General features: G+C 43.9%; 5 protein-coding genes and 2 long non-coding RNA genes across 16 annotated transcripts; 4 read left to right on the top strand and 3 right to left on the bottom strand.

The window, feature by feature from the left end:
• Nucleotides 1-115750: 115750 nt before the first annotated feature.
• Nucleotides 115751-122965, top strand: SMIM23 (small integral membrane protein 23). The gene is made up of 4 exons (XM_015070498.3): nt 115751-115859; nt 121165-121216; nt 121417-121484; nt 121757-122965. Exons 1-4 carry the CDS (start codon nt 115770-115772, stop codon nt 121967-121969), a joined length of 423 nt encoding a protein of 140 aa, XP_014925984.1. The 5' UTR covers nt 115751-115769; the 3' UTR covers nt 121970-122965.
• Nucleotides 122966-188281: 65316 nt separating this feature from the next.
• On the bottom strand, nt 188282-308147 carry FBXW11 (F-box and WD repeat domain containing 11). 6 transcript variants are annotated; one of them, XM_027034449.2, is made up of 14 exons: nt 308006-308147; nt 299081-299242; nt 232474-232536; nt 229181-229406; nt 219127-219313; nt 218173-218263; nt 210549-210686; nt 206023-206141; nt 204566-204815; nt 201710-201828; nt 199760-199870; nt 198565-198643; nt 197070-197255; nt 188282-190846 (listed from the first exon to the last, which is right to left on the bottom strand). In XM_027034449.2, exons 3-13 carry the CDS (start codon nt 232522-232524, stop codon nt 197094-197096), a joined length of 1533 nt encoding a protein of 510 aa, XP_026890250.1. In that variant the 5' UTR covers nt 232525-232536; nt 299081-299242; nt 308006-308147; the 3' UTR covers nt 188282-190846; nt 197070-197093. The 6 variants fall into 6 exon arrangements, with proteins under 6 accessions (XP_026890250.1, XP_026890205.1, XP_053082485.1 ...); XM_027034404.2 differs by lacking the exon at nt 299081-299242 and adding an exon at nt 270880-270981 and having other exon boundaries at nt 308006-308140; XM_053226510.1 differs by lacking the exons at nt 232474-232536; nt 299081-299242 and adding an exon at nt 270880-270981 and having other exon boundaries at nt 308006-308140.
• Nucleotides 308148-308273: 126 nt separating this feature from the next.
• LOC128316439 (uncharacterized) lies at nt 308274-377695 on the top strand. Of its 4 annotated transcripts, XR_008300366.1 has the most exons (7): nt 308274-308662; nt 317755-317795; nt 358349-358495; nt 363988-364192; nt 365440-365506; nt 376928-377107; nt 377443-377695. It is a non-coding gene; the product is annotated as an uncharacterized LOC128316439 (long non-coding RNA). The 4 variants fall into 4 exon arrangements; XR_008300368.1 differs by lacking the exon at nt 317755-317795 and having other exon boundaries at nt 308275-308673; XR_008300369.1 differs by lacking the exon at nt 317755-317795 and having other exon boundaries at nt 308277-308520.
• Nucleotides 354574-469556, bottom strand: STK10 (serine/threonine kinase 10). Its single transcript, XM_027034391.2, has 19 exons — nt 469041-469556; nt 444222-444386; nt 417813-417861; nt 412234-412383; nt 397296-397368; nt 395847-396041; nt 395184-395265; nt 387764-387898; nt 385126-385671; nt 382649-382779; nt 378292-378415; nt 377694-377873; nt 373518-373610; nt 370590-370719; nt 368700-368824; nt 367514-367702; nt 366837-366962; nt 364054-364167; nt 354574-357044 (listed from the first exon to the last, which is right to left on the bottom strand). The coding sequence occupies exons 1-19, from the start codon at nt 469194-469196 to the stop codon at nt 356904-356906; spliced, it is 2904 nt and encodes a 967-aa protein (XP_026890192.2). The 5' UTR covers nt 469197-469556; the 3' UTR covers nt 354574-356903.
• On the top strand, nt 399726-402651 carry LOC128316443 (uncharacterized). The gene is made up of 3 exons (XR_008300371.1): nt 399726-400040; nt 400260-400343; nt 400556-402651. It is a non-coding gene; the product is annotated as an uncharacterized LOC128316443 (long non-coding RNA).
• A 10105-nt stretch (nt 469557-479661) lies between the features above and the next one.
• EFCAB9 (EF-hand calcium binding domain 9) lies at nt 479662-485614 on the top strand. 2 transcript variants are annotated; one of them, XM_053226497.1, is made up of 4 exons: nt 479662-479985; nt 483377-483525; nt 484467-484635; nt 485373-485506. In XM_053226497.1, the coding sequence occupies exons 1-4, from the start codon at nt 479850-479852 to the stop codon at nt 485378-485380; spliced, it is 462 nt and encodes a 153-aa protein (XP_053082472.1). In that variant the 5' UTR covers nt 479662-479849; the 3' UTR covers nt 485381-485506. The 2 variants fall into 2 exon arrangements, with proteins under 2 accessions (XP_053082472.1, XP_014943215.1); XM_015087729.3 differs by having other exon boundaries at nt 479679-479985; nt 484467-484643; nt 485373-485614.
• A 6921-nt stretch (nt 485615-492535) lies between these two features.
• UBTD2 (ubiquitin domain containing 2) lies at nt 492536-554951 on the bottom strand. Its single transcript, XM_027034502.2, has 3 exons — nt 554433-554951; nt 513798-514034; nt 492536-495034 (listed from the first exon to the last, which is right to left on the bottom strand). The coding sequence occupies exons 1-3, from the start codon at nt 554500-554502 to the stop codon at nt 494637-494639; spliced, it is 705 nt and encodes a 234-aa protein (XP_026890303.1). The 5' UTR covers nt 554503-554951; the 3' UTR covers nt 492536-494636.
• Nucleotides 554952-576716: the final 21765 nt, after the last annotated feature.

Raw genomic sequence — 576716 nt, 5'->3', positions numbered from 1 at the left:
AAGCAGGGCCTTTTGTCTGGCAGAAACGCCCCCAAATGTGACGTATGGCGAGGCTTTAGAGTCAGACAGGCCTTGTTCAAATCCTAGCTCTGCTACTTACTTGTTTTGTGGCCTGAGACACGTCGTTATACCTCTCAGTTTCCTCATCTGTGAAACCAAGGCAAGATACTGTCTTTATACAGGATGTTTCTCAAGAATAGTCAACAAACCTCAAGTCCAGACTACCTGGGGTGCTGGTTGAGAAAAGCAAATTCCCACCCCTCATCTCAGATTGCTGGAACCAGACTCTGTGCATGGGACGAGGCAGTGTATACTCTGACAAGGTCCGGGGGATGATTCTGATGCCCCCCCCCCCCACCCAGTGCATAAGAGCCCAGTCTACTGGCTTCTTGTGAAGATTAGATCGATCAGCCCCCACAGTGCAGTCCATAGCACCCCCACCGCTTATGGGGCAGCCCCAATGAGCTGTATGACTGACCTGAATCAATTCATCAAGTCATGGCGGCAACTAGAGAGACGACATTACTTTCATTCCCATTTTACAGATGAGAAAATTCGGAATGAGGACGGTCTAGGTGCTTATGTGAGTTGGGCAGGTAGCCGTCGGCCTAGAACGGTGACAGGCACTTCCTACCCTCCTCCCCTTCATGTTGGGGCAGAGCTGTAAGGGCCCAACACAAGAGGGGCTGTGCACGGCCATGGGCAAAGGGCAGAGGACGTCCTAGAGGAAGTTCAGGGGCTGAAGGGGAAAGGCCATGTGCCTCACAGGAAACTGCGGACAAGGGGCCACCCAAGAGGGCCTGGCAAGCTCACTGGAGCCTGAATGGTCTCAGGAGAACCACATCACCTCTGCTGAGCTGTGAAACCTTCAGGCCATGTCAAATCAGCCAGGATGCGTAACTCGTGTGAAAGAATTGCAACTCCAAACAGAGCTTTATTTCTTCTTCTTTTTAAGTGGGTAATGGGATTTGCTCATGGTGAGGGGTCCTGCATACCCTGACCCTTGGGAGGGAGGGAAATGTGTCTTTATGAGACCGATGCTTCTTTCACTGGCATCGTTGTGTGGATTTACCTAGAGATGTATTTTCTAAAGCTAATAAATCATAAACCTTGCTGGAATCTCAATGCAGAACAGATGTAATGCATATGGTCAGTAGACTTGGAGTTGCAAATAAATATGTTTGGAAACCAAATATTTGAAAAGCAATTCTTCTCAGTCTTCTCTTTTTTAAGTGCCACTGCCAAGATCGGTTCAGGGATTTGGTTTCCCATGAAGCTATTGCCACAGCACTATACTCCCCACTCCAAGCGAGAAGGGAGACCTCATGCCCCAGGCTAGGAGCGCACAGAGGTTTTACCTTGCATGCCAGTTTGGGTTGATTGGATGTGGCCTGGAGTGCTGAGCGGAGCAGGGACCTCAGGCTCAGCTGGAAAGAGAGTCATGATCCATTAGCAATGTCTGCCCTAGGAGCAGTAGTAGGAAGCAGAGGATAAGCGCCCCATAATTACCATCCCCGTCCTAGGTGTTTCAGAGTAGGCGACCCGCTTCTCTAATAGGACTGTGCTTTGTTTATTTGGATCGTGGTGCAGTGAAAAATTTTAGAGCACAAAAGAATCGAGGACACAGAAGAGTTTTGCCTACACTTTAAATGCAATTCCAAATAATACCAAAATAGTTCTCTTGCTAATTCAGCCCTCTGCCTGAAGGTAGGAGTCTTTAACCATCTGAACAGTCCTGGGCCCCAGAAGTGACACTTTTCACAAACAGCAGTTCTGTTGTGTATTCACCTGTGGACTTATTGCTTGTTTCTCCCTAGAGAATTAGCTTCACGAGAACAGGGGCTTTGTTTTGTTTATTGCTTTATTCCTTGCTAGCTAGAAGTGTATGGCACATAGTAGGGACTAGAAAAATCTTTGTTGAATGAAATTCATTTCGTGTTGTATTTTTTTTTCATCCCCTCGTGTATGTGCTGATTTATGTCTTCTACTCTGGGCTTGGCCCACGGCTGGATCTGCAGATCCAGATACAATAAGACAAATGGGACCTCTCCAGCTCCCAAAAATTGATAACTCTAGACAGCATGAAAAGAGCAAAAGTAGAAGTAGGTGCTGGGATGGAGGTGACTGACATCACAGAGAGATGATGGAGTTGGAGCACCAGAAGAGATTTCACAGAGGCCTCCTACTGACCTAGGGTTTTGAAGGATGAATAGAAGTTTCAAGCCAAGGGTTGGATGTATTATGCTTTTTATAAGGCTATAGCAGACTCTTGTATAAGAATGACAATGTGACACATGGTATATTATTCAACGGTATAAAAGAGCCATTGAATAATCTTAGTTTCAGACACATAAATAGTTGAATCTCCATTCTATCATGGTTCAACTGTGTGACCTTGGACAAGTTGTCTAACTTCTCTGAGCCTCGGTTTCTATCTGGATGACTGAGAGCTCAGAGAAAATGGAGGTGAAACGCCTGGCACTGGCCCCCATATTTCATAGGCTGTCAGGATGTGACCACTCTTCCTGTGAGAATGGCAATTAGGACCCCATTCAGACTCAGTCTATGGAACAGACCTCAGAGTTTCCCCAGTGTGATTCAGAGAGAGGCAGGTCTCTCTGGCCCTGGTCCAAAGGGACTCAGTTAAGGACATCCTGCAAGGACCTCGTTGGCAGGGGAGCCTCATCCCCAGTGGCTCTGCGGTGAGCTCCCTTCCCCGTCCTGCTGAGCCTGCCCTGGGGGTGCTGTCCTGTCTCCCTGCCCCGCCCAGGGGCACCTGCAGCCTGTTTTTACAGCTTTTCACTAAGCTGAGCGGTGAGCAAATGTCAGCTTGATCCATTTTTCTTTCCCGTCCTTCAGACACAGGGAGGCAAAAACGCTGGCTCAGCAGATTGCTTCAAGTTCGGTCTCATCATTTAAAAGACCTGCTCTCTTCAAATGTAGTGTTAATAAAAACAACAGTGGTGGCTGCTGTGGAGAGCATGCTCACTCCGGGCAGACCGGAGCGGCCACTTTACACGTACTATTTCACATAGCTTCACCAGGACCCCGTAAAGCTATGATTATCGTCCCTGTTTTCTGACATGAACCCTAAATCCAGATTTACGAATTTCCACAACCAAGACTGACAGGGCCAGAAAGAGAACCCGCGTTTTTGGTCTCCCCAATTCCTACTCCCCCCTTGAATTTATCTGTTTGTTTTTCATTTCTCTACAGGTACTCCTTCTCCGTTCCGAAAGATTTGAGGCACCTAGTGGAAATACAAACAGCAAAAAAGAATAAAACCAACCAAGGAAACCGGTTGAGAATCTGAGACAGGAGAGTAAGGTGCTCGCTGTAGCGGTTGGGTGTGGTGTTCTAGGTCAAGTTTGTTCATCACGTTCTTCACATCTCTCTGCCTTCACTGACCTTCGTCTGCTTGTTCCATTAATATCTGAGAAATCTGTGGGAGGATCTCCCACTGTGGTTTCCGATTTGTCTCTTTCTTTCTACTTTGGGTTTTTACAGTTTTGTTACGAGATGCATACACATTTAAAATCATTGTGCCTCCAGTGGAGGGATGCGTTTTATCATCACCATAAAGATTCTTTGGTAATGGTTCCTGCCTTAAAGTCTCCTTTGCTGATAACGTAGCTCGGCTACATTTGCATGGTTTGTCGTCATCGTCTTGTTCTTCTCCTCCTTCTTCTGTATTTTTATTTATTTGTTTGTTTGTTTGTTTTTAATTTACATCCAAGTTAGTTAGCATGTAGTACAATAATGATTTCAGGAGTAGAATCCAGTGATTCATCCCATACATATAACACCCAGTGCTCATCCCAATATGTGTCTTCCTGAATGCCCCTTACCCATTTAGCCCATCCCTCCAAACACATCCGGCAACCCTCAATTTGTTCTCTGTATTTAAGAGTCTCTTATGTGTGTCTTTTTCTTTTTAAAATTTTTTTAATGTTTATTTATTTTTGAGAGAGAGAGAGAGACAGAGTGTGATTGGGAGAGGGGCACAGAGAGAGGGAGACACAGAATCCAAAGCAGGCTCCAGGCTCTGAGCTGTCAGCACAGAGCCCAGTGAGGGGCTTGAACTCACAGAGCACGAGATCATGACTTGAGTTGAAGCCGGACGCTTAACCGACTGAGGCACCCAGGCGCCCCTGTCTTTTTCTATCCTTTTACTCAATTGACCTCTCTGGGTCCTTATATTTAAGATGTGTCTCTTGTAAGCAGCATATAGTTGTTGTTGTTTTTTAATCTTTAATAATCACGGACTTTCAATTGGAATATTTACCTCATTCACTTTTAATGTAATTCATTTAGGTGTAGATGTACCATCATATTATTTGTCCCATCTGTTCTATGGTCTTCTCTCTTGACGTTCTTGCCTTCTGTTCTATTAACCCTTGGAGGCTTACTACCAGTTATGATAGGCATCCTTGACTTAATTAAAAGCCTAACAAAGTTAGCACCTTTACCATTTATGAATAATAAAATGAAAATATTTTAATTTTATTTTATTTAAATTGGAGTTAATTTTACCCTCTTTGAATTTATGTTATTGCTGTCAAATATTTTGATGTTACATATGTTTTAAACCCCACAACATTACTATTATCATTATTTTATACAGTCCAACTTCATCTAGATTTAGCTATTTATTCTTCCATTGCTTGTCAGTCCTTCCCGTATTTCTGTGCATCTTTCTGGGATGGTATTGATGTTCCTTGAAAATGCTCTTTTTAGTATTTCTTCTAGTCCAAGTTTTCTGGCAGGAAATCCTCTGTTGCTGTCGGCTTCCGTTTTTAAGGATATTTCCATTGGATCAAAGCACCGCGCTGACAATAGTTTTCTTCCAGAACTCTCTCTGTGTTCTTCTATTATCTTCTGATTTACATCCTTTCAGGTCCAGTCTTAGTTTGCTTCTTCAACGGGGAAGCATCATTTTCAACATTCGTGTTTTTAAAATGCCTTGCCTTTAGCTTTCAACACTTTTTTTTAATTAAAATTTGTTTAATGTTTATTTATTTGTGAGTGTGAGTGGGCAAGGGGCAGAGAGAGAGAGGGAGACACAGAATCCGAAGCAGGCTCCAGGCTCTGAGCTGTCAGCACAGAGCCCAACACGGGGCTTGAACTCACAAACTGCAAGATCATGACCTGAGCCCAAGTCGGACGCTTACCAACTGAGCCACCCAGGCACCCCTCAACACTTCTATCGTGACATACCAAGGTGTGTTTGTCTTACAAAGACAATGACAATGACCATAGTCATTCTTGAATCTGTGGTGTAACATTTTCATCAGTTTGTTTGTTTGTTTTTCAGAGAGAGAAAGAGCACAAGCAGGAGAGGGGCAGAAGGAGAAGGAGAGAGAGAACCCTAAGGAGGGTCCATGCTCAGCATGGAGCCCGACACAGGGCTCCATCCCAGGACTGTGAGCCAAAATCAAGAGTCTGACGCTTAACTGACTGAGCCACCCAGGCACCCCTTGTCAGCTTTTGAACATGCTTAGTCATTATCCTCTAAAAGATTACTTCTGTCTCGTTCTCTCTCTCCTACCCTGTTAGCACACCAGGTACAGGTAGGTAAGACCTTTTCAACGTTTTCATATGCTTTATGTTCTTTTCTGTACGTCTACTCTTTTTATCTTCATATTTCATTCTGGATATTTTCTATGGACCCATCTTTCAGGTCACTAAATTTTTCTTCTGCTGTGTCTAATTTGCTGTGAAAGCTGTCACTTATATTTTCAATTTCAGTTATTATATTTTTCATTTCTAGAATTTTTCACTTGATTCTTTTTTAAAGATTCTAGTTCTCTGGTGAAAATTTTCATCTGGTCATTTATCTTCTTGAATACATTAATATCAATTTTTAAAGACCATGGTCTGGTCATTGCAGTATCTGGATCACCTGTGGGTCTGCTTCTATTCCTCATTTTTCCTTGTGATCCTGTTCTTTGTATGCTTGTTGATGTTTGATTGAATACTTGAGATTTTGTATTTTAAAAAAATTGCCCAGAGGCCCCAGATGATGCTACTTGCCTCCTTAGAGGATTTTCGTTAGCTTCTGGCAAGCTGTGATAGTAGTTCACTTTGATCTAATCAAATATATGGGGCACCTGGGTGGCTCAGTCAATTAAGCGTCTGACTTCAGCTCAGGTCATGATCTCACCGTTCGTGATTTCGAGCCCCGTGTTGGGCTCTGTGCTGACAGCTCAGAGCCTGGAGCCTGCTTCGAATTCTGTGTCTCCCTCTCTCTCTGTTCCTCCCTCACTCGTGTTCTGTCTCTCTGTCTCTCAAAACTGAATAAAAGTTAAAAAAGAAAAAGAAAAAAGATAGAGATGATTCAAAGCTGAGTCTTAATCTTTATAAGGTCTGGCCTATTTCCACTAGGGTGTAGGTTGACATGAGTCTCATGTGAAAGCCAACTCAAACCAGCTGAGGTAAAAATGGAGGATGATCAGATGAGCACAATTACTGGGGGAAGGTAGAGACATCTGGGCCTCAGGGACTACAAGAACCAGCAAGTTGGACCCTTGCTTCTCTCCCTGGCGTGCCTCTATTTTTTTTCGTTCTGACTTTACTCTCTCAGACAGGTTGTGGCTGGGAAAATGGTCACCAGAAACTCTTAGGTGCACATTTCCAAGATTTTCTATCATAGGAGATTTAAGACTTGCTCTCTCTAGTCTCCAGGTCAAAAATCTCAAGAAAAAGCAGTGATTATTTCCATTGGCATCAATCACTGTAGCTAGCTGGGTAGGAAGATTCCTGGGGAACACAGACCACTCTGCTGGAAGCACAAGGCTGGTGTGGAGGAAGGAACATTTCTCAAAAGAATGAAGGAGAATAGATGGGCATGAATGAAAACTGTAATGTCTAATGCAGCTTGGCCCTGAACTATGGTATTTCCCAGGTGGATGTGCTAACAGTCAATGTGCTGAAAGTCAAATGAGATGTGTTCCTTTAGTTAAAACACTATAAACATGGCAGGGTTTTCCCAAGCTCCTAGAGAAAACAGAACTAAACAAACAACAATAACAACCACCCTGCAGCATCTATTGTGATCATAATCATAATAAGAACTGCTGTCTGGAAGCAGCCTGATCCTTGGCTAGGGGAGCAATCTATACAAGTCTCACAAAAACATCTCCCGTCTGCTTGCAAAGTATGTGTAACTGTGCCGATTTGCAAAAGAAGATGAAGATTTAGAGAGACCAAAGCTAACAAATTTACAAAGAAAACTTATGTACAAAAACCCGTATTTATTTAGTGTGTGAAAAACAGCCACGCACGCATGTTAAAAAGCTGACAGATACCACAGGGATCATGAAAGTTAGAAAATTTACACAGTATTTTCAATTAAATAACGACCTCTTACTCCTCTATAATACTTTTATCCCTACAACTTTGGCTGCACTAGGGCCTTGTCTTTTTCATAGGACAAGGGTAGTATTATTTCCTATGGAGAGAATAGAAAGATAGTTCAGTCTTTCCTCTAGCGTGGTTGAGCCAAATTTATTTCTTTATTGAGAGTTAAAATGCAAAACATGCAAATTCACACAAGGTTATACCAGCTGTTTGTAGTTCTGCTGAGGTCTGTGCTCTACAAATTTAATTAATGATATTTCACACAGTCCCACCAAAAGAAAAAAAAAAAAAAGAATGGTGAGTTTATAATCGTATAGGCTTCGTTACTGAGCATGTTTCCGAGAAGAGAGAATTTCTATCTTAATTAGGTATCTATAAAAACCAAATCTCCTGCTCATAATTTTACACAGCTGAGGATCCAAGTATTTTCCCTAGACTAGCTTCTGGCTTCATACATGTTAAACTTTGTTTCTTTTCCACGACGCACAGACTTCTGGTCCAGAGCATTCTAGGCAACTTTCAGATTAGGGGATGGCCTCTAACCTTACTCCTCCACGCCAAGGTCCCTGGCCTTGAGAGATCGGAGTTTCTAGGAGCAGGTAGAAGGATTTATGGGGAGGTAGGAGTGTTTTGGGAAGCCGATCCTACCCTAAAAAAAGTAGCCACACAAATATATTCCACTAAACATAGGGCAAAGGCAGCCCACGTTGTCTTTACCTTAGCCTGATCCCAAAAATGACCTTGGCCAAGTGTGGCAGAGAGAAGATCAGTGGAAAGAGAAAATAGTCCTTAACCGATTGTGATTAAGATATCTTACTTTGCCAGTTTTACCAAAGCATGTGAACACATGGCCAGGGCCCCTTACCGGCCTTTAGAGGAGACCACGCAAAGGGAGGACCCCAAAACTTCCACTTCATTAGCTCCATAAATACATCGTTTCCACCTCCAGATGAGCAAAGTGAGAGACTCAGTGAGATGAAGCCGCTGCTGGCCCAAGGCCATGCAGCTGGTAAACAATGAGACTGGTAAATGGCAAACATGATCCTTAAAGAATAGTGGAGGTCCAAAATTCATGGGTTCCCTCTCTCAGTCTCCTCCCTCTCTGTTGGACCTGGAAGACAGTGGGGACGTGGAGGTGGCACGGAGTTTGCCAAGGTCAGGGTGAGTGTCTGGTTCCAGGTGGAACCACAAACAGCTTCTGTCTAGGCTCGGTATAAATGAGTGGTCTTTGATGGAATCCAAGGGAGCCCTGGAGGGTCCACCATGGCTGTGTGGAGAGTCAAAGCTCTGGAGTCCTCAGCCACATGTCTGCTCTTTCCCCTTCCCTGGGGACACTCTGCTCCCTCTTGTGCCAGACCTCCATTCCCTGGTGGGAAGGTTCCTACCTCTGAAAAGGTGCACAGGTGCAGGGTGCAAGACTCTCTCAGGGTCACCTCGGTGGATGATTCTGGAGTTGCCATCATGAGAAGTGCAAAACATCCCCATGGAGGATATGTGCCTTCTTGCAGACAGAAGACTTGGGCCTTCATTTCTTTAAAAGCAAAAATGCAGAGAAATGTTGGATGTGTGTGGTCAGTTTCCTTTGTAAACCCTTCGTTGCATCTGTGTTTGAAAGTTGGTGGCTCACACATCCGTCCCACCATGCCTGAAGGGTGAGGAAGATTCCAAGATAGAATCTCAAAGAGCTTCTTACCCCAGAATCATTGGAAACAGACATGCGATGCACTGTGTAGTGTTAACACGCAGGAGGTTAAGTGCAAGCTCTCAGGCCCTTTGATGTATTAAATACCAAGGACTTTAATGTAATAGAACTGTAAACCTCAAATCAGAGCTAATCACACTAATTTGCTGAACTCCAAAACCAAACCGAAATGTTCATTTCTTCTTAAACTGAACCACAAATCCAAGTTGTTTTGATCTACAAATCTATCTAACAAAAGATTTGAGGTGGCTTATAAGAAATACATGCAATAAAACAAAAATCTAAGTAGATAAAAACCAGGATCGGGGGGAAAAAATCAAAACCAGAGAAACTATTACGACATAGATATGCCAGACCCATAGAGTAATTTGAGTCCTGAGCCCCCTGGCAGCCAGAGCAATATGGAAGATACATTAGTTCCATGACATGCATTATCCATAAAGAGAAGTAATTTTTAAATAGCAGTTAACTGGTTTGAAACCAAACTAAATCTCAGTCGCGAAGGGGGGAAAAAGGTGCCAAATATTCTCCGAGTCACACTTGAACTTTATTTTGTTCAAGATTCTAGTTAACACACGTAATGGTACCAAAAACACTCATTTCTGTATCGTTTAGTTTCTACTTTGTACTGGATCTCAAACCCCGCTTAAAGATGCTATAATTCCCTTCAGCCCAGTGTGTCCAGATTTTCTTTTTGGTTTTTTTTTTTTTGCATTCTGCCCTTAAGCTATTTCTTGCCGTATTGGTTTTGTACACGACCTCATTGTTTTAGCAATTAAAGAGTAAAATATGCACGCCTGTCTCCAGGGAAATGAGAATTCAAGAGGTTAAGTGTCGGCCTCGCACTGCAGAGTGTGGTTCCTAATCCCCAGAGGGCTCCCCTAAATTGTTTGGATAAACTGAGGAAATGTCAGGGGGAGTTCTGACACTGAGCATGACACTAATCTTTGTAATCATTCCTCCAGATGTGTACACGTGTTCTGAGGGTGCTGAACATCCAAGTTCACCATGGCCGCCCACTCCTTGGTGGGGGTGGGGGAGCTTAGACAAAGTTGGGGGGTAGCAGTCAGTTGGTTCTCTGTCCTAAGTATTCTGAAATCTTGAGAAGATCTATGTGCTTGTGCTTGCAGGATGGTCATCTTGGTTACTTGAAATAATATGTAAAATGCTTAGCATCCATTGGAAAATGAGAAAACAGATTATAAAACAATATTTTCAAACCCATATGTCATATAAAACAATATGTATCTACATACAGCTATCTTGAAAATGTATGTAGATACAGCTATCTATACACTTAGATATTTGGGTGTATATACACCTAAATATTAGTAGTGATAAGTATATATTTAAAATAACACCCAGGCACCTGGGTGGCTCAGTCAGTTGAGTGTCCAACTCTTGATTTCGGCTCAGATCATGATCCCAGGGTTGTGGGATTGAGCCCCAAGTCAGGCTCCATGCTAAGCGTAGAGCCTGCTTAAGAACTCTCTCTCTCTCTCTCTCTCTCTCTCTCTCCCTCTTCCCCTCTCCCACCCCCTCATGCACTCTCTCTCTCTAAAACAGGATAAAAATAAAAAATAAAATAAACTAACACTCCATTCTCTCTGAGTGGAGGAAGTTTTATTCTTTTTATACATTCTTTTATACATTTGTCTGAGTTTCCTACCACAAACATACTGTTTTTACAACGACTAAAAAAATGACCAAAAACTTCATAGTTTTAGAATATCTACACATCCTCATATCCATCTGTGGCAGGAAGCTTTCTTCTCTGTACAGCCATGATGTATCTATATTTTTTTTCCTACTGATGATGATCAGGCTGTGGCCAATTTTTACCCAGGGACACACACATGCTTTACAGATTTTTAAATAGCCCCACCTTAAAGAGAGGTTGAAATTGCATCTCAGATTATACACTTTCTCTTATTGCTTCTGGGGGGCTCAGATCAGTTTGCAAATATTGTTGAATTTAGAAAGGAGTTTTAATACCCACTGTGTAATTTGTCCTCACCCCATCTGTCGACTGCAGAAACAAATTAGCTTCTCTCCACATGGCCTGCTACTCCCCTGTTCCTTCCCCACCCCCCATCTTCTAGCTGCAGTCCTTTTCCAAGAATCCAAACTTGGAAGAAAAGCTGAGTGCACAAAAGGCAAGACCTCTTCTTGCCAAGGCAATAAGAAACATGGGCAGCATGCGTCTGCATCTGAGTGTGTGTGCGTGTGTGTGTGTGTGATGTGTTTATATATGTGTGCATCTGCATATGTGCATATCTGTGTGTGTCCCTGTGTGTGTCTATGTGTGCATGTATACATGCGCATGACTATAAATGTGTTTAAAGGTATCTGTGTGTATGGACATTTACGTAGGTGACCAGTATGCCCATTTCTCCAGCTCAGGATGTAAAATGAGGTCACATTTCTCTTACGTAAGGAGTATGGCCAAGAGAGAATATATTCTGCTTATTGAGGAAAAGTCAGTTCTTCCCAATGGCCCTTCTGTGATGATCAAGTGGCCCAAGCTCTCCTTGGTCTGGGAGGAAGGATCCATCTGGTTAACTATCTTCTAGAATAGAAAATGGCCTTCCTTAGACATGCCCTCCACTGCAGCTGTCACACCATGGTGTTTCTGCAAACACAGAAAGGCTCTGAGGCAAAATCCCTTTCACCCTACATACCATGGCAGGAGCTATCACCCACTGCCCAGGAAACCTGCATTGATTGCTTTGATAGCTCGGGTCCCTCAAGTCAGCACTTCTCAGTGTGGGATGGAGGGAGACAGGAAGTCCCATCCTTCTGGTGGGGTGCTCCACTATGGGTCTTTGTGCTAAAGGAAATGACGTCAGTGACTGGAACAGAGAGGTTGCCCCCAGAATTGGCATCCTGGCCACCACACTCACCTGCAGCATTCAGCCCTGGTTCCCAGCCAGACCCCTTTTCTGGGTGGGGAGCTTCTGATCAAATGCCCCCTCCCATGAGAGGCCTTCTCATAGCTTTGAACCTCAAAGGCTAGTGTCGGGTCTCAATCCCCTTTCTTCCAGGAATCCTGTGTGCCTGCGTGCAGATTGGCTCACCTCCCTCCCAGTGACCCTCAGGCACACTGGATGTGGGTAAGAAGGTGTAGGTGGGGGAAATTGAGTCCACTAAAAAGTGAAGCCCCAGGCTCTGAAGAAAACAAATAGCTACCCCCACCAAAACCCAAACTGAAAGTGTATCAATGAGCATCTATTTGTCTGATGTCCACATAATTCGGAAGAGAATTCAAATGCTTTGGCTTAAAGACAAAAGACTCTTCCAGCTAGTAACAGAACTTACTGATGATCTTTAAACGACAGTTTTTGCTTTAAAAAAATAAAATAGACTAAGAAAAACAAAGCCTACATCCATAATAATTCTACTACATGCATATGTGAATTACATCTATAACAATACTTATCATTTAATAAGTACCATGTATGTGCCAGACATTATGCTGAAGTCCTTCACGGGCAATGTATTCCTTTATTCTCCAAACAACCAGGTGAGTTGAACAGCATTCTTAGCCCTCCGCCGCTGATGATGAAACAGAGACTTAAAGGGGGTTAAAATAATTTGCCCAAAGTCAGGCAGCCAAAAGTTGTGTTAAAGCCGGCATGCAAACCCAAGCTATTGGACACAAAGTCTTCATTGTGTGTGGGTGATTTTTGAGATTAATGGGCTTTCAGGGCACCTGGGTGGCATAGTCAGTTAAGCATCTGACTCTTGACTTTGGTTCAGGTCATGATCTCACAGTTGTGAGATCTGGTCTGGGCATGGAACCTGCTTGGTATTCTCTCTGCCTCTCTCTCTCTCTCTCTCTCAAAAATAAGAGAAAATAAACCCTTATTAAAATCTTAGGTTAATAGATTTTATTTCATTCATAACCTTTATTTGTTTAGAGTAGTTTTAGATTGACAGAAAAACTGAGCAAATCGTACAGAGACTTCTCCGGTTCCACCCCTTGCCACCTGCACAGTCACCCCTATTAACATCTTACATTAGCATGGTAAATTTATTACAACTAATGAACCAGTACTGATACATTATTATTAATTAAAATCCACAGTTTATTCAGATTTTTTTTTAACCTGATGTCCCCTTTCTGTCCTAGCTTCCCATCCAACGTACCACATCACCTTTACTCAACATGTGTCCTTAGGCTCCTCTTGGCTCTGACAGTTTCTCAAACTCTCCCTGTTTTCGATGACCTGACCATCGTCGTGGCTCCTGGGCAAGTATTTGGAGGATGTCCCTCTGCTGGAATTTATCTGGTGTTTTTCTCATGATTAGACTGGGGTGATGTGTGGGTTTTGGGGAGAGAAATCCCAGAGGAAAAGTACCATTTTTATCGCACCCTTCCAGGAGTGCCTACTACCAACATGATCTGTAATTATTGATGTTGACCTTGACCGCCTGGCTGAAGTAGGCTCCTTTTATGAAGCAGTGGAAGCTTATGTGAAGTAGTAGTTGCAAAACAGTGTGATTTTGAGACCCAGGCAGAAAGAACTCAGGCTTTGGAGGATAGAGTTTGTTGGTCTCTGTTCAGGACCCTACAAAACCTTCGAGCCAGCTTCATGTGAGTTCCCTGGGCAGTACACACACCCCTGCACCATGGACTACCAGACAGCACACCCTCCCTAGCGCTCCAAGTGGTAGGACCAAGCCCCCTCTCCATACCTGGAACTGAGCGGGATTGTCCCTGCTCATCTCAGGTATCCCGCCTCAGATTCTTCTACTTCCTTAATTGCCAGAGACATTCCAACCTAGACACTCTATCTTGAACTATTTTTCATTCCAGAAAGCCTAGGGATTGCTACTTAACCCTGGACAGGGTGCCTGGGGTGTGGCCTGGAATTGTTCCACCTCCTTGCGGCCACTTTTGTTCTTTCATGACAATCAGGACATCGGACAAGCAGAAAGAGGCAACTCTGATGGTGACCATGACCTGAGAATACGAAAACATTCTCACCTAATACACGCGCTTGTGGGAGAGGAAGACTTGAAACCAAGAGGTGCTTGGGTTTGAGGATCTAGGATCAATTTCTCAGGCATCACATCTCGCAGCCTGTGGACTCTCAGGCCACATTCAGCCCAAAGGCATATTGTTATTATTTTTTTTCATTAATAGGTTTTGCATTTTAGAGCAGTTTTAGACTCACAGCAAAACTGAGCAAAAAGAAGAGTGTTCCCATACCGTTGCCCCCTCCCCACAACCTCCCCACTAACGACGTTTCCCCCCAACAGAGTGGGACATTTGTTACAATCGATGAACCTGCATGAGAGTCCATTATCACTGAGAGTACTTAGTTACATCAGTCCATAGTATACACCACTCTTGTTGGTGTATATTCTGTGGGTTTGGACGAACATATAATGACACGTGTCCATCATTATAGTATCATGCAGGATAGTTTCACTGCTCTACAAGTCCCTGAGCTCTATTTATCCTTCCCTCCCTTCCCCCAACCCCTTGGCACCCACAGATCTATCCAGTATCTCCGTAGTTTTTGCCTTTTCTAGAATGTCATATAGTTGGAACCTTACAGTGTGTAGGCTTTTCAGATTGGCTTCTTCCACTTAGTAATATACATTTAAGCTCCCTCCGTGTCTTTTTCTGGCCTGGTAGCTCATTTCTTTTTAGCACTGAATAATATTTCAGTGTCTGGATGTACCAGAGTTTATTTATCCATTCACCTACTGAAGGACATCTTGGTTCCTTCCAAGTTTTGGCAATTCTGAATAAAGCTGCCATAAACATTTGTGTGTAGCTTTTTGTGGGGATGTAAGTCTTGACATCATTTGGGTGAATACCAAGGAGAACAATTGCTGGATTCTATGGTAAGACTATGTTTAGTTTTGAAGGAAACTGCCAAACTGTCTTCCAAAGTGGCTGTACCATTTTGCATTCCCACGGACAACGCATGCGAATTCCTGTTGTCATATTGGTATGATAGGACCATACCTCCCAGCCCTGCTATCCGTTCCAGGATGAGCAAGTTACCCACGCAAGGTCAATTTCAGTTGTTCCCCATGAATTCAGGATTTGGAACTGCACTGAGGGTTGCTGAAACCACAAAGGCTGGCAGCTACTGGAACCGAGTCACATGAAGATGATGCTAGGAGAAGGTCCTGTGACCTCCAAACATTGAAGGCCCATGGCTGCTGCTGAGGTTTTTCTGTAACTCAATGCTTCATGCCTCTTTGAATTCTACGGCACCCCTGGAGTATCCTTCCCCACTTTTTTTTTTTTTAATGTTTATTTATTCTTGAGACAGGGACAGAGCATGAACAGGGGAGGGGCAGAGAGAGAGGAAGACACAGAATCTGAAACAGGCTCCAGGCTCTGAGCGGTCAGCACAGAGCCAGACGCGGGGCTCAAATTCACGAACTGTGAGATCATGACCTGAGCCGAAGTCAGATGCTCAACCGACTGAGCCACCCAGGAGCCCCCCTTCCCCACTTTTTAAAGAGCTACTCACAACAACAACAAAAAAATTAACTCATTCACTTTTCCTATCAAATTGCCCATGAAACCAGACTTTCGGGTGTCGGAATCAAGATGAAACAGGAGACCGGAACAATGACCCAGAAATCAGGTTCTTGTAGCCAACTCTGTTATGTCATCTGAGCAGATCCCTCTCTTCTGTTTTCAGTCTCCCAGGGAACTTTCTAGTTAGGGCTACAGGAGAATTTGGGGAGGATGTTGGGAATCTGTGAGCCCTCATATTCACGGTGGCCATCTTGGTTGTAACCAAAAAAAGTTAGCCCTGAGAAGGAGAGAAGGAGCCAATAGGCAAATAACAAGAGATGTAGAGAAAGACTTCCAGCAGTGCCTGAGGCCTCCCTGAGTTTGGTGATGGGTCACTTGGTCCCAAAAGCCTTATGACTTATAGAGCCATTTCTAGCAAGGATGGTCCTGAGGACAGGATGTTTCTTACAACCGTGGGATGTGGCACACAGTAGACACTCAATAAATGTTTGTTGAATCACTAGGCAAATCAATAGCATATGACTGGCAGCTTCTTGTTCCTGGGGATTGGTGCCACCAGACTGACTGGGCTCAGGAGGAGCACTGCTTATCACAGTCACAGTGGGCAGAGGCAGATATGGCCACTATGGGGTGCTATAGGGTGATTCCTGGGGGCAGGTCATGGTTAGACTTGCCTTTGTATCATAGCCCTTGGCCAGCGCCTGGCACAGTGCCTCCCACATAGCAGGTGCTCAGTACACAGTAATGAAGGCAAGAATAAGTGAGTGGGCATTCATAAACTTAACACCTCTGCATGCTAAGCATAGCCTCACCTGCAAGGCAGAAAGAGGATCCACTCCTATTCTTTTTTTTTTAAGTTTACTTATTTGTTTTGAGAGAGAGAAAGAGCACAAGTGGAGGAGAGGCAGACAGAGAGAGGGAGAGAGAGAGACAGAGAAAATCCCAAGCAGACTCTGCACCATCAGCACAGAGCTCAAGGTAGGGCTTGAACCCACGAACCACAAGATCATGACTTGAGCTGAAGTTGGACGCTTAACCAAATGAACCACCCAGGTGCTCCTACTTTTCATTCTTTAGTTGAGGAGAGCAAACTAAAAACCCTGTAACCATAGAATAATAATAATAATAATAAGGGTTAAGCTACAGTGACTAAAGACACAATAAGAGATTGATGTATTCCTTCAACAGACACTGAGAAAGGACCTTCTTCTTGGGTCTGGAGCTGAGCACTGGGGGGATTCAGATAGGAGTAAGATACTGTCGCAGTAATTATGCTCCAAGCAGGGAGTTCCATAATAACACTCATATAGTCATTCGTTCATTCAAGACATCTTACCAAACTCCTACATGATGCCAGGGCCTGGCATGGTGTGGTGCAATAAAGGGCCGGGCAGCTGGGGCTCTTGCTAAGGTTGCTGCATCCTTGTATCATCTTGAGGAAGGGCCACTTCCTCTGTGGGCCTCAGTTTCTCCATCTGTAGAGTTGGTGACAAGACCAAATGATGCAAGGACCTTTCCATTTCTGACAACCTATTCAGATCCTCATGGGTAGAGTTCGATTGAACTCTAATCCTCAGTTTCCTCATCTGTGAAAATGGGCTTATGAGGAACAGCACCTACGTCCTTGAGTTCCTGTGAGAATTAAATAGAAGAATAGATGTAAATTACTAAGGACGGTGTCTGGCACCCCATCCATGCTCTCTGCTCAACAGCTTCGGTTATTATTACTGTCACACGGACTCCTGCCTTGTGCCCCTCCATGCACAGGGCACTGAGCTGGTTATTGTGGAAGAAGCACGAAAGACCCTCCAGGGCCCACCCCTGGGAGAGATCAGTGGAGTATGTAGCAGGAGGGAACTCAAATCCAGGGTGGGAAGGTGAGCCTGGAAGCCTGCCCCGGGGACGGGGGATCAGAGGAAGCCTCCTGGTGGGGGAGGGGCCGGGCCTTCATCCTTCCCTTCCAGGAGCCAATGGTGGCTGGGGCTGGGCTGGGGCTGCCGAAAGGTGGCCTTGTGGGTAAGTCCTTCCAGCTGCGGACAGGTAATCCTGGGCCTTGGAGCTGGAGAGATGATACCCCCCGAGGGCCAGGCCTGGTCCCGCTCAGGATGCTTTCCCTGTGAAAATGCTCAGCAGTCCTCGCGTTTAGGAGTGCTCGGGTCCAGCATGAATCATTCCTTTTTGAACTTGTCTAAATGTGTTTATAAAATAAAGCTGCGGCCCAGGGCTGCTCCGGGCCGAGCAGGAAGGTAATATGTTTTTAATTGGAGAGATTGGGGGAAGGAGGCAGCGGGCCAGAGTGAGCTCACCCTACATGAATGCGGCTGGGCGGAGAACAATGTACGTTCACATTCCTGGACTAAAGCAGGACCCGCTCGGTGGGCAATCCTCGGCTGAGTGGCGTCCTCCACCAACGCAGGCAGTCCGGGGTTAGCCAGGAGCTTGAGTCCTGGGGTGGGGTGGGGGCAGTCAGTAACCCCTGGATCTGATGTCAGCATGGGTCAGAGCAGGGGTTGCAAACTCCAGTGCACCCGGAGCCAGGCAGGGGCTAGCAGCCTGAACGCACCCGGTGTAGACCTGGTGGATGGGAGGTGTGCAGCCCTTGCAAAGGGGCCCATCACCGCTCGACTGGGCCCTCCCCCATCATCAGATCTGATGATTTCTCAAGAGAAACCAGAAATACGGACGTGAAATCTCATTCTCAATGTTGGCTTTATTTGATTTTATCCTATTTTCTTTCTTTGGCTATTGGGCCAACTAAAACAGATGTGCAAACCATATTTGGCCCTGCAGCTGCCCCCTGAAGCTCATCTTTGAGACTGTGGTGTGGACCTCACTGTGTCATTTACTAGCCATCATGACTCGAGGCAAGTTAATTAGCTTCTCTGGGCTCTGGTTTCCTCTACTAGAAATCTGGTATTCTAATGCTATTTTTCCTGACGTTTCCAATAGCTTCCAAGTTGAGGATAAAGGAGGGAGGAAAGAAGGTAATATTTATGGTGTGTCTGCTATGTGCCAGGCATGGTGCTAATGATTCGTGTGTTGTTGTTTTGCTTTGTTTTGCTTTGTCTTATTCTTTTAATCATCACAATGATTCCTAAGTAGGCATTATTCCCCTTCTGAAGATGAGAAGACAGAAGCTTGGAGAGCCGAACTAGAATTTTAACCAGCCTTCAGAAGTTTGGAACCGTGGGGCACCTGGGTGGCTTAGTCAGTTAAGCGTGTGACTCTTGGTTTCGGCTCAGGTCATGATCTCACGGTTCGTGAGTTTGAGCCCTGCATTGGACTCTGCGCTGACAGAGTGGAGACTGCTTAGGATTCTCTCCCTCCCTCTCTCTCTCTGCTCCTCCCACTCTCTCTCTCTCTTAAAACAAATAAATTAATTAAAACTTAAGAAAAAAAAGAAGTTTGGAATCGTCCTCTGTGTTTTAGCAACACTTGTCACAGTAAGGGTGGGGAAACTGAGTCAACATTTAATGCGGCACAGCCGTGCTGAGTAAAGGCACTAATTATTTTAGATCCTTGTTCAGTAATAATAATTCACCTGTTTAATTAGCAACAGTTGGTTTACAAAGTAAAATGGGCAGAGAGGTCAAGGGTATGGTGAAGGGGCTCCATCCCCACACTGCTCCAGTTACAAAGTGCCAAAAAACAACAGGACAATGTGTATTAAGATATTCACACTCTTTCAGCCAGTAATTCATCTTGAAGGACTCAATCCTAAAGTAAAAAGAGCTGTGGGCAAAGATTTAAAAAAAAAAAGGACTCAGAAAATCAAATGTTCATCGTAAATGAAATAGTTAAATAAGTTATGTAATAACCATACCAAGGCAAGTAGGATAAATGTTTAGGAAGCATGTGCAGTAACATGAGAAAAGGCTTACAATACATTAAAGAAAGAAAATAGAATGCAAAATTGGGTAAAGACATATATTATACTTAAAGAAATAAAAGAAGGAGGACAGAAGGAAATTCACCCCAATGTTAATTCTCCATGTGTTGGGATTTTAATTTAATTTTCTTCGTTCTTTTTTGGGGGGAAATTGTTAGATTCTCCCTAATGAGCATATTGCATTTTATAATTGGAAATGTATATATTTGCAGGAGGTAATGGCCCTCATCTCATCCAGGCTGAGAAGCGGAGAGGTCTGGAGTCAGGTATCACATTTATTTTAAAAATAAAAGCCCAGAAAGAAACTCTAGAGAGAAAAATACCACAATGTAAAGTGGTTATTACTGGCTGATAGGATTATGGGTGATTTCTTTTCCCCTACTTCTTTATACTTCTATGTGTTTTTCAAACTTTCTACACTGAGATTTCTTTGAAATTGGCAAACAAACAGACAAACCGTAAAATACTCCCTTGCACTTACAACCGTTCCAGGCAGGGAGATATTCTTGGCAAGAGAGTTGTACCAGAATCCAGGCTTTCCTCGCTCATTGCTCTCTGTCCATTCTGGGCTTTGTACCTGTGCCCCCAACCACCGCCACTACCAATTCTGGAGGTTTTAATAACACTTGAATCTGTTTAAACCTAAAGAAACGTGGACTTAGGATTCTTGTTTAGCTGATGGAAGAATGGCTTGGCTCAGTTTGTTCTTGAAACCTGTTTTCCACCATCCTGCCAAGTTCAAATGGCCTATCGTGGATTATATTTCATTGAGGCAAACCTGCCTGTAATCAGGACGTTACTGACCTAGAAGGCACATGTCCCTGACACTCCTCCAAGATCTGAACTGTGTCCTCACCTCCTAAGCTTACCCTTTCGTGGAGCTGATCCGTCTTCTGTCTTGGAAGGCCAGAACCTCTCCAAGTGTCCTTGTTATGAGTGAAGGCCTTGTGTTCTGTGGTCAGAGCTCCTTGGGGTCCTTTGTGGGATTTACCACCTGATGGGGCTTCGTCCCTGTGCAGCTCATCATCTTGAATGTACCCCCTGCCCTTGTTCCCCGAGATCCGCCAGTCTCCATAGTCCAGGAGACCTGGAACTGACCGATGTGAACTTAAGCCGATCCCTGCACTCCTCCCGGGCCTCCTTCCACGTCTGCAGAAGGGAAGTAACACCAACTGAACCTCTTTAATTAGAGGATTAAAATAAGGCACCTTCGGAGTGCCTGGGTGGCTTAGTCGGCTCAGTGTCGAACTCTTGGTTTCAGATCTCAGGGTTCGTGAGTTCGAGCCCCACGTCGTGCTCTATGCTGAGAGTGGAGAGCCTGCTTGGGATTCTTTCTCTCCCTCTTTCTCTGCCCCTCCCTTGTTTGAGCTCTCTCTCCCTCTCTCTCTCTCTCAAAATAAATAAATAAATAAACTTAAAACAATAAAATAAAAATAAAAAATAAAATAAGGCACCTCGTTATATAAAGCCTTGAACACAATACAGGTGATCTTTCTCCTTGCCTGTCCAGCATCTTTCCTTTTTTCCTGATCCAAGAGCATTCAAATATGCACTTTGGCACATTTCAGCAGGTCTGCAAACCCTCATAGTACTTTCCACATAGGACTACTGTGGGAATTAAGAACACTGAGGGCACTCTCACTGGGACCAGGCACAGGGCATGCCTGAGCTCCATTTCATGTGGTCCCCAGCATGGGGGGGCTCTGTGAGGTAGGACGCACAATCATCAGTCACATTGTGTAGGACGCTGAGGCACAGACAGGTGATATGACAGCTGTTAAGTCCCTTAGTGGACATTTTATGTTTATTTACGTTTTCCCACTTTCGTTCTGCTGAGTCTTCCTTTCCCTCCTTTCACTGAGGATTCTTCCAAGTTCACACAAATGGAAGTCTTCCTTAAAGAAGAAGGCAAACAATTGAGAAACCCCATTGTGGCCCAAATCCATGGCTATCACCTCACTTCTTTAGACCCAAGTGGATTTCTGAAGACTGTACCTAGAGTCAGTTCCTCCAAAACCCAGTTAATGTAAATTGCATGCCTACCAAGGTAACACTGGTTCTTGCTCAATGGGATGGCATCAACTTCTTTTGGAAGTTTCTAGATCTTCTTTAATATCTTTTTTTTACTTTCAGAACTCTTGGACATTTCAAGGTTTTATAAGGTTTGGGGTTTGTTTTGTTTTGTTATTATTTTTAAGTGAATTCACCTCAGGTGATTCTACCTTAATTTCAAGAAAACAAGCACATTTTAAGCTGATAGCTAGGAGGGAGGTGATGGATAACCACAGGAAGTGAGGCTCATTGGAAAAAACTGACCACCACCCCAAGTGTATGACCTTGGCAAGTTGCTTAAGCCTCAGTTCTCCTCATCAGTACAACAGGGGTAACAATTTCTATCTCATGTGGAAGTCTGACGACTAACTTCAGTGACACAGTGTGTCACTAAATATTCTAAATATAGATGTTCAGTTATACAACAATGATCATCTCTTTTGTTAGGGGAAGTGATCACAGTCTTGCATGTTTTGTGCCCCTTCTGGTATCTTTGCTTCTGTTTGGCCTGGAGAAGAGAAAACAAGCTCAGGATGGGGAGAGAAGGGAGCTTGGATGTGTCAATGGTGCCCCTCCTCCTACAAATTACAAACCTGCAGTTAGACCCTTCCATATCCATACCGTGCACTGAAATGCATTCCAGATGCACTGAAGAACTGAACATTTAAAAAAAAAAAATTCAAACCATAGAGGGAAAAAGACTTGAATATTTATCAGCCCTCAAGGGAGAAAAGGCTGGTTAAACTTAGAAGCGTAAGAAAACATCACCGAGAAGGAGATGGACAGAATTGACTGCAGGAAAATTTAGCACATTTGTACATTGAAAAAAGAAAGGAAAATGTATGTGGCAGTGGCCAAGTGACAGGCAACGACATCGTACCTGTATTACAGAGATTGTCATATATGTATGTACATATATATGGAAAGAGTTGAGAAAGTCATCCAGACCCTTCTAGATTGAGGAACAAAGAAGTCAAATAAATAATGTGCAAATAAGAAATATATTTGGGGATAAAAAGGGAGGCAGAAATCTCATTGGCAATCCAAGAAATTAATTACCACTTTCCTACCATCCCATAGTACTGCTTTTCAAGATAGTAAGACCCACTGTTAAAGAGGGTATTACAAAGTAGGCACACTCGTACACTGGCTGTAGGAATGTAAAGCAGCCTCTTTGGGAGAAAAAAATGTTATAGCACCATGTGTTATAAAAAAAAAAATATCTGGGATATGGAGAAAAATAAAACCAGGCCCCCACCTTAAAACATACACAAAGATGGACACCAAGTGGCTTAAAAACCTCACTGTGAAAGATAAAGTAGAAAGTGAGTTATAAAAGACGTAGGAGACATTCCCACCCTGACGCTTAATAGCCATGTGGCCTTGGCAGGATATTTTACACCTCTGTAAAATTAGAGATTGAATACCCACCTTACAAGGTCATGTCTGTAAAACACCTGGCACAGGTAGGTGTCTTTGACAAAGATAACTGATTATTCCTTTCCTCCTGGGTGCCTAGCTTGATCACCACTCCAGGCCTGTCTTGTGAGTGAGCTCTGACTAGTAAAAGTGATGAGTGCACTTCTAGGCCTCCCCTGCATAATCCCACATTTGCTTTCCCCCATCCACTGGCTGCATAGGGAGAATCTGGGGCCATAAAAGAGGGCAGTGTATCAAGACGAAAGGAACCCAGGTCCCTGAGTCACCACCTAGAAGGCTGCTTGGCCAAAGCCCCTGGATGAAACTTTATGCATAGGATACCAACTTCCATTGAGTTAAGCCACTGCAATTTGAGGATGCTTCATTATAGCAGCTAACAATACCTTTCATAACTAACAGGGCACCCAATAATTATTATGCAGTTTGGCCAATGAATTCCATCTCTGGGAAATCTAATGGTTGGGGTTCATTAAATCTGATTCCTGTATAGCCTCCGGTGGGCAGCAGTGGGGTTTCTTAATCCAGTCGCTAATCAAAAGTGCACATTGGAAGATTTCCAGAGAAGTGGCTAATAGAAAAATGGATTCTGTTGGTTGACTTAAGGTTTTGTTCTAAGTCGTTAAAGTTGGGTTTGACACAAATTCTGAGGTTGGGATTGGCTACAGTGTTTTGACTAGACTGGACTAGAGCTCAAAAAATAGTCAAAGGATAAGCCAAAATAAAAGTAGAAATAGGAAAATATGGAAGTAATCAGATTGTCTGTATCAGCTGATAATAGTCTGTCCCTGGGCACAAAGCCAGCGAACGTTAACCCTGGCCAGCTACTCACACACTGCAGGTGATGTGCTGTAACAGATGACAGTGACAGCTAGCCTGAGGAGGGGAAGACACAGCTCGAGGGGCACTGAGATGCAGAAAAGTCCCCTGGCTGTGCACCTCCAGCCTGATTCTCAAGACAACATGGAGTGTGTGTATCCAGCCACCTCACTAAGGAGACCTTTTTCTTTAATGTCTTTCTTAAATTTTTTGAGAGACACACAGAGAGAGACAGAGAGAGAGACAGAGTGAGAGCAGAGGAAGGGCAGAGAGAGAGGGAGACACAGGATCTGAAGCAGGCTCCAGGCTCTGAGCTGTCAGTGCAGAGCCTGACGCGGGGCTTGACCCCATGAGCCGTGCAGTCATGACCTGAGCCGAAGTCAGATGCTTAGCTGACTGAGCCACCCGGGTGCCCCTAAGGCGATCTTTCAAATATACAAAAATCTTTATGCCAAAGACTATTTAGGACAGCGTTATCTACATAGTGAAAAATTCAGAAGCATCTGAAATGCGTGTGGCAGGTGCTGCTGGTCTCCTACCCGGCAGCCATTCTCCCTTCCTTCCTAGAGAACAGTATCCCGATTTTGTGCTGGCTCCAAAAGCGGAGTCAGGATTGTTCTACTCCAGTCCTGGTCCTCCCATTCCTTCTTGGCAGTGATTGGTCTAGGATTGGTCCTAGGATTCTGGCCAATGAAGCGTAAGGGGGAAGGGGAAGTTCGCCAGGAGCTTTTCAGAAAGACTAAGGGCAGAGGCACTCAGGAAAATGTCCTTTCCTCGCACACTCACACGCACATGCACTTTGGACTCTGCTGATGAAGCTGTGATCCCTGGAGAGGCTGCAGCCATCTTGCCCTCTTGAGTCAAAGGGACTCATACAGAGTCATTAATCCAGAGCTACTGAGCCTCTGGACCAACCTGGAAGTGTGTTATGTGAAATAATTATGTCTTTACTATGCACTTTTATTTGGATGTTCTGCTGCAGGTTCGCCCTGTGATGCCGTTGGAGTGTACAGGTGGTAGAAAAATCGTTGGGAAAACTGAACTGGCACACCTGGAGTTACCTAGACATGGTATCTGACTCTCACGAGGGCAGTCTGAAGGCAAAAGCCTGGGGGTCTGCTCACGAGAACTAACGAAAGAGAGAATGTTGCCGTGCCCTTCCAGAGTCTGGTGGGGCAAAGAAGGTGGACTTTTCTCATGGGCTAAGTGAGGACTATGGAAAATACCTGGGCTATAGCCTTCGGGAAAGGACCTCATTTAAAAAGAAGGCCTAACTGGGGCGCCTGAGTGGCTCAGTCGGTCAGGTGTCCGACTTCGGCTCAGGTCATGACCTTGTGGTTCGTGGGTTCGAGCCCCTCATCAGACTCTGTGCTGACAGCTCCGGCCCTGGAGCCTGCTTCAGATTCTGTGTCTCCCTCTTGTCCTGCCCCTCCCCTGCTCAGTCTCTCTCTCTCAAATAAACATTAAAAATTTTTAAAATAATAATAATAAAAAGAAGGCCTAACGGGGTAAGAGGGCCCCAGAAGGATCTCTGTGTGTAGCATGTATTGCAAGATCTCCAAACAAGGTAACATTCACAGGTACCAAGCAGTAGGGCTTCTATCTATCTTGGGGGGGTGGGGAGTGGACACAACACCTTCCTATCATACACGGGGCTTAGGTATTGCTGTTGAAGTGTGTTTCTGCATAGGGATGAGGTATCCGGTCTATCTGCACTGATGCCTCACTGATCCAGATCCTTATACAATCAGGTGGCCCTTGAGGGCGGACCATCCCTCTGCTGCTCTGTGGTTCCGCTCCAGGCTCCAGCCCTTCCATTTACACTCATGGGTTGAGCTCTTGCCACCTGTGCCTTCCCCTGCCGTGACTTTTCTCACTCTGATTTTGTGGTCCGCTTCTTGCTAATCCCCTTGTCTGTAAGCTCCTTGAGATCAGGGAACTCACCTGATTCACTTCTGAGTTCCCGGTGCCTGGCAGAGGCCCTGACACCACGTGGGTGAGCTGACGGGTCAATTGGATGAATTGGTAAGTGTGTAAGTGGAGAGCCAACGTGTATAATACTCAAAGTCATGAAAAACGAAGACGGACTGGGGAGTTTTCACAGATGGGAGGAGGCCAAGGAGACATAATGACTAAATGCGACACGGTATCCTGGACAGGAGCAAGGACGTTAGCGAATAAACTGGTGAAATTGGCATAAGGCTGATGCACTAGGAGTAGTTTAATAGTGTCCCATCAACGTTCTTAGTTGGGACGAATGTCACAGAAGATATTTGCATTAGGGGAAGCTGGGTAAAGGCTATGTGGAAACCCTCTCACTGCCTTTCTAACTCTTGTAAATCTAATACTATTTCAAAATAAAAACCTAACTAAATAAATGTGGAGGAAGGGCAGGCACCACGATTGTCCAGGGATTTACTAAATTGGTGAATACGCTGGGCCTTGAAGGAGAAGATGGAGAGACGGGATCAGGGTCCATGAGCGACAAATATCTGGGTGGAAAAAATTAGCAAGTGTTGCTCAATTTTGGCAAGCCCTTTTGGCCACCCATCTGCAAAATGGGTGAAAACCCACAGGTCAGATGAGGCCATGTCAGCTGCAGGTCTAGCTAGGGTTGCCTGAAGACCTCAATCCCATCGGCTGGAGCAGATTAGAACCTTCTAAGACTTCTGTGAATTTTCAGAGGTTTGGGGTCTCATCATCGGTCATGTTTCTTGGCTCCTACAGTAAGAATACGTATGTTGTCTGATAGCCCCATCCGATGAATTCATCACACACACACGCACGCACGCGCGCGCGCACACACACACACACACACACACACATGCATGCACCACTGGGTCATTTGGGAGAGTGTCTGAAAGTTTGGGTATCACACGACAGAGACATCCAACATAGGAGAGGCTTCCATTCTCTTGCTGGCTCCTTCCTCCCCTCCTCTCCCCTCCCCGCTCCTTTCCCTTCCTTCCTCCTGAGCTGTCTCTGTGCTGGACACTGTCCCTAGGGCCCTCAGTGTCCTACCTCCCTCAGTTCAATCTATATTAAAACACAATTCCCTTCCTAGGAGGAATTTTGACACCAGCTATTAAAATACCATTTGCTTTAGCTCCTTACATGAGTCTGAAGCCAGTGCTGTCTCCTCTTGGGCTCATTACAGCCGTGGCTTTGATCCACTGTGTCTAGACAACCTTGTGGGTCAGAATCAGTTGGGAGAAGCCTGGCAATGTAATTATTTGCTAATGTCAAAGCACTAATATTTCCAATGTTTTGGGTTACAATCATTCCATTGAAAGTGTCTCCAAGGTTAGCCCTGTGACAATGTCACCCTTCCCCATTTGCATTCTCAAATGCAAATTTGAGAGAAAAAGGACGAAATGTGAAAGTGGCCTGTGGGAATTCTGCATGGCAGAATGCCATGTGTGTGGTGACCTCATCACATGCATGCCAACAGAAAACTAGGTTGAGAAGGGCTGGGTGAGAGGATCAAATGAGATCTCTGCAAACTGTGAATTACTTAAAGTTAGTGCCTGAGGTTCACATTTGGTCCAGGAGAGCCTTAAAGGTGAGCTGGTCCTGTCATTTTAAAGATGGGGAAACTGAGGCCACGGAACAGAAGTGACCGTGGGTATGCCCAAGGTCATACTATGAGCCCCTGACAGCCCAGGCCCCCTCCAGCACCTTACAGTCTCCCTTATACCTGGAGGTGCTCAAATGCAAATGGGATGGCCACGAGGAGACATCAGCAGCTGGCCACTGTTTTCCCCATGAATTTCTAAGACTTCGGGGGGGTGAGTATTGATCGTGGTCACTCAGGGACAGCATTGCTCTGCAACACTTTTGCTCTCTCTTCTCAGTATGTCTTGTTCGATAATGTTAGGGATAATTAAGACCAAACATGTGGAATCAGCCAGGCTCCAAGGGGGAAAGGATGCCACAAGTTGGGAAGGTTGGGATTTTGGCCCTGTGGTGTCCTACTGCCTGACTTTGGCCGAGCAGGTTCACCTAAGCATGCCTTCCTTTTCCCCTCTGAAAAACCACGACAGCTGCAGCTCTCCCGCAAGTTGATGTGAAAAGGGAATGAGGTGAAAAGCATATAGTACATGCTTGCTTAGACTTCCCAGCGTGTGCCCCAGCCCAGAGTTCACAGCTTTGCTTCTTATGGGACAGGAATGGCTCTACACGCTGTCCTTCCACTTCTGCAGGTATACCGGCTGCTTCTCTTCCCTCCTCCTCCCAAATAACTCTCCTATAGGAGAGGAAGCCACCCCAAGCTGTCTGTGCTCAGGGCGAATGTCCAAGGTGGAGAGGAAGGGCATATGAATGAATTGGAATCTTATTCTTGTGAGAGACAGATGCCCAGTTTAGACCACAGTATTCATCTCCTCAAGGACATCCCCTCCCCTAACCCCACAGTTTCTCATTGTGCCTTGCAATCCACAGACAGTTCATTGGCACATTAAATAATGGTGCATCGGGGCACCTGAGTGGCTCGTCGGTTAAGTGTCAGACTTTGGCTCAGGTCATGATCTCACAGTTCGTGGGTTTGAGCCCCGCGATGGGCTCTGTGCTGACAGCTCAGTGCCTGGAGCCTGCTTCGAATTCTGTGTCTCCCTCTCTCTCTCTCTCTCTGCCCCTCCCCACTCACACTCTGTCTCTCTCCCGCTCTCAAAAATAAATAAAACATTTAAAAAAATAAAAAATAATAATGGTGCATCTATGATCCACGGCACGTCAGATTCTATGCAACATGGCAGCTGAGGCAACCAAGGGGTTCCATTGGCTCATGTAACTAAGCCACGGAAAGGAGTGATCATCAGCGGATGAAGGAGGTGGGCGGGTGGACTTCAAGACCTGGGAATCCATTCTCTCTCTCCCCTCACCTTGACCTCCCTATGTTGTCTTGGCTTCATCCCCTCACGTCAGCAACCCCACAAAGCTGGGGGCATGGCCCATGCAGTCCCCATCTTACAGAAGAGACAGCTCTTCCCTGCCTGGCTGGGTCACGAGCCAGGTGCTGGCTGGGTCATGAGCCCTTGCCGGGCCAACCACTTCTGGGCCTTGGCCATGATACCCCTGTGGCTGGGAAAGTGGGGTTCTCTGAGCGCCAGCCTCCCTCAGACCCACAGGGCTGAAATGGAGGGGGAGAGCTATTCTTCTGGGTAGGTCACATAAGAAGAGTCCACTGTCTTCAGGACTGGATCCACACGCTTCATGGCGACCAGGAGCCTGGTCCAAGAGCTTCTGGTTTTTCTTCCTCGCTAAGTCAAAGGAACTTCTTTTCTCGCTAAGTCAAAGGTCACTTCTGCTTTCAAACTCACTAGCTTTCATTGTACTGTTACTTCTCACTATGGCCCCAGTTCAGACTACACGCTTACGGAGGCCAAGCGTGTTTCCTCCATTTCTTTTGAGATCGAGATCTTCTACTGCAATAGGCAGTCACTAAATTATTCTAGGAATTACTGATAGCAAATATTTATGGAGAACTGGTAATGGGTCAGGCACAATTCTAAGTGTATTGACTATTTGTATTAGTCATTCTCAAACCACCCCATGAGGTAGATACTGCGATTATCCCCATTGTACAGAGCAGATAACTGAGGCACAGGGAAGCGGAGTAAACATCAGAGTAAATAAGTTAGGGGAGCCAGAATTCACCAGCAGGCAGCTGGGCTTCAACATCCACATTCTCTACCACCACAACTCTTGGGGTAGGACTGAGTTTGTCCATCGAATCCCACTGAGCAGAGGCTTGTGAAGACATAACCTAGAGCCCCAGCTCCTGCTACCATCCAAATGGCTGGTCTGGGTTCTGGGACAGCATGAAGTTGGAGTCCTCACAGATTTTATTTTAATCTTTGATCATAACAGTTACCATTTGTTGGCACTGGTCTAAGAGCTTACATTACATGATCTCAGTTTTTCTTCTAGACAACTCATCTTGAAGCTGAAGAGTCAGAGGTTCAGAGAGGGTAAGTAACTTGCTTAGAGACACACAGCTAGGGAAGCGGGGAGCCAAGGTTTTAACCTAGAATGGCCTGACTCCAACACCCAAACTCCTAACCATGCTCCTCTCTGCCCCAATCCGAGTCTGGGGTGAGGGTGTGCAAGCTGGTCAGAAAGAGCCTTGGGAAGTTAGACTTTCCTCCTCTGGCCCACATTTCCATGCCCATTTCTGCCCTGAGAACTGCCATGGCCTCGGGGGCAGGGCTGGGAGGGGCTGCTCACTTCCTCCCGTGCTCCTACACCTGTCCCAGCGCAGAGTCTCCAAATGTCCGGAACAATGCCACCACAATTTCAGGTAGCTGTGGCTGTGGTTGTATGTGAACTGTTCCCGCGCCCGAGCTGCACCACTGCCGGGATTATCCGTGATTTTCATAGGACTGCCTCCACTGGACCAACAACATGTAGTAATAATCATAGCTAGCACTTATTAAATGCCTAGAATTGGCAGGGCCCAGTGCTAAGGGTAGTGGAAACTTCCTCCCTCATTCTTCCTAATGACCCTTTATAATGAGTGTTCAGGAAATTGAGACTAGAAAGGAGGCAGAGTAAGGAATGTGGCCAATGCTGTGCAGTCATCAGGTGGCCGAGTTGGAACTCAAACCTGGGTCTGATGGACTTCAAAGTCCATGACTTTAATGCCAACTTTAGGCTGTATCTTAGCCTCTGCCAAGACAACAGAGCTCAAGAAGGCATAGCCTTTGCTCCCAGGAAGCTCAGAGTTCAGTAGCTCACATACGTGATTGAACAAATTGCAGTTGGGTGAATGCATGAGGAACGACACATGTGTGTGCCCTGGGGTTGCCAGGGGGAGAGAGTGTTGTCCTGGATGAGATATTCTCCATGACTCGATGGCAAGTGACGGGAGTCCAACTCAAACTGGCTTAAGAGGAGAAGAGGCAGGGGTGGGGCAGAGACTGACTGGCTCATGTTTCCCCAAAGTTCAGGGAATTGGCTTCAAGCATGGTTTGATCCAGGAACTGAAGGTTAAGAGGAATCTCTTTGCAGCTTTGAGCTGTGCTTTCAGCCATGTTGACTTTAATTTCAAGAAGGGTCCTTGACAGGCGAGATGTCCCCCAGAGAGAGGTTACCTGCTCCTTAGTCTACAAAGCCAAGGTGGTTAGCAATCCCAGTGAAAAGAGAGTCTCTGTTTACTTTTAACTTCAGCCAAATGCCCAGGATGGAGCGTCATTGGATTTGCTCAGGTCCCATGTAACTTGCTCTGGTCTCAATCACCGTGGCCAGAGAGGTGAGGCCATTGATCAGCTATTGGCCAGGTCTGGGTTCCCTGCTTATTCCTGAGATTGCACATGAGGGTGCTGGCACTAGGAGAAGGAAGGGGCGGGAATGCTGGGAGGGCAGAGACAGTCAGTGCCCACCCAAGACAAGGTGGGTGAGGGAGACTTTGCAGAAGATGACCCCGGGAGGTTGGTTCTGAGGGACAAACAGAAGCGTGCCGGGCACAGCTGGGGCTGAGCAGAAGGGCGTTTCCTATCAGAGGGAACAGCCTGTGCCTGGCCATGGAAGTGTGAACTAATTGTTTGGCACCGCTGGAGGCCAGAGCATACGTAGGAGAGGAGTGTCAGATGTGGCTGGAGAGGGGACAGGCAAGGGACTACAGGCCTGGGGCCCATGCTCAGCAGTTTGAACTTACTCCTGCAGGGACCCCAGGGAGGTAGAGCCTGCGGGTCAGGGGCAAGGACTCTGGGCTGGACCTCCTGTCCTGTCCTTCCTCTCTGGGTGACTCTGTTTCTCTGATTCTCAGCTTCCCCATCTGTGAAATGGGGAGGATATGGTACAACCTTCAAAGAATCTAAGTGAGGCTAAAGGGAGGCCGATCCATGATAAGCAGAGAGACTGTATACAGTAAGTACTGACCCACAAAGACCATTACTTTGGACAGAGTTTAAGCACCAGGGGGACATGCTCTGAGCTACACACTAGAAAGTTCCTTCTGGGGTAGGGTGGAAGATAGAAGCCAAGAGGCCCACCGAATGTGATGGTTCAGGTCCTGGTGAGAGAGAAAAAGAACTGTTGTGTGGAGAGGGAGAACACAGGGCTGACGGGCGAGGGCTCATGAAGAAAAATTTCCACGGCGTTTGGCAAAAGCCTGGATGTGGGGAGAAGGAAGAATGCAGGATAAAAACAAACAGGAAGACAAAAATCTATCTTTGATTTGGGATCCCGTAACTTTTCACTTTTGAACAAATAAATCTTCTCAGATAAAATCCAACCAATTCCCCTAGATTTTTTTTTCTTTTCCTCTTCAAATATCTCAAAAAAACAAACATCCCTAGACCGTTTTATTCCCAGTTTTGAAATCTTAGAGTTTTGTTTTGAGCCTGAACATGGTTTGAACGCTCCACCTGATCCCTGATGGCCTCACCTGAGAAGTTCGCCCAGTTTTCTAGGCCGTGGGTTCTTTGTGGGGCGAAACAGGCTTGTTCAGGTGGACGTACAACCCACTACTCACCACGATGAGTCTAAATCTCAAACAAGCTTTCTGGACTCAAGTTCTAATGAATTCTCACCCAAAATAAATTAAAAAGGGGCAGAGGAGGAGGAGGTGGAAGAAAAAGCAGCAGCCGCCATCGCAAATTCAAAAGAAAACAGAAATTTGACCAGAAAAGCCCCTCAGCCACTTAACAAAATCTTTCACAAGAGCTATTTGATGTCTAAGTGTAAATAATAATGAAGCTGAGACTTTGTACTAAACTTTGTCATTTCAAAGCCATTTTTACAATCATTAGTTAATCAGCAAATGAATCAAAAACATATGGATCATATTTCACTGGAATCACATGACTTTAAATCAGAGGAAAATGGCTGTAGGGAAAACAAACAATAAAAAGGCTTTTTTTTTCTTTTTTTTTCTTTTTTTTTTTACTTTTTAAATTTTTGGTTTTGTTAAGGCCCAGCGCTTGATAACTGGATGAAATGAAGTTGGACACAGATAGGATCAGGTTGCTCATTGAGTTTAATGAGAATATAAACCCCAGATTTCCATTACGGCACCCAAGCATCCCTGGATGGAAACGCTGGAGGGAAGGAAGGAATAAACAGTATATTTACCTGTCCCTGTACCCAATAAATCTCAGCGAGAATTTCCCTGGGGAACCAGCTGCTGGGTACAACAAACCGAATGCACCGTGGACACTCTGTCGAACCGCAGTGGACGTTTCTGGAGAACTTTGAGGCTTGTGGCCTCTCAGTACCTCACGCTCTGCTGGCCAGGTGTGGGCAATTCCTCAGGCACGTGAGGCCTGGTGATTAATAACAAAACTTGGGGCACCTGGGTGGTTCAGTCTGTTAAGCGTCCAACTCTGGCTCGGGTCGTGATCTCACGGTTGGTGGGTTCGAGTCCCGCATCGTGGGCTCTGTGCTGACAGCTCGGAGCCTGGAGCCTGCTTCAGATTCTGTGTCTCCCTCTCTCTCTGCCCCTCCCCTGCTCATGCTCTGTCTCTCTCTGTCTCAAAACTAAATAAATAACCAGTTTTTTTAAAAGGTATACAAATATTAACAATAATAGTTGTTGAAGCCCATTGAACCGCTACTATGTGTTGGGCACTCTTCAAGTACCTGACATTCAATAACTCCTTTAATCTCATGCTGACTCTATGTCCTATTTTCTCCTTTATGTAAACAGGATGGGGAGGGGGGTGGAGGATGTTCCAGTCAGTTATCCAAGATTACCAGTAGTTACAGGGTGAAATGCATCTTCAAACTCAGGCACCTGCACCCTCAACCACTAAGCTGGACCTCCACCTCAGGCACGGGGGGAGGTCCAAGGTGCCTCCCTCTCCTTATCAGCCAGCACCCACGGGGAGGCTTAAAGCATGTCTTTGCAGTGTCCCCCAGGGTTGTGGTATGCTTGCATTTCTCCCAAAGATGTGATCTCAGAAAAGAGCAACTTCAAAGCCAAACCTGCCATCCACTTGGTCCCTCTGGGCCCGGAGAATAAGTTCCCCAACGGTCTTGACTTCCTCTTCCCATACCCAGGCTGACAGAGCAGACAGCCCTTCATGGGGGTAGGGGATGCCAGGGGCCTGCACACACTTCCCCAAGAAAGCATCATGTTGTTCAAAGATAGGGTTTTCCGGGGCAAGAAAGGGGCTGAGCTACAAGGAGGATGAGAGAAGAGGCATCCAGACTGCCTTTTGCATGTCGCCCACTCCTCCCTCACTCCGCTCCAGTGACACCCACTCCCCTTATGTCCCTCCAAAGCACCAAGCTCTTTCCCGCCTCCCAGGCTTTGCCAGTGATGATCCCTCAACCTGGAGGGCCTTTCCCAAGGCCTCCAGTCCTCAGCTTCAATGCCTCCCTCTCCAGATACCTTCTGACCACACTGTCCAAGTAGGCCCATCTACTTTCTCAATTGGCTTTCTCCCTTCAGTGTCTTACCCCAGCTTGTAACTGCACTTGCGTTTGCTCACTGACATGTGGATTCTCGCTCCCCTTCTCATCTGTGCCCTCCAGGAAACCTTGTGGAGAGTAGCCAACAAAACAGGATCTAGTCCCGAGCCCTGTAACTGAACCTGGACCACAGAGCATGTGCTCAAGAAATACTTAATTGAACAAGAACTATCAGTCAGATTCTGATCTAGGATTGGAGCTCTGGATTCTCTAGATCGGAGAATCTTCTCTCCTTCATTGTCTGTTGCTGGGACTCTATACTCCGTGGGAGCTAGACTCAACTTGATTTCCTTTTACTGTAATTTGACAAACTCATGGAGCTGGGAACCTGGGACGTGGAACCTGGAAGTACCAGTTACTGCCTTCAAGGAGCTGTGAGTCCAGGGCAAGAGACCAACTCCAATTTCTCCCAGATTGAGCTTGACATCCAGGAAGACTGCCAGTGGAGTTAGGGCAGGTGACCATGACCTTCCCAGGCAGAGAGGCAGAAGAGGCAAAGGGTGGGAGAGATGGGGGCATATTTGGGGAACTTCCCATGGTTTGCCATTACTGGCATGGAAAAGGTGGCAGAGGACAAGGGTGGAGAGCCAGACCACCGCCAGATCCTCAAATGTGTCAGGTTTATGCAGTGGGGACGCCTGAAGGTTTTGCCCCAGAAGTCTGGTCGGGTCCTCCTCTTGGTACAGTGACCAGTGGGGAGGCAGCAAGGACCGGGGCAGGGAGACCAAGAGGTGAGCGAACGATCTGAGGGCTATTTGGTGGCAGGCCTGACAGGACCGGGCTCTCTGGGGACAAGTTCGGAGAGAGAAAGAAGAAAGTTCCAGAGACTCGGTGGTCCTGCAGAAGCCGTATCGCGAGCATGCATTCCCCTGGCTCCTGCTGCAGACTCTTGCCTGAATAGGCGCTGTCCTCTAGGCCCTGACCTCTCCCCCCACTGGCAGGTCCCCCGCACAGTGCACAGCTCGGCCCTGCTCCTGGATAGAGTTTCTAGCAGATCCCAGAATATTGAGGCCTTTCAAATTCACCAGCACCCGGAGGCACCCGGCTCTCACCCACGGCAGTAACTCTTCGGTTCCAGGGCTGCAGGAAGGATGATCTACGCTTTGGCAACCACAACTGTTGTTTCCCTCACCACGGAGAGCTCCCAATTCACAAGGACCAGTGCGCAGGACTCCACCAGCAGAATATCGCTTCTTGGCTCTCGGGCCAGAGGCAAGATTTAATTTTTAATTTTCAAAAACATAAGTGGTCAGACCATGGCTCAAAAATTGAAACCATTCTCTCAGCAGTTCTGCGTCTCCCACATGGACCTTCCCGACCGCGCCGCATGATGTAACTGGGACAGAGCGGCCCTTCACAGCCTCCCAGCTAACAAACCAGCCGAGAGGCAGTTTTCCTTCTAAAAACAATGATAACTTCCCAGCTTCTAATTCTCTAGCCCCTGTGACCTCGAGCGTGGTTCTGAGCTGCTTCAAACCTCAGTTTCCTCATCTGCTCAATGGGAGCATTAGTATTAACACCTCACTGAGCTATTGTGAGGAACAAAAGAGATATGCATGTTAACTCTCCAGACCGTGTCCATCATATAGTAGGTATGTAATAGGAAATAGTCTAGATTTCTCTGAGTTATAGACTGAGCCCATGCTTTCACTTTAGAGGACTGAAAATTACATCAATGAAAACTTTGCTGACTCATACTCCCATTGCCTCCCTTCTCTGGCCAGGTCTATGAAAACTTTGAGAAGAGTGGGGAAGCTGGGAAGCTGTGTGATCTTTAGCAAGTCTCTGAACCTTTCTAGGCCTCAGTTTATTCATCTGTAAAATAGGAGCATTAATGACTGTCGACCTCAGGCCGTGTGAATTCAAGGAGTTATGACTTACCTAGCTCTCAGGCAATGTTCCCTGATGGAGGAATAAGCTGTGTGAGGGGTTCAAGGAGGCTGCTCTTGAAAGAGTAAGAGGATTTCCCCTTTTCTCTTTGAAGGAGGAAAGGCAGGGGAGAGCTTGTGCCCTAAAGGACAGAGGTTTCCCTAGCCCATGCAAGAGGTAAGGGGCTTAGCTATTTTCAAAATGTTAGGTTCGGAGACACAAAGAACTGGCCTGTCCAATTCTGAGAAATGAAAGACACATAAGATTTCCAAGGATGGGTACGTGGTGGAGGGTGTGGGCTCCCCAAGCAGCAGACAGGGGCCTCCTGCTCCCATAAAGGGCCCTGGAGGAGTAGAATCATTCCAGGGAGAATGACACAGACCCTCCGGGCAGGACCAGCTACCTAATTTGCAGGGCCCGGTGCAAAACAAAAATGCAAATCCCTTGTTCCAAAATTATTCAGAATTGCCAGACAGTGACAGAGAGCAGTTAAGCCAAGCATTAGGCCTTCTGAGCATGGGGCTCTGTCCAACTGCACAGGTTAGACCCTCAGGAAGCTGGCCTTGCCTTGCCTTGTCCTCAGAAGCCAATGAAGTTTCCATAGCCCAGATGGGCACCAAGGGAGTGGATGCCACAAGCAGAGAATCCCTGACAACAAGAGTTTGAGGCCTTGGACAAGTAAGGAAGACCAGACGCCCAGCCCTGATTTTCGGTCCACATAAGGTTTCCAGAATTCTCGTTTAGGGAAAGCAAGCCTGTCCCTACTCTGCACCCCTAAAGAGCTGAGACTGAATATCCTGCCAGCCAGGTGCATACGGAGTCAGATTTAAGGTGCCTTAGCAGAATGGAGAAAACGTGACCGTCCTTGTGTCCGAGTTCCGGGCAACAGATGTAACCGGCTAATCGGGCCGAATCTCATTTCGTCCTTGGAACGGTCCTACTGGCTCCATGTTCAGGGCTGCGCAAACACGTGTCGCGTCAGGAATAGTACACTCAAAGCCAGCCCCGCGCTCTTTGCTTTAGCTCGGGGAACCCTCACGACCATGACCCCAAGGGCTAGTTTCGTTTGCAGACGGGGACACAGAGACATAGGGAGGTTAAGTCATCTGCCCGAAGTCCAAGAACCAGTAAGTGGTGGAGCTGAGATCTGGGCCCGGGGATCCTGACCCGAAAGGTCACTGCTTCACGGCTCCAGCAGACTGCCCGCTAAGCCAGAAGGGCTATCTTCTCGAGGCCTCATGATGTGACTTCTCTCCTCTTTCTCTAGCTACTGTCTTTTGCTCTGCATTCCTTGATCTTAGTCTTTATTACACTAGTGTTCTTACCACTGGGGCCCCCGATCCTGTGTGGAAGCTGATGGGGTGATGGCAGTTAAGACAAGTGGTTCCCCTGTGTTGCCTGCTCACTCTTCCTGCAAATCACCGGCCTCAGCCCCTCCCCCGCCCATGAAGGCACGAGAGAGGGTGCACTGGTGTCATGTCACACGTAAGGAAAGTGGGGCTCCAAGAGGGGAAGTTGCTTGGACAACATCACTCAGTGGGGATTGAACCCACGTCTGGGTGACCACAGAGCCAAATTACCAAAAGGCAGGGTGTATTTTCTTCAAGTAAGTGTAGCCAGAAAGCACCTGGACTTTTTCACATCATGGAATAGCTGTTCTCTGAGGTCCTGCTGCGTGGGACAATCCCTTCTTCCCCCTCTGGCCCCAGCTTCCCCATCTGTAAAATGGGAAGCATGAAAGAAAGCCACTTAACAAGAGCACATGTCCAATGGTCCAACTTCCCAGTTCAAACTCCAGCACGGCAGGCTGTATGACTTCGGGCAATTAATTTAACATCTCTGTGCCTCAGTTTTCTCATCTGTAAAATGGGGTCGGTGACCATAACTATCTCTAATCTTAGAGCTGTAAAGTTAAATGAAATTAAAATATGTAAAGCATTCAGCCCAGAGCCTGTCACATAGTAGGCACTGAGTAAATATTAGATTTTCTTACCAGCATGAAAGATTCTCACTGGGTCCTTCTGTCACCTAGCTACCCCCTCCCACACACACACTCCTGACCCCCAACATCCTGGAGTGGGTCCCCTACGGCCCTGGCATGTTGACCCCGCGGGGGTCAGTGCTCCCCCACTCTCACTGCCCCTGTGTGGAGGCAACAGTGGGCAGGGAAGATGACTTCCTGCCCATGAGTCTGGCCAGTGACCCAGGAGCTGTTGTCTGGGCGTGAGGTAATGGAAAGCTAGAGCTCACAGCAGGCATGATGGCATAAATTATCACTAGAGCGGTCAGAAGCGAGAGTCACTAATGTGTTCTGGACCCCAGTGGCCAAAGAGCCACCAAACAAGAGCCCGGTTCAGGAGCGCCACTTCCTTGTCCTCACCTTGGGAAGAAGAAATAGGAATGGAATCATGCCAGACTAAATGGGCAAAGTGAGCCTCGGCTTTCTCATCTGTCACATTGGTGGGTGTCCCGCCCTCGAGTTTTCAAGACGTAAGAGGACCTGACCCTGAACTACCAGGTGTTTAGGGTGTGGAGGGGAGACAGAGCTCAGAAAGTGTAACCATGCTATTTATGATTTGGGGACTCTTGAAAACCATGGTAAGGAGTCTGGATTTTGTCCTGAGGACCATGTGGGTCTGTAGAGCATTCAAGCAGGAGAAAGAACCGGTCACATTAGCAACTAGCAGGGCACACCATGGGGTAGAGCAGAGAATGGAGGCAAAGGATCCAGAATGGAGTAAGGTCAGAAAATCACCGGCCCTGGTGTCACCCCCTGACCCGAGGACCACAGCCCCAGGACCTGGCCTCTGATTACCCTTCCAGACCCTTTTCTTCACATATACTGCGAGCACACTGCGTAGTTTCAGCTCCGCCTTGCTCCAGGCTTCCCTCACTTTCTCACGTCTGCCCAGAAAGCTCCTTCTGCTGCTCTTTGCCTAGGTGGTATCATCCACACCACCCTTCCGTTCCAGCTTACAGGTCACTTCCTTCAGAAAACCTTCCTCAATGACTTACCTCTTCCAACTAGGCCAGATGGCCGTGTTCTGTGTTTCCTGGTCACTCTGCCCCTCTCCTCCGACCAGGCTCATTGTTTTCCCCTTTAAGAAAGGCTGCAGAACTGGGGCGCCTGGGTGTCTCAGTCCATTAAGCGTCTGACGTCAGCTCAGATTATAATCTTGCCATTCCTGAGTTCGAGCCCCGCCTCAGGCTCTGTGCTGACAGCTCGGACCTGGAGCCTGCTTCAGATTCTGTGTCTCCCTCTCTCTCTCTCTGCCCCTCCCTGATTCGCTCTCTGTCTCTATATGTCAAAAATAAATAAACATTAAAAAAATTTAAAAAAAGAAAAGAAAGATACAGAACTTGGCATTCCTACCTGATGCCCCAGGGCTCAGCACATGGAGCAGCCCCTGGGCATCCAAGGGCTTCCAGATTGGGGTTCCGAGGCCGCAACGTCTCCTTAGAAAATCCTCAGTCCCACTCACCTCCCACACACTCGAGCTAGACGTCCATCCTCAACCCTCACTCACTGAGTCCCTCCTGGTCTTAGAGACATTGTCTAATGAAGTAGGCACCTGACAACAGTTTTAAGGGAAGTTTTGAAACATTAGGTAGGTGCAGTCCTGTTGTCTTGAGATGGAGAAAAGTGAGTCAGTTCAGGGAACTTCTTCTCTGAGACTGATGTGTCCACTCCCACCCTGTTCGGCCCCTGGTGGATGGAACGGGGTTCCTCCCGGGCTCCTCCTTTTGGACGTGCCCGCCCACCCTCCCACTAGACTGGGTCTGACTGAGCTCCCTGTCCGAAGCCTGCCTGGCACACGGCAGGTGCTTCAGCACCTGTTGAATTACCAATTGAATGAATGGCCTGATAAACATAAAACGCAGTAATGAACATTTCAAACTGAATGATGCCCACGGCTGGACTACGGACACGGAGGCCACCTTGGCTCAGTGTGGATGAACCAGAGGGGCTCGCGTGGGAGCCAGCTCCACCTCCTACAGGGACTGGGATAGGCAATGTCTGCAGATGACAGAGACATGCTTGGGTAAGTTAGGGCCTCATTTCCCGTAGGTCCCTTCTTCCTGCGGAGTAATTACTTTCCTCCTTGATTCCTATCTGAGTGGGTCATACAGTGTCATCCCCCTTGCTGGCCTACTGTAGACACCTGCTAACCCAGGCGGCCCATCCCCGTCTCAAGGAACCCGCAGATCTGCTTTCCTTTGTCTTGTGGGGGAGGTGGGGGAGGTGGGGTGCCCAGGGCTACCTCTTCCCAAAGCTCAGAGTGGAGAGAGGGGGCCCTGAGGCACAGCAGCGAGTTTTTCCATATTAGCAAGGTGATGGGCAATTAAAATCTGTTAACACCTCCCATGTTACCGAGCCAAACACGTTACACACTGTCTCCGACCTCTACACCAGCCTTACAGATGGCTGCTTCCCCCCCTCCCCCATCTTACAGATGAGAAAACTGAGGCAAAGGGGCAAAGTGGCCGGCCCAAGGTAACTCACTGAATTGGTGGTGGAGCCGGGGTTCAAATCGGGCTCTCCGTGGCTCCACAGTGTTCCTAGCAACCATCCCTGCCAGTGCCCTGTGCCCCTCTCCTGCGGCCTGGACGCCGAGTTTGGCTTCCACCCGCGCTCGGCTCATGCCGCCCAGTTCTCGCCACCACTGCCAAGTTCTGGGACCTGATTTGAATTTGGGGTTCTCTCCACTGCAGCCTAACAAAGGTTTTTATTGGAATGCCCCTCAGATCTGCAGACTTTGAAGATGTTTCAACAATGCAGTCAAAGGCAGGTCTTTGCCACAACAAAAGGCAGAAATATCACCGAGGAGTAAACAGAATTCCTTGGCCTCCTCAGAGCATGTGTCAACATCGTTTTCTTCCCCTTCCCCCTTCTTCTATTTGTTTCTGCAGATTCAGGGCTTGTCGGGGAGGGCGCCTCCCAAGCACTGATGGGGTGGGCCATGGGCCGTGGGCCGCCCCGAACCCAGCAGCTCCGCCTCAGAACAGATGCTGGGGCTTTGGTAAACTGAGAAAGCGTAACTGCTCTGAGCCACTCTCCTGACGGCCACAATTACCCACATGGAAAAGCCATTCCCTGCTCCCAGCCCCCTCGCCCTGCCCCTGGCACACACATGTGGCGTGCACGGCTCCACAAACACGCCTTCCCAGGACGAAAATGTATGTGACATGTACGAAACGGCTTGATTTCAACTGATGGCTGGAGATTAAATGGATCTGAAACGTACATGCTTAAAAACAATTTCGGCGGAAAGCATACCCATTTAATATTGCGTCTCCAAACGAGGCCTCGCTCCCCAGGCAGGCTTGTAACGTGATGAAAACCAGCAGTCAGACCCCACCTGGGACCCCCACTCACCAAGGACACGGTACCCAGGGGCAGGGTGTGTATATAAGTGTGTGTGAGTGTGTCTGAGTATGAGGATGATGAATGTGTGTGAGTGTGTGTGCAGTCTGTGTGTGTGTGTGTGTGTGTGTGAAGGGATAGAAGGAGGGGCAAGATGCTGGCCTTCAGTACTGTTTCAAGTCAGCAAATGTTACCTGAGCACCCACCTTGTGTCTGCAGGGGACACAGGGACGCAGGGAGAGAGTGTTGATCACAGGAAAGGAGAGGTCACGGCGTTTCCAAGCTTATAGGCTATTTGAGACACTGAAACCAAGTCAAGGAAATCACCGAAGAGCGAGCCAAGACCATCTTTAAGTGTTGAACTGGAAGAGGAAAAGGAAATTAACGAATTAAGCATAACCTGGGCATTGCTATGGGATCTTGAAGAGCATCTGAGCTCTGAAACACTTAGTCCTGGGTATGGATTCATTTCTGCCACTTCCTAACCATGAGACCTTGAGCAAGTCACTTTTCTTTCTCTTTTTTTAAATTTTTTTTTTTTTAACATTTATTGATTTTTGAGAGAGAGAGAGACAGAGCACGAGTTGGGGAAAGGAGAGAGAGAGAGAGAGAGGGAGACACAGAATCCAAAGCAGGCTCTGTGCTCTGAGCTGTCAGCCCAGAGCCTGATGTGGGGCTTGAACTCACAGAGTATGAGATCGTGACCTGAGTCGAAGTCCAACACTTAATGGACTGAGCCACCCAGGTGCCCCATGCAAGTCACTTTTCTCTGGGCCTCAGTTTTCTTGCTGGTAAAATGGGTATAATAAACTTACTGCATTCATAGAAAGATGAAAAAGAGTGTGCACAAAGCAACTCATTGGGCCCACTGTTTGCCAACCACTCAATAAATAATAACTTTTACTCATATTACGATATGAATATTATTATCAGATCTGACCCGGGTAGTAGTCATCATTCTCATTTTATTTTTTTTAAGTAGGCCCCATGCCCAACATGGGGCTCAAAGTCATGGCCCTGAGATCGAGAGTCACATGCTCTACCGACTGAGCCAGTCAGGTGCCCCAGTCATTCCCATTTTAGAGATGAGAAAACCAAGGCCCAATGGCCTCACAGTCGCATAGTGACAGAACCAGAACCGGAACCCAGAGCCATCTGGCTTCAAAGCCCACCATGTCACCTGGCCCTCTGAGGCTCTGACCCCCAGAAATACTGGTTTCAGAGGTAGGGGGGCCGATACCCGTGCATTAGGAAGGAGAGGTCCGGCAGAGAGAAAGAGCTTTCCTCATGGGAGAGCGTCGTGGACACAGACGCTGAGACAGGAGGTGGCCCTGAAGGAAGGTCCACTCTTTTTCCAGAGTGAGAGGGAGAAGTAGCTCTTCTCTTGCTGAACTTGGTAAAGGCCCTGGGGTTGAGAGGTGATCAAGACACAGCCCTAGTCCCTGTTAAATACCATCTCATCCTGGCCATTTTGTCCCCCTAACCAATGATCATTGAACTTCAGATATTGGCCTCTTCCCAAAAAGAGGAGCTCCAAATCATAATCAGAGGCCATTGTTTTTTCTAATGTCTATAGTCATCCAAACACAGAATTAGCCCCCTTGTGAGGTAGTGAGGTCCCCATCAGTGGCTAGCCTGGGATATTACTGTAGAACTGAATCTGTTAGATCATAGGACATGCACCAGTTCGATGACTGGTACAATTTAGTGTGACAAGAGGCTCTGTTTGTTCAACCAAACACCCGGCAAGCATTCATTAAGCACTGCTTGTATGCTATTCACAGGGGATACAGAATTAGCATAACATAATCCTTGCCCTTAAGAAGCTCCTGTCCTAGTTTAATTCTCTCAGCCTTACTGATTCTCGGTTTGTTGTAGTTATGGCCTAAGTCTGAGGGACTACGGTTTTAACTTCCTAAGCAAATATATTGAATGTTTGGTATTTACGGTTCTTTTTAAAAAGTCTTTAAAACAAGTCAGTTGGATTGTTTTTACTAGCATACGGCCATGCATGGCCTGACTGCCTTTCTTCTACAGCCGGGGTTTCTCAACATCAGCACTAGTAACATTTGGGGCTGGATAATTCTTTGTTGTAGGAGGCTGTCCTGTGTTAGCAGCATCTCTGGCCTCTACCCACTAGATGCCAGTAACACCCCTCTGCCCACTCGTGACAACCAAAATGTCTCCAGATATTGCCAAATGTCCTCAGTTGGGGACAGTGTCCCCAATCAAGAATGATTGTCGTAAAGGATTATCTCCACTGATACAAGGCCCAAAAGGGGCAATAAGGTAAATAAAGGAAATTCAGGGTCCCTGTACCTCAAGAATTTATAATCCCATAGGACCTCCACAAACTAACCACATGGAAAATAAAGCCTCACTAAGGACCTCCTATGCGTTAGGCACTGGGCAAAGTGCTGCTGGAGGAGGAGAGAGCCCAAGTTCTAGGTCAGACAGCCCTGATCATCAAATCCCATAGAAAACCTGCAGAGTTTGAATACCAGTGTCCTTCTTAGCAAAAGGTATTACTGTGAGCACTTGAGTGAAATACAGTCAGTACCAAGCACAAAGAAGTTTCAGTGTCCAACTGACGCGGATCGTGCTCTTTTCTCCAACTCTAACCCTACTTTTCCAGACCCTGGGGTCAGCAGCATCAAATGCTGCCTGCGTCCGCCCTCTGCATCCAGACAAAGCGGCAAGGTAATGCAGCCTCACCTTGGGGATCCAGGCAAACAGGTACCTGAGCGTCTCCACGTTGGAACCTCCAGGGTCTGGAGTACACCCATTGTCCTCTCCAGGCTGTCTGTCCACCTTGAATCCACTCACAGGCATCCCAAAAAAAAAAAGTTTTCACAAGGCCAGGCTTCGAAAGCATAAAATTAGCTTCAGAAAAGTCCTGAACTTGAGCTAGCATGTTATTGGGCAAATTTTGAGTGCCATTTGCATTCATTTCAAACAGCTCTTGGAGGGGTTCTGGGAAATCTGTTGGGCAGTGATTTTAGATTTCATTAGACACCAGTCACTAGACGCACGGGCATCATAGTGCTCTGTGCACATGGTTCGTAAGCAGCTGAAAACCTGAGATCAAGTGCAAGGAGGACTCCGGCTGCCAAATTTCAGAGCAGGAGGAAAAAAAAAGAAATCTGGAATGTGTTTCTACTTACTGTCCATTCCAGTAAAATGAAACGGTCTCTCCTCCAAACATGTGTTACTGCTTAGGCCAGAAACTGTATATATTGGTCTAAATCCAGAATGGTCTATGTGACATATTACTCCATATGACAAAATTACTACAACCTGCATTCTCTGTACAAACGCCTGTTGCAACAGTATAGGATGATAATTTGTTGTACAACAAAAGTACATAATAATTTCATGTCAGTGTGGGCCAGGCCTCGGGATTTTCAAAGGGAAATCTTGGAGGCATGTGGACCAGTACTGAATCTGCACCCCCCTCCCAATTCCTCCACTTCCCCCCGCCCCACATGCTCATATGGTATGTGATCAGGATGGGAGAAAGTGGGGCTTTATTTATAACATACCATATTCCACTTGAAAGTGACAAGAACACACACACACACACACACACACACACACACACCTAAAAATAAAGCCAAATGGAAATCTGGTGTTCTCATGCATGAGGCATCAGTGGCCAGAGCTGGTTCACCTACTAAAGGGTAAAGGAAGGTAATGAAGCCAAAAGACAGGAATGTTCATCTTTCAGCACTGAGCTGTTTTGAACCCATCCAGAGTGAAGCCACGTGAATTCCTCAAGACCCCCCAAACCACAGCCTCCTCTTCAGCCCTTGTCTGGGCTAGGGTTTCATTACGAACCCCGGGCCCCATTCCAGTCCTCTCATCTGTCCCTCTAAGCGGCTCCGACAGATCACTCCACAGTACACGGATTCTCGTTGCGATAATGTCTTGGAGAGTAACAACTTGAAATATGATCCAGTCAGAGTGCGTTAACGGTAAAGCATTTCTTTATGACACTTTTCACAAAGCAAGGTTGCAAACCAGGGAGAAATAAATAACTAGAAAAATTGAATGCAGAGCATAAAACTACTCAGTTGCTAAGACATTTTAGTGTGACACCATTTTTCCTGATGTGGAAACTTTGATTATAGGAAAACATTAAAACATTCTTTTTTTTCCCCCCTCCCTCCTTCCTTCCTTCTTTCTTTTCTTTTTCCTTTTCTCTCCTCCCTTTCTCTTTCCTTCCATCTTTCCTTCCATTTTCCCTCCCATCGGATATGGTTTCAGAGTGGAAAACAAGAGATTTTTCTGGGTAGGCTTCTCAAAGTCTCCTTTCCTGGACGTTCCCCCTTTCCTGGATGTACCTCCAAATGCCACCAATCCACCCCCAACCCAGAGCACAGCTAAATGTCAAACCTACTGCTCTCCCAGCAAATTAGCTGGGCTCCTCTCAGATACACTTACAATATTCCTATAAAGAAAAAGATCCTATAAAAGCCTTTTATATCTCAATTACATCAAAATCTAACTTAATTTGTCTGTGCTATCAAGGGCCGTGGCTTAAGCTACTGTGGCTTAAGAGAACTAAGTTTTCTCTACAGTCAGCCTGAGCAGCCTGACCTGTCTTCTGGGTTTGGTGACCGTCGAAAATCCATCTTCTTAGAGTTTTTTGGTTCAATAAAACCTGAAACATATTTTGCCTGGCATTTTTCCTCAGGATTTTTAAACCCGTGTGCACTTTATGGCAAATGAGATCCATATGTCCTTGATTCATTGATACTTAAGCCATTAGGATGCTGTTTTGTAAGAACACTTTGATGTCTAAGGGCCGTCGAGCTATTTGGATGGCTTTTTTTTCCTTCACAAACAGGAAGTTTTCCCTTCACGGGGAGTACACAAAGTGAGAGACCGGCTCCCCCAGAATGCCAGACAGTGAGCAGGAAGTGGTTCCAGCCCGTCAGGATGTGTTTGTCTTGCTTGGCCACAGGACAGCCCCCAGACCCTGCCCCCAGGGGGTGGGGTGGGAAGGGGTCTTGTGTAAGGAGCCTCAGAGCCGGCATTGGGCCTGGCCTGGCGCCTGGGTCATTAATGCCCTGCCCACACCCCTGGGACTCAGACCCGTCTCCCAGAGTGGACTCAACATGCCTTGGCATGTTTATTGCTTTTATGGGACTTCAAAATAACATGTGACAAAACAAAGAGCCAAATGCCATGGCTGGGGAGAAGGGTCGGGATGTCACTTGGCTTCCCTTCTCCAGGACTGCTGCGGGGATGGTGACCTAGACTTGGTTCAGGGAGTGGGTAGGACTCAAGCGAGGAAGTTTGGAGACCAGTTCCAGGTGACTGAGTTTGGAATAGCAGCTCTGCCGCCCACTACTTGAGTGAGTGGTGTCACCCATTGGAGCCTCAGTTTCCCCCTCTGTAAATAGTAACACCCAGAGTAAGGACAGCTGCACCACCACACCTTAGTGGTCACTCTCACCTACAACGGACATTTGTCACTTGTTTGGCTTTCCAGCACTAGATCTGCTCTTTCTGGTCTACCCAATGCTCTCTCTTAGGTGAGGACTGGGGACTATCTTCTAGTCCTAAGAGGCCAGACTCTCCCCTCCTCACCCACTGCAGCCAGGGCGCCATCACATGACATCGGCTCAGCCGGTGGGATGCTTTCATCTGTGATTTTGAATCTTGAGCCTATGACTTCAGCACACAAAGAGAGCTGCAGGTCAGGCTTGCCACAGCAGCCGTAGAGCTGGGGACCACTTATTTCTGCTGCTTGAGCCTGCCTCTCTATCCCGGGACATCCTTGGTTCACACTCACAGTCCAAGCCTAGCTCTCCAGGCTCCTGTCAACTCTGGGAGCGCCCAAAGTCCTTCTAATAAGGACTCTTGTGCTCAGGACAGAGGAAATTTTTGTCTTGCAGCCAACAGCCCCAACAAATCCATACCCCTGAGCTCAGTCTTCACATTCATCCTGATGTCTACCCCAATGACAATCCCTACTCATTGCAAGCGCCTCAAGTAAACAAGCCCATCATTGTTCACTTGAACCAATCCTTTGCCAGTTCCCGTGGCTCCTTTGTTGTCCTAACTCTCCCACCTTGCAAAACCCCAACCCTAGATCAGCCCACCTGTTGATGCTTTGTGGCTCTAACTCCCACACCAGACACACTGGAGTCACTTCAGATCCAGGGTCTCCAAACTCAACCTAGTTCTCGGCGGTGCCCTATGATCCTGCTGGGGTCCCCTGGTGAACCCCCTCACCCCAGCCCAACGTAGCTGTTCCAAACATTAAATTCCTCTTCCAAATCTCCAGCCTCACCAGTGCCTCCCCTCTCAACAAATGTTCTTACCCGTGTTCATTAGCCTGATAGCAGCGATCGCTTCACAACGTATGCATATCTCAAAGAGTCAAGTTGGACGCCTCAAATATACAGACTTTTAAAAAAATTACACCTCTAAAAACCTGGGGGGAAAAAGACTACCCTTGACTTTCTGCCCTTTCTGTCCACACACCCACACACTAGCCCCACAAAATTGTCCCTGCAGGCACAATATCCTTTCCTTCTTGGCTCCTGTGGCCCCTGGACAGGTGGGCTGCCTCTTGTGCAAGGCTGTTTCTTTCTCCCTTCTCCTTTGGCTTTGGACCAAAACACAACCTGAGTTCAACATCAGCCCTGCCACAAAAACTAGCCACATGTAGCCGTGGGTGTGGTGGCTCGGCTCCCCACGAACAGTCCCTCCTGGGCTTTCGTGGCATCGCAGAGGACAGCGTGTGTCCCCAGACGCTTTTGGCTGCATAATGGTAACATGATCACCAGTGATGACGTACCATTACTATATGACCTGTCGATCATGAAGCAACATGTCCTGAGATATGGGAGCAGATGATTCCTGTACTCCAATTTTTTTATTTAAAAAAATTTTTTTAATGTTTATTCATTACTATAGAGAGAGAGAGAGACAGCACGAGTGGGGGGAGGAGCAGAGAGAGAGGGAGACACAGAATCGGAAGCAGGCTCCGGGCTCTGAGCTGTCAGCACAGAACCTAATGCGGGGCTTGAACCCCTGAACCGCGAGATCATGACCTGAGCCGAAGTGGCTGAGCTACCCAGGCGCCCCTCCTATAATCCAATTCTGATAACAATACAATGTATTCATGTCAGAGTTCCTGGGGAATGGAGCTAGGCATGGGGGGACAGGACATCTGAAAGGCATCTACTCCAGGCTTCCTACCACCTGGCAGTGCCCTCTGCTGGACAGGCAGCAAAACCCCCCCTGGCACGGCCAAAGGGAATCTGTCGGAAGGGAGCCGGGAGAAACCTGAGAAGGCATGCTGCCTGAACCCCCTAACCTGACATCACGCCGCTCTTCACGTTGGCCTGCCCAGTTTGGGCTCATCGCCGGGAGCAATTTTGAATCGATGTGTGTGTGTGCCAGAGTATTCTTCGCCAATCCTCCGATGCAGTATTTCCGAGGAAGATTTCACCAGGTGTCCAGGCGATGGCACCTTTTTGAGTTTGGTCGCCTGGTCCGCAGCAAAGGCTGATGTGACCCTCTCCTCGGAGGACGGCCGGGAAGACTGTTGGAGGGGACGGGACGGAGGCCTCAGCACCCGTGGCACACAGTCAGCTCGCAATGAATAGTACTGCTTTTTGCTCACCTGGCTCCCCACCCACCCAACTGGAATGTGCAGCCTCAGCCCACATCCAGTTACCGCCCCATCTCTTTCTTCCCTCGACAACAGAATTTCTGGAGTTCCCACCCTGGCAAGTTCTACGACCGACTGCACTTCCCACTCCCGCCTTAAAGCTTGCCGCCCTCTCATTTCTGACCCAGCCTCCCCTCTGCAAGTCCTCTCCTCAGGCTCACCAGCCACCCGTGGCAAGGCCTCTTTCTGTATGTACCTCAATGGTGCAAAGAAGCTGCTGGAAGAAGCAACCTCAGTCAGTTCGGGACCAGAGTGTGCTGAGCAAGGTGCCGAGCGTATGGTTGTAGGTGATTGTGCAAGGGTAACACCCCCTTGAATTGTGTGCCCAAGGCACCGCACTCCCCTCCCTCCCCCCCCCCAGCCCTGGCCCTGCTTTCCAATATAATCCAAAGTGCAGTTTATTTTTAATCCAAAAGGATACAAGAGCCACACAATGGAAAGCAGCAGTCACTAAGAGGAATAAAATGGGGACAGTGACTTCCTCTGGCTATTCATTCCCATAGGAATGCAGGCCCAAGGTTGCCAGATTCTAACCTATCAAGAATTTGGAAAGCTGGATTTTTTGTGTGTGAGAGCTTTATTTTTTTTCATTTTCTTTTAATGTTTATTTATTTTTGAGAGGAAGAGACAAAGCACGAGCAGGGGAGGGGCAGAGAGAGAGGAGACACAGAATCCAAAGCAGGCTCCAGCCTCCAAGCTGTCAGCACAGAGTCTGACGCGGGGTTCTAACCCATGAGCCATGAGATCATGACTTGAGCCGAAGTCGGACGCTTCACCAACTGAGGTACCCAGGTGCCCCTGTGTGAAAGCTTTAAATGTCAGCATCAAAGTCAAATTAAAACTGGAACTTTGTGTATGCCCAATAAAACACATTAGGCTAGACTCAGACCTGTTGGTCCGGGGCACAGACCTCTGGCCTGAGCTGGCCAGGAGATGATGCCAGCTGGAAGGTATAGATGTATGTTGGGGATGATGTAGGAAGGGGAGAGTCCAAAGGGGTAAAGAGATAGAGGGTGAGGAAAGGGATTTCTCTGGGCCCAGGGAGAGTGGGGATCCACACCCCCACCTCCAACCCCTTAAGGGATGGCAGGAGGTGGCCATCAGGTGGCCACAGGAGGCTGTGTGGTATGATTCTGCACACCGAGGTTTCTAGTCTCTGCGAAACCTCCCTCTCCGTGTTTGAGGAGAACATGTCGGCTGGGGCAGTGGATATCCTCCTGGCAACCAGTGTGAACTGAGGTGTTGGAGGAACAAAAATCCTTCCTATGGAACCACCCAGGGAAGGGCGCCCCCCCCCCCCCCCCAGTAATGACCAGAGTTGTTTCCTGCTAAACCATTAGAATGGTACCTTCAGGGCACATTTGAAGCTGGTCAAAAGAAAATAGCAAATGCTCATTTCTTGCCCACCTGGGATTCACCTCCTCTATGCTTTTAAGTACACTTTTCCATTTCTGTCTACATTTAGCCTTTTAGAGAATTTTTTCAGAGCTACGCTCTAGCTTAAGAACGGCCATTCCTGAGGTCTGTTCTCCCCACTGTATTTCCGGTGCCTACCCAGCATCATCCAATAGAAGTAGAACACGAGCCCCATATAAAATTCTAAATTTTCTAATATTTAAAGAATATAAGGAAACACAAGATTAATTTTAATAATGTATTTTATTTAACCCTACATGTCAAAAATAAATCCCTTTAACATGTAATCAATATAAAAACCAATGAGATATCTTATATTCTCTTATTGGTACTGGTCTTTAAAATCCATTGTGTGTTTTATATGTGCAGTACCTGCATACCCATGTGGATTAGCTGTATTTCAAGTGCTCAGTGGCCCTGCTCTGTGGGGGGACTAAAGGCTGGGTGTTGAACAGTGCAGGCTGGGCATGCTGTGAGTGTCCAATGAGTGAGTAAGAAAGTTATTGAATCTCACTAAGCCTCAGGATTCTCAGCAGGGGTGGTACGTAGCTTGCAGGCTGGTCCAAAGGCCCACCCTGAGAGGCAGAGACAATGCCTGTGGGATCACGCTACCTGCCCAGTGCCTGCACTCAGCAGGCACAAAGTGTACATTCGTGGAATACATATATGAAAAAGGATGTTAGGTATCGTGTTGTTATATTTGTCTAAAATGGTGATTCTGAAACTTTTGGGCCTTTTGGACATTTCCCCCCATCCCCAAAAAAGAGATCCAAACTCAAAATATTTGGATAAAATTTCATATTTAGAGTCTCTAAAAACCATCCCCAGACTTCCTGGTGTATGGGCTCAGTAAGAAACTTGTGGTCTAAAGGATTATTTCTATTTCCAACAAGTGCTTATCAAGTTTATAATATATGATTAGTATTCTGTACGCTTTCTTTAAGACACTCTTGCCTTTAATTGGTGGTTTTCTTTCTGCGGAATCATTTATAAAACTTGGAAAATAGCTAATCTCCACTTCAATCGAGTGACCTGTGATGATCGTGCCAGTGAGGGAAAGCTTTTGAGCAAGTGCAACAAAAATTCACTTTTTGCTGTTGAACTTGATTTTCTGGTAGCATCTAAATCATGCACCAGCACTGTATCACCAAATATGAATTCGGTGGCCACAAATCATTTTGCATGACTTGTTCAAATAAAACATGTTTATTGAATCAAAAGAGAAAATGCATAAAAACAGAAATAGGACCGGGGCGCCTGGGTGGCTCACAGTCAGTTAAGCATCCCACTCTTAATTTCAGCTCAGGTCATGATGTTGCAGCTCTTGAGATAGGGCTCCAAGACGGGCTCTGTACTGGCAGCATGGAGCCTGCTTGGGATTCTCTCTCTCACTCTCTCTCTGCCCCTCCCCGACTCGTGCACTCACACACACATGTGTTCTCTCTCTCTGAACATAAATAAATAAACTTTTAAAAAATTAGGAAGGGGACAAAAACACTAATAATGCTTACCACTCACACATCTATTCATATTTTTATCTGTTTTTCCTACACCTTTTTTCTGGGTATAAGTTCCTGATAATTATTATAGGTTCACTGATGTTTTATCTATGATTGTATGTCATATTTACATTATATGTATTTTCACTTATATTTATTTTTATATCTTGACATATATATTTTAAAATTTGTATATGTGTGTGTATATTATATACATATATTTCCCACTTTTTAAAATTTATCGTTCTTTCTTTCATTGGGATATAGTCGCCATATAAGCATTGCATTAGTTTTAGGTGTACAATATAATGACTTGGGATATACAAAGATAGAGAGATAAATAGATAGGTATCAAAATGATCTTAGTTAACATCCATCACCACATATAGTTACCATTTTTTTCTTGTGATGAATTATTATTTCTCAAGCATTTCCTTGGATTTCTCTAAACTCTCCTTAAACATTATTTTAAATGGTTGGGTAATATTCTATAGAATGGAGGCACTATGCTTTCCCTAACCATCCCTCTACTGTTAGATTTTTAGTTGTTTCCAATCGTTTTTATAAATAGCATTAAAATGAACATCTTTCCACATAAAGGTTTCCATCTTGTTAAGTTGAAGGGTCTGAGCATTTAAAAACATGTCATATGCATTTCCATACCCTTTCTGATTTATCCTCTCTTCTGAATTATATTCCCACGAGTAATACCAGAACCTGCCAGGCCCAACCCACTGCAGAGCCGGCCCAGAGCAGACACTGTGGCCTGTGGAGGTTGCCTGCCCCTCGTAGGCTCTGGCTGACATTGTACTTCTGGTCATCCCCAAGGCTCTAGGGCACCAGCAGGCACCTGACAGCCCGGGCACAACCTGAAAGTACAGGGAAAGGAGAGCAGCAGACACACAGAGCCACGTGCATCCAGAATCACCTTCTCTCCTTTGAGCAAATGTGTACGGCAGGACCACTGTGGGCCAGCCAGGCTCCAGGAGCTGGTCCTACAATGGGAAGAAAAACAGACATGCTCCTCCCTCTGGGAGTTTACACGCGATTGGAGATACATCATGGTCACATACGTTATGATCTGTGCAATGGGAGTGTGCCCGATTTAACTTGAGGACTCGCTGGCCTCACTTTAAACAAAATCTGAAAGCCTTAAGGGGGATGGGAGGGCTACATAGGCAAAGAGCTGGTGAAAAGGGACTTTCAGGCAGAGGCAACTGTGCTTGGAAACATCCCGGGGCAAAAAGAGTTTGCTGTGTTCCCCAAACTTAGAGATCAGCCTGATGGGAGCGTCCCAGAAAGAAGGCAGGAGACTGACACGAGCCTGGAGATGTCGACAGGGCTGCGTCCCACAGGGCCTTGCAGAGCCTGGTCAAGGGGGTGAGCTTTGTCCCAAGGACAAGGAGAAACCAGTGACTAGGTTGGGTGATGACCTGGTTTAACTCACCCCTTGTCAGACTGGCTGCTATGTGGAAAATGCATCAGTACAGATAAGACTAGAGGCCCAGAAGAACACTTAGGGGGGCCATTGTTGTTATCCAGGTGAGAGATGGCTTGGACAAGGGGATGGAGACACAGTTGATTAGGTGGAGGGGTGGGTGTCATCACTGACTCCCAGGATCCTGATGGATGTCACCACTGTTCACTGAAATGGGAAAGGCTGAAGGCAGGCACACTGGACACAGAAGACAAAGCATTCTTATTCTGTCCCTACAGGGTTTCTATTGAGTTGTCCCTGAGACAGAAGTGATAGTTGAAGATTTGACCCTAAGGGAGGAACCGCATTTCAGTTTTCCCAGAAATATGTTGCACCAATGACCCAATGCTCTTATGGTCTGTGGTTTTCAAAGTTTGGAAATGCTGTCGACCATGTATCTCCCAATTAGGGCCTCACAATGCACTTTGGCACAGACACCTTTCTTTGCAGAGAGGAAACCTGTTTAACTTTGTTTAAACCTGTGCTTCATACATTATTTGATCAAGGGATTTTTTTGTGTGTCTGTCTATAGCACCTATTAATATTCTCTGGCACTGAAATTCAGTGGAAAGCCCTTTAGGAAATATTGATCTAACTATAAAATTATTGGTAAAAAAAAAAAAAGTGTAACAGACTCCCTAGCCACAATGAAACACAGAGCAGTGCAGTTTGTGAGAGCCCTTCAAACACACTACCCAAAGACGTCACTTCTTCCCATAGTCACCCAGGTGGAAATTCCATGGGTAACTTCCTTTTGAGGCCTGATGTCTCCTTCACGCATTGCCTATGGAAATGAAAACACCCCTGGGAGAGGTTCAGTAACATCTAGTTCATTCAACACACTCGCCCTGTGCTTGATCCTGAGAGACACAGAGAGGAAGACATCCTCTTTGCTCTCGAGGAGCTGACAGTTTCATGAGAAAGATAAGCAGTTTAGCCAATGATTATGACACAGAAAGAAAAGTGCTGAACATACCGTAGGAGCACTGGGGCCGACTCGAGAGTCCAGTCAGGAGGCCCCAGGAAGGCTTCCCTGATGAGATGGCATCTGAGTAGGACTCTGATTGCCAAACGGGTGGTTTACAGGTAGGAGGGAGACAGAGAGGGCAAAGCAAGGATGTTTTGGAGGTAAAGCCCGTCAGGCCTGGGCTTGGCTTAGCCATGCTTCCTTTGATAAAACTGCTCTCTCTCTCATCTACTGTGGGGCTCTCTAATCTTTTCTGCCACAGCAGCCCAGACCATGTTTCAATGGGAATACCTGCTAAGAATTCTTCAGTGGCTTCCCAGAGATTTTAAGATGAAGACCCAAATCCTCAAAATGGACTATCAGGTACTGCCTGGCCCACCCCTAGCCTGCCTTCTGCTTCCTGCCATCCTTTTGCTATGCTCGGTTCTCTGTCCCCTCTAGCCTGATCTCCATTCTCAAACCTGCCGCTCTCCCCCATCTCAACTCCTTTGTCCATACTGCTCCCCCTACAGAGACACCCTTCCCAAGCGCTGCCCACACTCCTTAGCTGAGTGTTCCTACTTCTCCTTCAGAGCTCGGTTCCAAATGTCACTCATCAGGGAAGCTGTCCTGACGCTTTAGATGATATCAGGCCCCCTCATAGTCCTCTGAACTTTTTTATGTCACGGCATTTACCATAAGATGACACTATATATCTGCTTGTCTTATTATTTGACTAAAGCCAGCCTCTCCCACGAGGAGAGCCTCCCTAGTTCCCGAGGTCAGGGACCATGTTTGAGAGTTCATTGCACTGTGTCTGGTGTAAAGTAAGTGTGCAATAAATATTTGTTGCACACATTAATGAATATCAGTGGGAGATCAGGACCTGTCACAGGGAAGGAACTTGGAGAGAAGAGAGTACAGTCAGAGGGCAATTGACATTGTTCAACCAGCAGAGCAGAACCATTAGGAGATTAAGAGATTTACTGCAAGGAATTGGCTTACACAATTGCGGAGCCTGGCTAGATAGGTCTGAAATCTATAGGCAGGCCGTCAGGAAGGACAGGCTAGAAACCACTGGGCATAGATGGGCACTGATGTGCACAGGTGGAATTTCTCCTTCAGCAGGAAAGCCTCAGTTTTGCTATTAAGGCCATTCAACTGGATGAATCAGGCCCACCTAGATCATCTACGACCATCTCCCCTACTTAAAGTCAACCGATTATGGACTTTAACCACATCTATGAAATAACTTCATAGCGACACCTAGTGTTGGAATGAATAACTGGAGACTGTAGCCTAGCCAGGTTGATGCATCAAAAGATCATCACAGACATCAAACCCAGGAGGCAACAGAGAGAAACCAAAAGACACCGAGCTTCAGAATCAGGATGACGCGTTTGCCTCTGCAGCTTCTAGCTGAGTGACCCCAGTGTGGCAGAGACTAGCTGACTCTTTAGCAGAAACATTTCCTCTTCTACTTGGGCACACACACAGGTAGACTACCTTTGTGAGCTTCCCTTGCACTTAGATTTGCCATGTGACAGAGTTCTAGCCAATGAAAGTGAGAAAGGTGTGTGCCACTCCATGATCTGGCCCATGAAACTCCCCAGTCCTTCTCTATGCTTTCCTCCCCTCCCGGCTGGCTGGAAGGGAGCTGGCCTCCAAGACAAGATCTCCATGTTGGAATTTGCATTGGAATTTACACATTGAAGGCGGAAGCACCTCCATTATCCCGGGTCTCTGATGACTGCAAAGAGAAGGTTGCCCCACTGACTTTTTCACCTTCCAACTACTGTCAAGCGAGCCGAAAATAAACATCATAGTGTTTAAGACTACATATGTCTGGCATTGGGTCTATTTGTCACCAGAACTAGTGTTAACACTAACTAATGCACTTTTTGCAAGTTTCTAAACTTTTCTGAGCTTTGTTTTACTCATCGCAGCAAAGGGTGGAAAGCGTGTTCTCCTAAAGATGCAGATGTATTTTTGGGGTCTCTTTTACAACAGCAGAACTCATATTCAACCGTAAGAGATCTGTTTGTTTCATATAAAAATCCAGGCATGAGCACTTCAGGGTTGATATGGGGGCTCCAGAGTGCCAGGAACTTAGGTTCCTTCTCTCTTGCTGCTCTGTGTCCTCGTGGACCCAATGGCTCACCATCATGCATTCATGCCAGCCAGCATGTAGAGGAGAAAGGACACGCCCCTTTCCTTCTAAGGGCAAGACAATGAACTTGCACAGATCTCTCTGTTCACATCCCATTGACCAGAATACACTCCTAACTAGCTAAAAGAAAGGGGTGGGACATGCCTTTATTCTGGATACTGATGTGCAGAGCTTAACATCGGGGGTCCTGATCCTATTGGAGAGAAGGGACAATGGACACCAGGAGACAACCTGTAGTCTTTGCATCGATATGAAGCATTTAACACGGGCTTCACCCTCATCTCCCAGTCTCTGTACCGCCTTCGATGTGCATTTAGATAAGATTGCTACCAGTGCTCTTGGGCCTTTATTTAACAAGTCACCAGACACCAGGCTGGACAGAGGCCTGCCCCGCCCTCCCCATGCAGATGCTTGACAGGGGCAGCCTGTGGCCTGAGCCCCCATCGAGCTGCGTCCCTGTGGTCTAAGTGATAGCAACACGTCCTCAACACTTGCTTTTTGGAGCCCAGATGTCAGCCACATGAAGCCTAACGATCTGCAGCTGGTCCTTGGGCATCCGTAGACTCCCAGAGGCCCAAACCAGGGAATGATAATAATTATAATAATAATGGCTACCATTTAGTGTTTGCCCGTGGCCTGGGTGCCAAATGGAGCCCTTTACATGACTGCTCATTTGCACACAGACTGTAAGTGAGGAGGTATCTTCTCCACTCTATAATGAGACAACTGAGGCTCAAATAAGCAGACTTTCCTGAGTCCTCCCAGCAAGTAAGTGGCCAAGCTAAGTAGGATTTGAATGCAGAGCTTTTTTCACTCCTCCCCATTTTCTAAAATATTGATAGTGGAGAGCTTGCAGCAACTTCTGTCATCTTTCTCTGTAACACCCATTCCCTTTACCCTCCAAAGAGCTCTCGGTTCCCTTGTAGGGATGTGAGGCGGGGTGGGGAGGACCACACCCCCCCCCCACTTACTGTCCACATGGTCTAGGCCCCAGAAGTGGACAACATGGCCCAGCCCTAAGCTCATTGGTGTGTTACATCCCATGGCCACACTGATCGTGGGTCTGTGACCCCACTGAGCAACCTCTGGCTGGGAAGGTGACACTGAATCAGAAAGCATGTGAGGCTTGGCCCTGAGGCTGCCAACTTGTGAGATTCAGAGAGAGATGGAGAAGGTGCGTTCTGGGAGTGTCCTTGATTCCCTGCACCAAGCCCTGCCTGAGCTGGAATTACCTGGGCGGTTCAGTGATGTGCGCCCAAGGCTGCACATCCAGGAAGCTGGCTGAGATGGGATTTGAAGCAGGTCTGGAGCACTTGGCCACGCACCAGAATAAAGATGATGGCCGTGCCACAGCCCGATAGGGTAGATTCCACTCTCCCCTGCGATCCTATCTCCACTGACCCAGCCCTTTTACCTTTTTCCAACCTCACCTGGAACCCGCAAGGCTTATTCATTTGTGACCAATGTGGCCTTGATCAAACGGCTCGAAATTCCTGCCCTGAATGCCCTCACTGGGTTGTACTTAGTATTTTACCCATTAAATGCTGATGGTACCATCCTAAGCCGCTGGGGGTGTAGGGAGGGATGCTGATGCTACTGCGGGGTTTCCAATGTATCAGGGTTTGCTACGTGTCAGGTGCTTTCCTATGTGCCTGACAGTCAAGAGTGAGCCAACACAGAAACGATTCCCACCCTTGAAGATCTAACAGTCTAGTACCCAGTGGAAACTTCTGGGCCTCCTTCCGGGACTGAGTTCAGAAATTACCAATAGACACTACATTCGGGTTTGCATTCTTAGATTAAGGCTTCGCAATGGAAGCCTGCAGCTTCAGCCCATTATGGGCTGCTTAAATGCTTATCAGGTATGTGCCCAGATGTTGAACATGAGGGAGAATAAGGGATGTTACTTTTCATAAACTGTTTCATAATTGGGTATCAGTCAGGGTCTCAGGAGGAAACAGATGGCACGTGCAAAAGGAGTGTTAGAATTTAGAGGTGTGAAAGCCAACAAGGGGATGTAAAGCCCCCAGTGGGGACCTGCCACCACCTATAGGCAAAAGAGGCAAGGGGAAGAAAGGTGGGGCTGCAGAATCCAGAAAGAATCTCTCTGTGGCTTTCCTACGGATCTGATGTTGTGCGACTGCAGCCATTAGCAATATATGTCCCAGTTCTGTATCTAAAGCTCAGTTTTGGGGTGCCTGGGTGGCTCAGTTGGTTAAGAGCCCTACTCTTGACTTCGGCTCAGGTCACGATCTCACAGTCTGTGAGTTCGAACACCACACTGGGCTCTGCACCGATAGTGCAGAGCCTGCTTGGGATTCTGTCTCCCTCGTTCTCTGCCCCTCCCCCACTTGCTCTCTGTTTCTCTCAAAATAAATAAAAATAAACTTAAAAAGGGGTAGCTGGGTGGCTCAGTTGGTTGAGCGTCCAACTTCGGCTCAGGTCATCATCTTGTGGTTCACAAGTTCAAGCCCCACATCAGGCTCTGTGCTGACAGCTCAGAGCCTGGAGCCTGCTTCTGATTCTGTGTCTCTGGCTCTCTCTGCCCCTCCCCCGCTTGTGCTCATTATCTCTCTCTCAAAAATAAACATTGAAAAAAAATTTTTAGTATACTTAAAAAAAAGAAAAATAAAGCTCAGTCTTTTCTCCTGGGCTCCAGCCCACCCAACGCCTGACGGCTGGTTCCACCTGAGTCAGCCACAGGCAATGCAAATACAACACATGAAAAATCAGCAGTCAGAGCTGGATTACTACATAGGCAAGTGAAGCATGCATCCAGCAAACCAGAGGGACCAGATATACAAGGAACAGAAAGTATTTCAATAAATTGCTATTTCAAAAAAGTATCTGAGTGTGCAAGGTGGTTACACCAGTGTCAGGACAACTAGATAGTTGTAAGGACAAAAGTGGACCTACCTCTTGTGTCATACCATGCACAAAACATAACTCTCATAACAGCTAAAAATTCTAAATTTCTAGAAGAAAACATAGGAGAAAATCTTTACAGACTTGGGTTGAGCAAAGGTTCCTTCGATGCGACAAAAACTGTGAACCGAAACAAAACATTATGAATTGATTCTAACAAAATTTAAATCTTCTCTTTTTCAAAAGCCACAATTAATTAAGAAAATTAAAGGCAAACTACAGACCGGAGAAGTTATTTTCAAAACAATTGTTTGACAGAGGGCTTGTATCCAGAATACAAAAAAAACGCAAAAAACAAAAGAAAACCTTCTACAATTTGACAAGAAGAAGAGAGGGGCGCCTGGGTGGCTCAGTCGGTTAAGCGGCCGACTTCGGCTCAGGTCATGATCTCGCGGTCCGTGAGTTCGAGCCCCGCGTCGGGCTCTGTGCTGACAGCTCAGAGCCTGGAGCCTGTTTCAGATTCTGTGTCTCCCTCTCTCTGACCCTCCCCGTTCATGCTCTGCCTCTCTCTGTCTCAAAAATAAATAAACGTTAAAAAAAAATTTTTAAAAAGAAGAAGAGAAATAATCTAATTCTTTTTAAATGGGGAAAAAAAACCCACTTTGCTTCTCAAAAGAGGGTACATGAATCTCCGATACACGTATAGAAAGATGGTGGTTATCGGGAAAATACAAGTTTAAACCACAGTGAGATACAACTTCATATCCACCGAAATGGCTAAAAATCTTTAAAAGAAAATAAAATAAAAAGTCTGATGGTACCAAGTGTTGTTAAGGATGTGGTGCCAATGACATGCTCGTGTACTGCTGATGAACAACAGGATGGTACAACCACTTTGGAAAACGATTCAGCAGCTTCCGCAAGAAGTTGAATATCTACTTAGCATAGGATTGAGCTCTTCCACATCCAGGTAATTACCTGAGATAAATGAAAATACAGGCTTGTACACATATGTTCGTAAGGGTCTGTTCACAACAGCCAAAACCTGAAGGCAATCCAAATATCCAACAACACGTGAATGGATAAACAAATCGTGGGTGTATTTACGCAGCGGAATACTGCCTGGAATTAGAAACAAACACACAACAACAACACTAGGAATCTAAGAAGCAGGACGCAGAGTAAAAGAAGCCATACCAAAAAGAGTATTTTCTGAATTATTCCATGTATGTGATGTCCCAAATCAGGCAAACTAGTTCATACTCACAGAAATCAGAGCCGCATTTGCCTGGGGTAGGGGATGTAGGGCCTGAGTGGGAAGGGGCACCGGGGAACTTTCCGTAATTATGGGAACATTCTCTACCTTGACTAGGGTGGTGGTTACCCAAAAGGTGTACGCAGTTGACAAAATTCATTGAACGGTGCACTTAAAATGTGTGCGTTTATTGTATGTAAGCTATAGCTCAATAAAGGTGACTTTTGAAAAATGTGTTTAAGCAGGGGCATCTGGGCGGCTGAGCGTCTGACTGGCCCGGGTCATGATCCCGCGCTTCGTGGGATCTCTTTGTCAGAAGAGAGGCACAGGGCAAGGTGTGGGGAGGTTCCATGCACGCCCTCCATGCGCCCCTCTCTCCCCGCATCTCCACGCGTTCACACGAAGCCCATGTGCTCCACGACGCACTCTGAACCTCATCCTTTTGGGTTTTCAAGGAGGCTTCATTGCACAGGTATGACTGATTAAGTCATTGACCGTTGCTGATTGAGTCAAATCTCCAGCACCTTCCCCACCACCCTCAGAAGTCAGGGGGCAGGACTGTAAGTTCGAACCCTCTAATCACAGGGTTGGTTCTGGCAACCAGCCCCCATCCATGGGCGGGGTCCTGAGGTCTCCTCATTAACAGAACAAAAACCAACTTTATTGATCTAATCACTCAGGGGATGCTGAGGGTTTCAGGAGCTCTGTGACAGAAATGGGGACAGAGACCAAATACATACTTGTTACCATAAGTCACAGTGCCACCCTCCCTCTCTTCCACCCTCACATCCCATCCACCACCAAGTCCTGTTGCTCCCGGCTTCTCCCCTTTGACTTCTCTCCATGCCCGCAGTCCCCACGCCAACTCAGGCTCCTTCACCATCTCTCTGTCTCCTGTTTTCCCTTGCTCTTTCCAGGCTGCAATCCATTGTACTAGCAACATGACCTTGCAACATCCCTGCTTCCAATCTTCCTACCCCTCAGGTGGAAACAGCACCCTGCCCACCCAGTGCCCATTCTCCTCTCCTCCCTTAGGACAAGAGCCTATTTGGGTAGGACCGGCAATCAGTCCAAATGAGAACCTACATTGCCAAGGCCTTTCAGATACATATCTAAGTTTTGCACAACAGTATGGGGGTGGGAGTTACTTGATGGGGCTTCCAGGAAAGCATACTGACTCAGCTGGGAGACCCATTTGACCTTTCCAGGCCCTCCTTCTTACTGACTGGAATACTAACATGATGGCTAGGGTGGCAGGGGCTAACTGGTGACCATGAAGGGATACTGAGGATGGAAACCAGTACTAGGAATGGTGGAGCTGGGAGATAAAACATAGTCTGGGATATTGACAACTGTGAACTGCCAACTTCTGGATTCTTTTGCAAAAGAGAGAAGTATCTATCTTGCTTGCACCACAGAGAAATATCTATCTGTGTCTCTCTTACAAAGAGCTGAAAAATAAGTCCTAGCTCTTACGGTATCCTAAATGCCCTCCACAGAGAGTACTGGATTCCTTAACATGGTACTTCATGCTCTAGCCGTCTAGGCTTTTATGGATGAACTCCAACGACTTCATTAAATCTTAAGCAAAATCGTGGAAGGGAGTGTTTGTGTGTGTATACATTTTTCCCTAGAAAGGGGATCACCACTTTTCATCAGATCTTCAAAGGGACCTGTGACCCATGCCCCCCGGCAAAATGTTTTCAACCTTCTATAACAAGCCTGCTTAGTATGCGTAACTATCTCCTTTTGCACATGAGGAAACCGATTCTGAATGTTTAAGCACCTTGTAAAGTGCTACACTCAGGGCAAGTGAAGGGAGAAGCCATGGATGAATTTTGGAGGAAAAGACACCATGAAGAGAAGCAGAGTATTTCTCAGGGTTGGAAGCCAGAGCAGGGGACCTGCGTTTGCACACTGGGCCTGGGATGTGCCAGGACTTTCCTAGGGCCTTCTGCGTCCCTATGCCAGCATGACTTTCATTACTGAGGGCCATCCTTTTAATGAGCTGTCTGCCTTCAGTTCTGCTTGACTGTAATGTTCTCCAGCTGATTCCTCAGTAATGGAGAGGCTCTGGCTTTTGAAGTCATCTCATCAACCCAGTTTGTTGCTCTGTTCAATTTTTGGGGGTTACCCCGGAGAGGTGCATGCCCCCATATTTCCAAGGGTGCATTAGAGCATGTGCTTGGAGCCTTATTCAGTGGCCATAGTGGGGCCTAACAGGCCCAGCTAACTTCTGTAAGCCCTGTTTCGCTCAGTTCCAGGAGAGAATTAATGCAACTTGTGAAAAATCACAAGGTTTGCTGAGCACCTGATTTGCTAAGCCCCCTACCAAGCCTCACAGACTCCCTTTGTAAGCATTTTCTCATACTCTTGGAACAACATTAGGAAGGATTTTGTGTAGCGGCCTTTTTTCTTCCTGTATTTAGGTGGTCAGCATCTGAATTCCTTCCTGTGTTTGGGGTATTCCCTAGTACATGAATCTTAGTGAAAGGCAGGGTCCTTTAGTTTCCTTTAGGAAACTAAAATCTAGGCACCTCCCTCACCTTCCAGCCTCCCCTGCAAGCAAGACCAGCCATCATTTCATAATGTCACATGGGAGCTAGTGACACTAAGCTGAGGGACAATGATGAAACTACCCTGGTAGAAGCAGCTGGAGTGAAACATGTCACTTCTGGCACCAACACTTAGTGGCCAGTACAGGGGCATATCATGGCCATTTATGGCATCTAGACCTTGGTCACTACAGTAGTAACAGAGTCCTTGCAGGACAGGCTCAATGACTTGATTGTGACCAATGTTCTAGCTGCCCTTTCTTCCAAGCCAGTTTTCTTCTTCACATTATAGATGGGGTAACCAAGGTTACCCATGAGCAAAGTAACCCATGAAACATACTAGCCATAGTCTGGGACCACTGTCCAGGTCTCCCAAACTTGAGTCCAGTGCACTTTTCTCTGACCTATATTCCCTCTTTAAACTTGGAAGTCAGCTAGAAAATATTCTAAAGCCGGGGCACCTGAGTGGCTCAGTCGGTTAAGTGTCTGACTTCAGCTCAGGTCATGATCTTGCAGTTCGTGAGTTCAAGCCCCGCGTCGGGCTCTGTGCTGACAGCTCAGAGCCTGGAGCCTGCTTCCGATTCTGTGTCTCCCTCTCTGCCTCTCCCCTGCTTGTGCTCTGTCTCCCTCTGTCTCTCAAAAATAAATAAACTTAAATCATTAAAAAAAGAGAAAATATTCTAAAGCCACATAAAAATGTAGGTCCTTAATTCCATGACATGAGAGTATCTCACTCCACAAAACAGGCATTTATGTAGCACTTACAATGTACGCGGTCACTGTGCAGGTACTGGGAGAATATGTTAACTATTGTTCTGTAGCAGACCATCCTTAAACTTAGTAGCTTGAAACAACAAGCATTTATCATTGCTCATGAGTCTTCGGGTCAGCTGAGCGGTTCTACTAGTCTTAGCTGGCTTATGTATGCATCTGCAGTCAGCCACGTGTCATCCAGGCAGTTCTGATTTGGCTGGGATCTCTCCCATGCTCAGGGGTCAGTCGGCTGTAGGATGGCTCTCCTCCACATGGACTTCACCCTGTGGCAGGCTAGCCTAGGATTGTTCTTGATGGCGGGGTCCAAGAGAGCAAGTGGAGGCATTCAAGACTTCCTACACCAAGGGTTGGAACCAGCACACTCTCAATTTTGCTGAATCCTATTGACCAAAGCAAGTCAACATGGCAGCCCAGATTGAAGGGGTGGAGAACTAGACACACCCCACTTCTTGTGGGAAGAGCGGCAAAGCCACCTTACAAAGGCCAGGCTATCACAGGATGATAATACAAGAGAGAAAAGCTGTTCTACTTGTATGCTATCTATGCCTCTGTCTCATTGTTCAAAGGATTTAGGGTAGCTTGCAAAACAAAACATGCAATTGAAAATATAAGTATGGAAACTAAAATCTAAAAGAAAATCCTAAGTCCTGGGAGGGAGTCAAGACTCTGAGAAAACAAATAATCCCCAGGAGCCCTGGGCTCCCAGCAGCCTACTCTCCTCCCATCTGACATGGACTCTCCAGCCTGTGAACGTCTCAAGTCAGGGAGTACAGCTCACCCATCCCCTGACTGGTGCAGAGATGTGTGTTCAGGTACAGTTGTTGATCTGTCCGTGGTACATCCTGCTGAGTTTCCCAGCAGCCAAAGTGGAGGGAGGAGCATCAGTTGCCTAACTGTTGTTGTTTTTGTTGTTGTTAGAGAGAAAATAATTCCCAGCAAAGCTTTCCCTTAACACCTTCTGATAGAAAAAAGTAAGCTTCACGCAGGGCTTCATCCAAGTGGCCCTAAACCCATAAAGGGCCAAATATCTACAATAACCTGACAAGACTAGAATACATAGGATACACAGAGCTGGCTCCTCGGCTGCCTCTGGGTGAAGGGTGGGGGACAATGGTTGACCGACATAAGGCACAGGGTAAACTCACACGATACGCAAGCCATGTCAGATGCGTTGGTCTGCAAGAAGGCAGAGAAGTGGTCCTGTGGTACAAGAAGCAAGGGGTTGTGTCCTCGAAGAGGGAGACATGCCACCCTGGGGAGGCCTCAGTCTGCCAGGTACTGTGCCACAGAGCACCCATCCAGAATCCCCTTCGCTCTCTGACAACCACTTGTGATGGGCATTTCCTCCTGTAATGAAAGAAGCTGGGGCTCAAAGGAGCCGGTGTGACTTGACCCAGGTCCCATAGCTAGGAAGTGGCCAAAACCTGCCTGTTTCAGCCAAAGTTCTTTCCCTAGGCCATACGGAGAAGCAATCCACTCTAATCCTCCGCTATTATATCAAAAATAGAAACTTGTGTGGGTCAGGAGAAGGGAAATGCATGGCCCCTATAATGCACACGAATACCTGGTTTTTAGAGCTTCTACCTCATTTTTCAGGCTCCAACTTAGAGGAAATGCATAGCACAGTTGCACACTCCTTCTCTCCTATACTTGCTTTTATAACTTGGGCGTCTTTTTGTTTGTGTGTTTATAACATTCTTCTTCCATAAAGGAATCTGGGGGTGGTGTAAACAAAAACACATACAATGTATGGTGCACAGAACACGAGAACCAAGGCAAAGAAAAATGTACTGGTCACAGGGTGGTATAGAATAACCTTGAAATTGAGCTTTGAATGTGGTTCTGAGCTTCCTGTCAGCCAAAGCAAAAAAAAAAAAAAAAAAAAAAAAGAGGAGAGAGAGAGATTACAAGATTAGTTATTCACATATCTTCAGAAGGGGAGGAGGGTATAACTTTTCCTCAAGTTTCTCCTAATACTGAATTCTAAAAGAAATTGATTTACGAAACATCACTGAGCGATACAAAGATATCTTCAGTGATATTTTTTGTAATGAATACATTCATGAATTTTATATGCCTATCTATGCATGACATTAAAGCTCAACTCAGAAAATACAATTCTGGGGTGCCTGGGTGGCTCAGTCAGTTAAACATCCAACTCCTTTTTTTTTTTTAAAGAGAGAGAACGTTCAAGTGGGGGAGAGGGGCAGAGGGAATGAGAGAGAGAGAGAGAGGGAGAGAGAGAATCTTATGCTTAAGAGCAGGCTCCACCCTGAGCACAGAGCCCGAGGCGGGGCTCAATCCCACAACTCTGGGATCATGACCTGAGATGAAATCAAGAATCAGATGCTCAACTGACTGAGTCACCCAGGAGCCCCAAGCACCTGATCTTGATTTCAGCTCAGGTCATGATCTCACAATCATGAGGTTGTGAGATGGAGGCCCACATTGGGCTCCACACTGGGCATGGAACCTGCTTAAGATTCTCTCTCTTCCTCTCCCTTTTCCCCTCCCCCAATCATGCTCGCACACATGTATGCTCTCTCTCTCAAAATACAATACAATACAATACAATACAATACAATACAATACAATACAATAAAAATCCAAGACAGGAATTCTGATAGGTATTATAGGAAACTGACAGGAATGGGCTCTTTAAATACTGCTGGAAGTTCACACATAATTGTCTCTTTTAGTATTCAGGCACAGTATTGTGGTGCTTACTAGATTTTTTTCACTCCATATCAACCTTTTCAGCTGCAAGTTGTAGAAAACCCAACTTCAAAGTGATTTATCAAAAAAAAAGAATTTTGGATTCATGTTATTGAAAAGTTCTGGCTTCAGGCACAGCTAGATCCAGGGGTTCACAGAAGGTCAAATCAGGTTGGTTTCTCAACAACTCTCCGTACTACGCTGGCTTCATTCTCATGATTCTTGTGGTGGCAAAATGGTTCCTATAACTTTGAACTTATATCTGGTCTACTTCATTCCCAGAGGGAAAGAATTCCCCCAGCAGAGAACTGTGCCAATAACCTCGGGGGGAAAAAAGCATTTATTTTTTCACCATCTCAGTTTTGTCATGAAAACATCCCAGAGCCAATGATGGTGGCGAGAGGAATGTGACACCTACCTGGGTTAAGCTGCAATCCCTTAACCTGACCACAGACCTTGAGAGCTGCCGGGAAAGAGGAAACGGATGGGGAGGAGAGAGACAGCAATGGTCGTGATGCACATCTTCTACATTCATAGATCGGCTTGCAAGAAAAGAGGGCTTGGTCTATGAAATCAGATTATTTTCAGAGGCCTGAGAGATTACCAATTCTTCCAGAACTTCATGCTTACGCTTTTAATGATCATTCAAATTTATAATCATTAAATTATTGATAAGGAACTCCCTAAGCCATTTTCTAGGTGGGCAGAGAGGGTCACTTGACTGTCACCCTTACAGTTCAGCAATTACCATCCCTCTCATATCTCCTATTTTATTGATTCTAAGATATACATTTTTTTCGCATATTAACACTTCCAAAATTGGGTTGTGGGGTAGCTATTAAGATGTCCAAAAAGTCGGCCGGTTCTGTCCCTCTGGGAACAAGGTAGCGTCGTACTTCTCCAGTCGCATAGCCCTTTGAAGTTAAACGTGCCCATGTAACTTGCTTTGGCCAACAGTGTGGTTTCTGAATAGGAGCCTTGAAGAGCCAGTGCGGTTGGCCATGTAGCTTTGTCCCTGCCAAATGATCACGGAGCCTCCCTTAGTCTGGCCTCCTGTTATGGGCTGAATTGTGTCCCCCTCAAAATTCGTATGTTGAAGCCCTAACCCCCCATAGCTCAGAATGGAGCTATATTTAGAAATAGGGTCTCTAAAGAGATAATGAAGTTAAAATCAGGTCATTACGGTGGACCCTAACCCAATGTGACTGGTATCCTTATAAGAAGAAGACATTAGGACACAGACACCCAGAAAAGCCCACGTGAGGACACAGGGAGAAGACAGCCACCTACAAGCCAAGGAGAGAGGCCTCAGAAGAAACCAGCCCTGAGATCACCTTGATCTTGAACTTTTGGAAATGTTAAACAACATTTCTGTTGTTTAATCCCCTTGTCTGTGGTGCTTTGTTATGACAGCCCGAACAAATGAATAGAGTCCCCAGGAGACCACAGTGAGCAGAACCCTCCCATCCCCTGCATCTGGCAGGTAACATAAGCTAGAAATAAACTTTGGTTGTATACGCCACTGGAACTTTGTGGCTGTTTGTTACTGCTGCATAACCTATTCTATCCTAACTGAAAAGGATACACCTGACAGCTGATGTAGCCAGAAAGCAATGTGCCACAGTTTAATGGACTGCCTTTTTTTCTCTCTTAGGAGCAATACAACAATCATCTTGCAACAGGTGTCATTTTATATTAGTTGAAACATGGTACATGCAGCATGTAATAGTTGATAAAACACGCATATATCTCTTACTCCTTTGCATTTCCACAATAACACAGTTGTAGCAGAAATAATAATAATAATAGCAGTAATAACAGTTAACATATTCAAGCACTTATCTTATGATAGCCACAATACCATTTTCCATGCTTATATATATTTTTAATGTTTATTTATTTATTTTTGAGAGAGAGAGAGCATGAGTGGGGAAGGGGCAGAAAGAGGGGGAGAGAGAGAATCCTAAGCAGGCTCCACGCTATCAGCAGAGTCCAATGCAGGGCTCGAACTCACGAACCGTGAGATCCTGACCTGAGCTGAAACCAAGAGTTGGACACTTAACCGACTGAGCCACCCACGCACCCCCCATACTTATATTTTTGATCCTCTCAAAAACCCCATGAGGCATATCATGCCCATTTGAAGATGAGGAAATTTAAAGAAGTAAAATGAACCGCGTGCCCCCACCCTACCCCACAGTAAGTTGTAGAACCCTTAGAAGGTCTCTAAGTCCAGGGGGACTCTGCTGCTTTCCATGAGGCTATTTTTTCTTTCATTTTGTAAATATCACATATCTTTCATTTTGGGGTATGCATTATACTTAATAGTAATAAAACTTTAATGTTTTCGTTTAATCATTTAAGCTGTCCAGTGAAACCTGGGGAACTTTTCTCATACACACTTCAAATACCTAAATACACGTAGCTAACCGCTGCACGTGAATATGGTGGAATTTTTTTATGCGTAATATCCATAGCGCACACGATAAGCCATCTTTTTTTTTGTTCTGGTTGGAAAAACAACCCTTCTCTACAAACTGTGTGATGATTTATTCGATTGTTGTTATTCATGGCTCGGAAAAACTTAGAATGCTCAAAATAAGCAAAAACAGTTCTGCAGCTGCCGCAGATGTCCTGCTCCCCGATACAAAGTTGGCCCCGAACAGCGTGGATCGCGCAGAAGTGCCAGCCTCATACTGAAGCCATTAGCACTTTGAAGGAGCTTGCGCTAATGGGGATGTCCTTGTGAAAAGTCTGATTACTGGGAGAATGCCCAAGCTAATCTTTGACCCTGAAATCAGTGCGGCGATCTCCAGGGCCCCTTGCATGCAAGAGCACCCTTTCTCACGCAACTGGAGCTGTATGGAGCAGGGAAGGATGAGGTGTTAAGAGAGTCCTAATGAGCCATGTTACAGATGTGTAAAACAGCTGGGGGGATGATGTCATTGTGCTCACCCTGCCGCCTCTGCTACTTGCTGCTGTTATTAGAAACAGACACTGGAGGAGGGCACCTAGAATACGCGCCCGTCCCTTCGCGACCACTCTCTGGTCCTAATTAGGTAGGCTGGGCCCCAGCTGGTGCACATAAACCCCACCAGGTGACTCCAAACCGCCAAGGTTTACAATCCAGATGAGCTCTGCTCCAGCTTGCACAAGAACGAGGCCATCTTCGCTGAGGGATTTATTGTACTTGTTACATTGTGAGCCTGACCCCGGCTGGGTGGGGAGAAAAATGAAATTCTCAGGGAAAGGATCTGAAAAGGACTACAATTAATCACAAACTTTGAACATGTTCAATTAAGAGTGTGATCCTTAAAGCGCCTTATGTCTGATGATGTCAGACTCTGTCACGGCTGTGAGTTTAAGACTTGTTTTCCAAAACAAACATGAGGAATCATCCTGTCTTGTTGCTAACTCCAAACATACATTTTTTCCCTCATTAAGCTGGAAAAGGAATCCCTTAAGTGCCTACTATGTGCCAAGTGGTTACACAGAGTGGCTTATTTAATACTTTAACAACCCTAGGAAAAATTGTTGCAGGTGAAATTGGGCTCAGAGACATGTGGTGATTTATCCAAAATCACACAGCTAGGAAGTGGAGTGGAATTTGCACTCAAGCCAGCAAACCTGCAGACCATGTTCCCGGCTTCCCCAACCACATTTGCCAGGACCGCCCCCCCCCCACCCCATCGTGGGTCAGTTTCCTGACTACATGCTACACAACTGGCTTTCTTTCCCTTCGTAGCACCGACCTCAGTTTTAATTACATGTTTATCAGAGTGATTAGATAAATCTCCCCCACCAAACCGTAAGCCCCACAAAGGGAGAACCCACATCTCATTTTGGCAACCATTTATATAAGTCACTAGTGGTTGCCACCTATTGTTCATGTCACCCCCTCTCTCCTTGCTAGCTGAGTCAAGATTTTGACCTGCTATTTACTTCTTCAAGTGACTCAAGGATAAATCCCAGTTAGTCTAAGCCAATGATGGTGTCCCCATTCCCCTTACCGGTAAATGACCGAGGAGAGAGGCCTGAGGGCCAGTTCTGGTCAATGAGATAGGAAGGGGAGCCAGCTGGAGGAATTCTGGGAAAATTGTTCCTGCTCTTAAAAGCAAAGGCATAGGAAGAAACAGTCTCTTCCCTTCCTCTTGGCATTGTCATCTGTGCATGAGATGCTTGGAACTATAGCAGCTGTCGTGTGACTGTAAGAAGAGCCAGCCAAAGGGCAAAGCTGAGAACAGAGGGGGAAATGGAAAGAACATAACATGGGAGTTGTGAGAATTAAATAGCACATTCATTTATTCATCCTGCTATTATTTGTTGAGTGACTACTAAATACCAAACAATGAGAACGCAACAGTAAGCAAAACCAAAGTGGTCTGTTCTGACAGAGTTCCCTCTCGTGAGAGAGGCAGACATTAAATAAGTGCACGTTGATATCATATACAAATGCAGGAAGTTACACTTCCAGTAATGGTACGGTAACTTGTGTTGTAATAACTCTCCTAGCAGCCTACAAACTGGACAAAACAACCATCTGAAGGCAGTGGAGAGTTACCAAAAGCAGACCGAAACTGAAGGGAAGTTGACTAGGTTCCAACCTAAGAATATGCCCCAATGGATGTAGCCCAGAGTGGCTGTAACTCAAGGAAAAATCCTCAGCATTACTGGTTTAAAGAGTCAGAGAATGAAGTTTGAGGCTGCCAGAAGGGTTGAAACCGAGGGGGAAATCCTGGAAAGGAGAGAGCCACAAAATACGAAACCTCTAAAATCTGCACTAAAAACTCTACCTCAAATTCTTGTTGACTCCTGAATTGTGGGTGCGTAGGGACGATTCCAAGATTCTCAGCAAAAAGCAACAGGCTGGAAGTTGCAGAAACTGAGCAGTTTCAGCTGCTATCCACAGCAAAGGAGACTGAGTTTGGAGTTTAAACTCAACTGAGTCAACAGCTTGGTGGGGCAAAGCCCACATTCTTCAAAGGAAGATAACTGAATCCAGAAGTCATACAAGGCATGTTTCGAAATCTTCAGGATACAGTAAAAAAAAATTACCAGGCATGCAAAGAAACAAAAAAGCATGACTCACAGCCAAGAGAAAATCATCGTCAATAGATACCAACTCTGAGACAATCCAAAAGTTCACATTAGCAGAAAAGCACTTCAAAACAGGTATTATAAATATGTTCTAGGATTTTAAAGGAAAACATTGTCATCATTATGAAACAGATGAGGAATCTCAGCCAAGAAAGTAAAACTATTTTTAAAATAATAACACAATACATACAAAGGAACAAATATACAAATGATGGCTAACCTCTCATCAAAAACAGTAAAGTCCAGAAGACAATAAAAGGGCACCTTTAAAATGTCAGGAAAAATGTACCAGCCTAGGAATCTATGTTGAGTAAAAAACAGCCTTCAAAAATGAAGGTAAAATCAAGATTTCTTTTTTCAGGTAAATAAAAACGTAGAGACTTTGTACAGCTTTCATTTATAGAATAGTATATAAAGAACTCCTACAACTCAAAAAACAAAATATTTAACTTATTTTATTGTCAAAAGACTACAACAGACATTTCATAAAAGAAGATATGCCAATGACATTTGAGCACATGAAAAAGCCCTCACCATCATTAGTCATCAGGGAGATATAAATTAGAACTACAATGAGATACCTCTCCATAACCAACAGCATGGCTAAAATTTAAAACACTGACAACTTCAGGGGCACCTGGGTGGCTCAGTCACTTAACCATCCGATTTCGGCTGAGGTCATGATCTCATGGTCTTGAGTTCAAGCCCCGTGTCGGGCTGTGTGCTGACAGCTCAGAGCCTGGAGCCTGCTTCAGATTCTGTGTCTCTCTCTCTCTGCCCCTCTCCCACTCACGCTCTGTCTCTCAAAAATAAGTAAATGTTAAAAATGTTTAAAACAAACAAAAAAAACACTGACAACTTTAAATACTGGTTAGGTTGTGAAACAGGAGAAATTCTCATACATTGTTGCTGGAAGTACAAAATAGTACAACTACTTTAGAAAACTATCTGGCTGTTTCGTATAAAGTTAATTATGTGTGAGCTATATTCAGTAGAGCTGTTACCTGCCTCCCCCCCCCCAAGCAAAAAGGAAAAAGGAAAAAACAGACACCTAACCATTAATCTAGCAATTCCACTTTTAGGTATTTATCCAGGAGCAACAAATATTTAAGTTCACAAAAACACATTGACATGAATCCTCATAGCAGTTTTATTCATTATAGCCCTAAACTGGAAATAACCCAAATGTCCATCAACGGGAGAATGAATAAACAAACTGTGGTGTACTCATAAAACAGAGTAAGTACCACTTAGCAAAAAGAAGAAACAAACTAATGACACATGCAATAACATAAATGCCTCTCACACACATTACATCAGCTGAAAGAACCCAGATACAAAAACGATAATTACTGTATACTGAATTGCATTTCTATGAAGTTCTAGGATAGGCAAAATCTCAATGATGAACCTACATAGACAAAAATATCAGAAAACTTGTCATGGAAGTAAAATTAAGAGGTTCTAGAAGCAATGACACCTAGGTAGCAAGGCACATACAGCCTGTGCTCAGATCTTGCTTTCTAAATATCATCCTCCACTCATGGGTGCCTGGGTGGGTCAGTCGGTTAAGTGTCCGCCTTCAGCTCAGGTCATGATCTCGTGGTTCGTGAGTTCGAGCCCCATGGCGGGCTCACCGCTGTCACCGCTGTCACCGCTGTCACCGCTGTCACCGCTGTCAGCGCAGAGCTTTCTTAGGATCCTCTGTCCCCTCTCTCTGCCCCTCCCCGCCCATGTTTTTTCTCTCTGTCTCTCAAAAATAAACAATAAAAAATAAATAATAATAAAAGTAAATATCATTCTCCACTCAAAGGAACTAGCAAAATCTTCTGGGAAAATTGCTGATTTAGGGGCTGGGGCAGATGAAGCGAGAACTCGTGGTTGCACCCAAAAGCAAGGTGGTGTGCAAAGAACAGAGGCACATCAAGAGGACGCAAGAATCAGCTTGGAGGAGGCTCCACTGCCAAATCTGAGACAACTCAGAGGAGAACTTTCTTTCTTACAATAGAATGCCAGCTAATTAACATACAAGGAATGACAGAATTAGGAAATTATTAACAGATGATAAAATTAGTGGGTGTGTGGTAAAGAGCAAGATATTTACATAGTCTCCAACTATCTCCCCACAGATGATTTATTGAGTCTGAAGACAAAGATAGAATTATAATGAAGATACCCCTTTGACCAAGTGAGCAAAACTAACATCACCAAAACTGGGACAAAGCAACCCCACATGCCTCCTGACATGATGCCTTGAAAAAGACACAATATCACTTTGGTGGTATTCCTGCCCCCAAATGCATGATACGAATATAATTGTGAGGCAACACCAGCTAAACTTAAATCTAATAACATCCTGCCAAATAACTAGCCTTTAATCTTCAAAAGAGTTACGGCCATGAAAGATGAAGAAAGGCTGAGGGCCTACTCTATATTAAAGGAGGCTGAAAAACATGACGATGAACATAATCCTGGTCTTGAATTGGCCCTGGACTGGGGAAATGGCTATTAAAGACAGGATTATTGAGTCAACTGATAACATTTAAATATGGTCTGTGGATTACATAAGAGGATTCCATTAATGTTAATTTTCCTGATTTTGATCCTTGTTAGAAAAGAGAATGTTTTTGTTCTTAGGCAAGACATACTGAAGTACCTAGGGTTAAAGGGGCATCTCTAGGGGCACCTGGGTGGCTCAGTCGGCTAGGCATCCGTCTGACTTCAGCTCAGGTCACGATCTCGTGATTCGTGGGTTCAAGCCCTGCATCAGGCTCTGTGCTGACAGCTCAGAGCCTGGAGCCTGCAGCCTGGTTCATATTTTGTGTCTCCCTCTCTCTCTCTGCCCTTCTCCTGCTCACACGCTGTCTCTCTCTCTCTCTCTCTCTCAAAAATAAATAAACACTGAAAAAAGGCACATCTCTATATATGATCATATATATGCAGAGAGAGAGGAAAATGAATGAATGGAAAAGTGGATGCATGAGTGATAAGGCAAATGAGGTAGGAGGTAAATAACTGATGGATCACAGAATGTCAAAGGATATTCCTGAATTCTTTTTCTTGTCCTTGCAACTTTTCTGGAGCTTAAAATTATATACAAAATAAAAAGGTTTTAAACATTCAATTATCCATACTGATAAGTGCAATGAAGAGATAGTGCATGTAAAAAGCACTTAGCCCAGAGTCAGCACCTACTAGACAGCACCTACTGTCCTCATTCTCAAAGGCAGAAGAAAACAGGAAGACAGGAGCTGAGTATCACGACAGTAGGTAACTCAGCCAGATCTTGCCCAGCTCTCTCCTGACAGATGACGTAGATCAGCCCAATGGTAGGGTTCCCTCCGAACTAAGGGAACTGAGTTATTTGGTTTTTGTTGTTTTGTACAATAGCAGGGATATCCACAGTGTCCAGGGAAATGTAGGCTCCATGATATTTGCATTGACAATAATGGAGAGGTATTTAAAAACAGGCCTTGGCAGTTACATAATGCAATCCAAAAATCCAAATTCATCAGCTTTATCGTGCAGTGATACACAGTAATAGCCCTAGAACAAGTAACTGCTCAATCCGCAAAATGTAGGTGAGTCTACATGCGTGTAGCTGACATGTCTGTCACTTTCTCTGCTATATTAGGACACTGGTCAAGACCTTTGAGATAGAAAGTGACAGAAAGCCCAACCTGGAATGGGCTACACTGGAAGACAATATATGTAAATAAATAGTCCAGGATCAAACTGGGTTCAGGCATGGCTTGATTCAGCACCTTAAATCCTGGGATCTAATCTCTCTATGTCTCTGCTTTCCTGGTTCTGCAGCCTCCACAAGCTGGCAGAATGGCTGCTGTAGCTCCAGGCTCCTGTCCTCTCAGGTCCAAATTCAGCAGGAGAAAGCAAATGCCTTTCCATGGGACTTAAGACACGGCCTTAGGGTTGGTTGTCTTTGATTGCCCCAGTTTGGTGTGGTTTGAAGCACATGCCCATTCCTGAACCAGTGACTCCAGTTGGGAGCATAACATACACTGGCTGAGGCCAAAGTAAGCAGCCTCTTCCTGGGATTGTTGAAGGACTCACATCCAGTCTAAGTAGTAACCACTGCCCAAACCAAAATGGGGAGCGGTCTTAAGAGTAAACGGATGTTGAAGGTTTCTCAGTTACCCTGACCCAACAACAGCTACTGAAAAGACTAGCCCTATATCTCCTGTGGCCTTCCCCCTCTCTCCACATACACACACATCCAAGCCACAGAGAACTGAGCATGTGAACCTAAGGGAACCAATCCCAGGCTCTGGCTAACAGCCAATCAGATGCCCTCTCTGTGATACAGCAGTTGCAAAAAGGGCCCCAATTCCTCAGCCCTCCCGGCTGCCATACCCTTTGCCACACTGCATCCTCAAGTATGACTTTTCACCTCAAGAGGTAGACCCAATTTCCCCTTTCCTTGAATCTAGGCTGGCCCATGACTCACTTTGGACAATAGAATCCAGAAGAGATGGTGTACAAGTTCTCAGACTGGGGCTTTGGAGGGCTTGAGTACTTCCACTCTCTCTCGCTTGGTTCTTTGCTTTTCCATGAGGATATGACTGAGCTAGCCTGCTGGAGGTAGACACAAAGAACAGAGCCGTGTCAGTCCATGTGCCCCTAGTGAGGGTCAGACATGTGAGAAAGCCTATCCAAGATTCTCAAAGCCACCCAGCTAACCCAAAGCTGACCACAGATGCACAGAAGAGTCCTGCCAAGCTCTGCTCCCCCCAGCAACCCACAGAACAGACTGGTACATAAAAATAAACGTTTATTGCTCTACCCCTCTGAGATGTTGTTGATGATTGTTACGCAGCATGACTGTGGCAACAGATAACCGATACACTCTCCTAAAAACCGGTGGAGAATCCCAGAGATGGCAGCCATTGATGGACGGTGCTGTACTTGTAGAGTCACGTGGAGACGGGGTTGGAGATAGTGCCAAAATCCTGGCGCAAGCCAAAGTTGTGGAGAGACAGAAACCACAAGGAGGCAGAGAGGCCAGTCTGTTGCCTCTCAGGAACAGATGCCAGGCGGCACCACAAAGGAAGAAACGGGAAGATGAATTGCCAGACCACTTTCTAGTTCCCACAAGGCTGGGCTTAATTCTGTACTTTCTTGTCACGAGAATCCCTTTTATTATTCCCCAATTAGTCGCCCTTTTATCTGAGCTATTTTAAATGGCTTTCTATTCCTTACAGCCATCCTTTACTACTATGGAGTAGACAGACCTCGATGTTTGCAACCCCATTAAAAAATAATGTGATTTCATGTACACATGTGGGCCCCAACGTCGCCCAGAGCTGGACCAGATAGCCAGAAGTATCAGGATATAATTCTAAGATCTATACCCACCTCCGTGATTCAGAGTCACAGGGGCTTCTGGATGAGCATCACTTTCATCCTGCCCAAGCAATGTCTTCTTAAAATAGCCACATGGACTGTTCGGGCCAGCTGAACCTCCGGACCCATCTCCAGGTGTGCGCAGCAAACACAGCCACTGAAACCTGAACCAAGACTCTTGACTCCTCAGAAAACTGAGATTCTCTCCTGAAAATGTAGCCATGCCCACAAAATGGTGTGGACCCTTCCATAACCGTGACGGCAGAGTGGTCAGGGCAGGTAGGCACGGAAATATGAACTGCGCCCCGAGTTGCGGAACGTGGGTGTCCAGCGTGAGTCTGGATTCCTGCACTTCCGTGGACAGAAAAGCATGTGACGTCGTTCCTTTTCCCAGCAGCCTCAACTGCAGGTTCACCCAGATGTCTCTTCGCATCACTGAGAAAGTACAGTCACAGGGAGTCAACGGGTCAGGTGTCTCCGAGGCCTTTAAATCCGCACGTTTTCAGGTCTGAGGAATCCCCAAGCATCCCCCAGGTGGCCACATGACATTACATGGTTCTCCGTGAGCCACTCCAACTTCTTTCACATATCCCGCAAACTGACCAGAGGAAAGGGAAACCTCACAGCTCCGTGGATTTCTCCCTCCCTCACAGCCCACAGCGATTTCAGCTGCAGAACTTCCACCTCAGACCCTCCTGACGGTGGAGGGGTGAAAGGGGGCTGTGGCAGTCTCCTCTTCTGACTCAAGGAGAGGGTTCAAACCATCTCCCCTTCCCTGCAGGCGCTCCTCTGGGGTAAGTGAGCTCAGCTTTTCCATATTTAGACCAAACGCCTCAAATTCCTTCCTGGCAGGTGTTCACAGACGTGAGCAAATTAGATTTGGAAAGTCTTTTCTGCCACAAGTCTTGGGCCTGCAACGTAGGTTGCGTGAAGTCCCGGGCTAGCCAACACTGCTTCTCTGAGGCGCTGGAAGTCGGGGCCGGTGGAAAGGAGGATTGATAAAGCCCAGAATTCAGAATCAGAGCGCCCTGGGTTCGAATTCCAACACCGCCACTCACTGGCTGTGCAACTTTGCACACGTCACTACAGCTCCCTGAGCTCCCGGGTCCTCATTTGGAAAGCAGGTGTACTCATGCCTTCCTCACCAGGGCATTTGGGAATCCTACAAGACATCACATGCCAGGCGTCTGGCTCATACTTCGCGTTTAATAAATGGCTGTGCATTAGTCAGGGTTCTTGAATGCGAGCTGGGTGGCAATAAAATGGAATTTATTGGAAGGCTATCAGGGGCTCATAGAATTGGCAGAGAGAGTCGCGATAAAGTTTGGAAAATGACCAGAAACCAAGCGATTACTGGAAGGTTAGGCAACAGAGCCTTAGTGAAGTCATGGGCCACGGCCAACACACCACCACTGACTCTGAATCGCTCACTCAAGCTTCCAGGTCCTGGAGTGAACTTCTGGTTGCCCTCATCTGAATTATATGCCCAGCCCCCCTCCCCTCCCACCAGTTGCAGCTCAAGCAGAGAGGGACAACTGTGCTGTTTGCGTATCTACGGGGGGGGGGGGGGGGACAGACACACCCCCTGCCCACCTATGACTATACACGATGGCAGAAGGGTGGGTCTCCATGGGGAAATCGAGGTGTTGTTAGAAGGCAGGCTGGATGTCAAATAGCCCCAAACCCACAAATGCACACTGCAGATGTTACTACTGACATCCAGGACAGAAGGCAGATTGCTTCTCCTTGAAACCAGGGCTGGAGTTACGTGGCATGAAGGGAATGGGTGGGCTTAGGCTTCTAGTAAGCTCCATTCCTTGAGGTGAGGGAAGCTGAGAGGGGCAGTGCCAAGCCTCCACGGGGCCTGCCTGTGTAACCTTGGGCAAGCAACTTCGCCTGTCTGTCTGAGCTTTTGTTCTAAGCGGGAAAATAACAGCGGTGAGCGTCCAACAAGATGATCCATCTAGATTCATCTAGAACATGAGCAGGCACATGGCAAACACAGGAAGGGTTAGCTATGGCGGCTGCAGTACCTTCTGCACAGAGAAGCAGCCTGGGGGCCCCAAAGTAGAGAAGCGGGGGCGGGGAGTATGCGACCCTTGCAGTACAGGTATGTTGCACACTGGGATGGGAATAGATGGCTTTCTCAGACAGGGCACAGACACCCACTAAACTTGCTGAATCTGGGCTTTTCTGGGACTTCCAGCAATAACACACAGTCATTAGCAAGAGCAGGGGGTATGCATTTCTCTCCTAAAAGAAAATGACTTCCCACCTAAAATACCCCGCCAAATCACTCTCAGTCTGTCCTCAGAGGTTTTCCAGGGACGTTGAGCAACTTACCTATTTCGCAGCCCGGATCTTCCCATCCCACCCACTCGTGACTCTGCTAAAATGTCAGAGAAACCCCGGCCCCGCCTCATGTAACCCGAGAGCTGCCAAGGACAGCCAGCCTACGGAAAGAGAATCTGGTTCAGTGAAAACATTGGAGACAGAGCAGACATACACATCTCTCTTTTTCTTTTTTCTGGAAGATGATTTTCCACAGTGAGCCACAAGATCCATTTTCTAAATGAGAAAATAATGGCCTGTATGTAGCAATTTGGAGCCGAAGCATTTATCATTGATTAACTCCGCAGCCTTTATGAGGCACCTATTCTATACGGAGCATTCTATTACATACCCTTAAAGGATGATGGGGAAAAAGCTAAATAAACCTCAGATTCGCTTTGCCACTTATTTTCCCCTGGTTTTCCAGGTTTCCCACCCTCATGGTTTGCTCCCAGTGTCATTCAGTTCTGACTTTGTCACATCCTTGCTTGAAATTCTTTATTGACTTTCCATTACCATCAGGAGCCTCCACACAATTTACAAAGCCTTTCTGGACCTGGCTCCTCGCCACTTCTCCAGCCTTTGTTCCTTCCCTGTCCCTCAGGCCTTCTGTCTCCAGCCATTCAGGCATTGACTGGCCATTCATTCATTCCCTAACACTTCCTGGGCAGCCACTCCAAATCGGATACTCTGTCAGCTGCTAGGGATCCAGCAGGAGGGGACTAGACAAACGAGACCCCATCTCCTAGGAAGCGTACGTTCTAGTGGGATGTAAATGACAAGGAGAGAAAAGAGGAGCGGTTCTGACCTTGAAAAGTGCCGCAAGGAAAACGCAACAGGGTGATGTGCTAGCCACAGGGGAAGAGGCCAGACATCTTTAGAGGAGGTGGTCGAGGGAAGGCAGTCATACGAGAGCTTTCCAAATTCTGCGATCGTACAATATGCGGTCTATGCTCTGCGCATGCGCACACGCCACTGCTGCCTCCAAAATGCGCTCTCCCTCCCCCACCCCTCCCCACTTCCTCTTCCGCCTGTATGGCTGGCTCTCCATCATCTCCGCAGGGAAGCCGTTCCCAATCTGCCAGGGACATGCTTGGGCACCCCTCCTCTGTGCTCACCAGATGCCCTGAGCCTTTCTCCAGCTTTCGCCACTGCACTGCGGCACACCTACTCCACCCCACGATGCCCAGCATGAAAAGATCAGAGCCCAAAAGTCACCTCTGCCTCATGTGCAGAACCAGGGAAGGAGGAAAAAGCAGGAGGGGGACCGGGGGGCACCCAGATGGGGTCTGAGCTTGGTGAACATCAACAATTTTTCCAGCATTTTTTGTTTGATTAAATCCCAGAGGACATGTTTTCCTCCAGCTCCTTTTTCCTTTAACTTTTAAGCCATATGGTTCTGATTCATTTATACTTAACTAATTACAACATTGGTTTTGTAAGAGCTATTTGATGTCCGTGAGTCTTCTGAAACCTTTCATACAATTTTCTAACCCTTTTTTACTGTGAAAACCCAAAGTGGTCTTTCGCCAGCTGTAAACAGCGTCCAGCGCCAGAAGGTTACAGTTTGGTCTTTTTGGTCACAGGGACCAAGCCTTGTGGTTACAAGGCCTTGGAATTTGGCAGAATGTGTTTTCTGACTCCCAGGGAAATTCTAAAAAGGTCCTCAGAGAAGTAATGAGAAGAGGACACGTAAATAAGACAAGCAACTCTTAAAAAGCAAGGCCCTTCCCTCCAGAGAAGCACTCCTGGGGTCATGGCTTCCTCCAGCCCTCCCCCCAGGAAGAGCAGCCAGGAGTTGGACTGCTCAATAAAGTCTGATGGTATTTTCACTTCATGATCCTGCTGTGCCTCTTAGGGTCTTAGAAAGTGGCATTTGTGTAAACAGGTAGGATTTTATAAGGATGCTAGTGTTCCAGCCAATTTGGCAGCAAAGAAATTCTATTCTTGTTATGGGAGATGAAAGGCACTAAAACCAGCTGAGGGCCCACTATGTGCCAGGCGCTCTGTAAAGCCAAGGGCACATGGAAATGAAAAAACAGCAGTCCTCACTCTTCACGAGTTTAGAGTTCACAGAGTTATAGTAATGTTCATGAGCCACTATCATTGACCACAACATACCAGGCATGATGTCGAGCGCTTCCAGAATGTGATTTCAATTAACATTTGTGATAACTTCGGAGGTCAGCGTTCTTCATATCGCCCACTAGCACATGAGGAGAGTGAGTCTCTGAGAATGTAAGTGACATAGTTGGTAAGCAGTAGATTTAGGGTTGGAACCCAAGTCAGTCTAACCCCAAAGATCATAGTCCATGAAAAGAAGCTTATAGGAAGGCCCGTGGATTCTGAGAAGTTGCATGCCAGGAATCAGGCCAAAGATCATCATGATAAAGGTCAAAGAATGAGACGTGGGTGAAGGAGACGTGGTAGGTGGAGACATGAATTAACGTTGTTGAATACCTCCTGTGTGCCAGGAGCTCAGCCCTAGTCATACTCTCATTTTGTAGTTGAGGAAGCTGAGGCTCAGATTGGTGAGGTCACTTGCCCAACACCACATGGCCAGAAAAAAGGACCGCTAGAGTTTGGACCCCATTCTGTCTGACTGCAAGGTTCTCTGAACACATCCTTACAGGCGTGATGACCTCTCTTTCCCACTGGGTCAGTGATAAAATCACCGTCTCCTGCATTCAGCTAACATCTATGTGAAGTGGGACATTTCAGAGGAAGTCAAGGTAAGGCCTATGTAAGACAACTTCAACAAATGCTACACAGGGCAAGGAGCTGGGCCAGGAGAGAGGGCTGAAATCACGGAAGGAGGGTTTGGACCAATTAACCGTGGAAAGGACGTATGAAATGCAATCACCTGAATAGTAAAAGCGCAGAGTTCTCAACACAATGAGGAGGGAGCAGACAACAGCCAAATTCGGGTGGGAGCCAACAAATAGAAAAGTGAAACCATGACACCAACATGTGTCGAGGCTGGTCATGAGGGAAGCGGGTTTGCAGGTAGATGACAATACACAGTTTCTTTTAAAAAGGAAGGGAGGAAAACCTTTACAGAGATCTGCCGAGGCCCAGCCATGTTCAAATAGGTTTATCTCATTTAGCACATTTTCTCGTTTAATCTTTACAGGCTCTTTCAAACGTTGCCTGATTCTCATCAGCATCTACAGAGGAGAACCAGAAAAACTCAGGGACACAACATGACTTTCCCAAGGTCGTGGACCTTGAAAGCATATACTGCATTATGTCAAGTGTCCTGCATAAGAGCCTCTGATGGCTTCCCATTGTTCTTAGAATAAAACATAAATGTCACACCAGGACCTCTAAGGCCTTGAGTGATCTGATTCCTGCTGACATCTCCAACCATATCCTGAGCTCCCCCCCTCCACCCATCACCCTGAATATTCCAGTCCCAAGTTCATTTTTAATTCCTTGAGTAAATACACAGTCTTATTTCCAATTTGGGGGCCTTTGCATACGCTGTTTCTCTGCCCACAAGACTGTCCTTCCTCCAGCTCTTGATCCATCCAGATCCTTTGGTTATTCAAGCTTTAGTTCCAGTGACTTCTCCAAGGTGCTTTTCTTGACTGCACAATCTACAATGGGCCCTCCCACTGCTCTCTAAGACCGCACCCCACCTTTTATCATAGACTGTAGTCTCTTCTATTGCAGTGTTTTCTTGTCTGTTGCCCATCTCCCCGGCTAGGCTATAAGCTCCCTGAGACCTGATTTTGTTCAAACCCTCACATGAAACATCCCTTACTATGATTCAGTGCCAATTCAGGATATGTTCAAATAGAGTCTTCATAGGAGAGATGTCAACCCCAGCACTGCCCTACTCACAACCCCTCCTGTGGGGGGAGCCACATGTAGGTCACATGACATCACAGCGGATGGACACTAGATGGATAACAGACCCTCACATGACCCCAACACAGCAGTTTGGACCCAGGCTGGATACCTGACCTGAGAATCCACAAACTGACCAGCAACCTGAGATGTGTCATGAAACAATGGGCTGGCCTGTCCTATTCCTCCTTCCAGACTTTCCAGTGAGCACTGAAGTTGAAAGAATGGCACGTGGTGGAGTCAAGGCCTCACTGGGTCACCTGCTCGTGGAGATTTGAGGGAGCAACACCCATGAGAAGGCAGGGGATGCTTGTGAATGAAACTGGATCAGAGCTCCCACAAGAGAAGAGACGCGGGGGTCTCCCATCCCCAGAGCTGCCTTGGCTTCTGCCTGAACCAGACGCCAGGTCCCGGCATCAGGGATCCTCAGTGAACCTCGATACCTTCAATGCCTTTTCCAGAAGGCAACTAGCAGTTGCTTGCACCAAGGAGTAATCTCCAAACGGGAGCAATCTCCAAAGTTATATAGTTATACACCAAAAATGTGTTTGAGCGTGTGATGAGAAGATAGGGGTTGTCAATATACTACATACATGAAACATCACAGAATTTTTTCAGGAAAGATGTATCAAAAATTGACCTAGAGGGATTGCCTCCCTGACCTCTTTCATAAATATATTGCCATGGCAGCAGGTGTATCAGTCGTGACTCTTCCCATTACAAGAGACAGAAACCGAACTCCTGGCTTCAGGAACTGATGGATCCAGGTGCTCAAATGCGCCTTCCATCATCTCTCAGCTCTACTTCCCTCTGCTTCAGCTTTTTTCTCAGATATACCTAGAGTGTCTCAGAGTCCAGCATCCTGACTTACGTCCCTACCAGCAGAAGAGAAGCTTGTCTTTCCTAAGGGTTTCACAGGATTCCCAGGATTGCAGACACTAGATGATTTGGGCACTCTGTCTCAAGCTTTGGTCAGATGGAAGGGATGCTCTGATAGGTCAGAACCACACCATGTGATCATCCCTGCCATGTGGGTGAGGAGTGAGGAAAAAAGAAGAGTCTGTCTCCCCTAACACATGGACTAAGAGTGGAGTTGAGATGGTTATCACAAAGAAAAACTGGAATGTGTCACCCAAAGAGGAGGGGTTGGATGCTAAGGAGGCAGAAACTCCAAGATGCCCCTACTAGGATAGTATAATACAGTCTAGGCAAAGGCTATTTGCTGTCCTCCAACAAGGTCATCTGATCATTAGGAAACTTGTAGCAACTGAACCTGCACAAAAGCTCTTCCCAGCCCTGGGCCTTGGGGTCACAGCTTTACCCCAGAGCACATTTATTTGAGGAGCATCTGAAACAATCAAACGGACAAAGTGGCTTCTAAATGAGACAAATCTGTGAGTCAGTCAGTTAAGTGTCCGACTTCGGCTCAAGTCATGATCTCACAGCTTGTGAGTTTGAGCCCCCCTTCAGGCTCTGTGCTGACAGCTCGGAAGCCTGAAGCCTGCTTTGGATTCTATGTCTCCCTCTCTCTTTGCCCCTCCCCCACTCACAATCTCCCTCCCTCTCTCTCTCTCAAAAAATAAACATTAAAAAAATAAATTAAATTAATAAATAAGACCAATCCTATCCTGGAGGTTCTGATCTTTACTCCGTAACCTATTTGCTGGATGATCTTGGGCAAATCCTCTCCCTTCTCTGAGCCTCGGCTTCCTAAACTATTAGATGTCAGTAAAAATACCCACCTTACAGTTTCGCCATGAGGATTCAGTGTGTTCACGCAGGTAGAGGACTCAGGAGAGTGCTTAGTATAAGATAACACTCAAGAGATGGTGATGATGATGATGGGAAAAAAAGACAGAGGAAGAAGAGTTAATGATGATGTTGGTGCTGGACTTCGGGCTTCAGATTCAGAGGGTTCCGAGCCAGAAAGGACCTTGGAAAGTCACCTGGGCCATCCAACTCTTAAGATCTACACAAAGACCCCAAGAGATATGATTTGGATCTGCTCAAGTTGGAGAAACTGAGGCTCAGATGGGAAGAAGTTTGCCCAAGACCTCTGAGCCGAAGAAGTAGCAGAAACCCAAGTTGGTTAGTTCTGAAGCCTACACAGAGCCTGCAACCCACCCAGCATGTTAATGAACTCTTTCCACCCAGCAGAATGTACACAGCGCCTCCAAAAGAACGCATCCATTATATTGTAGCTTTGCACCCATGCACTGGAGGAGGGGCCCCCGCATTGCAGGACCCTCACCTCTTTTTCCTTGGGCTTTCTTTCTACCCTCAGTGAACAGCAGACCAAAAAGTAAAATAAAATAAGACAAAAAAAGAAAGAAAGGAAAGGGGGGGGAAAAAAACCCTTCTTTCTAAAAATGTAAAAAGCACACAAATTGTAAGAGCCACCCATATTTCAAAAGCAATTTCACATCTGCACTGGAATTCCTCCACTTACAAACACTCACAGATAAGAACAAAGCTATGCACTAAAGAAAAAGTAGGCCAGCTTTGCCTGCTCCCCACAGATGGTGTGAAACAGTCATGCGCATCCATTTTCGTCTTGGCCATCACGTTATTCATTAGTGTTGGCCCATGAGCTGTTTAAAGAAGTGTCTTCTTACCATGAAAAGAAGAAAGTCAAAGTAAAAACATCTTTGGATACATTTTTGAAGAGCTGAAAAGAACCAAGGAGAGCCAGAATCAATGCCAGCACATCACTGGTTCTCTTGTGAAACTCAACTTTACACAGACACATACACTGAAGCGGCTTATATATAATGTCTCTTTTGGGCTTAGAAAGAAAGAGACTAAAACAGAGCCTTTTGGACATATGTTTGTACATGGATACTTTCCGAATTTCTATCAGCAGCAACAGCACTGAGCATTGCCTTATTTTAGCCAGACAATTAATGGTATTATCTAGACACAACCAAACCTTACATCTCACCATGGCAGACGCTGTTGGTTGCCTATTCAACGGCCATTCTCCTCCTTTATCATCCTTCCTGGTGAAATCTCTCTCCAATAACAGAATTGAGCATAGCAGATACTTTCTCAGATTCCCTTGAATTTGCATTACTGACCAATGAAATGTAAGAGGAAATCTGTAAGGATTTGAAAAATAAACAAATAGATGTAGGGGGAGAGGTCTGGTGCTTCCCGCTTTAGGTAGTACCCTGTGAAGGTGTGATGGCTGGAGCTGCATGGCCATTTTGCAACCATGAAGCAACAAGCTTAAACACAAAGAACAACAGGCAAAGGATGGCAGAACCGAAGGACGGAAAGATGCCAGCTTCTCGATAACAAGGCTGAACCATGAACCAAGCCCAGCACCCCTACTTCAAAGACTATTTGGTAGATAAGAAAATAAAAGTATTTGATAGTTAAACCACTATTAGTTGAGTATTCTGTTACTTGTATTCCAAGTGATACACTCATAAAGCCACATTTTATAGATAAGGAACTGAGACAGAGGGAAGGCAGGTCTGCCCAACTCCAGTGACTATGTCTGATGGACAGTTGAATCCACTGGTGCGACAGCTGTGTTTGTACCACATGACCCCACCTCCTGGCCACAGCTGATTGTACCAGGGATGGACCCCTCCCCCACGCTGAGTCCACCGGAGTCTCTCTGCTGGGAACTGAGAATTGGGGTTCAGAGACAACTAGAGAGCTTCTGCAAGTAAGCTTGGGGGAAGTGTACACAGAGAAATGGAGGAAGGCTGCGTTTGGACAAGTAAACAGAAGCAGAGAAGACAGACTTACTGGCTCCAGAAAAGGAGAGCCAGATGGAGTAGGTGGTTGACTGGTAGCATTGACCTTCCATCTCCGGTTCCAGGTCATTGTGATTTTCCACCTTTGGGTTCTCCGAAAGCCCCCATCTCCTTTGCTTAAGCTGTTTGAAGTAGAAGTTTATTTCTAACAGCCTTGCCAAGATCCCGCGATGCTGGTGGCAAAGCTGGGGTAGAACTCACTTCCCCTGACTTTTTGCTGTATCCTGCCGCCTCCAAAAGCCATAACTAACACTTACTGGGCATCTCCTCAGTGTCAGACACTCTTCTCCAGCACTTCACATGTGTTATATTTGAATCTCACAACAATCCCATGAGATAGGTCCTATTAGCAACCCCATTTTCCAGAAGAGGAAACTGAGGCTCAGAGGTTTTAAGTAACTTGCCTATAATCACACAGCCAGCCTGTGACTGAGCCGGGATTTGAACTCCAAATCTTAAACTCATAACCACTCTGCTTTATGAGCTCACTGTCCTCTTCCTTTTCCCCTTCACTACCACCTAGTAGACAGACAAATTATGCAAATGTTTTCAGTGGGTCCATCCAAACGGTCTCCTGTATTGCTATGGTTCTCATAACACCTTGTATACACCTAGGAGCCCAGATGCTGGAGCTACTAACTGCCTGTTACTTGCAACTTGAAGGTAACCAAGGGAAAAAAATCCAAGAAGGCTTCCTGGAAGAGACACTATTTGCGTAGAGGGTTTAAAGATGCGTTGGAATTTGCAGAACAAATGGAATGGAGAGGGAGAGTATACTAGTCAGAGTTCATGGTTGCCAGTAAAGATGCTGATTTTGGCTCTTTCAAGCAGGAAAATGAATTCATTAAAAGGATATTTACTGGGAGCTCACAGTAGTGCTGGGAGGAATGGAGTACCACATTCAAGACAGCATGGCCAGGAGCACTGCTCTAAATTATGTTATAGAATTGGTCCAATGAGGACCTCACAACGACCACCCGCAGCCCCACAGCACCCCCATTAGCCCCTGAAGGGGTTCCTTCACTCTTTTCCACTCTGCTTCAACAGCTCCTGATCTCAAGGCCAGGGCAAGTACACCTGATTGGCAGAGCATGGGTCACTTGCTGTGCCCTAGCGGCAAGGAAGGTTTGGAAAGTAGATGTCACCCTTCCCATATCTTATTCCAAAGGATGAACTCTGGACCCACCAAGACTCATGTGAAGGACGTTCAGATGCTGGATGGCCTAAGACAATGTCAAGTGTCCACAGTGGGGGCCACTTAAGGCAAAGGAACAGAAAGTATGTGCCTGTCTCGGCTCAGTGTAGGAAGATGGTCACTGTGCTTCTTAGGATATATATTTAGTGCTGAATTATGCTTCCTGAATTGCTGTTTGGACAGCTTGCCTTTGCATTTCAATGTCTTCTGTCTGCAAGGGCAGACTATGTGTTCTTGTCGGGCCTCAGAAGGCCTGGAGGGGTGCCAAGTGTTCCAGAAAGGTTCAACTGCTGTTGAGAAGGAGAAGGAGGTATGGGTGATGGAAGGACAGAGCCACGATGCAGGATCCTTTGGTCCGAGGCCCAGCTCCCCAGAGAAGCAAGTTCGCAAAGGATCCCAGCCTCTGTGGAAGGTCATCCTTGTGCCTAAAAATGCCCTTTCAGAAAACACCAGAGCCCTGAGCAGATGGTTCTTCTGAAAGGGTCAGCTGCCACCTGTCCAGCCCCTCCTCCCAAGGTCTTCTCTGCCTGCACAAAGCTCAGAAGAGGGAGGGGCCACTGCTTCTTTAGCTCCCTTCCCCTCTCCCAGCCATCAACAACCTAGGACTTCCTTCACCCTTCAAATACTGGCGAGAAATCCTGTTCCGGGCTCTGGTCCCAGTAAAGCCAAATTGAACGAATGTCAGACAGTAGCAAGAACATAGCCAGAGCCCGGGGTTTTCTGTTGGAAAGACGTGAGGCTTCTCTGGCCAGGGTGGTGACCCGTCCTGTCTCCGCTCCTTCTCCTTGCCTTAGAGAGCGGCAGCTGTGGGAGCCCGTCCTCAAAGATGCTGAGGGGACAGTTTTTAGACAGGGCCAGAGAAGGTGGGAGGGGCAGGCAAAGGAGGATTGAATTCAGAGCATTTGCCTTCTCTCTTTACTGGGTGAGTCCTGCTCACCCAGAGCGACTCCTTTCCTGCTCCTGGAACAGCAGCCTGCACAGTGGCCCAAGCCAGACACCTGGAAGTTACCCTTAACTACCCCTTCTTCCCAGGCTGTGAGTCCAAACAGCAGCTGCAGGACATCGCTCAGAACCGTCCCTGTCCCAGAACAACCCCAAAGATTCCCTTACCGAGACCCTGCCTCTAGTTCGGCCCTCTCTAAATTATTGCCCCTGAGGCGCCCAGTGGTGGGCAATGTTTCTCATGGTCCACTCTTGTACAAGAGAGGTCCCCGATGCCTCTTTGTTCGCGGTTCTCAAGGTCATGATTCTCAATTTGAGGCAATTTTACCACCTAGGAGACATTTGGCAATGTCTGGAGACCTTTTGGGCTGTCACAACTGGGGCAGGGGAATGCTACTGGCATCTAGTGGGTAGAGGCCAAGACCGCTGCCGAACATTTCGCAATACACGGGACAGCCCCTACAATGGAGAACCAGCCGCCCAAACTGCCAGTGGTGTCCAGGTCGAGAAACTCTGCACGAAGCCGCCTCACCCATGTCCTGGTAGCCGTTCGAGGCCTCCCAGGGGCCACCGCAAAGGCTTGCCCACCACAGCTCTGACATCTGTGACCTCTGTCCCTGAGCGTCCTGCCTGTGCTGTCGCCCATGACTTTCAGGCCTGGACACTCCCTCAGGGTTGACCACAGATGCCCGCCCCCCAGAGCCATTACTTCCACTCTAGAGAGCTCTCTGGCAGGCCTTATGCCACCGTGGCAGCCCTCCCAGCACATCCAGGGAGACACAAGACCCAGCGACCCTCTGACTGTTCAGAGACGCGTCTTTCTCCAAAGAGACTGAGCGGGCGCCCTCACTGGCGTGAAGAAGGAGAGACAGGCAGGGACATCTCCCCCGGAGTCGCTCTGCTTGGGGGAAAAATAGACTAACCAGCTGAACAGCAACAAGGCCCAAGTCATTCCTTCTGTGCCCCCAAGGCTCAGTGTCACAGTCTCATGGAAGTTTTGCCAAGCCTGGGGCAACAGATGTCTGTGGTTCCCTGGAAGGAGCTGGGATAAAGACGGCCTGACCCACTGCCTGGCTTCAACACCCTTCCAGCTTTGACTCCTGTGGCTCCCCCTCAGGTCGAGTACAACCCCCGGCTCTGCTCTCCTGCCTCTGTGCCTTTGCTCGTGCTGGGCCCTCCCCCCAGAAGGTGTCTCCCCTGCTAGTCCTACACAGAGGCCCTGCCTGTTACATGCTGTCCAAGAAGTCCCCTTTGTCCTCACTGTTAGAAGGGATCACATCTTTTTTTTTTTTTTTTAAGTTTATTTATTTACTTATTTATTTATTTATTTTTGAGAGAGACAGAGACAGCGTGAGTGGGGGAAGGGAAGAGAGAGAGGGGGAGACAGAGAATCCCAAGCAGGCTCCACGCTGTCAGCGCAGAGCCCGAGGCGGGGCTCCAACTCAGAGCCATGAGATCATGACCTGAGCCAAAACCAAGAGTGAGACGTTTAACCGACGGAGCCACCCAGGCACCCTGGTATCATAACATTTGAAAGATATATTTCCCCTTGGTTCCTTGTCATGAATGTTTATACTTCCTCCTTCCTAATGGACAGTGACTTTTCCAAGGGCAGGAGGTCTCCATTCCTCAAAACCCTTAGTGCCTAGCACAGGACTGGCCTATAGGAAGTGAACAGCTAACAGGAATAAACATGCCACCTAGGCCATGATCTCTGCTTCCTGTTAGCCTTCTCACAGCCTCTTCCCTCTTCCTGGAACACCCTTCCCACCATCCCCCACCTGGGCCTGTCTGCCCACACTAGGCCACTACTCCAACCGCCTTCACAGGGCCACTTCCCCTTGGAGGCCTCCCCATCCTCCTCACCCAGGTAAGTGCCCTGCCACAGGAACCAGTAACAGCTGTGCATCTTTCTTCATAACCTGCACCACACTTCAGAAGATGCTCTCTTAATGAGCATCTACTTGGCCAACTCCCTAGATTAAGAGACACTCTCCAGCCCCTCCCTCCGTAAGGTACACAACTGATGCCCAGTACAAGCCAGATGCTCATGCCTGTCAGGCCACAATGCCCTTCTCTTTGGGCTGCCTTCCTGACACTCTTTCCCCTTCCTTTCGTCCTTTCTGGCAGAGCCCATCGCTTTATAGAGGCTGAAGATGCCAGTCACCTGCTCTCCCAGCTTCCTTTGTAGCCAGGATGTAAGCATGTGACCAATCCTGGCCAAGAGAAGTTGAGGAGAAATCAGCTGGGGGCTTCAGGAAGGGTTCCCTCTCACTCTTCTTTGCTGAATGGAGTTCTGTCTGTGTGAAAGTGCTGCTAGATGTGGGAGCCATTCTGTACCATGAAGGGAGACATCCCTAGTCCTCTGAGGATGGCCAGAGAAAAAAAAGGGCACTGTTTTGCCATTGCAACAACTCAGGGACTCCCCTGTCTCTGGACTTCTTCCTGTGTGAAATAATAGATGTCTTTATCAGGGGCACCTGGGTGGCTCAGTCTGTTGAGTGTCCTACTTTGGCTCAGGTCATGATCTAGCAGTTCATGAGTTCAAGCCCCACACCAGGCTCCTGCTGTCAGGCCGCTTTGGATCCTCTGCCCCCCTCTCTGCCCCTTCCCACTTGCTCTCTCTCAAAAATAAACATTAAAAAAAATAATCAATGTCTTTATCATTTAAGCCAATGGTTTTCATACTGTGGGTCGCACCTCTTAATAGGGCATGTGATTATTCTTGTGGGCTATGACCAATATTTTCTTTTAATAGATGAGGAAAGAATAGACTAGAATAGAAAACATTAGATAGCGACCCACACAATAAAGGTAAGTAGTGTTTGTGAAAATGTGTTTCTATTCACATTCTATGTATGTGTAGGTGCTTGTGTACTAAATGAAAATGTAAATTGTATTTTTTTTTCTATGTATTGAAGGTTTTGTGAAGGCAAAACTTAAAAGCTAGTTTTACAGTATGGAGGTTCCTCAAAAAATTAAAAATAGAACCACCCCAGGATCCAGCAATTGCACTATTAGGTATTTATCCAAAGGATATGGAAATGTTGATTCAAAGGGGCACAGGCACCCCAATGTTTATAGCAGCACTATCAACAATAGCCAAATTAAGGAAAAAGTCCAAATGTCCATCGACTGACAAATGGATAAAGAAGATGTGATATATATATACAGTGGAATATTACTTGGCAACCAAAAAGAATGAAACCTTGCCGTTTGCAACAATGTGGATGGAACTAAAGAGTATTTTGCTAAACGAAATAAGTCAGTCAGAGAAAGACAAATATCCTATGATTTCACTCATATGTGGAATTTAAGAAACACAACAGATGAACATAAGGGAAGGAAGGAAAAATGAGACAAAAGAGAGAGGGAGGCAAACCATAAGAGACTCCTAAATACAGAGAATGAACTGAGGGTTGCTGGAGGGGAGAGGGGTGGGAGTTGGGCTAAATGGGTGATGGATATTAAGGAGGGGTTCTACTCTTGAGACCAATACTACACTGTATGTTAAATAACTTGAGTTTAAATAAGTATTTTTTTTTTAATCTAGTTTTAGGTAAAGATTCTGTTACTTGCAGCCGAATGCATCATATCCCACACAGCCACTCTTCAGCATGACCTTGAACTTCAGTTCGTGTAAGTTAAGCTGTTTACTGACCAAAAGACCATTCTATCTGTGTCTAAATTGTTTATGGCAGACATAGGCAGTATTATAATTATATAATTTAATTAAATATCATGCAAATTAGTGAAATATGAGCATTTTAAAAAATTTTTGTTTTGGGGTGGCTGGGTAGCTCAGTCAGTTAAACGTTCAACTCTGGCTCAGGTCATGATCTTGTGATTCATGAGTTCAAGCCCCATGTCAGGCTCTCTGCTGTCAGCATGGAGCCCACTTCAGATCCTCTGTCCCCCCCCCCCCCCGCCTCTCTCTCTCTCTCAAAAATAAAAAAACATTTTTAAAAATGCTGTTTCTACTCTAAAAAGAATCAATAAAGGCAAATCCCCGAAAACATAACTGTCAGATGCAGGTGAGGAGAAAACTCCACACAATTGGAGACAATAAGCATAAAATTCCAGAAGGATTATGCACTTGTATTAATTCGTAAATATCTTGCCTCACTCTAAAGAAAGTGGTATATGAAAAAAAAGGACAGAACCCCACCCAATACGAAAGGCCAAGAAAAGACCCTTTCCTGCATGAAAATATTGGTGAATAAGTATATATGTATATGTTTTTAATCCAAACAAAATGCTTACAGCATATATGTATCATTTTCTTAATTTCTGATGGTAACCAAGTTTTGTTTTTAACTGACTGGCTACCATTTTCATTGGCTACATTGCACAAGGAACTTCGAGTTAAATTGTTTAATTTCTGTGTGCTACAATTGGTTGTAAACTCCACAGGAGCAGAAGACACATCTTCTTGTTCATCTTGTTCATCTTGTTCATCACTTTCTGCCCCAGCACAGTACGAAGCACACAGGAGATTCTTAACAGATGTTGTTTGGGTGGACACATAACTAAACAAAGGAACAAACCAACCACTGAACATGAGGTTATATGATCCTCACAGAAGCCTCATGGGAAAGAAGGGCTGGTAGTTTTTACCCCAATATTGACAATGAATTTAACTGAGGTTCAGAAAAGCAAACTGACTTAAGGAGCACCACTAGCATGAGAGCCAAGCCAAGCACCCAGAATTTTTAGCTCATGGGATTACTCAGCTGCCGGAAGGTTATGACACAAGGCCATCCCATCACCACAGAATGTTCATTACATTTCCACTTCCGGTGCTTTGATTTTGTGATTTCTTTGGAACGCCACAGGGGATTCTGAGTTGTGTGAGTCCCATCAGCATTTTGAGGGTTATTGGTAAGGTTTTATCAGAGAATTCATTTTCTTAAGTGTGGGCCTACAGCTGGAGGTCAACATGTGTTCCCCTAAAAGACAGTGTTTCCAATTTTACTATAGGAGTTGATGCGAAAAGATTATTTTTGATAGAAATTCACTTTACAGTTGATTTTGCTGGGTCACATCTCTTCAGTTGGGTAAAAGATTCCTGATTCTGAATAGTCAGACATTTGGTATTAAAGGTTGTCATGTCCTTCAGTATAGCTTCGTGTTTCACCTTCCTTGAGCATCTACTTCCTTTTTTATTCTAGAACATTTATGGTTGCTTATAAAAAAAAACATACAATATAAATGGAAGGGTTTTTTATTCATGTGTATATGTTCAAAAATGTGTCAGAGAGTGGGGCATGAGGGAACCTTCTAGGACAAGTTCTGTATCTTGTTCTGGGTAGTGGTTCCCTAGTGTATAAGTGTCATTTAAGACCTGTGTACTTTACTGTGTATAAGACATTCTTAAATAAAAACTGTTTTAAATGTGTCTGGCTTTAATTTTACAGAGAGCTAGAATGTGAGGGATGAAACTAGCACATCCTAAAGTAAATCAGTTCAAGTTTATAGGCATTTATTAAGCATTTACTGTGTACAAGGCACTGTGCTAAACTCTGAATAAGAAAGACTACAGAGATTGTACTAATTATAAATGGTCCTTTACACAAGTTGGGCTCTCAAGAAATATTTGTGGAATAAATGAATGAGTTCATTAATTAATAGCTAGTACAGACTAAGGGGTTAAATTTAAGTAGGAACAGAGATGCACTGTCCCCTGATACTGAATGAAGGAAGATAAAGATGTGTGAATATATGGTTATTCTCGGTGGTCCAAGATGATCAATCCCCATGTGAATATCTCTAGAATATCATTTATGTGAAGAAGATCAACTTGACACCTGCTACATCCCATGCATCAAGCCTGACAATTGGAACAGCACTAAGTAAGCTGCTAACTGTAGCAGATGAGGAGAGAGAAGTAGGAGGGGGATCCTACAGTGCTGTTAGGAAGTCATTGGCCACTTAGCTGTGGAATGGTGGGACAGAGCAGAAGTAAGTACACAGGGAACTGAGCACAGGACAGAAAGAGCAAAAGTCAGGCAACAGTTGTAGATTTCTTTTGAAAATTTCGTGTGAGAAGGAGAAGGAGATTGGACAGTACCTGGAAAGGGACAATGAAACAAAGATTATTTTATAACATAGGGGACTATGTTATGTATATAGACTGGGGAGAAAGAGAAAAGAAAGGGATTGAAAATATTGGGGAGACTGAGGAGATAGCTGCTTAAGTTAAGTGTTGGATAAAATGGGGGAAGGAAGGGAACAGAGCCTCCTGCACAGGTTTACATCACCTCTCACCTGTGATTACAGTAGACTTAGCCTCGGCCCCCCTCCTCCCAACCTTATCCCTCAATCCATGTTTCCCAAGCAGCCATGGCAATCTGCCTGAAATGTAAATCTAATCATGTAACACTCCTGACCTTATCAATCCCAAACCTTCTCGATCCATGTTGTATAAAATCCAAACTCCTTGCCGTGAACTTCAGAGTCCTACAACGGCCCCAGCCTCCTTCTCTAACCTCATCTCTCTCCATTTCCTCCTTCCCCCACTGTGCTCCCCCACACTGCCCTACTCTCAGTTCCTGACATGGGCCAATCTCTTTCCTGCCACAAGACCTTTATACAAGCCAGTCTCTCTTAAATGCTTTTCTCTCCCACTCATCCTATGGCCGGCTCATTCTTATCTTTCGTGCCTTAGGATTCTGATCACCAGTTCCAATACGTAAGGATTTTTCCCACACCACTGAGCAATTCTCCAACAGCAGCTGGGTGTCGTGCAATTCAGTTCTGATACTATCTACCCAGAGACACTGTCAGATCTCACCGGTTACGAGCTCAGTCCTACAAGACTGCCCCTCCTCCCAGTTTTAGGCACCAATGACAAGTCCAGGTTGTCACCTGGCTTCTGACCAAAGGGGTAAAGATAGGAGGTTCCAACAACCCCCTCTGTGGGTTCAGTTAATTTGCTAGTGTGGCTCACAGAACTCAGAGAAGCATTTTACTTACTAGATTACCAGTTTATTGTAGAAGGATATCACTCAGGAAGAGCCAAATGGAAGAGATGGATAGGACAAGGCATGGGGAAGAGGCCTGGAGATATGTTGCCCTTTTGGAATGCACCACTGTCTAGGGCTTTGCACATGTTCACCAACCCAGAAGTTCTCTAAACCCCGTCCTTTGGGGTTTTTATGGAGGCTACATTACATAGGCATGATTGATTAAATCATTAGTGATTGAACTCAATCTCTAGCCATCCTCCCCTCCCCTGAGGTTGTGGGATAGGACTGAAAGTTCCAACCCTTTAATCACAGGATTAGCTTCCCCAGTGACCAGCTCCTACCTTTATATAACTTATGGGCATTCCAAAAGTCACCTCATTAACATAACAAAAACACTTTCATCCCTTTCAGTGCTTAGGAAATTCCAAGGGTTTTAGGAGCTCTGTGCCAGGAATGGGGTCAAGGACCAAATATATATCTATGATAAATCACAATATCACAGGCCTCAGCTAAAACGTTACCATCCCAGCAAAGACTTCCATAACTGTCCATTATTAAGCAAGGCTCCCAAGTTCTGTTCCTTTGTAGGATGTGATAAGTAGAGGCAAGCTATAGCTTTTATGGCAACAACAACAATAAAAATGTATGGATTATTAAATCATATTTTAGAGATGTCGTAGAACTGTGAAAGCAGAGAGGACTAAGTGAGTTAAGTTCTCAATCAGGAAGACCCCTTCCTACATTCCTGAAATGGCCAGTCATTTCTCACCAAGCTTGGGCACTGGTTATGGATCAGGCTTTCCATAGGCAAAGAGAAATGATAAATTTGAGTCCTGTACTAAAACAATTACTACACTAAGTGTAAACAGACCAGAAGAAACACTTCTGGAATGGAGGACCAAGGACCTCCAAAAATCTGCTATACCATAAAAGCAACAATAACCCTGGCAAAAACCCACATCCTCAGAACTCTGGAAATTAACTAAAAGCTTGCAACAATCCAAGGAGAAAATGAAGTACTTAAGGTAATTATTAGCTTCTCATTCGTAGATGAATAAACCTGAGTATGTGGTTATGCCTCTGCTGTAAATGAAAACACTGAAGATTAGAGAGGATGAATGACTTCCCCAAGATCACACAGAAGTAAGTGGATAAGAGGTGTCCTGAACCCGGGCTTCCTGACTCCACTGGATAATGGGTCCAATAGCCCTGGGTTCTAGTCCTAGCTCTGGTGTTCATTTGCTCTGTAACCTGGAGATGGTCACTCCATCTTGCTGAGCCTCAGCACATTCATCTGCCCTCCAAGGCTGTACTTACTGTCACTGACCTTTCTTGAGATTCTTCAAAATGTATCCAGTCTATAGTCCCAATTTTTGAAATGTAAGGATCTTAATATGAGATCCCTAGATTCCCATTTCAGCAGATCCATCAACACCAGGAAATCATAAGTAAGTTTTGTGCAGACGTATGAATGCACATTTTGGGAGGGTCCATCAGAGTTCTATGTCCCCCTCAATTTAAGAATGTTGCCTCAAAGCCATGCTAGATGAGCAGTACATATGACATGCCTTAATATGCCTTCTTTTCTCTGGTTGGATTTGTTTTTGAACCTGAACTTTCCATGCTTAACGCAAAGCAATGGTAAGTATCAGAAATTTCAGGCATTGGGGCAGGGCCAATTCAAATGAGATAGCCTGAGATGGAAGTTTTTGCTCCCCCTGAATAAAAATAACACTCATAACAATAATGCTTCTAGCACTAACAACTCATACCCAGTTTTGGTTTTGATCTTCAGCAATAATTCTCTTTGAGAAAGGAACAGAAAAATGATTCCCCATTATGTGGTTAGAGGTTCAAAGAATTGATCAGGTTCAACAGTCAGCGCTTGATTCCTTCTTTCTCTCTTTTCAGAGGCACAACCAGGACTTAAAATCAGGAGTTTCCGAAATGGGGACTGCTAGCCATGGGAGTCCTTTATTCCTCCCTGGGGTGGGATCAGTGCAGTGAGGAAAGGGACAGAGTCCTAAGCACATTTCTTCCTCCACATCGCCTTCCTGTTTTCTAAAGTCCAGACTCAACAGGCAGCCCACACAACCCCCGTCCCCGGTCACCATTCCCAAGGCGCAGAGGGATGGCAAAAGTGGTTGGGATCTCCAGCCTGGTGTTAACAAGTCACATCTTGTTAATAGCATACTATTCCCTCAGTCACATGCATGTTTGTGGGCGTGCTGAAGATGACTAACCAAGTGCAGCTGGCCTCAAGCTGACAGCCAGGACACATGCGTGTACGCGCATGCGCACGCACACACACACACACACACACACACACACACACACACATGCACGCACGCTCTCACTCACTCATGTTTAGAGGATGCCTGCTGCCAATTTCTTGCCTGGCAAACCAGAAATATTTTAGTGGTTTACAAATATGACCCCACTCCATCTTGGGACACTTCTCAGGTTCAAGCCCATCTGTGTCAGGTGCTCACAGGACTCCAGGTCCATTCATACCCACGCTCAACCCCAACAAGCCTTCCATGTCCCAAGATGCACAGCGAACTCCTAAGCACCAAAGAGACATCTGAAATGGACAATTTCACAGGCTGCATCCAGTCATGTCTTGATTTGTTCTTTTTTGTCTCTCCTGTTATTGAAATGTTATTTTTTCCACTCATATACCACCACCCCTAACCCCTCCCAAATCAGCCTGTTGGAAAAGATGTTTATTTTGCTTTTCCTTGGCATAATTTAATATCAGGCAAGTGCATCTCTGAGGCAGACAGTATATTCTTGGGGCATACATTTGAGATTCTGGCTAATTAGAATTACAAATTTGTCATGCAATCCTGACCAATTTGGAACTGGCTCTCTGACATCATGTTTATGTCCTTTCGGCCTTGCCAGCGGTTACTAGGATTGTCGGGGGGGGGGGGGCTTTTCTCAGCAATAAGTTAGAATTTCATAAATAGTTGGCAGGGCCTTAAAAGAAGCCTGCTCTTTAACATGAGATAATGTATGTTTTCTTTCTACTTACTTGGAGCAGGTCGTATTGGGAGCCACCCAAGTTCACTTTTAAATCGTTTCTCTACATTGCCAGACGCGGCTTTTGAAGTCATCTGCCCCAGCCCACTGGGAAGCCAGAGCCCAGGCTTCTACCAGTGGCCCCACTGTGTGCCCTGCCACCCATAACAGGAAGCGTCTCAGAGCCTGGTGGGCACAGGGTGGGTGGAGCAGGCCCGCAGGGCTCTGTTCCACCAAATGGAAAATCCTCTGACGTGTCTTCTGTCTTCGGCGCGCGTGTCTGGAGCTCAGGCAGGTCAGATGTCACCCTTGCCTCCAAGTCTCAACACCCCTTTCTGTCTGCCCCGTTGGCCTTCAGATGCGGCACATGGCGTAACAGCAGGCGTTTTCAAAGTGCAGGCCACAGGAAATCACATTTGAAGTGCCTGGCACGGAGGGTATTTTTATACCGTTCACTTTTTCCCTTTTCTTTTCATCTGTTTTCTGCATTTTTTCAGTTTGCTTTTTCTTCTTGATTTATTGTTGTATTATTCTATTTTTAAACCAAGACATACTTTCCCATCAGACTCTTTAATGTAACTCATATGAAAATTAGTGATGGGTGGACCTCAGACAGTCCAGGAGCTGGATCCAGTAGGCATCGACTTCCCCAAGTGCAGATGCTTATCTGACTCCACACCAGCTGCTGGAGTCTAGGGGAGCCGAGCAAGGGGGAGAAAGAACCCCTCTCCTTTCCTCCCTCGCTAACCAATCTGGGGTTCGATAGCGCGGGCTCCTGGACCTTCCCCTAGAACATATAATGAATGGTTTCCTCATCCCACTCAGCTTGCATCCCCTTCCGTGTGGAAGCGCTGGCTTTCCAATAAGGATCATAGAGTCCCCAACACAGGAAGGAAGAAAACCCAGTGTGGCCTCACCCAATTTGCCCACCTTGGGGATCAGTCCCCTGGAGCTGGATTCGAGAGCGGGATGGGTGATGGTTGTGGCACATCTGACCCTCTTTCAAGCTCTTCCATATCTCAAGGAGACCACCTCAAGCTCCAAAGCCAATGAGATGTGGGCTGAACCCCTACTAGCCTCGTGACCTGGGGTGAGCCTCCTTAACAACCAGTGTCTCCGTGAAAATCTGAATGAGATACTTTTCTTCTGGACTTGCAGACATTAGAGAAATTGCTTGTCGAACAAATGATCAGTGCTTAGTAAAATGGTAGCTGGTCCTATGATTCCAGGATCGTAGGAATTCCGATCCCCATTCGATCTGAACTCCCCCCAGCTTTCAGCTGAAAATTTGTCAGTCTCCCTTCTATTTTTTTTTTACATGATTTATGTGTCTCTCTTCCACTTCTGCCCAAGTTGGAGATATTATGCAGGGTAAGGGCCACATAGCATGTGACTTGCAAGTTAAAAACACAGAGACCAACAGCCTATCTTCACTGTCTCTTAGTGAGTCCATCCATCTATTCAGCACAGCACAGCTTAGTGAGTCCTTGTGGGTGTTGAGGATTCAGCAGAGGACAGGACCAGTGTGCTTCCTGCAGCAGGCACTTCTGGATCCCCTCTCACCACAGCCCATGCCATGAGTGTGTTTCACCAGCACAGGTGAGCACCTTCCTTATGCCCATAGCATCTCCCATTCAGAATCCACATGCCTTCCATCCGCTGCATTTTCACTCTGCTGCTGACACAAACCACCTGCCTTCCTTCTCCCCGAATCTACCCACCTCACTTTCTCTGGAAGCTCTCCCTGATGAGCCCAGTGCACGTGGAGCTCCCTCCCCACTGAACCTCAAATTCCAGCCATATTTACTTCTTGTCTTTCATAGGATGCTGAACTAGCTAGCCTGACATCCAGGGTCCAGCATGATCTGACTCCTGCTACCCTCCTCCACTTTGCCTTCCACCCTTACCCCTTGGAGCCAGTGCCTCAAATGCGCCACTCTCTCCCCCCTTAGGGCTGCCTGACGCTGCCCCTCTGCCTCTTCTGCCCTCCCCACTCCTTCCTCTGCCAGAGAGTGCCTTTAACACTGAACTCCTCAGGAGGCCTTCTCAGGACTCCCTCTCCATGGACTTCAGACTGAGGTGCTTCTCCGTAGTCTCTGGTATCTCTCATAAGACTTACACCACAGTGAGGCTTGTCTACAGGCTGCCTCTCTCGACAGACTCAGAGCTCCTTGAAGTCAAATTGTATCATTGGTCTCTGTGTCCCCAGTAACCAACAGAGCACCCTCAAACCTCCACCCCCATGTCCCCATAAGTATGCTTCTCTAATCTGAGAAGTGTCCCCATCTGAGACACTATGAGACTGTCAGGGCGGTTGGCAGAAGAGAGGAAGGGCTGATAAAAACAGATTGAGTATTGTAGATCAATAACAAATGATGGATTAAAAAATGGCATTGTGGGGCGCCTGGGTGGCTCAGTCGGTTAAGCGTCCGACTTCAGCTCAGGTCATGATCTCACAGTCTGTGGGTTCGATCCCGCTGTGCTGACAGCTCGGAACCTGGAGCCTGCTTCGGATTCTGTGTCTCCCTCTCTCTGCCCCTCCCCCGCTCACGCTCTGTCTGTCTCTGTCTCAAAAATAAATAAAAACATTAAAAAAATTTTTTTAAAAATGGCATTGTATTATTATTAATGATATTTCAAAAGGGCATAGAGAAGGGTAGTTTGAGTGGACAAATACATATTTACTTTCCTTTACGTGAAGACAGCCAGCACCTCCCACACTAATCTGTTATTTCAGAAGCAGAAAAATTAACTTGCTTACCCTGAAAAGAAGTGAAAAATTATCCAAAAAGTACCATTCTTTTACTTATTCATCCATTCAAACACTCTCTCTCTCCTCTCTCTCTCTCTCTCACTCTCTCTCTCTCTCACACACACACACACACACACACACACACACCCTCCCTTCTCTACTTGGTAGTATATAGTCTGACTTCTAAAAAATGGTTGTTCCTTTCTGCTCGAAAGACTGTATTAGCTATTCAGGGAATACTAGCCCTTTCCTTGGACTCAAAAAAGTATTTTATCCATTAAAATCTAACCAGGGTGTAGTAACCATAAAATCCAGCCGCTCTGTTAGGAAGACGGATATCCTCAAAGATTTATGTCTGGCCGTCTCAAAGAAAATGTGTAAGATGGAGTTTTCTCAGAGACTTCCTGGCTGCACTCCACCCCACACATAATTTCTGTTTGTATAAACCTCAGATCAAAACTCAGGAAGGGTTAAGGGAAACCTTTATGAACCACAGGTTATGTCTGCTCACCATCCTCGGTTGACCGTTTGGAATGAATTAACCAGTCCCTAACCAGCCCACAACGGGTTCTTGGACAGAATTAACCAACCTCTTCAGTCCAAATGGTCAAACCATTTGGGGTCTCAGATTCCATCCAGATTTGGGGCGAGGGTATATTCAAAGTCATTTGCATGTCCCTATAATTGTGGCAAAAGATAATGAAAACACACCACATTATTAGTCTCCAGGATATGGAGGAGACCATTGGAAACATCAGAATTCGGGAAGGGGTGGAGAAGGGGGTGTGACTGTTTTGAATGAACCTGAAAGAAAATACTTCCCGAACCTTCCTTCAGAAGGCAATTTCAGTCCCAATTTTTCATAAGGTTGGAAAAAGTTAAGCAAACGAGAACTATAGACACTTGTTTATAGAAGGTTTTTCTCTTTAATTGCTGTTTTTGTTTCATGAAAGAAAAGTCCCATAAAATAAAACCTCGTCTCTGGTTCAGCGAGGCGGTGAGACCTCTGAGGAGGCCACAAAAGGGCTGACTTGACACTAGCCGGCTGAGGAGTCCCGAAGACTTGAACGTCTGTAGATTTCCGTAGCAAGGTATGTGCCTTTCTCACCCTCCACCCTGAAGGTCCCTCCATACATTTGAGACGGTTTCTAAAATCTGAAGTGTGGGACCGTCTGGTCTCTGGCAAGCATTCCAGACAAGTGGTTTTCTAAGAAGCCAAGTTCTGGTTTGACTCTTTGATTGGAAAAGTATCTATTTCACTAAGGGTGATAGGCCCCTGGATGCATTCTCACCAAAAAACCCATAAACCAATACTTGAAATGCCAGCAGCGAGTTGTAGGGAATTCTTTTGGTTTGCCTTCAAGGACACAAAACATCGAAAGGTCTTCTCTTTGGCAGAGAGGGGGGACTGGCTTGGAGAGTTGGCCCGGGGTGTGTGTGGAAAGAGTCAGACGTGGGAGTCAACAGACCTGGGTTCGAATCCTGGCTCTGCCACCAGCAAGCTGTTCTGACCTTAGGTGGGCCTCTTCACTTCTCCTGAGTCTGATTTTCCTCCCCAGTGAAATGGGGGTACTGACCTCAGCCTCGGGGACGTGTAGGGCTCAGAGAGATGGTGTTTGCATGAATCCTTCCACTGTGTCTCATACGTAACAGGAGCTTAATAAGCAATGGTTTCATATCCACCACCCCACCACAATACAGACCAATGGAGACACAACAGCTCTGAGATTACTGAATCTCTTCCGACACTCCTGTCTGGAGCCTTCCAAGAAAACAGTTTGTCACCTGCTTTCATTAATCCAATCAACAGATCATTACAGGTCATGGGCCCTGGGGCTGGCACAAGGCCCCAGACAGGAAAGATGCTGAAAACGTAGACGGTGTTTCCCCTGCATAGGAGTGAGTGCCAGCACAACAGGGAGCAAACAATGCATAGGAAGTATTTGCTAGTAACCCAAGGTGTCGTGATTAGACAACTAAACCGGGAGTGAGATTCACCAAGCCACGTGCCTTCAGGACCAGATAAGTAGCATAACAGCAGCTAGTGGATGACAGGAGGGCCCAGGCCCCATTTGAAGGCAGGCGCCAGCACCAGGCAAGTGTCCTTATGCAGGAACATGAGACAGTGAGGCCAGGTTTCTCATTCTTCGAGAACAGCCAGAAATCTGGATTTGTATATAAAGGCTCTTAAGTTTCAAATATTGACAGCTTTTTAAAAATGTAAACATCTGTCTGTGGGCCAGATGGCTAGGGAGAGATCCCTGCGTCTGGAGGGCTCCCCCAAGGAGGTGGGTTCCCGCCAGGCCTCAGCTGGGGAGTAGAATTTAGATTTGCCTCTTTGCATGTTTACCATGAGGATGCTTCTCAGGAGGTGGTGTGGCTTGGTGGTTATGGACTTGGTTGGTGTCTGATTCCTCATGTGCAAAATAAGAAAAATGACATGTATTCAGAGGGTGGTTGTGGGGATCATATGAAATCAAGCTCATTAATTTCCACACGATCAAGGGGCGCCTGGGTGGCTCAGTCGGTTAAGCGTCCGACTTCAGCTCAGGTCACGATCTCGCGGTCTGTGAGTTCGAGCCCCGCGTCGGGCTCTGGGCTGACGGCTCAGAGCCTGAAGCCTGCTTCTGATTCTGTGTCTCCCTCTCTCTCTGCCCCTCCCCCGTTCATGGTCTGTCTCTCTCTGTCTCAAAAATAAATAAACGTTAAAAAAAAAAAAAAAAGATTCCACACGATCAAGAGCTCAGTCACGTTAGCCGTTGCCATCCCAACCATCTTGTGTGCTGTAATTGCTATCGCTATTAAAGCAGGGACTAGGGGCACCTGGGTGGCTCAGTCGGTTAAGTGGCCGACTTCAGCTCAGGTCATGATCTCGCGGTCCGTGAGTTCGAGCCCCGCGTTGGGCTCTGTGCTGACAGCTCAGAGCCTGGAGCCTGTTTCAGATTCTGTGTCTCCCTCTTTCTCTGACCCTCCCCTGTTCATGCTCTCTCTCTCTCTCTCTCTCTCTCTCTGTCTCAAAAATATATAAATGTTAAAAAAAAAAAATTTAGAGCAGGGACTGATGGCGGCTACAGCTCTGTCACCTTCCACCCCGACCCACCCCATTTGGAGAGCCCACGCTTGCCCCTACCCTGACACAATGGCCCAGTGAAACCGATGATGACGTGGTTATCCCCATTTTACAGATAAGGAAACTGAGGCAGCTCAGAGAAGCGAAGAACCCTTGCAAAGTTACACAGAGTCGGTGGAGTCTCTCTGGCTCCACGGCTCACCTTCTATCTGCTCCGGCCACACCCACAGGACCTGCTCCGTGGATGGCCGTGGGTGCCCCCGTGTAAACTAGATTCCAGGAGCTCACGCCCCCTGAAAGTTTCTTGTGGGCTCATCTCACACAGGTCCATGACCTACCATCCTCATCCTGCCCTGCCCCGCCATCCAATCCCATCAAATGTTCCTTTGCACTGGGTGGCAAGGCTCAACCACAAAGCCCAGGAAGCGTCTTGGACGCAGAAAAGAGTTTCACGGTGTTCCTTATAAAAGCACAACCTGACATGCAGCTATTGTGTCAATGATCCCTCCCTTCCCAACTGCCAGAAACCCAAAACAGCTTAAAACAAAAAGAAACTGGCTCAAGGTCTGCGGGAGCCTCATTTCAGGCCGCGTCTACACCCTCACTCTGTTTTTATTAACTGGGCCTGAGGTTCCCAAGCCACAGGTCTAGGGCAGCCCTCCTCAGGAGCCCCCTGGGGAAGGACACAGGGCATGTCTGGGAGCACGGGCAGTCAGAACTGGGCAGCACTCTGCGACAAACGTCCCAGACACAGATGTTTTGGTCTCATCTTGAAGCCATTTCAACCCAAGGCGGGGTGCAGAGGGCTGTTGGCCAAACCCGGACACTCATCCTCGGCCACATTCATTTGGCAGACCCTGAGCACTCACTATGGGCCAGGAATGCTGGGTATTTGTAGCACCTTTACAGGGTCCTCCCAGGCATGGGCCCTTGGCCATCTAACTTACTCAAATTCAAATATATGCAATCAGATGGGGCGCCTGGGTGGCTCAGGCAGTTAAGTGGTCGACTTCAGCTCGGGTCAAGATCTCACGGTTCGTGGGTTCGAGCCCCGCATCGGGCTCTGGGCTGACCGCTTGGAGCCTGGAACCTGCTTCGGATTCTGTGTCTCCCTCTCTCTCTGCCCTTCCCCTGCTCATGCTCTCTCTCTCAAAAACACAAAAAACAAAAAGCAAAAAATATATAAATAAATAAACATTAAAAAAAAAAGAAATTTTAAAACATATGCGATCAGAGAGGGAATGAAACGTCCAGAATATACCAAAACAGTGCTGCCCTCCCAACCCAGCACCAGGGACTGAGCATTGCCCCCTTCCCTGGGGCTCCACTGTCACGGGTCCCTCCTAGAGTGGGCACCCTGTCCCTCTGAGGGCAGCTCTACCATTTGAAAGGATCTTCCAGTTCAATACGTGCCTGCAACAACTTTGACTTGTGCTCAGATGAAGGCCCGGTGGTCTTTCCGTCACCACAGGAACGGAGACCGCGTGGCGCTTTTCAAGAGACTCCGTCTCTTCTGACTTGACTACATACGCTTTTTGCTGTACGAGCTTCTCTTTAAGGCCTAATCTTCATGGGAGACGGTGGATGTTGAGAGCTCAGCCTCCGGGGATAGACAGACCTTCATTCACAGCCTGTGCATTTGTGATCTTGGGTGAAGCCCTGAATCTTCCTTAGCCTCAGTTTTCCCGTCTGTAGGACAGAGATGGGGTCGGTTCCACCTCTCAGAGTTGCCGTGAGGGCTCCATGAGAGAAGGGAAGCAAAGTGCCTAACTGGACACCTGGAGGTAAGTGTGGAGTAAAAGGGAGCAGTTATTATCACTGCAGGTCAAGACTTCTACGTGCATTATCTTTTTTTCCTTCCAACCACCTGGGAGGCAGCTATTTTTATGCCCACCTTACAGATGAGGAAACTGAGGCCTGGCAGGGTGGAGTGCTCCGTCCAGGGTCTTGCAGCGGATGAATGGTAGGGTGGGATTCGTCCCCAGGACTGGCTGGCTCTGCGGCCTGGGGTCCTAACCGCCACCACATCACAGTGCTTTTAAAGAAGGCCCAAAGCGAGGATAGACAGATAGACACCCCTTGGTGTTCCCACCCATCACCCCTGTATGCAGCCGGTGCTGGCCAGCGCAGAGCCGACCCCACGCTCCTCTTCCCTGTACCCGCCAAAGCCCCTCCATCTGCCAAAAGCCCAGCCTTCAACCAGGACTTCCAGGAACAGCGCGGCCACGGATTTCACGCCTACACACGTTTCCTGCGGCAAAGGAACCACACACCCTTTTGGCCCCACCAAGGCCACTTGCCGGAGTTCAGGGATGCCTCTTTATCATCTCTACAGATGCCCCTCTCACGTTTCGGCATCCCATTGCTCCTGGAATCTAGTGGCTCGCCTGTCGTGTCTCGAATTCTACTCCTAGGCTAATTTTCCATGAAGAGTCTCCGATGCAGGAGCCAGTGGCCTTAGGAATTCAACAGCCCCACTGGGGTTTCTCCCTCACCCAGCAACCTGAGGCCCGGTGTAACACACTCAGCTAATTGAGGTGAGCGCCCCACGCTGCAGTCTTTTCCGCCCTCTGCTCCTGCAGGTGGAGGCTGAAGTCACGTGCAGAAGGACCCAGGTGTCTGAGGAATTCAGAGCCCTGTCGTTGATTCATTTGTCTGCAGACATTCTAGACTCCACGTCTCCGAGACAAGCCACGACAGAGTGCATTACGAGGTGAGCCCGCTATTTTTCCCTCCAGCTTTCCCCCCGTTTCTTTTTTTCTTCTTGGCCTCAGGGCCCAAAGTATTCTGGACATATTTTTCATTTTTCCAAATATCAATTGCTCTCTTATTCCCTCTTCGAAGCAGTGAGTAATAAGAGTTGTGTCTGGTCCTGAAATTCCGACTGAAATAAATTAGCCCAATGACCAACAGGAGGTGCCTAGAACAATAACGACGGAATATTTGGCATATTACAAAAGAGCCCCTGGATGTCGAAGTACAGTAAGTCTAGAAGCACATTACTGAGCAGCGTTGCCAAGACGGGTATGCAATGAGCCATCCAGGCAGCAGAACGCCTCATAAATTAATCCCACTTTTTTTTTTTCTTTCTTGGTCCACTGTTCACAGTTCTTTTAGCCCTCTGGTTAATGGGGCGTGCAGACGGGTATTTTTGGCGTGGCCCTGGTCCCCAGCAGGCAGGCATATGCCAAGGCTGTGTATTAATGTGTACATTGACCCCCTCGCTCATCTGGCATCCCAGGTGCCATGCTGCATCCTAGGGCCAGAACCCAGACACTGGAGGCGGCAAGCCGTCGGCAGATCCCGAGCACCTACTAAGTGCCAGGTATGGTGCTACGTTCTGGGGATGCCACGGAGGACAACGGGGGGGAGGGTCTCTGCCCTCATGGCCCTGATGGTGCCATCCGCATCCCACATCCCTCCTTCACTGGAAGGAACCACCCATGATGCGAGTCCTGGAGAGGTGACACAAGCCTGCCTGCCGCCCACTGTGAAAAAAACAGAAGCCCCGACCTCCTCCCTGCCTCCTGGCAGCCAGGAGCCCAGCCTACAGCTTGCCTCCGCTCGGAGCTTTGAATCTCGATGGAATGTCCCAGAGGCATTGGGGTAGGGTGGGAAAAGTCCCCCAAAGATATCCATGACCTAATCCCTGGATCCTGTGAATGCAAAGGGCTTTGCAGATGTCATTAAATTCCGGATTTTGAGATGAGGAGACTACCCAGGCTTACCTGGGCGGGCCCCAGTGTAATCTCTGTATCCTTGTAAGAAAAAGATGACACACACATTTCCTGTTATAAGAGGAGAACACGGTGTGACCACAGAGGCAGAGGTCGGGGTGATGTGGCCATAAGCCACGGAGCGCGGGCAGCCAGCAGCAGCTGGAAGAGGCAAGGAACAGATTCTCCCCTAGAGCCTCTGGAGGGAGTGAGGCCAGGCCGATGCCCTGATCTCAGCTCTGTGATACGGACTTTGGACTTCTGGTCTCCAGAACTATGAGAAAATGAGCTTCTGTGGTTTTAAGCCACCCAGTATGTTGCAATTTGTTACAGGAGCCGTAGGTAACTGATGCAGACGCCAAAAGAATTTAGAATTCTCTCATGGCGTTGGGATCCAACCGCTGGGAGCCTGCATTTGCCCCCATATACAGTCCTGGGCTCAGACTGTTTCTGTGATCGGCCCTTGTCTGTGGTTCTGACGGTTGTTTCCCTCCCTGGATCCTCAGCCTCTTCATCAATTCCAGGAGCTCCCTTTGGACATTCCTCCCAAACTTTCTTTTCTGATTTTAGTGAGCCATCAGGGCTTCTGTTGGTTGGCATCTTAGGTAAGAAACCGCATGTGGCAGGGCGGTTGTGAGGATGAGGGAGAGGCCATATTTGGGCCCAGCACAGCCCCCATCACACAGGCGACACACGATAAATCAGAGTTCACAAACCAATGGCCTGCATTTCCCTCACATGGTGTATTTTTAACTAAAGTGGAATGTGTTGCCAACATTTATAAGTCAGGAGACTCCACATTCAAAACTGAATTTCTTTTATTTTTAAATGTTTGTTTATTTATTTTCAGAGAGAGTGAGCAAGGGAGGTACAGAGAGAGGGAGAGAGAGAGAGAGAGAGAGGGAGAGAGAGAGAGAGAGAGAGAGAATCCCAAGGAGGCTCCACGTTGTCAGCACAGAGACCGATGCGGGGCTCAAACTCACGAACCGTGAGATCGCAACCTGAGCCGAAACCAAAAGTTGGACGCTTAACTGACTGAGCCACCCAGGTGTCCCAAAAGCCTGAATTTCTAACTTCTCTTGAAAAAAACAATTCTTGCAACACTAGACCCCACATTTTCATGGCAACAATTTGTTGCCCCTTCTAGACATGCATGTTATAATTTGCCATAGGCCTTTTGGTTGTATACCCAGCCCACTCCCCTCATTTCATTAATTGTTCAGTACCTCTAGGCTCTGAGTTTGTCATTCTTATTACAAATATGAGTTTCTCTCCCATCAGACTAGAGGCAGGCACCAGAGCCAGAGTAGGACAGGGCTCCTGTGGGAGGCCCAGGTTGGAAAGTCTTTGCCCAGGAGGCTCAGTCTCCCCATGTAGCCTTTCTTCTCCCTTCCAGTAGCCAAAAACGCCTGCCCCTTTATGAAGCCATTCTGTCCCCTCCTCCATCTCGCCATTATTCCCCACCCACTCCTACCCAGGCTTGCCTGTTATACTGCTGTATCAGCTTCCTGAGTACACTTGTCTTTTCTTTATTTTTTGAAGCTTACTTATTTTGAGACAGAGAGAGAGAGAGAGCACATGAGAGCTCAAGCAGGGGAGGGACAGAGAAAGAGGGAGATTGGGAATCTCTAGTGGGCTCTGTACCACCAGCGTGGAGCCCGATGTGGGGCTCGAACTCACACAAGATGGTGACCCAAGCCAAAATTGAGAGTCAGAAGCTTAACCGACCGAGCCACCCAGGTGCTCCCTCTGAGTACCCTCTTCATAGAGAAGTCTTTGTGTTCTTAAATTATTGGGAGGGAGAGACATTTGCATTGAGTTGTCCCAGGAGCAGCTAGTCAATAAATTTTGGAGAAGTGAGGAAAAGAAGGAAGGAAGGGAAATTGAAAAAAGGAGAGAGAGGGTGAGGAAGAAGCGGGAAACCGAGGTTCCTGCTGTGAAGCTGGCACTATCCCATCAGTTCATCCTGCGTAGCCCTCCCGATAACCCCACAAGACGTACACCATCGTCGGCTTCAGTTTTCAGATGCCTGAGACTCAGAGACAGGATGTCACGTTCCTTAGGGACGTGTTTCAGTGACATCAGGATTTGAATCCAGATATGGTTGAGTGACTGGACTTAAGCACACAGCACTGCTTGAGCTACACTTGTTAGGTATGGGGCAGACGTCCCCTGTGGCAGGGTGGAATTTTTCAATTAGTTATTTGCCTGGAACACCATTCGTTCGCACATTTTCCATTCATTCCCTCCCTCCCCCATTCATTCCCACATTCACGCAAGAAGCCTAATTCCCTTGTCTACAGTACCCCTCCTCCCATCTCATCCCCGCCTTCTTCCTTTACTGGGAAATGGGAGGCCTGGGTAGGCTGTTCAGCCACAGGGCTCAGTGTGGACCCTTCCCAGCCCTCAACCCAGACCAGTTTCTGGGCATGCACTCTGAGGGCCAGGCAAGGCCCTTCTTTCCTCTCTTCCCTGCCCTGAAGCTGAATCCACAGCAAATGGCCCTACCAACTAATCTCAGAAGCTTCCCGACTTGTCGCTGTTCCTCAGGGCAGTTTCCTGGAAGAATTCATTGGGTTTCCTAGAAAAAGTTCCTGGTCATCTTCTCTTTCCATGACTGTAATTCATTACTCTCCGTGTGTTGTAATTAGTTTAGTGCCCCGTCTTTGATCTACATTTGACATCTGAAATGTTTCTGCGAGGTTAAGTCCAAGAGGCCAATAGCTGCCCTGGAGCAATGGCGTCATCTCCATGATCTTGCACCATGGAAATGCCACAAACGGCCTTTTAAAAAGCCCCCTGCGTGGGGATCAGAGACTTGAGATCTGGTCCCTTTGTTCCAACTGACTCGGACAGGTCCTTTTCTTTTTCTGGTCTTGAGTTTCTCCAAGGAAGAGGCAAATCTCATGGCAATCAAGAGCCTAGGAGCTTACATGAGACACACAGAGTTCAGATCTCAGCCCTGGCTCTCACTAGTTGTGTAACCTTGAGAAAGAAACTTTAACCACTGTGAGCCTCAGTCTCCTCATCTGTAAATGGGGACAATGATATTACTTATTACCTAGAGTTGCAATAATAATACAGTGAGCCAATATATGTGAAGCACAGTGCCTGGTACTCAGTCATTTCTTGAAATATCTTAGCTGTGGATGATAATAATAAGAATATGCTAGAGAAGGGGGAAGGAGAAGGAATGGTATGAAAGGAGAGGTATGAGATCCCTGCGTGCTAAGCTAAGGGAGTCATAGAGTTGGACGGAGAGGAGAGAATAAAGCTACTTTTGATATTTCAAAAAGTTTAATGGGAATCCCACATCTACTTATGCACAATAAAGCCATAAAGGATAATAAGAAAGGCAACTTTCTTTGCTTTGGGCTGAAATTACATTAATTCCTTGTGGTCAACTAAAAGGCTCTGGAATTAAATAGACCCGCACTCAGCCCAGGTAAGGTGTGTGATCTTGAATGAGGAAAGTAACATCCCCCAAGGGGAGACTGGCAACCCTAATCTTGCAGGGCAGCTATGAGGATTAAATGAGATAATGTATGGAAAAAGCACTTAACATGGGGTCTGGCACAAAGTCAATACTCACTACATGCCAGCCACTACGGCTAATATCCTTCCCTAGCCTCCCTAGGGCTCAGCTTCTTCATTGGTAAAATTAAAATCATACCACCTGCTTTACTCATTCAACAAATATTTACTGAGCCAAGTATTATGAATACAAAAATGTATTCACCAGACACAGTTCATGGCCTCTCAGAACCCACAGTTTGAAGTTGCTCATTATTCATCCCTTCAACAAATATTTTTACCGAACATTTAGTGTGTAACAGGCTGCATAATGGGAATTAGAGACACAATGGCTAGTAAAACATACTTAATCCCCAACTATCTACAAAATTATAGCGCAGAGAAGACGCAATAAAAATAAGCTAGTGAAATGACTAAAGTATAGTAGGTGTTCAATGAGTAAGTTATCCGGGTGCTAATCAGAAGCTGTGGACGTGTAACTTTGGGAAAGTTAGTGCATAAAAATGTTGCAGATTAATGATTTCTTAACACATGACATTTGTTTGATAGACAAGGGCTTTGTATGAAAGTGTTGAATCACTCTATTGTACACCTGAAACTAAAATTTTTTTTTAAAAAAGGAATGGGTAGTTAATTTTTTAATTAAAAAATATACGAGAGAAGTAAAAATAAATGTAATATTTAAATATACATTTAAAGAGGCTCTGTCTGCTGAAAACTGCAAAATGCTGACCAAAGAAAACCTAAATAAATGGAGAGGCATACTGTGTTCACGGATTGGGAGACACAACACAGTGAAGATGTCACTTCTCCCCAGAGGGATCTATAGGGTTTTTTTTTTTAATTTTTTTTTTTAACATTTATTTATTTTTGAGACAGAGAGAGACAGAGCATGAATGGGGGAGGGGCAGAGAGAGAGGGAGACACAGAATCTGAAGAAGGTTCCAGGCTCTGAGCTGTCAGCACAGAGCCCGATGCGGGGTTCGAACCCACCAACCATGAGATCATGACCCGAGCCGAAGTCGGACGCTTCACCAACTGAGACACCCAGGCGCCCCTATAGGTTTAATGCAATTACTATCAAAATCCCAGCCAGCGTTTCTTTTTGTAGATGTAGACAAGCTTGTTCTAAAGTGTATATGGAAAAACATAACAGCCCTAGAAGTGCTGAGACCATCTTGATAAAGGAGAACAAAGAAGAAGAAATCACTCTACTCAATACTAAGGCTTGTTGTATAGCCATGGTAAACAAGACAATGTGGTATTGGTGCAAGGATACACAGATCAATGAAACAAAATAGAGAACACAGAAATAGACCTACACAAATATGTGCAACTGATTTTTTACAAAGGTGCAACAAAAAAAAACAGACAAAACAAACAAACAAAAAAGAACCGTGATCCCAACCTCACACCTCATATAAAAATTAACTCCAAACAGATTATGGACTGGACTGTAAGACATAAAACTACAGCATGTTTTTTTTAATGGTTTTATTTATTTTTGAGAGAGAGAGAGATGGAACACAGAATCTGAAGCAGGCTCCAGGCTCTGAGCTGTCAGCACAGAACCCGACGTGGGCTCGAACTCACAAACTGTGAGATCATGACCTGAGCCGAAGTCAGACACCTAACCAACTGAGCCACGCAGGCACCCCAACATGTTTTTAAAATAGGAGAAAATCTTCTGTTTCTAGGGCCAGGCAAAGAGTTCTTAGACTTTACACACACACACAAAAAAAACATGATTCATAAAACAAAAATTAATAAATCAGACCTCATTAAAATTAAAAACTTTGTCTCTGCAAAAATCCACATGAAGAGGATGAAGAGACAAGCTACACATTGGAAGAAAATATTCACAAGCCATATATTCAAAAAGGACTAGTATCTAGAACATACAAAGAACTCTTGGGGCCCCTGGATGGCTCAGTCAGTTAGGTGTCCAACTCTTGATTTCGGCTCAGGTTATGATCTCATGGTCTGCTGACAGTGCAGAGCCTGCTTAGGATTCTCCCTCTGCCTCCTTCTCTCTCTCTCTCTCTCTCAAACTAAACAAATTAATTAAAGAATAATAACTCTCAAAACTCAAGTGTAAAAAGAACCAATCCAGTTAGAAAATGGGCAGGAGACATGAACAGAGATTTTACTGAAAAGGAGATACAGATGGCAAATAAGCACACGGTAAAAGTTCAATATCATTAACTGTTAGGAAAATGCAAATTAAAACCACAAGGAGATCACTATCTACCTATCAAAATGTCCAAAATAAAAAATAATGGAAACACCAAGAGCTGGCGAGGTTGAGGAGCAGCCATATTGTTCATACATTGCTAATGGGAATGTGAAATGGTACAGCCATTCTAGAAAACAGTTTGACAGTTTCTTACAAAACTATTAAGCAATTACCATAAAGCTCAGCAATTCGCATCTTAGGCATCCCAGAGAAACGAAAACTTAGGTTCACACAAAAACTGTACAAAAATGTCCATATCAGCTTATTCGGAAGAGCCAGTAATTAGAACTAGCCCAGATGTCCTTCAGTGGGTGAACGGTTAAACAAACACATACATGCCACAGGGCACTAAAGAGGAACTAACTAATGATACTTCGCCAATCTGGATGAATCTCCAGAGAACGATGCGAAGTACAAGAAAGCCCACATCCAAAGATAGCATACTATTTGATATTCCAGTTTTGAAAAGACAACATCTTAGAAGTGGAGAACAGATGAGTGGTTGCCAGGAGGTGGGGACAGTGGAAAGGATGGTGGGCGTCCACTATTCTTCTGGAATCTCGAAATTCTGCTGCATCTTGACTGTAGGGATGGATACAGACACCCACACACGTGGCAAATATTTAGAATTAAATACACATACAAAATGAGTCCAAGTAAAACTGGAGGGGTCTGAATAAGCTTGGTAGATTGGGTCAATGGCAGTATCTTGGGGATACTGGGGATCTAGGGGATTACAGGGGGAAACTGGGTATAAGGTACAGTGGACCCCCTGTATTATTTCTTACTACTGCATGTGTATTTACAACTATCTCAATAAAAGTTTCAGTGAAAACTTTTATTGATTTGTATTTTAAAACTCCTATTTTATTAAAGATTTGAAAATACAGGAGAAAAAAATCTGAAAAATCACCATCCTGAAACACAATATTTTGATGCTTTTGTTTTTCCTGATCTTTGTTTTTTACATTTATATGAAAAAAAATGTGAGAGGTAGGAATAAAAATCAGGATGGTGACGAGGTGGGGGCCTTGCTGTCTCCCACCTTCTATGACATCAGAACTCAGTGTTTGATGCCTGGTGACCAGAGGCCAGGAAGGAGGAGGGTGCCCCTCTGCCCGGCAGATGGCAGCCTGACCTGAGGCCATGGTGATCCAACAGGTGGGCAGCAGGGGGCGAGTGGCAGCCGAGAGTCTTGAAAGGAGAAGGGGCAGTCGCTGTGAGGACAAGAAACAGGTGAGGCCAGACCAGATGCATGCTGCCTTCCTCCCATCTGCGGTCCCTTTGACACTCCAGACAGACTGTAAGGCCCTCAAAGTCAGAAGAGGCTGAATTTCAGCCGGACTCTCCCTGGAGCCCGACCTGGTTGAACACAGCATGGGTCCTTGGGTTCTCCGTCCCTGAAGTCACTACTGACTGACTCTCTAACTTCATCCCCAGCACCGCCAGCATAACGTGCGCTCCAGAAGGGCTGGGTTTTTTCATTTAGTTTCCTACTATATCCCTAGTGCCTACAGTGGTGCTTGGTTCGTATTAGTAGCTGAATGAATGAATGAGTGAATGAACGACTTGAAATAAATAGGATACATCTGAATTATAGACCTCCCGGAGTATTTGTTCTTAGGACTGAAATTCAACCTCATGTAGAACTTTGTCAAAATGGGAAATGTTATCACTTACTATGCACAGCCTGGTGCTTCCACCCCCCTCTCTCTTTCATGACTTACAGCATTCCCGAGAGGCAGCTATTAACAGCTTCATTCACAGATGGGTAAACCGAGGCTCAGAAAGGCAAAAAGACCATATAGCCACGATCTACCAGGATTTGAAGCCAGGTCCATCTGATTTCAGAACTCTTAGCAAGCTTACCCTGCACTCCGTTGCCTCCCAGGTGGGGAAGTGAGGGAGGCATATAAAAGAAGGCTGGGGAGGTCACCTGGGCCTGATCATGCACACCACGGAAAGGGACGGGATTTTATTCTGAGATTCACAAGAGGCCATTAAAGGTTTGTTGGTTTGTTGGTTTGTTTAAGCCATTGATGGATCGTAAGCAGAGCAATGGACGGCTGATCTCTATATGTTTCCAAAAGATTTGTTCACTTGTTCATTTGATATACATGCTCCAACGCCTCCTTTGTGCTGGACCTCACAGCAAGATGGGGCCTTATGGGATCCCATCATGCTGTAGCTTTTCCTAACAAGAGTCCCACAAATACCAAGCCCCAGGAAGGCTCTTTGAGAAAAATCTCCAAAAGACTTCTGCCATTCAAGGAATGCCAATACTCTTTCTTGTCCCCTCTTGGAGATTGACACTGCTCATTCACATAATGAAGGCAACAAGGAATTCTGCAACAAGGAATTCACTTTGTTGACCACAGCATTTCCCAGACCAATCAAACACCGAGCCCCAGCTTTTGTTTTTGAAAGACCTTTCAGTATACTTCAGAATCCATTTTACAGATGAAGCGGTTGAGGCTCAGAGAGAAGAAACGATTTGGCTCAGGCCCCAAGGCAACACGGGAGAAGAGCTAAAACTTAATCCTGCCCCTGTTCCCCCCTTAGTCTCCAAACAGCACAAAATAAAAACCCAACAGCAAGTGTACTGGGGAAGGCATTGTTCTGTAAAGTACATGGACAGAGGGGCTGTTAAAGAAATATCAGAGCATTGAGCATCAGCCATTACAAAGAATGAGATAATTCTGTGTGTCTATAGAAAGATTCCCAGGGAACACTGTTAAGAAAAAGCCCCCTAGCCCCTGGGTGGCTCAGTCGGTTGGGCGTCCGACTTCGGCTCGGGTCATGATCTCACGGTCTGTGAGTTCGAGCCCTGCGTCGGGCTCTGTGCTGACAGCTCAGAGCCTGGAGCCTGCTTTGGATTCTGTGTCTCCCTCTCTCTCTCTGCCCCTCCCTGCTCATGCTCTGTCTCTCTCTGTCTCAAAAATAAATAAAAACATTTAAAAAAATAAAAAATAAACTATAAAAGAAAAAGCCCCCTTAACTTAAGTGTAAAATGCAATGATCTTTACATTGAATGCACACACCCAGGTATCGTCCCCCACATCAAGCAATGGAACATTTCCATTTCCAGTACCCCAGAAGCCTCCTTGAGGCCCCTCCCATCTCACGCCCCACTCCCATAACCATGATCTCTGATCTCTACCATCGTAGAGTTTTGTGTGTTCTTGAATTTCACGTGAATGGAATCCGTCAGTGTGTACCTTTACGCCTGGCCTCTTTCCCTCATCAGTGTCTGTAAGACTGTAAGACTCAGCCAGATTGATGCTTTGTAATTTATTTTTATTTTTAAAGTTAATCATAATAATAATATAGTTACTAGTATATATAAAGAAAACTATCTGGGAGAGAGGGAAATTGTGCAAATCTTTTATCTTCTTTGTTGTGGTAGCAGGTCTAAATCTTGCTTCGTGAACTCGGGTAAGTAAGAAATATATTATTTCAAGTCAAATTAAATCTGACTCAGCCCACATCTAATGAGTCGAGGAAAGTTCCATGTCAGTCAATACTGTGTTTGTCTTAATCCTTTGTCAACTTCTGCTTGTCCCTGACACCATCACTGTCGCAGCTCACATTGTCTGTTGAAAGCAGGTGTCTCTGAACTCCCTGGGCTAAGGCCTGCCGAGACACACCACAAAGCCACCGAGAGCGGGCGCCAGGCCCCTCCCAGACTCAGACTCGGCCTCTCTCTTCTCCCACCTCTCTAAAAGGCTCCTGTCTCCTCTCCTAATCCTGGCACATCCACCAGAATCTCCTAAATGATCGTGGGCTGACCCAAGCATCGGCGAGCGATGTTGCCTCCAGGCAGCTCCTTCACTCCAGCCTGCACTAAAACGCTATGATTAGACTTCCACTTGCAGCCTTAACACAGTAGCTGGGGCGAAGCTAGACCTCCCATCGTAAGAAACCACAAAACTGTCGATATCTAGAAAGCAGCTATTTTCAGGGGAGGGGTAACAGGCAGCACAAGAGTGCCATCCCTGAGAAAAGGAAAACTCGTGATAGCCTCGCCTCTTTCCCAGAGGCTGCTGCACCGAGAAGCAGAGCCCAAGCACGCACAGCAGTCCCCACTGAGCTGCCCAGTGTAGGACAGCTAAAGCAGCTGGGCTCTAGAGAACATGGCCCTGGAGAGGGAGGAGAGCTGTGCACCAAGGGGAGCCCCATGACTCCCTGGCTGAGGGGGCGGGGATGTGCATGCCAAGGGCTAAATTAGCTGCTCTCTGCAGAGTGGCTGCTATGCAGTTGGGAGCAGAGCAGAGATACTGGAAACCCAGCGGTGCTGGAGGTTCACAACGGACCATATACCTAACTGGAAAGCTAAAGCAATAAAATGTCTAGAAGACAGAGGAGAGAATCTTCACAACCTCAAGTTCGACAAAATTTTTTAGACTGTGCACAAAAGGCACAACCATAAAGGGAATATATTTGATGATTTGAACTTCATCAATATTGAAACTGTTTATGGGGCGCCTGGGTGGCTCAGTGAGTTAAGCGTCCAACTTCAGCTCATGATCTCGCGGTTCCTGGATTCGAGCCCTGCGTCAGGCTCTGTGCTGACAGCTCAGAGCCTGGAGCCTGCTTCGGATTCTGTGTCTCCCTCTTTCTGTCCCTCCCCCACTAGCGCTCTCTATCTCTCTCTCTCTCAAAAATAAATAAACTTAAAAAAAAATTGAAACCGTTTAATTTTCAAAGACACTGGTGAGAAAACGAGAAGGCAAGCCACAGACTTTGACTTTGTAGTCACGATACAAACATCTGACAAAAAATGTATATCCAAAACACATAAACAACTATAACTTAATACGAAGACAACTGCTCAACAACAACAAAAATGAGCAAAGGGTTTTTAATAGACACACCCACAAAGTAAGATGCGTGAATTATGATCAGTAAGCACATGAAAAGATGCTCAACATCTGTTATGGACTAAATGCTTATGTCCCCCCCCAAATTCCTATGTTGAAATCCTAACTCCCAAAATGATGGTATTAGGAGTTGGGATCTTTGGGTGATGATTAGAGCCCTTATTAAAAAAAGACCTCAGAGAGCTCTCTCTGCTCTCTGCCACATGAGGATAAGATGAGAAAATAAATGGCTGCTTACAACCCAGAAGAGCGCCCTCACCAGACCCCGACCCTACTGCTCCCCTGATCCTGAACTTACAGCCTCTAGAACTATAAGAAGTTTCTGTTGTTTATAAGCCACCGGCTCTGTGATAACTTCATTACAGCAGTGCAAATGGACTAAGACAACATCATTAATCATTGGGGAAATGCAGGTAAAAACTAGGTTGAGATATTACCACACAACCAATGGAATGCCTAACATGAAGAAGATTACTGACAGAGATGTGGGGCAACTAGAATCCTCGTGTTGCTGGTAGAAATGCAAATTGGTACCAATCCATGGAAAACAGTTTGGTGGTTTCTTATCAAATTAAACATACACTCACCATATGACCCGGCATTTGCATTTCTGGGTACTGCCCCCAGCAGAATGAGAACACATGTCCACACAAAGAGGCGTATCCAAGGTGTTCACAGTAGTTTTATTCATGATAGTCAGAAACTAGAAGGAGCCCAAGGTCCATCAGTAGGTGAAGAGATAAACTGCACCATATTCACACAAGATGATATTACTCATCAATAGCAGTGAACACAAAAACATGGAGACACCTCAGAAGCTTTATGTTGCACAAAAGTAGCTTACCACAGGGGCGCCTGGGTGGCTCAGTCGGTTAAGTGTCCCACCTCAGCTCAGGGCACGATCTTGCGGTCCTTGAGTTTGAGCCCTGCATCTGGCTCTGTGCTGACAGCTCAGAGCCTGGAGCCTGCTTCCGATTCTGTGTCTCCCTCTCTCTCTGCCCCTCCCCCACTCGCACTCTGTCTCTCCTGTCTCTCAAAAATAAATGTTAAAAAAAAAGTAGCTTACCACAAAAGAGTGCAGACTATGAGTTTCCATTCATTTGAAGTTTTGGAACAGCCAAAACTACTCCATAGTGACAGAGCACATTAGTGGATACCTCTGGCATGGTGAGGGCAAGGAGGCAACAGACTATAGAAGGACATAAGGGAACGTGCTGGGATGATGGAAATGTTCTTTCTCTTGAGTGGGATGATAGTCCACAGGTGTAGACGTGTCAAAATTCACCAAACCATACATTTAAAATGTGTGCCTTTTACTGCCTGTGAAGTATACCACAATAAGGTTGATTCCTTTTAAAGATCATGTAGAGCAAAAATGTAAAAAAAAAAAGCAAGGCAAGACTGAGAAGAGAGGTGGGCCTTCTCAGCAGGCAGAAGGGAGGAAAAACACCAATGGAATGGCGGGAGGCCGCCATGTTACCGACTTTTGCAATGTTTGGGGGTTGTGTGATAAACATGCATGACGTGGATAAAGTTAAGATAAGGATAAAGAAAAAAGTTGAGCTCTAAAAACGATCTTATAGCACCCCCATGCCTAGCCCTCTATGAGGGCCTGCTGTCCCCCGAGAAAGTCACCTCCTTCCTCCTCCTCTTGCCCCCAGACGCTGTTGGCATTGCTGATCTTGGTCCTGTACGTGGGCACAGGAATATCAGGTGAGCATTCCGAAATCTCAGAAAGGAGGAGCCGAGTCCACACGGGGTCGGGAGGGGTGTTGTGGAGATGGCTGCATGCCAACGAGTCCTCCACAGCCTGCCTTCTCCTACCTCGTTCACCCACTGGGAGGACCAAACATGTTCATTTCAACTACTGCTCACTTGCCCTTGTTAAGGGGCGATGTTCGTGCCTGTTTCAGGAAGAAGTTGGGAGGTATCAGAAAGGATCAGAGAATGTAACTATCCCCAGAATCCTGTGGCTTCCCAGGTAACATATTCAGGAAGGGTACGGAGGGGATGTCAAGCTTGGCTGAGGAAATCCTGGAAGGCTTCCCAGAGGTGTCACTGGCGAGCTGGATCTTGAAGGATCGATAATTAGGAGCTGGCCAGGTGGCGACGGTGGGGATGGACACTCCAGACAGAAACCCTGCAAAGGCTCAGAAAGCTTTTTGAAACCAGTGGCAAGAGGCAGGGGGTGGGGGGTGGGGGGGCGTCCTACGTGAAAAAGCTCAAGGTGCAATTTTGATATCTGCCTTTCAGGGATTTGAATACCAGACCGATGAACCCGCAGAAGAGCCAATAAAGGTCATCAGGACCTGGTTGAAGGAACACTTGCACGTTTTCTTGGAGAAGCTAGAAAAAGAGGTGCAGGAGTTGGAGCAGCTGGTACAGGACCTGGAGGGGTGGTTGGATGCCCTTCTGGGAGAGGGGCACCCGGAGGATCCCTGTTCCAGCTTCAAGAACGGTTTGTGAGGGCCCGGGGCTGGACCCTGGGGAGGACGCCAAGTGAAAGGCGGGGGAAGGCTTGCCAGCTGACAAGAGCTGAGCTGTGACACTTGAATTTCAAAGCAGGCAAGACAATAAAATACCTGAGAGCCTGAGAACTTTGCTGGCACCACGGCTGGTTCACGAACGAATGCCATCAGAAGGACACCAGGGCCCTGCTGAGATAGCCTCCAGGGCACCAGGACTCCGGGGTACCAGAACCAAGCCAGCCTCCGGGGCAGAACCCTTGCCCACTTCCCCGAGATCCGGCACAAATTCCCTAACCTCTCTGAGACGCAAGTGCCTCATGAGGAAAAATCAGGGTCACAAATTTGCCTCACAGCATTATGAGGGTGTATATGTAGAGTGCCTGATAGATAGGTCTTCCTTTCTTTCACTCCTTTTCCTTCCTCCCCGGAACTTAGTGAGACGAGTCTGGTTCTGGAGTATATAGATGTTAATGTGGCAGCTCAACCCTCTGGCCCCGCTTCTAGCAGCATCAATTGCCAAAACCCCTGTGCAGGGCAATGTGGTGACAGCTATGAAATTCACAAATGCATTTACCATTTGACCCAGCAATCTGTCTCAGGGATTTATCTCCTATAAATGTGTGAAATATATATTTATCATATATATTCTTTATATATACTTGTCATAGTTATAGCATTATATAATTATATATAACATATATATTATATTGAAATATATACTTACAACACATACATACATGTGTGAAATTACATGTACGTAGTGTTACTCTCCTAGCTTCGTTTATAATAGCAAAACAAAGGAAACAACCTAAATGATTATCCATAGGTCCCAGGTTAAATTAGGTAAATTTAAGTAAATTAGGCCCCTGTAGGTATGAAAGAGAATGAGGGAGCTTTTCTACTGATATGGAAAAGTCTACAAGAAAGGTTGTTAAATGAAAGAAATCAAGGTATAAGAAGAGCCTGGGAATAAGAATCTGTATTTTGTTGATGATGATGATGATGACGATGTTACTGAATGTGCATAAAAATAAGTAGGATACAAAACGGGGCGGGGGTGGTTGGGGGAATTGAAATGGGCAAATGTATGACCAGGATGAGAGTGAAACTTTTCACACTTTGTTATTTTCAGACTATGTGAATGTTTTGCCTATTCGAATATTTTTAAAATAAAATTACCTATTATTTTGCTTACAGAGACACTGGAATACGGTGTCTACAAGTAAAATAAGAATATCACTGTGATGAAATTACAAGTGACTTTTAATTTTGATGACTTTGATTAAACAATGATAATTCTTATCTAGGATTTTCCCTTTTTTTTTTTTATTTTTTTAACGTTTATTTATTTTTGAGAGATAGAGACAGAGCGTGAGCAGGGGAGGGGCAGAGACAGAGGGAGACACAGAATCCAAAGCAGGCTCCAGGCGCTGAGCTGTCAGCACAGAGCCCGACATAGAGCTCAAACCCACGAACTGTGAGATCATGATCTGAGCCAAAGTTGGACGCTTAACCAAATGAGCCACCCAGGCGCCCTTAGGATTTTCCCTTTTTCCCTTGACTTCAGGAAGTTCAGAGTTCATTCCATTCCATTGTGGGAATGATATCAGTCTCTTTTTTTTTTTTCATTATTTGACCCTTTCTATGATTTTTTGGGTTTGTTTTCTAGTTTACTGGAGCTATTATCGGTGTGCCAATTATCAGAACAACCTCAAATCTTTGGAAAGTCATGAGGGTTGCAATAAAAATATCTCCTAGAATATCTGACTTACAGGGAATGTCACGGCGATTCGTTTGCCGGGAGAAATTACTCGGTTGCCACTTGGGAAGGAAAATGTCTTTACAAGTTATGGTCACAGTTTTGCCACTTTGAACATTCAGCAGGGGCTGGGAAACCTGAATCTGTTTTCCTTGTTTGCAATTACTTCAGCAAGCACTCTGCAGGAAGGTCTCATATTGGCATTTCTCTGCACTTATCTTTACTATTACTATAAAGCTGTAGTTCCAGAACCCCAAATCATGTACATGTGCTCTACAGGTGTTGAGAGGGTTCTCAGGCATGATTCTGACTGTATACAGCCTTGGCTTAACACACACCGCAGACTCTAACCCCCATCGAAGTTGCAACTGTACTGTACCTGTAACATATGGGTGTGTGTTTATATTCACATATTATATATATTTATAGTTTATATATGATACGGTTATGAATGTTTTTATAAAACATACATGTACATAAAATTGGGGGATACGTGAAAAAAAGAAAACAGAGCTAGATCCTTGAGGAATGCAACCACCCCTGTGGATATTAGCAGAGCATTTGAAGAGAGGCATCACACCCTGAAAGCTCTTATGCATCACCCCCACGCACCCACACACAGAGCCTAACAGAAATGGCCCATGCTGGTGTGGGGCTGCAGCCCACTGGTGGTAGTTACTTTTGGTATGTCGACTTGTGAGCCCATAAGGGCAGCAAGCCATTCGGGGTGGCTCAGGCAATGAGGGTTTGTTGTGGCACAACAACACAGGAGTCAGAAATCTCATGGAAATCAGGGGCGTACCATAACCTGGGATCCTGGAATCTGGACCAGGAAGGGCTTCGAGAACCCAAAGCATCCACCAAGGTGCTCCAGGAGCCCCTGCTGCAAGACTCTGGGAGATTCCCTCTAGCATTCCACCTTTACCTTGACCTGGCCACTCTCTGGGTCTCTGCTTTTCTTTGTGTGTCTGCCCCATCTCTTCCTGCTTCCAGTGGCTTCCTTGAGCACCACTCTAACCATCCCCTCTTCAGCTCAGCACTTCTGCCTCTGAGTCCTCCTAACTCTGATTTGCTCCTGGGCCCACAAGGCCTCTCCCTTTTTCATGACCTTCCAAACTTCCAGTGACCATATAATTCTGTCTGCATTTCCCAGATCAAGCTCCAAAGGGGGTGGATGGGATGTGACTGACTCATTTCATTGGCTGGAGTTTCCTGTCTTGAGTCAGGATCTGTGTCTACCAGCCTTTGGATTGGATGGCCTTGGGGTGACCACTCCTGCTCCAATCAGCTGTGGCAGAAGGGGGAAGGGAGAATCAAATACGCCAGGATGGAGCTTCCTCATACGAGAAACAGCCTGGGATCCTTCCTGATGAGTGACTCTGGACCGTGTGTAATGACCTCATATTTCCCAAGGTGGTCACAAGTGTGGCAGAGAGAGAGTGATGGCAACCCTTGTACCTCAGAGCCCCCAGAGCCAATATCAGGGAAGCAGAATTGTGTGAGGCAAACATTCAAAAGCTGAATATAATTGCTAAGAATGAGGTGGAAGAGGCTTGACTACCAGAGTCACCATAGGCGAGTAGGTCATCTTAATTTGGCAATATTTCATTCATTCTCCAGCTCCTGAGTGTGAAAAATACAAATGACACACTTAAAAGGGAGAGCATGACTACCTTTCATGACTTTGAAGTCTTATAATTTGAATGACTTTGGCAAAATGTTGCCCAGAAGGTCTATCAGGGGCCCACTTTCATTATCTATAGAGTGGACTTCCCTTTGGGAAAGAAAATGTCTTTTACTTGAGAAGGCAACTATTTCCAGCTCTTTCCATTCAATCAAGAAACAATGCTGCCAGCAGAGCAGGGTCTCCCTGCCCCCACCCCAGTCCCCAACCCAACTCCCTTACAACAACCGGCTCCAAGTGATTCTGCAAGGCCAGGCTTCCCAGCGACCGAAGACTAAATAGAAAAGAGAAATTGAATAACAAAATCAGGAGTCAAAACTGAAGGGGCACCTGGGTAACTTAGTTGGTTAAGCATTTGACTTCGACTCAGGTCATGATCTCACCGCTCATGAGTTCTAGCCCCGCATCGGGCTCTGTGCCGACAGCTCAGAGCCTGGAGCCTATTTCAGATTCTGTGTCTCCATCTTTCTCTGCCCCTCCCCAACTTGTGCTCTGTCTCTGTCTCTCTGTCTCTCAAAAATACATAAACATTAAATAAAAATTGAAAAAAAAGAAAAAGAAATGATGGGGCCGTGGGTGTACCAGCCACTGGCAAACGCAAAGTTTACAGGCTAATGGGAAAAACAAGTAGAAAAGTCAAGACAAGGCAATTTCAGAGAATGATAAATGTAACAGTAGAAACAAGAAAACCACTTAGCAAGGCACTGTGGTTTTCCAGCTGGAAACGGAGGCTTGGAGTAGGGGGAGAGGTACAGAGAAGCAGAATTCAGTTTGAAAGTGTAATCAGCAGGACGTGCTGCTGGATAAGAATGAGGAAGAAAGGTCTAGATAGCTGCCTGCCAGGCCTCAGGACTTCCTCTCCAGCGGAGTGCAACCTGAGCCATGATTCAGGTCCTGACCCAAGGAGCTCATGAGGAAGAGACAGGTGTGGTCTTGTGAAGAGAAAAGTGGCCAGTTGGAAAAATGTCATGGCCACTCAATTATCCACATTTCTTCTTTTGTTTCAGGCACCTGGAGCATGAGGTCAGCATCACAAACAATTAAAATTTTCAATTAATTTTAATTGATGGTTTTCTCCCCATCTCTCTTTTACTTAATAGATCTATTTGGCAGCCTTCTTAATGCTCCCTCGGGCTCTTCTCTTTTGCTAACACTGATTCATTCTACGTTTTTCTTTGTTTTATTGTTTTTGGTCAGCTTCTATTCTGTTCCTCCAACTTATATAATGGTGAAAAAACCCACAATCATCAGATAATTCATGTTTTAAAGATAAGAATCTGATAATCGAGACAAAAATTGGGTAAGATAAAGTCCGCCTACCTATTAGCAATATGTATTTTCTAAGGACTATTGGAAAGACATAATGAAATTGTGGCAACAGACACTTAGAGAATGTGGTCCTGTTTTAGGCGCTTCGTCAAGTGTTATTGTTACTTCCAGTTTATGGACAGGGAAACTGAGGCATAGAGAGATTATATCATTGTTAAAATCATATAATCAATGAATGGGGAGCCAGGATTCAAACCCAGGCTCTCTAGCATCAGAGCCCTCACATTAACCCAATGTATTTTACAGCCTCGCCTCCACTAAGCCTAGCCAAGATCATGTATTGTTAAGTAATCACATGCCAATTAAATTTATAAGGTAATAAATTCTCATTTCATGCTACTACATGTTGGGTACATATATAGAAAAGTAGAAGTCACATTCTCTGCCCACATATAGCTTGTCTTTCTACCATGAAACCAAGAAACAAAGGTGAGAAAAGTGAAGTATTTATATTCTTTTAGTAGCTATTGGGTAAAGTGCCAAAGGCACCTAATTGCCAAATGAGCTATATATTTATTGGCCTAACTAAGAATTTAGAGAAGGGATAGGGAACTTGATTTGGCACTAACATGAAAATCTGTTAGTCCAGTTATAGAAAAATGCAGAAACTTAAATTGGGCTGTAGCCAAGGGAGAGTCACAGGGGAAACAGAAGACAGATGAATGATGGGTGGGGGCAGAGAGGCCCCCTTCCCACTAGAGTCACATCTCAGGTATGGGCTGGTGTGGCCTCGCCTCACCCCAAGTGTCAGATCCCAGGTCTCAGGTAAGATTTGGGACCAGGCTTCCTACAGGTGTTTGTGAGAATCTGGATTTTTTTTGTTGTTTGTTGTTCGTTGTTTTGCTTTGTTTTTTAAACAAATACCCTTGGGATGTAGGGATTTGGTCTTCACTGAAATTATTCCCAGACCAGGAAGGTCCATTTCCAGTCTGCATGTCATATTTTTGATGATGTCAAATAAAAATGTGGATTTAATTTGTTCCCTTAATCCACAAATTTGTTCAAAAAAAAATTGTGAAATGCACTAAATCCAATTTGGTTCTGATCTGGCTGTCAGAAGGATAATTGAGGGTGGTGAGGGAGGGAGCCAAAGAAGACGCCTTTCTAGGGCATCCATCCCTTCTGTTGTGACATTTCCAGGAGGACATGCATCCTTGCTGGAGGGCAAAGAAAGAAGACAGGAACTTTATTCAGACACTGTCGCTGGCTTTCTCAGTAGAGCGGCTGAGCCCTCAGCAGAAGGAACTCTGCTCACCTGTGTGCTTTGGCCACATCACTTCACCACTCAGAGCCTCAGTTTCCCCCTCTGTCATATGGTGCTATTGCCACCTCCTCTGAGTGGCTGTTGGGATATGAAAAGGACATAACAGTCAAGCACAGCGTTAGAAGGCCAGTAGGTGCCAACAAAAGGTAGCGGAACAGAAGAGTCCTGGGAAATCTAGACTCATGCCCAGTTAAGTCCAGGGGACACTGGCCCTTGGCTCAGTCTCCATCTACAGCTCTGCTTGCCTCTGGGCAGGCCCCATTCTCAGCAGGCTGTCCCCACCGTGGTAGCAAGATGGCGTCGGGAGCTCAGGCTCTATCCCATACTCCCACTCTCCCAGCTCTCCCCGGAGGAAAGCAAACGCCTCTGCCCCAACAACCATGATCAAATCCCTACAACTGAACCTGGTGGTTCCCGGATTGGATCAAATACTGATTTCAGAGCTAATCCTGGTGGCTAAAATGACACAGTGCTCACATTGGCCAGACCTGTGTTACACACCCATCCCTCTAGCCACGGACAATCCTACGCCCAGACTGAGTGGGCGAGTGGTGGTTCCCCCTAGGAAATCAGGGTGCTGTTACCAGAACGTGGGAAACCAGTGCCAGGAAAAAATTTTAAATACTTTATTAAAGTATTAGTAACAATTCTTTACATTCCCATCATACTCTGGCGGAGTACAAAGTGACTTCTCAGCTATCTTCATTCGGGTTGTAGCTCATCTAGACAAGACGGGTGATCTTTCCTGACACCCGGTGCAGGGGCAGACTCTCCTGCCCATGAGCCCAGGCAAAGTGCATGTCAGAGGAGGTGGCAGGAAGGAGCTGGAAAGTCACGGCTTTGGGGTGACACAGACCTGGTCCAAGCCCTGCCTCCCCACCCCAACCCCTCCAGTGTGACCTCAGACAGGTCACTCCATCCTTCTGAGCCCCAGTCAGCTGCCCATAAAATGGGGTACGTCTACATATCTCCAGGGCCCACTGAGAGAATTGAGTAATAACAAGCAACTTTTATTTAGTGTTTACTATGCTCCAGGCACAATTCTAAGCACTTTATGAGCATCGCCTACCTTATTTAATTATCACAACAAATCTGTGTGTGCTATCAGCGTCTTCACCGCACATGTAAGGAAACTGGGACATGGGGTGCACAAATATTCCGGGGTCAACAGTAAGTGGTGCAGCCAGGATGCAAACTCAGACAAGCCAACTCTGGGGCCACGTGCTGAAGCCCCACCCTATGCTCCTTCCGGATTAAATGAGGTAATGCACATGCTGAGCTATGTAAACTGTAACACATTATATAAATGTCACTCGCTATTACTTCTCTCCTCCCGCCCTGGTCATGAAAGTCATGAGGGACCTCATGAATCTACCATACAGATATGTTCTCTCAGGGCTGGCCTCAGCCCCTTAGCGGCACTTTCAGAGCCTGCCCGTGGCTCTGAGGCTACGCCTACGGACCCATCTGATTCTTTTCTCTCTAGAGTCTGGGCAAAGTCATTTCTTGTACAAAGGCATTCATTTACTCCAGAACTCTTAATGACCGAAAGGATAAGCTGGGGTCATACCGGACAGCAAAGAGATTGAACTGGAGAACTGAACCAACATGGTCTCTACTCCCAGTGCGGTGGAGAGTCAGAGAAAATGGCACCTGGGGAGGAGACACAGCATCACGGGTAACTTGGGCATAATATTGGAACCCGGCTGCCAGGGTGGGGGTGAGATACACGGGACAGGAGCAGCTAGCCGAGCCGAACATGTTGCGCTACTGTCACAAAGGGAATTCTACTCCCCGCTCCCTCTGGCATAAGCTTAGCATCAACGCTTCATAACATACTTGTTTCCCCTCCAGAAGACATCCTTCCTTGTTCTTGGTGTCTGCCTTACTTCTCGTATCGAAGCACATACTCATTAGCAAAAAGTCAGAAAAAAGATACCAAATGTATATACTTGTAAAAATTTTTTTTATTTTTGAGAGATAGAGAAAGAGAGAGCACGAGCAGGGGAGGGGCAGAAAGAGAGGGAGGCAGAGAATCTGAAGCAGGCTCTAGGCTCTGAGCTGTCAGCACGGAGCCTGATGCAGGGCTGGAACCCATGGACCGCGAGATCACAACCTGAGCCGAAGTCGGATGCTTAACCGACTGAGCCATCCAGGAGCCGCAAATGTATATATTTCTAAAAGAGCAGGCACCTAGAGGCAGAAAGCAGATTAGTGTTTGCCAGGGACTATGGGAGGAGGGATAGGGAATGACTGCTTAATAGGTACAGGGTTTTCATTTGGGGTGATGGGGAAGTTCTGGAGTTAGATCGTGGTGACAATGGTTGTACAACATCATCAATGTACTTAATGCCACTGAACTGTACATTTTAAAATGGCGAAAATGGTAAATTTTATGTTATGTGCATTTACCACAACAAAGAACTGCAGGAGAGCATAATCTCACTACCCAGAGTCAGCCAAAGCAACGTTTCATGTATTTCTCTCCACCTTTTAAAATGCGTATTTTTAAATAATTAAGGCCATAATGCAAAGTAAAATGTTGCATCCTCCTCTTTCAATCCAACAGTCTGTAATAAGTATCTTCATCATATCCCGCATAACATTATTGGGCACCTAGAGGATGCTTTTCCTCAAAGAACTATTCACTATTATTAACAAATGCACCAAGAAAATGAAAGCCAGGCCATAGATTGGGAGAAATTACTCACAATACATATATCTGACAAAAGACTTATATCCAGAATATATAAAGAGCTCCTACAAATCAATAAGAAAAATATAGACCACCCAATGTTTAAAGTGTGCTAAAAAGTGTGCCAAAAAGAAGATATATGAATGGATAATAAGCATGAGGAAAGTGCTCAACAGCATTGTTCATCAAGGTCATGCACAGTAAAATCACAGTGGGACACCAAGGCAATACCACACTTGGGGAGGAAGGCAGAGCACTGCAAATCTCATACATCACTGATAAGGTATAAAATTATGCAAACCAGTCTGGAAATCAGTTTGGCAGTTTATTATAAATGTAGACCTACAGAATGCCCTAGTGGTTTTATTCTGAGTATTTACCCAAGAGAATGAAAAAGTGTTGGGGGGGTGGGGGGGAGGCATTAAAAAATATATAAGTGCACAAAAACTGCAACAATTAGAAATAACTTAAATGTCCATAAATAAATTGTAGTTAGATTCATACAGTAGAATAGTGCTCATAAATAAAAGAATAAACCGCTGATACAACAGCCAGATGAGTTTCCAAAGCATTACCTGGCATGAAATAAGGAAGACAAGTGTAGCTATTGTCTGATTCCATAAAAACCTGAGCTATGGTGATGAAAATCAGGTCAACATCTCAAGGCCGTGTATAAGGAAAGGTTCTGGAGTGATGGAAATAACCTACATCTAAATTTGGGGTGGTAGCTATGTGGCTGTTTACATTTGTTGAAATTCATCAAACTGTACACTTTAAACTCTTTATTGTATATAAATTATGCTTAAATAATATGAATTGGAAACAATAAAATTAAACACCAACTCTGTGACCCAACAATTTCATTCCTAGATTAACCCAAGAAAAAAGCCTATACTCACAAAAAGTCTTGTATTAAAATACTCACTGCAACTTGATCCATAAGAGCCAAAAACTAGAAGTGGACTAAATGTTCCAATTAAAACAGAATGGCAATTAATCTGGATTTTTTAAATGCATGTTGCTTATAAGAGACACAAATAAAAACTTAAAAATAAATGGATGGGAAAACATCCATAAAAACATCAAAGAATAAACAGATTATTTTTAAAAGGAGGTATAGATCCATTAATACTAGATGAAACAGACATTAAGACCAAAAGTATTAGTAGACATTAAGAATAACAATTCATGGGGCACCTGGGTGGCTCAGTCGGTTGAGCATCCGTCTTCCACTCAGGTCATGATCTCACAGTTCATGGGTTCGAGTCCGGCGTCAGACTCGCTACATCAGGATTCTCTCTCTCCTCTCTCTCTGCCCCTCCCCCGCTCGCGTTCTCTCTCTCCCTCTCAAAAATAAAAAATAAACATTAAAAAAATAGTAACAATTTATAATTATAGAGGGGCCAGCTCAACAGGAATACATAACAATCCTAAATTCGAATGAGTTTAGTAATGGAGCCTCAAACATTGTTAGAACTAAAAGAAAAATAACCAATCCCATAATCATAGTGGAATGTTTTGAAACATATCTCTCAGTAACTGATAATACAAACAGACACAAAAGTAAATAAGGCTGTATAAAGATTGAAGGGACTTGACTAACAAACTTGAGATCAGACACAAATTTTGTAAAAATACAGTCACCTGATTTATGGCAAAGATACCACTACAGCATAGTGGGGAGGAAACTGTCGTGTCAATAATGGTACGAGACGAATTGCACAAACTTATGGAAAATATGGCTGTTGATTCTCACCTCATAACATACTCTAAATGCTACTTCAGGTGAATCATAAGCTTAAATGTGAAAAGTAAAACAATAAAGTTCCTAAAATAAAACACAGGAGTGTATGTTTATGACCATGGATGGACACAGATTTCTTAACAAAACACGAAGAACACTAAACATAAAGGAAAAGATCGGTACATTAGACTATTTAAAAAAAAATTTTTTTTTATTTTTTTAACGTTTATTTATTTTTGAGACAGAGAGAGACAGAGCATGAACGGGGGAGGGTCAGAGAGAGAGGGAGACACAGAATCAGAAGCAGGCTCCAGGCTCTGAGCGGTCAGCACAGAGCCCGACGCGGGGCTCGAATTCACGGACTGTGAGATCATGACCTGAGCCGAAGTCGGACGCTTAACTGACTGAGCCACCCAGGTGCCCCTAAAAAAATTTTTTTAATGTTTCTTTTTGAGAGAGAGAGACAGACAGAGCGTGAGCGGGGGAGGGGCAGAGAGAGAGGGAGACACAGAATCTGAAGCAGGCTCCAGGCTCTGAGCTGTCAGCACAGAGCCCAACGTGGGGCTCGAACCCATGAGCTGTGAGATCCATGACCTGAGCCAAAGTCAGACAATTAACCGGCTGAGTCCCCCAGGTGCCCAGGTACATTAGACTATTTTAAAATTAAGAATTACTGTTCATGGAAAGACACCATTAAAAGGGGGAAACGGCAAACAAAATGCAAGAAGACATTTACAATACAAAGAAACTGTACATTGAATATATAAAGAACTCCTCTGAATAATAAGAAAAAGACACCTCCCCAAATGGGAAAAAAATCTTGAACAGGCACTTCACAACAGGGCAATACCCAAGGGCTCAATTTGTTATTTGCGAACGCCTAATTAAAACCACAATGAGATATCATCCCCTACAATCAGAATGTATAAATTGTTTTAAACCAAAACCAAGTGCTGTTAGGATATAGGTCTATTAGCACTCTCCTATATTTCTGTGGAAGTGTAAATTAGACAACGGCTTTTGAGAACTGTTACCAGTACCTCCTACAGCTGAACATACATATGTTTTAGGAAACAAGAATTCTACTACAAATGTATAGTATGCTCTTGGAAATGGATATATGTATATGTGTGTATCTGTGTGTGTGTATTGAAAAGTCATGTCCAAAGATATCACACATTATTTTTAACACTTAGGAACTAGAAACCATTCAACAGTCAATAGTAGAATGGATAAATAAGTAGTATTCCATTTATACTTGGAATGGAATGGAATGGAATGGAATGGAATGGAATGGAATGGAATGGAATGGAATAAACAGTATTCCATTATATTTGGAATGGAATGGAATACTATCCGGCAGTGAAAAAGAAAGCAAATCAGTATATACAAGACCATGGATGAGTCTCAAAGATATAATGTGACTAAAAGACAAGAAAGAGCACAATTCTTATCTATGATCCCATTTATATGAAATGCAGAATTGGGCACAGTCTATAGTGCTATAAGCCAGGATATTGGTTACTTTTGGAGAGTAATGATCAGGAGACAGTACAAGAGAGACTTTTGGAGGTGCTGGTAATATTTTATCTGAATGGTGGACACCCATGTGAATTCACTTTTAAAAATTCATCAAGCTCGGGGCACCTGGATAGCTCAGTCAGTTAAGCGTCCAACTTCAGCTCAGGTCATGATCTCACAGTCCATGGGTTCGAGCCCTGCGTCAGGCTCTGTGCTGACAGCTCGGAGCCCGGAGCCTGCTTTGGATTTGGTGTCTCCCTCTCTCTATGCCCCTCCCCTGCTCATGCTCTGTTTCTGTCTCAAAAATAAATAAAAACATCTTAAAAATTTTAAATAAAAATAAAAATTCATCAAGCTCTTCACTTAAGGCTCATGCATGGAAACTGTATCATGTTATCATTCCGTTTAAAAGTTTAGCAAAACATAACAGATGATATTATTAAAATTCATGATACATATTACCACATTACTTTTGGGTAACATTGTATCAGTTCCCACCAGCATTGCCCAGGAGTTGTGTCCCAACCAAAGCCTCCCAAATATTGAGCATTATAATCTTCAAAGTCGTTCTTCATTAACTTGACTTTATCCAGCAAATAGTTATCACATCTCAAGGTACAATGAATTCAGATCAAACTGTTTTACTCTGTCTCCCCTCCATCCTTCCCCCTACCAGATGGGAAAGGAGAGGAAAGGATGAATTTGAAAGAGATGTAATAGAAAGTAGCAACAAGATTTATCATGGAGTGTGCTGGTATGCACTCAAATACCTTCCTGAGAGCAGCCTTTAAAGAAATGGGGCAAGGAGGTGGCTAAAGATACATGGCCCAGAGCTAAGAGCACTGGGACAGGAGTCAGGAAGTCCAGGTTCTTAGTTCACCTTCCCCACTACTTCATGGTGACCCTGGGTAAGTCCCTTCCCCTTTTTGGGTATCTGTTTCCTAACCTGTAAAATGAAGGTTTAGATTAGTGGGTCTCCAAAGCCTTTTTCAGTTTGAATTGGCTAGGATCACATATGACTCCATGGATCTATATATATAAAACCCTTGTTTTGGTTTTGTCTTTGGGATTTTTGAGGGTTTTTGGGTATTCATCTTTGGGGTTTTTTTAATGTGTATTTTTGAGAGAGAGAGAGAGAGAGAGAGAGAATGAGCAGGTGAGGGGCAGAGAAGGAGACACAGAATCTGAAGGAGGCTCCAGGTTCCAAGCTGTCAGCACAGAGCCCTATTTGGGGCTCAAACTCACGAACCATAGATGGTGACCTGAGCTGAAGTTGGACACTTAACCAACTGAGCCACCCAGGTGCCCCGTTTTGTGTGTGTGTGTGTTTTAAGTTTATTTATTTATTTTGAGAGAGAGAGAGAGTGAGAATGTGCGGGAGGGCATGTAACACTACTTTAAATGCTCTGTGAGGTGCCTATGGGTACTTTTATGCTTGAGTTGAACATTTAATTCACCAGAATTCTCCTTAGGAGAGGGAAAGTATTTGAGCAGGGGTGTGAGCCAATCATGGCACCTGAGTATGTAAGAAAGGGGCTCTTCTCTAGGAGGAAAGATGATAACTTTGCTTATTTCTCCAGAGAGGGAAGAAGACAGAGGGAGGGAAGGAAAAAACCCAGATAGACACACAAGATGGCGGAAGGCTGTGTGCTCTAAAAGCACCCACTCCTTATACCCTCACCAAGGGTCAGTAACATTGCCAAATTCATGACATGCCTGATTTTCTAGGGGCAGATTTTCTAGGTAAAACCAGAGAAGGGGTCAAACTCCCTGCACAGACGGACATGGCCCAGTCTCAAGGCAGCCCATGCAAACACAGGGTCCAGGAGGGAGCAGGGAGTGTGAAAACATTCTCCACAGGGAATGCCATATGGGGGAACACGCACTCAGCTTTCCCATCGAGGGCAGGGAATCGGGGTACAAGTTTCAACGAACCCCATCTCCAGGGCACAGGAGAGCCATTGGTGACAAACACCTCGTATTTTCTAGGCTAATGATAGCTATCTGTTGCCCTCAACCTGCATGAAGTAATGTTGGGAAACTGACAGGGTTTCTCTCATTTCCCTCATCTCTTCTCTAGCTGGAATCCCTGCCCTGGGGCGGGGCCTGCAGCAACCCTGACACCCCCACCGCCACCGACCTCTTGTTTGGGGGCACCCTCACCTGCGTAGGGCCGGTACTGATGGCTGGCACTGGGTGCTCTGGAAGTATGGCCCTCTCCACCCATCACACGGGCTTTGCACCCTAGAAGCCATTTCCCCCTCTCTTGATTGAAAACAAGGTTGAATTCATAATCTTACAATTTTCAAAACCACCTAACTCTGAGGGGGGAAGAAGGAGCTTTCAGTAACCCCTATTCGGTAGCCAAGAATTAGCAAGGGAAACACGGCTTCCCGCTTTCTAATTGATGCCCCTGCCAAGGGCCCCAGGTATGTCGGCTCCTGAACACACATCTTTGGGGAATTAGTCTCAGGAAACATATCCTCCTAGGCCATGTGTGCTTCCTGTCGCCAGCAGGACTCCGGGGGCCCGCTCGACGCTAATTTTCTTAATACAAAACCATTTCTTTTTTCGAAATGAAAAATGACTTGTGAAACCCCTCCCGGGTCACTTTCTTCCCCCCTCCCAGAGAAATACATTAAAGTAAACAAACTTGAGATGTAAAATGAAAACAGGGGCCTCCGTAGCACCTGCAGGGTTTAACCAGCTCACATTACAAAGCCCCGTCTGAAGTGGCCCGAGAACTGTTTCCATTACAAATAGCTAGTTCTCCTGAAAGTGAGGCAAAAGCCAAATTAGTCAGATTACATCAGGATATATTTTCCTGTAGCATAAGTTCTTTGGAAACACCTGCCTGACATATTTCAGACTCGTGCCCAGGCAAGCCGGGCCCTTGGTGGCTTCAAGGGCTCGTCAAAGTCTCAACAAAAATGGGTGTTTGGGTTTTACTGAGTAAAACTGGGTGAGATGCCTAGGTGGAATCTGAGTTGCTACAGACGGCCTTTCTGGTGCCTTTTAGCCAGCAAGTTATAACCAGCGGCTGTCCCCGTGGCATTGGATGGTGCCAAGATGGTCCTGGAACTCAGGCATCCTGTGTCCGAACCTCCTTTGGATGGCAGCAGGAAGGGGTCACATGGTCACGTGGGGGTCACATGGTCAGAGAGGACTCAAAGGACCGGATGGAGAAGGAGCATGCCATCACTCTGTGGGAAAGGCTAATATTAGGGAAGATTGCAGAGCCCGCAGCCAGGTGGGGAGCTGAGTGGAGAAGACAGAAGCAGGCAGGTGATGTTCTGGGTCAAAGCTGGCAGGGGACGGGGGTTCTAGCCCAACCCCTTATCTCTCCCTATACCCTAATTAACATTCCACTTTTGACAACTGTCTCCCACGTTAGTCTTTGTTATTTATTTTCTTACCACCCAGTAACCATGGATCGTTTACTTTCTCGAATGATCTGCATTGCTTAAAAGTGCCTGGTCAAGTAGGTTAAATAAATTATGGTAAATCCACAATATGGAGTACTACTTACCCATTCAAATGAATCAGGGAAAAGGACAGGGACTGTCATGGAAAGGCCTCTAAGATACAGTAAGTGAAAAAAAAAAAAATCAAGTTGCACAACAGTGTGGTTAAGCTGATCCCGTGTATTCAAAAGGGGGTGGGGGGCACAAAGACCCCACATATGCCAGGAAACGCATAGAAAGTGGACAGGGAGAAGGGGTGGTAAGCTATTAATCGTGGCCACCCAGCGGAGGAAAAGGGGAAGAAAGAGAGGTAAGGACGAACTTTCACATTCTCTTTGGAATATTCTTGAAATGTTCACAATGGGAATAAAGTCATGTGTTACTTGTGTAAAGAAAAATGCCCAGAATAAAATAGTATAAAAAGCGTGTGTGCTGGGGGTGGTACCTCAGCACTCCAGATGAGTTCCTAAATCCTGAAAGCTGAAGAATCCACATTTCCAAGCGTGTGATGGGCACGGCCCTGGGGAATTGCTGAGCTCTGACTCATTGGATTTTCTTGCACCCTGACGGGGTCAGACGCTGGCCAGCAAGGCCCACTTAGCAAGCATGCGGTTCCTGGAAGGTGTTCATCAGCAATGATATCAGTGTATCGGTAAAGAGTAAAAGCTTTAGAATCAACCACCCTGGACTGACATCCTCACAAGCAACAGGACTTAGGACACCTTCCTGGACCTCTCTATGCCTCATTTTCTCAGCAATAAAATGGAGAAGGGATGGGAAACTACCCAATAAGGTGGTCATGGGGATTAGAATAGGTAAATCAAGTAAATGCCTTCAGCACAGTGCTTGGTACATGGTGAACACTCTACAACGTGAGTTAGTGTTAATACAGGACATATACTGAAAGATTTATTTTTTACACTTATATGTCCTGCACGAGCGCCTGGTAGGATCCAATTCAACAGATGGACATTTCCTCCTAAAACCAGGATAGGTATTTAGCTCAGATCCTTGCCTACTGGCAGAGCAGGGCCACACAAACGTCCGGAGTGTGCAGGAGCAGGACTAGGTTCTTACACACCCTATTCCATAGGGAGAGAGCCAAGATATGTAGACACAAGTCTACAGCGCGCCCCAGGAGAGGTGTTACAATGGGTCAGCCAGAGGAAAGTGCTGAAGCAGAACTCTAAAGGCAAGGAAAACAGGTCATCTGTAATCAAGGAGCCAGAGACCTAGAGATCCACTGGAGGAGAGTGGGGAGGGCCAGGGAGGTGCTCCAGCCCAGCTGCAGCACCTTGCTCGGGTGCACCAGCTGCATTATAGGCCAGGATTGGGATGCCTAGGCAGCTCAGTCAGTTGAACATCAGACTTCGGCTCAGATCATGATCCCACGGCTTGTGGGTTCGAGCCCCGCATCAGGCTCTGTGCAGACAGCTCAGAGCCTGGAGCTTGCTTCGGATTCTGTGTCTTCCTCTCTTTGACCCTCCCCCACCCATTCTCTGTCTCTGTCTCTCTCTCTCAAAAATAAATAAATATTAAAAATTTTTTTAAAAATGGTGATGTCTAAAAAAAATAAAGTTCAGAACAATCTTTAAAAAAAAAAAAAAAAGACGAGGGTTGAACTAATCAGCCAGAGCTGCTTAAAGCCAGGAAATTATTGACCTGGAGAGTGACCGTAGACGATCGTCAAACGTAACACGTGCCAGGTCCAACCTGCCTTCTCTCCCAACCAGCAGGAATCTTAACTGTACAAACTCTGAAACCGGCCCCTGGACTCCTTTGTCTCATACATCACAGCCCAGATCGCCAGCACAATTCCCCCCGGTAGGGTTTTTATGACTGGCGATGATGTAAGGAGGCAGAGAAAACACAGCTGCTCCTGCGTGCAGTTTACAGAGAGGGCGCTGGGAGAAAGTGTGCCTGTCCCCAAACACCAGCCCTTACAGCTGCTCTGCCCCCCTCCAAAGGCTGAGGGTCCCCACCACCTCTCGTGGAAGGAAACACATGGCTCAGACCAGTGAGACATTTCTTTAATTTGAAAATAAAATTCAGATGTAGGTATTTTTAAAGCACTGAGAAGTGTGGGGTTCTCCTTCCCTGCTGCTTTCATCAGTGAGTTCCCATCCTTGCCAACTTTGCCTATTAAATACCACTCTCAAATTCATCCCCTTCTCTGCATCCCCAGCACCACTTCCTGCGTTGGGCCTCATTATCTCTCACTTAGGGTCAATACCACCTTCTAACTGTTCTTCCTGTCTTCAGTCTTGGCTCCTCCAATCCTCTCTCCACCCAGTAGCCAGAGGGACTTTCTCAAACACAAATCATATGTGTCTCTCTACTGTTTAAAAAAAAAAAAAAAAAAAAAAAAGCCCTTCAGTGGTTCCCTGTTTCTTCCAGAATAAAGTGTAAGCTCTTTTACATAGAACATATTACATACAACAGTCCATTCTTGTTATCCAAAGTAGCCGAGTTCTATAAAGTCACTGCCAACACTGTATTAGTGAATACTAAACTATTCCTCTTGGGGGAAATGCATTTAGAGTCCTGTGAGCCTCTGATCACAACATTTTTGTCAACCGATAATATGTAACCTTGTTGTGTGTGTGTTTTGGTTTAATTTTTACATATATACTAATATATGCTGGTGATTCATTAACAGTGAACTCACTGCCAATAGGACTACAACTCATGCGTCCATGAAACTTATCTAACACACATGTTTTCTCCATAAGGCACAACATATCTTTCATGAGCTTAGGATCGCTAGACAGCGCTTCAGCGCTATGCTTGGAAGCCATTTTAAATGGTGAAATCACCATGAAAAAGCACACACACAAAAAGGGGAAAACATGGCATTACATAGACCATGACAAAGACACTTGGTTGCAGTTTGAGAGCTGAAACAGGAGGGCAAGCATCACCTTGTTCGTCCTCAGCTAGGAATGTGTGCATCAGGTGACATAAATTTTTCTTTGCTCTCCACGCATCCGTCAACAACCACAAAAGCACTATGAGTGCTGGTTTGGGGATTACAAATAAATTTTAGTAAGCAAACTTGAAAATATGGAATCTGTGAATAATGGGGATCAACTGTATTTATTACCACTGCCTTCCCAGCACCTCTTCCTCTTACTTCTGTCTGGGGATAAAGTGAATGCAAGGACAGGCACATGACCACACAGAGCCAATCCCAATGTCCTATCCCCTTGGCTACAGCGATTGGTCCAAAAACTGGCATATGATCCAAACACAACCAATCAGAGACCTCTCCTGGAATTTTTCTCCTGGAACTGGGAGGCAAGATTCTTCAATTTGGAGGATAGACTTAGAAAGACTCCAGGGGCACCTGGGTGGCTCAGTCAGTTAAGACTCTGACTCTTGATTTCAGCTCAGGTCATGATCTCATGGTCATGAACTCAAGCACTCCAATGGGCTTGATGCTGAGCATGGAGCCTGCTTAAGATTCTCTCTCTCTCCCTCCCCCTCTGCCCCTCCCCTGCTTGTGCTTTCTCTCTCTCTCTCCCTGATAGATAGATAGATAGATAGATAGATAGATAGATAGATAGATGTGACTCTGGCTGTTAATGACCATGTTCCTTGTCATGTTGGCCACGTGTGATAGGAAAGATGGTAACTGAAGGTAGGAAAGAGTGAGAGACAGAGACCAGGAACTGTCAAATCTAGTTTTTCTATACTGCTGCCCTCAATTCTCTGAACTCTCCTAGGATCCTTCAACAAATCCTTCCTTTTTGCTCTTTTATCTTACCTTCATCTGGTTGCCTCTTACAACAAAAGGACGCCACACGAACACAGCATTGGAGGCCTTTCGTGATCTGGCCCCCATCTACCTTGCCTTCTATCATGTTCTTACTTCAAAAGTTACGTGCCATGACATAGAAACAATCGGAGTTCCCTGCACGCACTCTGAAGCTCCTCTCCTTCACATCTGCTCAGGCTGTTCCTTGTGCCTGGAACCTGCTTCCTTCACACATTAGCCATTCTCGAACCCCTCGTGCTGGGCTACCTGCCTCTCTCCTCAGGGTTCCTGTTGCACCAGACCAGGGTTCCCTCCTTGAGGCTCCTGCAGCATCCAGCCCCACCCCCTCTCCTCACTCAACACATGACATTAAACTTACTTGTTTATAGACCACAAGCGTTCATACAGCACACAGCAGGGGGCTGGCACACTAAGGGTGCCCAGTGGCAAGGTGGAAAACTATTGAATTTTTGGCCGAAATGTAGAGTCCAGGTTTCTGCTGCCACTTCTCTCCCGAGGCTAAGCCAGTGCTGCTGATAAAGCACTCACATCTGAACGATGGTTCATAGTTCAGGAAAGCCCTTTGACATGCATGATGTCGTCTGAACCTCACAAGAGCCTCGGGAGGCAACTGGATTGTTCTCTCTTTGAGGAAACTGAGACTCTCAGAAGTAAAGTGCTAGTGTCCCATATATACAACTAGGAGGTGACAGAGCAGGGCACCAAGCACAGGCTTCCTGACTTTGAGGTCAGTGCGTTCTGGACCCTGAGGCTCTGGGCCTTTCTTAGATCGAGTGTCCCCGAAACTCAAAAAGCCTGTCAACCTCACCTCATGTGAATGAAGAATTGAGAGAGACAGTGTCCAGTATGGGAGAGGAGAGGGGCCCATCCTATGCTGTGGGAACTCATGCCATCTTGAGGGAAGGAGCACCTCTTTTTTTACTAGCTCCAGTAAACCTCGGTCAAAATCTAGACAGTATATAATATTCTCAACCTTTGTGAAAGGTTTTCCACATGCCTCAAATACTCCACAGGCCCTGTCTTATGTGATCTTCACAACCCAGGTGACCCACTCATCCCAGTCTTCCCAGGACTATCCCCAGTTTAAAACTAAAATCCTGCATCCCAGGAACGCTCTCAGTCTCCAGCAAACCCGGATGGTTGGTCCCAACACCTCATAACCATGATGTGAGGCAAGTATTGAAACTGTTCCCACTTACACTGCAGAAAACTGAAGCTCAGAAAGGAACGGTGACTGCCAAAGGTCACACAAGCAATCCCTGGCAGGGCCAAGTGACAAACCGACATCCCTCTGACTCCAAAGCGCCTCGCGCCTGTCAGCAAGGCCTCTACTATCAACCGTTTAACCAACCAGCCAGTCATCCGGAATGCATTACCAAAATTGAGGCATCATGCAGGAAGAGTGGGTGTCAGGCCACAAATATTATACAGCCATGTAAAAAGGGAAACAAGGCATCTAACCACCATGTTCCCTGGGCCTATATTTCTCATGTGATCTTAACGACAGTTGTGTCTCCACGGGCCTTCCAGATCAGCTAGTGGCACAACAAGCTTGACAGATGTTTCTCCCCCACTGAATTGGCCAACGATTTGACTGTAACTGTGTCTGTACCCAATGCCAAAACAACAGGCCAATTAATCCCATTCCATTGGCCAATACAGTGGAAAGAGAAAATAAACAAAGCTGGTTGTCTGAGAGAGATGACCCAGTTGAAGACTGAATCTGGCTGGTTACCTCACTACACTGACTAGTGAACTTGGGGGTCTATCGGCTCACCTTGAAACCTTTAGCAGACTCAGCCTGCACTGGATGAAGTAACCGGTTCTATTGGCAAGGTCTATATGTGGCCCCTATCTCCCCAACCGTAAAAGACTAGATCAAATTGATGGTGGGTGTTGTACATTTTTCCATGTTATGTAATGACTGCCCATGCTAAATGCTTGCTGGGAATCGTTATTTTCAAAGGCCTCTGAGTGCATTATGTAAGAGACACTAGCTCATGCATTATGAGCAGACCAGGGCAAAAAAAAAATGACATTTAAGATATTGCTCAAGTTTTAAAACGAGTGGCTCTACAAATAAACAGTGATTTTTAAAAGAGAGGAGAAAAAAGAGTTTATAAACCCAATAAAGATGCAACAGGGGCCAAGCAAGATGAAAAGAAGAAGTTTAAAGCTGCGGTGAGCCACCTTCTGAGGCCTTCAGAACCCTCAAATCCAGAATAATTCCCCACACAGAAGAAGGAAAGGGAGTATTCTCAGACACGCCAACCAATAACTCACCCTCCTCCCTCCCCACCCCATCACCACCACTAAGTTGTTTGGATTCAATGCACGAAGTAAGAGGCAGCCAGCAAAGGATTTCACCCAGGAGGAACTGTCCATTCCGCCTCTAGCTCTTTGAGCACACTCTGCCCAGATCCGAGCCCGCTCACCTCAGGAAGAGCTAAGGGCAAGTAACAGACACCTTCCCTTCTTGCTTCTCACCTGATCACACCAGCTTCCCGTTAAAATAGCCACCAACAGATAACATTAAGCACCTGCTGCATACCAAGCTCTGTTCTAAGCACCTTCCATACATTATTCCATTTAATCCTCATGACTTTGTGATAGCTGTTATTATCAAATCCAATTTAAACAAGGCACGGAAGGGGCGCCTGGGTGGCTCAGTCAGTTGAGCGTCCAACTTCGGCTCAAGTCATGATCTCATGGTTCATGGGTTGGGGTCCCATGTCGGGCTTTGTGCTGACAGCTCAGAGCCTGGAGCCTGTTTCGGATTCTATGTATCCCTCTCCCTCTGACTTTCTCCCCCCTCGTGCTCTGTCTTTCTCTCTATCTTTCTCTCTCTCTCTCTCAAAAATAAATAAACATTAAAAAAAAATTTTAATGAGGCATGGAGAAGTAAAATTACTTTTCTTCTTGGTCCCCCAGTGGTGGAGTGGGGACTTGAAACCAGAGGTCTGATTCTAGAACTTTTTGTTTTGAGTACCTGTTGTCAACCCCCCAGATTCTCCAGCCATCAGTGCCATACTCTGGCTCCCAATAACTGCCCTAGGTTCTCCTTATTTGGGGAGCCCCAGCTGGAATACCGAGCTGAGGTTTAATGTGCAAGTGTGGCCACCTTCAGTGGATTTGTGGGCAGTGGGGGCAGGCGGGGGGTGTTGGCTGGAGGAGAGAACAGGTATTTGCAAACAGCAAAGAATCAAGTTTCATGGATTTGCATCTGAGTCCTTTCAAGAGGGGATTTAAAGACAGATTTAAAAAAAAAAAAGAGCTAACTATATGTCAAAATCCTTCAGATAGCAAATGAAAAAAAAAATCAAACTGGCTAGAGATAGTCAATTTATCTGTTCAAATAAGAGCAAGTCTTGTGGGGCAGAGGGGCAGGGGAGACTTCAAATCCAATTGATCCAGTGTCTCACTGTCAATGGTCTATCTTTCCATCTACTGACCACAGTGTCAGCTTCACGCCAAGGCTGGTTCCCCTGGATCTGTGAGATGGCTCTCCACAGGAGCCATGGCTACCGTGCCCTCACTGGATTTGCTGTGAGAGAAAGAGAGCTTGGTTCCCCATGGGCCTCTCAAAGCAACGAGAAAACTTCTTTCGGCAGAAGGCACCCCACTCTGTCTGGAACTCATCCTGGCTTCAACACTGAGCAAGCCCCCCAGAAAGACTGGCCAGACTGGCCCCTTGAAGGGTTGTGGCTACAAAAGCAAGGTACTACGTCCCCATCAAAACATCTCACTCTCATAGAGCTCACCAGTGGCATCTCGACTGGCAACGCACTGCCCTCGAGTAGGTTTTTGGGCAGCAGACGTTATTAAGGGGACTAGACGATCATCTAAATGGACTTAGTTTGTAGGTTCACATAAGACACCCCCAGAGATTGCCGGAAATAACCAGGGAAACACTGAGGAATCCAATGTCCTACATTGTGTGAATTGTAGTAAAAAAGTCTGTGAAAGTTGAATGCGTTGGCACCATGAAACTGGAAAGCCCTGGGAAAAATTGGGTTGCGTTTTTAATGACCCTGTCGGAGCCACTTGTACTTCTACCTGACCCTCAGCCTTCCCCCAGACGTATTTATTCCCTTTGGCTCTTTGCATCAGAGCGATGGGTACAAGACACCCTCAGCTGCATGACCTGTTCCAGGTGGTCCATAATCTTTGCTTCCCAGTCAGGGGAGAGGCTCAGACACCAATCAATTTAGTGTATTCATTATCTTGCAGAGCCTACGTGGGCTAAAACGAAGTTGGCTGAAGTAACCAAGTTTCTAGTTTGGGCTCCAATCACACCAATGACCCTATTTCTTTTCCAACTTCAACCTAACAGTCCTCTGCTTGAATCTACCCAGGTAGAGTTTATTGAGGAAAAGCCAAGGCTAGAAAATACCCTTGTCCTCAAAACAGATCAGCTCACCTGTCTTTAATCAATCCCCCCCAGACAACCAGTCAACAGGCAAAGGGAACCTTAACTTCAGACACTGGTAGGTCTGATGCCCCCTGCAGGACTGAGAACTCCCCACACTCGCTGATGGCTCACAGCTGAGATCCTTCCTGGGAGCCGCCCTTGACAAAAATCAAACTCCACTCAGGCCCCTCTGAGCCTTCTTCTCAAATGGTCTCAACCTTGAGCTTCCACATCCATCCTTGCTGAGACCAGCTTAGCAAGAACTACCCCCCCCCCCAACCCTTGATATCTGACGAAGCTCCTCACCCCCATTCCTCATCCCAAATTCTTCATCCCTCATTCCTTGGCCTGCCTCTAGTAAGAATCCTGCCTGGCCAGTTTAGCAAGAACCTCCTACCCTCGATGTCTCCTAGTAATTTTCCATCCACTGACCTCCTCACCCTGTCCTTGGTTGTAAACCCCCATCCATCCTTCTGTTTGGAGTTGAGCCCAATCTCTCACCCCTCCTGCAATATCCCTATTGCAATAATTTTGAATAAAGTCCTCCTTGCCCTTTTAAGCATCAGAATAATTTTTGTCTTTATCACCCTCAGCTAAAAGGAAGCCATCTCAACCACAGTGACGCTTCCTTTGCACAGAAGCCCACACCACATGGCTGGTTGGTGCAGAAAGGCCAGTTCAACCTCCACGTTCCCCGAGGGATCAGCTGAATCCTCTGCTGCAACGCATTGGTTCATCTTCTCTTCTGCCTAGTCCTGCTTCTCTCTCTCTAGACAGGTGCCCGCTAAGGGTAGAAAGAGACTCTTACCCAGAAGGAGCCAACATGGACCAGCAGACAGGATCATATGCTGGATCAAGGGGACAGAATATAATTAGAAAAGGGAGAGTTTATCAACATGATCACCTCCCATATGATACAGCACTTAACATCCCGGCAAGGACCCCAGGAGAAAGCACTAAACATGTTACTCGGTGGCTTTTAGAATGGCCAACACTAAGTGAAGCAGAAATCCCAGAGTTGCCATCGTAGATGATGGAAGAAGGGATAAAAAGAGTAGCTATGTTCTCCAATTCTATTCTGCAGGTGGACCTAGAGCATGCCCCATCTTCCGATGCAGTAAGTAATGAGCTGGTGAGAGGGACAGAGACAGGACTGAAGTTCAGGGGGGCTGGGCTCCAGGAGCCAGAGCTGACAGTAGGAGATGCTGTTACAAGATTCCATGATAGCAAGTGGATCACAGAAGAATAGAGGCCAGGTGGTGCTGCTGACCCGTCTGAAGCAAGGTCAGTGCAACCACAGGTGTGACTGGCAAGATGGCGTGGCAACCCAGAGGCTGGCTCACAGAGACCCATGGGAGTGGTGAAGAGAATGCAGTGCCTCTATGCACAGAATGGATGGCCTCCCAAAGGATATTACTCAAACTATACCAATGAAAAGAAATCAAGGATGACTTCTCAGGAAACTGAGGGGAGCTGTATCAGTAGAGTTTTGATACCTGGCCCAGTTTTTAGACCTGAAAGCTGTCTACTAAAGCTGTCCTCATGAGGACGGACCCTGCATCACTGCCTCGGGTATACACAGTCATGAATCCCCCAGTCATCTCCCAAAGGGACTGATAGCCAATTTACTCAGATAAAATGTCCAGATCTTTCAAGGACTGTGAGACACTGGATCTAAGTTGCAGCATCCCCTGGTCTCCTGTAAGCTGGGGATGGGAGGGAGCCAGGTAATCAGTGGACCCACCTCGCGGTAATTTCCCTGGTTCTCAAATATATAAATGGAATGGGTACCTTTTGTAGTTAGGAGAACCCCAACATTGGAGCTCCTTGACATGTGGAGCCATCCTCATGGGGAAAGCCAAGTGGAATCTCCTGAAACTGTCTCCCACCCTTCATTCAAGGTATTAAATCAAAAACAATATCACATCCCAAAAAGAATCTTTAAGAAGCCACCTTTGGGGTGCCTGGGTGGCACAGTCGGTTGAGCGTCCGTCTTCAGCCAGGTCACGATCTCACGGTCCGTGAGTTCGAGCCCCGCGTCAGGCTCTGGGCTGATGGCTCAGAGCCTGGAGCCTGTTTCTGATTCTGTGTCTCCCTCTCTCTCTACCCCTCCCCCGTTCTTGCTCTGTCTCTCTCTGTCCCAAAAATAAATAAACGTTGAAAAAAAAAAATTAAAAAAAAAAAAAAAAAGAAGCCACCTTTATCGAGGAGGGAGGGAGCGTCCTCTTAAGGGGCAGGTGTAGTAGTTCCCACAATATCCCCGTTTAGTTCGCCCATTTGTCCCCTACAAGAAGCGGGTCAATTCTGGAAGAGGACAGTGGACTACCACAAATTCAACAAAGTAGTAGCTATAATCACAGCTGCCGGTTCAGATGTAGTATCTTTGCTGGGGGACACAGAGCCAGCATATGGTATGCAGCCCCATCTCTGGTAAGTGTATTCTTTTCTACCCCTGTCAAGAAAGAGTACAACAAGAAGTTTGCATCCCCATGGAACAGTCCACAGTAGAAATTTTACAGTCTCACTCTAGGGCTATATTAATTCTCCCATCCTTTTTCATAATATTGTTCAAAGGGATCTGGAGCATCTGAACATTCTGCAGAGCATCCCATTTTTCACTGACAGACATGTCAGATATCACTATATCGGTGATATCACTATATTGGACGAATATGCTGGAGGCCTTGATAGGACACATGAGCTCCAGAAGTTGGGAAGCAAACGTTACAAAAATTCAGAGCCTCCCTTCATCGGTGCAATTGTTCGAGGTCTTATCGTCTGAAGCCCGTAAGAGTCAATATACTAAGTAAAGGAACATATCTTTGAAAACAAAGGACAGCTGCTGTGCTCACCGGAGACCCTGACAGTGAGCAGAAAGCAAGAAATGCATCCGTCCATCCACCCATCCGTCCATCCACCCAACTTTGTTGACAGCTACTCTGTACAACCTGCTCCTTGCCTGAGGCTGAGGTGAGGTGGGTTGGGAACCATCTGACAATGCCTGGATCCTTCCTCTTACCATCACCACCCTCCCCCAAGGAGAATTCGTGCAGCCAGAGCCAAAGAGAAACAAAGGAGCCATTTCAGAAACAGCATCCCAGGTGACCCTTATAAAATTTACTCTAGACGAAGGTCAAAGTAAGGTCACCCAGCCCAACTCCAAATCTTTTAGTTGTCGACTCCCTTTGAAATTCCCTCCAGTGAACACAGCGAATGCTCAATAAAAATCCAGACTGTCTTGCAGAAAAGAGGGTTTCCTCGGCGGGGGATTGGTATATTCATCAGGAGAGCTTTATGAAGTCAGGTTGGGTTATTTTTCCCCCTGAATTGCGGGTATTTTTGAAGCTGGTTTGTGGTGTGCACACGCCCTGTCCTCTCAGAATGCTTGGCCGCTGAGGGCTCCGCGCCCTCTCCCTGAGTTCTGCTTGGTGGCCGCTGAACCAACAAACATCCTTCACTTGTACACAGTGAGCTAGAGACGGGCCAACTCCAGCAGATTTCTGCTGCTTTCGCTTCCAAAATTATCCAGCAAGCTCGCTGGCGGCCGTTCACGTTCTTCCAGGTTTCAGTGGGGACAGAGGCTGAAAATTGGCCTCTCAAAGCACCCTTGGCTGAACTGAGTGAGTTCGTGAAAAGAAAAAAAGAAAGAAAGAAAACATGGCACAACCACTCCAAGAAAATTCCCACTGGGCTGCAGTTGTATCACTCCATCTGACCTTTTCCAAAGTAGGGTAACCATCTTTACGGAATAAAATGTCCGAAGTAAGGGCTTATCACATAGTGTCATACAAAGTAAAAAGGCTTTGGTATCAGAAGGAGCCAAATTCAAATCCTGGCTCTGCTTCTGTGTCAACCTGAGCTATCCACGTAGCTTCTCAGAGCCTCGATTTCCACATCTGCAAAATGGGGATATGGATTGACTCCTCGCATAAGGGAGGAGCGCATCAAAGGAGAGGGTGGCTGTGAGGTGCCTGGCACACAGCCCACGTTCTTGGAGTCCCTTTACCATAACTGGATCAGCTTTCACAGAATCAGAGCTCATCAGAATTGGAAAGGGCCAGACAGAGTACTCTGTCCAAGTCCAGCCGAATATTCAGTTCTTACAGCCCCTGGGGCTTCTGTCTTATGGCTGACCTCATCCAAAATGGATAGAGAAGTCTCAAAAAGGAAATCAAGACAACATTTCATTAAAAAGAAAATATTAGAAGGCATATTCTCCCACCCGTTTCTGAGATGTCACCATCATCCAAGGTTGCCGCATCGGTCTGACATCTGGACTAAGGCAGGGGGTTGTGACAGAGAGGGTGGAGAGGCTGGGCCTTGGCAGCCAGGCAGGGATCTCTGACCTCCCCCAGGTGCTGTCCCCTGAGCCCAGTGCTGGGGTATAACTCAGAGGCTGCATCTGCAAGATGGCCTGAAATGCTTTCCAAAGAAAAGAACATGAACGAGGCAGTAGCTCTGTAAATCACTTAGGAACACCTCATTCCCAAGTAATACACAACAGTGAATTAAGGGAATTTAGTGGCCCCTGCAACTGAGAAGTCCAGGGAGAGGCAGGATAGATTTTAGCAACGCGTGCTTAGCAGCTCGGGGGAGGGTGCGAGAAGCTTGTTTCTTTCCATCTCCCCACTCTGCCTTCTGCCTGAGTCTGCCTCTCCTCTTGACCACGAGATGGCTGCCTGCAGCATCCTAGTCCAGTGAGGAAAGAGAGCTCCTCCAAGATAGCTTCTATGAAAGAATAACAACAAAAAAGGCTTCCTTCTCAAAAATGTCCAGCTTCCCGAGGACACTTGCCAATCAGTGAGGCCCAGGATGTTAAGCTGTGAACACATGCTTAGGCCAAACAGGATCCACCTCCTGAAACTAGGGTTTGGGCCTGTTTCCCACTGAAGAATAAGAGTTATGTGGGGGGACAGCACCCAGTGGAAAATTGGGGTGCTGACACCAAGAAAAAGGGGGAGTGGGCGGTGAGAAGCCAACGGCAGCAAATACACACCTCACCATCGAATGCTTTGCCTTATCCTAGACTTACATCAGCTCTGATTCTCCCACTGTCCACTCCCCTCCATTCTTGTAAAGGTAGAGAAGCAAATCTGACCAGTTCATCTGTCTCCAGGGTGGATGTGACTCACGGATTGGCTGATGTTCTGGTGGAAGGGGCCCAGGGTTGTCCAACTGCCTGAAATATCTGGTCTCCAAGCTTTGTTCCAAGAAGCATTTTTTGTCCATGGAGCAGTCTTGAGGGGCATTGGAGTACAGCAGAAAGGGAGTGCCTGGGGATGAAGGAGGCTAAACAGATCAGGTTCTGGATTCCCTCCTTCTGTGCTAGGTTCACACATCTGTCCCTTAAAATGGGCATTAGTTGTAGTCTTGACTGTGGTCTTTGACCCTGCCCCACATGCTATGCAAATGCCAAATCCTCCCAGCCTCTGCCTCCAAAAGCCCAGTTTCCTGCTCGTGAGTGACCTCAGTCTTCAGATCAATGCCCTGAGATTTGCTTCCCTTGCGACCCTGAGCAGACCCCTAGACCTTCTACATCACACAGACAGTGAGCACTGTCACTCAGCCAACCTGCTATTAGCCAGTTTCCACTAACGTCCTACCTGTGTGACCTTGGGGGGATGCCTTGACCTCCCTCAGCCTCAGCTTTCTTCTCTATTAAATTGCAGGAACAATCCACAATTTAGACCAACTAATATGCTGCCTATTGGGGCATTGCATTGACTGTTACATTTGCAGAATCTCTCTTTTATTATCAGTAACGGCTGGAACTGCTTGGCCTGCTCAACATTACTGTGAACTGTATCCGGGCTCCATTTAAAACAACAACAACAACAACAAAAAAAAAAACCACACCTCTTTAAAAGGGGAATTAGAGGCCTCTAAAGACAACACTTGCACTAAGTGGGCTATGAGTGGCCCCAGGCTGGTTCCCCAGAGCTCCATAACTTTCTAGAGCCTCTCCAAATAGAATGCTTAGAGCTCAGTCCCCCCTTCCAAAGCGGGATCCATTTACAGACATGTCTGCCCTTCAGAACTGCTTTCTGTGGTGGCTACCGACTAAGATACGCGTCTTCTCATCGCTGCTTCAACTCTCCTGCCTTTGCAAGCCTGACCGCTGGACTCAACCAAGACCCTGCCAGTGAGCAGAAGACTACATCGAGGATACACATCTATCCATTCACTCATTCATGCATCCACCCAAGACTTGTTGACAGCTCTTCTGTGCAACCTGTTCCATGCTTGAGGGGAGGTGAGGTGGGTTGGGAACTATTTGATGGTGTCACTGCACAGGACCCAGGAGTGTCTGGATGCTGCTTTTTTGCTACCACCATCCCCACAGAGGAAACCCAAGAAGCAAGAGCAGAAGAGAATTAGGAGCCATTTCAGAAACTGCGTCTCAGATGACCCTTACTAAGTGCACCTTAGACAAGGTTCAAGGTCAAAGTGAGGCCGCCTATCTCTACTCTAAATCTTAATCTTAAAATCATCACACCAATGCACGCTAAAAATACATACAAGAGAAGGAGGGGAAAGATTCTGGTTGGGGGAGGAGAACAACCACGAGAAAGAACCAAACACCAAGAGGGGTGCCGAATCCCCTTACCCACCCACAGGTATGAAGAGGAAACGGAAGACAAATGAGAATGTCCCTGACCCTTGAAGCCAGACCTCGCTTATTCAGAAATGATACAATGGGGTTGAAGCAGGGAAGAGTGTTCCAGGCCCCTGGAACAGCATGTACACAGGTACAGAGTGTGACAAGAAAGAATTGGGGCAGCTGAGGTCTGCAAGGACCAGCTTCAGAGGATGTATCGTACAACCTCACTTTTGCCATGGTCCTGAGAGTCCCTTCATATTCGGTTTAACCATGTGACTTGCTTTGACCTCCAGATGCTAGCAGGCCTGAGATGAGCAACGGCTGTAAATGCGTCTCCAAGATTAGGACTGTCTCCTTGAACTCCTGCCTTCTGCCTTGAGAAGAGCACGCTTTAGGCCATCACTGATCCAAGGAGCATGAGACACATGGGGCAGACCCGAGACCCAACACCCAGCCTACAGTCAAGCCCATTCCACCTGGCCAACACCAGCCACATACTAGCCACTCCACAGGTGCGTGAACAAGAACTATTCACAAGGAGATTTTGTGGTTATTTGTTACACCACAAATGCTAACTTGTAAGCCTTGTATGCCCGGGTAAGACATTCAGAATCTACCCGGCATGCAAAAAGGACTCACTTAATAATTTTATGCAAACATTCCTCTCACGACTGCCCCAGTAAAATCTGGAGTATGAAATTCACTCCCTCCTTATTCCCTGGAGCGGGGCTGGCCATGTAGAGCACACACACTGAATCCTTGCTGATACGCTGACAAAATCACGTGGCTTTGCTTACACTGGTTCCTCTGCCTGGAAAAATGCTGCCCACCTAAGAGATACATTTTCTACTTCAAGCACTCTGTTGGAAACATTCACAGAACCTTCCCCGAGCTAGAGTAGGAACTCAGGAGGATTTGGCTCCCCAGTGCCTAGGACAGGACTTAGAGTTGGTGCCTGGTAAATGTTTGTTGAATGAACAAATGAACCTCCTGACAGCTTCCAGCACAAAGCTAGGCCAGTGGCCCTCATGCAACAAATACTTGGTTGCCTGGCTGCCAATGTTTGTCCTAATTAATTCCCTTGCCTGTTATTTCTTTCTTCTCTCATTTAGAATCACAAACTCCCTCCCATGTGCTACTCAGCCTCTGCTACAGTAACCTCTTTATTCCATTTTAATAATACCTAGACTATGGACAGAGTGACATAAAGGAAACCCGTGAGTCAAAACATCTATGGTAGGAAAAATACAGGTGACCTATAAAGTACTTCACCAACTTTCCTGAAGACTTCATGTTTGGACCTTATAAATCACAGGCGCCTGTCCCGCGCAGGCTGGCCAGCCACACTGCAGCAAGCGGCCCATCTTTAAGAGGCCTGGGCACAATGGCTTGTTGATGCAGGGTATTTATACAGAATTTCCCACATCAATCTTGGTGTAAAAAGCGAGATGATGTCATCGAGCAGTGAAACAACTATCATCTGTAGAAAATCTTAAGCAGTGCCTGGGACCGAGTCGTGCTTATTTATTTATTCAAGTGTGTAGGGATTGTAAGATGGGACACAGAGGCTGCACCACAAAGACTCGGAGCTTTGCACTCGGTCATGCCCTCTGACCCAGGAAATCATTCCTCTTCTAGGAACCTGTCCTAACAAAATCACTGAGAGGTGCATGAAGAGACGCACAAAGATTTCTGTCTACACTTTGACCCCTGAGATGGTATCTAGAAAAGGAAAAATACAAACAAACTCGACTTGCTTACCGTGGTAAGCAAACTAGGTTACATCCACCTAATGTAGTATTTTACAGCCATCACAAATGATCATTAGGTCCTTACTCCCTCCCTTCCCTTCCTGATTAATTCTGTCTAGAAGCCATTAGGTGCGGCTGAGCAAAGTAGGCATCTCCTGAAGGTGAGGGTGGGGAGTCCCAGAGCCTCAGTAAGGTACATACAGAGTATGTCTACACAGGTGGTGGCAGTGGCAGAGGTGGTTCAGCCCAGGGTGCTGAAGCATGAGTGTCCATGCAGGAGGGTGGCCTGGCACAGGGTGCCTCACCAAGCAGATGAGAAGGGGACCCCTGCAGGGAGGTGGGGGGGGGGCAGTCTAGCACAGGGGTTCAGAGCCTGAGCGGATGGAGGAGAGTGTCCTCATAAGCAGCGGCAGCTGCAGCGGGCCAGCAAGGGGTGTGGAGTCTGACTGGGGTAAGGAGGACCTCCATACGGGGTGAGAAGAGATTTTGAACCAGCATTTTGGTTCAGAACCCAAGTGGTCAGGAAGTCATCCATATGTCTGGAGGGTGGGTTGAAGTAGCAGTGAAGAGACTGTAGGAGCATTAAGCCAAATGGGAAATACGTTTTGAATTTCTCATTGCCAGAGAAGAGAGTTATAAATCTGGAAAGGCAGAAAACTGGAATGAACCTGTGGCACTGGAGATATCACTGTGACTTCATGTGAATTCAGAGAGAGATACATAGATGGCTCTGTGTGTGTGTGTGTGTGTGTGTGTGTGTGTGTGTACAGTTCCCCTAGCTCTGTCTTCTGAGAGCATCTAGAAATGACAATAGCTCAAGAGTAATGAGCACACCTCACTAGGAGATCTTGGTTTCTAAATACCATTCTCCCCTAAAAGAACCCAGGGGATCTGTGAAGAAATGGCTGTTGGAAGAAGCAATCTGCAATAGGCTTAAGCATTCCTGCACATTCTTGGTTGGTGTGCCAAGAATAGAAGAATCTGATCACTCCTTTCTAGGCCTGTCCCAGGGTCATGTCAGCACTGACCAACTTTGCAGAATGCATAATGTCTCCCTCCTCCAGGCTGAAGAGAAGGCTTGCTTCATGCTTTCTATAAAAGCAGTGGACTCCCCAAGCTCAGTGTCCAGTTCTCAGGCAAATGCACTGCAGCTGTCCATGGAGGCCATATCACATTGCTCCCGTCGGACTTGGGTGTAGGAAAAACCAATGTGAGTGTGCTGATGCTCATGCTACTTACTGTGTCATGAGTAATAAAGTCCCTTGTCTCTGACTCAGAGGTCTCATGTATTTTATCAGCATCCATGAAAGAGTAAGGGGCTCTTAATAGTTTGTAATTAGAATACAATCCAATCCCAGACCAAATGGTAACTAATTCTAGGGCTGGGCCAGGAAAAGTATGAGACATGACTGTAATATGCTTTACCGGAGAATAAGGGAATGCTCAGAAAGAGATGGGGACACATCAAAAGGATACAGGATGCAGCTTTATGGGGCTCTCACTGGACAAATCGGGGATGAGTGGAACATCAAAATAAATAATAGTAACAGATTATAACCTATTAAGATAGGAACTCATGATTCATACTGACTTAAGTAAACAAATAAACAAAACAAGAGGTTCAAAGAGGTTTTAGGAAATGGGAAAAATGTTCCACTCTACATATAGGACAGAAGACATGAACTTTTTCCGGTTTATCAGAATCCAGTCCCCGTTTCCCAATATTTGTTTATGACTCCCCCTCCCTTCTCAGGCCCTGAGCTCTGGATGAAAATCTGTTTCAGATGTGGAGCGCATGATCCAGTCCTGGTCCATCAAAGCAGGCCATGCCCGTGGCCACTGGAACTAGTTCAGGGATGGGCACTTGACCTAGTCTGTCTGATCAAAGTGAATCTCAAAGTTTTATGGGGGAAAAACAATCTTACTCTTTTCCACTGGTCTTGAATTTGAAAGGGTGTGACTTTGGAGCTGCTCAGCTATCCTGTCACCATCAGGGAAGAGCCTGGAACTCTTGAGTGAGTAAAGCTGCTGTATAGACTTGTCGTGTTGTCTGGATGCCCACTGACTTCTGAACACCCTTAATATGCACATTATGTGTGTCCTTTTCCACACCACCAAAGAATTCAATTCTGACACTCTCTGTCTGAAATAGCATCAGATGCCCCAGATTAAAAGCTCAGTCCCACAACACTACTCCCGCTAACACACACACACACACACACACACACACACACACACACACACACAGACTTCAGATGCTAATCACAAGTATAGGTTGTCACCTGGGCTTCCGACTGAGCAGTTATAGATTGCAGGTTCCCACAACCCCCTCCTTGAGTTCAATTAGTTTGCTAGAATGGCTCACAGAACTCAGAAACATTCTACCTAGTGACTACCAGTTTATTATAAAAGGCTATAACTCAGGAACAGCCACATGGAAGTGATGAACAGAGCAAGGTATGTGGGAAGGAGTCAGAGAACCTGCTCTCCTGGAATCCCCTTATCTTCACCAAATGGGAAGTCCTCTGAATCCCACCCTTTTGGGTTTTTGTACAGGCCTCATTGCATCAGCATGTTTGATTAAATCGTCATCATTGGTGATTGAATTTAATCTCCAGCCCTTCTCCCCTCCTCTGAGGTCAGCAGGATAGGAGGGAAAGTCCTAACCCTCTAATCCCATGGCTGATTTCCTCTAGTGACCAGCCCCCATCCTTAGGTGACCTGGGAGGCTTCCAAAAGTCTCATTTACATAACAAAAGCCACATTTATTGCTCTTATCACTTAGGAAACCCAAGGCTCTTAGGAGCTCTGCGCTGGAAACAGAGAGGAAGACCAAATACATGTATCTTCTTATAAATCATAATATAGTTATAACTCTTTGGCTTTATGAATCCATAAGGTAGAATTCAGAAAACTTGCTTCTCTAGCTCCTTTGCCCCTGGTCACAGGCCTGTGCTCTGGGTGCCACCAACAAGGTGTATTCATGCAGGCTTTGCGTATAAAGTAACCAAGGGGGCAAGGAGGCATTGCTGGAAACACATGTTGCAGGGGAAGGCAGGAGCAGAGGCAGCTGGCTGCAAGGGTGGTAGTGGCTGAGAAGTCAAGTTGCTGGCACACGGGAGGAGCATCAGTAGAAACAGTAGCTGCGCTGAAGCTGAGCTCCTGACAGCAATGCAACTGCTTGCTTATAGCAGGGGTGACAGTTTTCTCTTCATATTGGTTCCCAAGAATTTATAGGGACATTGTCTCTGGACACTTAACCTTGACCCTGATTCTTAAGCCCTTGCAACAATTCTAAATTACCCAATATTCTTTCATCAATCTTCTTTTCTGCTTGGTAAGCCAGACTCAACTTCTGTTGCACGTAACTAAAAGTTCTCTCTGATTCAAAAAAAAATGGGGGGCACGAGGGTGGCTCAGTCAGTGAAGCACCTGACTTCGGCTCACGTCACGATCTCACGGTCCATGAGTTTGAGCCCCGTGTCAGGTTCTGTGCTAATAAATAGCTCAGAGCCTGGAGCCTGCTTCAAATTCTGTGTCTCCCTCTCTCTCTCTGCCCATCCCCCCCCCCCAAAATGAATAAAAACATTAAAAGAAGAAAGAAAATTAAAAAAAAAAATTGGTGCCAAGAGTAGGGTAATGAACGTAACAGAACCTAAAACATGAGAGGGAGCACCTGATCTTTACTGGCTGAAGCAGATGACACCTTTTATGCAGTGGCAAACATTTGATCAAATTGTTGCCTGCTCTATCTTAAGACTTCATGCCAATTGAGGGGCCCCTGGGTGGCTCAGTGGGTTAAGCCTCCGACTTCAGCTCAGGTTAATCTCATGGCTCATGAGTTCAAGCCCCACATCAGGCTCTGTGCTGACCGCTCAGAGCCTGGAGCCTACTTTGAATTCTGTGTCTCCGTCTGTCTCTGCCTCTTCCCTGCTCATGCTCTGTGTCTGTCTCTTTCTTTCTCTCTCAGAAATAAACATTAAAAAAAAATTTTTTTTAAAAGACTTCATGCCAACTGAGATTGAAGAGCCAGAAGAAATGATAGGAAAATTCCAGAATATTAGTCCATGCAGGCTACTTCTCGCTATTTTTTAAAAATGTTTATTTATTTTTGAGAGAGAACACAAGCAGAAAAGGGGCAGAGAGAGAGGGAGACACAGAATCCGAAGCAGAGCTCAGGCTCTGAGCTGTCAGCACAGAGCCCGATGCAGGGCCTGAACCCACAAACCGTGAGATCATGACCTGAGCCGAAGTCAGACACTTAACCCACTGAGCCACCCAGGCACCCCTTGCCATTTTTAATAAAGTCCTGCAATAGAGAGATGATCTCAGACAAGACCTAGCCAGTCTGCAAGCCACTGGAAGGGATAGTGTTTTGCTAAGAGAGGCACCTTCTGACTGCAGCCTATAATCTAAATTGACTGAGAATTCCAGAATTTGAAGGCTTCCAAGTTGGAAAAGCCCATGTAACAGCAATGAAGCTACAATGTTAACAGGAAATGAGATCAGACTTAGACTATTGTCTAGAATCTTCCCCTAAGAGCTCTCTGTCAAATAAAGGAGGAGCACCAACAAAGATCAAATTAAAGGAGGTATCTCTCCACTCAAGATTACTATATTAAATTGCCCCAAAGAATCAGCCATTAAACCAGGGACTAGAGTGTTGGGCAGAGCACAGAGAGAGTGGGTAAAAGAGGAGACTCTTTAGGCTTACACACTGTGTCTACATGAAACCTTTTGCTGTGGTTACTTATACATGGAAGTCTCTGAAAGCAAAGACTGATCTCTATTACATTTTTGAGGGATATATATTTCCAAAACAATCTGAGCTTGGCCTATGATAGGCTGTTAAACCCTACAAATAATCTTTGGGAGTCAAACTCTCACCAAGAAGAATGGGCTACTAAAGCTGGTACAGTCCCCAGAAAAGACACCCACCCTAAAATCTGTCTCATACATAGCTAAGATAATAGACAAGGCAGTGTCGTCTCACATCTGGATCTAATGGGTGGCCTGCATTTCGTCACTCAAAGATCCCAGAGTTCAAGACAGATGTAGCAATTGACTTTGGACTTTAGACTATATACAGAGTATATGTATAGAAAGAAAGGCATGTGTGAATGTTGAGTAACTATAGATTGAACTCTGACAGATGTTTTTAATTGGCCACCCAACAGCTCCTCACAATTCTTCCTTGCTTTCCTCTACTAGCAAAGCTAAAAACTCATCACCTTCCCAGACCCCTTTGCAGCTAAGGGTGGCCATGTAACCCAGTTCTGGCCAATTCAATATGAGGGAAATCATTGAGTGGGGCTTACAGTCATGGTTTTAAGAGGAGATGGGCTCTGGGCACCTGGGTGGCTCAGTCGGTTGAGCATCTGACTCTTGATTTTGGCTCAGGTCATGGTCCCAGGGTTATGGGATCGAGCCCTGCATTAGACTCCATCCTGAGCATGGAGCCTGCTTAATATTCTCTCTCTCTCCCTCTGCCCCTCTCCCCCACACTCTCTCTGTCTCTCAAATAAAATTAAAAACTTAGAGAAAGAGAGAGAGAGAGAGAGAGAGAGAGAGAATCAACTGATATAAGTAAGGTAATTAAACTTTTTCTTTAAAAAATACCAAAAATACCATATACAGGGGACACCTGGCTGGCTCAATCAGTAGAGCATGTGACTCTTGATCTCAGAGTCGTGAGTTCAAGCCTCATGTTAGGTGTAGAGCTACTTTGTAAAAAAGTACCTTTGGGGTGCCTGGCTGGCTCAGTCAGTGGAGCATGTGACTCTTAATCTCAGGGTTATGAGTTCAAGTATCACATTGGGCATAGAGCCTACTTACAACAAAATAATACTACCTACAAAGCTGAGGTTTCCTTTGACCACCCCTCAAGTCTAGTCTCTTATCCTCCTTCCTCTCCTGTTATCAGTTTCTTGAGCACCCTTCCAGGCCATTCCCATGCATTTGAACATACTTCTATTTGTATATAGACAACACATGTATTTGTATGTGTATATATCATATGTAATATAATATATACAGTTATACTGTATATGTAAATGTACAATGCACAATATTACAAATGATCTGTAATATTCTTGGGGATTACACATATGGCATCATACTGAGGGTATCATTCTGCAACTTGTCTTTCTCATTCCACAACATGTTTTATAGATTTTTCCATGCCATACTTAAAGATCTACCTCATTCTATTTACCTGTTCCATAGTTTTTCATAGTATGGATGTTCTACAATTCATTTAGCCATTTTGTTTTATTGATGGACATTTAGATCATTTCCAATTCCATGATTTACTTCTTACCCTTAGAAACAACAATGGAATGAAAATTCGTGTCCAGAGCTCTTCATGCACATGTGCAAGCATTTCTCTAGGGTAGATACTTAAAAGTGTAATTGCTGGGTCATAGGCTATGCACATTTTTTATTTTTATGTCCTTTTAAAATTTTAATAGATCCTGCCAAATTTCCCTCCAAAGTGGCAGTACAAATTTATAGTCTCTCAGCAGTGCATGAGAATTCCCCCACACTCTCACCAACTTAACTCCACCCCCCCTCCCAATCTGATGGGTAAGAAATGGCTTCTGGTTGCAATCATGTGCAATTTTCTGATGAGCAGTGAGTTCGGCTTTGTCTGTCCGACTCCTGTCTCCAAAGTGCTTGCTTTGGCTCCAGCAGCCCAGTGGGTTCAGTCAGGCATCTGCATCATGGAAAGGGACAGTCTCTGAAGTGGGAACCAGCAGAGTCAGGCTCTACTGTCTTTGCCGCAGTAACTCAGGAAAGTTAACAAACCTTCCTGGTTCAAAGAGTAGTGTGGAATTAAGTGAGATAACGCAAAGAAGGGGGTTAGCCCCGTGCCTGCACATCAAACTACGAATAAATACTGGCTATCACCACCAGCCTCGTTCCTGTTACTCTGATCACCACGGCTTCTTTTCCATTGCGCGGTAGGCAGCTGCTGACGTGGCCGTCAGTGATCCCTGCCTCCTGGTATTCACACCCTTGTGTAATCCTCTCCCCTTGAGCGCAGGCTGGACCCAGTGGCTTGCTTCTGCAGCAAAAAGTGATGGGATCATTTCACTTTCATGATTAGGTTAGAAAAGGCCGTGGCTCCCATCTTGCCGACCCAGTCCTATTGCCTTCACTGCTTGTACACTTGGATGAAGCAAGCAGCCATATTGGGCAGGGCCATGCGGCAAGGGATTCAGGCCATTAGCCAGTTCCTCACTGAGGCCCACAACAGCCTGTGGGGGACTGAAGCCTGTCAACAACCACATGAGTGAGCCTGGAAGCAGACCTTGTCCCTAGTCAACCCTTCTGATGACGACAGCCCCACCTAACACCTTGTCTATAGTCCATGAGAGGCCCTGAGCCAGAGGATCCAGCTAGGTCATTGCCAGATTGCTGACCTACAGAAACTGTGAGAAAATAAATGTCGTTATTTCAAGATGCTAAATTTTGGGGTAATTTGTTACACAACAACAGATAACTGATACAGCATATTCCTTCCTTGAAAAAACAGGTTCCACTGACCCCCTCTCTTGATCAGTAACACAAAATTGAGACTCTCCCCCGAAAACATGGCAGTAATTTACATTTGACTAAAGATAACCCATTGAACAGTTCCCTGAGACAGGAAGATGCTGTGAACTATTTCGAAGAAAATAATCTGTGTATTTTCATAGCTGTTAGTTTGATTTGCCACCCCTGTGCTTGCAAAGGTGGGAGGCACTGTAGTGCAAAGTCTTGATGATCAGACGGACCTGGCTTTCAAGTTCAACGCTGCTACTTCTGAGCTGGACCACCTTGGGCATGTCCCTTGTCCTCTCTGAGCCTCCGTTTCCTCAACCTTCAAAAGAGGCTTAGGGAGGAAGACAGCCTCCACGAGCTCCCATGGTTTTACTGTGAGGATGCCGAGATACGACATATTCACGCACCCAACATGCAGCCGGCATGAAAATATTACTCTCTTCTTCTAAGACTTTTTGACCTGGACATTCCTGTCCCTTCACAACCAGAGAAAACGCTGAAAAATACACCAGGGAAATGGCAAAGGAGAAATAGCAGCTCTGTTTGAGCTTGTACAAAAAGAGAAGGAAGGCCCAGGCCTCACAAGATCCAGAATAAAAGTGGATGAGGTGTGGGAACCCACTCAGGAATGGACAGTATTCTAAGAGAACGTTTTCGAAATCGCTCTACACGTTCACACTCTCTTCAGCTTTGCAAAGGAAGAAAAAGAAATTTTTAAAAAAGAGGTTTTGGAGTATTCCCTAGAAGGGTGTGAGCTGGTTTTCTTTTAACATCTCAGTTAATCTTCTCAATCACCTTCTAAGTAATTAGGGGCTGAAGAGTAAAGGTCTGCTGGCTTTGGAGAGACCTTATCTGGGGCACTTTCTTCTTTTTTCCACAAGAAAGACTCTAAAACCACAAACCTGCACCTGTTTCCCTTAAATTAAGGGCCCCCAAAATGATGTTTTCAATTAATAGATGCCTTTCTTTCTAAACTTGATCTCAGGCCAAGCTGTCTCAAGCTAAAATATTCATTTTCTCTCATTGAACCTCCCCCAACCAAAAAGATAAGAAAGAGGAGGTGTGGCACCTACTGTTTCTTAACTTTTGTTAAATTATTCACTGTGAAAATTCAAACTTTTCCTTCAGTGGAAGCACAAATCCTTTGAAATGAGAGCGAGTAACAGCCCTGGGCCAATTCTGGCTATGGCCCAGGCAGTCTGAGGATGGCTTGGGGAAGACAGGTGGTGAGAGCTTTAGCCAAAGCCCACTTGTGTCTGCTTTCCTCCCCGTCCAGAGGATCGAGCCCTGTCTAGACAGTCAACCCCATAGATTATTTCCATTTCAGCTCAGCTCCGTCACCTGCTCTTGAGTGACGAGGGTACGTTGGTAAAGACTTCAGGCTCGTTCCAGAAAGGTCCTTGAGTTCTCTGCCTCCAAGACGGCGGCCCAGTGCGGGGAGAGTGGGGAAGGGACATCTTTTGTGTTATGAAAAGTGGGCACAGAAAAGGAATGACCGTGTGAGTCATTCCTGCCACCCAGGCCCTCTCTGGGTGAAGGCAGCTTTGAAAACAAGTCAGGCGTGTGACGTGTTTCTTAAAGGCAGGTTTTGAGGAATTGCAGTTGATCTATTTTGTGACTATGCTGCATCCAACAATACAATCAATCCAGTCCTTCCAGACTGGCGTTCTTGCTACAGAAGCAGAGGAGGAGATATCCCCTCCCACCGACCTAAAACAGAGCAAGGCCCTTTGGGTAAGCGGGCCAGAGTTAGCAAATAAAAATAGACAAGGCCCAGTTACATTTGAATCGCAGATAAACAACCACTTCATCAACTAAGAAAGCTTTTTTATTATCTGAAATTTAAATTTCAATGGGCATCCTGTGTTTTTTTTTTTTTCCCCAACCCGGTGTGTGGGGAATTTGTCTCTGGAAGGAGGGACCCAAAGGCACAGAGAGAGAGATGGCTCAGAGAGGCTTCAATGGTATTCCGTTCAGCGGGGATAGATGAGACCCAGGGCTGGCAGTGCCACTGGGGATAGCAAGTGTCCCATGGCAATGGTGTCAGTACCTTTGTGTGAAAGGGACCATCTCTGGGCAGGGACTTCTCCATGCCTCAGTTTCCTCCTTCTTGCCTAAGGCTCATCCTGCCACTTGTCTCTTGATTCTCAGAGCTATCTAAGAATCATTCAAGAAATTCCTTCCTGACAGTGTTTTTTTTTTTTTTAATTTTTAATGTTTATTTATTTTTGAGAGAGAGACAGAGACAGAGAGAGAGAGCAGGGGAGGGGCAGAGAGAGAGGGAGACACAAAATCTGAAGCCGGCTCCAGGCTCTGCCGAGATGTCAGCACAGAGACCAGCGTGGGGCTCGAACCTACCAACTGCGAGATCATGACCTGAGCCGAAGTTCAATGTTTAACTGACTGAGCCACCCAGGCACCCCCATAATTATGCATTTTTAAAATTTTTTAACGGTTTTATTTATTTTTGAGAGAGAGACACACACAGAGTGTGAGTAGGGGAGGGGCAGAGAGAGGGAGACACAATCTGAAGCAGGCTCCAGGCTCTGACCTGTCAGCACAGAGCCCGATATGGAGCTCGAACTCTTGAACCTCGAGATCATGACCTGAGCTAAAGTCAGACGCTTAGCCAACTAAGCCACCCAGGTACCCCCCTGATAATGCATTTTTAATAGAAGTTTTCCCAAACCTATCTTCTCTCTCAGTTAAACAAATGAATAAGAAAGATGCACACGAGCATTTGGGCTCTCAGTCCAACTCAGGGGCAGTCCTGGTCCAGGGGCAGTGGCCAGAACCCCCACCCCAACCCCAACCCCTCGGAAAGGGCCCGCCGTGTTCCTTTGGTGGGTGGGTGACCCGGAGGCCACTCTGCTCACCCTTGATTGGAGAACTTGGCCACACCGCAATGCTTCTGCAATGCTTCTGGGCTGGCCACCTTTTTCTCTATTGTTTGTGGGTTCACAAGGAAAGGGGCCATTTCCCGGATGGCTTTTAGGGCAGTGGGCACTGCCATTCCAACACCGGCTGTGTTCTGTTCACCTTGGAAGGCCAGCGCCAGCAGGGGGAGGGGTGGTTTCTGTGCTCCATCCCCCACCCGTAAAGAGCCCCCCCACCCCCCACCCCCACCCCCCCACCCCTGCCCCGTCCTGTTTCAGCTGGGAGCTGGTTCATCAAGCCACTTGCTAAAGAATTCAGAGCAGCAGGACCCTCGCCCTTGCAGCTCATCGCTGGGCTCATTGCTGGAGGACCGCCGCGATCCCCCTGGGGACCCGCCTTTCACCTCCACCTCTAGCCTTTTCCTCCCTGTGTCTCCCCGTTTAAATACAAAGGGTTTGGAGCTGCACAAATGCAGGTACCAACCCTGGCTGTACTATTCCTTGGCAGTGTGACCTCAGCCACTGTCTGAGCCTCGGCTTTCTCACCTATAAAAAGGGGGTAATAAATCCATCTAGCTGATGGGTTGTGGCGAGAATGCAGTGAAATAATGCATGTGAGGTGCTTAACCAGGACATCCTCTGGCCTCTGCTTGCACCCTCTCTTACAGAACTGAAGGCAGGTTACTAAGTAGGCCGGCTGTGGTGTCTTCTCTTTCCCGCCTGGACCACAAGCCCACAGACAGCCCCTGTAGGACGCCACCCAGCGGTCTCAGCCAATGCCAGACGATCATGAATCGAGTTAACAGTAACAATGACTCGCATTTATTTACTGTCTTTATGTCTCAGGAACCGCAAATAAAAATAAAATAAAATGACAAAACCGCCAGTCCTCATGAAGTTTACATGCTTTAGCTCAGGCAGTCCTCACAGTCACGCCCACGATGAGCTGCTGTGCCTACTTTACAGATCAGGAAACCGAGGCTCAGAAAAGGTAAGCGACTGGCCCAAGGTCACTCAGCTTAATAAGGAAATAGACCAGGATTTAAACCCAGACTGCAGAGCCTGTCCCTTTGTTACTACTCGGTTTCACGTACCCTTCATGAGAAGGTGGTGAGACTGAGATTATCTGGTGCCGTTTTGCCAGGGTGAGGATGAAAAGCACTGAGCCCTAGTAAGCCACTCACCACAAGTCACCAGGTTGGTCAAGCCCAGAGCACCAAGTGAACGCTGGTGTGTTGAGTCCCCAGGGCTGTTGGTGCCCTCGTCTCACCGCCAGAAGGGCCACCTCTGACCATTGCGGGAGGAGGCCAAGGCCTGGTAGCTAGGAGGCCCCTCCAAATCCCTCTTCTGTTGAAGGAGACCCCAAGCTGGTCTCAGCAGCAATGAGAATGGCAGAGATCAAAGCCACGGAAGGGTCAGGCATCCACTTCAAGACTGCAAGGCACAGAGACTGAACTCCCTCTTCACCCCGTTTCTATTGCTTTCTCTTCATTTCTGCGCAGCTGGTGGGGACCACCTCAGCCGTGGCCTCTCCTTGCTCAGCACCTCACATGAGGTCTGAAAAAGCTACACCCAGCACAGTGCTTGCTGGACGACTCCTGCCTGTTAACACCTTGAGCCAAACCGCTGCTCCTGAGTTCTGTCTGAGCGTCTCCCAGGGAGATACCACCTGTGAAGCGTTACTCTCAGCTCATCCTTCACGGCCCCATCCAAGGCTTCTCAACATGATCTCTCCCCTTCTTGAAAGCCTTTTTAATCCCCAACTGCATTTTTATTTTTACCCGCCAGCACCCTAGCCTACTCTACGCATTAGAAATGTTGGGGGTAAAGGAGGTTTCTCCAGCCCTGTCCCCCATGGCTTCAGGACTAAGGTGGAAATTCCTGCCTAAGTGGGAAGAGGCTGGTGCCAACTCAGATGATATTTTTTCTGGATTTGCTACCTCTGGCTATTGGAGTTGGATAGACCTGGGTGCAAATACAAGCACTATCTTGCAAGATGAAGTTTAATTAGAGGTGGACTATCTTACTAACTGGTTCCCCTGTATGTTACTCAGGAATTTCAGATGTAGTAAGAGAAAGCCAATTCAATTAGTTTAATAAAAAGGGGGAAATAATGCTTAGGTATTTATTGGCTCATGAAATGTAGAGTCCAGGATAGTATGAGTTCAGCTTTAGGTACCACTGGATCCAGGAGCTCAAATAAGGTCAGGACTCAGTCTCTTACTCTACCTTCAGGTGTTTTTTTTTTTCTGTTTTGGGTTCTGTTATGAGCTGAAGTGTGTCTCCTCAGAATTCATATGCTAAAGTCCTACCTCCATTTAAAGTGCCTTAAAATGTCACTATATGTTGTGACAGGATCTTTAAAAAGATAAGTCAGTTACATGGGTGGGCCCTACTCCAACATGACTGGTTTCCTTATAAGCAAAGGAGATTTGAACACAGACAGACACAGGGGGAAGACCATGTGAAGACACCAGAATATAGTCATTTACAAGCCAAGGAGAGAGGCCTCAGAAGAAGCCAACCTTGTTGACACCTTGATCTTGGACTTCCAACTCCAGAGCTATGAAGAAATAAACAAGTGTTGAATTTAAGCTGCCCAGTCTGTGGTGCTTTGGTATCGCAGCCCTAGCAAACTAATACAGCTTCATTTTCAAGCAGATGCTTCCCAGGAAATGATGATATGGCCCGTGCAGTTACAGGCTTACATCCTCAGTTCAGCAACCTCCATGGAAAGAGTCTCTTTTCCCTAACAGGTCTGACAAAAATCCCAGAACTGAGTCTCATTGGCCTGATTTGGGTCACATGTATACTCCTGAGCCAATCCCTGGGCCCAGAGGGATGGAAGAAGCTGATTGGCCAGCCCTGAGTCCTATGCCCACCCCTCAAGTCTAGCTGGACTCATCCAAACTCCCTGGCTTGAGAGCAAGGGGGAGGCAGAGTGAGATCCCCTGGGGAAGGTCAGAGCAAAAGGGAAAGTGGGTGCCAAAAAGCTGAAACTGCCCTGCTCTAATCTACCCCCACCCATAATGCATCCTCCACTGAGCTGCCCCAGAGCTCTTTCTTCATTTAAAATCAGACTGTCTCACCCCCTTGCTTCAATAAAGTTTCATTATCTGGCCTTGTCTGCCTCTCCATTTCCCCTCTCAGGACACACCCACCCCTGCAGCTCTTGGCATGTGGCAGGCACCCTCAACTCTGGGGGTCTTGGGTTGCCACTTCTACCTCAGAAACTTCCCTAGTCCCTCTTCAAGACCCAGACTCACAAATCACTCTCTCCAAAATCCCCCCCCCCCTTTTTTTTCTTTTGAGGCTGACCCACCTCATATCCAAAGTGGAGCTAGGAAAGGATGATGGTAAAAAGGCGGACAGACTGCCTAGGTGCAGATCTGTTTGCTGTGTGGCCGTGGGCAGTTATTCACATTTCTGGGCCTTCATTTTCTCAGGATCTAGTTCCTGGGATTGTTGATGAGGTGAACGACTTAATACATGAAAAGCCCTTGGAACAGCGTCTGGTACACGGAGAACGCCTAACAGGTTAGTTATTGTTACCTCATGCCGTTTGCCCCCATCCCTTTTGGGGATGATCTGTTTCCCCTGGGGAGGCTAGGCTCTCCTGGGAAGGGAGGAATGCCTATTCAAAGCATTGCACGCCCGGGGCTCAGTAGGTATGCTGGTTCCCCAGCTCGGAGAAGGTGCTCAGAATTTTGAAACCTTAAATGCAGTTGAGTGAGAGAGTAAGCAAATGAATGAATGAACACAGAGGAAGAGCCTGGGACAACGGAGGGAACAACATCTTCCCTGGATCTGTGATCTGGGCACATCTCCACCTGTCCCGCTCTGAGCCAGCCCCACCCTTTTCTCCCGAAAGCCCTTTTCCTCCAACCCCCTCCTCCTGCTCCATTCAGCCCAAGTTCAAGTGCAAACCACCAGGAAACCCAAAGAACGTTCATGGGATAAATCACCCGATTACTAATCAGGTCCACCCGTCCCACCGTTAACCGCTATTTTCCCTGCGAAAAGTAAATACGCCTCCTCCCCACCGCCTGACAGCGAAGCCATTAAACCCAGGAAGGGCGTGTCTCCACAGCAGCCCAGAAACAACTTGAAAGTGGAAAAATACGGTGGATTCGGTGATTCAGTGGTCGTTAAGATAGCCAAAATGTTTGGTTTCAGCTTTGACGGAACCCATTCCTCTCCCCTATTTTGTCTCTTCCCAGATCAGAGGAAGCAGAGCCTCAGAAGACACTTGAGCAGTTCTGATGCCTTTGCGCTCCCAGGTGAGTCTGCCAAGCACGTGGGTTTCCTGCCGATCTGCCCCCTACCCGCGGGACTGGGCGTTGGGGGTGCCCCGAGGTTCTGACACAGGCAGGTGAGCCTGAACAGCGCCCCCTGGAGGAGGCCGGGGCGGTGCTGAGAAACCAGGGAGCACGGCCCCCAGCACTTGGGCGACACATTTGGCTCCGGCTTCTGGCAGCTGAGGCAGAAAGAGAAACACATCGGGTTGCATAGTTTTCATTTTCCGACAACAGAAAGCATGTTCAAACCTCGGCAGAGACAACATTTTTACTGGAACCAGGCTCCAGAAGGAATGTATTGGGGGCACGGCGGGGATAAAGGACACTGGGCGACAGGGCAGCCATCTCTGCCACCGCAGTTTCATTTGCCCCCACATGGGTTCCTTCACTCTCGGAACACCTGCTGAGCCCACATGCTGTGCCTGGCCTCAGCTGGGGCCGCGGGGCCACAGACGGGACAGGAGGCACTCCCTGCTGCCCAAGGTTCGGGTTCTCTCCCTCCTCCTTCAGCACTGGGGATGCCCACTCCTCAGGTTATCACCTCCATCTGCCCATGAGTAACAACCATGACAGCAGTGTTACCCTAAGGGCTGGATGGGGCCAAGAGTAGCCCACACACCTAGGTGCCCCCCACTCCCAACAGCCAGCCCCTCTCTTTGTCTTTGCTAACAGAACTCCCATCTTGGTAGGCTGTGCCCAGCCTTAGGGGACACACATGCTACATCTCTGAAAGCCAAGGTGTCCCCCATTCCCTTTTATTAATTACTCACTTTCCCATCCCTTGTAGCTAAGGCTGATCTTGTGAGCCAGTTCTTGTTGAAGAAATGCCTGCTAAAGCCTCTGGGGCAGGTCTTCCCCACCCCACCCCACCCCACCCCCACCCCCCCCCCCCCACCGATACACGGGAAGCTCCCTACTTTCTGCTTTGACCATGATATGTGAAGACTGACACTCTCAGCTATGGCAGCCTTTTAAGACTATGAGGTGACAAGGCTGGACTCCTAAAAGGAATACATGGCGGGGAGCAGAATACAGAAGGAGAGTCCTTGATGTGAACTCTGATCACTGAACCAGCCTATGCCCAACTGCCTGCCTGCAGATTTATAGCATAAGATGTTTTTATTGCTTTTGCTACTGTTAGATGATCGTCCTATTACTTGCAGCCAAGTACATCCTGATTAATGCAACAGGTGTACACACAGCATAAGACAGTTTGGTCCTGGGGTCCCACAAGGGGTCATGAAAAGAAAGCATGCTTTGCAGTAAAGTGGCTCTGGCTTTCATCTTGGGCTCCCGGTGATGACAGGGGAGACTAGACGTGGAAGTGCTGGACACACTTCCTGTCGGGCTGCCTGCCTGTCTCCTGCACTGCGCTTTCCCCAGCATCCAGAGGCATGCCTAGCTCATGGTGGGCATCCGGAAAAGTTTTGTGGAACAAAGGGATAAATTCCTTTCCTTCCCTCTTGTAAAATGAGGTTTCGGTGGTGTGTCGGCTTTGCTAAGGCTGCCACAATAAACTACGACAGGCTGGGTGGCTTAAACAACAGAAACTTACTTTCTCACAGATCTGGAAGCTGGGAGTCCAAGGTCAAGGTGTCAGCAGGTTTGATTTCTGCGGAGGCCTCTTTCCTTGGCTTGCAGATGGCATCCTGCTTCCTCTGCCTGCGCGTGATCTGTCCTCTGTGCTTGTATCCCTGGCGTCTTGCTGTGTGTCCAAATTTCCTTCTCTTATAAGGACACCAGTCATATTACACTCGGGTCCACCCTCACGACCCCTTTAAAGACAGTGTCTGCAAACACAGTCCCGTTCTGAGATACTGGAGGTTAGGGCTTCAACGTATGAATTTGGGGGGGGGGGGGCACTATTCATCCCATAACAATTGGTTATTACCGAGTCTGCCCCCCAACTGGTTAACTCAAATCTTTCCCTCATTCCCTGCATGTCCAGTGGTCATTTGGGCCTCACTCTTAGAATATTTAATGAAAATTATTTTGATAAATGCTTTCATAACATTCATTTGACAAATACCAGAATAGCCCTTTTTTTTTTTTTTTTTTTTTTTTGCTTTATCCAAAGTACCTTCCACATCCACGATCCCACAGCGTCCTAGGTGTTCTCATTTTGCGCATAGGAAAACCAGTGCTTAGAGAGGTCACCTGACCTTCCCGAGGCCGTTTGCTAATAGCCGGATCAAAAGTCAGGAGGCTGAACGCGGGGCCTCTCCTCACTGTCTGACGTGTGCGTGTGCCATGGCGGGAGCTGGAAGGTGGATTCTTTAGGTGATGTGGACGATGGCAGGGACCCCGGGCCTCTTCTTCAAGGAAGCCCTTCTCTGTGCCAGTCTGGCTGTCTCCCGCCCCACCCTGTCTTTCACTTCAGGCTCCAATCATACAGCGCTTCCTGACACACACACACCCTTTCTCATTTTGATGGGTTGTGCCTCTGGCTAGCACATCCTTTCCCGCTCCTCCCGCCATCCTCCTCATTGTCTTGATTTCCCCAGAAATGCCTGTGCTCCCCTCCCCTGTAATCTCCGTGTCTACCCCTGACCTCCTCGGGTTGAAATTGTCTAGCCCGTGCCGGCTTCCCCGTTGGGGCCAAGGGCATTTCCTGTTGCTTCTGTATCCACGGCACCAGGTGGCAGGCAGCACGGGGCTTGGCGGAGCATCACTGCCCAGCGACTGTGGCTCCGAACTGACGTGAATCCTGGGGGGAGAGACAGCATCCTTGTTCCCGTACGGAAGCAGTGTTTTGGAAGAATATTTTTTGAGAGATTGGGGGAAGGCAGAGTAACAGGAGATTCGGGCCGAGACACAGGGAGGGGCCATAGAGGACGAAGAAGGGGTGCAATGCTCACAGGTCTCCAGGAGGGAGACGGTCAGCTTGTGCACAGAACTTCCCTGCTCCAGGAAAACAGGAAGCAGGCTTTACCTCCTGTCTTCTAGCCAAAAGAGAGGGAGTCCACACCTGAGCGTCCCATGACTTCCTTGCCCAGGGAAGGGGGAAAATCCTATTCTCCTGCCAAGGAGAAGGCCTAGCTAGCTTTTGGTAGAGAAATAATGACATCCAGTGGACAGCCATGCCATCCTCAGACTCGGCTGATGGCTTCCCCAGTCAGGAGACCTTCCAGGGCCGGGACAGCAAGGAGTTGTGAATCCAGCACTGGAAGGTTGAACCTTCAGTTGAACCTGAATCCTGATTCAGCCTCTTAGCTGTCTGACCTTGGGTAAGTGACTCCTCCTTCCTGAGCCTCTGTTTCCTCCATGGAAATGGACAGACTCCGAAAGCACGTTTTATGAACTGTTTAGCAGACATCGCTTCTCCTGCTATCAGAACTTGGGTTTCTTGGGAACGGTACCTTTGAGGCAGTGCTATGAAGTAAAAGGAGGACAAGTTCTGGAATCAGATGGCCCTGGGTTCAAATGCTAAATTCCCCACTGAATGGCCTGAAGCAATTAACCATCTCCCTGAGCACATAGTTCTGCAAAATGGGTTCATGACGGCTTCCAATCCCAAGGGTTATCACCAGTATGAGACCCTATTGTGGGTGCACAGGCAACAGCATTCCTGAAATTTGGAAAGACTGATGTGTCCCCACCTCAGGGGCACAGGGAGGGCTATGCAGATGGCAGAGCAGTCAGCAACTGAGAAAATAGGAGGAGAGTTTCACGTCCCTGCATTTCCTGAATGGCCCCAGCCGACCTCCAGCCACGTTCAGGGGCTCAAGGTCTCTGAGATCTCACCAGGCTCTAGGGCCAGCACTAGCCAGAGGTCAAGGCCACCATTTGCTAGAACAGTCCCCCAGGCTGAGGGGGCCAGGCTAGAGAGAAGTGAGGGGGCCAAGGGAGGAGCGGAGCCCCCACTGCCATCCCTCCAAGAAGAGAGAGGAACCTGGGAAGAGGGCCAGTCAAATCCGACCGTGACTCAGTTGTAATTGACAGAGCCGAAGTCCCTGGGCTGGAGTGAGGCAAGTCGGAAAATGACCAGATTAAGCAGCTGCCATGAGGCACGCAAGGAACTCTGGGAGCTGGGAAACCGGTTGTCAGCCTGTGTTCCAGAAACAAAGTGACATTTTTGCATGCCTGAGTTTGTGACTAAGAAGTTAATGCACTTGAGGTAGGCAAAGTGTATGGGCATAGTAGGCCCTCAGGAGAGGTTGCCTGGCTTTCTGCCTCTTGCTCTGTTTGTGTGGAAGCTGGCCAGTTCCCCAGGTCTGTGTGTGAGGCTACCCTGAACACCTGTCCTGTTCATCTTAATCCCCTGGAGGAAAGGAAACGTGTGTGTGTGTGTGTGTGTGTGTGTGTGTGTGTGTGTGCGATCCTGACCCTCAGAGGTTAGCCCGGGCCTGGGCAGGAGAAAAGCCTGGGCACTCATAATTGTACTGTACCCTCTCATCCTCCAACAAACCTGCGAGGGAGGATTATCCCCCACCCCAGCCACTTTACAAACCAGGAAGCAGGAACCCTGTGAGGGCCTGTGATATTGCCCCAGTCACCCAGGTAGGAACCTGAGGGGCTGGAGTTTAACCCTGGCCTCTGGCCCCTGCCTCCCAGAAAGGGCTCTGGATGGTCTTTGCCGACGCCCCACTGTGTGCAAGGCCTCACACCAAGGCTTCATGCTCCACGCTTTCCCGCACTGTCGCATGTATTCCTCATGAAATCCCCATAAACCACTCCTTCCTGTCGCCACCTCCCCTCCCATTCCACGGATGAGGAAACTGAAGCTCATGGAGGTTCCACGACTCACGTAAGGTCACTCAGCTGGCCCGCAGCAGGGCCAGGACCCCGTCTAAGCAGAGGCCGACATCCTCACGTCTACCCACTCTGTGATCCCATGTGAGGCAGTCATGCCGGAACAGAGGCCAGTTATGGTGTCCACACTGCAGAAGTTCTCTCAGGCCTCCACTGTGCCCGCCCACCTGAAATTTGGCATACCCTTATGCTGTAAACAACACACGGTATTTCTTTCCTCTTCTCTTCTCAACCAGCTCTGTGACATTCACCTCTCCGAGGCGCCTTCGCCCCTCTGAGCCTCAGCGTTCTCATGCATGAAAGGGGGCTGGTAAATCCCATCTACCAAAGTATTGTGAGCCGGTGTTTTCATCCCAAATGCCTCTCCTCCCTGAGCACACCTGTGAGGCGCCCTCCAACCCCCCCCCTCCCCAACACACACACACAGCCTGGATTCCAGCCACCAGCTCTCCTGTCCTGGCTCCTTCACGCAGGCCCCTGCCACAGGCCAGAACATCTGCCGGAGAACGCCATGGAACTCTGCCCCTGAGCCGGGGTCCTGCCAGCAAAGAGTTTAAACAAACAGAACTGGGCAGAAACGAAATGGTCCGTCGGTCGTAAAAGGTTGTGCCTCATGCTCATGCACTCGGGTTTCATGATAATCCAAGTGATGGTTCTCCTGAGGAGGATTGGAGAGAAAATGGTCGGGGGCTCTGAGGGGAGCAAGAAAAAAAAAAACAACAGCCATGTACCCAAGGCAAGCACTGCCAAGAAAGTGGCCCTGCATGGTCAATAAATGGAAGATGGCGGGGGGTGGGGGGCGGGGTGGCGGTTGGGGCACTGGAGGAAAAGTGGGGCTCTTTCCAACTGTTCCAGTGTCCAAGTCAGACCTTCACCAGTGAGAGTTCTTTCCAACTAATTTGTGCAGGACTATCAGCAACCCCAAACCACTGTGGTCAGAATCGGGGAGGTGGGGCGGCCAGCTCAAACACCCTCTGAGGCTGTGCAGGTAAACCGTGAAGCACATAAAGGAAACACCAGACCACACATGATGAGCCTTGACCACTGACACACAGTGTTGGGAAGGCAAGAGGGAGCGATGGGGACTGCAGCAGTGGAGACAGCTGGGCCCGGGGCCGTCAGCTCCCGCCAAGCCCTGCCACTCGGGAACGCAGGCCCAGGTTCGCCAATCTTCTGCTTTTTTTCAAGACAAGCAGGAAAGAACGGATTTTGTTTTTTAATGTGCAGGTTCCCAATTTTTAAACATTGGCAACTAATTCAAATGTTTTTTTTTTTTCTTTTTTTCAAAAGCGCTACATGGGCCAAACAAAATATATCTGTAAGCCAAATTTGACTCACAGGCCACGGGTTGCAACTTCTGCAGTTTTGTGTCACGGTCAAGGCGACAGGGTCTGCCCGGATTCAAGTCCCAGTTCTCCCATCGACTGGCAGGGTGACCTTGGGCAAGTCACCTCCTAGCCTGTCCAAGTCTCAGTTACTTTGTCTGTAAAATGGGAATCGCAGTAGCATCGACATATGGCATTTGAGGAAGTTTTATGAAATTTATGTCATGGAAATTCCTTGGCACAGTGCCCAGTATATGGTAAGCCCTGAAGAAATGTTAGCTATTGTTATTAATTCACCCGGGGCGGGGTGGGGGTGGGGGACGGAGTCGGGGGGTAGATAGAATAGCAGGTCATGGACAAAGAATGAGGCCAGGAAAAGAGACCAAGCAGGCAAAACAGGGCAAAGCCTGGAAACGCCAACCAAGCTTTCTCTCTCTAGAATGGCCCTTACAGAATGACTGTCACAAACTGGCACCAAACTGCCAAGAGAATTTTGGACAGGTCGGACAGTGACCGGAAGGCTGGTGGCCCTCCACTATCCCCCCACTTCTTTCCAGACTATCACCAAACAGACCTCATGAAACCTTCTGCAGAGCAAAAGACAGATAGGCAGGGGGCCCTACAAGAGGCCAAACGGTGCTTCAGGTCTGTGGCTCAGCTGCGGTGGGCAGGGTGACTTGGGCTATGTCATTTCATCTCCCTCTGAGACTCCATTTACCTGTCCGTACAACAGGATAACTACAGTTACCTCCCAAGATACTGATTGGGATTAGGAATAAGGCAGGGTAGGATCCAGTATGGCACTCATGTTCCACAATTGCGGGCTGCCACTGCTGGTTACTGTTGTTATAGTTTTTATCATTAATGGGGCAGTAGAGATGCTTGTCTGACCAGCATCCATCCACCTCTCTTCAGGTAACCATCCCAGTTCTCTGAAGAAACATCCCTTCTCCATTCCCAACTGAATGGTTCAATTGGTGTGGACTCCTCCCCTCCCTCCAGGGAGAGGTGTGTGAATCAGGTGTAGCTAATGAGAGTAGCATAGTTTCCTGGGCCAACACAGGACATTCATTCAAACTGTGATGGAGGGGCGCCTGGGTGGCGCAGTCCGTTAAGCGTCCGACTTCAGCCAGGTCACGATCTCGAGGTCTGTGAGTTCGAGCCCCGCGTCGGGCTCTGGGCTGATGGCTCGGAGCCTGGAGCCTGTTTCCGATTCTGTGTCTCCCTCTCTCTCTGCCCCTCCCCTGTTCATGCTCTGTCTCTCTCTGTCCCAAAAAATAAATAAATAAAAAACGTTGAAAAAAAAAAAACTGTGATGGAAAAGAAGGTCTCTGTTTTCCATCAGATGCGTTGTGGTGAGGAGTAAGCTGGAGCCACAGCAGCCATCTCACTACCACATGGGAAGAGCCTGTCTAAGAATGGAACCAAGATAGAGGAAATCATGGCAAAGGGTTGGAAATGTTCTTGATAACATTACTTAAGCACCTGGATCCAGCTGTACCTGAAGTTCACACTACACTGAACTATTCCATCTCATGAGCCAAAAAATTCCTTTTTCTGCTTAGACCATTTTGGATTGAATTTTCTGTATCTTGCAACAAGAACCTCAACAGATACATGAGCCTTAAGGATGAGTTAAGAAAATGACCCACACCTGAATGGCTCCATCAGCTGAGCATCCAACTTTGGCTCAGGTCATGATCTCATGGTCCGTGAATTCAAGCCCCACATGCTGAGCTGTCAGCACAGAGACCGGAGCCTGCTTCAGATTCTGTGTCTCCCTCTCTCTCTGCCCCTCCCCTTCTCACACTCTGTCTCTCCCCAAAATAAATATTTAAAAAAAGAAGGAAAAAAAAAAGGAAATGCCCCAAAAGGAGAGTTTCATTAGTCGGCAGTTCTTATAGGCTGTCAGACCATGCTCTGAGCATGACCGCACTATTCGCCTTCTTCTGGGAGTACGGTAATATATCCTGAAAGCCTTTCACAGACTTTGGTCAAGCTTTCCTTAAAACAATGGTTGTGAATCAGGGGCAAATCTTGCCCCCCCTCCCCCCGCCCAGAGGACACGTAGCAACGTCTGGAGACATTTTTGATTGTCACAGTGGGGCAAGGGGTAGGCACTCTGTGCTACTGGCCTCTTGGGGGTAGAGGCCAAGGATGCCGCCCAACATCCTACAGTGCACAAGCCAGCACCCCTCCTGGGATCAGGAATGATCCCATCCAAACAGCAACAGTGCTAAGGGTGAGAAACACAGGAGAAGTAATACACCAACCCCTTATCTAGCCACCTCAGCTTCCCTGGAGTCTTAAAGTGCTACATGCTTGAAGACAGAAACCAGGCTATTAGGGGACTTTATATACTTCATCGTGTTCTCTTGGGGTAGACAATGCTGTGACTCCAACCCAATTCAAAGAGGCTGCCCCAAATGTACACACCGTTTACGCATAATCCCCCTGTGGGTCTGCAGCAACCTTCCCCATCACTGTAACAACCACAGCCCATAACTAGTGGGCCAACAGGAAGAGCAGGCAACCTCTCTGAAGACAGACAGTCTCATCCGGTGACACATGCGTGTCTTCCCACATCTGGCGATAATGCATCGAACAAATGAGCAAATGACCTAAGTCCCACATATCCAATAGAAAGGAAAGATAGTATTCCCTTACTGTCTAGAGTAGCATTTCTCAGTGTGTTTCCCCTTAGAGTACTACTCCTGTGAGATAGTCACAGGGGGAAAAAAATGATTCCAAGATCAAATAAATGTGGGAAACACAAAAGCCTCCACCACCTTCATGGGCAGCAACAGCATGCGTTAGCCCATTAAAGGCTCTGATAAGACCTGCAGTTTAAAAAAATGTGCTTGAATTTCTTTTAGTCCGCATTTTTCAAATTCCACCACGCAATCTTTTTTCACTTATAATACTTATTTAGTATCCATGGAACTATCATCCCAGAGGACACGCATTGGGAAACATTTCAAAGGGACTACAGAGAAAGTGAAATATAGTATACTAATGAGATGTAAAAGCCAATCCAACAAAATCAAGTAATGGTGGCAATAGACCAAAGCCCTTTGGCCAGAGAACTCTGCCTTAAATGTGTCAGTATGGCTCATCCTTATTTTATTTGAGCATCCCTGCTTTTTTTTTTTTTTTTTTTTTTTTTTTTTAATTAAGTAGGCCTCACACCCAGCACAGAGCCCTATGCAGGGGTGAACTCACAATCCTGAGATCAAGACCTGAGCCAAGACGAAGAGTCCGACTCCTAACCAAATGAGCCACCCAGGTGCCCCATCTCTACATTTTTGTAGCTGCTCCAAGGGCCTCCCAAGGGCTGCCCAAGTGTCAGGCCTTGTGCCAGATCTTGGAATTGTGAAAACAAAAAGTCACACTTTGGTAGGTACTGCAGTACAGTACTGCTAGACTTCCTGGAGAGCCTTCTGATGCAGTAAAGAACAGGGGCATCTGCCCCTTGAACCTTAAGACCTCCAAGTCATTTCAGGAATATGCAGTTCGTACGTTATCAGTCAGTTATATTGACCCTGTCAGCATTTACCAAAGAGTTGGGCAGGGAGTCAGGAGGGGACGGGTGGTATCAGCCACCCGTGAAGTGCCCTCCTAAGGGAAACGGTCCACCCAAGCCGGCTGTGCTTCAGCTGTGCTTCAACAAAGGATGGTCACGGGTTGGACAAAAGATGCGCACCTGATTCGAGGGCAGCCCCTTCATTGGCTGGTTGGTGGCCGATGAGGAGGCCAGAACAAAAAAGCTCCTCCCAGTCCGTTCAAGTAATTGACATGAGGAGGCTCTGTCGCTCTGGGACTCAACCAGGCAAACCGTGAGGGACGCTGCAAGTTGGTGGCAGAAGAAAAATGCACAAGAAACAGGAGCTGACACTGGTTCCACGGCGTGAAGATTGGTGACCCGCCACGTAGAGATCTGACAGCAAAAAGCCCGCTCAATCCCTGACCTCTGAGCACTCACACGCAGAGACGGGGAGTCAGACTCCAGGCTGTTGTTAATCAGCGGGTCAGCACAGGGAGCCAGTGTTTCTGCCACTCCACAAAGAACCAGCGCCGCTGGCCTTGGCCCGCCCTAGGCCAAGGAAAGGCGTGGTTTCAGAGGCCACAATGACAGTCGAAGCGTGCAAATGCCGGTGGGAAGGACCTGGGCTTCTGCAGGAAGCCTCTCGGCCTTTGGACGCACCTCTGGATGCTAGGGCCCTTTGGACCTCACAGTTTCCTCTCTCCCCAAGTGACACTGCAGTCATGACACAGTATGGCTAAAGTCACACCCAGAGGCTTGACGCGGCTGGCCCGGAAATCACACGGCCTGCAAAAACACAGGATAAACCTTCGTTCCTGGAATAACAATGCCGCAGTGCTCTTGACTCAAGGGCTGGGTGGCTTTGAGGGATGGGAAAGGGGAGAGGAGGTGGTTGAGGTTACGTGCTTGTCCCGAAAGTAATATGCTGCTAACCAAGACTCAGGGAAAAGGGACCAAGGTCAGCTTCACTTGCCGGGATTGCACACCCCAGCCACAGGGTTGCGGAGGCAGGAGCAGCAGCCGAACTACATCCATGCCGCCTGACTTTCACCCCAGGCTTTAGGACCTACATGTCAGGGACCGATGTCTCAAAGCGAGTGCGAGAGTCAGTTTGGTGCAGCCGCCAGCAGGAGATGCAGGCAGCTGAGACCTCTACAGCAACCCAGGGAATCGTTGCATGTCAGACCACCGAGCAAGACTTGGGTTTGGTCCATCACATTCACGGGGCCCCCACTCTGTGCTTCACACTGTCCTCCACGCACTTACATATATGGTCACAAATGTTCTCTGCATAACAAACAAGTCTCTTGACATGTATTAAACTTAGAAAATAAGGCTGCACATTAAGCCAGAATGGAGTGAACCTTGCAGGCAATTTGAAATTCAGAACTTCCCACTTTCTCTTCTCCTTTTCCCCTGGTAACTCTCCATCCTTCCTGATAGTCCTTTTAAGAGCAGAATCATTTGAGGGACCGAGGGTCTGTGTTTAGACTTCTCTTGTCTTCCCTGACCAGCCTGGTGGTTCTCAACCTCTAAACGGGTGTTTAGAATTGCTGTCCTGGGTCATACGACACACACCTTATGTGCGGTACTGCATTCACATCATGAGAGTTTTCAAGAGTCTCTGACTGTGGTTTTTCACCTGAAGGGCTCACTTTGAATCTGAGTGCCACAAAAGGGGAGACCCTAGGGCACCCTGACAGCTCTGAAATCACACTATGGGTCTGTTCATTCAACACACATGTACCAGTGCCTGTGATCAGGGCTGGGGACACAGGGTTAGAGAGTGGCAGGAAGGAAATCAAAAGCCCTCTGTGAACCCAGGCTGCGCTGGCTTCGTCCCAAGCAGCTCCTGGGGAGAGGAATGATCACGAAGAAGTACCTAGTCCTTGGTCACCCAATCAATGAACAGCAGGGTGAGATCTGAACCCAAACCCTGTGCCCCCAAAGGCGGACTCTTCACCCTCTCCACCTGCAGGCCCTCAGATGTGCACACTACTAGCTACAACACGAAGGGGAAAGTGGAAGGCAGGAGAGGGGTTCGGGCATGGAGGGTTTAGTCCCTGTTCCGCGGATGGGGCAGGAGGCAGCATTTGAGCTGAGCCTGGAAGAACATGCAAACTTCGTCACTCGCCATGGGGAAAATGTATGCCTGGTGTCAGGAGCAGCAGACCCGGGGTTTTATCTCCCTGGCCTCTGCCCTCCTTTGTTTTTGGACCTCAGCACCCTGCTCTTCCCTTGGGATCTGCCTCCCTTCCCTTCTCAGTCTGTATGGTTTGTGTGGGCTAGACCCCCAGGCCCTGGTTCCAGGCCTGTGACCCAGGCCTGGCCAGCCAGAGCATCACATTTTACTGACCACAGCCACGGCTTTCAGAGTGGGCACGTGAGCCAATCTGAGCCGAGGGGTCTTGAGTCCAGGGTTCTTTGGGCCTGCCAAGAAGAGAGACATTGTTCCACCCAGAGATACCCAGAGGATAGGATGTGCCCCTAGGGTTGTTAGCGGTCACCTGGCCACCGTGTGCACAGAGAGCCTGTCTTCAAATGAGACCATGAGACAGGAGAGCTGGGCAGGGAGGGAGAGTGAGACCCAAGGGCTGATGACATAGCTGGAGGCTCCCAGATCCATGCCTAAAGCTTAGCCCTTTCCTGGGTTCCTGTGTAATATGAGCCGATCAATGCCTTTCTTTGCCCAGGCAATTGTGAATTGGGCTTCTATCCCTGGAGCAGCAGAGTGAGCTGAGTAGAGGGCTAGAAATAAGAGTCTGAGAAGAGATAGCCACTGAGACTGTGTTGGCCCTTGACATTACTATTCAGCTGGGGATGCAGAAATCAAAATCACTTTTCAACCTGTCCTGAACCCAATTTACAGATCAGTCAATCAGAACTCAAGATACCAGAACCTCGAGAGCTTTGGCAAATCTACTGTGGTTTAAATTCTCACTTTGACCAGGGACCTGGGCCTCAGGGAGCTCACGGATATGGCCCAGAGTGACACAGAAACCTAGTAGCCCCACAGAGAGTGGGGAGCTGAAGGCACAGTCATGAGATAGGTCAGATGGTGGTGGGGGAGACGAGGAGGACCCAGATATTGGGCTGGGAGGAGGAAACAGTAGGGAAGGCACCCTGCAAGAGGCCTTGGACTGGGCCGGCCTTGTAGGGAGCCCTCTTCAGAATCACACAGAGCTGGATTCAGATCCTTGCTCTGCCGTTTTGAAAACCACTTTCTGTTCTGTCCTCAATGCCACTGTTTATACAATGGGATCCAGTCCTTTATTTAACTATGTGGTTACCATGCCCAAAATGGACTCTAAAGAAGAAAAATAAGGTCCCAGACTTCAGGAAGTTCTGATAAGGGATATCAGAAACTATACAATTTGTTTATCATGTGCCTTCCCGTGTCATACTGTAGGCTTCCCAGGAGCAGGGATATTTGTTTTGTCACTGCCTGCCTCGGTACCTGGCACATAGTAAGCCTTCAATAAATATGTCTTGAATAAATACAAGTAAACAAAGTAATAAACGGGTGAGTACTGTGGAATAAATAGAACACAGGATGCAACGGAGAGTGACATGTAAGAGAAGGCTCCTAGGAGAAGAGGGTATTTGAGCTGAGACCTGAATGATGAGGAAGCAGCCATAATGAATAACTGAGGAAACTCATGCTAAGCAGAGGGAACAGCACATGCAAAGGCCCTGAGGCAGAAATAAGGAATGGGAAGCCAGCCCCACAGCTGGAGTGGGAGTGACAGAGGGAACTGTGATTGGGGAGGCAGGCAGGGGCTAGATTGCTGCGTCATGACAACGAGTTTGAACTTGATTCTAACTAAGCACAATGGCCAGCCACTGGAGTGTGTTGGGCAGGGCAGTGACCTCAGACTTAGAGGTTCAAGAGATCACTCTGCCTACAGTGTGGTAGATGGATCTCAGCAGGAAAGACAATAACGTATGTCACACACAGCATCTGGCACACAGTAAGTGTTCAATGAACAAGCAGTGCTCATCACTACCCCTGGTGCCACATCCACAAAAGCTTGCCAATGTCCATTCCAGTCCAAGAAATGTGCTCTTTATCCTCTTGGGTTCAGGCTCTCTCTAGCTACCCTCTGTGCACTGTGATGGTCAAAGTAAAGCCAACAGACAAGCTTTGGGGGAAAATCCTCTCCTCTTGTTGGTTACAGTAACAGCCCGGGAGCCATGACGGGGAGGGGCAGGATGGGGGCGGTGGAGTGGGAGCCTTCTGTTAAATGTTGAGTTGCTCCCAACATACTTTTCAAACATTCGTTTGCTTTTGCCCAGTCTCCTCCGTAAGAGACATGCTTTCGGATGTGTTTTGAAAAATATTCCATATGCTAATGGAATGTCACCATCTGCCAAAGAAGGCAGAGCTGTTTTTAAAGGAAAAACTATTACAGAAATGAGGTATTCACAGAGGGGCACTAAAGAGCCCAAACGTCGCTGACCTGAGGCTGACCTGGGCCGCCTCGTGTTACCAACATGAAAAGGGAGTGAGAAAATCTGAGGCCAATTAACTTCTCTCCCCCACCACCACCTCTCCCTCTCTCATTTTCCCCCTCCCCTTCTTGGAGACATGATGAAATTTCCTGAAACAAAAACTCGCAGCCCGTTCTATAAAATGCTTTCGCCTTCGGTGGAAAAAGCCCCGATGGTCCCTTTTATCTTCTCATTCCTGAGGCGCAGACCTGGCCCCCGTCTGTTTGTGCAGATGGGCTGCAGGGAACACTCCCAAGGACAAGAGAGGCTAGGGCCGGGCCGGGCTGTTTGCTGTTGCGACCGGAGCCTGGCCATCGGGAGAATGGGGCGCTGTGCTGAAGGAGGGGAAAGCAGGATTAGGTGTCCTGCGGCATGATGAGTGGACAGGCATTGTTCCCCGGGAGGCCCGGCCAGGCCGGAGGCAACTCTTCAGAGAGGAAGGCTTTCCAAGCTCTGGGAGCATCCACCCTACCTTTACAGCTGCTCCTTCTCCGCCTCTGTCGCTGGCTTGTCTTCCTGTGCCCTTGTCCTAAATGCAACATCCTTCCCGACTCAGCGTCTGGGCTCTTCTTCGAAAGCCGCCCCCTGCCTCTCTCTCTCTCTCTCTCTTGAGGCAGCCCGAGTCAGCTTCACGTGACTATTTCTCAGGCACCTGCAATGTCCAAATCCGAAAGCGTCACCCTTCCACTCAAACCTCCCTCCCTTATCGGGGAGACCAAGTGCCCCTCCTGCCAGTTTGGTCCAGGGACATACCCACCTTACAGCCTTTGCATGTGTTTCCCCGGCCTGGGACGTCCCCCACCGGCTCCTGCATGTATCCTTGAGGTCTTGGTTCAGATGTCCCACAGCCCGCTGCACACTCGCAGACGGTCGTAATCGCTTCACAGCACTTAGCGCAATCAGGATGTAGCCCGTGAATTCACGGGCGCGTGCGTATACCTTAGCAACCACGGTATATTGTCTATTTCCTCCGGACTGGAAGCTTCCTGAGAGCAGGGGCGGGGCTCCTGTCCCTACAGCTCCACCTAGCGGCGCATGGGAGACACGCCAACCGTGGGGGCCCTCGCTAAGGCCTCCTACTCCCTCAACCTCGGATCGCACAGCTCCTGCCTCCTCAACACCCCGCAAAACCGCCCTCTCTCACCTCCTCAGCGTTCTGCCTTATTCCAGACCTCAACATGCCTCTCCTGAATCTTGGCACCAGCCTTCTGACTGCTCATCCCCGGCTTTAAACCCATCAGCGGCTGCCCAGTGCTGCCAAGATAGATGCTCAGCCTGGCCCACCAGCCTGACCACGGTCGGGTCCCCGGCACCTATGTTGCTGTGTTCTTTACACTCTACCAAACTTTGTGCATTGATGAAAGCGCTGCACACATTTATTAATGACCAAAGAATGTATGGCAGGGGAGGAAAACAGATGTGCAGAGCGTCTGTTAATGTAAGAGGAAGGCCCCCCCCGGGGAGACGCTGCTGATCACAGTGCCCGTGGAGCACGGGCGGGGTGGCGGTGGGTGGGCAGAGGGTGGCGTGGTAAGAGGCCAGCTGTGGCAGCCGAGATAGACTGGAATCAAGGCTAAGCCCAGCCGCCTAGCAAGACAGACCTGGGCCTCAGTTTCCTCAGCTGTCAAGTGGTACGAACACATAGCACACAGGGCTTTTGTGAGGATCACACGGTGTGGAAAGCCCTTCCCAGCAGGCCTGGCACTCACTGTTTGGTGGTTATGTGTATTCTTGTTGTTGCTATAGCTGGCGTTGAACCACCCTCTTCCCTGCACTGCCCACCCTGCTCCCCGCCCCACCGCCCACATGCGCGCGCGCGCGCGCACGCACGCACGCACGCACACACACACACACGCTGAGGACGTGAAAGTCTTGCCTGTCCACTCTGGAGACACTACAATCTGCTGAGCATACTGGCGTGTTGAGATCTCACTCTCTTCCCAGAAACACCCCAGGAGGATATAAGTTGACTGCTTTTAAAGCTGAATTATTCTAAACTTAAAAACCAACAAAAGTAACTTGGCATAAATACTGTCCATCTGGTCCACCTCCCTCAGTTGCACCGACTGAGCAGCCCAGGCCCTGGTTACTGACTCAAATGCTCCCTGGGGACGGTCAGCATAATTCCAAGTGCCAGCTCCTGTGTTTCCCTTCAAGAGGCCCAGACAGGCCTCGCTCAGGCTGCCTGAGCACGTTTGATTTTGTCTCATCCCCCACCATCCTGAACCCTAACCCTCATAATACCTTTCTCTGCTCTGGACACTCTGTACGAGCTGCTTAAAAGCCACAGTTGGAGCTGCCGAAAGGAGCAGGCACTGATAAAGGTATCTTATGTACGGGTACAGAGCTTCGAGTCGACTCGAATTGAGATTTCAGATGAGGTACTTTAGGCTATGTCATTTAATTCTTGAAGAGACTTTAAAACACTGTCTCCACTTCCTAGAGGAAGCTCAGGTTCAGGGCAGAGAATGTCCTTGCTTATGGGGCTGCCACCAGATAGGTGGCAGAGCTCCAGTCTCAAGCTGGGTCTCATGACGCCAAGGCTCATGCTCTTTCCTCCATCCAGTAGACCAGAGCCCCCCCGTGGGGTATCTCTGGGCGTGATACTAAGCTCCAAAGGCTGCAGTGCTCTGAGAGCATTCCTTCTCAACCCCTAGAGCTGCAGGGCATTTGAGAGTAAGACACAGCCCGCGAGAAAGGTCCGTTGGATCCGAGGTTGGTAGTAGAGGGTGGAGGGAGCTTACGCTGTAGTCACTGAGATCTCGCCAGCTTTAAGCTGTTCCTTGGGCATGACCCCACTACAGATGAAGTCTATGGCTGTCACTCGTAGGTTCTCCCAGGCCAGTCCAACAACATACGAAAAATACGATGAAGCAATTCCTAGAGACAGGATGAGTAAAAAGCCAGAAAGTTAAAAGCAATCAAGAATACCACTCCACTTTGGGAGTCTGCTTTCCAGTTTACCCTACATGCACACAAAAAATGTTACTTATGGCCTGCACTATAATTCTTTCACATGGCTACACATAACCAAGAAAAATTCTTACAAACTGGATTAGGATTTCAGAGCATTTGATGTATGGGATCCATCACCCCATCTTTGGGCAGGTAAACACCTTAAGACAGCCATGTACGCAGTCACCCCACATATAAGTTTGAACGTCTATGAGGTCTCAGACCCAGCATCAAGAAAACCAACAGGAGCTTGGAGGCCTTGGAGCTCCCAGAATTTTCTCCAGCCGGAAGACCAAGTCGATCCTGGGCCTAAAGCCTGCCTTGCTGTAACGTGAACTCAGTCCCAGCACAAAAGCAGGCAGCTGGTCTCAACATTCACAATGTGACTGAAGACGGTGGTTGCCAGCTCTTGGCTCCTTCCTTCCCCTTCCTCCTCCTTTTTTTTTCAAACTCCTCCCTTGTTTGGTCATTTTTCCTAAAGGAACATGTATGGAGTCATTCTATGGGCTGGTGACTTTGTCACAGGGCATATCATTTAATTTGTCCCTTTTCTCTGAAATCTCTATTCTTCAAGTGTTCGGTGGCCAAACCTAGGCACAATATTTCAAGAGGTCGCTACTAGAAATGTTTCAAATTATGTTGGTTCAGGGATCACAATGCTGTCAGTGCTCCAGTGACTGACTTTAAAAGTTCCCAACTTATAAAAATCGGGTCTTTACATAATATGGATGTTCAGTTTTTCTTGGAAATCTAGACCTGGCATTACAGGATCTGCATTCCTGCAAGCCAATAGATTGTCTAGAGCTGGGGCATGTGCCCTCCAGGACTTGAGCTAGTGACACCTTCTTTTAGACATGGGGAAGCTAAGACCCCAAAGGGGGTATTGCCACACAGCTAATTAGTAACAGGGTTATTAGCCAGATGGCCCAACTTCCTTTTCTCCTTATTAACTAGAAAACCAATAGGCTGAATGGCAAAGAACCACTCATCTCTGATTGTATATCCAAGGAGCTTTACAAAACCTCTCTTAGAATCTCCATAATCAATATGGGATGCATTTGTAGCTGTCAATTTCTTGCAGTAACATCTCACCTACTGAGGAAAAAAGAAACTATTATTTATTGAACACTTATGTGACTGTAGGAGACGACTGGAGAAGTTAAGATCGTCTGACACCTGAGGTCCTTCCCACTCTGCAGCAATGTTCGGGCTCAAGGTCTGCTGTTCATAATGATGAGCACAAATTACCAATAGTTTTTCACATTTAGCACAGGCACAGATAGAAAGACCTGTGAAAAATGAGTCACTACAGGGAAGGGCAAGCAATCACCTCAACTCCTCCCTCAAGGAACTTGCTGAATTATGGTAACCAAATATTACACAGTCATGCTCAAGGAGGTAAAATTACATGCACTCGCATGGGATGATCTCCTAGAGAATATTAGATGAAAGGGCGCCTGGGTGGCTCGGTTGGCTAAGCATCTCTTGATCTCGGCTCAGGCCATGATCGCCGGGGTTCGTGGACCGAGCCCCGCACTAGGCCCTGCGCTGACAGCGTGGTGCCTGCTTGTGGTTCTTCTCTCTGCCCCTCCCCCCTCACACACACTCTCTCAAAATAAAAAAAAAAAGTGTAAGATGAAAGTGTGACACAGCATGCTACCATTGATATTAAAAGGGGTGTGGTGATGTGTATATGTGTGTGTGCGTACATATGATATACTCATATATGTATACATACACAGAGTATTATTAGCTGTTGAAGGATATACAAAAAACTGGATAATACTAGGGGACTGAGGGTCCAGGGTGAAAGGGAGGATCACTTTTTACTCTCTGATTTGTACATGGGTTTGCTTAATCATATGCATGTTACATAGTTTTAAAACATTTACAAGAAAAATGGATGGAGGCAATACTGTCTAGAAACACTCTCATCCCCAAAGTCCACATTACCAACCTGGCGGGTTGATGGGGAGTGGGGGAGATCTAGTTACGCGGAAAATTCCGCTACCACGCAGGACTTCTGAGCAGAATCCTACACACGCAAACGGTATCCTTCCTGATTTAGTAACCAGCCAGTGGTGTGTGCATCTGTGAACGTGGACAACTCAACAGTCCCACGTCCTGCATTTACCGGGGTCAGGCAGCAAGCGTGCTTTTCACACCTCCACCTGCTTCTTCGAGAACCAGAGGATCCACTTACCCTCGGAGCCACTTGGGACACTGAAGGGGCCGTTTTCGGATTTTTACAGTAACTTGTGAAGCAGTGAAGAAAGAACTTACGGGGAAGCCAGCCCCCAGCTCCTCAGGTGAAAGTGAAACAAAAGAGCAAGACGCCCCAGCATGGACTGGTATTATCGCACACAAACCTCTCCCAAGTCAAAAAGCAGTTTGCTTTCAACCTCATTTTACAGAGCAGATGAGTTGTTGTTGTTTTTTAATCTACAAATTTTAATGGTACATCACTGAATTACTGAGAGAACATAACAGTTGGTTTTTTTTGAAAAATTTCTTAACAGAGCATCAGAGTATTGCAACACTTTATTAAGAGTATTGGCTTTGAATTAGTAGCTGAAGTAACAATTGCATGAAGCCAGATTAGGTGTACTGCATAATACTCATACTTGATTTATTGACATTACTTAGCAATTTATTGGACAAAAGTCAAACTTTTTGTTTTTTATTAAGCACATTCCACAGTACAAAGCTGTCATGAATAATATCTGTACAATTTAACAGTTTCAATAGCTGTTCAGACACAAATTTATTTCAAACAGATAATTGGCAAACATAATTAATTACAAGTTAGAATTAGACTATCCCAGTGCTTTAAAACATTAATATAGCAGTAATTTACAGTTGCTCAATTATGGTTAGCAAAATAAAGTCCAGAGTACGGCTGGGAATTACTACTATAATCCCAGAAAGTCAGAATTCCTTGGGTGCCAGAGTCCCCTGCTATAATTTAATAGGCACAATTCAAAGGTTGTGTGCATATTCAAAGGCCATGATCTCCCAAGGAACAAGAACTTCTATATTAAACATGCAAAAACAACAACAGAAAGTCCATTCGTTCAGAAGAATTGCCTCCTCCCCCGCCCCTCCCACACCCCCGGGCTCTCCTAACCAGTCTGATATAAAGCTGTAAGGTGGAGAGTGGTAAAGGTGAACTCACTTCCACAGCCACTGTCAAGCTTACAACATCTACCTCACGAAATAGAGATTTCCTTTTATTTATTTATTTTTTTACACTTGGAGACTCAACTTCTCAAAAATAGAAATTAATTTGGTAACATGTGGAAGGGAAGGATGCATTTTTAGAAAAGGAGAAAAGAAAAATCAAAAAAGCCAAGCCAAACCAATAAACAAATCACATACACACACTTTGATCCCCACACCGTTCTCAATGCAAAGGACAGAACAGAGCCCAGGGCCCTTCCCTTTAGTTATAGAGTGTGCTTCCACGGGAAGAGGTTTAGTTAACAGGAGGTTCTTATTGGTCCTTTAAAATGTTACTGACATTGCTTAATCTTTGGAAACAATGGCAAGGGGCAAACAGGAACCTAATATTGAACAAGGGAAAAGGAGTGCCAACCGAATGCCAAAGTCCTTTCGGTGCACGGTCGGCGTGAGAGTGCCATTCACACATTCGGGCTGCGGGGCACTCGGGAGCTTTGAGAACCTGCCAGGGCCACAGCGACGTGTGACACCAGAGATGACGGCAATGGGATTCAGGAGCTTGAGGCTTTGCACCACACAGGAGTACCCTTCCACTCAAGATGGGCCCCTGAAGCAACCTGCCATGGGATACGGGCTCCAACATATGAGCAGGCCCGGTTAACATCCTGGTAAAGCCAGGATGCCTGAATTCCAGTGCCAGGAAACCCAGTCAACAGGGCCTTCTTGTTCCTCCCTTTCCAGGGTTACTAATGCACAGAAGAATGATCTTTGATGGTGAAGTCAAATGAACGCTAGTACTCAGAGAAGTACTTGGGAGGAAAAGAACAACAAAAAATAATGTTAAGGTACCTCTCTGTTGTATATGCTGCACAATGAATGAAACATTTTGTGTTAAACTTTAGAAACTACATTTTAAAAACAAGATTCCCGTTAAAACCACACACACCACACACATACACACAAAATGACAATGACAAAATAAAAATACCGTATGAATACTGCAGGAAGGGTTCTAGGTAATCCACATCAACCCTGGTATCAGGTTCTTGAGCCCAGCCCATGGCTAAGTGCGAACACACTCTGTATTAGTGTCTCAGGCACAGGGGCCCTGACTCTAGCAACCTTGAGGTTAAACTGTTATGTACATTATATCTACATGCGGATACAGTATTTTAAATTAGGAGGCAAGCACACGTGTAAAAGTGTTACTCTACCAAATATCAGGAGATGGTTGGGGGACAGAGAACAGTTAATAAAAGAAAAGAGCTATATTACCTGTTGGGAGATAATATAACCTGGCTTATAGTTCTTTAAATTAAAAGAAATTGGTACAGAAAGGAAGTGTGATCCAAAAAATATTCCTAAAACAAACCAGAGAAATGTTTCCATTGTCCAACATGTTCCTAATACAGGTCAGAATTCATAATGACTTGGACGGTCAAAAGGAGAATGCTAACTTCTGAAAAGGAAAGCCCTGGACATTCTGGGTAGGTGTTTGGCACCCAAAATTTCACCAAAGAAGAATGCGGTTTCTTAGTATCAGACCAAAGTGCAAAGCAATATAAATTAGAGGCCAAGTCTTCTCTTGATGGTCGATTTACTTCTGTAAAATAGACAGACTGTACGTTCCTTTTATATGAACAATTTACATTTGAAGCATTAGATTTTTTTTTTTTCACTGATGGGGGGAGGAAATGGGCTTCCGTTCTACTGGAAGTCGGTGAAGCTAAGGTATCCTTCTCAAAGTAGAGGCCGGAATCGGAGGTGAGAAATGTTGGTACTTGGAAGAGTTAGGCTGCTTTGCATCTACCCAGCGTCTAGAACCAATTCCAGCTTCATAACTCAGCTGCGAAGAACTCCCTTAGGCATTTGGTAGCCATGTAGCCAGTAGTTCAAGACTAGGAAACCCTGGGAAAACAAAACAACAAAACAAAACACAAAGGGAGTATGGATGGATATTCTGGTTAGACATGGAGATATACACCACAGCCCATCCACACCCACACAGACATGCCCTTGTGCACACATAACACATTACTGATTTTCAAATATATAAAACATATAAAAATATAAAAAAAATAGACTTTATGTATTATATAAAAATATATAAAAAATAAAAGCTGCAAGATGTTTTGAGTGTACTACATACCAGGCATCGTATTTATTTAAAACCACAACAATCTTATGAGGTAGAAACTATTATACCCACTTGACAAATAAAAGAACTAAGGCTCAGACACATTGTTTAGCTCAAAGCATTAGCCATTAAGTGACAGAGAGGGCATTAGAAGAGATGACTGACCCCTGTAACGTACATCTTTCAGTGCTTCCTGCTAAAAATTATGCATGTAACAAAATATGCTTCGTGTTAGATTTTATAGTTAGCATAATCTTTTATGACATCCAAAGCCTACAACGGCTGGTCTCATATCTGCCCGAGAGAGCCCTCATCTATCATTGTGAAACAAAAATATGCAAAAACTAGTAAATAAAGTATTCATTCTAAATAGAATGCTAATAATCAGAAACTACTTCTTTTCAAAATAAATCATTTATAAAAGGACAATACAATGTAGAGGGAAAGACTACTGAATGCTAAATATTGTTTTGACGGTGACCTTGAGTCAGGGACACATTTTAATCATATATTCTACACTCATCCATGTATATAAATATGTGTACACACACACACACACACACACGCGCGCGCGCACGCACCTAAACTTATCATTACTATGTACAATGCAGGCTGACATTTTCTATTCTAAATTTCATCAAAACAAAGTCAAAATCCATTAGAATGATTTCACCATCACTAATGGGTCACAACCCTTTCCAAACACAGCACTAAACCAATAGCCTAGAAGATCTAAAAGTTACCTGTATGTCTAAGATTCTCTGACAAAAAGAGAAAGAGATTTTTTTAAAAAGCTTGTATGTTTTTTTAAAGGAAACTTTCCTAAAAGGTTGTCTATTTTCATAAAGATCAAGAATCCTAATAAGCCTTTTCAATGAGTTCAAGAGAGATTTAATTTCATTCACCACAGCTTTTGCATGAAGGATCTTTAAGAGTATTATTTTTAAAACATTAACATCCACAGATAAGAAGTAGGCACTCTCAAACACTGCTGGCAGGAACGTAAACTGATTTAACTCTTCTGGTGAGTAACATGACTCTATGAACCAAAGTCTTTAAACATCATACCTTTAAACCTGACACTGCAGACATTTCTAGAATTTTATCCAAAGGTAATAAAGCAAAGATTAAGCTAAAAGAATGATTACACAGTGTATTTTATAACAGCTAAAAGCTGGGGGAAAACTTATGTACATAACAGGGCCCATGCAAACAACTGAATATTATTTTGCCATTAGGGATGGTGATTTAGACAAATACTGACATTACAGACAAGGAACAAATTTACAATAAAGGGGGGAAAAAAGCGTTTTAAAAACATATACAGTTCTCAACCATAATTTTAGAAGGCCTGAAAGAATATCTACAAGGGAATGAATAATGATGAATCATGAGTAGGAGTTTATTTTCTTTTGGCTTATCTACTTATTCTAATTTCCTAATAATGATCTTATATTGTCTTGTAATAAAAAAAAGAACTACTGTATATATTAGCTCTTAGGAGTTAGTAATTTAAAAAAATGACTCAGCAAATAAATCTGTTGCTAACTTTCCTGACATAGAAATACTCTTACCTTATATTTTAGGGGTGAATATTTTACTGCAAGGTTAAATCATCATTAGGGTAGTGTTTCTTATTATGCATAAATCTTACAGTATCACATGGTAATAATTTTTTTCATGTTACAATAAATGAAAAGAATTTGGAAAAGAGCAGTAAAATCTATAGAGCTGACTGCCAAGGTTGTCAAAAGTAATTCACTTTGAAGAGACAAACACATTTGAGGTTTCACTGCTTGTGCTGCTTAAAAAGCAGATAAGATTTTTCCATTGATTTATAATTGTGGATCATAACAAGGGCAGTTGTTCTTACATTCCCAAAAAGGGGCGGGAGGAGGGCCTGGAAGAAGTAACACCACAGTTTCCTTTCTACCACAGCCAATGAGAGAAACACAATGGGTGACCATTATTCCATTTCTCAACCAAAGAAATCTTGTTCCTGGGCACTTTAAAGTAATATGTAAAAGTTGTCCAATTTGTGAAATTTTACTGTGTTCTAACATTCATCTAGTAAATATGCCAGAGAGGGAAAACATACTATGGATGTCTTGGATTTTACCACATACCTCTCTAAACAGAATGTGAAGACAAACACACATATCAAAAATACAAAAGAAAAAAAAAGCGTTAACCACTTAAGTTGTTCTCTGATACACCTATTCCTCTGAGACTATCCATTCCAGCTACAGTTGCCCAGGTCCTATTTTATGTGCCGCTCTTATGTGGAAAAACAAAAGCATAGGTGGGATGCAGCTAAAGCAATGTGCAGAGGAAAATGTATAGCTTAGAAAAGAAAAAGAATGAAATAAATTGAACAAAAGACGTGCAAAGCTGCTTTTGCAAAGCAAAGGGAAGCAAAGCAAAGCAAAAGTGCAATACTGCTAGGAGGCTGAAGAAGACCTAAATAATAGAGAGTTCTACCATGTTTATGGGTTGTAAGACTCAACATTTGTTAAGGTGGAAATTCTCCCCCAGAATGATCTTACAATTCAATGCAGTGCTAACTATAATCCCGGTTGTCCTTTTCATAGACTTTGACAATTCAAAACTGAATATGAAAACCTAAAGAATCCAGAATAGTCAAAGCAATTTTTTTTTTAAGTTGGAATATTTATTACACACTATGGTATTGGCGAAAGGACAGCCACATAAATCATGGACTTAGAACAGAGTCCAGAAATAGACCTACAAATAAATGGTCAATTGACTTTTGGACAAAGACGCTACAGCAAATCTATGAGAAACGGAAATTCTTTTAATCAGATAGTGCTGGAACAACTAGACAGCTATATAAAAAGACCAGTGACTTTCTTATCTCACACCACACGCACAAATTAAATGATCAAAGACGGAAATGTAAAAACTAAAAATACAAAACTTTTGAAACTATGCCGGTCCAAACAGGAATCACTACCTATGTGTAACTATTTGAATGTAATGTTAAATAAAGTATGATTAAATACAATTAAACATTCAATTAAATTCAATTAAAATTTAATTTAAAACTTAGTTCCTGAGTCACACTGGCCACATTTCAAGAGCTCAATAGCCACAAATGGCTATTGCCTACCAGAGTGGACAGTGCACTTCAGAAAATGTAAACTGATGCAAGCCAGTCTTTGCTAAGGCTGGGATGGGGTCAGGCTTTGACTACAAAGGTGGCACAAGGGAACTTTTGAGGGTGACAGAAATATTATCTTGATTGTGGAGGTATTTTCAGGTATACATTTGTAAAAACTCATCAAACGGTACACTTTAAACGAGTGCAAGTTTTGCACAAATCCTATCTCCGTAAAACTGGCTTAAAAAACAACAGGGGCAGGGGCAGAGGGAGACACGTACAACTAGGTGACCTGTCTACCTAGGGAACGTATCTAGTACCTGACCGTGTCAGTTTAGATGATTTACTCCAATTTTTCACTGACTTATTATCTTTATGCTTGCTGAAGTTGACTGCAGGAATACCCTAAATACCTGTATTTATCTACTTAAGGGTAAATTCTTGTGTGGCCTCGGAGAAAAAACACAAATATGTCATTTTGGCCATGGGTGTCACTTGCCCAACAAACATCAATGAGCGCTTACAATATACCAGGGACTCCAATGAACCCTGGAGCTCCGCAACACAAGGAGGCCCACGGCCTTGTGAGTGGGACAGGCGTGCAAACCATTTCAATATCAAATAATAAATTAAGCATGAAATGAAAGGGCAGAGGGGGAGTGGGGCTGTCTAGAAGCCATAATAACACAAGCAAGGGGAGGGAGATGGTGGAGGTCTGCACTACTGTAGTGTAATTAGAGACATTAAACAGAGTTCAGTCTGGCTGCAGCTAGGGTTTTGGAAGGGAGTAACAGGAGACGGGAGCATGGGGAGCATAGTGAGGACACAAGGTAACAGCCAGATGCTCAAACTCCTGTCAGCTAATGTGAAGTAGTTGAACCATGATCCCGTGAACGGCAGGAAACCAGTAAGGCAGAGGACGGCAGAGGCAGGGCTTAAGATGATCCTAACTGACAGCAGAATGGAGAGCGGGCTGAAGAGGGAGAGGAAAGACCAGGAGGGAAACCAGTTTTCATCTAGGTCCATTTCTCCTTCCCTGTATCTTCCTTAGGATTTTGGGGAAGGGCGGTTGAAGCGCGGAGGAGCAATCACTCAAGAGATCCTTGCCTTCTTCCTCTGTAATCCCCCATTGTATCTATTTTAAGGCTCCATTCAAAAAAATGTAATAATTCTGCCATACAGCTTTTTCAACTTTGGAAGAATCCATCCAGAGAGAAGGTGGCAAGGCAGATAGATGGTCACTATCATGAGAAATAATATGAACGCACTTGGGACCAGGAACAGTAACTATGTATGTGGCTTACGGGTTGTTACTGCTCACCTCCCACATCCAGGCAGACACTGCCAACCCATCACAGCATTATCCCTTGGGGTCACAAGGTCCCAGAATCCTTCCAAAGGCAGCACTCCAGCCAGGCACTACTGATCAAACTCAGCCAGGATGAAGAAAAAGCTTATTTGCCATTCCTGCAGACCCTTGGTTTATCACTAATCGATGGCACAGGGGCAAGACTGGAGGACGGCAAACTTTCTTAAAAAGCTGTCTAATAAATATTTTAGATGTCACAGGCCATATGGTCTTTGTGGCATCTAGTCAACTCTTCCAATGAAGTATGAAAACAGCCACAGACAATACGTAAACAACTGAGCATGGCTATTATAATAAAATTTCATTCATGGACACTAGAACTTGAATTTCATATAATTTTCGTGTGTCATGAAATAGTACTCTTCTTCTAATTTTTTTCAATTATTTAAAAGTGTAAAAAACTATTCTTAGCTTGCTGTAGCAGGGGAATAAAATCAGGCAGGGGAACAAATCTGGACTCTGCCTATAGTCTGCTGACTCTTGGGTAAGACAAACTTCCTGGACATCTGTGTTTTGGGCCTTAGAGTCTTAAGTAAGAAGTATTAGAAATGATGGTAACTTGGTGATCTAAGGGCCCTTTTTTTTTTTTTTTCTCCCCACAATTCTGCATCTAAACTCTCCTTACACTTTTAACATTTAATGAGCAGAAAACATACAATGATAAAGAGCCACTAAGTAGTAAGTAATATTTTAAAATAAGTATGAATTTTATTTATTAATCAGTCTTTACATACATATATACACAGTAATACAAGTAGGTACAAACCAATTTATTCAATCTGTAAAGTTTAACGTGCACAGGATTTACTGGCCCCCTTGCAAAATATTCAGAGTTGGAAATACTGCTCCAGATGAACAGGGTCATCAGGTCCCAGGACACAGCCAAGTAAGGCTTCTCATCCTCTAGACTGGACACCCTTAGTAATCAAAACATGCCATCATCAATGGTTACAATGGATCTAACTCTTCCTGTAACCAGAGCAAAGGACTTTGCCTCCAGGGTACCTGCTGTATCTAGTGGACGAAGAATGGGTTCTAGGGGCTCACTCAACAAACACCTTTCTTTCATTCCTCTTCTAGGGGACAGTGATGGTGGGTAGATTATACCAGGGACAGAGGGGGAAGTTTGAGTGTTTGGCTGATGTTGATTTTTTTTTTTTTTTTTAAATAAAAGAACTGAAAAACAGGAAAGAGAAAAAGGAGATTCCTGCACCCCAAAACAGAATCTGAAGGACCTTGCCTGTGTTAAACTGACAGGAAATCATTTAGGAAATCAGTTTCTAAAAACAGGAATCACACTGTCTGCCCATGTGAAAACCCACAATATGTAGGACTCTGATTTAGATCTTATTTTAATGTGACCATAAAGATCTAGCCTTACATGAGAACTGCAAAGTTGACACAGCTAAAAAACACTAATCACTTTGGTTCCTGTCGATGGGGAGCCCAAATCACAAAATTCCCCCAAAGGGAAGATGAATTCAATTAACAAGATTAAACTCACCTGAAATGGGTAAAGTGCAGACTGTTATCTGGAGATGTAAGTGTATGTTCTGGAGGGAGAACGGGTCTCATTCTGGGCACTGGGAGGCACATTTAAGAAATCCCAAATCAAAATAGTGTCATCATGGGAGCTGCTGATGATCTGAAATTCATCAAACTGTAGCCGAAACACACGTCCAGAATGTTCCTGTGAAATGTGACAGCTTGATGAGTAAAATGAGACCTTTACAATCCCTCATTTCTACCCGTGCTCTGGCGCAGGCTGAAAATGCAGCTACTTATCCAGGGTTACTGAATGTTCCAGAGCTTACTGATCTTTGTCCTTCACCCCAGGGACAAAATTCTGGCTTTTCCTTCTAGGCCTTTTCTTTAAATTAATCTTTGTATCTGAGATCCTGGCTCATTAATGTGTCAAAGAAGAAAAATTATGTGATCGCCTCACCAAAGATCTTGGAAAGGTGAACAACAATATTTAATACCCATTCTTGATACACTGCAAAAAGGACCAGAAGGATAGTGTTTTTAACATTACCATGAATATCTATTTCAACCACAGCCAAACTCAAAACTAATGGTGGAATGTAAGAAGCATTCTCATTAAAATCACGAAGAAAACAAGAATAGCCCTCACCATAGTTCTGCATGTTCTAATCGATGCAAGAAGCAAAGAAATAGAATAAAAGGTAAAGCTACGAAAAATACGAAAAATCTATCAATATTTTCAAAAAACTGTCCCCTCATTAATATAACAAAAGCAACCAGACTACTAGAAATAATGAGCCTGCTAAAGATGTTAAAACAAGATTTACATAAAGTATTTTTAAATGCCAAAGCAATAATTCACACAATATAGACTGAGGAGAAATTCCATCTTAATAATACAGAAATGTGCTGTATTATAAAAATTCAACGTAACCAGATACCCGTATTAAGAACTCTCCCAAGGGGCACCTGGGTAGCTCAGTCGGTTAAGTGTCCGACTTCGGCTTAGGTCATGATCTCACAGTTCGTGGGTTTGAGCCCCACATCGGGCTCTGTGCTGACAGCTCGGAGCCTGCAGCCTGCTTGGAATTCTGAGTCTCCCTCTCTCTCTGCCTCTCCCCCATTCATGCTCTCTCCCCATCTCTCAAAAATGAATAAACATCTAAATAAATAAATAAATAAATAAATAAATAAATAAATAAATAAATAAAAGAACTCTTCCAAATCTATAGGAAGGAAATACTTTGAGCTCTACGAGGAAACCAATCCACCTACAAATGAGGATGTCTGCTTTCATGTTTTAAGTTGTATTAATGTTCCTTAGGGAAGAGCTCACTGTAACGTCAATGTCAATTACTCTCTGATTTGGGCTAACCAAAATGAACAAAACAGCGCATTTCTCTGAAGGCACGCTGTGAGATACACAAGATTTCCTGTGACACAGCTGGGCAGGTCCATCTACAGGAGGCCACCCTCCAGCATGGGAACCACTCCCACTTCAACAGATTACCTACCACCAACGTGCGCAAACACAACGTGCTTGCTGGGGCTCGAGGGTCCAGAGCAGCTTGCAAGTCCCAAACTTTAATTTTCCTAGAAAAGAAGACTGCGATTAGTGGGAAAGTTAACATTTTATATATTGTCGAGCACTTCCTTGGTAGAAAGGCGTGCACATGAACTGCTAGTATAAAAGCTAGTGGAGGGGTGCCTGGGTGGCTCCACTGGTTGAGTATCTGACCCTTGATCTCGGCTCAGGGTGTGATCTTGCAGTTTGTGGGATCAAGCCCAGCATCGGGCTCTATGCTGACAGTGTGGCGCCTGCTTGGGATTCTCTCTCCCTCTCTCTCTGCCTCTCTCCACTTGTACTCTCAATCTCTCTCTCAAAATAAATTTTAAGAAATAATAATAAGCTAATGGAGAACATGCTTATGTTTTTACAAATTACTTAAACTAATTACATCTGATTTTGGAAAAAACAAGGACCTACACATTCTCAGGATTGCTGAAACTGTGAAGAAATATTTTTAAGGGAGATAAGAAAACAACTTCATGCTATCTGAATTCAGTTCCTGACTTGATAATCTATGTCACCAAATTCATTAATCAGGGGGCTCTCTAGGGCTGAGTAGGTGCTGCTGACAGAAACTAGGGCTCTCTGGGAAATTCCAAGGATACCTTTCTTCAAACTAAGCAAATGCTGAAAGTTAATAATAGGAGCATAAACAGACCAACTAATCTGTGAGTATATACAAGGTCACCTTAAAAGGTTTACAGTTGCCACTTGCTCATTTAAAAAGTCACGAGGCTTTTTAAAGAGTATTTGTTCAATTAACCAAAAGGGGAAAGGAAATGTATCGCCGAACACACACACACACACACACACACACACACACACACACACACACACACACACAGTTGGTTTAATTTAGGGCGAAGGCAAAGAACTGAATTCCCACACAACCTTTACAATAACGGTTAAAGGTGTAAGCACAGGAGTTACAGAGGCTCTGCTAGACTTGGGGCAAGACTGCTCATCTTTCTGGGCCAGAGTGGCCTCACTTGATCAAGCGGTACGGCAACACCTGCCATCCACCATTACACAGAAGGGACCGGGCACAGAACTGGCAGATACGTAGCTGCTTAATATTCAGCACTCCTTTTCCTCTAGATACCATGGCAGCAGTGCACTTAGAAATCTGAAATACATACCCATCATAGGCCCCACTGACAATCCTCTTGTTATCAAACCGGATGCATCGGACCAATTCTTCATGTCCCTCTAGGACTCTTAAACAGGCACCACATTCGATATCCCATAGCCTTGAATGTGAAACAGATCTCTGTGAAACAACTTCCCACACATGATTCACACTATCTGCCCCGTAACGTGACTTTCACTCTCTCCTGAACTTTGTTTCTATCTCGTTCCCAGTCTACACCGTACACAGAGAGAGATATGCATGTACATTTATACCATTTGTACATTTTAAAGCACTAATTTGGGTAGAAGCCTTACTTCTCATTGTATTTTCTTTTACTCAACTGGAAACCTTTTTTAATCACACACATGTATTACTATTTAAATAAGATCAACAAACAACAAACTTCAATTATATTTAGTTCCTAGGCATTCTTTTGATGTCTGAATTGATTAAACCATGTAGCCAAATGGTCTAGGAAGGGCTTTTCCGGGGGAGATAGGGACTGCAGGCAGGAGAGAAGAAAACGCATGATGTGTGTGGGCTGGGGGAGGATATAATACAGTCAGGAGGGTAGGCTTCCACCCCAGGCACTTCTAGCCTGGAATCCATGAGACCCACTGAAGTTAGAACCAGTGGACCAGTAATGGTCTTCCTCTCCTGATGAGGTTTAGGGACACCCCTCCTAGATAACACTCCCGGACACGAGGGCTGTCCAGTTTACACAGTCACAATGGGAGCCTCTCATTAAGTATATGAAATGTCTCAGGAACATGAACCCACACACTATGCCCAGCCTTCTTCTCGGTGTATGATTTACAGAACAGTTCTGAAAATAAAAATTTTTTAATTTTTCTGTCATCATTGATTTTTCTACATTGTTTATAAACATAAATCATAGCAAACTAACGTGTACAAAACAAAGTCAGCAAACTCATTCTGTAACAACATTTTCTTAGCCCCTCTCCCAATAGCTCTTACCATATACCCAATGAATATTTTACCACAGCCACCCTCAGAAAATCTTCTCATCAGTGTCAGTGACGGTGGCTTCTCTAACCTACTGTGAGCAGAGCCATTCAGCACTGCCACTGACTCCAAAGTGGTTCCCCTCTATAAACTATAAAGGAATATACATTATTATTTTGTAAAATCTCAGAGATTCTGGTGAGAAAGGTAAGGACTATTTACTGATGAAATATTAAGTAATATAAAGCATGATGGATACAAGAGAACCAAGATTCAGGGTCAATTGACTTTAATAATATCTTAAAAACTTAAAATGATAAAGAAAACTTGCAGCAGTTTCAGCTTTATTGCTGTTTTGTTCCCTCCTTCCTTCCTTCTTTCTTTTAAAAATCATCTTGAAACCAATCTTTATTTTGCCCAAACATTAAACAATTTGATTAAAAAAAAAAAAGCTACCAGCATATGTTGGGACAATGGAAAAACAACTTGGGATCAGTGAGTAGATATTTAAGGGAAATTCTTAACAAATACAGTGTTTATGGATAGTCAGATTTATTAGAAAGCAAGGACACTGAGTGCTGGGAAGAAAAAAGGGAGATAAAATAAATGATGAAACAGGAGTGGATGATGTTGTAGTGTAGCCTCGGGTGAGACACAGATAAATCAAGTACACTCCTCCCACCTGTTAGTGAGGGAGACAGGAGCTCACAGATAAGGGAAAGTAGAGAGTCAGGCTGGAGCGTCCTCTCTTCTGAGGAGTTCTGGTATTAAGGGATCTTGGGTGGAGTTTATGTCATAAAACGTGTGTATTGGAGGAGTCAGTTTACCCACTTCAGTTCACAGGACCAAATGGACTAATAAAAGTTACCTATAGTTTTCTTACTTGAAGTATCTCCAAAGGCTCCAAGTCTTTTGAGCATCAGGACTGAGGCAGGAGTCAAAACTATAGCAAAAATCAGCCTACTCTGTCAGCACACCAGCTTCTACTCACCTTATGGTATTATCTGATGATCCACTAACAACCAGCCGATCCCTGTACTGGAGACAGGCAATGCCTCGCTTGTGCCCATTCAGAGTACGAACAAACTCACAGGTGCTTGTGCTCCAGACCTGCATAACCAATTAATAATACTTTAAGAATAAACGCCGAAAAGTCCCCTCATAATATACCTTTTTAAAAACATCAGAGCTTCTAAGAATGACCAAAATACTTGATTATGAAATCTGCTTCAGAAGCTGGGGGACAGACTGGCCAGCATACAGTTTTCTTAGCTGCAGAGTGATAAAACAGGAATGAAACACAGAGGGAAGCTGTGAAGTCTCCAACCTTGAGATATTCACAAAGAGAACATCTCCTGGATGGTTCAGACATTCACTTGCCTAGAGGGAAGAGTGTGGGCCAGATTTTATGTTTTCATGCCAACTGACATGTCATATCCAATGTAACTGATGTGAAAAAGTTTCACCTTTCACATCCTCCTCTTTTCCAGCATAGTTTCTTGAACAGCTCCATTTGTTTTGACACATCACTCCTAATATTATGTATGTGGAATAAATAATCCCTCTTTTGTGAAACCATCTGCAAGACTTAGATGTTCACAGACACACTTAATATATTACAAGCCAAATAAGGAGACGCAAAGCAACCAGAGTGCCCTGAATTATTTTACCAGCTGCGTTTGTAGTTGAATGGGATAACTAGATCTCCACATGCAAAAGAATGAAGTCGGACCCCCAACTCACACAATATACAAAAATACAATTCAGAATAAACCAAAGGCCTAAATGTGAGAGCTGAATCTATGAAACTCTCAGAAGAAAACACAGGAGTAAATCTTTGATCTTGGATTAGGCAATGGTTTCTCAGACAGGACAATAAATGCACAGGCAACAAAAGGCAAAAATTGATCAATTGCACTTCATCAAAATTAAAGTTGTCTGTGTGGCAAAGAACATCATCAAGACAGTGAAAAGAGAAGCCACAAGATGGAAGAAAATATTTCCAAATCATTCACCTCTTAAGGTACTTGTAACCAGAATATATAAAGAATTTTTGTAACTACACAGTAAAAAAAACAAAAACAAAAACAAACAAAAAACACCCAAATAATCCCATTTTTTAAGTACATGAAAGATTTAAACAGATGTTTCTCCAAAGAAGATACAAAAAAGGCCAATAAGCACTGAAAAGATGCTCAGTATCATTGGTCACAAGGGAAATGGAAACCAAAACCAGAGATAACCACTACACAACTACAAGGATGGCTGTAATAAAAAAGACGGACAATAACAAGTGCTGGCAAGGATACGGAGAAATCCTCCAGGCTGATATTATGCAACGGCTGCTCTGTAAAAAAGGCCCAAACCCTCCTGACTTCCAGGCAGTGATCTTGTTCCAACTGGTCTGACTGAATGGTAAGTGAGTTACTGCACACAAACCCTACTTGTTCAACTGCCAGACCACTTTATCTAAAGGTTGATGCTACCTCTGTGATGTGTGGGGCTAGATACTAGATACCAGAATGCCACCTAGTGCTGGTCATAAAAAGAAGGTTTTTTGATCCAAATTCAAATGCTCGCACAATGCTGGTGGGATTTTAACACAGCGTAGCCACTTTGGAAAACGTTTGGCAGCTCTTCAAAATATCGAACCCAGAGTTACAATTCCAAGAGAACTGAAAATGTATGTCTGTGCAAAAAGTTATACACAAATGTTCATGGCAGCACTATGTTTAACAAATGAAAGGTGCAAACAACCAAAATGCCCATCAACTGATGAACAGATAAACAGAGCGTGGTACATCCACACAATGGAATTTTCTTCAGTCGTTAGAATGAATGAAGTACTGACACATGCTACAATATTCATGGATGAACCATGAAAACACCACATTAAGTGCAAGAAGCCAGACAGAAAAGGCCACATATTATAGGATTACATTTATATGAAATGTCTAGAAAAGGCAAATCCATGGACAGAAAATAGATTAGTGATTGCTAAGGACCAGAAGAAGAGAACAGGGGTTGACTGTCAGTGGGTAGGAGGTTTTTTCAGGGGGCAATGAAAATGTTCTGAAACTAAACTATATTAAATGGCTAACACTGTAACTACATTAAGGGGCACTGGACTGCATGCTTTAAGTGATGAAACTCACGGTATGTGAACTATATCTCAAAAGCTAACATTTTAAAAAGTTAAAATGGATACTGGGATCAGACCTGCATTTACTACATCCTATGACTCACCATAGACTACAACCATTTGTCTCATGCCTGCCACCCACCATACGCCGAGCTTCTTGAGGGCAGGGATGGGTCTTATTCATTATTGTATCTCCAGCATCCAGCCTAGGGTCTATGGCCAGGCATAGATCATTAAGTGGATTAATTCAAATGAAGTGAATTAAGTGAATAAATCAAATCTCAGCTCCGCCACTAACTAGCTGTGTGGTCTCCAGCCCAGTTCTTCACTCTCTGAGCCCCATTTGTAAAATTGAGGCAATACCTTCCTCAACAGAGTGCTGGAAGAGATCAGCGACAGGGTAAGGTGAAGCTCCTAGCACACAGTACATGTTCCACAGGTTAGTTCTCTTCCCCTTAAACACGCGATCAATGGTGTTATTTCATGAAATAGAAGGCTGCTCTCCATCGTGGACCCGTGACCCTTTCCTCCTACCTTGCCTGTGATTCCAGAAGCATGAAGAATGAGATTGCCTCAAGGGCTCAAGCACAGATGAAGGAGATTACAGATCTTGCCCAGTACCAGGTTAGTAAAGCCCACCTCTGCTTCCTCTGTGTTTGAAAAGGCACAGGAGGAAGCAGAGTTATGACTAGTAGATACACTTACTTTGATGGTTCTGTCACCAGAGGCAGACACGATGTATTTATCATCAAAGTCTACCACATTGACAGCAGCACGGTGGCCAACCAGGACACGGCGTAGAGTGATATCGGTAGCAGAAGCCATGTCCCACACAGCGATGGAGCGATCCTTGGAACAGGTCACCATAAGTCCATTGCTGAAGCGTAAGTGCAGTACAGCCTCATTGTGGTGGATCAATGTGTTCAGAACTTCACCCGTGTTCACATCCCAGACTCTAGAGAACAGAAAAGCACAATGCGTGATTACTGAGACAACCAGGAAGAGTCAGTGTCTGTGCCCTGGGCCCATTCTTAGTAGTAGGCTAGGGAGACGTAAGCTTCACTTGTGCCTGGGACCTCACACCCAAGACCATGTTTAAAAGGAGCCCCCAGAAGCAATTATTGTATTTGCTGAGAAGTACTGAGAGGGTTTCAAAAAAAGAAGGCCAATTATGGAGGGGCCTGGGTAGCTGCTCAGTCAGTTAAGTGTCTGACTGTTAATTTCAGCTCAGGTCATGATCTCACAGTTCACGTGTTTGAGCCCCACATCGGGCTCTGCACTCACAGTGCGGAGCCTGCTTGGGATTCTCTCTCTCCCCTTCTCTTTCTGCCCCTCCCCCATTCATGCTCTCTTGATCTCTCAAAATAAATAAATAAACTTAAAAAAAAAAAAAGGAAGAAAGAAGGCCAACTCTGGCTCTGTCCAGGTTTAGGTTTATTTAACATCAGGTAATCAGGGACAGTGAGGACAACAAAATGATTCTTCAAGTAAGTGGGCTCGCAGGGAGTCTGAGATGACAGGGGAAGGAGGCTTCATAGCTGGGGAACTGAGGGCAGTTTCCAAGCTTAAGGCTCTTTTTGGCCTCTGATAGGTCTCAGAGTCCATTACTTACCATTGCACACTAGAGACTGTAAGTCATGACAACTCATCAATTCCCACATGCATCTATTTACCCAACTGCTTTATGGACAAAGGCAATATGGCAGCTGCTCCATCCATGACATATAAGGTTCTCAGGGGCAGCCCTTTCATGTCACAGCTTTTCTGTAAACCCAATCTCCTAAGAGGACAAATTCACACAGACCAAAGGAGGAAAGTCACAGGCTTCTGTGGCAGAAGCAGTGCCTGAAAAGCACTGAGTGAGAGAAAGGACACTAGCATGCTGGTGACTTTTCCAAATGTCTGGAGCATGGTCTCCCAGGAGAAAGCTAGTCTAACACTAGGTAATATTTCCTAGTACATTTCCATCTCTATAACATACAACAATGAGCATAGGACCTACTTAACAAAAGGTGGCTTTCTAGCCTGCTTTGTTCAAATAAACCCACACCTAAAGTGGTTTTGAAATACAGCATATAAAACATATACAAAGAATGCGTGTCCTTATCCCCGAAAAGGGTGCAGTCTCAGTCTTCTCAGACCAGCGAAGCCAAATCACTCACCTCACTGTAGAGTCTGAAGAACCAGTCACAATGACACGTTCATCATACTGGAGACAAAGGACAGAGCCAGTGTGTCCTGTTAACACTTTCAAACATTCCAAGCTGGTTTTATCCCAAATCTATGGAGACAAGATCAACCACAGTGATTTAGTATATCACCTTCTGACAAATGTTTCTGTCTCACCTTACTTTCTGAATCACAAAATAGAACAAACCTGCATTACAGTAAATAAGAGCAGTTAAACTTCAAACAGGTGGAAAATGACAAAAAAAGGGAAGAGGCAATATCGAATAACTTCCGAAACAGATGTGCTATTTTGTTTACTTTGTCCCTCTGACTATTATACTTACTATATTTAACAGCCTTATAAAGGGAATTTTTAAATAAACGCTGAAACACAGTGTGACAACATTAAGAGCCTTTAAAAATGCATATCTCTAACCCATTATGATTACTTACAAAAATTTTAAAATGAAAAATGTTCGACATTTCAGAAAAATTTCAAAGTAAACTGAAAAGCTTTTAATGAGAGAATATAATGCTTCATTACAGTTATGTTTTTTAAAAAATAGAATAAAAGCCATCTATATGGTGATATAATCAATATATTTAGAACAAAAAAAAAGATGAAAAGGAAAGATAATAATAATAGTCGGCTTTGTTCTCTGAGTGTTCTTTTTCTCCCTTCTTTTGATCTTTCCAATGTTTTTCAAGTTTTCAATACTCCCCACATATAATTGGGGATACAAAATCATTTATTTTAAAGATTGGATTGTTAAAAATAGATCATGTGAACCTGTTTCTTCCTTTGTAAAATCATACTGTCATAATTTGCAGCATCCCTCAAGTTTACTACAAATAGCCAAAACAAGACATTTAACTGTCTTTCTACAACAGCAAGACCTGCTTCTAATTTCTGACCTATTAGAACCACGGTTATCTTGAAAGAGTGATTGGTGATCCAGGACTGGTACAGAATGAAGGACAAAAGGTTTCCAACCACTGTTCTAGATGATCTCTCTAAAGTGCATCTCTGTTCTACTGTTTATGTCTCATAAATAAAATGCATGCCTATTTTAAACATGGTGTGCCTCTATTAACGGCACTCTTTTAGAAACACATCCGATGTAAATGAAACGCAAGCCTGTGGTCAGCCTATGCTCTGACAAGGTCCTTATAAACCATTCTTTTTTTTTTTCTTTTTAAGGTGTATTTATTTATTTTGAGAGAGAGAGAGAGAGTGCACCCATGTGGGAGAAGGGCAGACAGAAGGGGGGAGAGAGAGAGAGAGAGAGAGGGGGAGAGAGAGGGGGAGAGAGAGAGAGAGAGAGGGGGAGAGAGGGGGAGGGAGGGAGAGAGAGAGAGAGAGAGAGAGAGAGAGAGAGAGAGAGAGAGACCCACACAGGCTCAACATTGTTGGGTCAAAGCCTGATGCAGGGCTTGAACCCACGAACCATGTGATCATGAGCTGGATGCTTAACCAACTGAGCCACCCAGGCACCTCCCTTATAAAACATTCTCACTATTCCTTAAAGGATAACTGCCCAAATTAAATAGTAACATACGTCACTCTTGCCAGAGTATATTTATGGCTGCGGGTTATCAGGGCTACTGATTGATAAGTATCACATAAAAATAGGGTTCTGAGGTCAAATATATTTTGGAAGTGGGGAAACACTGGGTATCTCTCTCCTGCAGACCTCAGAGTCTTTATGTGCTACTCTATCCTGTGAATTTCTAAGGAGACACAGCATGCCATCAGCTTGAGGACAGACTAAAAGAAATTATTCAGAAAAGACTGGGGGGCAGGGGGGAAACCTGGAGAAAATGTAAGACAATAACAAAAGATCTACTATTTATGTAATTAGAGTCTCAGAAGGAGAAAAAAAGAAAAGGGGGCAGAAAAAATATTTGAAAAAATAATGGCCAAAGACTTTTGAAATTTGGTGAATGAAAGACATAAATTTACAGATCCAAAAGCTCAGTGAAAAACTTGCTAGGTATGACATCAAAAGCATGATCCATAAGACAGGCACCTAGTGGCTCAGTTGGTTGAGCATCTGACTCTTGATTTCTGCTCAGTTCATGGGATTGAGCCCTGCATCAGCCCTGCACTGACAGTACAGAGCCTGCTTGGGATTCTCTCTCCTTCTCTCTCTGCCCCTCCCCCACTCTCATACACTCTCCCTCTCAAAATAAATGAACTTTAAAATAAAAAAGCATGATCCATAAAAGAAAAAAATGGTACACTATTCTTCATCAAAATCAAAATCAAAATCAAAATCAAAATCTCCTGCTGGTCTATGAAAGATATCATTGAGGAAATGAGAAAACAAGACTGGAAGAAAATATCTGCAAAACATATCTCAAAAAAGGATTTGTATCCAAGGGAACCTGGGTGGCTCAGTCAGTTGAGCATAGAACTTCAGCTCAGGTCAGGATCTCGCGATTTGTGAGGTCAAGTCCAACATTGGGCTAGCTGCTGTCAGCACAGAGCCCACTTCAGATCCTCTGTCCCCCTCTCTGCCCTTCCCCTACTTGCACTCTCTCAAAAATAAATAAAAATATTTTTTAAAAAAAGGATTTGTATTCAGAATATGTAAAGAACTCTCAAAGTTCAATAATATGAAAACAACCCATTTTAAAAATGGACAAAAGATGTGGATACTTCACGGGGCGCCTGGGTGACTCAGTCAGTTAAGCTTCCTACTTCGGCTCAGGTCATGATCTCACAGTTCGTGGGTTTGAGCCCCGTGTCGGGCTCTGTGCTGACAGCTCAGAGCCTGAAGCCTGCTTTGGATTCTGTGTCTCCCTCTTTCTCTCTGCCCCTCCCCTGCTCGCTCACTCTCTCTCTCTCAAAATAAACAAACATTAAAAAAAAAAAAAAAAAAGATTTGGATACTTCACCACCAAATATACAGATGGCAAATAAGCACATGAAAAGATCATGTGATCATCAGTCATTGGGGAAATGTAAATTAACTCAAAATGACATATGTCTACATACTTATTAGAACGGCAAATATCAACCTGAAAATACCAAGGGCTGACAAGGTTGCATAACAAAGGGAACTCTCATACCTTATCGATAGGAACATAAAATAGTACAGCCACTTTGAAAACCAGCTTGGCCATTTCTTAGCAAGAAATACAGATACTTACCATATGGGTCAACAATCCCACTCCTATGTTTTTACTCAAGCGAACTGAAAATGTATGTTCTCATAAAAACTTGCATACATGTTTATAGTGGCTTTATTCATAATTGTGAAAACTGGAAACACAAATGTCCTTCAACAGGTAGACGGATAAACACACTGGGATGCACCAGAAAGTAGACTGCTACTCAGCAAGAAAAGGGAACCAACTACTGCTAAGTGTAACAAAGGAGATAATCTCATCTAAGATGCTAAGTATAAGAAGCCAAACTCAAAAAGCTACATACTGTGTGAGTCCATTTATAGACTGTTCTCTAAAAAGCAAAATTATAAGGATAGGGAAAAAAAGACTGAGAAAAAAAAAAGGTTGGGGCACCTGGGTGGCTCAGCTGGTCAAGCATCCAACTCCTGGTTTCAGCTCAGGTCATGATCTCACAGGTTCGTGAGTTCAAGCCCCAAGTAGGGTTCTGCACTGACAGCACAGAGTCTGGAACCTGCCTGGGATTCTCAGTCTCCCACTCTCTCTGCCCCGCCCCCCCACTCCACATGAGCACACGTGCTCACTTGCACTCGCGTGTGCTCTCTCAAAAATAAACTTTAAAAAAAAATTAAAAAGTAAATAAATAAATTTAAAAAGCCCAGTGCCTAAGGGGAAGAACTGAACACAAAGGGACTGAATAAGGGAACTTCTGGGGATGATGGAACTGTTCTATATCTTGATTTTTGTTACGGTTACACAATTCTTTGTGCTTGTCAAAACTCATAAAACTTTACAACAAAAAGAGTGAATTTTCCTGTATGTAACTTGCAACTTTAAAAAAAACGGCAAAAAAAAAATCCTGCTATGTTTTCTTAAATACGAGAAAATAAGCTATAAACAATGTAAAACAAAATCTGTCAGATCAGCTGCCGAACATTAAAAACACAGAAATGATCCAGCTTATCTACTTTTGAAGAGTGAATTAAAACATATAAATATAAATTGCTCTATCATTCTTTTGTGTTATCACTTGAGCCTTCGTCAGCACCCATAAAAGGCAATGACTTTGATTTACAGGCAAGGCAGCAATGCCTCCACCAGCTAGCAAAGTCAGCAAGAGTCCTGTGATACTGAGATATTTTCCATGCGCACCTAAACACAGAACACAGAATGCACATGTGCTTAGAGAAGGATAAGAAGTGAGACAATCCAGGGGTCTTGTGTTAGTCTAGGGAAACACTCTGCGGTTCCTGAGAACCACACTGAGAGCTGCCAAGATGGAAGGGCACTGATGAAAACAATCTGGAATAAATGGAGAGATTCAGTGATCTAGTATCTAACACAACCACAATTCTAAGAAGAACACATACAAAATACAGTCATTCACCTTAATAGAATTATCTCGTAGGCCACTGATAATTTTTTCATCATCATACTGTAAACAGTAGACACCTTTACTATTTTCAGAGCGGCACTGAATCCTCTGCAAGTTGTGTCGTCCACACCGCCAGTTAGATTCTATAGTCTGGGGGAAAAAGGAGGCAACAGATGAGTTTTTGTGAATCAACTATTCTATTAGGCTTCAGACTCTAGTGTTGCTTCCAGGAACAGCATACCAGATACCCCATCTTGGTTTGCATAACTGTCTGTGGATAGGAATCATGCTCTTTCCAAGTAAGACATTAGCCCAACAGTGTTTTTTGTCAAACGCTCCCTATCTGGCAACCGCCATAGGATTTCCAATGAGTTTGAGTTGGGTTTGAAAAAAAATAGCCTAGACAGAACTCAATATGCTTAAAGAATGCCATTTGCACCCAAAATATACAAATACGTAGTAACTCACTGGGTCACTCTCTAACGCCAATTAAAATATTTGGCAGAAGACCACCACCAACATTAAGCATATACTGACAATCTATGTATCCATCCAAGGCATTGTCTTAATCACTGAGAAAAGACATCGAACAATTACTACCTGTCAACTACTACAGAAAGAATTTTATTTGTTATCCATTTTTAATCATCTACTAGACTGAAAGGTCTTTTACAATAAGAATGGCACACCTGGGCCCTGGATAACATTCTTCCATCATTCATGCAACATTTACTGAGATGCTACTTTTTTCCATATACTGACTGTGCTAGGTGCCGGGGATTAAAAGAACAGGAAGCACACTGTTCAAGGGAGCTACCACTACAGGCACACAGGTAACTAGGCACACAGTACCTGGAACTAGATATACTCAAAAGATGTTTATCTGGTTAAATGATCCACATACTAACCTTGGAAGGAAGTTCTTATTACTTCCCTTTTAAAAACAAGGGAAGAGTTTAATTTCCTGAGGCCACAAAACTAAGTAACTAGACTAAATGGAAATTATACCCGGTTCTTCCTGACGAGTCCATGCTTTTCCACTAAAATATGCAGTGTCTGTAAAGAAGTATAGTCCTAGCTATTGAGGCAGTGAACACAGAACATAAGATCGGTAACAATTTCAGATAAAATATGAGTGCCAAATGAGTGATTAAAACTATAAGTTCTGTAGGACACTTACAGGAGAAAAACAGAACCAAGGCCTCAGACCAGTGGGCAAAGTTTAATGAGAAAGTGGATCATGCCCAGGGCACTAGAAGACCTAAGCTTTGGTAGTAGATACGAGGCATTTTTAGGATCAAAGGGCACAATGTTTCTAAGAACAACCCGAGCGTCAACTCCAAATCCTTGAAATTAGGGGACGATGGGGACTAAAATAATTGGTTACACCTGAGTTCAGGATATAGCCTGAAAGATTATCTCTGAGTAGTTAATTATATGAGTAGCTGAAAGTTTAATTAGTTGCTCTGCTAAAGGATGGTGATAAGTCTCATCTTCATTCACAATATGCACTTAATTACTAGCTCTGCTGACATCTGACAAACTGTATCTCCTCTTATGTTGAAGGCAGTATGCTTCTGTATGCTCTAAACTGTTCAAATTTACTGAATGTTATGTGCCAGGTACTATGCTTTCATAACACTATGGTATGTGATTTAAATATTTTATAGCTAATTTAATCATCACAACTCTGAAGCCGAAATTACTGTCCTCCTTTTATAGAAAAAGAAATGGAAGGTTGGAGATAGTGATACACATATACCTAAAAAGGAAAATGTTTCATCATTTGTGGCCTCCACACTTAGCACAGGAGCCTGGAAATATAATCCCTGCCCTCAAAGAGCTCCTATGTACAGCCTTGAGAGAGGGCAGGATTGCATATTTCTAACACCCGAGGGATGCAAGGAGGTGTCATGGAGATGCCAGGAGTGAGGAAACGCTCATCTGCCCATCTGCTACCAAGTCAGAGCTTCTGAGCCAGCATCATCATCTCCAGTAAGTTTGTGAAATGTCAGAAATAAAGAATATTCCAAAACCAAAATTAATAATAAGAATATTAATAATTCACCCCACCTCTGTTACTGCTACCAATGTAGATAACAGATCTGAGTATATAAGCGACTTTTAGAAAAGGGGTCCAGAAAAAAAGACTTAAACTGAACTCAATGCTTAGAATCATTTAGAGAGCTAATATATTTTTAGATAGTGACTGAGCCACCTCAGCATGCTAAGTATACCAGGAAAACGCTGACTTAGGAGACAGATGCACTGGTAACAAGTCTCATTCATGGCCAGTGACTCTTGGCAGTGGTTACCGATATTCAGGCTACACCCTACAGGGGCCCAAAGAGTTGCTGCAGAAGGCATGACTCCATATAAACCCGAAGTATTACAAAGTTGAATACGTAACATAACTTACATATATACATATATATGCACATATGTGTGTGTGTGTGTGTGTGTATATATATGTGTGTGTGTGCATCTCGGGTGTTATTTTAAAAATTCATACAACTGCTTTCAGTTATAAAACATAAACATTTGCTTTAAAATATCATCAAATCAGTAAAGCAGCTTTGTTACTCTCTATATTTCAATGCAAAGGAAAAGTATTTACTATCACATGGGAGACTGAAAAAAAAAAATAATGTAAAAAGAGAAAGCAGAAGAAGCCTCATACCAAAAAGAACTGCCTATATGCTCCCTCGAGTGGAAAATGTTTTCTAGAACTGGGCGACTTGATTACAATCTTTTACTATACCTAAAGACCTAAAGATACAGCAGAGAGGACCAAAGAGGAGTTGGGGTGAGGCAGCAGTCAGCCTGGGGGCACACCCATCCCCTGCAACGTCTGGTCAGAGAACACCGCCTGATGTGACAGCCTGGGCCATACCCTCTGCCTCTGGCCCTCACATAAGAAATGGAGGCCAGGCCCTCTCCAAAGCTCTGTCAGATTACAGGCTCTTGTTCTAAGCTGAATGGAAGTTAAGAACTAGGAAATGGCTTAGCTTTTCAATATTCAGAAAAGAGCCTAGTTTTTCTAAAATACATTTCTGAATTTTAAATAAAAGGTCTGCCAGGTCATTCTTGATGGGTCGTTTTAGGGAGCTCCCGCTTAAGGCTGTGTTAAAAAAAAATTTTAAGCTCCTGAATCACCACAGAAGTGGTTTGTTTCAAAATGCCAGGAAAGGGACACTAACCCAGAGCAGGGAACAGATGGTTTTGCTGCACACCAATCTCGTGTAACTCCTGAGACTCGACTCTTCTCAATTCCCTGGGCCACCCACAAAAGAAAGCAGCACGTCCTGCTGACTATGCCTGCCCAAAATACTACCTACCACCATATTCGACGACCTCAACTCTTACTAGAATGCTTATAAGCCAGGTCTTTAAAAAAATAAATAAATAAAAAATAAAATACTAGACCCTTAAAAATGGAAGGCAGCCCAGTGTGGTACAGAAAATACCTAGGTCAGTTAGCAGCTTTGGCAAATGAGGTGGGACTGTTTGTGCTGCAGTTTCCTCCTCTGTAAAAATGGGAAAAATAAGATCTACTTCCTTAAAACTCTTGTAAGGAGCAAATGAAATTACACATATAAAGTGCTCATCACAGTGCCTACAAACAGCTGTGGAGAACACAGACCCAAAGGAGTAGGCTGTGACCAACAAAATCTTCTCACCAAGATGTCAGGAACGGTTGTCTCAGTCTGGGCTGGTATCTAATGCTGCTAGCCTTGGGCCCTCCCTAACCATTCCTGGGAAGGGGCTCAGCCTTCCAGTGCATTTCAACTGTGACTCCAGCAGCAGGGATACAGGGCATACACAGGTGCACCTCTTTAATTATGCAGATACCTGCCATTACACTTAGACATCATGTGGTGTGGCTACTGTAGAGGAGTCCTTCGTGTTTTTGAGAACTTGTAAAATCCCCTTACCCTGTGCAAATTTTAAAAATACTGGGAAAGTAGCCATGATACACAGAGTATACAGCGGCATTTAAATTGGCAATAGAGTGAAAACAGATGTCTGAGTATGGAGGAATAACATTATTTTTAGAAGCCTAAACACAACTGGGTGGGTGGGCAAGTTTCAGCATTTTCTGGTCAGGACAATATTAATATCAAGTTTGCAAACCACAAAAAAGCTTCCCACTTTCCCTGAATAAAATGTGGTTTATTAAAAGGTGCGATACAACACACCATCATTTTACCAGTGGTCTATTCCAAGGAGAGTGCTTCAAAGGCTTTAATCCAGTGAATAAAAAGAGGGGAAATGCATATTACATGAAAGAGTTTACACTACTCTGAGATGGCAACAGAGAAAAATCCAAGTTCAGGACACAGAATTCTGATTAAGTCTATTGTAACAATTCCCACCTCTCTGCTAAGAGACGATTGGGGGCATGGTAGACCCCCAAAAGAGCATGAAAAGAGCATGAGCTTTGGACTAAGACTCTGTTTTGATCGTCTGAGAGTTAAATCAAATCACTGCAGCAAAGTACCTAATAGTAAGCTCACCATTAGCAGTGAGCAGAACAACTGAGACTCTAGATAGCAGGGGAAATATGGCTGCATCTTTGAGGAATGTGCCTCAGGTTTTCCAGGAATTCCTTCTCAACTCAGAGGTACTCTAAACCATGCCCACGCCCCCCCCCCACCCGTGTGGCAAGAACACCCAAGAGAAATGAAGCTTTGCAGAAAGCTAAGAATTCTTATTTATTCTCCCTAGACTTCATCTCTCACATCTTCATTTCCTCAATAATGGGAGTTGGCCACACTAAGCTAGGTTTTCTATTTTTTTTCTTAAAAATTAGCCGATTTGTGATGGGTCAATGTAGAAGGGCAAGGTCATCTGCTCATCACAGTCAAATCTAGGAATGGACAGATGACAAAGACAGTACCTGAAACACAGCTGTCAAAGTAGAGCAAGAAAAGAAGAAGCTGTTGTGTACTGGCAACTTCGCCAAGTATATGGAAACTACACAGAGACTCTGTAGGCATGGAGGGGCAACTGGGCAGGGGGCATAAGCACCCACTTGATGCTCGGGGTGTAATTTATCTTTGGCAATGTGCTTCTTAAAATTAAAACCCTTTAAAATACTACCTTTGCCGTAAGTAGACTATAACAAGGCCAATTAATCTTACCTTAACTCATGCCCTTTTTTTAAACTAGCAGTCAAGGATGCTGAGTACTCACACAACTGGGGAGAGATGAGATCACCCTGAAAAGTCCATAGGCATGTAACATCACACCTCTTTCTCCTTCACTTCCTGAGTTTTCCACTTTGAAAATGATAAACAACACACTAACCCCAAAGCTAAACAGACCTCAGTTCAATTCCCATCCCTTAGTCTCAGTTTTCCCTTGTTACAGATAGGGATAATATGTACTTTGTTTTAAGAATTAAACGCAATAATCTTTGTAAGTCATACAACATAGTTCATGGTATACTGCAAGAGCTCAACAGAGTGTACCTGTAATTATTCTCTTCTGCTGTGAGAGTTTCATGCCAGCCATATGGTCAAGAATCAAGTCCTTGAGTCTCTATTTGTTTGATCCATAGGTCACTGACACAACTCTCTACATGCGTGTTCACCCTGGTCAGAATAAAACACACTCCCAAAACAGAGGTAAAGAACTCTATTCTGATGAGGCACCAGTGATCTCGAGTACAAAAAAGTTGTAGTAAGTGCAGAAGAATTGTAGGTTGATCACAGACTCTATTACTCACTGTGTGATCTGGGGCGAGCTATTTAATGTTGTTGAGTCTCCATTTCCTTAGCTCTGAGTAAGGACATGGCCTACCTTTCAGGTACTGTTCAGAATGCTAAATGGAAAAGTGTATCATAAGATGCTTAACAAAGTATCTAGTACAAGTAAACGGTCTTGTAGGCATGATACATTATTTTTTATTATTACTACTATTAGTGAATATGCCAAAGTATAAAACATCATCCCTTACACTAAGAGATCTAGCCCACAAAAATGTGGAGGAGACTCTTGTGGGCCACCAGTGGGTTTTCCCAAACCACACTTTAAGAACCACTGGGTAGACCACCATGATGTAGAGGTTTTGCATCAAATAGGGTTTTCCCCCATAGCTCTATTTCCCTCACATCTGCCTCCTCCACTAACTGTAAAATATTATTTTAGCCTGAGGAAATGGTTACGGTAGGTAGTGTCACATATTATCATGCCACAGAGTACTGAGTTCATACTACTGATTATAACAGTACTCATGAGGATTAAATAATCTATGTCACCAAAATCTTCAACCTGATCAAAGTTCTTCCAGAGTTCCTATTTATTAATATTGACTTTAAACATCATCCTTCTCATAACAAAGGATTTGCTGAAATTAGTCAAGGAAATCTGGAGTTGCTTTGGAAAGAACAGTTGAAAAAAGAAGCAAAAAGTAATATAGTTTCTAATATGTATGCAAAGCAATAATTAGTACAACTATCTTGGGGTAAGAGACAGCTCCTCTCCCCTAAACACACACACACCAACTCAAGATTCAAGTTAACAGTGTAGGAGCAATTTATTCTAAGTTTTGAACTTCCAGTGGATCAAGTAATTCCTAACCTTTGATTAGTCAGGCAGAAGTTTTAAATTATTTAGCCCTCCGTAAAAGATTGCTTTACAGCTCATTTTAGGAAGTAGATACTCAAAACAAGGGTTTGTGTTTTAAGTATGATGTTCCAGTCACAATGAAATTTACCATTAACCTAATGATTCCATCAGTTCACATCTGCCTTAAAAGGGAAGGGAGTGGGGGAGAACTCCCCAAAAAGCACATGTTTCTCCATTAATGAATTTTGGCACAATAACTTTTATGTCTATCACCTGGGAGAGAGGATTACTTGACATTTGGGAAACTGAGTATAACTTTATGGGTGATACAGCACTGCCTAGCAAAGGCTAAACTTTTCGCCAAGGAGGAAATAGTGAAGTAACCAAGACCTGCCAAGAACACATGTGAAAGAGTTAATGAGAAATGCCTGTGCCTGTCTTTCCTGGTTCAAGGAAAAGGGCTAAATAATAAAACTGAACTAATTAGAACACATGAATAATATCAAACATCTCCAATGTTTCTCATCAAGTTTACAGAGTTTTACTGGTCTGGTGCAGTTACACTCAAATCCAAAATGGTCCAGGAGCATAATTTGCTGTATAAAACCCACTTAACTATTGCTTAGATTCGTATTTGAGTCATTTTTATGAAAAAAAATTATGGGAAATTTACAGAGGAAACTGAGCCTTGTGCCTTCTCTAATTCTCTAGAGATGGCTCAAAAATGTAAAACTGCTAACCTGAAAAACTATGCCTGGGATTTTGGAAAATTTATCAAATTAGAATAAAAAGCTGACTTTGGACTCAGGTTTTAATTAACTGGCAACTTTGCAGAAGCATTTCAGGTTTTAGAAAAGTCAGGTCAGTTTTTACAAACAGGCATTATCTACCCTGAAGTATGGCTGCAGGTTATACTGACTGTTGACATATTTGCTTCAAGAGTTCAACTTAAAAAAAAAATTACTAGCTCCATGTTTTTAGATCAACAAAACGCTCTAAGGCAACATAAAAAGTTGAGAACAAGACACAAAGAGCCCATAAAACAGATAAATCATAAAGTTACCTCTATGTCCTGGATAATCTTTGGGTATAATGACCTATAAAATGAATTGGGAGGGCCATCTGTAGGTCTGTTCTTAAACAGGTACTGATCCCTGGCAAATGGAAACAAACAGATGTTATAACCTTGCACATAAAAAGGTGAATTTTATTTAAACGTGGTGCTGACAAAAATAGTGTACCCTTCGAGTGTTTTGATTTTAACAGTTCAAAAGTAGGATTTCTGACCATTACATTTACACTTTAGACACAAATGTACTTTAACTTCCAGCTCTCTAGCACAATCCTGGCCTTTTATTTTCTGAATACCCAACGCATATTAATCCAGCCTTTCATTCTATAATTTAATAAAAAATGCTAAGGCAGCTTTGTGAAAAACCTTACTTGGGACACATCAAACTTCCTCCCATAAGGAAAACAACAGCCCTATCCCTCACTCACACCATAGCCTGTACAAGCTGTAACTCTCTTTCTGTGCTAAGTGGGTCAGGTTATGGACACGTATAAAGGTATAAAACCGTATTAAGTTAATGGGTCGGCTGAAAATTCCTGCCCGCCTTGCCTCCCATATCTTCAGTCAGAGCAATGACCAAAAACAAAATGTTACTGACGTTCTCATATTTTCTTTTTTCTTATCTATCTTTTGGTAATAGTATCATCACCTAAGAAAAATGTGAAAGGAAAACGAAAACATAAACTCATAGATTTGAAAAGCCAAATCACTCAAACTATATAATACTTCCTAACAGTTAATACTTGTAAAGGAAATATGCATTGCAGAAGGAATTACTCTAACAGCTTTAACTCCCCCTCCCCCACGTGCCACTTGTGACCACTCCTCTTTCCCACTTTAAAATAGGCCAACACATTTGGCAAGTCAAACTGCTTGTTTGAATAACCAAACTGACCCTATGTCCAAAAAACTTTTTTCAGGGGAACAAGCAACCCAGGAACTTACCACCCTCTTCTTTCTGAAAGTCCCTTCCACAGAGGGTCAGTGCGCACCATTCTTTCAATCAGCTTCTTCCAAAGCATTCCTTCCGAGATCACTCGCTGCCATTCTTTACATACCAGCTCTGCTGCACACAGAGACCTGGCATCCAGGTAAGAAAGAATGTTTTCTGCTATGTGATCTAAGCCTTGCTCTACAAAATAGAAAAGGCAATGAAGGAATGGGAAGGGAGATGGAAATGTACCAGTCACCATTTCTGTAAAGGTAAGAGGAATAAAGAAATCCTGAACCAGGTAACATACCTGACTAATATCAAAAGTTCAGATATACAAGTGCATGAGTACATAAACACATACACTTCTTTTTGGTTCTGAGTTTTTAAGATAAAATAATTGATGGCAGGGTGCCTGGCTGGTTCAATCAGTAGAGCATGCAACTCTTGATCTGGGGGTTGTGAGGTCAAGCTCCAGGATGGGCACAGAGCTTACTTAAAAAAAATACATTTATTTTTTTTAATGGTTATTTATTTTTGAGAGAGAGAGAGAGAGAGAGAGAGAGAGAGAGAGCGAGCGCGCGCGCGACCGGGGAAGGGGCAGACAGAGAGGGAGACACAGAATCCAAAGCAGGCTCCAGGCTCTGAGCTGTCAGCACAGTCAGATTCCCAACTGACTGAGCCACCCAGGCACCCTAAAAATTAAAAAAAAAAAAAAATGTTTTGATGGCAACAGATTCTATGTATAAAAGTGGATCCTGGACAGGTCTCTATTTGTCAGATGTTACGAAAAAAGACTTATTTGCATTCTTTTACATAACTCTTAGAAAACTACTACAGGGAAATGATTCCTCAAATTTTAAGGATGAGGCACAGAGAGGTTATTAAGTCCTCAAGGTTTCACAACTATAGAATACTAAAACTAAGATTGCAACTCCGATCTCTTGCTCCTAAGTTTGTGTTCTTTCCCCTCTGACTTACCGTCTCTCATAACAAATCATCCATTTAATATATGACCTATGTGAATCTCTTGGAGCCAAGGAGACAAAGAAGGAGAAACACTCACACATCTTAAAAAGCTTATGAAAAGTCAAGTGACAATCCAAGAGTTAAAGTCAGGTCTCCTTAAATGTATCTTTGCCAATCATTTCTTCATCTCCTTCTTATGGAGGTAGAATCCTCAAAAGCAAGAACCGCATGTCTGTAAATTCTTGAACCTTATGAGATTTATCCCACACAATGCAAGGGTCATCCCAAAGACAACCAAGATTCAGAGTCTGCCTGATACTGCCATCTAGTAAGGAAATCACCATTTTCATCAACGTTGCCACCTATGAACTCCCATCCTATGGCTCTAGGCAAGTCTTCTGTAGCTACAAAAAATAAAGCTCACCTCCCAGACCTACTGTAGTGGTGGAAACACTAGACGTATAGGCAGAAAATTTCAATTTCAAGTCAAGGCTCACCATGTAGCAGTTCTTTGACATGAAACAAATATTTAAACATAATCCTGAAACATCACTGCCCCTTGGTCTTTTACCATTAAAAAATGGTAATTACCAGTAACCACTGTCCTTTCGCATACTACCAGTAAGAATCAGATGGAAGAACTTTATAAAAAAGTTTTAAGGCAACAAAACACCATATAAGGTAAATACTTGTTCTCTTTTTCAAGATAAATAGAAATGCTTCTATAGTAGCATTAACTTTGCAGGATGTAAGTAATTCTTTTAAACTTTCAGAGCTCAGTTTTCCTCATCTGTATAAGATGGGGATAATAATCTCTATTTTGAAAATATCAAAATGAGATGGTGCATTAAAATGCTTTACAGACTAATGGTTTCTTCAACTCTGAGAATGACACTTCATACTCTTTCTTGATTGTGGTTTACAGGCTTTTCATATACTAATTCTCCTACTCTGGACTAGATCTAATATCCAAGCTCTGATCTGATCATAAAGACTACATACACTGAGACCACTATTTTTTCTGGTGACTGTCATTATATCACAGTTAATGCAGTCAAAGATTATACTGCCTTTATCTAGTAGTCCTATCACAGTAGATTCCTAAGATGAGTAAGATAAATAAATTCCTAGGCCTGTTTTCCAAAAAGATTTATTAAAGCAATTCCCCCACAGTGCCCAGGTGGCTCGGTCAGTTATGTGTCTGGCACTCTTGATTTTGGCTCAGGTCACGATCTCTCGGTTCGTGGGATCAAGCCCCACATTGGGCTTGGTGCTGAAAGTGTGGAGCTTGCTTGGTATTCTCCCTCATCTTCCTTTTGCCCCTCCCCTGCTCACAGGCATGCTCTCTCTCTCTCAAAATAAATAAATAAACTTAAAAAATAAAATTCCCCCTAATTCTACATTTGTATGGCTAATGGAGAGGTGAAGGGCAGCTTCATGCAAAAGTTTATAGTTATCCTTACTGTAATTCACCTTTGAAGCTTAATCGGACCCTTGCATGTCAACCTCTAGAATTCTGATTCTGTCATCCAGAAGAGTGGATATTCCACACCAAATCTGCATGATGGGCAAATGTAATAAGTCTTTATCCCAAGTTCTTGGCAAACATGTTAAATGGGTCAGAACCAAGGACAGCACCCATGATTCTAGATCTGTATTTCCATCGAGGCTACTGTGGATCCATTCATTAAATACTCACAGTACCAATACAGAGCCACTGGTTCTGTGGCCACCCAGATGTACTACTGTCCAGCCCACATCTCTCTATTCAGTGTTCGGATATTTGGAGAAACTCTGCCCCCCATAAAGACCTTATCACCTTTACCTTTGTACCATTCTTCTGACCTACTAATCTGATAGCCTTATCCCAACCTCCCACCCCACAATCAAGTGAATTTGGTATGGTTACTCTTTGTAGTCCCTTGCTGGTGCTTCCTACATAAAGTTGGTATTGTATTTTTTGTTTACAAGTTGGCAAGGAGCTGCTTTGTATCCCTTTTTTAACATATATAACCCAAGTTCATGACACAAAAATTATAAAAGGCATATAAGCAAAAATTTTTAATCCCTAAATCCTCTCAGAGGTAAAGGTTCCTAGCATTCTGTATACATCCTTATAGGTTTACACAACCCTACACGGTCTCTTCAGCTGCAAATTAATTAACTTTGATAATCCATTTTAAAAGTCTGCCACAGTATAACATTAAATTTACTAGCCAATATCCCCCCAATACACCCAACCTCAGGTCTCCAGCTCTTAACACCAAGAAGTCTGCTCATCCATCATCTCAGAGTACTATCCATGCAGGGCTACCAAATGCAGTTGTACAAGCTGTAAAGGGTACAACTGTACCTAGTAGCTCTGCCTACGGTTTTCTAATGTTTGTTTATTTTGAGCTGCAGAGAGAGATGGAGAGACGGAGAGATGGAGGGATGGAGGGAGAGAGGGAGAGAGGGAGAGAGAAAGAGTGAATCCTAAGCAGGCTCCATACTGTCACAGCAGAGCCCAATGTGGGGCTGGAACCCACGAACTCTGAGATCATGACCTGAGCCAAAATCAAGTCAGACACTTAACCGACTGAACCACCCAGGAGCCCCTCTGCCTATGGTTTTCAATTACTTCCCAACGTTCCACAATTCTGAAAATCACAACTCCGTGTTCAATCACTACCCTGGCACACAATGTCTTTAGGTCTACTTGTCTATAGAAGCTATGTGTTTCCTTTTTGTGTATCTCCATGATCATGTGCTCCTTTCTTCCATTTGCATTTAAAATCAGGGAGATCCATGGATAATCATAGGGTACTTGTACCTCTCCACTGCTAGGGCTGACAAATTTACTGACAAGAATTTCAAATTTCAGAATCTCTCTGCCCTCTACAATCACATTTTCTTTTAGCACCTCTAATCATGGGCTAATAGATTTAGCTCTTCTCTGAATTTTTCTAATTCTGGGTACTTATCTCATCTAGTTTCTCACGTTCTATGAGAACAGTCACCTTTCAAGGTCCACATTACTTCCATATCGTCAACTAAATCCTCCTAATTGGTTATAAACACACCCCTAACCAGTTCCCCTCATGAGTCCCTCACTCTGAGTGATGAAATGCATAGTGAGATAAGAATGCATCAGATAGTTGCTTTCTCCCTGCAACTCAGTGCAACTTCCTCAATGACTGCAACACCTCCATCGTCTGTATCTGAGCTGGGAAAGTGGCATCCATCCAAGTCTTCTACCTGGCTGGGTGGTCCAGGAGGTGGCTCTCAGAAGCCTGTGTAGTTGTAGTTGAATCATTTAGGGCAAGTGATTTTTAAAAATAAACAGGGGCACCTGGGTGGATCAGTCAATAGGGTATCCAACTCTTGGTTTCAGCTCAGGTCCTCAAGTCATGACCTCATGGTTCGTGGGATTGAGCCCCGAGTGGGAATCTGTGCTGACAGCGTGGAGCCTACTTAGGATTCTCTCTCCACCCCACTCGCTGTCCCTCCCCCATTCATGTGTGTGCCTGTGGGCTCACTCGTTCTCTCTCTCAAAAAAACAAAAAACAAAAAACAAAAACAACTTAAAATAAAACAAACAAAAACACCACCACCAAAAACAGATTCCCTGGACATTTTTTTGGTCTACTGAATCAGCATGTCTACATGGTGAAGACCAGGAATCTGTCTTTTTAGAAGTGCCACCAGATAATTCTGATACTGGGAACTACTGCCTTATAGCAATTGATATCCTTTTTAGTCTAGCTCACCATTAGACTATCACTGAGTTTCTACATAAGGAAATCTCAAACACATCTTTCCTCCTCTTTCAAATGCCATCACTCCAATCCAGCCACATCTCCATCATATCTAGAAGACTGACTTCCCTTGCATAATGCTTTAAGTTCACGCCATCAATTCCAGGAGGCAGGGCATTTCAGTCTCTTGGAAAATGCACTGGCTGTAGAGTCAGATAACCTGGGTTGAAGCAAATCAGTTTTCCTTTTTGGATCTCAGTCTCCCATAAAATAGGAATAATATTAGACACCTATCATGAATGATCTGATATAATGTGCACAGTAACACTCTGACAACAGTTATTCTCAATATCCTCATTTTACAGAGAAGGAACTTCTTAGCCTTGTTGGAAAGGTTAACAGGAGAAGGTTACGAAGGAATCAGATACAGAGCAGGCTCTTGCTAAGTGTCAGTCTCTGCTCTCCTTCCCTCATCTCCAAATCCCCTTAACTGCTACCATTGGTCAAAGAAACTAAGCAATGTTGCTCTTGTTATTTTCCACAAAGAAAAACGCTGAACAGCTCCTCTAGCAAAGCACTAAAGCCCATTCTAACATCTTGGTGCTAAGTCGCATATCCCCTTAAATGTCAGCATAACAGGAATCCCACAACCTCTACGAGAACACCTTAGAACAGTATCCCCAGGAGCCAAGCAGACCATGGAACTTTCTCGTTTCAAGCCTATCCAGGACAAAGAAGTTACTGAAGAAGGTGGGCCATCTGCTCAGGCCAGAAAGTGCTTTGAAGTGTTAAAACTAAGCATTTTCTTAAGTACCAATATCTGGCTCTCATTTCTCTATCTTGCTGAGACCCCCCCCCCCCCCGCCCCTGTCTCCCACTACCACCTCCCTTCCCAAGGCAACAAGAGGACACATTATGGTTTCAGAAAATGAGGCCAGAATACGGCACACACAATGCTGAAGAAGTGCTTCTGTTGCTAATTATAGGCACCAGACGAAGGTCTGGAAAAATTTCAACAATAAATTAAAACAATTAAGAGGCACAAATTTCAAAGCTCAGTATGTAAACAACACTATATCAAAATGAAACTCAAATGTATAATGTCACTTCAATGCCCTTGACTACAGCCGGTTTTAACACAGCTGCTTAGATCATACAATTACAGAAACTTTTATTATTTTAGAAACACATTTCAAAGGGCAGCTGCAAAGAAACTTCCTTCCCCACCCACTCCTGCTGTCCCTTCCTAGTCACAGATCTAGTGGTAAAATCTGAACTTAGTAACCTTTTGAAAGAAAAAACAATGCAACTGCTGACAGCAATAGGATGTCAATGGATGCCTTTAACTTGGCATATACAGACCTAAGGATTCAGACAGAAATGAAGTGAAATGACACTCAAGTCACAAAGTTCAACATTTTGTTGTCCCAACAAAATGGCGCACGCATCTACCTCTATGATGTCAGGATGAATCAATTCAGAAATTAGCAGGTGAATAATTAAAACTTCCTGGCAACAAATCTTACTACCTCTGGAGAAGCAGGTGTTTCCTGTCTCTCCAGGTTTTTTTTTTTTTTTTCTTTTTCTTTTTCTTTTTCAAGCTACCATCCTCACAATACCCACCAGATGTCAGGCATATTACATACCTTGTCTTTAATCTTTACAATATCCCATGAAGTATTATTATTATTACTCCCGTACAGATAAGGACACTGAGGCTCCAAAAAGTGGGCTCATGTAACTATCAAGTGCAGGGGTTGGGATTCAAATTTAGCGACGGTCTAAATCCAACACCCACACTCTTTCCACTCTGTCATGCTGGTCCTTGGCCCTACACCCAGCCTAAAGCCTCAGCTATGCTCTCTCAAGACCTTTGATTTAGTCTGTCACATTTACAGTCCATAACGGTTTATCGCCCTTACTTGGGGATAAGACAAATGAATAAACCATGGCCAGGAAGCTAAGTGTTTCAAAATTCTTAATTGCTCAGATACCTCACCAAAAACATCGCCAATGCTTATCATCCTCTTTGAAGTACAATCTGCCTCTACTTCAAATGATGTAAATTTTCCCTTTAACAACAGTTCTTACAAACCACAAACTTAGCCTGCAGAAATTGACATTGCAGACTAAACATTTACCATGATTTTTAGAAAAGCATATCATAATTATCACTTTTTCCACTGAACCAAAAGGAGCCAGAGACCACAAACATTTTCCATTTTCCCTATACTGACAGGTATGATATTCACAGTAAGCATTAAAAAGCGAGAACTACAGACAATTTTTATAGAATTAATGGTTTTCCCAATCAAAAGAAGTCTTAACTTGACAACTGAAACAGTAAAACTTCAAACTCAAGATCATCTATGGTAAAAGTTCAACACCAAACTAGAATAGTGATTACTAAGTTGCTCCATACATTATTAAATTTATGCACGTACACATAGACCAGTTTCTCCCCTAATACTCTTAAGGCAGGGTCTGTGTTAAGGAACTAATGCCAGGTTTAATCCAAGTCTACTAGACACGAACACAATCAACTTGGCCAGCTTGTCCCCAGCTATTAGATTCGTATGTATGATATATACTGACATATGTATACATGTTCAGATCAAATCCTGTTAAAACAAATAGCATTTTAACAAAAATATTTCCATGTCCCAGCCAATGGTCCATTCATTTCATGTAATATTCAATACCACAAAATTCCACTTTAACAGAGATATGGACAATGCCTTAAAATTCGCTGTAATGAAAACTGAATTGTATGCAATTATACTAACCATATTTATATACATAACACATGTTCATCTGTTCTGTCTCTTCTCCAAGACTGTACACTCCCCAAGAGAAGGGGTTGCCTCTGGACTACACTCTGCAAATCAAGAGAACTTCAACAGTGCCACCTTGTGGATATTCTGTAAATACAAGGTGAGTTTCCTGGCACTCTAAAATGTTTGAGAAGCAAATTACAGGCAAAAATAAAATAAAACCAAAGCAGCAGAAAGCAAGCAAACCAAAAAACAACAGGTTTCCTTGAGCAAAATGGAGGCATAGTTTCAAAGCACTTATGAGGAACAAGTACCATCATCGAATATTTAACTGTCTGATCTTTTCTAGATATGAGATGCAACCTGAGTCCACAGAAAGGCTTGGCTGCTGGAGGTTCTGAGTTCTGGCACTGCTCATACCAGAGAGACGGCACCACATGGTCAATCACCTTACTTAAACTCACTTATAATTCTCTCCCCCTGAACCCCTCATCCTCCTTCCCTCTCATACAATTAAAACCATATCTGTTTCCTCCTTTCTCCCTATCATAAATAACTGGGCTGTAAATTGGGTTGTAAACATGTATTCTATACTATGGCCAATAAGAATTTTCCAGAGTAATCCTAGCAATTTCAGCCTTTGCACTAACTTTTGAACCAGCCCCCACCATCACCACAATTCAATCACCACAATAACCAAGATGTATGATCTTCATCATTTCATGAAATTTCTCTGATCCTTGGCTTCCTGGTCTATAGAGTGAGAAAGAGGATTAAGTGATGGCTAAGATCCTTCGTAGCAATTAAATACTACACAATTCTAGAAAGAGAGGGTTCTTATTTTCTTTTCTAGAAATACTAATGAATGAAATGGAGCAAACAGTGCTATATTTCAGCATAAAATAAACCAGAAGAGTCAAAATTTCCTAAGCTAACTCTCAAATATCCTTACACTCCCACTGTAGAAAGTAAATGTACACATTTTGGAAGAAAGATTCGAAATTCAAAACTGGCCTTTCAATTTGCCTGAGACCTGAGAACAGCTCCTATTTGCCATGAAAATACTTAGAGCATGGAGTCCTGATGCACTGTAAATCACAGACAAGCTAAGGAAGGAGCTACTCTTTGAAGAGAAGAGCTCTTCTTTGAAGAGAAGCTCTGACGGGACAGGGCTGGTGGCAATGGCACTTTTATCCCTGGCTATTTCTAGGTCTACCCTGGCATGGCAGTTATAACCTCTAGACCACAATGACCATTATTAGAAGAAACATTCTGGCCAGCATTCTCTTCAGAAATCTTTCTTACCTAGCCAAATTTAAAATTAAAGTTAAAATCAAAATTAAAGGAAGAAGGAGAAGGAGAAGGAAGAGGAGGAGGAGGAAGAGAAATAAAGAGAGAAAAGACAGAATTAATGAGTGATCAAAAATCAAAGTGGGCATAAAACAGGCAGAGCACAGAGGCTTTTTAGAGCAGTGAACCTATTCAATATGATACGATAATGGCAGATACATGTCATTACACATTTGTGCAAACCCAAAGAATGCACACCAAGAGTGACCCCTCATGAGTATGGAGTGGGTGATAATAATGTGTCAATGTAGGCCCATGTGTCCCAGAACAAATGAGCCACCTGGATGGGATGTTAACGGGGGAGGCTGGATGGGATGGTGATAGTGAGGTAGGATGGGGATATGGAGACTATATGAATTCTCTGTATTTTCCATTCAATTTTGCTCTGAACCTAAAACTACTCTAAAAAAATAGTTTCTCTCTCTCTCTCTTTTTTTTTTAAATCAAAGTAAACTTAACCAGAGGAGTATGGGGATGGGAGGAAGAGGGAGAGAGAGAGACAGAGAGGGAGGGAGAGAGAAAAAGAGAAGTGGTGAGGGAGAAGATCCAGAAATAAGTTTTTCAAAAAATGTAATAAAGACATGCCATCAGTTTTTCCAAGACATTTGTACCATTCCCTACCCTAAGTGTCATTTTAAGTACAAATGAACATCCTAAACTTTGGGACACTGCTTAAACATAAATGCTGTAGGAAAAATTATCTCATATATTTTTTAAATTACTTATAAAAGCAAAATCCAGATTATATATAGGCTACATCAAAACTAACAGCATAGGGATGCCTCGGTGGCTCAGTACGCTAAGCGTCCAACTCTTGATTTCAGCTGAAGTCTTGATCTCACAGTTCATGGGATCAAGCTCTGCATTGGGCTCTGTGCTGACAGTACACAGCCTGCATGGGTTTCTCTTTCCCTCTCTCTTTGCCTCTCCCCCACCTCAAAATAAATAAACACTTTAAAAAACAGGATAGCATTAGCTCATTAAACTAAATTAAACAATGGTATGACCAATGATCAACACCACTAATCGTGGCAACTGCCTACATTTCCTATACAGATCCTAAATTATAACTCCTTTTCCAATGCCATAATAAAATATAGTATGGGTACCAAAGAAACTCACACTGTAGTCACACTGTACTCATTCATTCATTTCACAAATATCTACTGATTTCTGCGTAGGCCCTTGGACTAGACATTCTTCTACTGCTCAGCTTTTTAAAAGACAAGTACAGTTACCTGGTAAAGCGGTAATAAAGTCCCGCTGCAACATGGGCTTCAGGTAAGAGTTAATATGTCCATGCTGATAATGACACATTCGTGAAATAAGGTGTTCCACAAATTCCACTTGATCTGATTCAGACCACTGGTCAAAATATTTAATACACAAGTCTTTTTCTTTTTGATAGTTTCCTTCTGATGGCCTCTTTCTGGAGACGATCACAGATGATGTTCCATTACTTATCTATTTTAGAAAAATAAACAAAAAAAATAATTAGTTTGACAAAGAAAAAAACTCTAATTAGTATTTTATTGGAAACATTTTTCACCCTGTGTATTTAATCTTAAAATACCAGTTATACCCTGAAGCCAAACTCATTCCTTTATTAATTCGTTCATGAAGTAATTTAAAATGTATTTAGGGCCTCAAATTAAGTCTCTAAAGTAAATGTCGAATTTACAGCTATTTATAAAGCTATCTGGTGTCCCAAGTCATCATTCTCCAATGCTTATTCCAAAACCATGTGGTTATTAGATAACCAATGTCAGAGATAACTATCTTAGAGAACGTGCTCAACTTGGCAAAATAGCAACTGATTGACTATTAGTAGTTTGCTTTACTTCTTCAAAGATCAAAGTCAATGCTATATTCATCTAGCCAATGGTTCTCACACCTGTGTGTGCATCAGAGTAACAAGAGGGCTTCTTAACAGACAGACTGCCAAGCTCCACCACAGATGTCCTCATTCTATAGGTCTGGAGTAGAGCCTGAGAAGTTGCAAGTTCCCAGGTGGTATTGGTGCTGATGGTCCGGAGAATGCACTTTAGAGACCACACTTTGAAAACCACTGGTCCATTTAATGAAGAAATCTGAAGGCAATTCAATCTAAAAATTGAACCCATCTCCAAACTGTTACCAGAGCTACTAGACTGCTAGCAAATAACAGTTTAGACTTTCACTCTTTTTTCTTCACCTATTCTGAAAGCAACCCAAGGTGAACCACATACACCTCAAAAGATTCTCATCCTATAGAGTTGGTCGATGATATCCCACAGACTCCTATACTACCTATGCACCATTTCTCCTCAAAGCTACATGGATGATGGTTCTTGCATAAAACCAGTATATTTCTTAAAAAATAAAAACTACATATACTTTATCTGACAACAGCATCAAAAAAAAAAAAAATTGGAATCCCCAGACTGAAGCCACAACTGCCACTGGTGTTATAAGGCTCAGTAACATCCCTGTTTAAAACCAAAATTACTTCAATGTTTTTGTCAAACATTTGCCAAGCTATCTACCAGTCACTCCTTCGAGAGCCCCTTCATGTGTAACACCAGAAATAGCCTAGAAGAGAATTTTGAAAACTGAAGAGTTATATTACAGACATGCATTAACTCCATGCACGAGCTTATCTCAGAAGTTTTACACAGAAAGAACCAAGAGCTTTGTTATCACTATGTCCCCTAATTTAACTGAATCTATCCCAGGAAGAAGACATCCTTCATAAATAACCAAAGGAGTCTGACTTTCCTTATTAAAATCTTATATATCATACCTCTCTGCAGCAAGTTTTTATGTCCACATTTAAAGGTACATAGTGAGAAGGCATTCACCTCCCATCCCATTTATCTTACTACCTCCTTCTCTAGGAATGTTTCCCCCCCCCCCCCCCCGGAAATTGGATGGAGAGCTCACTGACACTGGGTACCACCAGAGGGCAGCATTGAACAGAAATTTATGATGCTGCTTGTAGTTAAGACCTCTATCTGACAGAGCCCAAAAATCAACGTTCAAAACAGTCAGAAGTGAAAATTCTTCAGGGTGGTGAGTATCAGCTAGTATAAGGGACATCTCTGCTACTTTTAAGTATAAGGATGTTGAGTATAATGTTATAGGAACTGCCCGACTATAGGCAACTGGTTAAAGCGAATAATAATACATCTACATAAGGTACTATAATGAAGCCATTAAAATTAGGTTTATATAGTAACATCTTAATAACAAGAGAACATGTTTATGAAACAATATTAAGGAACAAAAGACAAGATGCAGAATTTTATACAGCATTACAATCACGGTTAGTTTGTGCAATGGGGAACACACAAGACAGAATAAAGGATATATTAAAAAAAAAAAAAAACAGCCGTATTTCCTTCCTCCTTCTTTTCTACATTTTACTCATTGTAACTTGTCAAAATAATTGCTTTCCTGACAGGTTAAATATATGGTAACAACTTGCATTTGTGTACTGCTTTATAATTTCCAAAATACTTTCACATCCATTATCATTTGATAAGCAAAGAGATTATTATTTCATTTACAGAAGGGTTCTTAAACATCTAACTTCCCTACAGCATTGGTATACCATTAACTAGTTAACTAAAAGAACTTACGAAAGAAAAACTGAAAGCCAAAATGTTAAGAACCACTGTGAACTGAAAAATCAATAGTCAATGAAGAGAACCCTATTGGAAAATACGGAGCATGAAGGAGGAACAGACATCAAGCTGCACACAGTTCCCCCGACGCAGTGGCAAGTGCACAGTTCTACAGCACATTTCCCATTTCTACTTCTAGCCACCTGCTGAGCCCAGATTTTCCTGACATTGTTTTGCTTTGCTTATTTCATCGTAAATTTGTTGGGCATACTTTATTCTTGCTAACTCATCTACTCCTCTCATTTCAAATCAAATGAATGCAGAGAATATTTTTTAACATTATTCTCTTCATCTTTAGGTTTATTTGCCTCTTACTGTGTCTTTCTGAGGGGCAAAGCTATTTGCACCATAATGGTTGATGGAAAGATCCAATCATGAAACTTTACATAGCATCCCTCCCCGTAGCTAGGGCAAAAAAAACCCTGGGGAATTGGGAGGAAAACTGGCAGGACTAAAAAGAACCAAGAAAAAAGAAAGGAAAGGGCAAACTAACAAGAAATGGGGGAAAAGGGTGAGGGTAGGGAGACAAAATCACCAATGCACACACACTGGTATGGCATGGTGCTATTCTGGTGACAAAGGATGCCACCACTGACCATCTTTGGCTTGGACTGTGGCGACAAACTGAGTATTTTAGGCTACAGACACTTCAGAATCTTTGTAGCAACTCCAAAATTTTTTACTATTCGTAATGACACTTTCCTGAGGAACAGAAGATAAATTAGGGTGAATTCCGAAACTAGCAAAATTGCACAAAAGAAAACAAAAACGCTTGCTTGGCTCTGGTTTTCATTGAGGACATGAGCTGAGGGAGCATCTTATCTATAGTAAGTCAACTGCTCTTATCTGTGCGTCGTCATTCCTACCTGCCAAAGAGTATTTTTCTTTGGGGACTCATCTTCATTTTGATCCTCCATAACTGAAGTGTTCTAAGGGGGGAAAAACAGGTTATTTGAATTATGCCGAGTTTTGCAAATCCTACACCAAAATATAATTTTGAAAACCCAAAGTAGAATGTACCAACACCAACCCAAGAACTATTTGGCTTGTGGCTAACAGATGCCATTTTGGGGTCAAAAGGGTTGTGCTCATCTTCATACATTAGTTGAAGTTACAGTTAGTTGCTGGACAAAACTAAGCATAAAGTCTTTATTTATGAAGACTGGGCATACTTAGAAAACAAGCTAAATTATGGGACTGGGGCTGAGGCTCTACCTCAACCATCACTGTTATTCTTTTAACTTGTGGCAAGAAGCCACGGAGACCCACTTAGTTCTTCGATTGCACAAACATTTACTAGAATGTCTGCTATTCAGTAATCCATCCCAACCATCACCTGCAATTAGTACTGCCAAGCTCTGGAAGTCCCCCCTTGCTTTTCTCTTTCCTTCCTTGATAACCTTGTTTTTCTAGACCGGCTTTGCAATCTCCCTTAGCAAGCACCAGTGGTGGGTGGCCCAACTTCTTCCCTGAAGGGGAGGATGCTGGTAGCCAGTAACAATCTGGCTTGCCTTGGGAATGCATTAGCTTTTGATTTTTGTGTTTACCGCACAAAGAGGCACTGTGTGATTATTCTTTCTGGTGACCTAGTCGCTCAATAGATGCCCATTAACTAGAGATTATACATGATTGGATTTTCCCTTTTGAAGCTCCTACCTAATGGCTAAATGGAAACTTAATGAGAAGGGGAAGTGGGAGAGTAGTGCTCCGAAAGGAATAACAATTCAAGAACCTCTAAGATTCTTTCCCAAACCTAAAGTTCTAAGATTGGGGTACAAAAGATAAACTGTAACACTCCACAGTATTATTCAAAAGAATCCTATAGATCTGTTTAAGTCACTGGTGTTTACAAGATTCTGTTTACTGCCTTTAGGGATAAGCCTATCTCTCAAAACTTCCCTATTTTTCCTTTTTTTCTTCAAGTCATAAAATGTTTGCACCCACACAGTATTTCCCAACGTGGGTAATGACAGAAGAATCACTACAGAACACTAGTGCTTTGCAGGTCACATAGCTTGCTCTGATCAGGAATACAGTATGTAGTACAACAGTCAAAGGCTTTGAAACCAGAGACACGTTGCATTTGTGAGGTGGTCACTTATTCAGTGTGTGTGTGTGTGTGTGTGTGTGTGTGTGAGTGAGATTCTGAGTAAGGTGTTTTACCCATGGACAAATACAAACCACATAGAGGTACTGTGGGATGGAGACTCCCCAGCACAGTGTTTGGTGTGTAACTGGTACTCAAAAAATCATTCACGCCCAGCTTTGAAGATGCTACTTTCCCTTAAGTGTTATCGTCTCACACTTTTTAACCTCAGGCTTTGACAGAATGGCTCCAGATGGCTCCCTCAATAGAATCTTACAAGTCCCACAGTGCCAAGGTCTGCAATGGGGGAGAAGGGCAAACGGTCAGGGTTCCCCACATGTGGAAAGCCAACCATGAGCTAGAGAGGAGGACATTGTGTCCAAGAGTCCAAAACAGGTCTAGAGTAGACGGTAATAAATGATCCTGAATGGGAAGAAGAGGGTGGAGAAGAGAAAAACAAAAGTAGTACTTCTCTCTCCATGTAATTTTCCTTTTACTGCTATCTTGAAGGACTTAAGATTCATAAAGCTGGCAGGGGAGTGAACAAAGTGGAAACAGTGACTTAATACCTCATCTGCTGGGTCCAACTAGTAGTTACAAAGCCATCTTTGCAAGGTCACAATGTCCTGGGTTCTAAGAGAGTAACAAGAAGAAACCATGGCTGGAAACATGAAGAGTAAGCATATAAAGTAGAAGAAAAATGGCAAGTCCCTGCCCCCATCTTCAGGCACCTGAGGAAATGTATGAGCAGTGCATATATGTAGGGTTTTAAACTAAAAACTTTTGGGGCGCCTGGGTGGCTCAGTTGGTTAAGCATCCGACTTCGGCTCAGGTCACGATCTCACGGTTCATGGGTTCGAGCCCCGCGTCGGGCTCTGTGCTGACAGCTCAGAGCCTGGAGCCTGCTTCGGATTCTGTGTCTCCCTCTCTCTCTGCCCCTCCCCCGTTTAGGCTCTGTCTCTCAAAAATAAATACAATGTTAAAACAACTGAAGTAAAAACTTCTGTTATACAGGAGTCTGAACCCACCAGAACTCTTCTGACCTAAGCTACCTAAATACTTTCCTTACTCAGGGAGGAAATAAAAAGTCAGAAGTCCCTACAGATTACACAAGAAACAACTGTCTTTCTTCCTTTCACCCATTCCAAAACAGAGAAATGGTGTTTATTTATACAGATGAGAAAGAAACAACCCCTCTGATAAAAATAGCAACTATTCTCTTAAGGCTTGATAAAAGTGGATAAAAAGATACGATTTAATAAAATTGTATTTAATAAAGCCCTGGGGTGGCCGGAATAGCTCCCCCATCATACATATCTTTTCAACTTCTCTTATAAAGCCCTGACAAGAAGCTGCCAAACGGAAAATGCTACTCTGAAGCTACATTGATCAGAGGATCATTTCCCAAGAGTCTTCCAGGTGACACAAGAGATGCTCAGAGAAAAAAGGGTCCCATGGTCTAATAAAACCTGACAAATGCTATATGCTGCACAAACACTTGCTCTCTCCCTCCCCACCCCCGAGGTTAAAAACCACTTCGTTAAGGGGCACCTGGGTGGCTCAATCGGTTAAGCATCCGACTTCAGCTCAGGTCATGATCTCACGGTCTGTGAGTTTGAGCCCCACATCGGGCTCTGTGCTGACAGCTCAGAGCCTGGAGCCTGCTTCAGATTCTGTGTCTCCCTCTCTCCTTGCCCCTCTCCTGCTCATGCTCTGTCTCTCTCTGTCTCAAAAATAAATAAAAATATTTTAAAAAACCAACACTTAAGACACTAAAGGTTCAGAGATGTCTCGTAAGTAACAATCAGGTTAAGATAGTAGTTTAACCTAGCTTTCCCAAGTTTGTTGGACACGGACACCTCTCTTATTATAACAATACCTCATTTAACAAGAGCTCAGCAAATACTGGAAAACACTGGACTAGGGCAATAGCATGCAGAAGTCCTCCCTCCTCTCACTTCACCAGACCCAGGTTTCTGGGAGACAAAGGAAATGACCACTTTGGTAGGCACAAAATATTCCGAGTCTCCTCTCATCTTTCCCTGACTGCTTTATGAGCTGAGTCTATGTGTAGGTACAACAAGCTCTAAGTCGTGATACATCTTTGCCAGTAGGTGCCACCAGCTAAGAGAATATATGTCACTTGGAAAAATCTACTTTAAGAGTTATATAAGAGAAATACATTTCCTACTTTAAAAATGCTACAAATTCGGCATTATGAGTTTCATGATAGAAATGCTTATACAGGGGCACCTGGGTGGCTCAGTAGGTTAAGCGTCCGACTTTGGCTCAGGTCATGATCTCAAAGTTCGTGAGTTCAAGCCCCGCATTGGGATCTGTGCTGACAGCCCAGAGCCTGGAGCCTGCTTCAGATTCTGTCTCCCTCTCTCTCTGCCCCTTCCCTGTTTGCACTTTCTCGCTCAAAAATAAACAAACATTAAAAAAATTTTTTAAAAAGAGAAATGTTTATACAACATAAGATTTTCATACAAAAGGAGTCTTACTCTTTAGAGGAAGCAAAAATAAAAAAAACCACAAAGGATCTGGAAAACATGGGAGCATTCTGCCATTTTCTTTAGTGTTTTAAAATTGGGGGACTTAAGACATTAAGAATGACAGACATATAATGCAAAAATGCTATTAGCTAACTTCATTGGGTCTCTAATCTAGGCTTGTTTCATCCATTGCCTTTTAATTTTGAGGAAAAAAATATGAATGTATATATTGCAATTTTACAAAAAAAAATGAGGAACAGATTAAGTAAGTGATTAAAAGTCACAAAGTTGGTAAATGAGAGAGATGCAGGAATCAGTTCTAGGTCTGTTCTAATCAGATGTCAACATCCTTTCTGTACAGAAAAACACATCTCAAGTATTTTCCAACTGCTGGTTGTAGCCTATGAAGTTCATTTAATGGGCCGCAATCAGCATTCTCTAATAAAACGAAATTGAATCTGGGCATTCCCCTGCTCACAAAGGTAAGCATAACAAAAATCACAAGGGGTAAATAAAAGGAATGAGCAAAACCAGAACAGGAAAATTCAAATTAAGGAAAGAAAAACTCATTATTGCACAAGGAGAACAATACTCAAGTCAAATCACTGAGTGACAAAGAGTTTTTAAAAATCTCTAAAAGTCGTAATTTGTGAAGAGGATAATGTGTACTTTTATATATACACTAAATATAAAATTCCACAACATATATCAAGGAAAAAAGTTATGTATTTTTTTAAAATTTTTAAAACACCCTTGCATCTTTGACAGATCAAGTAGACCAAACAAATAAAAGCTTGGCTTTCCATAGAACATTAAAAAAACAACTGACAGAGTATCCTAGGGCACAGAAAAAGTATCACACACAGTCAGAAATCAAGAAAAGATTATTGTGTTAAGATCAAGCCAAGCAGAAATGTCCAAATCTAGTTTGCTAGTTACTATGTGCCACAAATTCCAAAGATAAACAGAACAATGACTCACACAAATAAACCAAACACCTCTGTGTTGTTATTGTTAATTCCACCCAGGCCCCTAGTCTAACCTAAAATTCCTTCCCCTTAAACCTAAATCTTACCAACACATTACGGGTAAATGAGATCACTGAAGAGGGAGAAACATTCACTTGGAAAAAGAAGAGACAAGCTTTTCCAAAAAAGCAGTCCCCTTTCTCATAGTAATCTCACAACTCCAGAAGGAAGAAAAACATGAACGCATCTATGCGTACATGACTTTTTAAAGCAACAACTCCAGCCACCATTAAACATAGCTAATCAAAAATCTTCTTGTCCCTCCACACAAATATCAAAATATAGAAACAAACCAGTTGATTTCTTTCTACAATTAAAATAAAATTTTTAAATTTTAATTCTTTGGGAGTTTGTCTGAAATCACTGCCACGTAATTTCTAGAATGTAGTAAGTTCTGTTCCAGTTTATCTAATCTGCAGTTCTACTCACACTTCTAACTAGGTGCTTGGCTGTTCCTGACACTACATGACAAGATCATATCAAAGTATGTAGAAGAATGAACACAGGATAAAATTTTTCTTCCTTTCCTCACCACCAATTATTTTTTATTATTAGATATTTTTTAAAAAAAATTGAGCTACAATAATTAAAGCAGTATGGTTCTGGCAAAGCAAGATCAATGAAACAAAATAGAAAGTCCAGAAACCAATCATTTATACTTACAAATCTGTGTATTTTAAAGTCAGAGTTTCAAATTGGTGAGAAAGAGATAATACTCTTTACGGGATTAAAAATAAAAGATGGGGGTGGAGGGTGCCTGGGTGGCTCATGGCTCAGTCAGTTGAGGGTTTGACTCTAGATTTTGGCTCAGGTCATGATCCCAGGGTCTTGGAATCAAGTCCCCTGTGGGGCTCACATTGAGTGTGGAGCTGCTTTAAGATTCATTCATTCATTCATTCATCTCTCTTTCTCCCTCCCCACCTCCCTCCCTCTGCCCCTGCCCTGTGCACACACGCACATGCTCAAAAAATATAAATAAAAATAAACAAAAGTTGGGCACCTGGGTGGCTCAGCTGGTCAAGCATGGGACTCTTGATCTCAGCTCAGGTCTTGATCTCATGTCTGTGAGTTCAAGCCCCACACTGGGATCCACACTGGGTGTGGAGCCTGCTTTGAATGAATGAATGAATGAATGAATGAATGAATGAATATAAAAACTTTTTAAAAATAAAGAAAAGTTAAAATGCTACCTCATATTACATCCCAATAAATACTATGGATACAAAGAATCAAGTGTGAAAAATTACAACCATAAAACTACTAAAAGCAAGCATACAGGAGTTTCTACAAATTCATGGAACCAGGGAAAGGCTGTCTAAGCATGATACCAAAGACAGAAATAAATGTAGATGTGATTGGATAAAAAAATTCAAACTCATGAATGTTCACAATAAATTTCAAAAACAAATACAATACATTGGGGGAAGTATTGCAATGTATGATAAATAAGTTACTATATAAATATTTCTAATAAATTAATAAGGAAACCAAAACTAATACCCTAATAGGCAAATAAGAGTAAGTAGATATTTCAAAATGAGAAATTTAAATGGCCATCAAAAATGAACACCTACAACAATAAAAAGATGCAATTTTTCACCTACCAAAATTGGCAACTTTTATTTTTATGTACTCTACAGGAATTGGGCACTCTGGTGAGATTATAAATTGTTACTTTTCAGAGAATATTTATCAATACATAACTTCAAAAAGTACTACTTAACAATGGACATAATTTAACTTTAGCAATTTTTCCTAAGGAACTGTATGTCTATAGAAAATTATAGTTACGACAATTTATAACATGGAAAACTAGGAAACAATGTAAATGTCCAACAACAGGGTATCATTTAAAAATATGATACAGACGCCTAGGTGGCTCAGTCGGTTAAGCGTCCAACTTCGGCTCAAGGTCATGATCTCATGGTTTGTGAGTTTGAGCCCCGTGTTGAGCTCTGTGCTGACAGCTCAGAGCCTGGAGCCTGTTTCGGATTCTGTGTCTCCTTCTCTCTCTGCCCCTCCTCCACTTGTGCTCTGTCTCTCTCTGTCTCTCAAAAATAAATGTAAAAAAAAAAATTTTGTTTTTAATATATGATAGTAAAAATTTTTAGTTCTTTTTAAAAACATTTCTATTGAAGTATAATATAATAAAGGGTTTAATTCTCAAGTGTAACTAGTACTCAGACCAACATAAAGAACATTGCCAGGGTCCATAAATATTTTCCTCATATTACCTCCCAGTCATTAATGGCCAAAGGTAACCACTAATGTTTTTATTATCACCATAGATTTATACATTCATTTTTGAACTTTTTTTTAATGTTTATTTATTTTGAGAGAGACAGAGACAGAAGAGACACAGAGTGCACACATGTGCACAAGCAGGAAAGGGGCAGAAAGATGGAGAGTCCCAAACAGGCTTTGTGCTGTCAGCACAGAGCCCAATGTGGGTCTCAAATCATAAGATCATGACCTGAGCCAAAGTCAAGAGTCTGACACTTAACCGACTGAGCCACTCAGGTTGCTCCCATTTTTGAACTTTAAGTAAATAGATTCTTATCATATATACTCTTTAGGTCTAGCTTCTTTTGCTTAACACTATGATTTCAGATTCTTAAATACAGCAACAGTTCATTCTTTTTCACTGCTCTATATTATTTCAAAAAATATTTATTCATTTTACTACTGATTAACATGTAGGTCACTTCCACTTTTGGCATTTAAAATAATTCTGTCATGTCTGCTGGTGTACATGGGCAGGTATTTCTGTTGGGTCTATAGTAGGGGTGAACAATCAGATCATAAAATATAGTAATTTTTACTGTAAATGCTTAAAAATGCAGACAGTAATGCTGAACTTCAGGGTTTAGATGTACATTCTCTGGTCATTGACCACATCTAGGTGAACAAAGCCCCCAGGATGCAGCACAGAACTTGCAGAGCTCAGGGTCGGATTAACCCATACATGAACTCTCCCTGACACATTGAGATGATCCTTACTGAAAAAGAGCAAAGTATTCCTAAATCAGAAGAGGTGGTTGCACCAAAGAAAAAGATATCCAAGAGGAAACTGGAGAAACAAAAACTTGCAGCCCAGGAATAAATTCAGAATAAAATAAATGTTAAAAAAAAATAGCTTTTGACCATTTTTAATTGGACAGTCTTTTCTTACTCATTTCCAGAAATTTATTTATCCTAGAATAGAGTCCCTTTCCAAATATATTTATTGCAAAGGTCTCCTCTTAATCTGTGGCTTAACTTTCCATTCTCTTAATGGTGTCTTTTGATAAAGAGAAGTAATTGATCTTAATTTTTTAATGTTTATTTATTATATAGTCTCCCATGGAGTAGCCTAGAAGTTTCACTTTTTTCCTCCCCAAAGTTTATTTATTTATTTTGAAAGAGAGAGGGAGAGAGGGAGAGGGAGGGAGAGAGAGAGCACAGGCACATACATTGAGTGAAAACAGGGGAGGGGCAGAGAGAGGGAGAGAGAATCCCAAGCAGGTTCCATGCTGTCAGCACTGAGCCTGACTTGCTCTCTCAGGAACCGGGAGATCACAACCTGAGCTTAAACCAAGAGTCCAACATTTAACCAACTGAGTCACCCAGGTGACCCTATTTCACCTTTATACTTACATCTAAAATTCATCTATACTAATCTTTATGCAAAGTAGGAGTCAGCATTCATTATGTTTTTCAAATTGCAGTTTACAACACACTGTGGTTTATAATACCAACTTAATGGACACCCAGCATTAAAGAAAGAAAGAAAGAAAGAAAGAAAGAAAGAAAGAAAGAAAGAAAGAAAGAAAGAAAGAAAGAGGAAAAGAACACACAGCACATCTCTTATTTCATCAATTCTAACACATATTTTTTCACATTTTAGTATCTCTGAAATTGAGATATTTCTTAACCATCAATGGCATCTTAAAACTGGTAGCATTTTTTTCTGAATGTTACAGAAAATGGCGTATCTTACAATCTATGCTGTCTTATGTTTCACAGTGGAATACAGTATACATTGGGGTGACTTTAGGAATGTATGTTATGTTACACACACAAACATATATAAAACATATACATAAATATGTGTGTGCACATATGATTACACATATGATTACATGTACTAAGTCTAAATGTAAATCTGGGCGGGGTCTAAATATAAGTTTTATTTCTCACTATGAAAATACTTAAAAACACTGAAAACCCCTAATTAAGGTATTGGAGTACAATGAATCCCATACTGCAAAAGTTACCTACCACCTTTTCAGTTGTCTTTCGATTCTTCTAACTATACCAAAAGATATTTTTTACACTGTTAAATACTTTCAATTATCTGTTTTTAACAAAAAGACCTAGCTTCCTATTCAGTTTACTGTAACAAACGGTATGTGGCTAGAATTTTATGTGGGTCTCAGCAAGTGCCATGATTTTCCAGTCATACAACAATACGGTCTCCTTTTCTGATTTTTTAAGACAGCAGATTTTTTAAATATGTGAAGTAGATAAAAGGACACAGTATACAGATATGTCCAAAACTGTGAAGATAGTACTCACCTGTCTAAAGTTACGGGAAAACTACTTCTTGGAAGAATAGTGACATGAAAAAAGGTCTAAGGTAAATTTTAAATGAAAAATAAAATGGGGGGGGGTCAGAATACATCTGTAGGACTCCATCTTCATGGATAAAACTTAATTATTGATTTATTTAGAGCAGTATCTAGAAAAGGTGTGTTAAAATGCTAACAATGTTATCTCTGTATATTTTGCTTTCTATTTGCTTAAAGACATCTCTTTTTAACAGTAAGGAATGGTGATTTTTAACATTAAACTTTCAAAAGTAAAAATCCATGCCAAGACCCCAGATACATATGCTCTAGTCTAAGGAAACAGAAACCAGTTACTGAAAGTTGAGGCAGGATCCTCCTGCATGTCACCTGACCTCTCTGTGCCCACTTCCTCATCCATAAAACTGAGGTTGAAACAGGCCTCCCCGACAGAGGGAGTGACAAAATTTAAAAGAGAATCCTGGCACTTATAAGGGCTCCCTTAGTCAAATTTAACCTCCAAAGGGCAGAAAAAGCTTGGCTGAGTTATTCATTCTGTATTCCTTCCACTTCCGATAATTCCTGGCTTACTACTTAAGTACAGAAGTATAATAAGTATCTGTTGATATGAGTCTTGGCTATAATTATTACAATCTTCCTATGAATTGTAATGACAAAAGTGGTAATTTTGTTTCTACTTATTCCTTTCCCATAGTTTCCAAATTGTCTACAAAGAGCAAGGATTCAAAATGGGGGGGGGGGGGGGGACATGCAACACAATTTCTGGACCTCACAAAAAGCAGTAAGAAACAAAATCTAGTTTCAGAAAGGCAGTCATCTTTATTAGCCCTAAAGTATTCATTCACCTACATAAAAGAAGAACACCTCATTAATTATTTGACTGCTTAAAAAGGTCCAACAAAAGGATGGATAGATAAAAGTCTGCTAGAGTCCGAGAAAGCAAACGGGGAGTAGCAGAATGTGCCCTTAATGCTTCCTGGTGCTTAACACTTGGAAGAGAACTACTAAAGTAAAACCTGTAAAATGTTTCATATTCACTAGAGGAAGGAAGCCAGAAAAAGAAGGTGCTTTCAAAGTAGTAGAAGAATGGCCAAAGGACACTGAGTCATGGCACCACAGAGGGAGTCAGTCAGCTGAAGAGTAAAGAGCAGGCCTTTAGAGACACAATGCCCCCACTGCAAACTCTGGGCTCTGACAATGACAAACTGTCTTGACTTCCTGTTAGTTACTTGACTTCTCTCTCGGATTCAGTTTCCTCTTTCATAGGGCAGGGAGAACACTGGCTACATTGCAGGAAGAGAAATAACACGTGCAAAGCACCTACAGGATAACATTGCTCAAAAATATAAACCGGAAAAACATTTTTTACTTTTTTGCTTCTAACGTTAACCATTTTAAAAGAAACCTGACGAGCACCTGGATGGCTCAGTCAGTTAAGCGTCCAAAATTTAAGTCATGATCTTATGGTTTGTGAGATGGAGCCCCACGTCAGGCTCTGTGCTGACAGCACGGAGCCTGTTTGGGATTCTCTCCCTCTCTCTCCCGCTCTCTCTCTGCCCCTCCCCACCCCTCTCCCTGCGCACATGCACTCTCTCTCTCTCAAAATAAATAAATAAGCATTAAAAAAAACTTTTTAAATAAAACCAAACATACCAATAATTAATTACCAAACATACCAATAATTAATTAAATATAAGTAGTCAAAACACTCCAATTAAAAAGCAGAGATTGTGAAACTGGATAACTATATGCCCTCTAAAAGAAACCCACTTTAAACGTAAAGACACACTGGTTAAAAGGACAGAAAAAGGTATACACCATGAATTACTTATCAAAGGAAATCCCAAAGTCAAAGTAAATTAATATTAATAATAGGCAAAACAGATTTCAGAACAAGGAATGTTATCAGGGATCAAGTGAGGTATTTCATATTGATGAAAGGATCAACTTATCAAAAGAATATAACAATCCAAAATGTATATGCCCTTTTCTAACAGAGATTTGAGATACATCTGGAGGAAAAAACAATGACACAACTCCAAGGAGAAATAGACAAATCCAAATTTATATTTGGACACTTCAACACTCCTCTCTTAGTTATACATAGAACAAGCAGACAGAAAAGAGTAAAGATATGGAGGACATGAAAAACACTATCAGCCAACTTAACCTAGTTGACATTTATAGAACACTCTACCCAACAAGAGAACACATTCCTTCCAAGTACACAACATTCACCAAGATAAATGTTATTCTGGGCCATAAAACAGGTTTCAATAAATTTTAAAGGGCTGAATTTATACAAAGTATGCTCCAGAATGACAAAGAATTAATCCAAAATTAATGTAACAGAAAATCCCAAAAGGTTCGGAAATTAATATATCACTAAAAGATATAACAAAGAATATTAGAAAACATTGTGAACTGAATGAAAGTAAAAATTCAACATATTAAATACTGTGGGATATAACTAAAATGGTGGTTAGAGAGAAACTTGTAACATTAAATGCATTAGAAAAGGACATGGTCTTCAAAGCAACAATCTAAGCTTCCCCTTTAAAAAACTAGAAAATTAGCAAATGAAACCCAAAATAAGCAGCAGGAAGGAAATAGTAAAGATGAGATACAAAATTAATATAATATGAAACAGAAAAACAATAATGAAAAATCAATGAAACCAAAAGCTGTATCTTTGAAACAATTAATAGAAGTGATAAACCTCTAGCCAAGCTGATAAGGAAAATAAAATAGGTAAGAAACAAATTTCCAATCTCAGGATAAAAAGTGGGACCATGAATACAGATCCTATAGACATTAAAGGAAAATAAGGAAATATTATAATTTTACACTAATATATTCTACAACTCAGATGGAAGAGACAAATTCCTTAAAAGACACATGGATACCAACAAGAGAAATAGATAACCTCAGCAGCCCCATACCTGTTAAAGAAATTGTCTTCACTGGTGAATTTTATTTAGTAATTACAAAAGAAGTAATATTAATTCTACATAAACTTCTAGAAAGTAAATGAGGCAAGAACATTACCAATTCACATTCTGAGGCCAACATTACCTTTATACTGAAGTCTCTCAAACACATCACAAGAAAAGAAACAAAACAAAACGGATAAATATGATTGCTGCGAATGTTATATGTATTCATTTGTCAAACCTACATAAACTACACACTTAAAATTGGAAAATTTTATTATGAATAAGGTATACCTCAAAAAAGTTAACTTTTTAAAAACTTTAAGTGCTACACAAAAACAAACACTTTCCCACAAAGCAAATTCAAGGCCTAAATGACTTGCTTGGTAAATACTATCAAACATTTAGACAAGAAGTAACAGCAATCTTTCACATTCTTTTTAAAAACAGAGAGAATGAGTCATTGTATTAGAATAATCCTAATGCTAAAACCTGAGAAAAGACATTATCAAAATAGAAAACTGACCAATTACCTTCAGGCAGGAAGGTGTAAAAACCCTCAACAAAATATTGGCAAATCAAATGCAAAATTACATAAAAAGGATAATACATCATCATCAGTTGGGGCTTTCCCAGAATTAAAGACTGGCTGAAGAGTCAAAAAATCAATGTAATATATAGTAAGGCAGTAAGTTATAAAATGATTTCAATACATGTATTTAGGGCATATAACAAAATTCAAAACCCTCTCATGATTAAAAACCCTTAGGTGTGGGGCACCGCGGTGGCTCAGTCAGTTGAACATCTGACTTCAGCTCAGGTTATGATCTCGTGTTTCATGAGTTCGAGCCCCACATCAGGCTCCCTGCTATCAATGCAAAGAGCGCTTTGGATCCTCTGTCCCCCTCTCTCTGCCCCTCCCCTACTTGCACTCTCTCAAAAATAAACATCTTTTTAACGCTTTTTAAAAATTATTTATTTTTGAGAGACAGAGACAGAGCATGAACAGGGGAGGGGCAGAGAGAGAGGGAGACACAGAATCCGAAGCAGCTCTAGGGCTGTCAGCACAGAGCCTGACACGGGGCTCAAACTCATGAACCGCAAGATCGTGACCTGAGCCAAAGTCAGACGCTTAACCGACTGAGCCACCCAGGCACCCCAATAAACAAACATTTTTAAAAAAATAAAAACTCTCAGGTAACTTACTCAGTGTTATAAAGAATATATAGATGTATATGTGTATGTGCGCGAGCGCGCGCGCACACACACACACACACACCCCTATGGCTAACACACTTAATGGTCAAATGGAAAACTTTCCCCCGTCCTCAAGAACAAAAGTAGAATGTCCATTCTATACAAATTTCACTAATCATAGCCAGTACAATAAGGCAAGAAAAAAGCAAAATAAATGTCAGGAAGGAACCAGATGGCATGACTGTCTACACAGAAAATCCTAGGAAACCTACAAAACAAGTCAAACTAATATGTGATGGTAGCAAAGTCACAGGATACAAAGAATAAAAAGGACGAATAAAGCTGCATAAAACTCAAGCCCTCAGCATAACCAGAAGGAACAAAACATAAGTAGAAAAGTAAATAAATTCTGGAACACCTATATTCTCCTGCCATAAGCCTTCCTAGAGAGCAAGAGTAGACCAGGATAAAATGCACAAAAGACAAAAAGAGAGAAACAAGCAACAGACCGAAGATGGACATAAAGCCACATTAAGTATGAAAAAAATGGGAATGAGTCCTAATGCATCAGAGTTGATTATAGATAAGCAACTTAAAAAAAAGTATCAGAGATGCAAAAAAGGAGTCATCAAGGGGAGGCTCTTTTATAAAAAAAGAGTGCAAAAGGAAAGGTGAATAGAAGGAAGCTCCTTAATTTGATTTAAAAAAAAATCTACAAAAAAAGTAAACATAACATCATACTTAAAATACTTGAAGTTTTCAATGTTAAGATCAAGAACAATTCAAGGATGTCCCCTCTCAACACTATTTTTCAAGGAGGTAGTTAATACAATAAGACACCAAAAAAGAAAAAAAAGGTATACATAGTGAGGAAAAAAGAAATGCAACTGTCTTTGCTCACAGATGACATGATCATCTATGTAAACAAAAAACCAAACACATAAAACCTAACAAAAAAAGAAAAAAAAAAACTCCTGAAATGAACACACAATTGTAACAAGGTTGGAGAATGCACGGTTAATACATAAAAGTCATGTGCATTCAGGTACACCAACAGTGGTATTTAAAATTAAGAATACATTACTTTTGTCTTCAGCCATACCATCCTGAACGTGCCCAATCTCACCTGATTTCAGAAGAATACATTACTATTTATATTAGGATCTCCAAAAATTAAATATTTAGGTCTAAATTTAACAAAATATGTATAAGATCTATATGAGAAAAACTATAAAACTCTGGCGAAAGGTACCAAAGAACTATATAATTGGATAGATATTCCATGTTCATGGATAGGAAGACTCAACATTGTCGAGATGTCAACTCTTCTCTATTCGATCTAAAGATTCAATGCAATCCCAATCAAAATCTCAACAAGTTATTTTATGGATATCAACAAATTTTAAAAGTTTACATGAAGAGGTAAAAGATCTAGAACAGCCAACAAAATATTAAAGGAGAAGAATAAGCTAGAAGACTGGTACTTTCCAACTTCAAGGATTATCATAAACGACAGCAGCAATCAAGACAGTGTGGTATTGGTAAAAGAACTGACAAATAAATCAATGAAACACAGAGTCCAGAAACAGACCAATATAGTCTGCTGATATTTGACAAAGGACTAATGACAATACAGCGGAGCAAAGACAGACTTCTCAATGAACAGGACTGGAATAATGTAAGAGAAAATCTAGGTGATCTTGGGTATGGTAATGACTTTTAAGATATACACCAAAAGCATAATCCATGGAAGAAATAGCTGATAAGCTGGACTTCATTAAAAGTAAAAACTTCTGCTCTGTGAAAGACATTGTCAAGAGAATGAAAAGAAAAGCCACAGACTGGGAGAAAACATTTGCAAAAGACACATCTGATAAAGAACTGTTAGTCAAAATATATAAAGAACTCAAAGAAATAAAGAGAATAAACAATCCAATTTTTAAAATGGGCAAAGGACATGAACAGAAACCTCACCAGAGAAGATATACAAATGGCAGTAAGCAAATGAAAAGATGTTCAACATCGTATGTCAACAGGAAACTGCAAATTAAAATGAGGAGATACTACCATACACCTATTGGAATGTCCAAAATCTAAAACATGAAAACACTAAATGCTGCTGAAGATGCAGAGCAACAGTCCTCATTCACTGCTGGTGGGAATGCAAAATGGTACGGCCACTTTGGAAGACAGTTGGACAGTTTCAAAACTAAACATACGTTTACCATATGATCACACAAATGCACTCCACAGTTATTTACCCAAAGGATGTAAACACTTATGTCCGTACAAAAGCCTGCATACAGATTTTTATAGCCACTCTATTCATAACTGCCAAAACTTGGAAGCAATCAAGATGTCCTTCAGTAGGTGAATGGATAAACTATGTACATCCAAACAATGGAATATTATTCAGCACTAAACAGAAATAAGTTCTCAAGCCATGAAAAAAACACAAAGGAACATTAAATGCACATTACTAAGTGAAAGAAGCCAATGTGAAAAGGTTACATACTGTATGATTCCAACTATATGACATTCTGGAAAAGGTAAAGCCATGGAGACAGTAAAAAGATTAGTGGCTGGCAGGGGTTAGAGGAAAGGAGGGATGAACAGGCAAAGGAAGATCTTTAAGGCAGTGAAACAATTACATATGGTACTATAATGGTGAATATGTATCATTATACATTTGTTGAAACCCATCAAGTGATCAACAGGGTTCACCAAGAGTGAACTATGTGAACTATGAACTGTGGGTGATGATGTAGGTTCATATCGTAGTAAAAGTATCACTGTCATGAGAGGTTGTACGTGTGTGAGGGCAGAAATGTATGAGAACCCTCTCTACTTTCCACTCAATTTTGCTATGAACCTAAAACCGCACTAAGAAAGTCTATTTATTTTTTTTAAAAGAAGAGAAAAGCCTAGGCATCTTTTAGAAACTATATGAGTAGAGGAAAAAGAAATGCCAGGGGAGGGATTTTAAGATCCTGCAACTTTAAAGAATTTTTAAAAACCATTCAAAGGATGCAAAGCTTGCCCCCACCGTATCTCCTACTCCCTATCAATCCTCCCTCCTGCAAAAAAAGATCATGCAATCAAGAAACTATACTTTGTTACACTGGCAAAGGATGTTCTTACCCTAAAATTTTGTGAATTTAACTTCAAACTGCCAGTCCTGTCCCAAAAAATGTAGTGACATCAGCAACCTTCATCAATACAAAAACAGAAAAACACCTACACATGAAAGAAGGAAAGAGAGAAGGGGGACAGAAGAAGAAAACTAAAATACCAGAAATCAGCCTTTCTTAACTGGGGTTCAATAAGATAATTAAGCCCTAATATCAGTAACTATCTTCTTAATTTTCCTAAGGACAGTATATAGGTAACTATCATTCTAGTTATGTATGAGAAAAGTGAATTTATAATATACCATGCATGCCTTAACTGCTCTTATGGAATCTGATTGAAAAGAGTTACTCCAAACTGAGTTACAAATGCTCAAAAAAGTTTTTGATGTTATTTTTTACATGTGTTAAGTCAGAAGCTCAAAACAAGAATAGAAATGCACCAAAAGCAGAAAGAAGTGAAACATGACTTAGAAAAGAAAAACAAGCCTATAACAAATAAAAGTAAATTATAATGCTACAAAGTGATAAATTCAAATGAAAAACATAGTAATAATCATTGAAGAAAAGCAGGAAAATAACCTAAGAGAATGGAAATGAGAAAAAGAAGCAAAATGGGACAAAATTAGTTGAAATAATGGAAGACAAAAAAAAAAAAATCCAGCTCAAGTATAACTGGAGTTCATACACACATATACACACACAAAATGAAACCAAAATAACATTTAAAACTATGATCCAAGTTTTTCAAGATAAAGTTCTAGGGTTCAGTGAGTGAAGAAGAATAGAGAGTGACAGCTAAAAGGGTTTCCTTTTGGGGTGATGAAAATGTTCTAAGTTGATTGCGGTTAATGCTTGCACAACTCTGTAACTATACTAAATATCAATGAATTGTATACTTCAAATGGGTATATTGTATGATATGTGAATTATACCCCAATAAAGCCGTTTTAAAAATACTATAACTCAAGAAAACGTATCAGAAATAAAAAGAAACCTAAACTGCATGTTAAAAACGTGTCCAGGTACTACAGAAAATTGGTTCACAGCATTAAACTCTAGTGGATAGCTAATGAAAATTATTAGATTTTAAAGAGAAAGAGAAAACTTCTCACAGTCTCTAGTCCAAAATAATTTTCATTGGAAAAAAAAACTTAGGAGAGAGAGCATTAGACTAGAATCAAATGTCTTAAAAACAATGTGTCAAGCAAGGCATCAGTGGAGAAGCATTTTCAAAACACTGCAGAAAAAGAAGTGTGGAGGGGCGCAGTCGGTTAAGCGGCCGACTTCGGCTCAGGTCATTATCTCACGGGTCCGTGAGTTCGAGCCCCGCGTCGGGCTCTGTGCTGACAGCTCAGAGCCTGGAGCCTGTTTCCGATTCTGTGTCTCCCTTTCTCTGACCCTCCCCTGTTCATGCTCTGTCTCTGTCTCAAAAATAAATAAACGCTAAAGAAGGAAAGGGAAAGGGAGGGGAGGGGAGGGGAGGGGAGGGGAGGGGAGGGGAGGGGAGGGGAGGGAAGGCAAGGAAAGGAAAGGAAAGGAGAGAAAAGAAGAGAAAAGAAGAGAAAAGAAAAGAAAAGAAAAGAAAAGAAAAGAAAAGAAAAGAAAAGAAAAGAAAAGAAAAGAAAAGAAAAGAAAAGAGTGGAGCAAAGATGTTCTATCCAAAGGCAATAGAAAAGGAGTTTTAAACAGGTAAACAGGTCAGAGAATTCTGTACCCATGAGCCCTTCTTCAGAAACCCAGAGATGACTTAGAAAACTTTAGCAAAAAGATTAATGGTAGACATTTAAAACAACTAATTATGGACCTATGAATAAAACAAAGGGAGAAGGGTAGAAGAATACGCCATTCATTCTGGCAAAGTCAAAATAATGCAACTTAAAAATTGGAAGAAGAGGGGCACCTGGGTGGCTCAGTCAGTTAAGCGGATGACTTCAGCTCAGGTCATGATCTCCTGGTCTGCAGGTTCAAGCCCCGGGTGGGGCTCTGCGCTGACAGCTCAGAGCCTGGAGCCTGCTTCAGATTCTGTCTCCCTCTCTCTCTGCCCCTCTCCTGTCTCTATCTCTGTCTCCATCTCTCAAAAACTAATAAACATTAAAAAAAAAAAAATTGGAAGGAGAGGGGCACCTGGGTGGCTCAGTCGGTTAAGTGTCCTGACTCTTAATTTCAGCTCAGATCATGATCTCAGAGTTTGTGGAATCCAGCCTCACTGTCAGTGCAGAGCCTGTTTGGGATTCTCTCTCCCCTAATCTCTCTGCCCCTCCCTGCTTTCTCACTCACTCTCTCTCTCTGTCTCTCTCTCTCTCTCAAAATAAACAAAACTTTTTTTAAAAAATTGAAAGGAGAAGGGATCAGAAAGAGTAAAGAACAAACTCTGTTATACAGGCAGTAGGTGGGAGTTAAAGGATTTCACTGAAGATTGATAAACTTCTTAATAAAACATTAAGTAAAAAACAAGGAATTAGAGACCTTTAAAAAATTATAAGGGTAATTAACAGAACAATTATAGAACAATTATAAGGGTAATTAATAGAGCCTTCCTAATCTTAAAAAGAAGTTTCAAAAAGAAAAAACTACATCATGAAAAGAAAGTAGAAGATATGCAAAGAGACATGGATTGAAAATACACAAACACATACTATTCCCAGTACAAGACAGATCAAGAAGACAAAACAAAATTCAAAAGAATAAATGGGGAGGCCGGGGAGGCCGGGGAGGCTCAGTCGGTTGAGTGTCTGACTCAGTTTTGGCTCAGGTCATGATCTCACATTTGGTGGGATCAAGCCCCACGTCGGGCTCCATGCTAGTAGTGTGGGCCTACTTGGGATTCTCTCTCTCCCCATCTCTCTGCCCCTCCTCCACTCTCTCTCTCTCTCAAAATAAATAAACTTTTTTAAAAAAGAGTAAGCGCAGGGGCGCCTAGGTAGCTCAGTCAGTTGAGCGTCCAACTTCAGCTCAGGTCATGATCTCACAGTTTGTGAGTTCGAGCCCCACATCAGGGTCTGTGCTGACAGCTCAAAGCCTGGAGCCTGCTTCAGATTCTGTGTCTCCCTCTCTCTCTGCTTTTCCCCAACTCATGCTCTGTCTCTTTCTCCTTCAAAAATAAGTAAACATTAAAAAAAAATTTTTAATAAAAAAAAGAGTAAATGCAATCAAGAAAGCAGACAGATCTCAGAGACAGTAACTTTACACTCTTTTTTAAAATTAATTTCACCTCTTTATTTATTTTTATTGTGTTATTTATTTTTGAGAGAGAGAGAGACAGAGTATGAGCAGGGAAGGGGCAGAGAGAGAGGGAGACACAGAATCCGAAGCAGGCTCCAGGCTCTGAGCTGTCAGCACAGAGCCCAAAGCAGGGTTTGAACTCATGAACCACAAGATAATGACCTGAGCTGAAGTCAGATGCTTAACCCACTGAGCCACCCAGGTGGCCCTAAACTTTACACTCTTAATAGAGACTAAACCTACTGTTCAAGCACACATGAAAATTTCATGAAAATGATCACATTTAGATCACAAAGAAATAGTAAATTCCATAAAAGGAGAAAAATCAAATAATAGTCACTGATCAAAAGACAATAAAACTAAACATGATTTCTATAAAAATAATTTAAGCATTTTCCTTCAAAACCAATGCTACAAAACTTAGGAAGCTTCTGGTCTGTATGTCCTTTGAAGGTTTAGTAGAATGCCCCCCGTGAAGCCATGTTGGTCTGATGCATTTTTGTGGACTAGTTCTTTGGTAAGTTTCTCTATTCTTGTCTTCATAACTTGTTCTTAGGTAAGACAACTCAACACTATAAAGAATGCAGTTTATCCTAATTTATACGTTTAACACATGCCCAACAATTACAAAAAAGGTTCTTGTGGAAACAAGCAAGTTGATACTCAAGTTCATATGAAAACAAAGTTGTTAGAATACTCAGGGAAAAAAACATGGGAAAAGAAAAGCTACAAGGGACGGGGTGGGGTGGGGTGGGGGGGGAGTGGAATCAGCCCTAACAGACATTAAAATACACTACTATAAGCCATTCTAATTAAAAATAAGGAACTTCTATGGCAAAGGAATACATAATTACTTCAGTGGAGGGTCAGCAAGTTTTTTCTGTAAAGGGTCAAGGGTAAATATTTTAAACTTTGCAAGACTCACCATCTCTGTCACAACTACTCAACTCTTCTGTTGTAGCATAAAAGCAGCCATATACAATATGTAAATGAGTGACTGTGGCTGTGTTCCAAAACACTGTTATTTACAAAAACAAGGCTGAGTTAGGCCAGCAGGCAATAGTGTGCCAAATCCTGGTCTAACAGAATAGAATATCCAGAAATAGACCCAAGTACATAATGGACAGTTAGTATATGATAAAAGTGGCATCTCAAATCACTGGGGAACTTATTTTTTTATTCTTTATTTATTCTATACAGACATTTGGAACAAAGCCTGGACCCACCAACAGGCTTTACAGACAAGTTTCGTTAAACATTACATATTGCCTGTAATTTAGTCCCACAGATTAAACCACACATATTTTAAACATAAATAACCTTATCATTATATGCGCTGCTAAAGATAGCATGTTACATATTACCAATCACTGGGGAAATGTTAAACCCCAATGATAAAGGGGTTTTTTTGTTTTTGGGGGGTTTTTTTGGCATTTCTGAGAGTTACTGAGAAATAATTAACAAACATCAATTTTAAGTTTACGGCATACAGCAAGATGGTTTGATTTACATATATTGTAAAATGATTACCACAACAACTAACATCCATATACTTACAGTAAAAAGAAAAGAAAGAATGAAGGGGAAATTATTTTTTTCCTTGTGATGAGAACTCTTAAAATTTACTCTCTTAACAATATTCCTATATATTGTACAGCAGCGTTCACTACGGTTATCATGTTGCACATTACATCCCTACTGATGTTGGTTGGTACCTTTTGACCACCTTCCTCCAATTCTCCCACCACCCATATCCTGCCTTGGTAACCACAAGTCTGATCTCTTTCTCTGTTGAGTTTGGGGGCTTCTGTTTGTTTGCTTTTTAAGATTCTCATAGAAGGGAAATAATACAGTATTTATCTTTCTCTGTCTGACTTAAGGTCTATTCAAGATATGTCACAAATGGTAGGATTTCCTCATTTTTTATAACTGAGTAATATTCCATTGAATATATATAACACAATTTCTTTATGCATTCATCCATGAATGAACAATTAGGTCGGTTCCATGTCCTGGCTACTGTAAATAATGCTACTATGAACACGCGAGTGCAGATAATCTTTTCGAGTTTGTGTTTTCCAAACCTTGTATTCCCAGATCTTTTTAACAAGAAGGGATAACTTGTTAACCATTTGGAAAAAGATAATATTAGATCCATGCTTAACAAATTATACATGAATAGATTCCAAATAGATCAGAAATTTAAAGAGTGAGACCCTAAGTACTGGAAAAGACATTTGTGAATTTCTTTAAAATCTGGGTGCAGGGTAAGGTTATTTAATTAGCTAGGAGTCAAAATCCAAATGCAATAAAAGAAAAAATAGGAAAATCTCGCCAATAAAAATTTTTAACTTTTGCATAGCAGTTTTTTTTTGCTTCTTTCTTTCTTTCTTTCTTTCTTTCTTTCTTTCTTTCTTTCTCTTTCTTTTTTAAAGTTTATTTATTTGGGGGTGGGACAGAGAGAGAGGGAAAGAGAATCCCAAGCAGGCTCCACAATGTCAGAGCAGAGCCTGACATGGGGCTCAAACTCACCAACAGTGAGATCATGACCTGAGCCAAAATCAAGAGTCAGATGCTTAACGAACTGAGCCACTCAGGTGCCCCCTGCATAGCAATATTTTTCAAAAACACTATAAAATCAACAAGAGAATGAAAAGACTGGGAAAAAAATATTTGCACATATATGTCACAGATGAAAGGACTTACATGCCTAAAAATTTCTTGTGGACTGAGGGGTAAAAAGTTACCAAACTCCTAATAGAAAATGGGGACAAGACATGAGCACTTTTTTAAAGAAACAAAAATGACCCTTAAATAAAAAAGATGTTCGGATTTGCTCATAATTATAAGAGATGCAAATCAAAGTTACACATTGCTCACCTAACGCTGGCAAATATTTAGAAGTATGACCACACATTCTGTCAGTGAAACAGTAAGGAAAGAGGCACTCTCCTATGTCTGGTGGGAAAGCAAATGTGTACAACCCTTGGGAGAATTTGGCAATATTTAACAAAATTACACCTATAGTTTACATTTTGTTTCAGCAATCCCACTTCTAGGAATTTTCCCTGAAGATACACTGTAATTAAATAACGTTATGAAAATAACACAAGGTTATTCATTGGAGCATTGTTTATAGTTTGAAAAAAAACTGGAAACAACCTACATGTTCATATATAAGATACCGGCTGAATAAACTATGGCACATCAACACAAAGGGAATATTATGCAACCTTTAGCAAGAATAAAGAAGGCCTGAGCAGACCAAAAAGAGTAATTTTCAAGATACATTTTTCAGTGAAAAAAGCAAAGTGAAAAAAGGTATCTATGTACCACCTTTTGTGGAAGAAATAAGCAGAAATAATAAACGTATGTGTACCTGTTCATTAGTGTGCTAAGAAACCCAGAAAGAATAAACCAGAAGAAACCAATGAAATTGGTTACCCAGTGGAAACAATGGAAAAATGAGAACAGGACAAAAACGATGACTATACCTTCTTGTGTTATTTTGATTCTTAGAACTAGGTAAGTTAAATGCTTTATATACCCAAATAAAAGTACAATCATCAAGGACTGGGAGAGATGGAGTATCAGCAGAAAGAAATAAAACTAAATATATTTCAAATGAATAATATAATCACACTTAATGGTGGGGGAAAACTATATCAAGTGACTCTTGAACTCAGTAGTTAAGACTGACTATACAGCCACAAGCAAAAGACTTATTTTTTAATTACAAAGAAATATTCAGCATTGATGAGTACAATTATTTTCAGTGATGTAAGTGAGCAATCCTAAAACGACTTAATATATATTCTAGAATTGAGTAAATATATTGTGGAAGACTGAAGCCAAGTTTCTCACCGTCAGAGAAGGGAGTTATAAAAACAAAAGCATGACCTTACAAAAGGCTAGAATGAAATTATGAGATTAGACTAGATTTGGAGATATTGTGAACTCATGGATTTAATACACAGAAAAGGAGGGAATTTTTTTTTTTTTTTTTTTTTTTTTTACAGAGAAAGACAAAATTATATGTGTGTTACCTAACATGATTGGCTGAAAAGGCCTAGAAGCAATGACTAGAAGCAATCCCAGTAGCACTAAACACACCTACCACCAAGATTTAACTGCCATTCTTCACTAAAAGTCACCAACACTCCTTGGAGAATTGACTCAACCCAGCGCTGAGTATGGGAAAATATAAAATGAGCCTGGAACATTTTTGTTGCAGCAGAAAGTAAGAAGTGTTTAAAGAATTATGAGGACAGATCAAAAGGATACAGGAGGCAAAGTGAAAGGGCATCTATCCACTAGCCAAACTTCGAACACTGACCATCAAAATAAATACCTTCTTGTGTTTATACCAACATTATAACTACTGAATAAATAGGAACCACAAATCTATACTAATACAGTAAATGAATAAGCTGACATTCTAATGAAATGAGGATATTTATACAGTTTCAAAATACCTCTTCACAAAATATTTAATTACAAAGGGAAAAAGGATAAGTTTATAGCGAAGAAAGTTGCTAGACACTACCTTACTTGGGTAATCAAGGTGATCACCATTAGTAGTGAGGCAAACCAAAATCCTACACCACCTGATAATCAGATGCAGTGAGAAGAACACAGCACCACTTTTGTGTTATTCCTTTCAAAGATATGTAACCTAAATCTATTCATAAGGAAACAGACAAACCCAAACTGACAGACCTACTACAAAATAAATTATCTGTAATCCTCAAAAGTGTCAAGGTCAAGAAAAGTCCAGCAAAGACCGAGAAACTGTTCAAAATTGAAAGAAATTAAGTATGACAACTTCACGTCATTCTGAACTGGATATCTTTGCTATAAAATTAAAAAAACAAAACAAAGTTACTGAACCTTTGATGAAACTTAGAGACTGAAGACTCAATGGCAGTCGTGTATCAAAGTTGTTTTACTAATTTGATTCTCATATTAAAATTATGTAGGACCACCTCCTTTGTAAGAAATATACACTAAAACATTAGAGCATGACAAAACACTCATTCAGCTTTACTTTCAAATAGTTTGGAAAACAAAAAGTTCTTTGCATTGTACTTACAATTAAGCTTGAGACTGTCTCAAAATAAATAAAAAGCAATCTTTCAACAGTTGGTTTGCATTAATTAGTAACACTTCAAATTGTCAGATCATATCCATAGGAAACAAATGTGCTGAAATCTTTTGTGCTCTTTTTCACCACTACTGCCAAATGATCTTAGTAAACATCTCAAACTAGTACTGAGGACACTACAGGTTCAGGTCTTCCCCAAGCCATTCACTACTAAATCAGCAATGAGGGGTTCATCCATCTATCCCTTCCCTGTGAACTCTACCAGATCCCCTGGGGCAATGTTTCCTTTGGCAAAATCTTTTTCTTTGAAATTAATTAGGTAATAGTGTCTTCTGCTACCAGTACTGTAATCCTTAATTTTTCATTTCCTGTTGTCTTAAAGGTGGATGATTTAACATTTGCCTTTTACTCCAAATTAAACAACTAGGAAGCATCCTATAAGAAGAGATCTTACAAGGACTCCAGTAACTGATTCCTAGTTTTCTAAAGGAGGACAGGGTAGAAAGAACCTTCCTTCTATTAAGGTAAGGAGTATTTTTGTGCAATCTATCTACAAAAATTGGTAGTTGGTTCTTTGTATTACCATGCCATCGCGTGGTATCTGATGCATGGCACATAGTAGGTAGTCAGTAAATATGGACAGGATTTACGAATGATTCTAAGATTTCTTAAGTATTTTCTGAATAACCTCATTCTAACTGAATGATCTCAATTTTGAACTCCATCATAGCACCCAGGCAATTGAGTAATTGGAAGGAACAGGCTGGCACAGTTGCTATGTGTTTGAAAATGTCTCTGGAGTTCTTTTCCTTGGCCAAGCATATCCAGTAGTATTATATCTTCTTTTAGTAGGCCATGCCTTAGCTGACTCAGCATATACTCAAATTGCTCAGAGAGGAGAGGTGCCATTTGCAAGGAGGCTTGTGAATTTAGAGTATACTACTGAACAGGCTTGTTAAACTTTTTCGAAATAAAAATGTTTAATCCTAGTCTGGGTACAACAAGATACAAATTCTTTGGAAAACAATTTAACAAAACATACACAGTATATCTCCTGAAAATATATCCTAAGGATTTCAAAATGAAAGTAAAGATTTATGTACAAAGATGGTGCTTAGGTTTTTTATAGTTAAAAATGAAGATTCTAAGCACCCAGAAAAATTCCAAATCGTGGGATGTTCATGAAATACATTTACATGGAAATTTCAAAGTATGCCATGAGAAATTTTTAATAATAGGAAAACATTTACACAATCATCCTGAATAAATGTACAAGGCATATAAAGTAAAATAAACGTATGAAATTATATACACATATAAAAATTCTCAACTACATAAAACACACCCGTAGATTAAATACTAAGAAAAAATATGCCAAAATAGTAAAAATTATACTCCCTAAATTGAGGATTATTTCTCAATTTCCTTTCCATTCTTATCCCAACGTTCTACAATATGCATGCATTACTTTTATAATCAGTAAAGAGTATTTTTAAAGCAAAGCAAAAATACAAGCTAGTCTTCAAAGCAAAATCAATTTTTACTCAAGATACTCTTTCAACTCACATGAACACTTGGATTCAAAGAATTCAGAGAACAAAGTTCAAAGCAGTTCTAGCTAGGACAGCAAATACCACTATACTATATAATCTGAACAAAACTTAAAGACAGCCATTCCTTCACATTCCAGTTTATTATGCCTATTTGGGAACTATTCTAGAAACGGGCATATTTACCATGCAATGAACAAGACACAACTCTTTTTCTCGTGGAACTTACATGCTGGTGGGGGAGAAAGACAACAGATACAAGGAAAAAAACAAACATGGAATATAATTTCAGGCAGTGCTAAGTGCTATGAATTAAAAATAAAGCAGAGTAAAGGAACAGAGTGAAAAGGGGGAAGTTATTTTAGATTGGATGGTCAGAGAAGGCCTCTAAAGAAGAGATATTTGATCACGTAAGCTACTCGCTTAATAACATAAATAGCATTCCTATTGCGTAATTGTCCCAAGATTTAGAAAACTCTATTTACAACATAAAAAAACAAATAATCATCCCTATGAAAATAGCTTCTATTTTTAAGAGGCAGTAAGGTATACTGAACTAGACAGACTAGGTTTAAACCCTTCACTTTGCCACTTAGCACGTGTGTGCCCTTAAGCGAGTCGTAAGCTCCATGTCTGTCTGTCTGTCTGTCTCCCTCTCTCTGAATCTCAATTTTCCCATGTATAAAAGAGACATACTAGTACCTGGTTTATAAAGTTGTTCAGGGGATTAAGAAAAATAATGTATGGGAAAGAGTCTAGTAATGTAACAGGCATAAGTATTCATTCACTGTGAGTTCCCTACACATTATGGTTCTTCCACCAAATGAATGCTATATATATATTCATTCAGTATATATATACACTGAATGATTTTTCCTGAAGACTCATTATTGCAAGCATACCATTACTACTAACAGACACATATGTTTTTATCTTCCAATCATATCGGGGACTCCAAAGCCCAAATCACCTCTGACTAAATGCTTGTTAGACATTGGTGATATAAACGACACTGGCTTGACAAGGTTGTTATCATTTTTACTAATGTCACACATACCTTTTCTTTCTTCACTCGGTCATGAACTGCCTGTTTCCATTCTGTGTCCCTAACTCCCAAAGTTTAGGCTCTTCTCGGTCACCAGCTGTAATGATTGATTTCATATGTCAAAATGGCCATGCTATGGTAGCCAGTTGTTTGCTCAAGCACTAATCTAGATGATGCTGTGAAGGTATTTTGTGAATGTGATTTACATTTATAATTGAGATAATTTGAGCAACGCATATTACCTTCTATAATGAGATGGGCTTCATCCAATAAGTTGAAGGCCTTAACGCAAAGATTCTGTCTCAAGACTGCAACAGAGAAATCTTGCCTGGGTTTCCAGCCTGCTGGGCCTGCCCCACAAATGTCACAGTTGCCAGTCCCCACAATCACATGAGCCAAAGGTCTAAAATATCTATTTACCCACCTACGTACCTATCTACCTACTTATCCATCTATCTACTATTGGTTCTGCTTCTCTGAAGAAGCCTAATACACCAGCCAAAGTCAGAATTGGTCTCCCTGCTTCCTCTTTTCATTCTATCATCTACACAGCAGCCAAAGATCCTGTTAACATGTTAGTGAGATAAATTACTCCTCTGGTCAAAATTCTCTAATGGCTTCCCATCTCATACAGAATAAAAGCCCCAAACCCTGAAGTGCCCAATCTCCCCTCTTCTCCATAGCACTTATTGCTATCTAACATATTATGTGCTTTACTCATTTTCTTGCTTTCCCCACTAAAATTTAGGTTCCAAGACAAAGTGGCTTTTTGTCTATTTGATGCACTCCTGTATACCCATCCCCTACATGAATTCCTGGCACACAACAGGAACATCATAAATATTTGTTGCTTGAAGAAAATCAAGTGAGTGATTTTTAAAACAAACAAAAAAACCAAACAAACAAAAAAAACCAAGAGTGATTTTTAATTTGGTCTCTGTGCTTTCCAGTTTTCTACACTGGGCATGTTATTTCTATTATATTCCAACACTGCTGAGAAGACAACAGTGCCCCTTATCCACAGTTTTGCTTTCTGTGGTTTGAGTCACCCGCAGTCAACTGCGGTGTGAAGGCAGATGATCCTCCTCTGACATACTATCAGAAGGTCAATGGTAGCCTAGCACTACGTCACAATGCTTACATCATTCACCTCACTTCATCTCATCAGGTAGGCATTCTACCATCTGATATCATCATAAGAAGGGTAAGTACAGTACAATAAGATATTCTGAGAGACCACATCCACATAACTTTTATTATAGTATATTGTTATAATTGTTCTATTTTATTATGAGTTTTTGTCACTAATCTCTTATTGTGCCTAATTTATAAATTAAACTTTATCATAGGTATATATGTATAGGAAAAAACCTAGCATACACAGGGTTTGATACTATCTGCAGTTTCACACATCCACTTGGGAGTCTTAGAAAGTATCCCCCAAAGATAATGGGGGAGACTACTGTAATGTAAATTAGAATAATCTTTTTTGTGGAAGTTTGGTCGAAAGTTTAAAACCCTAAGAAAGGTCATATCCTTTGACTCAGAATTTTTCCAATGAATAATATAACTTAAGAATTAATCACAAATAGACACTAAAATTTAGTGACGTTAATGCCCATCAACAAGAGACTGATTAAATTATTGTATGCCCAGTGAATGAAACTCAGTTATTAAAAATAGAGACCTAAGGGGTGCCTGGGTGGCTCAGTCGGTTAAGTGTCAGACTTTGGCTCAGGTGGTGATCTCACGATTCGTGAGTTTGAGCCCCATATCGGGCTCTCTGCTGTCAATGCAGAGCCAGCTTCAGATCCTCTGTCCCCCTCTCTCTCTGCCCCTCCCCTGCTTGCATTTGTTCTCTCAAAAATAAACATTTTAAAAAAATTTTTAAATAGAGACCTAAATATACTAATATGAGCCATACTGATAAAAATCAGGTTATAATTCAGTATATAAAGTACGGGCCTATACATAAACAAAGAAACAATAAATACATGTACATATATATTATATATATATAACATATAATATATAATATATAATACATAATACATAATACATAATACATATTATATAATATATAATATATATAAAATTCCAGAAAGAAAGAGAGAGCCAAGAAGAAAAAACAAAGGTTGGACACAAAAATGAAGTGGGATTACGGGAAATGGTTCATTTTGTTTTCTCTTCTCTAAAATTTATGCAAAAGTTGAATATAAATCAATAGAAATACATAAAAACAGCATTTTTACAAGCAACGTAACAAATGTCTGTTGCATGAGGCTTTAAGATATCATTTTTATTGAAACAAGTAAAAAGACATTTTCTAATGTGGTCTGAGTCTCATCTGCTCACTTCTCTATCCTCAAAAATATACAGTTAAACCTTATCACCAAGCACTCTGTTTTAGAAACCACAAATTAAATTATTAGATGTAGTTGTAATTTTCCCACAGCGGAGGCTCTCCTCCACAGGAAATGTGATTTCTTTAGTGCTAGTACTACACGTGAGGCATTGTGATATGACAACTTTCTCCAAAATATGAATTTACTTGCTGCTCTTCTGATGCTTCAAAGTCTTAGATCATCAAGTCACCCTCACTGTTTTCTGAAAATATGACATGGAAATGATGAGAAACAACCAACCAAAAATTTCAATTCATAGTAAGAATAGAGAAAAATCACTCTTCTAGAAAAATGTTAGAATAAAATCTTTCTGTTTGGCATTGGACTTTCAAAGCCTATCATCATTAACAAAATACTGAAACTAGCATTAATATGTAAAGGATGGCATGATATAGCACAAGGACCACAGAGGTTGATAACCGATGATGATACTTAGGGAAGGAAAAAACAACAAAAGCTTGAAAGAGACTTCTGTGAGTGAACATCATGGGATACAAGGAAGTGAAACATGAGCATATGATTTCAAATCAATGGGAAAAAGCGAGATCAGTAAACTGCATATGGAAAACAGACTGGCCATTTAGAAAGAATGTGGATCCCTAGTTTACAGCATATACCAAAATAAATTACACAGAAACTCAAAGATTTAAATGTAGAACAGAAAGCCATAAATCACTGGAGGAACAGTAAAGGACAGGAATAAGTATGACTACATAAAAAGGAAAACTTCCTTTCGAAATTTTCTTCAAAGCAAAAAGCATTATGAACAAAACTGACAGGCAAATGTCAAACTAGGGAAAATATGCAATAAATGAGTTACTCTAACACATAAAAAGAATTCCTACAAATCAGATTTTTAAAAAATAAAACCATCAATAGAAAAAATGGAGGAAAGGTATGAAGAGACAACTCACAAAACAAGAAACAGAGATGTTCAATAAATAAATATGCATTTACATATATTCCATCTCACTAACAAGCAAATAAATGTACCTTACTACAACGTATTAACATATTAATCCATCAAAATAGCGAAGAAATACAAAATTAAAATATCCAATGTCATCTAGGGCATCTGAAAAGGGAATCTCTCTTCTCATCCACTCCTATTAGGAGTATAATTTGACCCAGCCTCTCAAAAGTACAATTTAGCCACCTAAAGTATTTTCAAGTGTACACTCTTACCTAGGAGATTATTACAAAAATATACAAAAACTTAGCTACAATGAGGTTCTATTCAACATTACTTCAAATGTCTTAAAAACTGGAGGCAGTCTTGATGCAGATAGGACAGACTTTTCAAACCAATAATATTAAATAGAATATTATGCAGGGATTTAATTTTTTAACTTTTTTTAAGTTTATTTTGAGATAGAGCAGGTGAGGGGCAGAGAAGGGGGGGGAGGGAGAGAGAGAGAGACAGACAGACAGACAGACAGACAGACTCCCAAGCAGGCTCCACACTGTCAGCACAGAGCCTGACATGGCGCTTGAATCCATGAACCGTGAGATGATGACCTGAGCAAAAGTGAAGAGTCAAGAAACTTAACCGGGTGAGCCACCCAGGAGCCCTTTATGCAGTGATTTTAAATGACGACAGAGGGGCGCCTGGGTGGCGCAGTCGGTTAAGCGTCCGACTTCAGCCAGGTCACGATCTCACGGTCCGTGAGTTCGAGCCCCGCGTCGGGCTCTGGGCTGATGGCTCAGAGCCTGGAGCCTGTTTCCGATTCTGTGTCTCCCTCTCTCTCTGCCCCTCCCCCGTTCATGCTCTGTCTCTCTCTGTCCCAAAAATAAATAAACATTGAAAAATAAAATAAAATAAAATAAATGACGACAGAAAGTTCATGTTACTATTTGCCACTTTCTATTACTGGTTTAATTTTAAACAATAATAAGTTATTTTAAATAAAAATTTAAAAGTAAAGCTTAAACATTTTTGTGATGATATCCATAACTTATGGCAATGACTGGACTATAAAATGGTCCAACCTTCATTAAAACAATTTAGCCATATGGGGCACCTGGGTGGCTCAGTCGGTTAAGCGTCTGACTTTGGCACAGGACATGATCTCACAGTTCGTGGGTTTGAGCCCCACGTCGGGTTCTGTGCTGAGAGCTCAGAGTCTGGAGCCTGCTTCGGATTCTGTGCATCCCTTTCTCTCTGCCCCTCCCCTGCTTGTTTTCTTTCTCTCTTTCTCTCTGCCTCTCTCTCTCTCCCTCTCTCTCTCAAAAATGAATAAACATTAAAAAAAATTTTAATTAAAAAAAAAATTTAGCCATACCTTTCAAAATAAAGCACTGCCTACTTTGTGATAAACCAGTTAAGTTTTCTGCACTTTGCTATACATGTGTTCTAACTCAAAAAAGAATAAAAAAACTATACTCTCCTTTCTCCCCAACCCTACCAAATCTGTGAATGATAAAAGTACCACTGGTGAAAAAGTTATTTAGACTTTATAAATCTGGGGACATGTCTGTAATACAATGTTAAGTAAATAAAGGAAGTTAACGAAGGTGCAGTGTGAGCCCATTTTCCCTAAATCCCTTAAATATAGTGCTACATATCCTCAGATGAATGACAACAACAACAACAACAACAAATACACAGTGGCAGACAACAAACTGTAAACATCTGGATGTGGCATTTGGGGGATATTGGAAGGGAGATAGTATTAAACTTTTCTATATATAGATAATTGAATTAACAATAAAACACTGATATTCTTTGATCAAGCAATTGTATTTCTAGGAGTTCCTTCTATAGACATAATCACGTAAGTCTAAGATATATGTTCAATAAAATTAGTAAAGTGCTATGATACAAAAAAACTGAAGTCTAAAGTTCCTTGAGTAGGGAATTGGCCAAATTTTGTTTTCAATGATAAATGATATGATGGAACATTATTGCAGCTATAAAAAAGAAGATGTTATATGGTTTTATATACTGATAGGGAAGAATGCTCAACATATATTATTAATTGAAAAAGTTACTAATTGGGGCCCCTCGGTAGTTCAGTCAGTTCAGGGACTGACTCTTGGTTTCGTCCCAGGTCATGATCTCATGGTTCATGGAATTGAGCTCCACACTGACGGTGCAAAGCCTACTTGGGATTGTCTCTCTCCTCTCTCTCTGTTCCTCTCTCTCTCTCTCTCTCTCTCTCTCTCTCTCTCAAAATACATAAACATTTTAACAAGTTCTTAATTGAAAAACAGTACGCATAGTATGGTTCCATTTGTATTTTTTTTAAGCTCCTGTCTAAAAGGATACTGGGAAACAGATAAGTGATCCTTTGGGAAGTGAGATCTGGGGTCAAAGGAAATTTTATATGTCTTTTATAACTTTCAGTACCAATCCTATTATTTTCAAGTCTATGAACCATTTTTCTAATTTTTTAAATGCTGATATGAAACAGTGATTTGTCAAACCCTTTTTTATCTCTTAGACCATCTTAGATTTGCTTTAAAATGCCCCAGAAAAAGATAAAGTTGGAGAAGAAAGTTGAACCAAGAATAGCATGATTTTGCAAATTGTTCAAGGGTTGAATTGAATAGTTCTCTTTATTGTTCTGTATGTTTGGGAATTCCCACAGCCAAAATCTTCACATAAAATCTTACTAAGAGCCCTGCTATATAATACAGATAAATCCAGAGCTATTCTGGGTGAGGCACAAGTAGGAGGAAGCACTGTGCTAGGCCCTCCTTTATCCCTCTAGTGACTCCAAAGTCAAACTCTGGGCTTCCATGGGACACTTAAAACACCACTCTTATAATCATTATCATCACCATAATAACAGCCTGCACAACCTGATGGTTCCTCCTCGCCTAACAGGCAGAAGGAAGACCCTAAAACAGCAACAAATGTTCTCTCTGGGTGGTGAGTTTACCAATGGATTTTGTTTTTAATAAGAGTATTTTGTAAATTTTCTTATAAAGAGAAATAAGGTGTTTTTTTTAACGTTCATAAAATATAAAAGACTCTTCCATTAAATAATCCAAAAGGTTACTCAAAACCTTCACAGTGGCCTCAGAGTGCAACAAGATAATCAACAAGAAATGATAAAACCCCCAATGCTCATTAGAAACGAGACAGTGAGTTGGAACAGCCATGTCTGACCTAAGGAAACAGTCCTGAACAAAAGGAGAACACCTGACAGAAGGGGCCATATCATGTGCCTTTATCTTATTCTTACTTGCCCCGGAATGGAATCTAAGTCTTATAAGACTGGAATTCGCTCCTCTTGAATAGGGAACCAGGAAGAAGCAATGAAAGATAGGGATTTCCATCCCCTCAACAACAAGCAATCACTAAGAGGTAGCTTCCTCTACTTCACAAAATCCTGTACATAGATACATCTCCACTTTTAAGGATGAGGAAACTGAGATTCAGCTAATTTAAGTCACTTGCCTAGTGTCACAGAGCTACTGAGTAGCAGGCAGAAGACTAGAACTGAGGTTTGTCTGCTCCAGAACCAGGATTCTTCCTACCAAGCTACAGCTCATATCTAAAAAATATCCTCTTTTGCTGGCAGCTGTAAGTTCCACCTGCAGTGTTCTTAACCCACTGTGGCTCACTATCCATACTTAAAGAAAAGAAACAAGAAAGGTAGCTGTCAAGAAGTTGTACTGATTGTCCAGCACTACCCACACTAGAGCTTGGAAGGAGGCACTGCAACTTGATTCACATGATCCCTGCTGTCGATCCAAATCATCAGTCCTACCCTTGAGGAAGGCTTAGCACTAACACTCTCCCCAACTGGCAGCTCACAAATGGCATTCCCAAGAAAATCTGTCCGTCCACTACATGGAGCCACTACATTCTAGGTGCGTTAGCTTTCAACTTTTGATACTGGAAATAAAGAATTTGTTCTCAAACAAATGGCAGTTGCCAAGTTAATATCACTACAGAATGGTGACTAGAGCACTGGCTTTGCAGCTATCCAGACCTACATTCATAGCCCAGTTCTGTCACTTAAATAAATGTGCAACCTTAAGCAAGTCAGTTCAGTTCAATAACTGCATATACCAAAAAGCCACCACAGAGAACTTGTGCATAAGGATTACATGAAACAACCTAGTGCCTAGAGCCTGACACATAAAAAGGAGGTGGAAAATAAATGATACACACTGTTATTAACACTAGTATTATTACTCCTGTGCCCCGTTAGTCTTGGAATCTTAGCAAATACTCTACACGGTCTGAACACTTGATTATCTGATGTAACGATCAACTGGTTCACTCTGGATACCTGAACCAACTGAGATATTGATTCAGTTCAGCTTGTTCACAGACATCCAGATATTCCAGTCCAACTGTTCTTTAAAAAAAATGCTGAGAGTTAGTCCTAGTTTAAACCAGTTCACTTTTTTTTTTGGCTAACTTCATAGTTTTATTAGACACACACTTTCTCCCCCCCCCCCCCTCGGACTTTATTTGTAGTTCAGTCTGGATTTTCATTCATGGGTCTGCTTACTACAGGGTACCCCATAAGAATAGGGAACAAGTCTGTATTCATCTTTATGTGTCCAGCAGCAGTATAGGCCAAGGCACATAGCAAATGCTCAGTAAATATTCTCACAGAAAAGCCATTCAGAAACCTCACTAGCTTTAAGATTCAGGAGGGCTCATTCTGGAAATAGAAATGCAATTTTTTTCACCTGCAGATATCTGGCAGGTTTTCCCTTTCTGATTTTCAAATAAATAATGACGAAACAAGCCACACACCAGATAGCTCACTAGTAAAGTTTTCACAAACAAAACTAAGATGGGAAACTCTAGAAATGGTAGCATTCAAGCACCGAGGAAAGAAAAACAACTTTGAATCAGGCAAATCTGGGGTTCAAATGCCAACTCCACCATCTCACAGCTATGTAGTATTAACTTAGGTCCAGTCACCCATAACACCTCTGAAACTCAGTTTTCCACATCTGAAAAATGGGGATAAGTACACCTACCTCACCAGGTTATCACGAAGTTAATATATGTGAAGCACCAAGTACAGTTGATGGTAAATGATCTTTATTTTTTAAACAGCTTATTGAGGTAAATGGGTGATTTTCACTTTTTCAGTCTTTGCTATCCCTTTTCTCACAAATGGCAGAAACCAGAGGGACTGTATAATGCCAAAGATAACTACTATCTTTATTTCTGCTTTTCAAAAGGTATGCTAATTCAGCCACACAGTCTAATTGACTAAAGCTCCATCTGGCAATGGGTCTGGTGTGGTAATTTTAAGGGGGACCCTGTCATGCAGCTCCAGAGCCTAGTCAACTAGGCTCTTCAGATAACCTGTTTCTTCCCTTCTGAGGCCTTCTTAAAATGGGTGAGCTGAGAGATGTGCCAAGTCAAGCGAGAGTCATCTTTGTGATAAACCAAAGATGTAGCATATAAGCCAACAGGCATTCTTTGAAAACCCAAACCCAAATTAAGTCAACTAAATTGTAGCACTGTTTGGAGACTGTAGGTAGAGAGCAGGAACACAGGTGTTAAAAAGTAATAGGTAAAACCAGTGACTAGGCAGGAAAGAAATCTTCCATGTTCATGGATACATGCTTACTTTCCATTCACAAACAGAAGAGAGCAATTATTTGCAAATTCCAATCAGCTGAGTATGTATTTCACTTTACTGTGCTGCAGATTCTCAATTATATACTTAAGAAAATAAAAACCTAAATAAACAAAATTCCCTATACATCTCTAAAGACAATATTTGCTCCATTCACATTTCAGTGAATATCATTCAATACTTCACCTTATTTCAAGATCCAGTCAAGGCAAGTTTACATTTTTTTCTCTTAAAGGATTTTCACTGGGAGAGATAAGTCAAAGAACTTTGAACACATTAGTGTTTCCATTTTCAACAAGGTAAGAACCAGTATTTCCTCCTACTCACCCCACCTCCAGAGATCTCAAAATAATGTTACTAAAATATATTGAATAATGCTTCCCATTGGTCAATTACTTTTAACCGAATTCAATAAAAAGAATTTGCGCTTCAATCTGCACAACAATTCTTCCCCTACTTATATTTCTGGAAAAAAACTCAATCACTCCACCGAAAATTAACTTTAACATTCAAGTAAGCATTTTCAGAAAAACAGAGACACTGTTACTACAAGGCAAATATCCATTATTTAGCACCAAGGAGAGTACATGCGACAATGTCTGCTATTTCAAGAACATTTTTGTTAAAGCTACATTGCATGCAGGGAAGCTGCTTTTCCAAAGGTAAATGCACACCACGCTGGAGCCTCACTGAAACATCCGATCCCTGGACCCTGAAGAGTTGTATTGCCTTTTTATGCACACTCCTATAACAACTGGATCTTACACTGAACTTACTCTCTAGTTAATTGTGTTAATGAGGTTCCAGTAGAGTTTTCTAAAGAAAGCAATCTGAATCAATAACCACACTAATGCTACTCAGAATGTTTGCTAGTAAGTAAATAAAATACACAATCCCAATGTGAAAGAAGTTCTCCTCCCTCCTTGCTTCCCCGCTCCATTTAGAGACTGTAAACATGAATAGAAAGATAACCTTGAGAACAGTAAAGTCATCCATGCCATCGATAATATCCCTCTAACTCATTTCCTGATTTTACAGTGTTTTCCTAAAACAGGGCAGTCTCCACAGGATACCAGGAATTTCATAATGCTTTTTAAAGATATAATAAACTGTGTGGAATATGCAGTGATGAAAACTAAATATTGCTACTGAAACCATACTTAATTAAATACACGTTTCCTCTAAACAGAGTTTCCCCAATAAAGCCACAACGTTTTCTGCCTTGGCTCCCTAAGATTCCATCCCAACGAGTGCAAGAGTACAATCCGGCCACACTGCTGCTGACAGTTTTTTTCCTGAGCAACCCTCCCCACCCCCAAAAAAGTTTTACTTTTATCTGTGGAATTCTCTGCCAGCCTCGGCCTGGAAACCTGGGTGGACCCTGAGGACAGGTGTCAGATCTGGCCTTTGGGAGGTGGCCCAAACCGACAGTTATTGGCAGCATAAAGCTGTGACCTTCAATGAACTTCAATTTGAGGTTTTATACAATTAGGGATTCCCTCCCCACTCCTTTTTTGAAGGAGGGAGTGAAAGCATGCCAAAAGATGAGTTTCAAAATAGAAAAATCAGCACTTGAATTATGAAACCCTCCCAACTCAACAAAGAACTGTTAAAAGTAGCCAAATGGAAATTATCAGGGTTTTGTGGGCACATGCACAACTATTAAACATAAGAATCAGAACTTCAAGGTAGGGAGGAGGGGAGAATAAAAAGCAGGAGCAGAAAAAGAGGAGTAGAACAGGGCCCAGCCAAAGACCCATTTTCTCAGAAGGGCCCCTCTTGGTACTAAACTCCTTCATGGGGGGCACCCAGGCTGGAGAAAAGCAGAGGGTTACACAGAACATTTAGCAGACTTAACATTGGATTAAACACACTACTGCAAGTTTCAACAAATGTTCATGGCATACGTAAAAAACACATTTACAACAAGAAAGAAGAGAGGCACCTGGAGACATCTGACACTGGGCATGCTCTGCAGGCAACTCAGTGCGCACATGCTCTCTACCAGGTTGGCGCAGCCTAGCCACAAAGACCTTGGCACAGAACACTGCAGGATGACAAAAAGGAAGGAAGAGAAGAAGCAGTTAGAGGCCGCAACAAATCACTCCTTCACACAGGCAACTTGAATGTTAGTCGGGCAGGGGATGCACCCGTGGCAGTTTGGAGGTCAGGGGTGGTGGTCCTAGACAACTTACTGAAACCCTGGGAGAGGGCCCACTTTCTGTCCTACAGAAAGGAGGTTTCTGCTGCCAACCGCGAATTCCTCAGGACACAGTGAACAGAATCAAGAGGGAGAGAGAGAATGTTTAAATGGAAACCCACTAGAGGGAACTGTGAAAGTTGAGTGCACAAGATTAGGGGTGAGATTGTGACTATAACTTCATAAAAGTAACGGTTTCTAGTCTGCGTCATAGAATTGTAACTCCCATCATTACCATCACTTACTATGTGCCTGGGACTTTAAACGTGTTTTCTAATTCCCACACCACAGTAAAGAAACTGAGGCTCAGAGGTTAAATCATTTGCACAAGGACACACAGCAAAGGAGTGGAAAGCCAGAATTTCAAATCTTCGTTTGTCTGCTATTAAACCCACATGAATTCTACAAGACTATGATGCTTCTATTGTAAAACCACCTGAATTTTTATCATGTAGATACAGTTTTGCACTTCCCTAAATAAAAATCACAGGACATCTACAGACATAAAGCAAAAGGAATAAGAAAGATGAGTGATAGATTGATAGACACAGGCAATAAAAGAGCTGATTAAAAACACATCTGATTTTCAGTGACACCCACACCTCTGCCCTCCAAAGAAAAAACTTTGGAATATGATGATATTGATTTTAGACTTTGTTTACAAAGTTCATTTGACACAAGTAAGAATTTAAAGGTTTGTTTCATTTACCCATTCCCATTCTCTTTCAAAAACTTGCTGGTTTTAAAGGAATTAAGAAAAAAGGGAAATATAAAAATGAATATAGGCATTGTGGCTAGTATTTTTAAGCCATTAGATTATATACTGTACTCAATAAGTACTTTTTTGGCAGATCTAAGGTCAATGAATTCACTGTGGCAAAAACAACAACCATGCAAAAAAAATTTTTTTTTTTTAACTGAAGGTGGGTGTTTGGATTCAACCAAAATACTCCAGAAGTCTTAGACTCAACATCATAAACTTGTTTACCCTAGCTATAATTAGGATGGTCAGACATCCTCATTTTCCTTGGACAGTCCAGGTTTACACTTGTTGTCCCAGAATAACTTTCATTCTCAGAAGTGTTCTGGTTTGGGAGACAAATTCTGTGGTCACCCCAATTATATTATAAACAAAGTCAGCTATGCTTGAAACCAAATAAACCTGGGCTCCTATCCAGCATCTGCCACTTACTAGCTACATCTCACCTACAATTTAGCTAGAGTATTGAGATTATTTAGAAAAGGCATTTAAAGAATACAACACCAGAGGAACCAAACAGAATAAAAACTTGAGCAGCTTTTGGTAACAAAAATGCCATACATTTCCAACATGTGCCTCAACTCCAAAGTTTACCAGAGACAATACAGAAATCTATCACTGATACTCCAGGCACACATTTTGTTACCCCAACCCTTTTGCAGAGTGCCACAAAAGATGCTGAATAAATATCTGTATAATAAAAATAGCTGCCATTTATCAAGTCCTTCTCATACACTAAACAGCTGACATAGTAAACCCTTACAAGAGTTTTACTCTTTTAAGGGAGGTATTATTCCATTTTACAGGTGAGGAATCTGAGGATCAGCAAAGGAACACTTAATTTACTGAAATAGCAACTTGTTCAAGGTACAAGAAAACAAGGGCTATGGGGCGTCTGGATGGCTCAGTCGGTTAAGCCTCAGACTTTGGCTCAGGTGGTGATATCAAGGTTCGTGAATTCGAGCCCCACGTCAGGCTCAGTGCTGACAGCTCAGAGCCTGGGGCCTGCTTCTCTCTCTGCCCCTCCCCTGCTCGCTCGCTTGCTCGCTCGCTCGCTGGCTCTCTCTCTCTCTCTCAAAAATAAACATTAAAAAAAAAAAGCTAACACAAGAAAACAAGGGCTAACTGGTGGCAAAATTAGGACTAGAAGTTAATCCTGCCTGACTCTAAGCAAACTCATTTTCCTTCCACTAAAACTATTCAGAGATATCTAGTAAATGCTTATTAAAAGAATACTTACATCAGCATGCATCAGAAGTAGATGGGCAGAGAAAAGACCCAGACACAATACATTTGTACACACTGCTTACATCAATTATTTAAATTAAATAAACTCAATATCCCCATAGTTCAATTTAAGTTTCTTTTTTGGAATCTTTAACCAAATCACAGAATCACTTAGATCTGAGTATATAGTTTAAGGTTACACCTGGATTCAGCAATTGATACCAAATTCACACCAAAGCTCACCAGCAAACCAATTTTCATTTATTCCACAAAAAATAGGTTCCAGAGCTCGCAAGGTTTAATATGTATTTGACTCAAAGAGTAAAACTATGAAGGCCTAAGAATACTATACCCTGATCAGATTCTGCTAATGCCTTGGGATCCAAAACTTAAAAAAGGTGGGGGGGGGAGGGGGGGGAGGAGACACATTTTCACATTTAATAAACCAAAGAATCACAAAGAACTGGAAGACAATTTAGTCCATACTTCCACCCCTAATTTTAGAAGAAACTAAAGCCCAAAAAGAAAAATAATGATCTTCCCAAGGTTAGGAAACCGTCAAATGACCTAATACTTAAAAATATATGGAAAACAATATAAAGAAAATTTCCTGAGAACTTAACTTCAAAATATTAACCATTTAGTACTGTTTTTAAAAGTTTGATATTGAAATTGTACATTCAGGGAAATATAAGGACACTTTCAAGATCTAATTTCCAAGAATTTACCTTTATAACATCTATGAAGGACGTTGTGGGATACAGAGAGTAATGCCAGTATTTATTAAAGGTATTAGAACTGCTTTATTTTCACTCTTAATTACCTTGAAGCTAAGAGACCAACCACAGTGCTGAAAAAGTCTTTACTCAACAGAAAATGCCACTCTAGAAAATACACCCATTTTTAATAAGGATGTACCTGCTACTCTAAACAAGGTTCCTCTTAAGTGTAGTGACCAAAAAGACATTGACGTAATTTGAAAACAATGGATAAAACTAAAAGTTCCACATTTATCAACCTGAGAGCATTAAAATGCAGCTAGGACCACAGGAGTAATTGATTCTTGAAGATTCCAATCTTAAATTTAGGGACGTGGATAGAAACCTATGTTGACTATTATGGAATAACTATTATCTATCATTCTTCAACAGAATAAAGATTTCTTCCTGTGAGCTATATTCAAAATGTATAGACTACTGTCTTTTTTTTTTTAAGATTATTGGTTTCTCTATAAACTTAAGGAACACTATCTGATTATTAAAATATATCTCAAGAAGTTACCCTAACACTGTGGGTATTTACCGATTTTAACAAATGCTTATTGACCTACTTATTAAGCCAACAACAATACAAACTAAGCCTCTTTCCTCTTGAGACTTTAGCCTCAAGCTCAAGAGAAACCCACTGGGTCACAATGGGAACACTTAACAGAGGCTTTTTAGGGGTAGAAAACCCCCAAGAAATGTTTGCTCTAATTTCACATTTAGCTATTTGCAATGACTAGTATACTAATTTAGGATTATCCATAAAGAATAAGAAATGATTCACAAAGTGTTCTAATATTAACAGCAAATACTCAATTAGATTGATTATATTTGCAGTTCTATAGCCAAAGAAAATAGCAGTAGTCAAGGGAACAGAGAATGTTTATTAATTTTGTCATATCCACTGTATAATCAAAAACCAAAATCAAGGGCGCCTGGGTGGCTCAATCGGTTAAGCGTCCAACTTCGGCTCAAGTCATGATCTTACAGTTCGTGAGTTCAAGCCCCGCATTGGGCTCTGTGCTGACAGCTCTGAGCCTGGAGCCTGCTTCAGACTCTGTGTCTCCCTCTCTCTCTCTGCCCCTCCCCCTTCACATGCACGCGCACACACTCTCTCTCTCTCTCTCTCTCTCTCAAAAATAAATCATCAAAAAAATTTTTTTAAAAATCAGGGCCATCATGGTGAGAAATACTGTAAGTAAAGACAAGAAGAATAACAGCTTTTGGCATTTTTCAAAAGCAAAAAGTTATTAAAAGAGGTAGGAGAGAAATGTCCTAGTCTCTCTTCCTATTGCCATAGGAACCACAAATCAAAAGGAAAAAGTAGCTGCAGGCACCTTGTCTTCTAATTGGCTGGCTTGAAGGAGAACTCACAAAAGCTAACTTTGGTCTGTTTCTAGATGGGATTGTTTTGAATATCCTGCCCTGATTCCTTCTCAAAGAGGCAATTCTTTTAAAAGCTACCCAAAGAGGTATTTTATGTCAATGGTCTCTCTAATGTCACTCTGATTCAGAAGTATGCCTTATTTTCTACATTTTTATAAGTATATATTTAGGGGTTTTCTATAAATCCTCTAATTTTTTTTCTTTAAACCACCTCCCACAGAATCATTACCAGCCTCATCTAACTCCTATCATCATGCTTGGGATAACCAATAGAGTAGCTTAAATACTATTTCGTTCAACAAACAACTTATATCTGCAGACAGAAAAGCAATTAAGAAATTCTCTCTTGTCCGGGAGTTCAAAGGAGGGAATTTTGAGAATGTGCAGTGTAACTAACACACACACACGCACACACACACACACACACACACACACACACACACACAAATAGATTTAACCCGCCCAAAGGAGAAAGATGCCTAAACTAAGCCATAAAGGATGAGTAGGAGGCAGCCAGGGTAAAAAAGAGAAAGAAAGACATTCCAGGCAGAATAAATAGCATAAGCAGAGCCAAAGAGCTAAGGAATGGCACATCCTACTCAAAGATCTGCAATTAATTTAGCATTACTGAAGTATTTCAGTACAACATGGGGAAAGCGGAAAGGCCAAATCACAGAGATCTTTCATAAACCCTTCTATCAAACTTGGACTTCATCCTGTAGGACAACAGCTCTCATACTGTGTGCTGTATAACTCACCAGTAAACAACCAAAACTCCCCAAATGTGCGGTCCAATTCTTTATCAACATGTGCAAGTTTTTTTTTCCAGCAACTCAGCATACATACTGTTTCAAACACATCTGTCCAAAAGGGATAGAAGCAGAACATGCAACATACTGGCAAGGGTGGGGGTAAGGTTATTAGACTCAAAGGTGGGGACAAAGCAGAATATCAAGCCAAAGCCAAGCCAACTCAAGCCAGCATCAGAGAAAGATCTATGTTTTCAGGAACATGTGGGAAGCATCTGCCACATGCAAGAATGGAGAAAAAAGAATTCTGCTCAATAGTAACCCAAATAAAGAGATAAAGAGAGGAAGTCAATGGTATAAAAACCATCTATGTTTTTATAGATATTGTGAAATAAGAGCGTTTTGATTTTTTAATGCCTTCAAGTGAGACATCAAAAACTTTAGAGTTCAAAACACTGCTAGAGTCAATGAGGAGACAACTGTTAAACCGTTTTAAGCAGAGAGGAACGACTCCTGGTAGCTGGAGAGAAGCATGTTGAAGAGAAGTTAGAAACAGAAGTCTCTTGAAGAACCTACAAGACAGTCTCTCGTTTTTATTTTACAACCAATACAAAGTTCTTCCAGCCAGGCTGCAAAGAGTGGATACAAGGGCCAGCACTTACCTTTGGAAGTACATGCCTACAGTCAATTTTCATAACTCAGTCTAGGTTCTTTTTTTCCTAATAAAATTTCCACTATGCCCTACTGATAGGACAGGATATAAAACAGAGAGTGCCATGATAATGAAATGAGGGCTACCAAATAACAGAAGTGAAATAAAAGCTCCATTTTATGGTTACCATTTGGCCATGACACTCTCCACTGGGAATCTCTATCCAGGAGTGGGGATTTGGTCCTGAAGAATCATACAATAGGCAGGCTCAAGGAGATTATGTAACTCTCTCTCTAAACATGGATGTGAAAGCTACAGAGTATCCATTCTTTCAGTTGGAGGCTGTCCTCACCTCAAAGCAAATAAAGCAAGTATTAAAAGTCATCCAAATTAGGAACTATCCTTATTGTGTCCGAATTCTCAGACTACTGCTTTTCAAGAAGCAGCAGCTGTAATGAAAATAGAGCCACAGAAAGCTTTTAAAAGCATCTCCTAAGATTCAAAACCTAGGCTTCTACTGTTAAAATGTTTGACAGCAAACTACAAGAGCGAACTCCCACCAAAAACTGTATTACTTTTAAAACCAAGAACCATAATTCAGTAATCAGGTTGTAGAATAAAAGTTAACTCACGATTTAAAGGCATTCACCAAAGCCCTTTGAAGAACTGAATACTAGTCCAATGCCTCCATGTGTGAAAGACTTTCTTTTCCTTATAATATTTTATTATAGCAGAATTTGATGGTATAAACTATATGACATAACTAAGAAAGTTACTGCTTTAATTGTTAACAACTGTATGGTAGAACTCCGTATTTATAAACAATATACCACAGAGCATCTTCAGGCTGGGCTATATGTTAAAAGAAGAAAAGGGTATGAGGAAGAGGCCACAATGGAAGGAGGAAGAAAAAAAAAAGAAGGGTGAGGAAACCTGATACTATCTGCAAGTTTTAGAGCTTCAAATTTAAACAAACAGCAGTGAAATCAGGACTCAAAGCCAGAGCCCAGACTTTCCTTAAACCCTACAATAATTTTAAAAACAAATATTTTAATGTCCAGGAAATGATCTCATCTTGAATGATTATCTAAAATGAGAGACCAGAACTTGCAGCTAATAAAATTAAAATAGATCTTTGCAGATTTATCTTTGGTAGACAAATGAAGGTAATTTTTCTTTTTGAATTTTTATTCATTCATATTTTCTGATTTTTCTCCAATGAACATCGAGTACTTATGATAACAGTTTAACACTACATTGCATAATTTTAAGTGATGTTTTATTTTGTTTAATTGTAAGTTGTTATACATTATAAACAGTAATTTGACAACTTAAATAAAAACAAATTCTTTTCCCAAGAATGAGTTAAGTCCATTTTTAACAACTGTAGTTTACAGTTGTGTTAAGATGCTGGAATGGTAGAAAAATATTTCTTACCTAGTGACCCTCAGAAACAGCAGTACACCTCAAAATGATTAACACCTTATTCATGAGTAATTCCATAGGTAAAAAGGCATCCTTGTCCACTTAACAACTACCACCCAGCATTCAAAAATGTCCCCAGGTTTTTCAGAGCTCTCACAGAAGCTGGAAAGGAGGATTAGATATATGAATGGGGGGAGCAAAATCTCTATTCTAAGCAGCATGACAGAGAACAGGATGTAACAAAGTCATCTACTTCCGGCAGAGCCACAAGGGTCCTCAGTTGTACTAGGCCCAGTATCAGATTCAGCTGCCAAGAAGGAACAGTCTCCCCCAGCAAGCTCCAGGTCGGATCAGGCTGAACCCAATCCCAATGGGGTTTATCCAAGATCCACAAATCCTGAGACAGGAGAGAAACAGTAAGATTAAGTACATCTGAGCCTTTGTCAATTAGCATCTGTGGTCCAATAAGGAAAGTTATTCAGGACTAGGGGAGACCACCAAACTACAAGCTTAACCTCATTTTCAATGAAAATGATAAATGTAAATGAAAATTTACCAAAAAAGGATAAAGTGGGAGGGGGATGCACATTCATATTTTCAAAGTGCCTACTATGTGCCACACACTGTACTGTGATCTCATTAACTCTCATACCACCTCTGGCCAGACAGGTACCTTAGCTTTAAAGAGGAAGAAACTGGGGCGCGTGGGTGGCTCAGTCACTGTCTCACGGCTCGTGAATTCAAGCCCCGCGTCAGGCTCTGTGCTGACAGCTCAGAGCCTGGAGCCTACTTCGAATTCTGTGTGTCTCTCTCTCTGCCTCTCTCCTACTCACACTCTGTCTCTCTCTCAAAAAATAAACATAAAAAGTAAAAAAAAAAATAAAGAGGAAGAAACTGAAGACAAGACAGCAAATAACTGGCGAGAGGTCAAAAGTGCAGATTTGCAATTCTATCTGACTCCAAAATCCCTGCTTTCTTCCCTAAACTATACTGCCTCTCATTTCCTTTGCTTGCCATTAAACTCCCTGGAGCAGCAATTTCCTCTAATCTACTTGCAAATTTTATCTACTTGTTACCCATCTATACAACTTCTCCTGTGCAACTTATCAATACATACTCAATACTTGAAAAACAGGTACATCATTGTCTCAGCAATTTCAAGTGTGGAAAATTAAATTATGGACAAAAATAAAGACATGTCCAAAAATATAGCTAAGAATATGTTCATCACATCACTGTCATTACAGCAAAGGAAAAAATGCCCAACAATAGAGATTGGTTATATGAATTACAGACCATCCAGAAGACAGAATATTATGTGTCCACCAAATAAAAATCCTGTTGTAGGAGTATATTTATTGACCCAGAAGGAAGTTTACAATATATGGAAAGTTAACAGACACTGAAAAAGTTCAAGAAATATGAAGTGAATAAAGGCTACAAATCAGGACTTTCGTAATGATCCCATTTTTACTTAATAAAACATAAAATATATATAAAATATCCAGAAGTAAATACAGATGATGTTTACTTTACTTTTTCTTTCTTTCTTTTTTTTTTTTGGTCCACTATAGATTTTCAGATGCAGTTGACAGACAATGGGCAACACAGTACTCCGGTTTCTCAATCCTCTCTCTTCCAGGCCACCTCCAAACACAGGAACTGTCACTTCCCCACTGTTACTTACGGAACTGGTCATCGCAACTTGTCCCCCTGATTCTGGCCTATTACCCTTCAATGAAGGTGGAGAACAGGTGGGGTTAAGCTAGGTCTCAGAATTTAGCTGCACTCTGAGATAACAAAGACACTAACCTAAATTCATTTCAATGCCTGAGGCTTCTAGACAGCTAACTAAGGGAACACAGCAAAAAAAAAAAAAAAAAAAAAAAAAAAAAAAAAACCTCTTAAGTACAGGTGTTCTGTCTTAGAACGCTGCCATCTCCATATATCCAACAACTTCCGGGTAAGAGACCTAAAACCTCACCTCATGTTTTCAACATCATCTGAGACCTGCGGGACACCTGATTTCATTATCTACACCACAGCACCAAACCCCACTCTGAGTTAATCCAACTTCCCATTCCAAACATAGGGGTTGGCTGCATCCCTTCCTAGTCCTATCAACTCTAACAAGCCAAAAAAACTTTAATCAGAGAACTTGTGAACATGTCTGCACAACAAGGTCTGATTGCTATATGACATACTGAACCAAAATCCTTGACCTATTTTCATGAGAGTGCAAAGTTCACCATGTTTCTAAAAGACCATTAGAACATACAGAAAGGGAAAACTTTTTTCCCTGATATAACGGATATTCTCATTTTTTTCTAGGAAGAGATATCATTTTCAGGAAGATGATATGACTTATATCTACTCTCAATGGGTCTGGCTCAATTACAGTCAGACCACACCACAATCATATTGGAACTTTTTCATTTTAAACTGATTATTTATTCAAAAAGGCTTACTGAGCATACCAGTACACTAACTGCCTCAATAGACACAAGAATTCTCAAAACTAAATATTCTGGTATTAAAATTATTTCTGGAAATAAAGCTATACTATTTCCCAGTTCACTAAAGAAGACAGCTAAATTCCTAAAGAAGTATAAAATATTTTAAAGAAATGCAGTTTCACAGCTTTTAAGAGTATTAAAACTTAAACCCTACTAACTAATGGTATTTTAAAAACACCAAAATACAAAAAAAAAAAAAAAAAAACCTTCCAAAGACTTTCAAAGCTTTCACCATCTAATATGCTTCCTGTTTCATTATTAACTCTGAAAAAGCATCTATAGAATGATAGTTGGTCCTACAAAGAAATCTTTTCAATTCAGACCTTACACCCTGTAAACAAGCCCTCTAACATTTTCTAAACACTGCTGATTTCTCAAATGTATACTTACTTTCAGAGACCTAACCAGCCAAGTTAGTAGAGTCTCAGTGTTTAAAACTTTATACATACACAAACACAATCAACTGTGTATTGACTGACTTAGAAAACAATGGTACTTGGGGCGCGTGAATGGCTCAATTGGTTAAGCGTTTGACTTTGGATCTCAGCTCAGGCCATGGTCCCAGGGTCATGGGATTGAGCCCGAGTTGGGCTCTGCCCTGACAGCACAGAGCCAGCTTGGAATATTCTCTTCTCTTCTCTTCTTTCTCCCCCCCCCCCCCCCCCCCCCCACTTTTCCCTCTTGCACACTCCCACTCTCTCTCAAAATAAATTTAAAAACTTTAAAAAAAAGAAAAGAAAACAATGGCAATCAAAATTTTGCTTCTTTAGCTAGGAAGAGCACAAAGAGTTGTCAAAGCTAACCTATAAAGGGTCACATTTTATCATCCCTTAATTAAATTTATAGCAAACTTTACACTTGCTCTAGTTTCTCATGTAGTCCATTGTCCTCATATCCTAGGCTGACCTTGGTTTCAAATAAGAATGAAGTTATGTGCCTCACAATCCACTGGGCCCTGCGAACAAATGAATCTGTCTTTCAGCCAGGGGCTAGGGCTGCCTTAGTGAAGGATTCCTGCTGCTTGCTGCACAGCAAGGATGTCTTTGATTCCCTTCACACTGTCTGTTTCCTGCAGGCAACTTGGTAAGGAGAGTTCTCACTGCTTGAAGCCAGAGATTTCATTATATTCTGGAGCTGAAAGGGACTCCACAGAGCATTCTGTCCGTCTTCTTAAAATGCTTTTCTAGCCTAAGTCCTCTAAATCTCTCACACTGTGCTTTTGGTGCGCATCCTCTTGAAAGCACCTAGTCTCAACAGCAGATAATTACTGCTGAACACATGCTCCAGTAAGGTCAACCTGTACGTTTCAGACTCTTTTTGCAGAAGTACATATGAACATGGGTAGACGGTAGCACTCTGGGAGTCCTCACACAAAGTAATGAAGTCAAGATGGAAAGCCCAAATATAAGTTTAAGAGATACTGGACTTCTTTGTTCAACTTCACTGTTTTAATAACTTTATGAATGACTCAGCTATACGCAATCAGCCAAGATGTTCTACAAAGCACAGAACACAGATGTCACCATCATAATAAATTTTTCATTAACTCTGAGAGAATACAGAATTGAGAGGAAGATCAGAAAACAAATCTCAAAGGAACATTTCCTGCTGCATTTAAGAGGGAAAAAAAAATTCACAAGCCATATTTCTTTTAACTGGTGAGTTAAAATTCTACAAAGAAACAACAGAAACAGCTACCAAGATTGGGATGTAAATGAAAAAAGGCTCAAAAGGTGATATTACTCTGATGTTGAAAATAATCAAATTCCTAAGCCAAAAACTGGTCTATAAACCACAGGAAAATCTTAAAGTCATCAATTTTCTTTTAAAAAGTATACTTCACTTCCAGGAGTGTCTGGCTGGCTCAGTCGGTAGAGCATGCAACTCTTGATCTCAGGGTTGTAAGTTCAAGCCTCATGTTGGATGTAGAGATTACTTAAAAATAAAATCTTTAAGTGGCACCTGGGTGGCTCAAATCAGCTGAGTGTCCAACTCTTGATTTCAGCTCAGGTCATGATCTCACAGTTTGTGAGTTCAAGCCCCACATTGGGCTCTGCACTGACAGCTTGGAACCTACTTGGGATTCTCTGTATTCCTCTCTCTCTCTCTCTCTCTGCCCCTCCCCACTCGCTCCCTCTCAAAAATAAACATTTACAAAAATCTTTAAATAAAAACAAAAATAAAATAAAAATTATAGTTTATTTCCAAAACAACTGTTATCTTTCCATAATAACATAAAAATAGAGAATTCTACAAGCAACTGGAAAGGCAATTTACCAATTTACAATGTGATATTTTGGGGGCACCAGGGTTGCTCAGTCGGTTAAGCATGGGACTTTGACCCAGGTCATGATCTCATAGTTCATGAGTTCGAGTCCCACATCAGGCTCTGCCATCAGCACAGAACACACTTTGGATCCTCTGTCCCCCTCCAACTTTGCCCCTCCCCCCCCACTCACTCTCTCAAAAATAAATAAACATTAAAAACTGCACAATGTAATATTTTTAAGTCCTTATAGTGCCTGTTCATAGTAGGAACTCCATAAATATTTGTTATCAAATAATTAACATGGAAAGTCCAGAAAGTTTACATGCAGGGCAAAAACCTGACTCAGGGGCCAGAGAAGAATGTGCTATAATTTTAAGGGGCTGATGGTGACATTTTGTTTTCTGCCCATATCTCCTAATCACAGCAATGAATTCAGAGGTGGGCACACGTTCTGCTTCAAATCCCAGGACCTCTATGGAAGCCACAAGAAAAGACATCTCTTTTCCCACTGAGCTTGAACATGAGACGATGAGAGCTGGAGGTGCTGATGCCCTCCTCATGCTACCACAAGGGAGAGTGTGGAGTTGGGTCACCAGGAGGTATCACTTTGCATCTGAGGAAGAAACCTGAATCCATAACTACCTCTATATTTTTCGTATTACAAATTCCGTGTTTTGGCTTAAACCAGCTTTAAGTAGGCTTTTCGGCCACTTTAACTGGAAAAAACGGAAGAAACCTGAACTATTTAGTGTGAATACAACAGGCAAAACTCAAAAAAGATATTTGATATGGCCAAAGTTATACAGACACCATATTCTGCTGGTGAAACATTCTGAAATTCTTATTTTCTTTCCTATGAAGTCACACTTTATTCTACTAATAAACAAAGGTTTTCAAAACTAAATGTCCCAAGAATATCTCATTTTTCTACGACAGAGACTAGAGAACAAAAAACCTATATAACAGGATAAACGAATCAAAACTGTAAGAAAACTGTACAAAGAAGGCACAACAGAAAAAAATGAGTCCTGATTTTCTAATGAGCTCTGAAACCAAACACTGAGAAACCTGACCCACATCTTAGCAGGCACTTCATTCCAAATAAGCAATGAGACTGGCATTACTGAGTACAAACACCAAATAAATAAATAACCCTGGGGAAAGTAATATATTTGTCATCTAAAAATACAAAATTCCTGCAAACTGCTACAAAGAACACTATCGACAAGCAGAGCCTAATCTGTGCCCCTATGACAATTGATCTTATTCTGTGCATTTTTACATTACTTTACTCCTTCCTTCATCTTATTTTCCTACATTTATTTTTCCTTTCATCTTCATTTTCCCACTTATTTTGTTTTTATGTTCCTACACTGTATGTGTCATTGTAATCATTCAAATTCTTTTTTTTTAATAAAGTTTAAGTATACACTAACCGTAGCAAAAGTCATTACATATCTGAATTGGGAAAAGGAGAAGGTTAAAAATAAAAACCTACAGGAATAACACTCTAATACTGATGGTCAATACCATAAATTGTGTCATCATCATCCTTGGCAAAATTGACAACTACATGTAGACATGCCTGCCACCATACTGCTGCACTACCTACCATCAATAAATGATGCATTTTTTTTTAATTATACAATTTTTAACTCAGAAAAACGTACATGCATGAGAGTCCTAGGTTTCTTCAAAACTCAGCTGCTTGGAAAGAACAGAGAATATCACAAAAATAAGAAAGCACCATGGCACAGGAGAGCAAGCACGGGTTATGTTGTGTTTTGTTTTTTAACGAATACAGAATACACTGAACCTGAATCCAACAAACCTCTGGATTTAACTACCAATTTGCAAGAAATACCAAGAAGAGAATATGTAGACCTAAAGAGGATATAATCAGCAAAATCCAGAATTTGTAAAGTTACACACAACAAATGACCAACCCAGTTCTTCAATAAATACACGACAAGAAAAAAAAATGGGAGAGGCAATTTTTATAGATTAAAAAGATTTAAGAGGCTATTAACTATATGCAAGGTGTGAACCAAGTCTGGCCCCTAAACTGAAAAAAAACAATTATTAAAAAACCATTTATGAGAAAAACAAGATAATTCAATAGAGGGCAATACAATATACCTGACCAAAATTCCTCAGAACTGTCAACATCATCAAGAGCAAAGTCTGAGAAATTGACACAGCCAAGAAGAGCCTGAGGACACATGACCACTGAATGTTAAGATAGCATCCTGGATGGGATCCTGGAGCAAAAAAAGGACGTGAGGTTAAAAAAAAAAAAAAAAGCTAAGGATACTTGCATAAACTATGGACTGTAGTTAATAATAAAACATCAATATTAGTTCATTAATTTTAACAAGTGTACCACACTGATGTAAGATGTTAATAGTGGGGAAAACTGTAAGGGGAGGGAAAATACATGAAATTCTATACTGTCTGCTCAATTTTTCTGTAAATCTAAAATTATTCTAAAAAATTAAGTTTATTAATTCTAAAATTATTTCTGAGACAAGTAGGCAAATATAAACAGACTATTTGATAGCAAGGAATACTGGTACTGTTTTAGGTATAATAATGGAATTGTGTGCTCTGTGTGTGTTTTTAACAATCTTTTGCTTTGTTTTTAAAGTCCTCCTCTTTTACAGATACATACTGAAGTATTCATGAATAAACAGATAAAGAGAAAAAGTTAAAAGGGTGGATTACAGGAACATTTCCCAAGGTTTAATATTCAAGGTGATTTTCAGTGGTACGTAAATGATGTTTTAATGTTTAATAGCCATATACTTCAATATATATTATAAAAAATAACTAGCACATCAAACCCATGATTTCATAGATTTTAATTGCTTAGGTAGGTTTTCCCTATGAAAAAATTTACTGAGGCTAAAAAAAAACCAAAAACACAAAAACAGAGGTGGGTTTAGATCCCAGGTTCTACACTATGTGACTTTAAGTGAGTCGGCTATTTAGAGGGCTAGAGAGGACAGCCTGCTACATCCAAAGCAGGCACCCAATAAATATTAGCTCCTATGTTACTGATAAAAGCCAACCTGAAATTCCAACGAAGAAGTCACATACAGTAGGAAAGCCTGGAACTGAAGAGAATGAGGTAAGCAAGGAATGAGGGAGAGAAGAAAGCATGAGGGCTTACAAAGGCAGGAGGAGTCCAGGCTTTTCTCAGCCTTCTCTTCTCCATCTCTTCAAGCACCAATGCTGCTGCCCACCAAGAGCCTAGAGGCCCTGCGACTCCTGAGGCTAACACTCCTCAAACGAACTTAAGTGATAGCTGGAGGTGCAGTTTCTCAAATCAGCAGAAGAGTGTTTTTCTCTACACAAGGGAAAGAACACAATGCTTTGTAGACACCGCAGATAAACAGATATAGATAAAACCCATTATGTGGCCTTCAGCAAAAAACAAAAACAAAAAACAAAAAGCCTCTCCTCTCCAGTCTCAGTTTCCTCACATGCTAAAATGTAGAAAATAAGCCTATCTTTCACTCAAAGTTATGGAAGGTTAAAAGGAATAACAGATGTAAATCTGGCATTTAACAAGTGCTAGCTCCCTCCCTCATTACTTTGACAAGAAGATAGAGAACTCTTGAATACAAGAAGTTGGGATGAAATGACAAAAATGACAGTCAAGAATAGCTCTTAGATTGCATCGGTTTTAAACCACAATAGAGGAAAAGCATTCTGGGGTCAGAAAGTTTGGGAAATGTTGGGAAACAAATTATTAAAATGACAACTATTAAGTGAATTTCCAAGAGGAGATTATATGAGGAATTTACCCAATTTACTTGACCTAAGGAACCAACTCCCAGGAATAGTGATCCTATTAGACAGACAGACACACACACACACACACACACACACACACACACACACACACACACGGAAAGGGGAGGAGGAAAGAATCAGCAGTTACAACAGTTGACAAATCCTTCAGAATGACAGTTTAAGTATTAGCAAAATAATCTGGAGAGATTAGAAGTCAATGACAGATTTAGAAATCTGGTTTAGAGGCAGAGGGAAAGAAGGGATGCTTTTTGACCCCTGAAAGAAGTTTCTAATGCCGACGGTTTAATCTTCAGGATCAAGTCATTTAAAATTAAGAGATGATACTGAAACTGGAAACACCAAGCATGTAAGGAACAAATACATTCATTTTTAAAGTGAATATAAACTTCTGATACAACGTGGTAATTCTCATTTGCCCTCCCAAATTTATTCCCTCATTCAACTGGGCAGCTACAGGGTATGCACTGTATGCTGGAAATATTCTATGAGCTGAATGTGGCATGACAGACATGATCCTTGTCCCCATGAAGAGTACTTTCTAACAAAGGAGCTGTCTAGTGGGGGATTGTGCAATACATTTATCAAGTACAATTATGTTAACAGCAGCGAAGGAAAAGAAGTGAGTGCTAAGAATGTGACAAGGGAATCCAACCTGTAGGGGTACCTAGGTGACCCAGACACAACCCCTAAAGAACTGATGCTTGAAATCAGCTCTGAAGGACACGCAGAGGTTAATTATGCAAGAAAGGAGGAAAGGGTGAAGTTTCCGCAATAAAGAACTTGTTGGGTCAAGACACTAGAGAAAGGGGTGGGGGAATCACTGTAACTAAGTACAGAAAGCTAGAATGAAAAAGAACAAAACCAGACAAGACTTAGGAGGGAAACAGAGGTGTCAAGGTTGGGATTTCTAATTGGTGCAACTGAAATCATCAAAGCAATGTCAAAATAAAAGGGTCTACATTGGCACTGGAAACCTGGCTAGGATGCCCTGCACATATATAAAACATTTCAAGAAATTTCTATAAAATACAATAAAAAAAAAAAAAAAAACCAGGAGTGGAAGTAGGGTTCACTGAATGTAAATAAACAGAAGCCTACCTAAAAAGTACAAAGCAGGCTAGTAGGAAGGAGTGTCCTTAAGGCAGTGAGTGATCCCAAAGAGCTTCACAAAGAGCATCTGAAGCCAGAGTCTGGCCAGAGCAGGGACCAGCTTAAGCTTGCCACAGACAGGTCACTGAGTAAAGCAAATATTTCTGCAGCTGGCTTCTACCAAAAATGGCCATTTTGATCACAAAAAGGCAACACTGTCCCAGCCACAACAAACTCAGAAGTTCCCTACCCTGGTGACTTCCTTCCGCCAAATTCCCCAAGGCACCTGGATTTAAATCAACAAGAGTACAACGACAGCTATTCTACACATTTCCCTTTCTTCACAAAAGAAACATAAATAGCGACAAGCATCATAACACACCCAATAACACTAGTACTTACAGAAATCACTTCATTCTTTAAGCAAATTGGTATTATTTTAATTACTAACACTTGAAAATGGCATAAACATTTTCAAGAAATGTTTCAAGAAATGGAGAAAACAGCAATTTTATAGAGAAAATATAAAGAATATTAATGTCCATATAAGTAATAGAAAATGGATAAAACTTTTGGCCATACAAAATAACCATGTTCTTAAAAATGTGTATTTGACCCATCAATTCCACCTCTTAGAAATTAATACTCAAGATAATACTCATGGATGTATTCAAAAATTAGATTATAAGAAGGAACAAGCCAGCTTTAAGTTGTTATAAATTAGAAATAATTTAAATGTCTAACAAAGTAAGAGTTTAACTAATTAGCTATTTCCACATTCATACACATAAGGCACACCTTCAAAATATTATAAAGAAATATAAAATGGCTCAGAAAGATGCCACAAGTATTGCTGAATTTTAAAAGCAGTTTGCAAAACAATTTTACATGTGAAAAACATACGAAATGTACATAAAAGAAAAAGTATGTACACGAAGAAAGGTAAATACTAAATGTTAACAGTTATCAGGAATTTTTTCTTTTTGTTTCTTATTTTACATTATTTTTCTTTTAACTGTTCTATTGTAAAGATGGTTAATTCTGTAAAAACAAAAGCTTCTTATGTTCATATGTTCTTGTGTTCTTCAACAGTTTTTCAATAGTTTTTTTAATGTATGTGTAAATAATGGCACTGAGCTAACTGGATAACCATATGGGGGAAAAAATGAATCTTGATTCCTAGCTCAACCATAAAAAAAAAGTTATTTTAATATAGTAAAACCATGAAGATGCTAGAATATTTTTAAGACTGTAGGCAAAGTTTCTTAAACAGGACACAAAACCCAGTAACAACAAAAGAAAAACTTGAGTAATTAGATTTTGTAAGTATTAAGACTTTTCTTCTGTCCATCAAAAGACAACATTAAGACACTGAAAAAGCAAGCCACAGAACAGATGTCTGCAACATGTGTATCTGACAAAGAATTTTGTTTCCTGGCTACTGTGAAGAATTCCCACAAATCAATAAGAAAGAGGTAACTCCATTTTTTAAAAGGGTCAAAGGATTTGAAAAAGCGCTTCTCTAGAGAGGATATCTAAATGGCCAACAGGCACATGTAAAAATGCTCAACATCATTAGTCCTTAAGAAATGTAAATTATAACCACAAGGAGATACTACTTCACATGTGTCAGAATGGCTAAAATCGTCTGACAATGCCAAGTGCTGCTAAGGCTGTAGAGCAACTGGAACTCTCATATATTGTAGGGAAAACCGTAAGGATGTACAACAATTTTGGGAAAAGCTAAACATACATCTCCACTTCCCAGCAATTCCACTCCTAGGTATACCCAAGAGAAATGTCCCAACAAAAATTGGAACACAAATGTTCACACAAGCTTTATTCACAACAAACACTGGAAACAACCCAAATATTCTTCAGCAGGAGCACAGATAAACAAAACTGTTGTATACTTGTGTACTGTAACAGTGCTAAGCAAAGAAAAGGAATGAAAAACTAACTCCACAGGAATGAATCTCAAAAATGTTACACTGGGCAAAATAAGCTAAAGACAAGAGTACCTGCAGTATATGCATGCTACACATGCTATACACGTCCACCTAAAACAGGCACAACTAATTTACAGTTATAGAAAGCAGGCTACTTGAGGCCAAGGACAGGTGTGAGGGAACTGCAAAGGGAGTGAGAGAAGTTTGGGGGTTTTTTTGATGGGAAGGGGGTAGAAATGTTCTACATCTTGATCACAGTAGTGGTCATGAGCGTATATAGCTCTAAAAACTCAAAGAGTACACTTAAAATGAGTGCATTTTACTGCATGTAAACTATACCTCAATAGCTTATAGTCATAGATACCACTACACATTCATCCGAATAGCTAAAATTAAAAGGACTAGCAAAACCGAGCGATGACTGGAACTCCCCATATTAGAGATGGGGGTGTAAATCGGCATGAGCACTTGAAAAGCCGTTTAGCAGTATCTACATATGAAGATATGCCTATCCTATGACCCAGTAATTCCACTCTAGGTTTTTTATAACCGAAAGAACCAAGTGCTTATGTCCACCTTACGAGTGCTATTCACAATAGCAGCCAAATTTTGGAAACAATCCAACTAATTCATCAACAATAAAATAAACAAACCATGGACTATATATACTATGGAATAATGCACGGGGCAGGGCGGGGGGAACCTGTTACAACAAAATGGGTGAATTTCACATAGTAACAAGCAGGGGAAAAAAAACACGAGACTATAAACTGTATGATTCCATTTGTATAAAATCCAAAAACAGCCATGACTAGCTTACAGTGAAGAAGACCAGAACAGACCTTTGGGAGGTCTGGACTGGGTGAGGCATAAACATGAGGAAGCCCTCAAGAGGCTCTGGAAATATTCTATATCTTGATTTGGGTAGTGATTACACAGTGTGCTGTATATACATATGCAAAAATTCATTCAGCTGACTTGTGGGGTTTTTTTCAGCTGATTTGTGTTCTATACTATATGTAAGTTATAACAAAAATGTATTTTCAAATGCCCTTTAAACCAATCTTTGTTCACCCCTTGAAGCCAAAGCTTATGACACAGAATCCTGGTATGGATTCTGTCACTGTGAGTCACTCTCACTCCCAGTCTTGTCACTTACATGCTCTGCATGTCTATCTCTCTCAGACTGCCTAAGCTGGTGATGCTATTAAATACCTGGAGTAATGGCATTGACAATGGAACTGGATCAAGTCATGCCCCAACCAGACAGGGAAGATGCCCAAAATACGTAACCACATACATGGTTTTAATACCCGTGTGATTTTAAGTGTACCAGACAGTTCCATGTCAACTCATTATCCTTTGGATTAACTTCTGAGAGACACTGTGGGGAAAATGAATTACAAGCAGGCAGCTCTTTAAAAATAAGTATATAGCATTATTAATATTTTTGTCTGAATATTTAGCTCCATAATTATAAGGAAAATGATAAGATCATAAATATTCACTTCATCCACAACTTTCAGATAAAGCTGGGTCAGAGTTAGATTTTTTGATGAAAGATGCTATTGGCCTATTACAAAACTAAACTTTACACAGTGACAACAATGCATGGAACTATTACTACTATCTTCCAAAGTTAACCAATAGATAATGAAAACATGTGGTTAACTTCCAGAAATCAATTTATGAATGCAAAGCTTTTTAAAAACAGGACATCATGTTTTAATAGAGCTTGATTTACATTCTCGTCAATATACACACACATACTCTCATCTATCAATACAATCTAACCATTCTACATTTAAAAATGTTTCATCTTATCCCCTTTGCACCATCTGTTACTATCCTGTATTTCCCTGGAATATTCCAATAGTCTACGTATTTGTCTCGCTCCTCCAAAACATCCTCCAAACCGACTGTGATCTTTCTAAAGCACAGGTCTTGCTCAAGCTTTCAGTCACCTCTCCTCTCAAATCACATCCACCACCCTCACACCCCTCCTCCAATCCTGCAGGATCACAAGATCAGAAGTTTGTAAGGGCCAAATAGATAAAGACAAACCTACAGGGGACACAGGAACCAGGAAAGCACAAGCCCTGACTCTAAAAAGCAGCCGCTCCCCAGCTCGAATTTTCAGACAAAACCAGAAATCAGTGTTGACAAGGAATGTCTCAATTTTTTAAATCTATGCAGACCAAGTAAATCTGTGGAGCTCAATCCACAGGCTACTAGTTTGTAACGTATGGCCTAAAGGATAAAGTCCAAGATTTGGTTACAATCTATCTTTACAAATTTATCTGCCCTCAATCCTACCACCCAAGTTATACTCCAACATTCACAGAACTACTTACTTGTCCCGCCCTATAGGCAATACACACCATTGCCTGCCAGCCATCGTTCATTTGTTTATCTTTGCTATGAAAGCCATCCCCTGCCCCAATACACCCACAATCACATCTAATTTCCACTCAGGCCTCAAAGAGTAACTGTAAAACACTGTGTGTCTACCTCTCACAATCCCTACCAGTCTTCACCCTATACTATACTTTTTTATGCTAAAGACTGCAAGCTTCTGGAAGCAAGGTACATATCTGATTCTGTTCTGTATTCCCCAAATAATCAAACAGTACCTGTTTGAGTACATGCGGAATAATGAGTGAAGTTATTTATCTGCCTATTTCCATAACAATTTGTATTTCAACTTGATGGCCATTACACATCAATATGGTCCCTTACAATGCTGAAAAATCAAAAGGCTAACGGGTTTAGAAAAACATCCCTGTTAATATTAAATTTGAATCAGAACATGATCTCATGGTTCTTTTTAAATATACTCTTTAGCTCTGTTGAAAAGGTCTAGAAGCAATGACAGGACCCAACAACAATGGTTTGGGCTTCTAAATACCATTCCCCACTAAAAGGAATCAGAGCTTCTTGGAGAAATGGCTGGTGTCTGAAATGCAGGGAAAGTAAAAAGTCAAGAAACAAAGACTGATAGGATCATATTAAAAAGAAGCAGAAACTACCTTGAAGGGGCTCTCATTAGCCAATCTGGGACAATTTGAGCACCAATAAAGACTCTGATTGGTAACACACTAAATAAAAAGTCCATGAGAGTACGATGCTACACAAAAGAAAGGAGAAGAAACAGGGATGGCCTCTGTGAATGATAGCTAATTAATGTAGGCAGAATGATAGAAAACCACAATTTTGTAACTCTCATTATAACGACTGATTCTAGGATCAGGCTGCTGAAACCACTGGGTTGAAATGTTGTAACAGAACAGGGTATTTACAAGGTGCCAAAATACTGTCCCATAAATTCCTTTCTAATAGCAGAGGATAAAATTGTACCTTTAAAAAGGAGAGATCTGGCTATTGCCACCTCAGCCAAGGGATCAAATTTAGCATAGCTCATAATGGGATAGCCTGTCATCAAGTGCCTCCCAACATGACTCAATGCAAAGTACACTTCACCTATGATGAAACATTCTTGTCAAAATGTTTAACCTGGTTGCAATCAAGCCTCTCACCTAACTTCCAGTTTACAGGAAACATAGTACCTACAGAAACCAGTTAAATGATACCATAAGGAAATAAACAAATGAAGAATGTTGCACATCCTACAGGACAACTGAGCTGAACTCTTCAAAAACAATGCCGGGAGAGGAGGGGAAAAGGTAGAGGGAATGTTCTAAATGAAAAGAAATTAAAGAGATAGAACAATCAAATACAAAGGGTGTCTTGGCATTAAAACAAAAGGGGGGGGGGGGCATGCCAGAAAAGACATTCTTGGGACAATTAGGAAAACCTAACTGAATATTTGATATTACATTATGGAGTTATTTTCATTTTCTTAGACATAAAAATAGTATTGTGGTTTTATAAATGTATGAAATATATGACTATTATAATGTGTGGTTACATATGTATACAGATTATACAGAGAGAGATAGATATATACCTTGTTCACGGCTGTGTGCTTATGTGGTTTTAGAGAAAGAGACTATTCTTACTCTTAGAGGAGACAGGTGCTGGAATGTTTAGAGAATGAAATATCATGTTTGCAACTCACTGTCAAATTTTTAACCACTACAAAGGATACGTATTTTGGGGGAGGACAGGAGAAGGTGAGAGACAGAGAAGGAGAAAGGATGAGAGGGAGACAAGGGGAGGGAAGAGGGGATAAGGAGAGGAAAGGGGGGGGACTGAGGCAGAGAGCAGAGAAATGATCCAAATACGGCAAAATGTTAACAACTGTTGAGTCCAGGTGTTAAGACTATACAGGTGTTTGTTGTATTGTTTTTTTCCCCATATATATATATATGAAATTTTTCATAATAAAAAGTTAAGGGAGGGAAAAAGAGAAGAACAGTTTAAAAAGTAATCAGCTTGAAATCCACATAACACCATTAAGAGTGTCAGGAAAAAAGAATATTCTCAAGCAAAACCTGTGAGAGTATGTACTGTTGCAGTATAACTGGAGGGCAATGTGGCAATGTCTATGGGATTTTTAAAAGTGTGTATCTAGTGATGCTTACTCCTAGGAATCTGTCCTGAAGATCTACTTCTCCATGCATGAAATGATATACACACTAAATTATTCTTTACAGCATTAGGTGTAATAGCAAAAGACTGGAAATAATCTATATGTATATCAGTCCAGACTGGTTTCACAAATTATAGCACCTACAATAAATGAGTATGCATCTTCTAAATTATCTCTTCAAAAAATCTGAGAACTCTTCGGGAACTGATATGAAAAATGACCGTGTCATGTTTTATATTAAAAAAATTCAAGATTCAGAAGAATTATGTACGGCACACACACGTATATGAAACCTATGCAAAAATATGGTTGAATAGCTGGAGCCAGAGGGAAAAAAGTTGCAGACTTTTTTTTAACTGTCCACGCCTTTTTGTACCTTATCAATCAACTTTGTAGCATAGACATATATAATGTATTCAAAAAATCTTTTTGGTAAGTACTGATTCACTGTAGCTATAATGAACTCTTCCAATCTCCATGTTTTCATTACCAAAATCATGGAGCTACAGCTCACCTGGGAATTAGTGAATAAGGTGAAAACAACATAGAGTAAACATTTGCCTAACAAATCCCTTAAATATATGCCCACTAGACTGATACACCATCTCAATAATTCCAACACAGCTAATTTTCACTCCACTTGAATAGTTCACCTTTTCTTCAACAAAACAGCTAGCTTGTCCTTAGACCTCATGCTGTGATGTTAAAAATGTGTCGTTAAAAAACCATAATCACACTCATCACACAGCTAGATGAGAAGCATTCAGGAATTGAGACAGGCTGAGAGAAGAGCAAATTTTCATTTCCCATGTCACACTTGATCCAGAACCTTCACTGTTTAGGCTATTTCCCCCTTATTTTTGTCACCAGATGCATGGAACTTAATTTGCAAACTCCTTTGCATCTAAATCTGAATACTCAGGTTCAGAAAAAAAGGAGAGTGGTAATACCTCTTGATCAGTATCAAGGTCATTTGAACTGAGTTATAGCCCATTCCTTTATGTTAACATTCCCATACACTGATAATGTAGATTTCTAGATCTACACTCTGAGAAACAGAACTCTGAGTAAAGTGAGCTACCACTGAAACAAAATAAAAATTCCCAACCCATTCTCTCTCTCCCTGCTCTCTCTGATGTTCATATTCCCACTAGACACTTTTCTTGGAGGATTCACTGATAGGCAACTCAAATTCCTTATAAATTGGAACTCATTCTTTCTCCCTCCCCCACTCCCACTTCCTGTCTGCTCTTCTAGTACTCTCTATCTTGGAAAAGACAGTAAACATCCATCTGGTGCCCAAGGCAAAAACCTAAAATTCATACTGTACTCACCTATCACCTACTCCTTTAACTAGTCCCCAAGTTCTGTAGATCCTATCACCTACATCTCTTTTAAGTCCTCCCCACCTTCCTCACACCCACTGTATGCTTCGGTTTGCCTTCCCCATTGTTCACGTGAACTAACTGGTCTCCGTGCCTTCTGTCTCTTCAACCCACCTTGCACACACCTGAAAGGTTAACTTCCTAAAATACAAATTTGGTACTTTAAGAGCAGAAGGAACAAGTCCCAAAGTAACGATAAAGTAAGCTAAAAACAAGCTCTTTTAATAACATGATACAATGCAAAGGGAATGTCCTACCCAATTTATTTCTTATGAGTATGTTCTTACTCTATCCCACACTATATGACCAAATTAAATAAGCTAATAAATCTGTTTTGGTAAAAAGAGACTACACAGAAGCAAAAACATCCAACTGCTTTCTTAGAGTAAAAAATGAACACAAAATGGATCATAGCAGTGAAAAAGGCACCTGAAGGAAAACAAAGGGCTTCCGAGACCTATAAAGTCAAGAATGCATTCAAGTTGAATATACTAACTAGTCTAAAAACACGTGCCTTAATGAGAAAAGGATTTGGGAAATAAAAGCAAACAAAGAGGTTCTGCCACAGGGAAAAACCACCCATCCCTGACGTAGGGTGGGACCAAGGTGGCCTCAGTCCCTGTCCAGCAAATATCTCACTTCTCTGGTTGAGTTCATGCCAACTAAGCCACCCGACTATGATTGAACCTGATAGGTAAAGTCTACACACATAAATACAATATGCCAGTCACTAGGTTTGAACCTTCGGGTCCCTCTAACTTTTGTTTCTTATTCGAAAAAATTAAACTGATATACTAATTAGGAACTAATAAGCAAACTACCTATCAAAAAAGTTTATATTGGGGTGCCTGGGTGGCTCAGTCAGTTAAGCGTCTGACTTCGACTCAGGTCACAATCTCACAGTTGGTGGGTTCAAGCGCTGTGTCAATCTCTGTGCTGACAGCTCAGAGCCTGGAGCCTGCTTCGGATTCTGTGTGTCTGTCTCTCTCTGCCCCTCCCCCCCTTCTCTCTCTCCCTCTCTCTCTCAAAAATAAAAAAAAATTCAAAATGTTTATATTAATCACACCAAAATGCACATATCGTTAATAAACTGGAATTCTGGTTTTATACATCAGTCTTGCATAGCTGGTTAATGTGCCCCTGACCTGGAATAAGGAGTTGCTTTGAGCCTGTGACCAGATCAGATTTCTAAGGGGTTTAAACAAATGACCAGACCTAGAATTAAGGTAAGTTCTAAAAATGCACTGGTGGTTATTTAAATGTAAATTTAAATTAAATAAAATTTAAAATTCAGGTCCTCAGTGACAGAGCCACATTTCAAAATAACCACATGTGATTAGCGACTACCATACTGACCAGCACAGGCAGTGAACATTTTCGTTATCACAGAAAGTTCTACCGGACAGACTATTCTGGAAGATAACCTCCAATAAACCCTACCATGAGTCATCTTGGGAAACAGCCTGACAGTACTGGATGGCTACCACAGAACTGAGATCTAGACCGTTTTCTATACCAAAGGTAAGAGGTAGATATTCAACAACAATTTTCCTTTTCCTCTGCACTGATTTCAGTTTCAGCCCTCAGGATTTCCACCCCTCTTTTTATCACAGGATGACACTCGTACTACAGGCGGTATAGCACAGATGTTAGAAGCACATTCTCTGAAGCCAGACTCCCTGAATTCATACCTCATCTTTGTCTTTTACTAGACGTGTAATCTTGGACACATTATTTAATTATTCTATCCTTCAGTTTCCTCATCTGGCACCTACCTCCCTGGGTTACTATAAATATACAAAGTTTATACACATAAAGTGCTTATAGGGGTGCTGGGTGGCTCGGTCGGTTAAGTGTCTGACTTCGACTCAGGTCATAATCTCACGGTCCGTGAGTTCGAGCCCCGCGTCAGGCTCTGTACTGACAGCTCAGAGCCTGGAGCCTGTTTCAGATTCTGTGTCTCCCTCTCTCTCTGCCCCTCCCCTGCTCGCTCGCTCGCTCTCTCTAAAAAATAAAAACATTAAAAAACAAATGAAGTGCTTATAATTGTGCTCAATACAGAGTAAGTGTCCAGTACGTGTTAACTGCTAGTATTTTTACTGTTCCCACCACACCACCCTCACAGCTCTTCAGATGACAAGTGTGTAAAATGCTCACTTAGGAGAAACATTAGCAAATATAAAGGAATTAAACTAAAACAAGGATCACAATGCAAGAGTATCCATCTATGATAAAAAGATATTCTTTTTTAAGATTAAAGGAAATGGATTCTGTAGGGAATATTAGATATCCAAAAAAGGGCACGTTTTTAAGAGAGTTACCCAACAATGTCTTATTCGTAAGGCTGACAAACTACAGGTCAAAAGAAGTCCATGTAATAAGCTACTGAGCTATTTAAATAACCAGTAAAAACTAAAGAGGAACTGAGAAGATGCAGGTTCGAGTTCACTAGACCAAATGATACTTCCCTGTATAAACCGTGTTTTGACATTTAAAGGCACTGCCTCTCTCATACTCCCTGAGTTACCTGTACGTTCACTTGACGAACTAACCGAAGATCTTCTAATTTCTTCATCAAGCAGAAAAAGCACCAGATATAATTAAAATGCCACACCAAACAATGACCAGTCAGGTATTTTCTGAGTGGAAACCCACCATAGAAACCCACACCTTGCTCCTGCAGATGGGCAATTTGAAAATCCAGAGGTTGAAGTACAAATTTCAGCAAATGTAGTCACACGGAAAGAGCCAGAACTTTGGAAGCATAAAGACTCAAGCCTAAAGCCTGGCTTTGCCATTTACTAGCTCTATGACCCTGGGCAACTTGAACTTAATGCTTATGAGCTTCATCTCACTATCTGTAAAATGTAAGGTAAAAGCATGTGCCAACTGAATCAGAAATGTGTGTAAAGAGCCTCCAATGTGCCTGGTACGCAGCAGATGCTCAAGAAACAGGTGCTACAGGTAGTAAATCTTCCTGAGAAGACCCTCCAAGAGTCCTAAGAATGAAACACCACTGCTTTACATAGTGACTACAAAAACTATTCTGACCAGGTATCAGGTATAAATCATGAGAGAATACCTCGAAATTACCATTTGTCTTCCATATTTTATAAGCTATTCCCCAAATTTCCCTTGTTTTCCGTATTCCCTGTTAGATTGTAACTATAAACCATCTGGGCCTACAATGAAAATAACTGCCCTTCTCGCACTAAAACCAAGCGTCCACTAGCAATTCTGCCACATGCACCTTCACTAATCCACCCCAGACACGAACACTGTGTCTAAACATCTAACATCCTTCCTGTCTCTACCAATGGAAAAAAGTAGAGAAATTCTGTTTTTTAAGTTTCTTTCAGTGAGTTGAGGTCCATACAACAAAACAATACAGGGTAATTGCTTACCTGGAAAATATTTTGTACTTCAGATCCACCAATCCAGAATGAATGGGGGTATTCCCTTTCAGACTAGTCTGAGAAAAGACAGCAGTCAAGCAGCTTCCAAGATTCTTTCCGTTTACTGTATCCAGCTTTCTTCAATAAAATCCCAAACATGCACTTCGGTAACTGTTGAAAGACAGAAAGCAATCCGTACACCCACCATGGCACCAGCGGCAAAGGACAGCCACCAAGAAATGGAAGGAAGGGTCATCGGAGTGGTGGATCTGAGGCACAGAAAAGTCACAACCCCTGAGTCAGCTATTTGGTATAAAAGTTCTGTAGCAGCATTCTTCACCTCTGTGCCGACAAAAGGATAAGAAATTCTACATGGCAGAGAAAGAAACATTCCCTAACATTAATTTTTACTCATGATAAATACGCGATTTCCAATGAGAGCAGCTAAAAACTTACTCCGTTATCCACATAAATTGTCCCAGACCATTCAGCTACGATGAACTTCCTTACCCATTTTCTAAGACAGCTCCTCCAGCATTACAAAAAAATTAATGATATAGGAAGGCTCAAATACCTCCCAAAAAAGATATTTAGGCACCTAACAAGAAATCTTTTGGTTTGCTACCTATAAGACATCAAATCTACACATTACCCAAATCTTCAAACCTCACCTGAAATACACGACATTTTAAAAACACATGGCATAATTTTAAGAATGAACTTCTGATTCAATAAAGACCAACCCTCTACAATGACCAGTCATTGGGTAAACTAAGGAAAATAATTTAAAAAACACTAATAAACAATTTACTAAATAACACCTTTAAATATATAAGCCGAGTCAACATTGTATCAACATTCTTTTACTACCATACCAACTTCTCCATCAGACTGCAAATATACAAATTATAAGGGAGAGAGAAAAAAGCCATTCTACGGAATAACATAGATAAAAATTTTAAAAATCAGTCAAAAGACTGTTAGTTACATATAAATTTTCTACTTCCTTAAAAACCTACAGCCAAAATGTTCCTGCAGTAATTAGAATACCTACCTTTAAGGCTACTAATGGGTCAGGACCTTTACATTCCTTACTCATATTTAATTCTCAAAAAAAAAAGAGAAGAAATAACTTGCCCAAAGTCCCACATCTACTAATTGGTAGAGACCATCCCCTTTCCACAGAGCACTGTGGCCTGCCAAGTCTAAGGATCAGAAAGGCCATGATTCCTGGGGCAGAAGAAACCAAGCTTTACTCTCAAAGGTCCGGAGTCAACGTCAGAATAGAGAAGCACAAAAATACAGAAGAGTAAATATTTCAGCCTAGCCAAACTAAAACACAACTGAACCAGTTAAGCCATCCTGAAAGGGCTAACGCTCCATATTTTACCACTTAAAAAAGCATTTCTTTAACAAAGGCATGCAATTGTGAGGCTCACAATATTTATAATAAAACACATTATAATGTTGCCAAGTAGGTCTTTGTGTTTAGCAGCAAAGACTGTCTGTGACAAAGAATCTCAAATCCAACTGAAACCAAGAAATTTTAAAATTCCAAGATTTGTCAATAAATAGTCCACAGGCAATCACTGAAGATGTTCTGATTTATCACATTGTAAGCAAAGCAACGGGAGTGACTGAAATACAAGTCTATGATTAGCCTCACCATAACGTAACAATCTTAGGAAAGTATCCTAATACCCACAACTTAAAAGAGAGATCACTTAAGTAAAATCTCAAGCAAAGCATGAGTGTTCAAGCTTCTCCCGTTAAGTGATATTAGAATAAGCCTAAGAATAAACTGAAAACCCTATTTTGATAGAAGCAGCGAGTTAGCTAGTAGCTAACTGCTAAAAAGAATATACTCTGCTTTTCAAAGTGTAACTCGGTGCTATAACCAAAATGCTGAGCAATGATAGCAAAACACAACCACAATCTGACTAATGGACTCATTTCTGAACCTCCTGAGTCATCAAGCTTTTTCCTGTATTACTGTGTTAATTTTCTGGTCTTCCCTTCAAATAAATATTTACTGAATGCCTAATTCGTGGCGGCCCTAATGCCAGAGATACAAAGATTAATAGAAGCCAGACCAAAAGTGTAAAGACTGAGTTCTTCCTGTTCTCTGTCCCTTTCTCTTTGAGTCTCCCAAGCAATCATTTCACAGAACCAAAATGTATTTTATTATTAGTTACCAAAACTGGTTAAGGGTTCTCAATTTAACTCTTAAAAAAAATAAAAATTAAAAATGACTCAAGTTCCTTTTTCTCAACAGTAGAGCTCTCACTTAAATTTTCTTCTGGGAATCAGAGACAAGCTATTAGAATGGCTTCCCATATTCATTACACTTATATTTATCAATCTCTCTACTCACAGACTTTTTTTTCCCTTCATTTTACAAGTTAATGTCCCACTGTTTCTACTTCACAGCTTCCCATTCTGTGAAGTTCTTCATTGTTGACTAACCCTGAGAGGGAATTTCCTAAAAATGCTTCCTGCTGACATCACAGAACTCTGCAATCTTTGAATTTTGTTAAAACAATAATAAGCTCCAGGTTAGAAATACCCTACTGGCCTGTCAGGTCCTCCAGGTTCGTCTCTCATTTGCCTACAAAGACAAACTTCCTGTTAGGCAATTGTGATCAGCAGAAACTTAACTGAAGCTAACAAGCACATTCTTGACCAACAGGTTTTTTCCCCCCTTTGTCAACTAATTCAATGAACAACAATACAACTCAGGAGGAAATCTTGTATAATACTCACTGCTTATTCTGTTAAAGGTCAAAATCATCAGCTTTGCGAAAACCAGAATAAGAACTCAAAAATCCTAATTTCCTCATCAAAATTAAACTGATCAAACGTAAATCACAATGCTCAATGTTAATAGGAACGAATCACCAGTCTCTTTCTACCAGGATACCTAAAGCAGGGTCGGGTGGGTTCTCTCTGTAGTTCGAGTACAGGCCATTAAGTCTAACTGACAGTTCTTAATAATTGTAACACTCCTTCCACTTCCCAAATTTCCAAAATAATACTGATTCTGTATGATTTCATGATTTCTTCCAAAGAGATACCTCATGAAACATATAATCAAAGCAACTCAATGTCAGGCCTCTGTAAAACTTCACATATAAATACATGCACAACTAAGGGGGGGAAATAAAACTTTCTTCCCGCCATCTGCCTTGACTGTGCTTTTACAAAACCCGGTCCCTGTACCGGTGGAAGTTAGCACGGCAAGCAGTTGCTGAGATAAGCTTCTGCAAGGTCCTTTCACACACATTTCTCCCATCATCCTCCCACCAACTCAGAGCAAAACCTACATTTTCTTGTTTTTACCGATAATGAAATCATAGCACAGAAAGGTTAACTTTCGTAAGGTCACACAGCCAGCAGGTGACAAAGCTAGGATAAAACTTGGGTGCTTCCCTCTAAAGTCCATGCCCTTGCTGATAAATCACGCTTCCTCAGAATTTACTGTTTGGCAAGTTCACATCAACACGTATAAAAGGGTTTCCTCAATACTTGGCTATCAACCACTCTCTGGGATGTATGTAAATCTATCTGTTGGGTGTAAAAGTCTGTAAATAATGGTTTTATAGGATGTCTGTATAAACAGTAAACAATGGTCTATAGATGTGTGTGTGCCACACATCACTCTCCTCTTCTGCCTTACCAGTCTTATTCCTCTATTCATCTACGCCTTTGTCTTAAAAGTTATCAAAAGGAAACCTTAAAAAGATTTCACAGCATGAAAAAAGAAATACCTCACATTAATTTCAATCAATGTACCTATTACACACCCAAGTCCTAAGCATTGTGAAGGATTCAAAAGACAATACAGCCTCTGGAAGGGAAATTGAGACATAATCACAAGCTTTTACGATATACAGGAGGGTATGATTAAGTCCCATATGAGTTAGGAATACATTAAGAGAATTACTGATACAGGTGAGAATTACCAGACAGACAGACAGCAATAATGCATATAAACAACCAACAGGAAAATTCAACTCAACGTTTACTGAACGTGTACTGTAAGAAGGCACTGCGAGGAGTTTATCATTTAATAGGAGACACAAACAGGAAACTCTAATACAAGCCTGGAAAATGCTACGTGCCACAAGATAAACACAAAGTGCCAGAATTCATTCATTTCATTTAACAGTGCACATCGGGTAGGCAATGCTATAAAAACAAAACAGTATCTGCCACCATAACGTAAACTGACATCAAAAGAGGTGGCACCTAAATTGTGTTTTGAGGAGACAGGACTTTTCTCGGTACAGGCAGAAGACAGAATTGCCGAGATCTGATTGAAGCCAGTTTGGCCAGAGAGCCAACTGTTAGGTCCCGCCGGTAACTATCGGTAGCCTTCAATGCATGGGGGGAAAGAAAGAAAAAAAAAATAATAATAATAATGTGAGCAGAATCTGAAGAACCCTGGTCTACCGTCTGGCTGAAATATAGAATAAGTGAGGAATAATGTGGGAAGAAAAGCTAGAAGGGAATCTGTAACTGAAATTACTAGGACTTGAAATGCTTTCTTTCCCTTAAAGTGAAATACCACCAGGTGGAACCCAGGAACCTGAGAGTACAAAATTCAGAGGATCATAGAATCAAACAGCACTACTCAGAAGGATATATAGTTGACCCTTGAACAACATGGGTAATTAGGGGCACTGACCCGCATGTAACAGAAAATCCACATATAACTTTTGACTCCCCCAAAACTTAACTACTAATAACCTTCTTTTGACTGGAAGCCTTACCAATAAAATAAACAGGTGGTTAACACATACTTTGTATTTCATATGTATCACCTATTGTATTCTTACATAAAGTAAGCTAAAGAAGATAGTAAGACAATCATTAAAAGAGAAAATACATTTACAGTACTGTAAAAAACAAAAAATTATTATAAGTGGACCTGCACAGTTCAAACCCACGTCGTTCAAGGGTCAAGTGGCCTTAAGTGCTGTTCTGTGAACCCATGTAATGGCCTAGTGACTTTCCTATGCCAGCTCTCTGTTTTCAGGTTAGAGCAGTCAGGAGCCAGGAGTACCAAGATGTGCGCACAGGATCGTATTTGTCCTTGTCACTTCTGAAGGGGCAGCTAACTTGCTCAAAAATCAGGAGCAAAAATTGATATATTTGAGCCACAGTGTCTTGAGGCAGGTAAATGAGTCTATAAGTAGGTATACGTATGTGGTTTATTCCATTCGGACCCTACTTAATTAAACCTTTGTCTATTTAATCGGCATTTGGTAAATCAACACATGGTTAGAGGTAAATGAGGGTAAGTGATAGTGACAAACTAAGATCCAATTTCTTAAAGCAGTCACTAAAAAATGATCCCACTTACTCCACTTAGAGAACCAATGACTGGAAGGGGGGGGGACAATCCAAAAAGAAAAATTTCCCATAACTTTACTTAGTTTCTTTCATCTCCTTAGCCTTGTAGCCTGCCTATACTTCAACAGCTCTAAAAAATAGCATTGATTATCTTACCTTCTTAGGTCCAATGTATTTTACTACATTCAACAAGTAATATAGCCACTTAGAGACAACACAAAAAGAAAATGAGTCACTTAAGGTCACTTACCAAAGAGGGGGACCATCCAACAGCTAATAAGAGTATAATTTGTGCTTGGGGGTGACGGGTGGGCACATGCTCACACCCATAGAGAAAGCAAGGGTTACCTTTCCTAAAACTTTAACATCAGCTTCTGCTATCTTCTAATAGAGAAAACTTACCATCTTTCTCTTCCAATCAGCAGCTCTGTGAGCGCTTTCTAGCAATGAGTGCCTGAACATCAACTCCTACTCCTAACTCAAGCATTAAAAAACATCATGTGATACATAATGCAGTTTTCATTCTTTCCAGTGATATCCACCGCACTAGACATAGACATACTTCCAACTGGATTATTACTTCTCTACCTCATTAATAATAAAACTCATTTTACCAAAGTCAGAAACAAAGTCCCACAAACTAAGTACTATAGTCCAATATAAGGCCATGAAAGTCATTTGGTGGTTAAATTATTTACCATCAGCAATTATAAATTCAGTTGTCTCAATCAAGAGTTTATAGTCTATATTAAAGACTGAACCCTATGAGGTAGGTCACTTGGAGAAGCATTCTTTGTGGACCCAGCCTTAGGCAGAGATAGGAGTCACAAAGGGAGGTTATACTTTGGAGATTTAATTATTGGGCTATCACCAGCTTTATTTCCTAGCAAACTAAAAAGAAAAACAAAAACACAAGGGAAAAAAGAAAAAGAAAAAGAATCAAAATCAAAAGAAGTGGAAGGATGAAGATTAAGAAACTGGAGATACCCCAAAAGTCTGTTTCCTGTCTTTAATATAGCACTCTCTGGAATATCAAATGAAAGTTATCCTGTTAACCATTAAGTACCAAACTGATACAGGCAGCACAATCACAAATATTTGAGTATTGAAGCTGACTCATAAAAATCTAAAAATATTTCATGCTTTAGGCTCTTAACATACCATCAGTTTAACCCATTCCTTTCTTTCAATCATGTTATTTTAGAACCAACGTAAAAAGTATTTTTAACCTAGTTCTGGAAACTGTAATTAAATTGCAGCGAATACAGAGAGACACATGCAATTAGATTTTAAGGCATTATCATTCCTACATCCAATCCTGGATTTACTAAATCAGTTGTTAAATACCTGCACTATCCACTACAATAAATACATACATGTTTATGAAAAGGGTTGCCTAAGAGTCTTAACTGGTATCCCTTTGAGAGAATATCAAAATCCGTATATGAAAAGCCATTTCAAAATTGCTCTCTTTGTTAAATTTTCTGAGAATTCCAGTATATAACGTCCTTGAAAGGCTGAAATATCTTTTCAGATCACAGACAAGTACAATCATGTATAATCAAAACTTTAAGTTATGAGCATGGGGAACCAACAAATTTAGGGCAGAGTTTTTTTTGTTTTTTTTTTTTTTACCATACACTCAAAAATACTAAATGAATTATGCAGTATTTCTTCTAAGTCTTTTGAAAATAAAGACATTTTAGTCATTTTTTAAATGAATGAAAATGGAAGGAGCACAGAACAGCCAATTTCAAAGAGGCACCAAGTTACAATTTTTCAATATGAAGTACTCCTCCAGTTTAAGTGTTTGTATTGTACATCCATAAGAATACGGATGTACTGTATGTGGAATCCCAATGAAGATATTTACCAAAATAACCCACTACAAAATTTTCAGAATACAAAGGCTTGACTACGATAGTTTGATAAATTATACTGAAAAAGGAAAAGTTACTTACTACATGAAAATCAAAGAAAAACTCACAAGTGACAACATCCTTGAAAAAGCAAGCACACGGGTGCACACGAGCCCAAAGCAGGAACAACCAAAGCTTTTTTTTTTTTCCTTCTAGTTTTAAAGAATACTGGAGAGGTCTAGTTCTGTGAATTATGCAAAGGACAGCAAATATTAAGTTGTGTATTTACGCTACTGTACTTCCATTTTTAAAACATGCAGCTCAACTCCCCAGATACCATCATCCACAGAAACCATGCAGCTATCCAACAGACTTTCAGTGTCACCATTTATTATTTATAGCATTAAATGGGGGAAGTGGCTCTGATGTCACCGACCCTACCCAGTGGAATCACTGACTCAATAAACATTTTCACACTGGAGAAAATCTGGCTAGGAAAACATTGTGCTGGGTTAAGTAGATTCTTTCATCTTCCCTCTCAACCCTGGGGTTGAGGTGGTTACTGTGTTAGGAGAGATAGAAAGAAACTGTCAAGGTTTCCACAGGAAAGAAACCCTGAAGACTTCCTCCTCCCAACTCTCCAAAGCCCAGTTTGATTCCCCCAATGTTCAAATTGGCAGGTAATAGCTGCCATGTTTCTTTTCTTCCACCAATCCATCCACCAAGCAGCAACTTCTTCGCTTCTGGTAACCACTCTCTCACAGTCCTGTCTCCAAAAACCCCTTCTGGCTCCAAGTCCTAAGGCGGAAAGCGGTTGGGGTGTCCGTAGGGCCAGGAAGTCTGGCATGGCTACCAATGGCTAGTAACAGAAGAGTGATCGCTTCCCCCAGGGGCCTAGGATTCTCTCTCTCTCTTTTTTTTTTTTTTTTTTTTTTTTTAATAAGAAAGAACTGGCGGCAGTGATGAGGACAACCCTACCCCGCTCCTCCCCAATTTTTCCAAAGCAGCGCCGAAAAACATGAAGTTACAGTTTCCCTTTCCTGGGAGATGGAATCCGGAGTACCTGGGGCCTTGCTATGCAAACATCCCTCATCGCGGAGTAGGAAACCCTTTGTCCGAGAAGCCGGACACCACAGGGGCCCGGGAAAGAGGCCCCTTATACGTCACATGTACAAACCCCACAGCTCCCACCTCCACCCCTGTAGGGCCTATCCCGGCATCCACACAGCCCTACGCTGGGGAGAGGGTGCTGAGACCCCTACTAGGACGCGGAGACCGAGGCCCTGACCCGTCTCCTCCTAACCCCCCTCCCACCACCATCTCACTCGGCCTGAGTGGGGCTTGCAAGAGCGGTGCAGGCCTGGGCCGGAGAAATAGAGAAAAAAATCCCCTTCTAAGAGAAGGAGAATGAGATGCTAGACCGAGTGTGCGCTAAGGCCACAGCAGAAGCGAGCGAGGGTCCTTCGAGAGACGGGCCCGGATATAGGACAGAGGAAGGAATGAGAACCGAGAAGCACGGAGGGGGCCGGGCCAGGTCCGGCCTGAGATCTCGAGGGATCTGGAGGAAGCGCGCCGGCCCCGAGGCCAGGGAAGGCGGGGGGCCCAGGTCGGGGCCGCGGCGGCGGGGAAGGGCCGGAGCCGGCCTCGCGCCGGACGCTGAGGTGGGCAGGCCCGCCCGGGGCCGGTCGGACGGAAGAACGGTCCAGCGGGCCGCACTCACCATGAGCTCGATGGTCTTGTCCTCAATCACCGAGTCGGGCTCCATGGCGGCCCCGGCGGCCCCGCCTCGCTCTCCCCGCGCAGCAGCGAACGGCCCGGGCGGAGGAGGCGACGGCGGAGGCGGCAGAGGCGGAGGCGGCTATCGTACCCACTGTAGCTGCCAGCCCGCCCGGGCCGCCGGCAGCTCCGCCCTCCCCCTCGGCGAACGCAGTACGCCGATCGAGGACTACAGCTCCCAGCAGGCGCCGGGGAGCCCGCAGAGCGTTGTGGGAACGAGAAGCCAACACCAGGCTAATCTCTCTTGGCACCCCGAAGCTGAATTCTGAGCCGAAAGTAGCACTGGACTTTGAAAGTGGCACGTGCAAACCTAAAGAATGAAGGGCTCCTTCAAAACAGGGCCTCAGGAGCGCCACAACTACATGTCCCAGAAAGCCCTCGCGCGGATTCTCCTTCCGGCTAGTTTCCCCTGACTTCCTGGCAGCCCCAGGCGCTTCGGACCGGGACGGAAACTCCGAGGTAACTCTTCACTCGTCAGAAATCTTGCGTGTGGACAGATTTCCGCACATGCGCACTCGACGCCGCAGTGTCCACAAGACGCCTAGGTAGCGGGGAGGCTGGTGGGCGAGCCGCTGGTGATAGGGACGGATGTTGGAGACAGGTGGGTTCTAGGTGCGTTAGGAAGCCCTGGCGCTCAGGTGTGGGAGGGTGCCAGCCAGCGAAAGAAGCTCAGGCAAGGGAGGAGGCTCTGAGAGTTTGGGCATCCCAGGAGTGAGAGGTTTGGAAATTTAATTGGGGAAAGTGGGTTTATGGAGATGAACAATTGGTGCTGTCTGTACGCACCACGAACTGGGAAGAGCAGAGAAATGAAAGGGAACCTGTGCATATTGGGCCCCTCTTTGTCATTCGTTCAGAAAGTACTTATTTTTTAAACTTCCAGCCTCTGCCGGGTACCAGTTTAGGCACTGGAAATCAGCTCCGAACGTTACAGGGAAGGATTCGGTTATCATGGAGTTTAATTCTAGTGGTGGAAAAACATTAACCAAAAGACTGGGCGCTAAGAAGGACCACAGCTGGAGACCTGGAGACTCCTAGTGAATTCTGCCTTCATCTCTGTGTGAACTTTGTCAGGTCTGTCAGTGGTCACTAACCAAAGACCACTAGGGACACGCTGATTGAACAAGTTGGGCTAATTACTGGTTGCAATGAGGGAGAATATCCACCATGAAAAATCATAAGTAAGAGTTGTTAGGTGATTTGGGAGAGGGTGTAAGGAAGTGGGGCTTTACTCTGGATCAGATGCTATCAGGAAGTGGGGGTAATTCTATGATGGGGCATCTCAGTTTTTCCTAGAACACGGGACCACTAGATTGAGGTTGCAGCTGTAATTGGTAAAGAAGCAGAAACCCCTCATTAGCCAAGATGACGGATGTTTGGTCATTTTTTGTGGTTTGGACAATGTTCATGTTTTACCTGCTTTCAAATGTAACTAAGGAGCGATCTTGTCTTTGTCTTGATCTATCCATGGTCAGAGAATGGCCTCATCTGATGTTTACATTCTGCCAAACTGTGTTCAACAGGAGAGCACAAGGTCTACCTAAGAGGGCTAGCTATCATCTAGTAGCATTACAACTAAATATCAGAAGCTGCTTTTCTCTTTCTCTAGTGTTTTGCATTCTCTGTACCTGTAAAGTGAGGGGACTTGATGACCTAGAAATCTTTCTGTTTCTAAGGATCAAGTTATTACGGTAATTTGTATGCATGCAGGGCACAGTGTAAGTTCCACACTGGTAGAGTTTGAAGTTTCATAGTCCTTTGGTGCTTTCCACCAAAGGAATTAAAAGCAGTAGGAAAAGAGAGCACAGAATTGGAAAGTTACTGCCACTAACTTGCTGTCTGAATTTAACTAGAACCCTTCCCCTGTCTAGGCATTGGGACATTCATTAGTAAAACAGGAGTTAGGATAAATGACCTCTGTTTCACTTACCTTTTTGTATCATAATAAACCACGCCCAAGACTTAGTAACTTTAAAAACGGTGGTTTATTTTTACAATTCTGTGGGTCAACTGGACTCAGCTGGGCCCACATGGTATAAGCGGAGGTTACTCATAGAGACTGCAATCAGCTGGGAGCTCATCAAAATAGCTTCTCATCCTCTCAGGCCTGTCTTCTCCACCTGGTGTCTTATTCAAATTTCTGCACGGTGACTGGCTTCCAAGAAGATGAGCCCCAATGAGCAAATGATTATCAAGCTTTTCTTTGCACCACACTTGCTAATGTCCCGTTGGCCAAAGCAAGTCATAGAGCCAAACCCAGAGTGAATGTGGAAAGGGACTATGCAAGCTTGTTCACAAGCAATCATGGTTCACTGGGACTACCAGTGTAACAGCCAACCAAGACCTCTGAGTTCCCAGCATTTGCCACAGGACCTGGCACATAGGGTGAGGGTAGGAGTCACAAGCTGTATTCCCCAATATGTATGTTTATCCTACACCATATTTATCGTTTTAAAATTTGACATTTTCACAAAGTCTGAATTTCCATCTTATCTTGAAATATTAGAGAATCTGACTATATTGGATATACATGGCAACAATATGCAATGGTTAAGTAGCAACTAACTTCTTTATAGGAAGCATGTGCTCTATAGATTTTCACTGTCACCATTGCCCCCTGTTGTCTTCTGTCTGCAGGCTCCACTCATTTAAATTGCATGCCTAACCCATAGAGATATTTGAGTTTGCAGCCCTTGGCGTTAGAACTGTAATGGAGATAACTCAAGGTTTCTATCTTTTTATTAAAACCATATTCTACTGTAAGAGGAAAAAAATACTATTGGGTCAAATTCCAGGAGCTCAAGGAATTTAAAAAGTCTTATATTGATAGAAGCCTTACCCCAGCTATACGAGAGACAAGCTGAGCCAAGGCTTATCACTTTAGTCAAACAAGAACTCAGGTTCTCAGGTATTTTTATTGCTTCAGGCTTGAAGCCAGCTGGTGATTACATTTGGTCATCAATAAAGGCAGAAGGCCTTGAGGCATATTTCAGTTTTTCAGATAGCTCTGCTTTGGGGTTTACAAGACCTGCTAACAACAAGGTGGTCAGGTCCACAATCCCTTAACCAAAACCCTAAGGTCTGAAACGTATTCAGAATTCAAAATTGTTTAGATTGTACAAAGACAGTATGGTACACGTGCAGTATATGTAATATAACACAGTGGGGTCTAGGAGAGCATTTCATAATAAAATACATTAATTTTGTGCAGCAGAACTTATGTGAACCTGTTATCAATTAATAGGCTCTCAGTTCCAAGTTCTTTTACATACTTTGAAACACAGGAGTGGGACCCTCTGAATGTTTCCCCTCTCCTCTGCCTGCTGGCACAACGTTCCTAGAGGAACACAAGCAGATGGAGGATCTTCTCTTCCTAATTCCAATATACTTTATTTTCCTTCTTGCTTTTGTGGTATACAGCAGCAAATGGTTTGCAGAACCATATCCAAACCAGCCCCCCAACACATATACACGGGTGGCTGGGACAGTCATAGGGTGGCTTCCCGGTGAACTCAGTGACAACCTCAGTGGGAAGTTTCCTGCTCACCAGCCCTAACCTGGAGCACTTCAGCAAATGTCACCATCCAATGGGTCACAATTAACCGTCTTGCCAGTAAGGTCTGAATCTCAGCCTAGCTGTGAGGGTGGAAGGCTCCTCCAAGTTTCTTCCTCAGGTTCTCTGCATCAGCCCTAAAGGTAATGGTTGCTCCTTATGACTGCTGTTTCTCTATTTAGAGTTGTCTTTGCCCCTTAGTACTTGATGCCCTGTTCCTAGTTACTAGTTTTTTCTGCTTTTTGTTTCTTTTGTTTTTTAGATTCCACGTATAAGTGAAATCATCTGGTACTTGGTTTTTTTCTCTGTCTGACTTCTTTCACTTAGCACAATACCCTCTAGGTCCATCCATGCTGTCCCAAATGGCAAGATCTCACTCTTTTTTTGTGGCTGAATAATATCCCACTGTGTATGCATACCACGTCTTCTTTTAACATTCCTCAATCAATGGACTTGTAGGTTGCTTCCATATTTTGGCTTTGTAAATGCTACAGTAACATTGGGGTGCATGTATCTTTTCAGGTTAGTATTTTCATTTTCCTTGGGTAAATGCCCAATAGTGGAGTACTAGATCATATGGTATTTCTATTTTTAATTTTTTGAGGAACCTTAATACCGTTTTCCACATTGGCTGCACCAATTTACATTCCCATTAACAGTGAACAAGGGTTCCTTTTTCTCCACATACTCAGCATCACTTGTCATTTCTTCTTTTTGATACTAGTCATTCTGACAGGTGTTAAGATGAGATCTCATTGTGATGCTCCGTAGCTCAGGGGTTAGAGCCCTGATCTCGTAAGATGATATCTCATTGTGGTTTTGACTTGCATTTCCCTGATGATTAATGATGTTGAGCGTCTTTTCATGGGTCTGTTGGCCATCTGTATGTCTTTGTGGATAAAATGTTCAGGTCATCTGCCCATTTTTTAATCGAACATTTTTGGTGTTGAGTTGCTTAAGTTATTTCTATATTTTGGATGTTAACCCCTTATTGGATACATCATTCACAAATATCTTCTATTCAGTAGGTTACCTTTTCATTTTGTTTTGATATACAAAAGCTTTTTATTTTAGTGTAGTCCTAATATTGCATTTTTACTTTTGTTTCATTTGCCTGAGGGGGCATATCTAGACAAACGTTGTTAAGGCTGATGTCAAAGAAACTACTGCCTATATTTTCTTCTAGAAGTTTTATGGCTTCGGGTCTCACATCTAGGTCTTTAATCCATTTTGAGTTTATTTTTGTGTATGGTGTAAGAAAATGGTCCAGTTTCATTCTTTTGCATTTTTGAGAGAGAGAGAGAGGGAGAGAGAGAGGGAGACAGAGAATTCCAAACTGTGTTAGCACAGAGCCTGACACAGTGCTTAAACTTACAAACTAAGAGATCATGACCTGAGCAGAAATCAAGAGTCAGACATTTAACCTACTGAGCCACCCAGGTACCTCAATAATGTTTACTTTAAGCTGCTACATTTTGAGTTAATTTGTTCCACAGCAATAGATAACTAATAGAGTTGCAAAAGAGAGAGAGTATGCATGCTAATTCAAAGTATTGGACTCCCGTGAGTTCTCTTTTAATCAAGGCACCATAAACCCTTGGGAGGGTTTTATGTCTTTCCCTTTCTTATGAATACCTTTGAAGACAAAGAGTGGCATTTTAAAATGGTATATTTTGACCTGTGATGGGTTTTTTTGATTCAGATACATTACTATAGAGAGGGATACTGCACTGAATTTTTTTTAAGTTTATTATTTTTTTTTATTAAGTAAACTCTATGCCCAACATGGGGCTCAAACTCACAACCCCAAGATCAGAGTCACATGCTCCACCAACTGAGCGAATCACATGCCCTTCCCTTTTTCAAATATTTTTATTTATTTTTATTTTTTTATTTTTTTTTTAAGTAATCTCTTCATCCAGCGTGGGGCTCAAACTCATGATCCCAAGATGAAGAGTCACATGCTCTACCGACTGAACGCCATGCACCCTGCACTGAAATTTTGACTTAACTCATTTGCAACTAAAGTCAAAGAATGCAGTTCTTTTTGTTTGTTTGTTTAATCTGGAGAGGTTTTTTTAAGTTTATTTATTTATTTATTGAGAGAGAGAGAGAGAGAAAGCACGCATGGGGGAGAGGCAGAGAGAAGGGGAGAGAATCCCAAGCAGACCCTGTGATGCAGGCACAGAGTACAGCCTGGGGCTCAATCCCACAAACCAGGAGACTGAAACCAAGAGTTGGAAGTTGAACCTACTGAGACACTCAGGTGGCCCAAAGAATGCAGTTCTCTTAAGAGAAAATCTTGTGAAACTCTAGGAAAGAGAACAGCAGTAAGAAGTAGTAAAGATAGCAGCTGCCGGGCCGCCTGGGTGGCTCAGTTAAGCGTCTGACTTCAGCTCAGGTCATGATCTCACAGTTTGTGGTTTGAGCCCTGCGTCTGGCTCTGTGCTAACAGCTCAGAGCCTGGAGCCTGTTTCAGATTCTGTGTCTCCCTCTCTCTCTGCCCCTCTCCCACTCACACTCTGTCTGTCTCTCTGTCTCTCTCTCAAAAATAAGTAAACATTAAAAAAAATTTTTTGAAGATAGCAGCAGCCTGTTTATCCGTATGACTAGGCTCCATGCCTTATCCATCTATCTATAGAATTAAAAACAAGGTAGTTATCATAAACATACATATTAGCACATTTATTTGAACTGAAAAACAAAGCTAGACTTTATCTGACAGTCTTTTTGGCTGACTGGTTTGGTAGTGTAGACTGGCTTTGTCAATAATAGATTTTAGATGAGTTATATCTTTAGTTTCACAGTTTTTAGGAAAATACATTTAAAGCACGTAAATAGAAACATTTCACCAATTATTGACAGACATGTATGGAAGTTAATATTTGTGCTTTCCCAACCCTTTTTAAACTTATCAGGTTATATAAGATACCTTCAAGTGAAAGAGTAAAGAAAGGTTGTATTAGAATAGAATACACGATGCCACAGTAGCAAATTATCCCTCTGTATCAGTCCAGTCAGAGAAGCAGAATCACTCAGTGTGTTAAGGGATTTTTTTTTACAAGGAGTTGACCTTATATAATCGTTAAATCTAATTAAGCAGTCTCTGTAAGCCCATTGTCTTCACATTCAACACTGGATCGAAAGTCCATGGGGCAGGCAGTCAGGAAGGGAAGGAGGATATAAAATGGGGGAGAGCAAGCCTAAGCCAAACTGGAGCCCCATGAGGATAGACTGAAGCCTGTAAGTTCTTATTTCCTCTGGCCTTGGTGGTGTAGCTGTCCTGCAGAGGCTGGAGCCCTTCATCACATAGCTGACCGCACAATTGTGACCCCAGACTCAGAGAATCTAAAGAAGGCTGTAAGGGAACATGGAGTGACAGTGGACCCAGACACTCTTCACATCAAGCACGTAAGCGAGCAGACCAATGACAATGTGTATGGGCTACAAAATGACTTCAGTTTCACTTCTACTCTTCAAATCCCCCACAGGAACTACCTTGTGGCCCATGCTAATCAGAAACACAGTGGGACAAAATTCAGGGAAATGTCACTCAGCCTCACCAAGCAGACATCTTACTAAGTTTCCACACCCTGGGAACATAATGCCTAAACACACATTTTTTGTTCATTCACAGTCCAAAGAGGTCAGCTAGCCTTCTATCTTACAGTTACACCATCTAGAATTCATGGTCTCCCATATTGTTGGGAGAGAGAGGACAGAGGAGAGGGTCACCAGCTGTAACTGCCTTATCTCAGAAGCACATCATTCTTGCTCACTGTTCATTGGTCAGCACCTAATCATATGGCCCTAAGAAGCTGCAAGAGAGGCTAAACAATGTACTCTCCCTGCACACCTAGAAAAAAGGAAATAAAGTAGATGGTGAGTACATAGGACTGTCTCTGCTATGCAGGTATAATTAAAAATTATTTTGTAAATCTTGATAAAGACTTTTAGGTATGCTTTCCAGAAATTGAGACGGTGAATTTCTCTAGTGACTGTATAAAAAATGCTTTTACTAAGATGATTTCCAAAACTTTGCACTCAACAAAATTGATGGTTGAATTAATTTTAATGATAATTTAAAATTTTGTGGGGTGCTTGGGTGGCTCAGTTAAGCATCTGACTTTGGCTCAAGTGGTGATCTCGCAGTTCTTGAGTCTGAGCCCCACATTGTGCTCGCTGCCATCAGCATGGAGCCCACTTTGGATCCTCAGATCCTCTGTCCTCCTCTCTTTGTCCCTCCCCGACTCATACTCTCTTTCTCTCAAAAATAAAAACAAAAATAATAATTGTGCTGACCGGTCACTATGTAATATTTGACACAATAACTTTGAAGGAATCCAAAGAAGTTGCATAACATTGCTATAAGACAATTTTCTTTTTTACATAAACAAGCCTCTTAAGTACTAACATCCATAAAAATGTGACCTAAAAATAAATTTGAGTAGTACCTGGCTGGTTCAGTAGGTTAAGCATCTCACTTTTGATTTCAGTTCAGGTCATGATCTCATGAATCATGAGATCATGCCCTGTGTTGGGCTCCACAGTAACAGCCCAGAGCCTGCTTGGGATTCTCTCTCCCCCTCTCTCTCTGCCCCTCCCTGCTCACACACTGTCTCTCTCTCAAAGCAAATAAAAATAAACTAAAAAATAAACAAATAAAAATTTGATGCTGAATCCTCTCATTCTAGCAGTGAGTAATATTCATGCATGGATATGCAAACTATTTAAATTATTGGTTGATTTAAAGAAGTAGTTCTAATAAAATTATGTTTAATTGTTGTTTATCAAAATGTTAATGTACTGTTTGACCACTTGCATTTAATAACAATTACAATGATTATTTTTTAAGTTTATTTATTTATTTATTTAGAGAGTGCGCGCGTGTGCGAGCACAAGCAGGGAGGGGCAGAGAGAGAGGTAGAGAGAGAATCCCAAGCAGGCTCCACACCAGCAGTGCAGAGCCCGATGTGGGGCTCACTCTCACGAGTCATGAGATCATGACCTGAGCCAAAACCAAGAGTCAGGGACTTAACAGACTCAGCCACCCAGGTGACCCTACAATGATAATATAAATGCAGAAAGCTTTTTTTTTTTTTTTTTACCAACATTCCAAGCCTGTGATCACCAAAAATGAAAACTATAACATAAGAGATATAGGATAAGGTGAGCATTAAAACTTTCAAGCATAAAACTTGGGGGTGGGGGGGGGCGGGAGAGGGGAATGGAATGGAGATAAGAATTCAAGGAACAAAAAAAAAAAGGATATAAAATTTCCACCTATTGAAAAACAGCTTGTTCATGTATATTTTAAAAGGATTATGGTATGAAATTACTATATATTTAAATTTCACTGAGAAGAGTAACAGAACAGCTTTGTTTTTAAATGTCAATATTTACAATACACTGAAAACCATATTCTTCTCGACTCTTTAAATTTATGCTGAAATTGGGGCGCCTGGGTGGCGCAGTCGGTTAAGCGTCCGACTTCAGCCAGGTCACGATCTCGCGGTCCCTGAGTTCGAGCCCCGCGTCGGGCTCTGGGCTGATGGCTCAGAGCCTGGAGCCTGTTTCCGATTCTGTGTCTCCCTCTCTCTCTGCCCCTCGCCCGTTCATGCTCTGTCTCTCTCTGTCCCAAAAATAAAATAAAAACGTTGAAAAAAAAATTAGAAAAAAAAATTTATGCTGAAAAAATTTAGATATTTTAAGAAATGAGTAATTCTATAATGTTTCAAACTTCACAAGAGGAAAAAAAAAGTCAACGATGCTCTAGATCATTTTGGTGAATGCAGAAAGGGTCTTGGCTTCCTGAGTGCCAAGACTCAAGTCTAGGATCTTGAACAAGACTATACATGTGCCAAGAAGTCTTTGATGTAGATGTGAGAGAGTTGGATTTAGAAAATATTTCCCCTCAATAATAGCCACGGACATACCAGTTAAAACCAGGTAGCCAGTCTGTGTGTCCCACGCCTCACTCCTGAGTAGCAACATGGCGGGCACGTAGCACAGAAGGCTCTTCCCAGTGTAACTCCCATACACCCTTCCAAATTCATTTCTCACTATGCTTTCCTCCACTTCCTGTTCTGGCTCCTCATTTTTCCCAGAACAGACCATCAACCCTCATAACTTCACGTTTGCAGGTCCCTCTTTCTGGCAGTTCTCCCATCTTGGAGAGGATGAGGTGGGTGCTTGCAAGCAGATTCCAAAATGAGGGGCAATGAGAGGTAGGGCAGTGCATTATTCGGCAATTTAGTGTGAACTTTTTTTGTCAGAGCCTATCCCAGGCCGTTCTATAGGTCCTGAGCAACTTGGAGGGTTCCAAGGATTAAGAAATTTATCCCAAGGAGTATCCTAAGTTCTGAGGAAACCAGCTGGCAGAAAACAGGTAAAGAGGAATGAAGTTATGTAGGGATTTCCTAATGAACCAGATTCTAGCTGCTAGAACACAGAAGTTATAAGACTGAGGTTTCCAGCATTAATCCCAATGAGTTTTTTGCTTGTGTATTCAGGTGCGTCTCTTGTTGATGGTCTTATTCTCTTCCCTCCCACCTGAATGGGAGTGTTGTATGCCTGCTTCTCCCTTTTTTTTTTTCTCTCTGCTGGAGGAGCTTTGTAACCAGTAGCGGCTCAGAATTACCAAACTTGAAGGAAAGTGTATGCACAAGGAGCCTTATCTATGTAACAAGATGTGAAAATGGGACGCTTTCAGTCTGGAGTTTCAGCTGTGGCCTCAAACCTGAAAATAATAGGTGTCATTTTAATGCAGAGTCTTAGATGAAGTTTGGAAGGCCTATGAAGGAGGTTGTCCAAAAACCAGTTCTGCCAGCTTAATCAGCCCATCCCCCTACTTTGAGGGTGTACTGGAGAGATTTGGAGACTGATCAGCTAAGACAGAAGAGCATTTATAGAATTCTTCCCTCCTAGTACTGCCCAAGTGCACGGCAGGGGGCCTTCAGGGGCCACTCAGATACAGAAGTGTGTCCCCTAGAGTTCGGAAACATGGGCACTGGGTCCTCATTCTTGTCTGCAAAAGTGAGTATGTGGGCAGTCCAAAGGCTGAGTGGCAGCCCTCTTTTCACAGAGAGAAAATACCCGTTTCTGGAAAGGCCTGCACTTCCAAAATTCTGAGGGGCAAACATGCATGCTTGTGGGGGCAAGCCAGGGATTCCACAAAAAGATTGTCTTAAGACGGTTGCTGACTGGAGTGCCTGGGTGGCTCAGTCAGTTAAGCGCCTTGACTCCTGATTTCCGCTCAGGTCATGATCTCACAGTTCATGATTTCGAGCCCCATATTGGGCTCTGTGCTGACAGCACAGAGCCTGCTTGAGATTCTCTGTCTCTGTCTCTCTCTCTCTCTGTCTCTCTCTCTCTCTCTCTCTCTCTCTCTCTCTCTGCCCCTTCCCCGCTCACTCTCTATCTCTCAAAATAAAAATAAACTTTAAAAAAAAAGAAAAAAGAAATGGATGCTGACCAAGAGAGCCATCTGGAGGGGGAAGGTGATTCCTACAGTTGTACCCTATGAGGGGTGCAACATAAGAAGGAAGAGATTAAGAGGGGAGGAAGTTTTGGGGCAGCTAGCCAGAGGAGGTAACTCTTATCTGGAAATAACAGGAACCCCAAAAAGTGCCCCTTGAGAAAAGATACCAGCCTTTGACATGAAATATTTAGGAGATACAGGTGCCGGATTGTAACTGGGCAAGTCAAGGTGTTTTCTCCCTTGCCTCAGGTTGGGCTCCCCAGGATAGTCCTCAAGAAGTATCCTGAGATGATACTGGACAAGGGCTTTATGAAGAAGTACTCCCAGGAAAATACCTGGGTGGCTTAGTTGGTTAAGCATCCAACTTTGGCTCAGGTCATGATCTCGGGGTTCATGAGTTTGAGCCCCATGCCACGCTCTAGGCTGACAGTTCAGAGCCTGGAGCCTGTTTCGGATTCTGTGTTTCCCTCTCTCCCTACCCCTCCCCAGCTTGTTCTCTGTCTCTTTCTCACAAAAAAATAAAAAACAATTAAAAATTAAAAAAAAAAAAAGTACTCCCGGGAGAAACCTGTTACGGAATGGGGAACCAAGAAAGGGAAGGTGCACTCTGAGGCAGAGTTCAGTAAAGTAGGGTTTGGGCCTCAGGCTGATCCTGCATGATGCTCCGGGATATAAGTGACTCCCCAGGGTTGGTCCTAACTTGAGCCTGAGCTTTCCTAATCCTGGATCAGTCAGTCAGCTTCCAGGCACTTCTGGCTCTCTATGCTTTGGGCAAAGCAGCAGCAATAGGAGGGCCATCCTTGAAAAACAGTACATTTGATCCTTGAGCAATTTGGCAGTTAGGAGTGCCAACCCCCTGTGCACTCGAAAATCCACATATAACTTTAGACTCCCCAAAAACTTAACTTACAGCCTACTATTGACTAGAAGCCTTACCGAAAACATAAACAGTCAATAGTATTTTGCATATTATACGTATTATATGCTATATTCTTAAAATACAGTAAGCTAGAGAAAAGATAACGTTAGGAAAATCATAAGGAAGAGAAAATACATTTATAGTACTATGCTGTTTCAGAAAAAACCTGAATATAATTTAAGGGGATCCATGTAGTTTGAACCCATGTTTTTCTGTACATGTTCTAGGTGCCCATCACCCTTAACGGTAACACTTCTGCTGTTCTAGGTGGCTTGCCTTTAAAGGTGTCCTAGATCTTCATCCCTGAGGGGTCTGAGGCCATGGATACTTTTATCAAGCTGGGAGTGCTGTCATTGACTATTCAATGGGGCAGGGGCATTGGGGGATGCCTTTGTGGCAGGGGATGGGGGGGCTTTCACTCCTACAACTGAGCTGGTAGCACAAGGGCTCACTGAGCTAGTGCCACAAAGGGAGCATGCATGGTCTGCAGTTCCCAGCCTCACTCCTAGGGGAGTTGTACAAAGTCCTGTTCTAGCTCTTCATCATAATGATGTATTGCATGGCGTCTTCTGTTTCCATTTCTGTCTTATTTGCCTTCTGTAGTCTCAGTGTATCAATATTAGCTTCCCGTGGCTTTCACAACAAATTGCCACAAACTTGATGGCTTTGAACAACAGAAATTTATGCTTTCACAGTTGCAGAGGCCAGAAGTCTGAAATTAAGGTATGGGCAGGACCATACTCCCTCAAAGTCTCTAAAAATTCCTTCCTTTCCTCGTCTTTTCTTTTTCTTCCATGTTTTAATTATGGTAAAATATGCATAACTTAAATTTATCATTTGACACATTTTTAAGTGTACAGGTCAGTGGCATCAAGTGCATTCATGTTGTTGTGCAGCTGTCACCACTGTCCATCTCTGAACTTCGTAACGTTTTCCCAGACTACATACCCATTAAACAATAGCCCCCCATCCCACCTCCCCCCAGACTCCAGCAACCACCATTCTACTTTCTAGCTCCATGAATTTGACTACTCAAGGTGCTTCATGAAATGGAATCATCTAGTATTTGTTCTTTTGCAACTGGCTCATTTCACTTAGCATAGTATCTGTAAGGTTCACCTATGTCATAACATGTGTTAGAAATCCTCCTTTTTTAAGGCCGAATGATATTCTATTGTGTGTATATGCCACATTTTGTTTATCTATGCCTCTACTGATTGACACTTGGGCTGCTTCCACTTTCTGGCTGTCGTGAATAATGTAGCTATGAACATGGCTGTACAAATATCTCATCAAGTCCCTGCTTTCAATTCCTTTGGGTATAGACTCAGAAGTGGAATTTCTGGATCACATACAATTTTATTTTTAATTTTTTTGAGGAACTGTGGTACTGTTTTCCACAGCAGCTGTACCATTTTACATTCCCACCAGCAAACGCCCAAGTGTTCTCATTTCTCCACATCCTTGCCAACACCTGCTATTTTCTGTTTTTTTTTCTTTTTTGTTTTGTTATTGTTTGTTTTGTTTTGTTTTTGATAAGAGCCATCATAACATGTGTGAAGTGTTATGTCATTGGGATTTCAATTTGCATTTCTCTTATAATGGAAGATATTGAGCATCTTTTCGTATACTTGTTGGCTATTTGTTTATCTTCTTTGGGGGAATGTCTAGTCAAGTCCTTTACCCATTTTTGAATCCACTTGTTTTTTTGGCTTTCTGTTGTTGTGTTATAGGAATTTGTTACACAATCTGGATACTAATTTCTTAAAAGGTATATGATTTGCAAATATTTTCTTCCATTCCCTTTTTATTCTGTTGATAGTTTTCCTCGATGCATAAAAGATAAATTTTGATGTATTTGATTTTTTGTTGTTGTTGACTGTGCTTTTGGTGTCATATCCCAGAAATGTTTGCCAAATCCAAAGTCATGAAGTTTTTCCTGTTTTCTTCTAAGAATTTTATACTTTTACCTCTTATTTTTAAGTCTTTGGTCCACTTTGAGTTCATTTTTGTGTATAATGTAAGGAAAGGGTTCACCTTCATTCTTTTGCTATTCTTACCTCTTCAAGCATCTGGTCCTTCCTTGTGTTCCTTGTCTTGTGGCATCACCACTCCAGTTCTGTCCTGGTGCTCACAAGACCTTTTTCTCTTTCTCTCTGTGTTTCTCTTCTATGTCTGTATCTTATAAGGAACCCATTATTGGCCCACCTTAACCCATGATGATCTTAAGATCCTTAATTGCATCTACAAAAACACTTATTCCAAATAAGGTCACATGCTGACATTCTGGGTAGAAATATTGGTGGAGGACCACTATTCCTCCTACTATAATGTCCACTCTAATCTCCTTTGCCACAAGCAATTTTATTACCGATCCTTTTGTTTCCCTTCCTTAGAACGATCTTTATCATCCTCTGCCACATCCTACTTAAAACATTCCACTCAACCCAATAGTACCAGGTCCTGATCTATTGACTTTTTTAGCTATAACCCTTCCTTAGTTTTTTAGTGGTTGCTCTAAGGATTGCAATATACCTCGTTAACTTTTTACAGCCTACATAGAGTTAATATTTTAACATTTCACCTAAAGTATAGAAAACTTGGAACTATATATGGATCCATTTATCCCTTCCCATCTTTTATACCATAAATGTCTTATGTGTTACATCTACATACATTACAAACCTTACAAGACAAAATGATACATTAAGCTTTAAATTTTTTGATGTATTTCTTTTATTTTTTTTTTGTTTATACATTTTATGGGAGTTTTTACTTTTACTTTTTTTTTCATTTTATTTACTTGAGAGAGAGAGAAAGACCGAGTGCAAGCATGAGCTGAGGAGAGGGGCAAAGGGAGGGAGAGAGGGAGAGAGAGAGAGAGAGAGAGAATGAATCCCAAGCAGGCTCCATGCTCAGCACAGAGCCCAACATGGGGCTTGATACCATGACTCTGGGACCATAACCTGAGCCAAAATCAAGAGTCAGATGCTCAAATGACTGAACCACCCAGACACCTCTAACTTTTGATACTTTACTCATAATGGGTCTTGGTATGGGTCCCTTTGGGTTCATCTTCTTTGGAACTCTTTGGGTTTTCTTGATCTTGATGTCTGTTTCATTCTCCAGATTAGGGAAGTTTTCTGCCATTATTTCTTTAAATAAATTTTCTGCCTCCTTTTCTCTTCTGCTTCTGAAACACCTAAATGTGGGTGTGTTGGGCTATCTTTACTTTTTCTCTTTTTTTCATTTTTGCTGCTCTGGTTGAATGAGTTCCAGGACCCGATCTTCCAGTTCACTGATCCTCTCTTCTGCTTCAGCTAGCCTGTTTTTGAACCTTTCTATCGTATTTTTCATTTCAGTTATTGTATTCCTCAGCTCTGTGACTTCCTTTTGTGTACCTTCTTATATTTTCTCTTTATTGAAGTTCTTACTTTGTTCATCCATTCTTCTCCTGAGATTGATGAGCATCTTTATGACCATTATTTTCAACTCTTTGTCAGGTAAAGCACTTAACTCTTTTTCATGAACATCATTTTTTGAAGTTTTACCTTTTTTTTTGTTTGTTTGTTTTGGAATATATTCATCTCTATGCCTTTATTTTTCTTGATTCTGTGTTGGTTTGTATGTATTACATAAAACAGCCACATCTCCCAGTCTTCAGGAAGGGCCTCATGTAGATGAAGCTTATTGTTTAACCTTGCCCTAGCTCTTGGTTGTTTCTCAAACCTTTATGATTGTCCAAGCAACCTACTTTTTTTTTAGTGGCTTTTGGTAGCTGAGAGTAGCTTCTCAGTGTCAATATCAGTTAACACCCAGATTCAGACTGATTGAAAGTGAGACTCATGGGCAGCAGCTTTTAAAGTATGCAAATAATTATAGTCCTATAGGACTGCAAGCATAAGCTTCACTGGCCACAGAGCCATATGATCTAGAGATGCCCCCTGAGCAGCAGCTGCAAGACTCAGGCTTCTAGGTGAGTGTACAGCTCTTTTCTGGGAGATACTGGCAACCTATAACAAAGCAGAGGCAGAGTGCCGAGATGTGTCCACTGGCCTCCATCCCTGGAGAGTACCTCAGTGGGTCTCTACATGTGTGCCGAACCTGAAGCCTGTCTCTCAGTCTGAAACTCCAGGACAAGCAAATAGGTCTTGTTCACAGAGACTGGGGGTATGTTTCATTCTGCTCTCTGCACTGTGCCCTGGGGATAGTAGACATCCAAGAACTATCTCTGATTGTTGCAGACACATGGGACGCAAGGAACACAAGCGCACACAGATGCAAGGCATCAAGAGGCATTGGGCAGTAGCCTCAAAAAGCAGGCACTGGGCATAATAACCAGGGCACCAGATGCATGTACGAGCTCCCTTCTGGGAGACATTGACCTCTAGAGAGTGGCAGAGGAAAGCATGAAGACAGCACCTGCCCTCCAAGGTCTCTGGAGAGGATGACAGTCAGCTCTTAGGTGTGTGTGTGTGTAATTAGAAGCCTGCCCCTCAGGCATAGCTCTGAACGTAAGATAATAGGCCTCTTTCACTGAGAGATTGGACGTCTTAGTCTGTTGCCTCTTTACCATGCCCTTGGGGTGGTAGCTGGTTAAGAACTGTTTTTTTGTTGTTGTTTTTTTTAGTAGACTCTATACCCAATGTGGAGCTCAAACTCACAACCCTGAAGATCAGGAGTCACAAACCTCTACCTCCTGAGCCAGCCAAGCACTCCAGGAGCTCTTTTTTTATTTGTTACAGACCTGTGGGACCCACAAGCGTAAGTCCCATTGACCACCAGGGCCAAGCAACCTAGGGGTGTCCCCTGGGCAACAGGTGCAAAAATCAGGGTGCCAAATGAGGGTCCAAAGCCCCCTTCCAGGAGATACCTGTGCACTCAAGCAAGGCAGAGAGCATAAGAATGGTGCCTACTGGCCTCCATCTTGGGGCAGTATTTTAGTAGACTCCTGGATGTGTGTCACATTAGGCTAATGCTTTAAGATAAGCAAATAAGTCTCTTTCACAGAAAGCCCTGGGAGCTTTTCAGTTGATTACCTCTGCACTGGGCTTTGAGGTTGGGTGAGTCTGTGCACATGTCCCTTTAAGAGTTGTTCCTCAGTTCTTTATAGCCTCGTGGTTCTCATGGACTCAAGCCCCCTTAGCATTTATGTATGTATGTATGTATTCAGAGACAGAGACAGTGCAAGTGGGGAAGGGGCAGAGAGAGAATCCCAAGCAGGCTCTGCACTGACAGTGCAGGGCCTCAAACTCACAAAACTACATCATCATGACCTGAGCCAAAACCAAGAGTCAGATGCTCAACCGACTGAGCCACCCAGGCACTCCCCCATTAGCTTTTAAAGATAGATGTTTGGGGACTCATCTCTCAGGTGCATGTCTTAAAAGTTGGGGTACAAGAGGTGGAGTTCCAACCATTCACTCCTCAGTGAAAAGCTTGGGGTTTTGCGTTCCCTTCTGATTATGAGCCACCACACTAACGGTAGGCTTCATGGGGAGATTGTCTCTCACTTTCTTCTATCTTTTATGTGAGTTTTTTCTGTTGCACCCAATGTGTAAGCATCATTCAGCTGGTTTGGGTGTTTTTTGTTTTGTTTTGTTTTGTTTTTGTTTATCAGAGGAAATTGTTCCATCTGTACTCATAGGTTCAGTGAGTCTATGGAAGGAAGTGAGTTCAGGATCCTCATACATCGTCACCTTGGACTGGAAGAGATACATCTTTTGGAGGACCACAATTCAACCCTCTCCATCTGTCTTCTGGCCTCCATTCTTTCTAAGTCAGTAGTCAATTCAAGTTGTTCTCCAGTATGTAATTTGCCATTTTTCTTTGGTGCTTTCAAGATTTCCTTTTTTTTTTTTAATTATTTTTTTAATCTTTATTTTTGAGACAGAGACAGAGTGTGAGCAGGGGAGAAGCAGAGAGAGAGGGAGACACAGAATCTGAAGCAGGCTTCAGGCCCTGAGCTGTCAGCACAGAGCCCAACACGGGGCTCAAACTCACAAACCGTGAGCTCATGACCTGAGCCGAAGTTGGATGCTCAACCAACTGAGTCACCCAGGTACCCCAAGATTTCCTTTTTATTTTTGGTTTCAACAGTTTCATTATGATGTCCCTGAGTATGGGTTTCTTCATATTTTTCCTACTTAAGATCTGCTGACCATGAATTTATCAATTTTTATGTCTTTCACTAGATTTGGGGCAATGCCAGTCATTTCTACAAATATTTTTCTGTGCTGTCTCTACCTCCTCCTTCTTGATATTATCCTATAGGTCACTGAGTCTCTGTTCATTTTTTTACCCATTTTTTTCTCTCTTCTGTAGATTGAGTAATTTCTTTTACTAACTCTTTATCACCTCCACTGTGCTGGTAATCCTATCTAGTGAATTTTTTGTTTTGGATATTGTTTTTTTCAATTCTAGAATTTATATACACATATATATTTAATGTTTCTTTATTTATTCTGAGAGAGAGACAGCATGAGTAGAGGAGGGACAGAGAGAGAGACACACACAGAATCCTAAGCAGGTTCTGGGCTCTGAGCTGTTAGCACAGAGCCCAACATGGGGCTTGAATCTCCGAATCATGAGATCATGACCTGAGCTGAAGTCAGACAATTAACCAGCTGAGCCACCCAGGCTCCCCTTTATCTTTTTTTTTTTTTTTAACACATATAGCTTCTGTTTTTCTGCTATGATCTCCTTTTCATTTATTGCAAATCAATTTTCCTTGATACCACTGAGTGTAGTTATAATAAACTCTTTAAAATCCTCTTCTAAATTTCAACATCTGAGTCTTCTCAAAATTGGTTCCATGGGCTATCTTCTCTCTGGAGAGCAGGTTTCATTTTCCTGTTTCTTCATAAAGTAATTTTGTACAGTATCCTGGGTGTTCTGAAGGTCATGCTGTAGAAACTGGATTCTGTTGTATTTCTCTGAAGAGTGGTTTTGTTTTCATTGTTGTTTCTAAGCAGGCAGTAAACCTGGTGGTTTTCAAACTGTAAAGTCTGTCTCCTGGGCATGAGCTCAAATCTCAGTTCATTTCTTTTATTTTTAAGCTGGGCTGCTTGCAGTTAGTCCTGTGTGTGCATAGTTCAGGAATGAACTAGAGTTTAGGCATTGTTTATACACACAATCTGGAGCTTCTTGTCTCTCTCTCTGCTTTCTGGGATATCCCTCCTCACTTTATAGCAGCACAGTTGTCCTGAAGTTTGTTCTCTCATTTTTAAAGCAGAGAGACTGAGAATTTTCTTTGAGACTTTTTGCTGCCTTGAACAGCACCAACTGCCCTGTACCCTGAGGCTAAAGGCCACAAAAATTGGAAACACCTCATGCTATTCTCTTCTTTCAAGTGTCAACCCCCCTCCAGTATATACTTGCCTTTATTTACTCTCTAGTGTCTTCAGGTTGTTGTTGTTGTATTTTTGGCTTTGTCTTGCATTTGGTCTAGAGTTTATAGTAGTTACCTGTGGGAACATCAGATTTACTCATTGCTCAGGAATAGCACAGTATACCCATGTTTTTTCCTTCTCCATCAGTTCATTGTAGACAGCCTCTTCCAGTGAAGCCATAGGTATCAGCTAAAGTTGAGGCATTAGTGGGGCTCAGAACTGGAAGAGTATTAAGTCACCCAGTAAATCATTCAGAGCTATATTTTCAAATGCAGAATATACTTTCTCTAAAGCCAAAAGAAGCCTGCCAAACCTGATGCTTCTTACTTAGTATTAGGAGTTTCAAGGTGCAATAATAATTCCTATACTCTAATGGGAATGTCCTGGCGTGACATGCCCCGAATCACTGAGCACTTCAGAACCACCCTAGCATAGCAAGATATTTATCTCCCAACCTATGGAGCACATGGTCTTACCAGGCACCTAGAGTAGTTGCCACGTCTTGCTCATCAAGTCCAGTTAATATGTATCTGTATAATAGACCAATGTAATGTTCCATGGAAGATCCAGAAAATCAGGGTCCACTGGGCTGTGTTTTGACAGAGAACAGTAGAGGTAACAGAAGAGCCCTGAGGCAAGACTGTGAATGTATGCTGGTGACCATCCTACGTAAGTGCAAATTGTTTCTCATCTTCCTTTCTGATGGATATTGAAATACGTTCATTAGATCAGCAGCTACATGCTATATAAGAGAGGCTAAGTTGCTTCGTTCAAGTATAGATCCTACATCATACAGAGCAGTTGCAGTGAGACTACCACTCAGTTAAGTTGGCAGTACTCCACTGTCGTCTGTGGTTTTCGTATGGACCAGACTGGTAAATTAAAATGGAATATAATGAGGGACTACTACCCTTGAATCCTTCACGTTTTTAGTGTTAGCACATCATTCCACCCAAGAGGCAGTATTGTTTGCTGTTTGTGAATCAGTGTCTCAACCAGACTTGGAGTGGATTGTAGTTCAGGAGCTTTCATTTGGCCTTTCCTACTATAATAGTCCTTATTACGTAGATCAAGGAAGTAATGCAAGGGCTCTCCCAGACACTAAGCGTATGCAACCTGATTGTGCATTGGGGTACAAAGGAAATGGTCACTAGGTGTATCTGTGAAGATTTGGACCCACTGTAAAAAAGACCTGGGTCAGGACTGCATATATTGTCTGGCCTCCAGAACCCCTCCTCTCTAATGATGGGTCTTTGATGTGCTTTACCTTTGGAACTTTTTTTTTTTTTTTTTTTTTTTTTTGAGAGAGACACAGAGAGAGAGAGAGACAGCATGAGTATAGGGGAGGGGCAGAGAGAGAGGGAGAGCGAGACTCTCAAGCAGGTTCCACTCTTGTCAGCACAGAGTCCAACACGGGGCTCGATCCCACAAACTGTGAGATCCTGACCTGAGCTGAAATTAAGTCAGATGCTTAACTGATAGGCGCCTCTAGTTTTGGAACTTTTAATCCCCTCCTCAGCACTCAGTCGTGGTAGTTCCAGCATAGTACCTCATTTAATGTGGGCATCATTTTTACCAAGTATTGAAGTACTGTCCCACTATTAGAGTCAGTTCCAAGGACCCTTGTCAGGGTATTAAACATTAAGTCCTGGAAGAGATCCCCATATCAACAAACACTCCTTTAACCAGACTGGTATTCCATCCCACAACCCCAAACCCTGCTTCAGCATCCTCAAGGTGCACTTATAAGAAGTACTCTTGGTTCTCACTGATACATAATAGCCTGGTCCTGTAGCTTCTTTCATGAGTAATTCTTTTCCACCCTTAGCAGGGCCAGCTCTTCCCCAGATCGGTCATGCTGAGACTTAACCTTAGTTATTGGCCTAGTGTCCCAGAGGGGATGGGGCATATTATTGAAGAAGGGAGGTATTGTGCAGGACATCTGCCTCAGTTGAGGTCTCTGCAGGGAGGGTCCTACTTTTGTCCACTAGCAAAAGAACGTGATTCTGGGCACTTTTGCATGCCCGCATGTTCAAAGGGATCTAAAAGTTTTGTGTTCTCAAGTGCATCTTCCCAAATATCATCACCCCAAGTTTCAGGGTCCCACTCATTCCCCATCAAAGTCCTGACTTCAGTATGGGAGACTTACTGAGGATGCAAAGTTAGCTGTTGCTAAAGTTCTTTTTTTAAAATACAGTCTTATGCCTGGACTTCAATGTAATTTACCTTCCAGACAAGTAAATAGCAGTCTTTTTAAAAAGCTACTCAAAAGAGGCCCCTTGACTTTCATTTCTTGCCTTAAATTAGTAACTATCTGTATTGAGCCTGTCATTTTCTCTCTTCCATGCATCAATAGCATCCAGCAACAATAAACTAATTTCATAGCCCTTTAAATGATTGTTTCCTCTGTATTGCACAAGCTCCCATAACTCCTGTCAGCTATATCTGGTTCTAGTTGAGCAAAGGTACATATGTGAGTAATGGCAGTGCTACAGCATCCCAGGTGCTGACAACATGCATTTCCATCAGTAAGAATGTCCTTAATGCCACGTGGCCAGCAAGTGATCAAATTCCAAAATCCCATCCTTAAAGTCTGCGTCCTAGGACCAATACCAATTTCAAACGTTTTCGGTAGATTTCCTCAGAAGTAGACTATGAAGTGGGAATTTGGCAGCAAGGAATCTATTAAAGAAATGCTCCCAGGAAAAACTGGAAAATGACTAGAAGAAGTGGGATAGGAGGCGGGGGGGGGGGAAGCAAAGCAAGGGTGAGACTTCAAACAAAGTCCCATGGAGGGGGCCTTTAGCCTGATTCCACAACGGAACTTTGGAATATAAATTATGCCTCAGAGTTTGCCCTGACTTGTTACAAGGAACCTGGGCTTCTGTACTCCTACTTTCATACTCCAGGCAATCACTGGCTGTGATCCACCTTTTGGTGGGTGGATGTAAGTTCCCAGGCTCTTCTGACTCTGTGCCTATATAGACACAGTGGCTCCAGTAGCCCTGGAGCAGGCCTTTGAAGAGAGTCTCAGGTGTGGATGGTGAGAAGCAAAAGACACAAAAGCTGGGGGGCAGGTAGGGAGGTGGAGGTTAGCAAACATTATAAAGGGGACTTGGGTGGAGCACCAGATGTATCCATTACATACCTGTTACCTTTCCTTCCCTCCCTGACTCCTTAATTACTTCTCCAACCCTGGAGGAACCAGATGCACCTAAGTGGGAAAGAAGAGGAAGAGAGCAAAGTGGTAGAAACGGTGAAGTGCGCTATACTGGGATGGGCTCTGTTATACTGGGGTAACAAGTAGCCCTAAAATCTCAGCAGCTGATACAATAAAGTTTATGTTTTGCGTAGGCTTCACGTCCTACATGAATTGGCAGAGAGGACTGTGCTCCCCATGGTCACTAGGGACTTAAGTTGTTAGAAGGGCCACCGTCTTACTCTGCCCCATCTTGAACACACAGCTCCCCCGGTTTTCGTCATGGGAGAACTATGCTTGCATGGGCTTTTCGGTGTGCTTTAGCACAAGTGCGACAGTCACATGTCACTGGGCAGCACAAGTCACAAAGCCCTGCCTGACTGCACAGGAACAAGAAATGTGGGGATCAAATGGTGCAGTCGGTGATTGTCATCCCAGCCATGCCTGTCTTTTTACTACAAGCTTCTAAGTCTAGTTCAAACTTCAGCTGAATGAGAAAAAGTTATAAACCAAATGAGAAAGTAAAACTTGGTAGCTAGAAGTAATCAAATAATTTTGGAACACCTATAAGATTTGCCAGAGATTTTATCACTGAGGCAGGGGGAAAAGATTTTTACCTAGCAGAGAGGATAGGTACATAATAAGTGAATAAGCTTACCAATAAACAACTGAAAATAACCAAAATGCCTAACTGTATTGTAACCTATTGTGGTTAAATAGATTAGATTATGTGCATTCACAGGTGGGTAGATCATTTAGACATTTAAAACTGTTTCCAGAGAGCTTTTAGTGACATTGTTAAATGCTTGTGTTTTTTTGTTTTAAAGTGTTTGGTTTTTTTTTAACGTGTATTTATTTTGAGAGAAAGCGCGTGAGCATGTGCAGGAGAGGGGCAGAGAGAGAGAGAGAGAGAGAGAGAGAGAGAGAGAGAGACACAGAGAGAGAGAAAATGAATCCCAAGCAAGCTCCGCACTGTTGCGGGGCTTCATCTCGTGAGCCATGATAGCACGACGTGAGCCGAAACCAAGAGTCGGACATTCAACTGACTGGGCCACCCAGGTGCACTGTGGTTTTTTTTAATGTTAATTTATTTATTTTTAGAGAGAGCATACACACGTGCTTGCAAGGAGGGGAGAGGCCAAGAGAGAGAAGCCCAAGTAGGCTCCACACCATCAGTGAAGAGCTTGACTCCAGGCCCAAAACACGAACCATGAGATCACGACCTGAGCCAAAATCAAGAGCCGGACGCTTAACCAACAGAGCCGCCCAGGCACCCCTAAATGCTCATGTTAGAAGTGAAAAAAGTCAGAATATAAAACTATGAGGGGCATCTGGGTGGCTCGGTCAGTCAAGCGTCTGACTTTGATTCGGGTCATGGTCTCATGGTTCCTGGGATCTCAGCACAAAGCCGCTTCAGATTCTCTGTCTCCCTCTCTCTGCCCACCCACCCCGCACTCGTGCACACACTCATGCACTCTCCTTTTCTCTCTCAAAAATAAATAAATAGGGGTGCCTGGGTGGCTCAGTCAGTTATTAAGCATCTGACTTCAGCTCAGGTCATGATGTCACAGTTCATGAGTTCAAGCCCTGCATCAAGCTCTGTGCTGACAGCTTGGAGCCTGGAGCCTGCTTCAGATTCTGTGTCTCCCTCTCTCTCTGCCCCTCCCCTGTTCATGCTCTGTGTGTGTGTCTCCCTCTCTCTTTCAAAAATAAACATTAAAAAAAAATTTAATAATAAACTTCTAAAAAAGAAACTGTATATGAGAATTCCCATCTCTTACCTGGATTACTGTAAAGGCCCTAATTATTACCCCCCCCCCATCCCTTAATGCAGTATGTTCCTTACACTGCAGCTAGTTACCTGTCTGCAATATAAAGCTGATGTAGCATGTGGCCTTCAGGATAAAATCCAAATTCCTTTTTGTAATGTCTCTATATCCCTTTGGTCATGCCTGTATCTTCTTTGTTTTTCTCAAATACCCACTTCATACCTTCTCAAATTTATATTTCCATCCCAGGTGTTTCCTGGGCCCCAGATGTATATAGACAGGTGACATCCCTCTTTGGTTGTCCCATACTCCTCTCAAATTTGATACATTCACAATTAAGCCTTTAAAAAAAAAGAGCTCTTTAAAATTGAACTTCTGATTCTCTGTCTTCACCACACCCACTGTTGTGTTGTGCCAATCTTTTCTAACTCAGTAAGTGCTACCTCTACCTACTTAGTCAGCAAAGCCAGAAATCCAGGAACCATCCCTGAGTTTCAGCTCCTTTCTAACTCCGGCGTGCACTTGGCCTCTGATTCTTCACTATGTCTTGGTATTTCAGCTTCTCAACTTCCCTTCCTAACTGGCCTGTTCTCTGACTACACCCGGGTTCAAAGAACTAAGAGATTCTGATTCAGCTTTGTCCCTCCTGGGTTTTTTTGATGTCCTGAGGGAAGTCAACCCATCTTGTTGGCTCTGTTTCATGAGATTTTCAGTGTGTCCATGCTCTCATGGAACTGGTAAAGAAATGTTTTGCAAGCTTTTTCAAAACTTTATCATCCCAGTCAAGGTGATAAGATACACAGAGGTAGGAAAGACAGAGCTGTGGACTAATTTAACAGTTGATGCAGTCCTCTGACAGTGTCTCTTCTTGTGCCCATACACTATTTTACTTCATTTATGTTTGTTTTACATCTAGACTTTTTACTTGTTTGTTTTTTTTTAAGTTTATTTATTTATTTTGAGAGAGAGAGAGAAAGCACGAGTGGGGGTGGGGCAGAGAGAGAGAATCCCAAGCAGGCTCTGCAGTGTCAGCACAAAGTCCAATGTGGGGCTCAAATTCATGAACCCTGAGATCATGACCCGCGCCGAAGCCAGACACTTAACCGATTGAGCCACCCAAGCACCCGCCCCCCTTTTTTTTTTAATAACAGCTTTCTTGAAATGTTACTCGCATACTGTAAAATGCACTCTTTTAAAGTGTACAAAAAGTGGGACTTTTTTTAGTATATTCAGGATTATGCAACCATCATCACTACTTCATTTTAGAATACTTGTTTCCTTTTTAAACTTTTGTTTTCATCTCTGCTGAAATTTTTCAAATTGTGTTCTTTATCTCCTCAAACATAGTAAGCAGAGTGGTTTTGTACTTGGAGTTAGATTACTCCAGTATCTGGTCTGTCCGTTGGTCTGTTTCTAGTGTCCATTGTTTCTGTTGGTTTCATTGATAAAATTTTCCTTGTGTGCCTAGTTGTTTTATAATTGAGTGCTAAATGTTTTATTTATAAAATTGTTTGCAGAAATTGTTGAAACCTAGAATGGTGTCTCCTCTAGTGAAGATTCACCTTTGCTTCTGCTAGGTGCTTGTGAGAACTGGCAATTCTGAATTACCCCAGGCCAAGTTCAGAGGTTTTGATTATTTGAAGGAGAACTACAAACCCTATGAGGTTTGTCAATATCAACTTTATGCTTATTCATGGGTGTATACCCCTTTGAGTTTCCTACAAAGGGATTGCTTTCACTTGGGTTCCCTCCACTCTGCCTAGATCAGGTCCTGGGCACTAATCTTCATGCCCTTAGCCTTGGGAGGTTGTTAGCTGCTCAGTTCTACATTTTTTTGGTAAGTGAGGTATAATTGACCTTAACGTATTAGTTTGAGATGTACAACATAATGACTTAATATTTTTGTATATTGTGAAATGATCACAATAAGTCTAGTTAACATTCATCACCATACATAGTGTTGAAAGTTCAGGAAAAATACAGAAGTAAAACCAATGAACCACTGAAGTAATCATTGGAAAAGCTTATTGTGCACATACCGAAAAGACAGTTTGCAAGGTAGGAGCACTCAAAACATGGAATGAGGCTCAGAAGTTTATTGTTATAAATTAACTTATGTAGAATACAGATAGTGTTTATTCTTCATGGTGATTGGTTATTAGAATTTTCTTTTTATTTATTTTTTTAATGTTTATCTTAGAGGCAGAGTGCAAGTGGGGGAGGGGCAGAGAGAGAGGGAGACACAGAATCCAAAGCAGGCTCCAGGCTCCAAGCTGTCAGAACAGAGCCTAACGGGGAACTCAGACTCATGAACCACGAGATCACAACCTGAGCTGAAGTCAGATGCTTAACCGACTAAGCCACCCAGGCGCCCAGTATTAGAATTTTCTTAAATAAAAGGAAATTAGTGGTTACCTCATATCAATTTTGGGGAACAATTTAAGTTTCACTTATGATTTTCAGAGGCATGAGCAAGAAGAGTCCCTCACTTGCTGTGCAAAATAAGCTCCCATGCAAGTTCTGGTCTCCATTTGTGTTTGATTTTATTTATTTATTTTGAATGTTTATTTATTTTTGAGAGAGAGAGAGAGAGAGAGGGACAGAGCATGAGCGGGGGAGGGGCAGAAAGAGAGGGAGACACAGAATCCAAAGCAGGCTCCAGGCTCCGAGCTGTCAGCACAGAGCCTGACACGGGGCTTGAACTCATGAGCCATGAGATCATGACCTGAGCCGAAGTTGGACGCTCAACCGACTAAGCCACCCAGGTGCCCCAATTTGTGTTTGATTTTAACAATTACTTTTTGGTCATTCTCCTAGCAAGCTGAATGTTACTTAATGTTACTAGTATGTTACTCCCGGTTACCACTATTGATGTAGCCAGGCTGAGGAATCACACATTTATAGTTTCTAGTAGTTGAGTCCTCAGGATGGAGGGTCATTTAGTCACTGTCGCCAGCAGTCAGATCATCATATATATATGGGAGGTCAGATCATTGAGTTTCTTGAATTATCTAATCCTGATGGATATATTTTGATGTATGAATGGCTACCCAAAAGCATTTAAAGCCCTTGACAGGCTATAATACACTAGAGAGATTAATATGATTGATAACTCTAAGGAGAACAATAAACAAGGATTGAAAAATTACCCAGAGCTGAGCTTCCCCAAAGCCAAGATTCAACCAACTAATCGACTTAAATGGGTTCTGATCAGATTCAGGTTTTACTTTTCTAATTCAATCTACTTTTTTTTTTTTTTTTGGAAGTTATCTTACATAAGCACAACAGACGTATTAGCAATCGCATATCCTTCTGATTATTTAGGACAGCATGAACATGAGGATGTGATACTGTACAGGAGGCAGTTTTACAAATGAGCTTCCATGTTAAGTAGGCCTCTGTGATATGAGCAATCAGGTAATCTAATAGGAGGCATTTAGATGGAAATAAAAACAAAAGTTAGTAGCTCAAGCAAATTATAAATTTATTTTTTGAGTTTAGAGCACAGCCAGTTGAGAAAATTTCTAGATTTGAGTTTGAAGCATTTTTATATGGTAAAACGAGGATGACAGTTGCAGGCACATGGATTTTCCTGGTTTGCAGTTTGACTGTCTTTGATGATGTCATCGGGTGTTGAATTTTCTTAAGTGGTGGCCTATACAGCAACAGACATGAAGATCTATTGTGATTTCTCTGAAGTCAAGTAGATAACAAAACCTTCGACAGTTAACAGGACTAGTATCTGATAACGGGTACACTACAGTTTTCTATTCAAATATAACTTGTTTATACTTATACCATTTTTATCAGAGATACATACAGTGAAACTAATTTGTAAAAATTAAATCTAATCTTATTAAACTTGGATTATTTACATAAGTGTAGTAAGAATAGTGATTCTATGCATATTCTCAAATAAGATGTTCTTGTCAAACTTTTGGCAATATCCAAGGGGTTTCATAGGCTTCATAAAGTCAACCTTAGTTCTTTAAAATTTCCTGTTAGTAAGGAATCCCAGAACTTTAAAGTCTCTTTAGGCTAAGAGCCAAGTTAAGGATTTGTCTAATTGTGTCCTGTTATAAGGAGAACAGACTCTTATAGAACTTATTTAAATACATACATTGTCTTGAAAAATGAGAATATGTAATAACCTGGGTGGCGCAGTCGGTTAAGTGCCCAACTTTTGATTTCAACTCAGGTCATGATCTCACAGTTCTCGAGTTTGAGCCCAGCATCTGGGTCCACACTGACAGATCAATGCAGAGCCTGCTTGAGATTCTTTCTCTTTCCTTCTCTCTCTGCCCCTCCCCCCACCACACACATGTGTGTGCTTGCTCTTCCTCTCTCTCTCAAAATAAATAAATAAACTTAAAGAATATTTAATAGGAGTTTCTGAATTCTGGAGGGATCAGGTAGGGAGGAAAAGGTAATGTTTCAACTTTTGTTTACAAATGTATACTTTATCAATTTGCTGTAAGATGTAAATCGCTTAGAAGAGAAAAGGGGATCTGGAAAACAAAACATTAACCATCAATGTTTTAATGAAGTCATTAAAAATTATAGTGTTATATTAGTTTCAGGGGTACAATATAGTGATTGAACAATTTCTAGGGTGCCTGGGTGGCTCAGTCAGTTGAGCCTCCGACTCTTGATTTTGGCTCAGGTCTTTATCTCATGGTCATGGGATCCAGTGCCAAGTCTGGCTGCTCACTGGTCATGGAGCCTGCTTAAAATTCTCTCTCTCCCCCTCTGCCCTTCCCCCACTCGTGCATGCTCGTGCGTTCTCTCTCTCTCTCTCTCTCTCTCTCTCTCTCTCAAAAAAAAAAAAAATGCCACCCAGTGCTCATCACAAGTGCCCTCCTCAATCCCCATCACCTATTTCACCAACTCCCCCATCCACTTCCCCTCTGATAACCATCAATTCTCTATAGTGAAGAGTCTGTTTCTTAAGGGACATCTGGCTGGCTTAGTCAGTAGACCATAAGACTCTTGATCTTGGGGTCATGAGTTCAAGCCCCATGTTGGGCATAGAGCTTACCTAAAAGAAAAAGAGAGTCTGTTTCTTGGTTTGTCTCTGTGCTTTCTTTCCTTTGCTCATTTCTGGTGTTCTTTTGTTTGTTTATTTGTTTTTTAAGTAGGCTTGACGCCCAGCAGGGAGCCCAGTCCTGGGCTTGAACTCATGACCCTGAGATCAAGACCTAAGCTGAGATCAAGACCTAAGCTGAGATCAAGAGTCAGACGCTTAGCCACCCAGGAGCCCCTCACTGGTTTTGTTTCTTAGATTCCACATATGAGTGAAATCATACAGTATTTGGCTTTGTCTGATTTATTTTGCTTAGCATTATACTCTCTAGCTCTATCCATGTCATTGCAAGTGGCAAGATTTCATCCTTTTTTTAGACAAATAATATTCCATTGTATATATATTATACCACTTCTTTATTCATTCATCTATTTTTTTAATGTTTATTTTTGAGAGAGAGTGAGAGAGAGAAAGAGCACGAGTTGGGGAGGGGCAGAGTGAGAGGGAGGCACAGAAGCTGAAGCAGACTCCAGGCTCTGAACAGTCAGCACAGAGCCCGACATGGGGCTCGAACTCATGAACTGTGAGATCATGACCTGAGCCAAAGTCGGATGCTTAACTGACTGAGCCACTCAGGCGCCCCATCCATCATCTATCGATATAACTTGGGCTGCTTCCATAATTTGGCTATTGTAAATAACGGTGCTATAAACATAAGGGTGCACGTATCTTTGAATTCGTGTTTTTGTACTTCGGGGGTAGATACCCAATGGTGCATTTTCTGAACTAGAGAATAGTTCTATTTTTAACTTTTTGAGGAATCTCCATACTGTTTTCCACAGTGGCTTCACCAGTTTGCATTCCCACCATTAGTGCAAGAGGGTTCCTTTTTCTCCATATCCTCACCAACACTGGTTTCTTTTGGGGGATTTTGTTTGTTTCGTTTTTATTTATTTAATCATTTAAGTAATCTCTACATCCAACTTGGAGCTCAAACTCACAACCCTGAGATCAAGAGTCACAGGGGCACCTGGGTGACTCAGTCGATTAAGCGTCTGACTTCAGCTCAGGTCATGATCTAGCAGTTTGTGAGTTCAAGCCCTTCATCGGGCTCTGTGCTGACAACTTAGAGCCTGGAGCCTGGAGCCAGCTTCTGTTTCTGTGTCTCCCTCTCTCTCTCTGCTCCTCTACCGCTCATGCTCTGTCTCTCTCTCTCTCTCTCTCTCTCTCTCAAAAATAAATAAACTTTAAAAAATTAAGAAAAAAAAGAGTCACATGCTCTACCCAGTGAGCCAGTCAGGTGCCCCCTTCTTGTGTTTTTTGTTTTAGCCATTCTGACAGGGGTGAGGGGATACCTCATTGTACTTTTGATTTACATTTTTAATTTGTATTTATAATCATCTTCATCAGTTTATTCAGAGACCTGTAATCTTGTTTTGCTTCATCTTGGGTTAGCAGCTTTGTGAATCACTCACCTTTCCATTAGATGTTTAGAAATTCTTACCTAGGTCAGTGGTAGTATTTAATGTTATCAGAAACCTGTATTATAGAGTAGTTGTCAGGGTCTTTTCCATGAATCTTTTTGAAGATGAAGCATTTTTGCCTGTAGTTGATTGTAAGTGCTTCCAGAGAAAAAGAGTAAAACAATAAATGACTGTGAATGAAGAGACTTAAAAATAGCTTTGGTTAAAGATCTGGTAAGAGTTCACCAAAAAAAAAAAAAAAAAAAAAAGATGCAATTGAAAAGCAAATTGTTACTTTTGTGATATATAGTACTTTATTTTTTTTAAATTTATTTTAATGTTTATTTATTTTTGAGAGAGAGACAGACAGACAGACAGATCATGAGTAGGGGAGGGGCAGAGAGACAAGGAGACACAGAATCGGAAGCAGGCTCCAGGCTTTGAGCTGTCAGCACAGAGCCCAATGCGGGGCTCGCTAAGGAGATTAAGCAAACTTCTTATTTGGCAATGTTTCCCATGCAGCTTAATATATCAACTAAGCCTAAATAAATTAATATTTCTCTTTTATGCGGAAAGAGCGCAAATCTTTTGAGATTTTTTTAAAGGTTCCTTGGGAAAATCCCAAAATTAGTTCAAATTAAAAAAGAGAATTTGATTTGGTGAGGAGCATCTGGCTGGCTCAGTTGGTGGAGCCATGAGACTCTGGATCTTGGGGTTGTGAGTTCAAGCCCCACACTCAGTGTAGAGATTACTTCAAAATAAAAGCCTTTTTCTTTTTTTTTTTTTTAAGTTTTATTTATTTATTTATTAGAGGGAGAGCGTGAGCAAGGGAAGGGCAGAGAGGGAGGGAGAGAGAGAGAGTCCTAAGCCGGCTCCTCATTGTCAGCACACGGAGCTTGAACCCACAAACTGTGAGATCATAACCTGAGCTGAAATCAAGTGCCAAACGTTTAGCCAACTGAGCCACCCAGGCACTTCAAAAATAAAATCTTTAAAAAAACAAAAAATAATTTGATTTGGTGAAGTTCGTTAAAAATGTCAAAAGAGGGGCACCTGGGTGGCTCAGTCAGTTAAGCGTCCAACTTCGGCTCAGGTCATGATCTGATGATTCATGAGTTCCGGCCCCACATCCGGCTGTCTGTGGTCAGCAGAGCCCACGTTAGATCCTCTGTCCTCCTCTCTGGCCCTCCCTCCTCACTCATGCTCTCTCTCTCAAAAACAAAAAAATTAGAATTTTTTTAAAAAGTGTCAAAAGATTTAAATTTTTTTTTAATGTTTATTTTTGAAAGAGAGAGAGCGCAAGCAGGTGAGAGGCAGAGAGAGAGGGAGACACAGAATCTGAAGCAGGCTTCAGGCCCTGAGCTGTCAGCACAGAGCCCGACATGGGGCTCAAACTCATGAACTGCAAGATCATGACCTGAGCCCAAGTAAGATGCTCAACCGACTGAGCCACCCAGGCACCCCAAAAGATTTAAAACACTTGATCAAATAGGATAACAGTTTCACTGTGAAACTGTACTTAATGTCCATTCAAAGTGACAAAAGATTTCAAAGGCAAATACAGAAAGTTGTATATTTGTAAAAAAAAAAACTTATCTCTTTTAATGGCGAAGACTCAGGGTTTTTTAAAGTAATCAAAAGCATGATAAAGACAATATAAACCACAGGAAATTATTTTGATAAAACATAGAATCTTTGTTTTCTAAGCAAATTACTTAAAAGTCAAGGAAACCCTTTCACAATCCTGTCAAGAGCAGACCAAGGGCTCCTGGGTGGCTCAGTCAGTTAAGCATCGGATTTTGGCTCAGGTCATGATTTCATGGTCTGTGAGTTCAAGCCCATGTCAGGCTCTGTGCCGACAGCTCAGAGCCTGGAGCTTGCTTCCGATCCTGTGTGTCCCTCTCTGTCTGCTCCACCCCTGCTCACACTTTGGCTCTCTCTCTCTCAAAAATAAATAAACATTAAAAACATTTTTATAAAAAAAGAGCAGACCAATAATCTAAGAAAACTTTGTCCTTTTAGCATATGAAAGAAAATCAAATTACAGTTTTATATAAATACACTATATATTAAAGCTTATTTTTAATCTATTCAGTTTTACTCAGCTTTGACCTCACGACATAAAATTTCTTTTCCACAAACCTTCTGCAACTTTCTATATCCATTTAGGTTCTGTCCCATTCTTTTTACTTTCTTATTCTGGAACAACCATTTTAGTTCAAACACCAATACTCTCTTTTTCCATAATGAAAAAACATCCTATCTTCTTTGCATATTCTGCACAAAATTGGATCCCTTTAACTTTTACTGTCTCTAATAAATAGATTTGTTTTTACATATTGATTATAAATTTTAATATTAGTAATCCTTACCTTCCGGTGAAAACTATGGCACAGACAATTGTGAACTGTCTTTCATATATTAGCATCCCATAGATCAGCAGATTTATAAATGCAGTTATAAAAACACAATTTTTAGAGACATGTTTTCCATAGTACAATTTTTCCCTTCTTTTTTTTTTTTTTTAAGTTTACTTATTTTGAGAGAGACAGAGACAGCATGAGTAGGGGAGGGGCAGAGAGGGGAAGAGAGAGAATCCCAAGCAGGCTGCCAGCACAGAACCTGATGAAAGGCTCAAACCCACAAAGCTGCGAGGTCATGATCCAAGCCAAAACCAAGAGGCGGATGCCTAGCTGACTGAGCAACCCAAAAGTCCCTTGTAGTACAATTTTTCAATGTGGCAAAGACATTTATTAATATACCCAGATATTTTTTGTCTCTGTAAAAATTAAAATGCAAGGGCACCTGGATGGCTCAGTCGGTTGAGCATCTGACTTTGTCTCAAGTCAGTATCTTACGGTTCATGAGCTCATCATGACCTACATCGGACTCTCTGCTGTGAGCCCAGAGCCCACTTTGGATCCTCTGTTCCCCCTCTCTCTCTGCCTCCCCTGGTCTCACTCTCTCACTCTCTCTCTCAAAAATAAATAAACATTGGGGTGCCTGGGTGGCTCAGTCGGTTGAGCATCCAACTTCGGCTCAGGTCATGATCTCAGTTTGTGGGTTCAAGCCCCACGTTGGGCTCTGTGCTGACAGCTCAGCCTGAAGCCTGCTTCTGATTCCATGTCTCCCTCTTTCTGCCCCTCCCCTGCTCATGCTCTGTCTCTTCCTGTCTCTCAAAAATAAACGTTAAAAAATTAAAAAATAATAATAATAAAAATAAATAAACATTAAAAAAATTAAAATGCCAAAACTAGATAAGCATGTTAAGCAATCCATGTCTCAGTATATTATGTTATTTGAGAATGACATATACTCAATGAATGTTCATTATATAGTTTAACTTAATGTAAACTTTTATCTTATTTAAATTTATTTAAATTATTTGTTTTTAACAATTATGCTTAGACATGAAACAGTTAATCATCGTTTTAAGTTATTTTTCTTGTTGATAAAATTTGCAACATAAATATAGCATGAGCTAGTAAACCCAGGTAGAAAAAGTTGTATGTTTGCATTAATTTATGTTGACAATTCTGAATACATGCCTGTATTTACTAAACCAACAAACTTAAACTACTTTCTGTTTATCAGAAATTATCCCAGGGACCTCTGGCTGGCTCAGTTAGTGGAGTGTGCTACTCTTGATCTTGGGGTTGTGAGTTTGAGCCCCACATTGGTTGTAGAGATTACTTAAAAAAAAAAATCTTAAAAAAAAAAATTTATCCCATATCATGTGAACCTGGAAAACATTTGGGTTAGATTATGTATTTCTGAAAGTTTTGGGAATACTTAATTTATACAAGTGTTTCTTTTGCTTTTAGCCAATGAAATATAACTCTTTTTTTTAAGGTGTTTATTTATTAATGGGGGGAGGGGCAGAGAAAGGAGATAGAGAATCCCAAGCAGGCTCTACGCTGTCAGCGCAGAGCCTGACATGGGGCTTGATCCCGTGAAACGTGAGATCATGACCTGAGCCAAAATCAAGAGTCAGATGCTTAACCGACTGAGCCACCAGGCTCCCCTAAATAGAACTATTTTTAGAATACCACATATATATAATATACATAATATAAATACTAGATAGACATAAACATACAGACACACACATAGATCTTATGTTTTCATCTTAAAATGTTTATTATGTCTCAGGTACAATAATTCAAAACTCAATAGTTTAGATCCAAATTGTGTTTGGCAGAGGGACTAAGTTAAGGTTGCCTGGTTAGATGACCATAGTTTTTACTAAACATTTTTTATTTGCATGCTATAAAGATTCTTTTGCAGAAGCTATTTTTGGAGTCATCTTATCTTTTAGAAGCTTCTGTGTACCAGTCAAAGCATGCATTCCATTGTCTGTGAGAGTTTTGATCATCTCTTTTCAAGAGTGCTCTTTAAGCTGGATTTATCTAAGTGAAATGACCTCCAAGTGGGCCACTACAATTCCAAATTATCTGAAAGTTCACACATTTTCCGAAAATACACAAGGTCGTCATCCATAGTGGTTATACATACAAGAAGGAGGAGTCTTTACAGGACATACAGAAAGAGTTTTAGACCAGGTAGACGCCATCTTTGCCTTTAGTTTCCCTAACCCAAATAATGTATGGGAGCCTTAGTAATCCTACCATGACCTAAAATCCAGAGAATCATGGTTGGTTTTTTTTTCCCTTACACGTACAGAGGGTGACTTACCAAGAAGCTTCAATAAACAAAAACAGAAAATATATGTGACAATGAAGTTGGAGAGCCCAGAACAAAGATACTGGAGCTCAAATCAAGAGAAATGTACCCTGGGGGCGCCCGAGTGGCTCAGTCAGTTAAGTGTCAGGCTTCAGCTCAGGTCATGATCTCACAGCTAGTGAGTTCAGGTCCCGCATCAGGATCTGTGCTGACAGCTCACAGCCTGGAGCCTGCTTGGGATTCTGTGTCTCCCACTCTCTCTGCCCCTCCCCTACTCACATTCTCTCTCTCTCTCTCTCTCTCTCTCTCCTTCAAAAATAAATAAACATTTTTTTTTTTAAAAAAAGAGAGAGAGAGATGTACCCTGAAACTCCAGGGTCAGTGAGAAATCAGTGAGCCCAGTGTACTGTGTCAAAAGTTCAGGGGGAAAAAAAAACAGACGTAAAACCAATGACTCCCCGAAGTACTATTAGTAAAAATTAATTGTGCTTACACTAAAAAGGCAGTGTGCAAGCCAGGGGCTCTCAAACCAAAACATAGAATGAGGCTCACAAGTATATTGTTATAAACCAGTTTATGTGGCATATAGGCACTGACTGGTTACAGTATTTGAATTTTCTTAAATGAAAGGGAATCAGTTAGTGGTTACCTCATATCAGTTTTGGGATCAATTTAAGTTTCATTTATCATTTTCAGAGGCATAGGCAAGAAGTGTCCCAGGTCGAGTTAGCCTCACTTGCCTTAAAAAATAAGCTAGTAAGTTAAGCTTTGCCTGTATGACTCAACTGGTTTTGTCTACCCAGAGAATTTTCAAGTCTGGTCTTTATTTGTATTTGATTTTCACAAGAGTTAGAAAAAAATTATCTCTTGTCATAAGGGCTCTTAAGAGCTACTCCCTTTGCAACTTTTTTTTTCTTAGTTTATTTATTTTGAGAGAGAGGGTGAAAGCAAGCAGGGGAGGGGTAGAGAGAGAGGGTGATAGAAGTGTCAGTGCAGAGTCCGACACAGGGCTCGAACTCAAGAAACGTGAGACCATGACCTGAGCCAAATTCAAGAGTTGGATGCTTAACCAACTGAGCCATCCAGGCGCCCCCCTCCTTTTGCAACTTTCACATACGCAATACAGTATTATTAACTATAGTCTTCATGCTGTACATTATATCCCCATGACTTATTTATTTTATGATAGGAAGTTTGTATCTTTTGACCACCTTCACCCATTTCACCTATAAACCCTCATCCCCACCCCTGGCAACCACCAATCTATCTCTGTATCTATGCAGAGACCTCAAAGTCCATCCCTTTTGTTGCAAGCAGCAAGATTTTATTCTTTTCTATGAATGAATAGTATTTCATCGTGTGTGTACACACACCACAGATTCTTTATCCATTCATTCATTGATAGACACAGGTTGTTTCCGTATATTGATTATTATAAATAATGCTGCAATGAACATGGTAGTGCATGTCTTTTTAAGTTAGTGTTTTCATTTCCTTGGATAAATACCCATAGTGGAATTGCTGGATCATATGGTAATGATATTTTTAATTTTTACAAGAACCTCCATACTGTTCTCCCCAGTAGCTGCATCAATTTACATTCCCACAAAGAGTGCGTGATGGTTCCTTTTTCTCCTCATCCTCATCAACACATGCTGTTTCTTGTCTTTTGATGATAGCCATTCTAACAGGTGTGAGGTGATATCTCATCATGGTTTTGATTTGCATTTCCCTGATGATTAGTGATATTGATCATATTTTCATATACTTTTTGGCCATCTGTCTTTGAAAAAATGTCTGGGGCACCTGTGTGGCTCAGTCGGTTAAGCACCTAACTCTTGATTTTGGCTCAGGTCATGATCTCACTGTTGATGGGATCGAGCTCTGCACTGACAATGTGGAGCCTGCTTGGGATTCTGTCTCTCCCTCTCTCTCTGCCTGTCCCCTGCTTGCTCACTCTCTCTCAAAAATAAATAAATAAACTTGAAAAAAGAAAAAAGAAAAAATGTCTATTGAGGTCCTCTGCCCACTTTTTAATCAGATTGACTCTTGCTATTGAGTTATATGAGTTTTTTTAAATAAATTTTGGATTTTTAGGCCCTTATTATATATGATTTGCAAAAGGTTTTCAGTTTGATATAGTTCTGCTTGTTTACTTTTTATTTTTTTACTTTTGTTGCCTTTGCTTTTGGTGTCAGATCCAAAAAAATCCTCACTAAAACCAATGTTAAGGAACTGACTGCCTGTTTTCCTCTAGGAGTTTAATGGTTTCAGGCCTTACATTCAAGCCTTTTTTACCCATTTTGAGTTAGTTTTATATATAATGTGAAATAGTTACCTAGTTTTCTTTTTTTTTTAATATTTTAATGTTTATTTATTTTTGAGAGAGAGAGAGTGTAAGCAGGGGAGGGGCAGAGTGAGAGGGAGGCACAGAATCTGAAGCAGACTCCAGGCTCTGAGCTGTCAGCACAGAGCCTGATATGGGTCTCAAACTCACGAGGCATGAGATCATGACCTGAGGTGAAGTCAGATGCTTAACCGATTGAGCCACCCAGGCGCCCCAATAGTCATCTACTTTTCATTTTTATCCTTGTGGCTATTCAGTTTCCCCAGCAGCATTTACTGAAGAGACTGTCCTGCCCATTTTATATTCTTGGGTCCTTTGTCATAACTTAATTGACCATACATGTGGGCTCTCTGTTCTGTTCCATTGATCTTTGTGGCTGTTTTTATGCCAACACCATACTGTTTTGATTATTTTAGCCCTGTAATATAGTTAGAAGTCAAGGATTGTGATGCCTCTGGCTTTGTTCTTTTTTCTCAAGATTGCTGTTGTTATTCAAGGTCTTCTATGGTTCCATACAAATTTTAGGGTTGTTGGTTCTATATCTGTAAAAAATGATGTTAGAATTTTGATAGGGATTATATTAAATCTGTAGATTGCTTTAGGTAGTATGGACATGTTAACAATATTCTAAGCCATGAGCATGGAATATCTTTCCACTTAATTGTGTCCTCTTCATTTTCTTTCATCAGTATCTCATAGATTTCAGTGTATGGGTGTTTTATCTCCTTGGTTAAATTTATTCCTAGGTATTTTATTCTTTTTCATACAATTTTTTTTTTTTAATTTTAATACTTATTTGAGTGAGAGAGAAACAACATGAGTCGGGGAGGGTCAGAGAGAGGGAGACACAGAATCTGAAGCAGGCTCCAGGCTCTGAGCTGTCGGCACAGAGCCCAACGCGGGGCTCGAACTCACAAACTGCGAGATCATGACCTGAGCTGAAGTCAGACGCTTAACCGACTGAGCCACCCAGGCACCCCCATACAATTGTAAATGGACTTGTGTTCTTAATTTCTCTTTCTGATAGTCTGTTATTAATGTGTAGAAACTTTTTTGCATATTTTATATTCTGGAACTTTCCTTAATTTATTATGCTAACAGGCACTTTTGTGTGTGGGGGGGCATCTTTAGGGTTTTCTACATTTTGTATCATGTCATTTCCAAATAGTGGTCATTTTCTTCTTGCTTTCCAGTTTAGATGCTTTTTTTTTTTCTTGCCTAATTGCTCTGGCTAGGACTTCCAGTATTGTGTTGAAAAAAACTGGCAAGAATAGGTATCCTTGTCTTATTCCTGATCTTAAAAGCACTGTTAAGTGTGATATTAGCTGTGGGCTTGTCATATTATGACCTTTATATGTTGAGGTATGTCCCCTCAAGCCCACTTTGTTGAGACTTTTTTTGATCATGAATGGATGTTGAATTTTGTCAAACGCTTCTTCCACATCTATTCAGAAAATCATATGATTTTTATCCTTCACTTTGTTAATGTTGTGTATCATGATTGATTTGTGGATGTTGCACCATCCTTGCATCCCTGGTACGTATCCCACTTGGTCATGGCATATGATCCTTTTCATGTATTGTTGAATTTGGTTTGCTAACGTCTTGTTGTGGATTTTTGCATCTATGTTCATCAATGATACTGGCCTGTAATTTTCTTTTATTGTGGAATCTTTGTCTGGTTTGGGTATTAGGGTCATACTGGCCTCATAACATGAGTTTGGAAGTATTCTTTCCTCTTGAGTTTTTCTGAAGAGTTTGAGAAGGATTGGTATGAACTCTTAGGATGGTAGAATTCACCAGTGAAGCCATCTGGTCCTGGACTTTTATTTCTTGGGAGGTTTTTTGGTTTTGTTTTGTTTTGCTGTTCTTATTGTTGTTGTTTGGAGGTTTTTGATTACTAATCACTCACCTTACTAGCAATTGGTATATTCAGATTTTCTATTTCTTCGTGACTCGGTCCTCTAAGGCTGTGTGTTTCTAGGAATTTTTTCTTTTCTACCAGCTTGTCCAATTTGTTGGTGTTCGTATTATTGTGGTATCGGTAATGTCTCCTTTTTCATTTCCGATTTCATTTGAACCCTTGTCTTTTTCTTGGTGAGACTAAGTCTAGTTAATGGTGTGCCATTTTAATCTTTCCAAAGAACCAGTTGTTAGTTTCATTTATCTTTTCTATTGTCTTTTTAGTTGTTTTTTTTTGTTTTATTTATTTCGAGAGAGACAGCATGAGCAGGGGAGGGGCAGACAGAGTAGGAGAGAGAGAGAAACCTAAGCAGACTCTGCACTGCTGGCACAGAGCCAGACACAAGTCTTGAACCCACAAAACTATGAGATCATGACCTGGGCAGAAACCAAGAGTCAGAAATTCAAATGACTGAGCCATCCAGGCACCCCCCATCTTTTTAGTTTCTATTTCCTTTATTTATACTCTGATCTTCGTTATATCCTACCTTCTACTAACTTTGGATTTTGTTTTTTTTCTAGTTCCTTGAGGTGTCAAGTTCAAACATTTATTTGAAATATTTCTTGTTTTTTGATATAGGCCTTTATCAGTATAAACTTCCCTCTTAGAACTACTTCTATTGTATCTCATAAATTTGGGGATATTGTATTTCCATTTTATTTAGTCTCAACAAATTTTTGTTATTTCTCTTGACTCATTGGTTGTTCAGTAGCATGTGGTTTAATCTCCACATAGTTGTGAATTTTCCAGGGTTTTTTTTTTTAATGTTTATTATTTTGAGAGAAAGAGAGAGAGCGAGAAAGCACAAACAAAGGAGGAGCAGAGACAGAGGGAGACACAGAATATAAAGCAGGCTCCAGGCTGTTAGCCTAGAGCCTGATGTGGGGCTTGAAGTCATGGACTGCGGGATCATGACCTGAGCCAAAGTCAGATGCTTAACTGACTAACCCAGGCACCCTTCCAGTTTTCTCCTTGTAATTGATTTCTAGTTCCATTCAATTGTGGTTGGAAAAGATGCTTGATATGATTTCAGTATCCTTAATTTATTGACTTGTTTTATGGACTAAACTATGATCTATTCTGTAGAGCATTCCATGTATGTTATTCTGTTGCTTTTGGATGGAATGTTCCATATGTATCTGTTAAATCTGTATGGTTTAACATGTTATTTAAGGCTGATTTATCCTTATTGAGTTTCTCTCCAGATGATCTATCTATTGATGTAAGTGGTATATTAACACCCCTTACTATTATTGTGTTGCTATTTCTCCCTTTAGGTATGTTAATATTTCCTTTATATGTTTAGGTGCTCCTGTGTTGGGTCTATAAATATTTTAAAAAGTTATATATTTTTATTGGATTGAGTCCTTTATCATTATATAATGTGCCCTTGTTTCTTATTATGTTTTTGTTTTAAAGTCGGTTTTATTTTTTAATTTTTTTAATGTTTATTTATTTTTGAGAGAGAGACAGAGACAGAGAACAAGTGGGGACAGGCAAAGAGAGGGAGACACAGAATCTGAAGTAGGCTCCAGGCTCTGAGCTGTCAGCACAGAGCCCAATGTGGGACTCGAACTCATGAACCACAAGATCATGACCTGAGCCAAAGTCGGATACTCAACCGACTGAGCCACCCAGGCACCCCAAAGTGGGATTTTTTAAATATAATTATAGCTACCCCAACTTTATTTTGGTTTACATTTGTGTGGAACATCTTTTTTCATCCCTTTACTTTTAGTCTGTGTGTGTCCTTTACATGTGAAGTAAGTCTCTTGTAGACATCATGTAGATGGGTTTTATTTTTTTTTTTCCATTCAGCCACTCTGTCTTTTGATTAAAGAATTTAGTCCTTTTACATTTAAAGTAGTTATTGATAGGTATGTACCTATTGTTATTTTGTTCATTGTTTTCTAGTTGTTTTGTAGTTTCTGTCTCTTCCTTTCTTCTCTTCCTCTCTTCCTTGGTGGCTTGATGACTTTCTTTAGTGGTATGCTCAGGTTCCTTACTCATGATCTTTTGTGTGTCTACTATAGGTATTTGCTTTGTGGTTACCAGGAGGCTTATATACAACAACCTATATTCATAACACTCTATTTTAAGTTGATGACACCTTGAATTTGAATGCATTTTAAAGCTTTATGTTTTTACTCTCCCGTAGCCTGTTTTATGTTTTTGTTGTCACAATTTTATACTTATCTTGTGTATTACTTGACTAATTACTGTAGTATTTTACTACTTATTCTTTAAACTTCATACTAACTTTATAAATGATTGATCCACTACCTTTACTGTATATTTACCTTTCTGGTAAGATTTATTCTTTCATATGGTTTCTTGTTACTAATTGGCACCCTTTCTTTTCAGTGTATAAAGTACATTTAGCATTTCTTCTAAGGTCAGGTTAATGATAATGAATTCCTTTAGCCTTGCTCACCTGGAAAACTCTCTCTGCTTCAATTCTGAATGATAACTCTGCCAAATAGAGTATTCTTGGTTGGAAGGTTTTTTTCTTTCTGCACTTTGGATGTATCATGCCACTCCTTCTGGCCTGCAATGGTTCTGCTGAAAAATCTGCTGAGAGTCTAATGGAGGTTCCTTTGTACATAACAAGTTGGTTTTCTTCTTGCTGCTCTTAAGATTTCTCTCCTTGCTTAAACTTTTGACATTTTAATTATAATATGTCTTGGTATGGGGTCTTTTGAGTTTATGTCTTTGGAATTCTCTGGGTTTCTTGGATCTGGGTGTTCATTTCTTTCTCCAGCTTAGGGAAATTTTCAGCCTTACTTCCTTCAAGTAAAATTTCTGCCCCTTTCTTCTCTTTCTGCGACCTCTATAATGCAAATGTTAGTCCACTTGATGTTGCCCTGTAAATCCCTTAAGCTGTCTTCACTCTTCAGATTTTTTTTTTTCTTTTTGCTGCTCTGATTGGGGAGTTCCACTGCCCTGTGTTTGAGTTCACTGATCTGCTTCATCTAGTCTGCTGTTGAATTCCTCTAGTGTATTTTTCAGTTCAGTTATTGTATTCTTCAGCTCTGTGGCTTATTTGTACTTTCTTATATTTTCTATCCATTTGTTAAAGTTCTCACTGTGCTCATCCATTCTTCTTCCAAGTTGCGTGAGCATCCTTCTTTTCCCAAATTGGGTGAACATCTTTATGACCATTACTTTGAACTCTTCATCAAGCAAATTACTTACACATTTCATTAAGACTTTTTTTCTAAGGTTTTGTTCTTTTGTTTAGAACATATTCCTATTTCCTGATTTTGCTTGACTCTGTGTTTGTTTCTATGTATTAAGTGAAACAACCACCTCTTCTAGTCTTGAAGGAGTGGCCTTGTGTAAGAGATGAATATTATTGTTCAGCCTTGTATATAGCTCTTGAACCTTTATGATTTTCCATGCAGCCTATTTTATTTTTAATGTAAAGCTCTCATTGTTGAGGGTGTGCCAAGCTCTGTCCATCCTAAAGTGGGGGATCTCAGCATCTAGATGCAGGCTGATTGGAAGCCAGACCTTCAGGTAGCAGCTTTTGAGTATGCAAATATATACAGTACTGTGAGACCACAAGCATGAACCCTGTTGGCCACCAGACAAGGTGATCTGGAGGTGTTCCATGGATGACATTAGCAAAAATCAGGGCTCCAGATAAGTGTATATGCTCGTTTCTGGGAGATACTAGAGAGCTGGAGCAAGGCAGAGGGAGAGCACAAAGGTGGTATTCCCCCAGCCTACATAGGCACCTCCATAGGCCTCTAGATGTGTGCTAAACCTAGAACCTGCCCCTCAGGCCACAGTTCCAGAACAAGCATTTGAACCTCTTTCACAGAAAAACTAGGGGTGTGTTTTAATTTACTGTCTGTGCAGTAGTATTCTGGGAGTGATAGCCTGCCGTGAACTGTCTCCAGTTGTTATAGTCCCATGGGACCCTGGAACACAACCTCCCTGCACTTCAGCCCCCAGATCCAGGCAATCAAGAGGCATCCTGGGAGCAGCAGCCCAAAAAAACTGGGACACAGGATGCAACTAGTGCACTGACTACATGTACAAATTCTCCTTGCAGAGATCCTGGCACTCTGGTCAGGTTCACATTTATACCCTCTCTAGGATCAGCAAATGTTCTCAGGGTAAAGCACCAGAATCATCTCTCTGGCCTTCTCTCCTTGTTTCTTTCTTTTTTTTTTTTTTTTTAACGTTTATTAATTTTTGAGAGACACAGAGACGGCGTGTGAATGGGGGAAGGGCAGAGAGAGAGGGAGACACAGAATCCGAAGCAGGATCCAGGCTCCGAGCTGTCAGCACAGAGCCCGATGTGGGGCTCGAACCCATGAACTGTGAGATCATGACCTGAGCCGAAGCCAGACACTCAACCGACTGAGCCACCCAGGTGCCCTGTTCTGTCCTTGTTTCAATCTGGGCTTTGTAAGTCTTCACTATCTTGTAGTTTTCTTGCACCTTCAAGTAGACGTGTTGAATATTTTTGTCCAGCTTTTCTAATTGTCCTCAGCTTTAGAGGACTGGTTTGAATTACCTAGTCTGCCATCACTGGAAGTGGATGTTCTCTCAGTTTTGTTTTTAACTGGCAACACATTGGTTAGTCAGACCTAGTGAACATCTCTGGTACCATACTAGGTTGATATACATCCAGTCTACAGCCCCCAGGCCACCGCTGCTCCCTCTTCAGATCCTTTATGGCACGAGGAGCCCAGACGGAGTAACTCAGTGTGGCAACATGCTGGGTTCTAGGTGTTTAGGGATCAGCTAGAGTCTTACTCCCTGCCCTTATGGGGTCTACCATCTGTCCTTTCCTTCCTAAAGCCTCCAGCCTTTGTGGGCCATCATTCCCACCAGCATCAATGTTAATCTCTGTCCTCGGCTGGTCTCTTGAGTTGCTGCAGTCATGATTTCAACTGTCCTTCCCGAGTAAACTCTTTCCCAGACTTCTTACTGCCCCTGGGATGGTAAGGGTCAGCTTGAGCCCAGGTACATGGGTCTGGCCCTGTTCTCTCCAGCCTCATGGCTCATAAACCATTTCACAACCCAGTCCCTGAATGTGTTCTGGCACATAGTAACTAGTCCTCCCAGATTCTGCATCACCATCTCTGAGAGCTCTTCCCTCATTCTCCAAGGCTCCATCAGCCTGAACTGACACGCTTTCTCCAGGTCTGTTTCCTCAGCAGGACAAGTATTTTGAAGACCACGTCAATGTCTTACTCATTTCAGCACCTCAAGCACTTAGTGCATAAGAGGGCTCAGTTACTGTGGAACGATCTCATTTCTCAAGTTCCATGTATCCTTTGATGCATTATCTTCTTCATCAGTCTCATGAATCCTTTTTCCTGGGAACCCCAGTCATTTTTCTGTCCCTTAATGGGAGGCATGCCAGCTGCTGTTTGCTTGCACTGCACCCCTTGCCCCAACATACCAAGTCACAGACGTATGAGACACCCTGAGAGTGGACCACCACCTGGTGGTCAGAAACCTGGTCAGCAGGTTTCTAGGACAGTGACAGCTCAGGGCTGCAGACACAGTAGAGGTTCTTAATTTGAAGGCATTCCACCAAGAATGCAAACCCCTTCTGAGAATACTTTCAGATGCACAATGTAAAGCACATAGATTACAAGTGAAACCTATCATAATGAAATATAGGTACCAAAATATTAGAAAATCTATATATATATTGGCTTATAGATGTGACCTATATATGTAATATGCACATCTCGATTTCTCTTAATGTTTATTTTGAGCGGGGGAGGGACAGAGAGGGAGAGGATCCCAAGCAGGCTCCACCTGGGGCTTGATCTCATGAACTGTAAGATCATGATCTGAGGCAAAATCAAGAGCTGGATGCCCAACTGAGCCACCCAGGCACCCCTGAATATCTCAATCTTAAATAACAGGAGCTAACAATTAGTACAATAACTACTGTTATTTCAAAGCGATGAACAAAATTTTGAGGTGTTTGCACAGCAGTAACATGAGATGAAATCTCTGAATTCTATTGCTGACAGTCTCAGGTACCACTTATCCTAACAGAGCTGGTTGCCTGCATCCATACAGAAAGGAAATACTGAATTTCAGTTAGAGCTTAGTCAAACTAAAAACCAAATCTTTTCCCATCCAGGAACAAAGACACCCTGAATTCTACCCTCGGACCCCTTGCTGGTGATAAGGGAGGTCTTTAGACCCCAGGTTAAGAACCCCTGAATGGGGTTTTAGAAGCATGGCAGAAAAATGCTTTTAAATACAGCAGCTGATAGTTAAGTGCATGACTCTTAGTGAGTGTAATGGGCAGCTGAGAGTGGGAGAGGAGGTGTGGTGGAGACAGCACCTCAGAAGGTCTAATTTGAATTTCATAGGCATCATTTACCAGTGTGGTGAAGTTCAGCCTGACCTTACCCTTGCTTCATATCTATTTGCTCCTCTATAAAATGGGAATGACAATGTCTTCCTCACAGGTTGTTAAAAGGATTCAGTAAGTTAGTATTTGGAAACTCCTGGGGGCCAAATGTTTATTGTTGAATGAGAATGTTGTTCAATGTCTGTAGAGAACACACACACAATATAACTCCTTTCAAAACAGAAACCCACCCCAAGGTCTGACTGGCCGTGTGACCTGGAAAGCACCAGTGCACTGAGAAGATGGTGAACCCTTTCTTGCCTGGCAAATGTGGCTAAGTCTGCTGTGCTGTTTCCACCCCACCCAAGAGAACAAGCACAAATGCAAATAGGGTTTCTCTCCTTTTGCTATTTTATTAGAAGCATATTTACATTCTTGCAGTTAAACTTTGTAGAGAATATTTTACAAAAGTTTTGTATAAAGTTTTGAAACTACATAAAAATAACTTCTATCCTTTATAAAGGGAAAATATAAGTTAGTTATATTTACTCTGCCAAAAACAGACTGAAAACAAGAAACAGTTCCATCTGTCCCTTCCCGAGGAAACATTAGCACGGGGCGTGCGGAATACTGCGTGGGCCTTCTCACTGGTGGGCATGCGTGTTGGCTCAATCATGAGGCTGGAGGACCCAACCGGCCCCCATCCAGAAAGGAGAGGGGAGCCATCAGGACTTGGGCAGCACTGAACAGGAAAGCAGCAACTCTTGAACAAGAGTCAAATGTGAATGAAAAGCCAAATAGGGGAATGATCAAAGACTTTCGTCTGAACCATGAAACCGTCATTTCATGTAAATGCCCCTTCTCACACCCCAGGCAATAGTGTAAACACAACCCAAATCAGCCCTGCCTGACCATTTGCCAGGGCCGGCCTTGGCTGGTGGAACCCGGACAGTGTTCTGTAATTACACTGCTGCTAGGTCACATTTTCCCAGCACCTGTGTACCAAAAAGAATAAAAGAGGACAATTGTTTCACTGGTCTCATCTGTGTGAGACCAGAAAACTGCTGCATCTGGGTCAAATACTGAAGCAGGCAAGCTCAAATGTTCACCAACTTAAGAGGACCACTGCCTTCCCACAGCCCGCAGAGCATCTTCACTGCATATGTAAGCCTTGGGAACCCTAAGTTCCTTCTTACTGAATGGCAACCCTCCCTCCCCAAGATCCAGTTACAACCAGTGCCAAGAAACTTGCAGAGAATTGCTGTAGGACAAAGTGTCAAACCTTAACGTGTAGGAGTGAAGAAGGAAAAAGTCCTCCTGGGATGTCAGCCACTCCATCATGACAAAACAGTACCCAGACTTAATACGTCATCCATGATTTCTCAAACTCGCCTTCAGTTTTCTGTTTTGTTTATTTAAAGCAGGTTATTGTCCTATAGAAGCCATTTGTTTATATTTGTTTCAAGTTAGAAATCAAAATGAAAAAAGCTTTCTTTATAGATAAACTGAATGCCTGTTTGAGCATTACTTTTTATCTACATCCTGCAGCCTGTGGGATCAGAATCTGTGGGTGGCCAGCTGAATAACCCGAAGGCCCAGGATTCCATCTGAGAAGAAGCAGCTTTGCATCTCCTCTGTTGCTGGGGGCAGGAAGCATTACATTTTTCCCTGATGTTTTTTCTTCCTGAACAGAAATCCCAGCGACTACCAGCCTCTGTCTCAAGTATGAGGCCAGACTCCTGCTAGGAGGGGCAGAGGGAAACAGCCTGCAGACAGGATGGGCAAGGATGAGACGGGAACAGCCTAGGCTGTGAAAGTCTTGTGTGGTGAGGAATTTATCCCTGAACATAGCATCCAGCGTAGGCGCCAAAGGGAATCACAGACCAGCAGTTCAGCCTATACTATCTTTTGCCAGTACCCAGCACCCTTCAAACCAATGGCTCCACCTAAACATGCTCAGTGGCACAGGCTCAGGCAATGAGTACGTTTCAACCCACCTGGCACAAGAGGCCCAGAGCAGAGGCAAGCCTGGGTAATACCACAGGGCCAAGCCTTGTGTATGTATGTGTGTGCAGGCAGAGGGACACAAGATGGCAAGAAACACCCAAGGCCAGCAGAATAAATGATTCAGGCTCTCCTCCAGCCCACTATTGTAGACACAGCCTTGTCTCAAGAGGGAAGCAAATTGGGGGCTACTGGAAGAATGAGGGCACCCCCTGAGCAGCTGGCAGCAGGACGGGCTTCGTAGGAATTGAAATGGCTGTTAGGAGCCGTGTTCTTGTCTGACACCACACCAAGAATCACAATATGGACAAACTCATGGTGACTGATGGTAGCGCTTTGTGCCCACAGATAGCAAAACTGATGTTTTGGCAAGCAGGAGGGTCTCAAGGCTGCAGAACACCATTCCTCCCGGGCCGTGACCCCACTAGCAGCCCAAATCACTGACACTTTGAAGGGATGTGGGGCTCACAGGGGACATACATTAGGATCAGGCAACACATAATAAAACCTCGCCCTCGATGAGTGAGCGAGAATTAAGGAACACTGGGGTGGGTCTGTTGGGCATAGCTGGGGTAACACAAGGCAAGGGGCTAGATGCGAGTTGGCCTGGAAGCAAGAGGTAGGGGGGGGGGGGGGGTCCTGAGTTACTTGTTCACAGAGAATGGGAGGGCCTTGGAGGCCCGCCAACCTGCCAGCCACAGCCCCAGGTGGCTGTTAAGAAGCATCCACAGAGCTATAGGGGAAGAACTTGGTGGCCTTGTTTGGGGTGGTAGGGTTCAGGCATTCTGTCTCCTCATTCAGTTTGAAGAACATCTCCTGCTCTCGCTTCTTCTGGTTCAGATCATCTTCCAGAGCCTAGGACAGAGAGAGGGCACAGTCAGATGCCATTGGCATGGATCTCCCAAACACAGGACCCCCACCAAAGTGGCCTCCTCTGGAAATTTCCCTTCCCTCCCAACAAGCCTTTGCTGCATGGGTAACTCGGTCTTCCATCTTTCCTTTCCCAGAGTGCATCACCCAGAAGACAGGTACCACCTCTAGCTTCCTTCTTTCACAACCATGCAGGATTTTGTTGTGGATCAAGGGCCACGATTTGGTGAAATGCCATCTCATTGGGGGGGGGGGGGGGGGAGGGGGTGGTAGATGCCAGTCTCCTGGCAGGAAAACAATCGAATGGAGAAAGACCCAAGGTAGAAAATGGACAGATTTAACAGTGGGTGATTGGGGGGAGGTGGGAGGAGAGGGCCAGAATGTCCAAGTACATTGTGTTCCTAATGAGGATACTGCCCCACAGAAATCACCTAGGGAGTTGTCTTCAAAAATCATGTGCCTTCCCACCATCCCCTGACACTGTGATTCTGAAAACCTGCAGTACGACGGGTTCTCTGTGTTGTAAAAGCCCATTTGGTAACTCAGAGCAAGTGTCTAGTGTCTTCGTTGAAGTTCTCCTTTGCCAGATGTATTAGCATTTTTTTAATTATGTTTTTTAGGGGCGCCTGGGTGGCTCAGTGGGTTGAGCATCCGACTTCAGCTCAGGTCATGATCTCACGGTCTGTGAGTTTAAGCCCCGCATCAGGCTCTGTGCTGACAGCTCAGAGCCTGGACCCTGTTTCAGATTCTGTGGCTCCCTCTCTCTCTGCCCCTCCCCCACTTATGCCCTGCTCTGTCTCTTAAAATATGAATAAACGTTAAACATTTTTTTAATCTTAAAAAAAATAAATACATTTTTTAAGTTTTTAATTTTTATTTTGAGAGACAGAGAGAAGCAGCAGGGGAGGGGGGGGTGGAGAGAGAGGTGGGGACAGAGGATCTGAAGCAGGCTCTGTGCTGACAGCAGAGAGCCCAATATGGGGCTCAGACTCACGAGCCATGAGATCATGGCCCGAGATGAAGTTGGACGTTTAACTGACTGAGCCACCCAGGTGCCCCCGGATATGTTAGTGTTAAAAGTGTTTGTGGTAAGCAAACATTATATATAAGCAAGATATAAGTGGTACTGTGTAAGCTCTTGTAACAAGTTACGAAATCCAGTGCCTATGGGAGCCAGCCAGATGAACTGAATGAAGAAAGAGAGCTGGGTGTGAGGCAATAGGGAGTGAGGAGGACTGCGGTGAGGTGAGGAGCACACAGTGTGTCTGAAGACGGCGGTTTCTTTTCAGCTCCAGCTGATGTCTGTCACGTGGTACAATGAGCCCAGTGTGGCCAGAGCTCCTGGATTCACAAAAGAAACTGGAAAGCCAGATTCTTATGAAAAATTCCCTTACACAGGCATTCCCTCGGAGATGGTACCAGACTACTGCAATAAAGTGAGTATCATGATACACAAATGAATTTTCTGATTTCCTAATGCATATGAAAGTTGTTTATAAAAAGTTATGTTTATAGTACACTGTGGTCTAAGTGTGCAATAGCCGTGTCTAAAAAAAATGTATGTACCATAATGAGCACATACTTTATTGCTAAAAAGTGCTAAATGTCATCTGAGCTTTCAGCAGTTCATGACGTTTTTGCTCGTGGAGTGTCTTGCCTCAGTGTCAATGGCTGCTGATTGAACGAGGTGACTGCTGACGGTGTGGCTGTGGCAATTTTTTTATTATTGACATATAATGTTATGTTTTGGGTGTGCAACATAGTGACGACAGTTTTGTACATTACGCTATGCTCACCAGGGTAAATGTAGTTATTTCTTAATTTTTACTACTGAGGTATAGTTCACATACAATTCCTTAAAATAAGACAACGATGAAGTTTGCCACACTGATGGACCCTCCTTTCACAATTTCTCTGTAGCCTGTGATGCTGTTTGACAGCATTTTACCCACAGTAGAACTTCTTCCAAAACTTGAGTCAGTCCTCTCAAACCCTGCCTCTGCCTTATCAACTTCATGAGATATTCTAAATCCTTTGTTGGCATTCCAACAGTCTTCACCAGGAGTAGATGTCACCTCCAGAAACCGTTTTCTTTGCTCATCCATCATCAGCAGTTCGTCCTCTGTTCAAGTTTTACCCTGAGACGATAGCAAGTCCACCACATCTTCAGGCTCCACTTCTAATCCAGTTCTCTTGCCATTTCCACCACATCACAGTTACTGTCTCCACTGAAGTCCTGAACCCCTCAAAGTCACCCACTTCTTCCAAAGCCCTGTTCATGTTGATATTTTGACCTCTTCCATGAATCACGAATGTACTTAATGGCATCTAGAGTGGTGAATCCTTTCCAGAAGGTTTTTAGCTTACTTTGCCCAGATCCATGAGAGGAATCACTACCCATAGCAGCTATAGCCTCACGAAATTGTATTTCTTAAATAATGACACTGGAAAGTCAAAGCTACTCCTTGACCACAGGCTGCAGAATAGATATTGTGTTACCAAGCATGAAAACAACATTCATCTTTTTTAAAAAAAATAATAATCTTGTTGTACATCTCCATCAGAGCTGTTGGGTGACCAGGCACACTGCCAACGAGCAGAAGATATCAACAGCGGGTTCGAAATACTCAGTAAACCATGTCGTAAACAGATGTGCTATCATCGAGGCTTTGCCGTTCCATTTATACAACACAGGCAGGATAGAGCATAATTCTAAAAGGCCCTATGATTTTCACAATGGCAAATGAGCACTGGCTTCCACTTAAAGTCAATAGCCACACTAGCCCCTGACAAGAGAGAATCAGCCTGTCCTTTGAAGCTCTGAAGCCCAGCATGGACTGTTCCTCTCCAGCTCTAAAGTCTTCTCCTGACATAAGGCTGTTTCATCTATATTGAAAATCTGTTGTCTAGTGTAGCCAACTTCACGAATTCCCTTCGCTGCATCTCCTGGATAACGTGCTGCAGCTTCTACATCAACACTAGCTGCTTCACCTTGCACTTTCACGTTCTGGAGACAGTGTCTTTCGTTAAGCCTCATGAACCAACCTCTACTAGCTTCAGACTTTTATTCTACAGCTTTCTCACCTCAGCCTTCATAGCACCGAAGACAGGTTAGGGCCTTGCTCTGGATTAGGCCTAGCTTAAGGGAATTCGTGGCTGGTTTGATCTTCTACCTAGATCATAAAAATCTTCTCCCTTTCAGCAGTAAGGCTGTTTAGCTTTCTTATCGTCCGTGTATCCATTGAAGTAGTACTTTTAATTAAAAAATTCTCCTTTGCATTCACAACTCGACTGTAGCTGTTTGGTGGGAAAGGACAGTATCTCAAGTCTCAGCGTGCCTTCCTCACTAAGCTCGATCATGTCTAGCTTTTGATTTAAAGCGAGAGACATGCAACCCTTCCTCTCACTTGACCACTTCGAGGCCACTGTAGGGTTATTCACTGGCCTCATTAATTTCACTAATACCGTGTCTCATGGAATGAGGCCTGAGCAGAAAGGAAGAGAGCCGGAGGAATGGTCAGTCAGTGGAATAGTCAGAATACACAACAGTTCGCCATCTTTGTTCCCCATAAAATGCATTTTTATTGTTTCTGTTGAAGTATAGTTGACATACAACGTTACATTAGTGTGAGGTATACAACATAGTGATGTGACAACTCTGTACACTAGGCTGGGCTCACAAGGGTAGCTGCCATCTGTCACCGTATAATGCTGTTACCGTTGACTATATTCCCAACGCTGTAATTTGTATCCCATCCCCCCTATCAGTTCTCTGTATTCATGGGTTTTGTTCCTGCTTTTTGTTTACTTTGCTTTGTTTAGATTCCACATATAAATGAAACATATGGCACTTGTCTTTCTGTGTCTGGCTTATTTCACTTAGCATAATACCCTCTAGATCCATCCATGTTGTCCAAAATGGCAAAACCTTGTTTTTTTAGGACTAATACTCCATTGTGTGTGTGTTATATATGCAGTCATCTATCTAGTGATGGACACTTGGGTTACTTCCCTATCTTGGCCATTATATATAATGCTGCAGTAAACAGGAGCACATATAGCTTTTCAAATTAATGTTTTTGTTTTGTTTTCCAAATATCCAGTAGTGGAATTACTGGATCATATGGTATTTCTATTTTTAATTTTTTAAAATATGTATATATTTTAAAGTTTATTTATTTTTGACAGAGAAACAGAGCATGAGTGGGGAGGGGCAGAGAGAGGGAGACACAGGATCGGAAGCAGGCTCCAGGCTCCGAGCTGTCAGCACAGAGCCCGACGTGGGGCTGGAACCCACGAACCGCGAGATCATGACCTGAGTCAAAGTCAGACGCTCAACCGACTGAGCCACCCAGGTGCCCCTCTGTTTTTAATTTTTTAAGGACCCTCCATACTGTTTCCCATAGTGGCTGCACTGATTTACATTCCCACCAACAGTGCACAAAAGTTCTTTTTCCTCTGCATCCCTGCCAACACTTGTTAATTTCTGCTCTTTTTGATACCTAGCCCTTCTGATAGGTATAAGGTAATATCTGTTTGTGGTTTTGATTTGTAGCTCCCTGAGGATTGGTGATGTTGAGCATCTCTTCATGTATGGTTGGTCAAATATAGGTCTTTGGAAAACTGTACATTTTTAATCAGATTATTGGGGGGGGGTTTGTATTAAGTTCTTTATGTATTTTGGATATCAACCCCCTATTGGATACATCATTTGCAAACATTTTTTTCCCATTCAGTAGGTTGCCTTTTCATCTTGTTGACAGTTTCCTTCATTCGCTATGCAGAAAACTTTGTGGAGTTTGGAGTAGCCTCAATAGTTTATTTTTGCTTTTGCTTCCCTTGCCTTAGAAGACATAGCTAGGAAAATGTTGCTGTGCCTGATGTCAGTTCACCATCTTTTGTGGTCACAAAACAATTATGACAGTAACATCAAAGATCACTGATCACAGATTACCATAACAAAATAATGAAAAAGTTTAAAATATTGCAAGAATTATCAAAAGAGACACACAGAGACATGGAGTGAGCAAATGCTGTTGGAAAAAGGACACTGATAGATTTACTCACCATGGGCTGCCACAAACTTTCATTTTGGAGGGAGAAAAAAAATGCAATTATCTGTGAAGCGCCATAAAACAAAGTATGCCTGTACTTAAAGGTTGGCAACTTTCAAAAAATTTTGAAATTTCTATATGTTGGCCAAACCTAATGCCTGTGCGCCAATTTCAGCCCATGGATAATCAGTCTGTGACCTCTGCTAAAGAATAACAATTTAATTATAACGGCTACCGCTTTTTGAACAGAGAGCTTTAGTAACTTGCCCCGCGTTTCATAGCTAGTAATAGGGGAGCCAAGACTTCATCCAAAACCTGTGCTCTTAAGCGCTACTCTCTTCTACCTACCATATATATTCATGTATATAACCTAAGGCAGGAGTCTAATCTTTTTTCTGTAAAGGGCCAGATTATAAATATTTTCAGCTTTGCAGGCTGTGAAGTCTCTGTCACAACCACTCAAACTGCCGTTGTACTTCAAACTCGGCCACTGACAATGTGTAAATGAACGAGCATGGCTGTGTTCCAATAAAATTTTATTTACAGATACAGATGGTAGGCCAGATTTGCCCATGGACAATAGTTTACTAACACATGCTTTAAGGGAAGAAATGTTCTATCTACATTTTACAGTCCTAAAAAGCAAAGGTTGCGAAGGGAGGACTGGTCTGAGGCCACATTCTGTGTCAGCCGTGACCCAAGCAACACTTTATGGATGCTACCAGATACTCTATACTTACTTGAAAGAATCAAGTCTGAAGTTTTCTAAAAATATTCCACAGTGTACAGTCATCTCCCTTCCCCTGTATAGCTCAAGATTGCTGACTGTAACACGAGTGTGAAAGAACATTTCTATCACCTCTGGTTAAGTGTTCCAGCAGTAATCCAGGTAGCTAATGACAGACAATTCTACAAAGAACTCTGCGAAACAGCAGCCCCCAGAGGCAAAATCCAATGCCAGCTCCCCAGACATACACCACAGTACCTCCCCCAAACCCAGGTGCCCCTGAAATAGGAGGCAGTTGCTAGAGGCAACGTGACCATTCATTTTCAAACTCTCTCAGGATGTGCCAAGGGTATAGAACCACCAGGTAAGAGAACCAGGTGAACGTCTGTTTCCTGATACCAGAGTCAACCGATGTCAGCAGGAGCATTATTGATTTGAGTGTCAAGTATCAAAAGGCCCAACAGGCCATGATTACAGAAAATGACGAACATGGGCCTGCTGCCAGGAAGGTCCAGGACCCTGGCCAGCTGCCAGCCATAAAGCTCCATTAGCACAGGTTAGGGAAGCCTCAATTCAAGGACTTCCAAGGCCATTACTTAGCTGAGGTGGGCAGCTGCCTCTTGTCCAGACCACAGTGAAAGCAAGCAGAGCTGATGTATGATGGCAGAACAAACCTCAGGGCTTCAAGACATGTGATCAAAGGTAATTAAGGCAGCTCTCTCCTCAGAGAGCTTAGGGGCGGAAGGAAATGAGTATGTCCTTGGTCTGCACTACGGGCTGATAACTTTTTTGCATCACACGGTATAATATTCACATCTCCACTTTACAAATGACCACACTGAGGCCCTGTGATGGTTAATTTTATGTGTCAACCTGGCAAGACATGGTACCCAGTTGTTTGGTCAAACACCCATCAAGATGTCACTGTGAAGGAATTTTTAGATGTGATTAAAATTTAACTCAGTAGACTTTGAGTAAAGCAGATTACCCTCCCTAACATGGGTGGGCCTCAAAACTGCAACATCAACTCTTTCCTGAATCTCCCGCCTACAACCTGCCCTGCAGATTTCAGACTTACTAGCCCTCCACAATCATATGAACCAACTTCCTAAAGTAAATCTGTATCTTATCTATATTCACATCCTAGGCAGACGCCTGTGGCTCAACATGGAGAAAAGCCTACTATTGAGCCCACGAGCCCAGACGTGGTTACCTTTTTGCGTGGCCGAAGCTTGTCCCGCCATTCCTTCAGGTTCTGATTATGGCTCTCATCTAGGGCCTTCAGCTTCTGGGTTTCATGTTCTACCAGGAGGTGACACTTTTCATTCTGGAACAAATTCCAGGCAGAACAGGTAAGAAAACTTAGAAGGCAGAGGTGCAGAAGGCTGAAACATACCTCATGCTGTAGCCAGTGACGGCACCAGCATTATTATTATTTCTTCCCTTTGATTGTAATTTATAGGAAACTATGCATATAAATACATACCAAGAGATGCCTGGAGGAACATTTCAGAATATTCATGTTAATAGTTCTTTTTGTGTAGTGGGATCTGCAGTAATTTGCACTTTACTTCTTTGTGCTATTTTGCATTGTTTGAATTTTTCAACATGAACATATATGTCATTTTAACAAAACAGTAAAACTATTAATAATAAATAAAAATGTGTCCTAATCCCACCACTAGAGGCAGCCACTGCAAAAATGTGATTTTCTGGCAGCCTCTGTCCTAAATGTTGTTTAGCTCACCCTCTATATACAATTCTGAAACCTGCTTTTCCACCACCCTTAACATTATAATGTAAACATTAATTAACTTCTAAAGAATTAACATTTTTCATTGTTTTTAATGAAAATTTTAATGCCTACAGAGTATCCCACAGCATAGATTCATCAAATCTACTTAAATATTCCTCCATTTTTGGTCACTTAGGTTGCTTTTAATTTTCACTATGTTAAATAGCATTGTATTAACCATTTGTGCTATGGACTGAATTGTGTCCCCCCAAGGTTCGTATGTTGAAGCCCTAACCCCCAGTGTGGTGGTATCTGGAGGTGGGACCTTTAGGAGATAATTACATTTATTTCTTTTTTAATGTTTATTCATTTTTGAGAGAGAGCATGAATGGGGCAGAGGGGGAAGGGGACAGAGGATCTGAAGAGGGCTCTGCACTGACAGCAGCGAGCCCCACACGGGGCTGGAACTCATGAACTGTGAGATCATGACCTGAGGTGAAGTCAGCCGTTCAACCAACCGGGCCACCCGGGTGCCCCGGGGATAATTAAATTTAGATAAGGTCCTGGGAGTGGGGCCCTTATGATGGGATTAGTGTCCTTACAAGAGACACTGGGAAGGTTGCTTTCTCTTTCTCTGTGCCATGTGAGGACACAGCAAGAAGGCAGCCATCTGCAAGCCAGAATCCAACCGCAATGACAACCTGATTTTAGATTTCCACGTTCCAAAATTATGAGAAACGAAACTGTTGTTTAAGCCGCCAGACTGGTATTTTGTTATGGCAGTCAGAGCTCAGATAATCTGTATGTATAAATATTTATATAAATTATATATGTAATTTTCTGTATTATGTATCATTTCCTCAGGAGAGATCTGTGTAAAGATGAGGACATGGACCTGACAGAGACACTCCCAACTTTATTATTCTCTGAGGTAAGTCATCCGCCTCACAAAATTTACCTGGAATTTCTCGCAAGGCAGAAGTGATCAGTCCCTGTTGATCCTCACAGAGAATCAATCTTGTGGTTTATAAGGCATTTATAAAGCAAGAGGAAAGGGTCTCCATCCAGATACCTCAATCGTTTGGGGTTGGAAGAGTGGGACACCTTGGGGGGATTTTCATTTTGGATTTCAACTCAAGGCTCCCGAGAGTTTAGAAATCAATTTAGTTAGAAATAATACTACAGCACGGAATACCTTTGACCTGCCAGAAGCTGGGCTCCTGGCACTTTCTGTGGGTTCTCTCAGTTAATCCTCCCAGTCACCCCGTGAGCAGATGCAGAAGCTGAGGGAGTTGGCTAAAATTTACAGTGACAAATGACAAGAGTCCCTACCTGACAGGCTTCAATGCCTGTCACGTTTCCTCCACCCCTCCTTGCGTCTCCAGAAATTGCCAAATGGGTGCAAAAGCCTGAGCAATTTCCTGAAGTCACAGGGGTTTGAGTCTGCCCATCCCTCAGGCATGACAATGCCTTGCTCCGCTGCAAGGAGGCTCCAAGTACCAGCTCCTGGGGTGGCGCCCTTCAGGCAGGGACAAGCTCAGGAGTCAGGAAACTGGAAGAGGCCAGGATCTCCCGAGGGAAAGGGGTCACCAAGAGGCTGGCAACACCATAACAGCCTTCCTGATCTCAGTGGGAAAGCTTTGCGCTTCTCACCGTTAAGGATGATATCAGCTGTAGGTTTTATCAAGTTAGGGAAGTTCCTCTCTACTCCTGTTTTTACTGAGAGTGTTGTTGTGAATGAGTGCTGGGTTTTGTCAAATGCTTTTTCTGCGTCTGTTGCTGTGATCATGTGATTTTTCTTTAGCCTGTTATGTTGCGGATTGCACTGATTTTTGAATGTTGAGCCAGCCTGGGATAAAGCCTACTTGGTCATGGTGTATAATTCTTTCTATACATTGTTGAAGTCAATTTTGCTAATAATATCTCGTTGAGGCATCTTCCTTACTTGTAATGTCCGGTTTTGGTATTGGAGTAACTTGGACACCTTGAGTGATGAACCAGAAGCCCAGCACATGCCACTGCCAGGCCCTAGGCGCGGCACTTTCAGCTCAGTCCTACCAAACAGGAATGCTCACCCCCACCCCATCCCCATTTTATGGATGCAGGAACTATGGCTTGGAAGATGATGGATCTGGCTAGCATGACACGGCAGGATTGAACCGTTTTAGCCCGGACTTGTCTGACGAGAGTCCTTCCCTACCGTAGAGTCTGTGGTCCCAGGAACAGAGGCGATGCAAGAAGGGGGGCGGGGAGGCCTGTACCTGCAGCTGCTGCAGCTCGCTCATGTTGCTGTCACACTGTGCCACCATGTCCCGCATCTGGTTCTCATGTTTTTGCTGCTGCTGTAGCCGCTCCGACTTCTGCCTTTTCTCCTCTTGCTGGGAGAACTGGAACAGAGGGAGGGTGGGTGCCTCAGAGGGTCACAGGCCTGGCGGCGGGGGGGGGGGGGGGGGGGGCCTACCCCCACCCCCACCCCATTCCAGAAAGCCCCGTCAGAGGGGCTGGTTTGTGCACAGCCCTAGTGCCCTACACCATTCAGGCCATGCTCTCTTCCTGAGCGGAGACCCAGGCTGGTGGGGACACAACGTTGTGCTGTGCCACGTGCTAAGACAACGTGCGTTACCACACAGGAATCACAGGAGCCCAGGGCCACCAGCGCCATGTCCCCAAGACGAAGGGGTTTACCAGCAGAGGAAGCCGCAGGATCGAGGCACCACAGTGTGAAAGGGAACCGTGCATGAGAAAGCAACACCAAGCTTCCCCCTGTCCACCGGAGGGACATTCGCCGTGGGGCTTGTGAGGCTTCCAGGCTGTGACCGACACCCCCCTTCCAAGACCCCGTACTGCAGCTTGTATTTCTATTCCCCAAGCCACATAAAGTTTAGGCCCCACCAAACCGGCATCTGTCCCCACTGCAGTACACGCACAGAGCCCCCACCTGCTTGATCTTCTCGCGCTGCTCAGAGGCACTGCCCGCGCCATTGATGTGGAGGCTCTTCTTGTACATGGCCATGCGCGTCTTGCCCTCGCTCCTCTGAATCTTGGGCAGCCGTGCTTTCTCCTGCTGCTGCCGCACCTTCAGCTGCTCCACCATGCGCTGGTTGTAGCGTTGCATCTGCTCCCGCTCCTGGGGGCACAGCCAGCCGGGGCTGAGGTCAGGTGTGCTCTGGGCCGGGGGTGTGATCAGAGGCCAAAGGCTGCCACCCTCCGCTCGGGAGCCCAGGACACACGTGGCCCTGAATGCTCAGCAGAGCAAGGCTGGCATCATTTTACTTCTACTGTTAATTTTTTAAGTGAGAACAGAAAATGTTACTTTTTGTTAGTAACGCTTTGGATTTTTACCTTCTAAATGCCTTCACATCTAATCAATGGTTGGCATGTCATTAAAGCTAATACCTCAAAGCCAGACGTACACTACTGATGGCAGATGTCAATTCATACTTTTAAAAGTCATGATAAATTTGAGTTTTTCCTTCACCTAACACCTATTTGTATTTCAAAACTTGGCACGGGTATCACCTCCTCCAGGGAGCCTCCCCTGACTTCCAAGCCAGGTTGAGCACCCTTATTCAGAGCCGCCACAGCCCAAAGCTGTTTGTCCATCATTGCATTTAGATTAGGAATTGTAATTATCCACTAATTGTGCATCCAGATCTCAGTTTGTCCCTGCTCCCACTAAGGGGACCAAATCAAGACAATTACATAGAAGTAAGAGAGTGCTCTGGCCACACAAAGCAGGGGCCCTTGCCTGGTCTGAGGGAGATAAGGAAGGCTTCCTGGCAGAGGTGGTGATTAAGTTGAGACTTAAAAGTATTCCGAGGGAATGCACGCGAAAGAGAGAGATTAGGGGAAAATGGAAAGGTCACGGAGAAGAGGAAAAAAATGAAAGGCACACACTAAGGTGTCTAAGTCAGTGAGGGAGCTGCCATCTGCTTCCCTGCAGGGCTTCCCCCATTCCTGGCCCTTTCATCAGAGGAAGGACATCTCACAGAACCTCCCAGGGCCTTACCATGACCGACGCCTGCCTCCTCTTGGGAGCACAGATGGTACCCAAGTGGTGCCCCACTTGGCCCTCCCAGAGCTTCCGGTGGCAGCCCCATGCCCCGCCCAAGTCGGGACCTCACCTTCTCATGCTTGCGCACCAGCTCATGCCTCTGGAGGAAGTACTGGTCTTTGAGCTGCTGCTTCACCAGCTGGTGCCTCTCCTGTAGGTGATGCTCCTCCATTTCCCACAGGGCTGCCTCCCGGTCTGTGGACGACATGAGGCCTGGTGAGATGCTAATGGCCAGAGCGCCACTGAGCGCTGCCCTGCCCTCTCCTGCATCAGATGTTAGCTCCCAGGAGCCTGGTACACCAGGAAGCGAATGGAGCCAGGAACCAGAGAAACCAGAGACCGAGGCTAGAACCCAGCTCCTTCACTGGGGTTTGGGACGGGTAGCAAATCCTCTCCAGGCCTCCACTTCCACCTCTACCAAACGTGTGCAACCATTCCGTGGAGGCAGAAATGGTCTTGGGAAACCATTATGTTCAGCTCACAGTGCACTGCTGCTTTCCTAATGGGCCAGTGGGAAGGGCTCACGGAACCCCATGAAGAAGACAGGAACAGCCTCCTGTCACTATTTACTCCTTTGAAGAATGGACGAGACCCTCCTTGGCCATTGTACATCCCTTATGTATACATTATTATTAAGACACAGCATCTGGCATTTTATCACTGGAAGTCTATCAATTGACCTGCTCAGCCACAGGCACGGAGCTGGTGTCAGATGAAGACTTCATGCCCTGTAAGACACGGAGCGGGTGGTGCTCAACCCACATGAATGTTCATTTCATTCCATTGCGTTCCTGATCTATGAAAACTGGTAACTACCCACACAGTACATCAGAATAGTGATTTGGCTTCCTATCAAAGTCGAAAGCACTGTCCCACAAGTAGGGTGGTTCCTACTGGCATCATGGGACCAAAAAAGAAAATGAGGGCTTTCCTGAAACCGCGGTGGCTCTTCAGAACGTCAGAACATCAAGGACCCCGTTTTGCTGCCTCACACCAAGTACTGAGGGGTTTACAAGGCTTGCCTACACCGGCCATCACAGCCCTGGCCGCAACACCTGCTGTGTAAGTAAGCCAGAGATGGCGCCTGTACAACCGGCCCTATGTTGTTTACGTCTTTACCGCAGGCTGGACTGTTGACTCTCAGAAGCCCACGGGTGCCAAACTCTGAACTTCTCCCATCCAACTGTTTCAAGTGTAGCTCAAACAGCAGACTTTTGGCCATTCAGAGCCCACCTGCTTTGCACGCCCCACAAAACTGCACCCAACATCCGCTAGGCATAGAGAAGATAAACCTAAGGGGCTAAAGACCCTAAGCCCTGCTGCCCTTCAGAACTCTACCCCAGAACCTCCCCTGCTAGTGACCCCATCCAGATACAGAAGCCCTCTCTCCGTACCCTACAGTTCCTCTGCCCTCCTCCCTCTGGGAGTGGCCTGCACTAGTGTCTCTGGAAGGTCTTGGGCTCGAAGGACTTGCCAGCCCGCAAACCCGTCAGAGCACGAGCACACCAGAGCAGTCAGGAACTCGGCTTCAAGAGGAGATCCACGTACAAGGCTCATTCTACCACGCATTAGCCGAGCAACCCCGGCCCAAGCACGGTGGCTCCGCAAGCCTTTGTTTCCTCGTCTACAAAAACGACTTGTCGGGTTAAGGTGAAGATTCAAGGAGAGAGAGCCATGAAAACTGGCACACAGCCTGGCACAGCCGTCACTCCACATGTGATGGATGTCATAAGGGGCACGATACTTTCCCCACCACCCCGTAGTTTCTACCCACTCTACGTGGCTTGCTGGCTTTCTTCCTTCCTCAACCTCAGGAAAGAGGTCAAATAATGTCGGCTCTGTGCCTCAGTCTTGACTGCAGTGGAGGCTTTCCCCATGTGTCGCCCTGAAGGATGCTGTTTAGTTTTAGGATGGAGAAGAACCTAGCAGTTCCTAGCACAGCCCACTCTCTGGCAGCCACCTCGAAGGAGTTCCTGCTTCCTGGTGAGACACTCGCGCTCCTTGTCACAGATCTCCCGCCTGTTGTCCGCAGTGATCTTCTTCATCGCCAGTTCCAGGTCCTCCTTCTGCTTGGCCAGGAAGTCCCGGTCCTGGGCGGGAGAGAGGACAGACCTTTAGCACCGGTTCTGGCACCTCAACGTCTACTTTTACTACAGAGGAGTCGTCGTGATCGGCACAGAAAACATACGCCGGGGAAACCTGAGACTTAGAGACACGTCCACCAACTGTGGCATATGCGCTTCATATGGACCCTGATTCAAACAACAGATTGAAAAAAAAAAAAAAATTCATGAGACAAATGGAAATGTAACTAATGACTCAACTGCAAATGGGATGTCATGAAGCAGTTACCGATAAATATTTAAATTCTTAGGTGACTTTATAGTATTGTGGGTTCTTTTAGAGATGCATACTAAGACACTGACAGGTGAAAGGATATGATACGTGGGATTTGATTCGAAATAACCCTGAAGGGTGGGGGAGTGAGTAGACATGAGCTCCTAATTACTGAGACCAGGTAACAGGTGACAGGTATGTGGGGGTTCCTAATATACCTATTTCTGCCTATGTTTTTAATTTTCCATAGTCAGATTTAAAAAATTAAAATTTAAAAATTTTAGGGAACACATAAGCAGAAACTAGAAATCCCCACTAATCCTATCACCCGGGAGCAGCAGCTGGTTTTGGTGTATCTATGCAAACATGTTTGCATCTGTATTTCACAAATTATTTAAAAGGACTTAGAGATTTGTACACCCATGTTCATAACAGCATTATTCACAACAGCCACGGGATGGAAGCACTCAAGTGCCTACAGACAGAGGAGTGGATAAACAAAATGTGGCATATATGCACAATGGAATCTAACTCCTCCCTGAAAATTCCCACATATGCCACAACATGGATGAATCTCAAAGACATGTCAAGTAAATCAGACACAAAAGGACAAATACCATATGATCCCACTTACAGGAAGTCAGATTTGTGGAGACAGAGAGTAGAATAGTGGTTGCCAGGGACTGGGGGAAGGGCATGGGGTGTTATTATCTAATGGGTAGAGTTTCAGTTTTGCAAGATAAACTGTTCTGGACACGGACAGTGGTGATGGTTTGCACAACAGTGTGAATGTACCTGATACTACTGAACTGTATGCTTAAAAATGGTTAAGGTGCTAAATTCGTTATGCCTTATCTTACTATAATTTTTAAAAATTAAAAATACCTTTCCATGTGGTAATGTAATCTTCTATCAAATGAGTTTTGATGGCCGAAAACATTTCATGGCACAGGTAGGTATACCCTAACCTTATTCACCCAATACCTAATAATTTTTTTCCAAGTTGTCTCTATTTTGTTTATGTTTATTTATTTATTTGCAGAGAGTGGGGAAGAGGCAGAGAAGAGAGTGAGAGAAGAATCCCAATTAGGCTCTGTGCTGGCCACACAGACCCTGATGCGGTGCTCAAACTCATGAACTGTGAGATCATGACCTGAGCCAAAATCAAGAGTTGGATGCTTAACTGACTGAGCCCCCCGGGTGCCCCAAGTTGTCTCTATTTTAGATGGAGTATGTCTTCATACTCTGGTAGCTAAATATTTGTGAACTTCTGTGATGATTAATCCTTAGGATTAGTCTCTAGAAGCAAAAAAAAATCCAGGCCAATAATGTGTACATTTTTGAGGCTCTTGATGCCCTTGCGAGAATGGCCCCCTTAAAGGCCCAATATGCTCTCCCTGTGTGGGGATGGGGCCTATCTCCCCCACCCTCCCCAGCCCTGCATTTTTTTTTCTGATCACAGCATCAAAGGACAGGTTGTAGGAAAGTATGATGGTGTCCTGGAGAGAACATGAAGCCTGGAGTCAGACTGAGTTTCAAGCCTTGCCCCATACCATTAACTCTACAAAGTCACCTCTCTAAGCCTTATTTTCTTTCTCTGTAAAGGGAAAAACAAATAGCACCTACCCTGATAAGCCATGAACGCTAAACTGGGTAATATACAAAAGCATTTTAAGTGTAGACTCTAATTTTCTATACATTTGGGGGCAGAGACAGCAAAATGTACAGACGCCCCAGTAGGAGAAAAACAAGCACATGGTCCAACAAAGGTTAAGGAGAAGGCCAGTGAGGCTGGGGCTGGGAGGATCGAGTGGAGCGGGGAGAGGCTAGCAGGGGCCAGACAGACAGGGCCTTGTAAGCACATGAGGAGGCTCGTCTTATCTTATACACAAAGTGGGAGCCCCTGAAGGTTTTCAGGACACAAGGCTATAGGGGGAGGGTGACATGATGAGATCTGGAGTTCATATTGATTACACTGGCTGGTGGGAGAGAAAATTGCAGGAGAGCAAGAGAGGAAGCAGGGAGACTAGCTTGGAGGCTACTGCAGTAGTCCAGGCAAAAGATGACAGTCGCTATGGAGTCACAGAGATATTGACAAAGTTGGCAGATCCAGAGACAGTTTGGAGCTTAAAAACAAAAAAACAAAATCCATGCTTCAGGAGGTGATAAAGGGTTGGAAGGAAAGGAACGGTCAGAAATAACGTTTCTGGCCTGACAGCAGGATGAAGGACAGTGCCCCCTCAGAATACAAGAACAGGACCAGGTCTGGGAGGTCGTGGGTTTGTCTTAAGATTCTAAAAGGTGCCAAGTGGGCAGGTGGATGTACTGGGTTATTCAAGGAGACATGGCCTACAAACAACCCTAAGACACAGATGTACAGGGCTGGGGTGTCCAGAGACAGGGAGCTCACTTCTACCTGGAGCGAGAGCAATCAAGGAAGGCTGCGTGAGGGAAGTGCCAACAAAATAGGCTGGACTTGAGACAGAGGAGGAACCTGGTCATCACTCGGGTCCTCCAACCTGGGACTCGCTGACCGAGGGCAAGGACTCACGAGAAGCTGCTTCTTTTGTGCGTGCTCCTCCATTTTCTGCTTCATGCTCTCCTTCCGCTGCTGCCTCGGAAGCCTCTCCACCTCGTTCTTCACCTGTACCAGAAACAGAAGACAGCAGCCGGGTCAGCGTCCCTCCTCACACTTCCTAGAAAGAAAGACTACAACACCAGAACTCCTGGGCCAGGGAGGCCAAAGGCGAGGCGCAGCTTTCTAGACACTGGCCCCCCACCCCGCTCTCCACCAAGCCCCTGACAGGTAGTCCTCTCTGGCCTACTCCTGTCTGCTGCTGGCTTGGGTTTCAGACTCCCCCAGAGCGAAGAGATCCCGCTTTTGCTGCTTGACATCCTGCGGCCTTCTGAGAGCATCACCTCCCCTTCCTTGAGGGCAGACTTTGTCAACCTTTCTTCATACTGTGCCCCCAGAAACCTCTGTAGACATTTTCTTCCTAATCACCCACCCCCAAGAAATATTAATCCCACAAACTGTCAATCTGTTAAACCCTTATAATGATCTAAGATATTTCTCACCCCTCAAGGGTGACATCTCCATTCCTGAAGTTCAGATGGTGCTGATTACCCTCCCCCCACCCCCCCCACCCCCCGGCCACCTCCATCTGGCTCTAGGCCAGGCACACATATATATGATGCAGGCTGTCGGTCAACATGTTCCATGCCCTGACCTCAGGGATTGGTTCAGACACCTTGCTGGGCCAGTGAGAGCTTTAGGATGTGTGCTGGAACTATCGAGGAAAGCAGATCTCTGTCCTCCGGGGTTGCTAAACTAGGATGTAGGCCATGGTGGGCCACCCTGGAAGGGCCCGCCAGAGACAAAGATGAATGCAGGGAAGCAATGCCAAAACATGAAAAAGAAGGGTTCCTGGTGATACTTCTGCCCTCCCGATCAGGGCCAGTAAGTGTTCTCAAGCCAGCTGGAAATGGGTTTGTTGTTTTTTTTTTTTTGGTAAGTAATCTCTACACCAAATGTAGGGTTCTATCTCACAACCCTAAGATCAAGAGCTGCACACTCTACTGAATGAGCCAGCCAGGTGCCCCCAGTTTCTGTCTTTTATAACAGAAGAGGGAGAAGAGATTCATGACATTTCTCTCCAAGGCACCCAGAGTTCCTCAGACAGTTCTGAGGAACCCACACCTCTACAGGTGCCTGAAACACCACTCCAAACTCACTGATGGAAGGCTCTTAGGAGCAGCTGGTGGAAAAATACTGTCCATGATCAAAAGAACATTCCAGGGGAGTTCTTCTGGCATGGTCAGCGTAAGCCAAAACAGCCTCCCTGTCCTGCCGATCACAATGAAAAACCCTGGATAAAATACAAAAAACAACTACCTGAGGACTCTGGAAAGTAAACAAAAGCAGATGACTATCAGAAGAGTCAAAACTTATAGGAGGGGCCAGCACAGGAGTGAGTTTCCTAGTTGTATTTTTTTTTTTTTTTCCCTTTTGCTGTCCTGGCTTTGCAGTACTCTCAGACCTGCACAACAGTGCAATGGGAAAGGTAACTAAGACTCTGTAAGAAACTTCATGTTTCTGGCCAGAGAACCAGGAAGAGGGGCCTGTGCAGGTCAGAGAGTATGGGAAGAATCCCAGAGAGAAGACAGCAGGAGGGAAACCCTAATTCTGTGCATGACCCCACGCATGTCTCAAGTTCACCCGTGCCGAGCAGGAGCAAGACAGACCCAAAGCAGTACAGCAGGGGCTTTGAAAACTATACTACGATCAGAGCCACCACCCACAGAAGACAGGACAGAACCTGTGGTCTGAACCCAACAAGATCAACTGCCTGCTAAAACAAAAATGTCAACACTCTCCAGACTGTAACAGGACCCAGAGTCCACAGACTAGAACATTCAAAATGTCAATGATACGATCCAAAATTACTCTACGTACAAAGAATCAGGAAATGTGACCCATTTGCAAAGAAAAAAAATCATCACATACCAATTCCAAGATGGCACAGATGCTGGAATTGTCAGACAAAAACTATAAAGCAGCTATTATAACCACACTCTGTCAGGTAAAGGTAAACATATTTGAGATTAATGGGGAGAGAGAATGTTGCCACAGAGAAATACAAACTCTAAAACAGAGACAATTAGAAAGCTTAGGACCAAACAATACAGCATCTAACAGTAAACACAGAAAGCACTGGATGGACCCAGGGTGGAGGGGAGGCGGCAGAAGAGCCCGTGAATTTGAAGACTAATAAAAATTATGAAAACTAAAGGTTTAGGACTTACAGGAAAATACCAAAGGTCTAATATTTGTGTTTTGGGGAGAAAGAGACTGGAATGGAAAATGCACAGCAGGGGCACCTGGGTGGCTCAGTTGGTTAAGCGTCTGACTCTTGGTTTTGGCTTAGGTCATGATCCCAGGGTCATGGGATCAAGCACCATGTTGGACTCTGTACTGAGCATGGAGCCTACTTAGCATTCTCTCTCTCTCTCTCTCTCTCTCTCTCTCTCTCTCTCTCTCTCTCCCCGCCCCCCCCTCTGCCCCTCCCTCCCCCCTTGTGCTCTCTCCCTCCCTCTCAAAAATAAAATTTTTAATGAATATCAGAAATGGCCAAAAACTTCTGGATTCCATGAAAATTAACAGCTTCTTGAGGGTAGAGTCCCTATCTATTCTGCTCAGTACCCCCAGCACCTAGCACAGGGCCATACATGTAGACAGTCAATAAAACAGGTGCTGAATAGCTCTCATTTTGATAGGAGGTAACTGGGGCTCAGGAAGATCACTTGTCCAAAGCTCAATAGTTAGTAATCCAGAGCCATGACTCAGAACCAGACCTGACTCCTAAGCCTCTGCTCCCTGCACTTGCCCTGGAGCTGGGGGGTATGCTTAGTGTCAGCGCTGTACCCCAGCAGGAGAGCCAGGACCAGGGTAAGGCCAGTGAGGCACTCACCGCGGGCATAAAAAGGAATACCAAAAATCTCAGTAATGAAGATAAAATTACATTTAAAAAAAAAAATCAAAATTCAGGGGCTCTTGGGTGGCTCAGTTAGTTAAATATCTGACTTTGGCTCAGATCATGATCTCACGGTTCATGAGTTCAAGCCCTGCATCGGGCTATCTACTGTCAACGCAGAGCCGGCTTTGGATCGTCTCTCCCCTGCGTGCACACGCGCTCTCACTCTCTCTCAAAAATAAAGATTTTTTTAAAAATAAATAAAAATTTAAAAATCAAAATTCCTGCCACAAACATAATATCAAAATTGTAAATACAGACAGGATCCACCCTATGCTTGCAGGACTCATTCTCACCGCCTTACCCTAAACCTGGCCCTGTTGAATCTTGACTTTAAATAGCCAACAGTCTGTTCATCATGACTTTTCTGCAATAATTTTGATGTTAAAACACTACGCTACAATATTATTTGTCTTGATTAACCAAGGTTTTTGGCGCCCCCACTTAAGTTTTTTGCTCCAGCTCCAGCCCAGCCCCTGCAGCTGCCTGAGGCCCCTTGGATACAAATGTCACCCCCATAGACTGCAGTCTGGGAGCTGGGCTCTGAAGCCTGCAGCACCACGGACCACCCTTAGAAGCTGTTTGTCTGAAGACTGGGAGTGGCCTAGTAAGTATGTCCCAGGCTCCACAGAGGGAGGTGTGAGCTGTTATTTGGGACCCAGATGCCCTTCCCCAGGGCAGGCTAGGAGACTCACCCTCCCCTTGTCTCGGGACCATCTACCTCTTTGTCACCTACTCCCCGCCCCCCACCTCTTCCAGCTGGGAGAGGAAAGAGAAGAGCCACATGGGTCCCAACTAGGGGACTGTTGTTTTGGGAGAAGAGAGAGCAGGGCACAGAAGACGTATTGTGTTTACCACCCGGCACCTGTTCCCCTGCTCTGGTGAAAGCATCTCAGATCCCCCTGGGCTGCCAGCCCTTCCTCCTCCCCTCCTCTCTTTCAGCTGGGGTTGCTGAGCTGGGATGACATACAGGAAGCTGCCTGCGAGCCAAGTCAACACAGGAAAGGAGAGCCCAAATGACAGAGAAGTAGCTCCTCATGACGCAGCTGGAGCACATGAATCCCGACACGTGGACGTGAGCTTTTCAGATACATGAGCTCCCCAGAGTCTCCTCTGTTGCTGAAGCGGGACTGAGCTGGGGTTTCGATCGCTTGCGTCCTAGAGCCCCTGGCCTCCGCCCAGCACATATTCACCTCCTTCTTCATCAGTTTGAGCTGCTCCTGGAACTTGGCATAGTCCCGATCCTGCTCCAGGCGGATCCGCCTGGCCTCCTCCCGGCGGCGCACGGCATGGTCTTGCTCCATCTTCTCCACCTGCTGCTTCTGCTGGCGTTCCAGGTTCTCCAGCTCCGTGTCAAAGAACTTCTTCTTGGCCTGGGAGGAGTAGAAGGAGAAACTGAGCAAAGTCTCTTTATACCTGGGAGGAAGATGGGATGCAAGATGGGGAGAGCCCAGAGTTTATCTTCAGACCGGGGCCTGAATCCCAGCTCTACGCCTCTCTGCTGTACGACCCGGGGCGAGTCATTTAACCAGAGTCTCTGCTGCCTCTGTACAAAAGGGAGGCCAGACCATCTGCCTTGCAGAGTTCTTCCATGGTGCTCGGCAAAGGTCGGTCTCCCTCTAGAGGTCCTCTTCTGTGACTCAGAGGAGCTCTGTGACCTTCATGAGATCCTGTGTTTATGAGTCAGTGGCCCAGGAGACCAAGAAACCAAAGGAACCGGTCTCTCTCCTACCCCTAAAGAAAACATGGAGGCAAGAAGCCCTCCAGGGACCCATCTGTCCTCACACTCACGTTGATTTCTTGTTCAAAACGCTTATGCATCTGCTCCAGCTGCAGCTCATGCTTGCTGCTCAGCTGGGTCTGGTTCCGGTGTTCTTCCTTCTGGAGCAGCCGAAGCTCTCGGAGCTCCTGGCGCCTGAAGGGTTAAAGGATGCGGACATGTCAGTCAGAAAGTGGCCCGCCTCAGAGGGCACATAATTCATAGCCAGAGACACTGAAGGCTGGAGTGTGGAACGGCATCACAGAAGTCTGGGGGCAGAGGCAGGACTAGAACTCAGGCTTAATTTGACATTTATTGACAGAACATTAATAATCTTAACGTATAAAGAGTCCTTACAAATCAATAAGAAAAACAGGAGCAGCCTACTTTTAAAAAGGCACACAAGGGGCGCCTGGGTGGCTCAATCGGTTGAACACCCAACTTGGCTCAGGTCATGATCTCGTGGTTCGTGGGTTTGAGCCCTGTGTCAGGCTCTGTGCTGACAGCTCGGAGCCTGGAGCCTGGAGCCTGCTTTGGATTCTGGTCTCCTCTCTCTCTTTCTCTGTCCCTCCCCCTGCCCTCCCCTCTCAAAAATGGATAGACATTTAAAAAAATGTTTTTTAATTTAAAAAGGGACACAAAACATAAGTAGACATGAACCAAAAAACAAAAACAAAAAAATTTAAATTTACCTAATATGGATATGAAATGCAAATTAAAAATTCTGTTTTCCTTAAAAAGGCTAGACTATAGGGGAAGTTGATACTTTCATAACCTGCTCATAAGTATAAATTGGTACATTTCTGGCAGACAGTTTGGTAATAAGTTCATGCCTTTTAACATAGTATTTCCATTTCTAGATATTAATTCTGAAGAAATATTTATAGATGCACAGCACAACTGAATAAGGATATCCATAACAAAATTATTTAGAATAGCACAAAATTTGAAATGACTTAAATGTCCATTATCTATGTCTAATTAAATAAATTAAAATGTATGCATCTGGTATCCACATGATGTTAATTTTGTATACACAACCATGAAAAAAAATCAAATTTTACATAAAATAGTAACACAGATAGGGGAACTGGTTGCTGGCAGAAAAGGGAGGGAGATTTTTCACAGTTTACCCTTTCTTTTTTTGTTGTTTTTTTGAATTTTGAACCATGATATTACATTACCTATTCAAAATATAATAAAAACCTGACCTAAACCACATAATAGACCTTAGTTTTATATCACATTATTGGTGATGGGTACATGTGTTTATTCACAGAAAAAAATAATTGCAGGATAAACTTCAAAGCGTTAATTGTGTTTCTGGACAAATCCATTAAAGACTGGTATATATCATTTATGTCATCAGAAAAGAAAATGATGGGGCTCCTGAGTGGCTCAGTTGGTTAAGCTTCTGACTTCGGCTCAGGTCATGATCTCACAGTTCGTGGGTTCGAGCCCTGCGTCAGGCTCTGTGCTGATAGCTCAGAGCCTGGATCCTGCTTTAGATTCTGTGTCTCCCTCTGTCTCTGCCCTCTCCCACTTGTGGTCTGTCTCTCTCTCAAAAATAAATAAACATTTAAAAAATAATAAAAGAAAAAAGAAAAGAAAATGATGCAGAAGGAACTTGGACCTCCTGACTATGCATCAGGACTCGCTGGTGGCCCCTCAGGAGGGACCTTGTTTGAATCGTAGCTCTGCTGACTTTCTGCTGGGCGCCTTCAGTCAGTCACTCAAACTCTAGGCCCCTGTTCCGTCATCTGTAAAATGTGCAGATGTCTACCGCAGATAATGCCAACATGGTAACTAAGAGGTAAAACGTGCTAAGTTTGTTACTAACAAACTAAGTGGGAGCTGCTGGAGTGAGCATGAGAAAGAAGAGGCAAAATAGCCACATAAGGAAGCTTCCATCCGAGCCTCTGCTCTTGGGGCAGTGATAGGGTTGAGAGTGTTAATGAAGAAATAGAAATCCTGACTCCAGAGAAACTGACTCAGAGAACACCTGACCAAAGAGCAAAGGCATACAAAAGAAGGTGGGCAGCCAGGTTCTAACATTACCTCCCTGCCCCACCTGAGTTCTCACAAGGGAAGGCAGGACAAGAGACAGGCTGATTCTTAAGGCGGGCATTGGCACTGGCAATCTTAGGGAAAAACAGGAAAAACTCTGACCTAGAAGCCTCAACCTGGGAGAGTGAATATCTGATCACATGGTTCAAAAGTCTGTGTGTGACCCAATCCTCTGGAAATCCTCGAATCCAGGTATTACAGGGACAAGGGGGGAGGGGAAGGAGGCGGGGACTGCCAGCCAGGAAACAATGAGAGCCTTCCGCACCCCTGCAGAGCAAGGCTGGGGGTGGGGGGGGGTTGGTATTCGATATTCGGAACACTCAGCCCTCTGGACCATGACAGGCAAATAAGAAAAGCTTCTCAACCTCTGCGAAGTCTCACCTTTCAAACCTGAGCAGCACACAGCCGGCCAGGGCCAGAGGGCATCCATTCTAGATGGGGTATGGTGGATCTAGAATGTCAACCCAGAAGCCCAAACCGGAGATGATAGGAAACTCAGCCAGTGAGGTCTGACACTTAGGAGACAGGTTGCCTCCCAGGTGACTGTGAAAATGGAAGGTGGTGTCATCCTCCAAAAGCAACCATCCTCCCACCCCCTGCCTGAGCTTCCCCAGCCCACATGATGAGGACGACTGTGTGTGTGTGTGTACACGTGTATGTGTATTCGTGCAGAAACACCACTAATGAAAAGGCAGCATTTCATCTCTGTGGTCCCTAGAGGGGGAAGTACCCCAGAGCATCCAAAACCGCTTCCATTTGGCTTTGGAATGCTTGTGCTTTTTATAAGTATCAATGTGTCTGACATTCTAGAAATGTTCTCCAAACTAATCATGAATTTACCCTGCAAAGGCCTGGCCCCAAGGGAGCTCCAGGGGGAGCTAAGCCTCTCCCTGGCAGCCCCAGGAAGCTTCCAGTCCAGTGGAAGCCTGGTAGAATCTTCACATGGGTCTAGTCAGAATCTCAGCTCTACCTTCACACCTGAGTGAACCGGGGCAAGTACTTACCTGCCAAAAAACACTGTTTTGTCATTTACAAAATGGGGGGAATAGGGTCTCCCCATGGAAGGCTGTTAGGGGGCCTGAGCACCTCCAAAGTGCAGAAATGGTTCACAGCAGACAGCTGTGCCTCACACTCTCCCCGCCTCACCAGTCTCAGTGCTGTTGCCTCCAAAATGCATGTTGAACTGACCACTTCTTCCCTCTTCTTGGTCACTGCCCCAGCCCAAGCCTACAACCCAACTGTCCTGGACGGGGTCTCCCTGTCACCCTAAGTCCACCTTGCCCCTCTACAGCCCACACTCATACAGCAGCCAGAGCCATCTTTCAAAAGGGACATGAGAGCCAGTCACTCTCCAGCTGTTTCATTCTGGCTGTGCCTGGGACAGAATCAACACTCCTCCACCCTGGCCCACAGGCCCATGTGACCTCTGCCCTCACATTCCACACTCCAGCCCTATCGTCTCAGCTCCCTAAATAAGCCCAGCAGTCACTGCTTGGGCCTTAGCCTCGCAGGCCCCTCTGTGCTCCCCCAGCCACTCCACTCAGGTTGTTTCCCACACACAGAGAAGCCTCCGCCAGCCCAGGGCTTGCTGTCCTATCACCCACTACTTCCCTCACGGCATGTACCACTACTGCGGATTATCTTGTGTATCCTGTGTTGGCCCATTCAGTCCAAGTTCTACAATGGCAACAGCCTCAGCTATCTGGGTCACCACCATATACCCCACTCTGGTGGGTGGGTAACTACATGGGTAGGTGGACTGATGGATGGGTGGGTAGATGAGTGGAGGGATGGGTAAATGAGTAGATGGATGGGTAGATGGGTATATGGATGGGCAGGTGGGTAGATGGATGGAAAGGTGGGTAGGTAGGTGGGTGACTAGATGGGTAAGTGAGTGGATGAATGGGTAGGTGAGCAGATGGATGGATGGGTAGGTGGATGCGTGGGTGGGAGGATGGATGGATGGTGGGCAGATGAGTGGGTGGATAGATATAGGTAGATGGATGGGTAAGTGGATGGGTAGGTGGTGGATGGTGGGTAGATAAGTGGTGGATGGATATGTGTGGGTGAGTGGATGGGTGGTGGGTAGATAAGTGGGTGAACAGGTAAATGTATGGGCAGGCGAGTGAATGAATGGATAGGTGGGTGGGCAGATGGATGGTTGAGTGGATTGGGAAGTACAGGAGCAAAACCAGTTTCCTTTTATGTCCTGATCCCTTACTTCAGAGCTGTACATAGCTCCCTAACCAAAGGAACCTACACCCTTCCCTCTCACCACACCCCCACTCTGTTACAGCCATCACTGGCCCTTCCCAGGCTTGCCTGAGAAATCGCATCTCCTCATCCTTCTTCTCATCCTCGCTGATGATCTTGGAGGTGGTGATGCTCACCTCTACGCCATCCACCACAAACTTGCGTGTCCTCTTGAGGGTTTTGTTGTGCAGCCTTGAGTCCTGGGCAGGGTAAAACCATTAGGTAAAGCTCAGGATCAGCTAGGAATCTGTGGGTGACACAGGAGTGTGGCGCAGAGCCTTCTTGGCCCCACAGCCTCGACGTCCAGATAGGACATAGCTGTCCATCATCCCCCTTTTGCCTCAAGCTTCTCAACTTGGGGTCCTGAGTGTCTGGGCTTACCACCCCCCACCCCGATCCCCCTGATCTTGGCCTTCGGATACTACTTGCTGGCCCCACACCTGGCTGCCAGCACACTCACATACAGGACATGGCACCAGAATGGTCAGGGTTCCAATCTTCCCTCTACCACCTACTGGCTCTGTGACTCTGAACAAGTCCCTTGTCCTGTCCAAGCCTCAGCTTCCTCAACTTGTCAGAGGAAGAGAACAGCAGTACTTGCCTCGCCCAAGATGGTTACAAAGGTACAGTGAGAGAATGCGTGGGGGACACAGCACAGAGCCCAGCTCATGGTAATTGTGCAGTACGTTGGTATTTATAGCTCACAGTTATTACCGTAGACCACAATCTTTTACCCAAAGTGCCAAAATCCAAACAGCCTGGCAAACTGAAGTTCATAGCTGTTTTGGAAGCCAAACCTGAGCTGACCTGAACTCCACAGGAGGCCACGCCCATCCGAGCCATGAAATTATTCATGACCTTTTCCTGTGAATAACCACACATTTCAGACGCAAGCACTCACAAAATGCTGCTGGGACTCCTGGAGGTGTCCTGATTCAACTGAGAGCCCGTGGGCCTGCAGCTGGAGTCATCATGGCATCTCCCCCTCTGACCTCCACTGGCTTCCAAGGGCCTTCTAGCCAGCAAAAGGAGGGCAGGCCAGGGTGGCACCCTGCCATAGGTCTCTGCACCCTCAAAGCATGCGCTGAACCCCCTCTTCTGCTCAGCCAGGACCAGCGGATGGTCCTTACCCCCTGAGGGCTCGGCTCCCCCCACCCCCACCCCAAGGCTTCCACCTGTTCCCATCAGCCACACCTGACTCTCATCTTCCTACAGTCACATATCCTAGGGCCCAACCAAGACTAGCGTTGAGAAATGGGGAGCGGCTGGGAAGAAAGGTGGTCTGGGGCTGCAGCCCTCACCCTGAAAACCTGATCACAGGGCCTCCTGCCCCCGAGGTAACAAGCCCTTCATCTCACCAAGGTGTGCTGATGCAGCCCATGGACTTTTATCAGCACAGCCGCGTTCCCCGACTCACTGCCAGTCAGCCAGCAAAGGAATATTCTCAACACCCTTGAGAACAGGCAGGGGAGACCCTGCTCTGGCCATTTTTTTTTAATTACCTTTTTTGTTGTTGTTTTTTCTTAGTGTTTGTTTTTTGTTTTTTGGTTTTTTTTTTTTTTAACTAGAGAAGAGACAGCACATCTGTCTGAAGGAAGATGATGGGCCCTGATGCTATGTGTGTAGAAGAGCCGTGTATGTCTGTGCCTGTCCTGGTGACGTGTTAGAACCATGCTATCTTTCTGGTCCTGAGGCTAACTGTTGGGCTGGCCAGCTGCTTTTCCTTCTTCCACTTCCTTTCATTTAGCAAATATTTTTGAGTCCCTACTGTGTGGTTTCCACCAAGTAAACAATGGGAGAAAAAAACCAAATGATACAGTATCTTCCCTAAAATCAGCCTTGCTTGGGGGAGATCCTCAATGTGGCCTAGTCAAGTGGCCAACAGTGAGTTCAAGAACACCCTGACATGTATCAGAGCAGGCAGGGGAGGGGTCAGCTCACCCTGGGGAGGCGGCCAGCCTTGCACTGGGAAAGCAGAACGGCACGTGGGGTTCAGAGCACAAAGTCCGTGGGTCTCACCAGCCCTCCACTTCCCACCTAAGCATCCGTTTGCTCATCTGTACACTGAGAAATGGAACCTCAGTTTTCTTTAAAGCGCTTCACGGTGTTGGCCTCCATTCTGAGGCCTTAAGCACAGTGGCTGCTGCCATTCACGATGTTACCCACGTCCAGAAAGGCCACTGACCCCACAGAGCACCTTGAGCCCACTCCCAATAACCAAATCTCCCAGTCAGCAGCTGCACCACACGGCGGACCCCAAAATAAAACTTCATTCCTAGACTTCTCTCCCGAATTTCACCCGGGCCTTTAACCGAACCCAACTGAAATGGCTACACAAATCGAACCAACCGCCTGGCATGACTAAATCCCAGACTGAACCCAGATATTCTGGAGATTAAACTATGAGCTGGAGCTCAAAGATCTTTCAAGAAAAGCCATCGTCACGAACCACTTAAGATGGAAGGCAGCCACCAGCTAAACGCTTTCAAAAACCAAGCCCGGGCAGCAGCACAGCCCACAGACTGCGGTACAAGAGGTGGCATTACCTTGACGGACAGAGAGCCTGTTTCTCTGTTTAGGGACAGGTCGGCTGAGAGGGAGGTGCTGTAGTCCACGCTCTGGTTGGTGGACAGGCTGCCACAGTCCGAGTCCCTCTTGGAAGGGCCCGGAGCTGCCTGGGTGGGGAGCTCCAGGCTGCCGTTGGCCAGCTTCTCGGCAACCAAGGTCTCCAGGGCGCTGCTGTTGGGACGGCTCTGGATGGCTTTTTGGGACCTGTTGGCTGCTGGACTGAGGTCCCTGCCCTGGTCAGCAACTTGCTTCTCCCCGGAAACCTGAATTCTGGCATCCATGGACACTGGCCGGGACTTCCGGAGAGGTGCTGGCACTGCCAGGCCATTCTCGTCTCCAGGAGCCACGTCCGGGGGGCTGGCGCTTTGGGGGGATCTGTCCCCAGAGGGCTGGCTGGCCCCATTCACGTTGTCCTGGGGCTGGCTGGGCGGCAGTGAGGTGAAAGATGAGTCTTTGAGAAGCTTGTCGGTATTGAGACTCAGCTGACTCACCTCAGAAGAGTCTCGAGTATGGTTCCCCAGAGGCTAGGGAAGAAAAAAAAAAAAAAAACAAGTCAAGGCCATGCGATGGCATGTCCCAGGCCGGAGTCCAAGATGCAGTAGGGCTGGAGAGGCAGACACCCACGAGGTCAAGTAGGCCAGGACCCAGGAAGCAGAGGAGGTATCCCTCTCCAGTGAGCCACAGTCCTCACCACTCCCTACTGGCCAACCAACAATAAAATTACTACTTATTGTGAGTTAGTTTGGTGCCCGCTTCTCCTCCTAGGACTGGAGGCAACTGTGGCCAGCTGGACAGCTGATGCCCTGTCTAAAGGTGCCAGTGGCTACTCTGCTGCAGCTAATTGTGACAATATAAGAAAAATGGCTCCCCTGTGGACAGACCTTCCAACTGTTTTAAAACAAGCTGGAATCCGGATTTTTACCTGACACCTTCTGACTTTCCGACGGCAACTAATTCCAGTTTTTTGTTTCTTTAGCTGCGTAAAAACTAAACCCAAACTATCCAGGGGCTGGACTCAGCCTATCGGCCACTGAGTTTTTAAAGTTTTGTTTTGTTTTTTCTTTAGAGCTTTTTCTTTGGGGACAGGGGTGGAAAGTACTGGAAATGTTGCTATTGTGAAATACAACACCCAGTTCTGTGAATAAAACATAAATGTCTGATGAATGAACAAAGTGAGCACCCACTTAGCCGCCTTCCACATCAGGAATGGAACACTGCCCACCAGAGAGACCCCCCTTCCATGTCTGTCCCTCCCCTTAACATAATAGTTGTCCTGACATTGATCTCTAAGTGTTACAAGTGAGTTTGATGGGTTTTAGATATTAATGGAATCACACCATTAGCACTCCCTTGGATCCCACTGGCCGCTGGTTTTTAACCTTGGATATGGAAGCTTCCAGAAGCAACTCTAATCCACCTCCTATTCAACACCCCTAGGGTGATGGTTCAGAAATTCAGATCTGATCCTATCATCCCCACACCAATGTCCTTGCCTGAAACCCTCATTAGCCCCACCGCCCTCATGACAAGGAGCAGCCTCCTATCTGCAGAGAACCCGCCAGCGTAACTGCTTGCTGCTTCCCTCCCCAACCTCGCTGCCTGCTGCCACCTCCTGGAGCCAGGCCCCAGACCCACCACCTCCCTCTCCCACCATGGTTCTCCTACACCTGGCTGTGCCTATCAGCTCAACCAGCCACTTCATTGCTCGGACCTCAGTCTTCCTATCTATTAAATGGAGCCCTGGTCCTCCTATCAGAGTTGCAGAGTGCCCAGCACGCAGCAAGGACTCAGTAAAAGGCTGTGGCTACTGTGCTGGTTCTGCTCATCCTCCTCGGTCTTCCCTTCTTCACCCTAGTAAAGATTCACACCAGCCTCTGGCTCCTCCCAGGATCCCGTTAACCTCCAGACAGCACCGTACTGCCCATTCCCTCTAGACAAGGCCAGCCCCTGCCTCACTCGGTCCACAACACCACCTGCACCTCAAGTTTCCCTCTTGGAAGAGGCCCTTCCCAAACAGCTTAGACCAGGGTTGTAAGCGGCAGCTCAGGACTGAATCCAGCCCACGGACATGTTTTGCTTGGCTCGGATGTTTTTAAAATTTTAAATTAGCTTTAATTTAAACTTAAATTCAGCCAAGTGCTGAAGCTGCAGATGGGTTGCAAATGTGCCAAGACATGGGTCCCCTGGGCACGTGAGAAGCCAAACAGGGTCTGTCTGGGGTACCCGGAGCCCCTCGGCTTGTTGCCTCCGGTCACGTGCAGCCTTTATCTGCATTTACCCCACAGTGTGCTAAAACATTTTCATTTTGTATGTGAGCCACAACAGGAAAAAGGCTGGGAAGTAATGACTCAGCTACCAACTTTTGAAAATTGGAAGGTCCCAAGTGAAAATCCAGATTACTGCTCTTTCCTGAAAACTTACAGAATCTGGCCAATACACTCTGCTGCCTCACCCCGGCCCGTGAGCCGACTCACGTAACCTGCGATACGGGAGCCTGTAGCCTCTAAGCCGTGGGAGAACAGGAATCCTTCCTGCACCCCAGCACGTTCCCTCTCATACCAGCCAAGGCCTGCTGGGATCCCATCCTTCCCCAGCGCCCGTTCTTCCAGGCCTTACAGACGCGGCATCAATGGAGTCCTCCTCTTCCCCCTCCTCACGGCCATCTTCGATCTCCTCCATCACTTCAGCCTTGGCCTCAGCCACCAGCTCCCGCAGAGCCTTGTTACTGGTGACACTGCTGACGAAGGGATGCTGAGGGGGTAAGACACACCTGGATTAGAACTACTTTGGGCTGCAGGGTACAGGAGGAGGAGGCAGAGGCGGAGGGGAGACGATCTCCCAGGCAGAGAAGGCCAACGGCATCTCTGAGAGAAATGTGAACATACACTTGGTACAGGCGGGCCAGGGGCAGCTCACAAAGTCCTGTGGGTGGTGGGAGAGTGGCTCTGCCACTCACCGGCTATGTGACACTGGGAAAGTCACTTTCCCTCCCTGAGTTGCAGGCTCATCTCCAAAGTGGAGATAATAATGCCAAACCTACAGGGAGGTCGTAAGGATTAAACGAAATAATGTACAAGGAAGTGTTTTAGCCCAAACAGGCGCCCCATGTGTTTGCAAATTCTTAAGGCAAAGCTGTATATGTTCTATTCCTAGGCATTTACAGAAACACTGCATCTTTAAAAAAGGAAGGCTCTGGGCCCCTGGGTGGATCAGTCAGTTAAGTATCTGACTCTTGGTTTTGGCTCAGGTGATGATCTTATGGTTTGCAAATTCAAGCCCTGTGTCAGTGCAGAGCCTGCTTGAGATTCTCTCTCTCTCTCCCCCTGTCTCTTTCTGCCCCCTCTCTCTGGCTTACTCGAAGGAAGGAAGAAAGGAAGGAAGGAAGGAAGGAAGGAAGGAAGGAAGGAAGGAAGGAAGGAAGGAAGGAAGGAAGGAAGGAATAGAGAGAGAGAGAGGAAGGAAGGGAGAGGGAAGGAGGGAAGGAAGGAAGGAAGGAGAAAGAAAGAAGGTTCTTTCACACACCTTGCAAAACACCAAAGTTTTCAAGGCCTCAGCAGATGTTACATCAGCACAAGCATCTCCCGGTAGAAATCTGTCCTTGGGCACCCAACCCCCAGCACCAGGAGTGTGTATGGCGGGTGGGGGGTGGGGGGGACAGTCATTAAATTGGAGTTGCTCATTTGAAATGTAGAGGAAGGCTCTGATGACATCTGCCACCTTTACGGTCAGAAAATTTATCAGCGGAGGAACAGTGTCAACGAGATTGCAGGGAAGTATGTAAATGACGAAGAATAAATTTTCTAGCACCCTGTAAACACATTCACAACTGATAGGTCCATTACAAATCATTTTTATCTGCTTGTTCGTTTACAACAGTTCATTTGTGGAGGCTCACGAGGCACCACCCCATTCCACTTGGTCACCTAACTCTGCACATGTGAAAAGCACCAAACCTCACTCCTTTTAAAGAGCCCTACACCAGCCGGGCTTTCTCTAGTCCAAACTAGTAAAGATTTTAAGTATTTCATCTCTTTCCTTTCTCTCCCATGCTCCCATTGACTATCTGATTCCTGCCACAGCCACATGCTGTGCCACGTGCTGAGATCTGAGATAAGGCTCAACAACAGGATAGGCAAGGTCCTTGCCCCTACGGGCTTGCCAAAGCTGAGGGGGAGAGACAACAGACGCGTAGCCAACCCACAAACAGGATCACGTCAGATCAGGTAATGGGACAGCAAGAGGCTGGAACCGCGTGGGCCTGGGCTGGGCGGTGGAGGCTACTTAGTCTGCGGTCAGCGGGGCCTCCAAGAGGAGGTGATATTTGAGCCGAGACCTGAGGGAGGTGAAGGGGCTGGCCAAGGAAAGATCTGGGCACGGAGAATTCCAGGCAGGGGGAGCAGCAGAGCGCGAGGGCCCTGGGGCAGGACTGAGCTTGTGTGCTGGAGGCACGGCTAGAAGTCCGAGGAGGCAGGGCTTTGGGGAGAGGAGAGAGGAGGGGCCGGAGGAGGAAGGGCAGGGTGGTGTATGCAGGGTCCCCCCCAGCCGTAGTGAGAAACTGAGACTTTCTTCTCGGAAGCTGCTGGAGGGCGCAGCAGAGCAGTGGTATTAACACTCACCCCTTAAAGGGAGCAGTCTGGCTGCTGTGTGGTTCCAAAAGGTCTTGAGTGTGGTTTCAAAAGGGCTTACTAATCATGCGAGGCAGGAGAGTGTAGTGGTTAGAGTACTGGCTTTACATTCTGCAGCCAGGGTGCCTGGGATGAAATCCTGCTTCCACCACCACCTTGGGCAAGTCGCTTAACCTCTCTAAGCCTCAGCGTGCTCATCTGTATACTGGGAATAACAGTATGGTTGTGCGAAGCATTACAGGAAGTGCTCCAAGTATGGCAGCTATCATCCACATCGTTGTTACCGCCTCCAACACCATTTGCCGCCACCATCGCTGCCACTGTCACCACCACGACCACCGTCACCACCACCAGCAGCATAGCTGGAGAAGCCTTCATGGCTCAGTTTGCACCCCCAGCCAACCCTATTCCCTCCTGCATCCCCACAGGGCACAGCTTTTGGGACGGAGGGTAAGCATCAGTTCCCAAAGGTTCCCAAGCGTCACACTGCACAACCTCACGCATGAATTTGAGCAGGAAGCCACAGGACACTTCCCTGCAGTTGCTGAAGCAGATGTGGCAGAGGCAAAGAATGCAGGCACAGGCTTCTGGAAATACCAGGTTTTCATCAGGGCACACTACATACTGACCAAATCAGTGGCTTTTCAGCATGGCCAGGAGTCTTTCTTGAGGCAGGACAATCTGTCCCACTGCCTCCCACGAGCACCCCAGGGTCCTTAGGAAGCAGAGGCGGAAGCCATGGGGAAGAAAGCCCTCTGACAGAGGTGCGGGTGAGCTGGGCAGTTGCCCTGGATGCCAACCCTGGAACCCCCAGGCAAGTGGGGCTGACAGGGCAGACCCTCCAGTGGCTGATTAGGCCCAGAACACTGCTGTGTAAACAGCCCTGGCAGAGAAAAAGCAGAGACAACCTCCCGCACTGCCTCAGCTCGGCTACCTCCAGGGATGTGTCTAAAAAGGACAACACCCAAACCCAAACTGTCGAGGCCCAGCAGAGAGACAGAAGCCCTGCAAGGAGGGCTGGGGCCTTCCCAGGCGGGAAGCACGGTGTGTGCCAGCATGGGGACAGGCCAGTCTGGGTACACGGGTCACCGGAAAGGTGCTCAGGCACCCCTGCAGGAGGCCCACATCGGAGGGGAGCTCGGCCGTCTACTCCTTGGGGAAGAGGCACAGCTGTTCAGTGGCATTTCTGCAGGGTGCCCCACGATGCCACACAGCTGGCCAACCGGCACCTTCCCCCCTGGCCAGGAGCCCTTCTGCCACCTACACAGACATTCTTTCCAAGAGCAGGAGCCTAGCTTTCCTCTGTGTACTGAGAAAGCACCTGCCAGGGGTCCTACATGCTGAGGCTGGCTTTAGACAACACCAGATACCCCTTTCCAGGTTTCAGTTGTCAGCATCTGTTCAATTCACCCCCAGCTAACCTTTTCTCTCATTCTTGTTCTCTTTGTTCCTTCTTTCTCTCCTTTGTTCATTCGGAGAGGAGGCTTACCAGAGTGGTCAAGAGAACAGGCTTTGGAAGGAGACAAACAGGATCGATATCCCAGCTCTGTCTTTTATAAGCTGTGTGACTTTGTGCCGGCTAACCTAACCTCTCTGTGCTTCAGTTTTATCATCTGTTTGATGGAAATCTGAACAGTTCCTACTTCATAGGGTTGTCACAGGATTAAATTGGTTAACATTTGCTAAACATTTAGAATAGTACCTGGCATGGACAAAGGGTTACACAACAGTTTGTTAAGTAAAAATAAGTAACTATACTTAATGAATACTTGCTGAGGGCCCTCCCTCCATATATCAGACACTGTCCTGGATGCTTGGGACAGACCAGTGAACAAAACAGACTGCTGTCCTCCGAGAGCTGACATGCTGGTCAGGGAGATTAACAATACACTTACTAAACAAGTAAGCCATGGAAAAAAATCAAAAGTAGGGCGAGGGAAAGGAGAATTAGGAATATGTGGGGGGTGGGGTGGCAGGTTTGCAGTTTGAAATAGGATAGTTGGTGGAAGCCTCACTGAGAAGCCAGCATCTGAGACAATACCTTAAAAAGGAGAGTCATCCCTGGAAGTGTCAGGAAAACACATTACAGGCCGTGTGAAGAGCTGTGCAAAGGCCCTGAGGTAGTTGTATGCCTGGAGTGTCTGAAATACAGCAAGAAGGCCAGAGAGGCTGGCAGTGAGTGAGGGGGCCAGAAGAAGGCAGAAGGTCTAAGGGGTCAAGATGGGGTGGGTAGATCATGCAGGTCCCTGCAGGACACCGAGACTCTGGGTGATAGCCTGAGCGAGAGGGGAGCCAACGAGGGAGGGACGGGAGGTTTCCCTCTGGCTGCTGCGCTGAGAACAGACTGAAGGAGGGCAGAGAGACCGGTGAAGAAGCAATCATCCAAGCGAGAGACACTGATGGCAGCTCAGACCCGTGGCTGCAATGGAAGACGTGAGAAGTGATCGGATTCTGGACATGTTTTGAAGGCAGGGACCACAGGACTTCCTGACCAAACGGACGTGGAGCATGCAAGAAAGAACGGTACGGTCTGGGGCCTGACGGCTGAGGGGACGGGTTGCCACGGACTGAGACAGGACGGCCACTGGTGGAAGCGGAGGGCACGCGGGTGTGGATGTCCGCGTGGCAGTGGAGCGTAAACGGCTGGGCGCAGACGTGGGGCAGGTGGGGCTGCGTGGGCTACAGGGGAAAACATGACCATCGCTATAACTGGGGTGGGACCCTCGAGGTGAGTGGAGGCGGGGGACGAGGCCCTGATGCACTTCCACGGTGAGCAGTCACAGGGAAGAGCAGCCGGTGAAGGGCATGGAGGAGGAGTGACGGGCGAGAAGGTGTGGGGACCCGGAAGCCAAGCGCTGGCAGGGGTGAGGATGAGCATCGGCTGTGGCCACGGCGGCCGGGTCCCCAGGGGCGAGCACTGAGGCCGGAGTCCACCACCGCGTCCGACAACGTAAACGTCACTGATGCTGCTGACGAGAGCGACAACAAACTCAACGAGTATACACTGAGCACCTGATGTGCCGGCCACGATGCTAAAAACAGTACGTAAAGAATCTCATTCACTCACACAATTCCGTTAAGTGAGCGCTATCCACATCTCACAGACGAGGAAACTGAGGCACAGAGCGAGCGCCACTCACGTGCTGGGTGGTCAGAGCCTGGGTTACTAATCACCACGGGACACGGTCCCAAAGAATCTCTGTGCAAGGGAGCAAGTGAATCGGAAACCAACGTGAGCTCAAGGCAGAACAGGGGGTCGGAGTGGGGAGGCTGAGGGGCGGGGAGGAACCTCCCAGAAGCAGGCAGATACAAGGGGCATGAGCGGCTCTGCAGGGGGGGCACTGGGAAGCCGAGACCTGAGGTCTACCTGTCACTCAAAGCCGGGTGACCTCAGCAAGTCACGGTCTACCCTCCCACACCCAGAGATAAAGCGGCACATGGAAAAGGATGACGGCGGCCTAAGCCAGGTTTTATTGATCTCAAGGGATCTCTCCTTTCTTCTGCAACCCTTTCTGTCTCACGCTGAAGATCCCCTGGCAGGACATTTTTTCCAACTACGGAGTAAAAATTCCTGGCTCAGGCTGAGGCTTTAGGGCTGCCATGTGGGAACGGAGGACAGCTGGTCTCTTCTCCGTGGAATGTCCTGACTGTCCTAGAGGCCGGATGTTATCAGGCCAGGAGGCTCCGCTTACAGGAAACAATCGGCCCCAACGGCTACGCCCCCGCCCCCCCCCCCCCAACCTCTGGCTTCTCCACCAACCAGCACACAATACCCAGAAAATGAGGCCTCAGGATACTCCAGACATTGGAATTCAATGCATCACTCAGCAAGCTGGCCCTTAGCTAAGCACTTGACCGTATCTTCATACTTAACCCTCACAGCTACCTGGTTAAGGGGGACACTGCTATTATCCCATTTCAGAGCAAGAACAGGGTCACAGATAAGTGAAGCCAATTTCCTAGGGTCTTACCGCCAGTAAGTGGCAGAGCTGGGATTTGAACCCAGGACCTTACAACCACAGTCCACACACTTAATCGCTGTGCTGCACACCCCAGAGGGATGCGCTATAGCCCAGCATGTCGACCAGGGGCCCAGTGTCTGGCACACGGCAGGTACGCAGGGAGAGTGGCCGATTGTGAACAAAGCCTCGGTGCTTGGTGTGGCCTCTTGGTCCCTCCCCCCCAGCACACATCAGAGGCTGGGTCACACACGTGGAAGAACCAGAGGGGGCAGGGTGTGGAGAAGCAGCCCCTCCCCAGCACCCAGGCCACTGTCTCTCCATCTCCCATCAGCGTTGATGGCATGGGGACAGCAACTGGCCCACCTGAGGATGGCTGGGCAGGTGATATGTGCCACTGTCAAAACACAAGGCACTAGCCCAGGCAAAGAGCAGCTCCCAGCTGCCCCCAATATTTCGAAAAGCTTCTAGGAAACCACCATCACCTTCCCCATGCTAAGGCCGGAGGTTCCTCACATGGCAGCCAGAGGGGCCCTTGTAAGTATAAGTCAGACGCCGTCTCCCAGTCCAAATCCTCAGGGGCGCCCCACTGCACACAGGGTAAAGCTCAAGTCCTGGACCCCGCGTGACCCTGTGCGACATGGCCCTTCGTGCAGAAAAGAGTGAGCGCGGCAGCCTGCCTGCCCCCCTTTGAAGGGCCTGCTTCCTCCACCGGCCCTTAGCAAGCCGCTGGAAACTTGGGTTTGGGGAGGGGTCCACCGTGAAGGGACAGGAGTGGCTCGCTCTGCCTAAACTGTTTGCACAGATGGTATGGTTCACGCTGAACACCTGCCTTCCTTCTGGGGTCTGTGTCCTGCTGCAAAGCATCAGAGTAGTGAGCGCACTGTGGCGGTACGGGTACCCTCTCGGCAAACCATCCAAACTTCAGGTGGACAGACCACACGCCTCTCTGATCTCTGCCCTCACCCCTGGCTCGGTGCCTTGGCCTCCTAGCCCTTCCCAGCCATGCTCACAGGCCAGGCCTTTGCCTCCACTCCCCAGGACCACTTACCTAGTCCCCTCCCCCACTCTGGGTGCCTGTTCACACAGAGCCCCTCCATGCCCTCCTTTTATCGGGGAGCAAACCCTCCCAGCCCCCCTCTTCCTGAGCTGTTTTATTTTTCTCCCCCCCCTTCATGTGCACCTACCCGCTGTCTGCGGCCTGTCTCCCCCAGTAGAACATAAGCTGTTTGAGGACAGGCTCTGGGGGAGCCTCCACAAGACAGCCCTCCCAGGACAAGAGCAGGCACTCAGGAGGCGCCCAGCGAGAATCAGCTGATGAATAAATGGTTGCTCCTGTGGTCACCCGAGCTGAGGAGAAACACACCCAGCTTCCAGGCCATCTCCTGCCTCCAAAGCAAGGGCAGGGCAGAGGGGGCAGGCCGCCACCCCCGGGAGAGGGGCACCGCTTACCTCCAGAAGCTGCGCAGCATTGGGCCGGGTCTCTGGGTTCTTATCTAGGGCCACCTTCAGGAAGTCTCGGAACTCCACAGACCTGGGGGGGTGGGGGTAGGGGGCGCCCACCGGTGGCAGCAGTCAGCTCCAAGTAGGGCAGAAACTGAGAAAATTCTCCCCGTCGCACACTCTACTCTCCTGGGAGTTGTGTGCTTCCCAAACACAGCCCTCAAAGACAAAGGCGCCTTCATGAGCTAAAGCGGTGAAGGCTACGGGGTTTTCACGATGACCTTTTCATTGTGAACATCACTGTACAGACGGGATGTGGAAATCAGAGAGCAGGGACTTGCCCAAGGCCACACGGTAATACACAGAAGTGCAGGGACTTATGCCCGAGCCTCGGTTCCCAGCCCAGGGTTGTGCCATGTGGCTGCTGGGGCTCATTTAGGCACTTACTCCCACAGCGGGATCTGGCTTATGGGATCACCCAGTCTGCTTTGACGGACAACCCATGTCCAGAGCACGTGGAGGGCCCAGGTAGCTCAGAAAGGCCCAGAGACCTCCAGGCCCCGACTGCTCCCCCACTCTGGGCACTCCACCCACCCAATCCCACCTGCCCTGTGACCCAGGGCTGCTGGCCATGCAACAAACACCCTCAGGCAGGCAGGCCTTGCTCCTTACCACTTAGAAGGCGTGAGCAGAGTGGGGGGATCCGACTTGGCAATCTTGAGCAGGACCCGCATGGGGTTGAGCTCATGGTGCGGGGGTTCGATCTGGGCCATCTCAATCAGAGTGATGCCCAGGGACCAGATGTCAGCTTTGTAGTCATACGGGGTGTCCTTCATGGTCTCACACATCACCACCTCGGGGGCCATCCTGAACCAACCAAGGGATAACACAGGGCTAAGAACCTGGCCTTCATAGGCCCTTCTCAGAGACTCGGGGTCAGGACCACCACAAGCCAGTGTCAGAGAGCTGGCAGCACTCCTGAATCACGATTTGCATTGCTGTCCATCCCACTGTCTTCCTTACGATGGTCTTCACTCAGTAAGATGCCTTCAAGGAGCTCCAACGCCATGTCCCGCTGCAGTTCCCGAAGCCTACCACAAGATGGCAGCAACAATCCAGAACACAGAGTCCTGGGGAAGGGGTGGGTAGAGGCAGAGGGGAAGGTGCCCAGAAAAAACTGGGGGCACAAGGTGGGGGGTGTGGAAAGAATACACCAGCACAGACAGAACGGATGGGAGATAACAGGAGAAAGAGGAATGAAGGGCAGAGAGAGAGAAAGAAAGGGTGAGTAATAAGCAAGCAAGAAAGGAGCCTAACTCCACAATGAGAAGTAATGCACATGAAAAACAGAAAGCAGTTAGGTGTGAAACTGAGAGAGGTTTTTTGTTTGGTTTGGTTTTTTTTATTTTGTTGCCTTTTTTTTTTTTTTTTAAGTAATAGTTTGGGGAAAGAAGGAAACACAATGGCCTAGAGAAGCCCAGAGAAACTTCATAGGAGGGTAGGAATTGAACTTGTTCATCCTCACAGTCCCAGCCCAGGACCTCACATTCAATCTGTACTTGTTGAATTAATTGAGAATTAAACCATTTTCAGGGCATCTGGGTGGCTCAGTCAGTTAAGCACCCCACTCTTGATTTCAACTCAGGTCATGATCTCACAGTTCATGGGTTCGAGCCCCACATCGAGCTCTGTGCTGACAGCACGTGGAGCCTGCTTGGAATTCTCTCTCTCCTCTCTCTCTGCCACTCCCCCCCTCACACATGCGCTTTCTCTCTCTCTCAAAATAAATAAACTTAAAAAAAAAAAAAGAATTAAACCATTTTCTAGGGGTTCCCGTTGAGGTGTCCCTAATGGAGTATTTTCTATACACATCATCGCATTTCATCCTCTCAACAACCTGTGAAGTAGGTGCTGTTCTATCCCTGATTTCATAGGGGAGGAAACGGAGGGACAAGGAAGCTAAGCAACTTGGCCAACGTCACAGCACTCGTGAGTGGTGGAGACCAGGCTCAGACCCAGCAGGCTGACTCAGGAGCCCTTGACGCGGCCAGAGGTCACCTTGGGGAGTCTGAGGTTGAGCCTTCAGTCTACCATTCCCTTTCCAGAAACTGCACAACTCACCAGTAAGGCGTTCCTATGAAGGAATCTCGTTTCTGCAGAGTTTTCAGATTCTTGGCAGACACACCAAAGTCAGCTGCAAGACAAAAATCAGATACAGTATTTGATGGACATTCCTCCACCCACAGTGCTGGGGTGTGAACTCAAGAGACAGACGTTCCATGTCAATTAACAGATGCCATTTCCTATCTAGCAAATTTTTGATCATTAAAAATATATCTACTGCTGGAAGGATATATTGAGACATGCAATTTCCTTCTTGCTAATAACGGTATAAATTGAAGAGCCTTTCAGAAAAGTAGTGGGGCAATAAATTCCAAGAAACTTTAAAATATCTATACACTCTTCTGATGCAGTAATCCCAAACCTAGATATTTACCCTAATGAAATCTCAAATATAAAAAAATTATGCAGAACGATGTTCATCCAAGTGCTATTGTAATAGTGACAAATTAAAAAGAACCATAATTATTTAGCTTTCAGAGAGTGATTTTAGCCAGAAATAATTGTGCCTTGGTCAAAGCTCACTGGCTATGATACTGTCTCTGCACAAAGCTGAGGGAGTGACTTTAAAACTTCTTATGTAAGAAATAAAGAAAATAAAACTTCTCATATACTATATTGTCTTCTCCAAAAAGGACTTATGATGGCATATCAAACACACACACACACACACACAGAAACTGAGAGGTAAGAAAGATAAGGTAAAGGGTAAACAACTGAGCAGATTAAGGAAAGTGTGATGGGGCATCTGGGTGGCTCAGTCAGTTAAGCATCGACTCTTGATTTCAGCTCAGGTCATGATTTCACGTTCATGAAACGGAGCCCCGCATCAGGCTCTGTGCCGACAGCACTGCGGACCCTGCTTAAGACTCTCTCGGGGCGCCTGGGTGGCTTGGTCGGTTGGGCGTCCGACTTTGGCTCAGGTCATGATCTCGCGGTCCATGAGTTCGAGCCCCACGTCGGGCTCTGTGCTGACCGCTCGGAGCCTGGAGCCTGTTTCGGATTCTGTGTCTCCCTCTCTCTCTGCCCCTCCCCTGTTCATGCTCTGTCTCTCTCTGTCTCAAAAATGAATAAACGTTAAAAAATTAAAAAAAAAAAACAACTCTCTCTCCCTCTGCCTCTGTCCCTCCTCTGCTCTCTCTCTCTCAAAAAAGAAAAGTAAAGTGTGATGTACTGGCATATGACGGAGTATTTTATAGGCATTAAAATTAGTTTTGAAGTATTTTTATTCAGTATTTTAACACTGAATTACACGTACGAGTACATATCAATATTAAATGTTTAGTATGTATTTAACATTTGATACTATTTAACATGTATTTAAATATGTCAATATTTAACACCATATTAAGATATTGTATTTATAGACTTAGAAGGTGCAGCAGGAAAGGGGAGGACGCACAATTGAACAGTGTGTGGTCGGCTCGATGCTCCCTTCCCCCACAAAAAAAGGGCAAAATATACATGAACAGACTTGGAGGAAATACACCAACTGGCTAAAATGGTTGTGTGTGGATCATGAGACCAGGCTAAGTTTCTTCTACTTTTCTGAATTCTTCAGGTTTCCCATGATGAACATACAAGACTTTCAGGACTAACAAAAATTAAATGTATCTTTAAGCCATCCAACACAACAGCACCAGCCAGTCTTCCTTCACAAGCCCAATACTAAGAGAAGAGTCCAATGCCACATGCTCAGTTGGAGCATGTGACTCTTGATCTCGGGGTTGGGAGTTCAAGCCCCATGTTGGGCATAGGGACTACGTAAAAAAATCTTTTTGGGGGTACCTGGGTGGCTCAGTCAGTTTAAGCGTCCAACTTCAGCACAGGTCATGATCTCACGGTTGGTGGGTTTGAGCCCCACGTCAGGCTCTGTGCTGACAGTTCAGAACCTGGAGCCTGCTTCGGATTCTATGTCTCTCTCTCTCTCTCTGCCCCTCCCCGCTTGCACTCTGCACGTGTGCACGCTCTCGCTCTCCCTCTCTCTCAAAAATAAAAATTAAACAAAAATTTTTTAATAAAATAAAACCTTAAAAAAAGACTTTTTTCAAAGCATTCCATCTAGTAAGTTAACATAAACTTTTGTATGGCAGAAAAAACAGGTAAGTTTCATCTTGATTAAAAAATAAATTCAAGAGGAAGCAACACCTTGAGCAGACTGCTGCTGCTTAACTCAAAGCAAGACAAGTTGCAAAGCTGTTACAACTGCCAGCCGCCCCAGAAGCCTGTCTAGGTCTTGAAATGAGCTGGCCCGAACCACAGTCACATAACAACTGCTGTCCTGGAGAGCTTGAATCAGACCCACAATTTCAAACCAGGAAGGAGCATAATGCTAAGAGCATAGGCCTGAATACCAGAGAGCTGGTTCCAGTCTCAGCTCTTCTTTTTTTTTTTTTTTTTTTTTTTTAACATTTATTTATTGTTGAGAGACAGAGCATGAGCAGGGGAGGGGCAGAGAGAGAGGCAGACACAGAATCTGAAGCAAGTTCCAGGCTCTGGGCTGTCAGCACAGAGGCCAACGCAGGGCTCGAACTCACGAACTGCGAGATCATGACCTGAGCTGAAGTCAGACGCTTAACCGACTGAGCCACCGAGGCGCCCCTGGGCTCTTCTTTTTCATTGGTTCATTCACCTATTCATCAGGGTGCCATCTGGAGGCAGACATCAGCCAGGAGCAAACTAAGTCCTTGCCCTCGGCAGCTCAAAGTTTAGTGGTGGAAGGAGAGGACAACCGGACAAACACCAGTAAGTACATATTCCTAACTGTGTAAAGGGTGGAAAGATGGGATAGGCAGTCTACGGTCAGAGAAGTGAGAGAGAGAGAGAGAGACAGACAGACAGACAGACAGTGAGCGAGAGAGAGCACAAACAGGGAAGGAAGGAGTGAATATTAACTGAACATCTATTATGTGCCAGGCATCCATTCATTCAACACATATTAATTGAACATCTATTACGTTCTAGGTGCAGGAGTGAACCAAAATCTTCACCCTGGTGTGGCTTGCTACTCTAGCAGTAAAAACAGGCCCTCCACAAGCCCCACGGCAGGTGAGAGGCGGATGGACGGTTCTTTTAGACAGGAAGTCAAGATCTGAGGGAAGAGATTTACAGACAGGGATGACAAATGGGCTGAAGGGCCTGGAAGGGGCAAGGCAGAGTGGCTAGAGGGAGAGGAGGTGGCAGCAGAGAAGGCAGGAGACAGGCAGGGGTCAGGACAGTTAGTACACCTCTGACCCTCAGTTTCCCTGTCTGTGATACAGGGGTGGTGATTCCGTAGAACTACTCTGTAGGGTTGCCACGAGGATTCAATGACACACATGAGGCACTCAGCTCCAAGCCCAGCGCTGTGTAAATGCCCTGTCCATGGGGCACGTGAGCCAGCAGACTCAAGAATCTTAGACTGGAGCCTGGCTGAGGGTCCTGCGAATGGTCAGGAAAGCTGGTCTCTGAGCCCGGTCAAGGCTAAGTAGATGGCAGGTGCTCCGTCAGCTGATGACAGGCCCAGAGGGACCAACGGCTATGGCAAAGTGAGGTTCAAAACCAGGAAACCCAGAGGAGAACCTGGCTCTGCTGAGGACTACCTGGGAGGCCAGGACAAGTTGCCACCTCTCCGGGCTCCTGGGTAAGAACGGGGGGGCCTGCCTTACCTCCTCCCTACGGGGTCCCTGCAAACACCAAAAATGGCCAGCACAGATTTCCTAGGAAATCTTTTGGGAACAGTGTCTGCCTCTCAGACCCAGCGTGAGGCTCCCTGGAGCTGGAGGCAGGAGCCACTCCTCCACCAGGGTCTCCATTCCCTGCCTGAGAAGAAAGAGGAAAAGCAGAAACCACCACAGTTTTGCAACGACACACAGCTGGTCTCCAAGACCCTCCCTTAGGCATGAGCCAGCCACCTCTTGGATGGCGGCTACTTCCCCTTCTGCCCCACGTCTGCCCCCCAAGACGGGGCCCACCCAGGAGGGTGGGGCGGCCCCTCCCGGCAGCCCTGGGACTTCAGGCTGCCTGAATGGTGTTTACAGGAGGCATCCCCTGACAGGTGGGGGGCTGCCTCCGACAGCTCAAAGGGGCTTTTCCCCATGCAGTCTCTTCTAATGCAAACACTCCTCTGTCCTTCTCCTGTTTCACAAGGATCAGAAGCAAGGGCAGCAGGCAGGAAGGTGGGGCCTGTTTCATAAGTTATCATCTCCATAAGGAAAGAGGTCATTTCTGCTGTATCCAGAGCTGCACTGCGGGCACAGCTGGCACAGGAAGCACAGGTGAATCAATGAATGGACGGACTTTGCTAGACCGCCTCTTATGTTTGGGAAAAAATAACTGGTTTGGGGTGCCTGGGTGGCTCAGTCAGTTAAGTGTCCGACTCTTGATTTCAGCTCAGGTCATGATCTCGGGGTCGCAGCATCGAGCCCCGCATCAGGCTCCATGCTAAGGGTGGAGCCTGCTTAAGATTCTCTCTCTCTTCCTCTGCCCCATTCCCCTGCTCGCTTGCTCTCTCAATCTCTAAAACAAACTAACAAATAAATAAATAAAACTGGGTTTTAAGAAATATATTTGTTGCTTCTCCAAAGAGATTGTTAAAAAAAAAAAAAAAAGAAAGAAATATATTTGACACAGCGATTCTCTTTCTAGAAATAGATTCCCCCAAATCATGTTTATAATATATATGGAAGCTTACAGAAGCATTATTGGAAAGAGTAAGAAATTGGAAAGCACCCAGTTGTTGCCAAAGCTGAGCTGGCAAAGGAGTTAGAAAAACTGTGGTGTGGCCCAGCCGTGAACTAGTATGCAGCCCTTAAAAAAAATGAGGTTGCAGGGGCACCTGGGTGGCTCAGTCAAGCGTCCAACTCGTGCTTTCGGCTCAGGTCACCAACCCAGGGTCATGAGATCGAGCCCCACATGGGGCTCCACACTGAGTGTAGAGCCTGCTTGATAGTCTCTCTCCCCCCACCCCCCGGCCCTCTCCCCCACCTAAAAAAATACATATATCAAAAAAAAAAAAAGGAGATTGCATTTGTATGTACTAACTTGGGACTTCATCCATAACATGTTGCCCTGAACATGATGGTGATTGATGCATATGATAGAATGTACAGAATTCCAGTTGTATTTTAAAAGAAAGACATACACATACTGTGTGCACACATACACCCACAAACACAGAACAGGGTCTGTGAGGTTATACATCAAACCTAATGGTAACCACCTCCCCAGAAGCAGGATTTGGGGAGAGCACACAAGGGGGTCTTACATTTTTCTTTTAAACATTTTTTTAACGTTTATTTATTTATTTTGAGAGAAAGAGACAGAGAACGCATGTGCTCCCAAGCCGAAGAGGAGCAGAGAAAGCGAGGGAGATAAAGAATCCCAAGCAGGCTCCGCATTGTTACAGCTCGTGAGACCATGACCTGAGATGAAATCAAGAGTTGGATCCCTTAACCAACTGAGCCACCCAGGTGCCCCGGGTCTTACATTTTTTAACTTTAGATGCTTTTATTCTTTAAAATGTTTCTGATAAAGAGGACACCGCTTTTCTGGCTTAAAAAGCTGAAATGCACGTAGCAGAAGTCTTTTAGGTTTGTGGGTTCTTGTTTTTGCTTTTTGAGTAAAACCCAGTGGGAGCCAGGATGTGGTGAGAGAACTTCACACTCGCCGGGGGTGAGCTGTGCACACTGGACGGAGGGCACACTGACTGCAGGGATTAGCAAAAACCTGACACGCTGCACACGCCCAACAGTTGTAACAAACACTAATATTTACTGAGAACTTGCCAGGTGCACGGCACTGTGCAGACTTCTGCACATCACTTACATCTTTCTCTGCAAATCATTTTGCATATCATGCGCATATATATATCCCTGTGCAGATCATTTATAGCCAGGACCCTCGGAGCAGGGAAAATTATTATCCCCCTTCTCTACAGATGAGAAAACTGAGGAGCTTGCAGATGGTTACCCAGCTCTAAGGACAGACATATGCTAAGTCTGTGCTTTTTTTTTTTTTTAATGTTTATTTTTGAGAGACAGAGACAGAGTGCAAGTGGGGAAGGGGCAGGGAGAGGGAGACACAGAATCCAAAGCAGGCTCCAGGCTCCAAGCTGGCAGCACAGAGCCTGATGCGGGGCTCGAACCCACGGACCGTGAGATCATGACCTGAGCTGAAGTCGGATGCTTAACCGACTGGGCCACCCAGGCATCCCGAAGTCTGTGCTCTTTACCACTATCAGGTTCTACCATTCTGTGCACAGAAAAAATACTGAAAGGAAGACTAGGGTGGTGCATTGTGGCAACATCAGGAATGACTTTCACGTCCTTCTTTGTGGGTCTTATTCCAGACTGTCTGGAATTCTAGACTGTCCAGACTGTATCAATCTATATACTCGTTTATAAATATGTTTTTCTTATGACCAAAGCAATGCTGCTTATCAAAAATCCAAACATTTACAGATTCGAAAGTCTCCATAATCCTGGCAGGGATAAACACTTTAAGTGTTTGCTGCACACAGCTCCACGTTTATTTACATAAATAAGAAGTATATGCGTAAATAAAAATACTTTTGAAAAATAAAACCAGATGAAGCCTACTATCTTGCAGCTTGTGTTTTGTCCCTTCACGGTGTGTACATACATTTTTACAAGAGATTACACATTTCCTACAATTTTCAGTAGCTGAAGAAGACTTCATTGTAGGATAGTACCATAACTCTACAGGAATTAGCTGGATCATTTCTCATTTCTTGCTGTTACAAATATTGTTGCAATGGGTATCATTGTACGTATCTTCCTATACATAAATCCCACATATTACTTTTATAAACAAAAAAAAATCACACAATGTAAGAAGTTATATATTATACACACACACACACACACACACAGAGCCGTGAACTTAGACTGTATGGAGATATGTAACAGAAACTCTCATCTGTCCCCTTAACTGCAGATGACCAAAAGAATCCAAGGTAAGAGGAGCCTTTTCCCAGATAATGTCAGGCCAGTTAAAGGCAAACCGCCTTCCCTCCTGGACCCTCTACCCCAGGCCAGTGAGTCTATAGGCCAGCATGGTCAGGGCGTACCCTGGGATTTAGGTCTGAGAACCTTCTAGGTGGTCCTCAACCACAGGGTGCTGTGTGTTCCAGGATGTTTGAAAGTGGGTGGGGGTGGTCTGGCTGTCACATGAAGGCGAGTGTTCCTGCCATTTCACGGGGGAGAACCTCCTAAGGTAAAAATGGTCTCATCTAAAATGCCAGCAGTGGTCCCGTGGACAAACGCCAGCCAGGGTCCTCATGGTGCCAACAGGGAAGCGAAACCTAGAGAGGGTGAGGGACCCGCTGAAAGTGAGCTGGGGACAGGAGAAAACAAAGGCTTTGCCCCCAGCCCTGGAATCCCACAGGCCTTCCTCCTCAGGATTACAGCACCAGCTCATTAACAGGGAGGCCCCACCACGGCACCCAAGTGACTTCTCTGAATTAGCAGCACGGTCTGCCTCTCCAGAAGGCAGCTTTCCTGCCTCTGCTGTCACGGAGACAGCACCTGGCAGGAAAGCGAGAAGATTCTGTGATCTGAGACAAACTGCTTCATGTTTCTGAGCCTCAGTTTCCTCATCTAGGAAACAGGCATCATATTAGGTAGCCAAATGTGAGGCTGACCGAACTGCTCTATTTTTCTGTTTCCATGTTTATTTTCTTTTGTTTATTAGATACACATGACCACTATAGAAGCCTTTGTTTTCCCATTCATTCCGGTCCACGTTCAGCCTCCCAGCCCCGCGGCCTTCACTGACTCTCTCTTTCCTCCCCTACATAACCCTGTCTTTTTCTGGTATTTTCTCCCTCAACCTCAATTACACATTCAGAACTCTGTTCTTGCTTCCAACAGGCTGTGCCAGTCTATGGGGGACAACAATTTGGTTTTCTGGTCAGTGCAAATCTACTTTCCTTCTGGAAAACCATCCAACCCACCCCAACCACACTCTTCCATGGGGAGGACGAGGGAATGGGGTGGGTTAATATTTCCATATTGCTACCTGACCCCTCTTCCTTCTCAGAGAAGCCCTCCTTACTGGACCTTGTCGATTGATCCAGAGGGTCTATGCCCACACCAACATGGGCCAATCAGAATCCTTCACTGGGATTTTTTTTTTAATATTTATTTTTGGGAGAGAAAGAAACAGAACGTGACCAGGGGAGGGGCAGAGAGAAAGGGAGACACAGAGTCCAAAGCAGGCTCCAGGCTCTGAGCTGTCAGCACAGAGCCCCGACGCAGGATTCAAACTCATGAACCCTGAGATCACAACTGAGCCAAAGTCAGACGTTTAGCTCACTGAGCCACCCACACACCCCTCACTGGGATTATTAACCGGAGACCTGAAACGGTGAGGTTCCGATGATCAACCTTCAGAAGATGATGCTGGGAAAATTAAAACTAGCCCTAGCCAGATGCTTTGTGGAGGGGGCTGGTCAGAGCCTAACCAACGTGCACAGAAAGGCAGACCAGAGAGAGTCTCAGGAGCGTTTGTGTTCCAGGGTTCAACTGCCCTGGATGCCCAGGTGATCTCTTCCCCAACACAGAGGCACATTCTCCTGTCTGCCTTCGATCACAGGAGAACAGTTCTCATCATTTGTTGCTACAATAAGGTAATGGTTAAGCACGTGGGCTCTGAAGCCAGATGCGCTGGTCTGAGCCCCAGTTGTGCCTCTTACTGGCTGTACGATCTGGAGTTAAGTCAACCTCTTTAGACGCCAGGTATCTCCATCTCCTTCTGTAAAATGTTAGCAGTGGTCTTTAAGGACGAAATGAATTACTACATATCAGACACCGGCTCGGTACATGATAGTCATAGTGAAAGAACCAGGTCACCAGCCCGCCGGCTGCAGCAAGCAGGAATTCCGGGTTGGGGGTCAAGGTGGGGGTGAGGGGCAGGTAATGGGTTCCCGCCAGGCCCACTTGCCTGGCCTCCTATGCATCAAGGGGACTTTGGGAATCAGGAATCCTGCAGTAATCATAACGTGGTAAAGTGACGACAATGCTGTAGAAACTACCACTGACTGGTACCCAGGTCCTGGGCTGAGCATTTTGACTTTTAGGCCAGTCTGGACTCCTGCTTAGAATGTGAAAGACTCTAAAAGTAAAATTCTCCTCCCATCTTCAGAGATGCACCACTGGGGAGAGGAACACAGACTCTCCAGAGAAGAGGGAACACTGTCTCTCATAGCAGCGTCTCTGAAATGTCCCTAGGTCCAAGAAGGAAACCTAACGTTTGCTGGCCCCTCTCTGTGTAGATGCTTTTTAAAAAATGTTTATTTTTGAGAGGGGGGGGAGGGGGAGGGGCAAAGAGAGACAGGAAGAAAGAGACAGAACCCCAAGCAGGCTCCACACTGTCAGCGCGGAGCCCGACACGGGGCTCGAACCCACGAACCCGCGAGATCATGACCTGAGCTGAAATCAAGTGTCGGACACTCAACCGCCTGAGCCAGCCAGGCGCCCCACCTGCAGATCCACGCTCTGTGTGCACGGTCTCACTACACTGTCATACGAATCCCGTGAGATGGGAACTGTTACCACACTCTTGACTTTGAGAAACTGATGCCCAAAAGGGTGAGGTGACTCACCCAAGGTCACCCAAGGTGACATGGCAGATCCGGGGCCAGAACACGGTTCTTCAGACCACAGCGTCCACACCCCACCGAATATCCCAATGGTCTCTGGGCAGCAGGCGTGCTTCCTCTCTCTCTCTCTGCGCCTATGGGTTCCCACTGGTCATCAGAAATAGCTTCCCCCCACTCAGAGCGGGAGCTCGTGCCTTCCTTGGCAATGACCAAATGAGCCTCAGGGAAGTCTGGTATGAACAAGGAAGAAAGCAAAGTGTCTAGCAGCAGAAAAGGACATAACCCTGAGCCTCCCTGTGACAGTACATTGCATACTTCACCCGACTGGTCCCAACTAACCCTGAGAGGCAATCTACTGTTACACCCATTGCACAGATCGAAGAACTGAGGTTTGGATAGTTACGTACGGTTCTCCGGCTCGAGGTGGCAGAGCCAGGACTTGAACCGTGCCTGTCTGTCTAGAGCCCACGCTCTGCTCAGCTCTCCCTGCTGCTTTTCACTCTATTCCCACTCCACTGAGAAGCCTGGGTGTGGCCCTTGCTTGGGAGAGAGATCTGCTAAGCAACTGTCTTATGCATCCCTGAGTTATATAAGGACATGGGGGAGAGGGGGCCTCAGGGCCCGAGGCAGTCTCAACAAGCCAGCAAGAGTCAGTCAAGCTGCCACTGTGTCTCCCAGGCCTCCTCCGCTGCTCCGCCAGGCTGCAGATTCCAGGCCCAAGGGGGTTGGAGAATTTTCCAAAACAAAACAACAGGCCCCGGCAGGCGTGCACATCACGGCTCCCAGGGCTCCGTGAAATCGTGTAAATACTCACACTCAACTCTCCCTGCACTTTTTGCCTTTTCCATTGGCTTCCTGGTGTTCTCAACTGCATATGCCAAGTCATTTGGAAACCTGATGCACCCGTCTGCTTCCATCCGGCCCTCTGCTAGGCTCTGAGTGAGATTCTGGAGTCCGCTCGGCGTGTCAGTTCAGTGCCCTCCAGATTTAGGGGGTGTGTAGGGGGAGATGGCAACGGGAGATGAGAACCCCATGGGGACACCTCAGCCCAAGGCTGCTGGGACCCTCCCTCCCTCCCTGCCCCGACCAGGGCCTCTCTGCTCTGACTGGCTGGTCCTGACCCAGGTTTGCTGTGTGCTGCCTCCTCCAAGTGAGAAGTTCTTGAAGGATGGAGCTGAAGGTTTCCCTTGAACCCCTCGGAGCACAAGAGGCTCTCTTCTGCCCCCCCCCCCCATACTCCCTGAGCCTGAAGGCAAAGGCACTCCCCAACCTGGCCCCTCCCTGACCGCCCACACTCCACCCCTGAATGAGCCCAACCACTGGCAGCTGTGAAGTCAGAAAGACCCGAGTCCCAACCCTGCTACTTCTCCTCCCTCACGGTCTGAACTCAGTGTCCTCATCTATGTTGGGTACAGTCCCTCCCCTCCCCACACTCCTGCCCAGTACCCCCTGGAGTGCAGATTAAATGACCCATCTAGAAAGTGCCTCCTCTGATGGCTGGCATCTAGCGGGTGCTTCATAAACCCAGTTAAGTGTGCATTATCTTTTTTTAATGTTTATTTTTTATTTTTCAGAGAGCATGGGGAGAGGGGCAGAGAGATGGGGCGGGGGGGGGGGGGGGAAGAACAGGATCCGAAGTGGGCTCTGTGCTGACAGCAGAGAGCCCTGACACGGGGCTCGAACTCACGAACCATGAGATCATGACCCGAGCCGAAGTCAGATGCTTAACTGATTGAGCCAACCAGGTGCCCCAATGTGTATCATTTTTATTATCAGTCCCCCCAAAATATTCTGCTGCTCTTTACTTCCATGCCCCTGCCTGCTAGGCTCCTTCTTCCTGGCTTGCCCTGCCCAACCTGGTTTACCTGGCAAATACCTACCCGCCTTTCACAACTCAGCTCAAACTACCCTCCTACCAAAGCCTCTTCTAAACCCACACCTCCAGGCTCAGGTGGAAGAACCGAGCCCCCCACCACCATAAACTCCCCACTCCAGCCCTGATGCTCTCAAGTGTCTCCCCACTGCCTGGGAACTCTGCAGGAGCAGGAAGGAGACCAGAATCTCACTCCCTTCCAGTTCCCAGAGCCCAGCACAGGGCCTGGCACACAGCAGACACTTAAGGAAACAACAGTAATGACAGCTGGCCTTTACAGAGAGCTTGTTACACATACACCTGCTTGTAACTGGTATCACAACCTTCCAACAGATGTTTTATTATCATTCGCATTTTACAGATGCAGAAATGGAAAAGCAGCGAGGTTAGGTGGCTTTACCAAGGTCACAGACCTAGAGGCAGACTTAGGATTTGAACTCAGGACTCTCCGACTAGAGTGCATGCTCTTAACCATTCCAGGTAAAAGAAGGAATATGGAGGAAGAAGAGCCACAGGGATGTGAGCTGACCCCCGGAAGGTACCAGGACATAGCACAGGGTGTGACCCTCCCTGCTCACGCCTGGTCTGAGAAACTTTTTCATACTGCTGGTTTCAAGACAGAACCAACCCTACCCTCTGGACAACAGAGCATTTCTAACAAGCTGCCAGGTCAGGCTGCTGCTACCACCAACCATACTTTGGATAGCGAGGGTCAAAAGTGGTGGTTGTCACAGTGGTCCCATCAGTACTGCTGCACGTGGGAGCTTATTAGAAATGCAAGTTCTGGGGCCCCTGAGAAACTCAGTTGGCTAAACTTCCGACTCGTGATTTCGGCTCAGGTCAGGATCTCACGGTTTGTGGGTTTGAGCTCTGCGTCAGGCTCTTTGCTCACCGTGTGGAGCCTGCTTGGGATTCTCTCTCTCCTTCTCTCTGCTCCTCTCCCATTTGTGCTCTCTCTCAAAATAAATGAGTAAACTTTAAAAAAGGAAGGAAGGAAGGAGGGAAGGAGGGAGGGAGGGAGGAAGGAAAAGAAAGAAAGAAAGAAAGAAAGAAAGAAGAAAGAAAGAAAGAAAGAAAGAAAGAAAGAAAGAAAGAAAGAAAGAAAGAAAGAAAGAAAGAAAGAAAGAGGGAGGGAGGAAAAAGGAGGGAAGGAGGGAGGGAGGGAGGAAGGAATAGAAGGAAGGAAGGAAGGAAGGAAGGAAGGAAGGAAGGAAGGAAGGAAGGAAGGAAGGAAAGAAAGAAAGAAAGAAAGAAAGAAAGAAAGAAAGAAAGAAAGAAAGAGGGAAGGAGGGAGGGAGGGAGGGAGGGAGGGAGGGAGGGAGGGAGGGTGGAAGGAAGGAAGGAAGGAAGGAAGGAAGGAAGGAAGGAAGGAAGGAAGGAAAGTTCTTGGGCCCCACCCAAGACAGAAACGCTGGCGTTAACACCCAGCAATCTGAGTGTTGGGAGCCCTCCAGAGGACTAAAATGCACTAAGTCTGAGAACCCACTAGAACTGCATCCATTTTGTAAGGCCCAGCCCCACCCTAAGGATCGAAGCACTCATGGAGAGGAGTGCGGTGATGTGGGCGAGCCCTGGGAAGCAAGCCAGCGGGCCCTGGGGTCGGCCCTGGCTCTGTCCTTACCAGCTCTCTGACCCAGGGCAGGTCCCCACCCTCTGAGCTTCAGAGCCCTCAAAGCAAGGATGCTGGGAGCTGCTCTCCTGTGGCAGAAGACGTACTAGATGATTGCACTGCACCATTTCTGTTCCAACCCTCATGATGATCCCTGTGTTCTCCATCACAGGGACTCAACGCTGGTGCAGTTTCTTGTGGCCATGATGCAAATTGTTCCTTACAGCTACGCAGGTTACCACTAGAGAAAGTACAATAGTGACGTTCCTATGCTGGAAGGACACGGTCGAGGGAGGGGGAGAGGTGCGGACGAATGAGTGATTTAGCCACCAGGAAGGTGTTACTAGAAAAGAGCGGAATGAAGTCAAACTGTCTCTCTGTCACTGACAGACAAAACATCTCTCTGTCCGGACACCCTTCCACTGGCAGAGACGTATGCACATGTGATCTGGGAGGACAACCAGTGCCAACTTCTGGAGAATGAGATTGGAGGGACTTCCAGGCTCTCCCCTCCCAACGTTCCTGTACTGTGTAAGTTTTGGATAATAAACATGTATGATTTTCCATCAAACAATAAAAGCCATTAGTTAAGAAACAGCATTACAGAGGCGCCTGGGTGGCTCAATCGATTAAGTGCGTCGGACTGGATTTCGACCCGGGTGGTGAGCTCACGGTGGTGAGATTGAGCCCCACATCAGGCTCTGTGCCAGCAGCACGGAGCCTGCCTGGGATTCTCTCTCTCCCCCTCTGCCCCTTCCCTCTCGTGTTTACACTCTCTCTCTCAAAATAAATAAACAAACATTTTTTAAAAAAGGAAATAGCATTATAAGCATATTATTGATCAATGCAGGAGTAAATAGGACAAGAGTTCAGTGTCATTGGTGGAAATGGATGGGGAAAGAGGTGGTGGTAGCAGATGAGGTGTGCCTGTGTTATTTTGGTTAAAAAAAAAAAAAGGTATTAAAAACACAAAGAAATTCTCACACCTGCTACAACACGGATGAACCTCAAAGACATTATGCTGAGTGAAACAAGCCAGAAATGAAAGCACAAATGATTACACTTATAGGAGGTCCCTAGAACAGTCAAAATCGTAGACAAAATGTAGAATGGAGGTGACCAGGGCCTGGAGGTGGGGGTTAGTGTTTAATGGGGACTGTGTTTCAGTCTGGGATGACGGAAAGTTCCTGGAGACAGATGGTCGTGATGGCTGCATGACAACGTGAACGTACTTCATGCCATTGACCTGGACACTTAAAAACTACACTTCAAAGTTAAGGTGATCAATTTTATGTCACATGCATTTTACCACAATCTGAAAACAAAAAAAAAAAAAGAAAACCCAAGGAGAGAAGAGACGAAAACAAAAAAAGGTTTGTTTCGACACATACGCCTGACGTCCTATTTTCTACCTGCGAACGGAGGCGGACTCGTCCCTCTGTCCGCCACTCTCACTCAAATTCTCTAGATTAGAAGCAGGAGCAAAAGGGTCAGACCAGCGCCTCCCACAGGACACCACCAGCCTCATGGGCAGATCCCTGGTGAGGGGCCGTCCTGGGCGCTGGAGGATGGTGAGCCCCAGATGCCAGGGGTCTCCCTTGTCCCTAGTTGTGACAGCCAAATGTTCCTGGGCGACAAAAATCACCCTCAGTTAAGAACCAGTGGGTGAGACCGAGCCAATGGGAACCATCCTGTGGCCCGGGGCAGGTGGCGGAAAGACCAGCGACATCTCGGGCCGCCGTGGGAGTGAAGATCCCACACGCACTCCCTCCTGCCCACAGAGGCCAGGCTGACAACCCCCAGGCGGGCCCCGTGGGGCTCTGCCTTCCTGTCCTCACCCACAGACACCCCGTACCCAGCCTGATGTCTCCCTCGAGGGTCATCAGCACATTGCCAGCTTTCAGATCCCGGTGGATGATCCTCTTGCCGTGCAGAAAGTTGAGGGCTTCCAGCATCTGGCGGCAAACCACCTGAATCTGGGGCTCGGTGAGGCCTCTGTCCAGCTCTGGAAACAGACAGGGGAACCACTGTCAATGCAGTGCCCACTACAGGCAGCTGAATGTCAAGTTCATGCCAGGTACAAGAAATACAAAAGCCCCCACCATTACTGAGCACTTGACCACGTACCGAGTTCATTTCTAAACACTCCACATGTTACCTGTTTTGTCCTCAGAGTAACACTATGGAGCAGGCACAATTATTACCTCATTTTACAGAGGAAGAAGCCAAGGCTCAGAAAGGTCAACATACTTGCTCACGGTCACACAGGAAGAAATTCACCGATCTTAGATTCAAGCCAGCCAGTCTGGCTTTAGAACTCAGGTTCATATCAAGAGGCAAAGATCCATTCTGCAAGCAGACAGTCAGTGACACTTACACCATGTCAGGCTCCGTGCCTGGTGCAGGGACACGGAGAGGCACGTGGAAACGGTGAGCAATGCTTGGAACAGAGTGGGATTTGGATGAGGGTTGGGGGTGGACAGGATGGGCAGCAACCCCTTCTGCCTGGGAATTAGGAGGCTCCCCAGGAGAAAGGGGACACATTCAAGCTGTGTCTTGTATGAAGAACAGGTGTTTGAGAGGCGAAAAGGCGAGGCCAGGGCATTCCAGGTCAAGGAAGCAGCAGAAGCAGAGGCCTGGAGGCTGACACGAGCTGGCGTTAAAGAAACGTCCGCTGGCTGGTGGTGGTGTTGGAGGAGCGAAGGTGCTGGAAGGTGAAGGGCTAGTGGGAAGGCCGTCATCAAGAGCCTCTTGTGCGCGAGTCAGGGAGAGAGACACACACACACACACACACACACACACACACACACACACACAATGTACAACCTTGTGTCTGCTTTTTAGAGATGGCAGGACCCTTCTCTGAGCAGGTGGGGAGCACTAAGAAGGGCATTCCACACAGGGAGCAGAGCACATGCAAAGGGCCCTTGTTGACTAAAGGGGAAGGATGAGGGGAAAGCAAATCAAGGTCAGAGGTCAGAAGGGCCTGATTTTGCAGGACCTTGCAGGCCATCTATGAGGGTTGCACTTTATTCGAAATGCAATGGGCAGTCCAGGAGAGGCTCTAAGCAAGGCAGAGACCGTCTGATTTTTGCATTTAAAAAAGTCTCCCTCGTGGGGTGAGTGAGGAGCTTGCAGGGAGCTCGGCGGCAGGCCATCGTGGTGGTGCAGGAGGACAAGAAGGCGGCCAAGGCTTCGAAGAGGAAGCATTCTCGACTCAACGGGTCAGGGAGGTGGGAACGACAGAAAGTGGGACTGAGTGGGTGTAGGGGGGGAAGGGCGTGAGAAGATTCAAGGTCAACGTCCTGTGCTCACTGCCCCACTGGCTAGCGGAATTATTTAGTTCTTGTTGCCACCAGGCCACCTGTGCTGCAGGGAGCTCCCACCGCCCTGCCTGCTGGGTCCTCCGGCTGCAGGTTCCAGGGCTGGCCGGCCAGGGCACTGCTCCCAGGCCTCCCTCCAATCAGGGCAGTCCTCTCCCATCTGTTTTCCCTGGCCGCGCCTGGCCAGAAATCCTGAAGGACAGATCCCACAGGCTTGGTTAAAAACAAAAACAAAAACAAAAACAAAAACAAAAACAAAAACACATGCCAGAGCCAGCAGCAATGCCCTGGGAAGCCTGGCCCCAGACCAGGGGTCCTTCTCTGGGATCCACAACCACTATCCCTCCCTGTGGCCTCAGCCTTAACTCCCATGTCTTGCCATCCACGGACAAGGTTAGAGCCTGGGGGAACACCAGGACCACACAGACTGAGCCTGAACCCAGGTGCTGCCCCTTGCTAGCTATGTGGTTTCTCAAAGGCGCTCCATCCGTCTGTGCCTTCATCTCCCAATCTGTAAAATGGGATGATGGGAATGGACGTAGGCAGGGCCCCAGCGACAAAGCACGTTCACTTCTCAGCACAAAGGACGGCCAATAAAAGGCGATTACTGTTAGGCTGGTCCTGAGATTATGCTGGATTATCTGGATTATATTTTCTTAAAGGTCAAACTGTGACCTCTTGTGCCTGATTTATTTACATAAATGAAATCAGAATAAGCAAAGTGATGATGATGATGATGATGATGATGATGATGATGATGATGATGTTGATGATGGTAGAGATCTCACGGTCATCATTTTCTGAGGTTTTACCAACATATGAGGCCCAGTGTTAGGGACTTGGATGCATTCTTTCAGTTAATCTTCACAATGACCCAACCAGGTAGATATGCCTTATGTAGATAAAATTTATCAACAGTAAAATTCATTTTTGTTTAGGTGTACAATTCTATGAGTTTTGGCAAACGTATATAGTCACGTGACCACCACCACGAATTCGATGCAGAATGTTTCGATCACTCCCCCGAACCCGTGTGTGATCAACATTTCAGCCCCACGTCTCCAGCCCATGAGCTGGAGAAATCATTAGTTTGATTTCTGTCCCCAGTCTTGCCTTTTTTAGAACGTCATATAATTGGAATCATACAGTATGATAAATTCTTGAGATTAATTTTTGATTGCACAGCAATACATGAATATTTTCTTCAGTTTAAAAAAATCTTCAACACTGCAGATGAGTCCTACGTCTGTTTGAAACCACAGCTAGTCCCACTCCACCCCCTCTCCTCCGCAGGAGGGCTGAGAGCCAAACGTTGAAGAGCCGGCAAGGCAAGGCCAACTGGATCAGAGCAAACACTGGGTGTTAAGTAACCAGCCTGGCAATACAGTGACACGCTCTGCATATTCCCCCCATCTCGCAAAGGGGCCAGCCCAGCACCCCACAGCTACCCCACAGAGGAACCTAGAAACAGACCTCAGGTCCCTTGGACCCCAAGTCCAGGCTCGTCACTCTATGCAACTCTGCAGGGCGATGGGGAGATGCCGAGGACAGAAAGTGCCTCTAAGCAGGGTCAGCGTCTGTGGGAGAGCCCACCCCTCGTCACACAGCTGCAACCAGTTCTTACCTGGTCAGCTCTCCCCATCCCACCTTCTCTTCTCTCACCCTAATTTCTAGAATGCTGATGGTGAGGCGCCTGGGTGACTCAGCCGGTTCAGCATCTGACTTTGGCTTAGGTCATGATCTCACAATTCACGGGTTTGAGCACCACGTTGGGTTCTCTGCTATTAACGCAAAGCCTGCTTGGGATTCTCTCCCTCCCTCTCTCTCTGCCCCTCCCACACACATGCTGTCTCTAATTCTCCCTGTCTCTCTCAAAAATAAACAAACATTAGGGGCGCCTGGGTGGCTCAGTCATTGAGCATCCAACTTCGACTCAGGTCACGATCTCACGGTTCATGAGTTTGAGTCCCACGTTCAGCTCTGTGCTGACAGCTCAGAGCCTGGAGCCTACTTTGGATTCAGTATCTCCCTCTCTCTCTGCCCCTCCCCAACTCGCAGGTCTCACTCTCTCTCAAAAATAAACAAACATTAAAAACAAACAAAAAAAGATTCTCTCTTTCCCTCTCCTTCTGCCCCTCCCCTGCTCACTCTCTCAAAAACAAAAACAAAAACAAAACCCACTTGGGATGCCGATGGCAATGGCCATGCTCCTTTAACTGCTGCCACCACCAAGAAGAAAACCACCTGGGTCTGGAGCAGGAGAACTGAGAGAGCAGCCAGAGAGTGAGTCTGCCTGCAGGCCAAGCCACCGCCTGGGGTCCTGCCCCAGCTATGAATGAGGTCAAGGACCCAGTAAGTGCAAGGTATGTGTAAATGTCTTTTCCATCTCTGACATTCTCCCCCCACATGAGCTAAGCTGCATACCTGGAGTAGCAGGAGCTGGTAGATGGCTCCCATTCCCCCCCTTCTTTGTGAGTATCTGAACACATGGCCACCAGTTAGAAAACCACATTTCCCAGCCTCCCTTCTAGCTAGCTGTGTGCTATTATGTTCTGGCCAATGAGATGTAAATGGAAGTATCATATGGGGCTTCTGTAATGTCTCCTTAAAAAAGTGGAAAGTGTGTTTGTGGAGTTGTCCTATCCTCCCTTCTTCTATCTTGCTGTTCGGAATACAGATATGATTGCTGGAGCTCCTACAGCCACCTTGTCACCATAAACAGAAAGCCAGTATGAGAATGGGACCAACACAGAATAAAGTGGGGCCAAGAGTTGGAGTAGGAAACCACGTTTTTATGAGAACTTGAAAACAAAACAAAACAAAACAAAACAAAACAAAACAAAAACTCCTAGATCAAGCTGTGCCTGAAGCTGGCCACCCTTGAACTTTTTAGTTATTTGTGCCAATAAATTCTCCCTCCCATATCTCCCACCTTTTTTTCCCCCTAAACCAATTTAAAGAGTCCTCTGATCGCCTTATAACCTAGAGAGTCTCAACTCCTACAAGACCACCATTTTTATTTTGTTAAATTCTACCCAGAATGATGAAAATCTTCAAAGGCAGTCTCTGCTGAGAGAAGGAACACCCGAAGTCCGCATCATACATACTCACATCCATCATTTACCCATCTGACAACTCTGGGAGTGTGGTAAGGGGCTCTGCAAGGAAGGCCAGCATTTCTGTATTTCCAGAAAGGGCCGCCACAAATTCAACATTCCTGAGATAAACTCAGGGGGGAAATACCTTCCTCATAGTAAGAGAGTGGCTGAATAGTGCTACATTGTACTGAAAACCTCCCCTCTCCTGAGCCACCGCAAAATCCTAGGCCTGCCTATCAATGCTCTGGGGCCCCAGACCCTCAGCCTCTCCTCACTCACTGCCCACCAAGCCAGCAAGAGCCAGGCTCCTGTCTCAGCCCTGCTGTGGGACTCTGGGACAGCTCCTTAACCCTCTAAGTGTCAATCTGGTCAGGAAGTCAGATGTGCAACGGACTGAGCTACCCAGGTGCCCCTCTGTAAATATTTTTTTAATGTTTATTTATCTTTGAGAGAGAGAGAGAGAGAGAGAGAGAGCGAGCGAGAGAGAGAGCGCGCGCGCACAAGCGGGGGAGGGGCAGAGAGAGAGGGAGACACAGAATCCGCAGCAGGCTTCAGGCTCCGAGCTGTCAGCAAAGAGCCCGATGTGGGACTCGAACCCACGAACCGCGAGATCATGACCTGAGCCGAAGTCGGAGGCTTACCAGACTGAGCCACCCAGGTGCCCCAGAATTCCCACTCTTCAAAGGATCTCCCTTAGGGGTCTCATTTTCACCTCCTCAGGGTGCTGTGGGGTGAGGCAAAGAAGGCCTCACCCATCTTACGGCCAACAAGGCTGGAGGGGATGAGTGACCAGCTCAAGGACACATGGCTTTTTGAATAGGAAGTGTTGGCTTTCTAATGAGCACCCTGCATTCCCTCCAAGAACCCAACCCCATTCCCAAAAGGGGACAGAGCATAAAAGTACTCAAACAGACCACATGAACTGCTGGGGCAGGGGAGTGCGGAACACCAGTCCTGGACTAGAGCCCTCAAGCCCACCCCAGCACCACTGCACCGGGTCAAGGGACACTCACCCAGCATGATGGCATCCACAGCTCCCCCAGGACAGAACTCGATCATGATCTGCAGAAAACACAAGGCAAAGTAAGAGCGAGCAGGGGTGCACAGCCCACGGGATGGGGAGCACCTCGGGACCCGGCCCCAGCAGGATCAGCCGGCACCCACTGCCCCCGCTCCCTGGCCTCTCCTCATCCTGCCCCGGGGCCTGTCCAGTCTGCACCACCCCCTCTGATCTGACCCCAACCCTCACAGGAGTCTCTGAAACCCAGAGGGGTCCCTGGCCAGTTCATTTTTCAGGGGGGGGAAAAAAAGTGGCCACAGAAACCCACAACGGTAGCCAATGGCCTTTTGCCCCCCGCCTGCACCCTCCCTTCTCCTCCAGCCTGCCCTCCTCCCTTGTCCCCACCTGCCAGCTGCTCTACTTCCTAGGCCCCACAGCCAGGAAGCTCAAAGGACACCATCGCCCACATACAAGCCAGCCAAGTCCTCACGGAATCCTGGCACCTATCTCGCGCCTCTCTCCATCTCTCAGAGGCCAGGGCCCTCGCTGGCTTGCAACATCAGAACATCAGGGCCTTGAAGACCAGCCCAGGTGCAGAAACCCAGGCCCAGGAAGGGGATGGGACTGAGCGAGGCCACAGATTCTTAAGTGGCAGGTCCTGCACCAGAAAGGTTTTCTAACGCCCCAGGTCATTCTTGTGTGCATGCATTCATTTGTTCATCACACACCCAGCAGGGACAGGGCCCAGGAGAACAACCAGACCCAGGCCTTCGAGGGCTGGCTCCCAGCTCAGCGCAGGGGCTGGAGAAGGACAACGAGACTGATGCTGACCCAGGCCCTCCCTCTCTAGCCCTCCCATCTTTGTTCTTTCTCACCCACACTGGGCTCCTATCACATATGCAAAGATGCTGTTTTTCTCTGAAATTACAGATACAGGTAGGTGGGGAAGGGGGAAGCGTCACAAACTCGAGCAGCCATTCCCGGAACCTCCTCACCGCTTCCAGCTCCTGGCCCAGCGTGTGGTAAAGTCCCTCCAACCTAGCTGGGCAAAGGCAGGCGCCGTGCCCTGGGGCCAGTCATCCCCCCCCCCCCCCACCCCGAGGGGAAAGAAAACCTCCGCCATAATCCTCTGGGCCAGAGCAGCTTTCCAGTCAGAGGAGCGAGGAGTGGCCGCACTGTTTCCATGAGTCTCCAGCTTGTGGCAGACCTTCCAGAGGCTTCCTGGCCATGTAAATGTAAGGATGCGGTGATCCGTGGCTGGACCCAGGTCCCAGGCCCGCCGTTCACTAGCTGCAGCCGTGGGCAGGTCACTTCAACATTTTCTCAGCTGGAAGATGGGGCTTGTTGATGCCACTGCACTTAACTGGGCCCCCCCCACTGGGCTATATTTTCGGGGGACAAGCCACACCTGGATGCAAGAAACCAGAGCAGGCAGGGGGCCAGAGGTCCCAGATGCTGGGGGTAGCAAGACAGTGCTGGCCCTCCTAGCTTGGCCCTGAGCAGGGAACAGGCCTGCTCCATGCTGTGGGAGGCTCCGTGCTGGGGGAGAGAGCCTTGTAAGGGAACACCACCAGCTTGCACACCACCTCCCGCCAGGGAGGAAGGACATGGCCCCTGAGGCCCCTAGGGTCCCTCTGATGGTGCTTGGCCCGCACTGCCCCAGGACTTCCAACACTACAGGGACCCTGAATAACAGCCATCAGAGATGAATTAATGACTTGCAACCCAGAACAGTGAGAAAGAGGTACTTCTTTCTTCCACTCGTTCCTTCATTCACTGCCTCATTTCACCAACCGCTCCCCAACCAGACTTGTTCCCTGGGGCCAGGGAACAAAGGTGGCCTGGACACAGGCACTGACCTCTTGCACAGCAGCAGATCGTTCTGGCTTTTAATAATTCTCAGCTCCACAGAAGGACAAAAAACCCTACTAACTGCTAGGAAAAGCCCAGCCACGAGAAGCAAACCTTGTCATCGTGCAAAACCGCTTACTCTCTGAGCAGCCCGGTTGCTGCTCACCCGACCTCCGCAGGAATGACAGGTCACCAGGCCTTGCCGGGTGGCAGGCACCGGGCTGGGGCTCAGTCAGTATGAACTGTTACTGTGGCTCCTTCCTTGAGCTCAAAGGTCTGGGATTTTTTCTCTTGAGACTCCATGAAAGGTATCCTCTCCTCTCATTCAGAAAAATGCACACAGGAACAGGGGCATGCAATTCTACTGAATTTTTGCACACCCTGAAGTCCCCCCACCAAACCCAGGTTAGGAGCTGCCGCTCTGCCTCTGCACCCCTTACTATCTGTGTGGCTCGGGTAATACTAAGGATCACGCAGAGCTACCCTAAGGATTGGATGAGGTGGTGTTTACAAAACAACAGGCCCATGGCTCAGCCAGTTAGGCGGCTGACTTCGGCTCAGGTCATGATCTCTCGGTCCGTGAGTTCGAGCCCCGCGTGGGGCTCTGTGCTGACAGCTCAGAGCCTGGAGCCTGTTTCAGATTCCGTGTCTCCCTCTCTCTCTGACCCTCCCCCGTTCATGCTCTGTCTCTCTCTGTCTCAAAAATAAGTAAACGTTAAAAAAAAAATTTTAAACGAAACAAAACAACAGGCCCAGCCTCCCACACAGTGCATGCAGGACAGGCTCAGGCACTGCCCCCTTCTCTAAGGGTGCAGCTGAAAGGTGGTGAACTTGAGTTCCGGTACTGATGGTGCAGCTTAACTGGCTATGTGACCTTGAGTAAGTCACTTCATCTCCCCGAGCCTCAATTTCATCTATAAAATGGCACTAATCACCTCCACCTCCAAAGTCAAGGCAGTTAAAGGAGATTCTCAACATGAAAGCCCAGTAGCAAAGCCACACCGATTAACACGCTCTCCTTGAACCTCTGGCAAACAAAACCCACCAGCAAGTATCACACTTACACCACCTTATTCAGGCTCCCTACAAATCTGTGCCTTCCTAGAACTAAGTCTATCAGCACACCCTCTGTTATTATCAACAGTCAGTATGAGAAGTGGCCAAACCCAGGCAGTTCCTGCATCTGTCAGTGAACTTGTCCCTTACACAATCCCCTTACACAAGACCCCCCCCATCCTCTCCAGATCGTGGCACTAGGAAAGCTTGACCATTCCGCCGATCCGTTTGCTTCCTCTTCTGCAATTCAAGAGCTCCGTGACCCCATGCACTTCCCTTTTGTAATTTTTTAAAATGTACTGATTGATTGATTGATTGCTCTAGCTGCTGGAAAGTTCTGAGCTTAGCTTTGGTTCTATTCCCGGGAAAAAAAATGTACCAACTTTTTTGTTCTATACCGAGATTAAACCCGCAACATTCCACAATTTGTATATGGACCCCAATGAAATGTTTTTAAAAGATAATCATCCTGCAGAAGTCTGAAGAAACAACGCTCCTTGGTATTAATCACACATGTGTTAGAATGATATTCCATTAACCTTTGTGTAAATACCACCTGACTATACCCTCACATGTGGCAAAATAGGGTTTGGTTTTTCTTCCTTTTTCTTTTTTTTTTGAAAGTGTTTTTACCCCCGATTGGTTTTAAAAATTTCACATCTTAGGGAGCCTGGGTCGCTCAGTTGGTTAAGCGTCTGACTTTGGCTCAAGTCATGATCTCACAGTTCATGGGTTTGAGCCCCACATTGGGCTCTGTGCCGACAGCTCAGAGCCTGGAGCCTGCTTCGGATTCTGTCTCCCTCTCTCTCTGCCCCTCCCCTGTTCAAGCTCGGCCTCTCTCTGTCTCAAAAATAAATAAACATTTAAAAAAAATTGTTTTAATAAATAAATAAAAATTTCATATCTTAGTGCCCTGATGGGATGGGGGAAAGAAAAAAAGCCCCTTTCATGATAGTTCTTACTAGGTTCCATTCCATGTGTCTTAATGTTCTACCTTTCACCTTGTCACTGGCAGGGCTGTAGGGGACTTCTACTGAAATGCGTGGGGTTTAGTTAACAAAATAATCTCAATTAATAAAAATAACAGAGCAAAAATAAAATAATCATCTTAATACCTTTCGAAGTTACGAAATATGCATGCTTAGAAGATAGAATGGAGGTACATACATCAATGCTCAGGGAAGGATTACAGGTGGTCTATACTTAAATGTTTTCCAAATTTTATTCAACAAATATGTATAAAAATATTAGAAATACTTTGTTTTTAATGGGAAGAACAGGCCTAAAATAACCCCTGGCTGTAGATGCATCGATTCCTCTGAAGGAGGAGGAAGTTATCTGTGGCTGTCCACAATTAAAGCAGGCCTGTCTGTGTCCACGGTGTCCTGGGATGAAAGAAGGCTCCTTAGGATCAAGGATTCCATGGAGCAGAACTGAAGGCCTCTAAGCCCTTACCAAGCCCCAAATCCAGCTCTAAGTACCAAGGACCAACAACTTGAACCCATCAGAGGCTCATCCTTCACACTCCCTTGAGAGCAGCAAGCCACTTGTGGCTCTAGGATTTCTCAGGACCAGGAGAAGTGAGGTTTGTGATCAGTTTAATCCATCCACAACTCTACCAAGGGCTCCACATTGCTAGGCGCAGCAGGGCCATAAATGTAGTATTTAGTCAACAAACACTATCTGAGCTCCTACTCTATAACCAGCCTGGGGACCAGGGAACCAGGAGGAACCAGACACATCCCTGCCCCAAGGCAGAGGCCAGTACAGGCACATGGTGACTGTGTTACCTAGAAGCCTGTAACTATGGAGGGCTTCCCAGAGAAGAGCTGGGTTTTGAAGGGCAATTTTACCAAATGAAGAAGGACAAAGACATTCCAGGTAAAATACAGCAACTGCAGAGGCAGAACAGCAAGGAAGAGTAGGAAGGGGAGAAGGGAGGAATGTTCCAAGGGGTTCAAAAGGGTGGGAAGAGAGCGGGCCACAAAGGCCAACTGGAACTAGAATTCAAACATCTCCAAGTATGAACGTTACCCTGAGAGCTGTGTATGTATGTCTGGAGAAAGGCACCAGAGGGTTTCAATAAGGGGTGTTATAGACAGTTTCTGCTTTAGAGGATCCCTCTGGATATGGTATCTCTAAAGGGTAGGAAAGCAGAGGAACAGTGGATTTGGCTGGCGCAAATAGTAAAAAGGCCATTTTATGGGTCCCAGTGCCCAGGGCATCATGGATGTCTTCCCCCTGCACACAGAGCATTCTTTCCTTCCCCTTTGTGAAGCAGCCACGAAAACTGGGTGGGACTCATCTCATCCCCAGTGGGGAGAGGAGGCCTAAGCCAATCAGGGAAATTCTCTGCCTCTTGCCCTGAGGGCTGATTCAGGGCTGGTCTAATCACAACCAAGCCCTGAGCTCTGCTTGATGGTGTGGGAAGCCATGATATCTCCTCTGGAGCCATAAAGAAACACAAAGCCCTGATGGTTGCAGGCAGCCATCTTGCAACCATGAGGGAAGCCAATGTGAAGACAAACCTATTACAAAGAGGAGGGCAAAGAGAATCTAAGTCCTGCTCAAAATCCCCCTCATACCTGACCTTCCTCCAGACTTTTCAAATAAAATATGCATTAATTTCTTTTGTTGTTTAGGCTAGTTTGAGATTCTCTGTTACTTGTTACCAAAAGCATCTGATCTCACATTTGGCAAGAGATGATGAGGATGAATTAGAACAGTGAGAGAGGAGGACAAGGATGCCATCTCATGGGGCAAATAAGATTTCCCCAGTAATCTCTAGGTGCTACCAGCTAGAAACACTATGCCAGTAGTCTTTAAACTTTAGCGTGCAACAGAATCACCTGGAGAGGTTATTAGAAACAAGGTCACTGGGCCCTAACCCAGAGTTTCTGATTCAGTAGGGCTGGGGTGGGTCCAAGAAGCTGCATTTCCAACAAATGCCTGAGGGTTGCTGCCCCCAGTCCCCTGGCCATCCTCTGAGAACCACTGCTCTACAGGAATTTGCAAAAGAGCAAGAGGCCTGGACCTTGGGGCCACACCTCTCCTCCCTCTAGCAAACACATAGTGCAAGATGGTAGTAGAGAAATCTTAGGAGCAAACTGGAAGAATTATGATTTCTTTTCTCCTCTTTATGGTGCCATGCTTTGAGGACCTTTGAACGCAAGTCAAGGAGACAGGGATTAGTCAAGATGGGGTGTTTGGAAATGACACCAAAATCACAAGCAACAAAAACCAAACACAATGGACTTCATCAACAATAAAAGCTTTTGCACATCCAAGGGCATGATCAGGAAAGTGAAAAGACACCCACAGAATGGGGAAAACCGTGAGAATCATATATTTTGATAAAAGACTAGTGTTCAGATTATATAAAGAACTCTTACAACTCAACAATAAAAGGACAAATATGGGGCACCTGGGTGGCTCTGTCAGTTAAGCGTCTGACTTCAGCTCTGGTCATGATCTCACGGTTTGGGGCTCAAACCCTGCGTCGGGTTCTGCGAGGGCAGTGCAGAGCCTGCTTGGGATTCTCTCTCTTTCCGTCCCTCCCTCACTCTCTCTAGCTCTCAAAATAAATAAACTTAAAAAAAATTTTAAAGGACAAATAACCCAATTTAAAAATGGACAAAGGGGGCGCCTGGGTGGCTCAGTGGGTTGAGCGTCCAACTCCTTGATCTCGGCTCAGGTCATGATCCCAGAGATCATGGGATCCAGCCTTGTGTTGGGCTCTGTGCTGACAGTGTGGGGCCTGCTTGGGATTCTCTCTCTCCCCGACCCCACCACTCACACATGCACACTCACAATCTCTCTCTCTCTCTCTCTCTCTCTGTCTCTCTCAAAATAAATAAATAAACTTAAAAAGATGGACAAAGGATTTGAATAAATGTTTCTCCCCAAAAAGGGAAACATATGGCCAAATACACATATGAAAAGGTGCTGACCGTCATTGGTCTTTAGGGAAATGTCAGTCAAAACTACAATAAAATACCACTTCATAGAGGCTAGGATGCCTAGAATCAAAAAGATGCACAATAATCAGTGTTGGCAAGGATACTGACAAACTGAAACCCTCGTACAATGATGGTGGGAATGTAAAATTTCGCAGGCACTTTAGAAAACAGTGTGGCAATTCCTCAAAATGTTAAACATAGCATTACCATATGATCCAGCAATTCCACTCCAAGGGGTGTGTGTGTGTGTGTGTGTGTGTGTGTGTATCGCCACATGTGCACTGATTAAAAACATATGTCCATTAGCCAGATTGACTAAGAAAAAAAAGAGGACTCAAATTACTAATACGAGAAATCAGAGTGGGGACATTACTACTGATTTTACAGAAATAACAAAGATCATAAGAGAGTACCATGAACACGTATATGCCAACAAACTGGAAAACCTAGACAAATTCCTGGAAGCAGACAACCTACCTAGATTGAATCATGAAAAAATGGAAAATCTTAACGGACACTACCTAACTCATCCTATGAGGTCGGCATGACCCTAATATCAAAGCCAGGCAAACACTGCAAGAAAATAAAACTACAGATCAATATCCCTGATGAATACTGATGCAAAAATCCTCAACAAAATACTAGCAAATCAAATTCAGCAACATACTAAGAGGATTATACACCATGGCCCAGTGGGATTTACTTCTGGAAGCAAGGATGGTTTAACATACAAAGATCAGTCAATGGAATTGACCACATTAATGGAATGAAGGAGGGAAAAAAACACCATCACTTCAATTGATGCAGGAAAAAACATCTAACAAAATTCAACACTCTTTCCCAGGAAAACCACCAACAAACTAGGAATAGGATAAAACCACCTCAACATATCAAAGGCCATATATGAAAACCCATAGTGGGCTTTATACTCAAAGTGAAAGACTGAAAGCTTCTTGTCTAGGATTAGGAACAAGACAAGGATGCCCACTTTCTTCACTCCTATTCGACACAATACTGGAAGTCCTAGCCAGCATAATTAAGTAAGAAAAATAAGAGGCCAGCAAATTGCAAAGGAGGGGTAAAATTATCTCTGCAGATGACATGACCCAACATGTAGAAAACCCTAAAGATTATAAACACCCAGAAAACTGTTACAACCAGTAAACAATTTTTAGCAAAGTTGCAGGACATAAAGCAACACACAAAAATCAGTTGAGATTCTATACTCTGACAATGAATAATCCAAAAGGAAATTAAGGAAACAATTCCATTTACAATAGCATCAAAAAGAAGAAAATAACTCAGGAATACCTAGGAAGAAAAAAAAAAAAAAAACCCAAGAAGGCAAAATATCTGTACCCTGAAAAGTATAAAACATTGCTAAAAGAAGTTAAAGACGGACAAGTAAATAGAAAGACATCCCATGTTCATGGATGGAAAGACTCCATATTGTTAAGATGTCAATGTTACCCCATCTACAGAGTCCCTATCAAATCCTGATGGCATCTTTTACAAAAATTAAAAAATCCATTGTGAAATTCATATGGAATATCAAAGGACCCCAAATAGCCAAGACAACCGTTCTTAAAAAAGAAGAAAGTTGGAAATCTCACACTTCTTAATTTAAAACTTGCTACAGGGGTGCCTGGGTGGCTCAGTTGGTTGGGCTTCCGACTTCAGCTCAAGTCATGATCTCGCGGTTCATGAGTTCGAGCCCCGCGTCAAGCTCTGTGCTGACAGCTCAGAGCCTGGAGCTGCTACAGATTCTGTGTCTCCCTCTCTCCCTGCCCCTCCCCTGCTCACACTCTGTCTCTCTCAAAAATAAATAATAATTTTAAAAAACTTGCTACAAAGCTAGAGTAATCAAAACACTTTGGTACTGAAGAAAGGCTGACATATACATCAGTGGAAAGGCAGCCCAAAAATAAACTCTTACATATGTGGTATATAAAACTCACCGTTTGTGAGTTCAAGCACAGAGCCTGCTTGGGATTCTCTCTCTCCACCCTTCCCCAGCTTGTGCTCTGTCGATCTCTCTCAAAACAAATAAATAGACTTAAAAAAAATTCACTCAAGGTGCCTGGGAGACTCGGTCGGTTAAGCGTCCAACTTCAGCTCCGGTCACGATCTCACAGTTCACAAGTTTAAGCCCTGCATCAGGGTCTCTGCTGTCAGCGCAGAGCTCATTTCGTTTGCTCTGTCTCCCTCTCTCCCTGCCCCTCCCCTGCTTGTGCAATCTCTCGCAAAAACAAATAGATGTTAAAAATAAAATTATAGGGGCGCCTGGGTGGCTCAGTCGGTTAAGCCGCCGACTTCGGCTCAGGTCATGATCTCGCGGTCTGTAAGTTCGAGCCCCGCGTCGGGCTCTGTGCTGACCGCTCAGAGCCTGGAGCCTGTTTCAGATTCTGTGTCTCCCTCTCTCTGACCCTCCCCCGTTCATGCTCTCTCTGTCTTTCTCTGCTTCAAAAATAAATAAACATTAAAAAAAATAAATAAATAAAATAAAATTATAAAAATTCCAAAAAAGCAAAGTCTAACACAAGTTACGGCACGGGTGAACCTCAAAGACAATATGCTAAGTGAAATGCCAGCCGCAATAGCACAAATATGAGCTCTCTTATGTAAGGTACCTCTAGTAGTCAAATTCATAGAAACAGAAAGTATTAAGAGGATTGTCAGTGGGTGGTGGGGGGAGGAGAACGGGAAGTTAGTGCTTAACGGGACCCAGTTTCAGTTCGGGAAGATGAACAATTTCTGAACATGATGGTGGTGACGGTTGCACAACACTGAGGAAGTACTTGATGCCAATGGCCTGTGTACTTAAAAACGATTAAAATGGCCGATGTTGTTTATGTGTGTTTTGCCCCAATTAAAAAAAAAAACACACATGGGGCGCCTGGGTGGCTCAGTCGGTTAAGCGGCCGACTTCGGCTCAGGTCATGATCTCGCGGTCTGTGAGTTCGAGCCCCGCGTCGGGCTCTGTGCTGACAGCTCAGAGCCTGGAGCCTGTTTCGGATTCTGTGTCTCCCTCTCTCTGACCCTCCCCTGTTCATGCTCTGTCTCTCCCTGTCTTAAAAATAAATAAAACGTTAAAAAAAAAAAAATTAAAAAAAAAAAACACACAAATCCACACCAAAGCTTGTATACAAATGTTCACAGAAGCATGATTCACAATAGGCAAAAAGCGGAAATAAATGTCTATCAGCTAATGAATGCAGAAACAAAATGTGGCATTAGCTTTATCCAGTGGAAGGTCATGAAAAGGAATGAGGCACTGACACCATCCTGCAGTGTGGATGCACCTTGAAAACTTCATACCGAGTGAAAGAAGTCAGATGGCAAAAGGCCACGTATGATAGGATTCCATTTACATAAAACATCCAGAGCAGGCAAATCCATAGAAACAGAGATTGGTGGTTACAAGGGACTAGGGGGAGGGAGCACTGGAGGGGTGGGGTACGGAGCAGGGGAGGGCGGGCTCCCGGAGCAATACACTGCACGGCTCTCAAAATGCGACCCAAGCGCTCTCCGGAACAGAAGGCTGTTGACACCGTGTGCCAAGCCCCGTCCCAGGCCCTCTCTGGCCCTTTATTCACAGTCTCTCATTTAATCCTCACACGGTTCTGTATTCCCATTCTATAGATCAAGGGCTGCCAAACTTGTTCTGCGAAGGGCCAGATAGTAAATGCTTTCAGGTCTGCAGCCATAAGGTGTCTGTCGCATGCAAATCACTCTTGTAGCCAGAAAGCAGCCAGAGATGGTACCTGAACAAATGGGCACAGCTGTGTGCCCACAAACCTTCATCTACGAACACGGGGGGCAGGCCAGATTTGGTGCTCAGGGGCTTGTCCGTCATCCCCGATTCCAGATGAGAAAACTGAAGCATAGAGAGATTCAGTAACTTGTCAAGGTCCCCAACTAATAAGAGGTGAGGCCAGGACATGACCCAGGTGCTTGACTAAAGAGCTCCTATTCCATTCCCTGGGCTCAACTTCCCCAACCAGTGGGGAGGGCCTACAACGCATCAGACAAATTCCCTACTGGTACCTGAATATCTTTCTCTTTTTTTTTTTTTTTTTTTTTAACGTTTATTTATTTTTGAGAGAGAGAACACAAGCAGGGGAGGGGAAGAGACGGGGAGACAGAGGATCCGAAGCGGGCTCTGCACTGACGTCAGCCAGTCTGACGCGGGGCTCAAACTCACAAACCGTGAGATCATGACCCGAGCCGAAGCCAGATGCTCAGCTGACTGAGCCCCCCCAGGCAGCTCCTTGGTACCTGAGTACCTTTATTTTAAGGTTTCACCTCAACCTGTAAGGTAGGCATTCCCCTCCCGCCCTACCCTGGAACCCACAGCTGGCAGAGGTGGGATCTGAACCCTGGCCATGGGAGCCGGGCTGCTCGCAGCAGCTGCCCTGCATTAAGAAGGCGGGGTTGGGGCGCCTGGGTGGCTCAGTCGGTTAAGCATCCGACTTCGGCTCAGGTCATGATCTCGCAGTCCATGAGTTCGAGCCCCGTGTCGGGCTCTGTGCTGACAGCTCGGAGCCTGGAGCCTGTCTCAGATTCTGTGACTCCCTGTCTCTCTGACCCTCCCCGCTTCATGCTCTGTCTCTCTCTGTCTCAAAAGTAAATAAATATTAAAAAAAAAAAAATTAAAAAAAAAAAAAAAAAAGAAGGCAGGGCTGCCTGAGCCTGGACACAAGTCGCACATTCTGCTAAGGGAGGCGCTTGCTTTTTCCAGGCCCTCTCGTCAGAGTGCCCTCACCACAACTGGTCTCCCTCCTCAGCACTCTCGAGCTTTGTTTCCCTGGAGACGCCAGCCCATACACACAGCTGGGGGTGCCGGATGGGGGACAGCCCATAGCTGCCGGCTTCTTCTCTGGCTGGAGGCCAAAGGAAACTGGAAACCTGTGTTTACCTCCCCATCAGTTTAGATTAAGCAGCTGTCACAGCACGGCACAGGGGTCACAGCCTTGTTACGTGATCTTGGCAGGCCAGGTCACCTCTCCAGTCACTCATTCATTCGTTGATTCATTCATCCACGGATTTCTCAGGCACCTACCCTGTACCTATACTATTTTAGCCCCTGGGATTATAGCAGTGAGAAACAGTCCTCGTGCACCTGGAGTTTCATTCAGAAAACCAATCTACATGTCTGGGTGATGAGCCCACCTGGCAGGGGGTGGGGGCGGTCGTGTACCCAGCCCCGCACCTGCACAGCTCAATTAAAGAAGTAACGTCTCCCTTTTCCGGCCTGGGAATGGCTACCGTACAACCTTCTTTGGAGCGGTGCAAAGGATCGACTCAATAGTCCAGAAGACTGATAGGGCCAGAATTAAAAATCTCTCCTCTCTACCAGATCCACCTTTCGGGGCTAAACATCAATACCAAGGTGATTTCCGCCTTTCTAAGTAACACACACAAAGAAACCCCCACGAACGCAGCTGTTTTACCCACGTCTCACTCCGTACCCTCAACCTCCTTGAGAGGTGAGCGGTTGCCAGGTCTGTGACCTGGGGTCAGCCTCGGTTTCCCCATCCGTGACATTTAATTGGAATCAAGAGCTTACTCTGTGCCAGGCCCTATGCCAAGTCCTTTGCACAGATTATCTTCCACTCACTAATCGAGGTAGGCATCCTAAAAAATACCTATACCTCGTGGGGCTTATTGTGAGGATTAACTAAGATAATGTATGCCGGGCACTTAAAACATTATCTAGCACACAGTAAGTAAATGCTCAATAAATGTTACCAATTGTTATTAGCAGTTGGTGATATTTTATTCCCGTTTTACATATGGGGAAACTGAGGCTCAGAAAGATTAGTCTGTGATTAAGGGTTTTTTTTTTCTTTTTAAATATTTTAAATGTTTATTTACTTTTGAGAGAGAGAGACAGACAGGGCACGAGCGGGGCAGAGGCAGAGAGGAAAGGAGACACAGACTCCAAAGCAGGCTCCAGGCCCCAAGCTATCGGCACAGAGCCCCATGCAGGGCTTGAACTCACGAACTGTGAGATCATGACCTGAGCTGAAGTCAGACACTTAACCCACTGAGCCACCCAGGCGCCCCAAAGGTTTTTTTTCTTTTCTTTTTTGATAAAAGCAAACTAAAACCAGAATAAGAAAAAAGCCCATAGAAGATTTCTGGTTGGGCTTAATTCCATTCACAGAGAAAGAGAGGGAGGCTGCACAAGAGGCCATGACAATCCATGCAGGAAAGGGACGGTTGAGTGCATGGAAGCATCTGTGATGGCACAGCTGGTCCCTCCCCAGCCAAGGAGGACACACAGCACATCTCAAGACCGTGAATGTATGAAGGAAGTAGTGGCACAGCCAGGACCTGAACTGGGACCCTATCTGGGTGACAATCGGCTCTGTTCATCTCTCTGGTGGAAGAGACCTGGTGACCCCACCCCACCCCTCCTTCTTCAGGCCTCAAGGGGGAAGCCGCGAAAAGCGTTGAGTCACAGCCTCTGGGTGGGTCAGAGAAAGGGCCCCTCTCTCTCCTTGCTCAGCTCTCCCTGGGCCCCACTGGTCAGCTCACACATACCAAGTTAGCTTGCTCACCCAGAGATAAGGGAGCTAGGATGTCCCGGCCCCAATAAGAACAAGCATGGACCACCCACAGGGTTTAGAAATTAACTTTTACAGCCCACAGGCAGCAGGGCCAACCAGCAGGATCTGGCCCGTACTGCCACAGCCTGGCAGTCCCAGAGAGACAACTGAGGCACGCTCATGCCAGAGAGGAGACATCAACACTCTGCTCTGGGCCTGGGTCCCCTCACCTCTCTGGCCTCCCGTGTAGCCAACAGGGGCACCGAGTACACAAAAGGCAGTCAATAAATAAACACTGGCAACATTCCTGGGACTAAAATTAACGAAGCCATATATCTGTCCAGCCGGGAGGTCTGGACACAGTCCCCGATCCGCCACTGTCCTTCGTGGAGCTATCATAACCCCTTTCCTGCTTTGATCCTCAGCTGCCACATCTGGAAAATGAAGCTTCTAACAGCTGTAAGGTTATGTGCAACACTGACCTTTCAGAGTTTAAGGGGAGTGACTAAAGTCACTTTGTCATTAAATAAATAGTAGTTTGTACTTATAAAAGTCCATTCATATCATCCATTAGCAGAGCCTGAACCTAGCACGTGATCATAGATGAATCACGTGCTAGGTTGTATACAAAGATCATGTGTCAAGGGATCCGTGAATGAATGAATAAATATCAGTGAAACATTGCAGTGGCGTTAAGATGCCCAAAGATCAGGCAGAACAGCCAAAGGGTGACTAACGCTGCTGACAGCCAGATTCTGCAAAGAAAGCCAGACAGAAGCCAGCCCCACCCCCGCCATCCGGCCACCCAAGACAGTAGAGATGAGGGCTGCCATTAGTGAGCACCTAATGCATACAAGCACTGTACTAAGCACTCCTCTACTGGGAGCAGTAATACTTATCCCTAGTACACAGACGGGGAAACTGAGGTTTGGTGGGGAAAGGGCTTCCCCAAAGCCACTCGGCACATAAGGGACAGAACCAGGACACAAACCCAGGTCTGACTCTAAGACAGAGCTGAGGCCTATAGCCTCGAGCAAGCCCTTTGTCCCTCTGGGCTGTTTCTTCCCAGGGAAGTGGAGATAGGTACTACAGTCATCCAGGCCTCCCTGCTCTGAGAGGCACCGTGCCCTGGGCAGGGGGACACCCCATCAGCACAGATGGTTACTCAACAGAGGCCTGTGGAAAGAGGTCCATGGGGCAGCCATGAAAAAACAAAACAGTCAACACAAAAATGTCTCCTCCAGCTTCTGGGCCGCCTGTCCCTGTAGGTGGAGCCCCAGAACCTCAGCACCTCTGAGCTCTGGGCCAAACAATGTGGCCATTGAGTGGGGCAGCCCACACCCACAAGGCCTCCCTGGAACGCAGTGCCTCCTTCCTCCGCCCCCAGCCCCACCCGCCACATTCACAGAAAGCCAAGGGAAGGAATTCGGGCTCCCCTTGAGCCCATGTGAACTAGAGCACAGGGGATGACCTTGGGGTTCCTGGGGGTAGAGGTGCAATTCTGCCAAGGCAAAGGGGAGGAGTGAAGACTGGCGAGCTTCCAAGCCTGTCTAGCACATTCTATGGCCCCTCTGCCACAATCCCTAGGGTGGGATCACCAGATGAGGAGATGGAGGTGGTCCCACATCCTCATGTGCTGGCCCAAGTGCGCACAGCTGTGGAGTGCTATGGAGGGGATTCGAATCCGGGAATTCCTAACTCCTGGCACCGTCTGGCCTGGAGGTCAGCAGCGTTGGCTTCAGGATCAGAGTCCCTGAGCCTGAGTCCGCAGGCCGCTACGGGAGGACTACAGGCCTTCATTCTCGGAGCCTCCATTTGCTCATCTGTAAAATGAAGCAACATATCCCTGCCCTGAAGCAATCTTGGGAGATTAAATGAGATCAGAGGTGTAAAATTAACAAACAGTGCCTGGCACCTAGCCAGAATGTGACAAACGAGAGCCACTGTCATCATTATGATGGCCACCAACATCACCACCGCCCTCCTCACACACCACTCAGGAAAGGCCAAGTTCAGGGTTGGAACCAGGCTCCGGGGCAGATGCAAACTGGACCTCCAGCCCCTGGGGAGAGACACAGGCTCTAGTGTGTCTGCAAAGACATTTCTGATCCCTCTGACCATCTGTCGGCCCAGCCACCATTCCCTAAAGCCAGCTGCGACCAGGGTTCCTGCAGATAGAGAGGAATGAGGCAGGGCCATAGCCCTGCCCTGGGGGAAGTGACTAGAAGGGAGGGGTCAGGAGTTGGCCTCCCAAATCCATGAGACATGGAGTAGGGTCATAGGAAACGCCTGCCTGGTAGGAGACCCCATTTTCAACTAAATTTGTTAAACACTGTGGCATCTGAGATGGTCCTTAAGGGACAAGCAGGATTTGAAACAAAGGGGTCGGGGCGGTGGAGGGGGGGATGAAGTACAACAGGCAGAGCCAGGAAAGTGGTGCAGGGTGGGCATTCAGGTCTTACTACCTAAGACAACCGCTGGCCTTCCCTGACTCATTGCCTGAGGGACACAAGCCTCCAAGGAACCAATACTCCCGCGTAAACTAAGGTGAACACGGGATTTCAGGACTGGAGTCACACACAGCTGGGTTCTAGTTCGGGCTCTGACACTAACAGAACAACCCTGGGGGCACGTCCAGAGCTCCGAGCCTGGTTTGCTCATCTGTCAAGTGGGGGGAACTGTAGGACCTGCCTCCCAGGTAGTGATCAAACAGGGTGACGTGAGGAAGGCCTAGGGCGCATTCGGCAAGTGCACTAACTGTCCGTGACACCAGCTGTATGCACTTGGCGAGCGTGCGCCCCACCAGCGCGTGCCCCGCGAGAGGGTGAAGGAGCAGTTATTCCAGAGCAGCAGGGAGCTGGGGAAAAACACTGGGTGTCCCAGGCAAGTCCAAGCGCCCATCTGTTCACAGCACACACCATCACCTGACACCCGATACGTGGTCCATGCTCATTTTGTCTATTGTCCCCTCCCCAAGCCACCCCCAGGGTGGAGTTTCCCTGAAGGCAGGGCTTTGTGTCCGTGCCCTCACCAGAAACAGTGCCCAGCACACAGCTGGTGCTCTGTGAACATTTGTTGGTGAAGGAAGGGAGGGAGGAAGCCACAAGCCAGTGAGTGAATGAATGAATGAATACGTGAATGAAGTGTGGCCGCCCCGTCTGCTCCAGAGAGGTCTCGGTCCCGACACGTGAAGCTGTGGATGTGGAACAGCAGACACAGACAGGAGTGACCACGACAGGGACTCACAGACCGTGCGACAGCTGTAGGGGTTAAAGGTCCCCTCAGTGACAATGCAAGCCGGAAGCGCTCTGACAGAGCCCAGTAGGGACACCACCAGGAAGGCAGCAATCCACACAGAAGAGAGCCCCACAGCCCCCCATATGCCCATTTCCCCACTCCCCACCCAGGACCGGAATCATTTGTCCCCTCGGGGCCCGGCAGAGCATAAATGCTGCCTGGGCAGGGGCAGCAGCAGGCAGGAGGGCAGGTGACTGACTATGGGGCAGCTATACTCAGCCAGCTCACAGGGGCCATGCAGAAATATGGGCCCGTGTGGCCGGAGCTGCTGACCCTTCAAGCCAAGCCAGGTGCCTGGATTCTCGTGTGAAAGATGTCAATTTATGAAGGTTCACGCTATTTCAAAAAACTGAAAAGGCCTGACCTCGATGCAGCCTGTGGGCCTGGTTGACACATCTATCTGCCCACCTAGACTCGTTAGCTAAGTGCCTGACACTGAGCTCCTACTATCCGCCAGCTGGGACATGATGGGTTTCTGACCCCGGACAAAGGGCTGTGAAGTCGGTGTCATCACCGTCAACGTCCAGATGAGGAAACTGAGCCTCCGAAGCATGAAGAGATACGTCTAGGGTCACACGGCAGCACTGGGGGCGGACTGCAGCCCAGGTCTGGGTGACTCCAAGGCCCATGCCTGGTGGACTGAAGGACTGTAAGGAGGACCAAGTTGGGGACGACAGCTGCCCGACAGGGTCAGAGAGCAAACAAAACCCGCGTGGACATGCTTGAGAATGTGGTGGGCAAATCCCCGGACTACAGAGTCACCCTTGCTCCTGAGACTGTGATACACAGAGCCCAGCCTGGCCATCCCGACAGCAAGATTCCAGGTGGCCCCAGGTTACTCCAGCCTGTCCATCCACGTCTGCATGACCCCACCTACTCCCAGCCAGGAGACCCCAGCAGCACCGGGGGGGGGGGGGGGGGGTCTACTGTGCCTGAGGTAGAAGCCTGGCCACAGGCTCTTTCCCACCAGACACTGCCAACATGTTCTGTTGGACAAGGGGCTCCTCGGGTGGACAGCAGGGGAGGGGGTCACACACTGTATCCTTTGAACTGTTCCCAGTGGTACCCAGGGCTGGCACCAGGAGGGGCACTGTTTTGAAGCCCAGCTGATCTGGGCTGGAAACTGGCTGAGTCAAGACAAGTCTCTCTCCCTCTCTCTCTCTCTGACCCTGTCTTCCCATCTGTAAAATGGAGGTAAGAGCATCTGTATCCCATGGATTTGGGACAATCCGGTGAGATAATCATGAAAGAGCCCAGCAAAGGGCAGGTATTTTGCTGACTCTTCCTTCTCGACCCCCCTGCCTGATTCATCCTCTACTCCAAGAAGCTACAAGCCTCCCCCCGCTGCTTTCCCTCCCCAAGTTTCAGGGCACTCTAGCTGTACAAGGGGAATGGCAAGAAAGTAATAACACATCCGCCTCAAAGGACTGAGAAGCCTGTGCAGAGACTTTCAGGTACTACTGCGTGTGTGTGTGTGTGTGTGTGTGTGTGTGTGTGTGTGTGTGTGTGTGTGTGTGAGACAAGTGGGTGCCACACAGACCCCACCCAGAGGGAAAGAAGAGGTTAGTGAATGCCAGGCTGCTCCAGGGGGGCCAGGACCCTGGAGCCCATGGAAAGGGGTCCTGGCCCACAACACTGATGCCCGCGAATGCAGAATTCAAGATTTCAGGGAACCATGGATCAGGACAAAATGAGCTGACTTAGGTGAAAAGACCTCCTTGGGAGCAACCCTTCCAAGCCCCTGGCACTGTGGGCCAGGGAGCAGAGGCACAGATAAGGGGACAGTGCTTGGCTACGGTCACACAGCAAGTTGGTCTCAGATCTGGGGTGATCTCAGGTCTCCTGATACCAGCCCAGCACTCCTGACACACCCAGCGACTTTCTAGACGTACACAGAGCTGCTAAGTACTTTCTAACATCACCTTCTCTTTATAGCTCTGGCTTGTTTAAGGCCAGACATGCAATCTCTGTCAGCAACCAACAGCTGGCCTCCTAGCCCAAGGCGACAAGCCACAGAAACCTTGGCCGATGAAATGTGGTCATAGGAACATGTGTGGACAGTGGGCCCCTCCCACCCACACCCTGCTCTGTGACCCTGGGACCTGTACTTCCTCTCTGCAGAATGTTTACTTTCAGACAAGAAGTCACTCTCTGAAAAGCCCCTAGTCATTCCTTCTGGGTACTACACACACACACACACACACACACACACACACACACACACACACAAAGTTGGCATACATGTTCAGGAAGTTCACAGATCCCCCACAAGCCTATTTTTGGACTCCCTAGGCCAGAAGTCCTGACTTCAGAGCTCACCAGGTCTGGTGACTTCAGGGGCAAACGAGGCTGCATATATAAAAAGATATACATATGCTCTCAACATTTTTCTAGGAACACAACCTTCTTGTTTGTCCTTACTTTCCTCAGTTTTGACAGAGATGCGAGATGAGAAATGTTTCCTCTCAATTCTACTTGAAGTGACAGCAGTAACCCCCAATGACAAACAGACCTCAGTATCGGGAATGCGTCAGGGAGCAGTGAGGTCTGAGGCTAATCGGAGAGCACATCCCTGTCTGTGGGGGCCCCAGGCAATTGCCACCATGCAGAAAGGTAGCCTATACAACCACATCTCCAGAATGTTCTGACAAAATGCTAGCAGAAAATTTCTAAAAGCATCTCGCATGCCAAACAAAAAGCATCCGCAGGCCCAATCCTTCAGTCTGCAATTTTCTCCAAGGCTTCACATGCAGGTGAGGGGCCCTGGCTCGTGGCCCGTCTGGCATGGTAGATACCCTTCCACCCCAACAGCAAAAGACTGAATGGCAAAGACCTGTAGCTCTCAAGGGGGGGGGGGGGCGATTTTGCCTCCCACCCCCGCACCACAGGACATTTGGCAATATCTGGAGACATTTTGGTTGTCAAACTGAGCCGCGAGGTAGGAGGTGGGAGGTTCTATTAGAATCTACTGGGTAGAGGCAGGGACATTGCTGAACATTCTACAATGTACAGGACAACTACACACACACACACACACACACACACACACACACACAATGACCCAAACCCCAATGTAGACCAGAGTCCATGGGGCTACTCTGGGGGCCACCTTAGGAGTGGGAAGTCAATACTAATGTGCTGAAGAGGCCCATTGTGACAACTTCCTTTTAACAGGGAGTGCAGTACCCAGGCTGAGGCTTTGGCAGGCAAAGGGATCGGGTTAAAATTCAACACAATTGGTTTATTTTCTTTTATTTCTGTTTATGACAAGTGGGTCCTAGTTTCCCATGTAGGGTAGTAAGATGAAAGTTTCTTTTTATTTTTTTTTTAATTTTTTAAAAATGTTTTTATTTATTTTTGAAGGAGAGAGAGACAGAGCATGAGCAGGGGAAGAGCACGGAGAGAGGGAGACACAGAATCCAAAAGAGGCTCCAGGCTCTGAGCTGTCAGCCCAGAGCCCAATGTGGAGCTTGAACTCACGAACTGTGAGATCATGACCTGAGCCAAAGTCGGACGCTTAATTGACTGAGCCACCCAGGTGCCCCTGAAAGTAAGTTTCTTTTTAAATACATATATTTAATTTCTAGAAAGTGCATCACTTTAAGTTCGAGCCCCACCTTGGGCTCCACACTGACAGCACAGAACCTGCTTGGGATTCTCTCTCTCTCTCTCTCTCTCTCTCTCTCTCTCTCTCTCTCCCCCCCCCCACCCCCACTCTCTCTTTGAAATTAAATAAACTTAAAAAAAAAAAAAGAGTGAGGGGCACCTGGGTGGCTCAGTCACAGTTAAGCATCTGACTCTTGATTTCAGCTCAGGTCATGATCTCATGATTTGTGAGTTCAAGCCCCATGTCGGGCTCTGTGCTGCTTGGAAATCCGTGTCTCTGGCCCTCCCTCCCTCATGCTCATGCTCTATCTCTCCCTCAAAATAAATAGAAGGTTAACGATTATAGCAGTAGCCGAACAGATGAGCTGTGGAAGCAGCAGCCCTATCGAGAATACCCTATAAATACCATAGATATTCAGCACTGAGAATAGTCTGTTCACACCCAGGGAAAACCCAGGAAGACTCCATGATGGTACAGACCTCCCGTGCAAGCAGAAGAGTCACTGCTCTATTTGATACTCAGCAAGGACATTGCTGGGCCAATAAACTCACTGCAAAACCTTCTGACCAGGTGAAACCTGGGGACACAAGGACTTCTGAACTTGACCTGTGCCGAGTCTCCAGGGCAGGCCAGGGTGGCAGGGCCTGCTGTGTGCACATGAAAGGCCTTTCCTCCCTCTGTCGGTGACGTCCTCGAACCCTAACGTTACCTTTCTTATTGTTCTGGGAGAACAAAATCACAGCGAAGCCTCAAGAAGGTTCGCCAGGCAAAAGGCAGAGAAGCCAGGAGAGAGGGAGCTGCAGGAAACTAGGGGTAGGGGCCAAAAGGGTTGGGAGGAGAGGGGAGAGAGGGACAAGGGCATTAACTAAGCACACACTCTGTGCCAGGCACTGCTGCCCACACCTGACCTGCAGGCCTCACTTCATCCTTACAACAGGATAAGCTTTGTGATCATCCTCTCCATCTGTGCCAAAAAGATGGAGACTCGAAGGTTAGCTAAGATCCACACTGGCACCAAGAGACAGGACCGGACCTGGCTCCCACACTGCAGGGCCGGGAAGGGAGCAAATGCATGTGACCAGCACGGAGGAGGTACAAAGGGACTCAGACCGGCTAAGAAGCGGGCAGGCACTGCCCTGCTTCAAACACCCCAGGGGTTTCCCGTCACCTACAATAAGATTGCAACTCCTACCTTCCAGACCCCCATCTCCTCCCACCCAGCCCAGGCACTGCCCCTCGCTGTCTTTAAACGCAGTGAACACACTCCCACTTGATGTAACCTCAGTCCTCCCTCCACTGGCTCCTTCTCAGCTATCACCTCGAGGCTTCCCAGACCACACACTGAAGGTGGCTTGCCCCATCCTTAGGCCTCACCTCCTGCTGGCTTGAATTTGATTTCCATCCTGCACCAAGCCAAGGACCCTCTTGGCTAGTCCTGTGGGACCCCCTCTGGGTCCTCGGACCCAACCTGCCTGCATCACTTTCTGTATCCAAAGGGCCCGGGACATGGCTCGGCACAAGGAAGGAACCCGACAGAGACTTGGTTAAATGACTAAATGGAGACTGCGGCAGTCCTCCAGGGCTGCAGGCTCAACTGCCCCAGCATCACCCACGCTCGTAGAGGCCAAGGCTGGAGGACCTGGGGTGAACAGGTAACACATCAAAACTCAGGGTCTGTGTCCGTCAAAAAGGCCAAGCAAGATCTGTGCTCAGGAACTGATCAGAAGGGGCTTGAAAATGCTCACCAGGTGCAAAAGCAGGATTCCAGCCACCTTCACCTCTCTTCCACTCAACACAAGGAAAAGCTTTAGAGGAATGCAGATTCCTTCCCTCCTCCCTACCAGCTATCACTAGCTAGAGAACAAAGCCCAAAGTCAACCTTAGGACATTGGCTTTGTGGGACTTCACTCCCCCAGGGCAGGGCTGGCCCCAAGCACCTCAGCTTTTTTTTTTTTTTAATGTTTATTTATTTATTTTTGAGAGAGAGAGAGAGAGAGAGAGAGAGAGAGAGAGAGAGAGAGAGAGAAGGGAAAGGGAGAGAATGGGAGACAGAAAATCCCAAGCAGGCTCCACACTGACAGCACAGGGCTCGATCTCACTGACAGCACAGGGCTCGATCTCACGAACCATGAGATCATGACCTGAACCGAAATCAAGAATCGGACCCCCGCCTCAGCTGTCTTGAGGGGACCGGACTGGACCTCTACTCCCTCCCTTGTGCTGGACCAGAATGAAGGTAGGACCCAGTCTCCCGCAGGCGACACCAAGACTGGTAACTGTGCTAAAACATGCCTGGTAAAAGGAGAGAAAAGAAATGGAGCGGAGAGGAAGAGGAGATACATTCCACCTAGAGGTACAGGGAAGAAGTGAAAATGCCTCATGGAGGCAGTGATGCTCTCGCTGACCACAGATGACGATGGGAAGGGCACGCCTGGAAGAGGGTACCAGATGAGCAAAGGTCTGGGGGTGTCGCCTGCAAGGGGCTTAGAATAGGTCTGGGAAAGCATCCGCTGATGGGAGACCACAGCCTGTGTACCGGGTAATGGATTTGGAATATATTCTGGGGAGCCGTGGAAGGGCTTTCCATAGAGCAGTGTAACACGAGTAGGTTCTCTCATCCCTGGTCTTTGAAGACTTCCGTATGTCTGGCCTTGTGACTAATTTGCTGTGTGACCTCAGGTAAATCCCGGACCCTGTCTGGCCTGCAGTTGTCTCATCTTTCAAATGAGTGGATGGCTGTGTGATACCTGGCGGCAGTGTCCCGTGGCTTAGTCAACACTCCTCTGGTCTGGCTCCAGTGGTATGCCAGAGCAAGCATTCACTGGCTTGGGAAACTGATTGTGAAATTTTCAGGAATTGTCGTCAGCCAGCTGTTAAACACAACCACTATTAAAAATGAAGTTATATAACGTTATAATTTTTGGACTTACGTTGAAAACAAAGATTATAAACACTCAAGACCTATCCTTTCCCTAACGACTGTACCACATTCTACTATCACCTATGCACTTGAGATTATTTACATCTACTAAATCTGTGCGGCAGAAATACTTTATCATGGAATACCATTGCAAACCTCTTTCCAACTCTGTTAGCAACATGGTGTTTGTAGCCTGAAATTAACCAAAGCGGGAATGTTCATACCACAGAAAATGGCAGACGGTACACGCCGGGGCTGCTCTCCTTGGGAGGTGACTGTTACAAATTTCCCACTGTCCCATTCTCCCACTCCCAAACACCTATAGGAAAACACACCCAACCCTTGAAAGACTTTGCCAGAGGCCAAAATCTGGCTCAGGCCAGGGGTTGGGGACCGGAGGGATGCTGGTGAGGAGGGGCCGTTATAAACCCAAGGAAAGGGGCGCCTGGGTGGCTCAGTCGGTTAAGCGTCCGACTTCAGCTCAGGTCACGATCTCGCGGTCCGTGAGTTCGAGCCCCACGTCGGGCTCAGGGCTGATGGCTCAGAGCCTGGAGCCTGTTTCAGATTCTGTGTCTCCTTCTCTCTCTGCCCCTCCCCCGTTCATGCTCTGTCTCTCTCTGTCTCAAAAATAAACGTTAAAAAAAAAATTTTAAAAAAAAGTCAAAGAGGTCCATCACAAAGTTGTTTATAACAGAAAAAAAAAAAAAAAAGGCAACCTAAATGCCCAACAATAGAGAATGGCACAGCCAGGAGATGGAATTCTACAGAAAAACCAAATATGAAGATGCAGTGTCCCCCCACTGACATGAAAAGTTGTTCTTAATAGACCTTAAATAAAAAGAGTAAAAGGCAAAGTAATAAGTATGATATCAATTTTTCTTTTTTTTAAAAAAACCTGTGGGCATGGGTACATATATGTATATATTTTAGAAACCTAGAAAAATATATTCTACATTTATCAGCAGTTATCTCTGGTACAAAATTTTGAATGGTTTTAATCATTTTTTTTCTTTTGTTTTTCTGTAGCCTCTCATTTTTCTCCAGGGATCATAGATACAGTATTTGTTTAATTTCTTAAAAGAAAGAACTTTCTGAGAAGCAGCTCCATGAACAGGACAGAGGAAACAAGCAGGTTCAGGTACGTGGCCATGAGCAAGAGGCCCCGCCCTCTCTGGACCTGTGTCCCCACCCCGCTCACCTCCCAAGGTGCCTGGAGACAGGGGATGAGGAAAGGCTTTGGAATCTGCATCTAGCAGTCAGTGGTGGTGGTTTCATACCCCAGTGACATCCGGGGGGCTCCCCAAAGAGACTCTCAGGCAAACGAAAGTTGGCTTCCACCCAGGATTGGACAGGGAGGCATTTCAGTGGACAGAGCTCTGGGCAGGGCCAGGGGGCCGCATTCTCACTCCCCTCAGACACTGGCTTCCTTCACTTCTGTGAAATGACAGGGATAAACTCCGACAGTGGTTTCCCTAAACTCTCCTTTGGTTTTTCTTAAAACAGCAGGATCCTTTTCTCAAATGAAACACAGATTTCCCCATCAAGCATCAGTAGCCTATTCCTAAAATCAGGTATCTTGTACAGAAAGAAAAAACCTAGGGTCTATTTCCCTTTATTTTATTTTATTACTTTTTTTAACATTTATTTTTGAAAGAGATGGCACATGAGTGGGGGAAGGGCAGAAGAGAGAGAGAGGGAGACACAGAATCCAAAGCAGGCCCCAGGCTCTGAGCTGTCAGCACACAGCCCGCTGTGGGGCTCGATCTCGGGAATGGCAAGATCATGACCTGAGCCAAAGTCAGATGCCCAACTGACTGAGCCACATAGGCGCCTCTATTTCCCCTTATTTTAAGTGGGAAAAATTAAAAAGCACATCAACTCCAAACTCTCCATTAATTTCCTAAAATATAACTAAAACATAGTAACTCTCTCTACACATAATAACCTATCACGATAGGAGGCTGAACACTGAGAACATCCCCCTCGTAACCACTAAATCATCATTAACCTTGCTGTGTGCAGCAACACGGACCTGGGCCAGCTCTCTCAGCTCCAGCACCTCTGCAGGTGCCCGGCCCTGCCAACCCCTGGGATGTCTTTGCAAAACATCTACGTGTGATTCTGACAGTCTTCCAATTGCATCTAGAATTCACGGGAGACTTTTCCTGCACGTGATTTTGTTGAACGGAGTTTTGGGAACATTAACACGTTGCTCTACATATAAAACGCTTGCTGAAAAATAGTTTGAAGAGACACGTATGTTCTAGGGAGTCCGGGTTTCATAAACTGAGAGGCATTCATCCCAGAAGAGTGTCCATGGGACAACCATTCTGCAGGACAGACATGTCCTATGAAAACCAGGGAGCCTGCAAAATTTCTCTAGAGAGGCTAGGGAGTGAGGCTGGGTTTGGAAGGCGGGGCTTGAAGCTGCGCCCGCACTGCGCACATCCAGCCATGAGGCTCCTGGGTGGAGAATGAGGGGTGTTAAGGGGTCCCCTCCTCTGATGCTGCCATTGCAGAGAATACCCACACAGCAGCCACAGTAATGACACCGCTAGTGCAAATGATATAACATATACAAACAGTCTGTCAGTCAACAGTCACCAGGCTCTTGCACCTGCCAGGTACACTTGTAAACACCGATCATGAGTTAATTTATTTGATCCCTGTAATAACCAAATGAGCCAGGTACTATTATTACTCCCATCTTACAGTCGGGAAAACTGAGGCACAGAGAAGTTAAGAGCTTGCCTAGGATTCTCTAACTCGTAAATGGCAGAGCCTTAGAATTCCATGGGGCGCCTGGGTGGCTTACTCGGCTAAGCGTCCAACTCTCAACTTTGGCTCATGGCATGACTTCAGGGTCATGGGATCAAGCCTTGTGTCAGGCTCTACTCTGGGCATGGAGGCTACTTGGGATTCTGTCTCTCTCTCTCTGCCCCTCTCCCATCCAAAAAGAATTCCTTCCTGCTCAAACCACTGCCCCCACCCCCAAAAGTGGGGAGGCTCTGTAGAAAGGGAAGGAGAGGGGATCCAGAGCCGCCCTACTTCACCTTCTGCTTACCCGGGCCCCAGCCCTCAAAGCAGACACTAAGAAAGAGCAGAGCACCTGTGAACCTGGCTAGCTCCGGCCTACCGGGCCACAAGGACCAGGAGGGGGCAGGCAGGCGGCCCTTACCCACAGCTTCCCGTCATAGTAGTAGGCTCCCAGGAGCTTCACGATGTAGGGGTGGTCGCAGGTGGCGAGGATGTCGATCTCCACCGTGTAGTCCTCAAGCTCCTCCTCACTCTTGGTCTCAATTACCTTGGCGGCAGCCAAGGCACCCGTCTCCTTGTTCTTGGCCTGTGAAGCGGAGGCAAAGAAGGTCAACGAGGCACATCCGGCAGGAAACCGAGCCCCGGAAGCCGCTTGGACAGCCCTGCGTGAAAACCGGTGTTCGGCGATTCATGCTAATGTTGTTTAAAGTACGACATACCCACACTATGCGATAAATAAAAATACAAGAATCGCGTATCCCTACAAACACCAACAGGGAAAGATTGCTAAGTTGTGTTCAGTAAGAGATCCAAGTCACTGAACAATCAAGTGGTAGGACACTTTTTCTGTAACAATGGAAAAGTGGGGCCCCTGGGTGGCTCAGTCGGTTAAGCATCTGACTCTTGGTTTCGGCTCAGGTCACGATCTCACAGTTCGTGGGTTCAAGCCCTACATAGGTCTCTGCGCTGATGGTGTGGAGCCTGCTTGGGATTCTCTCCCTCTCTCTCCCTCTCTCTCTCTCTCTCTCTCTCTCTCTCTCTGCCCCTCCCCCGCTTATGCAGTCTCTCTCTCTCTAAATAAATAAACTTAAAAAAATTTAATGGAAAACTGCATAAATGCATGGAAAACTCTGGAAACATGCTGCCTGACAGCAGGCTAGGAAGGTGCCTAAAATGGGGAGAATTAAAGGGCACCTTCACTCTCTGCGTGTTGTTTAAAACATTAACAGGCACATTTCATATGTGTATTTGCATATTTCCCACACGTTAAAAGTAAAATGAAAAGAGGTTTTAAGTCCCCACCAAGTGCAGTGCAAGTGCTTCCCAGATGCATCTCCCCGATATAACAACGGTTTATTTGATGAAAAAGAGGGAGGGAATTTCACACCTACAAAGATGGCTAAAAATTTTTTTTTTCTGAGAGAGAGACAGAGAGCATGAGCGGGGGGGGGGGGGGGGGGGGGGGAGGGAGGGAGGGAGAGAGGGAGAGAGAGAGAGAGAGAGAGAGAGAGAGAGAACGAACCCCAAGCAGGCTCCATGCTCAGTGCGGAGCCCAAAGCAGGGCTCAACCCCATGACCCTGAGACTACGACCCGAGCCTAAATCAAGAGTCAGACACTCAACCAACTGAGCTATCCAGGTGCCCCTCTAATTTTCTGAAAAACGAAAAATAGGGGCACCTGGCTGGCTCAGTCGGTAGAGCATGCGACTCTTGATCTTAGGGTTGTGAGTTCGAGACCCACATGAGGTATAGAGATTACTTAAAAATCAAATCTAAAAGAAAAAGCAAGAAAAGTAGCGTTGGTGAGGCTGTGGAAACATTGGAACCTCTGCTCATTGCTCGTGGGAAGGTAAAATGGTGCACCTACCATGGAAAACAGTTTGGGGGTTTCTCAAAAGGTTAAACACAGAACCACCGTGGCCCGGCAGTTCCACTCCTGGGAAGAGATACAAAAGAACTCACAGCAGGGATCCGAGCAGGTATCTGTCCACCCATGTTCACGGCAGCACTACCCACTGACATCAAAAGGTGCAAACGAGCCACATGTCCATCAGCAGATGAATGGACAAAAAAGTGGAATATACACTCAGTGGAATGTTATTTGGCCTTAAAAAGGAAGGAAATCCTTCTTTTCTTTCTTTCTTTCTTTTTTTTTTTCTTTTGTCTGGGAAACTGTATTTCTCCTATCCTGAATGAAAGCCTCGCTGGATAGAAAAAGGAAGGAAATTCTGATGCATGCTAGAACAGGACGAACTTCATGCTCGATGAAAAAAGCCAAGTCACAAAAGAACAAATATCGTATGATCCCACTTATGTGAGATACCTACACGAGTGAAATTCAGAGACAGGACGTATAATCGAGGCCACCAGGGCAAATGGAGAGTTAGTGTTAAACGGGCACCGAGTTTCTGTTTGGGATGACGAAGAGGTTCTGGAAACGGACAAGGGGGGGAAGGTTGTACAACACTGTGAATGTACGTAATGCCAATGAATTGTGCACTTAGGGCTAAAAATGGTCAGTTTTAGGTTATACATATTTTACCGCAATTTTAAGAACTGAGAACAAGAGAAAAAGAACCAGGCAAACAGTGCAAGCTACCGCACCCACGGGGAGCTGGTATCCAGGAAAAGGGAACAGAACCCACACGCCCTCAAGTGGCCCCGTGACCCTCAAGGGCCGCTGGGAGCATTCACCCACTGTGCTGCATGCGCTCGGGTGTTTTAAGAGAACACACTTGGGGCGCCTGGGTGGCTCAGTCAGTTAAGCGGCCGACTTCGGCTCAGGTCATGATCTCGCGGTCCGTGAGTTGGAGCCCCGCGTCGGGCTCTGTGCTGACAGCTCAGAGCCTGATGGCTGTTTCAGATTCTGTGTCTCCCTCTCTCTGACCCTCCCCTGTTCATGCTCTGTCTCTCCCTGTCTCAAAAATAAATTAAAAAAAAAAAAAAAAAAAACGTTAAAAAAAAAATTAAAAAAAAAAAAAGAGAGAGAGCACACTTTCCAACAACACGGGCCCAGGAAGCAGGCCACTCTGGAGCCCTTGAATAGCCATCTGTGGGGAAGCACACGGGAAACGGGCTCTTCTGGACTCCATGAGCAGCCCTGGTGGTCTCCACTGTGGTGGCTTCCTGAGGACAGTATCACACACGACCCTCACCTCCTAGGACAACTCTGACCGGCCCCACGACGTGGTGATTGATGGCCCAGATGCTCCTGCATGCCTAGCACCCCCAAGGATGACAATGAGCATTAGCATCACCTCACACGACACCGCAGTACCCAGCACCTCAGTGTCCCCATTCTAGAGGCTTAGAGAGGGGACACGGCTGGAACTAGGATAGTGGCACCAGAATTAGAATCTGGGTCCTCTAACTTCCAAGACCCTGTGCACTTTCCACTGCTGTACAAGGTCTCTGATCGTCTCCAGAACTCAGAAGCCCTAAGACCAGACGCCCACAGACACCTACGAGAGAGCTCCCAGGCCAGCCCCGCACAGGGCACCCTCCCCGCAGAGACAGAGTGGCCCATCCCGTGGCCTCAAGGTCCAGCCAGAGACGCAGCCCTCTACTGCCAGTGACTAGAGGGCATGCTTATGGAGGGTGGGGTAACTGCGAGGGGGCGGCAAACCCCACCAGGGAACCTTGTGGAAGGGAGTGATGCCAATGGGCCATTTTTGAGCTCATTTGCAAATTTATTCTCCGTGTAACTGTTTCTGTTAACAGAGCTGCAAAATCCCCAGGGCCCCACGCAGTGATGACAATGGTCTCCCATTGATCAAGGTCATTAGTCTACACTCCAGCATGTGCTAACTCATTTATCTCTTCAAGCACCCCCCAATGCTGGTGCTCTTACTATCTCATGCACAGACGAGGAGACTGAGCAGAGTCCCCAACACAGGTGAGGTGACAGGGCCGGTCGGGACGCCTGCTCCCAGGTCTGCACTTCGGCAGGGACACCCTTCCTCCACATGGTCCCTTCCTCATGAGGCCCAGGAGCCGAGTGCAGGGGGGGGGGGCGGGGCGGGGAGACAGAGTTTCCCAGGGGGCCATAACCCAGTGTCAGTCCTTGTGCTAGAACCCACCTGCTCACTCGCCCCACCTGAGTGGGGGCTGCTCCTATAAACTCAGTCGTGAAAGCTTGTTGAGAACACCCGAGAAACTCACGATTTCAGCCATTGGGCGCTTGTGCTCTGGTGCTCACTCACGCGGGCACACACTCACTCCCTTTCTCACACCTGACTGTGTACCTGCCCTTTCATTTCCGGTAAGGCTGATTTTTAAGTGCCCGCAAGAGGACCATCAAAGCACTCTTTCACATTGTACACCACTCTCGCTCCCCCTCCTCTCCAGACCCAGAAGAGGAGGTAAGGCCCGCTCTGCTCCTTTACCAGAAGGAAGGTCGGAAAGCTCAGCGGGGTGGCCAGAGGTGGGGCCCCGGGTGAGCACGGCAACCACCTTGACCATGCTCTCCCAGCCCCCCAGCCAGAGCAGCACAGGGGAGAACTGAGCGGGGCAAAAGCCACTCCCTCAGTCACTCACCCTGCACTCCTGAGAGATGGTCAAGGAGGCTGCATGGCACCTCTTCCCAGGTTTCCTTACCAGTATTTTCTCCCAGGAGTGAGGGAGGCCCAGGCAGGGACCGTTTTCCGTGAGCGCACAAAACCTGCCTTGCCCGTCACCCTGAAAGGCAGCATTGACCACAGGGCTGGGCCTCCAGCCGGTGCCAGGGTCAACACCGAGGAACACCCGCTGCCCAGCACCTTGCTCGTATTACAGAGACTAGAGCCTGCCAGAAAGGGGTTAGCTGGCAGCAGTCGTGGTGCATAAAGTGACTTCGCCAAAATTAAATTCTTTACAAGTCTGGTTGAGGCAGCAATCTACTCACCTCCGTGCCAGAAGACGTAATAATGGCTGATGATAAAAACAGCTAACACGGCCTGTGCGCTCACCGTGTGCCAGGACGGGCCTTAAATGGAATCTCTCATTTCATCCTCCATCCAGCCCTTGGAGATAAGTATTAGTAACCCCAACTTACAGATGAGAAAACAGAGATTGAGAGAGGCATGGTGATTTGCCTCAGGTCACACAGCAAGCAAGGAGTGGAAGCAGATCCAAATGCAGGCCCACCTTGCTCAAAGAGCCTAAACTCCAAGTCTCTTCCCAACCAGCCCTCCCTGGGGGGCACCCTGCTCCGGCTGCCATCGCTGAAGATAAACGACTATAGACCACAACTGATAACATGCTTGGCAGCTAAGTACTAAAAATACCAAACTTTAATCCGCCCACATGCCATTAAGGCAGGTGGTCGCCATCATGCCCATTTCCCAGATTAGCAGACTTAAGGCTCAAAGGCGTACCAGGACCCACCCCGTCCAGTGTTCTCTTGACGACACTAGGCTGCCAGAAACCAGCTTAGTCCCTGTTCGTTCATCCAACCATTATTTACTGAGCTCATGTTCTAGGGGAGGTCCTTTTCTAGTGAACAAGACAGTTTCTGCTAGAAGGAGCACTGGTAATAGAAATCACGGCCCTCTCACGACATCTCACCCTACCTGATTTTTCTTCGGGGAGCTAACCCGCCCTCATTCCCAGTCCCTAAAATGCACTGGAGCAGAATCCGCCTCCAACTCTAGAAGTGGGTGGGTGACTCATACTGGTCGATCAGAACATGAATGGCTCAGGGAGAAGAATGTGATCATGTCAGCCAATGAGATGCAACCTCGGAACAATAGCAGAGATGGCTGAGATAACCCCAAACCCCACTTTAAGCTAGCCTCCAGCATAAACATTTCATGAAAATGAAACTGGCTGAAGCAATAGAGCCTAGAGAGGGCACAAGAGGACACTGCTTGATCCCCTCAATTAATTTTTATACCCGGGAGGTACTATGAAGAGCCTCATTTTATGTGTAAGAAAACTCATGCTCAGAGAGGTAAAGCCACTTGCTCAAGAACACACAGCAGATAAACAACAGGCCTGGGAGTTGAATTCAGGTCTACGTGGCTTCAGTGTCCACGCTCCTGACCTCTTTACCAGTGGTCAAATTCTGCAAAGGTCCTGTCCGGGCCCCAGTTTCCTCCCTGTACAGTAGCAGGGTGGGGAAATGATGCCCAAGCTCTCTTCATGGTCTGAGGTGTAGGGCATCTTGTGAGAGTGTGTAGGTCCTGGAAAGCTATGGGTGGTCCGAGCAGATGGGGCACCTGTGGGAGTTGACAGTCAAGGAGTCGCATAAAGAACAAGTGGCTGTCTGTGGCCTCTGACGTCCATCTCTCCCACTGGCTGAGGCAAGGCTGGGGTCCAGCAAAGGGTGGGGGAGCCCCCGCCCAGCCCTCCGCTGCTGGCTGGCAGTGACTAACGCCTCAGCCCACACCCTTGAGAGCAGACACACAGTGGCCACTTGTGTTTACTGGCCCAGGCACCTTGGCGGGAACAATCTTCCCCCTTGTGCGGCTCAGGCACCCAGCCTGGAGGAGGTGGGGACAACCCTCCCAGCAGGGAGCCCTGCCCCACCCAAGGGGCCCGGCCAGGCCAGGCCAGGCCAGTCCTGTCCGGTCCACTCAGGGGCCAGGGGCTTCCTGAAAGTCCATCACAAAGCAGCAGCTGAGGGGGACAACCCCCAGCCCACCCCGTCCCTCCCAGCTGCGGGCTCCCTCCTCCCCCAGGGAAAGAGCTGATATCACAGAACTCAGAGACCAGAATGTTAGCCCCCACTCCTAAATCCCAACTCCCCCGTGCCCTCTGCAGATGAGGAAACAAAAGTGAATGCAGTGACCTGGGTCCAGTCTGGGACAGTTGCAGATTCACAACCCTCCTTTCCCTTGGCAACTGCCCCTCCCTCTTGGTGCAAGGGATTCACGAGGGGCTGAGCCCACCTGGCCCCAGTGCTCAGCGCAGACCCAGCCACGCATTCCTGGCCCTCTCAGTCACCGCCAGTACTTCAGACTTGCACAAGTGACCCAAGGCAGGCCAACAGGGTTGTACCTGGGTGGTTTGGGGGTTGTTTTGGAGTTTTCGGTAAAGTTCTTCGGTAAAGAAGCTCTTTCTTTCTCTGGGGTTGCTAAACGGGTAGAATGGAAGTCTGGAGGGTTTTATAGCCCACATGGCCATTCCTCCAGAGACCCTGCCTGAGGATGAAGCCATGACAAAGGAAGCAGGGCCCACAAACGGAGGAGGGCAGATGTTGAGGTCCGCAGACACCTGGAGACAGCTGTTCCTGAAGACAGGGTCTGCCCTTAGACTTTTCAGTCCCTTCTGGACTTCTGTCATCTGCCACCAAAAAGTAAGTAGGTTTGCCATCTCTGGGGGTATTCCAGCAGAGAACAGGTATCTGTGGAGGTACTTCACCACATACCACACGTGTAACAAGGGCCACCTTCAAAAGGGCCACCAAGACCTACAAAGTGATCTTCACTGAGGCCCCTCCGAGGACCTAACTGATAACCCAGGACACAAAGCCCCAAATGGAAAACACAGTTACTAACAGGCCACAGACAACAGAAACCAGGGGATACTTCCGCCCCCAAAACCCTCCTCCAAAGGAGCAGAGATTTATAATTATTAAATTAACAAAAACAAGGAATGACCACTTCCAGGACTGGTGACAAAGAGGGTGGTAAAATGGGTATACTCATTACTGACAAAAATACAGATTCATTTTCTTTTTAATGTTTATTTTTGAGAGAATGTGAGCAGGGGAGGGGCAGAGAGAGAGAATGGGACAGAAGATCTGGAGCGGGCTCTGTGCGGCCAGCAGCAAGCCCGACGCAGGGCTGGAACTCACAAACTGCACGATCGTGACCTGAGCGGAAGTGGGATAACCGACTGGCGTCCAGATCCAATCCTCCAAAGACAAAAGCCAGCAATAGGTTTTAAAATCCTTAACGATATCTTTTAAGCCTATCAGCCCTCATTCCTAAGAAAGGAACGCCAGGAAATTATTTAAATAAAGACAACAAAAGAAATGTACTAGGAGCATGCTCACCATAGTCCATAACAATGGCAAAAAAAACCCCAGAAAGAACCTAAATGTTCAACAGTAAGACAGTGGTCAAATTAACTCAGTGGGATATTAAGCAACCCTTTAAGATGATAAATAGAAAAACAATATAGTAATGAGAAAAAATAATTAAGCCATAATAGTATGTCAACAAAGCAGGCTAATAAAATGGGGCTAAGCTAGAACTTTGGGGAGATCGTTGCACCTACGATTCAGGAGAACCTGAAAACACAGCATAAGGAATACAAGCAGCTTGTAAAAGTTAATTTCCCTCAATGGCATCTGACAATTATCCACAGGGGTCCCAGCAAGGACAGTGGAGGATGGTGCCCCACAAGTAACCACTTTATCTTGACCTTGTTTTGAATGTATCCAGGCATGGTCACCCTCGTCCTCTCAGGAACCCACTTGAGCTGCGCTGTCCAATATGGCAGCTACCAGCCACACTGAATAGAGGAGAAACAATGTTCCTATCACTGCAAAAAGTTCTCGGAAGCAGCTTTGAACATAAGGCTGAACCTGGCAGAAAATACTTTCTCATAGAGGTGAGGGAGCATCTGAAACTCACTCCCATGTTCCAGACCCAGCCTAGAAACATGTATTTCTTTGTCGAGGAAGAAACAAAGGTCTCAAGTGCAAAGAGTGGGTAGAATCTCAGGTGGTGATCGTTCGGGAATCCGGTCTCCTAGCAACCTGGCCGGAAGGCAGGCGTGAAGGAAGGCTCCCAGCTGACCTGTCAGATGAACAGCCTAGGCATGTGGGTCAGAGCCAAAGAATGGAGTAGACAAGGCTAAGGGTTTCTATTTTCCCCGCCCTCTGGATTCTGGATGGCTGTGCCAGGCATGTGTCAAATATGGGTCAGGCCGCTGGAACCAAGAAGGAGCCTGGTCTGTGTCCTACGATACACAGCTGTGGTGTCCCTGCCTGAAAACATTTTATCTTTGTGTGGTGAGGTCTGTTACCAATCACGGGAAAGGCTTCCACTCTATTATGGAGGGAGGAAATCTGGCCCCACAAGGTCACAGCAGGACGGGCCACGTGCAGGGGAAGGGGCCCAACATAAATCCAAGCAGGGTGGCCTGAGGGCACCAGACACAGAGCCAATGTGGCCTTGGGTTCAGATTCCACTAACACCCCTGGCAGGCATGAGTCAGTCGAGGAGGGGAGTCTGTGTTCCACAGCCCAGCCTTCCGGACACTTGGGTCTTGTGGGCCTCAGGAAGAAGGCCGGCCAAGACCTCCTGAGATCTCTTGAGGGGGGATAAGCATCCCCTCACCAGTGTCCGGCATAGGTCCACGAGGTAGGCAGCTGTTCTGTCTGCCCCTGTTAAGAAAAAATGAAGGCCCTGTCCCAGGTCATGCGGCTAGGAAGTGCGGTCAGGACTCGATGCAGGCCCAGCCTTCTGCCCAGTGCTTTTCCCCTTCAGGAGCCCCCCAGAGGAAGTATCTCCAGGGGTTCCCACCCAGTTTCTACGTGTGCCCGTCCTCCTTCCCCTTCTCTTCCTTCACTCCCTTCAGCCAGAAACCCGTTGGGGGCAAACTTCAATGGTTCCCTGCTGCTGATGCAAAGCTCAAACTCCCCGGCCTGGGACACGGAGCCCGGGTGATTGACCCCTTCTACTTTTCTGGGAGTCCAGTACTCCTCCACATGCACCCCCTGCTATGGCCAGTGCCCTCCTGCTTCCTACTTCCACGCGTTTCTTCCCCCCGCTGGAGTGCCTTCCCTATATGTGTGTTTATCCCACAAAGTCTAACTCCACAGCCTGTTCCCTGAAGTGCTCTCAGAACCCCAACTCCCCTACTACCATTTCACACCTTATTAGGGCTTTCTTCACAGACCTCCTGGTACCCCAGGCATTGGTGTTCCAAGGTTCTCTGACCTCGTTGTGAGCTCTGAAAGGCTAAGCCCATGTCTAATTCATTCTAGTCCACCCTGCAGAGCCTCGCACAGAATATCTAGTGGATAGGAGTCTGGGAGGGTGAGTAAATGGGAAGATGAGAGAATGGGTAGGCAGATGGGCAGGTAGGTAGTGGACGGGGAGCTGGATGGACAGGTGCATGAAAAGGAGGGTGGGGGGATGGGTTAGTGGAAGAGAGGGAGGGAGAGAGGGCTACATGGAAGGATGGGCGTGTGGGAGGATAGACGGACAGGAAAGTGAGCAAGCAGGACTACGAATGGGTGGATGGGAGAACAGGTGTGTGTGAGACAGGAAAAAAGGAATGAAAAGTATGACTAGACAGTAAACAATCATCAAATCTTTTTTTCCAAAAGGCACTAGAGCCTGGTTTGTTTTTTTTTTTTTAAGTTTATTTATTTGAGAGAGAGAGAGAGAGAGAGCTTGCACGCGTGCATACGCACGCATGAGCAAGCAGGGGAGGGGCAGAGAGAAAGGGAGAGAAAATCCCAAGCAGACTCTGTGCTGTCAGTGCAGAGCCTGATGCAGGGCTCAAACTCACAAACCCTGAGATCATGACCTGAGCCGAAATCAAGAGTCAGACGCTTGACTGAGCCACCCAGGCACCCTGAGCTACACTGTTGGCTTCTGTGAACACCAGACTCTCTCCTTCCCTTCATATTGTAGCCAAGAAAAAGTTTTTTCTACAGGCACCTACCCTACTCCATTCCACCCATGTCCCCATCTTGGCAAACTTAGAAATGGGCAAATTTCCATCAAATGATTTGTGGAATGGAAAAAGCACAGGAGCTGGGTTCAAATCCCGACTCTACTACTTACCAGCTAAGCGCCCTTCAGGAAGGCAAGGAACCAGACTTCAGTTTCCCGGCAGAGATGTGGACAATTCCAGAGACACACGAGAAAGTTTATAAACCACCATGGGTTAATGGGTTAACTACTGGCTGTTACGTTCCTCGCTTAGGACCGTGTATGTTTCACTTTCAAAAGCCTAAAAGCATGTTTAGCTTGTTCACCAATATATCTGCCACCATGTTCAGCCATAGTACACACTACGTATTTTTAAGTTATGGGTGGATGGCTGAATTGGCATTGGTATCTCCGTGCAAAAAAAGAAACGATGTGTCCTCCGCCTAAGGATGGAAAGGAAGTGACGAGAAGTCCCTTTTCTCCTCAACATATTTATATTCCTGAATCTCTAGCTGTTCTCTGGTTTTGAAAGCTGTCTCCTCTCTACCTTGGGGAAGCCCAAGCCTCTGACTGAGCAGGATACACACACTTAACTGAGTCCTGCCAAGTGGAGAGAAACCACTTCCCTATCAATAATCGCTGGGCCAAGTTTCAGCTCAGGACGAACGAGAGTGCCAAGTTTCAGAGCAAGTGACACTTAAGGATGGCAAAGATTGTGAAGCACAAAGCAGAGGAGTGGTATGGCTTCCAAAGACGGCCATTTAATACTCTCTCCCAGGGGGTGGGGGGGTGGGAGGGGTGGGAAGAGACGTCTGGCGAGCCATCCTGACACAGCAGGGAATGCCTGAGCCTCCAAATCCTTCTGGGCTAGCAAATAAAAAACCAAAACCCAACAGGATTAGCCTAAAAGATATCGCACCATGGCCTTGACAGAAAACCCAGGCAAGCTGTCCAACTAGGCCAGGGATGTGGGAGCCTTCAGATCTCAGCTCTTCAGAAGTGATGGGGATCCAACCTCACCTAGTGCTGATAAAGGAGGTGAGAAAGGTGATGTAGAGACGCTGCTCCCACCTCTCCCAAGCCTCCTGGAGCCAGCGGAGGGCCCACAGAGGAATGGGTGCTGAGTCACAGCAGGAGGGAGGCCCAGGGTCAAGAGCAGAGAGGAAGGAGGGAAGAAGGAAGCACCTTTATCCAGGGCTGCCTTAGTCGGTTGAGCATCCAACTCTTGATTTCAGCCCAGGTCATCATCTCAGTTTGTGAGTTCGAGCCCCTGCTTGGGATTCTCAATCTCTCTCTCTCTCTCTCTCTGCTTCCCCCCCCCAAAAATAAACATTAAAAAACAAAAGAGTCTTCAAAATGTATTATTACAAAGAAGACAATCAAACCACCCATAATCCCTTGAGCAGACCTAGAAGGTATCACGCTAAGTGAAACAAAATGAGATGGAAAGACAAACACCTTATGATTTCACTTTTATAAGGAATCTAAAAAACACACAAATGAACCAACAGACTCTTAAATACAGAGAACTGGTTGTTGCCAGAGGGGAGGTGGGTGGGGGATGGTGAAATAAAGGGGATTAAGAGGTACAAACATCCAGTTATAAAATAAGTCATGGAGATAAAAATTACAGTATAGGGGATGTAGTCAATGGTACTGTGATAATGTTGTTTGGGGACAGATGGCAACCGCTGACCGTGGTGAGCACGGAGTTTTACACTGAACTACTGAATCGTTACATGGTCCACGTAATAGAACACTGTGCATTAATTATACTTCAGTTAAAGAAAAACACCCATAATCCCAGAGAAAACTGCCTGCAGCACTTTGTAGCACCTCTTGCCTGTGCCTGCTGTGGCTGAACCCACCCTAACATTTCCCAGCTGTGTGACCCCAGGGGACTTATGTGGCCTCTCTGTCCCTCACTCTCCTCCTTTTGCTAAGCAGTTCCTGCCTCGCGGGCTGTTGTGGGCATTCATTGAGCTAATTAATATGTGACCGATGCTCAGGGCAGGGCTGGCCCGAAGTGAGCACCCCACAAGTGTTTGTTCACTATTCTCTCTCTCCACGGATATGTTCTCCCATACCTTATAAAAGTGGGGTTAAACTGTACACACTGATTTGTCATTTTCACTTCACTGACCAGTATGCTCGTGTATTGTACGCGGTGACGGTCATGCCATTTAACAAGGCGTCACGATCGGCCCTGTGGATCACAGGACACTCTGCCGCGGCATCAGCTCCAATAGCTGCAGACTGCTCTGCTAAAGGGCAAGGCCATGACGGGTCGGACATAGGTCAGGCCACTCCACGCCGTCACATGGTGCTGCATCCAGGGGCCCGAGACTCCATCACGAGATGCCAGACAGCTCTCCAAATGGCTGGGCCGCTTCATGCCTCACGGTCGTGCAGGCTGACAGCCCTCCCCACGCCCTGGCTGACACGAGATGTAATAAATATGTGAAGCGAGGCGCAGGCCAGTCCTGCTGTATCCTGGCTGCGTGTCCTTGGGTACTGGCCTCATAAGACTGCAGGTGGTAAAGACACAGACCTGTCGAATCACCACGAGATGAAACTAGTAACATTAATTATACATTACATCACATGTACGTAAATTATACTTCAGTTAAAAAAAAAAAAAAAAAAAAAACACACCCATACTCCCAGAAAAACTGCCGTGAGCATTTGGGAATACCTCCTGCCGGTATTCCATGGTGCGGGACAAGAATTACGTCCCACTTGTGAGACGAACGGTATTATCCCCATTTTGCAGAAAAGGACACCGAGGCTCAGAGGGGTAACGTCACTCGCCTAAAGTCACACAGCAAAATGACGACAATGGCCGAGCCGGGACTCCTGCACCACCAAGTAGGAGCCTCGGAGGTGGGGCTCCCGTGGGAGGTGGGAGGTGCTCCACAGGCCTTCTGAGGTTCACCTTGTCGGCCTCAGACGGTCTACAGACAGAGCAGAGCCTCGGCCAGAGCCGGCACCAGTCCCCCGCTCCCTCCTTGGCCAACAGAAGCAGCAGTGGGTTTCCTGTCACCTCAAAGCCTCAAAGCGGGGTGGGGGTGGAGGGCACTCGAGGGAGGAGGAGGCTTGAATAAGAGCCAGGGGACCAGAGCCCACGAAGCAGCAAAACAAAGGTAGAAAGAATCTCCAGGCCAAACAGGGAAGCAGGCCAGCTCCGATGGGGTCATTGCCTCAGGGTGACAAAGCCAGCTTTGATGGTGGCAACAGCCTCAGGGGCCAAGAATTGGGCCTGGGCTCCCAGACAGAACAGGCCGGAGCTTTCCAGGAAGGAGGGCAAAGGCAGGCGTGCCCTCTGGGGCATGAATGTTGCTCTTTTACCACCCAGAGCGGCCACCCTGGACCCAACGGAGCAGGCAGGGAGCGAACTTCCCAAAGGCTGGGTGGAGCCTCTTTATCACGTTCTTGGGCAGGAGAGCAAGAAGCTTCCGGCTGACCCCCAGGAACCCGAAACACCAACTTCTATGTAAGAAGCAGCCTCCTGCATGACCAGAAAGGGGAGGCGGACCAGGGGCCTCCAGGGACTCTGCCTGCCAACCCTCAGGAGCCAGGTGTGCTGGTCAACCAGCAGGAATAATCATCAGCACCACAACGGCATTTACTTCTCCCTCCATTCTGAGCACTATGGATGGTAAGGACTGGCCAGGTCTCCATCTTCTATTAAGTTTTCTAAGGGAAGCGCTATCTCGATCCTCATTTTACAGCTCAAGATGCTGAGGCTCAGAGAGGTGAGGCGACTTTCCCAAAGTCACACAGCAAGGAGGCAGGGAAACTAGGAGAAAGCTCAGCAGGGATCCCTGTGCCTATACTCATTAGCACAGTGCTGGGCCTGCCTACAGAGAAGAAGCTAGGGCTAGCATTTACTCATTCGTTGTTCATTCACACAGGAGAAATTAACTAAGCATCTGCTATGAGCATCTACTATGTTGGCCACAAAAAAAATGGAGAACTCCCTGCCCGCGGGGACCTTACATCTTCCAGAGAGGAAAGAAAAATAAACAAAACACGCAAAAGAAACCCAGTCTGTGGCTGGAGCTCCGAAAGAAATCAGCAGGGAACTGTCACCATGGCCCGGGAGGGGTAGTCAGAGCAGGCCTGAGAAGGGACGTGTCAATCGAGACCCAGAGGATGAGAAGGAGCCCTGGTTGCACAGAGTAGTGGGAAGAGAGTGGGAGGCAGAGACAGCAGCAAGTGCAAAGGTCCTGAGACAGAAAAGGGAAGTCCTTCCTTCAACTCCTCTCAGTGGCCCCTCCCCCACTGGACAGAGGCTGGCTACAGTTAACGCTTTAGTCACTAGCACAGTGGTTAATCCTCTGGAGTCTCAGGGCCTCAATTCTGGTTCTGGTATTGCCTGTTAGTGAGAAAACACAATAAGCAAGCTATGGGGAAAGGAAGGAAAAAAAAAAAGGGTAGCAAAGGGGAAAGCAGAGAGAAAGGGGAAGAGAGAAAAGAGTGAGTGAAGAGGAAGGTGAGTGCAGGGGAGGAGGGAGAAGGGGGGTGGGGAGAAAGGGGAAGGGAGGAAGAAGCTCTTTGGAGTAACATGCCTCCCTACCCTGCTGGCAGCACTCAGGGGCACCCAGAACCTTAGGATGCTGTGGCACCAGCACGCCCACACCCACCAGAGCCCCAGGAGGAGGCCAGGAGCACCCAGCTTCCCCCGCCACTTCCTCTGTGAGCCTGAGCCCTGCCTACACTAGTCACCACTTCCTCTGCATGTGAGAGGCCGCCGCCCCCATCTCGGGGCCCAGACCCAGCTAAGGTTGAGCCAGGCCTACGGAGGAGGGTCACGTCGCTGGGCACAGAAACGCCAAGGCCACAAGGAGACACCACACTGAGGTGGCCCGGGAATCTCTCCTCACACTAAGCCCCCTCGTCTTTCCCTCCATATTGTACAGTAGAAAAGGCTCAGGCTCCTAGCCAGAGACATCTAGGTTCAAGTCCCAGCCTTGCCACGGAGAAGCGGTGTGAGCCGAAGCAAGTCCATCCAGGTACCTCTCTGGGCCTCTGCTTCGTCAGGTGCGGAGAGAGGATGCTAACTAACCCTTGCCCTTCCCGAGGTTGGCAGAAGCATCAACGATGAACGGATAAGAAGAGCAACTCCCCACTCATTTATCTTGTTCACCTTGGAACCCACAGTGCCTGGCACACGGGAAGTGCTCAATTAATAATTCCAATGGCTACCCTGGATTTGAGCTTTTCCAAGGTCCTGGGCCAAGTGGTTTACCACTTGCGTTATTTCACTCTCCAACCACCCTGCAGCAGTACTACTCCCAGTGCCGTTTTGCAGCTAAAGACAGAGAGGCACGCGGGTAAGTACTTCTCTCAGGATCACCGCAAGAGGCAGCGAGCCAGGCTGTAACTCCAGAAACTCATCCAAGTTCCTACGCCATCTCTGATCCCGGGCAAGTGTGAGTTTCCCTTCCCACCTCATCCTAACTTCTTGCCTCTTCCTAACTACCATCCCTTGCTCTCTAGAATCTTCCATGCCTCCCGCCCCTGGTACAACATCTCATTCTTGGACTGGATGCCTTCCATCAGTGCTTCTCCCTGGGCTCTGCCTTGGGCCCCAACCACAGCTCCGGCCTTTCCTCTTACCCCACCTACTCCAGCCAGCAGGGTGTAGCCACTCTGTCCCAGCCTTCACTCATTAATGGCTACCCCGGCCTTGGGCAGCCAGGAACCCTGGCTCTGACATCCCCCACCTCCCTCCTCTGGTGACCATCCAAAACTAGCTCCACTCTAACACTGCGGGAGGCTGATCTGGTCAGGCCCTGCACACAGGGCAGGCAGGACATTAGCTGAGCTCAAAACCAACACAACCAAATTCCTCAGCTTGGCATTCAAGGCCTTCTTGACTGGGCCCCCAAGTAGTATTCTTGATCTGGCCCTGCCCTAGCCAGCCCCTCCGGCCATGCCCAGCTCCCAAACCCACTGACCATTGGACTTGAGGCGGCAACAGAAATGTGTAGAGGGGCCCAGGAGGAAGGCACAAGGTGTTGGTAAACGTCAGAGGCCAGATCTGCACTGTACCGAACAGCGGTCACATGTCACCAGGGAGCCCCTGAAATGTGGCTAGCCCAGATTGAGAGGTGCTGGAAACACAAAACACAAACCAATTGTAAAGACTTACTATGGAATAAGAATATTAAATATCTCTTTTATTCTATATTGATTATATCCTGAAATGATACTTTGGATATATTGGGTTAAATAGAATATACTATTAAACTGGTGGCCACCAGCAAAATAACATAAAAACAGGAAGGGGGACAAAACATAAGAGGCTCCTAAATACAAAGAACAAACTGAGGTTTACTGGAGGGCTTGCAGGTGGGGGGATGGGCTAAATGGGTGATGGGCATTGAGGAGGACACTTGTTGGGACGAGCACTGGGAGTTCTACGTAGGGGATGAATCGCTAGATTCTACTCCTGAAATCAACACTGCACTATATGCTAACTAACTTGGATGTGAATTGAAAAATAACAACCAACAAACAAAAAACTGCTGGCCAATAGACACATGAAAAGACGCTCACCGTCACTGATCATCAGGAAAATGCAAATCAAAACCACAATGATACCACCTCACACTCAGAATGACTAGTATCAAAAACAAGAAACAAGTGTTGGTGAGGATGTGCAGAAAAAGGGACCCTCATGCACTGCTGGCGGGAAGGCAAACGGCCGAAGCTACTGTGGAAAACAGGACAGAGGTTCCTCAAAAACGTAAAAATAGAAATACTGCACAATCCAGTATTTCTACCAGGTATTTACCCAAAGAAAGTGAAAACACGAATTCAAAAAGACATATGCACCTCGATGTTTGCTGCAGCAGTATTTACAATAGCCAAGATATGGAAGCAACTCGTGTGTCCAGTGGTAGATAGATGGATAAAGAAGACTTTATATGTTACTATTAATCAGCCATAAAAAGAAATGAGATCTTGCCATCTGGGACAACATGGATGGACCCAGAGGGTATAATGCTAAGCGAAGTAAGTCAGAGAAAGACCAGTGCCATATGATTTCACTTATATGTGGAATCTAGGGGAAAAAAAGCAAACAAAGCAACCAAAAACAGACTCATAAATACAGAGAACAGATTGGTGGTAGCCAGAGGGAAGGGGGGGCTTTTATGTGACACATGATTTCAAAATGCTGGCAATCGCTTCAAATTTGGTTCAGCCACCGTGGGAGCCACACAAATCAGTGTGCAGGCTGGCAACCTCAGGCCTCACTATCTGACCTCTCTCCTGGCCCAGGCTTCCTTCTCTCCAGCTTGCTATCACCACCCCACCTGCCCTGCCTGGTGGAAGCCTTCCCCTTTCTCCACTTTCCCCAGCAGAACCGCCTGTGTCCTCCCCCCACCAAGCAGCAGAGGAGGCTGCTGGCACCACGGAGCACCTCCTCTGAGCCAACTGCTGTGCCCTTCGTGGGGGGTGAGTCCTAGTCTCAGCCCCACTGTACACATGAGAAAACAGAGGCTCAGATCGCACAGCTGCTAAGTGGGACAGCCAGGATTCGAATGCTGGTCCACCTAGCTGCAAGGCCCGAGTCTCCCATCCTACACTCAGGGACCTGACCCGCAGACACGAATAAATACTGTTTGCCATACTGAATCGAGCCAGCTCACTCCAATGAGGCAGTGGTGCCCAACTAGAGCAATTCTGCTCCCCAGAGAGCAGGCGGCAACGTCTGGAGACATTTCAGGCCGTCACAACTAGGGGGGCCGAGGGGAGGGTGGTGCTGGCCCTGGTGGCACTTCTAACGAGTGGAAGCGAAGGATGCTGCTAACACCCAATAATGCACGGACAGCCCCTACAACAAAGGATTCCTGCCCAAAATGTCAACAGTGCCGAGGTGGCGAGCCCTGGCATAAGAGCCAAGCTACTGTCACCAGCTAGACCCCCAAGACCTGTCCTGTACTGCTCACCCGCTTGTTCCCACAGACCTTTGTCCCACCTTTTTCCTCAGGCTCTTCTTTCCAACTATCTCTTAACTCGGGCAAAAGGCGCGATGCACACAGCATCCTCGAAGGAAATCGAAACTACCCCTCAAGCAAGAAGGACGGCCAGGACAAACTCCGCCGGCCCAGACCCCCCAGACCATTTTGAGCTCAACCCCCAACCCACACCTGCACAGATGGACCACGGAGGAACCTGTGGAATGACTGACAGTTACCGTTCCCTCATTACAATACTAAAATCTCCGCCCAAGGAGCACAAGCCTCATTTACGTGACTCAGAATATACTTATCGGTATGTTTCCTCCAGGTACATGCCCGACTTTATGCCGGCTTCTACCTGGGGCCGAGGCTCCCCTTTCTAATTATTCATCCCAACCCTAAATAAAAGGAGCCCATTCACCCTTGCTCCGGGAGTCACGGCTTTGGAAGTTATTCCCCGTGATGTGCTTATTTGCCACAAGTTTTTGCGGGACAATTCCACCTGTACCTGTGACTCACCAAGGAGCGAACTCACGCTGGTTCTGTGTCACTACAAACACGAACGTATTTCTTCCTGGTCCCCAGTTAAACAGCAGTAACTGGCCAGGACCTTCTCTTTGTGATACCAAAAGCATCAACAATAACAAAGTATCTTCCTTTCCTGCCCACTTCCTGGGTGGGGATCAGGAGCTACAAGCACCTTGGCCCTCCTATCCTCTGACTTATCACCTTCATTTACAGACAAGAGCCTGAGGCTCAGAGTGGGAGGTCACTGGCTCAGGTGGAAACCCAGATCTTGCTCACCCTCAAACTTCTTCCCTTAATCACCCTGCTGTATACTGCCCTAAGCGGCAGCTGGCACAGGGCTATTTTCTGGGGGCTTTGGGGTGGCAGTCCCTGCGGTTGTCCCCTGGTCTGGGTAACCTCCAGAGGTCAGGGGACCCAGATGGAAGTGGGGGTGGGGATCTGGTTAGCTGTTTAGCTCACATCGCCAGGGCCTGCTCTGGAGCCAGCCAGAAAAGGTCTCAGGGCTAAATCAGCTGCTCAAGAGACACCCCCACCCCACCCCGCAAGGTGGGCAACACCCCAGGAAGCTAGGGCCACTTGAGTTTAGGATCGAGCCAGGAACACACTCACAATAGCATGGACTTCTATTTAGAAACACTAGGCTGAGCGGAAATAAGGTTACTGCCTGGGGGCAGATCTCTTTCCGGAGGAGGAGGAGGAGGAGGGGAGGCGCACAGGCCAAGCCCTCGGCAGCCCCAGAGGAAGCGGAAACCGGGCCTTAAAACCAAGGGCAGGAGAGGAGGTGAAAGCATGACTCTGGCCGAGAGGGGCGGAAGGCCTGACAGCTGGCTCCCACCTCACCAAACGTCCCCTTTGTCGGCTTTGTCATCTGAAATCGCAGGGCAGGATATGGCACTTGAAGGGTGAGGGTTAACAATGGCTCTCTGGGTCCAAGGGCACCTGAGGTCCCCAAGGAGGGCAGGCCTTTCCAAGGCCCCAGAGAACTCGAGGATTGGCCCTTGGCGAGAGCAAGGGGCAAAAGGAAGCCTCTACTGACTTCTCTCATTTTCTTTTAAAAATCATCCTCAAATAGGCATACCCTTCAACCCAGTAAAGCCCTTCTGGGAGTCTAGCCTGAAAAAGGATTTAAAACACAAAAAGAACTTTACCAGCAAAACTCATCATCAACGTACAGCTCAGCCATAATGCTCACTTTGGACACGCCAACTCGGTCCCAAGACTACTGATATATTACGGAACAATTTCATCAAGACGCTTAAATGTGAATTTGCTCACGGGCAGTTTTGTCTGCCAGAAACACTAGGTGAACACGGAAAACTGCATCCACCCAAACCAAGCTGCAAAGAAATGCCCACAACACACAGGCATGCACCTCAAACATCTGTCAGCGGCCTCTGGGCCACAGCCCTCCACATCTGGGGTCCCACCTAGTGCCGGATTTCAGATAACTCTCCTCCCACGGCTTCACCTGCCCTAACGCACCCACGGCCACAGCACCCGGCAGCTCTTTTTCACCATACAGTGCTATATTTATTGTAGTATGTTTGTATTTCTTATCTGCAAAACTTGTGTACAACTGTACCACGGGGTTCTTAGCTTCCTTTTTTTTTTTTTTTTTAATGGGCTCCTGCTGCCATTTTTTAACCACTGCCCTTAGCAGCATGTCTTATAAGGCGTCCATTCTTTACTGATTTTGAACAGCTCCAAAATTTTTAGGAACGCTTATTTACATTACAGCAGAACTGACTATATTATGTACAGTGCTTAACACAGCACACAGCACTTAATAAGCATTTAATCGTTTTTTTAAAAATCATTTAATTTAAAAAAAAAATTAAATATCCAGTAAGATTAAGAGCAAGGCGGTACTGAGCCATCACAGAAAGTATGTAGGAAGCATTCAGAATAATACAGAAAGATGTTTTAGGAACGAAAGACAGTATACAACACTGTAGGTATGTATGATTGTATGATTCCAACCCTGCATTAAAACATTTTTCTCACCATAAAAGCTGATAAAGTCTGTAAGGAAATATATCAAAATGTCAAAAGCAATGGATGGGACTTATTAGGATGGGGTTTTTCTTTTTACCTAAAGAAAAAAAAAAACGTTCTTTGCAAAATCATAAGGCTTTTAACAGCTCACAAGCAGCATAAGACCAGAACCAAAATAGTTTTTTTTTAAGAAGCAGAAAAATGGGGCGCCTGGCTGGTTCAGTCAGTGGAGCATGTGACTCCTGGTGTCAGGGCTGTGAGTTTGAGTCCCACATTGGGGGTAGAGGTTACTTAAAAATAAAATCTTTAAAAAGAAAAAAAAAAAGGCAGAAAAATAATCTCAGACTGCTAAGTCAACTCTTAAAGTTTATTTTTATTTTGAGGGGCGCCTGGGTGGCTGGGTCAGTTGAGCCTCTGACTTCGGCTCAGGTCATAATCTCGAGGTTCATGAGTTTGAGCCCCGTGTCAGGCTCTATGCTGACAGCTCAGAGCCTGGAACCTGCTTCAGATTCTGTGTCTCCCCCTCTCTCTGGACCTCCCCCGCTCACACACACACTCTCACTCTCTCTCTCACTCTCTCTCTCTCTCAAAAATAAACAATTAAAAAAAAGAAAAGTTTATTTTTATTTTAAGAGAGAGCATGCACAGGAGAGGGGCAGAGAGAAAAGGAGAGAGAATCTCAAGCAGGCTCTGGTGTTGTCAGTGGGGAGTCCAACATGAGGCTTGAACTCACAAACCCATAAACTGTGAGATCATGATCTGAGCCAAAACCAAGAGTCTGCCGCTCAACCAACTGAGCCACCCAGGCACCCCCAACCCAACTCTTGATGTTTGCTCACTCTGTGCTCAGCACACGAGTACCATCCTGCCGCTATAACAGCAACCACAACCTGCTTAAAGGCAGCTTCGTTCTACTCAATAGGATATCAAACACTCCCTCCCCTTTCTACCTTGTCTTCAGAATAAAGATGATTTTTTTTAAGAAGAATTTTGAAATGGGGACGCCTGGGTGGCTCAGTTGGCTGGGCAGCCGATTTTGGCTCAGGTCATGATCTCATGGTTCATGGGTTCAAGCCCCACATCAGGCTCTGTGCTGACAGCTCAGAGCCTGGAGCCTGCTTCGGATTCTGTGTCTCCCTCTCTCTGTCTGCCCCTCCCCGGCTCATGGTATCTCTCTGTCTCTCAAAACTGAATAAACGTTTAAAAAATAAACTAAGAAAAAAAAAAGAATTTTGAAATGATATAAGAAATTTGAAACCATATATATGGTAACATTTGCTTTGTACCTAGTAATAAGCTAGAAATGATTTTCTTTTGAAATCCATTTGCATCCCACAAGGATTAGGTGAGAAGGACCCTGACTCCGCCCAAAATTAATCCAACCCTCCTCTCTCTCCTGAGGCCAAATGTCGGTTTATCAGGGAGAAGGGGAGCAAAGGGGCTCCCTATCTTGAGACTGCTAATGTTTAGGCTTTGAGCTTCTGCAAGACTCATCAGGAAACCTGTAATCAGTCTTGTCCTGACACGCATCTGACAAATTGGGATCCCTAAGGCATCATAGGCCAGGGAAGTCCTCGGGAAGGTCTTCACCACGTGGGGAGCCAGGAGAACCTGTTCCTTCTAAGACAGAAAGATGAGACGGTGCCATTACTTCCCCAGTTCACAGCCAGCTAGTTCCCCAGGCACTGTGTCAAAACGTTAAGTCCTGGGCCCAGCCATAAAACCTAGATGGACCTTCCGGCCTTTGCTGCCATGGTGGCCACGCCAGGGAACAATGAAGTGGGAAAGAGTTATGGTCCCTGATTAGAGTCTTTAGTAAAGCAATACCTGCTTCAACGTCAACGTCAAGGGACCGAGCAAGCAGTACTTCAGAATAGGAAGCCTGGGTGACAGGGATCTCCCATCCAGGATGGGTCTTCCTTAGCTGGTAACTAAGGCAAGTGTTAAACTGAAGCTCAGAGCCCTGGGTTCTAGTCCCTTCTTCTCCCAGGGCCCCAGTATCAGTATCCCCACACACAACATGAGGTCGGGTTAGATCAGTGGGTCACACCCTAAGCCCAAGCAGGTGACCTAATAAATTGTCCACGAGTATCAGCCATCACACAGCTCTCTTGGCCTAGCTCTCCCTTGTCTTAATTATGAGAAAATCAGGGGTTCTGAGATGGTGTGAGGCAGCTCACAGCTTGGGGAACTAGATTCACTTAAAAAGGGTCCCCTTACTCTGGAGATACCAGGAGACAAAGCAACTTGTGAATCAGATGCACTCCTCTGCATGAAACTTCCAGAGTAGCAAGGGAGTTTTACAGGGCTAAAGCAGGCGGAAATGACAAGTGAAACTGACAAGGGGGAAATCTTAACCAGTATAAAAGCAAAGTTCTGCATTTAGGTTTGAAAGAAAATGATCCATATGGAGCCAGGATACACTGGGAGAGGGGGACAAGACTGCGATTGAAAGCCAGCCCTTAACAGACAAGAAACATCAGTGAGACCCAACAGTGTGAGCTAAAAACACCAACTGCATCTTCTGGACAAAAAGGATGTGGTAAGCTGACCAAGGGTCCAGCTGCCCTCGTGGTGGTCAGGGCACATCTGGAAGAGCAGGCTCCCACTGGAGAAGGCAGCATGTCCAGGAAGAGAGCTGCAAGGCTGAGGGCAGTTTCCTGGGGCCACCAGGAGGAAGACGCAGCTGTGAGAAGGGTAAAGAAGAGATGTGCCAAGTTAAGAATGTGCTGGCTGTCCTCAAAGACAGCAGAGCCCTCAAGCAGAGAAGGGCAGCAAATCAAGGCAGCCAGAAAGCCATGGGTGTGAGTGACACAGAGGCCTGCTTCTCCAACCACAGGACCTCTGCTCTAGTGGGGGTTCCACCCTGTAACAGGAAGTGCGGGCTCTGAGGAGAGGTGGTGAGGTAACAACACAGGCACCCAGCGGGCCTGGATGGCCTCAAAACTGCCCCTAGGCGCAGTGCTTCTCAAACTCAGTGCGCTTAGCAATCACCTGAGCATCTTGTTAAAATGCAGGCTCTAATTGAGCAGGGCTGGGGCGGGACCTGCAAGTCTGCATTTCTAACAAGGTCCCAGGTGATGCTAATGCCAGGGACTACACTTTGGTAACTAGGCTCTAGACCACTTGCAGGGCAGAGAGCAAGTCCTGAGCAGGTGGGTCTGGAGAAGCCCCCTCTGTGGGCCAGCCTCCTGAAAGGGCAATCCTGGGGTCAGAGTGGGGTACAAGCTAACTGGAGCCCCAAGAACGGTGATGGTGCCTTAGGAAGGAAGACCCCTCCTGGAGTTACATAGCAACTGGGGGATTCTCTCAGTAAAGCTTCAGGGAAAGGAGATGGGGGGGGGGGGGGCAGGGTGGAGTCAAGCCCTATGTGTTTGGGTCTCCAATACAACTCAGCAACTCAGACTTGGTTCACAGGAGCAGGAACCAGACAATGACCTGCTGCAAACGTGTCTAGAATTAATCAGCTCTGCCCCACCCATCCCTCCACAAAAGCTCTCTGCCCCCTTATTCCTCTAGGGGAGAGGTGACTGACTGACTGCAAACTGGAAGGCTCCCCGGCTGTGACTCACACAGTCAAATCCAATCCCTGCAGCCTAATATTCACAGAGCCCTGACCTCCCCTTCTTTCCAAGCCTAACACCTCACTCTAGGGTCACCTCCTTTCCTGGCTCTGGCTCAAGTTCAGGTGTGTCCCCAGCTCCACCGATCCCAACTCTTCCAGACACGGCAGAAGTTTCTCGGTCTCCACGCCTCGGCATTCTCACAGAATCTGCGTGGCCTTACAAAGTGTGCCTAGAATCCGTTTTACGGCGGATGCCTCGTCTCGAATGCCAAGGTCCTATAAGCGCCCCTTTGTCTCCCCCTGAGGCGCCGAGCGCGGTGCCGGACGCACAGGAAGTACTCAGAAACGAGCTGGGGGCAGCGGCCGTGACCAGAGGGGGCGCCCAGCACGGAGGGACCAGCCGGGCTGAGGGAAGGTCTCCCCAAAGAACAAGGGTCACCAGGACCGAAGCGCGGAACCCCGAGTTCAGGGCCGGCAGCCCCTCTGCGCCCTTCTGAGCCGGGGCCAGGGCTGATCCGGGCCCGCGCCCCTTCCTTCCGGACCCGGTCCACGCGCCCGGGGCCACCCATCTCCAGCGCCCTCACCTTGTAAACCTTTCCGAAGGCGCCGTCGCCCAGCTCGCCCACGATCTCCCACACTTCGTTGGGGTCCACGTCCCGGCGGACGTGCTCATATTCGCGGGACTTTCTCTTCTCGAAGGTAGACAGGCGCAGGATGCGACGAAAATTGGCGAAAGCCATGGCTGGGGGCGCGCGAGCCGGGGGGCGAGGTGGCGCCGGCTCCGGCTCGGGCTCAGGCTGTGGCTCCGGCGGCCGCGAGGAGGAGGGGCTGGAGGACGCCGCGGCGCTCGGGGGTTCTCCCCAGACCCGCCCTTCCCCGCAGCCCGTCCCCGGTCAAGTGCGCCCCGGGCTGCGCGCGGCTGGAGCACCCGGAACCGCGCAGGCGGCCGCGGTCCCCGCCCCCGCTCGGTCCCGTCCCCGGGGCCGCCTCCCGACTGCCCGCCCAGTTCGCGCCGCGCCCCCACCGGGGCTCGGGACGCGTTCTGGGGACCTGGCCCCGCGCCCACCCACGGCCCGGCTCCACCTGCCGCTCCCCGGCAACGCCCGAAGACCCCTTAATTGGCTGCGGGCGCTCCCCGGCTCCGCCCGTCGCCGCAGGGCACTCTGGAAACTGTAGTCCCCTGCGCGCCGCCCGCCCGCCCGCGAGCTACGGGCTGGGCTTTAACAGAGCTTAGGGCATCCTTCCGCGGGACCGGCCCGGGTCTGCGAGGCCAGCCACGCCGCGTGGCTCTCAAAATGTCTGTGGGGGCGAGAGGGGAAGCAAATTGGCTTTCGCGAACGCCCACTGATTTGTTGTCCAAAGGCCAAGAAGGTGAAAGGCATCATTAATCACTTAATCTGCCCCGCAACTACTCCGCAAGCCTGCTCTGCTCGCGCCCACTTTTCAAGTGAGGACTCCCGGCGGGCAAAGGCACCAGCCCCAGGCTGCACATCCCGTTGGCGGATCCAGTGCGGTTTCCTTGGCGTGGTGCTGCCTCCTAGTGCACGAAATGCTGCGCCCCTTGCGGCCGCCGTCAGTCACTGGAGGCCTGGACTTCCTCGCTCGTTTCCTGCTTCCCAGGGGCTCTTCCCGACCAGGATCCACAAACCGGTCAGCATTAGAGGGCTGGGGGAAAGAACTTAGTTATCACCTGCTTTATGATGGATCTTAAGGTATATATGCATATTAAGTAAAAACTTTCTTAGTCTTAATTTCCCAATTTTAAAAAATGAGCTCATTACAGATAGAACTGAAGTTTGCTTTGCCCACCATCATCTTTGATCCTGCCTGTTTGACACGCTCCACTGCCACTGTACCAGCTACTGTTCGCTGTCACTGGGACAATGATACTTTTATCTAATCTACAAGGTAGTTCTGTGAAAATTGATAAAAAGAAACCTCACTAGAGCGGAGTCCTGAGGCTAGAAGGGGGATCTGGCAGCACTTGATGTCAATTACAGAAAAATTGTCAATTGCAAACCCCAACGTAAGAATATTCAACAGGAAAACCATCAATTACAGGGCCCAACAGGGAAAGATGCATATTGCATCTTGGGGAAGAAATTGACTACCCTGGTAACTCAGTCAATGGAAAACCATTATCACCCCAAACTCTTGCTTTTCTCTGATAGGATTTCCTTCCAAACAATTCTCTCCAACTTTCTCCTTCTCCATAAAATAAAGTTATTTTCCTTCGTCTGTTGTATTTGCCTATGGTTTTGCCTTAGCGTGCATGTCCTGAATTGTGATTTTCTTGTATTCTTGTATAAACCCATTTTGCTGGTAAAAACAAAAACAAAAACAAAAAACCTGGCCACTTTTTATATTATATTTCCAAATAAAGCATGCTGAGGGGTAGGAAGACTGGATTATAAATCTACCTCATAATCAAATAGCATTTCAGGGAATGTCACTCTCCTGGAATCCCCACCCCTACAGAGAATGCCAATATTGAGATGTTTTCACCCCTTCTTGAGCAGGGTGCAAATATGAAGTGTAGTTCTTAGTTTGGAAAACTAACTAAAGAAGCCTGGGATGCTGGTGGTGGTCTGCACAACACGTTCCCCGAGTAAAGGTTGCCAAGAGGTTTGAAAGGTTCCGACACCTTCCGAGCAGTCAGAACTGTAGAGGGTCTTTGCCACTAAAAGAAGGAAAATTCTCACTGAGAAAGCCAATGTTTCAACCTCCCCAAACAAGCTGAAAGGCGGGTCTTTCATTAGTTTCTGTCCATTTGACCAACTCCACGAAGAGGGTGAGGGGACAAAGGGGAAGTCTTTCCCACTGGGAAGTGGAGATTGTGACTTTGCAGAAGCTGTAGGTCTGAGGGGATGAGAGGTCCAAGCCTTAGCTCATCCCCAGGCCTGCACCCAACCCAGGCGCACCAACCCAGGGCTCTGTGACTGGCTCTGTGATCACTCCAGAAAGAAATGAAATGAGAAACAAAAATGGAGAGGTTCATCCAAATGCACTAAGTGAAAGAAGCCCAACCCAAAAGAACACATATGATTTCGCTGATACGAAATGTCTGGAAGAGGCAAAAGACCACATATTTTAAGGTTCTATTTTCATGAAACATCTAGAAAAGGCAAACTCACAGAGACAGAAAATAGATTAATGTTGCTATGAAATGGGGATTAACTGTAAATAGACATGAAGAACCTTACTAGGGTGATGAAAATATTCTAAAGTTGGAGTATATGGGCATGTGGGTGGGTCAGTTGAGAGTCGGACTCGACTTCAGCTCAGGTCGTGATCCGAAGGTCGTGGGATCAAGCCCGGAGTTAGGCTCCAGGCTGAGTGTGGAGCCTGCTCAAAATTCTCTCTCTCTCTCTCTCTCTCTCTCTCTCCCACTCTCCCTCTCCCACATTCATGCACTCTCTCTCTAGGAATAAATAAATAAGATTATGGTGATGATGTCACAACTCAGTAAATTTTCTAAAAATCACTGAATTGAGGGGTGCCTGGGTGGCTCAGTCGGTTAAACGTCTGACTCTTGGTTTGTGCTCAGGTCATGATCTCACAGTTTCTGAGATCAAGCCCCATGTCAGGCTCTGCACTGACAGCACAGAGCCTGCCTAGGATTCGCTCCCTCTCCCTCTCCCTCTGCCCCTCTCTCTTTCTCTTTCTCTCTCTCAAAATAAATTAAATAAATAAATAAATATCACTGAATTGTACACTTGAAATGGGTGAATATTACTACATGTAAACTGTACTTCAATAAGGTTGTAAGAAATCAAACAGGTTCAACAAAACTAGAGGAACATTTCAGAAGTAACTAGTAGACTAGTCAAAAAAAAATTTTAAAGAGAGGAAAAATATTCACCAGAGACAATGAAAAAAGAGATATAATATTGGGTACTGTAAAGGTTTTTAAATCACAAAATGATATTTTAAACAAATTTATGTGAATACATTAAAAAAAAATTAAGTGGTCTCCTCACCCAACATGGGGCTCAAACTCACGACCTCGAGATGGAGTCGCATGCTCCTTGACTGAGCCAACCAGGCGCTCCAACATAAATAAATTGTAATCTACATGAAATTGGTAATCATGTGCAAGAAAATAGAAATGATATAAATAATATATATAAATGATGTGTAAAGATACATAATTTCTTGTTTTAATGTTTATTTATTTATTTAATTTTTTTTTTAACGCTTTTATTTATTTTTGAGTCAGGGAGAGACAGAGCATGAACAGGGGAGGGTCAGAGAGAGGGAGACACAGAATCTGAAACAGGCTCCAGGCTCCGAGCTGTCAGCACAGAGCCCGACACGGGGCTCGAACTCATGGACCGCGAGATCATGACCTGAGCCGAAGTCAGCCGCCCAACCGACTGAGCCACCTGGGTGCCCCTATGTTTATTTTTGAGAAAGAGAGTGCAGGGGAGAGGCAGAGAGAGAGGGAGAGAGAGAATCCCAAGCAGACTCTGAGCTGTCCGTGCAGGGCCCAACCCAGGGCTCTGTCTCACAAACTGTGAGATCAGGACCTGAGTGGAAATCAAGAGTCGGACACTTAACTGACTGAGCCACCCGGGGGGCCCTATAAATATACATCATTTGAATAAGAAACAAAAGCCTAAATAAACTAATAACCAATAAAGAAAATAAAAAATCAAAAGTCTATACCTACCAAAAGACATCAGATTATGTAACACTACAAATAATTTCCCCCTATACGTATTCTTTTTGTTTTGTTGTTTTTCTCTCTTTATATACATTTTTTTAATATTTATTTTTGAGAAAGAGAGAGAAAGAGTGCAAGCAGAGAGAGATGGAGACACAGAATACAAAGCAGGCTCCAGGCTCTGAGCTGTCAGCACAGAGCCCAGCACGGGGCTTGAACTCACAGACCGTGAGATCATGACCAGAGCCAAAGTCCAACACTTCACCCACTGAGCCACCCAGGCGTCTCTTCATATACATTTTTTAAGAAGATAGGAAAAAAAGGAATTCTACTCATTTTATGAAATAAGATTGACCACAACTAGATAAGGACAGTAAAAGAAAATTATAGGCTATTTTCACTTATGAATTAAATGAGAGAAAAATAAATTACTAGCCAGATGAAACCAGAGGTGAATAAAAACATCATGACCAAGAAAGGTTTATCCAGGAGTACAAGAACGGTCTTACATCAGACTGTTATCAATGTAAGACATTGCACTGACAAAGGAAAAAAGAAAATCACAGTCACAACATAGAAAAAGCATTTGACACCATTCTTAGGTCGGATTCCTCCAGACGGAAGGATCAGGATTTGGGTACAAGTAGTTTATTTGGGAGGTGATGCCAGGAGGCACCAGTAGGGAATGGGAGGCATGAAGCCAGTAAAAGATGGACTTTGGGGCGCCTGGGTGGCTCTATCAGTTAAGCACTCGACTTCAGCTCAGGCCATGGTCTCACAGTTCATGAGTTCAAGCCCTGCATAGAGCTTCAAGCTAACAGCACAGAGCCTGCTTGCGATTCTCTCTCTCTCTCTCTCTCTCTCTCTCTCTCTCTCTCTCCCCCTCCCCCTCTCTGCTCCTCCCCCACTCTCTCTCAAAATGAACTTATAAAAAAAAAAAAAGAAAGAAAGAAAAATGATGCACTTTGGAGCTGATTACTACTGCAGCCACCTGGGGCTAAATCCCACTGGGGAATTCTGGAACTCAAGACACAACACACTTCAGAGTCAACTCACCCCAGAGGCAAGGAAATGGGAAGTTTTCCCCCAAGCCCCATCTGTCCTTGGCCAAGAGCTGCTCCCTTGGGCAGCACTTCCAGCATGCCCTGCTTGAGGGACAAGAAAACACCCCTAAGTTGAGAGATGTCACGGGGCTTTGTAGAGCTTCTACTACAAGTCTTTACATTTCCTATTTCTTGTCCTTTCCTATAGCATTTGCTAGGGGCTCTAGCCATATGTTAGTTACACAGTAACGGTGAAGATGGGAATTTTTGTCTTGGTCCAACATTTAATGGAAAAGGGTTTAAAGTGTCTCCACCAGGTATGATATTTGTGAAAGCATGGTGGCAAACGATTTTTACACAAAAAGAAGCTTCCTGCTATTCCTAATTTGCTAAAATTTTTTTTTATCATAGCATATCGTTTTTATATCATCTATAAAGTAGAACGTTAGCAAATATTTTTATGCATTTATTATATGTCAATCATATAATTAATCATATGATTTTTGTCCCCTAGCCTATAAACATGGTGAATTTCACTGGGGCGCCTGGTTGGCTCAGTCGGTTGGGCGTCGACTTTGGCTCAGGTCATGATCTCGCGGTCCGTGAGTTCGAGCCCCGAATCGGGCTCTGGGCTGACAGCTCAGAGCCTGGAGCCTGTTTCGGATTCTGTGTCTCCCTCTCTCCCTGCCCCTCCCCTGCTCATGCTCTGTCTCTCTCTGTCTCAAAAATAAATAAATGTTAAAAAAAAAATTAAAAAAAATGGTGAATTTCATTGATTAAAATATTCTTGCATTCCCGGAAAGTAAGTATTTTGCCTGGCAAATCTTATATTTAGGATTTTTGTATCTATGCTCACAAGTCAAATGGGTCTATACTTTTCTTGTGCTGCCTTTATCTGGTTTTAAAATCAAGATAATGTTAAAATGAAAAACAAATGGAGACCAGGCTTGCTTGAAAATTCTTCAGCAGACAAAACCATTTTAATCATACAAACAAAGCTTAATTTAGCTTATTTTGCAAGACTAATTTGACCTGGGTCATTTCTTGCATATGCCTCTGGAAATCACAAGCAAAAGTTGAACTGTTTCCCAAGGTTGATAGGTGGTAACCACTGACCATTTCCTTATCATTTAAGAATATTCTAATAACAAATCACTGTGAGAAATAGTCACTACTTTCTCACTATATAAACTGCTTTTTAACAATATACTCCTGAGCCTCATTCCATGTTTTGGTTTGAGTGTTCCTGGTCTGAGAACTGTATTTTTGGTGTTTGCACAATATATTTTACTAATTACTACTTAAGTGATTTGTCAGTTTCACTGCTATTATTCCTGAATTTTTTGTAAGATTTTATTTTTTAAATTTTTTAATATTTATTTATCTTTGAGAGAGAGACAGAGTGAACATGAGCAGGGGAGGGGAAGAGAGAGAGGGGAATAGAGGATCTGAAGCAGGCTCTGTGCTGACAGCTCGAACTCACCGACTGTGAGATCATGACCTGAGCCGAAGTCGGATGCTTAACCAACTGAGCCACCCAGGTGCCCTTAAGATTTTATTTTTAAGTAATCTCTACACCTGCCATGGAGCTCGAACTTACAACTCCAAGATCAAGAATTGCATGCTCTACCAGTAGCCAGGTGCCCCTCTTGTCTCACTTTTTGATGGCAGTTTATTATTCGTTTTAGACATTGCAAATATCTCTCTGATTTATCATCCATTAACTTTGTAAACAGTGTCTTCTATTGAGCAAATATGCTTAATACTGATGTGATTGAATTATTTGTGTCTAATTTTTGTAATTTTTAAAAATCAACTTTATTGAGGTTTAATTTACATTCAAGAAAAATGCACCCATTGTGAGCACACAGTTCTATGTATATGACCATGTAACTGTCACCAGAGTCAAGGTACAGAACTTGTCCATCATCTGAGAAAATTCCTTCTGCTTCTTCAGCAGGCAATCCCCATTCACACTCCTGGTCCCAGCAACAGCTGATGTTTTCTGCCACCATATATTGGAATTGCCTTTCCTAATTTATCATCTAAGTGGAATCATATTCTTTTTAAAATTAATTTGTTTATTTTGAGAGAGAGAGAGAGAGAGAGACGGTGCATGAGCAAGATAAGGCAGAGAAAGGGAGAGAGAGAATCCCAAGCAGGCTCCGTGCTGTCAGCATGGAGCCCCGTGCGGGGCTCCGTATCACCAACCGTGAGATCGTGACCTGGGCTGAAACCAAGAGTCGAACGCTTAACCTACCGAGCCACCCAGGCGCCCCCAGTATGTGCTCTTTTAAGTCTGGCTTCTTTTCACTCATGTTGTTGCAATATTTAATGGTGGCTGCCAGGAGAGGAATATAAGGCCTCCACTACTTCCCCAGAAGTGCAAAAGCAACCGCCTTCAAAGCAAAAGCTTTATGCTATTGGGAGAGGAGAACAAAACCCCTCCCTCCCAGGGCCCAGGTAAAGACCTCTGGCTCTTACCTTGGGCAAAGGGAAGGGTCCTTTGTCTTTTTGTGCGGTCACTCAGGAACTCGGCTGACCTGACGGAGCACCAGGTCTTGAATGCTGCCAATTACCATGGCATTGGCAAAGAGTTCTGATATTCCAAGAGTCGTTACAGCAGCTAGCAGCACTCACTCTGACTACAACACTGGAAAAATGCGGTTAAATATGACACGGTTTCTTCTCCCTCCTCCCAGCGGCAGCAGATCTTTCCCTTGGTAGCTCCTGGTGAGTTCTGAGAGCACCTGCAGCTAGAGTCCTCATATGACATTATTTTTAGTGTCGTATACGGTAAATACTCATTTAGATTTACTCACTCATTTTCAAGTTCTGGTGCTCTTGTTCCCTTCCTGAATTTCTGTGTTTCCACGTGGGATCATTTTTCTGTGCCGGAAAAATTCACTTGTGGGTGTTATTTTTCTCAGTGTTTATGTGTATGGGTTTAGTTTGCTAATGTTTTCTTTAGAATTATTGCATTTATGTTCATGAGTGAGATTTGTAACTTTCCTTTCTTATACTGATTTGCCATGTGTTGGCATGCAGATAATATTAGACACATAAAATGAGTTGGAGAGTTTCCTCTCTTCATGATTCTTCAGAAGACTAGTAAAGCTGTTGTACCCCCATTTTTTTTTTAAAGTAAACTGTATGCCCAAGGTGGGGCTGGAACTCACAACCCCAAAATCAAGAGTCATGCGCTCTGGGTGCCTGGGTGGCTCAGTCGGTTGAGCATCTAACTTCAGCTCAGGTCATGATCACATGGCTCATGGGTTTGAGCCCTGCATTGGGCTCTGTGCTGACAGCTCAGAGCCTGGAGCCTGCTTCGGATTCCATGTCTCCTTCTCTGCCCTTCTCCTGCTTGTGCTCTGTCTCTGTCTCTTTCTCAAAAATTAATAAACATTAAAAAAAAAAGTCATGTTTTACTGAGCCAGCCAGGTGCCCCGCATGTTGTACAGTTTAAACTCACATAATGTTGGGGCACTTGGGTGGCTCAGTCGGTTGAGCATCGCACTTCCACTCAGGTCATGATCTCACAGTCGTGAGTTTGAGCCCTGCATAGGGCTTGCGGCTGTCAGTGCAAAGCCTGCTTCAGATCCTCTGTCTCCCTCTCCTGCCCCTCCCCGACTCGTGCTGTCTCAAAAATAAATAAACATTAAAATTTTTTTTTCACTCAGTGTCGTATGTCAATTGAATCTCAATAGAGTTCAAAAAAAGAATTGTAAAATAGCTAATTAAAAAGTATATTGATTACAAATTGAAATAACATTTCAGACACACTGGGTTAAATGTTATCAAAATTAATTTCACTTCTTTTTACTTTTTAAAAAAATGTGGCTACTAGAAAATTTCAAATTATGTATGTGACTCATATTTGTGGTTCACGGTGTATATTTATTGGACATAGATATTTTAGCTTTTGAAGATTTTAAGTAATCTCTACACCCAACATAGGGCTTCAAACCTACAACCCCAAGATCCAGAGTCACAAGCCCCACCCACTGAGCCAGCCAGGTGCCCCTAATTTAGCTTTTTAGAGCTGTGTATAGTATTCTTATACGTATTTTGAACTCTTCCGCATCAATAATTGTTCCCTTCCTCGTTCTCAGTTTTAGAAATCTTTTTATCACACTTGCCAAAAGTTTATCTGTGTTTATTGGTCTTTCCCTAAAACCAGCTTTCATGCTAGACCTAACCATGAGTTTATAGAAAATACAGGAGACAGAAGAATGTGTTAACACATTGGAGAGAAAATCTGCAAAAACCAGAATGTTTTCTTCTACACAACAGTCTGGATTCTTCAACAAATAAATTTCAAGAAAAAGAAAAGAGGAGCCTAAAGATATTAAGAAACAGACTAAAGTAATACTTAGATCTGTTTGGCTTCCTGACTTAAATAAATCATCTATTAAAAATCTAAAAGGGTGCGCCTGGGTGATTCAGTTGGTTGAGTGTCTAACTCTTGATTTCAGCTCAAGTCCTGAACCCAGGGTTGTGGGATCAAGCCCTGGGTCGGGCTCCCTGCTCAGCATGGAGCCTGCTTGGGATTCTCTATCTCTTTCTCTCTTTCTCTTTCTCTCTCTCTCTCTCAAATGAATTGAGATTTGTTTAAAAAATTTTTTTAAATACAGAAAAATTTAAAAAATTAAAGAAAATTAGGAAAACTTGAATGCCGAGTGAATATTTGATGACACTAAGGAATGCTGTTTGGTTTTAGGTATAGAAGTGATAGGTGGTTATGTTAAAAATAAAAGAGTCGCTCTCTTCTTGAAATATATATTCAAATCTTCACAGATGAGAAGTTATGTCTGGGGTTTGCTTCAAAATAATCCAGTTGGTGGTGGTGGTGGTGGATGGGGGAATAGAGATGAAACAAGATGGGCCCTGAGTTGGTAATTGTTGAGGCTGGATGCTGATTGCATGTAGGTTTTTATACCAATCTCTTTACTTTGTGATATACAGTATTTGCAAATTCCATTATAAATTTTGTGAAAGAAAAAAACAGGCCTTGGGGCACCTGGCTGGCTCAGTCAGTGGAGCACGTGACTCTTCTAAAAATTTTTTTTCTGTCTCAAAAATAAATAAAAACATTAAAAAATAAAAATAAAAATTAGGGGAGGGGAGGCGCCTGGGTGGCTCAGTCGGTTGAGCGTCTGACTTCGGCTCAGGTCATGATCTCGCAGTTCGTGAGTTCGAGCCCCGCAGCGTCGGGCTCTGTGCTGACAGCTCGGAGCCTGGAGCCTGCTTCGGATTCTGTGTTTCCCTCTCTCTCTGCCCCTCCCCTGCTCATATTCTGTCTCTCTCTGTCTCAAAAATAAATAAAAACATCAAAAAAAATTGTTTTAAATAAATAAATAAATAATGTGGGGGGGGGGTCTTTATTTTGAGAGAGAGACAGAGTGTAAGCAGAGAGTGTTCTCGCATTCATTTCTAAACAGTCTGTGATTTTCGGTTACAACTGGTGATGTGGTGGCAGAGGAAAACCAAGGTAGCGAGAGATTTAAGACCACATATACTACCAGCCAGGCCAGAGGACTGGGAGGAAGCAACTTTAATTTTTTTACTGACTGCTTCCTGTGATGTCTCTGCTTACTCCCAGAGCCTCTCTCGAGCCAGCATTCTAGTTCCAGAACCCTCCTCTGTTCCAGGTCGTCCGCGCCTTCGGCCTCCGGAGCACCACGATGAAACTGAAGCAGGGCTCGTTTCTGTGGTACCTCTATCTGGACAAGCTATACTGCCTGTTATCCGTGAGGAACGTGAAGGTCTTGGTGGAGTATTTTCACCTTCTCGACGTGCACCACAACAACACCTTGAACGGTCAGTTCTTTCAGCCACGTCTGCTCTGAGATGTCACCTGGTTTTTAACTAACGTGCAGGGGCACTTGTGGAGCTGGGAACGGCCTGATTAACAGAGATGCATTTTATCCTCTCAGTGAAGCAGGGAGAATGGCCAACTGAGACTTGACACTGGGGGCGGTTGCGGGAGGGGGAGAAGTTTGCGGGCTCTGGGGTGAAATTCTGGCGCTCCTTGGTGGTTTGGAGAAGGTATCATCACCTTCTTTGAGTATCATTTTCCTCATCCATACATGAGGCTCCTAGTAAAAAAAAAAAAAAAAGATAATGAGATAATGTATGGAAAACGTTTAGCACAGTGCCTGGCACATGGTAAGAACTTCGTGTTTGTTATTATTATAATTATTCCTGGGGGCTGAGTCCCATTCAGGCATTAACCCTTAAGACCCCCTAACAAGATCTCTCATCTGTCAAATGGAAGGTTTGAGTCAGTAATCTGCAGGATCCCTTCTAATTCCTGGTACTTGTGACCAAGTATTGACAATCTCAACCCTGCCTTTGAATGCATAAACTAATAGACCAGTTAAAATACTTTAAGTTTATTTTGTTTTGTTTTGTTCTTAAGGACCAGGTATAAGCAAAGTATCCTAACCATTTGTCGTGACCTGAGGGAAATAAATGCCATTTGTGAATAAGGTGTTTCTTCCGTAAAGATTTGTTAAGAGTTTACACAATCTTTAGAAAATGCTTAAAGGACACCTTCATTTTCTCATAATTTCATGTCTCAGTTTTTCTCTTTATATACAGATGTACACATAGTATGCCACCAAATCTCTGCACTAACCCCAACCTAGATAAAGCAAGTGTAGGTCACCTTGCTGTAAACAGAAAAGCTGGGACTGAAACCCAGGGCTTTCTGATCACAAAGCCTACGCTCATAATCTCACTGGAATATTTGCTGAGAAGTCTGATCTCCCTAGTAACTAAATCACTCCCTGATGATGCAGTGCCTGAGAGATAAAGTCACACTCCTGTCTTCTGGTCACCAAGGGATTGGATAGTGACCTGACAGAGTGAAGGCAACAGCCTTAAGTTTTGCCTTCCAGGGAGGCAGTGACATAAGGCTTTGGACACTTGAGTGGGCCAGAGCCAGATGCTTTTTTTTTTTTAATGTTTTTTATTTTTGAGAGAGCACACGTGAGGGAGGGTCAGAGAGAGAGAGAGAGAGAGAGAGAGAGAAAGGAGACACAGAATCCAAAGCAGACTCCAGACTCCCAGCTGTCAGCACAGAGCCCAACGCGGGGCTTGAACTCGTGAACTATGAGATCATGACCTGAGCTGAAGTTGGACGCTTAACTGACCAAGCCACCCAGGTGCCCCGAGCCAACTGCTTTAAAAACAGTATTTGTTAAGTAGCTACTATATCCCACACTAAAACATTTCTCCAGGAGCAACTACACAAAAAACACTGTGTATATACATAATGTGCTATTCCCACGTGTTCGTACCTGGTGGGATGTGGGGAAGGAACATCAAGAGACCATCAGATTCTTCTCAAATCATGACACTGTGGGGACACCTGGGTGGCTCAGTCAGTTAAGCGTCCAACTCTCGGTTTTGGTTCAGGTCATGATCTTGCGATTTGTGAGTTTGAGCCTCACATTGGGCTCCATGCTGATGGTGCAGAGCCTGCCGGGAATTCTCTCTCTCTCCCTGTCCTGTGCACTCTCTCAAAATAAATAAACTATTAAAAAATTGTTTAAAAAATCATGACATTGTGATGACTGGTTCACTATGCTCTTCAGCTGGGACTCCAAATGACATACATGTTTTATGTATTTATTAGAGCCACATTTTATGCAAGAGATAGTTTCTGGAATCAGTGGGTAAAGGGATATCACATAATCACAAAGTTACACTTCAAAATCCCTGGTTACCATGGGTGATTTGCATACACAATCTGTAAGCCACATGCTGTTATATAAATGTGTCACCATGTTGGTTTCTTCCATCTTGTACTCCCTGAGACAGATGATTAGTGAGTAGAATTTCTGGCAAAAACCTTCCTTGTTTTTTTTTTTAAATTACAGTATTTTTTCTCTGTATATGATTGAATACATATGTATTAATTAATCTGCAACAGATATGGCATCACTATGGAAAGAGCAAGGCAGAATCAGACAGACTCTGAATCCCAGCTCTGTCACTCCAAGTAGGGTCCACGGACCAGCAACAGCCATATCACCTGGGAGCTTGCCAGAAATGTAGACTCAGGGGGCGCCTGGGTGGTTCAGTTGGTTAAATGTCTGCCCCTGATCTCGGCTCAGGTCATGATCTCACAGTTACGAGATCGAGCCTCACATCAGGCTCTGCACCGACAGCTCGGAGCCTGCTTGGATTCTCTCTCTCCCTCTCCCCCTCCCCCACTCGTGTGTACACGCTCTCTCTCTCTCAAAATAAACTTAAAAAAAAAAGAAAGAAATGTAGACTCAGTCCAACACCAGATTTCTTGAATCAGAATCTGTATTTTTACAAGATTCTCAAGTGAACGGTATGCTCATTACAGTTACACAAGTACTGAAATAGACTAGTTACTATCTGAGGCTTATTTTAAACGAGTATCATACCACTTTCCCTGTAGGGTTGTCAGGCTTCAGTGAAATGTGGCATTTAAAGCACCTAGAACCTAACGTGTTCAGTGATTGCTCTTTCCCCCATAGCCAAATCCATTTGCTTTATAGAAGCATGAGGAATACTGATACTTTTTTTTTTTTTGAGAGAGAGTGTATGCATGAGCGGGGGAGGGACAGAGGGAGAGAGAGAGAGAGAGAGAGAGAGAGAATCTTAAGCAGGCTCCACACTCAGTGCGGAGCCCCATGCAGGGCTCAATCCCACAACCCTGAGATCATGACCTGAGCTGAAATCAAAAGTCGGACACTTAACTGACTGGGCTATCCATGCTCCCTGGTACTTTTCTAAACATGATTTTTAAATTTCTCATTTTGATGACCTCAAGTGAAAGACCCTTGCAAAATGTCAGTTTCTCCAAGAAAGTGTCCTGGGCTCCCAGTGAGAATTAACCTCTTCCATGTAGGAAGAGCACTCCATGCCCTTTACTGGTTATGGACACACATCTGTCTGCTCAGTCGAGCGCAGGAGCCGGGGTGGAGAATCAAGCCCAATCTACTATCTCCTTCCCCACAAATCTGGGCACAGTGCTTTGTCACACAGCTCAAGGGCAATTACGACTGGAGGCGTTGTGGAAGGAACAGTGACAAAGCCAGAAACAGTGTTACCATGACTATTCCCAGGTGGGCAAGCTTCCAACAGCTGCTACCGTTTCTGTGGCTCCCGCTTGTTTAGCATTTGGAAGAGTTTCGGAACAATCCAGCTCTGCATCTCCCCACCTTAACAGATGTGCTGTTTTACCACTTCCTTCATCATGTGACTAACTGGAAACGGAGGCAGATCATGATTGTGTTTAACATGCTGGACTGGAATGCTATGGGCGAGATTGGTTTTGACCAGTTCTACATGTTGGTCTGCATACTGCTGGCACAACAGGTGAGTAACAAGTCAGGATGTGGGGCAGAGGATGCAGAGCGTGGCTGCTGCTGCCATCTTGCTGAAGGCGAACTTGCAGTGAACTAAGACTGCATCAGACTTTGCCTTCCTTCCACTCGAAACAGGAAGAACAAAATGTGGGGAAAACTAGCTTTGGTTCCTAAACTGTCCATTTATAACCTAGAAATTCCCAAGTTAGCCAGCCTCCCTTGCCTGCTGCCCCGCCCATCTTTAGCCCTCCTGCACCCTCTTCCGGAAGATAGATCTCACTCTATCACTTCCCTCCTTGGCATGTCCATCCTTGCCCTTCATAGAGAGTCACCAGTAATCCCAAGTGCCTCACTCAATGATCCCTTCTCTCAGAGAATTTTCTGAAGGGAATGAAAGATGGAAATGAGACACGTTCTTCTTTGGGTTCCCACCTTACCTTATATATACTTTCTCGGTGTGTATTTATCTACTTCCCCCTTGGGAAGGAAACTTTTGTGTTCATCATCTTAACATCTTGTGATGTCTCACGGGCAGATTTTCACTCGAAATGCGTTCTAGTGACAAGGGTTCTGTCTAGCAGAATTGATCACAGCAGGTGGCTTAAGTTCCCCTTGACTGCAGATGCTGAAGCAGGACTTGCCACATTGACCATAGAAAGCTTTCAACCCTGAGCTCCTAGGATTTTGCCTTTTGGTTTTTTGGGTTTTAAGTAGGTTCACACCCAGCACTGAGCCCAATGTGGGCTTGAACTCATGACCCTGAGATCAAGACCTGAGCTGAGATTCAGAGTCAGACGCTTAACTGACGGAGTCGCCCAGGCACCCCTCTGCCTTTTGCTTTCAGTTCTCTGGGAAATGGATAAGTGAATATACTACTCTTGATGCAGCCCAAGTTTTGAAAGTAGCACCAACAACACTGTTCATCTTATTACGTATTTCTTCTCTCAATAGAATCACTTAGAAGAGCAGTTTATCTTCCGCCACTCCCGGCCTGTTTTTGAGCTGCTTGACCTGGAGGGGGAGCTGAGAATTGGTGCAGACAACTTCCACATGTACAACTTTCTCTTCAATATTAAAAAACAGGAACTCAAAGAGCTCTACCACGACTTTGACGTCACAGGTGACCGTGTAAGTGCAGATTCCCTAAGTGTGATTCCCTGGAAGCCTCTCTGTCCAAAGGCAGAGACAATGTCCTACTGCCTATGATAGACACAGTGGGGAGGAAGATGGGGAAATCCTGTTTGAGCGTGTCATGGCACTGGGAGCAGGAAAAAAAACCCAGAGATTTATAGGCCCGTGAAGAGAGAGGACCGAATACGTGTTATAGCATATAGATGCAAAATTACAGAAGGTTAGAGATGAAAATTTTGTTTAGAAGTTCAGAGAAGTGACTAGATTAATATGGCAGGAGGTGACACTGGGGAAAGAGTGTATAGAGTTAACTAAGTAGAAAGGAAGAAAGTCTCTAGTGGTAACGCAGGAGCAAACTCCTAAGAGGACACAAGTATGGTAAAGACCCTGAATCCTGCCTATTTAAAGAGGGAGTCTATGGCAGGGAAGAGAGTGGGAGCTAAGGTTGAAAAAGATGGATGATACTATGTAGAACCTTGGATGCCAGCCCGAAGTGTCTGGACTGGACGCAGAAGTAAGAAAGTGACCCATGGCTCCTTTGGAGTCTACAATACACTCTCTGTTCCTGGCTCCTAGACGACAATCAGACTATAATTATGTCCTAATTATTGAGCCTCTTCAAGTTTCCAAGTTTTTAAATGAGAAATGATTACAATCCTGTAGTCATCTGAAACAAAGTATCAAATCCTTCCTGAAATAATTTTTCTTTCTTTCCCCCAACAAAAGCGTCTTAATTACAAGGAATTTAAGCTGTTTACTATCTTCACCATGGACAAATACCAGGAGAGGCAGAAAGCAGAGAAAGAGAACGAGAAAAAGAGAAAGAAAGAGAAAAAGGCTCTGCTCAAAAAGAAAACGCATCAGGTTAACGTGAGCTCCAAACAGTCTTCTTTTACAAATAGATCTGAAAGTAGAATATAAGTAATTACAGCTGTTAACATGCCTAAAAATAAATTTAGAAGATCGAAGTGGGTATCTTTACATTGACTTCTACACATGAAAGGTTCAAATACGTGCTCTTCGATCAGCAAGTTAATCCTTTAATAACTTCTTGACCCCACAATAATGTAACGTGAAGTGCACATGTCTCAGTTCTGTTGCCGCTTTTCAGATCAACACTGCTCCTAAGGTCCCTGTATATCCAAATACTTACAAACACTGGCTGGAGCTAAGCAGCTGAAAGACAATGATACTTTTCCAATGTTTGTTCACTAGTTGTCCAATACTCTCAGAATCCTTTCGATTCTCTCAATCCTTAAACTAAAACCACCTGGATGCAAGACACTTCAAATTGGTGAAGTGCCTCTACCTATAAGGGAAAGACAATTTTTCCTCTTTAAAAAAAAAAAAACAAAAAAAGTTTATTTATTTTGAGAGCGAGTGAGCAGGGGAAGGGCAGAGAGAGAGGGAGGAAGAGAGAAAATCCCAAGTAGACTCTGCACTGCCAGCGCAGAGACCGACATGGGGCTCAATCTCACGAATGCTGAGACGATCTGAGCTGAAATCACGAGTTGGACGCTTAACCGACTGAGCCACCCAGGGGCCCCAAGACTTTTAAGGATATAGGGGGCTTGTTCTTCCTAGGACCTAAATTACTAAGTTAGGTGCTTAAGCAACTGTACAAATCTACTACGGTAAAATAATTATTACATGTCCTTGTATAATTTTATTTTTTTGTATAAGTAATGCCTTGAATAATTTTTAAATGATTTTAGTATGGTACTTGTGAATTCGCCCACCTGAATGTACTGTGATATATATATATTTTTAATGTTTATTTACTTATTTTTGAGAGACAGACACACACACACACACACACACACACACAGAGAACAAGCAGGGGAGGGAACAGAAAGAGGGAAACAGAATCCCAAACAGGCTCCCAGCTGTCAGGACAGAGCCTGAAGTGGGGCTAAAACTCACAGAATTGTGAGACCATGACCTGAGCCAAAATCAAGAGTTGGACGCTTAACTGACTGAGCCCCAGGTGCCCCTGACTGCACTGTGATATTAATGGTGATAATTACCATTTAGTAAGTAGTTGCTATGGGTTAGGCAGGTGCTTTAGACGCATGAAGTTATTTATACTCATAACCCTGTGAATCAGGTGTTATCCAGAATTTACAGGTGAGGAAATTGAGGCCTAGAGAAATTAACAACCTTTCCCCAAAACACATAGTGTGCTAGTGGTAGGACCATGATTCAAATTGAAGGTCAGTTAGATGCCCGTGCTCAGAGCAAATGATCGGAGTAACTGACTTCAGTTCTAGCAGATTCTGTTTAAATTTCAAGCCAGGATTTCACTGGCTCTGAATCCCTTCTGCACAATGCTAATTACCACCTCTCCTTCTACCATAAACTTTAGAGGAACAAGTTGGGCAATTAAAGAAATACAGCTCATTTACTATAAACCAGGAATTTCTTAAGGATCTGTTATACATTATAACCAACCATAAGGCATCCAGACTTCATTACCTAATAACCATCAGAAATCACCTTCAACGTGCAACAGAAAAGAATACTGCTTATCTAAGATTGTGGCTGGTAAGTCAAACTTGCAAGAACACAAATCAAGTTCTTTACCATGAATACACTCTGTATTTAACATACAAAGTACCTCAAAACAATGCTTCTCTCTTCCTCTGATTTGGTGAAAAGTTTGCAGGTATTCCCCAAGGAGAAAACCCTCTGGCAAACAGTTTAGACACTACTGCACAGACACAGAGTATTGAACTGAGAGACTGGTATTTAGCTGGAAAATGACAGCTGGAAATCCATCATCATTTCAAAGGGTGTTGCCAATAAGCTTATCTTGGGATAGGTTTCTGCCTCTTTTCTGGAAGCCTAGATAGCTTTTGCTACCAGACAGCCTTAAGATCTACAGAGTTCTGGGAGGAGAAACTATAATGAGGTCTTAGAAAGGTTTCTCTTTCCTATTTTCCAAGGGCAAAAGTCCTGAGATATATAAAAAGGAACCATGGCATACGTGATTTTTACAGACACAGTCTCTAAAACAATGAAGATACTATACCTTTAACTATTTCAGAATGGGGGTAGGAAGGGAGAAGGGAAAGTTGAAGATAAGTTCATTGGTTTGAATTTTAACTAAATTTTAAACTAAAATTTAAAATAACTTACTCATTTATTTCAGTTAATTTAAAATGAGTATCAAATGACTGAAGTTTCAGGAATGAGTTTTCCCTCCTCCCTGGATATCATTAGGTGACAATAAAAGGTACATGATCCAACTATCAGATGTTTTTAAATCCTTTAAAAAAAAAATGTTTATTTATTTCTTTTGAGAGAGAGAGAGAGAGTGAGAGCCCGAGCGGGAGAGAGAGAATCTCAAGCAGGCTCCACACCCCGTGCAGAGACCAACATGACTGTGAGATCATGACCTGAGCCGAAATCAAGAGTCCAACACTTAACCAATTGAGCCACCCAGGCGCCCCTAAGAAATCCTAAGAGCATTTTCATAAATTGGGCAGTTTAAGAATGGAATCAGGAAACTGAGCATTCAGCTCTGATGGGCCCCAACTGAAACTCTGTGTAAAAACTAAAATTCAATAGCAGGGGTAAAGTGACACTTTGGGGACTAGGGGTACAACAAAGAAAACAATCTGTCAACGTCTACTTTGGAACTTTTTTTCTCAATTACATTACAGGACTTCAAGTTTTTAAACTTTTTTTTTTTTTTAATGTTTATTATTTCTGAGAGAGAGCAAACACAAGTGGGGGAAGGGCAGAGAGAGAGGGAGACACAGAATCTGAAGCAGGCTTCAGCTGTCAGCACAGAGCCGGATGTGGGGCTTGAACTCCTGAACTATGAGACCATAAGCTGAACTGAAGCCGGTCACTAACTGACAGAGGAACCAAGGCACACTGGGACTTAAAGTTTTTAAAAATGTCTGTGTATGGGGCACCTGGGTGGCTACATCGGTTAAGCGTCTGCCTCCTGATTTCAGCTCAGGTCATGATCTCAGTTTGTGAGTTCGAGCCCCGCATCGGGGGTGGAGAGGCCTCTGCACTGACAGTTCGAAGCCTGCTTGGGATTCTCCTTCTCTCCCTCTCTCTCAAAATAAATAAATGTAAAAAAGTAAATAAAAAAATAATAACAGAATAAAAATGTGTATGTAGATGCTTCGATTAAGTTTATTTCCACAGTGAGCTAATCCACTGTGTCCGGTTGGACCAAGTACATTTACGTATTTTTTGGGTGGTGGTTAACACACTATATTCTGTGTCATAGTTAGATTAGAATTCCTTGGTCAGCAAAACACGTGCTGTTCAGGGAACCTAAGCAATGGGCAGAGCGGCCGCACTTGCAGTGCAGGAGAACAGCAGGCTGGGCTGGGGAGAGGACTACAGTGTCAGCCCCGGAACCCAGCACCACAGTATGGGTTCCTCCACAAACTGTATCAGCTATACAGAGGAAATCATCTTATGCTTAATTTTCATTTATTTTTGAGAAAAAGTGTGAGTGGGGAAGGGGCAGAGAGAAAGGGAAACAGAGAATCCAAAGTGGGCTCCACGCTGACAGGAGAAAGTCCGATGCGGGGCTCAAGCTCACGAACCGTGAGATCACCACCTGAGCCTAAGTCAGACGCTTAACCAACTGAGCCACCCAGGTGCCGCGAGAGGAAAGAATTTTAGAGGAAGCTAAGCAAAGTGAAATCATTTCTCTTCCACTAGTCCTTAGCCCTCTTGTGTGATCACTTGCCTCATGCCAAAGACAGAGACTAGAAAAGGCCAAATCACCTCTGCCGACACCTGCCAAAATGGGGCTACCTACGTGAACACCCTTCACAGAACCAGAGAACAGAAATCACAGGAGGCCAGTTACTGCAAGGGAGGTTATCAGCCACACTCTTCTTTCTTTTCTGTAAATAAAAATGTTAAATCATAACATTTGAAAGTTGGAGGCAGACACAGATATATTTGCTAATTATATAGTTCAATTAGACCATTAAAAAAGTATAGTCTTAAAAACCGTGAAAAGGGGCACCTGAGTGGCTCAGTCAGTTAAGTGTCAGACTCTTGATTCCCGCTCAAGTCATGATTTCAGTGGTGTGGGGCTCTTGCATTGGGTATGGAGACTGCTTGAGATTCTCTCTCTCCCTCTGCCCCTGCCCAGCTTGTGCTCTCTGTAATTAATAAACAAACAAATAAGCAAGCAAATAAATAAATAAATAGGTGCCTGGGTGGCCAGTTAAGCAACTGACTTTTTTTTTTAACGTTTATTTATTTTTGAGAGAGAGAGGATGAGCAGGGGAGGGGCAGAGAGAAGGAGACAGAGGATCTGAAGTAGGCTCCTCACCAAGAGGGGAGAGCCCAATGTGGGGCTTGAACTCACAAACCACAAGGTCATGACTTGAGTTTAAGTCAGATGCTTAAATGACCGAGCCACCCAGGCACGCCAAGCAACTGACTTTTGATATCAGCTCTGGTCATGATTTCATGGTTCGTGGGATCGAGCCTGGCATCAGGTTCTGCACTGTGTGTGGAGCTGGCTTAGGATTCTCCCTCCCTCTCTCTCTGCCCCCCGCCCCCCACTCATGCACATACACACTCTAACAAACTTAAAAAGCCATAAAATAAGAGTGATTTTTCCCACATCAATGGGAAAAAGAACAATGAAAATTATTCAGTAAGTAGTATCAGGAAAAGTGGGATTAACTAGCTACCTACAAAAACAAAGAAATAAATCTGGGCAGCTACTATATTCCTTGCACCAAAATAATTCCAGATAATGAAACCATAAAACATATTAAAAACATGAGAAAAAAAACTTTTATAATCCAGGTGAGTAAGACCTTCTGAAGTAAAGAAGAAAACCCAGAAGCCATAAACCACAAGACTGATAGATCCAACCAAGGAAAACTTCAAATGTGTGCATGGTAAATTACCCAAACCAAAAACAAATGGTAATACAGGATAGATAATGACTAATTCCCTTAATATTTACAAATCAAGAGGATAAGGACCAAAATGCACCAGAAATATGAGCAAACAGACAATTTGCAGGGGGGAAAAAAAGGCCTAGAGTAAAATGCTAAACTTCAAAGAAAATATACAAAGTAGGACCACAGGACACAGATTTTCACTTAGATTGTCAAAGATCAAAATGTTGGTTAGGGTACATAGGAAAACAAAAGCAGTCATATTGCTCTAGTGTTAAACTGGTAAAATCTACCTGGAGGGCAATTGTGCTTCTACTCTCTAAATGTGCAGACTCTTCGATCTAGCAATTCTCTCTTCAGGAGTGCATTCTATAGACATACATAGACACCAAGACATAACTCTAGAGAAGGACATTTCACGGCAGCATGGTTTACAGCAGCAAGATTGCAAATAGCCAAACTGACCAAATTTAGTCTGAAATAACTGGTACCCCAGACAGTAGAATAAGAGGGATGATGCAGATCCAAGATTCATCATTTTAAAGAGTAATCAAGGTGCAGAATAGTGTATGTATTTATGCATATTTACAGAAAAAACAGGGTAGGGTGGGTGAATGTATTCAAGGTACACCAGAACAGTGGTTCTAACGGTGTGAATCTCAACCAGCAACAATAGCACCTGGGAATGTTCAGAAAACCAAATTACTGTGGCCCCACTCAGAACTAATGTGGAACTCGCAAGAGAAAAGTCCAGCAATGTGTGTTTTAATATGCCTTCTAGGTAATTCTAAAATTTTTTTTTAATGTTTTTATTTATTTTTGAGACAGAGAGAGACAGAGCACGAGCAGGGGAGGGGCAGAGAGAGAGGGAGACACAGAATCTGAAACAGGCTCCAGGCTCCGAGCTGTCAGCACAGAGCCTGACGCGGGGCTCAAACTCACGGACCGTAAGATCATGACCTGAGCCGAAGTCGGAAGCCCAACCGACCGAGCCACCCAGGCACCCCGCCTTCTAGGTAACTCTGATGCATGCTCAAGTTGAGGAACTGCTGTGATAGAGCATCTTTAAAGATACCCAGAAGAGTGGTAAGAGTTGTTATATCTAGGGAATGGATAGATTACTTTGGTATGTTTGGATTTCCCCTCCATGTGTATTTATCACCTTTTTTGAATAAAAGATTAATTGGGGTGCCTGGTATTAGGGGCACCTGGGTGGCCCGGTTGGTTAAGCATAGGACTTTAGCTCAGGTCATGATCTTACGGTTCATGGGTTTGAGCCCCGTGTCGGGTTCTGTGCTGACAGCTCAGAGCCTGGAGCCTGCTTCAGATTCTGTGTCTCCCTCTCCCTCTCTCTGCTCCTCCCATGGTTGTGCTCTGTCTCTCTCAAAAATAAATAAACATTAAAAAATTAAAAAATAAAATAATTATCAAAACCTGCCACTTTGATGCAAACGGGTAAGAAAGTTCAGTTTCTAGAAAACGGAATTATGAGTTCTGAATTATGACTCAAAAAAACAAAACCAAACAAAAAAACAAAACAAAAAAACAGCAGCAGCAGCTGGGGTGCCTGGGTGGCTCAGTCAGTTGAGTATCTGACTCTTGATTTTGGCTCAGGTCACAATCCCAGGGTCATGGAAATGAGCCACGTGTCAGGCTCTGCTACTCTGCACTGAGCATGGAGGCTGCTTAAGATTCTCTCTCTTTGCCCTTCTCCCCTACTCACACTCTAGCTCTAAAAGAGAGGAAAAAAAAAAAAAAGAAAAAACACAACAGCCTACTTTAGACCAAGATTTCAACGTGAAAGATAAAGCATATCTATAAATGACCATGTATGGTTTGGCATAGCAGAGCCAAAGTCTGGTGATAATGAACTTGTTATTTATTGAGGTAAGGTTTTTCAAAAGAAGAAAAACCTTCTGAGAGGTTCATTAGAATGAGGCAGATTACCCTTCTGTAGAGAATAACAAAAACCCAGAATAAAAGCCAAGACAAAGAGAAAAATTGAACTTTTTTTTTTTTTTAAAAAAGCACAAAAACCCTACATACTAAAATTGTACACATCAAGTATTGGTCCAATCTTATATCAATCTATTTACATTAAACAGCACCATGGTTTTCTCATCCAGGTTAAACATGCCCAGAAAATTGTTATGCAAAGTATATTTTCCTTTAAAACAAAATAAATTCTTGAGAGCTCAAATTCTAAACAAACAAGAAAACTTCTTACCAACCATAGATTATTGATGATATCACCCAATGTAACTTAAGAAAAATAGGTTTGAACACTTTTCCAGTTGTCTGACTTTGAGAGATGTTGCTATTAGTCTATGTGGCACACAAATGACAACGAAACTCTTCGATGACAGGGCGTTACAGTCAAATACCCTCAAACCTCTACCTTCAAATATCAAAATACTCCTTCGGAATGAACGCTGCTATCATCTCTTGAATTTAGATTCAATTATTAGCAATCCTAAATTAAATGTAGCCACAATCTTTAAGATGATTGCATAAAGAAAGGGAAGTAAAGCTCTCAGAAACAGAAGTTACAATTACAGATATTATATCTAATCAGGCTATAGGAAATTTAATGCCATTTTAAACTTTACATTTAATTAGCAGTTTCATTTTGCCGTTAAAATTAATAATAATAGTGCTTCTCATCCAAATAGGTGTGGAGGTCTGATCATTTTCCAGGGAGAGCAGTATAAGCACCTTCCTGCCTCTACCTTGCCATCTCACCGAGGCTCGGGGCTACAGTGATTATGGGATAGCCCCCTTCTCATTTGTGGAACTTCGAAAAGGCTCCAAATTAAATATAACCCTTGGCAGCTTTATTCCAGTCATAGTATGAGAGAATCAGGCGCTCTCATCAGATTTTTTTGTCTTCTCATCTAATCTGCAGATGGTTCTTAACTGGACTCTTTGCTAGGAAAGATGAGAGAGGAAAATTGTTATCCACCACAAGTAGAGGTAACAGTGAACTGGAAAGCACTAACATATAAAGCAATATTTCATCATTTGGTCTCACTGCTGATGTTTAAGCGATGTCCGTAAACATACTAGTAAATTAGGAGTTGAAATTTTCTCTTAAAGACTGAAAATAGGCACAATTCTCCCAGGCACAGATACAATGGGTTTTCCTTACACCCTTCCTGCAGAGTGGGGGAGAAGAGAGAATTTACCTTATTATCTTATAGTGGGAACACTTGCCCTTGATTCCTTGCATTCCCTGGCCCAGTGCATTTGGGGGAACATGCTGAAAAGTCCCAAGCACAGTAGTAGATGAATTGAAGGTATTACATTGTAGTGACCTTCTAAGCCTGGATATAAAAACAGCTTCATCATAGAGACATTTCAAAATATCTATGCAGCAAATGGACAAGTGACTTTTCAAGTGAGTATCAGCTGAAAATCAGAGATCTGACCGCACTAAATTATTGCCTAGTGTTCCAGAAGGGTGCCTGCCACCAATGTGTTGGAAGGCACCAAAATTTAGTGTGAATGTAAATAAGGAGCTCAAGATATGGGGATGGGGAAAGCAATACTAAAACACAATTTGCCAGTCTCTACTCCTTTATGGCTAAATACTATTGAGCAAAGAATCAAGACCAGAATAGAAGTGAACCTTGAATACTGCTCTTTTCAGTTTCCATTTTAAAAAGCTCAAGTTTTATAACTGTTATTGATGATTTCTTGAATCTATTTTTTTTTTTTTTTTGATTCTGTATTCACAAGGTGCTTGGTGCTGTTCTTCATGGACATAACATTCTATTTACAGTCCAAATTGTTTAAATACAGTCATTACATTGTTGTTGGCTATTTTAAAATAAATGGTTATCTATTTTTTAACTGCCTTACAAATTAGAAACTGTAATTACATGAGTCTCAAAGGCTGGCTCTTTGTGTTTTATTAATTATTTTTGTTGGTCTCCATCACAGATGGAATTTTTCACTGGTAATTCCTCAGAACTAAATCCATTCATACGGAATTCAGAGCAGTGAAAATAAATTTCACGCCATAGAGTAGGAAATGACAACAACAATAAAAAGGGGTGGGAGGGACCTGGGGACCAGCCAATAGGACCAATCAGTTCTCCACTGGTGTTGGGTTTTGCAAAGGCTGGCTCATTATAACCTGTACAACATAGTCCTTTGGGATCTTCAGCTCTTCCAACTTCATTTTGTCTGTGAGAGGTCTGCCAGAAAAGAACCATCGCTGACTACTCGGTTCCACTCCTTCTGCTGCATGTAGCCTCCTCTTCATGTGGTATACCGTGTCTGTGCTGCGGACCACAAGTTTGAGGTCTTTGCCTGTGGAAAGGCGCAAACGGAGCTGACATTCGTATCCAGAATTAGGTGGTGGCTCAGGAATATCCAGAGTCTCTATGTCGCTCTTTTCCTCGATCATGTTGATTGGTGGTGCCAAGCAATAGACTGGAAGCTGGTATCTGTTTCCCAGTTCATCATAGCACTCTGTAAGTGCACCTTCAAAAAGAGAAGATATGAGTAAGAGTTTCAGCTCAATGAATGCATTTTTATTTATACCCTACAAAATGCTCAAGCCTCTTGCTAGCTTGCCACTGTAGAGGAGAAAAAATATATAAGGCCAATCACTGCCAGCTGCTCATCAAAGATCATCATGAAGGCCCATGGCCAATTATTTGGTCTTAACCTTACCTTAACCAGGACCCTAGCTCCTTACCCTCACGTTTTACTAAGCCATTTCATACCTAATTCACACTTTCATTAAAAGAGGATAAAGGAAAAGAGGGGCACCTGGGTTGCTCAGTCGGTTAAGCATCCAACTCTTGATTTCAGCTCAGGTCATGATCTCACGATTTGTAAGATCGAGCCCTGCATCAAGCTCCTTGCTGACAGCATGGAACCTGCTTGGGGTTCTCCCTCTCCGTCTCTCTCTTTGCCCCTCCTCCACTGGTGCTTGCTTTCTCGCTCTCAAAATAAATAAACTTAAAAAAAAAGGTAAAGGAAAAAAAAAGCACACAGAATCCAAACTTACTAATATTATTAGTGTTTGGACCAAGTTAAGGGGATATTCAAATTGTGCTGGGATATCTTTTAAAGAAATAAATCAGTGACCTTAACAACAACCAAAAAAGCAAAAAACAGATCTCTAAACCCAATTCACCCCAACACAGTGTTCCAGAGCAGTTCCCTCAGTGCCTCAACTTCCTAAATACTTAGCCAAAAGTCCTTCGTCAAAGACACCACAAACTGGAGATGATGAGCTTACCAGCTGCTCTGGCTCCTGGCTTATAGATGAACCTCATTTGCACAATCACCACAAAAACGACTGAGGGGTTTTATTTAACCCTAATTAGTTAATCTGTTACAGAGAAGTTATGGGTTGAAAAGGAAGAACAAAAGGGGTAAGAAGTTTATAACCAGATAGCTCAGGGGAGAGAAAAAAATCATTTATGGTTTAGAAGGAGGTATTAATGGCTGATTTCTTTATAAAGCATAAATTGCATTATAATTACCAGGACTTCCCCTGGGAAGCTTGAAAGAATACATAATGAATGTTTTCTTACAAGGTTATTCATATCACGTCCTTTGTTCAAACTGGAACATTAATGTCAGCTGATTATCAATTTGGATAAAAAATAAAAACATCTACCATATTCAAAACACTCACACAGGCTAATGAGAATGGGGTTGGGACACTGAGAAATACTTATTAATGAACAAATAAGTCAATGAACTGAACTTTGTAGCCACTATCAATAGGCTGAAAATATAAGGCATCCAAAATGAGACTGGAACAGTCACCAGCCCACCATGGCTTCTGTCTTCTAAATTACATGAAAACGGGCTGGGGTGAGAATTCAGTCACCAAGCATAACACACGTGAATCTCCCCTTTCCTCTGTGTTTAAATTTTTTTTAATGTTTATTTATTTTTGACAGAGAGAGAGAGAGAGACAGAGCATGAGCGGGGGAGGGGCAGAGAGAGAGGGAGACACAGAATCCGAAGCAGGCTCCAGGCTCTGAGCTGTCAGCACAGAGCCCGACGCGGGGCTCGAACTCACCAACCGCGAGATCATGACCTGAGCCGAAGTCGGATGCTCAAGTGACTGAGCCACCCAAGTGCCCCTGTGTTTAAAGATATCATTCAGCCTCTGTGTTGTTCACTAATTAATGCGAATGCTAGGACATTGCAGAAATGGATACACTTCAAGCACAGTTGCAGTACCAATGCTATTTATAAATAATGGTAGAGTCAGTTGTGCAAACTTCACTATTTATATAGCCTAGTCCTGAGGCAAAGAAATCTACTAGTGTCTTCCAGCTGGGCTGGCCACCAGGAGAACTAGGAGAGAGAACATGGAGAGTTCACTAAAGACCCATCACCTCTATTAAGGAAACACCTCAGATATATATCCCACTGATATTGCTGGGGGGGTGGGGTTAGTATGGTCAGCCTCAGTACCAGAGCATATCTACATAACTGTTCTGCTAGAAAAACATTCTTTTAGAGGAGCCCCATTCCAAATCATTACCTTCGAAATCTAGAGACCAAGATGAAACTCCCAGCCTTGCTATTAACTAGCTGTGCAACCTTAAGCAATATTCTTTAACCTGAAATACGCTTCTCACTCAGCAAAATGAGGCAGGAGAAAATCTCTAAAGTGGTTTCCAGGTTTGCATGTGCTGCTTTGTCGTCAGTGCCATGACAGATATAAAATAGCAGGTCTGCAAACAAAAGCAGTCAAATGGCAAGCAGAACCATGTCCAGACTGAAAGACAGCTCTTTAGAAAAGGACAAGAGATGTCATAGCAGCTTTTGTACATTGCTACAACAGGAGTGCATGCCAATCTCAAAACAAACATACAATCAAATAGGTACTTTGGCTCTTTTTACATCTGAATGCCCCTATGCCATAGATAGCAGACTTCTCTCTCTCTTTTTTTAAACGTTTATTTATTTTTGATAGAGAGAGAGAGAGAGAGAGGGGGCATGAGTGGGGGAGGGGCAGAGAGAGAGGGAGACAGAATCCGAAGCAGGTTCCAGGCTCCGAGCTGTCAGTACAGAGTCCGATATGGGGCTTGAACTCACTCACGGACAGCGAGATCATGACCTGAGCTGAAGTCGGATGCTCAACCAACTGGGCCACCCAGGCGCCCCTTCTCTCTTTTTCTTAAAACTAATTTCAGGGGCACTTGGGTGGCACAGTCAGTTGAGCGTCCGACTCTTGGTCTCAGCTCAGGTTGTGACCTCATGGTTTGTGGGTTCAAGTCCCAAATTGCGCTCTGCACTGATGGCATGGAGCCTGCTTGGGATTCTGTCTCTCCTTCTCTCTGCCCCTTCTCTGCTTGTGTCAGTTTGGTCAAAGTAAATAAATAAACTTAAAAAAACAAAATTAAAAAACAAAATGCTAATTTCAGGCATCTTCTGCCAATTCATTCACTCATTTCTCTCCCTCCCCCACCTTTTTAAGATAATATCATAAAGGAAGAGATTTTATTTATTTTTAAAGTATACTCTACCCCCAATGTGGGGCTCAGATTCACAGTCCTAAGATCAAGAGTTGCATGCTTTATTGACTGAGCCAGCCGGGTGCCCCTGGAATGCAGTCTTCCCTTCTGCCCTTCAGCCCAACAAGTCAGAACTTCAGTTTTCAGACTTAAATCGGTGAGAATAAAAATTCCATGGAAGTGATGCCAGTAGATGGCATATCTTCTTATTCTAGCTCAGGCAGCACTCATGTCTATGATGCTGGAAATAAGCTATCCAGCTTCGTATTGCTTAGCTTCCATATTTTAATATTTTGGGAAAGGTAACTTGCATTTCGTTAACATGAAGTTTTCTGATTTACTCTTTTCCTCACTTTTGTCAAATTATAATCTGAGTTACAAACATGCTCTAAATAACTAAATAGGGGAAGTCAGATATGATTTTGTTATACTTTAAGCTATAGTTTTATTGGTTATTTTCTCCCCAAATATCTGGGATCATAAGTTATCATTAAAAACAATCATTGCTGACAATATATATAGCCCACAGCTGAATATTACCCCAGAATTACCTGCTCAGAGCAGAATGCCTTCTCTGTAGGCCCAGAGTTTTGAACAATACACTCCCAATCCTCCATTGTTTATTAGCCCTAAATCTCTAAAGACACAATGCTCTAATAGTGATCTCTAACACACCTTTGTAGGACTTTACAAGGACTACTAGAAAAGAATCTTCACAGTCCACAGAGTTGTTGCAGGTACATTTACTAAACACGTGGAAGAGTGTAAGACCCTAGGGAGAAAAGGTTACAAGAGAGCCAACACTGTCCTAGATCCCCAGAAACTTCTAATTGAGGTAAGCAGATACAGCAAACCCACCAGAGATTTTAAGTATAAATTGACACATTGAAAATCAAACAAAAGCTGAGACATCACACAACAGAAGAGTGACTAAAGTTAACAGAGCAAAGGAGGAGAAATTCTGAAGAAAGAGTGTGTTCCGGGCAGGACACGGAAAGGGCATCTCAAGAAATAGGAACGATAAGACAACAAGAATTAGTACAAGGTAAGCAGGAAATAGCAAGTGATTTTGCTAAGGTAGAACAGAGAATCGATGATGTGAAATGACTAGATAGACAGAAACAGTGGCAACCTGATAGAAAGATTTGGGACTTTAGACTTCGTAATGTAGGAAGTAACCGGAGGTGGCTGATACAGTACATGATACAGTACATGATCCAGCAGATACTGAGTGGCTGTTACATGCCAAGCAATGTTCCAGGTGCTAGGGTTAGGCTAGTGAACAACAAAAGGCTGAAGGCTATTTTATCATTTGTATAAAGAGACAATGCCTGGTATCAGGGGGAACCTGCTGAAATGACTGCCTGACTACAGCAATGGAAAGAATTGGATCTGAGAGAATATGGTCACTGGCCAGACCTATCGAGTGGTTATGGATGATGGAAAAGAAAAAGGAAAGAATCACCTAAATAGGAAATGAGAGTGACAGAGAACTTAGGGTTACAAGATTTTTTGCTTAGTTTCTTAACTGCTTCAGGTTCAGCGAGATACTTCAACTGAATTATGTGCAGGTAACTGAAAAGGCATACTGGGAAAAGGGTTAAGAGCAGCTTGTAGAGTAATAATCTCAGATGTACAGGTTTGAACATAAAAGCAGACATTCGCTCTAGCTCTAAGCACTTCTCACACATTAACATTTAATCCTCACAATAGCCCTCTATGGCCAGTCTATTCCACTCATTCTACAAATGAGAAAATTGAAGCAGAGAGAAAGAACTTGTCCAGGGTCAGACACAATAAGTGATAGACTGAAATAATCTCATTCCTGAAGAAGTAAATGTGTAACATAGGGGTAAAACTCCAGGGCTGGGTTCCCAAGTGATATGGCTAATGGAAAGAAAGAAATGGACATGGGTGGGGGCGGGGGGGAGGAGGGAAGGCAGAGGAAAATTAAAAAATTTTTTTAATGTTTATTTATTTTTGAGAGAGAGTGAGAGAGGGAGACAGAGTGTGAATAGGAGAGGGGCAGAAAGAGAAGGAGACACAGAATTCGAAGTAGGCTCCAGGCTCTGAGCTGTTAGCACAGAGTCCGAACACAGGGCTCGAACTCATAGACCGCGAGATCATGACCTGAGCTGAAGTCAAACGCTCAACCGACTGAGCCACTCAGGTGCCCCATGAAGAGGAAACTTTTAGAGGGATGAAAAGTCAAACATGAATCACAAGGAGCAAGAAGCCAAGAGTCCAAATGCAGCCCACCAACACAACTGCCAATGATATGAACAATGTAAGATCCAAGAAGGAACTGGAAGATGAGGCAAAAGAAAACGGTGACTAAATTTCAGTGTTGTGAGGCCACCAAATGTAGTGACAAAATGGACCTATTACTGTCACTGTCTCACCTACCATATGTGAGGAATGTATGAACAACAGGGCAAAGTTGCAAGATGGAGAGTGTTACTTAAAGAAAGCCTGTACGTTTAAACACAAGAAGGAAATAACCACTTTGAATGTCAATAATGTAGGCATTTTTCTACCTTTCTAAAATCACTTTTAGCTATGTTTGCATTTGCAATTTCTAGGTTTTTACTCACTGCCCACTGGACCCTGAGGGTATGGTTCATTTAGCAAATTCACTAGTTCTAAAGAAGTTCTGGTCAGGCTTGCTTACACTGCTCACCAAGCAGTCTCAGTGCAAGGATGCTCCTGTCTTTTTTCCCTTCTCCTCACAAACCTATCACAGGCTTCAAGCCCTAGGAGGGACAGATGGCCACCAGGATAGACAACTGCCAGGGTATCACCTCCCCAGGTCAGGAAGCCCTGAAATCTCCCCATGATAGAAAGAAAGCTGCCAAGGCTCCACCTTGTGTCCTAATTTCATACATATTTTCTCAAGTTTTTATTTACCTTCTGTCTAGATGACTTGTGCAGATATTCTCTTTTCCTTGGTCAACTGTTTTCTATGGTTATTTTATGAAGTATTTTAAAATACTTCACAAGAAAATTAAAAAGATAAAACTAGATTATATGCCAAATAATAAGAATAGCTTTACTAAATGCCAGAACTCTTTCTCAAGCAATGTTTCAGGTTAAAAAAAAAGAGGCCTTTTTCAGCCTTTCATTCAGAGGCCTCACTGCTTATCCCTCTATGCTCACTCCTATAAGACTGCATGCAGTCAGTCTTAATGTTTTTACTACCTGAGACTCACATAGCAACATGAACAATTTTTTTTTTTTATTTTTTTAATGTTTGAGAGACAGAGAGAGTGAGAGAGAGAGCGTGCGTGCAGGGAAAAACCAGACAGAGAGGGGGATGGAGGATCCAAAGCAGGCTCTGAGCTGTCACCATAGAGCCTGATGCAGGGCTTGAACTTACGAACTGTGAGATCATGACCTAAGCTGAAGTCAGACACACTTAACTGACTGAGCCACCCAGGTGCCCCTACATGAACAAATTTGTAAAAGTTAAAAATAAATTTTTACATTAGGCAACTTCTGGAGATACGAAAGGTTATCTTGTGATGATGGTTTCATGGTGTATACATGCCAAAGCTGATCAAGTTGTACACTTGGGGCGCCTGGGTGGCTTAGTTGGTTAAGCATCCGACTTCAGCTCAGGTCATGATCTTACAGTCTGTGAGTTCGAGCTCTGCATTGGGCTCTGTGCTGACAGCTCAGAGCCTGGAGTCTGCTTCGGATTCTGTGTTTCCCTCTCTCTCTGTCCCTCCCCCGCTCATGCTCTGTCTGTCTCTCAAAAATAAACATTAAAAAAAATTTAAAAATATGTGCTGTTAGTATACTTCAATATACCTCAATACAGTTGAAATTTTAATATTCAAAATACACTGACAATCTGATACAGAAAACTGTCCTCCCAAAATTAACTAAGCGGGCAATGTCCTGGAACTACAAGGCTTTTGTCACATTGGGGGTCTCTTCCAAAGCTTGTAGAAATACTGTCTTTATTCTGAACTTCTCTTCTTTCTTTCTTTTCTTTCTTCTTTCTTTCTTTCTTTCTTTCTTTCTTTCTTTCTTTCTTTCTTTCTTTCTTTCTTTCTTTTCTTTCCTTCCTTCCTTCTTTCTTTCTTTTCCTTTCTTTTCTTCTCCTTCCTTCCTTCCTTCCTTTTTTTTTTTCCCTGATTTCTCTTTTCGAACTGACCCAAAAGGCACAAACTCTTTTTCAACAAATGTGACTTCTTATGGCAAAGGAAGGCCTAATGAAGTTGGATAGAAGCACAGAAATAACAGAAAGACTGTACAGGAACAAAACACTAGGTTCATCCTATGATTTAGGAAGCCTACTGTCAAGTCTAATGGAGGACCAGAAGACTGGAGAAGTAGTGAATCTGATGCAAGGAGTAGCAGCTTTGGAGTTGATCATACTCAAATTTTAATTTAGACACTAACTTTGGATATATTCAATCTGTTTCCCCAAGGACTATAGTATCTATCTCAGAACTGTCATAAGGATTAAATAATAAAACTCATGCAAAATTGCCTAATACATATAATAAACCCATTGAAAACAATGTTGGTTCCCTTCTCACACAAGTTTTAAATCTCAGAACCAGATTTACAGGGGAGAGCTCACTCACAGCAGCATCACAAAGCATCAAACCTTCACAGAGTTCGAGTCCAATGCGTTATGCCTCATGGGATCCTCTACAAACCTGAATCGCAATGTCAAAAGGGCCATCAAAATTACCCTTCATTCAAATATGAGTGGTCTTTTAGGACTAACTAATGTCAAGCTCTCATGCAAACAACACTTTCCTGGGAATTATATTAAGCTTATATCTGGCAGTCAAACACTAGGAGATGCTACCAAGTTAGCTATTAAGACGGTAGCATTCAGAAGCACCAAGTCTAATATGGAACCTGCTTGGGATTCTGTCTCTCCCTCTCTCTCTGTCTTCTAGCAAGCATGTGAAAGGTGGCTTAGCTTGTGTACATTGCTCAAGCCATCTGATAGCTAAACCATGATTAAGAGCTTGCGCAACATTTTGTCACATATTTAAGGGGCCAATGATCTTCAGAGAAGCCTACTGACACAGGGACAATCTCTTACCTCCACTATTTCAAGGCCTTTGTCACTCTAATTGAAAAAAAAGGGGGGGGGGTGACAGAAACAGAAGAATGGTTAAGTTTACATTTTATTTTATTTTTTAAATTTATTTTTATTTATCTTGAGACAGAGAGCAAGCAGGGGAGGGGCAGAGAGAGAGGGAGAGACAGAATCCCAAGCAGTCTCCGAGCCACAAACCGTGAGATCATGACCTGAGCTGAAATCAAGTCGGATGCTTAACCAACTGAGCCACCCATAACGCCCCGGGTAAGTTTACATTTTATAACTCCAAATCATTTTTGTTTCTTCGAGGATAGAGTGGAAATCATTAATTAATATATTAATATACTATTAACTTATGGTTAGTCATTCAACAGATCCTATATTAATTTCCTGTTTCATTTCTAAACACAATAGTCTGGAGAAAATCCTCTGTCTCCATGTATGTGTAATGTCTTCATGCTTTCATTCTTAAGCTTTATGTTGATGACAAATTTATCAATTAAGCTTATTAAAAGACAAATTCTGGGACACCTGGGTGGCTCAGTTGGTTAAGCATCTGACTTTGGCTCAGGTCATGATCTCACTGTTTGTGAGTTCGAGCCCCACATCAGGCTCTCTGCTGTCAGCACAGAGCCTGCTTCAAGCTCCTCTGTCCCCCTCTCTTTCTGTCCCTCCCCTGCTTGCAGTGTCTCTCTCTCAAAATAAACATTAAAAAAAAAAAAGGCAGAGGGAGAGAGTGAGCGAATCTCAAGCAGGCTCCATGCTCATCGTGGAGCCCAGCACAGGGCTCAACCCCATGACCTGAGCTGTAATCAAGAGTCAGACACAATCAACTGAGCCACCTAGGCACCTCTATAGGGACCTTTAAATAACCCAGAATTCATGCACTGCTTCTTTTTTTATTTAAGTTTATTTATTTCGAGAGAGAGAGAGAAAAACGCGAGCAGGGGAGGGGCAGGAAGAGAGGAGAGAACAAGAATGCCAAGTAGGCTCCACACTGCTATCGCAGAGCCTGATGTGGAGCTCAAACTCACATACTATGAGATCATGACCTCAGCTGAAGTCAACTGACTTCAGCTTAAACCAACTGACCCACTCTGGCGCCCCATGATCTGCTTCTTAACGGGACTCTCACTTAAGGGAAACAGAAACAAGGCCTACACATATGCATCCTGCCTACCCATGTCTTGAGAATCCACTTGTTTCTCTTTAGTGTTAATAGAAGTATACCGTTTGGGGGCGGGGGTTGTTTTTGTTTTTTTCTAAAGATTTTAAGTGATCTCTACACCCAACATGGGGCTTGAATCCACAATCCCAAGATCAAGAGTCACAGGCTCCACTGACTGAGTCAGTCAGGTGCCCTGGTTTCAAAGTATTCTATATAGTGTGGGAGAGATTAAAAATGGAATTAACATTGAAGATTACTTGTGTGGTCACTCAACAAAAAACAGAGATGAAATGACTTGATGGTGTTATTCAATTGCTTTGTTACTGTTAAATCCAGGACTTGAGTTCAAATCCCAATTTCAATTCCATGACTTCTAACTTGGAAAAAGGACACAACCTCTCTGTGTTTCATTTTCCTCATTTTTTAAAACGGGGGTTGTTGTAGGTGATTATTATAGGCATGAGGATTATATAACATCAGTTCAAACCATCACGAGTTATTAGTATTTTATTACTCTTGATTCTCAGTCCAGGTGTTCTTTTCATCATGTGGGCTCCCTCTACATAGAAATGCTCTATTTAAGCTACTTATAAGTGCCTTGACGTTTAAAAACTTACATTGCATTATACATAGTTTGATCTATTCACATTTGATATATTTTGAGATAAGACCAGGAAAAAGGAAAAAAAAAATTCTGGGCAACCTGTATTTTGAAGGTGATTTTAAAAAGTTTTTAAAGAATTACCCTTTTATACCTCCCATATCCCTAAGCATGAAAAAGGACAAAAGAAATGGACCTTGAAAAGCATAACTGAACACCTGCCAATGTTTAGTCACAAGAATAATAAAGTTGGAGTTAAGTCTATAAGTAAGAGAAAAGTGCATGTTTGAATAACAGTGAGCAGCTACTCCTTTTATACAAGAAAGGTTAAGAGGGGAGCTTTTACATTTGAATTGGAAGGAAGATGGAAACCATACTAACTGTAGATGCTAAAGAAATAACCCTTTCTAAAAAATTAGAAGGTAGGAAGAGGGAGTAGCCAATTTTAAAAATCGTTTTAATCTTCTATATAATAATTCTAAAAAGCATTAAATGCTCATCTTTATAAAACAGATACTGTTTCTGAAACAAACTATGAGCCAGATTCTGTGAAAAATAAGAAGTAAAAACCACCTTTTAAAAAATATGTTATTTTTTGGGTGCCTGGGTGGCTCAGTTAAGCAAGTGACTCCTGATTTCAGCTCAGGTGATGATCTCATGGTTCATGGGTTCAAGCCCCACTTTGGTCTCTGTGCTGACAGCACAAGCCTGCTTAGGATTCATTCTCATTCTCATTCTCATTCTCATTCTCATTCTCATTCTCATTCTCTCTCTCTCTCTCTCTCCTCCTCTTCCTCCTCCTCCCTCCCTCTCTTTCTCTCTCTCTCCCCTGCTTGTGCCCTGCTCTCTTTCTCTCTAAATAAAGTTTAAAAAATAATAAAATAAAGGGCGCCTGAGTGGCTCAGTTGGTTAAGTGTCCGACTTTGACTCAGGTCATGATCTCACAGCTCGTTGAGTTCAAGCCCCATGTCGGACTCTGCACTGACAGGTTGGAGCCTGGAGCCTGCTTTATTCAGATTTGCTGACTCCCTCTCTCTCTGCCCCTCCCCAGCTTGTGCTCTCTCTCTCAAAAATAAATAAATAAACATAATAATAATAATAATAATAATAAATAATTTTATTTTTAATTAATCTCTACACCCAATGTGGGGCTCAACTCACAACCCCAAGATCAAGAGTCACACATTCTACCAACTGAGCCCGGCAGGCATCTCACACCTTAAAAAAACAAAAACAAAAGGAAAAACCTGTTTATGCTAATTTGGGTAAGCCATTTAATCTGTAACCTAGTTTTAGTGGCAAAATACTGTGTTAGGAATGTTTTTATGATTTTTAGGTAATGCCAAAATAGCAATCAGTTAGAAAAAGGAGATATTCTTTAAGAAATTTAGGACCATAAGTAAAAAATGTTGTGTAAATCATGAAAAATAAAGCTCTGGGGTGCCTGGGTGGCTCAGTCAGTTCAGCATCCAACTTCAGCTCAGGTAATGATTTCGTGGCTCGTGGGTTTGAGCCCCGCGTTAGGTTCTGTGCTGACAGCTCAGAGCCTGGAGCCTGCTTGGGATTCTAGGTCTCCTCTCTCTGCCTCTCCTCACTCGTGCTCCGTCTCTCTCTCAAGAATAAATACACATTAAAAAAAAAAATTAAAAATAAATAAATAAATAAAGCTCTTAAAGGATAGAAGGCTACAGAAAAGAGATGCCAGATACGAGAATCACTAGGAAGATTTTTCCACAATATACATGTCCATATCATCCTCAATCTGAGTCACAATTTGCAGAGTGAAAATATATGCATACATATAATATTCCCAGGTAGTTATGACACCAACCGCCCTCTTAACTCTCCCTACTGCCATTTGAGAGTAATGAACTAAAGACACCACTGATATTAATAAAGGGAGATCATTAGGAAGCACGGAATTATTTTGCACTTGGACAAGGCAAAAATATAATGAATATGACCTGCAGACTGGAACTGAGACAAGGACAGAATCATTCAAGGAACCACTATAAGAAAATAAGGGAGGAAACATGGGGTAGAGGCAATGGGTGGTGGGATGTGTTTTGGTTGTTTCTTTCAAAAACAACTCAGGAAAAAAGATAGTTATTTTATAGGAACAAAAGCCATTGAGAAATACATAATTTTTGTGCATATAACATAGATATTAAATACAATTTAAACCAAAAAGTGTATAATCCTTGCTTATTTTGTACACACAAAACCTAAAATAACAGACAAGATAGCAAGACCTATACAAATAACATTTACAAAGACATTTCCATATAGTTTTCAAATGTTGAAGAATTTTTTATAATATTTATATTGGGAAGATAATATGAATAGGTTGAGATAATAAGATTATGGAAAGAGAAGACAGAGAGGATGAGATGAAAACAAGATAGGAGAGAGATTTGACTGAAAGAATCTTAGAAAGGAGTGTATGGCCTAAGATCTCTTCAGATTGTCAATCTAATATCTAAGTATTGTTCAATACTCTTATGGTAATACTAACAGATGTAGATGAAAGGGATAGGGATGGCCCAGATATGGATGATACTAAACTATGTCCTCAATGTTTAGGTGTCTAATAAACCTGTAGCTATTGAGTTAACACAACCTCCAAATTCGATTAGGCATATGCCCATGGGCAATCTCCCAAAAGCCAGAAAAAGATGTTATCAGTAGATAATATATCCAGAAAAATGAACAAACTCTATAATTAAAGATTTGGTACAACAAATTTACTTGTTAATGTCAGAGGTCAAGAAATACAACCGTTACCTTCCTAAAGAAGGAAGAAAGGTGGTCAGAGATACACAACCTAACCTTACACCTTAAGGGCTGGAAAAAGAACAGCAAATAAAACCCCAAACCAACAGAACACAGGAAGCAATAAAGATTAGAGCAGAAACCAAAAAAACAACAGAACAGATCAACAAAACCAGAAGCTGGTTCTTTGAAAGAATTAACAAAATTGATAAACCCTAGCCAGTTTGATCAAAAAGAAAAAGGAAAGGACCTAAATAAATAAAATCAAGAATGAAAGAGGACAGATCACAACCAACACAACAGAAATACAAACAATAATAAGAGAATATTATGAGCAATTATATGCCAATGAAATGGGCAATCTGGAAGAAATGGACAAATTCCTAGTAACATATAAACTACCAAAACTGAAACAGGAAGAAATAGAACATTTGAACAGACCCATAACTGGTAAAGAAATCGAATTAGTAATCAAAAATCTCCCAAAAAACAAGAGTTCAGGGCCAGATGGCTTTCCAGGGGAATTCTACCAAACATTTAAGGAAGAGTTAACACCTAATCTCTTGAAGCTGTTCCAAGAAATAGAAATGGAAGGAAGACTTCCAAACTCTTTCTATGAAGCCAGCATTACCTTGATTCCAAAACCAGACAAAGACCCCACTAAAAAGGAGAACTATAGAACAATTTCCCTGATGAACACGGGCGCGAAAATCCTCAACAAGATACTGGCCAATCGGATCCAAAAATACATTAAAAAAAATTATTTACCACTACCAAATGGGATTTATATGTGGGATGCAGGGCTGGTTCAATATCTGGAAAACAACCAATGTGATTCATAACATCAATAAAAGAAAGGACAAGAACCACATGATCCTCTCAATAGATGCAGAGAAAGCATTTGACAAAATATAGCATCCTTTCTTAATAAAAACCCTCAAGAAAGTAGGGACAATAGGATCATACCTCAAGATCATAAAGACCATATATGAAAGACCCACCACTACTATCAGTCTCAGTGGGGAAAAACTGAGAGCTTTCCCCCTAAGGTCAGGAGTAAGACAGGGATGCCCACTCTCACCACTGTTATTTAACACAGTATTGGAAGTCTTAGCCTCAGCAATCAGACAACACAAAGAAATAAAAGACATCCAAATCGACCAGGAGGAGGTCAAACTTTCACTCTTCGCAGATGACATGATACTCTATATGAAAACCCAAAAGGTTCTACCAAAAAATTGCTAGAACTGATCCATGAATTCAGCCAAGTTGCAGGATATAAAATCAATGCACAGAAACCGGTTGCATTCCTATACACCAATAATGAAGCAATAGAAAGAGAAACCAAGGAATTGATCCCATTTACAATTGCACCAAAACCATAAAATACCTAGGAATAAATCTAACCAAAGAGGTAAAAAATCTATACACTGAAAACTATAGAAAGCTTATGAAAGAAATTGAAGAAGACACAAAAAAATGGAAAAGTATTATTTCATGCTCCTGGATAGGAAGAACAAATGTTGTTAAAATGTCAATACTACCCAAAGCAATCTACATATTCAATGCAATACCTATATCAAAATAACACCAGCATTCTTCACAGAGCTAGAACAAACAATCCTAAAATTTATATGGAACCTGAAACGACCCTGAATAGCCAAAGCAATATTGAAAAAGAAAACCAAAGCAGGAGGCACCACGATCCTGGACTTCAAGCTGTATTACAAAGCTGTAATCATCAAGACAGTATGGTACTGGTACAAAAACAGACACTCACATCAATGGAACAGAATAGAGAACCCAGAAACCCACAAACGTATGGCCAACTTATCTTTGATAAAGCAGGAAAGAATATCCAATGGAATAAAGACAGTCTCTTCAGCAAATGGTGCTGGGAAAACTGGACAGCAACATGCAGACGAATGAACCTAGACCACTTTATGACACCATACACAAAAATAAACTCAAATGGATGAAAGACCTAAATTTAAGACAGGAAGCCATCAAAAGCCTAGAGGAGAAAGCAGGCAAAACCTCTTTGTCTTGGCTGCAGTAACTTCTTACTCAACACATCTCCAGAGGCAAGAGAAACCAAAGCAAAAATGAACTATTGGGACCTCATCAAAATAAAAAGCGAAGGAAACAATCAGCAAAGCTAAAAGGCAACCGACGGAATGGGACAAGATATTTGCAAACGACATATCAGATAAAGGGTTAGTATCCAAAATCTCTAGAGAACTTACCAAACTCAATACTCAAAAATAAATAACCAGTGAAGAAATGGGCAAAACACATGAATAGACACTTCTCCAAAGAAGACATCCAGATGGTCAACTGGCACATGAAAAAATGCTCAACATCACTCATCATCCGGGAAATACAAATTAAAACCACACTGAGATATCACCTCATACCTGTCAGAATGGCTAACATTAACAACTCAGTCAACAATAGATGATTTTAGGATGCAGAGAAAGAGGATCTCTTTTGCATTGCTGGTAGGAATGCAAACTGGTGCAGCCACTCTGAAAAACAGTATGGAGGTTCCTCAAAAAATTAAAACATAGAACTACCCTATGACCCAGAAATTGCACTACGAAATATTTATCCAAGGGATACAGGTATGCCATTTCAAAGGGACACATGCACCCCAATGTTTATAGCAGCACTATCAACAATAGCCAAAGTATGGAAAGATCCCAAATATCCATTGATGGATGAATGGATAAAGATGTGGTATATACATACAATGGAGTATTACTCAGGAATCATAATGAAATCTTGCCATTTGCAACTATGTGGATGGAACTAGAGGCTATTATGCTAAGCGAGATTAGTCAGAGAAAGACAAATATCTGACTTCACTCATATGAGGACTTTACGATACAAAACAGATGAACTTAAGGGAAGGGAAGCAAATATAATATAAAAACGGGGAGGGGGACAAAACATAAGAAACTCTTAAATATAGACAATAGAGAGTTGCTGGAGGGGTTGTTGGAGGGAGAATGGGCTAAATGGGTAAGGGGCTTAACGAATGAATCTACTCCTGAAATCATCGTTGCACCATGTGCTAACTAACTTGGTTATAAATTATAAAAAATAAATTAATTTAAAAAATTAAAAAAAAAAGAAGTACAACCATTACCACTACTATTTATCAAATGTCTTCTGGACTATGGTAAGTAATTTATATGTGTTATTATCACATTTAATCAACACAACCACCCTATGAGGTAGGTAGTTATAATCCATATTTTACAAATGAGAACACTTAAACTTAAATTTCAGCAACACCACTGAGTACTTCTAGGTAAAATCATGTAGCTAAATAGCTAAGTTATAAACTAATGGTGAGTTAGAGCACACGACAGAACACAATTCAAAAGTCCACCCAAGAAACACTGTTAAGTTTCAGATATGAACAAGGAAATTCAGTCAAGGGTACCAATGACAGTAATACCCAGAAAGTTATTTTAGACATTTGAACAAGGAAAGATCAAACATCAGTTTGATTCCTTCATACTAAAGCAGAGAATAAGCAAAGAGATCTGAGCCCATATCCAATAAAATAATGCATAGGCCCTTGCCTTACATAAAACAGAGGTACTTTGTCTCCATGAACCTGTAAACAGGCCATAATTTATAGAACACAATCAGATATTCCTATAGATAACTATGATAAGTACAAAGTAAGGGAAGTCAAAGTTCTAAGGTTCTGGGTCTCAGGCTTATTCTACATTAAGGCAATCACAGATAAACAATTATTCTTTCCCACCCCCAATCCCCTACTCCCAACTTGCAAACCTATGCAAACAATAAATACTGCTCTAAAAATATAGGCTATAAGTATTAAAAACAGAAGGAATGTAAGAAGTAATTATAAAGGAAGACTCTTTCCTTTATATAAAGCTAGCTTTTTTTTTTTTTTTTTAAAGTAGGCTTCACGCCCAGCACAGAGCCCAACACAGGACTTCAACTCACAAACTGTACATTAAGACCTGAGCCGAGTTCAAGAGTCAGATGCTTACCCAACTGAGCCACCCAGGTGCCCATAAAGTTAGTATCTGAAGACAAGATATAGAACTGAAAGAGGTAACAGAGCAAGATGATGTCCACCACCCCAATTATTATAAGAGGTAAAGAATTTAGAGGGTATTCATGAAAATCAGGACTAAAGAGTCATACTGAAATGACATTCAATTAAACATTTTTTAAATGTAGGAAGGATAATTTTTCCATCTGTGCAGAAAAAGTGATCCTATATGCTCAATAAATGTTATTAACACAAGCCTATGCTAATAAGCTTTCATAATGAAGAACAGGACAGCTATGGAATATGTATTTAAAAATTTTTTTTAAATTTATTATTAAAAAAAATTTTTTTTAATGTTTATTTTTTAGAGAGACAGAGACAGAATGTGAGCAGCAGTGGGGCAGAGAGAGAGGGAGACACAGAATCTGAAGTAGGCTCCAGGCTCTGAGCTGCCAGCACAGAGCCCGATGTGGGGCTCGAACTCACAAACCATGAGATCATGACCTGAGCTGAAGTTGGATGCTTAACCTACCAAGCCACCCAGGCGCCCCTAAATTTATTATTTTTGAGAGAGAGAGAGAGAGAGAGAGAGAAAGAATGCACACATGAGTGGGGAAGGGGTAGAGAGAGAGGCGGGGGGCAGGGATAGAGGATCCGAAGCAGGCTCTGTGGTGACAGCAGAGAGCCCAATGTGGGGCTCGATCTCATGTGAGATCATGACCTGGGCCAAAGTCGGACACTTAACAGACTGAGGCATCCAGGTGCCCCTGGAATATGTATTTTTAAAAGTTTCTTGGAAGCACAGTTAGTTCAGAAAATTAACAGAGATTTGGAAAACTGGGAAGGATACTATCTTTATTAAAGTTAAAATATCTTTATTTGAAAAGGAGTCAAAGGACATAAAGCAGATGATTAAACAGTGAAAAGCAGTGTTCTGAAAATGTAGACAAAAAGGGAGATATTGAAAAAGAAACAATGAAGATATAAATGAACAGAAAAGGATACAGAAGAACGCAGGTGATTATATACAGGACTAACTTGGAAAAATATTAATTTGAAAAACTAAAGAGAAAAATTTTATAAATACAGTATAAAATTAACACTTAAAGCTCAGCATACCATGAAAAATTTTGAAGTGTTTCTAATCAAAGAGACCAAGCAAGAGGATGTGCATGGGTCCAGCAGATATGTGTTCCTGGAAATACTCAAAGCTAATGGTGGTCCCTAGAGTCACATTCCTAAGCAAAAGAAAAAGGTTCTTCATAATGCTCAGGCCTGCAACCATAGAAAACTGTCCTTCAAAACATGTGACTTCTATGTTTAGTTTTTTTCATTTTGCTAAAAATAGGCTTGATGAGAAAGTATAAAGACTAAAGAAGCATCCACTGAGTCTCTAAGGCTTCTGAGATCTAAATTTGAGACTACTTCTCTAGTGCTCATAGGAAAGGAATAAAGTAGAAGCTCTAAAAGATTGGGGTAGGGGGTGGAGGGTCCTTGATGAAGAGCAAGGAAGTTTCTGAGGACGTAAGTTAGAAAATACAGGTTATTAAGCATTCTTTTTCATGAGATTAAAAATATTAAATCTTTCATTTTTATTTATTTGCAAGAGAAAGCACACAAGTGGGGGAGAGGGGCAAAGGGAGAGAGGGAGAGAGAATCCCAAGCAGGCTCCGTGCTCAGTGCAGAGCCCCATGCAGGGCTTGATCCCACAACCCTGGGACCATGACCTGAGCCAAAATAGAGTTGGATGCTCAACCAACTAAGCCACCCAGGCATACCCAAGATATTTAGATATTAAAAAATACATATATTGGGGCACCTAGCTGGCTCAGTCAGTGGACCATGCGACTCTTGATGTCAGGGTCTTGGGTTCAAGGCCTTATGTTGGGCACAGCTTACTTAAAAAAAAAAAAATACACACATACACACACACAAAGTAAATCCACAAAGAAGCAAAGACAAATGTTCCTCTTTGATGGTGGGGGGGGGGGTGTGCAGGGAGGAGAATCATGCACAGCAAGTAAAATGAACACTTCCCATTTGGTTTCTTGTTATTAGAAAGGAGCTGATTATGTTCCCCTTTGTCCCTGAGGACCACCAAACCTACCATGTGGTAATGTTATGTTTGCACCATCAATGATTGCTTGTGCCAGTTCATGATCATTGCTCTCAAAAGCATGTGCTGCAGCCTTCAAGGCATCCCAAATCTCTTTACGACCTTCAAAAGCTGGTGCAGTATCCCAAAATTCATCCCTCTTGCTGCGCAGTTGTCCATCTGTCATGGGATAATCACTTTTCCATTTGGGTTTCTCCTTTTTCAAAGGCTGGTTACGACCTAAAGCGACTGAGAAGAAAAATAAAAAGCTGATATGAAAACCAAAATTTATAAACAATGTATTAAAAGTGATCTGGTCAGTTCTCTTTGATTCACTTATCAAAATTATAGCTACAAGTTTGCCTACTAGTCATTCTTTTTTTTTTAGTTTATTCATTTATTTTGAGAAAAACAGAGCGTGAGTAGGGACGGGCAGAGAGTGAGAGAATCTCAAGCAGGTTCTGAGCAGTCAGGGCAGAGCCTGACAGAGACTGAACTCCTGAAACCATGAGATCAAGACCTGAGCTGCTATCAATAACCAAATGAGCACCCAGGTGCCCCGCCTACTAGTTAATTCTTGCATTCTGAAATCTCCCTATTTAAAATTTTTTTAATGTTTTTTATTTATTTTTGAGAGACAGAGACAGGCGGAGCATGAGTGGGGGAGGGGCAGAGAGCAAACGGGAGACACGGGAGACACGGAATCCAAAGCAGGCTCTAGGCTCTGAGCTGTCAGCATACAGCCCGACGCAGGGCTCAAACTCATGAACCGCAAGATCAGGACCTGAGCCGAAGTTGGATGCCTAACCGACTGAGCCACCCAGGGGCCCCTGAAATTTCCCTATTTTAGAACTACAAGAGCAAATGAGGACATTAGAAGGTTCTATCCAAAATGTCCATTGACAAGTTAGTAATTCTTTTCAACTCAGTTATGCCTTCTCCCCAGGATGACTTTAAAAATTACCCAGAAAAAAAGCAATAAGGGTTTCATCAAACAATAACGGCAGTATTTTAAAAAGTCAAAGGATGACATAAAGAGAGGTAAGATATTAGGAAAAATGAAGTAGCAACATTAGCTGGACTCTCAGGACTCTGGACATATGAAGCCAGAAAGTAGGAACTGAGAAATCCCCAAGAAGGGAAAGACTGCTTTGTGGTGTCCAAAGAATAGTCAAACCACCGGCTCCATATGAAGAAACCTAATCATAGGAGCATCCCCTGCACTTCAGTCAAGAAAGTGTAAATACTTTTCTCTGAAACCTATACAGGAGCTTATTTTGAAAGTAGTGAGGGAGAAGGTCAGAAATCAGGGCTTCACTCTTTGGAGAAAATAGGACTGAACAGGTGATCCTTGATAATGAACCAAGGGAGAAACTCCTGACTACAAGGAGCAGAAAAAAGAGGGCAAGAGTCCACTCCTCTGTTGCTGTAAAAGGCATCATAGCTCCTTAGAGAACGTCACATAGTAGTAGAGCTAGAACAAGTGTGATGTAAGTTTTTTGCACCCAGACACTTACCTGGCCTAGGATCACTGATCTCACACTGACATACAGAGCCATTCTTAATCTTATATGGAGCCATAGGTAAGAAATAGTTTGACAGATGGAAAAATAAGTAAAAAGAAAACTGAAGCTTGATGGAGTCTTGGGTAAGAGTGGGTGGAAAGTAAATGACACAGTGGTGGGAAGGAGAGGGTGTACATCAAAATTCAATGTTCTATATTTAAGAGCAGAAAGAATACTAATTTAAAAGAAATTATTCTCAAAATGGTTCTAAAGAGGCCATGAAATTAACCACTCCCTTACTGGCCCAGAGCCAAACAAATTTGAGCTATTCATAACTCCAGTCCCTGGGCAATCTCTATACCCTATACCAAGCTATGTTCCTGATGACAGAACTAATACTGCCAAATGTGTCTGGTTTGACACTTGGATTAAACCATGCTCTCTCCCCCCAAACTGGCCATTTTGTCTCAAGGCGGCAAACATGAGATCTCATCTTCTACCTTCAGAACAGCACATCATGTCACTGCCAGCTGTTTTCTCTTAAAACATTCAGTGTTTTGACTCCTTGTACTTTTCGGCTCTGTAATTTATCCCAGTAAAATGCCAACCAGTTGAGTTCTAAAAGGGTATGAACAGCAGAGTAGGAAAACTGTCTATTTAGTAGCAAAGCTAGAAATAGAATCCAAGTCTCTTTATTTAACAGGTATTTACTGAACGTCCACTAAGGGTAACACTATAGGTGTGTGTATCTGGTTTAATTCAAATGTGAGGAACACAATCTATACTAAAGATTTTCCCTTGCATCTTCCAAATAATAAATGTATACAGAGCATTATTCTCTAAAAGGTGTTCACAATATGTCAGATAATCACAATCTACTGGTTCTACCAAAAGGTAAAATGAAAGGCAAAATTTATTTTCTGCTGTATTAGCCTTTAAAGTCAGAAATAACTTAGGGACAACACTCAGTATTAGTTTACTGAACAGACAGTAGAGGGCAGGATACAATAGGTAAATACCGCCCCCCCCCCCTTTTTTTTAAGTAGTCTTCATGCCCAGCACGGAGCCCAAAGTAGGGCTTGAACTCAGGACCCTGAGATCAAGACCTGAGCTGAGATCAAGAGTCAGATGCTTGGGCGCCTGGGTGTCTGAGTCAGTTAAGTGTCCAACTCTTGATTTCAGCTGGGCTTTGATTGTGATCCCATGGTTCATGAGTTCAAGCCTCATATTGGACTCTGTGCTGAGAGCATGGAGCCTGTTTGGGTTTCTCTCTCTGTCCCTCCCTGCTCATGTGCTCTCTCAAGATAAATAAATAAAACCTAACAACAAAAAGAGAAACTCAGTGGATGAGCCACCCAGGCACCCTGGTAAATGCTTATTTGAATAGGTATCTATTCAACATTCAAATTAGTATCTATTATTCAAAGTTATCTATTCAATAATCAAATAAGATACCCATTTGAATAAAGTTTTGAGTCTTCCTGAGTAGTTCCAGAGAACTGTCTAGCCTCACATATATCAAACATATCAGAGAGATAATTAGTTGTAATTCTGTCATTGTGAGAGAATTGCAAAGCAAAGGCAGAAACAACAAAACCTGAACAATCTCAGTACCTACACCCAAGAAACCTAAAGAGGCCCTCAGAGGGACCAAAAAGAAAAACAATAAAGATAGAAAATACTTTGGAAAAAGTAAAAGCCCCTTCCCTACAAATATGAGGTAGATTTTACCTCCCTCCACATAGAGAAGTTTTAAGAACTCCCATAAAAAAAACGTGATGCATTATGCTTCTTAAGGATAATCATTCCAAATCCATTTCAAATCTATATGCTGTAAAGTTCCAAAGTAATTGCTTTATGTAAAAGCAAGTAAGACAAAATAAATGCTTGTGACATCAAGTAAGCCTCCTTTTCTCTGTCTAGGTCTCTGTTTTTCTCCGTATCACAAACATATGTAATAAAGAATGTCTTTCTATTAAATGTCCATTATTAAAATACTTAAGCCTTTACAACATATTATTTTAGTGCAACCATTGAGCAGTGATTTTTCACTAAAAAATATGAGGTTAAAAGCTTCATCATTTTAAACTAAATGCAGTTTGTTGCCTAACTTACCTTTGTTAAATAAACTGGAGAAAAAATGGATATTTAGCAATTAATGTTTAGCATAATTTAGCATTTAAAGCATGCTCTTATGAAAACATGAAAATATTTAGGGTTTTATGAGGATTTTAATATCTGTAAAGCACTAATAAAAATCATTAGTATATAATAAATTACAAATAAGTGTTTGCTAAGTAAAAATAAATTTGGGACCGCTATATAAAATAAAAAACCTTAAGACATTTTTGCAAAAATACACAGGCTAAGTCTTTTTTCTTTTCATACCTTCTGAATAGAACCTGACATTCTGAGAATTTGACATCAAGTACCTCCCTTAATTTTGAAAAGAAATGTTCTATGACTGTCATGCTCTTCCTATGTGTTCATCGGAGTATTTTTTTAGGAATTGGTCATCAAATGTGCTATGATTTTAGCCAATACTATAAACCTTTATTTCTGAAAATACCTGGACACAGAAATGAGTCTCGCAGCTAAGAAGCTGTTTTTTTTTTTAACCAAGTCAACCATTTTCAATTATGAAGGGAAAGATGTAAACTATGTATACTTAATTAGATTACATCTTATGCTCTGAAACTTTCAGATTTACCTGTTTCACACATCAATCTGACTCCTGATACTGAGAGAGATGCTCATTATCATTCATGTATCTGGGACTAAGTACAGTATTATGCTCTAACAATGAATTTAAAGACAGGACACAGTTCTTATTCCCTAAATTTCTGATTTAAATTGCAGGCAATCAACCACATTAAGTTTATTCCATGGTTTAACATACAACAAAAGATTAATGAAGAAATCTAATTTTATTATTTCACAAAATACACTTCTTTCCTCCATCAATCCACAGTTACTTTTTAAAACTTTGCCAAAAACTCACCTTCTGAGAAGCCTCTTTAAAAAAAAATTTTTTTAATGTTTATTTTGAGAGAGATAGAGATAGAGAGAGGGAGGGAGGGAGGGAGACACATAATCCAAAGCAGGCTCCAGGCTCTGAGCTGTCAGCACAGAGCCCGAACCAGGGCTCAAACCCATGAACAGTGAGATCTTGACCTGAGCAGAAATCAGACGCCCGGGGGAAGCCTCTTAATCACCCTCATCTACTTATCTTATCTTTCCTTATAACTATTCAACACTTCTTCCCACTCTGACAAACAGATCTAACATGCAGAAAACCCAAGAAAGGTCTGCTTCTCAGATCCAAATAGCAACATAATCTTAAATATTTAGTTTTACACAATTGAATGAATTTTGCACAAAATTCACTTTGACATTTTGATAAAAAACAATGATCTCCAAAATGAAGTATGTTGATAGTTATTTTCCTGCTTTTGGTTCCTCTCTTTTGGTTTCCTCCCTCTTGGTTTCCTGATTTAATACTGAGACTCTTCAAATGAATAAAGGAGAAGCCATAATGTATAAGGTAAACATCAAGATCCGACTCAAGTAATAATAGCTTTAACAGACTGAAAACTAGAGCATCAGTTTTGCTAACACAACAGCCTAAGGGAAAAGACTGAATATTTAAAGAGATCACCATCAAAGGACAAAATGTTGTTTAACAGAATTCTAAAAACTTGAAAGCAGCAAGGAATAGGATCGGGGTAATGTTCCTATATTTAGATTGAGTCTGAAGATCATGAAAACTAAAGGGAAATTTTTGTTACTCCCAAGAGTTAAGAATAGATCCTACAGAACTCTTCCACAACAGATGGTGCTAGCCTAAAAGGATACTCGTATTTTATTCTCATGTAAATTTAGAACACACTACACAAACACACACACACACAACATACATTCCCTTTACCTAAAGCAACTGTCAAAATAAAAATAGGGATATGGGGATTAAAATCCTTAAACTAAGAGCATCAACATGGCCAACTGTCAAAACCATACCCATAAGTTCTCTAATATCTGAGAATCTAGATGTGGAAGAGACCTTAGATGGTACCAGCCAACCTTACTATTTGACAGGAAGGGAAATAAGACCTAAGGAGGTTAAACAACTTGCTCAAGATCAAAAAGAGCCAGAACTAGAACCCAGATGACTAGATTCAAAGTCCAGAGCTCTCTTTCCATTATAGCACTCCATGTCTCACTTGGGCTGAGAAATGTATTTTCTTTTACATACCAAATCAATTACAAGCTTCATTTAAAATAACGCATGTGTTGAGTCGTTTTCTAGTGATCCATCTTTCACAGACTTATTTTAGGACCAATGGAATATCTCTGGAGAAAGAAAAAGTTAACTGAGCAGCACCAAATCCCCAACCTAATTCATTTCTTTGGAGATAACATGCTCACCAAAGAGGAATTCTATAATAAAGGAGAAGCTAATGCAGTTTTCTGGTCTGTCAGCTTCAACTTATAAGTACTCAGCATCTATAGCTGATTAGGCACTAAAGATCACATGTATACGTACTTATCTACGTAAGTTAAATATACCATTTTTAATGCTACCTTATAAAAAATAGAAACAAGAACTTTGACCATGCTTCCATCCTACAGTTTATAAAAATTAAGCAGTTAATTTTATAGATACAATATAAGATATAATTTTAAAGACATACATATAATTTCTAATGTTGTCTGAGCTAGCTTTATTGATGGGGAGGGGGGGAAAGGAAATATAATGACTTCCTGGCCTGTTTTTCAGAGTATAAATCCACTTACCAATGGCCTGAGCATACAAACAGGCAACAGGAATACCAACTTAGAACAAAGTATGCCAAAGGACTTTTCTTAATGGGCGAGTCTTAAAATGTTACAAAAGCATACATTAAATCCCATAAATGTACACGGAAAGCCCCAAGTTTATTTGGAAGGCTAAAATTACATAAAATTGGAACTAAGAAAATGGTCGCTTAACAGAAGCCCACTATACCTTCTAAAGTAATAAGTGCAATTTTCAGAGGATTCTACTGGGTAGGGGGGAATAGCTTTATCTAGAATTACAGTCTTTGGAATCTAGGGACTTTTACTTCTATTAATTTATGGGTAATCCTAGGGAGGGGTTAGCACACATAAGTCAAGGATGCCCATCATCTCCACAACTATTTAACGTTGTTTTGAAAGTGTTAGCGCAATCAGAACAAAGCAATCAAAAGCATAATAACCAGAAGGGAAGAAGTAAAACCATCTCTAATTGCAGTATGATTGGAAAATACAAGAAAATCAGTGCTAAAATTAAATAAGAAAAAATCAGTATGATAATGGGATATAAAATATAAGCCTTATATACATAAAATACCCAGCTAGAAGAGATAATGGAAGAAATGGTCCCATTTATAACAGTAATAGAAAAGACAAAATATTTTGAATGCAACACCTGTTATCGGGATGCATTTTTTAAACTCCTGAAAGACCCCTAAGTAGTCTAGACTTGAACAAAATGAAGACATCTCTTATACTTGGGATGTTAACATTATAAAGATGTCAATTCTTCCCAAGTTATCTACATTTAACATGTTTCCAATGAAAATAAAAAAAAAACTTCCTGAAGCTAGATGAGTGGATTTTTTTTAAAGTTTATTTATTTTGAGAGAGAGAGAGAGAGAGAGAGAGAGAGAGAGAGAGAGAGGCAGAGAGAGAAGGGAAGAGAGAATCCCAAGCAGGCGCCATGCTCAGTGCAGAGCCCAACATGGGGCTCCATCCCATGACCACAGGATCATGACCTGCAGAAATCAATAGTTGGATGCTCAACCAACTGAGCCACCCAGGTGCCCCAAAGTTGTGACAATTCTTTCAAATGATTCAGCTGCTAAAAGGGGGAGTGTGTGTGACTGTATAAACACATACACATATATACACAAAAGAGAAAAATGTAAATACAGCAAAATGTTAACTACTAAATTTACATGGGAAGTACACGCATATTCATCGTACTATTTTTTCATGCTTGAATATTTTCACAATAAAACCTTTTTGGTAAAAACTCAAACGGTGAGAAGCAGTTAAGACCTGAATTCAATATTTAAGGTACTTCCGTTCTGATCAGTTCTTGATACTCAATGTTATGTTTACATAACTGTTTAAGTTCCCCATGTTTGATTATAATAAAGGATCAGAGAACTCTAAGTTTATACCACACCAAGCACATAATTCAGAAGCTAAATCTGTGCTACTCAAACTTCCAGTTTCAGAGTTCTATTTATATGTGTATGGCTTTTTGGCATATGCCTAATCCACTCTTATATATTCCCATGTCCAGGTTCCTGTGCCTATCCTTGAGAAAGAAAATAATAAAAAGCAGAAACCAAAGAAATTGAAAACAGAAAAAAAGAGAAAAATCATGAAGGCAAAAGCTGACTTAAAAACAAAATCAATAAATTGATAAACCTCTAGCCAGAATGACCAAGGGGGGGGAGGTGGTGACAAAAATTACAACATAAGAATGAAAGAGGTGGTATCATTAGAGATCCAGCAGATATTTAAGGGATAATGAAGGTGTATTTACTCAGGAAAAAAGGGATAACTTGACTAGCTCCATATGTACTAAAGATATTTTGTCTTTAAAAACTTCCTGACAAAGGAAACTCCAGGCCCAGATGGGATTACTGAATTCTACCAACACAAAGAAGAAATAATATGGAGCTCCTGGTGGCTCAGTCAGTTAAGCCTCCGACTTTGGCTCAGGTCATGATCTCATGTTTGTGGGTTTGGCCCCACATCGGGCTTTGCGCTGTCAGCATGGAACCTGCTTTGGATTCTCTATCTCCCTCTCTCTCTCTGTACCTCCCCTGCTCATGCTCTCTCTCTCTCAAAAATTAAACATTAAAAAAATAATAATAAAATAAAAAAAGAAATGATACTAATTACTCACACTTTCATAAAACAAAAGAGAAAGGAATACTCCCTAATTCAATTTATGGGGTCACAACTGCAAAAAATAAAATATAAAAAAACTATAAACAAGTATTCCTCATAAACACAGATGCAAAGATGAAATAAAGACCTTATCAGCCATATAAAGACTGAAAGATCTCGGGGTGCCTGGGTGGCTCAGTCAGTTAAGTGTCTGACTTTGGCTCAGGTCATGATCTCTCGGTTTGAGGGTTCGAGTCCCACGTCAGGCTTTGTGTTGACAGCTCAGAGCCTGGAGCTTGCTTCAGATTCTGTGTCTCCCCCTCTCTCTGCCCCTCTCCTGCTCACACTCTGTCTCTTTCTCAAATATAAACAAACATTTAAAAAAAAAAAAAAAGACTAAAAGAATTTATCACCTACATACCTGTACCCAAATATTACAAAGTACTTTGGGCAGAAAGAAAATGGTAACAGATGGAAACCTAAATCTACACAAAGGAATGGGGACCATTACAAATGGTTAACTACATGGACAAATATAAAAGACATTTTAAGTTATTATTCAAACCTCCTTACAAAGTAATTGAGTGATGGGGTGCCAGGGTGGCTCAGTAGGTTGAGTGTCCCAACTCTTGATTTCAGCTCAAGTTATTATCTCAAAGTTTGTGGGATCAAGCCCAGTGTCAGTAGGGAGCCTATTTGGGATCCTCTCTCTCCCTCTCTCTGCTCTTCCTCTCCTCATGCTCTCTCTCAAAATAAATACATAAGCTTAAAAAAAATTGAGTGCTATCACCAGAAAAGATAAAGAACTTTTTTTTTTTTTTTTAATATTTATTTTGTGTGTGTGCGAGAGTGAGAGAGACAGACAGACAGACAGAATCCAAAGCAAGGCTCCAGGCTCTGAGTTGTCAGCACAGAGCCCAACACGGGGCTCCAAACCCACAGACTGTGAGATTATGATCTGAGCCAAAGTTGGGACACTTAACCAACTGAGCCACCCAGGTGCCCCAAGGACTTCTGAAAATCTTCTCTATAAATGCAATGAGAACATTGGCAAAAATTGTCAAAATAAACTTCAGAAATTTGGAAATTAACCAAAGACCTCTTACAATCCAGGGAGGATTTACTCCTTATTCAAGAAAAAGTGCTGAATTTTGGTAAAAACCATGAGTACTGTGGTATTTTAACATGCCTTGATCAATTCCCCTCTCCCCAGCTCCAAGGCAGACTTGAGAACCAACAGACAGCAATCACAGTGAAAGCCACCAGCCCCACAGCCAAGGGAGGGGTCTAATGGGGTTGGAGCTCTTTAAAAGCCCCAATCCCAAACAAACAAACAAACAAACAGTCGTTTTTGGCCTATGTGGAAGTTCTCTGGGAAATATTACTCATAGGGCTTCTCTTCATTTGACCTAACTTACAGCTCTCCCGGAATGAACAGCCTTTTCCTGGGGCATTTGTCAAAAACTATAAGCAGAAATTGTTTAACACTGCACCTGCAAGAGGCAGTGAAACATTTGGGGCAAGCAAGAAGGTAATCAAAGCTGGGGAATGAAATGTCCGGAAAAACTGACGTATTTCTGGGAATCTAAAAGGCTGTTCATGCATAGAACTGTGCATATTCAGGGACTGTGTACATGTTTAGGAAAGACAAGAGAATATCCTAAGGTCTTATTTCTGATTGATATCGAGGCTCTGTACAAGTAGGAAATAAAGGCTAAGGTACAGCAGTACCAATATGAGCCCCAATATGTGAGCCCCAATATGAACACAGAGCCATGTAGCAAAGAATAGGACAATTATTGATTCTGCACTTTTAAAGAAATATGTGAACAACCATTAGCTCACCACTAAACTAAGCAGAGACTTCAGTGGCCATACCTAACAAAGAATACAAACTTTACAGAATTAGTTCAGTAAAGTCAGTAAAAAAACAAAAAAAACAGTAATAATAACAAACCCTGAGGGAGAGAGAATTTGAAATCAAGGGTTGTCATGTAGTATCTTAAATGTTCAGTTTTCAACCAAAAAAATTATGAGACATGCAAAGAATGTATGGCCCACACACAGGGGAGGGGGCAGCAGATAAAAGAAACTGTCACTGAGAAAGTCCAGACATTGGACTTACAAGACAAAGAATTTAAGCTATCTTAAATATGTTCAAAGAACTAAAGGAAACCATGTGTAAAGAACTAGAAGAATGAGAGTAAGTCTTAATAAAGAGAAATTATTTTTTGGAGTATAGTTGACACACAATATTACATTAGTTTCAGGTGCACAATACTGATTCAACATCTCTATTCCTTATGCTATGCTCACCACAAATGTTAGCTACATTCGTCACCACACAACACTATTACAATATCATTGACTGTATTCCCTATGCTGTGCATTTCTGTGACTTATTCATTCCATAACTGGAAGCCTGTAGCTCCCACTTGCCTTTATCCATTTTGCTTCCTCCACCCCCCCAAGAGATAGAAATTATTTTTAAAATGATGAAGTTGAAAATGCAATAACAGGGACACTTGGGTGGCTCAGTCAGTTAAACGTCCGACTTCAGCTCAGGTCATGATCTTGCAGTTCATGGGTTCAAGCCCCACGTCAAGTTCTGTGCTGACAGCTCAGAGCCTGCAGCCTGCTTCGGATTCTGTGTTTCCCTTCCCTCTCTCTCTGCCCCTTTCCTGGTCATGCTCTGCCTCTCAAAAATAAATAAAAGTTGAAAGAAAGAACAAAAGGAAGGAAGGAAGGAAGGAAGGAAGGAAGGAAGGAAGGAAGGAAGGAAGGGCAATAACAATGAAAAAGAAGTCACTGGAGAGACTTAATAACAGATTTGAGCAGGCAGAAGAATCAGTGAACATGAAGATAGGTCCTTTAAGCTGATCCACTCTGAGGAACATTTAAAAAAAAAAACAAAGAAAATGAGCAAAATCTCAAGAGATCCTGATAAGGGTGTAACCATCAAGATTACCAATACACATACACATAATATGAGTACTAGAAGGAGAGAGAAGGGGCACCTGGGTGGCTCAGCTGTTTCAGTGTCCAACTCCTGATTTCACCTCAGGTCACAATCTTGGAGTTTGTGAGATCAAGCCTCATGTGGGACTCTGCACTGACAGCATGGAGCCTGCTTGGGATTCTCTCTCTGCCACTCTCTTGTGCTCGCACACTATCTCTCTCTCTCTCTCAAATAAACATTAAAACAAAGAAGAGGAAGAAGAACAAGAGAGAAAAAGGTACGAGTATTGGAAAAATAATGGCCCCAAACTTCTTATATATGATGAAATACATTGATCTATATATACAAGAGATCCCTACCTAGACATATAATAAAACAGCCAAAAGCCAAATACAGAGATCTTTTTAAAAAATATTTTATTTTTATTTAAGTAATCTCTACACCCAAGGTGGGGTCCTAACTCATGACCCTGAAATCAAGAGTCTCATGCTTTTCCCACTGAGCCTCCCAGGTGCCCCACATATAGTACATATTGTTGTTTTCTTTTTCTTTTTTTTTTTAATGTTTTTATTTATTTTTGAGACAGAGAGAGACAGAGCATGAGCAGGGGAGGGGCAAAGAGAGAGGGAGACACAGAATCCTAAGCAGGCTCCAGGCTCTGAGCTGTCAGCACAGAGCCCGACACAGGGCTCGAACTCACAGACCACGAGATCATGACCTGAGCCAGTTGGAGACTTAACCGACTAAGCCACCCAGGCGCCCCTGTTGTTTTCTTTTTTAAGTTTATTTATTTTCAGAGAGAGGAAGCATGAGTGGGGGAGTGGCAGAGAGAGGGGGAGAGAGAGAATCCCAAGCAGGCTCTACACTGTCAGTGCAGAGCCTGATATGGGGCTCAAACTCTGGAAACGTGAGGTCATGACCTGGGCTGAAAACAAGAGTTGGATGCTTAACCAACTAAGCCACCTAGGAGCCCCCAAAGAGAAGATCTTTAAAGAACAAGAAGGAACTCTCACATACAAGACATCCTCAAAAAGTTTAACAACTGAGTTCTCATCAGAAGCCACAGAGGACAGAAGGCAGTAAGATGGATATTCAAAATAATGAAAAGAAGAGTGTGTTAACCAAGAATTCTATATCCACCAAGAAGTATCTTTTGAAAATTATGGAGAAAGTAAAATATGCCCAGATAAACAAAAGCTGAGAGGTTTTGTTGCTAGCAGACTAGCTCTGCAAAAAAAAACTCCAAAAAACAAAAAAAAAAAACCAAACAAAAAACAACTATAGGAAGTCCTTCAGGCTGGAACAAAATGATATTCGACAGTAATGTGAATATACATTTAGAAATAAAAAAAACATCAGTAAAGGTAAATTTACATATGCAAATTTACTCAGTTCAGTATAAAACCCAGCAAATATAGATTTTTCACTTGAAATTGTTTCTTCTTATTTGATCTAAAGGACATGTGCATAAAGCAATAATTATAAATCTGTGTTCATGAGCATACAATGTACAATAAAACCTTGATTTGCAAGCATAATTCATTCCAGAAACATACTTGTAATCCAAAGCGCTTGTATATCAAAGCAAATTTCCCCATAAGAAATAATGGAAACTCAGATGATTTGTTCCACAATGGAAAAATATTCATAAAAAAATGATTACAATACTGTATTATATAAAATAATAAAGAAAATACAAAATATAAAGAAAAATAAGTAAATTAACCTGCACTTACCTTTGAAAACCTTTGTGGCTGATGTGAGGGAAACAAGAGTAAGGAGAGTTATTGTGTAGGACAACTCTCACTATCACTAACAGAATCCCTGCTATCACCTCAACAGAATCTTTTTCTGCATGCAGACCACTATATATACTCACACAGATGTTGACTACAGTACAGTAGTAATAAATTCTTGTTATATACTGTATTTAATGTAACTGGCAATAATGCAGCAGAGGAAAAGGGCCTCTATCTGCAGACAGCCTGACCTAGAATGGAGCAAAGCATTCCTAAGCTTACTCTTGCACAGAAAAGCAAAGGACTGTCCATAGGTGCTTTGAAGTGACAAAAATTACACTAATGTCAGTTGTGGGCACCTTCCAACATTCTGGAAAATCACAGATTTCTGCCAAACACCACAGCCTGAGTCCAAGCAACCAAGCATGAGAGATGATCACCCCCAATCCCACACACACACACACGCACACAGAGAGAGAGAGAGAGAGAGAGAGAGAGAGAAAAGAACCACTGGCTCATTTGTCATCATGTGACATTTGGTGCCAGGTACTACTCGTATTGCAAGACAATGCTCGCTTATCAAGTTAAAATTTATTAGAAATGTTTGCTCATCTTGTGGAACACTTGCAGAACAAGGAAGTCGCAATTCAAGGTTTTATTATATAAAGATGTAATTTGTATGTTAACAAGAGCACAAAGGAGGGAGGGGAAGGAGCTTTGTACAAGTTTTTATGTGCTACTGAAATTACATTGCTTTCAATTAGATTGTTATAAATTGTTAATTATAATCTCCAGAGCAACCACTAGGAAAACGATGCAAAAATATATAGCAAAAGAAATGACAAAGAAATTAAAATGATACACTAGAAAAATATCTATTTAACACTAAATAAACCATTAATACACAGACAGAAGAAAAAAGGAATACAACATATAGCAACCCCCCCCAGAAAATGGCAAATATAAATTCTATTTTACTAGTATTAACATGAAATATAAATATTAAGCATTCTAATCGAAATGTTGAAATTTACAAAAGCTCCTGGCCAGCTCAGTCACAGAGCATGCAACTCTTGAACATGGGGTCGCAGGTTCTAGCCCCTTGTTGGGCATGGAGGTTACGTAAAAAAATTTTTTTTAATCTTAAAAAAATGTTGAAATTTACAGAATTGGACCAAAAAACCATCATTCAACTATATGCTACCCACAAGATACACTTTAGAATGAAAAACACATTTAAGTTGAAAGCAAAAAATGGAAAAAAAATATACCACGCAGGGAGTCACCAAAAGAGAGCTGGCATGACTAGGTTTGTATCAGACAAAACAGACTTTAACACAAACATTTTTACTAAAGACAAAGAAGGACATTTTATAATAAACAGGTCAATTTATCAGGAAAATATAACAATTATAAACATGTATGTACTTAACAACAAGAGTCCCAGAATATATTAAGGAAATAACCGACAGAATTGAAGGGATAAAGTTCTACAGTAATAGTTGGAAATTATAATACTCCATTTTCAATAACGAATAGAATAGCCAAAGAGAAGACTTGAACAATATTATAAACCAAGTAAACCTAACAGATTGACATATAGAACATTTCACCAACAACAGCAAAAATACGTATCTGTCTTAAGTGCACATGGAAATTCTCCAGGACAGACTAATAAATTAGGCCAGAAAACCAGTCTCAATAAACTTCAGACTGAAATCATACAACATATAGTCTCTGACCATAATGGAATAAAGGTGGAAACCAATAAAAAAGACAACTGGAAAAGTCACAAATATATAATATGGAAATTAAACAACACACTCATATCCAATGGATCAATTAAGAAATCACAAGGAAATGAGAAAAGACGAATGAAAACAAAAACACAAAATATAAAAACTCGCAAGATACAGCAAAAGCAATATTCACAGGGGAATTCAGAACTAGAAATGTTTACATTTAAAAAGAAGAAAAGTCTCAATCAATAACCTAACTACACACCTTAAGGAACCATAAACCCAAAGCTAGCAGAAGCAAGGTAATAATAAAGATTAGAGCAGAGGTAAATAAAATACAGAACAGAGAAACAACAGAGAGATTCAACAAAACCAAAAACTAGTCCTTTGAAAAGACCAACAAAATTGTCAAATTTGTAGCTTGACTAAGAATAAAAAAGACACAAGTAACTAAAATCAGAAACAAAAGTACAGATATTATGGCTAAATTTACAGGAATAAAAAAAGATTATAATACTAGAATACTATGTGGTACACCAGCAAATTAAACGACTTAGATGAAATGGACAAGTTCTCAGAAATAAATTATCAAAACTGATTTAAGAAGAGAGATTGGGAATGCAAGCTGGTGCAGCTACTCTGGAAAACAGTATGGAGATTCCTCAAAAAACTAAAAATAAAACTACCCTACAACCCAGCAATTGCACTACTAGGCATTTATCCATGGGATACAGGTGTGCTGTTTCGAAGGGACACATGCACCCCCATGTTTATAGCAGCACTATCAACAATAGCCAAATTATGGAAAGAGCCCAAATGTCCATCAATGGATGAGTGGATAAAGAAGATGTGGTATATGTATATACAATGGAATATTACTCGGCAATCAAAAAGAATGAAATTTTGCCATTTGCAACTACGTGGATGGAACTGGAGGGTATTATGCTAAGTGAAATTAATCAGAGAAAGACAAAAATCATCTGACTTCACTCATATGAGGACTTTAAGAGACAAAACAGATGAACAGAAGGGAAGGGAAACAAAAATGATATAAAAACAGGGAGGGGACAAAACAGAAGAGACTCATAAATAAGGAGAACAAACTGAGGGTTACTGGAGGGGTTGTGAGAGGGGAGTGGGATAAATGGGTAAGGGGCACTAAGGAATCTAACTCCTGAAATCATTGTTGTGCTATATGCTAACTAATTTGGATGTAAATTTTAAAAAATAAAAAACAAATAAATAAAATTTAAAAAAAGAATAAGTTTTTAGTATGCTAGGCCATGGCTACATTTTTCTAGAGTGTCTCCTGAGGCAGAGGAAATAAAAACAAAATTAAACTATTGGGGCTACATCAAAATAAATTGCTCCTGCTCAGCGATGGAAACAATCAACAAAACTGAAAAGCAACTTACTAAATGGGAGAAGATATCTGCAAATGACATAGCTGATAAACGGTTAGTACCCAAAATATATGAAGAAATTATACAACTCAACAGCCAGAAAACAATACAGTATACAAATGGGCCCAAGTCACAAACAGACATTTCCAAGAAGAAGACATTCAGATGGCCAACAGACACATGAAAAGATGCTCAACATGACTCATGATCAGGGAAATGCAAATCAAAACTACCATGTGATATCACCTTACACCTGTCAGAACGGCTAAAATCAATAAGAAAAAAACTAATGTTGGTGAGGATGTGGAGAAAAAGGAACCCTCTGCACTTTTGCTGGGAATGCAGATTGCTGCTGCCATTTTGAAAAACAGTATGGAATTTCCTCAGATAATTGAAAATAGAACTAATTTGTGATGCAGCAATTGGACTAATGGGTACTTACCCAAAGAATACAAAAGAAAAAAAAAAAACAAAACTACTTCTACAGGATATATGCACCCCTGTGGGGGATAAGCTTAGGAATCCCCTGAGTATACACCAATGGGTTAACAAGACACAAAGAAATACAAAGTCAGTATAATGCTCACACCCGAGTTTGGGTAAACCAGATTGTCACTCCAAGAATAGGGGGGTGCAAAGACACCCCAAGAATAGGGAGGCACAAAGGTGCCAGGAATAGGGAGGTGCAAAGCACCCCAACATATGGAGGGGTTGCTGAGCCCCCAAAAATAGAGAGAGAGGCAAAGGCCTGAAATAGAAATGGCGCACAGGAATAACAAGATTAGATATTCAAGGTGGAAGCACCCCATAGCAGAAAGCTGCTTCCATAGGAGATTGGGGCCAGGTTAGGTAAAAAAAAAAATTGGTGAATTGGACTTTGGACCACTGCACTGCAGGCAAAGCAGCCCAGAGCGGAGATGGTTAACAAAAGAAAAGGTGGCATATTAACCCTGAGGTTATTCCCCCTATCTGTCTCATCCCCGAGGCTGGCAAAGATAAACAGGTGTGGCGCCTCCTATCTGCTGTTAACAACCATCTACCCATCTGCCTGGTGCCTGGATTTTGTTTTATATTGACCCAAACCCCAAACACTGTATATCTTTAAAATTCCCTTTTCCCCCTCACATCCACAAATTAATGTTCCTAGTTTATCTCTTTATACACGCCTATCACATTTGCAAGCCTTCTGGTCTGAATAAATACAGGGCAAGGACCCTTATTTGGGGCTCTTGTCTTTTTCCTGGTAAAAAAAAAAAAAAAAAAAGAAGAGCGGCACCTGGCTGGCTCAGTCAGCTGCATGTGACTCTTGATCTTGAGGGTTGTGGGTTTAAGCCCCACATTAAAAATTTTTCAAAAAAAAAAAAAAAAAAGAAGAAGAAGATGGCTCAACTGGTTAAGTGACTCTTGATTTCGGCTCAGGTCATGATTTCACAGTTTGTGAGTTCGAGCACTGCATCAGGCTCTGTGCTGACAGCACAGAAGCTGCTTGGGATTCTCTCTCTCTTTCAAAACAAGTAAGTAAACTTAAAAAAAAAAAAAACTTGAAAAAAAAGTCTGTATCTAACTTAAACTTCAGAGGACAGAAATTTTGTTAGTAATTTTGTTTTAAAGTTTATTTATTTTGTGAGAGAATGAGAGAGAGGAACATGCTCCCAAGTGTGAGTGGGGGAGGGGCAGAGTGAGGGAGAGAATCCTAAACAGGGAACCGACGCAGAGGTGGATCCCACAAAGGGTGAAATCACGACATGAGCCAAAATCAAGAGTTGGACGCTTACTTGGCTTAACTGATTGAGACACCCAGCCACCTCTTTTGTCAGTATTTTTACCCTTAAGCTAAAGACATAAAGAACTGTAAACAATTCCAGTTGGTAGTTTTGCTTTTCACAATAAAATGAATTAGCAATTCCAAAAGTACATATTCTAAGATTGAGTAAATAAATAAATATATTGTGGAAACGGAGAGCCATATTTTTCACTGTGAGAAATACAATTGTAAATATAGGCAGGGGAATGCTAGATATCATTATGAACTCACTGTTTTTAATACATAAAAGATAGAGATGTGTGTTATACACACATATATGTCACTTATATTTAGGGATATATCTGTATCTATACCTATATATCTACATATTTATTATCTATCCTAACTCTTTTCACTGAGAGAATCTAGAAGCAATGCCACTCCAATAGTACCAAATACACCTGGAATCTAGATCCTGGCTTCCAAATATCATTCTCCACTAAAAGGAACCAGGGATCCTTGGCTGATTACAGGGCTGTGACAGGTAAAAATACAAGATGAGCCTGAAACATCTTGTTATACCAGAAAACAAATATACTACCAAACAATACTAGAAAACAAATAAGTGCTCAACAAATAATCAAGCCATGTCAAAGGAAAAGAGGCCAGCTTGGAAGAGCTCCCACTGGCCAATATGGTACCATTTAAGCATCAAAATAAATGACAATGGTAACAGATTATACCTCATGGAATAAAATAGAAAACCATTAGTACATTACTGTACGAATACAATAAGTACATGAATGGAGAAGAGGGCTCTTTTTTACATTAAATTTAATAATTAAAAGAAGTGATGAAATTAGAAAAAAATCACCATTTGACAACCACCATAATTGTTTGAGACAAGAATTATCAATGGATGCTAAAACTAATACCTGCTTGATAACAAAATATTTACATATACTCAATCTTCCTACTACTTTTTTTTCTCCCTACTAGATTATTATTTGTATAGGGAAAAAGTTAACTTTACAGTGAAGAAATATGGCTAGCACCAGGACGGATCAAAATCGACATCACCCATAATGGAAAAAGAGACATTATGTGACTCCTGACATCATGCACTAGGAAGGACACAATCTCTGTGGTATTACCTAATCATGAGGTATCCAAGCATGAGGAAACATCAGAAAATTCAAATTGATGGAACACTCTGCCTGTACATTTGAAATGTACATAACTGGCCTGTATGTACATTTCAAAATACCAAGGTCATGAAAGATAAAGTCTCCTTTCTTTATCTGCTCCAGATTAAAGTAGACTAAAGAGATATGACAACCGAAACACAATGCATGATCCTGGGTGATTTTCTTTGAATACTAGGGAAGACAATGGTGAAACTGAATAAAGTCTACAGAGCAAATATTAACATGATATCAATATTAATGTCATGATTTTGATCATTATATTGTGGTTAAATAAGAGAATGTCCTTGCTCTTAGGAAATATATACTAAAGTATTTTTGGGTAAAAAGATTTCCTGTCTCCAACTTAATCATATGGTTAAAGAAAAGTATTTACACACATGTAGGTATATACAAAGAAAGAATATTATAAACGACAAAATAACATTTAGGGAAATCTGGATGAAGGGTATACAGAATTTCTTCCTACCATTTTTGCAACTTTCTGTAAATCTGAGATTATTTTTAAAATAAAGTAAAACAAACAAAAAAGATCTGTGACTCTGGTAATCCCCTGGATACAGATTTGGATTGGGGAGAGCAACCATTGTATTAACCTAGACCTCAACAGGCCCCAAAGACCCAGGGCAATGTAAAGGTGCTTACTGTGTCTGGATGGAGTTAGACTCTTAGAGACTTTCCCTGACCAACTCAAATTCTTCAGGAATTTGCAGGAATGCTCCTGTATGCATTTAGAAGACCCTGCAGGGAATGACTCCTATCACTCTGATTGTTACATCACGGTTAAAGAAGGTAGCAGTTTGCCACATAATGCTGCTTTTCTCAGAAACAGTAAGTCAACAGAGAATGATTACCATGGCCCGGCCACTGTGTAGAGTGCTATCCATATACTGTCCTACTGAATGTTCAACTCCAGTATAATCTCCATCTTAAAATGAGAAAACAAACTTAAAAGGTAAAATACCTAGGTGGGGAGGAGGAGAAGGGAGATGACAAAAATAAAATAAGTTTAATTGGATAAAGATTTAATGAAGTAGTATTTCTCTGACACACAATTAGAACATTGCCCAGCATATTAAAAAAAAACAATACCTAAATGTCTGTTAAATTAATAAAAATAAATGGGGCGCCTGGGTGGCGCAGTCGGTTAAGCGTCCGACTTCAGCCAGGTCACGATCTCGCGGTCCGGGAGTTCGAGCCCCGCGTCGGGCTCTGGGCTGATGGCTCTGGGCCTGGAGCCTGTTTCCGATTCTGTGTCTCCCTCTCTCTCTGCCCCTCCCCCGTTCATGCTCTGTCTCTCTCTGTCCCAAAAATAAATAAACGTTGAAAAAAAATTTTTTTTAAATAAATTAAATAAATAAATAAATAAATAAATAAATAAATAAATAAATAAATAAAAAATGTCCCAAAGATCATCAAACTAATGGTACGGCTGGGACTCAACCCCAGATTGACTGACTCCAGGGTTCATATTCTTAAGCCACTAGGACTATACTACCTCATGGCTTTAAGAGTTACTGGATTAATGTTCAACGTGGTCCTAGACTTTCACCTACCCTCCCAAAGTGAACCCACATGATAATCAATCCATCTATAAGGTTGCAGGGCTCCATGAGGTTAAAGGTGTAAACCAGAGCTTAGGATGGCATAGCAAGTTGGCATGGATTTTAAGTGCCCAAACTATACACTATTTCCCAGACAGCACATACCAATTACCCAAAGCATGTTGGTGTCTGTCCCAGCCAGTGATCCATCAGACTCTATTCGGGAGGGGAGGGTCTCCATTTTCAATCTGAAAAGTTTCCTTTGCTTGAGAAATTGTTGGGCAAAAATGTGGGTAAATGCACTTCACTTGAATTGTATTCATTTGCCAAGTCCTTTGGTTTTAAGTACAATCAAAGCCCGCTTAATTTTAAGAACAGGTAAGAATCAAAGAGTACGTTCAACAGATCCACAGAACATAATGGGATTTTGGCTTGTCCAAGATTTTGCCACAAAATCTGTAAAGCAGAACCGGGACTCAATCATCAAATTCTCTACCTCTCCACCAAGTTATAAGAAAAGTGATGGGTGATGGAAACAATCAAAGTAACAGGAAAACTACTAGAAACTGTATTGTCTTGGGGTTAGACTCATGGGAAGAGATAGATCTTGAATGTCACTTAATTATTTTAAATTGCATCTATAGCTATGTCCATTACAAAACTCCAAGCTTTACTTTTAGCTTATTTAACTGCACTGTTCAGAAGGATGTAATGTCCTAAGAAATACTGTATTCTCACAAACTGCCCACATAAACGCCTTGGGTAACTTGCCCAATTACAGCAGCGTATTCCTTTGCTCTAGTTTATAGTGCATTTCCTCAGATTAAGTCGTGGGATGCGCATCTTGCACATCATTGTGGTGACTCTACAAAACAGACAGTGAGGTCAGGTCAATTTTAGAAAAAATACAGATAAACCCTCCCAAAATGAAAAGCTAACAATGACATTTCTGTTATATCCCAGAACATCATAAAGTCAAACTCTAGAAGTCATAACTGCTCTAGAAGCATAGCTGCAATGACTTTAAAAAGCACTTCACATTCCTCTGAATATACCACCTGATTTTTGTGCTTACTCTCCCTCTCTTTTATACATACAGCACACAACCTGAGCATGAAAGAATGTACACCAAAATATTTGTTAGGTGTTAAGATAAATGTGATTTACGTTTTCTTAAATAAACTTTTTTTTTTTAACTTTATTTTGAGAGAGCGTGTACATGCAGGGGAGGAGAGGGAGAGAGAGAGAGAGTGAGAGGGGGGAGAGAGAGAGAGAGAGAGAATATCCCAAGCAGGCTCCTCACTGTCAGTGCAGAGCCTGATGCAGGGCTTGAAATTACAAACCACAACACCATGACCTGAGCCGAAGTCAGATGCTTAACTGACTCAGCCACCCAAGGAGCCCCTTAAATACGCTTTTTGACTTAAAAAATTTTTTTGCAAAGAGTGTTTTTTTTTTAATGTTTAATTTAGAGAGGAAGGGAGGGAGAGAGCACGCGCATGTGCGCGTGTTGGGGAGGGGCAAAGAGAGAAGGACACACAGAAACCTAAGCAGGCTCCAGGCTCTGAACTGTCAGCACACAGCCTGATGCGGGGCTCGAACTCACAAACTGTGAGATCATGACTTGAGCTGAAGTCAGACGCTTAACCGACTGAGCCACCCAGGCGCCCCACAAAGAGTTCTTAAAAAGTTTTTTAAATAACCATAAATATATACAGTAAGAAAAAATTAGTCCTAAACAAGTCCTCCTGTAAAACATAAGAAGACTATATATAAGAATAAATATACCAAAAAAGAGTACACACATATATATTTTTTCTATGTGTATATATATTTTATGTATATTATATATAATGTGTGTGTGCGTGTGCGCACATGCGTGCAAAAGCTTCAATTACTCTCTTACCTAGAAAGCAAAGTGATCCAGGTTTGATTTAGTTTAGTAACGTTATAAGTAGCTTTTAGACTGTATCAGGAGTAAATGCAAAGATATCATTAGTCAATACTTTCCAACTCATTAAAATTGTATAACATTTTCCCTCAAGACTTCGGTACAAAAATAACTTGCCAACGTGTTTTATACCACCTATTATTAAATAAGAACTATTTTTCAATGGAAACTGAATTTTATTCTACATCTTAATTTTCTTTAATCTCCCTTGATGTTTCATCTGAGAACTTCTTTTTCTTCCCTCTTTAATAAATGTTGGAACTGGAGTGCCTGGGTGGCTCAGTCGGTTAAGCGTCCGACTTCAGCTCAGATCATGATCTCACGGTTTGTGAATTCAAGCCCCACATCAGGCTCTGTGCTGACAGCTTAGAGCCTGGAGCCTGTTTCGAATTCTGTGTCTCCCTGTCTCTCTGCTCCTTTCCCGCTCATGCTGTCTCTCTCTCTCCTTCAAAAATAAATAAAAACATTAAAAAATAATAAGAAAATAATAATAAAATAAACGGTGGAAGTTTGGGGTGCTTGGGTGACTCAGTCGGTTGAGCATCCGACTTCAGCTCAGGTCATGAATGATCTCACGGTTCGTGAGTTCAGGCCCCGCATCAGGCTCTGTGCTGACAGCTTGGAGCCTGGAGCCTGCTTCAGATTCTGTGTGTGTCTCTCTCTTTCTGCTTCTCCCCCACTCACGCTCTGTCTCTCTCTACCTCAAAAATGAATAAACATTAAAAAAAATTTTTTTTAGTAAAAAAATGTGGAACTTCTCACACTTTTCCTATTTAGGCTTTTAGTATTCATCCTTATTCTAAACTGAAAAACCTACCTTTACCATTCAAATGTAGTTCTGTCCCTGTTTATTATTCCCTTCTTAAAATGCTTAGGGATCAATTGTTCCAGAAAAAAAAGTTAAATGTTTGTCAGTCATTTGTTTGCCCTAGGCAGTTACATTATAATTTCTAGTCAGTATATTTAGTGTTGGTATATAGAAAATAAAAATACAAGCCAAGAACCTATTTTCAACCCCATGACAGATCCAGTGCAAAAAGATACTCTCCTTCTTGCTTCCAAGGGTATATTACATTTCATTCAATAACAGATAAGCAACTGTCCCCATTCTCAGAGCTCTTGTTACAGGCTGAAGTGTCTTATTCAATGTTCATTCCAGAGTACTAGGTATCATTTTATTGTTTCTCAAGTTCCTTTTCATTATGTCCTATTTATATGTAGTAGCACACATCTCAATTTTTCACTTCAAAATTATCAGACTTTATAAACTACTCTGAGTCATTTAGGAAGACACAGCTACCCACAACATGATGCAACCATCACAAACTCAGAGAAGCAAAAGCCAAATTCACAGAAGGGTGTGTTCAATAGGTCCTGTGTGTTAATTTTTGGCAACACATCAATGATTAAAGGCCCAAAGGCTTTTTAATCATCAAGTTAAAATTCTTATTTTCAGGGTAACTGAAGTTCAAGGCAGAAATGTATTGAGGACTGCCAGAAAAAGCACAAGCTACTATAATGAAACTACATTATGGGACCAACATAGTTTTCACCTCCTCCTCTTTATTCAGGAGATGGATGGTCTCTGTTCCCTTTCTCAGCTATAAAACTAGAAGATAGTTCCAATGATTCATATGCTGACATTTTAAGTACAAACACTAATTCACTTCTGGGTTCCAATCCCCATCCTTTAACTGCTGGATATACCAATTAGAAAGAACTTTCATGTAACCTCCTTCAACTCACCCCTTGGAGTGATCACCACTTTAGGATCTGAGACCGATTTTCTAATACTTCTATACTAAGGGTAATTTCAGAGGACAGGCCTAGAAAAACTTTATTAAGCTTTCTTCAGATTAGACAAATCCTTCTTTTCTTTGTACTTTAAGAAACTCAAGGAAACTTGTTCCCCCACACAGTTCAACTGCGAAGTTCAAGGTCAAGTTTGAGTAAACTGAGTTTTAAGCTGAAAACATTCAATCTAGGTTAGGAGGCAGAGGTAAAAGTGCAAAAGATAAGCAAGTAAAAGGGCACAAAAGATGAACAAGACTAACACTTTTTCCCATTTCACCAGCTTTAGATAACTAACATCTTAGTTCAAATTTTCTATCTTGTGAAAAGCAAGATAATTTATTGACTAAGATCAAAGGCAACTATCTACCTCATTTTTTACTGCTGTCATCTCCATTTTGAATACAAGAGTGAACATGAGAGTCCTTAAGAAACACATTCCATTAACTTCAACTATGCTTATTGCCACAAAGGAAAAACACACACACTTCTGCAGCAAGGAAAGAAAAGTCCACCCAAACCCCTCACCATCTGTGGAGAGGATATGGAGTTACAAAACAGAAAATGGAGCTTAGTTTGGGATACTCGTTTTATTCCTTATTCGAAACATCTCTGTGCTTCAGTTTCCTCCCCTGTGAACCAGCGATATTAACATCATCTTTCCTTAAAGTCAAAGGGTCCTTGTAAGAATCAAGAAAATGTGAAGATTTATTTTTAAACCAAAAACTACAACAAAGGAAAAGATTATGTATTGCAATTATGGCTCTTCTCACATATTAATTATACTTGTGAACCTTAAACAATCGAAAAGCCATTACTCTGAATTACTTCAAGCTCTCATTCAACAAGTATTTCTTACGTACATGTTACTTACAAGCCACTGTGCTAGGCCCTGTTGAAACAGTATGTACGCTCAGCTTGTCATATTGGTATGCTCAATGTGTTTGCTGTGCAAATAACAGGGAGATTTTGATATGTAAAAACAGGATGAAAAGTGCGAAATATATTTGCATTACTAAATATCTCATAACACAAGGCATGCATTAAAGAGCTACATGTTATAATATTGTATTTGTGTAACTAATTTCCTCCCAAACACAAAGCGCCTTATACTTTTTACATGGAGGAGTGTGGGTTAGACCCCCAAAGTGAAATTTGTGTTTGGTAAAATACTTCAAAGATCAGTTTCATCCTACCACTTGTCCTCAGACTTTGCCCTCCTCTAACATCCCCTAAAATGTCTGCTGAAAAAAACCCACCGAATGAATAAACAAAAATCCCTAAATTCAGAAAATTCATAAAGAATGTCTTTATTATTCCCTGTTAATAGAATACTTTATAGGCTATATGTGAAAACTAGATTTCTGCTGCATTCAATGTAAACACAAATTCAGCTCAAGGGCAGCCTAACAATTCTACTGGGCTGGGTGGGCTATAAATATAATTAACTCTTTTCATATGCAAAGCAATTCAAATCATCACTAGGTTTGCTAAGGATGACAGAAGAAAATAACAAAAATACACACAAAATAAGCAGGGAGACCTTAACAAGCAAATTAGATCACTGCCTCCTTCAGTTGGGTAAATAAGTATTTATCCCAGAGTTAATTATGGTGAGGAGTCTCTATAAGACAATGGGCTTTCATACAACTAAGGAACTAGTAATAAAATAATTTCATCCAAAAATCAAATTAAATAACTAAAGCCAAGTAGTAAACTTTTCATTCTCCAAGTGATAAAACAGTCATAATTATCCATTTATTATTTCAGAGCTTATAATACTGTGAGGCAAGTAAGAAATAAACAAGTAAACAAATAATTTCTAAAAGCAATTAAAAAAATGAGGAAGGGCCATGCTATTTTTAAGAACTTAATAAAAAAGCATTTCATAGCAAATATTTACTATGTAAATATATACTAAGTGAAAAGGTCAAAGGTCTTGAAAAGGAAAGAAAATCCAAGCCTTGCTCACTAGATGCTAAGATCTTTCTTTCATTGACATTCCTTCTTTGTTTTATCTCAATATAGTTCACTCTTTATAAGCAAAGTCTGACTAACATATATGACAGACATCAGACCTCACCTACTAGGTCCCTCTCAGCATCATCTCATTCTGGTTCTTCCTTCATAAGCCACAGTCAAATCTTTCAAACACAAGATCTCATTTATCAACCCCATTTCCATTAAGCACTTCCTGCCTGAACTTCCAAAGTTTTCTTTTTTTTTAATGTTTATGTATTTATTTTGAAAGGGGGGGGGAGGGGCAGAGTGGGAGAGAGAGAATCCCAAGCAGGCTCTGCACTGCCAGCACAGAGCCTGACACAGGGCTTGATCCTACGGATCCATGAGATCATGACCTGAGCCAAAATCAAGTCAGACGCTTAACCGACTAATCCACTCAGACACCCCTGAAACTCCAAAGTTTAAACATAATACAAGCATGCTTGAATTGTAGACAAAGAGCTGAAATATTTGACACCCAAGAGAGAAAGGAGAAAAGTGAAGCTGTGTCAGAGAGAAGAGTAGGCCTAATAGTGCCAAGCTTCAAATGGGCTGAGAGGTAAAGTTCATGTCTTAAATAATGAAACAGCTTCACTTACAGAGTACATTATGAAGCCAAAGGTTGCTCCAGAAGAAAGAGACCACCTGTGGGCTTGTTACTACCCTTTTAAATCCTGGCAAAGGCCAAGTCAAATGCAGGCAGTAAACAAACTTCCAGATCTAAAACCAGACTGCACTTAGTGATATAGGCACAAGTTACCACCGCATTGATTCCCTTCACTATCTCTTTTTTAAGTAAGCTCTATGCCCAATGTGGGATTTGAACTCATGACCCCAAGATCAAACGCACAACCCCAAGATCAAGAGTTGCATGCTCTACTGACTAAGCCAACCAGGCCCCCGCATCTTCGCTATTTTTAATGTGTTACCTTTCTTTTGTTTGCTCTTAAAGTTTTATACTTAATTCATATAGTACTTTTTCAGTAATTCTATGAAACCACAGATATCTAATACAATGCCCACAACAGTATGCCTATCCTGAGAATAGAGAAAAACCTACTGAAATTATGTGTTAAAGATTTTTCCTAGGATCTAATCAACTAATTTTAAAAACTGGTTCCAAAGAACTCAAGGAAACAAAACAGTTGCTTCAGAGTTCTACAAACATGATTCAAATTATATGTAAAATATGTTACTTTTTAAGAATCATAATACCAAGACCCCACACATCAAATGTTAAATTTCAAACATACAGACCATCATGAAACATGTTCATCATGAAACTAATCATGGTGACATTGGAATAAAGCTTCTCTTACTTTCTCTATGCACATATGAAACTTAGGGAACTTCTTGAAATGGGTCATTGATTGGGAAATCAAGAGCTCTGCACGGTGCCTTTTGTTTAATACAGGCACACACATGTCCACTCATGTAACAATGTACCAGTGAACACACTAATATGGTACTGTGCAGGTCTGGGCCCCATTAAATGTCACAGCAAGTTTAGATATACCTGCTCAGCATATTCTCTCATGACAAAAAGTAACTCAACAATGCTTAATGAAAATATAACATAAGTCACAATACTGGAAGACATAATGTTGAAGTTTTGAGTACAGTCGATAGTGGTTCAAACTTAAAAAAACCTATAGAACTTTATGAGACTCTAATTTTTTTTAGTGACTGTACAATCAAAATAAAAGAAAATGAAATGCTGAGGCTGATACTTTAGTATTCAAGGTAAGGTATACCTAAAAAAAAGGAGATTCAACTGTTAAAAAAGTTTGAGTATACTGATCTCATCCAACAAACATGCTCATTTTATAGATAAGAAAAAAACAAGAAATGGGGAAGTCAAGTGACTGAAGGTCATATTAGATCTAGAGAGACAGAGGTGGAACTGGAACTTTTCATTACGCTATATGGTTCTAGTTAACAAAGAGCTCTTGTTCTAGAATTAAGTAAGTCTTCTATTAGTGGAATTTTACTTTCTCCCTAACACCATTATAAAGTCAAAAATGTATGTCACACAACAGTTAACTGAGTCTAAGGTATTATGAAACCTCAAGTATTATGAAGTCTGTACCAGGCCAATGCAGCTTACATCCCGAGAAGATAAGTAATGTCGAAAAATAACCATGATAGGGACACCCAGGTGGCTTAGTCCGTTAAGCGTCCGACCTCAGCTTAGGTCATGATCTCACGGCTTGTGAGTTTGAGCCCCGTGTCCGGCTCTGTGCTGACAGCCTGGAGCCTGCTTCACATTCTGTGTCTCCATCTCTCTCTGCCCCTCTGCCACTTGTGCTCTCTTTCTCTCTCTGATATAAATAAACATTAAAAAAAAATTAAAAAAAAATAGAACCTTTTTATAAAAATGAGAGAAAGGAGGGGAGCCTGGGTGGCTCAGTCGGTTAAGTGGCTGACTTCAGCTCAGGTCATGATCTCACAGTTTGCGAGTTTGAGCCCTGCATCAGGCTCTGTGCTGACAGCTCAGAGCCTGCAGCCTGCTTCAGATTGTCTCCCCCTCTCTCTCTGCCCTCCCCCACTCACACTCTGAAAGAAAGGAATGTAGATACAAAGGGTACAAACTTTCAGTTATAAAAAGAATAAACTCTGAGAATCTAATAATGTACAGCATAGTGACTATAGTTAATAATAGGGTACTGTAGACTTGCAGGCTGACAGTAGATCTTAAGCTTGTTTCTGGGTGGGAAAATGAAAATAAAGTTCAGATTTATTCAGTAATCAAAGATTATCCCAGTGTTGGAAGTTAGGAGAAAAGAACTGGGAAAAGTTTGGATTTTGGATCCAGGATAGCCTAGGAAATAATCACATTCTGTTAGTATTAGATCTACCAAATTTTCAGTTTAAAGAAAATACAGAGGCTAGAGAAATACACTAAATGACAATCAGACAAACCCAGAATGTGATACATTCTATAATACTCTTCAAAAAATCAATGTCATAGGGAAGAAAAGGGGAGAAGCTGTTCTAGATTTTAAAAAATTAAATACAAAAACAAATGCAATGTCTCAATGCTGAATAGATCTTAATTTGAAAAAAATAGCTATAAAAGGCATTTTGGGACAATTGGTGGACTGTGATTATGGACTTGATCTTAGGGAATAATCTTCTTAGGAGTGATAATGGTATTTACATGTTGAAGTGTCATGATGTCTATACTCTCAGTTACGCAAATACACACACACACACACACTGTTTAATCTAAGTGATGGATATTCAAATGTTTATTATATTAATTTTTTCAATATGCTTGAAAACTGTCATTAAAAATATTTTAAAAAAGAATTAAGATATAATCTTGACAAAGATGATCTAATCCATTCTCTTCTTTCAACAATGTGAGAAACGGAGCCCAAAGCACCAGAGATAATGCAGGCCTTTTCAAGAGATTAAAACTCAGGCAGGTCTGCAGAATCTTAGCGCAAACTCTTTCCATGTGCCAGAAACCTAGGACCAGAGACAAAAACTGATGTGGGACAAACATATACATACACGTACATATTAAAAAGGTGGTTTTTTTTAAGTTTATTTATTTATTAATAATCTCTACACCCAGCATGGGGCTGGAACTCACGACCTCAAGATCAAGAGCCACACGCTCTTCTGAGTGGGTGAGCCAGGCACCCCATGTGCATGCAAAAAAGTGAAACACATTTCTGCTGTTTAATATGTGACAATATGATTCAAATTACAAAAGAATAAAAATATGCTAAAGATTGTAACACCTTGCTACATCAGAATTTTGTATCAAATAACCTCAGAATGCAGCATTAAATGGGAATTAGCACACAAAAAATCCACTTAAATACCATCACCTATATATTGTCTCGCAACTGGTCTATTAATTGTGGCAACTGTGCCTTCCTAAAATCTGACAACATACCTTAATAACTTCATATTTCACCTACCCCTCCACAAGCTTCTTGCCAGTCCGCCAAAATGCCAGGTTTTCTCATATTGCTATACAAATAATTTCCTCTGCCTTCTACTTTGTCTCCATCTACTCCTCTTTCAAGACCAACTTCTTATATCCCCTCTTCAGTGAAGCTTTCTGACCCTGCTCCCCACTATTCTCTGAACTTCTATAATACTTTTTCCATTGCTGTAGAGGCTTTAAAAAAAATTTTTTTTAATGTTTATTTTTAAAGGAGAGAGAAAGAAAAAAAAGAAAAAAGAGGGAAGGGCAGATGGGGTGGGGGGAAAAAAATAAAGGAGAGAGAAACAGAGAATGTGCAGGGGAGGGACAGAAAGAGAGGGAGACAGAATCCAAAGTGGGCTCCAGGTCTGAGCCGTCAGCACAGAGCCCCACGCGGGGCTCAAACTCCCCAGCTGTGAGATCATGACCCAAGCGGAAGTCAGACGATTAACTGACTGAGCCACCCAGGAGCCCCACTGTAGAGGCTTTTAAAACTTTTCCTAATTAAATGTATGATTCCTCTACTCAACCACAGGCTACTTGATATCAGAGAGCAGGCCTTATTTATATGGTTAGCTATAAGCACTGGCAGTTAGAAATAATGGAGGCTGGCTATTTTTAAAAGTTCCAGTTTAAAAAAATAAGATGTTTGCCCTGAGTTGAAAGTGATAGTTTATCATGAAGCATAACCAAGTGATCTGGACTATCTGTTATTCTGCCCCTTTGATACTCTTGTCACATAGTCCACAAGCACGGAAATGATCTCAACTGATGCAAAGAGGCCTGCCCTAGCTCATACCTATGAGCCAATCATAATACATGCAAAAAATTATCTGAAGGGTTTTGAGGACTTCATGAGAAAAGTCCAAAAGTCACTACTTCATTATTTAGTCAAGTCTTGATATATCAAGACCTCACTCACACTCAAGTAAAATTCACTTAAAATGACTTTCACACATTAGGATGTTTTTGTTTAGACATCTAACTTGAACAGAAATTCCATTTCTGAAAACAGAGCAATAATGGAAATGCCTAAAAGTTTTACTGCAAACACGCAAAAAACAGCATTACAACACTCAATGCATACTCAGCAATATTTAACCTCTCAGCTCAATATATGGAATATATTCAAAAACAAACTTGATTGTTGCTGACTGCAAGTCAAAAGTGGCTGATGCAAGGCAAATACATGCTGATTGTTCTCGGCCAACACACATGCATCTTTAAGTACATACGCGTTAGTAAAGTCTCAACCTATGGTCCTTGAACTACCAGTGAATCATGAGGAGCTTGCTGGTAGCCTAGTATGCCCGATAAGCAGAAGCAGAAAGCTGGGTAGGGATGGTGAGGGGCGGCGGGAAGAATCAGGTGCAATGGTCCACCAAATGAAGATAAACCATTCAGGTGGTCTGCAGTAAGGAAAAATGAGAGAATCACTAAATCAGCAAATTGATCATCATGCCCAATTAATATGATTATGTTGTTTAACGAAATCAATCTAATGCTTTCTTGCAACAAGAGAAGAATGTGTCTTGGTCAAAAGCCACAAGAGAGATAACTAATTCATAAACACAATGGCAAAAGTTCCTCACTACAAGAGAGTAACACTCAATAATCATTCCTATTAGAAGACTCACCTAAGTATAGTACCACTAGCAGGTGCTGCCAAAGCTCTGCATTTGCAGTAAGAAAATCAGATTTTAAAATAGGGGCGCCTGAATGGCTCAGTGAGTTGAGCATCCGACTCTTGATTTCGGCTCAGGTCATGATCCCACAGTTGTGGGCTGACAGCATGTTGACTACTTGAGACACTCACACTCTCTCTCCCTCCCCATCCCCCCATTGCATTTGCTTGTGCTCTTTCACTCTCTCAAAATAAATAATAAACTAAAACAAAAACGTTTAAACAAAAAAATAGGGGCTCCTGGCTGGCTCAGTTGGAAAAGCATCCAACTCTTGATCTAAGGGTTGTGAGTTCAAGCCCCATGTTGGGTGTAGAGATTACTTAAAAAATAAAATCTTAAAAAAAAAAAAAAAAAAGTAAAATCCATCTATTAAAATTTCTCCATAAGAGAGGTGTTACAGGGGCACCCAGGTGGCTCAGTTGGTTGAGCATCTGACTTCGGCTCAGATCATGATCTCGCAGTTCGTGAGTTCCAGCCCTGCATCGGGCTCTGTGCTGACAGCTCGGAGCCTGGAGCCTACTTCAGATTCTGTGTCTCCCTCTCTCTCTGCCCCATCCCCACTCATGCTCTGTCTCTCTCTGTCTTAAAAATAAATAAAACATTAAAAAAAATTTTTTTAAAGAGAGGTGTTACAGACTAGGATCATCAAAAATCAGAATGAAGATTCTTATCATTTCTAATGGCATAAAGATTCTACCCATAGTATATAGCACTAGCAACTGATTTTTTTTTTAATGTTTATTTTTGAGAGAGAGAGACAGAGTGTGAGCAGGCGAGGGGCAGAGAGAGGGAGACACAGAATCGAAGCAGGCTCTAGGCTCTGAGCTGTCAGCACAGAGTCCAATGTGGAGCTCGAACCCACAAACTCTGAGATCATGACGTGAGCCCAAGTGGACACTTAACCAACTGAGCCATCCAGGCGCCCCCTAGCAACTGATTCCTAAATAAAATCAGAGATGAAAAAAACCCAGGCCATTTACTATCCATAGCAAGAATCTTTAAAAATGCCATTCCAACATAAAGTCCAAGATAATCTTGACTGGGAAAAAATGTCAACCTTTTATTTGCTAGAAAACTGAAAACAAAATTGGACTAGCCAGGGATATAATATCCCATGTCTATTTTTAATAAAAACTTGAGTGCTTAAATCTCCTTCCAAAGAGGATTCAGCTTTCCCCACATCTCAGTATTTTCCAACTGTAGCGTCCCCGACCTAAATTTTGTTCTCATACCTACAGCCTTCCTACCCAGAGTTCCCCTGGATTTCCAACACACACCTTCTTGCTGCCTATTTTCCTTTTGGTCTTCCCCCACAGCTATACTCATTCTGGTAAAATCAAGCACCCTCTGCTTTATATCCAGTAAATGCCTCCTATTTTGTAGTATGTCTTTCTCCAACTGGCATAAAATTTTATGCATCCTACTCATAAAGCCACAGAGCTACCAGCCCAGAAAATAGGAAAAATTTTTACTTCAACTGTCACACTAAGGAGAAGGGCAGCCTAATCATCAGCCCTCCTCATGCTCAGTTCTACTTCATTTTTAATTATAGACCCAGTCCTAAGAGTAGAAGCATAAGAAAATTCAATCAGCAAACTAATTAGATGATGTGTAGAATATATGGGACATTGAAAATACATAAGATAGAGATATGAATGATATTCTTGGTGAAGAAAAAAACCAGTGTTTTGTAGAGAAATGTGTTTGTTCTGAAGTATATCAACCTCAAAAGGCCTACTGGTATATTCTAGGGCTGGATGCCCAAGAAGTCTACCTTGAGTCTGGATGTGAGTAATACACTACAGGTAGAACTTCTGCAAACACCAAACTAGAATGAGAAGTTAACAAAATAAATTATTTTCTGAAATTGTAAGAATGGTCAGGTCCATCTTCTGTGAAATTTTCATGACTCAGTTCTTAGTACTTTCTTCTTCTTTTCACTTACTTATAGCAGTCATTTACTTTTACACCTTCAGTAAACCTCCCCCAAAGACTCCAAAATCCACATTCCTAATCCTGAATAAGAGTTCCATATCTAAACATCTGCACCACCCTACATGATGTCCCAACTTAAAAATTCTTGCGTCAACTAAACCTTGGCATACTGAAAGGCAAATTATAGCTTGCCCCAGATAGCTCTTTCTTATTCCCCAAAACCTGCCAAGCCACCTCAATATTCCTGGTCACCCAGATTCACAAACACGGGTTTACAGATCTTCCCTGACTTAGGACGAGGTTATGTTCCAATAAACCTATCGTAAATTGAAATCATCATAAATTGAAAATGCATTTAATACAACTAACCTACAGAACATCATAGTTTAGCCTAGCCTACCTTAAATGTGCTCAGAACACTTACATTAGCCCACAGTTGGGCAAAATCATCTAACACAAAGCCTAATACCACGTAATTTGTCGAATACTATACTGAAGGTGAGAAACAAAATGGTAAGAGTATCCGTTGCTTACCCTCATGATCCTGACCACGTGGCTGACTGGGAGCTGCAGGTTGCTGCCTCTGCCCAGCATCTCGAGAGAGTATCATATCACCTATCATCAGCCATGGAAAAAAAACTAAATTCAAACTCTCAAGTATGGTTTCTACTGAATGTGTATGTATCACGTTGCACCACTGTAAAACTGAAAAATCCTAAATTGAGCCATCATAAGTCAGGGACTGTCTGTATTTTACTTTCTTTTCTATACCCCTTTATCCAATACAGTCCCAATTCATGCCATTTTTTTCCTAATGGGTTCCTTGCTCTAATCTCTGCCCACTGTAAGCAATCCTGTACAGTGCTTCTCAAACTTCAATATGCAGAGGAACCATTTGAAAATCTAGTTACAATGAAGATTCTGATTTACTAGGTCTGGGGGCGGGCCTGAGATTTTGCACTTCTAACATACTCCCAGGTTACAGCAAAACTGCTGGTAGCGGGACCACCTTTGAGCAGCTCAGATCACTATTTTCTTTTATTCCCTCAGCACTTGCGCAGTTTATCCTATAGTATATTTATCTGTTTACCAGTGTTTTACAGTTGTTTCATGTGTGCATATTTTATTATGCTTTCCTAAAAAAGGATTCTGACATACTCAAGAAATAAGATCATGATTCCTTTTTTGGAACAACAGCAACCAACCCAATGTTGGGCATATTGTGGGTTTTCAATGCCTTTTGATTGTGAAATGCTTCTACGGAAAATGTAACAATCATCTCTTGATTAAGAAGTTGAAGTAGGTTTATGGATTACTTTTGTCAACTTTTTAAAAACCATTTCACTACTAATCAACCTTTTCACCACATAAGACAGAAAATAAACTTCAAATAGTTTTCTATTCATAGTTAAGAAAGCAAACGTTAGTTAAGTTAGACTTATGAATTACTGGTTAAAGATTTATTCTTTCTCCATCAGTGAAGGATTAGTTAAATATACATTTAAAACAAAAACCAGAAGTCCAGGCAACAAAAGAAAAAATAAATTTGACTTCATTAAAATTAAAAACTTTTATGCATCAAAGGACACTACCAAGAGAGAGTAAAGATGGGGCACCTGGCTAGCTCAGTTGGTAGAGCATGGGATTCTTGACCTCAGGGTTGTAAGTTCAAGCCCCACCTTGGGTACAGAGATTACTTAAAAATAAAATCTTAAAAACAAAAAAAAGTGAAAAGATGGGAGAAAATATCTTCGAATCATGTATCTGATAAGAGTTTATATACAGAATATACAAAGGCCTCCCACAACACAACAACAAAAAACCCCAAAACAACCCAATTAAAAAACAGGCAAAGGACTTAAACAGACATTTCTCCAAAGAAGATAAACAAATGTCCAAGAAGCACTTTAATTAAAAGATGCTCAACATCACTAGTCATTAGGGAAATGCAAACCAAAACCACAGTGAGATACCCACTACAAGGGCTATTAATTTTAAAAATGGGAAATAACAAGTGTTGATGAAGATATGGAAAAACCGAAACCCTTGTATGTTGCTGGTAGGAATGAAAAATGATGCAGCCACTGTGGTAAAGTTTGGCAGTTCCTCAAAAAAGTAAACCATTTAACCTAGCAACTCCACACCTAGGTATATTATATCCAAAAGAACCAAAAACAGCGACTCAAACAGCTCTTTGTACACCAAAGTTCATAGCCACGTTATTCACAATAGCCAAAAAGTGGACACAGCCCAAATGTCTGTGTAGAAGAATGGATAAACAAAATGTGGTATATACATACAATGGAGTATTATTGAGCCATAAAAAGGATGAGGTACTGATACTTGCTACCACAGGATTAACCTGAAGACATTATGCAAAGTGAAATATATCAGAAAGAAAAGGACAAATACTGTATGATTCTACTTATGTGAAATATCTAGACTTGGTAAATTCACAGAGAAAAAACTTAGATTTAGAAGTTAATGGGTTGGGAGAGGGGAGAAGAAATACTCCTTAATGAACTAGAGTTTCTGTTTGAAGAGATGAAAAATTTTAGAAATACATAGTTTCTAAAACTATGGGGGGATGGTTGCACATGGGGATGGTGAATGTAATTAATGCCACTGAACTGTACACTTAAAAATGGTTAAAATGGCAAATTTTATATGTATTTTGTCACAAATTTAAAAATGAAACTAGAAAAAAAGAGAAACTAGCATTTTTTATCACAGCACTGAGTTCAAGTTCTGCCTGCCATTTATAAACAATGCAATGTTAAGCAACTTAATTTCTCTCAGGTTCAATCCATCCATAAAATAGAAATATTATCCACCTTCCAGAGTTATTGAAGACTAAATGAGAAAACCAAATCACTGAGCACAACATCTGTTACATAATAAATACTGGATAGATGGTAGTTATTATTCAAAAACCAGTTACTCAAGTAGGTGTCTATAAGGCTGCTATAAATGGATACCCAAAAGAATTCCATGATATTCTCAAGACATGAAATAAAGAAATGAATGGCCAGCAGTCAGTTATCCTGCTGTAAACCTGGAAACTTGTGACCACCGAGGGTTAGTCCCCTTGGGATATCACTGACTATGCAAAACAAAAGATACACCCAGAAAGTGAGAACCCACTTTCTACATCAAGTTCATTAAAGAGGTGAACAAAATAATAGTTGGCTGTCTTCAACTAATTTCACTTTACTGTTTTTTCCCCACATACTTATTTTTAAAAATCATGAGATTTCATTCCTTAGCCAATGCCATGGACTACATAAAGCCTTGTCTAGAGGTCCTGAGTTCCAACCCCAGCATCACAATGTCACATCATAATAAGGCAGACAACTATACAGAACATGCTGTCTAAAAAATGTTCTAGGAACATGGAAGCCTGAAGTGAATTGCTAAATAATCTTGTATAATGTATATACTATACTTGTCTTGATGAAAATTAGGCTTTTAAAAAATGATCAAACTAGCTGAAACTCAGAAACTGAATTCTAGGCAAGATATGCCAGAGGAAGATACTACAAATGATTCCAAAATAACATATAACACAAATCTTATAATGTGGATTAAGCAATTTCCATATTCTACAGTCTTTTGCAAAAATTTCTCAAATTCCTTCAAAGTACATCCCTTAGTAAGCAAGTTTTTTTCCTATATGCAATTACTTGCATGCACAAGAGACTTAGATCCAGAGGGAAAGAGAAAGTACAGTATCTCAAATGGCCAAAAAGATTTTTAAAACAGTCATTTTTTACTAAGGTTACCTGATATTCAAGAGTCAAACCAATCTAGGGGCACCTATGTGGCTCAGTCGGTTGAGTGTCTGACGCTTGATTTCAGCTCAGGTTATGATCTCAAGGTTGTGAGATCGAGTGCTCAGTGTGGAGTCCACTTAGGATTCTCTCTCCCTCCCTCTACCCTCCCCAATTCACACACTCTTTAAAAAAAAAAAAAAAAAAAGGTCAAACCAATCTAAAATGGTGAGACTTGAAAACAATGTGAATGTAAAACTGTCATGAAAAATTACTTCATGTTGATAAAAGAATTTTTCATAACACAAATGTCCAGGTGAAAACTATAAACCATCAATTTATGTTTCAAAAGCAAAGGATCTGTGCCAACACCCTTAGGAAGAATACTCTTTCCCTTCTCAACAAAAACCTACTATAATAAGTAAAAACTATTTAATGTGTTAACCTAAAACACTCACCTGAGCTAATTCCTTTAAACCGCAATTAACTCTTAACTATCGTGACAATAATGAAGAACAAAGTCTTCTATAATCAAATTCCAAAAACAATCTTTTTATCCCACGCAGCCCCTTCCTCTACTTCTTCCACTCGTCACATGAGGCCCATACTTTCTCTTCAGAAGAAAAGTAAGAGGTTTTGTGGTTGGTGTTCCTTTTTTCTAAATTTTACTTTAGAAAGTTATAGCGCAGCTTAAGGTCCAGAGATCTCAGTTCTCAAAGAAACTAATACTATGGTTATCTAACTAGACACTACTGGTAATAAATTACCAAAAGCTAAGACTTGATGCTTTTAAAGGCCCGTGCTAATAATGCCTGGCTGGTCCTAAGTCACATTACCAAAAGGTTTTCAATAAATTGGTTCAAATTCATTACCAAGAAGAGAAAAATGTTTATTAAAATTTTTAAATGAGTGTAAAACAAATTAGATGTAACTGAAACTAAACACTACCAGGGTGGCCTGGCTGGCACAGGCAGTAGAGCATGTGACTCTTGATCTCGGGGTTGTGAATTTGAGCCCCGCATGGGTTGCAGAGATTACTTAAAAAAAAATAAAGTAATTTTTTTTTAAGTTTATTTATTTTGAGAGAGAGAAAGTGCAAGAGGGTAGGGGCAGAAAGGGAGCGGGGGAGAAAGAATTCCAAGCAGGCTCCACGCTGTCGGAGCAGGGCCCAATGCAGGGCTTGATCCCACAAACGGAGATCATGACCCTAGATGAAACCAAGAGTCAGACGCCTAACCAGCTGAGCCACTGAGGCATCCCAAATTTAAAATCTTAAAACAAACAAACAAAAACCCACTATTTATAGCACATACTAGCGTATTTTGGTACCACTAATGATCACTTCAATTGCAGGAAGAATCATTTTGACCCCCAATTTGACCTTAACCCAGGGCTGTTTCAAATCATGCACTTTTAATCTTCTGCTTCGTCCTCACTGGGGATCTCACTGTTAATGTGCCACCAAAACACAATGCTACGACTTGAAATGCACTATTAAGTAGTGTTTTCATGGACAATTTTTTTTCACCACACACTTCAATGAACCCTCAAACTATTCGTCCAGGATTTAATCATACAAGAAACCCACAGATTTTAATCAAGTGGCATGGCAAAATATCATGTAATTCAGGAAATTTATCAGCTAAATGTTAGTGTACACAGTTTACAGATGGAGCTCCAGGGACAGGGCGAGCAATTGGTCCAAAAAGCTAGTAAAAGAAAAAGTTGTAAACCCTCTCACCCCCCACCCCAAACGATTTAGTTTAGGAACTTATAAATACGTCTTACATTCTGAGACATCTAACAGAAGGTTGGAACGGAACCAGCACTGTCATCTTTGCTATTCCTAGCTGTTTCTTCTTTAACTACAACATTCTGCCCTCTACACAAGCTATAGAGCGGCCTCAGCCAAAGGTCATTTAAGCAAAGGTAGAATTAATTGTATTGTTACACTGTTATACCACAATGCCGATTGAATTAAAAAGCTCTCCTCCGCCAGCTGCTATTTACAATAAATTAGAAGTGCATTCCGTGTTCGAAAACTTTTAAAGCACTGGGCTAAGTCGGACTCCTGCATTTGTACTTTTACTCTACATATTTTCCTTTACGTAAGGCGGATAGGAATTCAACTAGCCCACCCCGACAGCAAACTGGCCCAACACCCGCAAGCCGTAGCAAGAAGCCACGTTTTCCTCGGGCGGACGGTTTCCCCACCCCTCCTTAAAATAATGCGTGTGGCCACTCGAGACTTCCCCAGCCAAGCTCCAGAAACTTGCAGGTTTAAATGGCCAAATTGGAACCAACCAGGGCAGCTGTCATCTGAAACTCAGGAAAGCTGAGACCAGCCAACTCTGCCGAACGAGGAAGGGTGCGGAGAGATGTGGCGGGGCCCGTCGGAGGGAATGCATTAAGCTCCCCTCCCCAACCCCCCCATCAATTCGCTTTTCTGCAACCCCAGCGCCGCCATCCTGTTCCTGAATAATTAAACGGGCTGGAGAGGGGGTGAGGTGGCCAAGAAAGGCAGTTTCTGGTCCGAGTTTCCCGAGCCGAGGCGGTGGGGTCGAGAGGCCGAGGGCTACATCCCCGGCGGGCGAAGGACTTTCCTCAGGGCCGGCAGGGCAAGGGGCGACCCCGCGGCCGGCGGGGCGGCCGGAAGCGGAGCGCGGGGAGTGACGTGGAGGAGGGGATGACAAAGGGGCTCAGGGGCCCCGGCCGCGCGGCCCGCGGGCCCGCAGGGGCCGGGACAGGTGGCCGGGCCTGGCCAGGAACAATGGGGGGCCGAGGCTGCCCCCTGGCGCTCACCTACCTCCGGTGCCCTCCGAGTTCTCGTTGAGGCTGCCCGAGGAGTCGTGCTGGGCGCCCACACACCCGCCCATGGGGGCCCCCGGCGCCTCGTCCGCCACCTCCGGGCGCTCGTCCGGCCCGCCGCCGCCGCCGCCGCCTCAGCCTCCTCAAGAGCCGCCGCCGCCGCCGCCACCGAGCCCCGGACAGGCGCGCCGCTCCGCTCGCCCGCCGCGGCCCAGCCTCCGCCCCCCTCGCCGCTCCACCCACCGCCTTGGCTCGGCCCCTTCCTCCGCGCCCACTTCTACCTCAGCCCCCGGGCCGCCCGCCCGGCAGGCCTGGCCCGCGTGCCGCCCTCGCCTCCGGCTCGGCCCCGCCAGGCCAGGGCCGGCCCATCCCGGGAGGGCCGCAGCGCCCGCCTCGCCCGCTCACTGCCCCGCACACCCGCGTCCAGGCGAGCCCCGCGCCGGCGCCGCCAGTCCGCCAGGCCCCATCGGCCCCCGCCCCGCGGCGCCGCCCTCCGCACCCGCGGCCTGGGCTCAACCGGGCCCGCCCGGAACGGCCGGCGGGGGCGGGGCCGCGGGAGGCCGCGCGCTGATTGGCTGCGGGAGGGGCCGCGAGCCGAAGGCTGGGGCGGTGGGGAGGGGAGGGGAAGGGAGGGGAGGGGAGCTCCGAGCTGGAGGAGCGGAGGCGAACTGCGGATCCGTCCGGGGAAGAGGCAGGGAAAGGAGGCGTGGAGGAAGGATGGGGAAAGAAGAGAAGAAAAGGAGAGAGAAGGGAGAGGCAGCAGGAAAGGAGGAACAAAAGTGAGAAAGGAGATGTAGAGAGGGGCGAAATCGAGTTTCTGGCTGCTCCTCGGGCGTCACCTTTCTCTTTCTCTGGGAAGCGAGTCAGAGGGGGCACAGAGAAGTAATAGAAGCCTCGTAGGCGGAAACGGGGCTGGTTCCCAAATAACTGGCGAAGGTGGGTGGGGGGTTCTTGGCCGAAGGCTGAGGTTCCAGCACCTTTGGGATTTGTGTAGAATTCAGTGGATTGGTACGCCGAGTCTGGGCTTCCCCTTGCCTGCACCGCTCCCACGAGACCCCCCCCCCCAAATCACTGTGCCCCATTATTAGACGTAGAAGCGGTCATTGTGGTTGCAAGCTGGACTCAGATTACAGAGGCGAGGCATTCCGTGTAGGAGAGATAAGCGCTGACCGTAGTTCTGAGGGCGTGGGTTCATTTCATCTCCACGGGATTGATTATTCAGACACAATGCTACTCCTTTTAGGTATTTACATCGCCTTTAGAACAAAGTGAAGTATTAAAAAAAATTAAATACCCAGCTTTTTCGAAACCAGAATTTGGTACATGGACCACGCCCAACATTCTTGGCGGTCGCTATCCTAATCTAAGCCAAATTGTTAATGGTCCCTTCAGAATTGTGTTTTGCTATGATGCCTTAAAATTTTGTATCAGCCTGCTTGGGCCTTTTTAAAGCTTATTTCTGCCCAAGCTGTTTTAACTATCTGCTCCATTTTTATATCAGACTTTCTTTTTTTAACATCTTGGGTCGGCTTTTGCTTAGCATTAAAAAAAAAAAATTGTTTTTTTAAGCGAAATACCTAAGAAAAAGACTCTCTGCAGTTTGGAATTTGCATTTAAATATATTTTCATACACTGCTGGTGGGAGTGTAAATTGGTTTAATCTTTTTGCAAATTAATTTGGAAATGAGGATCAAGAACCTTAAAAATGTTCATACCCTTTGACTTGGGATTATCCCACACATGGGTATCTAGCTCACAGAAATAGTCCAAAATGCAAAGACAGATTTCTGTCCTTGTATTCATTTGATAATCAGATAAAAATGAGGGTTTGACAAACAAAACCCTATACTTACATAAAAGCACAGAAATGTGAGAAACAGAAATCTGTTATATTAAATTTATACTGACAAATCAGTATTGTTCTGGGTAGTCATGAAAATTCAGAAGAGCTTATATACCATCATGTTTTTATGAGTTTTCAGAGGTTGCTCTGACATTCAGGTACTGTGTCACAAAGCCTTCTATCTGATCATTACCAGCTGAGTATTCACATTGGTAGACAGACATCACTTCATCACTTCCCTGAAGGAGAGAAGCTGCATGATGAATATCTTCAAAAGGATTGCTTTGTCCTGAATTTTGCTTTAGAAATGGCAGAAACCAAGACTTCCACAATGTCTATTAAACGGATAATAGGCACCCAAATGATGAGTGTTTCTGATGAGCACTGAGGAGTTGCCCTAGGAAGAGAGAGCCATGCCTTTGAGAGATTTTCAGTTGTGTGCGTTCCCCTCCTTGCCTTTATCTTAAAGCAGAATCATGAGTTTCAAGGAGACAGAGTAATGTGGCAGTTAAGGGCCACAGCTTTGCTATCAACTTCCTAGGTTGGAATCTGGCTTCCATTCTGTACTAGCTGTATGACCTTAAATTTCTACATAGCTCAATTTCCCCACCTGTAAAACTGGGCCAATAACAATGCTCTAAACTCTGTGGGGGCTCTTTATTAACTGTCCTCTACTTCATGTCTAGCGTCACCTATTTAAACTTACTGGATGGCTCAATCCACTTAAGACCTTCTTTAGAAACAGTGCCTTCTTTGTGTGTCTATGTGTATGTGTGTGTGTGTGCTTCTCTTTTTATATAACATTTTATTGAGCTCTATTTCATATACCTTATATTTCACCAGTTTAAGGTGTACAATTCAAATGGATACAAGCGGCCAACTTCGGCTCAGGTCACAATCTCACGATCCGTGAGTTCGAGCCCCGCGTCGGGCTCTGTGCTGACAGCTCAGAGCCTGGAACCCGTTTCAGATTCTGTGTCTCCCTCTTTCTCTGCCCCTCCCCTGTTCATGCTCTGTCTCTCTCTGTCTCAAAAATAAATAAACGTTAAAAAAAAAAATTCAAATGGATACAGCCACTATGGACAACAGTATGGAGGTTCCTCAAAAAATTAAAAATAGAACTACCATCAGATCCAACAATTCTACCTCTGGGTATTTACCCAAAGAAAATAAAACATTAACTCAAAAAGATGTATGCACCCCCATGTTTATTGCAGCATTATTTATAATAGCCAAGACATGGAAACAACCCAAGTGTCCATCAGTAGATAAATGGATAAAGAAAATGTGATACACACACACACACACACACACACACACACACATTCACACAGTGGAATATTATCCAGCCATAAAAAAAAAAAAGAAAGAAATCTTGGGGTACCTGAGTGGCTCAGTTGGTTGAGTGTCTGGCTTCGGCTCAGGTCATGGTCTCACAGTTGATGGGTTTGGCCCCACATCGGGCTCTCTGCTGTCAGTGCAGAACTCTCTTCGGATCCTCTGTCTCCCTTTCTCTCTGCCCCTCCTAGACTCCTGCACGCACGCACTCTTTCTCTCTCTCTCTCAAAAATAAACTTAAAAAAAAAAACCTTTAAAAAAAGGGGCGCCTGGGTGGCTCAGTTGGTTAAGCGTCTGACTTCGGCTGAGGTCATGATCTTGTGGTTGGTGAGTTCGAGCCCCATGTCAGGCTCTGTGCTGATACCTTGGAGCCTGGAACCTGCTTCAGATACTGTGTCTCCCTCTCTCTCTGCCCCTGCTTGCACTTGTCTTTCTGTCTCTCAAAAACAAATAAACGTTAAAAAGATTTTTTTTTCCAGTTTCTGTGTCTCCCTTGCTCTCTGCCCCTCCCCCCCTCAAAAATAAACATTAAAAATTTTGTTTAATCTTTAAAAAAAAAAGAATGAAATCTTGCCATTTGTGACAACATGGATGGCCCCTGAGGGCATTATGAGTCAGAGAAAGAGAAATACCTATGATCTCACTTATATGTGGAATTTAAAACAACAATGAAAACAAAGCCAGTCCAAGCTCATCAATGCACAGACAGATTGGTTATTGCCAGAGGTGGGGGGGGGGGGCGCGAGTGGTGGCAGAAGAATGAGTGAAAGGGTAAAAATGCACAAACTTCTAGTTATGAAATAAATAAGTCACAGAGATATAATGTACGGCATGGTGACTATAGTTAATACTGTATTGCACGTTGCTAAGGGATTAAATCTTGAAAGTTCTCATCACAAGAAAAAAATTTTATAACCATGGATAGTGATGGATGTTAGACTTCTTGTAGTGATCATTTTGCAATATATACAAATATTGACTCATGCTGTACACGTGAAACTAATGTCATATGACAATTACACTTTTTTTTTGGAAAGACAGCACGTGCATGGGAGGGCACAGAAGTTGGGGAGGGGCAGATAGCAAGGGAGAAAGAATCTTAAGCAGACTCCGTACTGGGCTTGGAGCCTTACTGAGGGTTCCATCTCACAACTGCAAAATCAACCTGAACCAAAATCAAGAGTTGGACACTTAACCGATTGAGACACTCAGGTACCCCTGACAATTATACCTTGATTAAAAATGATAATAAAAATAAAGTATACAATTCACGGGTTTTTAGTATATTTACAATCAATTTTAGAACATTTTCATCATCTCAAAAAGAAACTCCATACCTATTAGCAGTCACTCCCCATTTCCTCCCAACTCACAGCCCCAGCTCAGGCAACACTAATCAATTTTTTGTCTCTATAGATTTGCCTATTCTGGACATTTCATATAAATGGAATCATATGTGGTCTTTTGTGGCTGGTTTCTCTCATGTATCATAATGTTTTCAAGGTTGATCCATGTTGTATGATGTGTCAGTACTTCATTCCTGTTTATAGCTGATGAATTTTTCATTGTGTGGCTATACCACATTTTGTTTATTCATCAGTTGATGAGCATTTGGGTTTCCATTTTTGGGGTATTATGCATAAAGCTGTTATGAACGTTCATGTGTGAGTTTCTGAATGGACGTGAGTTTTCAGTTGTTTTGGGTATATAGCTAGCAGTGGAATTGCTTGGGCCTATGATAACTCTACATTTAATTTTCTGAGGAATTGGCAAAGTATTTTCCAAAATGCCTGCACCATTTTGTATCCCCACCAGCAGTTTATTTTTATTTTTTTAAGTGTTTATCTATTTATTTTGAGAGCAAGTGGGGCAGGGGCAGAGAGGGGGGGAGAGAGAATTCTCAAGCAGTGGGACTCTGACAGTGTGGAGCCTGACTTGGGGCTGGATCTCATGAACTGTAAGAACATGGCCTGAGCCGAAATCAAATTTGGACGCTTAACTGACTGAGCCACCCAGGTGGCCGCCCCGCCCCCCCCCCACCTCCTGCCCAGCAATTTATAAGGAAACGTGAAATGGTACAGCTGTTTTGCATACATAGGGTATCTATCTCACTGTGACTCAATAAGATCTCAATGTATCTCAAGTGCCTTGCACTTCCCTGATGACTAAAAATGTTGAATGTCTTTATGTGCTTATAGACCATTTGTATATCAATTTTTGGAAAAATATTTACTCAGATCCTTTGCACATTTTTAAATAGTATTATTTGTCCTTTCATATTGAATTGTAAGTGTTCTTTCTATATGCTAACCACAAATCCCTTAGCAGATATATGATTTGCAAGTATTTTCTCCCATAGTTCCATAATTTTCTTGATAGTCTCCTTTTTTTTTAAATTTTTTAAAGTTTATTTTTTATTTATCCTGAGAAAGAGAGAGAGAGAAAGCACACACTCACAAGCAGGGGAGGGGCAGAGAGAGAGAAGGAGAGAAAGAATCCCAAGCAGGCTCCATGCTGTCAGCACAGAGCCTGATGCGGGGCTCGATCCCACGACCATGAGATTATGACCTGAGCAGAAATCAAGAGTCAGGTGCTTAACCAACTGAGCCACCCAGGTGTCCCATGATAGTGTCCTTTGAAGCATGAAAGTTTTCAATTTTCATGAAGTTCATTTTTCCAATTTTTTATTTGATTACTTGTGCTTTGGGGCTCATATCTAAAAAACAACTGTCTAATCCAAAGTCATAAAAACCAACCCTATTTTCCTCTAAGAATTTTAATTTTTTAGTATGATGTGAGGTAGGGGTCCAACTTTATTCTTTTGCATGTGGATTTCCTGTGTTCCATCATTTGTTGAAAAGACTATGCTGGAGCACCCAGGTGGCTTAGTCAATTGAGTGTCCGACTCTTGATTTCTGCTCAGGTCAGGATCTCACAGTTTGTGAGTTCAAGCCCCGAGTCGGGCTCTGCACTGACAGTGAAGAGCCTGGTTGGCATTCTCTCCCTCCCCCTCTCTCTTCCTTTTTCTCTGCCCCTCTCCCTTTGTCATACGTGCTGTCTCTCAAAATAAGTAAATAAACTTAAAAAAGAAGAAAACTTTAAAAAAAGAAGAAAAGACTATTCTTTTCCCCATTGGATTGTCTTGGCATTCCTGTTGAAAATCAGTTAACCATAAATGTTTTAGTTTATTTCTAGACTCAAGTCTATTGGTTTTTTTTTTTTTTTTGAAAGCGTCAGGTTTGTTTGTTGGTTGTTTTTTTGTTTGTTTAAATAAGCTCTATGCCCAATGTGGGGCTTGAACTCATGACCCTGAGATCATGAGTTTCACGTGCTATTGACTGAGCCAGCCAGGTGCCCCTATTCCATTGGTCTTTATGTCTATCTTTATGCCAGTACCACACTGTCTTGGTTACTGTAGTTTCATAGTAAGTATTGAAGTTAGGAAGTATGAGCCCCCCAAATTTGTTCTCCTTTCAAGATTGTTTTGGCTATTCTGGGTCCCTTATATATCCACACGAATTTTACCAGCTTGTCCATTTCTGGGGGAAAAAAAAGAATTTTGATGGGAAATGTGTTGAATCTATAGATCAATCAGGTGAATATTGCCATCTTAACAATATTAAGCTTTCCAATTTAAGAACATGGATATCTTTCCACTTGTTTATGTATGCCTCAAATTCCTTTCAATGATATTTTGTAGTTTTCAGTGTGTAAGACTTGCACTTTTTAAAAATTTATTCCTGGGGAGCCTGGGTGGCTCAGTCGGTTGACCATCCGACTTCAACTCAGATCATGATCTCACGTTGTGGGTTTGAGCCCCGTGTCAGGCTCTGTGCTGACAGATCAGAGCCTGGAGCCTGCTTTGGATTCTGTCTCTCTCTCCCTCTGCCCCTCCCCCAATCATGCTCGCTCTCTCAAAAAATAAATAAAACATTAAAAAAAATTTTTTTAAATTTATTCCTAAGTATTTTATTCTTTTTCATCCTATTGTATATTGCGTGTTTTGCTGTTTACAAGTAGAGTTATTGTCTTAATTTCCCTTTCAAGTTGTTCATTACAAGTGTATAGAAATATAATTGATTTTTGTATATTGGTCAAGTCTCCTGCATCCTTGCTGAGCTCACTTATTCGTTCATTTAATAGTTTTCCCTTCATGAATTTTGGGACTTTGTTGTTAGGTATTATGTGTTTACAATTGTTACACTTGCAGTGCCTTCTTAGTTAACTTTCTTTAAAATTATTTTTATTTGAGAGAGACAGAGTAAGCAGGGAAGAGGGGCCGAAGGAGAGAGAGAGAATCTTAAGCAGGCTCAACACTCGTTGTGGAGCCTGATGTGGGGCTTGATCTCATGATCATGAGATCATGACCTGAGCTGAAATCAAGAGTCGGACACTTTAACCGACTGAGCCACCCAGGCGCCCCTTCTAAGCTAATTCTTCAGGGCGAACTGGCAAGTGAGAAAGAAAAAAGTGGGAAGAAGGGAAAAGGGGAAGGGAGAAATGAAATCAAGTAGCCATCAAACTTTAGTATGGATTTCAGTGGCCTGGGGAGATTCTGTAGATCACAGTTTCCCAGAGATGCTGATTTGGTCTGAGGTGGAGTCCAGCAATCAGCATTTTTAACTCACACATCGGGCATTTCCCGATGCAGTTCAGACCACAGATGGGAATTCCAAGAACACATGCCTTGAAAAACTCAATTCTCCCCATGCTGCCAAACTGTTTTTTAGTCTTTTTCATCCTCCACAAATGGCACCGTAATCCACCCAATTGCTCAAGCCTCAAACCCAAGACTTATCAGTGATTCCTCCATTTTCTTCTCCTCCCACATCCAATCCATTACCAAGTCCTCTTTATTCTATCCATTAAACGTAGTCTGAATCTCTCTGCTTTTTCTCTGTGTCTGCTGCCATCACCACTTCCTCTCACCTTGGCTACTGCAAAACCTTTTCAACTGAACTTGCTGTGGTTTCTCCTGTCTCATCCTACAACACATTCTTCTGCCAGCAGTCAGCATGATTTCTAAATAACTAAATACACTACAACGCACACACTTGAAGTGTACATTTTTATAAGTTTGACATGTGTATACAGCTGTGAAACCATCACTGTAATCAAGATAATATGTCCGTTATTCCAAAAAGTTTCCTTATGCCCCTTGGTAATTAATCCCTCTCTACTGCACCTCCCCAGTCACCAGTCCTCAGGCAACCACTCATCTGCTTTATGTCACTATAGATTACGTTGCATTTTCTAAAAATTTCTGTACATGAATATATATAACACGGAGTCTTTTATTGGTATGGCTTCTTTCACTCAGCATAATTATTTTGAGATTCATCCATATTGTAAGGCTTATTCCTCTTAATTAATGAATAGTTTTCCATTGCATGGACATGGCAGTTTGTCGAACGTGTGGATGCATACACCATGTTTTCACAATTACAAGTCAAGTTGCTGTGAACGTTCATGTACACGTCTATGTATGGGCACATGTCTTCCTTTCTCTTCGATAAGTGTCTAGTAGGAGAATGAATGGCTTTGGTTTTTGTTTGTTTGGAGGAACTGCCAAACTATTTTCCAAAGTGGTCTTACCGTTTACATTCCTACCAGAATTGTATGAAAACATTACTTCCTCCACATCCCTACCAACACTTGTTTGGGGTCAGTTTTTAATAGTAGCCATTCTGATAGATGTATAGTGGATATCTCACTGTAGTTTTAATTTCCACTTCCCAAGTGACTAATGATGTTGACCATTTTTTTATGTGCTTATTTGCCATTTGTATATCTTCTTTGGTGAAGCGTAAGTTCGCATCCTTTGCCCATTTGTAAATTGGGTTGTTTGCGTATTATGGAGTTTGAGAGTTCTTTATATTTTTTGCATACAACTCTTTTATCTGATATATGGCTTGCAGTTACTGACTCCCAGTCTTTACCTGATCTTTTTATTCTCTTAGCAGTGTCTTGTGAAAAAGCAGAGTTTTAAATTTTTTATAAAGTCCAGTTTATCAACGTATGCTTTTATGGATCATGCTTTTGGTGTCATATATAAGAAATCTCTGCCTAATCCAAAGTCAAAAAGGCTTTCTTCTATGTTTTCTTCTTGAAGATTTAGAGTTTGGGGGTTTACATTTAGGCCTATTACCCACATTGGGTGAATTTTTGTGTATGGTATGAAGTATGGATCAAAGTTTTTTGTTTTTTAATATTTTTAAATATTTATTTATTTTTGAGAGAGCAAGCATGAGTAGGGGAGAGACAGAGAGGGAGGGAGTCACAGAATCCGAAGCAGGCTCCAGGCTCTGAGCTGTCAGCACAGAGGCTGACATGGGGCTTGAACTCACAGACCACAAGATTATGACCTGAGCTGAAGTTGGATGCTTAACCGACTGAGCCACCCAGGTGCCCCTTGTTTTTGTTTTTGAATATAGGTATCCATTTATTCAGCAATATTTGTTGAAAGACCCACCTGCCTTCACATTTTGTAAAAAAAAAAAAAAGACAGTTGTCCACATGCATGTGGGTGTCTATTTCTGAACTTATTACCCTGTCTCATGGATCTGTTTGTCTCTCTTGATGCTAACACCATATTATCTTGATTACTATAACTTTATTGTTTTTTATATACGTTTATTTATTTTTGAGAGAGACAGAGAGAAAGAGAGAGTGCATGTACGCCAGAAAGGGAGGGGCAGAGAGAGTGAAACAGAGGATCCAAGCAGGCTCTGTGCTGTTAGCACAGAGCCTGATAATGGGGTTCGAACTCACAAACCATGAGATCATGATCTGAGCTGAAGTTGGACGCTTAACTGACTGGGCCATCTAGCCACCCCTAATGCTTTATAAGAAGGACTTTATAAGAAGTCCTGATATTAGGCTGTATTAATCCTCCAATGTTGTTCTTTTCAAAGTAGTTTTGACTCTTCTAGGCTCTTTGCCTTTCCATGTGAATTTTAGAATCATCTTTTCAATTTCTACCAAAAAGAAAACGTGTTGGGTTTTGTCTGAGATAACACAGAATCTATAGATAAAGTTGAGGGAGATTGACATATTAACAATATTGACTCTTCCAACCCATGAACATGGTATATCTCTCTTTATTTACAAATTCTTTAATTTTTTATCAGCAATGCATTGTACTTTTGAGGGCACAGGTCTTGCACACTTTTTATCAGATATATCCCTAAGGACTTCAGTTTTAGATGCTTTTGAAAATAGTATTGGTTTTATAATTTCAATTACTGTTTGTTGATAGTACATAGATATACAATTGATTTTTGTATGTTGATATTGCATCCTACAAACTTGCTAAGTCATTTATTAGTTTCTAGTAGTTCTTTTTCTTTTTTAAGTTTACTTATTTATTTTTTGGTGGGGAGGGACAGAGAGAGAGAGAGAGGGAAAGAGAATCCCAAGCAGGTTCCATGCTGTCAGCATGGAGCCTGATGTGGGGCTCAATCCCATGAACCATGAGATCATGACATACAACCTGAGCCAAAATCAAGAGTCAGACACCTAACCGACTGAGCCACCCAGACACCCCAAGTTCTAGTAGTTCTTTTAGAGATTCCATTGGATTTTCTAAATAGATGATCATGTTGTCTGTGAATAAAGAGAATTTTACTTCTTCTTGTCCAAGTTTTTGCTTTCATTGCCTAGCTTCACTGATGCAGGCATTACAATACTGAATGGAAATGGTGAGAGCAGGCATCCTTATTCTTTATCATAGGGAAAAAGCATTCATTCTTCACCATTAAGTGTGATGCTAGATGTAGGCTTATTGTTAAATATTGTGGCAACATATACCTAGCAAAAAATCCTGGTATTAGAGATTTCAATGTTATGGAAGGGAGAAAGGAAATCTAAAGAACAGAAGAATGGCCAACTAAGAAACAGCTATGCCCCCTAGGACTGAGAGAGTGTGTTTTAAGGAAGGGGCCCCTCTAGGATTAAGAGCCAGACCTTCTTAGAGAGGACATGGCCCTGGATCTGTGAATGGCAGAGAGGTTATTATTGTGCCGCACCAGTGAAGTTGCTGGAAATCTACACTCCAGGAATGGCTAGAAATTTGTCCCATAGGGTTCTGGGAACTGTTCATAGGAGGCATCTCATGATAGCCATTTTGCTATGTAACTACTTGACAGGGTTGTGCCTGGGGAGGCTGCTGCTTGCTGGGTGTTGTTAGCTCCTGTGTATTGTAGGACCCAACCTTGGAGAAGCTACCCATGCTGAGGAAGCCTACTGAATCAGTAAATGGAAATTCCTTCGGCATTGTCTCTCCAGCGCCCTCTACTGTCAAAGCTAAATGTGTGCCAACTGACAAAGGCACAATATTTAAAGGGCCCATATCCATTTTCACAGAGCAGGCAATGAAGAGTGAATTTGGATATGAGATGCAATAATTTGATAATTGGCATAATTTTCCACCTAAAAACTTAAAAACCTTATATTTAACAATGATTGGGTATAAGGGAATTACTGAAGTTACAGAATTGCTGCATATCAGAATCTATGGGATATATGTAAAACACATATCCCAAGGAATATTCATATAGCCAAGAAAAATTCATATCCCTAAAACCCATATTGATAAAATTAAACAATCAATTGAATTGAATTAAAATTAATTAAATTCCCAATTCAAGTTAGAAAAAAAAACACAACAGAAGAAACCACAAGGAAGAAAATAACAAAGATAAAAGCAGGAAGTAATAGAGAACTAGAAAATAGATCAAAAAAATAAAAATTCTGGCTTTTTGCATAAAGTCAGAAAATAGACCAGCCACTAGCTAATTTAACTAAGGAAAAAGCAGAGATACGTGGAATAAGAAATGACAAGAGGAAAGTAGCTACTAATACAGAGGAAGCCAGAAAGTCATAAAACAGTCCTTTACATACACAGCCCTATGCAAAGAAATTTATAAACCTAATGAAATGGATAATGTGTTAGGAAAATATAGTTGGCCAAAATTGACTCTCCCAAGATAAAAAGTTAATCAATTTCAAGGAAGAAATATAGAATGTTATTAAAGAACTATCACACGTCAAAACACCAAGCTCAAGTTTCACAAGAGAATTCTACCAAATCTTAGAAAATAGTCCCATTACTATTTTATAAGTTGTTCCAGAGTAGAGAAAATAAAGGTAACTTCTAAATTCTTTATATGAAGTAGGTTAGCATTGATATTTCAAGCTGATAAAGATACCCCACATAAGATAAAATTACAGACCAATATCATTTATACTGATTTTAAAAATCTGGAATAAAATATTAGCAAACAGACTCAAATGCAACATTGAAGAAAATAATAAACCATAACCAAATGGGGCTTATTATAGAAATGCAAGGATGGTTCAATGTTAGATATTTATTAATATAATTCAACATATTTATAGATCCAAGAAGAAAATTCATGTGATTATTCCATACGTGTTTTATTACTATTTTTTTTTTAAATTTATTTTGAGAGAGAGAGAGTTGTGAGTGCATGAGCAGGGGAGGCGCAGAGAGAGATAATCCCAAGCAGGCTCCACACTGTCAGTGCAGAGTCCAACGCGGGGCTCAAACTCACGAACTGTGAGATCATGACCTGATCCAAAATCAAGAGTAGGATGCTTAGCTGACTAAGTCACCCCCAGCGCCCCAGGAAAAGATGGAATTTTTAATTAGTGTTGGGCTAAGTGGAAAACTGTTGGAATAAAGTGACAAGATTATATTCACTCTTAATCCCACACATCACAAGAAATTCCACATGGATCACAGCTTTAAACATAAAAGATGAAACCAGGTGACCAGATAAGGACCGGATGAAAACAAGCATGAATTTTTCTATAACTTGGATATAGGGAAAAGCTTTAAAAAATCCAGATGTATCTTAAAATCCAGATGTTGGAGCACCTGGGTGGCTCAGTCAATTAAGCATCTGACTCTTGGTTTTGGCTCAAGTCATGATCTGGTTCGTGGTTTTGAGCTCTGCACTGGCAGTGTGGAACCTGCTTTCGATTCCCTCTCTCTCCCTTTCTCTCTGTCCCTCCCATGCACATGCTCTCTCTCTCTCGCTGTCAAAATAAATAAATAAACTTTAAAAGTCTTTAAAAAATTCCAGATGTAATCATTAAAAAAATTATTCATTTGGCTACATAAAAAATAAAAGTTTTACTTAACCAAAACCATCACAAACAAAGTTAAAAGACAAAAGTCTGGGGCACCTGAGTGGCTCAGTCGGTTAAGTGTCCGACTTTGGCTCAGGTCATGATCTCACTGTTCGTGAGTTTGAGCCCCCCATTGGGCTGTGTGTTGACAGCTCAAAGCCTGGAGGCTGCCTCGAATTCTGTGTCTCCCTCTCTCTTTGCCCTTCTGTGCTTGCACGCTGTCTCTCTCTCTCTCTCAAAAATAAACATTAAAAAAACATTTTTTTTTCAAATGCTAATCTCATCCAGAAATATCCTCACAGACACCCAAGAAATAATGTTTAATCTGGTCACCCTGTGACCAGCCAAACTGACACAAAAAATTAACCATCACATATGTTTACATGTATATCTTTATATATGTATGCATATAAGTATATTTTATGTTTGTGTGCATAGGATTATGTATGTGTGTGTAGCTAGAAGCACAAAATCCTTATTAGCATGTCTTGGACCCAGATGTTGGGCTCTAATACCATTCCACACAACCAGGAAGCAGGGCTCCTTCTAGAAATGGCATATCCCAAGCTGAAGGAGAGAGGCTCTTGTTAGGCCATAAAATTAAAAAGTGCCAAAAAAAGAATGGTGGAGACATGTCACGAGGACACAAGAGCCAGCCTGAAGGAGTTTCATTGGCCAAATCTAGGACAATTTGAACACCAAAAAATAAGGACAGTAAGGAATTACACATCACTGAAGATAACAGAACTCCATTAGTATATACACATAATGCATAGATAAATAGATGAGACACAAGAGAGGCACTTGCTTACAGCAGAGTGCTGACTGGTGAATATGAAGAAAGTGCTGGAGCTGGAAATTCATCATTTTTCAGGTGCAGTAGTTGCAATGGACTGAATGTTTGTGATCTCCCAGAATTCCTATGTCGGAACTCTAATGTGACGGTCTTTGGAAGTAGGACTGTAGGAGCCCCCATGGTGGGGTTAGTGTCCTTATCAGAGGAGGAAGAGAGGTAGCCCTTTGTCTGTTTCTGTTATCTGAGGATACAAAGAGAAGATAGCCATCTGCATACCAGGCATCGGGACCTCACCAGGAACCCGACCACACCGACACCTGATCTCAGACTTCCAACCTCTAGAACTGTGAGAAAGAAATGTTTAGTATTTCAGCCACATAGTTGATGGTATTTTGTTATAGCAGCCTGAACTAAGACAGCAGCAAAGACTAGGTCAGGCAAAAATCATCAATGGATGCTAAATATATGAAGACAGTTTTGATGAAGAGCTGGATATTTGCATTGTCTTAAAATATCACCCCGCAGATTGCTTATTCATTGCAAGCAGAAAAACAGTAATGATGCAGAAGGAAAAAATACACGATACCTTGACCAAATGATTAAATGGATGTCATGTGCCTCCAAATGGAATTTCCTGAGAATGACACCGTCATTTCTGTAGTATCCTAACTGGAGAGGTACAGCCTGGATGGAATTATGAGAAAGCACTAGCCAAACACAAAAGGAGGACATTCTATAATAAAAAGAAGAGAGACACTGTATTTTTTTTCAATGTCAATGTTATTAAAGTCCAAGAACAGCTAAGAAACTGTTCCAGATTACAGCAGATTAAAGACACTTGGTCCTATAGAGGATATTACTGGCTCAATAGATAAAATTGGAATATGAATGGTAAAGTAGGTAAAAATATTGCATCAATGTGAAATTGCCTGCAGTTAACAATTGCAATTGCTCTGTGGCTCTAAAAGAGAATGTTCTTATTCTTAGGCAAAACATACATGGATTTAGGGGTAAAAAGGTATGATATATGTAACTTATTCTCAAATGTTTCAGAAAAAAACTTACATAGAAGGTGAGCAAGGGATGCCTGGGTGGCTCAGTCGATTAAGAGTCTGACTTTGGCTCAGGTCATGATCTCACAGTTCATGAGTTTGAGCCCCACATCAGGCTCTCTGCTGTCAGCATAGAGCCTGCTTCGGATCCTCTGTCCCCCCCCCCCACCCCCCCCCCCCGCCTTCTGTCTCTCTCTCTCTCTCTCAAAAATAAATAAACTTAAAAAAAGGGGAGCAAATGATAAAGCAAATGGGACAAAATGTTAACAACTAGTATATCCAGATAAACATGTTTTTGGACTATTCTTACAACTATTCTATATGTTTGAAATTATTTCTATTTTTTAAATGTTTTTATTTTTGAGACAGAGAGAGACAGAGCATAAGCAGGGGAGGGGCAGAGAGAGAGGGAGACACAGAACCCGAAGCAGGCTCCAGGCTCCGAGCTGTCAGCACAGAGCCTGATGCGGGGCTCAAACTCACAGACCGTGAGATCATGACCTGGGCTGAGGTCGGACGCTTAACCGACTGAGCCACCCAGGCACCCCTGTTTGAAATGATTTCTAAAGAAGTTATGCCTTCCCACGGGTCTTCACTTCAGCAGGGGCTTTCTCACGTCAGTTGGGGATCTTTGTTCTCCAAACTGAATTTTGTTTCAGGTTGAGGGGTCAGTCAAGGCCAGCTTCAGGTGTCTCTCGTTGCCCTTGGAACAATATGCTAAGACGGAGTATATTCTCATGGCTAAGGGAGTGGTGCAAGAAGGCACAGCCAACTGCACAAATACAGGCTGAGATCACTGCTTGGGGCACATCCATCTGCCAACATCCCATTAGCCACGACAAGTCACATGGCCAAGCCCAAAGTCAGGGGGTGGAGAAGTCCATTCTGTCCCTAGTGAGAGAGACTGAAAACTCCCAGGCAAAAGGAGTGGATACAGGGAGGGTGAAAAATCAGAGCCAAAAATAATTTAACGTTCCACAGGTGGCCAACAGGAATACGTGGTTACTATTTAGAAAAATACTTGTTAAATCATAGCAAGCCAGGATGCTAATTGGTAGGGATGAAAATATTGCTTTTTCCTATGAGTTTGCCTCTGAGAAGGGCAATGTTGCAGCTAACAAGTAGCAAAGAGAGAGACCGATTGCTTCAGTCTGCTTTACTGACACCTCATGTCCACTTGTGGAGGCTTCCTCAGTTTAAATACCTGATTTTCATCTTTTCACCAAAGGAGGAAAGCTCGGAGATGACAAGGAAGAGATGTGCACAGTGGAATGGCACATTATTCATCTCTGTCTGGAAAGACAACTACTGGCCGTTTGTGCCAGAGTCTCTCTCCCAGTGTGGCAGGTGTGGGGCCTTTCAAGAGACCAAGTTCAGAAAGTGGCTTGTTAAGCAAATAATTCGAGCAGATGGAGTTGGATCTTCCTGAGGAAGTTTCTGTTACCTTATGCCCTTTCTTTCTCTCGTCTGCAAATAAGCAGATGTTCTTTTCTCTGGATACCTGTCCTAAATCCTGAAAAACAGAATATTCTGTCCCTTGGAAAATGCTGAAGAGACCCCACAAAGTCTTGCCCGCCAACCGTTTTCCAGACCCCGTATGGAACACTGTATTATGGCCAGACCACGGCCTTACTGTAACAGCTCAATGATTAGATTTTAGTCTGTGTAGGTTGTGCCTCCCCAGTATCCACTCAGCCTTCCTCCAGTAATAGTGCCCTGAATTCCCTTTGAAGACCCAATTCCTCCCACTCATGACTCAGTCCGTTTGGCTCTCATGGAGCCCATTCCATCCCCTACTGCAGCGTGGTTGTGACACCCAGACTTGAGCCAAATGGCGTATTCCAAACCCATGACTGGTTTAGGAGGGGCACATGAATCACTTTAGGAGACAGACGCTCAGAGTCAGATCCAGGACTTTTTTTGGCAAACAACCGTTTAGAAGAAAGAATCTCCTTTCTTCTGCCCGTGAATTTGGGATGAAGTAAACCTGGAGCTGCTTGGAGTCCCCGTTAAGGGAAAACTCGGGGCCACTTTCCAATGAGGGAGAGCCTACCCAAGAGGGACGCCAACATAGAGGGAAGTACAGCTGAGAAGGGAAGAAAAAAACTAAATCCTGAAAATCATCTGAGTTGGATCCAGGGATGCCGACATTTACTCCCTGGAACTTCCAGTTCCAGAAGTCAATGCACTTTAATTTTATTCCCTGTAAGTCTGTTTGAGTGGGGTTTCTCTTGCTTGAGGGCAGGAACAGGTTTTGTTGATCTTTGTCTCCCAAGCACCTGGAGCGATCCCTGGCACACTTGTGAAGAACCTTCCCTGTGCACCAAGTGAAAGGGCTTAGACTATGTTGGGCAGGTGAGGAGTAACGAAGGGCAAGCAAAGATACAAGAGACATTTTGTGTATCAGAGCTTTAGGTGGGTGGAGCTTGGTGCTTTTGCTATTTTCAAAAGCAAGCAGTGGTGCCCACAATGCCATTCCCTCACAGCCCCCTGGCTGAAACCACACACCCTCTAACGAGAGGACGGAGCATAACTGAGTTATATGCTTCTTCCGTAGGTATAGGAGGGGTAGGTTTTCTGTTTGGCTCCCCCCCCCCACCCCTGGAGGCCTCCCCGTCTCCTCATATGTGGATTGCTTCCAGAAGGAGACTTCTAGGTATCAGGTGGGCACACATTCAGAGCAGCATAAAGCACGCTTCATTCCGCTTGGTAACATCAAGCACTCGTTAAAGGAATACACGAGCTGTGGGTGATTAAAATCTAATTGAAATAGGCAGCCTGTGAATGGCTTCCAGAACCCAGGCAAGAGAACACTGTTAAATGTCTGCAAATTGGTGTGTTTTTTGTTTTTGTTTTTTAGTTTATTTATTTTGAGAGAGGGGGCTGGCAGAGGGAGAGAGAGACAATCCCAAGCAGGCTCTGTGCTGTCAGTGCAGAGCCCCATGGGGGGCTCGAGCCTACCACACCGGGATCATGACCTGAGCAGAAACCACCAAGAGTCGGTCGCTTAACTGACTGAGCCACCCAGGTGTCCCTGCAAATTGTTTTATGGTAAAGCGGCCATACTCCCTTCTCTTCCAGACAGTCCTATGGCAGAACGCACCTTCCTCTGTTTCCTGTTCTATCACATTCCTCACCTCTCAATTTCTTTTTTTTTTTAAACATTTATTTATTTTTGAGACAGAGAGAGAGAGACAGAGCATGAACAGGCGAGGGTCAGAGAGAGAGGGAGACACAGAATCTGAAACAGGCTCCAGGCTCTGAGCTGTCAGCACAGAGCCCGACGCGGGGCTCGAACTCACGGACCGCGAGATCATGACCTGAGCCGAAGTCAGACGCTGAACCGGCTGAGCCACCCAGGCGCCCCCTCACCTCTCAATTTCAACATGTATTATGTGATGGCTGTAAAGTTTGTATTCTCTTCTAGATGCGGACCTTGAACGTAGGAGCGGTCTTACTCACATTCATGTTCCCTGCTCTCCCGCCCCCCACACAGTGCCGATTTGAACTGAATTGGTGAAACTGGCTCTAAATAAGGCATCCAAAAAAAGTGAAGATCCACATACCGTCTGACTATGTATATTAGGACTCTTCGGTGACCATTGACAGAAACAACTCAAACTGACCTGACAAAAACAAAAATCCAATCATCCATTCACCTTCAGGTACAGCTAGATCCGGAGTCTCAAGCAGCGTCACCCAGACTTTTTCTCCACATCTTTTGGCGCTTTGCTTTGGGCGTCATTCTCCGGTAGGCGCGGCACCTGAGGTGACAAGCACGGTCACCCGCAACTAGAGGCTACAGTCGACCAGCTTTGCAAGCCTCTTCTCAAAATCTCTGCAAAAGTCAAGTCTCATTGGCTCGACTTAGGTCACGTGCCCATTACCGAGCCAGTTGTAGCCAGGAGACTGGGCTTTCCTGATTGGCCACATCTGGGTCACGTGCTTGTTCTTGGCACTGGTGAAGCCTGCCCCACCCACATCACGTGAATTGAGAGTAGGGGGGAAAAGTGGTTGGTTCCTTAAAGGAAGATGAGGGTGATACTACCCGGGGAAAGGAAAATAGATTGTGGGCAGCTAATAGTCGCAATGTCCACCCTATGCAAGCATTTGACAGTTCGTGTGTGTGTCTATGTGTGTGTGTGTGTGTGCGCGCGCACAGCACGCAGGTGTAATTGTATGGATTATAACAGGAATAACGGTAGCTACCATCAATTGAATGTTTATTTACTAGCACTGTTCTAATCACTTTACATCTATTAGCTCATTTAATCCTTACGCCAACCCTGTTATTATCTTCAACAGGCAAGAATTCAGGTCTAAACGAATTAATTACCATGCTCCATTGTCTCACATTAAGAAAACATTGGTCAGAAGCATTCTGGAGTACTATTTCGTTTCTTTCTTCCCCTCCCGCCACTCTACCGGCGAGGCTGATTCACACAGCAGACACAGAGGGCTGTCCGTCTCTTCCACCATGTACTCAGGAGACAGACAAAAGTAACAGGAGATCCCTGCCAGAGAGGATCCCAGTCTGGGGGGTGAGAGGGGAGGGAGACGGACACATAAACACAGGATTACCGTGCGGTGTGGTGTTATAGCAACATTCTCTGCAAAGAACTCTCCCTTTTCTTTCCTTCCACATAAAAGGTTTAAAAAACCTTACTATACTTCAGTAGTGTTTTGAAAAGAGGATCAAGGACTTTCAATTAAAAACAAAATTATTTCTACTATGTAACTCATTGAGTATTTTTAGATCCAGAAAAGGGTAATTACATGGGGGTCGTCCTGGTCAAACTTCACTTTGCAATCATGGAAATGTACATACGGGCCGCCAGCTGCCAGCTTCCACGGTGCGGTGTCTACCCTTTCACGTTTTTGACCTGGAGTCATTTATAGGTCGGTCTTTCCGGCTAGACTCTCCTTCTCTTGTTCATTTCTCTGTCTCCAGCTCCCAGCACCACGTCTGGCCCAGAGAAGGCCCCAGAAGTAGGCTGCTTGTTCCTGTATTCTCACGCGTGAACATGGAGCTTTCAGGACTGTCTACACAGCATCTAGGCTCAGCTACCGCGTGCCAAGGCAGTTTTTGCCCCTTGGAAGCCTCTCTGTTATGGAACCTCTGGGGTCAGAGAGGAGGTGTGTGAAGGAACTTCAGCAAGGACACACTGGATTCCTAACTGATGTGAATGGCAAGTGGACCACACACCCCAGGGTGTATTCTTGGCTGATGTCACCAACCCACTATCGGAGGGGAGGGGCAGATTTTGAAGGAGACATTGTTTGTTGTCCCTGTAGGCTGAAAGAAAGCAGTTTGCAAGGGGCTGCTTGCTCTCCTCCTTGTCCCCAGAGCCACTTGTTTAAAAAAAATTTTTTTTAATGTTTATTTATTTTTGAGAGAGGAAGAGGGACAAAGCACGAGTGGGGAAGGGGCAGAGAGAGAGGGAGATGTAGGATCTGAAGCAGGCTCCAGGCTCTACGCTGACAGCAGAAAGCCTGATGCTAGGCTCAAACTCATGAACCATGAGATCATGACCTGAGCAGAAGTCGGATGCTTAACCTACTGAGCCACCCATTCGGCCCTCACCAGAGCCACTTGTTAAGTTACCACTGGGCAGCTGTCTTTTCAGCCCACGTAGAAGGAATACTTCATTTGATGTTGGAACATCCAGCTTTCAATGATGAGTGACGAGCACAGAGGTGGGAGCCCTCATCCTGTTCATGGAGCTTGTGTATGTGTGTGGGTTCAAAAGGACAGGGGAGGGTGTGGTAGCACCTGAGTGTCCGACCTTGGTCTTGTCTGAGTCCCTAGTCCTGATTCTGAATATTTGAGGTACACGTTTGGCAAGTAGGGAGTTCCCCTCCCACCATCCCTACCCCAAACTTGTACCCCTTAGCTGAAAAATTACAAAGTATTTTCTTAAGGTGATTAAATACAGGCAGAAGTTAATGGAAGGTTTCCCCACCACGTGACCAGAAGAATTAAGAGTTTTAATTTTTTTTAATGTTTATTTATTTTTGGGACAGAGAGAGACAGATCATGAATGGGGGAGGGGCAGAGAGAGAGGGAGACACAGAATCAGAAGCAGGCTCCAGGCTCTGAGCCGTCAGCCCAGAGCCCAACACGGGGCTTGAACTCACGGACCGTGAGATCGTGACCTGAGCCGAAGTCGGACGCTTAACCGACTGAGCCACCCAGGCACCCCAGAATTAACAGTTTTAAAAAGCACGGGAGCACCTGGGTGGCTCAGTCAGTTAAATGTCTGACGGTTCGTAAGTTCGAGCCCCACATCACGCACCGTGCTGACGGTTCAGAGCCTGGAGCCTGCTTCTGATTCTGTGTCTCCCTCTCTCCCTCCCCTGCTCATGCTCTGTCTCTCTGTCTCTCTCAAAAATAAATAAACATTAAAAAAAAATTTTTTTTAAGTTTTACCAAGCAGGAGTTTCTCAGAAGCATTTGCTTTTGCACACAAGCTCTCTCTGCCCACACTTAGGGTACTATTGTGGGACCTTTTTCTGAGAATCTCTACAGCTCATCCTCTATGGGGCATCTGGTTTTGATTGATAATGAACCCAGTTAGAAGACTACACCTGGAAGGAGAGAGTCTCCTAATTGGTTTCGCCCTATTTGCCAGTGGCAGGAGTGATGAATCACTTAGTTTCTCAAACTTTACTGACTCAAGTTCCCTCAAGGGGCCTGGGGCCTGGCCCGGAGCAGTCCACCGAAGCCAAAATTTCTTTGAAGTCTGCAGTTTTATCTTAAAAGTGCAAATTTTATATTCTACTGCATAACCTATCCTTGTTTATTTCAACATGAAAATGTGTAAAATGACTTGCTGGTTAAATTGCTTAAACCTCGAATCCAAACTTTTTTTCCTATCACCAATTTTTGGGCAAGAACGAAATTCCAGGAGCAGCTTTGGGTGTCTTTTAATACACTGCTACTCTGTGCTCTTAGGGAGCCAGCCCCAGAGTGCAAGTAAAGCATTGGGTGATCCCAGCACTTTCCAAATGCCTTCCAGAACACACACAGAACTTCTTTACACCTTTTTCCGTGCGGGGCGTGTTCCCGGGAAGTGGAGAGGCTGGTGGCAGAAAGAG

This window comes from Acinonyx jubatus, chromosome A1, assembly GCF_027475565.1.
Source record: "Acinonyx jubatus isolate Ajub_Pintada_27869175 chromosome A1, VMU_Ajub_asm_v1.0, whole genome shotgun sequence".
NCBI classification, from domain to species: domain Eukaryota; kingdom Metazoa; phylum Chordata; class Mammalia; order Carnivora; family Felidae; genus Acinonyx; species Acinonyx jubatus.
This window is presented reverse-complemented; position numbering and strand designations above follow the sequence as displayed.

Excerpts from the sequence above, each read along its gene's own strand:
- SMIM23 (XM_015070498.3), top strand. The coding sequence starts at position 115,770 with ATGGTGATCCAACAGGTGGGCAGCAGGGGGCGAGTGGCAGCCGAGAGT. Across the intron at positions 121,217-121,416 it reads CGTGGGCACAGGAATATCAG|GAAGAAGTTGGGAGGTATCA; the intron begins GTGAGCATTCCG and ends TGCCTGTTTCAG. Across the intron at positions 121,485-121,756 it reads AGAATCCTGTGGCTTCCCAG|GGATTTGAATACCAGACCGA; the intron begins GTAACATATTCA and ends TCTGCCTTTCAG.
- FBXW11 (XM_027034404.2), bottom strand. The coding sequence starts at position 308,050 with ATGGAGCCCGACTCGGTGATTGAGGACAAGACCATCGAGCTCATG. Across the intron at positions 219,314-229,180 it reads CTTTATTACCGCTTTACCAG|AGCAAGGCTTAGATCACATA; the intron begins GTAACTGTACTT and ends TCTATTTTGTAG. Across the intron at positions 204,816-206,022 it reads TCTTCAGACTCTACAGTGAG|AGTCTGGGATGTGAACACGG; the intron begins GTGAGTGATTTG and ends TCTGTTCTCTAG.
- STK10 (XM_027034391.2), bottom strand. The coding sequence starts at position 469,196 with ATGGCTTTCGCCAATTTTCGTCGCATCCTGCGCCTGTCTACCTTCGAG. Across the intron at positions 382,780-385,125 it reads CAGGCTCTCTGTCCGTCAAG|GACTCAAGGCTGCACAACAA; the intron begins GTAATGCCACCT and ends TACCCTGCCCAG. Across the intron at positions 367,703-368,699 it reads TGGTGCGCAAGCATGAGAAG|GAGCGGGAGCAGATGCAACG; the intron begins GTGAGGTCCCGA and ends CTGTGCCCCCAG.
- EFCAB9 (XM_015087729.3), top strand. The coding sequence starts at position 479,850 with ATGAAACTGAAGCAGGGCTCGTTTCTGTGGTACCTCTATCTGGACAAG. Across the intron at positions 479,986-483,376 it reads CCACAACAACACCTTGAACG|ATGTGCTGTTTTACCACTTC; the intron begins GTCAGTTCTTTC and ends CCACCTTAACAG. Across the intron at positions 484,644-485,372 it reads TTGACGTCACAGGTGACCGT|CGTCTTAATTACAAGGAATT; the intron begins GTAAGTGCAGAT and ends CCCCAACAAAAG.
- UBTD2 (XM_027034502.2), bottom strand. The coding sequence starts at position 554,502 with ATGGGCGGGTGTGTGGGCGCCCAGCACGACTCCTCGGGCAGCCTCAAC. Across the intron at positions 514,035-554,432 it reads GAACTCGGAGGGCACCGGAG|TCGCTTTAGGTCGTAACCAG; the intron begins GTAGGTGAGCGC and ends TTTTCTTCTCAG. Across the intron at positions 495,035-513,797 it reads AAACATAACATTACCACATG|GTGCACTTACAGAGTGCTAT; the intron begins GTAGGTTTGGTG and ends CTCTTTTTGAAG.